Below are 561265 nucleotides of genomic sequence, written 5' to 3' on the forward strand. Positions count from 1 at the left end.
CCGAGTAAATATTCTTAAATCGCTTGAAGCCATAAGTCAGCGCGGGAATCAGCCTGAAATGGACGGTGGAAAGGGAAATGCGTGCCTTTTCGCCGCAGATTGCGTCACTGATTTTTCACGGTGGGGAAGTGCATTAGAGGAGTGATTCGCACGTGGTGTGTCACGCAAATTGGACTTCCGACGCGATTTTCGGTGACATCATCTGTTCGGGCGCACCTGGAGTTTCACGAGTGATAAAAGTCGCGTTTCTTCCCGTACGAGCGTCACACACTGAAGTGCGGTTTCCCGTGAACGCGGAGAGAGTGCCCCCTTTAATACCCCATCACCATTGGCAGTCTTGTCAGTTAAAAGGCACGCGGCCCACAGTTGGAGCATCACTAATCCGCCGGCTTCTTGCAGTGCTAAAACAGTATTTCACAGATAGTTGATCATGAAGTCCTTCGCCATTTTCTTCCTCTTGGCTCTGCTTTCGGTGGGCATAATTGAGGCGAGACGAGTGATTTTCTACCGGCAAAACCACGGTGTTAACGGAGCTCAGATTTTTGTGGCCCCCGATAAGCCAAAGTGCGGCGAAAACACCATGCCGGACAAGCATGGCCGGTGCCGGAGAGTAAACGTCTTCAAGTGATTCCCAAGGTAATTATATTGCTTTACGATTGCACGTCTATTGGGTTTATTGGGAAGACATTTGTGCGTTGTGGCTCTTCTCCAAATGAGCGTCTTATCTTATCAGGCTGGCGAGTGATTAGATTATAGTTCGTTCTGTGTCCAATTGAGCGATCCAAGTGCGTTTTACTACTTCTGGGATTTGATTGAAAAATTCTGAGAAATTATTTCACTTTCACTGAATTGTTTACTGAGAAATGAATGGAGGAATTTTCAAGAGAATATTTCACTGAGTCGACGGGTGAATGGAAAACTATGAGAAGTGAAAATCTCCATTTTTCAGGAGAGCAAGAATTGATAATCTGCTGAATTTGACATCAAACACCTTCAAGTCGATCATTAAAGTGAATATAATTTAAAAGTTTCTTAAAGTTGATTTTAAGAAGTCTCCGAGAACAGTTTATCACAGTTTTTTCAACAAAACAAAAAAAAAGAAATCCTAGTTTTCGATTCGGCCGTCAGAATGAAGGTTACTAAATTCAGCGAGACAAATTAAAAAGCCAAAAGTGGTAATTTTGATTTTTATAGCCGCCCTATCCTAATGGAATTATATCTCCGGCGTTATCACCCTTTCCCCATAACTTCTTATCTCCATTAGAAAATTCAGCATTTACGCCCTCCTGCCAGAGTCGTAAAACTCAGCAGAAATGTACCTTTGAATATTCCGTGAGATAGATCTTGGGCAGCAGCAGAAAATCAATGGTGTTGAGCTCCTCGGACTAATTACGCCTTTTTTTCGTCTTGTCTTTATTTTGCAGAACAGCAAAACTTATCCACGAGGTTTTACTGAATCATCTCTTTTTTATGGCTGTGCTACACTCATACCCATTCATTTATCGATGTCTGACGTCAGTGTGAGATTGTGTATCTCTCCGGGAATGCCAGCTAAAAAGGCTACATATTAAACTGATTTTTCGCACAAAAGCCCAAGAAAGACACGCCACTCTAATTAGTAGCTGCTTGGACGCGAACGTTGCTCTGTGTGGCCTTTGGAAGTGCGATCGGATATTCGGCGCTAAACTGAGTGAATTGTAATTGGTGCACTTGTGAGGCAAACATGAAATTGCTGAGGATTATTGTGGTGCTGCTCATGGCCTTTCTTCTGGCCGCCTCAGCTGCCGACGCCAGACACGTGAGGAGGCATCGCAAGAAGTACAACATCTGGAGTGATAAGAGATGCTCCCAGAATATGCGACCCGATGGCTTCGGAGGGTGCAAACCAATGATGCAAACGCGCCCAAACAATCACTGATTGTCATTCGAAGATTGTTCGTCAATGGAATAAATCAACTTCTTTGGCTGACACACAGCATGGAGACAAACAGCGAGGAGAGTCAGTTTCGTATAAATCATCTTAATACATCTAGCCTAAGAACTTTGGTCACATTCGTCACACTTCTGTGTCCTCTCGAGTGCACATATTTGTCTCAAACCGTCGGAGGATGAAAGGAAATCACATGTAAGCAGATTAAATGTTTGGCAAGAAAGAGATTTGATCCGAATAAAAGTCTTCTGAATACACTCTGGCCTTTCTATGGCGTTGATAACTGAGAGAGAGTGCATAAGATTTTCATCTTGGCTGCATTTCTCAGCGAAGCACTCATGCAGAATTTGGAATTTCAATGACATCTGCTTGAACATTTTTCACTACTTGTAAGATTTATGCTTCTCACCAATTGTGGTCCTCAATTTCACGGATGTTGCGTGTACTTTCCGACGTCTTTCTCACACAAATCAGATCGTCTCATGATAACTTCTGTAGTTCTTCGAAGTGATTGAAGAGAATGAAGAGTTTTGCAAGTGATTCATAAAGATAAGAAATTGTATTACGCCATTTCGAGGTATTATTTCTAAATGACAAAGACGAGAAAACTAACACAAAGTGAATGTGAACACTTTGATTTAGATTGTAAGTAAAAGTGAATTGTCACAATGCGCAAATCTTTGTAGGGAAGAATGGGGCAATTTATTATGAAAGTATTTGTATCGAATTTCGTTGCATTTTCCAAAAAGATGAGACATTGGAGGGAAAGTTTGTTATTAACTTCAAGAGATCGCTTAATTTCGGGGTCATTTCAGAGCATTTTGTGCAAAAGTGCCCCACTGTGGGGCACTTTTGGACTAATCAATGATTTTAAAGCTGCGACTTGCAGTAATCAAAAAATGTTAATAGTCTCGTGATACTAAACGGAATGACTTGGGAAATTAACTAATGTTTATACGAGATGAAAGAGTGAAAGTAGTTGAGTTTCTCGAGGGTTTCTTCCCTCCAACTTGGCTGTACATAAACAAACAGAAGGCCCCTTTCCATACATTCTGGGCTACAGAGATGGTAAAGATGGCAAATGATGGAAAGCGATGCCGTAAAACACATAAATTTGCGGTGCTCTTGCAAAAGTGCGGGGATAGAGTTATAATGGGATCAAGTTGAAAATTAGGAGAAAAGTTTTCGGCACAACTAGGCAGTGTCGGATGGGTTCAAAGGAAATTCTATCTAATGAGAGTGAGTGGCGGGGATTCTGCCATCCCTGAGGAGTTAGTTTTGCTGGGTATTTTATACATCACAAAGCTGGGGGGTGAGTTTGTTTGAGCTGGATACATACAATAAAATTCAGTTGTAGCAAAACCAACATTTACATTTGCTCTTCTGCCACTCTTTGATGTGGTCAACCGCAGTATAAATTCGAAATATACAAAAACAATCATGACCATTTTCACGTGTGGCAAGGAAAAAAAAATAGATTTTCGTGAAATAGTTTTGTTACTTAATCGGAAATGGTTCATCTCTCTGTGTTTGATTTTTTGCTGCACAATTATTCATGAGGCGGTAGAATTGTTTCACTAACTCCATGGCTGAATATTCATCTTTATGCTCTTTCAAGTCATTACATATTCAGCAAAAAAAAAAGTTTGATAAAATTTCTGAAACAGATTTTCATGTATAGCATTTTGAGGCAAGAAGCTTAACTTCTCACTAAAAAATTCCCTAAACAGACAGCGTTGGCTGGAAGTTGGGTGTGAGATTTGGGATCGTCGGTGAATAGTGTCTGAAGAATCAAGAGTAATAATTCGGTTCAGTCAGTGAAGAGGGGTTCTTCCGGGGGTGGCAAGATGGGTCTGAAGGCTCTCTGGCGCCTTGACATGAACCGACAAGAAGTTGGTAAACAAGGAGTGAAACGACGTTGATATGTTCTAGAGTGTCTGGCAAACATTTAACACAATTGCAGGGATTTCAATCTTCATTTAATGAATAAACATTCAATTGTTGTTGCGGAATCTCACCCACACACCATATATATTCATCACAGGGCGCCCAACAATGGCTGCGAGAGCATCATCCCATCCATACTATTTGCTGTGGATGCCCTGAGTGGTGGCACTTGAGCTGGGGACAATGGGTGGATATTTATCCTCGATACTCAACTCCTTCCGGGTGGGCAATCACTCTTCAAATGCCATAAGTTGCGATGGAGGGTTCAAAAATGGGAATTTTCTGTCACTCTCCGTCCATTTGCCACCGTATTTCCCAAGACCCGCCGCTATCTCGGCCGCTATTTCGCGTCTGACTGAGAGATTTGGCCAATTTCACTCCTGATGTCATTAAGTGATAAGAGTTGGGGAAAATTTTACGCCATCGTCAGACTAATTGTAAAATAATTGAGCGAGAGCGCAAAGCGTGATGTCTAAAAATGCGCCTCGGCATTGCTCAGTGTCAGTGACAATTCTTGCCTCTCCCATGGAAACACATCATAGCCCAGCAAAATGAATCACTTGGCGACTGTGACTATTCTTGCATCAATTGGATCTATCGCAATTGCGGTGAGTGACTTCCCACTGGCGCTCCTGCCTCGTGAATCTCCAACTGCTGCTCTTTGACGCTTCAAGGGTCTCTACAATATCAATGTGACCAGGGTGGAATGCACCCCCGATGAATACTACTGCCAGCAGAGTGTCTGCTCGGGCGTCTACAGTCCTCCGGCCCCGCCGCTGTTCAACCTCTCCTGCACATTCCCAACCACTTACACCAGCCTCAAGGTAAAAGCGCTCCGAAGGGCCATTTGCGAGGGTGATTCGCACATATAATGCACTGAGGTGTGGTGAGGCTTATAACCCTTGGCTGCGCAAATAGTTAGAAAATTGCTTTATGAGCCACGTTATGAGCTGCAGACATGGAGGCACAATTTGGACACAAGCATTATAGATAACACATCGATAAGTGAACGCACAACAGAGCTACATATTCCTAAACATCATTAAAGTCTTAAGATAGATTCAAAGGATAAGTCAGTCACGATTTCAGATCATTGCCTCTGTGATTATTCAATCATTATTTTTAGTTTTTTTTTATCAATTTTGATCTTATTTTCGATTATGCCTAAAAATATTTAAATATTTGATTATTCTTGGATTTTTCGATAGTATTTTCCAATGTCTATTAATCCTTCTTTCAGGTGTTCGAATCTAGGTTATGGCAAATTTTGTGTTCAATTTAAATTTCAAACTTTTGAATTTGAAAATACTCAAATTTTGATGTTTTTTGCAATTTTGCTTGGAAAATGATCATTTTATGACGATTTTTATTCAAATTTTGATCTTCTCCAGAAAGAGTAAGAATCAATATTTAAATATTTGATTGAAACCATTGAAATTCCTCAAGAATCGGCACGAATTCTTTTCAGTTGCGGATCGTCTCGTACTACAAGTACACCGTCTACCGAAAATCGCTCATTGACCACACTGAGGATCTCTGCGACTACTTCGACAGGCGCGGCTACAATCCTCTTGCGCAGATATTCGGCGACTACGCCCTGAAGTACAGCAATTTCAGGCAGCAGAAATGCCCATTTGAGGTGTGAGCAAAGTTTTGGCGGTGATTTCCTGTGATTTATAACCTCGACCGCATACTTTCTCTCCTCCATACAGAATGGCACGTATTCGTTTATAAATTTCCCGATCTCGTTGGATCTCCTCCCACCGTCATTTCCCGATGGCCAGTATCGATTTGACTTTCAGCTGGGCAATCAGTTCAAGAGACAGTACTTCCTCACGCAAATCTACGCCACGCTGAGGGCCAAGAGTCTCTTCTGAAGCGAACACTTTGGGCAGCAACATTGTTATTTATGCGCAAGTATTCGTCTTTATTATTTTTCACCACACAGGCGCCCAAGAGTTGGAGATACTTGTGTGGCTCTGGTGGGCACGAATCGTGGATATAAAGTGGGATGGCGTGTTTGATAAACAGCGTGGTGAGACGCTGAGAGACCATAAATTTAGGCGCCTGCAGAAACGCAGCTTTCCGGGGAGCTTTCACGAGTGCCGTGATGAGAATTTAACATAAATAATTTCACCAAATTGCTCAGTGACTTATCATTTGTGAACAGTCAACGAGCATATGGCTGAAGGTGGAAAGGGTTCGAAGGCACAATTATATTTTATTGGATAAAATGTCGTTTTCCCTGCTGAATCTTCTCATCGTCCTCCCTCCCTCGTCCTTGGGGCGCATTCCTTCCGGTTCTGGGGGTGTTCTTCGTCATTCATGTGTGTTTAATGTGGTGTCTCTCGAGTTTGAGCGCCTCAAATGAAGAGGAGTTAATGTGTTTCTGGCGGGGGCTGAGATGATAGGCTGGTGAGGGTTAATTACAATTCCAGACTCTCCCTCCGGAGACACCGAGCGCCGGTGGGGGGCGAGTAAATTAGGCGAGGAAACTTTGTCTGGCCCGATAATGGCGCCCGAGAACCCATCGAATTCGAAGCAATTTTCCTCCTCCACGCAATGATTGAATGCCATTTGTAATCTTTTCACTGGCGGACGCTCTTCGTCTTCGGGGAAAATAACTTGCATACCACGCAGTGTGACATCCGCAAAAGCCGCAAACAATGCGGATTACTCGAGTGACTGTCCAAAAAACACCATCCCGGATGGGAGGAGGAGGCGGAGGGGCGAGAAGAATTTTGTAATCTTCTCGCTGCCATTGAAAAAGCTACACTTTGAGGGATGGGACGAGGGAGAGAGGCATCATTTGCAGACTGCAGCTTTTTTATCAACTGCTCCGCACATTTGAAAACCACGCTATGGTGAATCATGCGGAAAAATTGCATTCTTTCGCCGCGAAGATCAACGATTATTGTATAATGTGGTAAGTCAACTCTTTTGATATCTTCTGAAAAATATTAAAAAGTAATACAGACATCACAATTCTAAAAAAAAAATCTGTGGTTGTGAAAGCAAATGTGAAAGGATTCAGTGGAAAGTGAGAAGATTCATTTCAGTGCACATCACCAAGGGGGAGATAATGTAGTCAGAAGTGGTGTACACTTCAGTTGAAGTACTTAAGAAATGGAAGTGTTGAACAAAATACAATATTTATTTTCCGACTGCTTCTTTTGCTGACACACTGTCGCTTTTCTTTCGATTTCCTTCAATTTTCACGCAGAAACAATCGTAATAATTCTTTTTATAGGTTATGTAACGAATAGTTTGCATTTTAGAACATCAATTCTTATGCTAAAGTCGTGAAGTTTGCTATTCATTGGCAGAATTAAACATTTGCATGGAAAGTAACATTGTTATTCTGAATCTTTGATACCAAGAAATACTTAGAAATTGTGATAATGTCGAACATAACCTCAAAAGAAGCAATGTGGACTTGGAAAATGTCCATTTACAAAATTTTCTAGATGATTTTGAATCAGCAATTTTGGGATCATTGAGAAATCATAAGAGATGATTTGGTGATTTAGAAAGTTTCCAAATGGAGTCCTTTCAGCGCTCTTAGTGATATTTTGAGGTTATGGTCGGTAAAAATATCCAAAGAATAATTTTAATTGTGGATTTTTAGGGAAATATTGATTAGAAACTTAAACAATTTTAATTCAATTTGAGAAATTTCAAGTATTAGAAGCGTTGGAAGTGATTTAAGGCGTATTATCTTCTCCTTGGCACATCGTTTGATGATGCCCTCAACGAAAATTCTCAGTTTCAACCATTGTAATTCCTGCAAACAGAGCTCCTATCGAGGATGACGGAAAGAGTCTACAATCGCCAACCCACCGCAAACCACCCTCAGCGAGATAATGTGTCAGACTTTTTTACTTCGCGTCTGCTTCCATAAATGCCATCATCCACAATGCATGTCTATTATGCAGATGCCCCCGGCACTCCCCGTGAGAGAGATACAAATGGCCAAGGAGGGTGGCGAAAGCCTGATGCTGGCTGACATACCACCACTGTTCATGTCATTATAATATTGCTCGGCGGATGAGCTTCACTCACCCAACATCCTTTTTTGCCCGCTCCGGGAGCGCTTAAAAAGGGGGATGTTTGTCACACAGGGTGATTTGTTTCACTTGTTATAGATTAAATTGCTCCATCCTTCCCACTTACGCTCACCACTTGTGCGGCTACGCCGTGAATTCACGCCACTTTTGCCCACAGTGACATGGGTTGCTGCTCTTTGACATTTCGCCCAATCTTCTGCACACAAATCGGCATTCTTTGAGTGAATCTCACCCACTTATTGCCCTTTGTTTCTTCATAGAGGGCAAATGGGGAGTTATATGTATTCGCCGAGTAAGTTTGCCGGTTTGAGTCCGAAGAGAAGCAACAATTTGGGATTATCTTGAGTGATATAAAGCTCAGTTTGAGTTTTTTCTTCTGCACTCAGATTGACACTTTCAGGTCAAAGCTTTAAAGTTTCATCATCCGAGTGTGTCTCGTGTGTCTCCATATTTCCTTCCTGGGCGATATAAATCCTTCTTAGAAGAGTATAGTACACAACTGTTGCCAGCTGAAGGGAAAAAGCACGACAGTTATGGAAGAAAAGTGTGGACAAATGCACAATTAAGTGCACCATGCAGTTAAATAATTGTCAGTTAAGCTGGCTGAGTCGTTTGTTTGCAGACTCCGGGGCGAGTGGTGAATGTATAAATTCAACAGTCGCCCAGTATTTAATCATTGTCGTAAAAATATGTCGTAAACAAATTGTTATGATGGTTCAGCAAAGCCAAAAGTGGTGGATGGAGGCGAAATCTCACACCAAATAATTTATTGCCGAGAGACATATGTTTACGCGCCCAAACTCTATGTATTAGTCCGACTCCTGCAGGGGTGGCTTTATTATATTTGAATGATTTATTGCCGGTATTTAACACTATATTCACTTTCTTCTGGGGTGAGATTTTTTTCTCCGCACCGCCTGAGAACTTTTTTCCTCCGTCCAAGAGGAAAGTTGTGTGCTCGTGGCGAAAAAGGTGAGCCGGAAACATGCTCAACGAGTGGATTATTATTTGATATAAATCATTTACCACTTTGCATTAATTTATTTTTAATTTTTGCCACTTTTGCCCAACACCCGCTCAATGGAAAGCCCCACAGATATAATTTTGATGGAAGATCTCGGGGCGCATAGAAGGAGGAAGAGAGTAGCGAAAAAGGAGGAAATTAATGAGAATAAATTGAGGATATTCAGAGCGATACATCCGACCATCATAAATTATCATTGCAGAGCACTGTTGTGGCGGGGGAGGATTTTTCCGAGGGGGTTGGCGGCCAAAGAAAGCAGGAATATCTCCAGCGAGAAGTGGAATTTCAATGACGTCGCGCCACAATAATTTTAATATCAACACTCCACACCGCCACCCCTAAAAGGGCGGCCGAGACGCGGGGCGGGGACTTTCGGAAGTTTCGTACAAATCACAATTATTGTAATTCGAAAGCTCTCACGAGGGTGGACCTTTGACAAATGACTCGACAAAAGACTCACGATAAGGAACTTGATGGGGAGCTTTTAGCGATTGTGGCTTTGGCAAATCGCGGCAGCGCAATAAATTTTATTTCACGTCAATCAAAAAACTTTTGTAATTTCTATCAATCACTAAACACCTCTCTGAAAAATGAAAAGACGTGTTTTGGCGCTCTCGAACACAGGAAATTGGTGTGCTCCCAGTGGAATGCATATTGATGACCTTCATTGAGGAAAAGCTTTTCCAACCCCTCTTTTGCTACATGTTTGCATCGCTGTTTGTTTTCAATTATTGCCAAAGTGTGGGAAATCGCGAGAATTAAATGGCTTTTTAATGCTTTATTTGCATATCCAATGAAATTACTTTGCCGATTTACTTGGGAATTGCATGAGTTTTTGATTTTTCACCACTTTTTTCTGTGCTAATGACTTGGCTTTAGCGCTACAGCGATTATACCAGACAATCGATGAAATCCCAGCTCGAAGTAAGCTTTCTCCGTTTCCTCCTCAAATGACTAAATTGAAAGCTTCAGCCAGAATCACGCAATGAGTATTAGAGCTAAAATTTGAAACCAATTTGCATGATTGAGCATTGTTTCTCCAGATATTGACTTTCACCGGCAATCTTCGTCACCGTCTGCGTGGTGAAAATGTGCCCTTATTGACTCTGACACGTCGTCATTGTGAGGGGTGTGTTCGCCTGTGTTTTGATATTTATCCAAGTCAAGGGTGAGCATTAGAATGCCTGATGGAGGGCACTAATTTTCCCGTCGAAAGTGAGAGGGTGTTTAAATTATACGCTATGCCGCGTGTGATTCAGCTCTCTTGCCATGCTTTTTTTATCCGTCGCAAGGAGAGGTGAAAAGTGGGAATCATAAGGAATTTCTCCTTGATGGATATTTATTGTGGATAAAAGTCTGTAGTGGCAATAAACATTGATGTGTGGGTGAGGAGAGAAAGCAACAAAGTACAAAGTTCTATTTAATAGCCTCTGACTTTTCCATCACACCAACATTCCATCCGCCATCACGTTTCTTCTGCAAACGCGACCGCACCTTTCGTGTGCCAAAAGCCACACCCGCCTGTAGGCTATTCATTACTTTTATACTTTTTTCGCCTGCAATTTGTGTCAATTACGCCAACACTACCATCCATGCCACGCCGTGAGCAGGAATCCCGTGTAGCATCTATAATGTAAGAAGAATGATTTTAATGTGGCACAGCTATGATGGTGCTGCTGAAATTCCTGTCATTTTTCTCACTAGCAACACCACACAACTCCCCCGCACACCCCACACATCCCTGCCCACTCTCGAAGACTCCACAGGAAGCCATCGTGGAGTCACGCTGGGGCGGTGGACGATTGCTCATCCCACCGCCGGAATCTCACATGTTGAAGAGGCTTCTGTGGCGAGAGAGCAGTAACGATCCTGAATAGCCGAGGGGCTCGCATCTACCCTCTCCCATCTCGCAAATTCCGTCGGATCGCGTACTTAAGATGCTCTGAGGAAGACAACAATTTGGTCGATTCCATGAAGATATTCCAAGAATTGAACTTCGGCGCTCTTTCAGAATAAATCACGGAGAAATTTGAATGGAATGAATGCGGTTTAATGCTAATACTCAGTGGTCACCCTTTATTCCCGGGCCTTGAATTTGAAGACAGAGAAGAGCTGGCGTCTCCAAGGGGGAGATTATACGGCTAAATTGTACCGTGAAAAATCACAGACTCTTTCAGAACTTTGACAGTGCTTAAAACATGCGTTTTCCCTCATTTCTTCTCCTTTTAAACATTTTTTCAATCGCCTAAGGCATTAAAATCTCAAATTAGAGACCTGAAAAGACGCAGTTTTAATTTTTATAACCCTTAAAACTTAGAAAGAAACAGCGTTTAAAAAATATTTGAAGTTTCCAGCGGATATTTTGTTGTGATTCTACTTTCAATCGCTCTTTTGGATGCACTTTGGAACATAACTTAAAAATTACCTTGATATACCGAAAAGAACTCTTTAAAGAAACTTATTTGGGATGTTTTAAGGACAAATATGGGGAATAAAAATCTTTTATAAATCGACAATGAGGAGAAATTTGCTATTTCAGAGTGGAAAATCAATCAAACAGCTCTTAAAATAGACAATTTTGTATCCTGACACACAGTTTAGAGGTTATGATCATGCTTAGCGTAACTAACACAGTTTAACATTGAAATCTTGTAATTTTTATCAAATTTCTTTTGAAAGTAACTGTTGATCTAGTCATATCGAAAGTATTCAAACTCTTCTACTTCCAAATACACTCCTTCTGGTCGTAATATCTCCCCCTTGGGCGTCTCCGCTGTGCCAAATGATTTGTTCTAGATTTGCCTGTGCTTATTTATTAATCTAATTTTTCAGCGAATCTCAAAGTGATAGCGACAGTCATATTATTTTGCAATAAATCGAGAAGGGTGCCCATAAATTCTCCCCGAAGAATTTCAACTGTGGAATTCTCATATCTCGCTGGCGAATTTGTCCCTCGGCCATGGGCAAATAATATAGAGAATGTCCAAAGTTTTCACGAGGTATTGGCAATGTTGAACATAAATTTAAGTGTTGGATACTTACCCCTCGCTTGGAGTATTGTTAGTGAATTTGAGGGGCGAGCTTTGGGGCTCAATTTTTGCCACTCCAGACTCCCACTCTGGGTGGCTGAAAATCTATGGGCGGCCTCGGCATATGTAAGAGAAAATTATATATTGCCTTTTTTATGACGCAGAAAACTTTGCCATTACAATAGAAATGACACCCGGCCCCGCATCTCCGCACTTCCGTGCACACAAAGGTGTCTCGTCCCCCGCCGTTGATGTTGTATATTCAGAGTTTGTCATTCATGCCACCCCTCAGCTAACCCTCGGAGCCATTTATGGGGCGAACATCTGTATCGCATGTCAACAATTTCTCTGATGTGCGTATTTTGGGGGTATTACACACATCACTCCATTGTTGTCTCTATTCAAGCGCCACATCTCTCGCTCACACCACCCACCGCCCCCCGGCCCTCGCACCCGCCGATATCGTGCCACACACACTTTATCGGGCCCCGCCTGGGCATCTCCGCTCTAAAATATTGGCGACAGCCATCTATTGAAAGTCAAAATCGACTCGGGGCAGGAGAGTCAGCAAACCTTAATTTGCATTGATACATCCAGAACAAACATTACATCTCACTCCACCGAGCACACATCACCATGTTCCGCACAATGGGCCTTCTGAGACGCAGAGCTTTTGCCGATATGGGGCAATTTTGTCAGACGATTCATCACTTTTCTTCGAGAGCTCTGTGAACTAATTATTCTGCACTGTTATCAAATATTGCAATACACTGATTGATCTATGCATCTCAGTTTCAATACAATGCTATGTTCTCTCGCAATATGGGACGAATGAATGCTTTACAGTGGCGAGATCTTAAATAACGTCCCCTGCGGCTCTGAGACATATCGATATGTTGCGGACTTACACGTGAAAACAGAGATCTGAAATTTTCCACCAATCTTCCCTCATTAATAAGTGATTACTATGCCGAGTTTATGTTTTGATCGGGGCGTCAGATGCCCGGATCTAGGGCAGTTTAGAAAATATTTAAATATAATCTGATTTATTTATATTTGAATTATTTTGCAATTTTACATGGAAAATAATAATTTTTTGATTATTTTTTTCAATATGTAATTCTTTGATTCTTCCCATACAAATAATAATCAATAATTATAAATATTTGACTGAGAGCATTAAGTTTCCTCAAAAATTGCTTTGTGACTTACTCCTTGGATTTTGCAGTACAAAATCTTGTTTGTTGCTTTTGAATTAAAAGGTAAACTGTGACAGTATTCGTTTCGCCTGTTTTCGCGAAATCATATTTGGCATAGCATATATAGATGGAATTCTGTGCACATCGTGTAATCCAAAAATACAACAGTCAAGGTGTCAATTTTAAACACAACCTTCGTTGTTAATCAGTGTCATTGTGACGTCACGCTCCCTACAAATTTATCCAACAACCATTACAGTTGTTTCAAGGATTTATTATGCCATCATTTCAATATTCAAGTGATAAAACACCGAAATCAATTGAGTGTGGCCGAATGTGGAGATTGAGTGGGAAACCCCATGAGATACTCGAGACCACACATGATGTCAATATTTCACCGTGAAGGCTCGAGCAAACAGAGAGAAATGGCGAGGAAGACCTTATTTTTTCATCTTGTTATTTCTCCTGAGAGTGCATGTGAGTATAAAAGGGCAAATAAATCGGCGAATGAAGCACTTTCTGTCTCATTTCTTAAGCTTCCTCCAAAAATTATTTCCTCGCTGTTTCGCCAACAAGGATTTCCTCCTTCACCTCCTGGGCGGGGAGCTTTTGCCGAGAGAAAGAGAGAGAGAGAGAGTGGAATTTTGGGCGGCAGATAAGCTCACTTTGTGATGTGTTGCAAGTGCTTTTGAAGACAGAATGAATACAAGGTTGAGGGCAATAAGTTATGCCGTATACAGGAAAATTGAATAAAAATTGTCTCACCTACGAAAGATTGTGCTGGAATTTAGAGCAGTCATTTCCGGATTATTTTGTGGGAAAATGTCATTTTTCCACCTCACTGAACACTCCTTTTTGCCTCCTCGTCTGCCACAAGTGGAAAACATTCAGGTCACACCGCATCTAATATCTTTTTTGCAACCTTAATTCTCTTGTAAGATTTATGATTGGGTTGGTGGGGAAAAAATGGATAGATGATAATTGCTGCAGCGGAAGAATTATCTTCACTAATTTGGTAAATGCATCCTTGAAAAAAGCCCTGCTTGGTGAATCTCAAGGGGAAATTTCCCACCAATTGCCAACAACATTTGGGAGGTCCTTGAAGCAGAAGATAAGGGATTTGATTGCTTTAATAAATACGGAAAAGTCGTGATTCATTCTCATTCGGATGACAAGTGAGGCGTGGAAATCACGAAGTGAATCAAATATTTGCTCAATTAACTGTATTCGCGAGCATGAGCAAAAGCCTTTCACATTTCCCCATAAAGACTTAACGCGTTTGTGTTTATCCAGAAATTAATTCAACACTTTGTCTCTGGCGTTTACCCACTCTTTTCCGGCTGGGTGGAAATTACTCACAATCATGTGACTTCGGCTGAAACTGCTGCACAAGCGAGAGGCTCAATGCTCGTCTTTGGGTGGGTTGGGGAATGTGAAGGATGATGGAAGGACTTAAAAAATGTATATTATTTCGTAGATTTTCCCATCAGAGATACACTTTTCCCACCCAAAGCTCATCAACTCATCTTTCCACTTCCCAAACATATGATATTGTGTTGCTTTAAGTTCCAAACTTTGGTGTTTCCTTCACCGCTCCGTAGTTGCTGTGAGGCTGATGGTAAATTTATACTGACTTTTCTTATAACTTTTCTCTATCACGCCTCTCCCCCCACCCAGCCACTCTGCGGAGAAGTGGGAAAAGTGCGCGAGGAGGAAGCTCAAAGCAGAATATGGACCTTAATAATTTTCCCTTATTCTGCACATAAATTTTTAATGGACAACAATGGAGTCTATATTTAACTTTTACATTCTCTCCTATTTTCACAGCAATTTTTTCATCCATCACTTACACCTCACCACGTCATTTTCCACCCTCGACCAGCAATGTCTAAAGATAACAACTATTAAGAAGTTGTGCGGACGAAAAGTGATAATGGAGGAATTTTGTTCGAATTCGAAAGTTCACATGTCACAAACAAAATTCAGAGTATCGTAAAAGGTAGAAATATGTAACTTTCATTACTCCGGATCATGCTTTCCATCCCAAAAGATTTACAACAAATATTACGCACTTAAGAAGATTGCAAAATATTTCTCAAGTATACGGAAGAATTTCATTTCTCTTTGCATTTAATATGAAAACATCCTTGATGTTGCACCGGTCTCTGGTATTGCGCTTTTTTCCTCCACATCTCCCAGAACTTCTTCGTGGGATAATGAAACTTTCCGCCAGGGATGTCAGTGGATGGGAGAAAAAGGCGCAACGGTGAGCAGGACAGGCGAGGACTCGGGAATGAGAATGTGAAAATGACGCCATTCACCTTCATTTTGGATTTATTTATTGCAAAAGTGTCGCTCTGAAGTGCTCCTGCGAGCGTGGCCACCGGGAGCTCGTTCATCATCAGCCAAAGTGGCAGATTGCAGTTGTGTGAGCTCGCCTCGGATATCACTGGCGGAGACATTGGGATTTCATTGGGGGAAACTTTCGCGGCAATGGAAATTTAGTTGGTGAGAACGCGATGGAAGTTTCAATGGAAAAGATGTGCGGGAAAAACTTTCATCTCTCCTGACAATCAATGACTCGCTGTTCGCCAGATGCTTGCGCTCGTGCTGTTTGTGATTTAGCCGCAGATCTGCGATAATGAAAACTTCTGCCTAATTGTGCGGCCGGAAGATTTGGCGGAAATGCGTGCGGAAGAGAGGGCAAAGTCCAATCGAAAGCTCCCTAAACCACTTGTTACAGACGCTCGTGGGGCAACTGGAGGCCGTAATGTTGAGTCTCGTGAAAGATATGGCGGCGAAAATGTCTTTTTCCCCCCACTCGACAAATTACCAATTATTCCCACAATGTATATACTTATGCTTTGCCTAATTTACGACGATTGCGAGGGTGAATAAAGTGGCAAGAAGATGAAGTGTATCTCCTCAGGATCACATGAAGATGCTCAACTCTCCTAATTTTTCCTTCAAAGCTTCCGCACAGCACTTGAGCTTTCCGGAGCGCAATTGCATACATTCCCAGCCATTTATCAAAGAATTCCGAGCGCTGTTACGAGGGCTCAGCCATATGCGGCGAGTTCCACAAATATATTACCACCGGGGAAGACGCAAAAGAAACCCCAAGTAATGTGGCAAACAATCGTTTACCTGGAAATTTATTGTTCATCACTATGTCTTCCCAGCCAGAGGCTCTGCATGGACGGAGCCCTCCGTGGGTGGATTTCCGGCCAGCGCGCCCGCCCAATATATTTTCCGATCAAACACAAAACGCGCCGGGCGAAGTAGAATAATATGATTTTATTATCCCATTTATTAAACACACCGAACACTGAGTTAAACCCACTTTATCCCACTCAATGTATTTATGGAGATTTCTCAATTTTTTCTCCTTTCGCGCGCACCCACTCTTGATCTGTCCTGTCTTGCCGCGAGACGCGCAGAACTGAATAAAAATCTGAATAAAAGTATAAGAAAACAAATTTTATACTTCCCCACAACCTCGTGATGATTTAATATTATCTCTCGGGACATTATCTTGGCGCCACGGAGGGAAGGTGAAAATTATCATCTTTTTTCAGAGATCTTTCTTTTATCATTCACGCTCAACATTCATTCATTTCAACCTCAATAATGTGAGTTATTCAGGGTGCTTCCAGAAGCGACAGGACAAATTTAAATGAAATGTTGTGACTCTCCATTTGTTGGTTATAATATCACATTTTAATGAGATTCTCGCTAGAATTCAAGCCCAGACTTCTTACGAGAATCCAAGAGAATATCACAGGAAAATTGTAATTTGATCAACTAGAAAAAAGTTAGTAATAGAATGCTAAATACTGAGACAGACTTGATTGTGTCAGCTTGAAAACTATTATTAATCGCTTTCCTGTAATTTTTTCCGATTATAACCTGAAAAACACTTTAAGAAGCTCTAATTGTTGTTCAAAACATTTAAAAGATATAAATTATAAATTTTCAGCTGTTGCAATTTTCTTTTAAACCAAAAATTGAAGATTTTACTTCAAAAGTTGATAAGAATATTTTTAAAATTTACCTTATTCAAATCTGAATTACATTTTTGTGGTTATGTTTTACTATCTGCAATTTGAATCTTGTTTTATTAGAAAATTATTTTGATGATTAATTTTCTAAGGACACATTAAAATAAATTCAATTGGTTAGAAATGGATTTTTAAACAGAAAAATTGCATCATGGAAACGCTTTATGAACAGAATATCTCCCCCTTTATTGAAGCAAATCGCGGGACTTCGAACAGGAGTATAAACAAATCAATTTAAGGAAATTGCACGTGAATGAATTTGTCCTATTTGAATCTGATTAGCAGTGAATGAATTCTGCAATGAGTCTAAATTAGAGAGAAGTTCCCCGAATTCAATGACGTGAAATGTGCTAAATATTTGCTTTCGTTTAGGAGCTTTCGAATGTGAGTAAAACTAAATAATATGAAAAGTTTCTCACTGCAGAAAAGCACTTCGATGACATATTTATACGAATTGTAATGTAGTTTTAATGGTTAATTTTGAGTGGTGGAAAAATTTCGCAGATTCGAATCAATAATTTCCCACTCCAGTACAAAAGAGCTTCTTGGAAAGCTTTAGGGATGCTTTTTGCATCGATGCATGGTGAAAATTGTGAGTGTTGCTACAGTAATTTAAGAGGCGGACGCCGCTTTTTTGCCTCCTCCACTCCTTTCGTGTTAATGGGAGCACACAGCTTATCCCGCCTCGGATCCATTGGCTCGAGCACCCATTTGCACACCCGTCGGAAATTTATGGGTGTGACAGAAAACATAAACACTCAAAATTGCACAGTAGAGTAAAAACACTCAACAGTGAATTGCAATAAATTGCCATTGAATGGCAATTAAGTAGGAAATCGACTAAACTAATTTCCCAACAGCTTTATTACGTGCCCCGATGCTGAAAGTTCTGCCGGAGCACTTACAAGAAAACTTTTAATTGCTTATTGTTCTCTGGGCTAAAATAACTATTTAGCGACGTGTGATGCACCATGAGTCCTCAAGAGTGAAATATTGCCTGAGAACAGCGCTGCAATTTTGATAGACAGTCTAGCCTAATTGCACATTAATTCTTTTTGAAAGAGTATGCGAGGCAAAAGCCATTGGAAAAATGGCTCTTCTCGCTGGGAGATAATTTCCCTTAAGCCACGTACAGAATGGCAAATTGGGCGGGAGTGAGAGTGGCTGAAGGAATCAATTCGGTCACATAAAATGCAGACTTTCGCCATTGATATTAACCGCAGGCTGATACACTTCAGGAGGCGCCCACAATGACTTCTTGCGGGGCACCGAGAACGAAGGCTCCTCAATATTTATTTCATGGAATATCTCACGCCAAATGATACAAGAAAAGTCCTTCTTTCCGGGCATTTAAGAACAAAAGTACCTCCGACCACCAGGCGCCTCCATCAGTCAGATTGTTCCCACTCATAGTAATCAAATATAAATTTCTCTTCACGTTTGTCGTCATTCTCCTGATGCTTTTATGATGTTTTTATGATGGGTAGCTTCACCCCCGCGCCCTCCCCGCCGCTCACATGAATATCTCTCCTCCAAGTGGATGCGTCGTCATCATAAATTGATGAGGCCACCGTTTTATATGAAACTATTAAGACACAAGTGACTCCCGTCGGGAATTTTCCTCCTAATTAGATTCACGGCATAGCGTAAGGACATTCGAAGAAATCAGGAAGTGTATTAAATGTAAATGAGCGGTGTATCTGTGCTTTAAGAGAAATACTTCTATTGCGGCCATTTCAGCCCGATGAGTTGTGTAGAATTCTTCAATTTTCTCAAGTTGGCCCTTATGCGAATGTTATGACATGAGATTCTAGATAGTAAAACCCGGTCATTAAAGTTGGAATTTTTTTTTCTTCAATTCACAACATCGCGAGAACGCACAGAAGAAATGGGGTCAATTGGCAATTAGGCAGACCATAAAATATGTTATTCAGTAAATCTTGGCGTGTGCATGATGTGATGGCGACGAGGAACTTACAATTTATGGTCAGAACGGCGTTGGGGAAGCGGCGCAATTAGGGTGGACAATTAGCCACACAATGTCCATGAAGCAGTGCTATTGGCAGTGAATCGAGAAGGTGATGCAGCACTGAAATCCCTGCTGTTCCAAACTTTCCCGAGGTGCGGTGAGAACGGTGGTGAGGCCGACATCTCACTTGGTATTCACTGCAATAATACTCTCAAATGGAGGTCTGTATTAGCCCGGTGTGAAGCCACAAATTATTTTAGTGGTGTGTGCACGGCAGTTAGCACAACCGGTAATCAACGCACCAGCCCACAATCCTTCATTTCGCCACCCAGTCTCAAATCCGCTTCACAAAAGCTCCCACCAAAAGCTCCCCTGTTGACGAGGTGTTTCGGGAAGTTGGCGGAAATCCGTGGCAAAAGACAGTTTTATCTGAAGAAATATTGTCCAGGACGCAATTAAAGATTCCTCTTCCTGATAAAATCTTTAAACTCCGTTTCAGATCAAGTTTCTGACAATTAATTTCCCCAAAAAAGCTACCAATTTCAGAGGTGGCATAAAGTATAAGATTTTCTGATTAAGAGTGTCTCAAGAGCAGTTCATTTAAACTTACCACAAAAGACTGGATAATCTGAAATCATTTATTCACACAATATGACACTTGATATGTTATCTTTTGGAATATTTATTGTATTTTGCTTTCATCCCTGAATATTTGAATTTCGCACTCCAAATATTCCCATTTTTTGAGCTTTAATGTGAAATTATGTTGAAGAATCACACTTTCTTCCTATACCACTAAATTATTTGAACCTCTTCCCACATTGTGACATTTCATTAGGCGCGAAAGTGCGTAGGATCAAGGGTAAGACGTGGAAATTACCTTATCAATTATTGCCAGTATTAAAGTTTAATTTATTTCAGCGATGAGCGCGAGCACAAAGGCTCCCATTCAAATAAATATCATGTGACGGGGCAAATAATCTGCCCCGACAATCAGATAATAAACGTATCTGTGAGAAAATTGCACTGGGGATGCCGGCAGAGGGTGAAGCGGCGCCTCAATTCGGCGGAGATTGAAGGGAAAAAATCACAAGTTGCACCCACTTTCATCCTAATCAGAGGGGGTGGCCGTATTCAAACACAGCGCCCATAATAATGTAATAAAAACCAGAGGAAAATGCGCACCAGGGAGCAAAAGGAGGCAATACCGAGCGGTACAGCATCTCCCTCGCTAAGAACGCACTAAAACTCCCAGGGAAATAGAAAAGATCGGCCGTGGGTGAGGCGCCTCAATAAGAAAGAAAGAAGAGACGATTTGAGAAAGCAACATTTTCCACGGCTGTTTTTGTTTTCCCATTCTTTATCTGGCCTCAAATCAAATAACACTGAGGATACAATGAGGCTTGGTGAGCGAGGAGGAAAAATCCTGGAAATACTTTAAGCTTTATTGACAGGAAAAGCGGTTTAAATTTTTTTTTCCGTCGGCTAGACGATGCGCTCCCAGTGTGGGTAGGAAAAATCTGTGTTTTATCTCCTTTGAGTACTTCAACACATTGCTTTGAATAAATTTACTGCCGTCGATTCACCCCCAAAACTGTTTTTGTTTGCATTACAATGAAATCAGGGACACCATCATTATCTTTTGATGGCGCCCTGTGGGGGCCCTCTTGACACACCACCTCCCTGCCCATCTGTGGGTATCACTTTGGCGTCTGCGGCGTGCGGGAAAGCGTATTTTAATCTAAAGATTCGGCAAGTGACACATGGCGGCGCCCTCGAGATGAAATTCTAAATAGTTTAGCGTCGCTAGAACGGCCCCTTGGTGATGAATTATGCATAGAATTTGTCATTGAATCTGTAAATATTATTGATTGTTCGGGGATGAATACCGGCAATTGTATCTTCATCGGTATCTTGCAAGATGGATTGAATTTCTCTAGATTCTCGTATTGTGGAATGTCTAATTGATTTATGTATTATGCTTGGGTGTAAAATTCAATTTTCCCTTCTGAAGCATGAATTTTGCCTTAGACGGATAATGAAATCTCAGGAGATGTGGCAAATTGATAGTAGCATTTAAACACAAGATACTGATGGTTTGCACATACATTTATTGCACCCTTAACAAAATTAGGGCAGAAAACCTTTGGTATCAGTAAATAATAATTTTTTGGGCTGTATTAAATCCAATATAGGCAGTAAATAATTTAAGTTAGTTTTCCAAAATACATTTTGTCAGTATTTTTACTGTTTGGCCATTAAAATCAAGAGTAAAACATTGACTTTGGTTAGTAACGAATTCAAAATGGAATATTTGGTAATATTAGGAATTAAAGACCAAAACCAATATTTTACTGATCAAACTAATTATTTTACTAATGGAATTTTTTTTTACCGAACAAACAACAAAAATACTGACAAAATGCGTTATTTTAAAAATTGCCAAAATTATTTTTTACTGACCAAAACGTTTTTGCAAATATTTTTTTTCTCTGATAAAATGTATTTTTTACCGACAAAACATTTTCTTACTAACCAAACCGAATTTTAACTAATTTGCAGCCACAAATTAAAGGTCAATCCTGATTGTGTTGTCGGTGTTTTTCCTTAATTGACTGATTTTCTGCAAACACAACAATATAATGTAGTGAATTGGAGAAGGAGCTGCTATTGAGTGCTGAACAAACTGATTAATTACATTTCCATTTTTTCACGCATCAATTGGATCCCACTCTTCTGTCACTAATTGTCTTCAATTATTCCCACACAAGTGCCCATTTCACATCCATGCCCTCTCCGAGGGTGGCTCACGATGCGGAAGAGCGAGTGTGTGAAGTGGTTTGTGGGGAGAGGGATTAAAGATCTGTTTTGGGGGATTCTTAAATTAAATTACCGCACGCTTTTTTCCTGGCATCGGAGATTAAAGGCTGGCGATGCGGAGAGATGCTCCTATCCACCGTGAAATGAATACATTTTGTGTGTAAACGTGAGTATTTTACCTTCACCACTCATGGTGTTGCCAAATAATTTATTTCTCTCGATTTGTTCATTCATTCGTTAATAAATTCTCCCTTTGTCGGCACCCATTCTCGGCTGCGGTCCACGAAGATCAACACACAGCGCCGCGTCCGGAAGTCTCACGCTCACGCAAAAAGAGTTCAGACCATTAAGCATTTCCCGGGGAAATAAGTATTTGCACATTTAAAATAATCTATTGAGGTGAAATTCATGGTTTTCTCAGGGTAATCTTGGTGGATTCTGCGGCGGCTGGGGCAGCTTTTTTGCCACCCACTGGCATGCAGCATCCCTGGAACTCCCACAATGCTGAGGGTGGATTTCACACTGTTGATGGTTGCTCTTTTCCCTTCCACTCGGCTGATTCTATTTATGCCGAGCCCTGAGGTGGGGCGGAATTGTAAATATTTGTGGGCGATGGCGGGTGGTGTCAGCAATATTTATGATGATACCAACCAGAAGATTAGGAAAATTTGTGGTGCTCCATCAAGATTTTCCCGCACACCACCATTTCCCATTGTCACACAATGGACAAAAAGCTCCTGCAAAAAATCACGACTCAAACGAGTCTCAATTTCTCACCAAAGCTCAAAACATCTTATTGACTCTTCGCGCTCAGGCGTCTCGAGGCGATGTATGATTTTGAATGACTTCCTCATCCTCTGCACACCCCCTCGACACCCTCTCTGCGCCGTGGAGGTGGAAAAGAGCTCGTTAAGTAGTGGAAAGTAGTGAGAAATTTTCCTGTCGCTTAATTACAATTGGCTTTGTTTCACCCTTCCTGTCTCTGTGCACACAATAAATTTACTAATGAGGCGGAAACTGTGTAATTTTGCAAATATACACGCTCACCCGGGACTTCCATTCTCCTTCGTGATGAACTCCTTTTGCAGATTAAGGTGTATTGTTGCACTCCTCCGTGATGTGGATATTTTAAATTTTGCACCCCGAAGCACCACACGGGGCAACTGCTTCGCAATAACGAAGGTCCTCTTGTTCATTGACTTCTTCCGACTCAATTGACAAAAGTTTGCGACTACAGTTGCCCAGTCTCTGCTGATTCTTTGTCTTAACCTGAGAGATAAAGGATCGTCGCACAGTCCAAATTACACTGAGAGAAAAATCAATGCGGAATTCAGTCAATTTTGGCATATTTTCAACATTTATCAGGTTGAAAACCAATTGGAAAGATTTTAGAACTCGTCAAAATATACCGAAATGTGCTAAAATTAATTTCTTTCTGAATTTATCTGGATAAAATTATGTCTTTTCGGTTAGTTTCAAGAACATTTTCGCATTCAGAAATACTGGAATTAAGGAACTTTGTGCATAAAAATAAGACTCATTCAGGCTTAAGTCAAGATTACTTAAAATCCTATCAAGAAATATTTTTCTTCATAAATTTAGATATTGTTTTTTCTCTTTGCACGATAAATTTTCTCCTTTGGTTGATTTAGGCGCTTCTGAAACAGTCTTAAGAATGCATATCAAAAGGAAGACATATTTTTCCTCATTTTATAATTGGAAACTAATTTGAGCGAAAAGGTTTAAGAACATTGGATTTCTTTGAGTGTACAGAGACACATTTATATACATAATCTTTGGTTTTTTCAATCAATATTGATTGCTTTGAATAAAAGTGTACAAACACAATTCAGTTGTATTCGCGTATTTAACTTCAAATTAATTTTCACTGCGCTCAGTTGAACTTTAGAATGAGTTGTGTGAATCCTGAAGAAGATTATTTTTTACTTTTCCACCCATTCATCCTTCCAAAATAGAGACATTCCTCGTTACTTAAGACTTTGAGATGGATTTTTTTCCCCCGAACAACCGCACAAAACGAGTCTCTCCCCATTTATCATTGTTTTGTAAATCTTCAGACACATGTGATGGCAATGAGGAAGAAATCCCATGAGGACAGAAACTTTAAATCTCATTTGGTGCATCTCTTCGTGGACGGAGAACGTGGGTGAGAAAGAAAAGTGAACAAGAGTTGCATTGTGGAAGTTGTCATGTTTGGAAGAGCTTCTGGCTGGAAGGGAATCTTCTTGTTGTGTGCTGCAGGTCCTTTCTCAACCCTCTGGCATCGTCCTTTTTTTGGGTGTACTTCGTGTCACTCTCTGGGTTGATGTACAAAATTGCATATGGTCGTGAAGGATGTTCATTTCTCATTTTTGCCATTTATAGCACTGGATGGAGACGATTCATTGACGTGGCGGGAATACCAAATGCACGGAGACACTCCGTGGAGTCATCAAAAGAGGCTAGTGACAAAATTATCCCCCCGCCCATCTGAAAATGAAGTTTATGGGCAAATGGGACTTTCGTGGAGGCACAAATTTCCTCACGATGGAAAAAGTTAACTTGTCCATTTGGTATTCTTCGCTGTCACTCACATAATTTACAGAAATTATACGGTGGAAAGAGATACAATGTCTACAATGTAATGATATCACCTTGAGATGCAGCCTCAAAAATATATCAGTGGCTGTGGTGAGACTTAAGTGGACGCCTAGAGTGGAAACTTTTTGGTTTTCTAAACCATGGGTGAGAGTATATAATAAATTTTGCAACTTTTCTCATTTATAGTTGTATTTAAGTTCAACTCCCAACTATCCTTTCACTTAGGCATCTGCCCTTCGACCTCAGTGCACTTCTTCAAAGCATATTTGCCATATATATATAGTCCCCAATTCATCCCAGCGCCAAACTTATGATACACCCTGGAAAATCCTCTAGTTTTACTACTTTCGCTATGACGCTGATTTAAGCCGCCCGTTCAATTGGTGTGTCCTCAAGAGACTCTCTCGCAGATTCACTCAAAACACTGTTTGTATAGAAAGCTCTCTGAGGGAGCTTTAATTTCCGTAATAAAGCGTGCGTCTTTTACAGCAAAGAAACACTCAGCGTAATGTTGGGCGAAGAGTCTGCTTCACAAATAATTTATCATGACAAAAACCTTTGAAGAGGACCATAAAGCACAAATAGAGGGATGTTTTTCTTTTGAAGTCCTCCGAGGCCAGAGTGTCTCCCATACGATAGTCAATTGTTCGATTTACATCCCCCGCACACAAGTAGGGCTTCTGCTAACATTTGAATAAAGGTAATTTCTGCCAGTGTCTCTCTTTTGAGCTTTCGCGCATCTGTTATTGTTGTCGAATGTCAATGGGTGGGCGGAGTGGGTGGGAGAGGATGAAAAAAGAGGTGAAAGCACATCCATTCCACCGTGTGAGTCACACTTGAGAATTTGCTGACTTTTCACTACCACCCACTCTATTTACACGTTTAGGTAAATAAACATTCACAGGCAAACAAAATCATACGTCGAATTCGCCATTGTGAGCATTTCTCTCCTTCTGTGCCTGCGATATAGCAGAAGAAGGGCTTCTATAGGCATTCATGGGACACAAATAAGAGCTTTCAGACGATGACGACTTTTAATACACATCACAAAAGATATTTTAAAACTATTTTCGCAGGCCTTTCGGGGCATTTTTTTTATACGGTTTCTTTTTCACCCTTTTGCAAGAAAAAAAGTAAACAAGAAAAGAGGCAGAAAGTTGAATTCAACCCCTAAGAGTTCATCGCGGAAAAATTTCCATTATCCATAAAGTTTAAAGTCAAACATGGAGTTTAAGCAAATCTCCAAGTTGCCTCGTCATCCCTGAAGTCAGACTTTATTCCCAAAAGTCGCCCTAAGTAGCTTTATTTAGAGACTTTGGGTTCTGCATGATAAGTCAATAACATTCACTCAATATAAAAGGATAATACTCAACAATTCCAACCCAATTCCGAAGATCATCTCGAGTGAGGGTGAGCTACCCCCCAATTTATCCGCCCATCCATCTGACACGACGCCGTCACAGCCGCGTCTGCAGGCGCCTTTTATGTGCCACACACACACACACACCCGACCCACCTTGGCGACACGAGAGGACTTTATACACGGCGCACGGATGTGACATATGTATGTGATAACCCCAATTTTCAAGAGGGTGAATTTGCATAATCAAATGAAATACAAATCGAATAAACGTGACTTTTTGGTGTTTTCAATGTGCCCGCCAAAATTCCTCCTGGGTGCCTTTTACCACACCACCAGACGCCAAAGTGGCACCCGATAAAATAAACTTCTTTGTAGCATTTCGCTATAATAAAATTTAATACTTCCGGTGTGTTTTATGCTTAGCACCCCAGCGTCTTCCCTGTCATCTCTCCGCCCACACGTGGAGACGCCCAAACAATGAAAAGTCGTGTCAACATTTCCATACACCATGTGTCTGTTTACTCAAGCGTCCTCCCACTCCTTCGGCGCCCACCTACGTCACTCGGGGCGCCGCATTAAAATGCAAGACGCGCGGCAGGATGTTGTAAAACAATCAATTTAGCAATTTAAATAATTAATATGCGAATTATCAAACACTCTTAATGCCGCGCGCCCTGGGAAATTCATGTGTTGCTCAGAATGCTCATGAATTCAATTACATCAGCGAGAGAGTCAGATTTGTGGCTGGATTCATATCATGACATTCTTCGGCTTTCAGGATCCGAATTTAGGATTCAGTTTCTAGTCTAGAAAACTATGAAAGAGTCAAAATCACTATTTATTTGCTAAAATTTGCCCAATTTCAACTCAAACAACCGCTTATCGTTCGATAAAGTGTTAATTATTGCCTTGCAATAATTATTTTGTGAATATATCAATACATGTTATTGATATTTATTGGAATTTGAACGAAAATATGACAAGGTTAATATATAAATTTAATATATGGTGTCCAAATGTCGATTTTAAATAGGCTTTGAGTACATTTAATTCAAGCAAATTGTAGGAAATCATCTGTTATACTTTACATTACTTTTTTCAAAGTTCTAAAATCTAAAATTATGAAAATCTATTATTAGAATGTTTATCAAAATAGGTGTTTTATGCGGATGACTGTAAGGATTATAATCCTTGAAAAGAAGAATGACGTAAAAATTAAGAATAGTCGACTTTTTATATAGTTTACGCTGAAAACCATAATTTTTTTTCCATTCGACTGTTTTGAATTAAAAGAATTTCTTACTTTTTTTCTCAAAAATACAAATCTTACTTTTTTTTAAATAAATAGAACAGGTATAGAGCTTTTCAAAATTTCATCCAATTCACCCGTCAAAATAGCAACAAAACCCATGATTTCATCATTTCTAAAATGCCCTTGAATCCAAACATGCCATGAAGTTCATTTCATGCAATAAATTCTACTCCAATGTAATTTACATGGAGTAATTTACACTCAAATTCACAGAATTTTGTCCCATCAAAAACGGATAGAATTTTTGTGCCCAAAGCAATTCTCCCGATTCGCCGCCAATGCTTCATTATTAATATCACCCCGAGTGATATTCAGTTGACAAATCAGCCAATTAATTAGTCAATTGGTGATGGCATCAGTTTTTTTTTTGGGTGCTTCTGCAAAAATCAATAGAATTCGACAAGCGACTGAGTGGGGAAAAAAAAAGTTTGTGGCTCTGAGCGAGATGATATCGGGCCAATTTTTGCAATCAATTTTCACCCCTCTTGTCAAGAGCTTTTCCCGGTGTGTTTTCCAATAAAACTTCCTCAAAGTCGACACAGCAAGAGCGGCGAGATAAATGTGTGAAAGGGAGAAGATCTAACAGTGTGGAAAAATCATATTCGAGAAATTGATTGTGCTTCATGCATAGATACCCAAATGCAATTATTTGGATATAACCGACATTCCACTCAGGAGATTTGGGGAACAAAAAAAGTACGCTCTGCTCGCTGGAAGTTTGGGTGAAGCTTTGAGGAAATTTCTCAATATTTTAATTTAATTTCCTCGGAGTGTAATTAAAGTGTGAGTGTGTGTTGAGGTGGAAAAAAGAGGTCTCTGGAGGCGGCGGCGCTGGAAAAAACTGGGTGTTGTGCATCTGAAATATCATCATGGGAAAAGCTCTCATAAATTGTCCCACATACTCATTCATTCACAGCGGCGACAGAGGAACTTTCCATACCCAATATGCATATTGCCCAAGATATACTCTCTCTCGTGGCACACATATTGGGCTGAAGCCACTCATAAATGCAATTTTCAATATTCAAATATGAGCGCATGTAAAGTGCTGAAATTGGCATGAAAATAAATAATAGCTCTGTCGATATGGCCCGAGGGCCGCGGAGGGTGTGGGCTTGATGTGTGTGCGCCCTTGGAATTTTTATGTGCAGCCAGAGATAAATTGTGTTCTGTGACCGAGAAAAATGTTGTTTCTTGAGCAAGTGCGCCACATGACTGTGTTATTTCCACTCTGATAAAGCGGTTTTTCATGCAAAACTCCGAAATTTACTGTCATGTTCGAATTTCTCTCTCGCTCTCCTTCCAGTTGCAGCGCAACTTTTGAGTAATAGCAACAATCTCAGTTGTTGGAATTGCAATTGCCGGGAGCCGGAAGAGTGACGTGATCCGAGCCTCTCGTCATCTGGGCGCATATAAGAGCTTCCATCCCACCACCCACGGAAAGCACTTCAGCATCCTCAAGTGGAGACGCCTGGTGCCCACCTGACTGCCTCCATTCAGCGCCTCTATTAGAAGTATTTATCGAATTCATTTTCTCTATTTACACTGCGAATAAGTTTTAGCACGGTGGATAATAACAAGATACCATGAAGGCGGTGAGATAGACGAGCAAAGTTGCCTCACAACGAGCTTTTTTCTTCGCCCAACACTTACCTTTCAGCTAGAATAAACATTTCATTTATGCGCCGAGCGGCGGAGAAGATGCCAAAGTAAATTGCATAAAGAAGTGAAATTTTTCCTTGAGTAAATAGCAAATTCATTCTTGGCATCTTCGTCTAATTTTACCCGCACACGATGTGGAAGTTTTTAGCACGTCCTTTATTTCCATGGCCGTGGATGCACAAAAATCATAAACATTATTAGCAAAATATTGCCCAAGAAGACTACGGTGTAAACTTTGAATAAATTTTCACTTGTTCCTCATGCAGCTGAGCGAGTTGAGGTGGGAATTGATAAGACTGGCTCCACTGTGGGAATTCATCTCAGTCTTTTTCTCATCTGCAGCCTTCTCAACTCTGCTCACTTGGCAGAGCAGTGTGAGGTGCAAGAAGTTGAATCCCGCCACGGAGACTGGCTACTTTTCTCGAGACTTTTCCGCTCCAGTAACACCAGAGAAACTCCAACTACCCACTAAACGATCAACTTCGTTATGCACTCACTGCTATTAAGAAATTCAATTTTACAACAAGTGCAACTCATTTAAATTATTCAGGGAAAGAGGAACCCGAGGGAGACGGACAAGCGACGAAATTGCCATTGACGTTGCCACCTTCCCGACAAGCTGCTCATAATCACTCTGAAGTATTCATATTCTTGCTTATGAAAAATAAGATTCCTTGGTCTTTTCGGATCTTCATAGCAATTGCATCTCACATGATGTGACAATAAGGACGGAATTATCCTTAGAGCATTACGGGTGGGCTTTGAGACAAATTGCGAAAAACTCACCCTCGGGACATCACCTGCTCGCGTTTCCCTCTCTCCTCATCTGGCAATTTGATATAATGCAAATGTACCAACCAAGGGGGAGATATTATGACCAGATGTATTTGGAAGTAGAAGAGCTTGAATATTTCCGTAATATTCAAGCAATACTTGGAGAAAAAGAAATGTTCTTTACATCTTTCTAGGTTGTGTGATTAATTTGAGACACATTTTGACACTAAATAATCTTCAAAATCATTCATTCTTGCACCAAAACTAGAATAATTTGCATTTATTGCCACAAAAATAATGAAATCTGGTGAAGACCACAAGAATTCGGTGTTAAAAAGTATTAATTAAGCTAAGATTGTTCATAACCTCTAAAATATAGTTTCAGAACACAAAATTGTCTATTTTAACAGCAGTTTGATTGATTTTCTACTATAAAAAAATGTAAATTTCAACTCATTGTTGATTTTCAACAGATTTATATTCCCCAAATTTGCATTGAAAACGCTCGGAAAAGTTTTTTTCAAGGATTTTTTATAAAAAACTCAAGAAAATTTTTAGGTTATGTTCCAAAATGCGCCCAAAAGAGCGATTGAAAATTGTATCACAGCTAAATATTCGCTGGAAACTTCAAGTATTTCCTAAACACTGTTTCTCAGTAAGTTTTCAGAGCCTCACAAGTATAAAGATTGCGTCTTTTTGGACAAGAAGATTCCTATATTTGAGGTTATGATGCTTTAGACGATTGGAAAAATGTATGAAGTTCCGGAAAAGGAACTGCCAGAGTTCTGAAAGTGTGTGTGATTCTGCACAGAAATTGTGATGCGCTCATTTTGGCCGCATTATCTCCTCCTTGGAGGCAAGCCGAAAAAATAAATGTTCCACACGACTCTTGTGTATTCACTCAGTCTCGGCGGCTGTGCGGCGGGAGGTGGCAGTTTAACATGGGCGGCCAACAATACCCAGAACAGCAATGGGAATAATAAATTAAAAGCATGGTGTAAAAATAGACAACATTTAATTTAATAAACCGCTAGTTATATATTGGGGCATTTATTTAAGCTCACAGCACACTAAATTCACTCCCGCTCGTAAAGTTTTCCCACCATTGAAAATAAAATTAACGTAATAGTGTATATCTCATGTAATATTCAAAAGGAGAAAGTTATACTTTTTGGCTTTAAGGCCATAAAGCACCACTCCACAGTAGGGTTGAGTCTATCTGTGTGTGTGTGTGTGGATTTAAAATCTCATGGTTTCGGAATGAGATTGCTGAGTGAAATCTTCAAAAGATTGCTAATTCACATAATGGTCTCAACCTCACACTCGAGCCACGAGAAGAGTTTCACATTTGCTCACCCCCCGAAATTTTTATCCACAAACGCTCAATTCATATTTGCGAGGGAGAAATTCTGGACAAACATCAAACGAGTATCACATGTCCATTATATCCCCCGCAAAAAGCTCCCCTGCACTCTCGCTGTCGCTAAATACAAATTCTCCAGGTAGATTTGCCCCAGATTCACCCACGCCGGATGTTTAGCAGTCCGTGTGTCTGACGATAATGAGAGAGAGTGACCAGACTTTCACTATTATGAGGATTTGCTCTTTATCTCCGCTCGCAAAGTTGTAACACTTTTAATTAATTTACTGAAAATTCACCACTTCTCACCGCAAAATTTTCAAGAGAGATTAGCCAAATTATGAATTTTGCACAAGTGTTGGGAATCCAAGAAAAAGCTCATTTGGATGAAACCAAAGTAGGGTGAGATTCTGATGATGTGGCTTTAGCTATATGCACATCAGTGCTTAAATTTAATACTTATAGGGGAAATTAGAGCAGTTAGAGCCACGAATTTATCCCCAAAAAAGTCAATATTGAGTATTGAATTCACAACATCTTGTCAGATTTGGAGATTCCATCAAGATTCTAATAAAAAGTCAATAGCTGAAGATCAATCTGAGGAATTACAACCACAGAAATTGGTTGCACAAACTTCTTCAATTCGTTAAAGTTTGGGAAAAATCCATCGATTAATCCGATTTCTCACACATTAAACTCTATCCAGCATACGAATTAAAATAAATCTCTTCAACCCTCCTCGGGGTAGAGCATTAAAATACAATTGAAGAATAATGAAACAACAAACTGTCGAGATCAACTCGAGTGCCGGAGGAGTGTATGGAAAAATTTCAAGTGTCATTTGTACACAGTGTGTGTTGAGCTTTCGCCCCGAGTGATAAATTATGTAAAGTCACTTTTGCAGAAAGCTTCCGTCTCGCGTCTTTCGGTGCAGCGTATGTGCATTTTCTGGGGGGTTTGAGCTCCTCAATTGCACTGTCGATGGACTCTGTGCGAGGTCCCGATGGGGTTGTGGGGTGATTTTGGGGGTGACGTGTGGGCCTCCGTGGGTGAGGAGTTCTTGCACGGTGAGCCTCAGCGCGCGCGAAAACGCCGAGGCTTGTCTGACAAATAGTGAACGGAAGGAGCAGAACGCCGGCGCGAGGGTAGTCGACGGTGCATTGTAACCTCATCCTGGCCAATTTGCCGCCCCTCGACCCCACCAGCTGCCGGTGAAAGGCAGTCAGCAGACATGCCACTCGGCAGTCGAACTCCAAACTCCGACCTGTGAGGACGTCGCGCGCGACCGGAACAATTTCACACGCGCCGCCGAGAATCGCGGCCGCTTTGCAGCATCATCGAAGATTTAACATTGACGGCTTGCGGGTGTTTGCTGTCTCAGGGCCTGAAGAGAAGAAGAAGAGAAGATTGGGAGCCATTTCGGTGGGGAGGACTTGGGCATAAACAACAAAAGTGTCACGCGAATTGATTTATAATGGGCAGAGCTGGCAATGATTCACTCAACAGCGCGGCGGAAGGCATCCAGCGTATCGGCCGTTTGGCGGGAGTCTTGTGTGAATTCTTGTCGTAATTGAAAAATATTTCCTTGCCAAATTCCATGGACTACTTCCCCACGTCCGGCGCTTTTCCCGTGATACAAGAGGTGTTAAAAGTGTAATTCTTTGAGTTTTCATCCCTGTCTCAGCAGCGAGTTTTTTGCGGCTCTCCCACCAAGTGTCGGACAGAGGAAAACAAGTAAGTAAATTTTTCTCATTTTCCCTGCCAAATACCCGAGTGAGAGAGCTCATACACACTTCACTGGCTGGGCGGGAGGGGGTGGCAAAAGTTGAATTACATGTTGTACATTATTTACCCTCAGTTTGCTGTACAAACAAATTTACGTGAGGAAATTGTTCTTCGAGATGCTCCTGCATCGCCGAGAATTCTCCTGGTCTGCTCCACCGAAGAAGGGCGCCTTCTTCGCACCATAAATACGGAGAGCAACAGATTTCCCAGCTCTTTCTGTCGAGCCTGTCGAGCTAGTGAAAAATTTAATGGTGATTCTCGATAGTTTTCCGCCCGCTTTTCTGCCATCGTCCTCACGTGGCGATGGCATTTCCTCCACACTCAGTGTCGATTTCTCGGGCTCCTCTTGCCTCCGTGGGCGGCGGAAGGTGACAAGAGGGGTGGCAGGGGAGTGGGTAAACGGCAAAAGAGACACAAAGGACAATCACATGTGCACGAACGTGTGTGCTTTTTTGTCCTCATGAGGCGAGAGATAGCATATTCTCCAACACCCCCCCTAGGAAGACCCTCAATGTCTTCAGCCACCCTCCCGTTCGATTACATTCCAACCACATAAACATTCAATTTTATTAACCGCAGCGGTCACATTTCCGTTGACCTGAAAATATATTTCACAGTTCATAGACTTACCCACATTTCATCTGCAACATGAATGCCAGACCCCATCTATTCCGCAAAACTCTATCGCCACAAGAATATATTCCCATATAAACCATCCCTATATTTGCATGGCATAAAAATATGAGTATCGCTTTCTGTCTTCATCCCCGGGTTTCTCATTCGCAAAAAAATCAATCTCTGCCACTATTTTTCATTTTCTGCCATGCTTTATTATTGTATTCCTTTCACCGAGCCTCTCTCTGCACAGCCCGATTGGATGTTGGTCGAAAAAGCTGAGCAGATGGAGAGCTTTGCGTATTTTAATATGTTTCATGTATGCAATACTTTTTCCCACATCAGGCGATCCTTGTCTGTTTGAGGGGATTACGAATTAAGGGAATATGTGACAAATTAAAATTATTTTCTATGCATTCTGCCTCTTTTCAATCGTTTATGGCGCCATTGAAAGTTCCTGGAATAAATTCAACACAAATGTTTCTGCAAGTTTTTAATGCTTCCAGTCTGTATACTCGTTGCTAGAATGGGTGAAATGAGCGCTAATTCACCCAACACTCTGCATCTCTCAATTATTAGCCCCTTGTGTAACTTCTAGAATTAACAGATGAAAAAAAGTTGTGAAAAAATACGCAAATAGATATATGTATAATGCGGATAAAACTATGAAAATTGTAATAACACAGATCCTTTGTTCTTCGTCTATTTGTTGTATGGTTAAATTTGCATTCCGCTTCACTCTATATCTGGCTTTTTTCCCCTGAAAAACATTCACGATATGTAAGAGAAAATAGATGAATGTGGGCAGAAGCATACTTTCCGTGGTGACTCTCTCCAATATCTCTCCCTCTCCCAGAGCCCAGAATGCGAAATTTTCCACATCGCCAAAAGCTCTGTCTCAACCTCAAAAAGTTCCCTGAGTATGTGTGAGAGAAATCACTGAGCAAGATATTTCAATAGGGTGTAAAATTTATATGAGAAAGCTAAAACAATTTCAAGCAAATTCCTTATTAATTCCTCTCACATGAATTTCCCAGGCGAAAATACAGCGCATTTGCTAAGCAAAATGGGTGCAAATCATGCTGCAACAATTTCTCAATTAAATAACTCGCCTAGGAAAATGTTCTCAACTGCAGAACATGTGTGAGACAAATATTTATTTCACTCTCAACACACTGTGTTTCGAGTGGTATTTCCATTGCGACATTCTGAATGTGCACAGCAAGGACTTTTTATTCCTGATTGTTTGTGAATTATTTCAGTGAATAGTCTTCAATTGAACCACAATTCAATTAATAAAGTTTTCATGAGGATTTTTCGCTGTCCATTCTCTCACTCTCTCTCTCTCTCTGTCTCTCGAAAAGCACTTTAAGCACTGTCCCCAATTACAGCCATGAGGCTTTCATTCACTTAATTATTTCACCTTGAATTGACACAAGTGCTGAAACAGGTGAATAAATCCTTTGAACACATCGCAGCATCGCATTTGCATTTGGCTCTGGCAAGCTCATGAGGCTCAACGTCACCGTGAAATGTGGGACAAGCAGTTATTGATACACTTCAACTTCTTTGTGATTCACCTGAAATAGTTCAATATTGACGGAAGAGATTTCATTTGAAATAGCCCACATTGAACACGGTGTGTGTGTGCGTCTGTTGAGGAGCACAATAGGGAGCCTATGAAGAACCCTCGAAGGGCTTGGATTGAAGATTTTCACTTTACACACCCAATTTACCCCGGCTGCAGAAGCACTTCCACCCCAAATCAACACAATTAGGCAAATTCTAAACACACAATATTAATTTCAATTAACTCAAGTGTATACTTGAAGAGAAATTTATCCACAATATTTCTCTCTGTTTCACACAGTAATTGATTTTCAAACACGTCAATTCAATTGAAGTGTCTGTCTTTAACATAAAACACTTTTACGAAAATTCACATTTTCATTCGGGGAATTGTGACTTAAAATACGGTGTAAAATATTGGCGCAATTCTCAGTCACACAAGTAATGTGTTAAATTGGTTTAACACACGCCTTTGCTATTCTGAGTCACACATGTAAGGCTAAAAATGGCGCTTGTGTTTAAAATTTTACTACTTGTGTTATTGTCTATGTTGGTCCACATGTTTTAAACCATTTTCATTTGCCTGAATGTATTAATATTAACACGATCTCCAGAAGTTGTTTCATTGAATGTATAAAAAGCAGAATAACAGATCTGAATCTGCGAATATCTTGCAATAATGGATCAATCTGTCATTGTGACTATAATTTTCAAACATGAACATGAAAGATGTTTGCAGTAAATTCTTTTTATCGTAGATTTACTAAATATTTACTTGAATTTTTATAATTTAGGCAAATTTCACCATTTTTCCTCTCTTACACATTGTGGTGGTGTTTTAAACTCTAACACATTGTTTTCGCGAGAATAACACAGGCTGTTCTTATTCATTTCGAATGTTAGACTTTTACATGTTTGAAGTTTAACATGTCTGCGTGTGACTGAGAATTGCTCCATATATTTCTCATGTGGCTCCATTAAGGGCAAATGAGGCAAAACTCGTCACAATACGATTGTGAAAGGACAATAAGAACTTGCAAAGGTCTGTACTATAATAATAATTAAGAATTAAGGGTAAGAAGACAAGAAATTGCATTCTCTTATGATTGGCTGCAATCTGTTGTCTCGTTTAAATTGAGACTTATCACATCATTATTGATTCATTTACTAAGTTTAAGCACATGCAAACTTAACCGATGTTTCACTCGTCTCTGAAATAATCTCAGTTGCACTCCTTGCAAGATTTGTGCCTTCTTCTCCAGTAGCAGCTTGAGTGAAATACAAAGTACGATTAGATATCTCAAAGCTCCTTGCAATGGATATTCATTTAACTAGAGGCGCTGCTGGCTGATGCCATCTGAGAAGAGGTCTTAGTGGATATTGCAGCAGAGTTTTGATTGCTGGCAATTTCCATTGATATCCGTGCTCGGTTCCTTGATTTTCCAGCCATTGCGAGCGGAGCAACTCGAGGGCAAAGTGTGTGCGGTGCAACAAAGAGGATTGGCCAAGACATTTGGAAGTGCAACTTGATCTCTGCCAAGTGAGAAGTATCCCAATTTGAGTATTATTGGGGAGATTGTTTGGGGTGATGAGAATCTCTCAGCAATTTCAAACTGGCCATTTTCCCCCCGCACTCAGAGTGGGTGAAAATGTTTGGGTTGAATGGTGAGTTGAAAGGGATTCAAGTGGAATTTAATTAATACACGAATGAAAATACGAAACCAACATACATTTGATAATGCACTCTCACACTCTTTGCACAAAACTTTAAATGCCAAGTGGGTGGAATTATAACACATGTAATCGGAAAATCACGAATGTGCACATTTTCATCTGCGTTCGTTTGAATTTATTGCATTTCAGCGTATATCTTGTTTCTAATTTATTGTTACATAGGAATGCATGAGAAATTTTCTTCGCTCGCAGACAGAGTGAGCATTTCGTTTTGGTATTTATTTAAGCAGCAGACAAACATTATATGCTAGTTTGAGGCAAGGCAGAGATAATATGCCTTAAGTCTGTACACCACTTCCAAACACTTCCAAATTTGCCTGACACTTCTAGAACATGAAATTTGTAGTCTGTTTCCACATTATTCCCAAATTACAATGAATTTCTTGAGGTTTCATTCGATATTTCTATCAAAATCAACTTAAAACCGCTGTTTTTGGACATCTTTCTGATCATAACCTCAAAAATATAATTAGGAGATCTTCGAAAGCTTTCCAAATCACAAAAACATCTCTTATGATTTGCCAATGATCTTAAAATTGCTGATTCACAGTCAAAATTATCCAGAAAGTTGTCTAAATGGACATTTTCCAAGTCCAAATGACTACTTTTGAGGTTATGTTTAATTTTAGCACAATTTGCACTGTTTCTTGACACCAAAGGTTAAAAGAAGCACTGTTAATTGCTTACAAATGTTTAATTCTGTCAAAGACTAGCAGAATTTATGTGCTAAAATGCGAATTATTCACTAAATCTTTCCTCAATTCGTTACATAATCTAGAAAGATTTGTACGTTTGTTTCTGCGTGAAAATCGAAGGGAATTCAGAAAATCTAGATGATTAGTCAGCAAAAGAAGAACGTAGGAATGGAATATTGTAGGTTTTTCAACACTTCCATTCCTTAAGTACTTGTGCTGAGCTGTACACCACTTCTGACTGTATTATCTCTCCCTTGGTTTGAGGCTCTTATCGTGTAACCTTAAAAATACTGGGGAATATGTATTACCTGGGCTTCTAGCCGTACACATTCAATATCGTGATGTGGCCAGCAACTTCACCTTTAATAAATATCCTTGAGGTTTGCCCTTAAGTGGAATCTACAATGCAGCTTTTTAATGACTTCTCCTGTTGTTGTATTTGTGCTTTCTTAAGCTGTTAAGGAGATAAATGAAAATCTCTCTCGTCTATCTGGTTAATTTAATCCTCATTAATAATCTCTTATCAACTCTGATTTCTTGCAGGTGTTGAGAAAGTAAACAAATTGTGGTGGAAATATTGATAGTGAGGAACATGAGTTAAGAGTTGGGGTAAAAGTTTTCTAGTATGATTCACACGAGACGATTATGAGGTTGAAGGTTGGAAGAATTGCACCAGACTGAGAGATATCCTGTAAGATGAGAACGTGAATTTCTTGGAACAATTGCTGAGGTGAATCCACACCGAACATCAACATCCTGTGACTCGTGCATGACAAGGAAGAATGGAAGTTTTCAACTTTCTTCTCGCAGCAATTACCTATCAGCTGATTGTCTATCAAGGTAAGTGAGAACAAGTATAAAATTCTTCACACTTACGGTTGCATCTCAAGTATCAACTCAAAGTCTCTATTGAACTGGCATAAGGAATGTGTCTGCATTTAAGCTGGGAAACGCAAAAGCGTCAATAAATACACAAATACACTCTGTGAATTTGTTTAATGATATAAGATGTATTTTTTGAGAAGATAATATCTCACGTCTAATGGAAAACTTGTGTTCCTTCAGCATTCGCACCCACACTCAAATACAACATTCCGTCGCCGTTTGGCCAAATGTCGAGTAAATAATGAAAGATTCTTCTTGAAAAATCTCCTTAAGTCTCTCGAAGCGCGTTTTAGCAATTCCTGTCAGGTTGCATCTACATTTCTCCAGACACAATTCTTTTTCTATTCCACTGAGCACATTTCTTCATTTCTCATCCACTCTTTTTTTCACCGGATTATTGATACCCTTCTCGCACCAGTTGCTTTCTGTTTTATTCCTCAAGTCGATGTTTTTAAATTTAAATTTCATCATTTTTCCCATTACGCTGCCACACACTTTTTTGCCCCATCACATTTTTCCCTCTCAAGCACTTTATTGCAGTAAAACCATAAAATAAAAATTATATTTAACGATCACACCGATGTAAATGGTATTGAATATTGCAGTGCGTGATGTATTTGCGATGGGTGACAGTGACACGAAAAGCATCGCAGAGGCGAAAAAAAAAGTGGGGAAATTAATTTCGCATATATGAAAAATTTTGGTGGAAAAATTCCTCATTAAAATTTTGCATTAAAAATTAAGAGTGACTTGCAGGATAATTTTTAATTTGAATTCATTCGTGTGGACCAAGGAGGAAACATTTGAGACGGCGCGTTTCTCCAACTCTCGAGGGGACTTTGGGCAGGACATTTTTTTTCATGCTCGCCTGTTTGCCACTGGAATGCAAAGAGAGCTGAACAAATAGAATTACATTGGACAAATATTGACACAGAGGAAGCAAATCTGGCTGTGAGTAGAGATTGTTTTATTTCGGATTTTCAGATGTTGAGCGGCAGGGGTGGCTTTTATTCCCATTCAAATAAGCATCAGTCACCCATGGCAAATCACTTTCCTTCAGGCTCCCCGAGACTCAAAAGTATTACATTGCATTTACCATGAAATTGCCTCGGATCATATGGCTAAAGTTCGTTGTAGTTTTGCAGTGAAGCGAAGTTGAGTGTGCAATCGATGATGAGAATTAAGCGTATGAAGACTTAATGGCTCTCAATTGGAATTTGACTTCAGGGGATCCTTTCTAAAAGGACATCCAACACCCACAATTTGACACATAAACTATGGCAAACATCGTCTGATTGATGAGCCATCAATTTAAATTTTTAATGTCTTTTATAAATTACTGCGTGCGGCTTTTCCTATACTAAATACTATTGAGATTTTGCTTGATAACGTCTCCCCGCTTAAATGCCACATCAGTCAGGTCGTCTTGCGTTTATTCTGAGATCCCGTGAAAAAGGATCTCGTGACATATTGAACTTGCGGGGCAATTTTTCCACACAGCACAAAGTTTCGGGCGATGTTGTTTATGTGGGAGGAAAGTTACCGTGAAATACCTGTGGAAGTCTCATCATGCTCTCTGGAGGTGTGATAAATTTTTCTGATTGGACAGAGCGAGGCGTATTGGTTGGGGCGGTGAAAGTTCATAATGTGTGCATGCATGTGGGAAATTGTTGACAGGAAAATACGAGGCGTCTTATGGGTGTCAGAGGAGAGAAATAAAATAGCTTGGAGGCAGTGAAAGTTCGCGACAAGGGATTTAATCTTCATTCTACTCGCTTTTTTCTTCTCCCCTTCTGGCTTTTATTGCTCGTCAGAGAATCTCCGTTGGCAGACAGCTTTTGCCATCTCCCCAACTTTGTGCTGCAGTTTTTCCGGTATTTTCACGGTCTCCCCCTTTTTACATCTCTTCGTCCAATTATGCTGATTTTTGGACACCTCCTCTCTTCTCGTCCTGTTCTTATACAGTGTGATAAAAATTTCATATTCTCTCGCACACTCCAAGATGCATCCTTTGTGCGATGGAAAATTTGGTATCATTAGGAGGAATGCAGAGTATTTGTGTGTGTATTGCCAATGAGCTGCCTTCAAAAGCACACTTTGTGCGCCAATTTGTTTCCTTCACCTGCTATTCAGGAACTTTCACGCTATCAGGAGAGCTTTTTGATTTATTTCACCCACCAAATTGGTTTCCGTCTGCTGTTGCTCCACTCCATCCTCATCTTCTCAATGTGTATTTCCGCTAAAAAATAAAACACATCTAAGTGCAGTCTTGTAGTTAGTGGAACGAAGGCTTGGCGAACACCAGTAAAGAGCAGCAGAAGGATTCCCGCAGGAAAGTCCATTGTTTTTCCTTACCTCTTAAGCACGTGTATAACAGACATTTCTCATTATATTTTGGGTCTATTTTCAAATGATTTTCAATGGTATTTCCTGCAGAAATCCAGCGGAAATATTGGTGAAGTCATATTCAATGGACTTTCATAAGAGATGGATTCTGTGTTGAGATTCCCTTAAGGAATTCTGCAACACAACGGAAAACGGAGGATAAACGATGGACAGCGGATTGAATTTTTACTGGGATCAGTGAGGATGGCAAGAATGTACAATTAAACTGGCAATATATGTTGCAGCTCCGCTTCAGCTCTCCATTCCGGCTCTTTAGGACACTCTGTCCATTCCTACTTACCTCATCTAATGTTTTTTCCCCACATTGTTCCAGTGTGTAAATGAAAGAAAATACTTCCTCTTCATTCGCATTCTTCCGCTGCTCCTTTCTCTGGGTATTGTAATTAATAGGGGTGTGCGAGGGGGTGCTTTTTTTGCCCTCCACGAGTACTCATGTACAAAATAATGGGAACATTGTCATATGAAATCTCGGAGAGTGAAAGTTTTTCCCCGTGCATGAGAGCATTTTAATTGAATGAGCAACAAGAGTGGTGAACAAAAAGTAAACTCATTCATCAGTGAAATGATTTTTTTCCTTGAAAATGTACAGCGCGGAAAAAATGGCAGTGAACGTGATATTTGAGAGATGTGAAATGGGAATTTAAACTGGGAAAACGACAAATTCTCATTAAGAATCTCTCGTTTTTTTTTTGCATCACGATTCCCTATATATGTATGTAATTTTCATCCCTACCCAGTGGGGTTGTAGTTTGGAGAACAATGCAATTTTGTGGACATAAAACTATGCCATTTGAGTGGCGCGCGGGCGTGAGTCGGGGGTGTTGGGCGAAGATTGGGGGTGGCGGCGGAACAATAGAGGCATCCGCGAAGCTCATGGATTGAGCGAGGTGGCGTATAAAAAGCGTGGAGGTGAAATAAGCTCGTTTATACGTGCATGCATAAGCTCTCGGCGAAGGGCATGGAAAGCTCACCATCCAGCAAACCGCTTCACTTTCCGCGCGCGCACTCCAAACGTGCCTCAGTAGAGCGATTCCGGATGTCGAGAATGTAATGGGGGAGTGTTAAAACGCTCCATCCGTGAAATGAAACTACTCCAACTCTGTCCTCAGTATCTATTCTCCCACCCACACCCCTTATTTATACTGTAAACATCCCTCCGCTGCGCCCTCAAAGGCAGCTCTCAGACGCAATTCAACGCCTTGCACTTGCAACCTTCCGTGTCTTTGTGCAATGCATCTGGCGCGGGTATCAAAAGGGGATCAAGTGGATTTCATGGCCAACATTTCTGCGCAAATTAACAAATTGACTCCACTTGGCTCAATGCAGAGAATATGTTGCGAAACTTCAATAACATACCTCGGAATCATTTTGAGAAAAAGAAAATCGTAAATCCATCTTTGGAGCGATTCTCACTCAAACTGAGAAATGTTTAAGTGTTAGGGAGTTTAAAGGGACTCTACATAGTGTAAGAGAAGGGAAATTTGCTGAAATAATTAAAATAAAAATATTTAAGTAGCAAATTTGTGAACAAGAAGCTTTTACAGCAAATATCTTAAGTTTTTCCTTAATCATTTCGAATCAACTTTTACAATAGCTCCAATAGTTTAACTATATTCTGCAGAAATAAACAAAATCCCACTCCGACAGGTGAAATTCCTTCAGAAGAAGTCACAAGCTCATCACTGACATTTGATGGCACGACAGCGTGCAAAGGGAATCCTCATGAATGGCAACGAGAGAAAGTTGCAGCGCGGCAAGAACTCTATCACTTTATTGTTCTCCAGCGACACATAAAGCTCTGGGCGAAGACGGTTTTGCGGGGGTTGTTTTGAATTTTTACCCGCCATCACCTTTGAGGATTTGAGCACGTCGCGGTGACAAGACTTTTGTGTCTGGGGAAGCTCCTTAGCATTTCAGATGCTCTCCAGCAGCGAAATCAAATGCTGCAGATGAAGAAAATATCTCTTCCCTCGTGCATTCCTTGCTGAGAGTGGAATAGTTTTGATATACTCCAAACCCTGAGTGGTTGCAGTGTACATATATCTATCAAGAAGTGCCACTGCCACTCAACCCCTTTGCCACTGGGAATCAATAAATTGGGCAACATGAAGGGTTTTTCTAAGGGGAAAGTCATTCACTTCAAGGGGCATGTTGAGACCATTAACTTTGTGATTATTCAATCACTTTTTGTTGATTTTTCGTGATTTTATTTAAAATTTGTTTTTTTTTAATACAAAATTCTGTTTATTTTTTCAATTTTTGTGACTTAATTTCAAATTTTGACTATTTAATACAAATTCTGATTATTTTTTTGCATATTTTTTTTAATATTTAATCAAAATTTAAATATAATTGGATAATTATGAATATTCGGATTATTTTGATTTATTGATTGAAAAAAAATCTTTTTTTTATTATTTAATTCTGAATTTGATTATATTTTGTAATTTCACTAGGAAAAATAATCATTTTTTTATATTATCGTATTCAAAATGTCATTATTTTTCAATTTTACTTGGGAAAATAATCATTTTTTATTATTTTATTCAAAATTTCATTAATTTTCTATTTTATTTTTTTATTGTTGTACTCAAATAATCGATTACTTGATTGGTGAACATTAAGTTCACCTCAAAAATCGCCTTGTGACTGACCCCTTGGGTTTTTTTAAGAGCACTTTTCGAATCTGCATCGAAATCTGCGCGAAAAATCAATCAAAACGCATTTCAACGCCAAAGAATCCCTCATTGTGATATACTTGGCCAGAAATATGTTGGCGAATGGAAATTCCCAGTCTATAATATTATAAAATACACACTTTTATGCTGTCGTAAAACGGCGAACCTATATAAAATTTACTATATTCCAATTTTGGCGTGCTCAATTGGTCTCCACTTCTTCTGCTCCACTCGAGCCATATCTCTTCTCGCCGGGGAGGATGGAATCTGCACAAGTGCCATGCGAGCTGGTGGAAATGCAGAAATTCGTTACGCCCAGAGATCAATTTTCGAACCGATGCAAAGTGGAATGTGTTCTCACTCACATTTTTCTGGGGGGTGAGAGAGGATGTGCTGAAACAAATGTACTTAGGACAATTTATCTCTCTTCCCGTGGCGAGAGGAAAGCAACCCCGAGTGAAGAGACAGGAAGAAGGATACAAGAAGCTGCAGTTGCTGCGGAAAAAGGGAATTTTTAACAAACTTTTCCTCACAACTCTCGCCATAAATAAGTCTCTTGAGAGACTCTTTTAAAATTCTCACCAACGAAATATTATATATATTTTTTCATTTCTCCCCACCAAGGCGATATATTAGAAGTTCAACCACGCTGAGTCGTCTTCTCGCCATGTAAACTCGCCTGGGTTGAAGAATTGGAGAAATTAGCAGTTCAACTTCCAATATACATTCTATTTAGTGTGCACAAGAGCACACTCCCCACCGAGTATTACACCCCAAGAGCAAATGTTTGCCCGAAAGTGGGGTTTGAGGGGGTGAAAAAGTTGAGGATATTGATCCTTGAGGTACCAAATTAATGATCGCACAAACTTAATCGAATTCATTGATTTTATAAACACGGAAAGCGAGGAAACTTTCATTGAATTATATGTTGTTCACCAGTGGAAACAAACACACGAAGACGCTTTTCAGATGAAAACATCAAATAAATGGAGAAATTGCGCGTCTCTCTCGTGGACATTTCAGCCAATTTCACAAATGCTACTATCCGAAATTAGACGCAGGTCGAGAGAAGATGAAAGAACACTTGAACAAGGGGGAGATAATATGCCTCAAATCTTCCGCAATTCCTCTGCAGAATCTTCAACACTTCAGACACTGCCGAACGTCTTTAAAGGCATTTTTCATCGCCTTTTAGACTCCTTCAACTGCTTCTCACACTCATTTCTAACTTTTAACACAATCTAATCTAAGTTTTGCCTTCAGAAAATGCTTGGAAAAATTCTGATCAAATTGTTAGGTTATAAAGTGGACTTAAAAATACATTTTTTGGTCTAATTTAGAAATTTTTTAACATGGAAATGAGTAAATATAGTGAAATGAATTTATCAGTTTAAACTTTAAAGCGAAAACTGCGGAAATAACTAAACAAAGAAACATTCTTCTAGATTCAAATTAGTTTTTGAGGTTATGATTGACTTTTAAACTTATTCTCAATCAATATCAAGTTTTTTCAAGACTTTGAGAGTTATTAAATTGACAAAATCTCTTTTAAATCAATCACATAACCTAAAAAAACAATAAAATTTGTTGAAACTGATACTATGCAAATATTTTACCACTTCCACACAGCTGTACATCACTTCCCACCATATTATCTGCCCCTTGCTCTCGAAATCAATATGCTTTGCTTGTGTGCAAAGCTCGGTTTGCTAACTATAAAAAAAAACTCTATTAGGAATAGGAAAAGGTTTTGAAAAATACATTCGTTACATACAAATTTTTATGTTTCCAACAATCATCGCTTCGGGGCTCAAGTGTTGTCTAATATAGATGTACGATAACAGTATTTGTGTACATAATAGTAATAATCAAATAGATAGCACAGATATTACACCAAATGACTAATGAACTTTGCACTACATTCCTAACTTTATTGTCATAATTATTACTTCAGTGGCATGACAAAATTATATTTTATTATTCGAATTAGTAAATAGAAAAATAGTGCGCTGATTATAATTGAGCCCTCAAATCACACTCAAAGTTTTGAGACTATTTAATTCTACTCTCACTACGCGTACAAAATGTGCACACTTTCCTGACAATATTGTGTTAAAAGCCCGCTTGCACTTCCTCATGTGGGTTTGCAAGATAAATTGAAATGCAAAACTCGCGAGAACTTCATTTGCTAATGAAAAAATATCTTAAGTGGCGCACTTTTGTTTGCATCTCAAGTCCATTCGCCACGAGCGCCCTCCAAAGTCATTCGAGCGGCAAAGATGGTGAATGCAAATGAGGGAATTTAGTGTTTTGGAATATTACTGCATGAGCAGTGGCGGGAAGTTCTTCCATATCTCGTCCACTCAACTGTCCATAACTCATCGCCCCGCTCCGCCGTGTCTATATACACTCTTCCCGCAGTCCGTGGAAGCAATTCTCCGTCTCATTCCCCCCCGTTTCTGGGGGGCAAATAACAACAGCCAGTGCCGAAGAATTGGAGAAATCAGCAAAAATTGAGATGGTTTTCAAGATTAATTAGTTGAATTCCCCTCGAATGAAGTGTAATTTATTTTTCCCTTCAACTTGTTGTGTGAGGAGGTTGAATGGCATGGTTTCGACTCGGGCACGCCCCACACACCCCCAGCATTGCCAGTCGGGTGGGCAAAAAAAAGATGTTGCTGAGTGGTTTTTTGCTTGATAAATAAGAGAGCTTTTGTTTGTGGATTGAGTGGAGTGGCTGGGCGAACTCTTTCGTCTCTGCAGAAACATTTTTAACACTTGATTTGCCATTGTTGCGAAATTAAGCGGATTTCTGCCCCGGAACCCCACCTCGCCCCTCGGCACACCCTCCGCCAGGTGCATCAATTACACACAATCACCCGGCCAGATTGGGTGTGCCGGAAAGCCTGGGCGGGCAGTGGAGAGAATGGACCAAGAGCATGGCAAATAAATTGAAATAGGATGTAGCCAAATAGAGGCTCATTTGTAGTGTTTGTTTTCTATTTCAAATGAAATGGAGGGTAGTTGGCAGAGCCAGCACAGATTGAGGTGCAGCCGAGGGTGGGTTTGGAATTGGAAAAATAGATGGAAAATTGTTTGCAACAAAAGAAAAGGACTCACTGGGGAAAGAATTGTGTAGTCTGAATCCCCTTTTTTTTCCTCCGCCACGGTATTCAATTGCAGACTCTGTGTTTCACAGAGTAGAAAAGGTTAATTCCCTTCAATTCAACCCCTCATTTGTTCCAACTTCTCCACCGAATGCTCTTACGATGCTGAGGGGTTTTCATATTCAATGCATTCTCACAATGTTTTCTCAGTCATTATTATTAACATCCCCTCATAGTTGTGTATTTTTCCCAACAATACCGCCGAAGACTTGCAGAGCAGAAGTTTCCCTGGGAATCTTCCCTGATAGTTCAATAAGTTGCCTGCCCCTCGGCGAAAGCTCACCACTCCCACTGCATTGATTGCCAGGGAAAACGAACTGTGATGCACATTCGGGTGGCCTTCGCCCACCTTCTCCCCAAGAATTCCATTAGAGACAAAAGAATCTTCAAAATAGTATTGTGTGCTTTATTATGCAGCACACATTTGGCAAACTTGTAGAAGAATTTCACCCACATTGCAAAATGAACTTTACTCACAACTCTCCTCGCAAGTCTCAAAAAGCTCATCTTTCAGTCTCTTCTTCCAGCATCTGCACTTTCCATCCCCAGTGGACTCTTTCACGATTTTTATGCTGTCCGTGGTCGAGCCACCGAACAGCTCCCAATGGTGCCAAACACTCCACCATCCGGAGTGACAGTGTGTGCGATCTGCTCTCAATTTATAAGGCACAAACTCAAATTGATTGCCAACTCCTGCAGCTCGCGCTCTCCGCATTTTCCAATGGGAAGGTGTGTGTGTGTGAGAAAAAACACACATGATGCAGAAAAGTAATGCAATGTAGCACCAAAATATCAGTGGCAATTCAATAAAATACATCTCTATAATTGCTTTCGAATTGAGTTTAATTCTCCCTCCTAATGCAAGCCAGTCCAATTTGCACGCGACTGTGCGAAAAAAGCTCACTATGAGAAAAATAAATAAATAAACAACGAAAAAAAAACCTCAATTCCGCACAGACAACAAATCACTGGCACTTAATTGCATTTCGAAAAGTTCATCTTGCCAGAGCGGAGCTTTTTTGCTCCCCCCAACAACTGCAGCGCACTCGCATTTCTAAGGCAATCCCCATTAAATTTGTGTCAACCACAATGAGATCATTCACTTAAATTGATTGACATTTCATTTGTGTGCTTGTGCACGAGCCAGGCAAATTACGGGGTTTCCAAGACATTCCCACCTAATTCATGGCTGAGGCAGCCGCACCAACTGCACACGAAACATTCAGCCCCGAGCTTGCTCTCATTCGCCCAAATTTACGTAATGGCTCAACTTTGGCTCAAATTGCAGTCACTTCGGCGCTTTTCACCATACAAAGAGAGCTTTTGGGGATTGCGCTTAGTGAAGTTGGCAGGAGAGTCTTAGGAAGCTCCAAATGCGTCTGAAGGCTCTTTTGTAGTCTCATTCCCGCAACACCAGCAGGCATTGTGATGAACTTTTAATCAATCACACATTCACGAAAAGCACAATCCTCAGGTTGAGGGTGTCATAAGGGGGCGATAATATGGCTAAAATCTGTACACCACTTCCTGACAACTTCCACAATTTGTATGAAAAATCTTTAATACTTCCCAAGATTCCAGACTTTATTGATTGTTTAGAATTCGTCTAAAATTAACTAAAAAGTGACTGATATCTAACCGAAATCTAACTCAGATTTTCAAACTCTAATTGAGCTTGGCCAAAGCCTGGCTTTTTACAAAAAATCATGTGAACTTTTAATAAATTTATGTGTGATAATATTCACCTGGATAATGAAAAGACGAAGGACCTCTTTAGTAAATGACATACAAAGCCCAGCTTGCAATGCCGCTCTGTACCTGGATATGAAAAGACGAAGTCGTTTTTAATAAATGACCTACAAAGCTCAGTTTGCAATGCTCCTCTGTACCTGTGAATGAGAGAACAATCGCATTAGCATCCGGCGAAAAGTGACCGGACGAATGCGCTCTCTCATCCGGCCGAAACGCGACCACTTTCGCTGTGATCACTTCTAGTCCTTGAAACACTGCTGTGATAGATCACTGTGATATTTGAAACACTTCTGTGATAAAGTTCTGTGATAATTTGATAGATAAAACACCACACTTCGCTTGACTTTTATTTATTTTAAAATTTTCACTTTTTCTCCTAACACTGCCGACGCTTCTTCTTCTTCAACTCAATCATGGCGGGCGCGCGCGATGTTTTCTATCTTCATTATTGCAGTTTGCGATCGCGCTGCCGCCACTATCCGGAAATCTAAACTTCCATCTCCCGCGGCACAGTGGCGTCCACAAGAGAGAGACAATTTCCCTCACATTATGTGAACTTTATAAAAGCTTATGTGAATTTCTGTCCATATCCATTGGGGTGTCGCGATCCTAAATAGTGACTGAAAATTGTCATTCTAAGGATTAATCGTGCCGTTTATTAGAGAAAAATGCACTTTAAAACTCTCACCCTCGAAACAATTCATGTGATAATTGAATAAAAAAATTAGCAGCTCAATGCTTAAGTTTCCCCGATAACCACCTTCCGCTCTGCAACGACCTCGTTTCATCGAACGAGGACAGTGTGTACAAGATGGTAAACACGGATTCGATCACGTGAACAAGTTGGAAAATGTGTTGGCAATAAATATTCCTTCGACAGAACGCTCTCCGCGTCGCGAAAGTGATGTGAAAACTTCTTAAGACCCGGTAATGAGACTCATGTTGTAATAATACAGAAAAACACACTCAGGGCGCAAACTTAATTTAAAGTTTACAGAATCCAATCAATAAGCAAATATTTTTCCAGTTAAAATTATTGTTTAACTTCATGGTGTACAAGATGTGTTCGCGCGCGCATTTTCCATCGCGGGGTTGGAAAGGTGTGTGTGTGGAAAAGGGGTGAGTGTTTATAACATGTTATTAATTTCTTACCTTTGCTCACTCTTCGTTTCCGCACATCCTTTGCTGTTAGTTTCAACTTTTTTCTCCCTCTCTCTCTCTCCATTAAAATTTCCATATAATTTTCGATGAATTTGCGAGAATAAAAAGTGCAGAAAAAAAATAATAATTCAGGAAACATTGCGGAATTTCTGGGTTTGAACATAAATTAAATTTTTGATGGAATTTCTTTCTCGTCCTGTTTCCCATTGTTTCTCTCTGGAATCAAGGATTATTTCGCATGTTCTTTGACGAATAGATGGAAAAAGGGTTGCGATTCGCGATAAAAAATCGCGGTAGATTTATGTTTATTGAACGCGATCAAAGCGAATATTTGACGACTTGGCAAACAATAGATGAATAAAAGTGTGCCTACATATTTGACCAGAAATTCATAGGACTTTTGATTGGACATTTTATAGATAATGACGATTTGACCCAGTTTTTGTCGCCATATCACTTAGTGAATAAACAATTCTAATCAAGTCAGTGTGAATTACTGCAGTCTATCTTTGTGCACTTCAACTCTGAAGCGAAGGGAGCTTTTGTCCTGCGACAGGACAATACGGTCGGTGATATCCATCAATGCGACGCGCTGATGCTAAACTGCACATCAGTGAGTGGCCATAATGGAATTGCACGGCCACTGTTTCACGCTGTATTTAAGTTAAATCAATATTTTATGTATGGAATTCCATCATCGTGGAATTGAGTGCATCTGGGATGTTTTAATCTGTAAAATGGGCACCCAAATCATAATGAAGTGACTATAGGACCGTTTGTAGTCCGGATATTTAGAGCCGGCCTTCAAATGGAATTGTGGCGCAATTTTAAGATATAAAACACACCGAACGGCGTGTGTTGGATGAATGTAAACATCCCATTTCGATTTGTGCGATGTGATAAACTTGTGTATGGAAATAAATAACTAACTGATTGAAACCAACACTCTACGCATAGGGTGAAATTTGTAATTTTGTGCACTTGCGATAATTTAAAACGATTTATCCGCCTAGATAAGCCTCATTGCCGTTTTGTTGGGTGGCTGTTTTGAAAAATTAATGAACCCCAAATGCATTGATCAAATCAAATAATTGACTGCAAATGTAATCAAGTGTGCAAAACATACTCAATTATAGTGAATCATGCATGATTCTTTCATCGCCACTTTATTGGGGAATTGTGGAAGCTTATGGTTTATTGAATTCCTTTGCCGGAGAGTATTGAGTGTCCATTAAACACTTTATCGACTGCCTCAAGTGTCTATCATAGCTCTCTTATTGTCTCAACTATGCAAGGAAGTGCTGCTATTCAGTCCTCAACTCTTCAACTTAAGAGTCCCAATGAGAGACCATTTCGGATTAAGAGAGCATTTTGAGGTATAAAGCGGAAACTTATATAGTTTTCTAGACTATCAGTTTCCAGACTTTTGCTCAAGAAGATGCCTTATGAATCATGGACAGCAGTTATCAGTTGATTACAAAAATATAGAACGTTTTGTAGCTAAGCTTAAGTGATATTGAATCTAATTTACTTATTATTTGTTGAAATATACGTATTCTGTATTGGTTTCCAACCGCACATTATTACATGATCATATATGATCATATGTGATCATATAATAATTATATTAAATCATATTCAGGCTTCTCTCAGCTCAATTTCCAACTTATTCTGAGACATTAATTAGTCATAATAAAATATTTTCACACTAGATTACAAATTCATGTACACCTAAAAACTCTCCGCCACTCAATTGCTCTCAATCACTATTTTTTCCTCTTTAATTTGCATTTGGATAATTAATTGGGCAAAGAGTGTCGTGCGGATGGAAATTGATTGGCAATTTTTTCTTTGCCACTCATGAAGTGAAATGGAGCGGAAAATCATATCTGCATTAAAATACTGTTGAAGGTGGCATTATGAGTTGGAAAAAGGCCACCCTCTGCAGACTGTATTGAAATTGAAATGTGGTTTTTCCAGCACACATTCCGCGATGGGAAGCACTTAACCATTCCAGACCAATTCGTGTTCTGGTGTGCAATAAATCATTTTTAACGGATCTCATAAAAAATACAAATTCATTTCCACAATAGTATAAAATCCATAAAATTGATGTTTATGCGTAAAAGGCTATATATATTCGCATATATACATTTGTGGATTGTTCGCTAGAATTACTACACATGCGGAAAGAGATCGTCAGGGTGGTTTTTTCAATAAAAACCATTTGGCATCGCCAGGTACACTAAAAACTACAACGCAGCAGCGAATCCACATTTAAAGCTATTTAACGTTTGACTGCGTAATTCTATGGGAAAAAATCCATTACACGAATCGAACATGCTTCATTATTATCCCTGAGCCTTCCGGGATGTTGCGATGTTTACCATGCTGAATCAGATTATGTGGTTTTTCACTGTGCTACTAAACTGTCCATGTCCCACAGTGAAAAATGTGAAATTTAACAAATTGAGTATACATTAAATATTCCTAAACTATCCTTTTAGTTGCCATTTCGGGCACTATGTTGCTTTTGATCCACTTGCAAAATTGGAACTCACCTCGTAATCTAGTCCGGAGAAATGAAATTTTTGCCGCAGTAAAAAGAGAAACTCTATTTGAGGAAGAAATCCAATTTTGCTGTTGGGAATCAATTTGAAATACACCTCCTATTTTTTTGTTGTCTGCACATATAAAATATAAAGTAAATTACCGGTGAATTCCACGAGATGGTCAATGAACAACAAAGAAAAGTCAAGGGGTTTATCTCCTAGAAATAAAAGGATGTGATAAGCAAATGCCAAGGCTAGTTTATGGGTAAGCTGAGCGACGCAATCAACTCGAAATGTGATCAAACCGACCAACCAGATTTTTATCCAAAAATTTCAAACCTAACTCAGGTTCTATGGCATAAACAAAGGAGTATAAAAGACTATTAAAATATCCAAAAAAATTGTTTCAGATAGTTTGACTTTGAGACAAAATTTTGTTACTTCAAAATATTAATGGATATTTTTTGCCGAAATCCTGCATGAAATTCCTTTAAATTCCCCATAAAGCTGTGTCTACAGTTTGAATATGGCGCACTTTACTTGAATGGATTCGGTCCTAAGGATTTCTGATGGAATTCTGCAGGACGCGTTCGGCATTTACCTGAATTTCAAGATGGTGGATTTCGCGGTAGATTTCCCATAGGAATCGTGCAGAGTATCTGTTGGGCATCTCGATGGAAAAACAGGGTGCAGTTGAGGGTATTCGTTTTGATAATAGAAATGCATTTTCCTCATTTTCTCTAACGACCTCGCGTCGGCTATCATCGCATATATAGTAACACATATTAAACTAAATATTTGAATTGATAGAATTGCTCTCATATCAGAACTCCGTGCACGGAAATGCTAAAACCTTATCATTACCAATTGCTCGTGAAGTGGCGCAGAGCAATCTCTTCAGCGATTCATGCTGAAATCGTGCTCTTTATGCTTCCCAGCGCAGGAATTGTGCTCAGCAAATGGTCATGTGATGTTGTCCCCCTGGGAAATGTTCCATTTTTGTGTGCCGACAGTCCTCCCTGGGCATTGTGTCTGAGTGAGTGGCTTTTGGGACATCGTGATGCTGATGACGGTGCGGGGATGGGACGCTTTCGGGGGTGGCGGCAGAGAGAGAGAGAGAGTATTTTCCACACCATCTACTTTGGAAAATAAAACTATATATGCCGCCCACTTTCTGCGGCGGCGGTGCGAGAAAAACACGTCGCATTCCATCAATTACCAAGTGATGGTGTCACTTGCATGGGCGGAAAATTACTTTCCTTGGCGACTTTCGTCACATCAGCATCTCACACTATTTTGAATTCCGCTCAGCGCCTTGTTCTCGCCGTATCATCATCAATTAACTGGCCTTCAATAAAAAAGCAATAAATCAAATCACTTGCAATGACTCTGGCGAAAAATTTTCCTCGTAATTTGTTTGCTTTCCGCATTGGGTAAACTTTGTGTGAAAGCTCGGGTGCCGTGCTTTTGATTGATATCAACTCCCGTGTTGGATTCAATTGCAGGCAACTTTTTTTTTACCCCACTTGCCACTACTCTCACCATCTCGGTCAATAATTCGACCACCCACGACGCCCACAGAGCGTCAGAGGTGGAAATGTGCGCGCCCTGGAAAAAAAGCCAGAGGAAGACCTCCGTTGTCTAGTGGGTGAAAGTTTCACTAATTAGTCATCACTTCATGACAGAGCGTGTGGTGTATGTGTGAAAGTTTTCGTTGTTCGTCGAGTAAAAATCTGTGATACTGACTGGTCGAGATTGAGGACTTTTTTCCCTCATCCTGACAGCTCAGCCGCACAGCAAAATGCTAAGATCTCAAAGTTGAGGGTGAAAAAGCTAATTTTTTTGCTAATATTTTAGCCATTTAATAAATAGCGCCATGCAAATGATGTCAAAAATGAGAGATTTACATTCTTTCAGGCATTTTAGGCCACAAATTTAATTCTTTTTTGTCACGGGAAACCGAATGAAAGGTATTTCCATGCAAGAACTGACAACAAAGACGCAATAAATTCAGCAAAATACAAAGCAAGCAAAATCGGCAGAAATATTCTGAGAATTGCTAAGAAAATTGATTCAAATTAACTAACTTAAGTATGAAAATCATCGTCCGCTGCGATCGCTTTTTGCTCGAAGGCTGTTAAAATCTGAGCTCAGACATCTTAGCACTTTTCAGCTGAAATACCTGCTTTTTCTAGCTTTCATGGTTCTCTGGGAGTGCAATGCTGGGATTGAGGGCGGCGAAGAAGCGCACAGAGCGTCAACTGCAATCAATTAATACTAATTTCCCATGTAAATACGCTTAATGCAAAGCCAGAGGCCACACTGAGAACACTCTGTGGACTATTAAGTCTCATTATACTCTTCCACGGGCGATTTCGACAAAGTATCGCCATAAAAACACAATCACACACCTCGGAGAGAGACCCGAATTACCGTTCCACGTTTATGGCCGCTGTCCCGGACAGCCTCATCCCACGATGTGTACACAGTGCGTGCACGCCGAGGAACGCTGGAAGGGTGCGTCCGAGAGGCGGGCAATTGCAGGTGAAAATGAGACAATTAGCACGTTGTTTGGTCTGAAGTTGGATTTCGAACACAAAGTCGGAGCTTTTACGCGTGACACGTAATAATTCAGGGCGCGACGTTGCGGAGTTGAAGTTGAGAAAGGTGTAGAAAGGGAGTCTGAGATGTGTAAGAAAAACATTAGTGCGTAGAAGATGGACTCCTTGAGCTTAGTTGGCAACCTCTTGGGCGCGACTGCGGGTGAAATTGGGTGTGCCAAATGGACATCAAACTCCATTCGAAGACTGTGTGTACGTGGCATTAAATGACAGTAAAATAGCTCCTCCTTCGCAGCCTTTCGTACATTTTTACAGCAACGACACGGTCCGGTTGTGTAAATCAAGGATCACTTATGGATTTGAATTCCTGCCACCTCCCAATATTTCGCCCACAAATTATGTCACTTAATTACACTCTGCACAATGGATGATGACCGCAGGAGGAGCGCCACTCGCCTAATTTACTTTTATGACCCGGCAAGTGGAGACGCCTGGTATGAAAAGCTCATTCGCCCTCCCGATAATTTCCCTCCTTTGCCGCACAACACAGAAAAGTTGTGGGCGGGGAAAAAATCTTCACTTTTACGATCATGTGTGCAATTTGCCAGGGTGATTGCATTTGGGTGGAAAAGTTTGAAGTCATGCGAGAGAGAAGTTTACATTTCACTTCACATAAAATAAGAATAATAGTTTTGAGAGTGGAAAAGAGCTTCAGACGCATTCACTTGGTGGAATATTTTTTAATTTTGAGAGAAACGACGTGGAGAAAATGTAATTTTGAGGAAATTGAAAGATATTTTTCTTGAATTGTCACAACTTAGAATTACCGCGTCGTTTCTCACTACCTCGCTCTTTTCCGCACATTTTCCAACCAACCCCCGGAGGGAACGGCCTCTCACCCATGCTTGGCGCAAAGGTTGAACACACCGGGTTAAATAAATTCTCACCACTTTTGTCCCCATAAGATGTGTAATATTGAAAACTGTGCGCCAGATGTTGCATGTCACTTCCTGCAATAAGACGAATGATTAGAAAGGAGAGTGGAAAAAGTGCTGTCGGGAAAATTAAAAAGACTCTGTCGGAAGTTTTGCATTAGTGCGGAAGGAAATTGCAAGATTTACCGTCGTGAGGAAAGAAATTAATACTCCTCAAAAGCAATTTTCACTTAAGGAAACTCCTCATCGTTTTCCACACAGATCGTCTCTCATTCTTGCTGATGATTCAGGGAGTTTGTTAGCCTGCCACAAAACTCTTTCGAAGCTTTATTCAGATTGAAGGAAAATCCTGGCATTGAGGAGAGAATTTATTGAGCTTTTTCCTATATTGCTGCCTTTTCCACACAAACTTATATACCTAAATTGCTGTTGGTGAAACTTTCTTCCCCCCGAAGATTAATTATTCAGCAAAGGATCGTCAGATTTTGTTTAGAATTTTCCTTTGGAAATAAATATATGCGATGAAGAAAATACGAGAAACAAATCTTGGAACAAGAATTGCTTCGCCTGGAAATTTGTAGGATTTTTTTTCGTTCTCAAAATTGATCTTCTTAAAGTATAACGGGTTATATTTGAAATGGCAAATTAAATATTCATCAATAGCAAATCGAAGTAAATTTCTCTCTTTCATCCCATCAAACTGAGGCAATTTTCCAATATATCCGCTGAAGAAAGAAAAAAAAATCCTTTCGTCTAACGGCGGAAAATAAAAGCGAACATTCCCCGGGAAAGGCACTTTTTGCAGTGATTTGGAAATAACTCAATCTCTCCAGCTTGAGTGGGAGCACTTCTTGAAACGCACAGAGCAAGAAATTTGGCTTCTCAAGAGGTATTTTTCCGAAAATATTGATACACACACACACCGGGATTCCGGTAAAAGGAAATCTCCCAGCTCTCGCCAATTTGAGAGGGGAAAAATTAATTGAATTTCTTCTCACATTCCTCCGGAGAGTGAGAAGTCCGTTGAGTGAATTGAAATGGTGTCTCAGAGGGTGTGGAAAAACATCACAAATTCTCCCATTGAAGTGAATTTTCCACGTGGTCGAGCAGCTGATGGTCTGAGGGCGAGGGAAGATGTGAAAGTCCACCTCTTTTCACGCACAATTGTCCAAGTTGAACCACCTCCGGCTGACGAGTTTCCCACGGATGGGAAGCCGCCCGGTGTGCTGAGCTCTAAATTAATCTATTTTTCAGCTCCCCACTGTGGGTGAGCCCGAGCTGGAATTAAAATTACACTGACCGCACTCATTTGTCGCTTTTTAGGCTGAATGTATGATGTGTGTGCACGCCTGGTTTATTCCTCGATAGTTCAAAATGAATATTTAATGGCTTTTCGGCCCATTTCAATGTGAAAAGAACCCCTCCCCCCACTTTTTGCGCCTCTGCCGAACACTTTTTCGCCCAAAATTGTTTGCAAATTACGTTATTTCACTTATTCAGCATGGTGAAAAAAAAATCTCTGCAATAGTGATGGATCGCTTTTGTCAAAACTCTGTGAGCCAAAATATATATTTTTTACCCAATTTCCCAAAAAGGCGTTGTGTTGAGGAAATAGGTTGAAGATTCCCAGATTCAAATATGCTGGATCATAAACGACTTTCTGGAGGAAAAATGATAAGAAGAACATATTTTAGAATCTGCCCAAGGGGGAGATAATACAGCCAGAAGTGGTGTAAATCTCAGTGGGATTTTAAGAAGGACGGAAGAGTACAAAAACTTACAATATTCCATCCCTAAGTGCTTTTTTACTGACAATGATCTAGATTCTTTGGATTTATTTTGATTTATACGCCAAAAATCAATCGTAAAAATCCTTTTCTAGGTTATGTAATAAATCAAGGACAGATTTCTCAATCAATTCTTTTGCTCAAGACTGGAAGATCGCCAGTGATTGGCAAATTTTAGCGTTTACATGCAATAAATTTTGCTATTCTGAACCTTTAATGTTAAATAAACTCTGCAAATTGTGTTGAGATCGAACATAACCTCAAAATTATTGATTTGAACTAGGAAAATGTTCACATGGAAAACTTTCTGAGCCATTTTGACTCTAAATCAGCAATTTTTGAGTTCAGTGATATATCACAAGAGTTAATTTTGAGATCTGGAAAGCTTTCAAAGATGAGTATTTGAAGATTTCTTTGTGATATTTTTAGGTTATGATCGAAAAATACACCAAAAAAGCCATTTTAAGTGAGTTTGTACAGATTTAAGGCATACTATCTTTCCCTTGAATTTTTCCGGAGTTGAATTGTGAGGAGAGTGATTGGAAATGCGTGAACCTAATCGGCATCTTCAATTCTTACCATCTGTCAATGGATATAAAAATTTTATGAAGTCAATAAAGTGGAGGATTTTTTAAGAGCTCCACTGATAGTACTTCACATGCGAGGGTGGACTCATCAAATTCCCAGGGGAGGAAATTACCAGGGACAGCTTGGGAGACTTGTTTCATCTGTCACTCTGATTAGCCCTTTCATAAACTCTTTAAGTGACTCATAACAGTGAATCCTTGCTTCTGGGATTGATGAATTTTGAAATTTTAAAGTGATCCCTAAGCCGCCAAACGCCGGCCTTCCTTCCACTCCCGCCGCCGTGAAATCGATGCTGTGCACGGGCGCTTGCCGAGGGAGTCTTAGCGCGATTATAAATTATTACCGGAATTAGGAAACGACTTCATAATAACACGGTATGGTTTACTGCTGTACGGCGGAGTTCACGGAAGGTCATATAAAACAATGTCTTCCTCCCTAAACTTCCCTCAACGTTCGGCAGAGACGCGGTGCAAGTATCGAAAGTATCGATCGGCGGGGCTTTATTTTTATTTTACCACTTGGCAATCTGCAAGCCACTGAGGCGATGTCATTTGCATAATTGATTAATTTACATGCACATCATTGGTCTGCGGGATGGCGGAAGCATCGCGTAAAATTATTAATTTAATTAATTTACAATTGCACGCGAGTGCTGCTGAAACACACGCGCTGGTGGATTGCTCGGCAAATATGCGACTTCCCCGAAATTTCTTTGCCAACAACTCGCAAGCTGATTATGTTGCCAGAGAGTGTGGGTCGACGGCGTCTCTCGACTTTTTCAAGTTTATCAATTTTTGATAAACCCTCCGAACACACCACAATCTCACCTCAAAGTCGTCATTTACGGCACAGGGAAGTCAGCCCATAAAGTATTGTAGAAAATTTTCGGGCCGAGGGGGAGACCTTTCACATCCCCGAGACACCCGCCCTTTAGGCTTCTTTTTGCTCCCGCTGCCAAAATCTTGCGAACTTCCATCGCCTCTCGCATTGGTGAATTTCAATGGGAGATTACAGCTTTTGTTCCTGTTGCACAAAAACGGAAAACTCCCTCGGAAAGTTTTGCATGTAAATCATACTTAAGGCCTGTATATGGGAATATGTCGCCAATAACACACACGCGACAGACAATTGCCACGGCACAGCCATATGGGAGCACCATTTGCTGGCTCGTGAAAAGTCCCTCAACGCATAATTGAAGCAAATGTGCGTTCTAATTGGATTTAGGGATTTTTCCGCTGAAAGCTGCAGACTCTGAAAACTTTGGATCAACTTGCAAGTAATATTGGGAGGAAATATGGATAAATTTAGCGGAATAGAAAAGCTTTCACCACATAAAAGCTTCACAGAGTATTTCATATACATGACATTTTTAAAGCACACACTAATTTTTCTTCAACGCCAGAGTCACAACTGGATTAAAGTGTTACGCATTGGGCACAAGGGGGAGATATAATGGTCAGAATATGGCTTACAGTTCAGAAGAAAGTATTTCGAAGTATAAGTAACGAAATATCAGGGTTCTTTACATCTTTCTAGATTATGTGATCGATTTAAGACACACTTTGCCACTAAATAATCTTCAAAATATTTTATTCTTGCGCCAATAAAATAATTTTTAGGTTATGTTTCAAAGTGCAATTAAAAGAGGGATTGAGAATGGAATCACAGCAAATTATCCGCTGGAAATCTCAAATATTTCTTTAACACAATTTCCCCGTAAGTTTTTAGGGTAATAAAAGTAAAAATTGCGTGTTTTTAGATCAAAAAATTCCTAAATTTGAGGTTATGATGCTTTGGATAATTGGAAAAATGTTTACAGTTCCGTAAAAGCAGAAGAAATGAGGGAAAACGTTTGTTGAAGGCACTGCCAATGGTCTGGAAGTGTCTGTGATTCTGATTTAGCCGCATTATCTCCCCCTTGGTTGGACGCATGCGGCAGAAAACTTTATATGTGCATGAAGTGATTATGACAAATGTTGACATCAATTTGAATGATTGACGAGATATTTGAGAAATTTACCATCAATTTGTGAAAATCGCCATGTGAGTGTGATTTGCCAACTTCGTTTTGGCAACCGTTGAGGGCGAGTGTGAATGAATTTGGAGTGTGCAAATGCGGATATATTGTGGCTAATGTCGCAGTAATTGTTTCCTGATGGTTGTGCCCATATAAAGTTCTAAAATTTCATCTGTCCCTGCTCAGTTGGTAGTCAAACCAATTTTGACCCGCCGCCCCGCATTTTCCCACCCCCCAATAGGTTTTCATTGCTGCAATTAGTACTTTATTTGCTCCAATGAGCATCAACATTATGGGTATTTATGCAGCAAAACATAAGCGTCGCTATTAGATGTAAATTGAATTAATTCACATAAATAATTCCTTTGCAATCATTTAACCACCCGCTGTATTTATTATTCAGGGCATGGATTACGACACCGACATTCACAATAATGGGATAATTACAGTGGAGAATTTGTTTTTAAATTAATATCGCGGATTTGTCTTAATTAAAATCCCCTCCCCGCGAAGACGCTCGAGGGTAAATGGCAAAAATTGGGGAGCAGCAAAGTGAGGAGCTGTCATGAAAATTGGCTCCTCAAATCGCCGATTTTTCGCTCACGTGCAAGACGGAGAAAAGGAGCCCCGGAAAAAGCTATTGGCAGCAAAGCGTTGACCTTTCAGCCCTTTTTACCACCTCTCAATCTATTCCGCAACATCAGTGTAGTTGAACACGAAATCCCATTTAAGAAATTATAGACTCCGTTCTCGCCCATTCACCCACAATTTTTTGCCATGCCCTGGCTAACAAGTTGCTGTTTTATCACTCCCTTCAGCATTAGGCGAATGTGTGTGGCATTTAATGGGTTCCATGGCGAAGAGGAAAGCTCGTGAAGAGGCACGAAAGCGCATAAGTTTGAGGGGTCGAAGCTAGAGCTGAAGGATCGCCAAAGGAATCAGTGGAGTGAGTCGTGATTCTAAATTTACACACAATGTTCCAAAACCCAATTGTCGACTTCACTCTCGTGAAAATTGTCTCACAATGTTCCTCCTCAATCCGACATAATACCATTTTACAATTGCCTCGTGCCGTACAGCTACTAATCCCCATTATTTGCCACACTGCCGAGCTTCGGCTGGGCTTTGGGGATGGATTAACCTGTGTGTGTGTGCACAACATTGAAAGGCAGGCGATGGTGGAGTCAATGGACAGTCCTAATATGAAAACGTGACCATCTGAATGCCACTTTGTTCCACACAATTTGGCTTATAACTTATTAATTGCACAGAAGACATTGTGTCACGCAGGCATCGACAAAACTTTTCCATTCACCGCGACACGGAGTTGAAATACATAAAGCTGATCTATAAGATAAAGAATTCATAGTTGTGAAATCTTTTTTTTTCTGGTGGGGAAATTATTCGAAGAGAAAACTTACCAATTAGCCTCAAGTTCGTCGTATTCTTTGAAAATGTCTATAATATCAATACGTTTTGGTATTTGATTAGGGGTGAATGTGTGAGAAAGAGGCGGATTCAATCCCTCTTTTTACTGAAAGTTTTGCTTGAATGTCCAGAATTAAGGAAAGACGCATTTGGCTTTCCCAGGTATTTTCCAGGACAACAAGAGTTCAAAACAATGCCACAAAAGTGTCTCTTCAGCCTTAATCTTGCACTGTAACCACTCTATTCTGCTCAAGATGAAGAATCCTGCATGTATTCTGGCTTCTTCGTCCAACATTCTTGGCTTTCCTCATGGAAAACTTCTCATATGTAGTGTGTGTGTGTGTTTGGAAGGGTGTGTGTTTTGCCGCATCACCATCGGAAATCATCAATTTTCCATGTGATTGGTGAATGACAATTTCGGCTAATACATCTCACTTTGTCAATCTTATTTCGAAATCAATTCAAGGGAAATGCTCTTTGACGCTTCATCGTCTTCTCTCTGTGTTTTTTTCTCGCCTCTCCTCCACATATTTTCCTCTTCCGTCCCACCCACTCAACTTTTCATTCACTTTCCTCGGCGCCACACACAATCCGGGGCGTGGAAAAAATTGGTTTCCCGCTCCATCGTGTGCTGAAATGTCATCACTTCCTGTTTGTCTTGCCGCTCCGAGCGGAGAAGGTGTCGCATTTCGGATGTGAAATTGAATTAAATTGCAAAATACTCATATTATTTGAGTGAACAATTGAGTGGCACTCTGTGGTGTGATCCTCATGGAGAAGTGTCACGGGCACACATCATCTTGGACTGACAATAGCGCTCTCTTCCACACATATTTTAATCTCACCATCCTTTTTCCTCCTCACGCCATCGCAGCGCATGTGACAATTTTGGCGTATACGTAACATATTGGCGGGAGGACGATAAATAGATTAAAAAGTCCACCAGACTTTACGGCATTTCTGCATCATGATGCCACCTGGGGACGCTAAAGTGGGAAAGCGTGGTGAGAAAATTAAGAGCAAGCACTTTTAATCTCGTTTTCCTTGCTTTTCAGACTAACTCAGCTCATAAATTCATTTTACGTGAATGTTTCGAATTGAATTTCTCGATCAAATCTCAACCTTGGCAAAATTTTCAACCCAAATTTCTTCTCTCTCGCTTTATAAACAAATTGAATTAACAAATTATCTTTATTAAATCTGTATTTTTTAGAAATTGCATGAGTTTTTTGTCTTTTCATCATAATTTTCAAATATTCTTTTTAAAAAATTATCAAGTTATCATCGTATGAATGCTACACTTTCTCTTCTTGATATAAAATCAAATTAAATATAATTTTTTATTTGCGTTTCCTCGGTTTTCCCAAAATTCACTCTTTTACTCTCTAAAAACTATATAATTTAGGTTCTTGTTTGGTTTTGGCGTTGGTTTCAAAATGAATTTCATAATTAATTATATTTTTTATTAGTGTTTTTATATGTTTAAAAAAGGAAAATTTTTAAGCAATTTCAATCAATATGGCAAGTAAATTTAGAGCGTGAGGTGTAATGAAAATTTATTAAAAGAAATAATTCATCGCAGCTTTTTCTCTGACAAAATCCAAAGGAAAATGTCAAGTTTCGCTATTGATTCTGCTTGTGATAATGCTACAGTGCAAAGTTTTAAACTTTTATGAGGATTTGGATTGAGTTTATTCAATTAAAACTTTGCTGCATTTATATAAATTTTGTATACATAATTAATTATATCCAAAACAACAGCATTGAGATCCATAAGGAGAGATTCTCTGTTATTTCTGGCTGTGTGAACAAATTTAGTGTTAAAAATCAATTCTCAGAAAGCGCTCATTAGTTGTGATATTTCAGTGGAATAAAGTTAATGCTCTGCAGGAGCATCAAGTCCCTCTTTCGGTGTGAAATGATCGTATAAAGAGCTGGTGAATTGATGCAAAAGTTTCCACCTCTTGGCTGCACTTTAAGCAGCATTACAACGAGCGACGCCACGAAATACGGTGGCATCACGATTTAGCAATAAAAGTAGTTTATTTGAGATGGGCGGATTGCGCGGCGTGTTTCTCGTCGAAAGGTCATATTTCTGCATTTAAGAGGCTCCTCCGCGCTGCACTCCCAGCGGCCCTGCGGAGTCGGAAGGCGCCCAAGTGGCAGATGGAGGCGAAGAAAAATGTGTCGCATGACTTTGGCTCTCCCCAGCGCCCCAACGCCGCATTCCGCGCCATCCATTACCCTTCCGGACGGACCTGTGTGTGTGCGGAGAGGTGTTGCTGTCTCACCGGCGGACGGGCAACAATCAATTTTGCCACCCCCTCGACAGGAAACTCTTCAGCCGGAAAATATTAATTATGAGCCCTCGCCGATGACTAATTTATTCCACGTGAAATGTAAGATTTTGCGACAGGTGAGACAGATGTTAATGGCACTTTAGGCGGCCACGTTCTCCGGCTGTATTCATTACAGCCCGTTTATGGTCACATTTTGCATGGCGCAGACTTTTCAATGGAGACGCAGTGAATTTTAAGAGCCACCTTTCAATGAAAACTCCGCACAGGGTGAGAAGAGGAGACGCTGAAATTCCCCAAATTCAATCGCACGCAAACCGCACCAGCAGACATACCATTTCGCCCACTTCGCGCTTTAAAGCTGGGGAAAATTAGCTTCCACTGAAGCAGTTGTCAAGAGCAGAGACACGCCATTAAAACTTTCGAATAAACTAAACTTATCGTATCCTGTTTAACTTACTCAAGTGCAGTAAGACTGCTAAGCTAACAGGGAGACACACACGCAAAGCATCTTGCGCTGTTTCTTTCCTTGATTAAGATATCTCTAAGATATGCTTCTCTCTACCTCCAACAACATAATTACACTTTGCATTATGAATGCTTTCTCCACTAACGTGCTCTTAATTGCGACAAAAGCGAAGACATTCGTCAAAATTCACACACACAGAAATTCTCCTTCGATGCCACAAATTATTCACTTTTCGGTTGATAGAAATTGACATGTTGTTTGCGTGAAATTACCTTCAATTGTTCAACTGCAACTGACTTGAAGTAACTCACAATGACAATTGCAGAGGAATTTTCAAGCCCAGGAAAAGTATTTCCAATGATTCTCAACTTTTCTCATGTGAATATTATATATTTTGACTCTCACCTCGAAATGTCGTAGATCAAATTTGAATAATAACATATTAAGCCACCGTGTCAGTCCTATTGGCGCTGCTTTTCACCCCGAAATTCACCCCATTTCACCCTCTGTCGTCTGCTCTGGGTCTCAATTGCCTCAGCAATAATGCCATGCAGGTCACGAAAGCGTACAAGGCGAAAGTCCATCGTCCACTTCCTGTGCATTTCAGTTCTCTCATCTGACGTCATAATCACTTAAAGCTCCTGCCGGAGTGGCTGAAGTGTGTTTTGTATGCAAATTCATGTGCGAAGTGTGATAAATGCGGTGCTGACTCGTCAAATCGCTGCGAGAAAGACATTTGCCATTGATCAATATGTGCTATATTATGCTCTGTGCGTGGATATTCCGCTCAATAAGGCCAACATGACGGACCAGATGACGAGTGAGCTTTCTCGCTGTGGCTTGATCGTGCGGGGGTCGCAGGGGAGCGCAGGTGTTGGGGTGACAGAGGGTGGGTGGTGGGCACGGGAGACAAAGAAAGTTGATATTGTGTGAAAAGAGTTCATATTATTTTCATGATAGTGGCTCAAAGTGGGGTGTGATTGAGTCGGATGGTGATGGAATTCCCATCGGCGTCTTTTTCTGCCACAAAGACACCCATGTCTGCTGATCCCGGGGACGTGACATGCCTAATCTTGGGGGGTTGGAGAAGCCATTCTGTCCAGTATTTTGTGGTGTTGTAAATAAATGGAGCCCATTCGATGCGAGACTTCACCGTGCATCCATCAAATCCGACTTGCTCACAGAGATTTGACCTCTTTGGGGAGGAAAAGTCATTTCATTATGGGCCATATAAAGATGATATCCTTGTCAGTCACAATGTGAAAAAGCGGACACCCCCAGAAGGGTAAAAATATTTGGAGGAAATTTGTAAAACAATCGCTAGAATCGTATATTTATCTATTTCAACGCTTCCTGTCGAGATTCTCCTGAGTTATTTCAAACTTTTTCACTTTCATTGAGATATTTCCATCTCTCGTATAAATTTTATGTGAAATTGTAAAACTTGTAGACTGAAGTATCACTTCGAGAAAATTTTCTGCATTGATAAACTTTTTCTCAGCCAGGCAAACTTGTTTTCAAATTGCCCGCTTTCTTTTTACATATTAAACATGTTCAACACCGCAGAGATCATGAGTTTTTCATATAAAAATGATATTACTCGAAGAGAAGTCTTACTATTTCTATATATATAAACAAAGTCTCTGGGTATGCCGAGAATGTATGGAATGAAGGTGGCAAAGAATCCCCAAAAGTGGATTAATGTGAGGGCTGAGAATGAGACATTTATCGTGCCTATTTATACAGCATGCTGAATTAACCCTGGAAAAAGTTAAAGTTTCCAACACTTTTGCAGCTGTATTTGGTTGCTTTTGTCGCCATTTCTTTATCCATTCCAGGTGAAAAGAGTCTCTCTTCTCTCGCTTGAACTTTTCCCGAAGATAATCTCTTGTGGGATTTTCATCTCACACCCTAAATGACTGATTCCACCCGAAATACGTAAATTCCCATCCGCCTTGTTGTTTTTATTTCCTCCTCTCGAGCTAAAGCTTGAGCAAAAGTGCCGTGGGAGAGAAATCCTCGGCGCGTTTTTCGGCCCAGCAAAAAGCTCTCCCACTTTGGGAGCCTGAATGGGAGCAAATTCCTCCCAGTGAGCGCGGAGCTTCTGCGGCTGAATAATTCATTTTCACGGCAAACAAATGAGCAAATAGGCATTAGAATCAATATTTATGTAACAATGCTTATCTCTTTAATGCTGCCAGAGTTATTTTTCACCACATCCTCTTACTCTCTTTGCAGGTAGCTTCGTTGGAGGTGTTTCGTGGGAGAGTTGGTGGACACATGATGGAATTTCAGGTGAGTGGGTGGTTTTCTCTCGCTTCCCTCATTTGGCAACTCATATAACTTTAATATGCTCCTCCAGACACATTTGGACTTGCTCTCTCTCGCTCTCCCGTCATGATCTCATTGGACGACTTCACTTAATATCCTCTATATTTAATGGCATCAACCACACTGAATATGGCACACATGGGGATGTGTTGGCGATAGACATGTGAGCTGACTGCAAATCAGGCGGCTGAAATTGTTTGCAGCATTCATGGGGGATGAATGCATATGCATTGCGCTCACAAGAAGAGTTTTATGCATTTTCTCCGCTACTTTGCATTCATTATCCTTTGAGTCAGTAGGTAATATAATATAAAAGACTCATTACTCGTCATCCTTCCCTTTCTGGCTCTACCTCAGCCTCAGATCTTTGACAGTTTTTTCACAATCGCATAAATCTTTCCTTTGTGTTAGTTTGGCTGAAATATGGACCGATTCCCAGTCAAATAAGGAGTGTTAAAAATCTGTTATATTTTTTAAATATAGTTTTTTGCTATTCTGAGTCAAAAATTCACCATTTGTGTTAAAAACAGAATGCAAATTCCAATTACGCATGAAGCAAATTTGAATCGCTAAAATGTGTTATTTTAAGACGATCTGCAGAGGTTATTTTAATGTGTTAAAAGTAGATAGGAAGCTGTAGAATAACCTGCAAAGATGGTTTAATCTGAAACTGAGTCTCTAATCTCGTTTCTTCTCTTTCACAATGTGGAATCACTTAAAACATCCTGTCTAAAAACACTCTTTTAGGACATGTTTGAAATTTAACATTTCTCTGTTTAAGCGGGAATCACTCCATTAATCCAAGCTCCGCCCACTCAAATGCACCGCCTCTAGATTGCATTTCATTTATTTGCTCTTTCATCTCTAAACTGGAATATATTCTCTTTTTATCTGTCGGAAAATCTTTTGTGCGTTGAACTCGAGGTCGTTGAATTGCAGCGTTCATATTTCTCACTCAGATTCTTGGTTGAGTGTAATCTATTATTATTTACAGGCTATTTCATAGCTTCCAATCCGTTCTATGCAATCTCACCTAATCAGACACCGTCTCCGATAAATTTAAGGCTCAGGCAGTTGGTGTGAAGCATCGAGGGTAATCCACGTGATGGTGGAATTGAGGGAGGCTAGCGCAGACGATGTTATATTTACTCATTTCAACACAGTACACCTGAAATTTCCCACAATCCACCCTTGAGATGTCTTACAGTCTCGGCATTAAACATTTCCGTGATGGGGTGTGTGTGAGGGGGGAAAAAGTTGGTCATAGAGTGAGAAAGAGGCTCATGAGAACACCTAACAAGGCTCCGTTGCTCTGTTTAATTCTGCACAGTTTCACTCAAATAAATACATAGAGTGGCTGCTGGGCCATTCTTGCCGTATACGAACAGGCACCCAAGAACTTTCAGACGTTTGCCTATTGTTTAGTTATAATCTAAATTTATGCAAGAATGGATTTCCTACTTTGCCAACCGAGCTATCCGACCACACTTCAGCCTCATAGCCTGAGGGCATTTCTGCCTCTCAAACTCCACACCGAAGGATCACACTCTCACCACCCCAGATGTGCTTTCTATGGCGAAAGTTCGCCCCCACAGCCCTCCACTTGGCCCAATTTGCCTGGGAGAAAGTGCAAAATATTGTGCGCAACCATACATTCATTAGTGCCCTGCAAAATGACTTAATGAAATGAAATGCGATGGTCGCCGATGACAGTTGCACATCTCCGTGGAATCTTTCGCGCTCTCTCTCTGCAAATTTCATCCCGCGAAGACGCCAAGAGTGTCGACAATTGAGAACTTGAAGAAATCACATTATGACTTTCATGAGTTTCAAAGTGTCTAAAGTGATTTCATGTACAACCATGTTGAGGTGGAAGTTATTATGGCTTGCCATCCCTCAAACCATCGCGGTGGGGAGATTTATTAAATTTATTTTAACTTGCGAAGAAGATGCTAAACATAATTTGCAATTGAATTTACAACTCATCACTCGTTCTTTTCTTGCTACAAAGTGCCCTTGGGACACATTGTCTGGCGAGGAAGTTCTTCTGCTCTGCTTTGGAACACAGAGTGCGGAAGACGAAGATTAGACAGTGTGTTGCTGTCGAGCAGGAAGTCAACTTTATTTGGAAGATTATTAAAAAGCACCTCTTAACCTTCTTCAGCCCTGGTGATCTTGAGAGAGTGATAAGAGCAGACATTCCTAAGACAAGAGTCATGGCAAATATTCTTGGGATAAATTTCAATTTAACCTTATCACTTGAGCCAATGCCCAGAATGTAAATCACCAAACAGTATTCCATGTGCAAAATCACGAGAGTATTTGCACACTGGAGAGAATTACTGCAAGATTGTTCGCCCAGCGTCGTGTGTGATCTGAAAGGGCAGCAATTCGGGCGGAGTCAGCCTCAGGCCACAGGAGTGTCAGTGCGGAGATTAGGCCAGAAGTGAGTGATAAATCGAGTATAATGATTAGATTTGGATTAGTGGCAAATGGTCGGAATTCGCCCTGTCTGGTGATCCAATTGAGACTTTGGTCCACTGCCTGAAGACCATCCTTCGGATGGGGCGATAAGTTGAAATAGTTAAGTGTGAGCACAATAGCCAGAGATAAAGTGGTTTGCAGTTTTCCCAGGTAAATACGGCATGGCTAGCAATTATGGCGCACAGGAGGTGAGGAGGCACAGTCGTCCTCTCACTGGGAATCCTTTCGGCGGCGGTATTCCATGCCAGTGGCCAATAAAATTAGCATACGAGGGCTTATAAACTATCACTTTAGCGGGGAGAGTTTTTCCAACTCGCCTCTGGATAAGGGTGAAGGTGTGTTTTGTTTCCTAGACAGTGTGAAATCATCGTGCGGTCGGCGGCACCGGAGAAAATTGATATGTTTGCATGGGTTTTTCCCACCACACACACACCGTGCTATATAGCCAGCCAACCCTGGGGTGTGTATTTAGCATTTATGCAAATTGATACAAAACGCGCATATTACATTTTTCCCTCAATTGACTCTCCTCACATTGTGCAGCTTAAATCCATCCGTATAACTCTTTCCTATGCTTGGCGCACACTCCAAACCACAAGCGGCTAAAGGGAAGAAGATGTGGTCGGGATATAAATAATTAACGACGAGAGACTTCTTGAAGAAATGAAAAACAACATTACAGCGAAAAAAAAAACCTACGACGAAGAGGTGGCGAGGGAAGACCGTGTAGGAAGTTTATCGCATTAGAGAACTTTAGCAATTAACAAAAGTGAGCTCTTCAAATATTAATTGCGCAGGGCAGAGAGAAATTTGTCCTGCTGCTGAGTTCACTTTTCAATAGTTTCAATATGAAAAATTAATTTAATTACAATCTGCTGAAGGAAAAAATAATTGCGCGCGTGGAAGATAACGATGGATATTGCGCGATAATTTGTTGTACAAAAGAGTTTAGAGGCTATTGAGAGTTTATCAATATCCAATTAAATTAACAGTTGAAGTGTTGATTGCCAGTGACAGTTGAGAGTGAATTTGAAGCAACTGACATGCTTTGTATTTGAAAAGTCATTCAAACTATGAGTGATGTTGCGGAAAACGGTGTTATATTGTGCACAAAAGCTCCAACTTTAATTGCGAGCTCATTAAATGTCGCACAGAGAGGTTTGTCAACTAAACTGTAGTAAAAACGTATGAACAGTGTGCAATAACAAATATATAGTACGGAGAATAGAGGAGAAAAATATATTTATAAATTGAAATACAAATAGAAAGACATTTAAACATCATTCAATGCTTAGTTCAATTTCACAAGGGGACTGAGAAAAATGCACGACAAATCATATGGGCTTTTAAGGGAGGCTTTTGTATCGCAATTATTGTAATTCTGTGATTTAGTTCCGTAATATTTCTTAAAAGTACTTAATAATTACCACAAAAATGATAGGAAAGCTTTAGGAGCTTTCAAAATTTGTGTGAAAAGAATAGAGAAAATTGCCATAATAGAGGATCTTTTTGCCGCATTTTCCCATAATTATGGTGTTTCCATAGAGTTTTTCAGCGTGGTTTGTCCCAAGAGTTTGCTTTTGGGGAGTTTTTGTCAGACATCGCGTTTGGTGTGAATTGTATTGGATTTATTGATAAAATCAATTTGCTGCTGATTCGAGTGGTGCGTGTGCTGACCTAGAACAAGTATATGGCTGCAAGAGTCATTAATTTACCACTTCCGTGTGTCAGGGAGTGTGTCCAAAAATATTTATCACACCGGAATCTCCCCTCGTTTTTGCCGTCTTTCCCACTTGTGTCCTCCGGCCGCCACTAAAAGTATGGACTTAATTTCTCATCACGCGTAATTTTGCAGAATGAATTCTCGTGAAAGTCCATCCGCGGTGTCATTAAAATTCCAACATCCGCAGGGGGCCACGACTTCTTTCCAACCCCTTTCGCGCGCGCGGGGGATGTTTGTTCCGGCATCACGACCGCTCCAGTAGCCAACATAATGACACCATAAACCACTCCAAGCCGTTAATTAGTCATGGCGAAATTAATTCGATATAAATGTGTCATGCAAATTATGCCGAGGGGCACCCCAAAAGTGCCCTCCTCGAGAGGGTTGGCGGCGCCACGCACTGCCGGGCGGTCGGAAGACTCACTCCGGGGCGGAAATGATAAAATTCCATTATGACAGAGTGGAAAATTGCAGAGGAAAATTTCAATTTTTTGTTCCGGCTGTTCAACTTTTTAATTTTTCCCCGCCAAAGTCCCTGATTTCATTTTCTGATTTCCCCGAGCTTCTGGCGTGCCCGCAGCGAAGGGAATTGGCGGAATCATCTGATGACTTTTTTTGGGGGGGTTGTAATGACTGAGCGAGAGAAGTCAATTCATTCGAGGAGGAAATTTCACTCATTATCTGGAACTGGGAGTCGCTCCATCTGCAGTGGAATGTAAAAATCGATTTCCTCTCGCCCCGAGAAGTCGCCTTTTTGCTGCCCTTCCCGGGGCGGGGGTTGATTCTGTGGGGGGGACCGGACAAAAGGGTCAGGAACTCTATCAGTGTGTGTACAGACAGTATTTGGGGGAGAAGTGACCATTCTGGTGGAAATTTAACTCGGGCATTTAAATATCTATTTCCGGATACAATTGCTCCAGCATTTCGCACATTAAACTTGCAAACTTCTGAATTGTTCATCTACACTGGTGGGGTTTATGCTCGAAGAGCACATGGTTATGAAAAAGACACCCTGCGATATATTTTTAATCAGTTGCAATAACAGTTTCGATGAACATTTCATGTTTCACTTTGCAATGCTCACGGTGGAAAAGGAAATGGCAAATGATAAAATGTTATTCGTACAATGCTTAAAATTTACTGATTTACTCTCAAAATTTGTATACTTCTTTGGCGGAAAAATTGAGAAAATCTATAGCTAGGCGCTCAGTGATACATCACTTCTCGCTTAGCTATTGCAGACGATACGGCAAAAGCTTTCTGGAATAGTCTGAAAGCCTTTGTTTAACTTTTGAATAATTAAAAGTCAAAGAATCACTCCGGGAAATGAGAGAAAAGCGAATGGAAAAATCTGAAACTTGTGTCAATTGATCCGTGAAAAATGGGAAGAAAGAAATCCATTAGAGAGAATAAATTTTTGCTAAAAGAAATACACAACAAAAGCTCCACGGCCAAGAGAGCTTTCGTCTGCACTTTTTTTTTCTCACCACAATGATTAATTCAGCCAATCTCTGGAGAATTGCAAAAGTCAATTATTAAGAGTTATTATTGCTCATGTGAAATAGAATTCTATACAGAATCGGAGTTGCTTCATTGTGAGCCGCGCTAAATCTCATGGCCATAAAGAAATCCAATTTTGGCTTTGCGGTCCGCCAGAGCAAGAATTCCCGCATCTTTGTTGACAAATGTGCAAAGCAGTTGCGGCATAAGTTGAGGAGAGGGATTTATCATGTTGTGTTGAGCATATCAGCTTAGAAATTTTAATTGAAAATTAGTTAGAGCTGCTCTCAGCTATCACCCGAAAATTTAATTACCGTGTAATACCTGAGGACTTAATAGAGCTTTTGAGACTCAATAGGAGCTGTGGATGCTGAGGAGCATGTCTTACGACGTCAAGCGTCGCACACACTCTGGAAATCCCAGAAGTTCACCTCTGACACCGCCTGAGTCAATAAGGAGCGTCTTTTGACCTCACCACAGTCATATTTGCTGATAACTCGCATGGAGATAATAATGGATAATGGAGTCGTCGGGTGAGTGCGTCTGGGGCGGATTTTTGGGGTGCCCGCCGGTGGTTTGAGGGTGCTGTAAATCATATAACCCTTAATTAACTGGATGCCAGCTACGTATGTGAAATTTCGTCGGAATATTAAAGAGACAGAGACGAGGCAAGTCTTGTCAACACTTGTTGATTGAGGCCAAAGTTTTGTCGAAGGAAGGAAAACTGTGTGGAGACGACAACTTCCCTCCGAAAGCTCATACTCGCCCCGATGACATGTCCCCCCGTGCCACTGTGCTCCCGGCAGCCCCGACAAAGAGGGCGGCAGGAGACGGAGCAACAATGCCGCCACACACTAAATCAAGTGACAAACATTTTCCCTGGAGCCAACGATCTGCCAAATTTGTGTTTATCAAAATCCACAACCGCCCGGACGAGATGTTGTGAGCATGTGCCGCACATGTGGTCACTTTCTCAGGAGTTTCACTCTCGGCCGTGGCCAAAAAATCACCGGAAACTCCTGATCCCGCAACCCTGAACATGAGACAACGCGGAGACCATTTGGATTTCCACAATAATTCCCCTCTGTCATCATTTATACATCGCAGTCCGGAAAGAAGGGGAAAATTTAGTTGGCAGAGTTGACAGGATTTAGAGAGGAAAAGAATGATAGATAAGAGATAGAGTGTTGTCGATGTGTTTTAATACCATTCGGACGCTTTCTTAAGTTTTACTCAACGCTTAAAGATTATTTTGAGCTAGAAATATCAAAGGAGTTACAAAATATCACATTTCTGCGGCTCAAATTGCCTTTACACATGTGAACCAGAATTGAAAATAACACAAGTCGTGAAATATTCACCACAAATAATGAATTTTGTAACACATGCTGCGAGTTTTTGAAACACAAGCGGTGAAATGATTAAACGACCTGAAATTTTTAACACAAATGGCTAATTTTTAACACTCAGAATATCTAAAACTGGTTCTAAACATATTTAGCACATTTTTAACATTCTCAGTTTTAGTGAAAACTGATCCATTAATCATTTTTCTAGCTCTCAATGTACTTCTTAGACGACTTTTTTCGTCTCTCATCTACTTCTTTTGCATTCCGATTTGCTGTGTTGAACTTTTTTGTGCCCGGCGATGAGTGGCACGCAAAAAATCCCCGCTAGCCCACATCTTGCCTCCCCGGGGATTTCAAGAGCTTTTCCACTTGGCGGCGCCGACGTGGGTGGTGGGGCTCAATGGGGATGCTCCGCAGACGCCGTAAACCGGAACGAGACGTCGAGTAAATCTGCTTAATGAGCGTAATTAACTAAATGCGGTCCTGGCAATGCGACGTCGACAGTTAACAAATTTATTCAACACTACACAAGAAGAGTGTGTCGTCTTTGGCGTGTCAAAAAACAAGAGTGGCGGACGGGTGGCAATTCTCAAGCTCAAATGATATTACTCAGCTTCTCACCCCCTCGGGCGGTGCAATTAAAAATCCACCAAAATTGACGCCCAAAATTATGGGTGCTCATTTCAAATTGCTGCAATTTCTTCTTCTCACGTGCGGCCGCCATTTCCCACTGTCAGCCCAAAATAAGAGCTCCCTCATCATCTCATCGGCGTCATTACTTACCCCTTTTGCTCTGCTCTGGGGGTGTTCTGAGGGGTGGAGATTATGAGAAATATTCCACCATCCCGGAAAGCCTACACATGGCCTCGGTTACAAACAAATCCTGTCAAATTCTGAAAGCTAATATTGATGATTTTTTCACAAATGGCAAATTTCATTTTTCATATGCGCCCCCCGAATTCCCACCCCCTTGCAAAGCACAGTGGAGCGGCATGTGCGCACAGATGAAACCACAACGCAATTCAATGTAATATTTTCGCCCAAAATTACACTCCGGCTGTACTTTGGAACGTTGCAGAGGAAATTAAAACAACCACAGTGACAGTCACATCTGGAGATCTATCAATAAAAGGCAGACTGGAAGTCAATTAGCCATAAATCATGGCACGACTTGAGCGTGGCACATGAGCTTTTGCGCCCGCGAAGCTTTGGTGGGATTTGGAAGATGTTCACCAGGAGCTTTTCGGCAATTTCATGAGTTGCAATCGAACGTAGAAGTCCTTTGTTTTGCACCTTTGGGGTCCTAATTGAGTTGTGATTTGTGAAAAATCCTTTCCCTACAGCCAATATCGATTTTCACTCCCCCTTCGTGGCTGACTTTCTAATAGCTTCCCAACCCTGTCATCCATCCTGCACTTTAGCCTTAATGTAGAGATATTGCGGGAAGCGCTTGAGTGGGTGAAATAGAGTTACTAATTTATTAATGCACAACTCCATAAGATCAATTCGCATATTTATGAGACTGTCACGAGAGTCTCGTCTTGTCACGGAAATGGAGAGCGATATTTACGGTGATTTGTCAAATTGATAGATTAAAGTGCTAATTTGTCAAGTGTGTCAATGGGATTGGAATGGACGGGATAATTGGAAAAATATGACGTCAAAATGAGTATTGCATGTTTATTGCCCATTTGCCGACTGCGGAGGGCATAAAGTGTCTCCTCCTCGAGACTTTTAGCATCACCGCCATTGAGCCATGTACTCTCGGGAATGCTCTGGGCACATGCTTGGCTGTATCTGAATTCACGAGCAAACACTTTGAATTGAGAAGCTGCTTTGTTGGTGAAGGTGTCACCCAGAATTCCGTAATTTATAGCATCCACCATATAACAATAAATCTAAAGTTACTTCAATAAATCTCAAAAGCGAAAGCCCAGTGTGTGTGTGCGCTCGTCTCTCTCTCATCCATGGCCATGTTCCTCGCATGTATGAAGATGGGATGGAAGCAGAAGTTGAGCGTGGAATGCACAAGCATCTTTATATCATTCTGGCCCCATAAAGATCGCCTTTTTTGTGTACACTTTGTATTTAATAACAACTCTATTAGGGCAACTTTGACGTTTCAGTCAATTCGCTCTTCCAGCTCCGCATCGTCAAGATTTTTCCACACCATAGAATCTAATTTTGCTCTCCACTGAGAACACTTTTCGCTCTCAGTCACTTGACGGATACACTGCACTTTTATGAGCTTTTCTGCGGGTGAAATGCCAGGGGGTGCACAGAGGCAAATGTCTGACGAACGATTGTGGGCTGAAGTACATATTAAATTGCCATCAATTTCTCGCGTTATTGCCATTTTAGGCTCCTCTAGACAGAATTAATCCCCGATAATCCGCTAATGAGCCACATGTTGACGAGAATTGCCGGTTGTGCGGTTCACCCCTTGTTGGGAATTAATTTCTACCCCCCCATTCGACTGGGGGAGAGATTCAGCGAATTTGCATCATTACTTAAGGTTGCCCGAGCGAAGGTGGAAAATGAGAAGTTTCTTTTGAAGTTGGTGATGGGGCAAAAAAGTCGGATATCCACTTTTCTTCTAGATGGAGAACAAAGAGGCGAAAGGCTACAGTCCGTGAGCTCATTGTGGATCAGCGAAAAGAGGTGAATTCATGGCAGAGACATTAAGTACAACTTCTACAGCAATCGAATTTGTGTAAATTTTCCTCCGTGGTCTGTGGCGCCCCTTTTTGCCACCCCCGGGCGCGGAAAGGAGTGAAAGGCAGCATAGTAATGATAGCTAATGCTCATCCAATGATGATCGTCTGATGTGCGCGCCTGAGAATCTTCAATTGTCTCTCGCAGACAATCATCCAGCCTCAAGGGGGCGCCGCCCAGGAGAGGAAATCGCATTTGTAATGAATAACGAAGAATACACATCCGATGGGGGGTGAGACTTAGGGGCAGGAGAGAAGGAATCAAAAACTCCCAGTGGGATATCACAGAATTTCTATGCCATGATTCTCATGGGATAATTAAGTTCATCGCACCACAACTCAATTCACTCCAGGCTCAACCCCCGCTTTGTTCGCCTCTCTCTCTCTCTTATTCAACACTCCGCCGCCTTCTCCGCACTTTGTTCTCAACTTTCACCGCGCCACACAATCACTTTCGTTGTTGTCTTGCGAAATTATCATTATTACATTGTTTCTGGGCGAGACGCCAGGAGAGCCGAGGAGATGCTGTGAAACAGTTATGAAATCATTAAATTAATAATGGCGGGACATCCGGTGGGGGGCTTTTGCCAATTGTACTGCAAATCACACCTCAATGGTGTCTCCTGGGCAGCTGAGGTGAGATAATAAACCTCCATCCAATTATCGAGAGGTCCTTCAGTCGGCTGAAAAAGATACTTTCCGCATTGTTGGGCACTTTATTGAAGATTCTCTGAAGCTCCGCCTACTCTGTTGCCCCGCCCATTCCCTGTTGTTTAGTAACTTTTTGGTTGCCTTAGTGATAAAAAAGTGAAGATATTGTCTTCTTGCGGCATTCATATTTATGTTTTACTCAATAGTTTACGTCCTGTGTTCCTTTTATACCCGATGTCAGCACTTCTCTGGATCTTCCAGAGCCCCTTTTGTCCCTACAGGATGAGCTGTAGATACTCATATCTTTATAATGACCCACAAACACACCCTTATCCGACACATCTCCTCAGACACTCCACCTGCAGACCGTATTTCTTTTATATCAAGCATCTTGGTGAGAATATCTGCACCGGCCTAAATCTGGGGCATGAATTAAATTTCCTCTCGTGAGAAGAGGCCCAGGCAAAAAATGCGGTGCGTAATCTCTGCCGCTAGACTAATTTGTATTCCGGCGTATGATGATAACATCATCATCTTGCAGGTCACAAAAAGCCCATACAATCCACTGACACGATATTTGAAAATTTGCTTGGAGGGCGTAATTAATTAGAAAGTGGTGTGAATAACAAATTAGTCCTTCACACTCAATCTTCTCTTCACGTGAAAAGATGACGGCAAAAAATAGCCACTACAGATTTCTCACGATGCTGCAAGATAGCGAATGAAGATACGCAGCAACAATGTGCTTGAGCAGCTGAAGCGAGTGAGAAGGGGTGCAAAAAGCGGATGGAGATGATCTAATCTCAGTGGTTTAACGTAAGATTCTCAAGTTGATGGGTTTGCCCGATATGGCGCTTTTTCTCACCCAACCTTGCGCTCCACTTCAGCCCTCTCGAGGAGCTTCCCTCTGCTCGGCAACAATGGGGGCGGGTGATACCAGGTGAGATAACAAAAAATAATCCGCCCGGGGGAGGCGGAGATCTGCCCCAAACAATTGAAAATAATGGATATGAGCGAAGTGATGCCCCGAACAAGGTGAATTTGTGCTGGAAGAACATTGAGTGTTGTGCTATTTTTCCAACGGGATTTCCCCTCAAACTTGTGCTGACGTGGCGATTCCTTTGCATCAACGCCACTTTTCATGAGTTTCCAATGTGCAAATCTCTCCGGCCTTCGTATCGCAAAAATGCTTGTACATTAGGAAGAAATGGGAGATAATAAAGCATCCCATCGCCGCCCTTCCTCGGCGAATGGGCGGCGATGGGTGGCAACGCGAGGGCGACTGTTTGAGGGTATTAATCACAAAATCCGTGCTCAAGGGCTCAGCTCAAGACACCATCTTTTAAATCCCTCTCCACACGTTGTTTTTGTGATAATCCGACCCTCCGCGTCTGTTCCTCGTGGCGTCTGCAATTTTTACTTTAATCCATTGTTTCTCCCAAGCACAAGTGACAAAATTAACTGGCTTTAGTATCATTTCGCGCGCGCACAGCGAACAGAAAAAAAACCTCCCACAAATTAATTCTTTTAAGTGCATTTTTCACTATGAAACAATTATATTTCATTGCACAATGACTGCTGTGTGGCATTCAGCGTGGACCATCAAAAAATATTTCAAGCAGCGAAATAAACAATTAATTAAGCGTGCGCGTAAATTGAGTAAATTTATCTGTTAATTGTACAAATAAATAAAACATATTATTGCAAATTAATTATAACTCAAAATAACTTAGCACTTGTGCATAAATTTCAATTATAAAATTTTGTGAAAATCAAATTACCTCCAGTTGTCCTTATTTACAGCCATAAAATGATAATTGAATTTATCGCACTCGACATATTTTGTTGATTTGGATAATGTGCACTCGGTGAATTTTTATCAACAAATTAACAATTGCTAAAGTGATGGTTCGAAAATTAAATCCGCCATGCAATGAAAGCTCATTATAGTTTGTCGACAAGTGTTTTTCAGGGAAGTTATTATTGAAAATCGCATTTATCTAATTACAATCACAATATATTTAATCATTTTCTCGAGGGATTCAAAAGAAACAAGATTTCTTAAATTTTCAGATTTCAATAAGGAGCCGAAATGAACGAGTTAATGAGAGTTCAGGTGAACGTAAGAGAAAACAGTGTATTTCTCACCTTGCGATCAAGAGTTTGAGTGTCTCGACTGTGTTTTAATTAAAGGTACAAACTCAGAGAATCTGCGAGAGAGAGAGAGAGAGAGTGTGCAAACAATAGCGATATCTCACAATTATAGCAAAGATTGTGTTAATTAACATGTCGGATGGGTTTTGTTGTCCCGGCAGGTCCCGCCTTTTGGGGTCTGATCAACCCAGAGTGGTCGTTATGCAATAAGGGCAGGAGACAATCACCAGTTAATTTAGAGCCACAGCGTCTGCTATTCGACCCAAATCTAAGGCCTTTACATATCGATAAGCATAGGGTAAGTGATAATTGTGCATGTCGCTCGCACATCTATTAATTGGCAAATGCCATCCTGGGCGCATGTCTCCGTTGCAGATAAGCGGCACAATTGCAAACACGGGACACAGTGTCATATTCACGGTGAACAATGAAACGGCAACGGCCTACGAGGGACCCCAGATCCCCGTCAACTTCAGCGGCGGCCCGCTCTCGTACTTGTATCGATTCAATGAGATTCACATCCACTATGGCCTTCACGATCAGTTCGGGTCGGAACACAGCGTCGAGGGCTATGCATTCCCCGCAGAAGTAAGTGCACCACTCTGATTTCTCTCTTCCCAAATACACACTCTGGAGGCACTGTTTGCCTTCCCCGAAGAGCATGATGCAATTTCACCCCATCAGCCAACTAACGACCAACGATGCCATTTTACAGTCAGAAATACGCTTTTGCAAACACTCCATTTTATTTCCCTAATTGCGATATGTACACACTTCATTCTTCATCATAACTTAGAACTAACAAAAGTACTTCATATGTTTTTGAAACATTTTCTTTTTGAAAGATAATATATATAACTTTCTATTAAGGCTATTAAGTATTTAATATACTATTGAAAATTGCAATAACATGAACAAATTGATCAAAATTTGTCTATCTTCCAATAAAATCTTCTTTTAATACTTTATGAAAATTTCAAAATATGAAAAAAATATTTTTCCGCGCTAACATAAGTTCATTGAGTCTAGAAAAATTTCTGCATCACTTGTATCAATATATCAATTGTATTAATTAACTTCTGCTCTGAAATGGATTGGGAAGACTCTATTCTACATTATCCACCGATTTCGAGCAAATTTTTTTTCGTATTTAATTCAATATTTTTTATTTGAATATCAATTGATATTGTGATTAATAAAACTGCAATTAGTACATTTAAATGCCAAAAAACACTAAGCTCTCTAGCGAAGAACAACTACATATTAACTGATATGTAAATTACGCAGCCAAAATTAAGAAATAAGGTATTTTATATGAGTGTGAGAATTCGACTTGCCGGTTCCAATGGCCCCTTGGAGTCAAGAACTTCCACCTGAACTGAATATTGAGGATGATATTCACGCAAATGAGACTTGCGAATAACGATAGTGCTCAAGACTACATTACAGTTGAGATCGCTATTTCATCAACGCCTCCCCCGGATGATTTTGAGGATATTGATTCCCCACTTGATCTCAATGATGAAGTTATTGAATTCGACAGACCAGTAATTGCCAATAATCGAACGCACACATCTCCTCACCTGAACACTGAATTCATTCTGATGAGATCTTCGTCTCCTTATGAGGAGGAAGAGGCTCTTGATTTCACCCGAAGACCCAAGGAAGACAGACATGAGATGCCAATCATTCGCAAGAGACCCTATTCTATGATTGGCGGTCCTCTGGATCTCACACATCCTTCAGTGCCTTACAGTCAGCTACGATTTGGGGGAGTTGAAATTCATCGCCCATTGCCTAATCCACTGGCTTTCCAAAAAACATCAAAGTTTAGCCGTTGAGTATCCTCAACTATTCTCACAGGATCGCCAGAGATGGAGAAGTTTTTATTCGGATACTCAAACATGTGAAGTTAACGACTTAAAATACTGCATAGGTGGCCAATGAAAAAAAATTAGGAACTATGAGTGGACTGAAACGCCACTTTTTAGTAACAAGTTAAGAAATTTAAAAGAAACCCCTTTTGGGTACTGTTATAAAGATAGTTTAAGCAGAAAAGACGAAGTAGTATTAAATAGGATTAGAATAGGCCATACAAACATCCAGTTAAACGAAGAAGCAGACAAAACCGCAAAAGATGCGACAGAAGTTTTTTTCGGATACTCAAACATCCCTTCTACAATTGGCATAATTGGTAAGATAAATTATCAATCTAGTAAAAACGTGTGGCATATATGTAATGTTTAATGTAAGTCCACAAATATTCTTTCATAGATGGGACCTATGTTTGATTTGTGCTGTCTCACGAAATGAATGATAGACCTTATTATAATAGGAAAGGCTATCACAGCCTTAATGTAGCACTGATATGTGTTCATGAAGGAAAATTCATCTGCGTCGACGCTAGATATCCGGGCTCAACGCATGACGCCGGAATCTGGCAGTTAAAGATTAAAGATTTCATGATTGGCCTTTATCAGAGAAATGAGAGGTGCTGGATTTTGGGCGATTCTGGATATCCCCTAGAACCATGGATGATCGTTCGTTACAGGAATGCGGTAACAGAGAATGCTCATAGATTCAATGGTGCGTTCTCAATGATTAGAATAACAGTCCAGAATTCTACTGGAATTTTGAAAAATCTATAGAGGATTCTGTTGTCGACAGAGAGAAAATTGCGATACAGTGTTAATAAATTAATTCCTATGATAAATCTCTGTGTCGCTCTGCACAATATATGCAAGATTTTTGATTTGCCAGAAGCGAATATAATTATTTCACATCTGGTGTTTTATGGCCTGGTTTTTCCGCCGCGTCTCTTCAGGTATTCTGAATAAGTGTTTGCTTTTGTGCAAAATGAGTGAAGAAAGTGGTGAAAAGAAACTCCTCGTTCAATTTATCCTTAAATTGAAAACAATCAACATAAAATCACAAACACTAGACGAACATTCATATAGACATTTTTAGTACTAATATGCAAGCGGTGCAATAGGGAAAATTTGGCATTGTGTCAATTGTATTGACAAAAACAGATAAGTACTCTGGCCGAAATTCCAAGAAACATTGGAAGACGATGCCAGAGATCTAATATGTAGCACCACACTCCCACCCCAAGTGCAAAATATGCCCGCACGGGAGTACCTGAGTATTTCGTGGCATGGCCACAATCGGTGGTAGCGCCGCTCACCCGGGGTCGAACTCTTGTGCGCAGGATTAGTTGGTCATGGGAAGAGGAAGTGACAGGATCTCTTCCTCCCAGTAGTCAAGTCGTCGGGGACATGCACACGGAGGGGGGTTCTTCGGGTGAGTGTGCCTTGACTGAGCTCCCTCTGAGCTCAGATCCTATCCTACACGGGACCCCCGGAGCGGATTCTTGGTAGGGGCAGGGTAGTGCTTCTACATATAAGAAGTGGGATACCCTCACGTTTCGCGGAAGAGGTATCCAATAGTAGTGAATACTCGCGAGTGAAAAAAAAAATTGTGAATTACGCGTGTGGCACCGCGGTGAATCAATCAAGACAAAAGTGAACCATAACAGTGACAGTGCAGCCAGAGAATCACCGTGGGCATCGACTGCAGGCGGGAGACCCACGGAGAGCACCATGGAGCAGCAATCATCAATTGAGAGAACACCCGAGCTTCATCATCATCGAGGATCATCAAATGAGCAGCTACTGCGAGCAGAGAGAATAAGGAGTTCCGGAAATCACCAGAACAACGCCACAGAAACCAGGATTAAAGGAAAGAAATAGTTTAGCATGTATGATGCGTGAAAGTGGAGCTCCACAAGAATGTGTGCATACCTGATTGAGTGGATGTTTGTTAAATTTGCTCATAAGCCGATCGTGTTCTCTCTGTAGAAATAACTCGCTGGACATCACGGCGACGGTAGGACGCCCCACCACTGCTTTGGTGGACACTGGAAGTGACATCACACTGGTCGCCGAGGACACGGCTCGTGAGTATGGTCTCCCAAGGGTGGGGGAGGGTATCTCATTCAAAACTTATGGGGGTCATTCAGAAAACTCGCTATGGACAACTCGGGCGAAAGTCACAATCGACCAAGTGACGCGCCCCATAGACATTCATGTCGTGAAACACAAAATGCAAGGCCGCCCTTTGCTGATCGGGAAGAATTTCTTGAACTCTCCTGGGGTGATATTAACCTTAGCTGAGGGAGGTGTCTCCGCGCGCGAATCATCCGGGGGTGCGAGCAGTGACGAGATCAATATGTTGGAAAGCGCTCGAGAAAGGGATCAGTCGCCAATCAGGGCAGAAGAAATAACAGTGGGAAATTCGGTACGGATAGAAGAGAAGAACGCGCTCGTGAATCCATTGAATAAATATCGAAAGGGATTGGCAAAGAATCCCTTTGAATTGAGACACACTCAAATAGAACAAATGCAAATACGCCTGAAGGACAACACCGCGATCTGACAGGCGCCATATCGCGTTCCCTATCATTTCAAGCAAAAAGTCCAGGATGAAATAGAAAAGCTAATGTCGAACGACATCATTGAGAAATCATACGGCGAATACGCCAGCCCCGCGCTGATTGGAAGTCTGGAAGATCGCGGCCATGTTGAGTTGAGTTGGAAAGTGGAGAAGGCAAAGGCGACCACGCGACAGTGAAAATCATTTAAAAAGTAAAATAAAGTGAAATATTGAACTAATATAGACAAGGTGTTGTTGTTAGTAGCAAGGCGAGTGAAGGAGTGTGCTGGCAAGCAAATCAAGGAGATTGCGACGTTCTGAAAGGGGAAATCCGGTCAATCGTGCCGGATTTATCATTCCCTTTTCAATTGCAGGTGCGACAATCATGCAGATAAACTAGAGAGTCAGAAGGAGTCTAATCGTATCTTTTCCATTACAAAGGTGGGACATTCACGCAGATAAACAAGAGAGTCAGGCGAATTCTAATCGTATCTTTTCCATTACAAAGGTAATCAAACCTCACAAGCGCAATTGATTGGATTGGATGCAGAAATTTTTCTAACGACCTATCTTAAGTCTTCAAACATAATTTCCTAGGATTTTATATGAATTTCTGATACTACATAATTTTAAACATTAACTTTTCTAAACTTAGAACTTCTTTGTAACTCACGATAGTTGATGATGGTGACATATTTGTCGAAACGTTACTACGATGAATAAACACACCTGATAAATAGTCTGCTATTCCGATACTTTTCCTCATGATCTTCAGCACAGTCGTTAATTCAACATCGTCACGATAGTTGTTTCTGCAGATCGGCTTCTTGGCAGATGGCGACATTTCACAGGATACAAGAAGACTCACGTGGTGATTCTCTGATAGCTTTGGCTGCATTTCTCCGTGAACTCAAAGAGAGGTTTCCGCGTATAGAACACGGTTATAATGACTTGGAGTTTGATATCTTCTCGCTAAGTTTCCGATGATTTCCAGCATTATTTCCTCTTTGGCCTCCTGAACAGGCACACAAGGAGCGTTGTCCCAGCTGGTTTCTGCGAGAGTTGATTGCTCAGACTCAGTCTGAGTTTCACAGTTACAATTCACAACACACTTCGAGCACATGTTTGATCTGTATGAATGTATGTTGAACTGGATGTTCACTCTTCAACTTTTCAGCAGCAAATGAAATTGTCCTTCCGAAACGTGGTCTTTTATAGGCACCGAATTTCTACCTGATTGACCTGAAAGACAGAATTTTTGGAAGGATCTTAATTACTTTGAACGGTCGTCTTTTTCTACCTTTAGGATTAGCCTCAAGGCTGGAATATAATAAGGTTGGGATCGGACTGTAAAAGTCCATAAAGTCCCAGGCATAAGATCCCTAGAAAAAGAAGCAATCGTGAACATAATGTCTTGCAAACTTTGGCCGTTTTCTGGAAAATGTAACGTTCGTTTTCACATTGTGCTCACTGTACGATTATGACTCGAGAAATCTATTACGGTTTAAGCTCTGCAATCAGTCTGAGCACTGCTGGTTTATTTCAAATTGATTGATTGTTTAATCACGGCAATTCTCATCGTCTGGAACGTAGAATTGCTTGGCAAACACACCACAATATCTTCATAAGAGCGAATTTTGCTACACCTTGCAAGCTTTTCTTACCTTTTGCACGTCATTTAAGCAAAATCCACGAGGCTGTCTGTGCAAAAATGTACTGGAAACTTTTAACTCAATTCACATGGGAGTAAATGTATAGAAATTGTGCGGAAATTTCCACTTTCTCACATTCTATACTCTCACTTTCATCCAAGATACGCCGGAAGGGTATAATTTAATTCTGCCAAAATCAATTTAACTCATAAACAAATTAATTTACCTCCCACAGGCGGCATATTTAAAGTTGAATGCCAATTACAAGGAAAGTTACTAGACGAGAAGGTGATTCATTCTCATGATAATTCCCATAAGTTTTTACACCATCGTCCATAATTCAGTGGCGAAATTGCCACAAATTTACCGCATGAGCTTTAATCTCGAGGGTCTTCGAGGATGGTGTGAAAAATTTCAAAAAGTTCCGTTGCACTGAGAAAATAGAGAGCGAATTTGCGATGAAACTTCCGCCTTGACTAATGGCGGTGTGTTAAAAACGATAGAATATTGCATCCTATCCGTTTATATTAGACGCCAAATTTATGGATTTTTATTCAATTTCAATTTGGATTCATGAGGGAAATCATATGTCATTTTCCAGTCCAAGTGAGACGCTGATTTTTGCCCTGAGTGTTAATAAAACACCATTAAATATTTCAGCATTCAGCCGTCTTGAATGCTGGATTAATTGTCCAATAATAAATCATTTGGCGAGTTGACTGAGCTCCCACAAATTATTTCCGACGAATTAATTTTGTAATTATAGAATTATAGCACGAAAATTCACGAGTGAGAAGAGCTCCTCGAGACGATATCAGTTTCAAAAGTAAATAAGAAGTCCCTCCTTAATTATCAAAAGTGAAAACGATGGGCTCTGATGCCATCCCACTTTGATTTAATGACTCCCGAACCCCCAGAGTAGACAATTCGCTGTGATAAAATCATTTTTCTTCACTTAACAGCTCAACATACAATTTGACGATTAAGGATTTGAATCAGAGGCCGGATTTTTAGATGAGAGATGTGAGAATTCCTTCTAAGAGCAGCGAAACAAGTGGATTTTATCTAAATCTCCCATCTAGAAAACTGTTCTTCTGCACAATCAAATTTTCCCTCTTTCTAAACACCGTCTTTGGAAGTTATTCGCCTCAACACTGATTACGAAAATAAATAGATAAATGAGTAAATATGGCGCAAATCTAGGAAAACACTCGGAAAACCTGACGTCATGAGAGCCTTCAGCACGAGTGGGTGTAATTTAAATCCTGTGATGGCGGGAATTGTGTAAGATAAAAGTGTACAAGATTTCTGCATCGTGCCTCGAGAGTGTGTATTTAGGGAAATTTTTTGGCAAAGGAGAAAGCATGGCAGTGAATATGGAATGAGGCGCAGGAGAGATGAAACGAATTTTTGTGCTAAAATAAATGTGTTGATTTTGCAGATACAAATATTTGGCTACAATTCACAGTTGTACTCAAACATATCGGAAGCCTTAAATCGTGCTCAGGGTGTTGTCGGCATTGCAATTTTGCTTCAGGTAAATAAAAACCAATTTCCACATTTTTATAGAATGTAACTGCTTCTATCGGAGGATAAAGTGCAAATATTTACATAATGTTCTCCCCTGCCTGACACACGACCAACGGCAGAATCTCCCTTTGGTATTTGCCCAGTGCTCAGCTTTTGAGTGGACGCAAACCCGTGCAAAAATGCTAGAAATATGATTTCAAAAGAATTACACTCCATATGTCCCTTCGCATTGTGTGACAACTTCAAGAGGACTAGAGATGAATGGTGGAAAAAAGCGGGGGCGAAGAACATCGTGGAAATTAATGTTATTTTCTTGGAGCATAAAAGTAATTTTCAACTCGCCACCCCTTGAGTAGAAATGACTTGAAGCGTATATTACATGTCTCCACAAATTATCTCCTCGCCATCCATAAATTAAATGCCACCGCACTCCAGCGGGAAAGCTCGTGAACACATCTGATTAAAATTTTGCAGTCTTCCATGAAAAATATATTTAAAAACTTGTCTGGATTTACATAATGACTTGCAGCGCTCTGCAGAGCGAGAGAGAAGAGAGCTTTAATCTTCTCATATCGCGCGCTTTCTATTGAATCACCCCGTGAGACACGGAGCTTTTTCGCACACATGAAAAAAAGCCATAAGCAAATGTTTGTTGAATTTATCTACCTTTAATTATCTGTCGCTCAAGTATATTAAATTTCATACACAAAAAAACTTGACAACAAATTAAGAATCCCTGTGAAGAATTTAAGCAAACTGATAATCGATTTTCAACAATTTAATTCAACAATGTGACCATTAATTGCCTTTCATATTGAATATTGAACACTCTTTTGGCGAATTAAATTAGTTGTAAATATTTTTTTCATAGCTTCATGCAGAAAACGTGGCAAATTGTTAATCAATGGGAATATTGATTGATCTGCAATTTCAGTTGGGCGACTTGTCCAATGCCGAGCTGAGAATGCTCACGGATCAGCTGGAGAAAATCCGCTTTGGGGGCGACGTAGCGCCCGTCCGGAGGCTTTCAGTCCGCGGACTTCTGCCCGAGACGGACCACTACATGACTTATGAAGGTGAGTTATAACAGCCCCATAATTCTGTCCCGGCAAAAGAGTGCAATTTGTCTTCTGTCCACATGTGCTGCTGCTGCTGTGATGGAAAAATATGGAAAAAGGCTCCACCACGTCGCCCGCGTGCCACGAAACGGTGACCTGGATCGTCCTTAACAAGCCAATTTACATCACAAAGCAACAGGTAAACAAATATGATTATGATAATGCGCGAGATGATAAAGCAATTTGAATTTATTTGCACAACGACAAGAGAGATGCTCCTCGTGTGCCGAGACAATTTGCCATCAGTGGGAGATGCTCGTGAAAATCACCTCAAGTGCTTTTTATTCCAACCCCCGCACGACGTCTCGGCGCGGGGGTGGCGAGAAGGGGCGAAAGCACCTGAAATATAGTGGGACATTCATGTGAAAATAGTGAGCAAATTGAGTTCATTTGGGGTTGGAATATCTTCGAATGGCATCGTGCAAGTCTTCAATCCGCCACAGAGTTCCTCTTTACACGGCATTTACCACGGGTATCATCATCATCACGGTTCCTCTCTCTCGATTTCGAGCGCCCTACACAGGATGAAAACACTTTCGTGTTGATTTACGGAGACCAATTTTCCGGCATTTTAACAGAACGACGTCAAATCTACGACATGATTTCCAAATGAGGACTATCCCTTCCTGCCTCTTCAACGAAAACTACCATCCCACTGACATTATTCATACATGCCAACCTCACATTTTATCGTTTGATGAATGTGGAGACATTTTGAGAATATGGATATAAAACACATTTGTATTCCACCAAAATCTCCTCTTTCTCCACATCATCCCGACGAAAGCGCGGCCCGCTTTTTCCCCCCTCCAACACGGGCTCTTTTAGTTTGGATATGCATAGAAATTAAATTAATTATTTACAATACGGAATATTAACGGCTGAATTAATTACATCTCCCATTATCATTAAAATTACATATAACAAGGCGGGGAGCAATGTGTGGCTGCGATGAAGATTGAATAGAAGCCCATGCGAGAGCATATTTACGAAAATTTTCACCACAATATTCCTCAGATAATTAACCACATTTTCCCCGTGAGGATATTCATACGAAAAATCTCGGTGGGAAAACTTTCTGTTTGCACGTTTTGTCTTGTTCTCTCATGGGATCTTGAGTGCTCGCAACGTTTGCATTATGTCGCATTAAATAGTTTAATTCGCTCTTCCTAAAGACATGAGAAAAGGTAATCCTATTTATAAACACATAAAAGACCGAAGAAAAAATATATACAGCATTTTGCTCTGCAATTTCTTACTAAAATGTCCAGAAAATGAGGAATTTCTCATTGATATATGACAGAAATATCGAAAATTTAGTGCCAAAAGGCAAAATTGGCTAAATTTAATGTGTCCTAGATTAGACACACAAATAAAGTAATTTATCAGGAATTTAAGAATTCAAGGAACAATTTCAGGTCCTCTAAAACGGTCAAATTCCTAATCCTTTGAATTACAACATTTGTCACACTTGGAGAGAAAATATCTAGTCGTTGTATTTTGACACATTTGGGGGTTTTCCGAACATCTGACACATCAGTAAAAGCAGTAAAAGCTTGTTTCGGAAATATTTCTTCATTAGCATTTTATCCACAAATTTTTCATTATACTTTCCAATGCTATTTAGAGCGCCGTGCCAATTTAAATTAGCACAGTTTGACGAACTTATACTCCATTTTGCGATGATTTTAATCAGTTCAACAAATAGTTAAATCAGCGATTTTATAAGAAATTAATTTAGTGGATATTGTTTGTCATGACTAACGTCATGGGCTTTAATCTGGAGAACGAATTGGAATTTTATCCGTGATGTGCAAATGAGGGAGGCTTTTTTCATGATCTGCCCTGTGCAAACACTCTCTGTCTCCCTTGCTCAGTCTGGCTTTATCGAAATTGATGGTCGCTTTTGTGCCGGACGATGATTATCTCTTCAATTATGTATGCAAAATTTATACCCTGTTGATTTTAATAGGGTAGAGAGCTATATGATCACCCATACTTTGCAATTACGGTGTCAAATGTTAATGAATCCTGTTCAATATTGTCATCATCATCAATGACGGGTTTCACCCAATTTTCCCAGTGTGCTCCGCCATCCCCCATCCGGGGTGGGGACGCTCTGCGACATGTGACATCGATGATGGGTGCATATTAAATTGTTATATAGTGCCATACGGAATGAAGTCAGGCCCGCATATGCCGGCGAATATATTTCATAGAAATATAGGGCAAAAAATCACCCATCCGCCTTCGCGTTCTAATTGATTTTCCGACGGATCATTTGGATAATTCACCCGAGTCATTGGCGAATCACTGGTTTCGGCGTCATCATTCATTATCACAGATTGTCATTTACATTTGACAAGGGCGATACGTGATATGTTGGAGCGCAGCGGACAAATCAAGAGGGACATTGCAGTGCGTTTTCCCGCAGTAATTTGCTAAAACATCAGATGCGGAGAAACCATCGCGACTCACACCCCACAGACACTGCGCGCCTCAAGTCCGCGGGGGGGTGGAAAATTAAAAAACTGTGGCCACACGAATGTACTCAGCGTAATCGCCGAAAAAACCCAACATGCACAGAACTTTTAAGCACACACACACACTGGGCCAGGGAAGCCTGGATGGATGAAAGAAAGGGCTAAAATGCAAACATGAGATTACGTTCAAAGGACATTTTTAATTAATTTCCTCATGCATGGTGGAAGCCATTGAAAAATTTCCAGGATGAACAAAAAAAGCGGAAGTTTGTACCAACTCAGAAAAGCCATTTGGGCTATAGAGACTGAGAGGAGCTTTGAATTGCATTTCATCTCAAAAGACGACGGATATGGATTTTTTTTCACATCGCGCACTCTTGCAAATCACATAGAAATAATTCATAATTCTAAATTGTGTGCTGTTTGACATGAAGCGTACTTTTTTCCAGCTGCACGCCCTTCGACGCCTCATGCAGGGTGGTCCTGATCACCCGAAAGCTCCGCTGGGGAACAACTTTCGACCCCCGCAGCCGCTCCTCCACAGGCCTGTTCGTACAAACATTGATTTTCGCAGCAAACAAAATGGCAAGGCATGCCCCAGCATGTACCGGGATGTTCACTATAAAGGTACGCTTCCCTCAGTTCACATATTGCAAATGCAATTTACATAATTATTTATTTGCCCCCCCCTCATCCTCACCCAAAAGCCCTCCCGCCGCGGCGAATGTGGGGCCGCGATGTGCGCCGACGAGGCTTCAGGTTGACAGTAGATTTAGCGGGAAATAATTGGTAGATTTTCAAAATCATAAACTCAACCGTTCACGGAGTCGTTGCAACTTCAATTTCATATCATTTTAAATAAGCTGTCAAAGCTATGAATTCGTAAAACTGCGTTGCGAGATTGCGATTCATAACATTAACGAAAGTGGGAAAATTATTTTCTGCGAGGTCCGAAATGTCGGAAAATTCACGTGAAAATCAAGAAAATAGACAGTAAATATGTTTTAATGGTGATTAGCACAGTTTGATTGGATTTTCGCTTTCCCAACTTCGCCTTCCATCGTCATTTGGTTCGTATTTCGTTCGTACTTTACACCAGCGCCGCCTTGCGGCCTCTAATATAAGTTGCCAAAAGCAAGAAGCAAGTTGCATGCCAAATTCGAGCTTTCACTAACTGAAATACGAAATCTGTAATGTTTGCAATGACTCTTAAGTGGGCAAATAAAGTGTTCCATGAAGGCCAATTTGCTCTTTTAAATCTTTTCCACGTTCAACCCTCGAGAGGCTTTTCCTCGTGCAGCACAGATTATGTTGTCGCCATGCGGGCTTACATATTTGGCTCACATCTCTGGAGAAAGAGTTTAGAAAGAGGGGGCAAAGCTTGCGGGAGTTCTCCGCATTGGGGGTCTTCTTCCAGTGTTATTAATTTAAACTTTGTGATTTATCATTGTTGCAATAATGCATGAAATATTATTGGCCTTTCATGTGGAGATAACTTGTACTCCCATGTGAGACAAGGCCCAGGCAAATACCTCTGCTCCCAATTATTCAAAGTCACTCGCTTGCTCCTTTCCTGTTCACCTTCTCAACAACATTTTTTCCCCTTCGACTCCACTTCCGCCTTTAACAATATTGAATTAAATGTTTGTTCTCCATTTTCGTGAAAACTTTACTCATTACGCGCCAACATCGGGAATTATTTATAATGTTGGAGTGTAATGTGCCGCGCCCGTAAAAGTTGGTACTGTTGGGAGAGAAAAAAAAAATCCGAAGTTCACAACTTATTTCTCTTTTCTGCATACAGCAAACAGTTGGAAGCAACACTGAAGTTGTGTACTTCTCATCCTCATCATCGTCACGGTGAAAATCCCTAAATGGTACCGGAGAGGACACATTCTCGAGTGTTTGTTGTGCACCAAGAGAGCGACAAGAGGAGCGAGACATGAAAGCCAAATAAGAATTCTTCAACTTTGGAGAATTTCCTTCCTTGTTCTGCGTTTTTTTTTCACTCCCGCCCCAACAAGTTGCCCAGAGAGTGAAAGACATGAAAGTTACGGCGAAGCAGACGACGAGAGAGCAAAAAAGGTCAAAAGGCCACCAAATGTTGAGTGATTTTGCAATTTAATTGATGAGAAAATCTCCTCTGCCGGAAAGGTATGAAAATTTCCATCGATTTTCCTCTTTAAGAGGGCCACGCGGAAAGAAAAAAAAAATGTGAGGAGCTCCGGAGAAGAAGCGGAGAAAGCTGGAAATTGGGTGGGAACGAGAATGGAGTTCTATTGTAAATATTAGTGTAATAAAGCAAAGTATGGTTAAGGAAACAAACTCTCTCCGGCTGAAGAATTCTCAGAGAAGATTTATCGAGTAAAATTTTGTAGTTCCAAACAGCTACACTCTAGATAATTAAGTAGTGAATTAAGGGCGGACGCAGTGGATCGATGACAAGAGTCCCCTTGAATTGGCCAAAGTCGCTTGAATTTCTTTCTTTTTTTTTTTAGGTGAATAAATCCCATTTCCAGAACACCTCGACGATCCACACTGTGAATTGGGAGTAAATAGTAATAATAATATGGATGAAAAAAAATCGAAACGAGGGAGTTTTGATGGAAGATGTTAGCAAAGGAAATGAAATCAAACAATAAAGAAAAACTATATTCATCACAAGGGGAGAGAAAAGTGAACAAAACATGTGTTTAGGATACAATTTGTAGAATTACTGAAGCATAGAGGATAAAATTGATAAACATATCATATTTTCCATAAAAGAGAAACAGACAAAAAAACCATAATTATACTACCAACTAAAGAACAAAAAAAAATAGCTTGAGAGAAGAAACTCCCATATGATTCATATAAATTAAGTGTTGCTTTCCGTAGAAAAGAAAAAAAGTCCATCATATCGTCAAAATACTATCATAGAAAACTTTAAGTAGAACTTAGACGAGATTTACTATTCCACCAAGTAAGGAGAAAGGAGCTGAATTGCCCACTAGAGCTGACATATCCTGTTTTCTTTTGTAAATCTTACCATATACAATAAGATCACTGTTTAAGGAGTAAAAGAGAAAAAAAAACATTGAGAGGCTTCCAGATATAAAATTTGTACGATATAATGAAGAGAAAGTTAATCAGTGAGAATCCACATTGTTAAAAAAAAGAGACAAGAAAGACGTGCATATCGTAAAACTCTCCCAAAATTTGGCTTCTAAACTGACCTCAGACTTAAAACAATTAAACAATTTTACAGAGTTTATTTAACATCTCTCCTGTAAAATCCTCCTTTTGATGATAAAAATGCTAAAATGCCTTTTGATATTTAGATGAAAGAGAGAAAGTATAACTTATAGTGCGTCTCGGCGAGACGAGAAAATTGCTCGACTCTTAAAAAAAAATTTCCCAACGAAGTATAAAAAGCCAGAATATATGTTAAAAAAAATGTTTGTGTATTGATAGGAGTGATGATGAAACCTTAACAGAGTAAATGCTGAAACTATTTCAATTACCGAATCAGTTTTTTTTTTGTTTTTTTCATAAGTTAACAGAGAAAATTTCTATACGAGAATTGTTTCTGTTTTATCTGTGAATAATAAAGAAGGATGAAGTATTAAAGAGAAACTTTTGCACTGTGTTTCCACGCTAAAACTTTCAGTTGTAATTTCAACCTGATTCCACCTTCAACCCCCGTCTGAAGGCCATTCATGCCTCTTCGCCCAACTTTCAACTGATGCAGTGCCTGAAAAGTGTGTGACGGCAATAAAAGTGCACAAAAGAGAGTAAATGAGTTGATATTCTGCAGATGAAAGCTTCAGGATAAGTATTGAGGCCATTTCAAATGTTTCTCAATTCGAAAGGGCGAAAACGTCAACGATTTTAGACGGTTTTCTGATATGAAAACCACAAAATCTTTTCTTATATCAAAGAATTATGGGTGTTAAACTAATTCTTTGACTTCACAGGGTCTATTTTCATTCATTAGCGGAAAATCTGATGTAAAAATTCCCAAATTGGATGACATTTTTCAATCGTTTCTGCGATTTCGAGGAATTTACTATTTTCTTTGTAACCCCTTGATTTCAAAAGAAGTTGATCCAACAAATAAAATTATATAGTTTCAGTGAATGAGCGAGGAAATTTCACATTTTCTCACTTCACATTTCATTTCATCCAATCCAACTGCTCTAGAACTATTTGCTCTTTGTTCTAGTTAACGTTTTCGGGTGAATTATTGGCATTAAAGCAAAGAAAACATTAAAATCGTGAGATGGAAAAATCACACGAATTTGAATGGTTGACGCAGTGTTTGTATTCGCCGCTAGGATCGCAACTGTGCTCGAATCATGTCCAAAATAACGACTGTGTCACCCCGAGAATATAACGTGTAAAAGGTAAGTTTAGTGTAAAAAGCAGACGACTTAGAACACTTTGATCGGAATGCCAAAGAAGTTTAGTTTCGAAAGCTTTCACTTGTACAATGGCGTTTTATCTATTCGCGCTGAGTTCAACTCTCTGCATCTCTGTCCACTGCTATTTATCACAATCCGGCATTCTGATAGTGAGTTTGTGTGTGTGTGTGAGCGGGTGGCGGAAAAAAGAGGCGGAAGGGCGATGGGGTGGGTGTTTTCGGACGCCATGAGAGGGTATATTGCCATGGAAGTGAATAACGGAAGTGAAGCGATTAAACGAGAAAGTGAAAAGCTCAACATCATGATGACGAGTAAACAGTAAATGGAATCGAGGTGCGAAATACAAATAAAGTGACTCCCCCTCGTCCTCACGTGAACTTGCGGTGTGTCCTCGGCGGTGAAAGGCACCATCCTGGGCATCGTGAGTTGCACACTTGGCGTCCCATCTCTCTCGCAACAGCGCGCGTCTTCATCCCAGGCGCTGGGCGAGATGAATGACTAAACGGACCGGAAAAACACATTCCATCATCTGCAAACCATGGACATCGTTTATATCCTGGACATATATTGCATAGACAGTGGGTGGCATGTGGCGTCATTTGCCAAAGCGGCCCTCTCATGCCCTCCACACCACGGCGGCGAGGATGAGCGTGGAGGGAACATATGCGATTTGTGTTAATTCCCACGCTGGAACGTATAATTGAAACCTGTCCGCATTATTGTGATTTATGTTAAGCCATTCATTCCAATAAAGAAGGAACGACACGGCCAGAGAGACCAGCCAGCAGCGTCGCTTGCATGAGGCAGCAAGAAAGTGGCCCAAGAAGTGCTGCATGAGACCGAGTGAATAAGTTTCGGAAAAGAAACTCACTCTCCCGCCGCCGACAAGCGTCGAGCGCCCGCAATATTATTTATATATGCAAAGAGATAGCACGAGGTTGGGAAGTGATTGTACATTTTGCAAGAAAGCAGGAACCCCCAAGTTGGCGGAACAGAGCCTTGTCCCGCTGTCCCACCCCAAATGCGCCTCGCAGTGAGAAATTAGGCGGAGTCGAGCTGGGACTGAACACTTCCCTCGAGGATTTTTGAACATTTCACCACGGCAGAGATTGACGCAGTTTTCACTGTGCCGGAAAATTTCCTCCTTCACAATTGTTTGCATTCACCGCCACAATGCTAATATTCCCCAATCGCGTCTTCCACCCTTCGCCCATTCCTCGGCTGCATTGCAAAATTGTGTGTTGCGAAGAACAAACATTTTAGATGGAATTGTTGGCGGAAGAGATCTCGGGAATATTATCAGACACAATTGCAGCCACTGTACAAAGCACTTATTGCAATTTAATACGATATCATGCGGTAAAAAGGAGCGAAGGAGGAACGGCCATGAGTGGCGGGTTTCAGATGAAAAGCAGAGAAAAGTGTACTTCGACCACCAAGAGACTTGGAGGAATATTCCTCATAGAAAAAGGGGGGAGAAGAAGTGCAAGGCAAATAGTTGAGGAATATTCTAATAAGAAGCAGAAAGACGCTTACTTTCAAGCGAGACATGAATCACTATGAATTAAGGACACAACTGAGGGAGTTTTCCAGTCGAGATGTTCTGAGAACAGGTGTGTATTTTCTCAAGATCTCTTGATACAATTTCCCCGCAATATTTGACCACCAAACACGCATCTAAAGCTCCAAACTCCTAAACAACTTAGTCATAAGAGGCCGAAAATGAAATTATTTTAAAATATTCACCATATTGAGTCTCTCGAGATCTCATGTCCTCCTTAGCGCATAATTTATGGGCGCCTCTTCGTGCTCTCGACAGAGGACTAAAGCTCTCACCCAAAACCATCCAAGGGATGGTTTGAGGAAGCAATAGAAACTCAAACGGAATTGATTTAAAATACACTGGCAACATCTTAGCATAAATACAGGATCCCTTCCTGTAATGATTGAGTGAGAATCTTCCCTTTGTGGCTTTTTGCTGATCTCTGTGGGAAAAGCCAACCCGAGGAGATGAGTTTTGGGGCGAGAGGATGAGTCACATTATGTCATGTGTTTCCAAAATGGGGAGTGTGAGATGGAGTGGAATAAAATGATGATGTACCCTTTTTGAGTCAATGGCACACTCTCTCTCGCCCCTTATTGCGACTATGCATTAAACATTTACCATCGTCCGGTGAGGGAAAGCTCTCGGTCCTCCTTCTCTGGGGTGGACCACAGGCAAAGGAACTTTGGGCGAAAAAAGCTCACACAACGCATTATTGGCTATCGTCATTCAATTGGAAGGGAGCAGAAATGCTTTGCCTCTGCTGTTTCCCAACTTGCCATCACTGAGCAAAAGTTCGGCAATTGCGAGGGCGAGAGAGAGAGAGGGAGAGGGACAGAGAGGGATGAGGAAAGTCAAAACGTGAAGGATGAAGAATGAGGTGAGGGAAAGTGTGAGAAACAAGGGAGAGATAATATGCCCTAATTCTGCACACCACTTCAACATTTTGAGACTATTTGCACTCTAATTCCCAAATTAGAGTTATTCCCTCAGATTTCCAACCGATATTTCTGTGAAAAACCACTTAAAACTGCTTTTTTGGGTGTCTTTTCCGACCATAACCTAAAAATATCACTAAAAAACCTTAAGAAACTCTGTTTGGAAGCATTCTTGATCACAAAATTATCTCTTTTGATTTGCTAATGAACTCAAAACTGAGGATTTAAAAATTAAAATCGTACAGACAGTTTTCTGAATCAATATTTTTGAGGTTATGTTTGGTTTACTGCAACTTGCAGTGTTTTTTGGCATCATAGGACCAAAGTAGTAAAGTTAATTGCATTCAAACACAAAATTCTGCTAATAACTGGCGATTTCTGCGACTTGAGCATAAGAATTGATGTTCTAGAATCCGAACTGTTTCGGTAAATCTGTCCTTGATTCTTTACATAACCTAGAAAAGGATTATTATGATTGTTTCTTCGTAAAAATCAAAAGAAATGCAAAAAATAGGGATGATTTAGCCGTGAAAAAAGCACTTAAGGAAGGATTATTGTGAGTTTTTGAACACTTCTGCACTTCTTAAAACTCCCACTGAGCTGTACACCACTTCTGACTGTATTATCTCCCCCTTGGATGAGAAGCATTCACATTTTGGGCACATTTTTCAGACTCTCTTCTCATACACAATAAATCTCTTTATGATATAAAAATTATTATTAAATATACTAAAGAAGAGACGCTGAGAAAAAAAGAACTCATATCACGATGTCGATTCACCCCTGAGGAATAAAAGAGCGACAAGAGAGCGGAGATATATACAAACATTTACGCATTTTTGTGCAGAGATGTGTTCAGAATTTAATCAAGTGAATAAAATATTATCTATCTGTTTCTTATAGAACAGGGGGTTGGATCCAACACTATATGCATACATGAGCATATTTCATGACACACGAGGTGCCTTGAATTTTATTCCACACCCATTTGGAGAATCTTAAAAAGGAATGCCTTCACACAAACTCCGGCAATCTTGATAATATCCCCTAAACATTATGGCACAAAACCCTTCTCCGCTCACGTCTCACAAACTCCTGCCAAGGGCGCCTGGCTGTGGGGATGACACGGGGTGGAGCCCTGTCTCGAGCGCCCCACATTACCATCTTTATTATTATTGTTTATACGATGTAGTTAATATGGCAAATCAAAATATCTAAACGTGTAAAGCATCTGATATTACGAGAATTTCACTTTCTTCAACTCCCCATTGGCCATTTGGGGGCCATTTGGCAGGGGCTGCGAAGGTGCCAAAGTGAAAAAAATGCGGGCGACATTGAAAATTATATACCGACGGGTTTCACTTTTCTCCACCCCAAACTTCGCAGTCAAATGGCCCAATTTGGAGACCCGAAAGTTACCCCGGATGCCAGAGAGAGAGACTGTGTGAATCATCCTTATGGTGCGATATTGCTGAATTTCACGTGAATGTCGACCCACTCGTGGAGGAAATAGTTTACCCTCGAAAAAAAAAAAGAAAATGTATATTCAGTTTGGGACTTTCTAGTTTCGAGAGGGAGATGATTTGTCCTAAAGCGTAGCTGAAAAGTTCATGTGAATCACGAAAAGCGGTGGCTTTTCAGCTTAAAAGTCGCAATAGTGATGCCTCTTTAGTATTCATTTGGCGTTTGGGGCATCAAATCACTACCTTGTCCAATGTTTTGTATGCACAACAATGGGAACAAGAGAGATGTCGATGATGGGGAGCCGATGAGACACACTTCAAATCGAATTTCACGTTAAACAGCATCCGAGAGAGGGCGAAAGAATGGGAGAGGCGACAGCCCAGGGAGGAAGACGGAATAAGAATGGGGAGATAAAACAGACGGGTGAATCGTTCCACTTCAATTTTATCATTTGATGCTGTCGCACAATGTAATTCCCCTGCTAGACACACTGGGTGTGGAGGATTCTTTCGCCGGGAACTCCCCAATCTCATCCCCTGGCGCGCCATGGCTATATGTATAGCGCCAGGGGAGCGCCGAGTGTTTGTTTGATTTAAAATCACAGTTTTCTTAAGTGGAAAAACGCCATTTCTCTCCATTCCACCTTGCCGGCATTATGATACCCTTGGGGAATCGATATGCCATCCATTCATACACCTTCTCGCCGCCCATAAAAAACCATTCCGGCTAAACTCTTTGTCCAGGGATCATCCGGGGCCGTGGCTGAGAGGATGTGGCAACCGCTCATGAATGGGCGACATATTTCAGAGAGCCGAGCAAGGCGATGCCGAGGCTGTAACTCACTCGGGCGTGTTTGTTCTCTTCCGATTTCTATCAAACAATTTACACCATCGATCCGACACCGTGAATAAGGTGAGAAGAATTATCACAAATTACATCACATTCCCATTTGATGCAAAATGGAAAATGTCTCTCTGGGGGGCGGTGTTGCCGCTTATCGGCGCTCCCGATCGGAAATCCCTGATCAATGTTCAATTTCAAATTTTCAGCTTGGCAACGAGGGATTTTTTTTCCGGAAGAAAATGGAGTGTTTAACACCTCCAAAGTATAATTCTCAACGGCCAAAGGGTTGCATAAGACGTTAAAATGGGTCTCTAATTAGAAAATTCTCAGTAAACTATTTTCAGAAACCTTATATTTCACGGAATGTCTTTTGTATTGAATTTCACTCAATGCGGACGCTCAATATTTTCCAGTAGAAAAAGAAAGCTCTGTCAACCTTTTGATGGACATAATATGGCTTTTGCAAAGCGTATCACTTTATTTCATGGGAAATCACTTTTCAATGGTATCGGAGGTTATTGAGGTGAAACGGGTCAATTATTCTGTCATTAATAAAATTGTAGCATCAGAAACATTCCTCAAACCTATTCTGCCGCTGCTTCAGTGTTGTTTAGTATGACGAATGGTCAGAAAATGTTTCTCCAATTGACATGATAAACGGGGTCGAAAGGGGTTTCGGGTTGCCCTCCTGAACTGAGGCGGAGGAGGTGAAAAGGTATTCAAAATAGCCGCGTGAATGGTGTATAAAATTGTATTGGATGAAAGTGGCATGTGGAATTGAATAAGGGAAGTTTTTTTTTTAAAGGGATGCCAAGTGGAAAGGGGGGCAAAAGACATCCCCATAAACCCCACAGGGCGGCAGGTATGAGAGGAGTACAAAGTGGTGGATTTTGGCCATCAATCAAAAAGTGTGTTTTCACACACCATTAATTACGTTTACATTACATTCCGCATATATTGGAAACATTTGTGCCATTGAGCGCGCAGGCGAACACAGAGAGCCTATCCATCCGCAACTTTTTACACCCCATCCTCGCCCACAGAATGGTAAATTGTCCCTTTTCGGGGGAGATGTGACGACTGATTTGCATATAGATTGTGACGATGAGACTTTGGCGAAATGATCCTTTTGCTCTTAACGTATTCTCTTTGAATGAAAATGGAATTGCCGTTTCCACCCCAGGAGAGAGCTTTTTGTCTCCCATGCGATTCTTTCATCCCCCTCGATGGCTCATCGTCTGTTTGTCCTCCGCCAGGACGACGGCGTGTGTGTGTGTGTGTGTGTCTTTCTGTGACCAGCAGAGCGGAGTCCATTATTACTTTTGCAATTGATTGAGCCACACAGGTGACCATTGAACCCTTCAGTGGTTGACCGACACGACTGAGAGGAGGGTGTGCGGAAGATGAAACATTCTCCTTGTCAAGGGTCACAAATGCCTTTGTTTACAAGCTCCCCGCACCCTCAATTGGCCCAGAGTAATGTGATTACGATTATTATATGGCCATCTTGGTGGATAATCCTCTTATACACATTCTAGATAAGCCATATCACTCGACCCCCAGACAAACACACACACACACACACACACATATTCTGCAGCTTCCCGCAAGAGCGATTGTTGGCCACACGCCGCAGGGGAGGGAGTGCCAGCGCCAGGGATTTGCGGACACACGCGAGATTTGTTGACACTTCCATGGCACAAATCATAAGCACTTTGCCCTCTGTTAGACTAATCCACTTCCTTCCGCACACTTTACTCACATTTGTCCGCTGTGGCTTTAAGAACCCAAACAGCAAGCCCATAATTGGCTTCATTGTACTCTGGCTGCAATCTCCTTATTCACTCACAATTGCTGATACAGAAGATAAGTTCTCTATGGAGTACTTGCAGTTTCTGATACACAATGACAGAGAACTCGAAATAACCCACTTTTACTTCCAAACTTCGAAATTCTTCTGCATCTTCCACTCGTATCTTTCGCATATCCACAACGACACGGTCCATCACACAGTAGACAGCGAATTTTCTCATCCTGACGCACATTTTTCTGCTCCGACGGAACTATCAAATCGGAGCTTTTCCCGGAAAACCGTGCTGCAGGTATCATTAGCAATTGCAGCAGTAAAATTGTGAGGAACACTTTTCTTTTCATCACTCTTCCGTGCTTTGCCGTGCGACAGATTCAATAAAAATAACGTAATTGTTACTGTGCAAATTGAATTTATACTTTAGTGGCTTGTTAGTTTGCATATCAAATAACTGGGCGATAAAGTAATAAAATTAGAAATGGATTGTGAACGTAAAAATGTATTTTTTTTATTGCTTTCTCATTAAATTGCACTTTTGCATCAGATCGCGTAATCTCAATGCATGAGACGCATCACAAATGTGATTCATACGGTCTGAGAAATGCGCTATTTTATCTACAAAAGTGCTCCAAGATTTCATTACATGAATTTCAAATGGTTGAACTTGGTTGTATTGCTCCGTACTGAAAGCTGATGCACGCGAAAGATCCTGAAATAAATAATATAAAGCTATGAATCAATAAAGTCAATGAATCAAGTCAATCTTACTTGAATATTAAACAATTTTCCTGCATCTTCCTTTGCTGTCTCTTGCATATCCAGGTTGGCACGGAACATCACATAATAAGCAGCGTATTCCCGAATCTTTCTCCTTGCGAGGTATTATTAATTTCCCTGAAATTTCTCGAGGAGCTGCAAAGTCGGACTTTTTCTCGGAAAACTCCGCTGCAGTTATCATTATTAACTGCAGCAGCACAAAGAGAAGGAACACTTTTCTTTCCATGATTTCACGCGTTTACACTGCGATGATTTTAATCACAATGATAAGATTGACGCGTCGCAAATTGAATTTATAGGCAATGATCACTTGAGTCTGTTTACTTACACTATCACTGCAATTGATTGTGGCGATTGAGCAATTACAAATCGCCGGAGAATTTAATAATTCACTTGAAAATGCACCAAAGATTGTCACGATTGATTTTATATTAAACCTTTGGATCACAAATTCTGACAAATAATCTAATTCAGCAATTTGATGATTAATCGCATGCCATACATTTGGGGGTTATTTTGGACGCTGCAAAGTACGGATTAACCCTTTTTCGAGTTGCCATAATCCGTTGCCAAATCAATTATTCAAAAGCCACAGGGCGAAAAACTAGCACAATTCTCACAACCCTTCGCACGATGAAAGGCGAAAAAAAAAGTTGAAATAATCCACTACATGAATTACTCACCGTCCTAATTAGTGTTTCCTATTATCTCGAGAATCTCGCCTTCACGTGTGTGTGTTTGCGGTTTTTCTGGGGGTCGAACTTGGGAGTTCTCGGGCCAGTGGCCATGCGGAAAAAGTGGGAAAACGAAGGGGCGAATTGGACGGATATGCCAATCGATGGGATCAATCATTTCCACTTCATTTCATTCACCCCAACACGATTGCTCCGCACCGATTAATGCCCAATATTTTTCTCTTTCATTAAGCTATCGTCATCATCGTCATTCGTCCTGAAGTCTGGGATGGCTGATGGCGTGCGGGGGTGGGAAAGGGGAGCCAGAGGTCAGCAATTGCCGAATGCCCTCTGGCCGCATTCGCACTCGGATGGCCTTCTGGATGAGCAAACCTATCAGCAGTAACAAAATTTATTAGTGTCAACTCACTGATCAAATACCAAATGCAGTCGGTCTGAAACTGTCAACTTTACGGTCAACAACCAAGGGTGGGCATCCTGAATTCAATTACCATTGGAAATATGTGTAATTTACTCTGCGGACACTATAATGCCATTTGCTGTAAATGATTGAATTTGCAATAATTAAAATCTCCCGCACCATTGCACAGATCGCGCGTAATCTTGGCACATAAAGCTGCAGAGCAAAATCATTTGCATCGCGCATTTTCATCTTGAAAAAATCCCACTCTAAATTCGCAGTTTCAACCTGTATTTATTTTGTATACTTTCCATACAATTTACTTTATATTGCGAAGAAGAATATTTCACAGCAGCACACACAAAGTGCTTATCACTATTTTGACCACTTTGGCACTGTTATCTCTGATGTGTGACTATTCTGGCGTCTGCGAGTTCCACGATGTCTATTTCGGAATTTATTTCTTTCAATTTGACTTCTTCGCTCATACTTGGGTTCATCTCTAAACGTGAAATTGCGGGGCACTTGAAATTGCGGCCTCTGCAAAGAGAATGTGTACAATTTGCATATGTCGTTCTCATTGTTCATTACAAACATTTCACATTAGGAAAAAGCGGGTCAGTTTTTACACTCATTCACGTAATGATGCTTCATGTTTTTTCTCTCCTGATTTAATTTAGATTTGGCTTTTTGGCTATAAATTAGAGACAATAAACTTCTGCGGAAAATTCACTTCTTTTTAAGAATTCACAGATTCGGAAATACCTCACGAAAGTTCATGATTTTTCGGCACACGTGATGGCGATTCCTGCGATATCCTTCTTGGCACGGGGCGTTCATTACGGTCTCGGTCGAAACTTGCAGAGTGACAAATAGAAGCCACAGTAAAATTATGCACAATGGTTTGAAATCCATTTTTGCAGATGTCTTTGCACTTTCACAAATTTCCTCAAAATGCTTGAGCAAATTTGGATTCTCATAATTTATACACGTCTTATCAAGCTAAATTATTTACTTTGTGAAATTCTATTTATGGCCGTTGTTTAAGACAAGAAAATTCGCGAGAAATTTGATATGAAATCACTGTGTAGCAAAAAAATGTATATGAAATCTAGTACATCCGGTAAAATTTCCCAAGTTTATCAAATTTCTAGTTTAAACTATCCCGCTTTTCCGCTTCCTTATTTCACAGTTGCAGATATACATTACCTAATCGATGACCATTTGATATCTAATTTTCCTGCAATTCACTGGATAGTCTTCGATCTCATTTCCTCTTCCACACGGCGCAGTCGCTATTGACTCTTTGGGAGGCTTTGAAGATTTTCTTTCATAGGAATCTTCATCTGATCCTGATTCTGAATCCGATTCCGAATCCGAATCCGAATCAGATCTCGATCCTGATTCATCCGATTTATCCCAGCAAGAGCTTTTTCTTGCTTTTCTGCACCTTTTCTTTGATTCAGTCACTTCTAGAGTCAATAGGAAGAAACACAGCAAAACTGCAAAGCACAATTTGATATTCATTTCACTCGCGTCTTCACAGTGCCACAAATTAAATCACAATCACTGTGCTGAATGTCTAGGCATTCAATTTATACACAATATCACATCACTCAATAATCACTGAGTAAAATGTTGTTAGTGATAATCTTATAAAAAATAAACATTCGGAGGGAAAATCCAGAATTTCGGGTGATAATTTTTGTGTGGTAAAAAGCGTTTTGTGATAACATAATTTAATTGTATGGTTAATTACGCGTTACAAGCGTAAATTGTGTCTTTTTTGGGCACTTCAGGAATCTTAAACGCTGAAGAGTGCAAAAAAGAACTCCGTGTCAAGGCAACCAGCTTGACACTTTGCTGTCTTTCTCAGCTTCTCATCCTCACAATGCGCGCCTCTCATAAAAATATACGAAGAGTCTCTCCATTTCTATTCACTTCAGCGAAGAGTGGTATTTCTTGACAACTTACAAATCAGTTGGGAAACTTTCCACCCGACTTGCTCACCCGCCCCAAAGCGCTCCGCCTTCATCAGCGCGAAACTTGTCCGTGCGCCCTGGTGTGAGGGATGATAGTGAAATAAATACAAAGTGCCAGGTACAAATGATGATTTATGTAATAGAATTTCTATTGAATTTAACAAAGATAGGCACAGTGGAGGAATTTCACGGTGCAGAGTCAGGATGGAGCGAATTAAGTCCAATTATTCAGCACTATACACTCGAGGGATTACCCCATGGTATTCACCTCATTGTTTGAGACATGCTGCAATATTGCGCAAGAATTGATATGACTTGGGGATGGGGATGTGTGAGAAAATGTGACTTATTTGCATAATATAACTCATTGTGAGTGTGTATATCCTATAAGTTAAATTGTTGTGCAGTGCCTCGAGCGCTGGCGGACGTCGTGCAGCAAATTGAAGGGTTAACTGCAACTTTCCACCCGCTCTGCAGAGCGCCCCCAAATCCATGGCAAGGGAGTCCTTATCCTGTATTTTATTGCTGTTGTTCTTGCGCCTTCCAGTGGCATCATTTTCACATGGATGGAATTAAGGCAATTGTGCAAATTGCCATGCTTCAGACTTCAATATTTGCCTACTTATTGCAGCAAATTGTTGAGGCTGTGCTGATAGATATTACTCGAGCATGAGCTCCTTCAGACACGATGGAAATTCATCTGTGAATCGAAAGGACCTCAGCAGAAGGCATTTCGCCATGGCAATGCGCCTTTTCAAGTGTTTATATAGAAGCCAATATAATTGCCTATAGGGTAGAGCGGGGCGGATATGCAAAGTATCGACTTATGATTAATTTTCCAAATAGATGAAACGTTGAAAGGAAATTCTATTCGGCTTTGATTATGAGCAACGACTATGAACTGTGGTTTTCCCACAGGATTTCTCATTTTACGATATTTTGTACAAAATTGCCCCACTTTGGGGCAGTTTTAGACTCCAATTCAGTTATTTTTACTGCAAAATCCTAAAGAAATTATAAAGAAAGAATTTAAATAACTGAAGAACATTATTTCAGTGACAATAGATTTTTTAATGGAAAACCTTAATCATTTTTATTGGGATCTCTAGCTCAGCAAAGACACATTTAACGCAAAAATTAATTTTCTTTAATTTTTGCAAAAACTCTTTCGCGAAAATTTTGAAAATCGTCAAGTTTTCAACTAATTTGGCTAATTTCTAGAATATCTTCGCAAGGAATTTCACAATATCTGTGCTAATTTATCAAGACCTGTGATTGTGTGATGGTTTTATTCCTCAGCCTATCATGGCTTTGATGAGAAACGTGTTGCCCCGCTCTTCTCTATATGAATGTTGCTAGTGAATTGACATTAAAGCACCTCAAATATGCAATCATGTGTAATATTTAATAGTAAAATGACAAGAAAACTTCTCACGATTCTGTTGAAATTCGACACTTATGGTGTGAAAGTGTGTTGATATTTCCCTAAATTTTCAATTGGTAATATCCTTCATAAAATATATGCTGAAAAGTGCCATTTTCCCCATCTAATATTGCGCTCCGTGGCGAGGGTAAAAAATATACTGAGCCGTGCTCTCTGAGCGTGTCATATTTCCATACAAACGATATAAACCATATTGAGATTTGATTTATTGCTCTCTTGTTTCCCCCGTCAACCGTCTTAGATGTCTCTCTGTCGCTTTCCAGGCACCGTGAAAATGCCTCTTTAGACTTTTTTCCTCTCCTCTTTCCCACACATATTTCCTGTGTCGCAGACGCGCGCACAAAAAAAGGCTCTTTAGCATTTTGCACCATTTAAGATAAGCTCGCGATGTAAATGAATAAATTTGTTGAGCATTTGATGGTATGGATTTTTGCAGCAAATTCTTGGGATGTTTCAAATATTTGTGTGCCAGCGTTGGCACTTGGGGGGGAGGGAGGGGGTGTGAAAAAGCTCACATGCTTGAGAACATGTTCAGTGCATGTAGAACAATGGCTTTTGCGCCACTCTTTCGGCACGCGTTGTGGAATTTTCTTGGGTGAAGTATGTCGCGCGTGGCTTTTTTGGTCATCTCGCAGGAATTTGCCACCACTAAACTATTGGGGTGATGTGTTCACCCCGACTCATATACTCACGGAATATTTTTGTGCAGAAATTCCAGTAAATGAAACCCGCAGGGTAACTTCCATTTGGTCAGCGAAAGAGTGAATAATTTATCTCCGTGTGACTGCAATTGAAACAATGAGGCCATACAGATCTTTTTTCCCTCTCACTCTCTCTCTCTCTCTCTCTCTCGCTCCCCATTTTTGTGCTCAACCTCAAGAGAACCCTTTTGCCATTTTCAATGTGACATGGGTGAAAAATGTTGGGAAAATTGGAAAATTAATTGACGTCTTGCTACTGATCGTCTGTCTCTCTCATGTCTTCTCACACCACCCAAGGCAAACGAGCTTAATTTTCAACTCCTGGGCGAAGCATCAAAAGTTGAGGGAATGGCCACGAAAACAGATTGTAGAGAGACCGCAGCTAACCAAATATTGGACAGAAATTCATTACGCTGCTCATCCAATTTCCATTCACCGCCACAAGATCAATTTCCAGGGTGTAATCTAATTAAGTGACACACGTGAACTTTCAACCTCCACACTAAAGCACTCTCGGTCCTTTGTGCCTCAATTTCTTCAATTTTTCATCAACGCCAGCGTGTGTTTGTGTCGGTGAAGTCCCTGTGACAGAGCATATGGCCGGGTTAGCGGAGTGGAAATTCAACCCTGTTTCTGGGAAGAGTTGCACATCGTCTAGTTGAGATTTTGTACACAAAGTAGCGTGAATTACATATGAAAAAAGCTTTTCATCAGGGACGGAATTGTCCTCATGAAACAATTTCACAGCCTTTTTCCATTCTCAACCTCCAAATTATCTCTTGATTTTTACTGCTTTTATCCTTTTATAAAAATCACGAGATGACGTACGAACTGCAATGCACATTCTGCCTCCTTTTCGCTAAGTTCATGAAAGCCTAAATATGGCAACATTGGCCAAATATCTATGTATATTGAAAGTCATAATCCACCACTCAATCTGCTGGCAATCTGTAATCACTATCTATAGTGTGTTTATCCACCCCTGGCGGCCCTGCCACGGCCGAGAGCGTCTGCAATGGGAAAAGGTGTGTGTGGAATGGCGTGGAGCGTCATGATTTTGGCATCTCAATGGACCCAACTCACCTAAAATAGTGAAGCATGCGGCGACCGTGTATCAGAAACACGTGCGCTTTCCGCCCAATCACGTTTGGTGGATCAATAGTCGGACAATAATTTATTGAATTTGCTACTTGAGAGCCCCAGTATGATTTCAATGACATTTAAATGTCGATCAATCATCATTTCACTTAATTAGTCGGGATGCATACAACACGGGGAGTCATCATCTGGATTCCATTAATGCGAAAAGGGTGGAAAATGCATTCAGTCGCCCTCACCACAATATAATGCCGCCAGTGGGGTGGTGAGTGCGGTGGGGAGAATGGCTATGGTGTGCTTGTTTGGACGATGCCTTCCGATATATATCCAGCACGGTAGAGTAGCTGCAGATCCATCGGGCTTAGATGTATCATGTTTGTTGCCTATATGCGAAAATGTGCGGGCGTTCCCATTGTTCGGCCCTTGCAGTCACAGCCAGATAGTGAGCATGATTCAAATTAATTAGAGCGAATAATACTTCAATTGAAATTAAAATATATTAACGGCAAGTCTGTGTAATTAGATGCCATTTAGCGAAGCAGCGAGAGATTGCCAAAATGTTGCTCAATTCGTCCGACAGAAGCTCTGTGAGTGCAGCCAGAATACGAAAGCCAGGAGTGTATTTGAGGCGAGAGAGCTTTTGTGCAAATGCACCGTAAAATCGAATGTGCTGTGCGAATTGAACATCAAATTATTGCAAATTCAATATGAAAGTCTAATTCAGGCGCATGTTAAGTCGAATGCAGGCTGAAATGTGTGTGTGTGTGGAAAACAGTGGCATTTGCAAGGATTCTGCAGTGTATTTCTAGCCGAAAGCTGAGATATATTCGGAAGTTACGGCATATAATTTGTCTTGCAGCAACTTGAAACGCTTATCAAGGAAGCTAATTAGTCAGTCCATTCAGTATTTATAAGACACCCGGACAGATTCTGCCATCGATAATTGGCTTTTATTTGATAATTCAATCTTTTTTTCTCTCTCTCTCTCTCTCGTCTTATGAAAGGACCTCGTGATTTATCCTTGCCGTGCCGTAGATTAAAGACAGCACAGATTCAATGAGTTCAGTGATTGATTAAGATGGGGGAAAATGGAGCGAGAAAAAGAGCAAATTAAGCTGCAAAGTATGAGCTTCAAAGGGAAGGAGTTCACACACACAAAAAAAGGCCCGAGTGGAATGGGAGGGATTCCAAAAAGGATGAGAGAGTGGATGGTGTGGAATAGGAAGAGAGAAACTTAAGCCACAATGCGGAGTTTCCTCCAGACCAAAATCATTTGTTACACTTCACAATGAATTTTTAATTGCTTCCACTGTGCTTATTCTAAGTACTTTTGGCTGCATTTTATTCCATTGTAATTGCCATGCCATAATTCCAATTGTGACTTTAAGGGTTTGCCCACTTTTTCTCTGCGGTTTTCTTAAATTCTCAAGGGCTGTTTTAGGGGTTGATGAGTAGGTTTTGATGCGTTTAAGGGGAAAGTCAGTTGTGTTTTCAGATCAATAACTTTGTGATTATTCGATTTTTTCCGCATATTTCCGCCAGAGGGCAGCAATGTAAAGTTTAGAGGCATGTAGAAGTTCCAAGAATATTTCTCAACGGTTAGTTTGGCCCTGTGGATCAAGCGTTAGCCTCTTACTCTTACTTTTGGGAGTTCAAATCCAGTTTGTGGAATATTTTTTACATTTATTGTCCTTTGAATTGAAGTGATTAATAGATTATTTGGAGACATTTTTTCGTCGTTGTTAAAATTGCAATAATTCAAATATTGATTTTTACCATACAAAGTTAAAATCAATATTTTTATATTTGATTGAGACCTTCAGAAATAGGCTAGTGAGTCTCCTTTTGGATGCGTTATTCTTGCGTTTATCCGGTGAGCAACAATATATCTGGAGCTGTTGTGCAGCATGAGCTGAAGAGTCCCTGAGGGCGTGATGGGAAAGAGGAAGAAGTGGGAAATTGGTCGATTCAAAAAGTTGAGTCATTGATTATCGAGGAATACACACTGCCATTCGCATTTCCCTCCGCCCAGAGATGCCAGATGGTTGGCGATGATAATATAACAAACTCCACACACCCTCCCGGCAGGCACAATATGCCCATACAATGTAGGTAGTCTCCGGCGTATGAATCCTCGACGGTTGCACACAATGTGGGGCGGCCCATAGACTATAACGAAATGATTTGACCAGCGAGGCCACGGGCGCAAATGGCTGGGTGGGGCGCTATATAACGAAAAATGATTTTCCACATGTGTAAGGCATATTTGCATTATATCACAGCGCTATATAGACTCGGGCATGGGTGAAGACAACAAGAGTGGAGCAGGAGCCTTTTATGGCTTTTTCGTGGGACTCCCAGCGCAATATCACTCCTTTTTTCCAGACCTCTCGTGCGATAACTAATTAGGAGTGATAGGGATGTTTCCCAAACGCAGAGCTTCAGCAGAAAGCTTTTTGCCAAACACACATGTACATATATCAACTCAAGGTGTCCCTTCTGACGGTGAGGAATCAAATATTGAAATTCCAGAAGAAACCACCACAAGATGTCTCGTGCGGTGGCATAAAAATTTCATGTAATTGCAGACTATCCGTTACACAACATGAGATTTTTGCAAATGCATCCCACTCAGACGGCATGGCATTTAAGTGCTTGAACGTGTGTACAACAATCATGTCGGGATATCCCAAAAGTTTTGTGAATTCACATCTGAAATCTGATACCTTGTGTCTGAACACTGTCTCTATTATATGCAATACAATTTTCAACCGTTCTCCATTCAACTTATGCTGTACATGTGTCGAGGTGCACTTTGTTTAGGGGAGGAATGGCAGATCCCGGGTGAGTTTTGGCCTCCAGAGTATTTCAAATATATGTATTGTTGATTTTGGAGTAGCTTGCAGTGTGAAAGTTTAGGCAAAGATTTAACTATGTTATACACAACTCGCACTGGAGGTTAACAAAGGGCGTTTGTAGCATTAACCTCGACAGTGTGAGGTTTTGTTTATAACTTCTCGATCACGTGTGTGTATGTGTGGGTGTTTATGTGTTTTCAATCAAAATTGTCGGTGAAATTGCGTGAAAACACATGATGGATTAAAGTCATCTTTGCGCACTTTTAAACGAAAAATCGAACCGCCGCTTCCCTGTCTTCACCTATTCGTGAGACTGCAAATGCACATATCATACGAATGCATTTCATTTCGCCCTCACATATGCAGAGAGTTCAAGTCTGAAAGACTTCAATGGGCGTTCGCCGTGGGCGGGAGTGCAGGGAGTGTGAAACAATGCCATATTATGGTGCACACGACACGTTACAGCATCCGGTGTTAGAGTGACAGACAGACACGGAGGCGCAGTGTTTAGAAAAGACACCCAAGCAACAAGAGAGGAAATTCCAGTGAAGAAAATTGTGAAATATCTCTCAAGGATGCTGCCATAGCAATTTCCCATCTTATTCCCCGCCCAAGTCGAAATCACCGCAATTTTGCACATATAGGATTTCCTCTCTGGGAGATTGTCTTGTGCGCGCCGGGTATGCAGCCAATATTTAGCCGGGGTGCGAGGTTTTTCCAAGGGCAGAGGGATGAATCAGTGTGCGGACAGAGATGGATCTGGCCTCAGGTGTCCCACAATAATCAGAATCTCTTTTGTCAATTGGAAAATTTTTATAGTTTGCCCAAGTGCCACGGAGTATCAATAAATTCTCTAATTTATCGTCTTGTCGTGCTTATCAATGACACTATTCCATTATAGCGTGGATTTTCTCAGCTCTTCCATTTGCAGCGAGACGTTGAGTTTCAATATTTAAATTTTCACCCAGCGATGAGTTAGATTTTTCCTTCTGTAACTCACACGCGAAGCTGGCAAAATGCAAACGATCTCAGATTTTCGGGTGAAATTTAGGGAATATTTTTCTCAATAAATTGTTTAGATTGAATACGTGCTCAGATAGAGAAAGTCCATCTAATGGATGCGAATATCTTGTGTGCACTCAAGGATACTTTAGAGAAAATTCCCTTCACGAAAAGACAAATAATTTTTGAGATATTTCTAGGAAAATTTCATCGTCGATTGAAGCTACAAGAAAAAACCATCTCAAACTAGCTACTGAGAATTTTTGAGTTCATTTCTGTCCAGAATTTGCATTCATGAATGTTGGGCATTGTTGCACATGTTGGATAAAATTCAAATTGATTCATGAAAAATACTACGAATTCCTTTCATTCGATTTATCGTGGATGAACGCGAGTATGAAAGGCGCATGAGTTGATGAAAAACATGTCCATACATCCTAATGAGATTTTTCTCTGCATTTTTTTTTTACAGTTCAGCTGAGCCGGGGAATGCCAACAATTTGCGCTGAATGCGCTTCGGTCAGAGAGCTTTCATTCAAGCCCATTTTGTCCGGCAACTCATTGATGCCAAAAAATAATGGGGAAGAAGACGTGAAATTTATTAAACAATCCCTCAGAGGGAAATATGAGACGGGAATTATGACGCACAAAGAGAGAGAGAGAGAGAGGCTGATGTACATAATGAAAATCGCTGAGGAGGGCGCGGAAAAGGGTGGGAATCCTGGGGAATCCCTACAGAATAGAGGACATTAATTTTAATTCGTCTCCCATGTCCAGTATTTAAATGAATGCTTTTTTTTACATTGCAAATTCCACAGAGAGATAAAATTTTATTTGATATTTCACATTTATGCATAATACTCCGCCACATATATACACATATATATATAGTTGGGCAGAAAAAAAATAGAAATTGTGATTGCGCCGCATAAAATTATTCCGCATATACTATAGAAAATATATTGTGAGTGGTAAAAAAGAGTTTGAAATTTCGCAATGAAATAAAGGGAAGTGTGGTTGTATTATAGATATATATATAAATGGTGGAAAAAATGCACGCACAAATGCCATTGGACAAATTACACAATTTCGGGTGCATTTTTGTCCGTGTCCACTGAGCCGAGGGGTGAAAAACTCCGTCCAGACAATGACAGTTATTTGCTTCATTTATCACAACCGTGTCGGAAAAGTGGCACTGAGACGATTAATTGCTGCCAAATGGGACAGAAATGCACATAACGATGTACAGCATTGGGTGCACACGATGGCCAACCAAATGACCGGAGGCGCTTCCTCTCCGCCATTCGTTTTCCCAGCGCTTGGACAAATCAAATTTTCCTCTCTTCCGCCTGTCTCGAGGGGCCACTCGTGCTTCCCGGCCACAGACAGCCGTATCCTTATCGCGTGGCTCCCTGATTAGCTCTCAGGCAAGTGAAATATACGCTGAGCTCAATATTTCCATCGCTTCGCGCGCAACAAAGGATTTTCGGAAGTATCAAAATGTTTTTGTAAAATCTAGACGATTTTTGAGGATCATCTGACGTGATCCTTGCCAAGAATGAAGGAAATTTAATTGGATTTCCCAAAGGCAAGTTTAGCTCTGTGGTTAGAGCGCTAGTCTGTAAATACCTCTACTTTTAAGGATTCGAATCCAGCTTGTAACAAATTTAGTGACTTTCTTCCCTTTCTTGTCGTTGAATAAAAATCAAAAATGACCACAAAGTTTATTGTCTGAAATCGCGAGTGACTTTCCACTTGTAAAAGACCAATAAATTTCCCTTCTTTCTATTATTATGCTTGGTTTCGCTGTATCTCTCCTCAGAGGGATTTCAAAATTAAGCAATATCTCAATGACTTGAGATTGCTCATCAGATAAGGTTGCGTGGAGAAATTCGTTGGGTCCGGGAGCACAATCTGCACGTCTGTTTGGGACCTTCATCCGCATGGATTGGGTCATCCGGCATCCCGAATTGACGCACACCCACGGCGGTGTGGGTAAATGAATGTAGCGATGGAAATTTTCACGGAAAGTTGGACGCAGAGATACAAGTTGTTCACGTGCACAAGTGTATAAGTCAGGTGGGCTCACATCCCCGAGATTCACGGCTGTATATCTTCATATCTGAGGGTGTGCTGGGGATGGCGCGTATGCCCCAAAGTCTCCGTATCTCCCGGCAGAGCATTCCTTCGCATGTGAAGTTCATTTTCAACACATCAAGTTATTATGTTAAGGTGTAAAACGTGTTCGGGGTGTGTATGGGTCTCTTAAAAAGACTGCGTGCTGGAAGATGGCTGCGAACACACCCCCGGCCGTCGAGGGGGTGTGGGAGACTTAATCAATGGTGGCAATAAACAAAGGATGAGTTGTGAATTTTAATTCGGAAAAAGTGCTGCGCCTTCTCTTTTTTGATCCACCCTCCGAACACCCACTCGTCTTTTATATCCCACCACGCACACTTTCTGATGATGCTCCGCGCGCCGTTCAATTGAATAGAGTTGTATTCTTTTAATCAAGAATTTCACCCTCGTGACACACGGCCGGGCAAAAAAGTGCTCATGCGAAGGAAAAAAACATCCCGAGCGTGTGTGTGTGTGTATTTGTGCTGGCGAGGGTGAATAAAAAAAATTGTGATCATAATTTTGGATTACACGTAAGACGGCAAAAATTTATAGCCCCATGAAAGTGTAATAAAAATTAATACAAATAAAACACACTGTGATATATTGGGAGTACAGCGCGACCCCTGAGCGCCTCATCTTTTTCTCCTCCTTTGTCCTTTCGTGTCAAAGACATTCTGCGCGCTCATCCCGAAGGTGAGAGTTTGGATTGAAAAATTCATTAATATTCTTGGAATTACTTTAGCGGTGCTCCTTGAGGATTTTCTTTACACACTCTCACATATTTATTATGCATGCGGATTGTAATGAAATAGGGGCGAGTGGGTGTACTTATGCTGTGCAAGTGTGAATTGAGATAAGGGAGAGCGGAAGTTGCACGGTTTTTGTGAGTGGGGAAAGAAGTATCTTTGATTTCGAGTGGGGCAGCTTCGCACAGCGTCTTTTTCGAACAGAAAATTGAACTTAGCATACATATTATCAAATACATAGCGCTGATAAGGTTTAATGTTATTTTATTTTATTCATGGCGTTCTTGCAATAATTAAAGAAAGTGAATTTTCCAGCAAATGTGTCTTTTCTAAGTTAGAGAAATCAATGAAAATCCTTAAGCTTCTTCATTATAGATAATCTATTAGCCATGAAATGATGTTATTCAGTCATTTTTAAATGTTTTCTGTGCCATTTCTTTAGAATTGCACTCTAAAAATAACTGAATAATTGCATTCCAAGTGTGCCCCAGAGTGGGGCAGTTCTGTACAAAATGCCGTGAAATGAAAAGCCCATTCTATAAGTAAATTACAGTTTTGAAGCTCATAATCAAGACAATTCAAAGTATCGAATAGAATTTCCCTCCAACGTTTCATCTTTTAGGAAAATGCAACAAAAGTAGATAATAAAATTTTTGCGTTCTAAACTCCTCCGCTCTCCCCTAATTCATTTAATTGTTTTTTTTTTGCTTGAGATCCACAATTGAGAGGCTGAAAAGTGTTTCTAAAGTGTATTCAAGCATTGTTCTATGCTAATTGAAATCCATGAGAACCCCTTTTGATTGTCGATTGGTCTCTTAATTCCCCTTTCAATGCGCCACAGAGAACAAAAAGATTTGGATTTTTTTCTGCATAAATCCCACAAGTGGACTTATCGTGCGGAGCTTAAAAGCTCTGCGCTTGTTGGGGATTTCGCAGCTCATTTCAATTGATTGGACGCGTCAGGCGGGAGAGAAAGAAGCCAGATCGAGAGTGTTGTTTGGAGTGTGGCGCAAAACTCTCTTTGGGTGTGCGGAATGGAAAGTTTTGGGTGAGAGAAATGGGGGATGACAATGACCACAGAGGATGTGGGATGAATGGCAAAATCTCAGAGTGGTGCTCATCTGCGACAGTGCGAAGGGGGGGCGGGCGGGGTGGCAGAGTAAACTCCTGTTTCATTAATAGGTGATTGCTGGGACAACAGCTCCGGTGCAGGAGTTTCGGAAGTGCCGTGCTGGGGACATGTTTCGATGTGTGTTGAACAATAAGTTTGGTGTGTTGTGCACGGTCCCGAGGTGGACAGGAAATTAAAACAATTCCACAGAACTACACACACACACACACTATATCAATTGTGGAGCACATGGGGTAAATGAGCTGGCTGACGCCTCGATATGCAGTGGATGTGCTCGCATCTCGCCGGCAGCTTTTGCAGTCAGCGCGCGGAAGGTGTGCTGCGCCGGATGACTGTATAGATGCTCTCGAGTGTGAGAACTATTCAGCATAGCTGAAAAAGTAAATTGAGGTAAACATGAAGTTTGGGTTATGCTGCCGCCGTTTTCCATTCTGTGTGTTCACCAAATTATATCCTAAATAGTGTTTCACATTACGCCGTGTGCACATAAACTGGGTAACTTTCTGCGTGTGGAGTTGATTGCAAGATTGACGGAATATTTTTCTAGACGCTGTGCAATATCAAAGGCCAAGCTTAATTGTAATTCGACTGCATTTCTGTGTTTAAAATCGATCACTTAACACTCTTTTTTCCTACAGGAAAGCACAGACTTGATGATTTAGATACACGCAGAAATCTCGCATGCTTTTGCTGTGATAAATCTCAATTGTTCATCTAAAAGTCTTTCAATTTCTCCCAACTCTGTTCAGCGTTCAAGCAACTCGTTCGCTGAATGTAATGTCATTTGTTAAGCTCCAATTGTATTGTGTGTATGTGTGTGTTTTCGTCATTTCGGTAGCTGCTGTGCCTCCGTCCTCAAGGGAGAGAAGCGGTTAAAGTTGAACTTCTCGCCAAAGGTACATTTATATGGCGGTGAATTAAATTTAGTGGCACAGAAGTGTGTTAAATGAAGGAATTAATGAATCATTCAACTTTTAGACATCCCTCCCCGGGGACTTTCTCACTGTCACACCGACTCACGAGCATTGCGAGTAATTCACGTCACCGCACTTGCCACTAATTCTGCCCACAAAATGAGCCATACTCCGGCGGAGAAAGGGGTTGAATTTTTGGGGGCTGCAAGAGAAGAGCAATTGAGTGTATTTTTTTTTTAAGATTCCGAATTAATTTCTCAGATCTCTGCCGGTGGGGAAATGTGAGAAACAAATCTCTGGAAGAGACAAAAGCAAAGCAAGCAGAGTGGAAGATTCATTCTTTCACTGGCTGGAAATTGCCCACCAACGCTTCCTCGAGCATTGTTTCAATGAATTTGCCTTGTTTGAGCTTTTCTCATGGGGGAGATGAGGTTGAGAAGAGCGCTTCGCGCTAAGCTGAATAGGTTTGGCGGTGCTCAAGAAAGCCACTCATGAACTATGCGGACAAATAATATGTATTTTGATGGAAAATTTTAATAATAGAAGCTCTCTGTCTCTCCTGGCAGTGAAATGATAAAATTGCCATTCTCTCTGCCCAGTGGAAGGGTTGGTGGTTTTGGGGTGGGTTGAAAAAATCCATCTTCTTTCCCCCAGCTGGGGTGGAAATATGCAGAAGAAACCGCTGCTTCGGCGTACAATATTGCATTTGAAATTTATTGAGGCGCCTGGAAGGTGTCCAAGAAGCACGAACAGACGCCCAAGGATCATTCTCCAGTGTGTTAACCTCCTCACACGGCACACACACACCTCACCACAGACCGCCTCACCGCCGTGGAATGCCATTCAATAAAAATTATTTGTGCCACGTTGCTGAAATACAATGGCAATATCCGATTTGACTTAGGATGGCGGCTGCACTCTTTCTAATGCATTTCTGATGCCTTTATGATAACGTCCCAAGCCAAGAATTTCCCATCCATGAAAATTGCCAAATCGAGAATTCGTACAAACACCCGGGGGCGCGTTACTCTGCAGTGTGGTGGGATTTGTATGCAAAGAAAGTGCTCAACGTTTGTGCTTCTCCACTTCGTGATGTCGATTTTCCTCATCCTTGCACAAGGTGAAGATGTTTGTGGGGAGAATTTCAAATTAAAATTCATATTTTATACAGCAAACATTGTTCTAATACAACACTTTTGGTGTACTTATTGAAAATGTGCAGCACTGAGAATTCCCTCAACGGGCAAATGTGCATTTATGCTGATGGTTTTTGGGGGAGATATTTTCAGCTACTTACAGCGATTCATTAATTATTATTTCCACACTTTAGAGGCGGATTGAATTCACAGATTCTCTTCTGTATCCACTCATCAATGGGACGAGAATTGGGGAAAAAATACATCATTTCCGCAAGTATTTATGCTAATAGATTGTTATCGCTTCAGGCTTGAATTTTCCCTTCAATTCCAATTAATCTAATTACTAAAAGGAGATTTCCAGTATCACTTTGTGCTTATCTGAAGTACGTTATCGGGAATGTATGGTGAGTTTGGCACTATTTACTGGATCTGAGGAATGATGTTTACATTTGAAGCTGTGCGTCTCTGTTGAATTCCACCTTTGATCACCAGTCCTTAATTCATCACCTCTGTTGTGGCTTCTTAGAAGGAAGTATTTCCACAATTATATCGCACACTTTGTGTGCCTTCGAGCCAAGAGAGGAACATGGAAAACGTGCCAAAGGAAATCCAAGATAATAGAGAACATCTACTAAAAAATTCTCACAGTGTTTTGCAGTATTAATCAGATAGTGAGACAATTTCTCCGCGATTACGCAGAATGACGAAGAAATATTGTCGTAAAACAGATTCATACACACTGCATGAATATTCTGGGGTGTGTTTTCTGGGCTACAATCTATCGCGAAGGAGGCAGCAAAAAGGAGCACACGTAGGGACTTTCCTTCCTCTCGCTGCGGAAAGAAAAGCACCATCGCCAGAGTATTCCAATCACGTTGCAGAGATCTCATTGAGATGACACGAGATTTTCTACTTGACTCAATGAAGTTATGATATACACGACTCCGGATATGCGCTGATGGGCGGAATGAGAAGTAATATCGCAGAGGTGATGCCGAAGGAATGCCAGCTGAAAAATTACATGGGAAAATGGCTGAGGAGGCAGGACAAGTGGAGGGCATTGGCATCCAATGAAGTGGGACATCAGCCAGCAAATGACGTATGTTGGAGGCAAAATGAAATATTCACAGTCTTTTATGATTGAGACATTCGCACGAGTGTGGAGTAAAAATTTAATTTTGCAGATTAAATCTATAAAAGTGTCATGTTGTATCCCTTTTCTCTCTCACTGTCTCACACCCCGAAATTGCAATGAAAACATACAGGAGATTGCCCATTTTTTATTAACTTTACATGTGTGTGCTCGTTCAATCTCACTCTCAGCTCGCCAAGGGGTTGCTAATATGTGACTTTGAATGCCACAGCATCTTGCGTCTCCGCTGCATCGAAATGCAGCGAATTCAGGGTGGAAAATGAAGGAGAAAAAGTACATTTTAAATGCCATATTGTCTCCTCGGAAGACGTTTTAGGTCTGAAGATATATATTAGAGCGTTGAGAGAATATTTTGGAGTAGTTTGGAGATCAATCAATGCATTCTGAGCGACTGAAAGCGATTAGAGAACAAATACTTGAAGAGAAAAAATCTAAATCTGTGTTAAATACAATAATTAGAAGAAGATTTTGTGTAAGAAAAATATATTTTGTGGGTGTAAAAAGGAATTAGGAGCGTTTTTTCAGTTCCACATACGTTTTTAACGTAAAATCTTGTGCTAAAATGTAGTCTATCAGTGTTTGTAAGCTTTTCAGTTGAGAAATTCGCCTTCATCCCTAAAATTAACTAGTTAAAAAGAAACTAATTAAAATAGGAATTACACAGAATAAATGCATCGCAATGCACTGAAAATGAACCGAAGATTCACGAAGAAGGGAAGGTTTTTGGAATCTGAACTTGCTTCTCCAGCCAAGTGACACTGCATCCCCAATATTAGCAACCCCTTGCAGCTCGTTCCCTTCTCCCCGGCGGGGGGAAGAGGGTGAGGCGTCATATTTCGTTGCGGGGTAAGTGGTATATTTATGTGCCCTTCATATCCCACTGGCAAGATGTACAGCGTCTTCGTGGGTGTCAGTCCGGCCTCCCGCCACTCGGAATGAGTGTGGCAGAATAAAATATTTTTATTCTGATACGTGTCGGTCCACGGGGTGGAATCACACTTCAAGTGTCGCACGAATCTCAGTGCCAGAGGGTATGTGTGCGCTCGGGGGGTGAGGGCAGTGCGAGACGGCAAAGGGTTGCCCTCCTGTGACATGGCATTCATGTCACGAATGAGGAAATGACGCCTTTAAATAAATTGTTGCGTTTTAAATGTTGACTAAATAGATTTAAATTGAGACATTTCAGTCACAAGTAAAGTCTCTGAGGGTGACACTGACGGCATGATGAAAATCCCAAACCGGGGGGGGAGGAAAAAAGGGCTGCGACAACACTTTATTGACTCACACAGGGAGCTTATTTGCCAAAAAGCTTCCCACACGTGCTCGCCTTGCTTTGACATGAAGCTTTCCTGGCTTTTTCAACGAGTTGTGTTTGTCACAGTGTAAATTTGCCGTGTTATTTCCAGAATAGTGTGTAAAGAATAATAATTATGATTGTCGCTCCTAAAGTGATAGATAAAATTGCTACTGATTTTTGAATTTAAGTCAGGAATTCTGGGTTGTATTAAAGCCTCCAAATCACTCATATTTTCTAGGTTTCATTCCAAGAATTGCAAGTTTATCTTCCAACTTTGCCTAACACACATGATAAAGTTCGGAACTTCTTAACTCCTTCCTTCCTTCCGCTAATTTTTCTTTTCCCTTCTCCTGATCATTTTCCACGGCTCAACAAACTCTTTCTCACCTTAAAATCACTGTAGAGCTTAATTTTAGCGCATATAAAGAATTCTTTTCTCTGTGAAAATATCTGGTTTTAAATAGATTAATTATTTGACCAATTTTATTGGAATTATTTCACACTTTCATTGCAACTTCTGCAATCATAAAACTTAATTGTATCTTTGAAAGCAACTTCTCTGGGTTTTTTCTCTCCTCTCATTCTTTTTCTGCAAATAACTGAGATGTTCTCAAGTGATGTTTTGGCGAAATGTTATGCCAACTCCCTCAGCATTTATGGCACGAAGATTAGTTTTTGGAAAAGGAAATTCACCCCCGAGAATGAGAAAACAGTGGAGAAATTAATGTGATTCACTCTCTTTCTCTCTCCACAGAGAATTTTCCTGTGTATAGATGAAAAGCACACTTAAACTTCCAATTCCACAATCATAAAAATCTCATTTCTTCAGCGGAGAAAATTGCAATGAACAATAAGGGGTGAAATGAGGCAAAAACTATATGGTGAGAAAACTATCGACGTTTTCAAATAACTAATAGAATAGCTGTTTTTTTTCTTCTTCTTCTTCTTCTGCACAATAAGTAAATTGATATTGCTTTCGTCGCCTTTCAATTAAAAAGTCTCAGCAGAATGTCTGGCCTTCAATCAAGCATTTCATTCACACTTTTTCCGCCTTCTCGCTCTCTCTCACTTCACGTTCTGCATTTTGAACAGAAAGACAGCGAATAATATTGCTTGGCAATTATTGAATAATGATAAATGGAAATATGCCAATCACAGACCATCATCAGAGTACAGCGCTTCGGCACTGGATAAAAGTGCAGAGGAATGAGATTTCATCTCGTGGATCCGCCGCGCCACCCGCTCATCATGAGGAGCGAAAGGAGCTCGTGGCGCCAACAATCCACCAGAGAGTCCAGAATTTTAATTAGAAGCATGCCTCTGGGAATAGTCATTTCTCGCTTTCAACATCTCTTATTCTGCAATAGAGAAACACTGCGAATACTTGTGCGCGTAATTCACCCGCGGAGTTAATCATGGCGCAGAGTTTTTGGCTGACAAAAGGACACGCATAGAATTAATAATATATCGTCGCTTTTGATCAGCCAATCAATGCAATCAACATTACGCAATCTCGCAAGTGTTTGGCCTTTAAAGAAGAGCTCGTGGGGAGCTTAAGTATTCCACAGAATGTCATAAGTCTTCCTCCGCTCGCAGCCCACACTAAATTACTGCAATTAAAGCGTTATTCACGTGTGCACAGTATCTGCACGATTTCATCGGGCACACGTGCAAAAAGCCACCCAATTAGCTCGTTTTGAAGTTCCACTACAACTCCTGCATCCACACGCCGAACACTGTTTTCATCTCATGCAAAAATGAGATTATTAATTCAATTGCCGTCAAACGCACATTTAAATCCCTCCTCAAATGAAATGCATACATAAAAGATTTAATCAAGTGCAAGAATTTATTCAATTCACAAGGGCTTTATAGAGTTACCTTTAGTGAAATGCATAATTAATTTTGTGGACGGAAAGCATGCTTAATCACGCAATTAACTTCTATGACATTTTACTCACTCTTGATGTGACAAAAAGCTGCTCTTGTTGAGTGATTGTGACCAAGAGTTTTTCTCATTTTCCTCTTCACAAAGGTGGAGGAAAAAAAAACATGAAAAAGAAATAATGGAAATTCTACAATTATGAAAATATTAATCATATTTACATATTATTTCACTCTACATGTTAGTTTTTGGTGAAAAAATTAGTGCAGTTTCTTCTAATTTATTCATCTTTTCACTTTCTTCTACACTGAGAGAAAAATTCGGGTCAAAATTGAGTCTGTTTCGGCATCTATTCAAGAATAATCCAGGTTGTTCGTCTTGATTTTAAGCAGAGATAATCCGACTTCAACTTATCCATAATAATTCAAGTCATTTTCACCCTCAAAACTAGCTTTTTTCAGGCCAATCATTTCTTGATTTTGTCATAATTCTTAGGCAAACTCTAAATTCCAGGATTAATTGAAGTCCGTTTCAATTTAAGAAGTCTTTGGAAACCTTATTTCACATTTATTTGTACCGAAAAATACTTCTCTAGTGAATTCTCTCTAGAGTTCTAGTGAAGAGCTTGAAATTATGCAGATTTTGGCTCATTTTGAGACTTTCTTTGGAAACTAATTTCAAGAATACTGAATTTTTGGTTCAAAAACATATTATTTTCCTAGTGAAAATTTCTCTTTAATTATTATTCTGAAATATCTCTTCATTCAAACACTGTGGAAATTAAATGGTCATGAGAAGAAATACTGAGCAAGAAGTGCAAAAATATTGCAAAGAGTTTTCTAAATAAATTGATGATATTATTGAGATTAAACAAGCAAATACGTGCAAGAGATGATTTCATATCAAATCAAGAGAAGAAAGTTTGGTGAAATATTGTGCAAAATATCAATTTCAAACGGGAGATAATATAATTTTCTCTTTCACCACCGGCGCGAAAAGCATTGAAAAGCACCGTAATCAAACATAAATATACAATGCGATAAAGTTTTATACACAAATTTATGAGAGAGAGAGCAACTTTTCAGCACGAAGCGTTCCATAATCCCTGTGTTAATTAACCAGAGAATGATGTTTCCCGTATCATGATTGCGCCAATCAATAAATTCTCAACCCGAACCGAAGAGGTTCTCTTTATTTTCTTATCACACCCATTTGGGCTATCCAAAATTCCCCAATTGCTCCGCGATGTGAGGAATGTGAGAGCGCTTGAAGAGCACAAAGTTGCGCCATCGGGAGACAATTTCAATTATGAATGAGAATGTATTGGTATTGACAGAGCTAATCACAAAAGACTCTCCCATCGGATCCCGATGGCGCGGCCCTGATAAAAGGGTGTGTTTCGATGGGTGGGTCGTGAGTAAACACTGTCTTAATTGATGCGATGACTATTGTAATATTCATTTTCTTCGGCATAATTGTCTAGTTGCCAACCGCAGTGTGGCTGCGGGTGTTATTTTGGGCAGCTTCGCTTTTCATAACCAAAACTGCGCGCCACCAGAAGCCCCAGGGCCGCCCGAAAGAAGGCAGAAAAGACGACCGTCTCTGGGGGTGTGGGATATAGATAAAATTGGATTATCCCCTCACACTCTGAAGCCAGCGAAAGATCATGTACTGCGAGTGGGAGTTGAAACACAATTAATTATTTCAACTTGTGGATGAGGGTGCAAAGAAACATTCCTCTCTTGCCATCGTGAGTGTAATCGCATTGTACATTTTAAACGACAGTGATAATTCCTTGTATATCTATCTGTGCCCTCTCTCTAACGTACTATATTCCCCACCCTCTCTCCCTCTCCCTCCTCGGTGGGTTTTTGGGGAACGAGGGAAATGTTTTCACCATTTCACATCATATCAATTCCCACCGCAATCATACCTAATCCCACGGAATCCAATCTCATTTCCACAATTCCACTTTCACCCATCAACAGCGAGGGGCAGGTAAACGCCACTGACACAACAATGCCGCACAGCTCAAGGAGAGAAGCTCCACTCGAGGAAGATATGAGCCTGAGAGCCCCTCAAACACCCACCGAATTGAGTTCACCTTCTGTGGCGCCGATAATCAACATTCAAGATGTGGTTGTGTTCCCCTGGACTCTCCGTCTCCTAATCTGTATCCGAACAATACACGCGTGTGCATCTGTCGAACAGATAGAGAGCAACATTTTCCACTTCTTTAGCGACACCCCAAACCATCCACCCACCCCCCGGCATGAAGGTGTAAATAAACAAAACGAAATTAATCAATATCCCCCAATGTTTGAATCCATCCACCTGCTCTGCCGCACCATCGTGACGAAGAGATGGAAGTGAGTGCTTTCGCCAGTGCGGAAGTATGTAGTCTCAAAGTGAAATTGTGCAATACCCAAAGAATCAATGCTCAACACCACCCCACACAACCCCCAACACACCCCTCATCGATCTCTTACACTCACATGCAATAAACACAATCAAATCTGTTTGTAAACGTTTGTCTTTCAATTCCACTCTATATCGCGCACAATTCTACGGAGAAATAAATTGGAACAATATTGCACTCACGCTGCTTCCTCATATATCTAACTTTCACAGTGGGATTGCTGGCAATATCGTCAAGAGTGGATGGAAGAGAAGTGCTGGATTAATTACATGTAATGCAGCTTTTATGTTACTTTTTACGACAATTCATTCTTCTCCCACAGACGTCTCAATATTCAAATTGGCGCAATAACTCCGTGACATAAAAGGAGATCAAATACGAAAACTCACGAATTTGGCCCAAATCGATATGGTGTAAAAGTTGAGCTCTTCTTGTAATCACTCCAAATCTCAACTCATCCAAAATCAACTAAAAAGGGTTTAGAGAGGCGATGAAGAGGTTTGACAGTATTTCTACTAGCGCTTTTTACTTAAGCTCAAAAGTTGCTGAGTTGCTAGAGTTTGGTCGCCATTTTGAAAACCCACAAAATACATTTTCCTTATTTGCTCAGGCTCTCTGGCATGGATCGGACTCATATTTCAGAATGTTAAAGCTGATCTGTAAACATTTTCAATTAACCCAAACTTAAGGACCTAGGTCCTTTCGAGACCATAGATTTAGGGTCCAAATTTTGAAAATTTAAATAGCAAAAATCCGCCACAAAATTATTTGATCAGAATAATTTTGGTTTAGACGGTTTGGTTTTAGAAGTTAAGACGTCTCTAAAAACAGATCATAGCTTGACATGGAAACAATGGAACCGGATTTACGGCGGCTCAAAATTTTCCTTCTGTATTTGTTAAAACTTTGGTTCTGTTTAACCGATCTTAATGACCATAAAACTCTCGCAATAACTTCTTAAAACAATGTACTTTTCTCTGACCTCTTCTTCTCTAACAAGCTGAGCTTTGCCTCAAATCGAGTTTGTCATATTCTCAGCTCGTCTCCGTGAGCTAAGCAGCGCGTTGAGCTCACTTTTTCTTTTGGCGAATCAAGTGAAAAGTGTCTGGAGCAGCAATTTAAATTCGATCCCGCACCATAACCAATCAATCACCCCCCGCCCGGAAAGAGGGGGACACCAAAACCCGCCCAGACGGAGCAAGACCTCGAGAGAACTTTTGGTCTGTTGCAAAATTAATGTTGCCGGATGATGGTGGTGAGGCCAAAAGACGGGAAAGCCCAAGAGATTGCGCGTATTTGAACTTTCTTAATTAACTCTAACTATATATAGCGGCGTGAGAGTTTGAGTGAAGACAAAAGATCCAAAATGTTAAATTATACTACACAACACTGCTTTCTAAAGCCTTCATCTCATCCACACACTCACACGCGCCTTCTTTCTCACACTCCCTGTCCAATTGTGAACTCCACGTCGACAATCACTGATATTTGTCACTTCCTTCTCACTCACAAGCACACAAGGACTCTCCAAGAATCTAAATTCCTCCTAACAATCCACACAACAGCCAAGCATATATCACTAATTGACATTGCTTGAGATTCTTACAAAAGAATTCCAATTCTACCAGGGAATGCTCGCAAAATAATTGATAGGAATTTGTGGTGAGACAATTGGTGACATAATTCAAAAGCATTTGCACAATAAATCGCATCGCAATGCTTGTAAGTTTACAGGAGGCATAAATATAGCCTTCATACATTAGAAATTCCTCATGCAAACGTGCTTTTTCGTCTATTCAAGAGGTATTTTAAGGTTTAATTTTCATAATACTTGATCGATTTTCCACCAATCATTTCGCACAAACTTAAAGCTTTGCATACTTTTGACTTTATCAAGCTCCAGTGTTATTAAACACTTTAATACACTATGATATTTCCAAACATTTTCCAGCTGTGTGCTGAGAAAATTTCGTCATTTGCTCTAAATTGCAAAATAACAGGCCATTGAAGCAATTCACTAGCTTCATCCCAACTGCATCTTATTTCCTCAAACCATCCACTTAAATTTAGATAAACATCTGTACATCTCTGACCCTTCCTTTCGCTCTATCTCACTCCCATCCTTTCCATTAAGTTGCTAAAAAGGAGGTTGAAGAGCAGCAAAATTCACTCCCCAAACTTAAATTGTCTTTTTCCAGTCTCAATGGACATTTTTCTGCACTTTTTCTACGGAATTTTAATTAAAACAGCCAAAGAATGGCGAATGGAAGGAAGGTAAACTCACCGAGAGAATGCAGTGGAGACTCTAATTGAAGACCATCTCCTGGATTTCCTCTTCGTCATCATCAGGCGTTGCTGAAGTTTGTCGCTGTCTTCCCGACATCCACACACTCTCCACTGGAACACCGCATTCTGACGAAATCCTCTCGATCAGAGACCTCTCAATCAGTCCTCGCGATGCCCAATCCGGCGCCCGACTGGAGAGATCCTTGACGGCATTGAGGGCTTCCGGGAACAGTCTCGAAGCTGCATAAGCCTCAACGAGCAGCACCAGGATGTCAGCATGACGCACCGGAGGTTTCTCCACAGTGTGCGCAAGAATATTGCGACATCCCGCAATCACAGCCTGATTCTCACCCCTTGACATGCTCTCCTGCAGCTCTAGCACTCGCCGACACTCCGCAATGGTCAATTCCAGCTGATCCACCGATCTCTTGGCGTTGGGCAGCTTCGACAGACACCGATTGGCCTCCAGCAAGGCCTTCAAAGCCTTCTCATAGTCCCGATACTCATCAATCTCCACCTGAGCGCAGGTGACGTAGAAATTGGCCAGGAGATCGAAAGCCTGTCCTTTGGAGTAGAAAGTCACGATATTCTTCAGCACTTTGGCATCATTCTGCCAATTGAGGGCTTGCAAGTAGTTCGCCGCCATGATGTAAACTTCCTTCTGACGCGACATGCTCGCAAAGAAGATGATCTTCTCCGTGTCTCCAGACTTCAGCAGACTCTTCATCGCCCTCACTTTGTCACCCGCTTGGGTGAACTTCTTCGTGGCCGTGTGATAATCGCCCTGCTCCTGCAGTAATTCCCCCAGCGTGATCAAAATCCCACTGCGAGTCTCATCGTCTGCCTCATCCTTGGTCGGCGTCAGAAGCTCAGCAAACGTCTCTGTCACAGGAACTCCTCGTTCGCGACAAATCTCCAGTGCTCGCTGGAATTGCCTCGTGTTGGCCAGCAGTTGAACAGCCTTCTGAGCCTGTTCGATGCTCAAGAAGAAGTCAGCACAGCGCGACACAAGCTCAGGATCTGACGATGCATCCAACTCCGAAGCAATCACTTGCAGTGTCTCAGGCTGTTGCGAGGCAAAAGCCATCTCCACAGCCTTGTGCAGCATTCCAGCTCTGTGGTACAATTCCACGGCTCGCTTAAAATCCTCGCACTCCTCAAAGTACGCCGCCGCGGCCGCCTTGTCTCTGCCACGAGCCGCATTCGCCACTGTCCACAGCTCCTCACGCAAGTCATTCTCCCGGCAAATCCTCACGGCATTGCCGTACGTTTGGGCTCTCGTGTAGAACTGGATGGCCTCTTGTGGCCTCCCGATGTTCTCATAGTGTCGCGCCAAGTGATAGCAAGCCGCCTGATCGCCACTGTGTCGCGCCGTGGTCTCAGCACGTGACAATTGGCCCAGGAAGCAAAGAATCCTCACTTGGGAGAACCAATCGTTGGCCTTCTGGTATATCTTGAACGCCATCTCCATGTCTCCCGTGCTCTCAACGTACTGACCCCACCATTTAAGCATGCTCGAGTCCGTTGTGCTCGCCATGTATTGCTGCAGGGAAGGAAGATGACAGAAAACAGAAATTAAAGTTGAATATCTCTGAATGAAAATGCAATTAAATATTCACCAAAGTGTCGATGTGAGTGCAAATTTAGTGAGTTACAATTACCAAATTGTCAAGCAATATTACTGGGCAATACGACTGCAAAACCATTTTAATGATGCTCTCGATGATGACACTTGTTGGCTCCATCTCGGGTCATAATTTATTTAAATGCACAATTGAATGTCGCACCCGGAATATATTTATGCATAAAAAATAGTGTTTGCTAGTCGTGGAAAAAAAAAATTTTTAATGCTGTTTGCAAATATTTGCAAACAGGCCTTCTGGCAAACTCTCACTCTATGAAATGTGTGTGTGTGTGTGACAAATAGCACGAAAGTGTAGTGACACAAAAAGCCACCCTCTTTTCATATGTAAATCTATGAATATTCCCATACAGCACAAAATGTATGAATACAAAAATCCCTCACGAATTGTCAATAAATGCACTTTTAATTATTTCATAATTTCCGGATTATTTGCTCTAACGATCAAAAAAAAAAATCCTCTTTATTTACCTAATTGTAGTTCATTTTGTGTGACATAAAATTATGCAATTCTCCCTGAACTGTGAAAAAGTGAATTTTCATACAATTTTTCATGATGCTCTTAATATGAAATGCGTGCAATTTTTTTTCCAGCAATGATGCGCTTATATTCGGAAAAAATGACGAATCCTGACGGATTGATGGTGATTAAAATGAATAGGGAAAATCCCTGGACTCACCCTGAGAGCCGCCGGGTCATCAATCAGCATTTGCGTGACGTTGTGTGTGGAGTTGTGGGACTTGTCGAAGTACTTGATGGCTCCCTCGATGTCTCCGGACTCGCGCAGCCACTCGGCGTACTTGAAGTACGTGTTCTTCAGGTGCACACGATCGCATTGCTCAGCAATCTGCAGCGCCTGCCGAGGGAATTTCTGTGTGAAATTCAGAGTCTAAAAGCGATTACAGACTTGCCGCTTATCCTCGAATCATCGCGAACGCGGATCAATCCTCCGTGGATGAGCTTGGAATGTGAAAAGGCGAAGATCAGCAATAAGTCGTGGTTGATCTGCACCTTTACACACTCAAAATATGGATTAGCAATAATTCGTGGCTGAACTGGCGCTAAATACACTCAGGAGTTATTCTTTGTCGACACTAGCGACACTGTGCTTGGTGTGTTCAACTGTCAGTTGATTTGCGTACGTCAAAAGCGAGAAATTTTACGTTAAAATCGCGAAAATTGATGACTCGTAGAAGAATTTAATGATTTTTAATAATCCAGGAAATCATTCGCAAGAGATTCGCCATTTTGCGCCTCTCCTGAGTCGCGCATGTTTCGGCGCATTTTCGCACGAGCGCGCTGCCGTCGGGAACCCCTGAAAAATCGGCTGAACCTTCGATATATCGAGGGATTATTCGCGTTTTCTGGCTAAGCGAACTGTCAGTCGTACACACTCGCGCTCTCGCTTAACCTCCCGTGGATCATCAGCAAGTCTGTAATCGCTTTAAGGAATCTTTCTCTCTCTCTTCTCACCTCCTCGAAGCGCCCGCACGCTTGCAGCAGACGATTCAACAGATCATATCGGCCGCACTTCTTGTACAGCGCCTCCGCCTCCTCAATCATGTCCAGCTCAATGGCCAGCACGGCGATGCGCGCCTCGTCCTCCAGCGTGTCGTCCTCCATCGCGCGCCGCAGCGCTCTCACCGAGGAGGCGCGCTTCAGGTGCCCCAGACACACTTTCGCCACATCCAAGCGGCCCGTGTGAACGCACATCTGCGCCAAATTGCGCCACACAGCCTCCGACTGGATGGATTTGATACATCTGCAATTGAAATTGAACATCGATAGGGCGAATTGGAGAGCTTTAGCCCATTTTTTTCCCCGCGTATTTATATCGCTCCATTTATCGCGCGCGCTCGAGAGTCGCGCGAAGAACGAGAATTTCCTCCAAATTGGGCATTTTTTGCGGCAAACACAAAAAGCCAAAACTATATTTTAGTTGATGAGAATTTTTGTGGTATTAAAATTTCATTGGCAAAATTGTTGATGCAAATTCAAATTTCATTCATGATTATATGCAATAAAATTATGGCAGATATTTTTGCGTTTTTTTTTTTTTAATCATTTGAACACACTTTGGCGTGGAAAAAAAACTACCTCGCAGGGAAAAACACTCCAGCGAAAGGTTTTTCATTCTGAAAACATTTGTACTTGTTTGACTTTTTCCACTTTTTTCCACTTTCTTGGAAAGCAATTTGTGATTCTGTCATCTGAACTTCTCGGAAACGTTATTTAAAGCGAGAGTTCTTCAAGTCACAAAGAGCATTAAAATTGCCATTGTCTGAGCTTTAAGGATTTCTTACTGATTCTTTCATTTCATTCTACTGAAGAATCATTTAATTACAAAAGATTTGGAGAATTGTAGTGAAATTTATGCTTACATTTTCTGGTAAAACACTTAAATGTTTCAAATAGTTAACTAACACATTTTTAACATTCCTTGTTTGAGTTGGAAGCGCTCAATTCTTCACATTCTCATTCCTGAATAAGACACTCTTGGCGAATCCCTCGCCATAATCCCTGCAAAAGGAATTAAAGAGTGAATTCAGAAGAGCACTAAATCTCCCCCGATTGCGCGCCCCTTGTCGCGTATCGCGCTTTGAACATTAGCGCGAATCAATGCATAAAAAATGACTCCCCGGGTGCAGATTTGACTGTCGGGCGGGGAGAAAGGATGTGCGTGAAAAAATCAAAACAAATAAACCTGAAAGCGTGGTCCATATTCCCTTGGGCAACATTCAAGCTGAAATCCAGCACCATTTTTCGCGTTGATGGGTCGCATTTTTCAAGCCCTTTGAAATCTCGCAGAGCAATCCGTCCGATATTATTGATTCGCAGCGTTATCTGGGCACGGAAGAGAGAATGTGTGAGAAATTGACTGGCATTCGCACCTACTCGAGTGGGGTCTTACGATGTGTGGCGCACACAGGTTGACCAATTGCTCCCCGGGCGACAGATTGATGGTCTCCAGCTCCTGCAGGCCTCCGCGCTCCGACACGAACATCACGCACGCCTGCGACTCCGTCACGGTCTGCATGTGCGACTGGCGCTCCTCCGTGGTGCGCGACTTCTGCTGGATGCACCTCACCTCGCACACCAGCAGCCGCGCGTCCTCCGCATCCCAGCGGAACGACACGGGCAGCCGCGCGAAGAAGCTGTCGTGCCGCGTGACGGCGCTGAAGAAGTCAAACGGATGCACCACGTCCTTCTCAATGTCCCACAAATACAGCTTCCCGTCCGGCAGCAGACTCTCCGTGGCCACGCTGGCCGCCAAGTGGCTGCCGCGCAGATTGCTCCTGGCCACGATGAACTCCCCGAAGCTGTCGAACATGCTGTGTCCGGACTTTGGCGCCGTGACCAGCTTCGGCTCATGGCGACTCACGTCGTAAATCTTGAGATAGCCATTCATCGTGAACAGTGTCAGGTAGCTGCCCGTCAAGTCCGCCCCGATTGGCTTTCCTGCGTCCAAAACGGAAGTGGGCAATTACTGTGGGAATTTGCATTGCCAGCCTCACAATCGCCCAGCACGATTTATAGGCTCAGCGGGAGGGGGGAGGCGGATAATTTTCTCTCGCAGCTCCTCAATTTGTCGTCTTGACTGCACACTTGAAGCAGTCGCAACGGAGAGACATTCGCGCGATGAAGTGTACTTTTTAGTCATTTTAACAAGAGCTAAACTGAATGGCAAATTGCAAGCAAATTCTCTTGTAATTGCGACCACTCACAATTCATCATTCCACACGCGTACACAACATCACTAGAATCTCCCTGCCTTGCTCACTAAATTTCCCTATCCTAACGAGATTGGTGATTTAAGGCGATTTCAGGTGTAAAATATTCATCACTGTCTTACCTTCGGTGTCCTTAAAGGCTATCTCCTGCAGCAGGACACCCCCGAGGGAGACAATTCTCACGTCGTTGGACGTCAGCAGGATGAGATTCTGCTCATGCAGGAATAATTGCAGACACTCGGCAATAAAACTCTGATGAGTCTTCACTTTGAGTTGCCCCCCTTTGCCGCCCAATTCGTCCTCCGTCGCCACCTTGAACACCGTCACGCTCTTCCCATTCGACACGGCGATGAAGCCTTCGGACAGCGCCAGGCTGGTCACGGCGATGTCCGACTCCAGAGTCTTTGTCTTGCCCGCCGCGTGCTCAATCGCGCACTGACTGATGCTCTTCTGCACGGCCCACAGATTGCGACAGTGCGCGGCGGCCAGCAGCTGTTCCTTGAGGATGAACACATTGGAGATGCAATTGGCCACGATGCACGACTGCCCGATCTCCGTGACGCCCCACGAGCACTGCTTCACGGATCCGCGGACGGTTGTGACGTTGTTCAGCTGCCACACGTTCTCCGGCGACGCGTCTGGGGAGTAATTCATCCGGCGCCAGTTGTAGAGATTGCCCTGATTTGTGCCGGCGCAGAGAGTTTGAGTGTCCGGACAGAAGGCGAGGCAAGTGAAGGCTTCCGAGGCGGATTTCTGCACCTGAGCGCCGGCATCTGACGTCTCCATGGGCAAGAGGAAGTTGTCACTCGTGTCAATGTCCCAGATTCTCACACTCAGATCGCCCGTGATGATGGCAAGAGCGCTTCCCGCCCAGGAAATCACGCCGTTGCATCCGGGCTTCCTTCCACTCAGCTTCACCCTGTCCAGCTCCGTGAGACTCCCGCCGGACTCCACGAAGTAGTGCGCCACCGTCATGTCCTCCATCAGCGTCACGATGGCGTCCCGCTTCGGGTGCCACAGAACCTGCGTGATCGGCGAACTCTCCAGGCGCAGCACTTCTGTGCACGTTCCCGCCTGATTCACGTAAAACATCGCCCCGGATTGCGTGCCCACGTAGAAGCAGTGATTGTCCTTCACGCCAGCGTGCGTGAGTCCGCGCGCCGCTGTCCTGGGCCGCCAATTCGTGAGCGTGTCCAAAGCGGATTCATCTCCGGCCACCGCGGCTCTTGCCAGGTTCGTCAACTCGGCGGCCACGGGACTCTGCACGTGGCGGCGGAACGTGACGTGCAGGAAGGGATCGCGCAGGTCGTGCGTGAAGGCCGTGAGGAATTGGCCGTGCGCGTCGCAGCGCCAGCCCGTGAGCACGCCCATCGAGTCGCCGCTCACGAGCCGACCGCCCACGCTGGACTCGCTGAACGCCAGCAGCACGATGGGGCTCTTGTGGGGCCCCTTGATGGACGCGAACTCACGCCCGCCCTCCGTCCACGTGAGCACGTCGCCGTTCTCCCAGCCGCTGACCTGCAAGAGAGAAATTTAATTGCATTTCCTCTCTCATTTCGAACGCATTTTTTAAGCTTCTGTGGCTTTTTATTGCATAATTGTCTTCCGAGATAATCTGCGGAACAATTCTTTACCTGAATAACTGGAAAAACAACCCAGAAAAACGTTCAGAATGTGGGATTTTGAGAACGTTCGCAATTTTATGATTACTTTTGCTTCTCTTTCTTTGAAACAATGGACAGAAAAATTGGCAAAAGATACGCAGATTGTTCAGAGATTACAGTAAATGTGACAAAATCGCTATCAAGCCAAACAGATAAATTCTGATCACGATTGATAAGGCAAAAAACCGTAAGATTTCAAGGATTTTTGAATTTTTGTAAAACTGTAAATTGATGTTTCATCTTGTGTTTCATGCTCAAACATGAAACATTCGACGACCATTTCCATGAAACATGCTTTCCTATAGGAATTTCTTCAATTTTCTCAACTCACCAGAAGCTTCTTCTCCGGATGCCACGCCAGGGCAGTCGCCTGAGACACTGGATTCACCGGGAAGGTGACATTTGGAATGGTTTCTCCCTGCGAAGATCAGTAATTGCGGAAAACTTTATCGTTCTGGGGAAATGTGAAGCCAACTCACCGTGTCACTGAAAATCGTCACGGAACCTCCTCTGTCCTGACTGTAGTACGCCACGGCCAGGAATGGCTCCTGTCTGTGCCACACGGCCACCGTGCTGACCGCATCCTGGTCGGGAAACTGCACTTTTGTGTCGAAGAAGAGAGTCATTGCGCGAGCGAACAATTCCGGCTTCGCCTTCAACAACAAACAGTTACCATGACGACTGCAGCCAGAGTTGCCCGATGAGCGACTCGCCGAGCGAAAGTGAACGAAAGCCGTTGGCGGGAAATACAAATGCTTGAGCATGCACATCACTTTTATTTCCATATCAATGCTTTTATAAATTGCAAATAATGCCTATGCAAATGGATTAATTACGATTATTTTGCTACAATTCCTTCATCTTCACATTCTGAAACTGCGTTGAAAAATCTTCAGCATTGTATAAAATTGTTTAAATACTTTTTATCATACTTTTTTTCTTGTAGTTTCTTTTCTCCATCCATATAAAATGTAAAAAAGTTGTTTTTTTTTATATATCCGAATATGTCCCTAAAAATTACACAAACTTGTTTATCAAATATTACATCATTGTTTCTTTATCAAAAATTGCTCTACATCGAAAAAGGGAGGCTCAATAAGAAAGGAGTTTTTGCGAAGAGAGTCGCATTTACACAAATGGAAGTGTCTTTCATCAATCTTTTTCTCCTACAGATTAATATAAAACCGACTAGTTTGGATTTTTCCTTTTTTTTTTTGTTCATTTCTATGTCTCCGTTAAATCAAATACTATGACGGTTAAATAAAATATCACAACACACAATTTCTTTTAAGCAAAAATGTCATCTTGGAGAATATTTTCTTTCAATTACAATGAATAAATTCAAAATGGAATAAGAGATACACTGTGTTTTCAGCCCTTAATTACATTACTACTAACTTGGAATATGTCTTGCAGTGTTCAATCTGTTCACTGGCTCAGAGTTGCAGAGTATATTTTTGTTGCGTTAGAAAAATCGTCATGATCCGCGCACGTCAAAATCTCACGATATGTCTTCGCGAAAGTCGGCAGAAATGCGATAAAAATTGCAGAAAAGGCGCGAACGAGCGCGAAAATGGCTTTCCCCACGGGCTCTTCAGCCCTCCCACTCATCCTCATCCACGCCGTTCTCCGTGTCGTACTCGATCTTGGCCAGATTCGGCTCCATTCGGGCGCTGAGACTCTTCTGGATGTCCTTCTCGCGCTGCTTCGTCACGTCGCTGCGGAACATCATGCTGGCGCCCGGATGAGGCGGCGGAATTGCCTCAGCAGCAGCAGATTCAGGAGCCTTGGCAGCGTCCGACTTCGCGGGCAGTTTGCTGGATGACACTGCAGGAGGAGAAGAGACGCAAAGGATGTGATAAGCAAACGTGTTAAGTGAATGATGAATTTCTACTCACAACACGCCATTCCCTCCGGCTGCAGGCTGACCTTGCTGGGCGCCTTGTCCTTGCCGGCGAACCACTCCTTGGCACTCAGGCTGGGGGCCCACGTGACGCGCGTGGGCGGGAAGAGATCGTCCTGGAAGAGCTCGCTCTTGAGCCGCGGCACCGTGAAGCTCAGCCACTCGATGGTGTTGTTGGTGAGACGCAGAGCTCGCGCGAACTCCACGCCGGCCACATTGCACTGGTTCTTGGGCAGGAAGCTCAGTCCCTGGTGCACCGAGACGCCGCGATGGTGCGACAGCGGGCAGATGTGCGGCGCTTCGTCGGTGATCTCGAAGCTGAACACCGTGGAGTCGCCCTTGCCGGTGAGGAAGAGCGTCGAGCTGTCCTCGTCGTAGAACGGCACGAGAATGGCAGGTGACACGTCGATGCCGATCGTGTTCAATGGCACACCCAAGTTGTCTCGCTGGTAGATTGTGATCTGGCGCTCTGACACCTTATCGAAGCCCGTCACGACGATGAACTCACCGTCCAGCGCCCACACGACGCGCGCCCCGCGCGTGCCCACGGGCCCGGGCCCCTCGGCCACCGGCTCGCCCGACTGGCGCGGATTGAACACTCTGAGACGCCCGTCGCGGCACACAGACGCACCGCGAGTGCCGCACGGACTCCAGGCGAAGCTGAAGATCTGATCCGTGTGGCCGTGCAGCACAAGACGCTCCTGCATCTCCACCAGATCCCACAGCTTCAGCGTCATGTCGTAGCTGGCCGTGAGCAGGACGTCGCTGGCGCTCGGGTGGAAGCGGATGAAGTAGATCTTGTCCGAGTGCGCCACCAGCTCCGAATGCGGCGTGTTGATGGGCTCCGTGAGTCCACCAGCCGGAATCATCCACAGTCTCACGATGCCGTCATCGCACGCCACCGCCAGGCGGCTGGGATTGAAGGGATCCCACTGGAAGTCCATGATGTTGCTCCCGTTGACCAGCGACGGGATCACACCGTCCGGCAGACGTCCGCACTTCTCCAGCTCATAGATGGCAATCTTCCCGCCCGGCCCCGCCAGCGGCACAGCCACGCGCTGCGCATTCCCGTGGAACCCATCGCACTCGCCCGGCAGCTGGCGACTGATGTTCCGCACATTCTCAATGCTCGTGGACTTGTGTCCCGGCGTGCCCTTCAAGTGCCGATACTTGGACACTCGCCCGAACACCGTCGACGTCCTCTTGCCCGTCTTTGCACTCGACGCCGTGTCGCCGTCCACGACTGTGGCTTGCGGCGCCGGCGCTGCGTGTTCCTCCTCCTTTCCATTCCACTGCTTCAGGGAATTGCGGCGCCGCAGAGGCGTCGGCGACGCCGCCTTCTCCTCCTGAATGCTCATCGAGCGATGCTCGTACATCTTGCGACGCTCAGCAATGGATGTGGCAGCGTCAGAGCGATCATCCTCAGCCTCGTCAGGCTTCTTCTCCACAGACTCACGCACATCGACCACTTCAGGCTCAGCAATCTCAACCGGAGGCTCGCACTCGGTGCTCTCCATCTCAGGAGAGTCATCTGGAGGAGAGATAATTGGCGGTTCATTGGAAAGATCTCGTGATCAGCTACAACATATCTAAATTTGAGGGCAATCCAAGCCATAAGGCTTGAGCAAATGAGGAAAATGTGTTTTTGGGGTGTTCAAAATGGCGGAAAAAACTGCCCCATCAAGCCTATAATAATGTAACTTTCTCACCTGTCTTCTCTTCGGAATTCTCCTCCGTTTTCTCCGGTTCTGTATTGGAATGCGACGAATACTGATCAGTCTTCTCTTGATCGCCATTCCCACCATTTGCCGACTGTTGCTCAGTTCCCGGAACTTGAGGAACCGAGAAGACCTTGTCAAAGGAGAACTTCTCCGATGATGTGCATCCGACAAAGGGTTTCGGTCCCAAGCGAGGCTGCAAGAGAAAGACACGCCATCAAATCAAACGATCAAACAAATCACTTCAAACACAAACACACACACAGATAAAAATCATACTGAAAAACCAGTGGAAAAAAACAACTCAAATAAGAGGAAAATTTGTGCCTTGTGCGAATAAACCAAGAAAACAATATAATCTCACGTGTGGAACAATGGAAAAGTGGTGAGAAAAGTGAAACAGAAAAGAACCAAAATCACGCCACAAAACGCCACACCTTGTATCCACCGCTGACGGCGGTGATTCTTGGCCTGGGACTCGGACGCGGCGCGCAATTCCCAGAGCCGCTGCTCGAATCCTCAGACGAGTAGTCACTGATGGAGTTCGTGCGTGACGTGCGCGGCAGCGGAGTCGGCGGGATGACGACTTGACGTCCAATTTCCGCCACTTTGTCCACGCGATCCTCATCACTGTTGTGCTCCGTCGCGTCGCCATTCGACTCCTTCACGTCCACGACAATCTCCGGCTCCGCGCCCTTGCCATTCTCCTCCTCCTCCTCGTCCTCCTCCTCACCCTTCAGCTCACCCTTGTCGCACTTCTCCGCCGCAATTGGCGTCTTGTTGTACTCCTCCATGTGCTTGATCTTGTCCTTAATCGGAATGTACGATGCCTTAATCATGGGCGACTCCTTGAGCTTCTTCGGCTCCTCGGCCGCACTTCGCGCTCTGTTGCTCATGTTCTCAACCATTTCCATCAGATTTCCACGATGAATCTACCATTAGTTAGTGGTTTTTGCACACAAATATCAATGGAAAATGCCCACAAGCGAAGGATTTCGCGAAGAGATCAAGGAAAATGTGGATTAAGGCTAGCCGAGATTTACTGTAGCTTTTTTGTACATTTTTTCATCGAAATACTTTAGATTTCGTAAAAATCAGTTTGTACGTAGAACAAAATTCTAAAACACGAAAAAATGACTCATTTTTCGTCATATTTAGCCACTCTGAGTCAAGTTTAGTTGATTTTGCGCGAATATTAGCTGTGATGTAAATCCCAGACTAGATAAAATTGTTAAAATGCTTCACCCAAAATCCCTAACAAGAGTTGGAAAAACATTCTCTCTGACTCAGTTGGACAATCATCAAAATCTGTAACTTTTCCAACTCTGTTGCGACAAAAACAGTGAAATCTTTGCTGGAAAAACTCACCGTAATTGGCTGGGCGCCCAATTCCCGCTTGGCAGGGTCGAGACTCATCTTGGGCACCGGCAAGTTCGTCCCTTTCAGCCACTGAGCCGCCGTCAAGTCCGTCCTGAAGCCCACCGTGTCCGGATACAAGTCGCTATGGAAATCCCTGTAAGTCTTCCGCGGCACCTGATACATAATCGGGATGACGGAGTTGGAAGTGAGCTGCAGAATCCTGTTCACCTCGCCCTCCATCACTCTGAGCGCTCTCTTCGGCACCAGACACGCTCCCTTCGTCTGCTCGCCCGTGTGCCGCAGCCCCTCAATCAAGTGGGGCTCCTTCTCCGTCACCTCCAGATACGAAATCGTGGAATCACCCTTGCCGGCCAGGAAGAGCATATTTGTGTCGGCATCGAACAATGGCATCAGAATTCCAGTTGAACAGTCAAGCTCGAGAGTCTTTTCCGGCACGTGGAAGTTCCTCACATCGCGAATGATCACCTGACGCAGTCGCTGAGCATCGAAGCCCGTGGTGAGAATGCGATTCTGCTCGCCCAGCCACACCACACGCGAATCCTTGATACTCTGATGACTGTCAGCCGCCAAGGCGATGGGCTTGTTGGCTCTCGGATCCACCACGCGAATCATCTTGTCTTTGCACGTCGTCGCCAGAACTGTGCCGTCTCTTTTCCAGCTCACTGACTGGATCACTTCCGGATGCTCATTGTTCGCTGGCGGACAGAAAGCGAGAGTGTGATTAAAATGACAATTACATACAAGAGAGCCTAGCAAAGTTCGCAAATACAATTCTTATCTCTCTTCCTCTCCTTGTTCAACACAAGAATAATGGCTCAATCAAGTGCAACTACTGAATTTTACAGCCAATTGATACGAATCATTGAGCAATCTCGGAGGAAGCTGCACGAGCCTTTCCAGTGCGGAATAATATTATTTTTAATCCCATTATGTTAACTCCGCACACACACTGACTGACTGACTCTCTCGGAGAATATCTCGTCAAACTCACTCTTCTCGCAGTGTCTAATCAGTGAAGCTCATCGTGTTAATGCTAATAGAAAAATTCCTACAAGATTACATAACAATAAGTTGTAAGAAAATAGCACTTGAGAGCTTCTTCTTCAGCTCAGACGATGATGAATTGTGTGGCTTAAGTGCTCGCATTTCTGCACTGACGGAAAGAATGAAAAGCATTTCCGAGCGCAGAAAATCTTGCGCGAACAACAGACACCAATTTAACAGTCGAGGGAAAACAATGTGGCTAATCTTGGGAGTTGATGATTAAACGGAAACATACTTGAATTCATACTGAAATCTTACGTTTTAAGGACTTGAAGCGACATCAATTGGGGTTTAGACTAAATTTCAGGTCGATTAGCTTGGCAGTGAGAGGGAAAAGAAGGGCGGAAGACTTACAGAACGCCTCCTCCTGCACCGTGATGTCCCAGAGGTTGATGGTGCCGGCCGAGGTGGAGTGCAGCAGGCAGTCGGCCGTTGGGTGGAAGCCCACGCGCTCGATGCGGCGCTGCTTGTGTGAGAACGTGCACTCGGGATTGGTGATGGACGTGGTGAGGCCCTTGGGCGGGATGTGCCAGATCTTCACCAGGCAGTCCTGCGAGCCCGTGGCCAGCACGCCGTCGTGGAAGGGCGAGAACTCCAGGTCCGTGACGGTGTCCGAGTGCGCGTGCAGCAGCGGCATCGTCTTGCTCTTCCGGCCGCAGTCGTCGATGGGCAGCACGGCCAGACTCGTGCCCGTGTGCTCCCAGTTGAAGGCCATGAAGGCCGCCGAGGCGGCGATGTTGCTGCCGTGATTCTGGTACGAGCCCACGATGATGTCCCGGATCGTGGCCTCGGGCTTGGGGACGATTGGGGCGGCATTCTTGTACTTGGATGCCTTGAAGCGCCACGCCATTGTTTACCCACTGGAAAATCAATAAATCCACTTGAGCACGAGGGGCTCCTCATCCGGCACTCGCGAGAACAATGCACAAAGCAGTGAGAGTCCTTTCGGAGCTCGTCATCTGCGCTTAAATGGGCAGGTGAGCGCCGAGGGGCGCGCAAAAGGGGATTCGACGGACATTTGTGCGGAAAATAACTAAAATCGACAGTCAAAGGACTAATTAGTCAATATAAGTCCTATTTTCCCCTAAAATTGTGTCAAATAAAGATAAATAAATCCATTAGAAATCGATTTTGACCGGGAAAAAGTTGAAAAAGCGTCTTAAGTCGCAACTTTATGTAGTAAGAAATTTCTTTTTACAATAATTCTTCTATATTCTTTCAAACTATTAACACTTTAAAGTGTTTGCTTTACAATTTACTGTGAAAATACAGCTTTTCGTACGCGGCCTGAATATTTTAAGAGTGTTTATTTTGACTGAAAATAATTGCTGTAAAATGTCTGCGACTATTAATTCTCAACGTATACTTAAGATTCTTAAGTGAATCATTTAAAATCGTGTTTTGATAAGAAAACTAATGAAAATGATAACATTTTATTTGGCATTGGAAAAATTCGGTAATCATTTCATGAATGAGTCAGATTTGATTATCAAATTTGCAATTATTCGATTTCCACGAAACGCTTAATCTGTACTTTAGCCTTATTGCCTTAAATTCTTTGCTTTAAAGATCCCTTAATTGAGAAATGCCAAGACTTTTCCAGCCGCGTGCAAGAAATTTGTTTGCCAGTGTCTCAATGACAAACCCTTTCCTTGTCAGGTGTAGCGAATGATTTTCTGGCAATTTCACGGTCTCTTCGCCCCCGCGAAAGACGCCCACGTCGGAAGTGGCCGAAGAAGAGTCTCCGGAAGCGATTTGAGCCACCCTCGCGGCACTCGAGCGGCCACAAGAGCCCCAAAAGAGCCGCCAAAGGAGCGTCTCTCACCCCATCAGCAGGATCAGCCCGCAATGCGCTCAATTCCGGGGATTTTCCACTCCGGTGACATCATCCGGCGACTCACCGCACCCCGGAAGCCCCGCGTGAGCCGGTACTTTTCCACAGCGGCCCCGGAGGCGCTCCTCCGGCCGCTCGCGGACGCTTCAAATTACCTTTGCGCAAGTTCGGTGAAGGATGTTTTGTTTGATGTCGCCGCCGAGAGGAAGTGCCGCACAAAACACGGGATTTTCACGGGTTTTCTCACCATCTACCGGAACCCACCGACTGAATGTCACTCACACAGCACGCCGACACACTTTTCCGTAATTTTTGCACAATTTCGCGTGCGTTTGAGCGCGAATTCAGAGGAAATTGCGAGGAAACTTTACGCCCTTCCGACGACGTTTGAGCGGCTCTCTCGCTCTTTCCCAGTGGCGGCGCGCTTCGTTGAGTTTCACGATCAACGAATGCATGGAAGCGCCGGAGGTTTTCTACGCGTAGAAAAGTCGGGTACTTTACTCCAGAGGAGAAGACGATGCGAAAAAGCGGGAAGAAGCGAAAATGGCTTCTTCGGTCTTCGGCACAGGGGCTTAAAGATTATTTGAAACTGGATTTGAAATTGAAAATTCGGAAAATGAAAGACAATGGTTTATTTAGTGGTTTACACACGGTCTGGCCCACTAAAATAAGTTAATTTGCCTCAAAACAGCACAAATAGAGTCAAACAAATTTCAGATGTTTAGGATAAGTTTTGACAGCAATGTCAATGAGTTTTCCCTCCTAGAACCCCATTGACACGTCACTAACACCCTGGCAAACATCGCGCCGAGAGCGAATTCACGTTCAAATCGTCCGATCGTGAACAAGAGTTCGAATAGGCCTACCAGAGTTCGCGTATAAGCCGAGCATAGTCCAAAATCAGACGATTCGAGTCCGCGTATGAGCTTATTCTAAGCTTAATGTATAGAGAAATCGGGTGGAAGTTTGCCCATATCGGGCCGACGGTCAGCCTGATCTACGTTACAGTTTTAAGATCTTTCGTGAAAAAAGAATTTATAAGAGAAAAACGTGTGAAGTAAAAAAAGGATGAAAACAGCAGAGAAAGGAGAGAGAAATGTTGGCGCGAATTTTACACATTTGACTACAAAATCTGGCAACCCATTCGAGCATTGGAATCTACAAATTCCATTCAATTCGGTCTTAACCGTCTTAACTGTCTTAACCCAATACTTCAATTGTGACTGTTGCGTGTAATAAAAAAGTCGCAGTGTCGTAAATGCGCTGGCATGCCAGCTCGGCTGTGCAGCGCGCTTCACTCGCGGCAATTGAGCCAGTTTGAAAGTGTCGGTGCGAAAGATAAGAAGGGCCGTTTCGCCGCGCTCCGATCTCGCGTTTTTATCAAGGAAAAAACGCTGCTTCAAATGGTGTGCAATTAATTTGTCGAGAGTGAGGAAACTCGTATTGTGGAATTTGTGAACGGAACAGTGTGTGTGTGAGAGTGGATTTTTGTGGGTTTTTTCTCGAGAGACACGCGGTGAAATTGTGCAGAAAAGAAGTGGTTGGAAAGGAGCGAAAGATGAAGAAATAAATCACGCCGAGAGGAGAGACTTTTGGCGACACAGAACATCCATTGGAGGAGGAAGAGAGGTGAGGAGCACACGAAACCGGTTCCACGGCTTCTTACCTGGTCCGGCCGAACTTACCTCTGATAAGCACAAAAAAAAGTACGTGAAGTGAGCGTCATAGCGGTCAAAGGCGCATATTTCGTGGGCCCGGAAAAGCGATCAACGGTTTATTGAGGAACAGAGCGGAAAATGCCGATTGCCGCGCTTTTTGGGTCATTCGCCGCCGCGCGTTTTACCGATAAAAAGCCCCGCGAAAGGCATAGTGAAAAATAGATATTGAGTGCATAATTACAATGAATTTTACTCTTTAATGCATATTTTCATCACCGCACATTTCACGTCTCTCTTTTGCATTCGCAATTGTTGGCTGACGGCGTGAAATTGCCGCCAGAAAGCAACAAGAGGGGGTTTATGCATTGAGAAATTGGCGACTCTAATTCGCGAAATATTCAAGAGACCAGAAATATTGAATAGAAGTCTAGATTTTTATTGAATTATCTCTCATTTGTGTCATTTCCCATCAATTTCTGACGACAAGAATTCGATAAAAATCAAGTTCAAATCATCTTTTAGACATCTTTTCAACCATAACCTAAAGAAATATCATTAAAAATCATAAATATGAATTTTTTCTAACTGAAAATTTGTTAATTTGTCATGCAAGAAGGATTCCAAGAACGTAATATTCTAAATATTCTATTAACATTTCTGCCTCTGAAGATCTTTCCACCCAGTTCATTGTGGTGAAATGTAAGAAAAATGGCAAGAATTTATAGGAATTCATCACTCTTGACCTTATCGCTGTGCAAAAAATGCACTTTTACTTCCGATTGCATAAGATTATGACGTGAAATACTGAAAAAGGCGAATCAATTTACTTTCCACCTTCAAATCGAGACAAACTGCAAGCAATTCAGCATCTGCAATCGTCTCTAAAGTGCAATTTAAGGTATTTAAGTGGGATGAAGTTCCGAGGAGAAACTATTCGAGCAATTTCAATTGGAATTAATTGTGAAAGTGTGTTCGTGACTGCTCACGATGGTGTTGGTGAGGGGCTTTTGACTTCTCCACTTGCTCCACATCCCACCAGAGATAAAAGGCGGGAATTTTTGAGATAATTTCCATTTAATTGAATATTCTCTCTGGCACTACTTTTTGCATATCAATCGAGAGACTCTAAATGATGCCAAATGAATGGCTCTTATTGTTCCAATGGCCAAGGCAAACTAATTGAATTCCCTTCTGCGCCTCTCTGGAGATGAGACGCTGTCTTTCATCGTGGCTTGAAGAGAAATGCAGATGTGCTTCACGATCCTGGTGTTTTCTGGCAAGTGCATTCGATTGTGCGATTGAGTGGGCGAAGGACTGTTTTGGAGCCACTTAATCGCCCATTTTCCATTCGAGCGGGAAATTGCCATGGCTGAAAATCGCCACAAACGCGAACTTAATGGTTCTAGAGGAAGAGAGACTTCCTCTCTCTAGTCTAGAGAGTGAACACACAGCGAAAGTGTTGATTCTTTTGTGGCTCACATAATGGCTTCGATGTTTGCGACATCGTTCCAAGATTCTGGACTGGGCGGAAGCGTGTCATCAATTCACAAATTCGAGCCACAACAATATAATGGAGCCCATGATGATTGCTGATGGACGCACACATCAACACACGCAACTTCATGAAAGGTTTTTTGAGGTGTGCGCGCAATTGAATATTCTTTTGAACTCAATTCTCAGTCGCGCTTCGTGTGACTTTGACCTTTATCTCAGCACTGAGTTTCCTTTGAAATTGTGGCTTTTCCACAAGCGAAAGAGCGTGCGTGAAAAAGTTGTACACAAGTCGTGCTCATATCCAAACTTACGCGGGAAACCACTCGTTGCGCCACTTCTTCGCGATTTGCGGTGAATTTTGTGGCCAAAGAATGCCGGCAAGGGGTTTATCAGTTTCGAATATGAGTGGCAAACTTGCAAACAATTGGTTTACAATGTTAAATTACCAATTTACCGATTCTATTTGTGCTGTTTTAAAGCAATTAAAGCTATTTTATTCGGTCGAACCACAATTTTAACCACATTTTAACCACTAATAAAACCGCCTTTCTACTTAGATTATTTTCAATCGAATGCAATGCCTTAAAATGCCTGCTAACGTATTTAGATGAAGATTCTATCCTTTGATCGAAACATTGTTCTGAGTTAAATTCATTAAAAGAGTGTCAAAATATTGTGCGAACGTCACCAAAATCATTTATTATCAACTCTTATCATGACAAACATGGTAGAATGGAAATTTATTATGTTTTTGCCGTATAGAAAACTCATTAGCACTTTGTTTCATTACACTTTAAATCCCTTTTATTGAACGTCTCAGTCAGTGGCGAAGAAATGTGAGAGACTTTGGCGCGAAACGAATTGTGATTTAATCGAAAGCAAGACGTCTTATTTATCTCAATCAAGACTTTATTTCAAAACTTTATTCATGTGCTCAAGTGAGCGTAAAAACGGCTCTTTGTGCTCTGGATTTGCACAGAAAATCAGCAACGCTAGAATTAACATTTGGGCGGCGGTGAGATGAGTTTACACTCAAATTGATAACACATGATAAGAAAGTGAGAAAAAAAATCCAGAGTCGCGTCGACGGCGGAAAAAGTGGTGAGAAATGCCATAAATCATGAGATGCGCAAGAGGTCTGCATGTGTGGTTTCTCGCGACGTCTGTTCCACTTGAGGAACATCTTGCAAATATTGAATGTTTCGAACGTGCAGAGATTTGAGTCTTGAGAAAGGCAAACACCAGAATTCGTCTCTGGGGCGGTTTGAAACTGAGAATGTTTGAGTTACAGTTGCAGAACGCGTACGATTTCAGAGACTCGCTGTGAACGCGGGGTGGAAAGGTCAAGTGGCGGCAATTGCATCACTCTCCAATTGCAGTTCTGGATTGATGCGTGGTCGCTGCAACGGTTGATGGACTTGGGAACAAAATGCGCCGCGTTTTGTGGCCGCCAAGAAACAGTTAGGCCGCCATCGGCAATTCGAGCTGGTCGGTGACCAAGACAACAATGGGAGCAGTCCAAAAATACTCACGCGACAGGGAAGTGCGTCTGCTTCGAAATTCAAATGAATATTACAATTATTCTGAGCATTGTTTTCCTGGTATTTGCGCGCGCCATGAATTCATCAGAAGGGGCAGAAAAGCCACGCGAGCCTCCAAAGCCGAAGATGAGGAATCTATTTTTAATAATCACAACAAATATCCCACCAAATGGACACACCTGGGCCTTAAGGTTGAGGAGGAGAACAATTGCTCGCCAGTTAGACGCTCTTGAGGCTCACTTTTCTGCTGTTGTGGCAAAATTACTGCGTCTTCAAGTGCATTGAAGAGCATGAGAGAATCGGAAACCTTCCTCAATGGGAAAAGCATTTCATCGTCGTTGCGATGTATTTATAAATAGAGGAATTATCTCTCTTCAATAGATGTGAAATATAAGAATCTTATTTAATTTGTGGTGTAATGGATACACAATGTTAAGAGGATAGACTTTAAGGCGTTACGGATTTGTGCGAAGTGTAGAAAATGCATGATTTTGCGTCATGATTTTATAAAATGAAGAAAAAGCAGAGAGTAATAGTTGATAGTCGGAAATGATGATTAGCACAGACTCAAAGAATGTCCAAGGAGGACATAATATGCCATACATCAGATAGTTTCACAGTTTCTCTGCAGAATCTTCAACACTTCAGAGGCACTTCTGAAGGTTCTCACGAAGTTTAGGCTCTTCAAATGCTCAGATTTTAGATTGTATGAAATGATTTAAAAATCCCAGGATTTGTTCATAAAACATTTCTGTCTTGATTTTCTAGTTTTGTCATTGTAAAATTAAATTTTAAAAAATCTGATCAAATTGTGAGGTCATGAAGATTATTTAAAGACTAATTTTAATTTTTTCAAACCTGGAAATCAGTAAATATAGCGAATATCACAAAATTTACTAGAAAATTTACCACTTTAAAGCACAAACTGTGGAAAAACTAAGCAAAGAAACATTTGTCTAGACTAAAATAATATTTTTGAGGTTATGATTGACTTTTAATATGTTTTCGACTACGAGTTTGAGAGTAAATAATTTTTTAAATACGTCTGCAAAACTGTAAACCGCAATTTTTACCCCTTGAAAATACATTTTGGCAAGAAAAATCACGAAATCTCTTGCAGAAAAAGTCCATTCATATCGAGTGCGGTCTGTAACGCATAAAATGCCAATAAGACGCCGCGAAAGAGTGTATCTGGAAATTTAATTCATTTCAAATGACTTCCATCACTTTGGCCCGATGATGGAAATAAAAGAGAGGAGAAAAAAGAAGAGTGCCTCAAATTGATCTGGGCTTGAGTAAATAAATAATAATTTCTTGTGCTATGGCGAGGATTACAAGTGATGAGACAAGATGGGAAATGGCATGAATTTCTTCTCCTAGGCATTTATGCCTCGCCTCTCGAGCCACCAGAGAAATACAAAGAAACTCTGCATAGTGTTTATTTTTACAAGAGAGGCGATTTTTTTTCCACCGCCACAATGATCACGAGATTATTGTGTGTGAGAACTTTTTCATTCCGCCACGGGACAAATCAAAATTTTAACTGCCAGGCTGTTGAGTTCTAAAGAGATGGTTTTTTTGACGAAAATGGCATCGCAGCAATAAATTATACCATTCTTTGTCTCATGAATTCATAAATTTCGCTCCAGTGACTTTTTTTCACAAGGCTATTTTTGGCTGAGCTCAAGCATAATTGCGGGAGGATGTTTGGGAAGAATATTGTGTGATAAATAATCAAATTTCGTGAGCAATTAATTGAATTGATGACACTTTTTAGGAGGGGTTGGAACTCAATTGAGTTATTTGATGGGCTTTTTTTCGACACACACTTTTAATTTTATCATCAAAGCGCGCGAGTGAGGTTTGGCAGTTGGTATTTGGAAAATGTTGAGAATAGATAAAGTGGGCACAAAATTAGTTGTCGGACAAGAGAAAAGAGCTGCCATGAGTTGATTTTTTTTTGGTGAATTTTATTGGTTTTAATTCGTGTTGTTTTCGTTGCTTCCTTCCAGAGATCAATTAACTCCCTAAAAATACGCATCGGAGGAGTGCTTTCATGTAGGATATTTCCAGAGAAAGAGAGAGAGAGTGGCTGAGCCTCGCGGGGGAGGATGACGACTTGCAGCAGTTCAAGAGATCTGCCCGAATTGTGAGTCAAATGAAGAAATTCCACTTGTCTCGTGCCTCTCGTGCTTCGGATGAGTTATTGGAGGAGGAATCTCGAGTGATCTATGGGACTCTCTAGAGGGGAGACACACTGTGAACACGCACTCAATTGATCTACATACAGAGCCACACTTGAGATTCCCGGCGAGATGGCCGAGGAGGCGTCAGAGGAGATGAAGGGCATCAATGCCACGGAGAAGTACACAAAGAAGTTCGATCCGGAGGAGATTAGTCCACTTAAGCAGCCCAAACAGGTGACAAATTCCACTAATCAAGACACTTCCGTCACCGTCAGCGACAGTCCTGAGGTTAATCCACCCAAGAAGAAGACAAAGTACAAAATTACAGGTACAACTGCTCAGGCAATTAATTAAGGCCAAAGGGGGAGATAGTATGGCTAGAATCTGTTCACCTTTTTGTTCACACTTCCAATGCTTTTGAAACTCAGTATAAACAGTCTTTTAATAGCCACAATTCTCTCATTATCTTGAAATTTGAGATTTTAATTCAAAATTTAACAAGAAAACTCTTTAAATGAACATTTTTGAGGTTATGTTTGGCTTTAGTACAATTTGCAATGTGTTTTATAGCTTAAAAATTTAGAACCGCGATCTTTATTACATGAAAATGCTTGATTGATTGGGAGAATTAAATATTTTTGATGATTATTCATTCAAGTCTTGCTTAATTCAGTTGCATAACCTTGAAAAGATCATTCTTAAGAATCCTTTTGTGAGAACATAATAAATAAAGTTGTATTTGGTTTTAAGAATGCATTAATTAGTGTGAAAACACAAATATTGCTAATTTTGGAACAGTTTTTAGTACCTCCGATAAGGTGTTCACCACTTCTGCCCATATTATCTTCCCCTTGATTAAGACATCACCGACTAATCTCGGCTTCTGTGCTCACGCAGATCACTATGAGAGTGTCATCGCGCAACTGGAGCTGAACAAGAGATCTCAAACTGTGTTCCTCTGCCTCATTGGACTGTGCATTGTCCTCGTTGTTGTCCTGATCAGCATGATTGTCTTCTGGCCCAGGATTCACGACTACATGACAGCTGAAGTGTGCGTGGACAAGGAGTGCCTCGATGCCAGTGCTCAGGTGAAAAAAAAATATGAGGAACTATTTATGAGAAATTGACGAATCTTGTTCGGTGTCACTCCGAGATTTTTCTAATTAATGATTCACTCGAAAGGAATCATTTTTCTTCCCAGCGCTAAACAAGTTAATGACACTCCAAATGAGTGTAAACACCCGGATTCTCAGAGTTGGGATCCATTCTGAGCTAAAACACTAGCATGTTGACACAGTTATTTATTCCCAATGTGACATGAGAGCTTTAATCATCGTTTTTGTGCGTGCAAGAACATGAAGAGGAACATCAAAGGGTTCACAGAGTCTTCAGCACAAGCCACACTTTTGGAAACGTGTCTCTTTTCTCGTGTATTTGAGTATTTTTATTAAATAATTACATCTACCAATTGTCAATTGATTGAAGAGACGAAGACACAAAGAAAATTGCGTGCCAAAAATTCGTGGGTAGATTTTATTCTCTTTCTTTGGTTAACTGTGCAAATTTGAAGAATTTATTCTAGTTGAGCAAATAATATTTTACAAGGTCAAAAATGTACACTTCACACAATTTCCCAAAAGGCACTCAAAGAGTCACGTTGATAAACCCCTCAGGCGTAATATTGAAACGCGCCTGGAAGCGAAGGAAGTCGTTGCGTATGAATAATAAGCCTATTTATCAACACTAAAATACACTATCATATTGCACCAATTACTCCAACAATTCTTCATTGCTTCCGAAAGTGGTCCTAAAAATAAACAATGTGCTCCTCCTGTGTGGAAAATAAGAGTCCAAATGCTTTGGCTTTTCCGTCGTGTTGTGGCTTTTCTCACTTGCCATGCGTTTATGATTGAATTTCACCCACAATCGTAACTCTTTAATGGTGTTATTTTGACTGCGTAAAAAAAACACATGTTAAATAAACTTATTAACACTTTTATCGGAATTTAATCATATTTATGGTCGGGTTTGTCTGAGGGGAATTTTTCTCATCCATAAGCGAGTATTTTGAGTTTATCCAGAAATGTTTAGCGAAGCGACAAAGAGTGACGCTGGCTTTTGCCTAGTGCACACGAGATGGCACTCAGTGTTGCGGATAATATTTTGTATGATGACGAAATGCAACCGTCATGTGCGTGAATTTCCCCCAGAAATGAGTAAAAAGGTGTGCAAATTAAAAAGCCATTAAGTTATTTGGCAGTTATAAAAGTGCCGACCAATTTCCCAAAGTCTATCACTCTTCGCGATGGTGCTAATTGGATCATTTGTTCTGCTGGTGACACTTGTGATCTTGGTAAGAGGATATCAGTGAACTTTAGTGAATGATTTTGGACATTTATTCAGTGATTTCCATTAATTTCCTTTAAAGGCCGCCTCTGTTGCTGGACAAAGCGGACTAACTGCCACAACCGTTGTGAGTGATTGATATTTTCTTTTAAATAAGGTGTTTTGTGAAGTGTCTAAGGGAATAATCCCATTACAATCAAGTGATTGAAGTTATCGACACTTATCGATACGACTTACGCACGATTTTCTCTTTTTTTACATGGTTTTAGTGGAAAATTGAACTGATATAAACTAATTAGTTCTCATGTGGTCGATTTGAACTATTTTTCCCTAAAAATTTTCTTAAAATCTTTCAATTTGTGTGTCGATAAGTGTCGACAAGTGTCGATAACATCAAAGTAAAGAGATGTAAATGGAATAACACACTAAGAAGCGTAATAAAACCATATAAATACTATACAGGAACCGAGACAATGCTGCCAAATGCCCAATTTCGTTCATCCCAATCTGAAGACAATGTGTGAAAATAAATTCAGGAACCCAAGCCAGAGCAGTGTAAGTTTAAAGATAAATCATAATACCTTGTTTTCTTCTACTAAGAAGGACTTTCTTTTCTTTAAAGTGCGCTGGTGAGTGCGTTTTCAACTACGCTAGACTTTGGCATGAGGAAATTCCTGTTCAGAACGCTCTTCTCAGTGTTCTGTATAGAAACGCACCGCAGCCTTGGAGACCTTATATCTATCGAGCCGTGACAAACTGCATAAGATCCGGTTCTGGCATGTTTGACATGTTTAAGTCTATGCACTTGTCGGCAACTACTCCGGGCCAACCGCCGACTTCTTGCAGTCAAACTCCCAAGTATTTATTCGGATGTATTGAGTCGGAAATAATGCAGATTTGTCCGCCTGTTCGCACCGTTCAGAGTAGGATTTATTGCTATCTTTAAGGTGAATGAAATGTGTAATTTCCCTATTTTTCTTCCCAGATCCGGCTTGCGCTGGCTACAGAAAGCAGATGAATTTAATGAAAACGGGGATTCAATTTAAATGAGGACGTTTTGTAATTTTGATGATAATAAATTTGATTCAGAAGCATCTGTTTTGTTGTTTTAGTGTTACTATGATGAAGTTGTGGCTCACTTTGCTCAGTTGATCACACTGTTATGTTTGAGCAGCAAGAAAAGGAAAATAATGGGAAAACGGAGGAAAATGCTGATTTATTAACAGTTGATGCTAAAAAAAACCACCAATTTTTGAGCAATTAAGGAAATTTTTAGAGTTCTTTTAAGGCATTAAAGCCTATTCTAATGAGCTAATTCATGCTCTTCATTAGTGATTAAGTCATGGCATTTATTTCTTTAGGGAACGTGAAATTATATTATCTGTCTCTTCTCTTTTAGATCCTAAGGTGGTCTAATATATCCCTGGATCCTTGTCAGGATCCCTTCGAATGGAGTTGCGGAAAGTTCGACAGTGAATTTCAGCACCACAGTTTTCACGGAATGCAACGAGGAGAGTGGAACTTCAACTCCCACCTCGAATACGAGGGTTAGTAGATGATTTAGCTAAAGTTTAAGATTGCATTAAAAAATGTGTGCTTTTGCAGAAATCTCCGAAATTCACTCATTCATCTCCAAACTGCCTAAAGACACAGTTTCGTATTCTGCCCAAGTGAAGATGAAGGTTTTGCATAAGAACTGCATGAATCTCGAGTCCAGCGATGATATCGAAGGGATGACAACAGTTAACAAGGCGATAGCGAACTTGGGTGAGTCATAAAATCTCTGACATCACTCTTCTCTCATGGTTCTTTATTACGCCCAATTGTAATTAGTGACAAATTGTCCTCCTTTCTCAATGAAAAACTGACACCCAATATTTGACACTCATTGTTGCGATGCTTGTCCATCGGCTGTTGACTTGCGCGCGAAATTCCGGAAGAGGAACATAAATAGTGGGCAAATGGCAAAAAACCGCGCACAGGTGTAAAAAGCTCATCTCTTGCACGGCGAGCTCATAAATCCAATCAATGTCAATGGTAATCGGCGTGTGATGCAATTTGCGGTGGAAGCTGGCATTTTCGGCAAAAAAAGATAGACAAATTTGTGAAATTATCCAAGATCGTGTGTGTAAAAAGGCCTTTTTTGTGGTATTGTGTGTACTTTTCTGCCTCCATTCAACTTTTGTATGTTCAGTGATTTATTACAAGTGTGTCAATTACAAAAAACGAGATACTGACTCCTAAGGTGTATTAAATAGTCGGTTCAATGGGCGATTAGCAGCTGGTGCAGGACGATCCTCCTGCGGGCGGGATGTACTCTAGATTCGTGGCCTGGCTCGAGGATCCCCCGAAGCCAGTGCTGAGGAATTGGCCAGACGATCCACCCGATCCGCTCGGACCGCTCACTGTGGCTGAGCCTGATCCCGAGCCGAATCCTGTGGCACCTCCGCTGTAGACGGGCGCGTCGTAGGACGTGAAGGGCTTGGACACTTCCTGGGCGGCGTTCGAGTGGAGCGTCTGGAAGCTGCCCTGCGAGAAGCCGCTGGCCGACAGGCTGTGCTGCGGCGCGACTTGAGTGATGCCGGCGGAGTGGAAGCCCTCATTCTGGACAGTCGGCTGGTACTCTTCGATGCGCGGCGACAGTCCGGCCGCGTGACCGTCAACCTGGTCAACAGTCTCGTACACAGCCTTCGATTCGACATTCTCAGTGGGAGTCTTGTACTTGATGAAGAACACTTCGGGCTTCTGGTGCTTCTGATCTGGCAGTTCGGGCACTTCAACGGTCCTGTCGATCACCCTCTTGTTGGTCAGCACGTAGACGATGGTTTTGGTGTTTTTCTGCAAGAAGGACCGAACTGGAGTTAGACCAACTGTCATTCCACGAACATTCGCAGCGAACACAAAATGCTAAGATGCTCAAAGTTGAGATTGTAAAAGCTATTTCTTTCGCTAAAATTTGAGCAATCGCAGCGACGATTAGTTGTATAAATAGCGTCATGCAAATAATCTCAAAAGTGACAGATTTACATTCTCTTAGACCCTTTGGGAAACCAAACTAAGAACAGTTCATGCAAGTTTGACTTTCTGTTTCCTTGCTGAGATCTGATCAGGAAAAAGCAATAAATTCAGCAAAATATTTAGCGAAAAAGAGCAGGAAAATTCGGCTTAGCACTTTCTGTTCAAGGGCTGCTAAAACCTGAGCTCAGCTTAGCACTTTTTAGCTAAAATACCTGCTTTTTTAGCTTTTGGGTTCGCTGGGTTTGGTGTGTATTTTAGCCATTCTGCATTGTCGCATTTACCTGAGCAGCAAGAGCGGCGCCCTGGTTGTTGATGATTGTCGTGGCCGGAGCCTTGATGAAGATGATCTTGTAGTGGGTTTGTGGCGGAGGCAGGACGATAGGCTCCTGTGGAGCGATCTCTTCCTGGTCCTCAGGGGCGGCGAAGACGTAGGTGTGCTTCGTGACAACGGGCTTCGTTTGCTGGATGATTCGGGTTGGCGGGAAGTTGACACGAGCGGCGCCAGAGTCGAAGCGTCCAGTGAGCTGAATTTCCTCATTGTGAGCCACTCCTTGGGTGATGTGCGATCCGCCCTGGTGGCTGAAGTCAGTCGCCACCTGGTGCTGGGCGAAGCCTGTGCTGCCGGTGTGGCCGAAGCCGGTGGATCCGCCGTCGAAGCGGGTCTGGGAGAAGCCAGTGGGGCCGTGCTGGGCGCTGAGCGTGCTCACGGAGCTGACGGGCGTGGCGAGTGTGGGGAAGCTGGGCAGGATCGAGCTGGCGTGCTGCTCTTGGTGCGCCAGGCCCGGATGGAAGGCCACGGAGGCCGTGGGGCCGGGCTGGTCGGCGTAGGTGACGAAGTTGACGGATGGGGCGCTGTTGGAGCCCGCGGTCGGCGTGAGGAGCGTCGTGGCGGGAGCGGAGAAGTGCGTCTGCGCCAGCGGAGGCACGTACTGGTTGCTCTGCACGTTCGTCGATCCGATGTGCTCGAAGGCGGACTGTCCGGCGGGGATTTCGTAGCTGCGCGAGGGCACCTGATCCACACTCACCCTGGACACGGTGGCAGGTGCTGATGGCTGGTTGTATTGGTAGCCCGTGAGGTGGCTAACATCCGGCCTGGCGACAGTCATCGCCACGATCGATGTGAAGAGCTGCGGAATTGCAAATGAGGGGATTTTCTCGAGTTTAATATCTTTCACAAATAGACGGTTATTGATGTCATCGGCGGATAATTAAGCTCATCGGGCAAATACACGGTCAGTCAAGTTAATTTTTAGCACTTTTGCTTTCGCCCCCCGTGAAGGATAATTTGCGGTAGATCAAGTCTGAAAAGTCAAAGATTTACTTTCGTTTTCAGTGCGTGGGCGAACATTGGGTAGCTGTTTGAGTAGTTGAATCAATATTTGAGATTTGAACTTGACATCTAAGGAATCCGCAAGAAATTTATCTTGAATTGTTATTTTTGGAAGATTTTATTCTTTCTGACTTGCTGAAGGTCAGGAATTCTATCGTTTTTGGAATGTGAGAAAAATTCAAATTTATTGAAAATGTCATCTTCAATAATATTAAGCGAATATCTCAGTAATTGATTATCTTGCTCGTCGTCATAGAATTCATTGGGAAATCTATTGAGAACGACAATCTCAATTGCATCAGATTTAATTTACGATTCTTTAGATAAAGAAGAACTTGTTTTATTTTATATCAACAGTATTTTATGCTGCTTAATCCATCAGGTTTGCAAGGGGGTCAAAGGGTAATGGGTCACACTGTAGTAACAACTCTTGAGCAACTTCTTATTCCTATTGTGCAAAAACAACTCAAAGTCACACATAATCCATTGACGAAAGTGATTCTCAAGACTCCCAGATTGACAGAAGAAATTATCACAGAGAAGAAAATTCACTCTAATCACGCACAACATCCGCTTGAGCTTCAAGTCAGAAAAGGTTGAGAGAAAACTCACCACTAAGACACGCATTTTTGGTCAAAATCTCACTTCTCTCCTCCTGACTTTATTCTCCACTGGAATTCTCAACTCAACTGAACACTAGATAGCGAATCACTTTCGCTTTTTATAGTCGCATCATCCCAAATGCTGAGAGAGACGCAAAGAAAAAAATCTTCCCACTTCTGCCACCGACACGGCACATAAGATGAGCGGCGCTGAAACATAATCCACAGTGAAATATACAAGAACAAGTATCTGGTGACCTTACATATAAAAATGCTTTTTAGCTGAAAAATTTTTCACACAGGCGAAATTAGTGTTTGCGGGAACCTGTTAGAGAGTTCTCTAAGCATCCACAAATGGGCAAAAAAAAATCTTTATGGAGGGAATTCTTGGGGATCCAATGCCGATTGATCATTTCGAAATCAAATCAAAGCTAGATATCCAAACTTTGAGAGTCTCTCTTCGCTAATTGAAGACTTTTCTCTAGCCGCAAAATTTATTTTATGCTCGAAAAAAAAACCAGTTTCAATGCTTGAAAGCGGACTTTATCGATGTCATGTGGATTTGTTCTTATGGTGTTAATCGATTTCTTGAGATGAGCATAATGACACGTGCGTTAACACTTGCCAAAAATGGATGGATGAAGTGCTTTTCTGCCTATCTCATTAAAATTAATCAGAGATTTCACAAAATTTGACATTTTGTGATCTTATTTTAACGTATGAATAAAAGGGTTTCCCGGGATTTTATTCTACATTGAAAATGCTGTTTAAAATTTCCCAATTCACAGCATCTCTTTCGTTATTGCACAACAAGGGGGAGATAATATGATCAGAAGTGGTGTACAGCTCAACAAGATATGTTCAAAAATTTCCAATAATCTCCTTTGAGTGTTTATTTTGCTGATTAATCATTCCGATTCTCTGAATTCCTTTTGATTTTTATGTAGAAACAATAATAACAATCCCTTTCTAGGTTATGTAACGAATCACGGACGGATTAAGTGAATTAATCGCATTCTGACACATTAATTCTTGTGCTCAAGTCCGAAAGATTTCTATTAATTGATAAAATTATGGATTTGTACAATTATAAACCTTTGATGCCAAAAAACACCACAAACTGTGTTGAAGCCGAAAATAACCCTAAAAAACGTTATTTAGATTTGGAAAATGTTGATTTAAAAATTTTCTGGACGATTTTGGCTCTAAATCACCAATTTTGAATAGTTTAGCAAATCATAAGAGATGATTTTGTGATCTAGAAAGTTTAAAAAATGAATTTTTGAAGATTTCTTAGTAATATTTTTAGGTTATGATCGGAAAGATGCTCTTAAAAGCCGGTTTTAAGTGGATTTTTACAGAAATATCGGTTGGAAACTGAAGTCTAACTAAAGTCTAGAATTGCCAGGCATATTTAGAAGATATGTACAGATTTAACGCATATTATAATCCCCTTGTTGCACAGTCGCAGCTCAAGTGTGTGTTATTTATCAGAACAAGGATGTGAAATCACAACGGGAGCTTACGTAATAACTCCCAAAGTCTCAATACTGTTGACCGTAAATTATGTTTGTGACTTTGGCTATGCTTCCCGCAAAATTTGATGTTTTTTTTCCACCATTCACGCGCCAACACGTCCGGCAAAAAAGCCCCACAATGTAAATTGGTGGAAGAATGAAAATATGCATAAATGAACATTATGCTGTTAATTGAGCGAAACATCAATTTGTCAATGGTCCTCTATCGGGCATCAATCCGCCTTTTGATATTGATCATACTTGAGATTGTGATATTGAGAGTGTGTGGCGGGTAAATGATCTCAAGACGTCACCTTAATCAGCTTCACGCGAGAGAATAGGCGAAGAATTTATGTATTTTTAAATTATCGATTGCCGGCGGAACAATTGCATATAAGACTTTTTGTGACGCGATGTGGAGTCTTTTGTGTGTGATTATTGAGAGAGGTCAAGATGAAAATTACTGAAATAGCTGCAAAAGATCAAGGAATTGATATTAGGAAATTCTTTGAACAATAAAGCAGTCGAAAAACTGCTCATTATTATCGATTTTTAGGCATAATTCACCTCGAATCTGGGGACATATTGGGAAAACTGCTCACAAGATATGTGAAAATGCGTGACTTTTAATTGTGCAATTGCGGATTTTGGTGCGGTGGTCAAAAAATTAAAATCACGCTAATTGATTGACGCGCAAAGAAGTCCAAAACTGTGTCAATTGATGCTCTTGCAAGTCACTATGGTGATGTTAATTTTGTTTGCGGTCAAATCGATCTATTAAGAAGAATCCGAATTATTATAATCAATTTTGTTTATCTTCCCAAATGACTTCATTATGGATTCGCTGAGCATATTTTAATAAATTCATGTCGTGTGTCTTCTGAAAGTTCGCAGAACAAACACGACAAAGCTATGAAATATCTTTATTTCTTGTGGGATTCATTGGGGAATTGTCTCGTCTTCACTAATTGATACAAGAAAATGCCAACTGAACATGAAAAAACTCTTGAGATTTCACTGGAAAAAATTAATATTGACTCAGTGACACGAAATAATTAATGAGAAATATGATTTGTCTGCCTATGTTTTGATGCCTTCATTGGTGGAAAGGAAGGTTTTTCAGCTCATTTGCATCTCTGCTGCACTTCGATTGCGCCACACTTTTATTCACTTCCCGCGAGAAGATCATCTTCACATCCACAAGTTGTTTTCAAAAGTGTTGTGTAAGAAATGGAGTTTTTAGAAAATCCGCAAATGAAAATTCAAATGAGATTCGATGGAATCTGAAATGAGAGTAAAAGTTTTTGGCAAATGCATAATTGATTAGTGATCTTTCCTATGTGTTAAATTGTATCATCGCGGCGTCTTATGAGACAAATGTCACGGAGATAAGATTGTTTTTTTGCGGCGAGCGAAGAGAAAGACTTTTACTCTGCTCACCCTCGGGAAGAAATGCCATCGAGCTTTTCGCGGTGGATTCAGTGGAGGCTCAGTGAAACCGGATTATTGTATAATTCAATTTTCATGTGTCTCTGACCTTGTGGAGAAGAGAGCCGAAGCGCGAACAAATAGAGAAAAGACGCTCCATGGGAGAGAATTGGTCAAATGCAAAATTTATTCATCGTCACCATGTTAAATGATAGTCAAAGATGATCTTACGACACACACTGTCGCGAGTGTCTAACTTGCAGAGCACGTAAAGCGAGACAATTAATCACCTGGGAAGTTTATGTGGTGAAGAAGAGAAGCGATGCTCCGAAGGTTGCCCAGCAGAAAGCACATCCGAATCGCTAATTTATCTGTCCATTCTTCTGATCTCCACAGACGGCTTTTGGATACTGGGCGACAGTCTGCTCGTGTGGGATTTTCGCAAGCAATTCGTGAAGCTGCAGTCAGAATACGGCGTGTCTCCTTTCGTCCAGATCCGCGTGGAGAACCGCAAATCGCCGCCACATGATGGCATCATCGTGATTGACGAGGGTGAAGTCAGTCTGCCCAGCAAGATGTTCTATCGCCTCGGGCCGCGCAGTGAGATTGTCGAGGGCTTCAAGATCCTCCTGCGCGACGTGGCCATCCTTATGGGAGTGGTGCACGATCGGGCGAAGCAATTCGCCGAGGACATCTTCAACTACGAGAAGCGCATCGTCAACACGATCAACGTGACGCAGCAGAACGACGATCGGGAGATCAACAAAGAGGTTTCGCTGGGAAGTGTCATGAAGATTGCTCCATCTGTAAGTCACAATCGTGGGTTTTGGTGGTGAAATCAAGGGTGAAATTGTTGAATCTTTTCAGCTGCCTCTGCTTGACATCATCACCACACTTTATCCCAACTCGAGAGTGACAGAGAACACGATGGTTCTGGTGAAAGACCTCGAAGTCTTGCGCTCAATGTCGATTGTGGTATCCACAACAGATATTCAGTGAGTTTTCCCCACCGAAAGTCCTGATATTGATCAATTAAAACACAGATTTTTGCAGAGTCTTGAATATGTATCTCATTTGGTCTCTGATTCGACGCTTCCTTCCCTTCATTTCGCGCGACTACCGGATAGCTTTGGAGGAGTTTGAGAGTAAACTCTACGGATTCCGGGATCCGCCGCCCAAGTGGTATTTCTGCACAAAACTCGTGAGAGACTGGATGTCCTTTGGCGTGGATGTTCTGAGAGAGAATCCTCAATTGATTGTCGTGAGTTATTTCCCGTACAAACAACAAATTACTGGGTGATTAATCACTTTTCGTGACTTGTAGCTTCATCAGAAAGACACAACGCATGAGTCGAAGGTTTTCTTCAGTGAAAAATTTACCATCGATCAAAATAATAACAGCGATGAGTTGGTTAAGTTGATTTTCTATCACATCCGCAACGAACTCAAGAGCTCAGTTAACGATGACGGACGGATTAGTGAGAGTTTGAGGACTTTCATCAGTGATCGACTGTCGGCTGTTGCTCTGCAAATCGGAATTCCCGACGACGCTGCCCAGACAGATGAGTTCCTGAACTCCTACTATGAGGACTTTACGCCACAGAGACTCTACTTTCTCAACAACTTGCGTTACAGGTGGAAATTCATCAAGGCGAGGACTGAGCTTCGTCTCACGAATCAGACGAGAAGTGAAAAGTATACTAAACGTTTTTGGTTGTTCTCTAGATCAATTTTTCTATGAGTTTTGTCTGCTTTCAGACTGATCAACGCTCTCTATCCAATTAGCGATGACGAGGAGAGGAAGTTTGTGCAATTTCATCCGGAACTCAACACAGTTGTGGTGTCTAGAAGAGCCCTGCGCAGACCGTATTTCCACCAAAACTACCCCTTGTCGGTGAACTTTGCCCACATTGGGAAGGATTTTGTCGAAGTCATTGTCGAAGCTATTAAGTTTCACCAAGAATCTCACGCCAGAATGATGAATAGCAGCAGAACGACTTCGGGAGAGAACAAATCCATCCACGAACTGTTCAGGTGTCTGACGAAGAAGTCTCCGTACGACACAACTTCCGTTCCAATTGAGGCTCAGAAGAAGCTCTACGTGGACATTGAGAGCAACAGAATCCTGCTTCGTGCCTTCAAGTCATTCCTCAAGAGTATTGATCACAATGTTCCGATCTACGACAGCACCGTGCCGGAAACTGTCACTTACGACTCCTTCGGGCTCAGGCGGAGACTTCGTCAGCCCGGCCTGAGGATCTTCAGCGAGACTGAGTTGCTGGTCTTGTCGCAGTTGCAGCGTTACTGCGTTCTTGACGACGCCAGCAGCTATGATCGGATAAAAGTCTTCATGGAAATGGAGTTTCCGAGGCGAGAAATGTAAGGATAATTGTATTCAACCAAAGGGAAAGTCACTAAAAAGTCGTTAAAGTGCCACAAGCTGTACTCGAACACTTAAAAGAGGTGTTCGAGGTTAAGATTAAGAGATCAGCACTCGATTGTTTTTATATGCTGTTCAAATTTGATCAACTGAGAACGAAATCAAGCTTTTTCTATGCGAAAAGCTTTATTTTCGCGCTCGAATTTACTTCTCTCCTGGCCAGGATCACGCCTGGGAGTCAGAAAGTGTGAGAATGCGCGAGAAAAGTGAATATAATTTAATTTATTTAAATATTTTATCAAAAATAATGATTTATGGCTTATTTTTATTCAAATTTTGAGTAGGGATTTATTCCATACAAATTAAGTATTTAAATATTTCATTGGGACTTTTAAAGATTCCTCAGGAATCTGCTAGTGACTTTCCCCTTGTATCAATCTTACCTTTCAATGATCTGACGATAGAATTTCCCATCAGCTTCCAGATTCTCTGGCATCACGTGCCCGAACTGAGCAAAGCCTTGTCCTGTGACGTCGATACTCGTGAATGTCGTGACGTGTTGTAAGAGTTCACTTAATGAATTTACGTCGATGTAAGTAACCTTCCTATGCGCAATAGATAACTATGGCAATATTACTGAATTAGAGACAATAAAACTTTGTAAGTTGTATTTGTGAGAATGACTATAAATTTTTGGAGTCGCAAAAAAAATGTATTGCCATTAAGATGCTAAATAATCACAGAAAAATTTCAAGAGAGAAAATTGCTATTTTATTGCCTCTGATAACCCATTGAGATCGTCTCGCCGGAGTCCATAAGAGCGCTTCCACCCAGTGATTTACTGCATTTTGATGGGAGACCTGAATAAGGAAGAGATGCTCAAAGTGGCCAAAAATGGTGAGTGAAGAAGTGAAACACGGATGTTTTCTTTTTGTAATTTTTTCTGGAGGAATGTGTGGATTGATTTATTCGCAGCGACTATTTAACGGTTATAAAACATTTTATAATCTTAACAACGTCATTATTTTTAAAGTTTTTTTTTATTTTATAATATTTTTATGGGTTTTAAATATATTTTTTTCTTGCATATCTGGCGCATTGTTCATTTTTTCTTCTTCATCTCTCATCAATGATTTCATTTATGAATCCTTTTTTTCCTTTTGTTTTAATTTTATGCGTATAATAATTCTCATTTTTTTAAATTATTTAATAGTAGGTACATATCCTATACCATTCATTCAACGTAATCATAATTTTCTTTTTTGGTTTGTCTTATACGTTCTCTTTCTCGACCTTGTGTTTTTTTTCGTACTTCTGCCTTCCTTCTCGCCATTCTCGCTCCTTTTATGCTCCCTTTTCCGCTGATTTTTCATGAATGGGTTTACACACCAAATGTAATCATACATTTTTTCGTTTATAGGATGTCAGTCTGATTTTTATTTTGTTACAATATTAAATCTGTTATCAATTTACAAGTCATTTTTTTTTATATCTTCATCCTATAATTATACATTCATTTCTTCTTATTATTTTTCATTTTTTTTCTTATTCAGCAAGAGTGTACGATGAGGTGGTTAAGAAGAGTTAAGAGATTCTCTTTTGAATAAACATGATGCTTTTTCAGTTGTCAGGAAGTCGTAAATGATCATTTATTTCGGAAAGTTATGAAATGAGTCAAAAACCTATTCAATCTGATGATGAGTTTCAATTTTTTTTTCTTTCATTTGGAACATAAAAGAAATGTCTAAAATGAGGGTAACAAGTGGCTCTCTTAAGACTGCTCCTTAATACCATCGCTCTGATCTTGATGATAAAATTATTAGGATTTTCAACAACAGTACTTTCTATTCTGTGTATATATAGAGAGAAACATCGAATTATCTACAATAATTTTCTATAATTTATTTTTTTCCATGCTTTTATCTTAGAGAGGAGAGTCTCATTGGCTAAAAGACATGCTTTGGGAGGAAATAAACATAAAATTCGCTCTTTTAAGGAATATTTTTCAATTGGTTCGTTCGATTTTTTTTTTCTTGTCTTTATCAATCGTTCACTTTTTTGAACATATTATATTAAGTTCTTTGGCGTGTCAATTTGATATTTTACTGTCTTCATTTTATAATTTTTTCTTTTATATTGTTGTCCTTTTCGATATGTTCACTATTGAATATAATTTCTACATCCAATTTTCGAAAATATTACTACTCGCAATAAAATAGATGCTTCTCCGTTTGTTAAAGGAAACGCAAATTTGGAAAAACCAAAAGCAAAACATTGGATAATCGTACTGTTGACTTCTTGGGTATGACTTTTATTTCTTAGCCAATTCGAGGATAAAAGTTTGAATTGTTTTTTTTTCCTATTCTTGTACATCCTTTTCACTACTGCGCAACACATTTTCACGGTGTTGCCTGACAGAATTTCCGATCTCTTTCACTGGTTCATCGCGTTAATTATGCTGTAAGATATCGTTTTTTTTCCATTATCTGTATTGGAAAAATATTTTTATTAAATGAATTCATCTTGATTCCTTTACTTTGTTATTGGTTATGTGGGATGATTTCTTGTTTCCTTTTTTTCTTTCATTCAATAAAATAGCAAAAATTGGTTTTACAATTTGTGTTGATTTTATGTAAAAATTTCCATCAATGGTTCGCATTTACTTAGTCACTTGATAGAATATTTTGCAAATTTTTTTTTCAGTTAGACGTAAAATGGCGCAATATGTCTTAGTTTTATCCTTAAAGTTCTTTCTATTCTTTTCATTTCATTTTGATTATGACAAAATTTATTATTTAAAGTTGCTCCATATTCACTTATTTTCATCATTTTTTCTTCTTTTTTAATATTCTTTGTAATGATAAAAGCTCTGTCTCTGAGGAAAATTGTCCTTATGATGAAACAAATGTGATGAGAAACCAAGTTTTCACATTAAACGATAATGAAACGAATCTTTTTATAGAATAAAAATATACTCAGGCCTCTTTTTCTTATCTCTGTGACACTGTCTTTTATTTGCTCACTAAAATCTGTCTGGCAAAGATGCTTCTGAAATACCTCTAAAAGTGTATTGAGATGTTTTCTCTGTATGTGCTTTTGGGCTGTTTTCTCTTAAGAAAAAGGAAGAATAGGAGGAATAGATTAAGATGGTATTTTTTTTTGTGGAAAAGAAGTTCTTGATCCGCCTACGGATAACTTGTTCTTGCTCATGTTCACTTTAGCATCATTATACAGATTTATAATTGCAATTAATTATTTTCTATTGTATTCTAATACTCTCTTTAATCGTCGCTTTTCGTCACCTTTTAATAATTTTTAATATTTAACTATTAGATTTCTGGTTTTTCTCTCTCTTTTTTTTTATTTATCTATTCTACTGCAAGGAAGATTTCTCATTTGACTCACTTTTTTTCCTCTTCTTTTTCTTTATTCTTCTTCTTTTTTTATACATAATGATGTTAATGGTAATTGAAAACGATTTTCATCCTCTTGTTAATTATTTCAAATATAATAATATTTGTAAATTTTCTATTATTCGTTTATTTGGTTTGCAGTCAAGATTGCAGAATAATTTTCTAGGCTAGCGCATTTTTTGTCCTTTACTGTGTTCACTAAGAATGATTTTTTTTCTCAATATTCTTTATTTTTTTAATATCCATTTTTTTTTAGTTTACATTTCTGAATACAAAGTAGAAAAAATGAAATTCTCTCAAGTGTATTCGTTCACTACTATCATTGCTAAGTTTAAATCTTCTTCTCTTGTTGGTTATTTCTCATTTGCAATGACACTCTCACCTTTTTGTTTCTTTACAAAATATACCGCCCGATTAATTAAATTTGTTTCTCACCTATTATGAAAAATTGGAATTTATCTAGTGTTTTTACGTGTCTTACTTTGAACATATTCTGATGATTTTCTTCTCCTTGTTTCTTAAATTAAACTCTTTACTCTTTTTCTTTCAGTATTAACTCTCTAAAATGGCAGGAGCATTTAGTCAGTGAAATTGTATCTTTGCTTGTTTTAAAATTCATAATATATATATATATATATTTCCTTTACTCAGAATTGAAAACAAATGGAAAGAAAATGTGTGAAAAAATGTGAATTACTCTTATGATCATTCTTCTTTTCCTATACAATATTAAAGCACTTTTTATAACAAAAGCCTTTAACTTACTTCGTGATAATTTTATGTGTGGTTTGATGTTTTCATTCAGTGATGTTAAACAGTTGTAAATAAACTGGATGTTAAAATTGTATTCTTGATATTTTATCGTCTGGTAAAATGGTATTTATAAGTTTACTTTAATAAACAATATGAATAGTTCATATCTTTTCTCATCTGTTTAGTTAATCTCTTCTTTTTTTCTTAAATCTCTTGCAAAGCATTTAAATTTTTTTTATGTAAGATTTATTTATAAAATATTTCTTTATTCACCTCTTTATACAGCTATTTTTCTCTCTCTCTCTCTCTCTGAATATTTGGTTTTGCATTTTGTTTGATATTTAATAATGAATCTTTTTGGGTGCAATGAGAAGCTAAGGAAAAATTCGATTTTTTATATTCTTTTGTCTTACTTTTTTTTCTCTCAATAAAATCTGCAAAACTTTTTTCGAGGCCGAGTTCTATATAAAATTGTTATTATTTACACGAATTGAAGGGGGGGGGGGGAGAAAATCGGGTGGAGAAAATGATTTGGAGTTTATGTTACAAAACAAGTCCCGATGAAACTGATATCCTTTTATCCACTCTCTTTATATTGTACTTTATGAATGTGATTTCATTTTATGTTTTCTCAATATTTACAGTGTGTGTGTGGTGTGAATTATCTGCATTCTAATTTTATTATTTATTTTCAAGAGAATTGGAAAACAGAAGAGTTTAGAATGAGAAGAGGCTGATAAATGAAAAGTATATATTGGAAGAAGTCTCAAAGTGAGTGGAGGGCAAATGAGGATTAAGAAAGTGGAAGCTGAGCGCCTTTATACATACAAGTTTACAAAAGAGTGAAAATTATACTTGAGAAGACAATAATAAGAGATAAAGAGTGCATGACTTGCGGACGGTTCTCTTTTCACAATATGTCACATATTTTACATAACAGGATTCTCTGTCTCTGATTTGTTCTCTTCATATTTTCACTTTTCTTACTTTTACTATTTTTTTTTTATTTATCTGCTTAAGACATAAACTGAGGACGAAAAACCAAAATTCAACCCTTATGCAATGGTCAAAAGAATCTCGATGAAAATGATGGCGTAAATAATAAAGTTCGACTGATTCTGATGCTATTTACACGTTGAATGAAGTTTCTAAAAAATGATATATATTTATATGTATGTATATTGCGTTTAGGGCAAAAATATGAGGAATAAAATGTATGGTAAAGGAATTGTCTCTTAACTAATTAATCTTAATAATTTAATTTGTATTCATAAGACATGGTATTTGGTTTTCTTCACACCCTTTCTCACTTGCAGTTCTTCAGCGCCATAGTTTTGAGCTTTCAAAACTCTCGAGCTTTGACTCCTCTCTCAATAGCCTTGCTATCTATATAGCAACTTTATTTATGTACATTTTGTACTGACTCTTACTTAACATACTGCTGTTGTCTCTGACCAGTACATTTGTAAGTTTCTCTTGTTAGATTTTCATTGCGGGAATTTTCTCTTGAGAAGCTTTTATCTCTCTACACTTCCATTGTCTATCTATATTAAATGGGTCATTTTCTCATCTATGAGGAAGATTTCAAAGGAAAAAATTTACAAATATGATCGAGGAAAATGAGATTAACGCCCTTCTTCGCGATCCATTACAATCATTTACACTTAATAAACATTCACAGTGTTTTCTTCTGGAGCTTCATGAAATCTCTGGGGAGCTTTTAAACTTTTTACTCTTCAATTACATAGAACTCTTCTATTTACACATTTTTTTCCATAGACTATAGTAGCGATGGGGGATAAATTGAAGTTATTTATCTACAGTTTTGGGGGGAAAAAGTTTAGAGGGAAGAATACAAATCATAAATAAATATTCTTTATTCTTTTGAGGGGCGGATGAGAGAAAAGTCAATAGTGAAAATTTCTTGCCTTCTTCCCGAAAAAAAATGTCTTTATTCTTTGCATTCTCGAACTCCTCCTTGCCATTGACTTTTAGTCACTTTGGCGAGATTGCAAGAAATGGATAGAAAATTGTCTATTTTCCGCAATGGATTAGCGATTGTGAGTGTCAGAATAGAGAATTTCCACCCTTTTCTTGCAACTTCCATGCATTCACTTTTGCCGTCTTCTAATGGCATCTTTTCCATATGGTTTTAACAACTAAAGAAAATCCATTTCGAGGGTGTTTTCTCTGAGAGAAATTCGCAACACTCATTCATGGAATTTCTCCCAAAAAAAACATCCTTTTTAAGAACTAATAAAAAACATCGCGGTGCAAATTAATTATCCACACGAGGGTTTTCTTTCGATCATTCTCTCTCTCTCACTCTCTCTCTATCGAAATTCATGTTCAGCGATTTGTGAGCATTTTCATCTCTTTGGCAATGATATGTCTCAAACATATTAGAAGCATATTAATTTATTTTTCTCGTCTCTCCTAATCTTATATTAATGAAAATGATTTCTAAAAATAGGCATCTCACTCGAACTCATTCAGTATTGATGAATGGGTCTATTCTGGGAGGATTGAACAGAAAACTTTCGGCTCAAAGTGCTCTCAATATCGATTTTATTTGCTCTCGAGGGGGGCGTAACTCTGCTATTGGCGTATATTTTGTGGAAAATTTTTCCCCGAAAGAAAATCCTTTTGTTTTTCACTCTGCGAAAAAAAGAAGCAAAAAAAAGAGGCGAATTTTTACCAATAATCTAACTCAGAAGGTAAGAATACTTCTAACGCGGTGTACTTTTTCACTCTGAGGGGCGCCAAACTTTTTTTGGTTTTATCTTTTTTGCGTGCCTGGGAAACGAACGTGGAAACGAATAAATATGATGACATGCTTACTAAATACACCCTCTAATTGTTACATTAAATTGTCCAGCGTAAATAAGTAGCCTTTACTCATTTTACTTTAAATAATTTGGTTTCTTTTCCATTATGATATGCATATGTTTGAGTCTTTCAGCTTTATTACCTCCTTCAATTTCGCTATTATTTGAATTTTGTCCAAATAAAATTGCTTCTCTTTGTTCAAATGTCCCCAAAAATGAATTGATACAAAATTTTTACTGCTCCGAAAGCCCTCAAAAGTCACTTTTCTCGCAAATGAAAAGGAAATATTTCACAAAAACAAGACATAAAAAGAAATCTTTCTGGTAATTTCATCTCTCATATGATTTTGCTCTCATTTAAATGGTGTTCGTTAACTCGATTTGTAATTGATTAATCCATATTTAATGATTTCAACATCCTTCACAATTCAAATTCTCTTTTTTTTTATTATTAAATTACGTGAATGCTTTGCTTTTTTTAGAAGATATTCAGCGCATTGATGTTTCTTTAATTGTTAATAAGTTTTTTTTTAGTATTCGATATTTTCTTTACAATTTTTTTTTGTTTAATAATACTTGTTATTTCATTTGTATCATTTTTTTCCTTATAAATTTCTTTCAATAATCGTATAATTTAATAATTTTTATTCTCTCTCTCCCAACTCTTGTTCACTTTTCTGTAATAAGATTATTAAGCATTCTAATAAATTATTTAATTTATTAAAAATTTAGCATCACGATTTCAAGTTCTTTTCTCTTTATTTCTTGGTTTTATTCCTCACATTATTCAGCATTTTATACTCCACCTCAAATTGTATATTTATTAGTTTTTCTTTCATGTTTTTTTTTTCTCTTTATCATTGTAATTTGGAATTTTGTGATATTTTATACAATTCTTATGTCTTAAAATTTGTTAAATTCCCTTAAAAAAATTATATAGAATTCAATTAGCTTTTTTTCTGCTATTTATACGCACTTCTTGAAAGACATTTCTCTTTCACTTTTTGTTTCCTATTTGATGAATTTTCACCTTCTGTTGTTCTTTTCTTCCATCATGTCAATATAAATTTACTTAGTTATGTTTTTTTTTCGTGAGTTTATCTTCCACTTCTAGCTCTTCTCTTCTCTCTATTCTTAATATTTACTTCGGCAGTTTTTTTATGCACCGGATATGAATTTTAAAATTCAAAATTTATTCATCATATGTGTCGGCCGTTTTTGGTGATGGAAATTATATATTTCTAAAATAAATATAGAATATTCTTTAAACTTATGAAGACTTGTAGGGAAATCCAACAAACGCATTTTACTATGTAAACATCCTAAACGTGAACTTATGAAATTATTCAAAGAAAAAATATCCAACATTCAAACTGAGAATAAAGATGGAAACAATAAGTTTTGTAGTATTTTTTTTTTCATTGACTATCTCTGCCTAAAACGTTTTTTTTGTTGCTCTTGTTACACCCTTTTCTCTATACAAAAATTATTTATTTTATTTATTTCTTCATTCACTTAAACAGGACATCATAAAGGGGATATCTTTTTAGGAACACAAAGAATACAACATTTTTCTCTAATAACATCTTTTGGCTTCACAACAATCCATAATATTAAATTTTTTTTTTGTAATTTTCTCATACTTTTCCTCACTGATATCTTCATTTTTTTTCATCTTCTTCTTTATCATGAATTAGAGACGAATGCATGAGGCATTCTTTGAAAGTTTTACTTTCACTGAATTAATTTATCTATGTTTTTTTTCTTTTATAATTAAATATTTTCTTGCCTATTATTTATTTCACATTTGTAGTGTCCTCGATTCTTCTTCCATCTCCAATGCTGTTTTATGTAATTCTCTTTTATTTTTGCCTATGATGATAATTATGAGAACGAGTAGGTATTCTTGTGAGACGTTCTTAGACTGCTTTCGGTGACTCGGGCAGCCAACCAAATACTTCACATGGCCAGAAAATGGCACGAACTGTCTTTTTCACTGGAAAAATATGCAAGACTCTCGTTAATGACCATTAATAGTGGCCACGAGTGGAATTATTTTTTTTAGTAAAAACTTTCATGCAGAAACATAAAATTTCGGGCGAAAAAGGGGTCAAATTGGGTGGCTTTTCTGGCGAGATATATATGAGAGAGAAAAGTTCACCCATGGATAGAAAAATTGCTCATCTCAACAGTTTATTGGTGAGGGAGAAACTTTATGCAAATTTCACGTAATTGGGATGATACAGAAGAGAGAAACAGGGGTGGGCAAGTCGCGAATGCTCACACAGAGTGAAGAAAAGATGTGTCTATAGTGTTCCAATTATAGAGTGACGAGGTGGCCTCTCAATTGCCTCCACGGAAGTGAGAGACTCTTCTGGGAAATGTGCTGATTCGCATGAAATCACACACGCTGGCTGCGATGCGCCATTTTCTGGTGCACATGTGTCAAGAGGAGGGCAAATTAGCAATTTCTCCGAGTTGATTAATTTTGCAAATTCAACAATTCACTCTGGAGGCCAGTTTGCAAATGCACACGACGTTCCGGCATAGTGTATTAGGGATGAATTGCCCCCTATTCGCTTACTTAGCCGCCCCTTGACTCGAGTGCCACACGGAGAGTTCGGTGTGTGTGTCCTCAAATGGGGAGTTTTAAAACTGTGTCGCGCTGGAAAATTGATGCTCCACTGAACTCAATGGGGCCCTCCAGCAACCACCCAAGGAGAAGATGAAGGAAAACCACTGAGTCACGCGTGGTGTTTCGCACGATCTTCCTCCAACCACCGGTCGGAGGAATTTAATTTTAGATCTCCAAGTCCAATTATAGAACAACTAAAAATGAGACATTCGGAATTTCTCCTCTTCTGCCCTAATCGGTTGACTTTTCCAAGGGCACAAGAGAGAACAGTGTGAAAAGAGATGGAAATGGAGCGAAAATGGTGGGCATAAAAAACACTTCAAGCTTATTAGTTTTGCAAACTCAAAATTATCGACAGAGTGTGGGAGTGTGAATGGTGCAAGTGTGTGGTTCGCATTCACTGGCGGCAAGATACTCAAGAGTCTCTCTGGGTGCTTTACGGGATGCTGAAGAAGAATATTTCGTGGTATTTTCTCAAGTGGAAGTCCTGAGAAAAGCTGTGTTTTCCCCTAGAAACGATGGCTTAAGAGACTGGTTGCATCATCTCAACGCTGATCAAACATGCATTAGGGGAGAGTGGCTTCGGACAACGCGTTTCACGATGGTTTCTTTAGGAATGTCTTGAAAATGTATTCTAGAAGTTAATGAAATTCTACTATACTAATAATTTCTCACATATTTAGAGCTTGTATTAATGAAAAGTAGAAAAAAAATCATTTTCACTACGAGTGGGGCAGCTTTGTACAAAGCATTTTTCAAACAGAAAATTGAGCTTAAGATACATATACTCACTATTTTTTTTTTAATTATAGAGCACTAAAAGAGTTAAAAAGCTTAATGTTGTTCATTTTATTCATGGCGGTCTTACGGAAATGGCAGAAAATGAATTTTCCCTTAAATGTGTCTCTGCTAAGTTACCGAACACAAAAAAAATCCTTAAGTTTTTTCTCAATTAGATAATCTATTGGCCCTGAAGTAAAGTTTTTCGGTTATTTTAAGTACTTTTTAAATTTTTTTTTGGTAATTTGCTCTAAAAACTACGGAATATATGCTGTCCGAATGTGCCATGCTGTGGAGCAGTTTCGTACAAAATACCATGAAATGAAGAACCAACAGTTTTCCATCAGCGCGTGTCATATTTTTGGAAAATTGTAGTCAAAGTTGTGACAAAATCTTTTATCCGTAGCCTCACTCTCCCCTATTCTAAGAATTTTGCAGTGCTTCCAAAACAGTCATTTTGCTACACGTTTGATCAGCAGTCTCGAGGCGCAACGCTGGTGGTATAAGACAACGAAAAGAAAGAAAAAGTACGCCGTCTAGGAGAAGGAAGCCAAGCACACTCACCCAGTAGTCAGACATCGGTTTCGATACTAACAGCAAGTGCGCTATTGTGACGTTGCCCAGTCGCTGGCTGCTTGCAGCAGTTCTGCTGCTGCTGTTGCTGCTGCTGCTGCTTCTCCGTGATCGTGTGCGCCCCCAAAAACGGAGCTAATCGCGCCTGCGGATCAGCCAGTAAGCCTGGCGTGGTTTCGACGCCATCCTCCAAATCCATCATATCCGATGAGGATTCAGACAGTGACGATTTCTTCAGGTGTTGTCCTGCAACCACAAAAACATGAGATTCTAGCTTAGCCGTCGAGAGACTGGTGTGGAAAAACCTACCCAAAGTTCCAGGTAAATATGGACAGCTAGTAACGTGATTAAAGTTTTGGCTCTGCATCTCCTCTTGATCCGTTTCTCTATGGTAAAAGTAATTGAAGTTGCTGACAATAACTGGTACCGGAAGTGCAATAGTCAATACACCAGCAATGGCACATAATGATCCCACAATTTTACCCCACACACCGACAGGTCTGTTCAATTGTAAGAAATTTGGGTTGGAAGAGAAGAGAAAATTTTATTAGTACAAATTCAATATTCGAAATCAATTTCATTTTATCCAAAAAATGCTTATTGTGAGCAAAAAATTCGGAACAGAAATGATAATATAAAAAAAAATGGCAAGAGAACAGAACGTGGAAATAAATCAGTGAATTTGGTAAATAAAAAAAAGATATCATATTTTATATATAAATTTGAAAAAGTAAAAAGCCATACAATCGACTGCTGTTTTAGCTTGAGAATCGCCAGTGAATCATACTGAGTATAGAAAATATGGAAGAAATGTAGCAAAATTGAGTCTATTTTTAGCATTTTCAAGCTAAAACACACTCGAATGTGCCGTAAAACTTTTATTCTCATCACTGTTGTGGACTACAACAGTTATTGGGCATGAAATTTTTTTCGCTCTTTCCTCGCAAGTTTAAAAACTGCTGCGCTCTCTTAGGAAATTTCCATTTGAAAGAAAACAGACCAATTGGCACGGAGAAGAAAAGTCTCACTTCTCAGATATTTTGTATTAAAAAATGTTTCTTGTGTGATTTTAAATGCAAAGAAAATCGTCTCATATATGGGTTAAAGAAGAAACAAAGAAAACAAACTATGACTATGTTGATATTTTGTTTTTTTTTTCTGGTTAGATTAAAGAGTTATACATGTTGTGAGGAGGAAAAGTAAATCAAAGAAAAGGAGGTAAGAAATTGAAGCCAAAGAGATGAAGATAGAGTGAAAAACTGAGGAAAAATAATGTAGGAAAAAAAAAACATCTCTCTACACAAAACTCAAAGCGTGCACGCTCATGCAATTGTGACAGACATCCAAGAACTGCGCAGTTCTCTGTGGAGTGAGGATGTCTTGCACATTTGGCACAGCAAAAGCTCCACTCTCAAACTACATGTAACACTCAAAAGCGCATCATGCTCAAGTGCAAGCTCAATGCAATCAACATAATTCGATGCAATCTTGCGATTCTGTTCCAATTTCAAATGCTCTCGCTGACCATTGTCAGGCGACCCACACCAAAGAAAGGAAAATAAAGGAAAATTATACGGAAATTCTTCAAGCTGATGACAAAAAAGGATTGTAAAAAAAATCTGTTGTCCCTCAAAAAACTCTCAATGATCACGGAAAAGTATAAATTTGGATGAAAATCAATGGAATTTTGCTAATAACTTTAGGAGCTTTGAGAAATCATAACCGTTTCTTTTTTTTCATATTTCAGAAGAAAATTCTTTGTTTGACATGAGAGATAATTTCTCTTTGTTCAATTGATTATTTTCCGTTTACAAAGTCAAGTAATTTTGCGGTAATCTTTGTAAGAACAGAATAATGTAAGAGAATATTAAGGGAAATAAAACACCTTTCTGTCTTCTTTTCCAAATTGTATACAAATTGACAACATCAAACTGTGACAACAGCAATACAAATACTCTTTAATACTCTCTAAAATAATTACAGTTGACAGAAATATAAATCATACAACAAAAGGAAGTCATACAGGGATATTTAGTGTAAAATGTAATAAAATTGTCCATAAATCATCAAAACAACAAAACATAAACCTTTCCAATGAATTTTTATGGTTGTAAAATAAGGATAAAGTTTTGCTGTTCTGATTCAGTTTTGTGTGGAATATTAAAAAAAAAGAAATTGCAAAAATATCAGCTGTAAATATTCCATACATAACATTTATGTTAGTGTTTCCCCAAGTAGTTTGAAAAGTAAAAAACGTCAATAAACAAGGAAATATTTTGTGTCCACGATGAAATTTCGCTGAACAAAGAATTTTCTGCACATCTCTCTCTCTCTCTCTTTCTCTCTAAAAATTTGTCTGCTGCCAATGAATATGTAAAGAATATCATAGGAAATAATAAAATGAAATTTTCCAACTCAATTTCTCGTACTATCTCCCTTCTAAATGACACATTGCACGCAATTTATAACAGTTACACGTGTAATGATCGAGGTTGGTGTTTCCATTGGACGTCAAAATTACCCAAAGAGTCGAAAAATTCAACAGACACTCCTTGCAGGTAAAGATGACACTTTTTTTTGTCAACAATGAAGACACTTTCCGCTGCGCTTCTATTACAAAAATCAACTAACAGTCCCTCTAAAATGACTCCATGAATGGAAAATAAAAACATAAATCACCTAAAAAAATTAATTATATTTTCTTTTTGATTTCACTTGCAATTAATCTGGAAAAAGAATCACATAAAAATTCTTCTCTCATCTATGAAACTAAGAACAACAAAAAAAAATATCAAAAATGGCTCAACTAAAAATCCAGTGAGATTTTTTTTAATTCAATACTAACAGAAAGATTCTCGTTTTTTTTTTAATAAATTTTCTTATTAACTGTAAAAAAAATATATTGCACAAGAGGTGATTAGTGAATTTTTGGTGACACTCTCTACTGGCGTGAAATTTTGACGCGTGTAATCTATAAGGCTTGCGAAATGTCAATTTGTTCTTGTTTTTTTTCTCGGAGAGTCCCAAAAATTCTCTCTCACAAAATTCAGAAAAATATTTGCTAAATATAAAAAGAAAACTCATGTAGGAGCTCAAAAATGGTGGCCATAAAGTTAGAAAATGATTAGAGGAAAGAAAAAAACTCGAAAAACAAACCTAAAGAAAAAACTTGTCACACCATTACGAGTAGTTGACAAATGTCAAAAAAGAGTATTAATCAGAAAACAAAAAAAAACAGTAACGAAAAATCCAAAAATGAATTCTTAGTGAATAAAACTGATTATTATTGTAGCAAATGTAGAAAAAGACTACTTAATAATGAATGAATTTTTTTCTTAATCACGCGTATTAATTTTTGAGACAAAAACAGAATAGCAAGAGAATGAAGGTGACTGTTTTGACAAAAGTCTCAAATGAGAATGCTCTATTAATCTTGACAAGTCAGACAAGAAAAAAAAATAAAGAAAAAACAGTAGGAGAAACTATGGAAAGTTAATTATTGGTAAAAATAAGAGAGAACAAATCATACGTCATGTCACCATATCCTACTGTAGTCATGGTAACCACAGCCCACCAAAATGCATCTGGTATAGACTTGAAGAAGGAATTTTCGCTTCCAGCTTCCGCAAAATATACCGCCGATGAGAAGAGTACAACGCCTAAAATAGACAATACAATGGCGTGTCTTTGTGGTCTTTCAATTACTCTCTTTTTGCTTCATTGCTTGCAAACTTAATCTTATCAACTCTCTCACTCTAGCGAGTCTTAGCACGGCCATTGTGGGCCCACAAAGAGTAGGTTTACATCGGAACAGATTATTCTGAATGTTGTCAAAACATCTTGATGACAACCTATAGTCCACCAGAAGATCATCACTTGAATTTCCTAACCTACAATTTTGCCCCATCTAGCGGTTGTGATCCGTAACTGTCAAAATCTTCCACTGTAGATTTCATCAGGAAGGTTAGTTTACATCCAGAAAGGTCTGAACGTCGATATAAACACACTCGCTGATTCAACTTGAGTGGCTATCACGAGTGAGATAAGCGTTTAAAGTGACTTTGTGTCTACAATGATTGATGACATGGCGAGAATGTGTGTAAACAATTCAACTCTGTGAAGTCATATTCCCCATTTTAAGCATCACGTCGCGACTCTAATAAGACACTTTATCGTATAATCCTAAAAGTATAGCTTTTTTATAGTATTTTCTCTATAAACAAAACAAGACGAGAGTTTTTTTTTCTCTTGTTTTTGGAAATAAAAACTATCTCGATGGCAGCTGTGTGATCGGCAGACTGAAAGGAAACTCTGTTAGTTCGGAAGAAATCACTTGAATATGTATAGATTTGAGAGAATGGAACAGAAAATAAGAAGGTGAAATGAGGCAGAAAAAAGATGTTTTGATTAAAATTGTAAGAAAATTCAACACTGAGACACATAAGACGACATTTATGTACATGACAACACCTTTTTCAATAATACCTATAAATAAGAAATAAAGTTTTCAAGTTATTTCATATGCATTTAGTTTCTGTATAACAAATTCATCATCTTTGCCAACTTTCATTCTGCAATACAAATTATATTTGGTGTCTTTTTTTTTGGGTGTTTGTCCACTGTTTTTTGAAATTCGTCACAAAAATATTACACATGATGGCGATTTTGAACAGTGTGTAAATACTTTAGAGAGGAAAATAAATAGTCTGAAGAAAGAGATAAAAGGAAACAAACTTCGAAATTAGTGTGTAAGAGAAGGAAAGAGACTAGAAAATCACGTATGTTATGAAACACATTTTCTTGTAAAGGACAAGAAGGTATAAGATTAAGAAGTTTCCAAGGAAAAGTCTCCAACTGAGCATTTCACGGAAATTGTTGGAAAATTTTCCCTTTCACATTTCTTCTTTTATTTATTTTTTTTTTGGTTTTGTTTTGGCACACAGACTTTGACAACACTAAACCACAAAATATATGTATAAGAGAAGGAGAAGAATTTAAAAAAGAAAAAAATATTCTCATATTGCATTAAAATAATAAGGAAAATGATAGAGTTTATATGAAAAAAAAAGAATAAAATTAAATCATAGTGTTTTGGGAAGACTTTTATTTCGTTCATTTCTGGACATTTTTGTGGTTCGAGAATGAGACTTTCTCTGGTCTTTTTGGATTTGTGTTGTAGTTCTTTGATTATCAACTCTAGCTCTGCAGATGGACTACAAAAGTTTGCCAAATGTTCTTTAGAGTATCTCTTTTTGGGAACTTTGTACATTACATTTTAGCAAAATACACGACTTTAAAATTTTGGGTGAAATTTGCAGAACTAGCGTTCGTTAAATTTACCTCTAAAACTTGAAAGGCATCCAAAATGCGCAACTCCAAAATTACAAATCGCATCGAGTGTCTCCACGTGAGTGAGAAAGTCATTGCGAAATGGGCGAGGAAAACACACAATCTGGATGCTTTTCACGAAATCAAAGTAAGAAGACGAAAAAAAAAATGCAAAACGCTTAAAATAGAATTGGAGAAAAATCACTACATTCTTCTACATCTTACTCTGGTCAATATTTGTACTTTGCTATATGAAATCTTTTGCAAAGATAGGAAAATAAAAGAATATCTAGCGATAGACATCTCTCTTCGGCGAAGAGAATCTGCAGGGCAGCAGTTTTGAGTCTCAGAAGGTTTTCTTCTTCTTCACATTTATGAGAAAAAGATGGTCTTGTAAAAAGGGTTCTTAACGGAAAATGTATATAAATTATTCTTAAAATAAATAAATAATGTGATGTACCTCATATCACCATATCCAACTGTGGTCATTGTCACCACAGCCCACCAAAATGCGTCCGGTATTGACTTGAAGAAGGACATTTCAGCGCCAGCCTCGGCAAAATAAACCGCAGACGAAAAGAGTACAACCCCTTTTGGTGGTTTTTGTGTACATGACATGAGTTTTTTTGTAATATTCATCATAAACAGCAATAAATGGCTTAAACATTTAAGAGGTTCTTAATAGCTAAAAGTGAAGTTTTGGCGGAAAATGTCTCTCTAAATTTTATTCACTAGAAAAACTACGCAAAAAATCATGTGTTACATTTTCTTTTTGAAGCTTCTTCTGTGTGTCTCCGAGAAAATGGAATTGAATATGCTCACTGAACAGGTTTTGATGAAGGGTGCAAAAGAGATAATGTGGCCATTCATTCAATCTTCTCGCCGCACTCAACATCATCATCATTCACACCATTTAATTTTAATAGACATTCCCGAAAATTGTTGTCATTTCTCTGCTCGAGAAGCTGTTGGAGGAAAGTGCATGGAAAACCCCCCGCAGAACTAGTAGTCAAACATCAAAATGCTTCCACTGAAGAAACCCAATAATTATGGGAAGATTATGGAATGAGTTCTATTCGAACTTCAACCGAAATTCTCAGAGTCCTAAAAGCTTTCTTAACATTTTTACGGCAATTTACTTGGATTTTTGCATGTTTTCTACAATTTGTAGACAAAATATTTTTTTTATAATTTTTTTTATAGGTTTGTGTGCCAGACTTAAGAAAAATTACAAAATAAAATCACAGAATTTACTATTAAATTTGAAAATCATTACCAAAGATTTAGGCAATTTTTCTTTTGCAAATCTGTAAACTTGTAAATTTGTGATTTCTGGGATCGCGACAGCAGCGCCACTAGCCATCTTGTGGCCTCAGAGCGGATACAAACTTCCATTCAAAAATTATTGTAATTTTTGGCACAATTTATGGCAAGTTTAGTTACGGAAAAATAATAATTTTGTCTTCAAATTTGGCGTTTTCGATGCAATTTTGTAATTTCTGTGTGGTAATTTTTCCTTTACAATATATTAATGATTTTCTATCATACTGTGAGATAGAAAGTTGCTTTAATAATCAAGCTAATAATTGAGAAATTTTATAGTCGCTTTTCCATGTGCATTGAGTAATTGGCGTGGATTTTTCTCAGTGCACAGAGGCACTGATGATGGGACTTTTTGAAAAATTGCAAGCTCTCTCTCCCCATGAACTCTGGCCTCGTGGGGCGCATCGGGAGGGGCGGCGTGTCTGCCTGGGTGGGGAGGACTGGGGAGCGCAGAGTCTTGCCAACTCCAGAGTTGCGGCCTTGTACAGCCTCTGGTCCAGTGCCATGGAAACGTGTATCCTCATTGATTGGAATGGTACACAGCGTGACGTCACGCGGGACTCAACTTCCATAGGAATAATAGAGTGAAACGGGAGATTTTCAGGGGACAAATTCCAGGACGTGCCTATGGGAGAACTAAATGCACCCGTTCTTTCATCATGAAAATGAGAAGGGTTGAAAATCGTACTCTTGACAGAAAATACCAGGCCGCCCTGGAGGACAATGTGGGGAATTTATATACCGAGAGAAAATGCAGAGAAATGACACAATGAGAGCTGAATATTATCAGCAACTCAGATGGGATTTCATCCATTAAAACCATTAAACTTTGTCATCTTTTCACCTATCGATAAATTAAATCGCACAATTATGAGGTTAAATGAGGTGGAAAAATGGTGAATGTCTTCAATTGTACTCTGAGTTAACTGAATTTTCAAAGTATAACAATTATTATCACACCGTCGCAATGACTTCTTCTTTATGGCATCTTATGAAAGACATTTGGCAATCATTCGATAGAGATAAGTATCATTGGGAGAATATAGTATAGCAAGTGGAAAATGGATGGACTTACCTATGAATAAGAAAAATATAAGTAAGCCTAATTCTCGCATTGACGCTTTCAATGTTCTTCCTAAAATTTGTAATCCTTTTGAATGCCTAGATAACTTAAATATTCGAAACACTCGAACTAAACGTATCACTCGGAGTATTGCCAAGGACATAGCCTGATTCGTTGACTTGTCCTGCAAGAGGGAGAGAATGTGGCGGAAAATGCCGCATTAGCGCCAGGACAGAAGGATCTGGGTGGGATCTTACCTGTGGACTAACAGGGGCCCGCGGGAGGTTCATCGTGTCCTCCTCTTCGGCAACTACCGTCGCCAATGTAATGAAATAAGGAATGATTGCGATTATGTCGATTATATTCATAACATCCCTGAAGAAATTTAACTTATTCGGACAAGCAAGAAATCTGCAATTGAAGACAGAAGCAGAAATTAGTGAGATTTTCAATCACAATATATACTCAAGTTTGGTGCCTCACCTCACGCTAAGTTCGAATGTAAACCATATAATACATATTGTTTCTATGAGGAAGAAAGGATCTGTGATGTCAGGTACCTCATCCTCCTCAATTTTTGTGCCATTTGTTGTTGTATTGAACACCTGAAGGCAGAAAAGACGATGTGTGTTAATTGAGTCGCGTCTGCGAGATAATTTTGCTGTCGTCTCTCACCTTGTAATGTTTAAATTCGGGTAGAGTTTCTAGACAAAATATAACAATTGATAGAAGTATAACAAATACACTAATTATGGCTACAACCCTGGCTGCCTGCGAACTTTCCGGATACTCAAATAATAGCCAGACTTTTCTTTGGTTCTCATTCGTCGGCAAAGGTTTCTCCTCTTCCTTAATAAAGCCTTCATCCTCTCTGCAATGGTTAATGGGGAAATTTTTTTTTTTAGAACTTCCTGCCCTGATATGTGTCCTCCTGGGGAATTATACCTGAATTTATTTGTGGCCTGTTCGCCCAATTCGTAAAATTTAATTTCTTCACTAAATACATCTAAAGGTACGTTCACCGGCCTTCGTAAGCGACCACCTAAAGATCAAAAGAGATAGCGGAAAGTTTGTCATAAATACAATCCAATCACATCGAAAGCATACAGTAATACATTGAAAATATATAATTATGGTGTGTGGTGGATATTTGGAGACACAGTCCAGATATAAAACATCAATTTTAAGCTTGGTAGGATTTCCAGGAGAAAGGATTGTGGGAGCGAAGCTATTTTCTCTATGAGCGGGATCTTCACGTGAGTTCACAAGGCTCCATAATAAGAGGTGAACACTGCAATTCTTTCTCACCTCGCCTCGTGATTTATTACGGCAATTGAGAATCTGGATTCAAGGGGTTGCTAATATTGGGGATGCAGTACCACTTTTGCCCCGAGATGCAAATTCAAACGAAATACTTGATCTTTAATCGGATATTTACGATTTTACGCAAGGTTTTACGATCAAAACGAGTGTGAAACTGGAAAAAGCTCCCAATTTTTGCACACTAGAGAATGTTTAATATTGTTGGTGAATATTTTCTCCTTTAATTTTCCACTCTTTTTCTCTACATCCCGCAAAAAATTCTCGACTCCGTCGATTCAGGTTTATTTTTAAGATCTAAATCTAGAAGGGAATTTTCTTCGAAACAAATAGCGCGATGCTGAGGCATTCAGAATCCCTATTTGCAACCCTTCGATCTGGATTTCAGCTCACGTGAATACTCCCAATATTTTAGGTGTCCTTGTTCACGACAAACACATCATACAACACATCACATTGTGCATCACTCTATACTTGGTGTGATTAAGGAATTAGGGGAGCGGGAAGGGGTGGAATTTTATCGTTTACTGTTTACATCTTCAGTGGGGAGCTCGGGGTGGGAGTGGGTGGTGCATTGTGGGTCACACGGAGGGGTGAGATAAGAGAAAGACACATTAAAATAGCACACAGTATAATTTCCATTGTTCAACACCGCTTCTGGCGCACATAAGAGTGTGTGGTGGCTTCGTATGTTTTTTTTCTTTCTTTCTTTTCGTTCAAGAACGAACAAGAGAATAGGATGAGACTGAAATTGGATCACACAAGCGGACGTACATAATGGAAGTGAATACTTATTACCGCTCTGATAGTAATACAGGATTGCATCGAAACTCGGTCGATTCCGGTCGAAAAAATATTCATTTCGCAGAGGATCAAAGTATCGTAATCTTCGCGCTGGATCCCCCAGCAGAGTATCCGGAAATTGGTTTAGTGTCCGAAGCTGAGTCTCAAATCTTAAGCCACTCACCTGCAAGGCAGAGAAATAGTTATGACAGGGGAATTTGTAAATTAGAATTGATAGCGGACAGTTTTCTTTCATGCGGAAATACAAAGTCAAAGTCAGAATTAATGTTCAATTTGTAGTCAAAATTGTATTATGTCACTTTATATGCCAAGTTTCTCATAAACATCCTGTTTCTTGTTCAGGATAATTTATTTAATTCACGTGTGTTCTTCCTCAAATTTGATATTTGCAATGCTTCAGTGACACAGCAAAGGTTTCAAATATATTTTTCTTTCCTTGCTCAAAGAGTAGGGAAATAAATAAGCGAGTCGTAGAAAATGCAATTAATTTTTTGGCAATTTCACGAGGAACTATTACTTATGCCAAATAACCGTGAAAGATTCTATAGCACAGAGTTGCATTTAAAATTTATCGTCTACCTTGCCAAGGCTAAAATGCTGATATTACGTAAATAAAGATAAAATGTAGCAATTCGTCGTGTCTATAAGTCGACGGGTGAATCGAAAACTATGAAAAGTCAATTTTTCCTATTTTACGTTTTATGTATTTTTGAAAAGCTTTTTATTTGTTCTACTACTACAAAAATTTTGAGATTTGTATCTTATGAAACAATAGTAAAAAATCTTATTTATATAGAAAAACACAAATGAAAAAAATTCTTGAAAAAACTTCATATTTTGTGATGTAAACTATGAAAAGTAGACTTTTCATTGTTTACGTCGTACATTTTTTCCAGGTAAATTGTCTGAAATTGTAGTCAAGCGTATAAAAAGCCTGTTTGAAAAATAAATATAAATTTTCAAAATTACACTTAAATGTTCTCAGACTTTGACTAAATATTTAAACTTGAAATAATAACTTTTGAATTTTTTCACTTGAAAAATAATTTTAAAAAAATCATTTTAAGTATAAAAAGTTTATTTTTAGATTTTTTCTGGATAAATTGTACTTAAAGACTATTAAAAATTGACTTTTAAAAGTAACATTTAAAGTATTTCCATTAACTTTGCCATATTTTTGTCAAATATTTCAATAAATACCAATAAAATTTATTGGAAAAATTCAGAAAATAATTATTAGAAGGTGTTTTGATGTAAATTCTGTAAATTTCCCAGCTTAAATCTATTGTCTCAAAATGATAATAATGCAACTCACATTTATTACAACTCTTTCGCAGAAGTCGTGATCGTGCGGTATTGGTTCAAAATGGGCATGAGCTCCCCCAAACCCATGTCCAGCCCCCCCTTCTTCATCCTGACTGCTCAATTTGGGTAGAGACCTGCAAAGAGAGAAAAAAGAGTGCATTTTAGTGTGATTTCCGCCGCGACATTTTGCAGTTCATGCTGAAAGTGCAATAATCCATCAGCGATCGCTTTCCACCCAATTGCAAATGCTGTTGAATGCAATTGACATTTTTATTTCCACCCTCACGCTCTCGCTATAAAGCCGAAATCTTCCTCGTGAAGGATTCCCTTTGCCAGGCAGACGCTGAGGCTCTGACGCCGAGGAAATCCTTGGCGCGGAGCCAAACAATTATGGGTGTAATATCAGAGGAGACTGTATTTCACCATAATCACGATGAGAGGTGGAAAAGGACAATAAAAGTGGAGTGGAGAATGCTAGAAAAGATGGATGGCAATTAATTTATGCACACCACAAGGAGGTGTTCAATTGATTGCCTCCTTCCGTGAGTCATTCGCCCGTGAAGGGTTTTCCAAACATGCTCTGTTGGCAGATTTCCACGCTGAAGTCTTCACGGGGAGACTTTCAGCGAAATCAAAGATGGAAGTTTTGCAAAACTGTATTCAAATGCTATCGATTCCGAATGTCATGTCGATTGAATTTCCATTATTGTTTAAAACAATACTAAAATTGAACTGAAATATAAATGACAATTTTATAACTCTGATTTTCAGACAATTTTATACAATATTTGATAATTTTCAGCTTTTAATAAATATTTTCGTTATCGTATTTTTAATTAAAATATTTTTGACTCAAAATTTGATGTTATGAAGTGAAAATTTTAAGTTATGTTTAAGCTTATTAGCTTTAAGAATCGCGATTCCAGTGCAAAAATTTCAATTCTTAACACATTTTTCATTAAAAAAAATTTCAGTAAAAATATGTATTTTAATTTTAGGAGCAAGAATTTCTATTTTTAGTTATTATTTAGTCTTCAATCAGTCACAAAATCTAGAAAATTATGTCTAAATTGAGACTTGGTTTGAAATTAATTTCTGGGAGTAAAATTGTCAATAGAAAATCTAATCACTTCCTAGAACTGACCACAGTATCTCCCCCTTGTGTCTCTATATCTATTGATTTGCGACAAAATGCCTGTGCACAATTACCCAAATCCCAGAGTCGCAGTAGCATGCAAATGCCGTGGGAATAATTCCGCAGAAAGTCATCCATTCATCAATGCTCCGAAATTCCCATGTCATTCCCCTCTAATTTTCCGTTGTGAAACATCTCGCCGTCACAACTTTAATGCTCACGCAAAGAAAAGTGCTCCATTGCATTGAAACATCATGCTGGAGTGCCGCTGGGGTGGGTGAAAAAGTCGTTACACAGCACAAAAAAAGCGCCACCCGCATGAGAGTCCGCCGTCACTGCAGTTGCTATTCACAACGCAGCTCCACATTGATCCGACCCGGGCCCGCCGCCCCGCCGCCCCATGTGCCGGGCGGGGAGTCCCTCGGCGCTTCCGGGATACACGCCAGAGAGGGAGCTCGGCAGCATTCAGGAGAGCTCGCTGGGTACATAAGCGAGCTGGCGGATCAATGAATTGCCACTTCTCTGCAGTTTCATTGATGGTCTCTCTCGTTCCCTTGAATTTAGGCCAAGCAATGACGTCATCGTGCCCTATTTTCGGTACGATGACGTACATGGCGTATATAATTGTGTGTCTCTTCTAGATATAGCCGAGCCATGGCGCTCTCCGCCGTGCACCTCGCGCACGAAATAGAGTTTACTGCCTCCTGTTCGCAGATCGCTCTTTTCTGGCTTTGGGGACGCGCCTCGGTGGGAAGGTGAGCCCCACCGCCATGGCTATATTGAGAGAAATTATGTTTATTGCCCATGCCGTAAAACACTCTTCGCACTCTTGGTCCCTCTTGAGCGCGCGCCCGCATTGAGAAGAAAAAAGGCTGAAAATTGTGTAATCAAGCGCGAGATGCTCGCAAATCAATTTCCAATGCCATGGAGCCTGGCGAAAAGGGCTGCAAAATTAATTTGCACACCCATAATTGCCTGTCCGGAAATAGAACTGTGCGCCTCAAAACATCACCAGCCATGTGATTTCTCCGCAAACAGCGGTGATATCACTCAATCAGACGCGAATGCAATTAAATTCGCGCAAATATTTCTTCTGCTAATTTGCGACCGCACGCTGTCTAAAGGGTGTGGAGCCCTTTCGCGGTGTCACATGGAATGGCAGATGCTGTTTTTGCGGCGAAACGGACTCCAACCAGGCGCCCCCACCGAATGGTCCAATTTTAAAGTAGTCCAAATTGAATTTTTAACCTTAAAGCGGTGGAAATTGTTGTGGGAAAAATTTGGTTGAATAAATATTTGAGGTGCGGAGAATTCTTTTGCATGAAATATTCACATTGATAGATGGACAAATGGCGGCAGGAAAAATACTAATAAATACTCAATAAATTTTCCATCTGTTCTGAGAAATATTGATCAGAATTTCGTGTGAAAAAAAATTCTTTCCTCTTAATAAATTTTCAGACAAAGCTCTGGATAAGCTTTGCAATATGCACGAATTTCCATTATTTTTCTATACCACAAAATATTTAAATATTTTTATTATTTTCTGATTATTTACCTTAAATTGAATGAAATTATTTGTTTTAATCTTTTCGAGAGTAAATTAAATATTTAAATATTTGATTGAGAACATTCAGATTCCTCAAAAATGGCAATATGTGAAAATGCTTTAACTATTTAAAATTGCGCTTGAATTTGTAGCCAAATAATAGTATAATTGTGCATAATGAAGCGCCAAATTTTGCAGGCGCAATTCTAAATGCCCGATTGGAATTATAGCCAGCAATAACTTGAAATTTTCACTGGCAATTGTAGTTAAATTCTATTAGGTCAAATTGTATTCAACAACATATTTTCTTCCATCTGAAAATAAACTCATCTATCGCGCGATGTCATAAACAATGTTGCAACTATTGTGTTTCACATGAATTGTAATAAGCTCTGACCTGTTCCCAAAAACTCACGAAGCACACCAGAAAGTTTCCTCAGCAGTCGCAATTGCACTTTCTTGTATGAATTTAATTATCTTCAGCCCTCTCGTGGCGTGAATTCTTGCGCTTATTCTCGGACTATTTATCAATTTAGTCCGGGGGTGGGCAAAAAAGTGTAAGCAAATATAATTGATTCACATGATAAACACACTTCATTTGCGTCTTGACTCGTCTGTTTCACGTCTCTGACCCAATTCAATCCTCTCGGCAAACACCCAAATGGGTGGGAGACGCGTCAGAGATTGTGGAGTGGCGATTTTCGCCCCCCCGGACTTGCGGATCCGCTGTACGGAAAATCTCTTCATGGCATTAATTCGGCTGGTGGGGCCAGAAATAGCATCGCCGCCTGCATAAGTGGGATTACTCGTGGAGAATCAATGTCTATTAATTCATGCATGTTTGGCTAAAAATAGTGGCGGTTTTTATCAAAAATTTCGCGCAAAGAACAAGTAATTACACTACGCGCCAAGTGGCTTGATTTGCCACGAGTGCGAGATTATTTAGAATAAATCCATCGATTATATGGGATGGCCTGAAATCTCTCGTGCGCCACACAGAGAGTTTATTATGTATACGCCAAGCATTTGATCAACTGGCAGGAGTGTCTTTTATAGAGTTTATCAGCCAAAGTTTATGGCAATAAAACATTTTATTCGCTATTTATAGCATTTTGAATTATATTTACAGTGGGAGAACTTCATTAAAATACCCTCACGTGCAATTAGTCCATCGCCCAGTCCACATTCGGCCCCTTGAGACTCAGCGATTGTTGACAGTGGAGGAGTCTCATAATGCAATTAAAATGGGCTATGAGAGGAATTTGGTGGAGAAGAAGTTTAATTTTTATGGATTCAACAGCGCAATTTGGCTCACTTTAGTGCTTCACAGAGGCGCGCGCGCGATTTCTTGTCAATTGACTGATGAGACACTTGATGCTTTCATCATCGACAATGGCATTAGGTTCATCCCTCCGGAAAATTTTCCATTGTAATTGAATATTGAGCAAATATCATTAGTCGCTCCTTTTGTTCCTCTGATGTGGTGATAAATGCACGGTCATTGATATTTTCGCGCACAATCACTTCATCGTCACAGCAAAATGGATTAGCAATGAGAGATTTCCAACAAAGGAACGTCCTGACGTTTTTCTGGCTGATTTATTATTGAACTCCGACGGGTGGAAAAGTGGGCACTGGCGAGAGTCAATTTGCTAGAGGTGTTGAGTGAATTTATCGGGTAAACATTTCCAGTGCGCGTCAAACTTCTCAAAATCAAATAATCCTGACCTCTTTGCGAAGTTCGTCTCTCTCAAAACTTTTCGCCCCATTCAAATGTGACTCTGGGGATGTGTCCAAAAGTGCTCACGTCACTGGTCAGAAGCACCTACAGTATAGGCACCCGCCTAGGTAATTTCTCCGCACAAATTGATCCTTCCCCAGGAATAGCACTGCAATCTCTGCGAACTCGGAGAGCCCCGCACGAGGTGAGGGTGAAATTCCAGACACCAGAAATCGCCCAATAAAACATTTATGGGACTTTTTCTGCCACGGCGTAAGAAAGGAAAATATACAGAAGATCCAAAATGTGGCGATATTGCTTGGAGTGCTCGATTTGTGCGTAGTTTGGCGTGGTTTGCATGTGAAAACCACTTGCTTGAGTGCCATAAAACACTACCATTCCAAATAAATAAACAAGCAGAGAGAGAGCCTGGAAATGGGCGCCAGAAGACACCGCGCGACGCAGACATATTTTGGCACGAGGTGTCAAGAAGTGACACTGAGAGCCGATGGTGTCCAGGTCAGTCGGAAGTGGCTTGGCATTCAGCCTCCTTGGGCCTCCGGACGGCGTAAACAGTGAATCGGCTGTGTTTATTTAACATAGAAACCACGCGGTGGCATCTCAAGCACATTAAGAGTGCTTTTTCGGGGTTAAATTTAGATGTCTCAAATGAATGCCAGAGTGACGAAAGAGCACGGTGATGTCACAAAATCAGCACACATGAATTTTCCATAAATGACACACTGACAGTCGCGTCAGAGTGCTCGTGCACCCAATTGCACGATATGAGCTTTCACACATTATGCAGTCCTCACTGAGTTGGATAAACATCAACTATTTAAACCCAGCGATGCATCCGCAGTTTACACTAAATTCCTATCTACAGCACAGCTTTGCCACAGGAAATTGATTGTTGGGATGAAATTTTGTAACACTTCCAGCACTTGAAATATTAATAAATATCTTCAATGTAATATTTCTGTAAAAATCCACTAAAACCCGGTTTTTTGGGTGTCTTTGCCAACCAAAACCTCAAAATATCACTACAAGATCTTCAAAGCCTCCATCTGGAAGCTTTCTAGATCACAAAATCATCTCTAAATTGCTGATTCTGAGATAAAATAATCCAGAAAGTTTTCTAAGTGAACATTTTCCAAGTACAAATGACTAATTTTGAGGTTATGTTCGGTCTTAGCACAATTTGTAGTGTTTCTTGGCATCAAAGGTTCAGAATAGAGATGTTTAGTGCATGAAAATGCCTAATTATGCCAATGAATGGAAATCTTTTGGACTTAGACTCAAGAATTGTTATGCTAGAATGCGAATTATTCACTAAATCCATCTGTGATTCGGTTACATAACCTAGAAAAAGATTGTTATGACTGTTTCTACGTGAAAATCCTAAGGAATCCAATGAATCGGGATGGTTAGTCAGTAAGAAAAGCACTCATGGAAGAAATTTTGTATGTTTTTGAACACTTTCTGCTGAGCTGTACACCACTTTTGACTGTATTATCTCCCCCTTGGTACTTCACTGGGTAATTTTATGGCAATTTTGTTGTAAAATCATAGTTTGTTATCATTTTTTCGCATTTACACGAGTGTACACACATGTAATGTCTGTTTTCGCCCCCTTAACGACCCTAAAAACGTGAGTAATTTGAGTAAAATGTGCAGCTAAATTGTACCTGTCGGTGAGAAGAGGGGGCAGTGCATTGGTTTGATTTTCACCGCTGATCCGAGGCTCCTGTCTGGGCCTGAGAACAGGTGTGAGGCCCCATCTCTCTATGAAATCTATACGGGAAATGGTTGATGCCGATCCACGCGGCTCGCGCTGGTTTTCCCTGTTAACCACAATCTGTGCTACGCCTTCACGCGACACTCGAGGATCCACCTAAAGCACAGCATCGTCGCTCAAGAGTCATGCACTTTACTTTGGAGTCTTGCAGGAATGTTTCACATTTGGCAATGTATATGTTCTCGAGGTGCGCGAGATTACGTGAAGCAATCTAGTGGCAATTACAGGAGAGAAGTTGATGAGGAAAATTGACTCGTGTGTTGTGTGTGTGTGTCGAATTTCCTAATCAACTGATAAATCATCGACAATTTCTCACTCAAGAAGCTCTCAAATAAAGTTTCGAGTATACGTGCTTGCGTATCCGGGATCTCAAGGGAGGGATTTTCTCGCCCAGAAGCCCCAATTAGGTCTCCTCCCCGTTAGTTGTGCTGGAAAGCTGGCTTGAAATTCAGGGTTAAGCCATCAGGATGTTTCCAGGGCGTGGCAGAATCCAGGTGATTTTTGGAAGTGCCACCAGTTCCAATTGACCTCTAACATCGGGGATGCTCGCCACCCCCGCCCCAACTGCCCAACTTTAATTCTATAAATACATGCAGACACGTCTGCTGAATGACAAGTGGAGGAAACTTTCCGATATATCTGAAATCCATTATATAACGGATATATAGTGGAAAAAGCTCCATTGAAAGTTTACGTGGCGCATTGTTGATAGTCTGTGGCTGATGGAAAAAGTATCACTCAAAGTTCTCCAACTCCAGAAATCGTATTAGGATTATGTTCCATGGACGAGAGCATTGGGAGGAAATTCACTGTAAACAATCAATTACATTTTCTCGCGCCAAACACATCTATTCTTCAGCTTCTTTTCACACCCAACTAAATGGATTTTTAATAACCCATTGACATGGTTATGGGGACAAATCGTCTGTGGTGGGATTACGGGCTTCATGGGATGTTGAGAAAGAGAGCGAGAAGACGGCTTTCTACCGCTGATCTGTGATTCGGGAGGAGAATTTTCCAGCTTAATTCTCCCGAGGGTGAATTATAACCTTAAAATGTATTCATAAGTTAGAAATTTCGACACTCTTCGCCGCCCACTTTCTCGTGTTTCGAGGGGGGAAAAAGAGGGCCTCTCTAGGCAAATTCATCTGTGATTTATCTGTGGCATAGTCTCTCGTGGATGCCGTGCTGTGGATTGAGAGAGAGATGTATCTCAGAGGAAAAATTTTGCTACCCGAGAAGACAACATATGCGCATTGGTGGCCAGCAGTTTTCACATTGTCGAAACACTGGCGCTGGCATCATGAATTTGCAGGCGAAAAGAAGTTATGACCCTGACATGTTTTTCAGGAGGCAGAGCGTGAATTTGGGAAAAGGGAGGAAGACGCACTCATTTAGGCTCTCTGGCTCCTTCCGTGCTCGGTCGAGGATTTGCCCAATTGAGCCTCTCCGGCCAGAAAGTCCATCAAATTGAGATATTTATAGATGGTGGAGATGGAAACACACTGATTTCTGCGGCATCATGTCGAGGAGAGTCAACAACTTGTCACACATTCTCATTGGGGGTGTTTTGGGGGGCAACTTGATATTTAGCCCGGAGAAGGGCAGCCACTTGTGCTGTGATTCGGCCGAGAATGCCCCGCTTTCACGCTATTAGATAAAATTTATACACGATGGCCACCCAACCCTTCGCCAAATACCAACTTATGGGGCTGGATTCTCGATAATGTGCCCTGTTAGCGCGCCTCTCAGGGATGATGGGGACGTTAGGTGGGCTGAAAAGGTCTCCACTTGGGTCGATAATTGTTACACAATTAATTCTCACACCCCCCCGCGCCCCATCCTCGCCAGCTATCTCGAGGATCGCACTGCAAAAATACCACGCCAGCCCCACGGAGGGTGGGAGTTTTTCACGGGCGCACCGAGAGAGCTTTTTCTTCTGCCCTTTGCGTCTTGAGTGAGAAGTGCGGGAAGATGATCTCTCCTGTGCCCCAGAAGGTGGGGGACTTGCGGGCCAACCTACAGCACTGCAGAAGTGTCTTAATCACCACAAGCTCGATGAGTTTCTTGCCTGCCAACCACCTCCCCGGGGAGGTCACTTTTCACCCCCACATCCAAGCTCCTCACGCACGGCGAAGGGGTTTTTCTTTTCTTCCTGGGAATCGTCTGCAGGCTCGCGAATTGTCTCTCTGTCACACAACACAGAAATCCTCGTGCGAACGGCGAGAAATTCAACAATTTCACAAATTAATCTCCACTTGGCAAGATTCCCGTGCACGAGTTTTCACGTCTTTTTTCATCTCCTCTCCGCCTCTCTTCACTTCGGGGGCCGTTTTCCAAGCCCCAAAATGTGTGTGCTCTCACTGGCCAGCCACACTCAGAGTCACATCACACCCTCTAGCCCGCGATCACTGGCAAGGCTCACAGGAATTGCGTTTTCCTCCTTCACGGCCATAGACAATAGATTAAACCGTATGTGTGCTAACAAATACTGGTTTAGTTTTCCCCAAAGAAGTTTTCACCGAACAGAGAGGCCATTTGGACTGTGGATCGCATGCGCTATTTACAAAAGCGCTTCTCCAACTGGCACGTCATACACTTTTCAGCATAAATTTCAGTCTGCACTTCTCAAACTTCCCACTTTACACACAGAGTCTTTTCGAAATTCTCAAAATTCCTTGCGACACTTTGGGGGAGTTCATAGTAGAAATTCGTACAAGATGAGATTTATGGGTGTGAATTAATTTTCCAATGATCAATGCTGAGACACACACATTGTCACGTGTGGGATGAAGACCAGAAATAACGCACGTTGGAAAAATTTTCATTTGATATTCACGAGGAAAAGGCGTATAAAAAGCTCTTCAAATTTGGCGTCTATTTCCGTATGGGAGGTCGTACGATGTATATTTAGCTCATCCTAATCAACAACCAATTTGATACCGAAACAATGCAAATATTTCAATAAACAACCATCAGTGCTCGTCAAACGCACATTCAGGCTCAGTTTTCACATGCTTTCCGCTGTTCTGTCACAAGGTCTCCTCGCGATCTCATGGGCATTTCTGGGTTGTCTGGCGAAAAAAGGGACTTTTCAGGGCATTCTAGGGAGTGCTTTTCTCATGGAATTTTCCCAGAATTTCCCATGATATTACTTGTGGAAATCCCACAAGTTCATTCACCATGAATAACCATATAATTTTTGGCACTTTTCTCTGCGCAACTCGGAAAATTCATGTTGTGTGAGCGAGGTGTTAAATGATGTTTGTGTATTTTCTCTCCGGAGAGAGAGAGAGAGAGAGAGAGGCAAGAAGGAGAAAACTTCTTCGAATTGCAAGCAAATAATTTTTCTCTTATATCAACGACACTCTTGTGTGCCGTGCTGAGGCAAAAAATCCACTTCTCAATTCAATTGACATCCTTGATGGCGCTCTCGAGAGGTGCATTCACGAGCCTCGAGTCTCCCTCTTCCATCCCTCCACCTGGGGTGGCTCGGGGAGCTCAGTGTGTGCGAGAGGGACGGCGCAAGAAAGCTCAGGAGAGGAAAATGCTCTTCCCAAACCCACCCCAGAGCCCCTCGCGCTCCCACCAAATGGAGCCAGGAACAGGAAATTGAAATGTTTCCCCAATTGTCAAATATTCTGTCGCTGTAAAATTTCCCTCATGATGCTCGCGAAAGACGCGAGAAATTCTGTCTGAAATATGACTTTCTCAATTAAGAAAATTGCCGCGTGGGCGGAACTTTGCTTTAAGTAGAAGAAAAAAGAGAGAGAGAGAGAGAAATTTCAACCCAAAAAAATTGCACCTCTTCGACGAAATGATTGATATATGAGGTGTTTTCTCTGAAAGAATCAGTCAAGAAGACTCTCTTCTTGAAGTCAAGAAGCACATTTCAAAGAACGCGACGTGAGGGAAAAAAAAACTCACTCAGAAAAGCCAATAAACACGGCGATTTGTTTAAAGAACATCCGCGAATTGTTTTATTTTGTTGAAAAACAGGAAAAAGAAAGAGAGATTTCTTCTCGAATGGCGATGAAAATACGTGATTATTGTTACAGAAGATCGATATTTCTATTTTCTATACCTTGAATTGCTTGAATTTTTCACCTCTTCAGCTGAAGGCGAATCTATTGAAAAGTGTGCGTCAGGAAAATACTTTGGATTCATTTCATAAATTGCTTATTGCATTTCATACTGATATTGTTCAATTTTCTCAACACAAAATGAAAAATAAAGAATGTTTATATTACAAATAAACAGTAAAATTTAATTTTTGAAGGAAAATTTATGCTCACGATACGAATTTATAGGATTTTCTTAATATATTCTTAGATTTAAAATTTAAAATACTACATTTAAAGAATATAAACTTGATTTTTTGAACTCTTTCTCGACTCTTTCGGATAAAATATACTTGAAAAACATTACAAATCGTCTTTGGAAAGTAATTTTTTCATTTTATTCATTAATTTAGCCATATTTCAATTCAAAAGCTCCCATAAATACCAATAAAATCAAATTGAACATTCACAAAATAATTATTACAGTGCAATATAAGCACTTTAATGGACGATTAGAAGGTGTTTTGAGGTAAATTCGGCAAACTTTATTTCGACTTTTCATAGTTTTCTAATTCACCAGTCCTTTTACAACCTGAAATTGCTCGTTTGATTCATGATAAGCTTGTTTCCAAGTATTTCCCTGCTATTTTCGCACCTGAAACACTGCTGACAAAATGCTCTCTGTGCAGTATTTGATTAGTTTCCTGCAGAAAGCTCCGCCATCAATACGTGAAAGCACTCTGTCTGAAGTGCAGCGTTTTTCTGCGGGCCAAAGCGTGTCGTTGGCGAAAAAGCAGGCGAATGGGTGGAGGTTTTATGATTGTAAAGCACACTCAAAGGTGACGTTAGAGTTGGCGTTTTTTGCCCAGCGTCATTTCGGGCAAATATCAATTTATCCGCATTGCCAGTCGCGAGGATATGGCGAAGTGTGGATGGAAGACCCCCAAAAAAGAGGGACGCGCAGACCTCGTGACACGTCAGAGGCGATTGCCTATAAATAGACAAAGAGTGAATCCTTCCTTCGTGGGAAGGGAGAGAGAGAAAAAAAAGAGTCAAACATAAGTTGAAAAATGTTTGTCAGTTGAGAATGGGTGGCATAATAGAGGCGGACGACCTTGGTGTGCCATGTAGTTACATTTTCTAACAATAAAGAACGATATGTAACGTGAGTTTTTCCAGCCAAAGCTCTCCACTATTTGTGCGCCTTTCCGTGGAAGCTTTGCTCAGGCGGAGAGGCGACATGATTAACGGGCGATGCGTAAGAAAATCGCATTTCCGCCGTTTCGAGGCGCAATTTTCCAGCCATTTACCAACTCTCCAAAAGACCCGCCACATGGTGAACATGGGAGCTTTCTCCGCGAGTCACGAAAAATTCAAATTGTTGTGACGTTTGCCCGCATTGCATGACCCATTTCAGAAGGCATGCGCCGAATTGAATCATTTTCTCTCTCTAAAGCTCGATTTTGTTATTATTTTTCACTATTTCGGTGGATGGGGAGCGTGAAGTGGCCCTTTTCCCAACGAACAATCACGGGGAATTTGAGGCGCACTTTTCACATGCTATTTTACCATGAATATTGGTGGTGTTTTTCCAGGGAATTTCCTGCAGGATGAATCAGGATGGGGTTCTTGGGAAATTGCTGAAAATCCCCCCTTGATGAATATTAAGATGAAATTTCCAGAGAATTTCCACAAAGAGTCTCTCTTCCATTCATGGAACACCCATCGCCAACCCGGCGTCTCCACTGTTTGACCTGTATAACAGAAAATGCTCGGCAGAAGCTCTAGCAGAGACACAATTTCTGCCAGCTCTTATTTTTAAGAGCCCTGCATTTGAATGAAGGAATATCCGATGCGGCAAATCGGCTTTGCATTTCAAGGAAAATCCATGGTGAAGGCAGAAAATTATAGGGTTACTCAAGAGGTAACAATTGAGTAAAATCCCACTGACATTTGACTTCTTGGAATGTGATGAATGTTTTCCACACAAAATAGAAAACAAACACATTTTACTTTGGGGCACGTCTCAAAGAAAGTGAGCTTGATGCATTGCTCCTTTGAGGGAGTGAACTCTCTGGGTAGAAAAAAAATGGAAGAAAAGAGTTTCCACGAAACTTATACTCAATCAGCAAAATACATCTATTTTTAAAGTTGTTCTACTTCGATTTGCAATAAAACTGGAGTGTTTTTCTTCGTGAAAATGCAGCCATTCTGCAGTGATTTGTAAAATTTACCTGCGTTTGCAAGTGACAGAGAATTTAGTGTGCACTTTCTCGTTTTGATGCTATGTATACAGCGTGCATTTTCGTTGCCAGAAACAAAATGATTCACCCTCAATTTCCCCACGAACATCATAATTCGCTGGAGAAATTGTGCGAGGAGTCAGAAAATCAATTTTATTACCATCCGCTGTTGAGGAAGGTCTAACGAGGCGGGCGCCGAGAATTTGGAACTTATCAGGAATCTCTAAATTGGATGGATTCCCGAATAGAGGTGTTAAATCTCCCTTGCATGGCATACAGAGTGTCTTCTCGCAATGGTTTTCTCTCAGTGATTTATGCACACTGAAGTCTTTCCTATCGCGAGCGTTTATCTCTCGGGGCGATAAGACGCCACGATGAACGCACAATAGAGACTCCGGTGCGAATTCACCTGTTAGTATCAGTTTGGGTGTGAATCGAGCGCTACTCGGAAGTGTTTTGCGGGCGGCAATGAAGAAATTGGCCCAGAAAGTGTGAAGACATTCGATTGAGTGGCCGAAGAGAGCGTGAAAAAATATGATAGTGCGACATTTAGTAGTTTTCTTGGCTGTTCTCGGTGAGTCGTGACGTCACGAATGTGGAAAGTGATGATAAGATAATTAATATTAATCTGTGACCCTATTTCTGAGCAGCGCTGGCGAATACGCAAGCCATTCCCGACTATCTCTTGGCGTGCTACCGCGGAAACGAGACGCAGCCCTGGCTGCCCAACTCCCTGCCGCTCCTCATTGAGTTGGTGAGGAAGATTGAGGACGCCAGGCCGACGTCTCTGGACGCACGCACGCTCAGCGTTCAGATCTTCCATCAGCTGCGCTTCGATGGGATAGAAAAGGCGCCCGGCGTGCGCGAGACTGACTTCATCACGCCGTTCGGAGTGACAGGAATCATGGCGCCGAAGATGAGGATTCTGCGACAGTTGATTTCTCCGCCTCCGGGAGAGTCTGAGATCCGGCAAATCCTCTCTCAGTTTGACCTCTGCGCCCTCCATCGGCTCATCAGCTCCTCCGTGGAGCCATTTGAGCGCGGCGATGAGTCACGCACGTGTCCACTCAACTTGGCGACTCCTCAAGACAGGATTCGAGCTCCCTGGATCACCAGAAACAAGTGAGTTTCACAACAGCCCAAATTTCGTATAGGGAAACATTCCATCGCGTTTAGTATGGAATTTTTATCTCAGCTGATAAGGGAATTTCTGATTCACGGTCGAAATCGGTCAATAAAGCTCCTGATAAAGCTCACTCGCAGAGCATAATAATTTTCCATATGTATTCGCCCGCATTCATCATGCGAATTTCCCTTTTACCAGTGCAATTTTGATTTATACAATAATAAAAGTGAATTGATTTCACGATATTTCGCGATGATGTATTGCAGAATATGACTCTTTTATTGTGATTTCGAGACAGCTTCAGCTCTCGGAGTATTTATTGCACTTCTCGAGCAGAAACAATTCTGCGAGAGTGCTTGAAATTTCCTTAATGGTATTTTCATTGAAATAAAGAAAGAGGTTGCCGCGATGTTATAGGGCAGTTTTCCTTTATTGGACAATTTCAGAGGAAATGATCTAACAATACACCATTTTCCACACACTTTATAGGGCTCAAAATGCAACATCAGGAGCACGAATTCAATTCTCGCGGCCCGTGTCGCGATGTCCTTTGGAAGCTGGAGTGGCTCAAACGCGGAACTACGGAACTCTGTCGCCGGGAGTCTTTATTGCGGCCGTGGCGGCGGGTTTGCAGCCGCAGAATGTGCGGATTAGTGAATTTGTGGCGGCTCAGAAGACCGCCAAGGAGCGAATGTTCGAAAATCTGGAGACTATGGATGAGATCAATGTTTCTGAGAAGGTCGGAAAGCTCCTCCAGTCGCTGGACTCCGTGGACAATGCCTTCGCGGCGGGACTGGCGGGAGATTTGGCGGAGGTTTGCGTGTATCAGGGACCATTCGTGGGCACTAATGTGGCGGTGGGCGTTCCGGGCAATTGGAATGACACGTTCTTTCCCCGGCAGAAGTTCATGGTTGAGGGCCATGCTGGGCGTTGGGAGATGACTCAAGCTGAGTTGATTACGGGAATTGATGCGATGTTCATTTCGCAAGAAGTCACTTCGTGGGTCGATCGAGTGAGGAGGATTCGCTTATCGCAACTGTTGGACATGTACTACAGTCCAAGGGGAATTCCCAGTTTGACCATTGAAAGCACTGGCGGCAGAACGAAGGGACTCAATCGAACAGGAGAGGAAGGCACTGGCAATGAGAGACCCTTTGCGTCCACCGGCAGCAGCATTCTCAGGGCAATCTTCGACGATCCCAGAGAATGGGCTGAGGATGTGCCTGAGCCGCTGCCGATAAATCCTGACATAACAAATGCTTGCGACAGAAGAGCAATTGTCGAGCAGATTAGCGGGGAAAAGCTGAAAGAGGAGACTTTCGCCTTCGCCCAGATTCTTCAGTACACCACAAGCAGTTTGGGAGTCACGGACGAGCGACTCAGGCGTAGCTGCAATGCGGCAGTGGATAGATTTTTCTCCGAAACCCCACTGATTCTGGACAATCTGCCACACTGCAATCAGATAGCGTCTGACGCGAGGAAACCCTCCATGGACCTCTTTGTGATTCTGGATGGCACACGGAGGCAGTACGAAAACCTACAGCTGGTGAATTACTTGACAGAGATCTCAGAAGTGTCGACATTTGGATCGCGAATGACGGTGATTCACGGAGGAAGCGGAGTTGTCATGGCAAATCGATCAAACAGCATCAGCAATACTTTTGAGCAATTGAGGAACTTCACCGATCCCTTTCCTCAGGGATTGTCTCTGTCGCTGTCACTCCAGAGACTCCTGACGCTCCTATCAGAGCAGACGGACGAGGAAATTCGCCAAGGAGTTCACGTGGCGCGCTCTCAAGTGGCTCTGATTTTCTCTCAGTCCCAGAGAATCACAGTCAATGACTTCCACAGCGCCCGGAGAATCCTCCAGGGCTCACTGCAGAGATTCCCTGATCTCTATTTCATCTTCGTCACATCACATCCAGAGACCTTTGAGAGTCTTATTCGACACAATGTGACTCACACCACCGGAGCCATCGAGAGATTCACAAATCTCATCTATCCCGAGCACTACACAATCATCAGATCCAACAACGCCACCCCATCGGACTTCAGCGAGCGCCTGGTGAAGGAGTTCCGGAAGATCCCCAAGCGAATGGTGGCCGCCAACTGTCTAATGTCAGACGCGAACAGCACAGTTCCCTCGCACGAGTACTTCGAGATCAGCCGGTATCGCTTCGAGGACTACGTGGGACCCTATCACGAGATCATCTACCGCATCAGCCCCTTCTACTTCCGCTACTCCGAGTCGGTGAACGTTCAGTTCCTGGGCGTGGATTACGGCGGGCTGACGGTGTGCGTTTCCCGAAGCGCCTCGACCGCTCCTGACCAGTGTCAGAGTCTCAGAGGCATGGACACGGTGTGGTTCAATCTCACCAGACCCTGTGGCATTGACGTCTTCACTTGCCCGCCAATCTTCTACTCAGTCAACGTGGACATGTCCAGTGTTAGGTGTTCAGGTATGTTTGCTTATTATTCAAGTCGCATTTGCCAATAAATTGCTTCAGAATCTAATTATTGCAATCCATGCTATAGTTCATGATTCAAATATAACTACGCAGACATAATCTGGCAATGAATTAATATAGGAATGAATATTCAAGGGGAAAGACGCTAGCAGATTGAAAAGAAAAGTGCAAAATATTTAATATTTTTGCCACATATTTCCGTCAGAGAGCAGCAGTTTAAACTTTAAAGGCAATTAAGTTGCAATTTTGTCTCTATGGCTAAATTAAATGCCTGTCAATAAGGAATTTCCCCTTATAAACCCCATAAAATGACATTTTTCAAGCAAATGCATTTAAATGATTGCATTATAATTCAAATTAAAAATTACCTTTTGATTCTATTTCAATTTTGAGTATATTAATGGGCAAAAAAAATGTGAAATAAAATAAAGGATATTACAACTGCTGGCCTCTGGCGGCAATATGCGGCAAAAATATTCAATATTTAAATATATGAAAATTTTGATTGAATATTCAGAAAATATATTTTAAAATACTGTATATTCATAAAGTTATTGGTCTGATTTCACTAGCGGCTCTCCCTTTGTCCCTTTCCCACTCTTCATTTTAATTACACCAAAAAAAAGAATAACCCTGAATGGGAAAAGTTTTGAGTGGAAATATGAGAAAGCCTGTCCTCATTAAAGTTTGGAACAATATTTTTCTCAAATAGAGAATATGCTTTAAATGCAGCAAGATAGCATAAATGGTGATGGATAGAGCAGAGATTATGCATTTCCATATAATTGATGGCTTTAAACTTGCCACAACTGGGCCAAAATGGCAGTATTAATTAGCAATTCTGCATGTTCTCTTGCAGAAAATGACTGCCGATATCCTGATCAAGTGCGCTTTCACATTCAACATCATGGATTAACGTGCGAGAGGAGCTCCGGCCAATTGCATCGAGTGCACACTTTGGCTTTTTTACTGCCAATCATCGCAGTGTTGATCAAGAAGCTCAACTAAGTGTCTATTGTATCAATATCCCCTTTGATCTTGAGAGCAAACAGATTTTTCTATACGCTTTCACATCCAGGAGTGTTTGAGTGGTTCGCAAACTGTTGCGCTTCGCACAGCGAATGGATGGGAAAACAAAAGTGGAACTCTCCAGGCACAACACATCATGTTCCCGGGGACAAAGATATGGGCGGGAAAATGGAGGAGGACGAGCATAACAGTGCCGATATACATGCAAAAGATATGAGGAGGGCGAAGACATTAAAAATCGATGAAATATTTATTAATTTTGCTCCGCTCTTCCGCGCCACCTTTGCACCGCGAGGCACCGTGGAAGGCACTCCTATCGATTTTCATTCGTCATTTTTCCGGCATAACCCCCTCCACACCTTCCGTTCGCCACGCGGCAGACAATAAAACACGAAAGCCACCACATGAAAAGCGCGTTTATTTACCGCCAAAATGCACAAGATATGGCAGATTAGGGCCGAAAATAAAATACCCCACATGATTTATGCAGAGCGAGAGAGTGAAATTTGGGACACCGAGGCTGATCTTCGCTGGAAACTGTGTAACATTTTATTTTACCAGCAAACACACTGGGCTAATCGCCACTTTTTTTCCCGCCAAATTGGCTATTTCACCTCTTTTCCGCCCATTTGTGCTGCGACTTCCTCTTTCATTGTTTGCAACAATTTACAGGGGAGGAAAAAAAAATGCGCAAATAAAGCGAAAATTACTATGAGAGCTTTCACCAGGCGTCCCCATCAAATAGATTATTCATTTATGTGCATGTTTTTCTAGCAGAGCCAGATAGAAACTAGATTTAAAATATGACGGAAGCCACTTTAACCAATGCTCACCCCTTAATTATAAATTGCCCAAGGGGAAGATAATATGTTTGAAAGCTGTACACAACTTTCTGACACTTGCACAATTTGCATGGGGAATCCTTAACACTTGAATTGCTTATAAAAAGACTAAAATTGAAATCTAACTATAATCTGACTAAAATCTATCCAAAAACGAAATAAAAATACACTAAAAATCAACAAACAACTTTAAAATTCACGTTTTCACACAATATTTTATGATTTTCTTCCGTAAAATTGCATTTTTCCGTATTTTTTTAAATTTCAATTTTTTTTCAATCAAAACCGATGCAGTTTAGTAAAAAAAAATTGAGGTTAGCTTTCACTTTAGCATTGTGTCCTAAAATCTCAATTTTCCTTTAATGAAAATACGAAATTATAAAAAATATAAGATTTTCTACTTTAAGATATGTTTTTTAGTCTTCAATCAGTTACATAACCTACAAAAATATGTTAAAATTGAGATTTGGTTTCAAATTAATTTCTGAGGGTAAAAAAAAATCAAAGCTGTGAACCAAATATTGCATAAATTGCAACACTTCCACTTCCTTCAACTTCAACAGATCTGTACACCACTACTGACCATATTAACCCCCTTTGGAATAAAAAGGGGTTCAGAGAGTGAGTAAATTGTGATGTGAAATTACGGCTGAAGCTCAATTGATAGGCAAATGGTTTGAGCAATGCTGTTATTTAAATGAAAATGTTTGTACACTTCTTGTGAATTCCAAATATTGAACACGACTTTTCATGAATATTTATATTACCCCTATTGATTATTACATTTAATTTTGCGAAGTCATGAAAACCACACTGTCGCTCTCTTGCGCCCCGGCAATTTTCACTGCGACATAATGATTGTGGCAGTTGGAAGAAGAAAATTAAAGTAAATACGGGAATAAGAAAATTGCTTCATGTATAAATTGCCATATGAATTTAGAGTGGATTATTTTGTGCATTGGCTCTGGTGTTTGTACATTTCATGTGTTTCGCCTTTCTTGCGATAGTCAAGACGACACTCTCAGCCGCGAGGAGGAGCATTTAATCTCAAATTAACTGACTTGTGGGTGTTAAGCGGCATTTAACGTGTGGCGTGCAAAATAAATCCTCAGCACTTTATTGATTTATGCGGTGTGTGACAGAATTGCAGAGGTGAATTGAGCATGGATCAAAATTCATTCCAGTCCAGCTGCATAAATTTTCACTGACTCTCATATTGATCAATATGCTGATTCATGGAGTGTTTCGCTCTTTTTCCCCCAAATCGTCAATCAACTCCAATTTTTGTACCAATCAAATGAAAAAAACTCCACGCTAGAGGGATTTTTCTCACTTAAGCCAAAACTGTGTGTAAAAAAAACATTCAATTAATCTTTCATCCGATGGAAAATATTTTGGCTTTCGGTGAGTTCAGTCCTTATTAAATGAAACAGCATGTAAATAAATTTGTGGAACATTGAAAATTGATTGGATGGATGCCAGATCGAGGGTGTCTTCCATCTCACTCTCCGTCTTTGGCAAATTGAGAGCACTATAAGTTGAGAAGTCGGCTATTAATGTGCCAACTGGAGATGTAGGCCAACGCGTCGTCAAGTCAATCAACACCTCTCGCCGAAGGAGCCCATCAAAAAAGGGCTCCGCACATAATTCCACCGCCAATATTCATAACAATTTAAAATCAATTTACCATCCAATCGAGGGGGAAATTTTCCTGCGTCAGCATTAAAAAGTAATTTGGCCGAAATCAGGAAGTCAGCAATTAATTTCTCCATTTGCAAATGAATTTTCTTCCGCATAAGAGAGGCAAAATGAGATTCTTCGCGCATTTTGCACAAGATGCACAAGAAGTTTTCGTAAGAAAAGCTGTGAACTCCCAGTCGTGGCCAAAGCGTGGAACTATTTATGTATTATTTCGTACAACTATACTTCTTATTGAACCACTCGCAGATGGTGTGTGGAAGGACACATTTGGAGGACTTTAAGCGTGGATAGAATCAAATAGATGTCTTGTTTTGGGGATTTAAAGTGAAATGTGCAGCAAATTTAGCATGACAACACAATTTATGCTGCAAATTATTCAAAAAAACTTTCCATTCTGCGCTCGTCAAGTGGACTGCAAGCAAGAGACTCCACAAATTTCCAGTTTAATATATTTGCATCGCAGTAATCGTTCGGAATGAGGGGTTTGTGAGTTATATTGCGGAAAATAAAATGTAAATGCGACTCGATGGACGTAAAACATTTTACAGACTCTCATCTCTGCAGTGACTCTTGGCTCAAAGGAATAGCTTCGTGAGTTGGAGAAATGGAACTATGTCCTCTGGAGAGCGTCTCAAGGGGCAGATTTTACGGTCGGACGTGGTGTACAGCTTTTATGAGAAGTGTTAAGAACAGGAAGTGTTAAAAACTTCAAATAATTGCAGTGCAAAAGCTTCTATTTCAACGAATAGAAGCATTTTCTAATTTATTTTGGTTATAAAATTCAGTTTTTATTACTTTTTTAGGTTATATGATTGGTTTAAGATAGATTCTGGTGTTTAAATAACGCTTAAAATCATCAAATTTGTATTGAAAGTGAGAATATATCTTATTTTCTTGGCACAATTGAGCATTTGTATTGAAAAACCAACAAATTGGTTGAACTAAAGTAGTAGAAACGAGCTTTAAAGTCGATCATAACCTCAAAAATGACATTATAGCTTAGAAGACTGTTTCTTTGATAAGTCTTTTTCGCGGTTTGTGCTTAAAAGTGGAAAATTTATATCATTATCAAGAAAAATATTGAGATATTCGCAATATTTTCTCATTTTTGGATTTGAAAGGATAAAAATTAGCCCAAAAAGATTTATTAAAATGGTTTCATAACCTCACAATTTGCCCAGAATTTCTCTAAGTATTCTCCAAAGTCAGAACTAGAAAAGAGAGTCAGAAAATGCCTTCAAAAACGTTCGAAAGTGTCTGAAGTGTTAAAGATTCTGCAGAGAAACTGTCCGAAGTGTCACGAAGTGGTGTACAGATTTAGGACATATTTTCTGCTCCTTGGAGCGTCCTGAGGGCAGCGTTCTCACTTTGGCTGTGGCAATAAAACTTTTCGACTCCAATATTTGTAATGGCAATTCTGAAAACATTGCTGTGCTTCTGTTTTAATTGTTTTTCTCCCTTGTTTCGTCCTGCGGTGTGCGGATCGCAAGACGGACATCGTATGGTTTATTTATTGAATAACCTGGCAAACTGTTAACAAATCTTGTCGGTGATAATTGTAAGTGGGTGAGCAGAAACATGGGGCGTCCCGGGATGAACATGGCGAGGCCATCAGAGGGGCGCGTCATGGGAATTTAGGCGTTGGTCGATATGCAGTTGCAGTTCTTCAGCTGCAAACTGTATGAACAAATTGGCGGGGTGCCAAGAGAGCGAAATAGGAATCGTCAGTGGCATATCAAACAGGACAAGATATCCTTTTTGTGGCCCATTTCACACTGGGGCACGTTCTTCAATATTCTCGTGAGCAACAAAAATGGCAATGGTTGGGATTTGTGGCTTGCAGGTGACAAGAGATGCAGGCTTTTGGCGGGGCTTTCGTGCCACGAGTTCAGGAGGTGCTAATTTCCTCCGCCGAGGTGTGCTTCGGATGTTTTTAGCAAATGAATTTGGCCAACTCACGAAGTGTCTTCTTCAGGAATGTTGCATTTAATTGAAGAGGTCATGCTTAACTCCTAATTGTGCCCATATCAATTACTCGAAGGCTCCATCCAATTAAGCGCAATGTTGGCACTTCGCATACTCGCCAAGGAGAGCGAGTCCATGTCTAAAATTAAATAGTTGACTTCCGATTTGATATTTTCCCCCCTCGGGGGTGTATTTTGAGACGCAAGCCACCCCAAGAAATCACTCAATGTTTAGACAGTGTTCCCACACTTGAACCCAAAGTCATTTGCCCGACATTTCCTACAACTTGTTTGACTTCTGTAACTTTTACCAGATTCCCCGGAATTGGATTCCTCTCTCTGCACACTCCAGGGATACTTCACACAGGGATATTGGCTGCTGATTTACTGATAATGCGCATTACACATTGATACATAAATCGCGAAAGCTCTCTATTGAGAGCTTCACAGTAATTTTAAATGCTTCCACGAGACACTCTCTCGCTCTTCCTCACTTTTGAAAATAACACAGCTTTCAATATTTATTCGATATTTTACGATTTCGTGCTACAAATGCATTTCAATAAAATCCCCAGCCAATTTTTCCACCATACACAGACATATGTACATCCATTTCCTCTATATTGTACTTTGCACACGGAAAAATTCGCCAACACTCTCACAATTGTGCCTTTTGTTACAAATCCAGACGGCCCGAAAAATATATATATATAAATTGACAAAATTCTATAGAGAAAAGTTAAGAGACCGAGAAATAATCTCATTTATAGCCACGAAACATCTATTGTATTCCATCCACGGCAGAGGTTATGTATGTATCAGGTTCTGCACAAGTTTTAATTAAATCAAGGTTGCAAATTCATTTAAGCGCAGTGTATTTTGCGGCTTAATTGAAGGTGAAGAAATTAGAGCTTTTCTCCACTTGTCAGTGATTGAATTGGGTTGCGGCTGTTGTTGCACAAGAAAAATTTCAAGTCAAAGTCTAATGAGATTTTTGAGTGTTGCAGACAAACAATTTACAATCAATCGATCGATGGTTTCGGTTGCAGTATATGCAAAAACCCTATTTACTTCATATTCACATTTATAGTCAATCCAAGGGGAAAATCCTTGGGAAAATCACTAGTCGTTTTTTTGAGGGAAGCTTAATTGTCTCAATCAAATATTAAAATCAATTTAAATATTTATTTTAACTTTTCATGTAGAAAAAAAATCTAGAAATAAAATTTTACTTTGAAAATAATTTTAAAATGTTTTCTTTCTATAATTCTTGCAAAAAATAGAAAAGTTTTGACAAAAAAATTTGAATTAATAAATTATACATTATCAATATTTTTATTTTGTATTTATTTATAATTTTCTTGTAGAAAAAAAATCTATGATTAAAAATTTACTTTTAGAATAATTTTCAAACATTTTTTTTTCAAATAATTTTGCAAAAACTGAATACTTTTGACCAAAAATCTAAAATAAATCAAATTATTTATAATTATGCATTATAAATATTTATTTAAAATATCAACAAAGGAGAAAAAGTATGCAAAGGATCAAAATTGCCTTTGGGAATTACAATTGGAACTTCTACATGCCTTTTAAACTTGTTCAGCATAAAAATGATTGAGAATTTTAATAAAAATCACGAAATTGCAAGTGATTTTCCTCTTGTCGATGAAACCAAATGTGATTAACTGAATTTGGAGTTAAGTGCATTGTCACTCTGAGAAATTAAAAATGCATAAGATTTTAATTTTCCGCCCAAACCAAATTAATAATTTTCAGATTCTCAGCTTGGCCTTGCATAGAAAGTGTCATAAATGGTGTCATAAGCAGATTTATGCATCTAAAACCACTCTTAAAAGTTAGATTGTCAGATACATAAATTCTCTCAATTCACCACAACACACAGATTTCTTATTTAGGACAATTCACTTGGCATTTAGATAAAAATTCAATCACATTTCTTTTCGAAGAATCATCACGATTTGGCGGGGAAAAAGTTCGGTGAAAAATTCATTACGATTCAATTGGAATCATTGTGTGGAGTCTTCCAGCAGGAAATGAAGCTTCCTCCTCCAATTACATCCTGTGCCGAGGAGCCAGGCGATGTTTCGCCATCGATGATCAATCGGACACTTTATTGAATACAAGGCAGCATTTGGCGTGAATAGCAGAAACTTTTCCGACAAAGCTCATGTTAACTGCGCCAGTAGGTTCAGATAAATCGCATTGAGGGCTCCAGATGAAACTGACAAGCACTATTAATTGCGCTCAGTAATGGTTTTACCGGCAATATGCACCTTGATTTATTTGCAAACACAAACCCGCATGCATTAGAAAAGCAGTTTACATTTAGCAGAAAGCATTGTAAACAGACAAAGACTGGAATATTATTATTATTGAGATACATTTTTTCTGTGAAAAATGCAAAATGGTGTGCATAATAATTTTCATGGGGGTTTTTTGTACATCCTTGGACGCCTTATTTCTGGCATCAAGCAGAAAGATAGCATTGCATTCACCAGAACTGACTCCATTATTCGGCACAATGAGTCTTTCCGGTGGGATGTTGGTCGTAAATAACAATGAATGTGTTTACCCGATTTCAAAATTCACCCACTTTTCCGCCAACTAGCGTACTATCTTATGGTTTGGCAAAACTTTTCCACGCCAGAACTGACGGAATGCGACAGAAGGTGGCGAGATATTCCAACACACATAGTGATTTCACTGAAAAGTTCGCTGTATATATAATAGAATGGCAAAAATTAGTGAGAAATCACGAGAATTGCAATTTCATATGTCAACAAAGTAAAAGTTGCAGAAACCTTTGCCTTCCTCCAAATCGCCGAATTCCGATTTATGCAGTGGTTTATCTCTCTTGAGCGGAAATAAGTGGATTTGGGAAGAGATTTCCATAAATCCCAAGGGGGAGATAAAACAGTCAGAAATGGTGTACAGCTCAGTGGAAGTATTTGGAAATGTAACAATAGTTTACGTCTTATGCATTTTTAAAAAGATTTTTTGCACTTCAAATGACAATTTGAAGGCATTTTGAGAGTTTTGAAGTAAATTTGGCAAATTTCGCAGCTGTATTAGAAGGAAAACACATGTTCCAAAAGCACTGCCAAAGTTCTGCAAGTAGAAATTGTGGTGTACATTGCTTGGCCACATTATCCTCCCCTTGATAAATCCGACAGATCAGAAATTGATGCAAGTAGTTGACAAATAATGCAGAAGGGATGACATAAATTCAATGAACTTTCCACCCCACAATCCCATGACAAATGCTCCCCTGCGGAAGTTATTTTTCCACTCAGCCACCCCCTCATTGATTCCATTCGTCTTGCAACACTTCCAGATGAGATGTCATTGAGATTATTATGATTATCTTCCGCAGTTATTATTGCCGCGGGGGCGCGATTTATCGAGTGGAAAACTCCAGTGACACCAATTTATGGATTTCTCATTGGGGAGAAAAGCGCATTGGACTTTTTGCAGTGCACGAGGACTCGAGGAATATATTTTCTTGGGTCGCGCACTTGGGGGAAAAAGTGTTCTTGAGGAGAAGGAGAGACTTTCTTACGGTTCACTGTGTCCTTCCGGTGTTTTTCCATCACCAGAAGCGTCTCGATTGTGCCGGCGTCGCTGATTACGGCTGTCATCGCCAAGACCATACAGTCCAGCAACAGCAGCCATTTGGGCTCCGTCGTGAACTGTCTTGGGCCCCAAAGATCAATTCACGTTGTCTCACACAGTTTCACAACCACCCACAATCACTCCGGCTACGCTCTTGGGCGCCCTGACCAGCAAATTCGCAACACTTCAGCCATTCGCGTGGATTTTTGCCCGTGTTTTCGGCCAAGGCGAACAATTGCAGGCCCCAAGAGAAATTCTATATTGTAATGAGTTTCTGTCACGAACACTTATTTCACTGCCATGGGATATTCCACTGGTCAAAACATCCTTCTTCAGCTCTTTTCTGCACCACTGCAGCGCCCGATCCATCCCTTGGCGCGTCCCTTGTGCCGCCCGGTCGCCCTACTCCCGCCGTCCTACATCGCAGGAGCGCCGCGGCACCGGCAAGGAGAATATATCGCACGGACGAGACAGACGAGGAGTGTGTTCACATTTTACTGTTTCGCCCGAGTTGTTCCGCCAGCACATTTGCCTGTTTCTGCACACTTGCCAAAAAAGCGGCCAGAGAGAGAGAAATCTCATTGGAAAATCATTTCTTCCAGTTCTCTTTGTCAAGGCACTTCGAGATGTTGAGTGGATTTTGCTCTATATTACAAATCCAAGGAGAAAAGTATGAATGGGGGTGTCCTGAGGGGAATAATTGATGATGCCATTAATAGTGGGTGCATTTTGCGGGGGGAGGAATGCATGAAGTGTGTAAAAAAGCTCCCCATTTTGCGATTGATTCAAAATTGCACTTTTCAAGAATTTTTCTTCACCACCGCAAATTAAGGGGATTCATAAATTAAGCCCGAGGAAGAGTTATAGCGCCCCAAAAACCCCACCAAAAAGCACCCGAGTTCAGCCTTCCAATCGGCCGGACAGGCCAAAAGCGTTGTGCTTTTTTAACTTCCCCTTCGCCTTGTCCGAAAAAATCGATTCTCTTTCACCAGCCCAGCGAGCCAGTAAACATCGAAGCCGCGAGTGTGTGGAAATATTTCAATAATAAATGATCCCTTAGATTCACGATGCACCTTCGGAGCCGCACAGCAGAACTGTGAGATGGGCATTGTTTTATATGCAATCATCACGAATTGGGGCGCAAAGCACGAAATTTTCCCACCACACTCTGTGTTTTTTCCAACCCCTTTCGACAATACAATCAATATTGCCTTTTAGTAAGCTCCGCCAGTGCGAGCACAAGGTGGCAAAATGTGTGTGTGTGTGTTGCGGGTAAAAATATCAAAGTCATAAATCATAAGCTATAATTCGCTTATATGCTCTCTCTTGGTATCTTTTTATAAAACTGTAACGGAAAACTAGCATTTTCTAATATTAAATTCATCTCGTCAAATTGAGGCGTTCAGCGATGTCTCATGGCAAAATTGGGGGGCTTCTCCGCCTTCCGGCCGCAGTCGCACACTGACAGTGTCAAATGGGGAGCTGAGTGAGTCACAGACTGCCTAAATGAGGGCACAAAGTCAATAATTAGACAAAAGACGTCGCATTGACGTCGATGCGACAGTCATAAGGTCGTAACTGGACAGTTTACAAGGGGAAAATCACTAGTGAATCAGATCATTAACGCTATTTTCAATCATTTTTTCAAATACTTATGATTTCTATTAAATATTTGAATTTTGTATAGATTTTAAAATTAAATATATTTAAATAGAGAATTTTTTTCCCTCGTTTTGAAGTCAGAGAACAGAAATTTAATCGACAATTTGAAGTTTCGATTGTATTTTCCACAATATTAACAAATGTTTCAAATGTAATTGATTTTTAAAATTTTTGAATATTTTATTTGAAAAAATTTAAATATTTGATTTTTCCCATCTAAATTAATATTCAATATTTAAATATTTGATCAATCATCTAGTGACTTTCGCCTTGACATTCAATAAACCTTCTCACGACGCTTTTCTAATCGGATTTCTCACTCCAATATAAATTTTATCATATTGGCACAGTTTCTGGGTGCTTTTTGGACACACACACACTCTTTTGTGTCTCAGCATGAAAAATACAAATGTTGAGGCGTTGCTTCCATCTCTCGCCTCATTTCAATTTGACATTGCACTTTATGACTCCGTTTTATGCCCCTTGGCCCAAGAATTTGGGGAAGAGTGCGGGACTGTGTGAATTTTTCAGCATCCCTTCGGCACAATCTCCATCTCACTTTGCCATAAAGTCCCCTCGCTCGTCTTCCCAGTTGTCTTAGGCCAGCATAGCTGGTTTAATCCCCCCAAATTACACTGCATACAGTGTGCGTTGCATGAGAAGCTGGCAGCGCTTGATTTATCGCAGCACGATTGGATGACTTCCAAATGTCTTAGGTCGCGACTCTGGACACAATTTACTCCCTCAGTCACTTGACACATTGTTGCAGTGGACATAGACTCATTTCGATTGGCCTCATCGGGGGATTTTTCACCCGCGCGACTCTCGCCGGGGGGTGAAAGAGAGATGAGTAATGGGCCTCTGCATTGGGGTTTGAGGCAGAGCGAATATTCGGAATGACACGGAGAATTAATTGGTGAAAATTGTGCCGCATCAAGGCCACAAGGCAGGGAGAGCTTTTGCAATGCAATTAGAAAATACCACACACACACACACACAGGGTGTGCTTGGGGGGAATAATTGGGTGAGTTGGGGAGGTGCGCCCATCAAAATTCCATATTCATGCGGTGTGAAGAAAGTACCCCCAAGGAAAAGTGAATTTACAGCTTTGGCGTAGCCCTTGCCAAATATAGCATTAAAAGTTCTGCATTGAGGAGCTTTTTTATGTGCATGCCAGCGCACATACGTCCGACATGCATTGGCGGTAATCACTGAGACAGAGGGCGATGAGAGCCACAATGTCTCCCCTTCTTTGTTCCTCCCTGTCGCTTTTTTTTTCCCTCCCCACATTCGCATTATCCACCGCAGTGGACAAAAATTCATTGGGGAGCTTTTTCTCCTCACTCTGGGCTTCTCTGGTGGCGCGTCTAAATTATTTAAATAGCTGCGGCGCCCCCCTGAAGAGTCTCCCCACACACATATATTTTCTCACTCAATTTAATCACACTGCGGGAAATTATGTGGGTGGAATTATTGAATTTCCCCCCGCACAGCACACACATTGAGTCCCGAACAGAGAAATTTCCACTGAAAAATCCCCTTCTTCACAATTCACTATTCGTGCCTGCTTGGCTTCCTTGTTGGAAATCCTGGCGCGCTCCGGCAAGTACAAGTGTTTTTCTGCAGGGATAATCCATATTCATAAATAAATCATTTAAATTAATCCCACAAGTTGGCTCCAACGAAAACTTAATATTTATATATACTTTATTAGTGGGTCTCGTGGTTGAGCACTTTTGCGTTTATTGGCGCTATTAAGGGTGAGCCTTTCTCACGTACAACCGCAAACACATGCACAGACGCGGCACTGCTGATTCAATTGAGCACCCCGGCGCGTCATTCTCCGGCACAGTCTTCACCCCGAATAGCCAAAGCTCCGCGCGACGGATGGCGCTGAGGAGTCTAAGAGAGTGGTTAGCTGAGTGCCTTCCTGCCGCCGAAAAACCACCCAAGAAAGAAACGCGCGCGCGTCGAGTGACATAACATGTGATTGGCGCTACCGGGCAAAATCCAAATGTAAAACACAACAAGGTGGCTCAGTCGCGGTGCGTCCACGAGACACAAATTGGGGGGGGAAAGAGTGTTAAAAATACAAAGGATTCTTTGTTCAGAATTGCACGAAATTCCACAAGATCCCGAGCTTTAGTTCACTTGAGGAGCCACATTTTGTTTAAATTGCTTCTTCACACACGCAGAGCGTGAGCCACTGTGTATTGATTTCAATATAGCACACTCAAATTAGGCCTCTCGCGTTCAGGTGCCCAACTCATGAGCCCTTCCCACACTCCACCAGAGTGGACGGAAGACGGTCAATATACAGAAGAATTGAAGACAATCAATCGCATATTTACACTACACAATAAATTATTCCCTGAATAATTTGTCATACAATCCCGTCTCCACTTCGGACGCAGCCCCAAAGCTGTGTGGCGTTTTCCACAGAGGCGGAAAAAAATTATTTTGGGAATTGGACGATTTGAGGCACGAAAGTCAACTTCTCCCTCGATGTACAAGGGTTAAATGTGAACACACACGGGCGCAAGGAAGGGCGGAAAAAAACACACTGCGGCCCCAAACTCCTCACGCGCCTCCGGAACGCTGTACACAAATGTTTTTCGTCCGCGACCTCGAGGTGCGCGATGTTGCATTGCAGATAGTGAATGGGAAATTGCAATGGGATGTCTTGGATTTGCGGTCGCACAGAGTAAATCCACTCAACATCGATCCCAGCAAGATACTGAGAGCGTCTTGTGCAGCTCAATTAAGATGATCAGTCGGAAAGGTGTCGGTGTAAGTGTTCAGGTTTGTCTGGGCGGGTGTTGAGACGAGGGGAGCATCAGTGGGTCCAATTAAAACTCCAAGACGACATCTCAAGTCACCCAAATTGCGTCACATTCGGGCTACATTTCATTAATAATAGCCAACACCCAACACACAGATGAAAATTAATCGGTTATAAATTTGAATATTTTCTCTCTGCCCATCCACTATTTTTACCCGCGAATATTTTTACATTTTACTCGTCGCACACACAGTCACGTGAATTTTAATGATCCTCGCGCGGCGATTGACTCACAGGCCACCTCTATTTTGGACACACACTCACCAATCCCCAACACCTTGGCCAGGCGAATCGCGATAAGCGCCCCAATGGGCAGCGGAAGCGGAAGGCCAAGAGAGCTGGCCGAAAAAGTCCAATATCCCTTTCGGTAACGAGTCACCATTTAATTTAATTGTGTCTCAACCGTTGAGCGGTTCGATGGTAACAGACGAGAAATCCCACTTATGAAACTCGGTAAACTATCAAACTATGCCACGATGTATACAACCATATGGCGTCCACAGGAAGGGGTAGCAAAGTCACGAGACCGGTTCGCGTGTGAGAGAATGAGAGAGAGCGAGCTTCTGAGCTTATGTACTGGAAAGCTCTACACCGACACAATGTACTCTAATCGCATGCAGCATGCTTTTTCTGCGCATGAGAAACACCCTGTCGGTCACGATGTCGTCCTTTTGTTCTCCGCCGAGAGTCGGTGAGAGAGAGAGAGCGTGTGGCCGAAAGCTCAGAAAGCTCTCTCGCGTACGCCACTTGCAGCTCTGCAGAGTCAGGGCTGGACTGCAGAGCACTTTCGGGCAGTGAAAGTGTTGCCAAAGCTCCGCTTCTCCCTCTCACGGTTAACTTTGCTAATCAATTGTGTGCGGGTGCACTTTGGGCCCGATAAATTTGCATGGAGTTAAAGTAGTGACGCGCATTATATGCTCTATACGGAATAGTTTAAATTGCTGCCAAGACAATTAGAGCACTGTAATTGTTCCTGAAGGCGGCTTTCGGCATAAATGCAACTTCCTTGCATTCAAACTTGCGTTTTGCAAGATTGAGACATTATTCCGAATGCACATAGCGTACAGTTATGGCCGAAAACTTATGTGTTTTGCCTGGTAAGACAGAGGGATGTTGTATATGTTGTTTAATACAAAATACATATTGGATAAAACTGCATTGGATCAATAAAATAAACTTCGCTGTATTTAATTTGATTCTCTTTAAAAATGGAACTCAATTTAAATTTTGCTACAAACGCTGAGGGAATATAAATGGGCAAAAAACGAATATTAATAGGACGGAAAGTCCATAGAAGAGTAAAAAATAAAACTAATTATTTTTTAACATAGTTCGCTGGAAACTCTTAAAGTTAGAATGTTCAATTTGATGTTTATGTTTGTTCATTTTTATATGATTATTATCACTATAATTGCAATAATATTGCAAATATACTAAATTCCCCGTGACGCTGACCCAAAAAATAAATCAACTATGTATATCTAGTCATAAATTAATCTACAAATATAAACATTTTAATAAACTGCCTCTATAAACTTTTCTAATGACAAGGATAAATTCGCGATTTTGCAGTGATTTTCAACCCAACACTTTCGGTGCTAATCTCAGTTTCTGGGAGTACCAGAAATGCCTTCGACTCATTTGCTTTCCACTTTCATGTTAGTCATTTCGATAAAACTTTTCTAATTAATACTCATTTCCAAAACTTTTTCCACGCAGTGCAAAAAGTACGAATACATACAATATATTATACAATATAACTTGACATTATGCCGTAATTGAATGAATCAGAATAACTTCCACATAATTGTGAATGAAATCTGAATCAAGGGGGATATAGTACAGTCAGAAGTGGTGTACAGTTCAGTGAAAGTCTTAGAGCGACTGCAGACTTGCTGGTGATCCACGGGAGACTAAGCGAGAGCGTGATTGTGTACGATTGACAGCTGGTTTAGCCACAAAACGCGAATAATCCCTCGATATATCGAATGTTCATCTGATATTTTTTGGCGTTCCCGACGGCAGCGCGCTCGGGCGAAAATATGCCGAAACATTTCACAACTCAGGATAGACAAAATGGCGGATTTCTTGTGAATGATTTTCTGAGCTGTTAAAGACATTAAATTCTTCTGCGAATCTTCTATTTTCGCAATTTTATCGTAAAATTTCACGCTTTTTGAGGAAATAAACAAATCAACTGATAGCTGAACACACGAAGCAAAATTGTCGCTAGTGTCGACAAAGAAGAACAACTCCTGAGTGTGTTTAGCGCCAGTTCAGCCACGAATTATGGCTGATTTGAGTGTGTAAAGGTCAGATCAACCATGACTTATCGCTGATCTGATTTTTACTGAGGATTTATCTCAGTTCCTTTTGATTCGAGGGTAACCGACAAGTCTGTAGTCGCTCTTAGAAAGTGTTTCAATTTTCATCCAAGTCTTAATTCTCACATATTTTCCTAGGTTATGTGACTGAATGTATTTTGTTATCAGTTAATTTTAGTCTCGGTAATCGTTTTACATTCCTTATCTTCTGAATTTACAGACTATAAGTGTTAAGGGTTTTTTTTAGTGTACAGACTTCAGCCATATTATCTTCCCCTTGATCTGAATGGTGTCCATTGTGAAGGGAAACTTCATGTCAGACTCTATTTATTCATTTGTGTGAAAACTGAAACCTCACTTTAAATGGCATTAGCTCATTTTGGGAAGCGATACTCAATTGGGATAAAATATGGGAAGGAGAGACTCACCCGCCGGCAACTAGGATCATCTGCATTATCTATGGTGGCTTCATGTCATTGGTATCCAAGAGATTTCATCCGCTTGGCCCATTGCTGGGTCAACATTGATTCAGTCTGTTAAGCTTCTCCATCAATTAGCCATGGCCAATGGTTTCTACATTTTATAGCAATTAACTCTCAGCCAGAACGCATGCAAACCACACTTTTTCACATCAGCCACAAACCACCCCCACAACACCCCCGGGTCAATGGTCAAGTGGCGGCATTTGTGGGTGGAATTTACGAAATGTAATCTCTGTGCATCACGCCCAAAACAACAACCACGAGGTCGGATGATGATGGTGCAAAAAGCATCCGACGGAATCTCCATCACGCTCTATTTGTTGCTCTATCGTCAACGCCAATGCCCCATTATTGAGGCATCCTGATCTGTCAACCCAATTGGATAATTCCCAAATGCTGTGCGGGGGAGAGATAAATGATTTTTGAGATTATGATGCGGTCAGCACAGCATATTGTGCGAGAAATGTTCGCAAGTTGTGCGAATAGTGCGGAAGTGGTTTCCCTATCAGCTGTCGAAGGAAAATTCCTCCTCGGCACACTGATTGGCGCTCAAAGTGTCTAGCAAAAGTGATTGAACAACTGAAGGAGGAAATTCTTCTTTTCAATATAATCTGAAGAAAATGTGTCGAACAGAGAGGAGTGAAGAGAGAGAGAAAATTATATCTACAATTCCTTTCTTATCTCATAATAGCTATTGATTTTCATCGCGCATTCTTCCCAGCGAGTTTTCCAACAAGAATTCCATAATCTGCTCTCAATATAAAATTTCAATTAATAACAGACTTAGTGACAAGCTTAGCACAAGATCTGCAATGGATTGAACATGGTGGAATAACAAGTAAATTCTCATTAGTGCTTGACTTTCTCTGGGGCGAAAGTATTCCTTAATCATCAAGTTCATGCTTTAAAAGTTTCATTCTAGTTTAACTAAAGTTTAGTCAGACAATTTTCAAAGTCCTTCTGCCCAACTTTCGCCGACAACTTTTATTGACAAAGCCACTTATCCCGCAGTTGATTTAGAATGTGAAATATAATACGAGAGGACTTTATCGCATGGCATCTGGTGCGGTGTTCATCACAGTCTCGTGACATTGGGTAAACAAGTTAATTATTTTGCATTATTGAGCTCCACTGCTCGGCGGTGTGCTTTTGGGTGTGCGAAGAAGAGGAAGTTTTCTAATTAGGAGGAGAATTCCTGGGTGCGAATATCGACTAAAAGCATCGAAATCCACGGACACTTGTTCTATGCATCGCTTTTCCTCCTCTCTCCCTCTTTCCACACATCCAGAGCCGACAGGGCAGATTTAGCATGTTTAATGCTGCAATTGAGTGCCTTTTTTTTCCACCTCCCACCCACAAATAAGCAAAGAGTGGCTATAAATATCACTTGAGCCGAATGAATGACGACAACATAATCACTTGAACGATTTCATGTCTTCTAGCTTAAGAAGCGTTCCGCACTTTCACACTCATTTTGCTTTATGTATTCCGAGGCGGTGGAATTTTAACCCAGTGATGGCGAAATGAAATATTGAGAGATGTGGATGTGATATAAAAATTCTTGGAATGCATATCGAGCCTGTCTTGGGCCAAAAATACACCCAGCGAGAGACCCACGAGGAAATTAAGAGAGAATAAGGGTCGAATTTCATTGAAGAAGGTCACAGACACATCGATCAAACATCAGCTCTGGCAGAAATCACTCTACAATCATTTTGAATTAGGAATGATGGCTTTTCCGGGGAGGCTCCATTAGGTCGGGGGCCCTTCTGGAAAATCTCTCGCATTCTCTTGAAAAATTTACGCTGTGTGTGGCGTTAGATGTCAATTTTAATAATTCACAGACATGAATTTCCCATAACAATCTATTGTACACGCATCTATTTTCGTCTACTGCCAAAAATAAGTGCGATTTCCTCAAAAGTCTCACAATATCCATAATTTATGAATTGAAAATGCCCATAAATACACCTTCTCGCATACGCATTCCGCGAATTTTCGCGCCAGTCGTACAAAAAATCAACTGATAGGTGGCAAATGGTGTTTGTACATAATTCAGCACTGAGAGAAAATGCCTTCCTGCGATTTGTTTGCCGTGCAGAAAATTCAGCATTGCCTGGCCAAATGATGCTGCTTCTTGTGCCAATTGTCATGAAAATCAAAGTCTTTATTTGGCTGGAAAATTGACGACTTTTTGGACCCTCTCTTGATGTCTTTCTCTCAGTGCTGAAGTAAACTTCTGATGGGGAGTATTATATAATTCCTCTCTTCACTCATAACCATTCCGTAGCGCGAGTGGAAATGAATTGGAAAAACACTTTTCCAATGAGACCTCCCCGAGGGGCGCTTCGACAGACGACCGGAGATATTGTAGTTAATATGGAAATAAACTATGAATGAGTTGTCTGAATATAAATTAACTTTAATGGATTCTCGAGAGTAAAAATCTCTTCTGGCACTTTTTCCTCAACAGTGCCAAACCCATAAATACCCAGCGCAAGATGGAAAGCATTTTAATCTCAATGACACTATATTTTTTCGTCTTAAACCCCACTCCTCACGCCCCACATTTGCCTCTTGTTCCTTCTCTATCTTGCGATGGTAGAGCTTTTCCATGGGTTTCTGCGCTCAGTGACGAGAGCCGCATTGATTGTGTGGCAAAAGAGTTGGGATGGAAATTTTCAATAAGCTAAATGTTGGGTGTGAGTGAGGAATTTTCATCCCACCCACGCCTAATTCTCACCGCCCAAATGCATGTGTGAGAGTGTGTGCATGTGGAAAATTGCACTGTGTTAAGTAATTACCACGAGGCACGTGAGGATGATAGTGGAAAAGCCAAACTGGGTGGATTTCAATCAAAAAGTCACTACCTATTTAAAGGTGGTGCCAAGAGAAATCCGTGCATTGGAGCTCATGAAGGGGATGGGGGGTGAATGGAAAAAAAGCAAGTATTGGGCGAGTGCAGAGAGTATCATTGAGATAGAGACACCAAACAGTTGAAGCTTCTTTCGCGTTGACCTACAAATTCATGTGGGAATAAATAAATTATACTGCGGAAGCCACAGAGATAACATTTTCCACCCCCAGATTGATGTAGGAAGGATGGTGGCGACGTCACACACACACCATTGACTCCTCTCTTTTTTCCATTATGTTAATGAAAAATGTATGCACACATCGAGGGGGCGACACTTTGGCGGTTATAAATAGTCCTCAATTGAGGCAACGTCATCATTTGCACCTCCGATGGGCTCTCGCGCCCTCCATGACCACCGTTTTGCCACTATCACTTCACTTCCTTCCGCGAGCTCTCTCGGCACTGCTCTTCAATCCAACGGCATCGGGCAGACAACTAATGCAAAGCGGAGGAATTGTGACGAGGAGGCCCTCTTCTGTCGGCCTCCCACTTTCGCCAGTGTCTCTGTGTTGGATGGAGAGTCCCCGAAAGAAGTCACAAGGAGGCCGCAAGAAGTATAATATTGCAAAATTATATAACTATGCGGATTGACTCCTCAGCGTCCACTTGTCTCCACTGTGTCTTGCGTGACGCCTGATGATTCACAGATGAGCCTCCTTGCAGGCTCCTTGGGGGCTGTGTTTTGGCAGGATATTGAAGGTTCACACAATTGCCCTCTATTTCTCAATTCCAAGCACACGCCAGAGCGAGAGCGAGAGATCGAGTTGGGGAGGGAAAGAAGACATTACGTTGGGCACATAAAACACCAACACATGCGGAGAATCACTACTCATACGAGATAGTATTGTCAGTCTGACGGTTTTTTCAATTTATTCACACGCACACGCACGCAAATCACGAGCTTTCGACCCCCCAGCCCGACCACCACGGCCATCCCATCACCATTTCCGCTTGCCAATCTCCCTCTCAGCGCAAATTGATCGTCTTAAGCTCATTGTGCGTGTGTAGTGGAGCGTGTGTGTGTGTGGCAGAAAAAGTCACAATGCCTAATAGTCGGAGGGCGGACGCCCCAACCCCCGTTTGGGGGATACAAGAGGAAATTGGTCCTGCATTATCGCACGCCGCACCAAAGTCAACACACATATACACAAATATTTACTCAAGCCATTTTTCCCTCAATGATCTACCAGTGCTCTTGGGCAAACATCAACACCACAACACAATTAACAAGCATCCACTATCCGTGCCACCGACATGTATTCGAGGAATTGTGCGGATCCTGACCAAGTTGTGGCCTCTTCCGTGTTTTGGGGGATGACAAAGGAGAAATTGGCGACGGGGAGGGTTGGCTCGTGATTCATATGGAACGCCATCTTGCTCAGACCCCAGTCACAACAACCCTGTCAACACTTTCCCCGCCAACGCAGCAGTATAACAGTTTCATTAGCATTCGCTTTTGCTAGCAATTTTCACGCTTCACACCCACAATTGCCCGTCAATTCACACAAAAGCACCCTAAGCAACTCCACACCTCACTGTCAATTGGAAATTCACCCACACCCCGTGGCAGGACCGGCCAGAAAACCACTATTTTCCGAACAATAGCACTCGAGAAACTTCCACCTGGCGCCTCCATCGAGGAGCTTTCAAACTGGTCTAAAGTGGGCCACTCGAGTACTTTCCCAAACCGCAAGCAAGTCGCACCACAGAGTGCAGTGGGGTGGAAAAATGTGAAGCGATGTGTCGGGATTTTTCTTGGGTGGTGTGGGCGAAACATTGCATAATTTCCATCCCAAATTTTGACGAACACACATAGCAAAGTCCGGCGTGCTTCAGCCATGTGCCACGCATGCGCAACGCATCGCATTAAAAGCTCCTCAGACGAGCTGTGTGTGTCCATTACATAAGAGTGAGAAGAGGTGCGTGTAGGAATGCTCTGGTAGGGGATGGAATAGGCCAGTGACACATGTAGTCGACAGACGGGGAGCTTAAGACTATAGGAAGTTTGTGGGAAAACAACTTGATGAACACTTATGATCTCTTTTCCCGCTGCTTAAACAAATTACAATCTCTTGGCAAACAGAGGGACGAATGAGGGAGAAAATGATGAAATATCTCAGAATTATCTTCACTTCGTGTCTCTCAGCTACAGATGTCAGTGGAGAGAGGTCCCAAAGAAGCAAATTACACATTATACATGTGATAGTTGAGTACTTGTTTTCTGGTGAAAAGTTAACTACCACCATAATCATAAATTCACCCTTCCCCATTCGCTGGCGAGAGCGAAAGAGGAGACAATTTTTGGCAAATGACGCCATGAATTAAAAATACACGTAAGCTTTTTACAACCAAAAACCCTTCGACATTCATCTGGAAGTGTAAATTTCTCGCACTTGCTGCCATTTATTGGCCTAATCGTCGAGCTGTACAAAGAAATTCACTCACATCTCGCCAATAAGAGGCAATAGAGTGAAAACTACATCCATTTCGGGTGACACACACTTTTAAAATGGATGAAGACGGTTTCATGGAAAATTATTTTCCATCCCTGTTGAACAGCAGAGTGTCTTTCTCAGGGTAAATTAATATTTACGACAGCCCTTCGCTGTGACTGTTTTTGTGTGAGAGGCCCGAAATGGAATTCCACCACGAGTGGATCCACTTGGCACACACCAATTAACACTGTCAAGAGCTTTTCGGCTGAAAGCTCAGCGCTGTTTTGTGAACTTTACCTTTGTGTTGAACTCACTGGAAATTATTTACATAATTGATGAAGAAATTTGTGCACAATTGTTGAACGTTGCATCATGCGCAGCTGCTTGGGCAAAAGAAAATCCCCCGCGTGCAAAGTAAATCGAGGAGCTTTTCCGCCTCGACGGGAAAAAGCATCGCTCTTTTGTCTGCTCAACAAAAACACATCACAGCACACAGAGAAGAAGAAGAAGCTTGCGCAACAGAAAAGAATATCACTTTATGTATGCAATTGAGGGAGAAATTACCATTTTCACCCTCGCAAAACATTCTCCAGTATGAGGAAAAATCACAAAATGATCGCTTTGACAAAAAGGTGATTTAGTCCTTAATGGATTTCCCCCATATCAATGACTAACCCCTTGACTAATACACCACATTTCCCCCTCTCGATTGCTTTTCGTGAGTCAGGAAAATCCACGTGAAATTTGCGTGTGAACATTTTCCCCTCACCCACCTATATTGCTACAATTTTCCGCTCTTTATGTTTCCTGATTTTTCCGCGTTGTCTCATACATCGCACCAAAACACCGCCAATTCCCAACCCCTCAATTCGGCATTTAATTTAGCTAAAAGACATCACTTTTGCCCTCAATGGCCATCAATCTAATGAAAAGTGTCATCATGCATTTTTCGACAACTACTCACCCGCCCTCGACTTAGATTCAATTTCCCGCAAGCTCTCGCCTGAATTTTTAACGTTGAAAGCCTCTCTCGTCAGAGGATCAAATTTTCCGTGCATAATTGAGCCCTTGACGGGGTGGAAGTTTTTCACATGCCGGGGGCGGGAAATTGTCGTCAGCCCAGTCAATGCGAAGTGACATGGAAAATATCCGTGTAACCATGAAAAGTGTGGCTCTGGGTAATTATAAAATCGTGCCATTGTGGTGCACGGAATGTTGTGTGTGTGGAAAAAAACAACCCCCTGACCTCGAATTACAATCGACTTTGCCCCATATACATATCATAAAAATTAAATCGACACTGTGTGCAACAATCTGACATTGGACGATGGAAATCGACTGGTTGGAAGCAAAGCCACACCACCATTATTGCATCTGATCGCATTTGCATTCTGCAAGATACCGTGATTATTGCTCAGGCTTGCGAACTGTCCGTGAAATTTTCAAGACAAGACTGCAATTTTCCATGCATTTCGACTCACAAATACTTCCATACTTTCTCGTGGCGCAAAGCAAGGTGATTTTCAAGTGTACGAAAGAGTCAAAGGGAAGATAATATTCTCTAAACCACTTTCTAACACTTCCAACAAGTGAGATGAATCTCTTAAGTTTCTATCCAATGTTTATGTAAGAATTCATCTAAAAGCTCTTTTTTAAGCATCTTTCCGACCATAACCTTAAAATATTACCAAAAGATCTTTAAAGTCTTTGTTCAGAAGCTTTCTAGATCACAAAATCATTTGTTATGATTTACCAATGAACTGACAATTGCTGATTTAGTGTCAAAATCTTAAAGAAAGATTTTTAAATATCAATTTTCTTGTCACAAATGACTATTTTTGAGGTTAAGTTCAACTTTCTACACAATTTGTAGTGTTTTTTGGCATCAAACGCTAAAAATAGTGAAGTTTATTACAAGAAAATGCATAATTCAGCCAGTGAATGATAATCTTTCATACTTGAGCATAAGAATTGATGTCACATAACCTCAAAAAGGATTTTTGTGATTGTTTCTACGTGAAATAACCAAAGAATTCTACAGATGTGATAATTTATCAGTAAAAGAAGCACTTCCCAGAGAAGTTCCGTTGAGCTGTACACCACTTCCGACCCTATTATCTCCCCATTGCGATAAGTAAAGTTTCCATCATCCCTGAAAGTTTGGCGAAAGCACAAACCCTAGGCGGGGACAAAAGGTTCAATAAAGCATTGTGGTGCACTTGTGTGTGTGTACTTTGAGCTAATTGCGGCGAAACAAAGAACGAACTCTGCTTCCCTTTGCCCAGACATTGAAAAAACTTAGCAAATGCATTTGCTCGGCCCTGGTCTGGCGCGAAGCTCGAGAAAACAAAGCCTTGTGTGCTGTAAGCAAATTAAAAAAGGAGTCGGCTGCTGAGGGGACTTGGCAAAGCATTGAAGCTGAGGCATAAACTCTCATTTATTTATCTCTTATCGTCCGTACTTTTGCTGCTTCTTTGGCGACTTGTCGGCAATCCGCCGCCGCGGGCGACGCATTAGCGGATCGGAGTCACCGCCGCGTCCCGAAGCGCCGCGCATTCTGGCCGGGACTGCGTTCTTGCTTTTCACCTTAACACTTTGCTTGCTTGTCTTTGCACACTGATCGGGCGGCGGATCGGTATGATTGCACCTCTGGCGCCTCTTGCCCTTCACGAATTTCTCCTTCAACAGTCTAATTTTGTCCTTCGCCCTACTGCACCGAATTGGCGGCTGTGTGGGGCCGTTGCTATTAATATCCCTGCCGATGCTCAGATCCGCGCTCGCGAGAGATCGATTGGAGAGCGGCGAGGCGGTCTCGGTGATTGGGAGCGTGGTTTGCGTCTCATCTATGAAGGTGTAGCAGAGGGAGTGCGTGAAGCTCTCGAAGTGAGGATTGAGATAGATGTGGTTGTTGTTGAGCAGCTGATTGTTGTTGCGCTGGTCCTCCTGCTGCAGCTCCGCCCGGTTGTTGTTGGCCTCCGCCTCAGCGCGCTGCACCTGGTGGCCGCCATCCCGCCCGCAGCATTGTAGCGACTCTGCCCCCGAGCTGGGCGCCCCCATTCGATGCCGATGGCGCTCAGCGCTGACCAAGGATGCGGACCACCCTCGAGAGACCGCCGCGGATCTGGCGTCACGAGCCTCTGGCAACTGTTCAAGCTCTCTGATGCACTCCTTGCAACTTTCCCAGAGCACTCGCGATAAATCTCAATCAGCCCCCTTCAAATGCCGTCACCAGCCCCAAAGTCTCAGCGAGGGCGGCTGTTATATAACGGCGTCCACCCACAGAAAAATGTCCTGCGAGAAGCACAAAACTTTCTCCCCAAAGTCACCCTGCGACGCTCCGACACTGCTCGTGGGCGCGGGGGCGGCTCTTGGCTCAGCTGTGGCTGCCAGAGATTGCTGGCTCACACATCAGATATGTCCGGACATATTTTCCACACACTGCACTTCAACGTGTTGCATTTCCTGCCACCAACCAGAGTCTTTGTAATGTTTGAAAGTGAAACCATCCACGCAATTTTCTTCACAATACAAGCAACAATTTTCTGACCATGAAAAGTCCGCCCACTCGCTCTCAGCCCGGCTCAGGCTCAGTCGATGGACAAGTGATTTGGATGAGACACACACTGGGAATCGGGGATAAAGGGCGCAAAGGCCCGGGCCAAGTGTCTGTTATCAGTGCTTCGTCACCTCCGCATTCACCTCGTAACACGAGCTTGGCTGAAAGTGAACTGAACTCCAGCGACCACCAGAGCTTTCTACCCTCGGCATCGCAATCTGGGGCTGCTTGTCGGTTTAGATTTAGACACACCACCACACCAGCAGGGCCTCGACGACTTTCCTAGCTTGTGTTTCCTTCCTGCTTTTCTGCCACGCCAAATATTCGCCACATTGACGCTGAGGGAGCTTTTTTTCCACCCTCTCGTGCGAGGGTGGCCTCTCTGCGCTCTCTCTCTCTCTCGCTCGCGCTGCCTTCCCCTCCACAGATGGTCACACGAAGCAAATGACCCAATAAAGTCCTTCTTCTTCACGCTGTCGCACGCATTTTAGAAGCAATGCTTCCAATTCACTTCCCAAAATTATGCCTCATATTTTTCTCGCCTCTGTGCCCCCTTGCGGGGCCCCGGGGGTGGGGTGGGCCCCCCTCGGCAGGCCTCGAGAGCACACTGAGCATACGCGGGAGAGGAAATTGGCTTAGGGTGTGTGGGGTCGTCGCGACACTGTGTCACTCGGGCCGCCTTGTTGGCTTGTGTGCTTCGGTGCTCGCCCAGATGAAAGGGATCGCAATTGACACCCAATCATCTCCTGGAACCGCAATCCATCGTGTTGTTTGTTTTACGACGTGGAAGCGGTACGTTTGACTGCCCAATAAGTCGTGTTGAATTGGATTTTGCCCATAAACAAACCGATTTATTTTATGACCAAAGCTCTCAAATTTGGAGCCTGTTTTTAAATTTTCAGTCCCTTCCAGACCCTCAACAATTGCCACTGTGTTATGGTGAATTACTGCGCTTATTAGGGCCCAAAAGCTGGACTTGTAAATTAGATTGGAGTGTGAAATTATCAAATTTCGAGAGAAAACCCACAGTGAATGCTTAATTGTAGAATTAATCAGTCTTCCGCACTATTCAGTGTAATGTGTAGTAATTAGATTAATCATTAATTGGTGGTAATTCTATTTGGAATTTCCAAACATTAAATTTATAGTAACAATCAATTTGATTGCTATTCACAAAATACATGATTAAAATGACTAAATCATATGCTTTATTCAGGGCGGACTAAATTGAGAGTCGTGACCTTTAAACTCACAATAGATCAAATAAATTTTCAACCGAATGTATAATATTTTTTTTTAATCAATTTTCCAGAACAAAGAAAAACGTTGATGAAGCTCGTGGCACAATTGAATAGCCAGCGAAAGCAGCTACAAAAAGCTTCCCCTTGAGCCATTGTAAATTATAGACACGTTTCATCGTTGGGCAAATTGAAATTTTATCAATGGAAAAATCCATAGTGGCAAAAATTTCCCATCCTTCCATTTCACCGCACGTAAAAAAAGAAGAGTCGAACCACCCAAAGTGCAGAATGATTTATGATTAAAGCCACTGATTGTTTTCAATTATTAACTTCCCGCCTTCAGAATCAATAAACTCGCCGTCAATTCGACATTCAAGCGCGAAGGGCGACCGCAGATGGTGGAAAAAAAGAGAGTGTGTGTACAAGGATTTACAAGGATTTTTTGCTCCACTGTAAAATCATGCGAACCCCTCCTCGGGGCGCCACAGAAAAGTCGCCCCTATCGGAGCGGATATTCAAGGAAATATGAGTCTATTTTCCATGTTTTGCCCACTTGTATTGTTGGAGTGACACAAAAGGCTTATTGGCACCAGGCGTCTCCATTGTATAACAGTTTTTTTTTGTGCCACTTCGACAGACTTTCCCGTCCACCCCCCACTTGCACGGTGGAGGAAAATCGGCGAGAGGGTTGGAAAGTGTGATTCACAGACAGATATACTTTATGGCTAATAAATTGTGGTTTTCATTCAGTTAATTTTTCTCTGTATCGTTGAACAAACTTTTCTCGCGCGCACACTTTGCACAGCGGAAAAACAGTGAAAAGTGCAAGAAAAAACACTGTGTGGCGTGGGGAAAAGTGGAGAGGCGATGGAAAGAGGGACGATTGGGAGGAAATAAGTCGGAAAAATACATGTTTGCGCCCAAGCGGAGAACAATTTCATTCCCTATTTGTTCACCCACGAATTCTCAGATTGTTGTTTGTCATTGGGCAATGATGATGATGATGAGAGGAGAGAAAAATATGGTATTTTCATACCATCGCAAGTTGAGGCGAATATAAAGCACAACCTCGTGAAATCGATATCGATACATGAGCAAATTTACATTCTCAGCCAACATGTAGACGAAGAGCTATGTGGAAAAGGTGGGGAATTTGCTGAAAATTCGTCTCCTTTTTTGCATTCTGCCCCGCCGAAAATCCTTCGTCACATGAAGCTTCCGCCGCACGATAGGGAACGGAAAAGGTAATACGAAATAAACGACATCTTTTATCTATTGAAATGCAAATTCCTCCACCTGGAGTAGAAGTCCTTCACGTCGCGATAATGTGCTAGTTTTTGGAAGCATCGCATATATGGATGTGGAGTAATAAAAGACAGCCAGATGGTGGAGTTTATCCTCCAGGCTTTATACGAAACACCATGAAGAATCGTGGCAGAGAATTTGAATCAATAGCGAAGCTTATCCTCGTCAGGAAGCGTCAATAGAAATGTGTCAACAAGGATGTATTTTCTCTACGAATTCACACAAAATAAGCTCTAAAAGTTATGCGATTATAATAAGTTTATTAAGCTCTAATCGGCTCTAATGTTTGTTGAAAATTAGTTGAAACTATAATCATTCTAAATTACCCCACAATCTCCTAAACAAACGCTTATTGTTTGATGATCGAAATATTAATATATCTTCAGTGGATCGAAATTTATGGTGTTAGTGAGAAAATCCTTGGATACTGAATGAATTATTGGGCAAATAATCCCGAAAATACAGATAGCATAAACTTCCTATGAAAATGGTTTTCCTCAACCCGTCGACTGGATGAAATGCGGAAACTTTAATTATTCCGCACACGTTTTGCCATTGAGTAAATTCTTTTCAGAATTCTCCACAATTTTTTCCGCATCTAATGGAATTTACACACAATTTAAATACTGACAATATCATTGCAACAATGTTATTATTATTGGCTGGCAGTAAAGTTTAGTGTGCGCTCTTGAGATGCCGAAGGGAAGAAAATTGAGTTGAAACTCATTCTTGCCTTGCAGCGGAAAATGCATTAAAATTCTCAATGATGCAAAAGGGAGGACTTTTTCCCAATCAAACACACGAAATTTTGGCTTCCTTGAAGTTTGTGAAATACAATTCTGAAAGTAAAATTAACATCACTTGCCCATGAAATAAACATTTTCATTAATTAGTCGACCACATTTGTGTTAATTTTACTTGAGGATGTTCCTGAACATCGTGAAGTGGCGACTCTGGCTTTTTGCTTTTAATTTCGGCCTCTCGCCGAGACAACACACACTTTCTTCCCCTCGGCGAGAAATCGTGTAAATATACAATGAAATGTATTAAAACCGTTGGTGTGATTGTTTTCAAAATAACACTCACACCCGAAATAGATTTCGCCACGCTATTTATAGCTGTGCGATGGATAAAAATTGGGCTAAGTGTGGGCTCACGATGCATTTACAATTGCCTCTCGGCCATTTATCCCAAAATGCTCACGAGCGGAATTTCACGCATTTCAATATGCCTTCAGTTCTCGAAGCATGCAACATATATCAATGCTGCAAAGAGGCGAGTGCATTTGGCATTGCGGCACTTTGCAACAGTTGGCGGGGGTGTTAAAATTCGAAATGACACATTTTCATGCTTCGGCGCTACACGGCGAGCATTTTCACGGAGGAAATTGTTTTTAACACATTTTCCGTCGCGACGCTTTTTTCCACATCGCCGCCGAGGCATGTCAGAGGCGCACACAATGCGAGGTGTTCGACAGAGACGGGCGATGAGGAGAAAAATAATACCAGAAGAAAATTCATTGGACCACTAAATAACTTGTTGTTCTATTGGATTTAGGCCAAGACACTTGAACAACTTATTGAATTATGCGGGAAAGGTGGGAAGACACCATGTATCAGCTGAGGGGTGAATAACTCACTGAATGACAGCGTCTGGCGGGCGAAATTCCACAGTCTGGCGCGCCTTTATTCGCGTCCAAGGGGCAGATATTGTAGAATATTTGCATTGAAAAGTATCTGTTTCACTCAATTGAGTTATTTTGCTTAGAGAAATCAACAATTTTGTGCTTAAACTGGGAAGATTTCTTCTTTTCTTGGCAGAATTGAGCGTTTGCGTTCGAAAAACTTCAGATTGCTTAAGCTTCAGTAGTCGAAAACAGCTTCAAAGTCAAACATAACCTCAAACACATCATTTTAGTCTAGAAGAATGGTTATTTTCTTAGTTTTTGCGCTTTTTGTGCTTTCAAGTGGCAAAGATTATTATATTCACTCATTTCTGTGTTTTGCAGGATTAAAATTAACCTTAGAAGAATTTTGTAAGCATGATTTATAACCTCACTAATTGGTCAGAGTTTTTCTATGCATTTTCCCAAAGCAAAACTAGAAAATCAAGACAGAAATTGTTCATGAACAAATCCTGGAATATTGAGATCATTTCTTGGAATTTAAAATCTAATCATTTGAAGAGCTAAAACCGGCCTAAAACCGATTTAAGCTGCATTATTTCCCCCTTGGTCGCATCTCCTGCTCAACGATTCTCTTCGCCAAGCGAATAAGCGGCCAGCATTGATGGTGGAGAATTGCGTGCCCCTCACGAGTAAGTGTATCAAGTGGGATTCTCGAGACAGGAGGAATAAAGTTGTTATTGCCAAGTGCGTCAAAGAGGCCCATTATTGCCTCTAAGAGTGCACAGATTCAGGGGAGAAATATCCTCTGCAGCATCACACAAATAAAACGGTCATCAAGCGAGAGTGAATTCCATTCACGGACTCGCGTGTCCGCATAAATTCTCGGCGGCCTGTTATATGTTACCTTGGGATCGCAGGCTGGGCGCTGGATGAAGCACTCTGTGTTGAGATGTATGCCATCAGAATAATCCATTGAAGAGCTAAGAAAGCATGGAGAGCAATTTGCTTCCTATTCATAACACACACTCAAAGGGCGCGCAAAATTATCAATCATGTTCTCATCACCCACACTCTGTGCCAATTTCACTTGGCCATCATTTTCTCTATGGCGCTGGGAAAACCACTTCACACAGCCTCCTCCTTCACCACATTTTCTTTTATCTCCCAGACTGGCCGCCAGAAATATATATATATCAAGATCTCAAGCGGGTCTCGCGAGACACTCTCACTGCGGAAAGTTGCCACAAGCAAGAGAATCGGAGTCACACACAACCACCACTCAAATTGCAACCCTCGAAAAGGCGACAGAGGGAAACTCGGAGCCCGCGAATTGTTTCGACAGCAGCGAGAAAACTAGTTGGACGGCGATTGAAAATGTGCACCTACAATGTTAGAGGATGCCTCTCACACAATATCCCAACTGCGAGGTGGGGAGTGAGTTTTATTTTAGTCAACACAACACTTTCCGCTGAGGAAAAACTAAAGAGTATCATCGTCACAATCATCATCAGTGCGCGAGATCATGTCGTTTCGCCGCTCTGCGTCTCTCTTGTGACCCATTGTAGTTATGCTCCTCCTAATGAGCTGCCGGGTTTTGCAAAGCTCACGAAGGATTCATCGCTATTGTCTCCTTTGTTTATTAATACCACTCGACCCCCGAGCTCACATCGAGATCCAACAGCCGGCTGATTAGTCTGTGCTGCGAAAAAGTGTCAGGCGCGCCACGGAGAGTCATCTTGGGGAAATCAGCGCGGAAATTGGGAAAATTTCGCCAGTGACTCTGTGACTCTGATGGTGGCGAAAAGACTAGCCACTCCGGTTCATCTCACATTCTCAGAACCGCAGAAGATCAGAAACGAATAAACAGCGGAAGTGAAATTTATGGCTGAATCGCGGTTCAACGGGGTTTGTTTGGAAGAATAAATTTTGATGAAATTCTTTGAAAGACAAGGGGCAGATATTACGGCCGGAAGTGGTGTACAATTGCCCTGCAAAGTCTTCTGTTTCAACAAATTAGACATTTTCTCAATCATTTTGCTTAGAAAAATCAATTTTGATGATTAAAATATCCTCAGAATGATTAAACTTGTATTTAATTTGGGAATATTTCTCCTTTTCTTGATAAAGTGAAGCATTTGTATTCGAAAAACTTGAGATTGATTACATTTCAGAAGTAAGAAAGAGTTTGAAGAGCAAATCCAACTTTATTATTCTGAAGAAACATTGAAATATTCACTATATTTATTCATTTTTACGTTTAAAATTATTAAAATTAATCCAAGAACGTGTTCTAATTCGGTTTCATAACTTCACAATGTGTACAAAATATTACTAAGCATTTCCCAAAAATAAAACTAGAAAATCAAGACAAAAAATCAGGTTTTACTATCTATAAAACTGATTATTTAACAGATTTAAGTCATATTATCTCCCCCTTGGAGAGAGACAGAAAGAAGAACTTTTTTCATCTAACGAGCACATTTTTCTTATGACAAATTTACACCGTTTTCATCTTAGAAATTCTTGTCAATTCGTCCCAAATCTGTTGTCCTCAAAATGCACACTTTATTGCAGTCACTCTTAATCCAATTTGTCACATCAATGAAGAATTAATTTAGTCGCGAGGTCAATGAAGATGATTTTTGCCAGCATTTCCTTGTTTTGACCAAATCATCGCGAAATGATTATATTTGTCACAGCCAGTGGAGGCGCCCTGTTGAAGCTCCGGCCGAAAGTTCATATCCTTTCCCGCTCGCTTTACACATCCCTGCAGTGCCTTTGGCGCGCTTCGCGAAAGCTCTCCAGGCGCATTGTCCGTTGAGAGCTTTTGGAGCTTTGGGGAGTGTATTTTGGCGGAAAATCGACAAATGGACAGAGGCAGAAGAGTGGAAATGAGCTCAGATTACGACTAGAGATTGTGGAATGTCGGTACATTCGAAATTCATAATCATGTTTGACTGCCGTTCATGTGTGAAAAGCTCTTGTGTCGCTCCTTTGTCACTGGCTAAATTGAAAACGCATACCGTGTCGCATTGCGCAATGACGTCATTGGAGCTGTCGCTATGTACAAGAGAGCGAGAGAGGGAGTGTGTGTGCAAAAAGCATATGGTGAGAGTCAGTTGTGCAGTACATAAGAAGAGCGAGAGCGAGAGAGTGTTTTTGGTTTCCGTCCGTGACGTAGTTTTGAATTTTTCCTCCTCAACTTCTCACACAGACGCACCCTTTTGGGCAGTGAAAATGCCACGGTAATGACCACAATATGGGGTGCAAATTAATTTATACTTTATGCGGCGCTGCCACATAAATAACCCCTCGCTCTGCTGGGGCTGGAATGCAGAAAAGAAACGCGCCACGGAGGCATAATTGAATTGTCTGCATGCGCCATCTAGTCGTGCATAGTTTTGCCCGGAAATAAGTTTTTCCGCCGGCAAGGAAGCTTCCAAGGGGCAGACAAGTGGCATCTGTCTGGCCGACAAGAACACACCATCGGCACACTCAGCAATTCAGAACACTCCAGAGTCGCGAGAATGAGACTCGGAGGGGAATTTGGTATTCCTCAGGCCGCCTAATCTGAGGAGCGTCTTGCCTTCGCCACCCCATGAGCCTCGCCCCCTTTACGGCCATCCTCCCTCATGAATAATTCATGCGATTCCTGCCTTTTTTCGCCAACTGCAGAAGTGAATGTTTGACGCTGGCTGAGGGTGAGAGTGGTAATTACCAAATGAACCCCCATAACGTGTGATTTCAATTAATAAACACCCAAAGCGAAAAAAGTGCCACAGAACTAAATTTTCAATGCCTGCGGGAATATATTTTTAGAGAGCGTCGCAGTCAAAGCAAAAACACGCGGAAAGTGGACGCGAAGTTGTGTGTGTGTGTGTTGCTGAGAGAGAGGAAAATTATTCACATTAGCGACGAGCTTTCTTTATGGGCTGAATATTCAGTGGGGAAATCTTGTGGAAGAGCAACAAAACTCCGTGAATTGTCATTTGTAATGAGTGGTGGACTTTTGAGTTGCAAATGGGAATAATTTAGCCATTTTATGACACACAGCGATTTAGAGAAAAATAAAGGCAAAAAGCATAAGAGAAAATAGTTGAAATAGTTTCTCAAGAAGTTCTGAATTTGCCAATGTCAGTAAAGAAATAATTAAACTTTAGCGATGATACTTTGTCATCGTTCTAATAGGTTAATTTATTTTCCACCAGACTAATTTTTGCAATTTTAAAATTCTCAATATTTGCATAAAGTTGAAGAGCTCAAGAGAAAGTGCCGTGCATAAATTCCGAATCGCGATGATTTTTCCTTCAGGAAGTTGCTGGAGAAAAGTACGCCATTGGTAATGATTTAATGAATATTTGACTGTTAATAAAACAGTCTGGGAAAGACGGTGCTTTTATGGCACTTTTACTGGATGCTTCGACGTAGTTTGCACATAACTTTTCGCCTCGCACTTCTCTCGTTCGTCCCTTCAATAAAGGGCCAAGAGCATAAGTTTATGTACGGAGGAATTTGCTTTCTCTGCATCCAAATCGTCAACACTTTCTTGCAATCTGCCCAGCTAGCTTTCAATTAACCCGGCGTGTGGCTCCGCTTCCCACGCCGTTTTTCGCTGTTTTGTGCCATTTAGAGAATATCTAATAAAATTAGCACAATAGAAAACAATTGTGTGTCGTTTTATTTCGGTGCCGAATCGTAAAATTTTCATGCGGGATCTCAAATGTGGGCACGGGACTGTTGAAGACGTCAGTTGGGGGTTGAAATTTCAACGCATCATTGTCTACCGCCCTCTTAATTAAATATCACTCACGAGCATCGCTCTGTGCAAATCAACTTTAATGGATGCGAATCGACACGATGCTGGTCAAATTAATACAAATGTCCCTAATCCCAGGGGAAAAATGATTCCCAACCCGAAATGGAGAGCGAGAAATTGTGTGTACTGAGTTTGAAATTCATCGAATATTGCTGGCAAAAACATTCTGACGAGGGGAGAAGACTGACAAGTTAATCAATAGCTGACAATTAATGGAAATGATGAATACCACAAATATTTCTCATTCGGACACAAAGAGATAAAAGCAAATTAATCAAAAGCATGTGTTAATGTTAATGACAGTTCCTAAAAATTTCCAATTTAACAAGTTCTAAAATTTTTAAAATTATTTAATGTTTATCAAAAAGGCGTTTTATATGTTTGACTGCAATTTTGGAGAATTTTCTTACGTCGCGAACGAAGAATAAATTGACTTTTTATAGTTTTTGCAGTCAAAACATGATTTTTTGTACAATATTTGGAGAAAGCGATTTTTTACTATTGCCTCAGAAGACACAAATATCAGTTTTTAGTAGTAAAACCAGTAAAACAACCCAAGATCTTTTCAAAAATACATAAGACATTCACAATAAAAATCGACTTTTCATAGTTTTCGATTCTCCCGTTGGTTTTTTTACGCCCGATCAAATATGAATTGATTCGATAAATTAAAATGTCTAGGAGTTTTCCAATTGTGCATATCTCAAATTAATACTCAACAGCGAATTGTATATCACGGCAAACAATTTGCATTTAAATGAGCTGCAATAAATCTACTCAATTGCATTGTATTGCAAAATTTATGTTAATAAATACGCACCTGAAATTTTCATATGGACTTAAAGTAATTAAATCTGAATACTAGGCGCTTTTGTGGTGTTTGAAAATTAATTAGGGGCACAATATAATGTGACAACTCCACTCGGGAATGTAACACAGTGCCTTGAGCGGAGTGATGACACTTTCGCCCTTCTGATCATGCTCGATCGCTTTTTGCCCCCGGCAAGGCGCACAATGGCTGTCAGAGAAACTCGGGCAAAAGACCGACGGAGACGTTGATGTGCAAGACAATAATCATCACTTATGTATGGCTAAGAGGGGAACAATGGTGCCCAGTGAGAATCTCATGAAATCACAGCCTCGGCACAATACACGACTCATGGTCTTAATTAATTTGCGCTTGAGACAATTGCTACATGTGAATGGAAACATGTCTGTGCGGCCGGCAAAGTTTACAGCCCACTTTGAAGTTTGCACACATTCGAAAGCTCGCAACTTGCTCGCCCATCAAACTTTGACCAACTTTCGGCGGCTCCTCATGTGAAGCATCACAAATGAAGTTCTTTTCTTTTTCCAACCCATGTGGATTGTGTACACTCTCCAGACTCCTCTGTCTCTCCCCCAAACAATGACACAGCACAAGGGGGAGATATTTTGCTCAGAAGTTCAGTTTAGTGAAAGATTTTCCACTCTAAAACAGCAAATTTCAGCTCATTGTTGATTATTCCCCAGCGATGCCTTTAAAACTTTCAAAATAAATTTGTTTTAGGGATTTTACGGATTTTAAGGAGCGCTTGAAATTTTAATCACAATAAAATATCTGCTGGAAACTTTAAATATTTCTTAAACACTCAAGAAATTGGAAAAATCAATGAAGAGAATTGGGAAAACGCATGTTTTAAGCACTGCCAAAATTCTAAAAGTGTCTGCGATTTTTCACAGAAATTATGGAAGTGACAGGAAGTTGTGTACATAGTTGACCCGTATTATCTCCCCCTTGACTCAGCACAAAGGCATCAACGAGAGAGAGAGAGAGATAAAAAAGGACGCCAGCTTATGTGAACAAGAGGAAGTTTCCTTGGAAAAATTTCCATAAACCATTCCCAAGAGTGTTTTCACGTCTCTCGTGAAATTTATGTCGCTAAATGCTTATTTTACATAGAATATTATTTATAGTTGCTCCTTTTATATGTGCATCAAAATTCTATAATCCTTGTCTGTGTTTCAAAATGTTTGAATTTTATTAATGTTCCACACAGAGTTTGAAATTCAAATTTCCACTACAAATTCAACTCAACTTGTCGGCAAAAATCGAATTTATATTCAAATTGTCTCTGGAATGCTGTCAGACATTCACAACAGACTTTCTTCCAAATGACTAATGAGCTTCACTTGAAGCCATGAAAGGCCAGTGGATTTGCTGAAATTTGATGAATAAATTGTTGCTGAATTTTCGTGTAGAAAAATATATCAATTTTTTATCACTCACCCTTCTGATGAAGTGAGAAATTCTAAGAAATTCTCAAGTATTTACGAAATCATCTGGATTGAAAATTCATCCATAATCATTGCTGAAGGTTGTGAAATGATGGAGATTGAATGCATGTTAATACACAACATCCATTTCAAATTCCACAACAAAGTGCGCTTGAAAGAGCCTCTTTGCGAGCATCACTGACAGAAGCTTTCGCCCAAAGGAGCTTTTTCCTCCCCCAGAAGGTATAGCCAACAATCGTGAAAGAGATGTTTTGTGGAGAAACGAACAGGCAAAGCTCTCAAAGAGGTTCTCATTGTGTCAATTCCCTCATAATATTTTCCATTTTGTCATCAACAATACAAATTGCTCGAAGGCATCCCGATGATGAATGATTTTGATTGAATGACAGACTAAAAGCCATGGACGTAAATATCACTTGGGAATTGACAGCCATGCGGCTTCATAGTCAGTGGAAAAGTGTTGCAAAAGCTTTGCTAAATAGCGCGCAAAATAGCTAGAAAATAGTACATTAATTGGGGTATTGTTTGTGGTGTTTACACCACGAATATGAATAGATTAATTGTGCCAAAAGCGAGACTCATTTTGGGCATTTTGCTATGGGTTATTATTAATTAAATACAGTCTGGAGAGAGGTGCAATTGGATGAATATTCAGTTGTGAAATTACATCAAAATGGTGGAAGTGCAAAGCTTCAGCGGTATTGAATTATCTATCAGTGGAGTATCACACAGAGTTTCGCCAAAAACCACCCCTAACGAGGGGTGAGATGGCTTTCCAGTGAAACAGTCACGCTATGATGACGACTAATAGAGATTCTTTCTCAAAATTGAATTGTTTCACGTTAGTTAAATTCATTGTGTGTTGATTTAGGGGAGGAAAACACCATGTAAAATCTGTTTACCTGGAGAAACCCAATTAAGAGCTCTGGGAAAAGCCGTGAAATATTGCGATTATGCATGAATGGTGGCGAAAAAGTGTGGCGGCCGGCAGTTGATTTATTCACCCCCTGGCAATCTGTCTCACTCGCGATTAGTGTGTGAAAATTCTGCACGAGTCGAGTGCATTTGAAGCTCCGGCGGTGGGCATATAAATAAAATATATTCCTATTTGGAATTCAGCGCGAAAACGTCATGATGAGCATTCTTTCTGCCATTTGTGTGGAAGAGAGAGAGAGCTGAACAAAGCATTCTTGCTTGGCTACAAACTTGTGGCATTTTTTCCTGCCATTTGAGCGGAAAATATATTTTTCAGACATACACAATTCCTTAATGAATTCTATTTGATGTATAATGCATATTTACACGAGAAGCGAGGGGCTATTTATTGTAACATGAAAATCATAGCACGAAACTGCTGGTCGACAATAGTAAATCGATACTTTTATTAACAATAATTCCACCATTCATATCCAATGCTCACGATTGGGAAGTCTCCTTCGTGTATAGCAGCATTCAAATGCAAAGACATGTACTTTGGAGGAAGAATAGAACACCGTCGCCGCAGACGTGAGGAATGAGCGACTGTCAGTTGTGGCTTCAATAGTCGCAAGTGCGATTTCGCAGCAATTTCCGGTCGCTCACTTTCTTCCAACCCCACAGCAAGGGGGAGATAACACAGCCAGAAGTGATGTACAGCTCAGCAGAAGTACATGGAAGTGCTCAAAACCTTGCAATCTTCCTTTCCTGCGTGCATCTTTTACTGACTAATCATCACGATTCTTTGGGTTTCTTTTGAATTGTACAAAGAAATGATCCTTTTCTAGGTAATGTAATTATCAAGGGCAAGTTTAGTGAATGTTTCACATCAATTTTCATGCCAAAGTCATCAAGATTGCTAGTCATTGGCTTTCATTAAAGACTTTCATGCAATAAACATCACTATTCTGAACCTTTGATGCCAAAAAACGATGCAAATTTTTATTGAAGTCGAACATAACCTCAAAAAGAGTGTTTTGACGCTGAATTAACAATTTTGAGTTTAGTGGGAACTCATAAAAAAATTATTTTATTATCTATAAAGCTTTCAATTTGAATCTTTCAAGATCTCTTAGTGATATTTAGTGAAAAAATCGGTTTAAAGTGGATTTTTCGGATTATCATTTGCGTATTATTGTAGAAACGGTTTAAAAATTTGAAGTGCTGGAAGTGTTGGGAAGTGGTGTACAGATTGAGAGCATACTATCTTCCCATTGGCCCACAATATATAGAGTTGTCTTGGCAAATCGAACGCTTTGCGGCCAGAATCCTGCCAGCTCACGCTTCGTGTCTGGGCAAAATACAATTTTCTCAGCAGTGCATTTCCACAGAAATGGGTGCGAAGTGGAAAAAAGAAATGAGAAAAGTCAGCAATAAATGAGGTATAAATAAAAATAAGCTTATGATCGTATAAAACACAAAGCTCAGGATAATATCACCCATTAAAGGACAAGTTTAATTGTCATGACATCACCCAAACGCACAGCCGAATGCATGACTTTATTATCCTAATTTCGTTTTTATTTATATTGTTACAATTTAGCATTGTGTCGGTCATGATAAGAAGGTCAATTTAGTGGAAAAGGGAGCTTAATTGTGCTGAATATACAGATGCATGCAAGTAATAACACGGCGAATGGCAAGAATTTACCACGAGATATAAAATAACCACACGGTCTAATGTTTATATGATGTATTATTAATACTTGCATGCACATCTATCTGTGTGTGTGTGTGAAATAATTAAGCTTCCTTCGCGAGCAGAAGAAAGACTTTATCTGTACGTATTTCAAGAAAGTATGTGGAATGATATCAAAAGTCTTTCCCCGCTTTAATTCTATAACTTTCATCGCACCGACCATATTCCGAGAATGTTGCTATTTATTAGGTTTTAGACTGTGAAAAGCTCCTGAAATAAAATAATGGCTGCGATAGCATTTGAAACACGCGCCTGTAATAAATTGAGTGGCAAGCGAGACGGGAAAAGTGGCTGTGAAAGAATCAAATTTACACACACACAGCAAAAGCTCCGTGAGCAATGTTTGAAATATAACGACAATTTGTATACACGGATTCGTGGGGTGGAAAAGGCGAGAATTTAATTTAATCCTTGTGATTTTGGGAATGTATTAAATTAACGTGCTTGAACTCGAGGCAAGTTCAAAGGCGAAAACCCATTGCAGCTCTCGTGTTGTTCATGTGCGGAGCTCGGAAAAATGGATGAACAGAGACTGTATCACAATAGTGAAGGGGCGGCGGCGGCGTGTGGGAGTCCTGGAATTTAAGCAATAGCGCCTGCGAGAGAGATTTTTCTCATATGTGCTATTTGCCACATGAGATAAAAGCTTCCGCAAGACATTTTCTAGCCCCAAAAATATTTCTCCCACCACGACCAAGATCGCAATCTTCCTCGCAGTACACTTTGGCATTTTTCCTCCAGCATCGCACTAACCCAGTGGAGGAGCTGAAAAAGACTCGAGCTTTTCCCTCGTCTCACCACTAAATTCATCCCATCAGAAGTGGAGGGATTCGCCCTTTTTCTCCAGCCACCAGATGACTTTTTCTCCCCATCAAATGGCCACCAATCCTTTTCACAGACATGAGGAATAGTTGCTTATTTTGTTGCAGGGCAGACTTTTTCCATCGCTCCGTGAATTGTGCCATTCAAAGGCTAATTTTACTGAAGAAGACTGTTTGCACAATATTGTGGGAATATCGTGAAAATGTGCACAAGTTCGTTTGCATTGCTATTATTGCGAAGATTCCGCAGTAAACTAGTTAAACTCCACTTATTTATCTCATAGATAAGTGCTCCTGTGCAATTTCCTTGATATTAGATAAAAGGAATGCACATATTTAGACTGACTTTATTTCACCAAGAATTCTTCACGGGTAAATAAAAATAAATTGCTATGTGATGTTGAGAATTGATGATAAACATTGCTTTCTTTAATGAACTTTCAGTTGTAGCGTTTTTTTGCGCTCTCTTCCTCTTTAGAAAAGTGTATTTTTTGGAGCTTTCGATCAATAGTCCGAGCGAAAAGTTGAGCATTTTAATTCACAGCGGGTGTTCTTTGCAAATACTCAGAGGGTGGTTTGCTCACAACCCCATTTCCTCGTCGTGTATCATGCTTAGCATCCGATAAGATATCGGAAGAATGTGCAAAGAGGATTTATTTGAGATAGAATGCAATTTAAATATTTACCTTCGTGTTTACATTCGTGGCAATGAGGGCGAATAGTTCATTTTAAGGGGTTGCAAATATAGATTTCAGGTGATTTCAGGTGAAAAGGTGGAAAATGAAGGAGAAAAATGTATTTTTAATAGATTTTAGGGCGTTAAAAGAATATTTTTTATCATTTTGGAATATTGTAAAGAATTTCAGGAGAAAAACTTAGAGAACATGTTTCCGCAAAGAATTTTATTCCTTTTGGAAGGCAACTTTGGATAAATACGAGAAGAGAAAAAATATAAACATGTGTTAAATACAGAAATTTGGAGATAATTTTGAGAAAAAGTGTATTTTGTGGGCGGAAAAAAAAATTATGGTGAAGTTTTAAGCGAAATGTTTGATATTGAGCGATTAAAGGTCAATTAAAGGAGATTTTCCTACTTCCACGCAGGATTTCAACATAAAACCCTAAATATCCGATTAAAGGTTAAGTATTGAAGCGATGCAATCTATTTATTTATTGGTTTTTTTCAAGCCTTTTTGCAGAGAAATTCGCCTTCCACTCTTTAAAAATTGTGTACAATAATATGGTAATTAAGTATTGAAAAGATAGCAAGATAAAATATCTTTTTGGAATGCAAATTTGCATCTCGCACGTGACACTGCATCGCAAATGTTAGCAACCCCTTTGTTCATCCACTCTTCGGGGTGTTTGTGGGTTGACTGTGTTGGTGGAAAAGGTCAAAACATAGTTTGGACAAAATGAGGGTTTGAACAAAGAAAGTGAATTCTTTTCGAGGGCGAAAAGCTGTTGCTGGCAAAGAAAGCCATGAGACTTCTGAGGGTGACTGTGTGAGCTTTCGCCTCCATGCACAGGGTCATAAAGAAGTTTTATATAATGTCGGAGAGATCCCACCTCACGAGGTGTCTTGGGCGACTAAGAGCCGAGCAAGGAGTCTCGCTTTATTTCAATCCCATGGCAGTGAGGCGAAGATCTCTGTGTACATGTTTCCATTTCAAAATTTCATTTCAACCCTCCTTTTCCACCTCGACGCGACGCCCTGAGCATGAATTACAAGACATTCCCATCCATGGCCCATTTTGCAGTGTGCTTCCAGTGTGAGTTTTTGAGCACTTTCACACGATAAAGTGTCCCATTTCATTTCATATGTTAATTACAATTGATGCAAGTAAACAGTCACTCCTTGGAGTCAATTTACTTTATGTTTTTGCCAACTTCATGTACTTAAGCACTAAATTAAGTTTGCCACTTGTGTTTATACGGGGCGCCTTTTTTCGGTCCACCGCGAGCCTCCCGCCTCATTTTCATATGTTAACAGAAAACCGACGGGGGAAAAAAGTGGAATAACTTAATTAATTCTTGAAATATCCGGGAGGCAAAACCAACCCCCTCTGAAAGCCTGTTCTTTCTTCAGCCTCCTTTCATTCCATTCACTGAGGCTGTTTTGCTATTTGATCAGCTACATGTTCCTGCATATAATTTATGAATTTCCCACAAAGAGAAAACTCTTTATAATGCTCTACAAACAACATTTCCATCATCTGTTTTTACTATGGTCTGTTTTGTTCTCACTTTTCCTCCTCTTCGCCCATCAAATTTAAAGGGGTTTTTCCTCCTTCGCACCATGTCATGAACCTCCACATCGATTCTCATCACTTTTTTGACAAGGAATCCCTTTTTTCCCTGCATAATACATCAACCTGCAATATATCGGCACACATTCCTGTACACATAATGTACAAGTGTTGTCACATCCCGAATATACGCACAAATAAGGCTCTCAGTATTCCAGATAGCGACGAAGAAGCGCCACGAATTCAATCTTTGATATACCGTCACATATAATACATGAGCGTTAAAGTATTCTCAGTGTCAATCTATTCACCCCTTCTCCGAGGGGGGTGAGGTGAATGCAAACATACGCGACATATTCTCATTCTGTGACCTTTTCTCGATTCCGCAGGAAAAAGTGGAGAGCAAAAAAAGCTCCACAGACGCTGTGGATATATTTTTATATCACACCCTGTCGCACAAAGCACTTGAATCGTATAACGCAAAGGGGCTCAAATCCAAGCACTTGGGGACTCCCTAAAGCCATTTCCCGACACTGACCCGTATTTACGCTTATCCCTCAGACTATTAAATTATTCGATCATTTGCCATTCAATAAACTGGGGCAGATTGGCAAGCATTGCGAGCTGCTTGGCTGGAGAATTTAATAAAATTTGTGGCTTTGCTGCTTAATATTGCATTGAATAGTGATTTAAATGAAATTTCTGGTGGAAATTTCAAAATAAATACACTGAATCAGGACAAAATTGCTCCATAAACCATCGTAAATTTCATTATTTTATATTATGCGGAATGTCTGTTATATATTATTCACGCGCGCTGTTTTTCATCGACACACAGAAGAGGAGAAAAATAAATTGCAAATGTAATGCGAGTTAATTATAATTTTTCCACAAACAGAAATATGTGATTTATTTGAGTCACTCTAGGAGCTGGGAAAAACACAACTTTTAATTAGGTGCGTGAGACACATTTCCACAAACATTTTATTAGACATCTTGTGAGCAAAGCTTTCACGAGCTTCACAAGCAAACATCACTTGATACGGCATCGCATGACATCTCGTCGCATTGATATGATTTCTTATTCATCTCGCTACGTACAGTGACTCCAACTTAAGTAGAGCCACCTGAGTAACATTTCAACCAACTGAGAGCGAATACAGACTTGCTGGTAATCCACGGATTCCACAGATCAACCACGATTCATCGCTGATCTGACCTTTACACACTTTAAGCTTATCCACGGAGGATTGATCCCAGTTCGTGCCGATTCGAGGGTAAGCGGCAAGTCTGCAATTGCTCTTTCGTTCGCTAAGAAATACAAATCTCGGCCGACAGGGCAAAGTCCTCTTTTTCGATGGACTTAATCAAATTTGCGATATTAACCGCACTTATAAGGTCCAGATAAAAAATGAAAATCGACAGGAAAATTATCCTGAAGACACCTCAGATTCATTGAAGTCTCTTTGAGAACTCAAAACATACTTAAGTGGCAAGAATTCAAATGTTACACACGTGGCTTTATTTAATTTGGAGGATTAATTACTGTTTTGGTTCTGTTTCAGTGTCAAAAAAGGATTAAGGACTAGACCGAATGGCTTAAAACGCTACACAATAATTAGTCATTAATGAGCTTTACTCGAGCTCCACGTGGAAATTCGCAGCACATCGATTATGTCTGAGAGCCTCAAGTGGCTCTATTTAATTTGCAGTCACTGAATGTACATCATCAGTCATGTGAATTTCATCGGGAAAAGAGGGAAATATAGCTGAAACCACTTCTGAAATCCGAGAGGTTCTTTGAGGCTCCATATCGAAATGTGAGATTTCTGTATAATCAGCAGCGTATTTAAACTCTCCAGCTATGAAATCCGCTTGTCTCGAATATGATTAATTCTTTGATGGCGGAGGTGACAAGAGAAGCTCAGGTTAATGGAAGGTGCGATATGCAGAATGAGGAAGTGCGCTGATGGCGAGTCGCAGACTCTCTCGTGTTATGATAATTACGAGTCTAATGGTGCAATATTCTCCTCGAGAGTCACATTCAGCGCCCCGAAGAGTGCTCCGTGAGTGAGAACTTTAGATAATCGCAGAGGTGAGGCAGTCCATGATAAAATGCAAGGAGACACACGCAGAATTTTCATTGCCGCGCGCATTAAATCTCTCCATGGGGGACATTTACAGCTGTCGCGTGGTGAGGCGAACAGCGAGAGGGAAAACTTTTTGATGGATTTTCTGCGTGAAGAATTGGCAATGCGATGTGTTGTGTCTCCGCAAACCAACATCGTTGACGAAAGGATAAATGCCACGCTGTGACGTCGCAAACCACCATAAATTACCCGCTTGCTCAACTATTTTCACCCACAGACTCCCAGTCAGACAGTGGATTTATGAATTTTCCTTGCCAGCGAGATTCTTTTCTTTTAATTGCCTGCGTAGTACCAATAAAACTATTTTATTTTTTCACACAAGACCGAAGGAAGTGATGGTGAGACGGAACTCGCAGCTCTTGTGGTGAAAGTCACGAAACACTTTTTTTTCCCCCACTTTGATTTGTCTGGGGAATTTGTGGAAAATTTTTTGTCACGTGACAACCTTCGGGACGTGACTTTATTGCAAATATTTTCGGGGTATTTTATCATTGATTGTTGTAATGATATTTCGTTAAATGGTTTCGCGGGTAAATTTATGCAGAAGTCATGAGCTCCTCCTTTATCGCTCTGAGACTCTGTGATATATATATTGTGTCCCAAGAGTTAATGTAGGGAATTATGCAAATTCCCTATATATCCTGGGACGGTCAATTTGAGAATCTCTGCAGACACTTGCCATCTGTTGCTTACTCGCACGCTCCTTCTTCCTCTTCTCAAAGTCAAATCTCTAAATTTTCCTCTTTATTATTAATTCAACTTTTTATGTGTCGACTATGAGAATGATTTTTCTCTCGTTTTTTTTCTGCCATCTTCAACCCAACTTTACGGCACTGTCACACGGGAGACACTTGAGTCAATGGCGAGGGCGCCTCGAGATGGAATTGCTTATGATGCCTGTATCACAGTTTGGCAGAAGTCATCATTCGAGAGGGTGCACGAGGAGGGCACATGAAAAAGGATGCTAAATCGCTTCCCATTTGCCAACAATTCCTAACCCCGCTTTCAAACAACTCCCCGGGGAATTTCCTTATCACTCCCCAATCCATAATGGCACATGTGCGTCCATGAAAGCGAGGAATCATCAAGTCTCGCTCTACGCAATGTGCCTGAGCTTATTGGGCTGTACATAAAATACATATATAAACTGAAATGATTGCACAGACTCATCACCATGATTTTTTCCACCCAATTCTCCCCGGGAGAGTCAACGGTGAGTGGCACGAGTGACGCCATGCTCAGATACATGGAATGGAATTAATTACCTCAAAATGCTATCTTGAATAGCGGAAGAGAGATACATAGAGTTATAGCGTCTCGTAAAACGCTTCTTTTTTGGCATGGAATGTTGAAGAGAGGAAAAAAAATGGTTACCCTTGGAAAAATACCCGTTCCTGGAGGAAATGCGCTGTGAAATTCCGTATAATGTTGCCATTAGACTATTAAATAGATTTGAGAGCCTCTGCAACACGTGTGAAAGTAGGTCAAAACTGACCTTTTATTTTTGGGTCTCTCAGCAGCTTGGAATTTCAATCTTGCGAGATTTTGACGCTCACTTTACCTGAAACTCCCAGTATTTGTATTTCCATCAAGATCAAGCATGTTTGCAAGTCATACTAATTGTTTGACAGTTTAAAAAGTTTAGAGTTTGTGTCCAAGACCAAAGTTTCATGATATATTATATATAGCAATGTCGTTAACATTAATTAGAAAGGACAGTTGTGACCAACACTGAGAGAAAATGGGAAGAAAACACTTAAAACGATATCATATTTAATGTATAAATAGTTTAGATCAAATCCAGCTTTGGGGTTTTGTTTGATCTTGAATACATTTTCAATCAAACGGAGCAATTCTCAGTCACACAAGATGTGTTAAAAATGTATAACATTAGTTTAGAAGGTTAACATGAGTCACATGCGTAAGATTTGAAAAATGGTAAATGCGTTGAAAATTTGCAACATGTGTTAAGAAATTCACCACTTGAGTTATTTGCAATGCCTGAGTGAATAGTTCTAAAACGACATCGAAATGCGTAGAAAACAGCGTAACAGATCGGAATCAACATGAAATATATTCGCAGTAAATTCTTTTTATCACAAATTTTCTAATTAATCACTCGTATTTTAATGATTATGGCAAATTTTATTATTGCCCTTCTCTAGCACAATGTGGAATCGCTTAAAAGTCTCCAACACTGATGGTTTCAACGAGAATAGCAAAGGCTGTTTTATATGTTTGAAGTTTGACCGAGAATTGCTCCATAAAGTCCCAAATTCGAATAATGACTCCACCGGTCCGAAAGCTTCTCTCAAAGTAGAAGTGTTATTAGAGAAATTTATCGTCCCTTGAGCTGTTCATCAGACAACTATGGATGGACAGCTCGGGAGAGCCTCCACGATGGGCATCTTGGGGGTGATGTTCCGCCACGACCACTCTATCCATCACCATGGCGATGAAGATGTGCGGCGAGAAGTGGATAGCCGGCACACAAACGGAAGTGGATGGCATCAATTATTTACTCCACGCACATTAACTAGATAACACTTGGATGGCGTTCAATTCAGCACGGAGAGAATACTTTCTCGTTATCACTAACGAGAGGCAGAGGCGGAAATCATGGAATAACCCTTGGGGAGGGAATGTGCGGTCTCCAGGCGATTTCACCCCACAAGTGTGAATTCATTTAAATCTTAATCACATTTTGAATCAGTTCCAATAAACATGCAACAGGGTGCAGCTCTCTCCACAAGTGCATTTTGGCAGCAGAACACCGAGGGTTTGGCGTTGCGATGGTGTGAGACACTTTCAGTTTGGGAAAGTCCCACTTTTTCACCCGGTGTGCGCGCGTGAAGGAAAGTGTTGGCGCCACAAATTTCCATTGTGACCACGTGCCATCGGCACACCGGAATTCATCCCAATTTCACAAAGGGGAAAATCACCTTTCGCTCCCACCTTATCGAGATCGAGAAAGTCCCTCACCGCACTGGCAATTATTTCAGACAAGAGATAAGAGATGAAATTGGTGTTTTGTCTTATGAATTATGGAAGTGGTGTGCTCCTCATAACACTTAACGCAGCGCGCACTTAATGGACTCCCTTTTCTCTTTCGAATTGCTGAATAATAATTTGCCCCCCAAATGCACACATTCCGCAAGACTTATCCACCCCTTGTAATGCTCCGCCTCAGAGTGGGAAACTGTTGAATAAATAGGATCCCTTTTGCCGGGGTGCTCTCGAGTTGGGGAGATTAGGCGGGGACGCAACAGGAGCAATGGACCTCTGACGAAGAAGCCTTCCTCTCTCGGGTGATTTGTTGCTAGGAATTAAGTGCGAAGCGGCAAAATGAGATAAAACTTTGCTACACACAATCGATACGAAATCACCAAAAGATCCACTGAACCTCCACACTTTGACTTTCCCCCCCTCCATCAACACTTGGGGATTTTCCAGGATGGAAAGTCCGCCCTGAGTTTTCACTTGGAAAACGGATTTCTCATGTCATTTATTGGAAATCTCTCGGAAAAATCTCACCCTTTCCCGGTGAAATTTTCAAACCCCCTCCGTAATCCCCAGTCATATGTCAAGCTTCTCAAATTCACACCCCCAGCGCTGGGGCGAGTCAAGCCATGATATCTGAACCCTGCGAGCAATTGACAAGTGATCCGCCATGAAAAGGAATTAAAATTGCTCAGTCGAGATAGGATAAAATTTCCATGCAACTATAAAGAAGATCAGCATATTGCCAATAACAATTACCCAACGCGTGGTGCTTTTGCAATGCGAAGCACAACAGTATCTCACTTCTGGATGAGCATAAATTTATCTAAACCACAATTACTGGCTTGCTGGCGATCCCCTGAGTTTCTGCAAATCAATAAATTGCTGCTCCAGATACTCGTTTTACTCCACTTGAATCTCTCAATGTTTAGTCATTGCAAGCGTGGCTATTCGGACAAAATCATCGTGACAGCTTTTCCACAGCAGCACGAAAGCATTTCAAAGAGCCAAATATTTGTCGGAAAGCATTATAAACAGGTCAGAAATAAATCAAAAAAACTTATGGCTTTTATCGGTTATAATTTGATATCTGGCACACTCAGTATGAGATTTTCCCCCGTCAAAACCGCCCGGCAAATAGAATCTCTTATGCAAGTTCTAGGTTATTTATATGGAAGAGTCTCATGCCATGTAAATTCTTAAACATAAACATTTCACGACAATTTCCAATGCTTCGGGGCGGAAATGTCTTTGCATTTGCCTGTAAATTTGTTGCTGAGGTCTCAGAGGGAATTTTAAGTATATACATCAGTGGAAAAGACATAAATTATCTCGGCAAGTGTGAGCAAGTGTTAGCAAGTGCTGAAATAACTCTCTTCGCCAGAACTTGAAGACTGATATCAATTCCTATGGGGGATGAGGGCATAAATACGAGAAGCTGCGGTAGCACTCTTGTATCAAGTTAAAGTGATAAACTCAAATGATCTTTTTATTCTGTGTATTTCCATCAGCAGAAACTTCTTCTCATCTCCAGCTGGCTTTTGTGAAATTTTTCCTGGCCATGTTTATAGCAAGACTCAGACGATATTCTTTAGAAAAGAAAGTGAATGATGAAGACTTTTGCAAATTCCCCCATTATAACTATACAGTTGAACTAGATTTCTGGAGAAAATACATGAATGATTAAGTTGAACTTGGAGAATTCTGCTTGGAAAACGCATACAATCAAGTGGAAAATCACTCGCAATTTCAGATACAAATTTCAATCATTTTTTGATGCCAAAAAATATTAAAATTGCAAGCAAATTATGATTATTCTCTGGAATATTTTATCAAAATTTAAATATATTCAAATATTTGATTTTTTCCACCACATATTGCCACCAGAGGGCAGCAGATTAGACTTTAAAAGAATGTAGAACTTCCGATTGTATTTCCCAAAGTCAAATTTGCTTTCGATTTGTTAATATTTTTCTATTTTAAATTAAATACTATTTGATTATTAAAATATGTTGAGATTTATTTGAATATTTTCGCAGAAAATACTCAATGTTTGATTATTTTGCAATTTTACTTGGGTAAATAATAAATTTTGTTGATATTTTCATTAAAATTTTGATTTTTTTCGTCCAAAGAAAAATTAATATTTAAAAATTTGATTGAAACAATTAAGATTCCCCAAAAATCAGCTAGCAATTTTCCCCTCGACTTTCACCTTGTACATAATGTACTTTAAGACTGCGCACAGAGAATTTCATCTTCACAATCTCACCCTCTTGAGGTCTGTGTATCAGTGGCATGAAACCTATTATCTGATATGTTATACCCTGGCCATGTCGATCTATTTGACAATGTCTCCTCTCAATTGGAACTAAACGATCCATCAAATGATAAATGCTCTCGGACAAAAAGTCCTTCGCCCATCGAGATAAAATTGTATCACGAAACGTGCCAATACTCATCAAGTGCCACCGAACAGAACTTCCATTTGGCGAGAGCGAAACAAAGCGTCAAATCACAGCTCTCGCTCTGGGGTGGCGATATTTTAATAAAAGTGAAATGCACACCCTCGGTATTATTGCGGGCGCTTGTTTGGCGCTTTGACAAAGAGCGAGGGGTCCATTGGACCCCCGGCAGGGGTGTTGAAGTGAAATTTATGAAATGCTCCATTGATATTTTAATGAACTATTTGTGCTCGGGAGAGAGTAAATTGGCGGCACGAAGCATAAAAGAGTGCGCCAATGTATTAATTCGATGTAATTACTTAAGTACACCAAATATTTGCTTTCATGTGGAAATGTGTGTATTGCCAACTGAGTCCCCGCGGCGGCGTGGCGGGGAAATTGAAGTTGACTCCTGAAAGGGCACAAAATTATGAATGTTTTGACACAGAAACACACACAACATTCATAAACAGTAAATCTTGCGGCTGAGAATGAAAATTGCGTGCCTGGGAAACTTGTAACATGCGGTGGAAAATATATTCAGCTGGGCTCAGGCGCGCCACCCACTCTGTGGCCCATCCGAAAGCCCCCTGGAAAACCCAGAGTATGACTCTATTCAATTGTGCGGTCACTTGAGCCACTTGTCGTGGCATTTTTTCAAGCACGAAGATAACAGAGACAAGAACAGATATTTGACTGTTTTACAGCCGTGTCGGATGGAGGAAAATTGAGTAGTGAAAGTCACGGAGGAATGATTAATTCACCATCGGGCCATTGATTGTGACAGAAGCAATAGTCTGAGGGCGCACAAAAGGTGATTGTGCGGCTGAAAGGAGTGTTCCATCCTCTACATATTCAAGGCGGAAGCGAAAGTACTTCGGGGGGGCGGAAAACTTCACAGCAGGCATTCGTGATTTGTGTCATTTGCAAAAAGATCAATTTTACAAACTTTGTCTGGCGCAACGAAGGAGTTTTCTCTCCTCACCAGCAAACCGACGGTGAAATTCGATTTCATACGCCACCATCCGTGTGGCACCTGCAGAGGGAAAATTGCATGGAAAATCGTGAATATCCTGGACACGCTCGAGGAATCCAGAGCATCATGCGAGAAGAGAGAGCCCAGTAAACAAGCGAGAAAATATCACGCAACGACGGGAAAATAGATGGAACGACAATCAATTATCCGCTGTGGTATCGAAAGCACACACACAACTTTTCCACCCCCACCGAAGCAACCCCAATCCATCGCATTCTCATGCCACAAAGTGGGTGAGGAAGTGGTCAATATGTCTCTGTATCGGCCATGCCGCAAAATATGATTTAAACTTTGGTCAGTGCTTTGCCAGAGTCATTACACGCCAAAGTCTTTGTTCCATCGCCCAGAGTATTGCATGTTTCGGGTATTATCTGAATCATGAGTGAGATTATCGAACCAAGTGCAGAGCCTCGAGAGTTTTTGGCTTTATGAGCCTCACAAGGATGTCAAGAGTTTGTGGTTTTCTCTCAGGGAGTTGTGTATTGAGAGCTTTCCGAAAGTTTGACAAAGTTACGTGATACAATACTATTGCACATCATTACCATATATGCATTTCATATAGCTACATCTGTGCAAGATTCACCCTCTAATTCATTTTTTTGCCATTGCAGTAAGTAGAATCATGATTTGGTTTTACAAAGCCATGCAAAAAGCACTCAAGAAGATTGTTGGAAAATGATGTGAAAATCTTCTGGCATTCAGCAACTTCAATTTGTATTATCACATCAGATATCAACATTCTTAAGTGCCTTTTCTAGGGAAGAAAACGGAAATAAGGTTTGGACTTTTATTGCCGGAACATCTCTATTTCGCATTCCAAATCATGGCTTTCAGCAGTCCATAAAAGGAGGAAACAATTTCCAATCATGTCACTCAAAGTTCTTAGAGCAACTTAAAGTTCACCATCAATGTTTATCAGCAAGAAGTGTGCTGCTCAACACCATTTCATTAACTATAGAATTAAATTGTCTAAGTTGAGCTATTGTGCAAAAGCTCTATAGCATTTAGGATGATCGCCTTAAAGTTGCTCTTTATTCCACTGAAGATTATCCCTGTGAGAATGCTCATAACTGCACCCAAAGGTTTACACACAGCATCAACCTGAGCACTCCGTGTCATTAATGTATGCAAATGTACCATTGATTTCCCGGATCCTTAGCCGGCAAGTCTTAATGAATACATTGTTAATTCCGTGGAAATTGAATTTGTGTCAGCAAATAGACTTACAGGAGAGAGACTGTTAAAGTATCTGCCGTTGCTAAATGAAATCATTAGATATTCATGAAAAATTGCCATCACCGTGTGCTGAATACGAGAGTTAGTGAACTGAGATTTAGGGATGTTTGCGAGAGAGTAGGAAAAACCTCCCTCGCGACTTTGCAATATTTTCCAATAACACTTTTCCGCCACAAAATTGCCAGTTACGCCCGCTACATCTGGAAGACGTGCAAGACAATGGCAGTGTGAGGACGATGATTCTCTGAAATGCTCATCAATTATGAGGAGAATCTCGCGAAATTCCTCATACAACTTTATCCCCAATTGTTGTTCCCCTCATTTGTTGCCTGAATTGCCTCTCAACTTCATCTCATCCGTCATGGTGGCGCGGAAGGGGAAGAAATTTTTCGGGGTTTCGCTTTGTGGCAAACTTTTCTCCACACTTCCCTCAGACGTGACTCAATTATCATATGAAAAATTATCACTTCACACGGTAAACTTCCTTCCGCAGAGGGCATGACACCGCGCGCGGCTGGCAGATTGAACTTTTGTCGCTGGAGTTTGGCCAACAGCGAGTTGTGGTTGTAGCAATTATTGAGAGAGGTGACAAAATTGCTAATGATTTATTGTGACTGTCCAGAGGGCAGAAAATCCTGATGGTCGCCCACGTTCGCTCTCTCTCTCTCTCTGGGGAGCTCTTTTTTGCCCACCCGACTTAAGCCCTGCTGGCCGGGGATGAAAAACGGGGCTGGTGAAGTGAGAAAAAATACACAGCAGCACCTCCGGCGCGCTCATCCCTCCACTGCAGTCATCCAGATGTGTCTACACGACTGCGCATTTGGGCAGATTCGGTGGAGAGAGCTTTCGAAAGCTCACACTGTATTACTCCCTCATTGACTGCAGTGAATGGCAGATACTTTTATTTTATTTCTTCACACCACCCCCAGAAGCGCCCGCTCAACCCCCAGTCAAGGAGCCACGCCGACTCCTCGACGTGGAGGCAACATTAGTGGCACCAAGTGCAGCCTCCATATCCGGCCCAAGTGTTTACAGGCACTCAAGGGCTGCGGGTGGACCGACATCAACATAATACATTTCGCACATCTTGCAAATATACTCGATATTTCATACAAATTCAATAACTTATCAATGTTCAACAGTAAAATGCCTGTCTGGGGATGAGAGAGACTCTCAACCCCCGACATAAAAGTCTGAAATATTGAATTTCCACAGTATATTCAGAGGCCATCAATCCCTCCCTCGTTCCAAGGGGAAGATAACATAGCCACAAGTGGTGTACAGATCAGTAGAAATTTCAGGCAGTGGAAGTGCTTCAATTTATGCAATTTTGAGACATTTTTCTGAGTTTTGTAACTTGTCAGAGACAGAAAAAGAGTTTAAAATTGAAATTCTTGCACTGAAAACAACATTGTCGTCAAAAAATCATCAAATATTGTGCAAAAATTCTATAGAACAGTCTGAAAATGAGAGTTTTGGGAAGTGTTAAGGATTCGTCATACAAATTGTGGAAGTGTTTGGAAGTGGTGTACAGATTCTAGTCATATTATCTTCCCCTTGCCTCATTCCCACCCTCTGAGCACTCTTCCAGTGGGGAGAAAAAGTCCTGGGAGGCAGAATAAATTTTATCGTGGGTTCCGGTCTTTTATTTCATGTGAATTTAGGAAAATTGAACTTGCACAGTGTATTTCAAATGAATAACAAGCAAATCCCAAACAATTTTGCTCAACAACTTTCACCCCAGGCAAAGTATATACTTTGCCACTGTCTCAGAAAGTTCTCACGCCCGCCCACGAGGCGTGTTTCCCAACCAATATGGGTAGAGTGCTTTTTAGGTTTGCGACAGAGCAGCAACTTGATCAATTTCAATCAATTAGATTGACTTCACTGAACAACATCAAGATGAGGAGCTCTCGAATCAAGGGGAAAATGTATTGTGAATTGAGAGTTGTGGCTAGAAAAAGATTTATAATTCTTCCGCAACTTTTTCTTCTGACTCTGTCGAGGAAAATTATAGTGAGACTTGAGATTGATTTGCGACTGGAGTGAAACAGTGCAGTCGATATTTTCCCCTTGCCCCAAATTATATGTAGAAGTTGCTGCAGAGCTATATATGGTGGCAAATAGGGGAGTAGCAGAACACGGAGTACTGTACATAATTAGGAAACATGTAGGATTGTATGTATTTGGATTTTACAAATTGTTCATTAAAGCATGTGTCTTGATATAACGCTACAGGAGTCGCTTTGTGCTGATTTGATTTGCTGGGCTCGAGTTTAGTCATCCAATTGGCATCGGATGATATTTATCCCTTCTTTAATCCTAATAAAAAATGCTCGTGTCGTTGACATGGCATTTGCCAACAAATAGCCAGGCCATATCTCAGCACAGCATCCTCAGCTCGTCAGCCAAGAATACCAAGCGAGTCCGAAGCAACTGTGGGAAAAATCTAATACACCCCATCCGGCAGAGATAAGGGCGGAAAAAGCGTGGTAGCGAAGAGTGAAATATTTGTTGAGTGTCTATCAAAAGGGCATTTTATCAAGTTACTTGTGTGGAACACTTCATTGTTTATGATTGAAACTGAGAAGCCATCAATTTAGATTCTTCTGCCATCATCTCAACAATGGTACAAATGCCTGAGCGGGGGAGAAGCCATCCACAATCCACCCCTACTTATGCGAATGCGATGACTTGCTTGTTGCTGTACAGCACTATAGGCATTATCTGATTAGGGGTGGCGCGCGTGGGGGTGAGAAATGAGCAAGATATACTGCGTCAGTGGCGGGTATAAAATTCTTTCGCACCCATCGACTCAATATTTATCAGGAGGGCAGAAAAAATTCTCCACACCCAATTTCTTTCATCCAGTCATCCTATATTTGATGTGCCTGCGGACAGGCGAAATGTGATAGACTCTAATCTGTATTTCATGACAGTGAGGTATTTAAGGAAGCCCACTTCTTGCCCTCCTTCGCGCCAAACTTCTTCGCCGCACTTCCGGTCGATAATGCTGGCCAAACTCCCTCCTAATTAATTTGCCACCCCACCTCGCCGCTATAAAATATTGAGATTAGTGCCAGTGGCTGTTATGTAAATCGACACACTGAATATTTTGGGGAAATATTTGGGGCTCCTCCTTGTGGATCATTATTTTCCTTAACCCACACCCCAACGGCGGGACCGCAATTCCTGATGTTTATCGGTTCAGGTTGCTTCCTGAGCGCCCCACATTGGCTATCTCTTTCGCATGCATGGCAGGCATCTCGGAACTCTTTAAAACCGCCTCGAATTGGCCTTGTATCTGATAGTGTTTCGGGGCAGTTATTAGGCTATGATATATGTTGTATGGCTTAACTAGCTCTGGGTTAGTGGCCTGATGAGTCAATTTGTTTGATCTCGAGACGAGATGCGCTGAAAAACCCCAACATCCTAAATTATGGCCATTTTCTCTGTGCTAATGAGTCCCATCGGAGCTTTCACACAAAGTCTCAAAGCCCCGAAAGCTTTCCTGACCCTTTTTATGGCAATAAAACATAGAACTGTGCAAAAAGTTGCAGTTATGCAATGTATTTCCTTGTTTATATTAAAGATTTTCAGTAAAAGCCACGCCCCTTTCGTTGCCCCGCCCACAAATGTACAAGACTTGTTCAAATTTAAGTTCTTTGAAGTTTTAGAACTGAGAATTAAAGCAAATATTCCACTTTTAATCTCTCTACTGGGAAATAAAACTGCGAAAAAGCTATTTCTGAGTATTTGAGGAACTGTGCCTGTTTTTTTTAAGAAATATATTCTCATATAAATTTGAAAAAAAGCAAGGAAAAAAGCGACCTTAAGAATGGGAACATTTGGGATGTTTCGCGGATATTCCCTTAATTATTAGAAGCTTTAACCACACAGATGCCTTCCTTAACAGCATAAATAGGGATAATTGCGATGCGATTTTCTCAGTGTAGAGGAAAATAAGGAAATATAGTCAATATACTCACTGGTTGAGGGTGCGTTCGTTGGATCCACTTTGGCTCTGTGCATTGTCGTGTCGCCTCTCCTTGTGCGATACAATTCCCATCAATTTCATCCACGGATTGTTCTGGGTTCCGTGACCCATGCCACCACTCTGCCACATCGTCATGTTGACGAGCTCACGGACACTTCACGCACGGAAAGCGAGACAGGAGGGCGGAAGGCTTCCCAGGCGGGGAAGAGAGGTGTGGATGGAAGTGAGGGAGGAAGAGAGGGATCGCACCTCAGCAATATGCCACGCAATTGCTGACAACCGGTCAATAGGATCGGCGTGTGCAAGTCTGCAGATTTTCACATTTTTTCTTCTTCATGCTTCAGTCCTTGTCACACATTCGCGTGCACGGCGAATAGAGAGAGAGAGTGTGTGTCTCACGGGTCGCTGGCAGTTCCTCTCTGCACGAGTGTTATTGGACAAATTCAATTTATATTTAATTTATCAGCAATAATGGCTACATGGTCGTCGAAAGGCCATCACGCTGGCGAAGACATCGCGTATCGCCTTTCATCCACCGCGCACACAATGCGGAACTCGGGCCACGCTTAGGCGACACAATCTCTTCATTTCACCCCCAACTCGCCCACCTCGTCAAGAGTCACCACTTGCTTTGTCCCTCCACTTCTTGCGCTATTCCATTGCACCACTCGAAACTGAGCTCATGGTTTTTATTGTCACACAACACTCACACTGCAATTCAACTTTCCACGATGCTTCTTGCACTCGTCGTCCTATTATCCACTTTCTGATGTCACCGGAGTGTTTTTCATTATTTCCCAATCACGGCGCCCTCGTGCTCGTGACGATACGCCATTCAATTGGAAACTCTCCTCACACACTCGCCTGAGGATTTCCTAATGTGTTTATTGTGTCTCTGAGATGAGGATCTTGCCATCCTCTTCGCGCCCACCACAGATCGCTGCGCCTCTCATCTGGCGAGTCCGTGGGCGGAAATATAAGAATATACATTTGAAGATTAAAGAAAAAGTTAATTTGATATTAATACATCGTTACAGTTGTATAAATAAACGCCGTGGTGTTTGATATTTTTAAATGAGGTTATAAATACGTGCCAAGTTGCCCGAAATAAAATCACCGCGAGTACCAGAAATAATATAACGCAATTTCGTAATCATTGCACACACCAAAGAGATCTCAGACGATCACTGCCAGAGTGGCTATAATTGTGACCAATTGTTTTGCTTTTCCCGACGCTTTCAGCTGTGCAACAAGCGCACTTGCAGAAAAACTCTCGTACTATTTTCCCGCCGGCAATGCCATTAAATTTAATTACATTTCCACCCCCTTGGCTTCTTTTTCTCACTCGCTGCGCCGATTAACCAGTCCATCTGCAAACAGCATCACTCCGAATCACGATGATCTATTCTTGTGGAAAATGGAAATTGATTTCACCCCCGTCGATGCAGTTGCGGCTCCAGAGAGAGCTTTGAGCATGAGGAAATTGCATTTGTACTGTTGAGGGTTTTTAATTTGGAAAAACTGAGGGCTTCACCGGAAATTGCATTTGTCAATTCTTGTTAAAATTCAACAATATTAACTTTCATGCACAGCAAGAGAAGCAATGAAATTCTTTCACGCAAATTGAAAGGTTTCTAGCAGAAAATACTTTGTGTCGTAAAACAAATTTCAGTTTGTGATATCTGGAGTAAAATCATCCCAAGCTTTCACCACACTTTGGTGTAATCAATTAAAAAGCTCCGTGCTGTACATAGTGTAATTAATAATTCGGGAGTTTCCGCTTGTTTTTCCTTTCTTCTCAAGGATGCAACGCGGTTCTGATTGCGATTCTTCTCTCTTCATAACCAATTTCCGTACACATAATTGCTCATGAGCGCGTCAAAGAGTTGATGTTTTATATTTAGACGCAAAACACACGCTACTCTTGCAATTATGCTTGACGGGGTCTTTTTTCCTCAGCTCAGCACTTCTGTTGACTGCAGCATCAATTTTCAGCATCTTGGCGGATCTGGGAGGGTTGGGAGGCGGGAGGGTTTGTCGAAAGTCATTTGATTGATGATGTTTGTGCGGGAGAAATTGAAGAATTACACTCGATCGTGCAATTATTGGCGCAAGTAGCGAGCCGAGGCGGGGAAGGCGAAGAAGTGAGGACGATAGAAAGACGCGTTGGCCTCAGTGCCAGCAGATCTGGGTTATCTCTTCTTGCGATATACGGCGAAATGACGCAAATATTAAATTATCTGACATCAATGTGTCACGACAGTGTGAAGAAATTAATATATTTTTGTGTAATCGTTACGCGTTTCACATGAGTGAAAATTCAAAGGAGACAAATAGGCAATATTCCCGCGAATGCCACTGAGCGGCGGCGGGGGCACCTTTCGCGCGGGCCATTTCCGGGAGACAGACGACCTCTGGTGTCCCCCGATGTGGTTTGGGTGCCAATTGAAAAGTGAAAGCCCACAAGAGCGACTGGAGATGGGCCAAGATTTGGCGATTGGATATCGATTTTGCAGTTTATTTCCGAATGAAAAACTATTTGATTTATCAGCCTCAACGCACAGTCCTTTTCGGACTGACGTGGAGAGTCATAAAATTCTCCTCAATTCCTGACACAATCACTGTGTGGACTTCCGTGTCGCTCCCCAGCGAAGCGGATGGAGATCCGTCCTTATCTCTCAGACCACTTGAAACTCTATTTTATTATCTTCACGATATTAATGGTTATATCCTTCGACCAGCATTTTCATTATAGCTCTCTTTGCCATTGTCGAAAAGCTCTCACATACACATTTCCAGTGGGATTTTCTCTGGTTTAACACCACAGTCACAGAATTTCCTCTGGGGCCGTCTTTTTTTCCACACCAGACACTGCCTTCCGTGGGTCCACCGAAATAGATTGAATGATTTCTTGGCTAGAAATTTAATAACTATACTTTTTCCTCACGGTCGCGCGCTTTTCTCGTCACACTTGCTCCTTTGCGGTGTCTGGGCCTTAATACACGTTATATTTTATCACACGTTTTATACATTCTCTACATCTCTGCGAAGACTCTCTCGGCATTTTTTCTTTTCCTATCTTAACGTGAAAAAATAAAACTAAGAGGAGAAAAAATGGTCCAAAATAAATATGCAAAAGAGACGAAAAGTCTACGCGAAGAGATGTATTTTTGATCCACAACTGATATGAAGAGTGTTCCTAAGTCACACACAAAAGAAGTATGAGTCAAGGTGATGATGGGTGATTGGCTGCAGGAGATGCTCCTCTAGTGATAGATATATAAATGATTAAAATAATATCCGCACACCGATCTCAACATCTCGACGGGCAAACTACAACTGGTGTTCCGCGTAACCTGGAGACCCTTGCCTTGGCGCGCGGAACAAAGATACAGGATATGTGGTTGAGTGTGAACGACAAGAATACCATGCTTTTGCGCATATAGCGGCATGCTGCCTCATGATTACAGCCGGGTTTTCCACAGACGTGGCTCAAGTGCAAACAGGATGGCTATACACAGCACACCAGCAGCACAACAACTCTCTATGATTATTTCATGTTGATGCTCAACAAGACGCTCTCTGGTTGCTGCAAAGCGCTGCCTCGTCGAGATGGAAAATTTCTGCAGGTCCCCCACGGAAAAAAAACTGAGCTTAGAAAGTTCAACTGCCCAGAGGGAGACTGGGGAAGAGCTCAGCGTGTGATTTCTGTCTCTTTCAGGTATGGATTCGATGTGTTCACATCGGCGGCCTAAGCATCGCCTTCCCTCCCGGGAAGGGACATAAATGTCCTCAGCAGTGCTGAGATATGCTCTTGAGCGAAGTGGGAAAATGATGTGATTTCTCCCTTCAGTGCCAAAAATATATTTTTTCCTATATTCGCTCACAATTTGCGGTTCTGTCTTTTGCCATTTAATTGGTCTTCATCGTAAAGCAGAGAGCCAAAATATTTTAAAAGCAATCACCAGTCATTGAGTGATGTAATTAAGGGTTTATTTTGGGACAGATTTTGGGGCTCTTCTCGAGGACCAAGCAAAATGCACAAAACCACGAGATAAATCAGAAGAAATTCGCGTGAGAAAGTCCTTGCAAAAGACATCAAATCTTTTGTCATTAGTCCGCTTTGCACATCGAATTGTCATTGACTCTCGTTTTGTAGCGAAAATCAATTTCAATATAGATCCCTTCAAACACGATAAACCAACAAAATTATGCAAATTGCGCGCAAGCGAAATAAGGAGTTGGAATACTCTCTGCACAATTCTCAACAATGGGAAACGCCAATTGTCCAATTAAACTGAAGATTAAACCATAAATCACGCGGCGAGTCTTGAAGCATTTCGACTTCCACCACACTTGCAATCCTGCAGAAAGTCTTGCATACTTCCGCCACAGGTCAAAGGCCATCATCGTCATTGGCGGAACGGCGGAACGGCGAGAGACTGAGGGTGGAGAGGCAATAAATTAACTTATTACTTGTGACACAGTGAATAGACAATTTCATTGGCTGTTCCATGGGGCTTTTTGGCAAAGAGCGGAGCCGCCGAGGCATTGTGCAGTGGAGGCGCCCGGTGAGGCTATAAAATATGTAAAAGCTTCTTTTATTTCCCCAGTTCTATTTCAGACTCCATTTCATTTTGTGATTCTCAGTGTTTCACCTGTTCCACGTTTGTCATCCTCTGCCACCGTGTACAATGGCAATCTTCTCTATAGCCACGCTATTTTATTATATTGTGCCAGACAAAGACACTCCGATACACTACACTGAATATTTACAATAACACCCAATGTGGAAACTTTCCGCCCAAGATTAATTGCTGGGGATTTTAATATTCTTGTCGTGGAGAATGACACACAATTGTCTCGAGGAAAAATTGCCTCCCCCAAGAATTATTATGTTATACACCCCAGTTTAAGAATAGGATTTTATAGCGTGAGTCATTTAAAGCATGGAATCACATGCGATAAATTCAAGCTCATCCAGAATTAAAGTTTAGCGGATGAGGCATATTTATTGACTAAGCTAGAAGGATTCAGGTATCCAGCTAACGAACTTCAGCATTTTCTCTGTACTCTCCGTTTTTAGAAGAACTTCCACTCAGTGACTCTGGCTCTTCAACTTAATTTGTTTCGAAGCGGTCATCCAAGAAATTGAACTTTTCCTCTTTAGACTACGGATTAAAAAGTTTGTGCTGTGTAGGATGTGCACGAGATGCATATTGGAAAATGAAAACCCAATGAAAACTTTTTTACACTCGTTCCTCTTTGGGAAATCACGGGATTAAAAATCGTTCATCTGACTGACATACAAGCTTTTCCAGCACGGATAATAAAAATTTTTTTTTCCAACATTGATCGGTTCTGTGATACTAAATAGATTTAATTAATAGAGCAATTGGTGAAATCAAATATCATGACCTGAATTTGCACAAAAGCATTGGTGAAATTTTGGATTTTTTTTTCCTTTCCGCGCAAACTACGGTCTGATTTCTGAGAATCATGTTGCGCATAAAATCCAAGGGGGAGACATTATAGTCAAAAGTGGTGTACAGCTCAGGAGAAGTGCTTAAGAAGTGGAAGTGTTTCAATATTCGTAATATTTCTGTTTAGAGAGCGATTTCTAAACCAAAATTGATACATTTTTTCGATAAAAACTAGAATTTGTTTTCAAATAAATCATCAGAGTAATTTTCTAGGTTATGAGATTATTTAAAGTGAGATTTCTAAAAACCTAAACTGGAAACATCTTAATTTAGTGGCAGACTTAAGCATTTCCATAAATAATGATTGCGATTTTAGTTTTTAACTAGTAAAAAAGATTAAAATTGTACAAAATTGTGGTTCAGATTTGAATATTGTCCTTTTTTAGGGTTTTTCATTAAATTTTGAATTAAAATATTCAATTTTGGGCTTTAAAGAGAATTGCGACGATTAAAAATATAAAATTTGTATATTTTTAATGTTTTCAACAATCTTTTAAGGTTTTTTAATGTCGTTTTTTAGGTTATGATCAGAAAAAAAATCACGAAAAAACATCTAATCACAGAGAACTTTAAAATCTCTTATTAAAATTTACTAATTTACTAGTTGCTGGTTTATGAAGTGTGTGAAGTGTCAGGAAGTGGTGTACAAATTCTAACCATTTCATCCACCCTTGAAAAATTCCACTGTATATAGTTTTTTATTTGCACATTTAGCAATTTGGTCTGATTGGACGCTTTGTTGAAGAGCAAATAATTAATTTTTTCAGCTAAAATCGCCAATAATGGCAATTATATTGTCCTAAATAAAATACTCATCTTCCACATGGCAATTTGACTAAATACATGCCATCAAGCCTCCAACATGTCGAAGTTTCGAGTGAAATTATAATTACACCCATTACTGTAATGTTGAACACAGACTGGATAACAATACAAGAGGAATAATAATGACAAACTTTATACACAAGTTCGCGCGAATGACAAACACGGAAATGTGACATGAAAAATATTAAGGTACCTTCTTGGATTCCTCCACGGCATTTGCCACCCTCGAGGGCGAATTGAAGTTAAATTTCACTTATAGAGAAAATATATTTTCCACGCTGAATCTCGAGACTTGGCGAAATGTTTCTCCATGTTTGTGTGTAATGAGTGACGTGCACACTTCAGAATCTCCCAGCTTTGAAGGTAAAATATTCTCTGAAAACTTTTCCTCAACTCAAAACGGCCACTTTAAGCCTTGGAGGAATTAAATCGATAGCATTTTTCCCGTATTTTTTTTTCCGCCAAACTCCTTTCAAGACGAATGATGTAATGAGTTTTGTCATTCTATCTGTTTGCCCATGGAATACTTCTGGCCCGTCTGGGTCTAAACTCTCTGCAAATCTAATAAATCAAGGCACATTTCCTTATCTGTGACCATTCAGACCTTCTCAAAAAGTCCCTCTTGGCCTGTTTTTCCCGCCCCCGCGCCAACTTCACGTCATGTTTCAGCTGAGCGACTCCATAATGCGGTGGGAAAAGGTGTTCAGTGAGGAATGCAGCTAATCGCTCAGCACAGAAGGAAGCCTGCTCATCAAGCCATAATCGATATTATACACTGTGTGTGGTGCTGAATAAAAATAAATGAATTTTTACTATAAATAGCAAAATCAATTTATTCTCAGTGGCGGTAGAAAAAGTTGCGCCTCCACTTGAGAAATTCCATATTTGAAATGACATTCTTGCAGGGCGCGACAGTCATTCCGCTGGCGAAAGCTTAAAAAGCGCGCTATTAAAAGTCCTAACGGGAAAAGTTTCGCCGATTTTTTGCCTTTCTTGGTTATGTCGCGAAGTCACACTGCGAGGAAAGTTCATCAAATCCTTGTTATTGTGACGTGAATTCGGGAAGTTTACGTCGAAAGCGACAAAACATCAAATTAGGACATGCTATTAGTTGATACGAGATCCATAAAAGTTTCCAGAATTTCGCTCAAATTAAGATTTATCGCTGTGACATGAACTCAAGAGCCAGAAGAATCTATCTTGCGAGCATTTCTCATTTTACTGCGGCTAGAAAATGGTGAAATGTTGAAACACAAAGCATATTTCAGATGTAAACTGGTGAATTGGAAAGCACAGTGATGACTTTTTATGGTCATATTTGCAAGGAAAAGCCAGTATTTGCTTAACAATGCAAAGATTTGCACAAAAGAACAGCCTCACGAGGTGGTCTTTCACCTTGTTTCGCTATGCTAATTAGCGCAAGACGAGGAAATTGCCCCATTTTTTCCCACGCCGACCCGTCACCTCACTCTGGGGCGGGGAGGAAAATTAATCAGAAAGACTGAAAGAAAGCTCATCAGGAGGAATGAAGAGAGCTTTCCGCTGGTGAATAAATAAATAATTCCCCCTTCAGCGAATCAGTCGCTACTTTGCAATTTCAATTAAAGTTTCATGGCGCAGAACTTGCAAGTGTGCTGGGCGGATTTAAATCACAATTTGGCAAATATTTACCGACGCCAGAGGAGAAAGTGCTCCTATTTTGAGGAGGTGAAAGTCGAAGAGTCATCGCGACGACAGTAAAATATGTCTCTCCATGGGAAATTATTCGTCTTTTTGCCTGGGCGAACGTGTATTGTTCATCGCCCTAATATGTCAGTGTCACACTGGGTGGATCACTCCTTCGCATATGGAAAGCACACACATATATATGTATATATATAGTCCCATTTTCAAGAACGCGACGGGGAAAATATGGAAAAGTTTTGCAACTCTTGAAAATCTCAAAATGACACCTGCGGAGACTTTGAAATCTCTTTTCTGACTCTCAACAAGCAATTTTAATTCCATTTCTCCAACTGTACTTGAGAACCCGGAGCCAAACGTCTTCTACATCACCACCCCCTTAATTGATTGTCCAATTTCTCCCTCCGCAATTCAATTTCTCCACGGACGCGGAAGGAAGTGATTGTACGGCGAGGAAATCCGCTCATGTATCTTATAGCTCCTTCAACTTATGGATTTTCCCGTGTATGTTGTGTGTGTGTGTGGCATTCTTTGCGGCACAACACGGAGAAACCACCCGAGGAAAAATCATATTTCTCTCCCCCCCCGTGATGGAGACCTGAAGGAGTTGAGAGACCTATCATCCACCTGCAGAGCTCTGAACGCCTTACAGATGGCAGTCTGAAATATCACTAATAAATCGTGATGCAGAGAGAGAATGAAAGAGGAATAAATTGCGGTGTCTTTGGGTGGTAATATTTTGCCTCTGCCCCGGCATAAAATATTACCATGTCAAGTAAGATGAACGCTGCAACAGATAAATGGAAAATGCCAAAGTGTCATGTATGCAGGAAGTTTTTGCAGAAATTGCTTTGGCACGAGTCTTTGCCTATAATATGCGACATTTCCTTGACAATTTTCCAAAAATCCCAAACTTCACTTTCTCCGCCCGGATGTGATACTTAAATTCACAATTTAATACGTCGCTGAATATCTCTGCATCGGGTGCAAAAAATTCCCTGGTAATACAGAATGGCACAGAGTAATCACTTTTTCCACTGTTCTTCACTCATGACCACTTTAGCTTCTATCAAGGGGGAGATAAAGTGCCCTAATTTTATACACTGCTTCCAAATATGCCTGACAATTCTAGAACATAAAATTTGTACACAGTTTGCGCACTACTGCCTAAATTGAACTAAAGCTCTTAAGCTTCCATCTGATATTTTCTACAAGAATCCACTTAAAATCACTCTTTGGGCATCTTTTTCGGCCATAACCTGAAAATATTTGTTTGGAATCTTTCCAGATAACAAAATCATCTTCTATGAATTGTTAGTGAACTCAAAATTGCTAATTCCGAGTTGAAATTATGCAGAAAATTTTCTAAAACAATGTTTTCAAAGTCTAAATGATAATTTTTGAGGTTATGTTTAACTTTATCGCAATTTTCAGTGTTTCTTGGCATCAAAGATTCAGAATAGCAATGATTACTGCATGAAAATGCTTAATTCTGCCAATGAATAGCGATCTCTGCGACTTGAGCATAAGAATTGATGTGCTAGAATGGGGATTATTCGCTAAATCTGTCCGTAATTTGTGACATAACCTAGAAAAGGTTTTTTATAATTACTTTTAAGTAAAAATCGAAAGGAATCAGGAACTCAGGAAAGGAATGTTGTAAGTTTTCGAACTCTTCCACTTCCCAATACTTCCACTCAGCTGTACACCACTTCTGACCATATTATCTCCCCCTCGGCTTTTATTGTGTAACTTGGAAAATACTCTGCCAAAGTGCTCTTCTCGCTGTCTTTGGAAATTCCACGAAAATTGAGCATAATGTAGATACTTATATAGCTTGCAAGGCCATGCAAATTGTAATAAGCTTTTGCATCTCAAGTATTCATAGGAGTTTGGAATTCATACAAGAACAATGTCTCAAAAATCTACTAAATATTCATGTGTTTTACGACGACGGAAGAAAGAAATTGATTCACATAAAATTTAACAATGTCTCTGTCTCGTCGCACTTTAAATCCACTGAAAAGTCCATAAATTTTCATTGTTAAAATTGACAAAAAGCTTAAAGATAAATTCAGAACGTCTCAACAATTGACGTATGTTTTCTTCTGCATAATCTGGACGATCTTGAATCTTTTGCTAAGTCAACTCTATTTTATTTCATAAATATAGTTCGTTCCCACTCGCACAATGGAACTCCACCAGAATGGCATCGAGTTCTTTCAGTGTTCGACTTAATTCCTATCTCACCGCCGCCAATATCAGCGCCCTGCCGCCCTTTGTTCTGTCCATTCGTCACGCCACGCCGCACTATAAATAATGTAAAAGAGTGGATAGCGAAGAAAGCCGCGGATATCGCCGCTCATGCGGCTTTATATAACTTCCTGCACATTTTCGAGGTGAGAAATATAGGCCAGCACGAAAAGGGGCAACTCGTGATGGATGTGGAGACGCCGCGCTGAATGTCAGTCGCTGATGAAGTCGTGCCTTCGAGCAGGATCCGCCTAGGCTGTGTGTGTGTGTGCAGAAAGCCGAACTCCTGAACCTATATCATGATTTGTGGCGTGCGAAAAACCCTTCAAATGGGCACGTTGCTCTCCTTCGCCATGAATTTAAATTGATTTGTCGTGTTTTGGGCACAGCGCGTCATTAGAAATTCCTCCCCATCAGCGATGTTGTGCTCAAGTGTCTCCTGTTCCGGCTTTCACTTTGACCTATATTTCACATTGACATCTATGTGTATCCTCTGCTGATTTCCAATATACCACCCAAAAAAGTCTCCTTCCACCCACATTTCCCTTTTGCCACTCCGACCTCAAGTGTGAAGTCTCATTACTTTGAATTTAGGTAAACAGCAATAAAAGCGTCTTCCCGAGAAAATATTTGCGGTCAAGTGCGTTAATATTTCTGCGGTAATTTTCCTCGGAAAATGCCATAAATTTCAATACCCATATCACAATTCATCTTTGCCGAGTGTCAGCGAATGTAAAGGGTTGCGAAAGTCAAGTCTCCTGTCGTCAGACATCAAAGTGAATCCAACTCCGGTATTTTGTCATTTCAATCGATATCTCGTTGCCACACACAAATTTTATTTATTTTCATTTTTGCCCTACCAAGAGCCATTAAAAGTCTCGATGATTTATTGAAATACCCCGGCGAAATGGGAAACTTTTTTTTTTTCTTCCGCCAACGCCAGAAAAGCGCCAGTTTAGAGACACCCCCAAATGTTTAGATATATATCGATCTGGCTCGAGGCATTGTGGCTTTGGTGTGTTTAAAATTCCGTCATTTCGTGTAATCTGACAACTTATCTCCGTGTGTGCTTGGGAGAGAAAATTGCCTTTGCCAGGTCAAACAATTACCTGGGCGGAGAGAATTTTCCGCGAGAATATCGAGCAGCTTTTCACCACAATATGCGCCCCCAAAGACGGTAAGGATTATTTAGCAATTCGTCTTTAATTAAAATGCAAATGGACACCGTAATAACTATCCCACCGCCCGAGGATTAGGTCTTCACCTTATTATCTCATATATTTAAATAAGCCCACCCAATTGCCTAATTGCTTTAGAGGGCTCTCAAGACACTCTCTCTCTCTCTCTTCGCGTGGAAAAATTTATATGGTGACAAAATCTCAACACTGTGTGGCGCAATTTTTGCAAGATAAACAGCTCCTGATGACACTTAATTAATAAATTCACGGCAGAATAGCACGTCCTTCCGCCGAGCCACCCTTCCAGCAAATACTCTCCTTTATGATAATATCCCAGCCTCAATCTCATCTGGCTGGGCGAAAAGCGGGTTAATTGCGATCAGCCGAAACTTTGCTCATGCACCACTGTGGCTGGTGGAGTGCTAAATAATTTTCCCCGATAGTAAATAAAGGGCGAGGCGCACAAGAGGCGGCGGAAGGCCATCAAGGTGGAATTTTAATGGAACGGATATTGTTCCGGCTCAATCTCGTTTCGTGTGTATTCATGGCGAGGCTTGCAGTCCAGTGGCAGCTTTCGCACAATTGTGCAACAGCCGAAGGAGTTATAGCTCCTGATCAATTGAAATATTGAGCACTGGATGTGGGGAGATTCTTGAATTGTCAACACTAAATTGAATCCCATTAGAAATGCAAGAGGAAATATTGATTTTGCAAACTGGACATTCGCAAATGCACTGGACTTGGATATTCAAATTGCTATTCTCAGATATCATATTGACTTTCTCCCTATCATTCTAATTTAAGCACGTTCTGACAGCATTCATCTAATGGCATTTTCCAATCTTTAGACAGTGTGTAAATTCTGTCATATTGATGGGAAAATCATTGTCAAGAATTTGCTCAATTAATGGATCAATTCCGACTAAAACTGAGTGTTAGAAATGTGTCATTTCAGTCTTATAGTAAAATACTCTTTGTTATTCGGGGTTATAGCAATTGTGTTAAAAGTTTAGCAATTTCACCACATGTGTTAAAAGGAGATTTGCAATTTGTACTGCCTGAATGAGTTATTTTAAAATGATAGATCAGAAGCTCCAAATGTGTGTTTATGGTTCTAATTTTCAAACATGAATGCGAAAGATAATACTAAATTCTCTTTATCACGATTTTGTTTGCTTGAATTTTAATAATTTAGTCAAATTTTACAATTATACTTCTCTAACGCAATGTGAAATGGCTTAAGACTCTCTAACACTGTTTTAGCGGGAATAGCAAGGGCTGTTTGTCCCCTATTCATTTGCGGAATGCTTAACATTTCTCAGTTTTAGTGCGGATTGATCAATTATAGGCGAGCATTCGGCCAAGTTTGACATCTTTGACCCTCGAATTCTTCCCAAACGGAGATGCAGCAGAGCGACAGCGAGCAAATAGTGTGGCTCGAATAGTGAACCACACATGCGGCATGAGCGAAGCTGTGGATTTGGCGATGAGCGCGAGTGTTGAAGCAACAGCCGAAATTGCAGCGCCGTGTGTGTCCCGTAAAGGATGATATAGGCCCCATATGGGGCATCAACGGAGCTGCGAGAACCCATCAGACGCGTCGTGTTTACGTGCGAAGAGTCCCACGAGAATTTTCCAGCCTCTGAGCAAATTGCCAAAACCAGCCGCAAACGAGAATGAATGCCGCACTTCTTTTCATCTTGGCGGTGAAACAATGAATAAGAATGAAATCCACGCTGCCTCCCATTGATGAATACCAATGCCAAGTTGAGAGTTCATACATATGTACATTGCAGATGAAAAAAAGAGCGAATATATGTAGCTGACGCCCTTTCTTGTTTTTCCGCTGAATGGCGCTTCCGATAGACACGCGATGGATGAAATTTAGGACAAAATGGGATGCGAAATGGTTTGAGATATCATCATCAGCCTAAAAATTGACTTTAGTGAATTTTTAAAAGAAATTTTATAGCTATAAAAGTCCGGAGTTTCTGCCAGAGGCCACTTTTAGGAGTTGCTCCCCAAAGAGAGGACCTCCATAAAAGCCTGACGTCGTAAAACGACTTTTTATTAGGTTCTCCAATCTTACTGCCGCTTGATCGAAAGGTCAATTAATAGTCACTCCATCATCAGTATCGATATTCATGAAATGCACACCAAACACACGAGGAAGATATAAATTTGAGGACGTTTCCAAGAGAAATTCTGGCTCTCTGCCAGACATTTCATAAATCTCCATGTTCTTAAAAGGTGCAAGTTTCTCCGCTTTATTTCACAGCACGCCCAATTCTCGAGGCCACTTTGCATCGCGCAATCCCAGAAGAAAGTGCCTCTCTATCTCTCACACTGAATGTATCAGGTAATTGAACACAGAGCATTGAATGGAATCCAAATATTTGTTTGCTGACGTTTTTGTTCGAAGCGCTTGTGGCATTGCATCAATGTAAGCTCTTCCCTTTGCCGGAGGATTCAGAATTCATCACAAATCCTTCGGTGGTTGAGTCTAATTGATTTGGTGTGACGATGCCATTTGTTTCCAATGCTTCCAGTACTGTTTCATCAGCAATTCAGCAACATCAGCACTCCTTGCTTTGAAATATTGGGCAATTAGCGCCACAAATTGCCCACAATCCAGGCCTCAAGTCGAGTAAATACATCGACGCACTGCGAAAGATCTCTTCACACACTTTCCCGAAGTCCAACATAATCCAATTTGAGGGCAGAAAAATATCCAGGCGCTCTGATGTGCATTGATTGGACGCGTGAGAGTCAAGCCATCTCAACGGAGCTCCTCTTGTGTTACTTCGCTGTCGGTCCAGAAATAGATTCTCCCATGACACCCAAATCCTCATTCTCTCCACCGCAACTGCCAACGATGTGCTGATTCTCTACGGTTTCGCCCCGACTTCCAGTCGAAAATCCATATACGCATACATTCTTTTGTATATAACCGGCAAACTTTAGCTTCTTATCACGCCAAAGAAGTTTAGACAGTGTTTCTTAGGGGTTTTTGCTATAGTCTTCATTATAAGGCTGACACAGTGGAGAACTCATGAATATTAAATTAAACTAAATGGCCTGAACAGTGAGAATTCCTTGCACTCAAACCGAAACAACTCTTCAACACATAACTTTCAATTGCATTGAATGTATTTAAGCGAAAGTGTTATTGCTTAGACAATAAATATTATTTTAATATACTTTTATGGCTTTTGTATGGAAATAAGTTTTTGTATAATTGAATTCGGTTATGCTTTTAAAACTCAGCAGAGAAATATGCTTAGAAATACTGAAACTAATGGTAGAAAATAGGAGAAATTAAATAATAACGTCAATAATAAGAACACATAAAACTATTAAACAGGGGAAAATTATTTATTGAAACATGATTTTAAAGCAAATATTTAAGGAAAATCCAGGGAAAAGTCACTCATGATTTCAGACTATAAACTTTGAAGTTATTAAATCACTTTTTGTATTTTTGTGGATTTTATTTAGTATGGGAAAACAACAAAAAGAGAAAAAAAAATGTCAAAAAATTTGTCATAAGTTGGAATCGAACTAATAATTTTTGAACTTGATCAGCTGATAACGAAATAATGGTTTTCTATTGTGAAATCTCAGTCTAGCTTTCAAATTTCCTTCTCTTCTGGCAAGGATCACGTTAGAAAGTCACAGAGTGTTAGAATCCGTGAGAAAACAGAGAAAAGAATGAGAAAAATTCGATATGATTAGCGTCCCCCACGCCAACTTTGTTGCCCTCTGGCGGCCATATGTGCATTAAATAATTAAATATTTAAGTTTGTCTTGAAAAATGATCATATTTTGGTTATTTTTATTCAAATTTTAATTATTATCATTCTTTGAAAATCGGTTTGTGACTTTCTTTCGGAGGAAAGTGTTCTGCAATTCCTGTTCAAGCTTTGTAGGTCAAAAATATGTGTTATAAAGGAAAATGCAATTGAATCGTATTGAGTGAAAATTCAATTTTCAGCTCATCTTCCCCGCTAAGTGGTGACTTTGGAAATTTAGCGAATATCTCAGTGATGGTGTAGAGAATCTCAAGGTTTTCCCATCTCTGGCGCCCATCAATTTTCAGTCGATGTCGAGCATCATTGTCACATACGATGAGCGTCACCTTCTCACGCCAATCGACGTCACACTGACTGGGATGATGTTCAGTGCCTCTCCCGTGGACCTTGTTATGTTTCGACGTCATCGTGAGCTCACTTTTTGCTGCTGTGCGCTCCCGGCGTCCCCCTTCCCCGGCACCATTTGAATATGCGCCCTGGATCGCCCGCACCCGCGCCGCGCCGCCCCCGCGCCCAGCGCAGCGCCCCAGCATCCGCCTCGCTCAGACGCCCGCGCCGCGGCGGCGAGCAACAACTGGGGCTGCCGGCGCTCTCGCTCGCACACCGCTCGCCTGGTCAGAGGGAAAGTTCTTTGTTTCGCGCGTGTAAAGAATTAGTGCTATTATGGCTCTTTTTTCGACCATGCCCCGCACCATCCATCGTCATAACAACACCATCCCGCGGGACAGCAAGAGAAATAGCCGAGAACATTTCACCCGTGAAGGCGCCTCGCAAGGAAGACAATTTCAAAAATTCATGTCATTTGCCATGCTATTTGTCCGCGCTCTCTCCCGCCCAGCTTCCGCCCCGGCGATGCACACGGGCGAGAAAGGGCTGAAACAAGATGAAATTGAATCAAATGGAGTGTCCTTTCAGTACTTCAACCCTGCACAGCTCCCAATCCTGTCCCGGCCATGAATTTAATAAAGCTTTCAAGAGTAATGATGACTTCGTATCATCTCTGCGCGAGAGTCTTTCATCTTCGACACCGCCAAGAGGGTGACAAAGAGAAATATGATTCCGCAATTGTCACCCGAAAGGCGTGAAAATTGTGTGCGAATAGAAGTGATTTATGGCTGTTCATGCATCGCTGCAAAACTACATGAAAAATTATAATTAATCTTTCCAGGTCATTTTTCACATGGAAATTTGCCACTCAGAAAATTGGTTGTAATTGCACATGGCAATTAAAATATTGTGCAAATTGAAAAATAATGTACCATAATTTGCATCACACCTAAATTTGTATGATGTTAAAAATATCAAAAGAGCCCCAAATATTATATCAAGGCAATTTGTGGACAAAGCTTTTTGTCATAAAATATATTTTCACCATTATAATGCAATGAAACCTCATTTTTACGCCATCGGGCAAGTGTTTTGTGTCACAAAGTGCTAAAGCAATTTTCAATGGAGGCTTTAACATATTCAAATCATTGTGAATGGAGCAGATGTGTAAGATTTTCAGCATTTATTTAATGCATAACACAGTGAATTCCACATAAATGCTCGGAAATAGTTGACGGAAGTTTCTGCAGACTGTGAGGTCAGAGGAGATACGGAATGAGAGCCGCTCGACGAGGAGGGTAGTTGGGAAAGTTCTTGCAATACCACAGGTGTGTTTCGTAAGCCATTGTTACTTGATTGGCCGCCACAAGGGCGAGGACGGCCAGCCAGGAGGAGTTCCTGCACACGATGCCGAAGATGGCGAGGTAAATGAGGCACTCGAAGAGCATATGCGGCGACGAGACCATCTCGAAGAAGCCCCCAGTGGGCAGAAAGTGACCCTCCGAAGTCACCTTGCCACTTCTGTTCCGCCTCAGATTGGCTAGGATGCCGTGGGAGCGGAACTGGTGGTACGAAGCGAAGGCGAAGACGAGGAAGCAGATAAGCAGGCGCCACGAGAAGTCCTGCAAACGGAGCTCAATGCTGCTTCCGGAGACAAATCCTTGACCCCGGCACAGGAGCAGAGCTATCACGCCGAAATAGTAGACGAAGGATGTGAAATACTGGATCAGGTTCATTGTTGCCTTCTTGGAGAACACTTGAGTGAAGTGAGTCTCGAAGAGCCGCACGAGGATGTGAATGTACATCAAGATAAGCGCCGCACAGGTCTCCAAGGAGGTGGCTGGAAGAATTACGAGATTATCACGATTAGGAGCCTGTCAACAGGTTGGTTTAACTATAAGCATTGCGAATCCAAACAATATCAATCCGGAAAATAAATATAACTTCCATTGATTTCCGCTTATATCGCTGAGAAAACTCTTTAGTCACTCGAAAAGTTATATTTAGCCCAATAAATAAACTTGGGAATCGATGTACTTATGTTGTCATAAATTCAATGGAGACTGGAGAGTCACTGTGAGGATCGGGAGAACATTAAGGGGTTCACCGTATAATCCTATATATTGACATGAATTTTAAAAATACATCCTCAATATATATCTTCTCCTTTGCTTCTTCTATTTGTGCTTGGCAAACCAAGTGCATTTCACCGAGAATTTCCTTCTCTTCTCTCTTGTGAAAATATTTATTTTGCTGCACATGTTATTTCATATGAGTTTTCTCTTCTGCTCAATGGCAAATATAGGCAGATAAATTTGTGTGTTGGCACATTTTCGCAATAAAAGCTCACTGGAACTCACTTTGCACGGTTCTCTGACTTCCGCAAACGCTGTCGAGGAAGCCAATGAAGCGAGCGGAAACTCGTCCGCTGGCCAGTCCTTCGCCAGTCACGAGGACGACGAGAGAGCTCCAGATGGCGGCGAAGAGATAAAAGTGGCGAAACCAGGCCTTGGGGACGAGCAGCAGGGCGGCCAGACCACCCCTGGTCGGCTCGTCACCCGAGATTTTGCCATAGAAGAGCACGCGGCGCACGAAGGGCGGCAAGAAGCTGTGCAGGACGTTGATGAGCAGACCCAGGATGACGTAGGAGAGCGCCAAGAGCCAGAAAATCGCTTCCACGGTATTTATCGGGGAATTCACAGGTGTCATGTTTGGCACTCTTTCCACCTGCCGCACGCCTGATTAAGCTCACTTCACCACCGCGCGCCAGACACTAAACTCGCTTCTCACGTCGTTTCCACCGCGTTCGGGGGCTTCTGAGACACTTCGCCAGGTCAGAGTAAGTGGCTGAGATGGCATTTTATCGGCGACGGACAATTTGTCACCCTTCGAGTGGCTCGAGTGATTCTCTTGATAGCGCAAGTAGCTTTTTGGCGATAGATTTACAATTTCACACTGAACATCTGGCCGAAGAATTCCGCAGAGAAATGAGAAATTCCCTCCTCAATCTTCACTCATTTTGGCTTTGTGTATCTTTACTGATTGCGACGTGAGAAAATGTGAGTGATAGGAAAGTCTGAGAATAAGTCAACTGATAAGAATTACAGTCAGACGCAGAGCTGTTGAGAAAGTCTGACGTTCAATTCAAGGGGAGGATAAGATGTCTTAGATCTGTACACCTTTCCAAATGTGCCTCACAATTCTAAATTTCATTGATTCTCAAATTATAAACAATTTCTTAAGCTTCCATTTGATATTTAACCTGAAAATATTATAGTTTGGAAGCTTTCCAGATTACAAAATCGTCTTCTATGATTTGCCAATGAACTCAAAATTGCTACTTTCGAGTTGAAATTGTGCAGAAAGTTCTCTAAATCAACATTTTTCAAGTCTAAATTACAATTTTTGAGGTTATGTGTAAGTCTATCGCAATTTGCACTGTTTTTTGGCATCAAAGAATTAAAATATTACTTAAAAATGCTTAATTCTGCCAATAAATTGCGATCACTGCGATTTGAGCATAAGAATTGATGTGCTAGAATGAGAATTATTCTCTAAATCTGTTCGTGATTTGTTACATAACTTAGAAAAAGGATTATTATAATTGTTATTTCTGTGTAAAAAAAACGAAAGGAATCCAAAGAATCGAGAATTTTTGTCACTTTTCAATGGAATTTCAGACACTTCCACTTCTTAAAACTCTGACTCTGACTGTAATATCTCCCCCTTGATTCGCAATTTCATTTAAGATTTTCTCTTCTAATTCCAGACACACATAAAAGGATTGCAGGACAAAACATTTGCTTTTCACATCTGCCAGCGCGATTCTTTAATGCATTTTCTCGTTTCTCCACCGAACCGTGATTCCATACAATGGCCGGCATAGGTAATTCCCATTTTCCCCAATTGCCAGAGTTTTTCATCGTGTACGACATTTAATTACTCGCCCCACAAGCGAGGGAGTCTCTTTGCATGTTCCCCGCGGGGGAACAAGGGCGACTTTCGCCATCGGTGGCATTCGGACTGTGCACAAACCGGATGACTCTCCACAGGTTTCCCTGGGAAAGCGCAGAAAGTTTGGTGAATTGCTGTAATTAAATGCCATGACCTCTTCTTCTCCGGGGTGGATTTTCGTTGGCTGTGCCGTGAGAAGTGTGGCGATGATTAAAAATTGATCATCTGACGGGTAATTCAGCCTTGGAGCTCATTATTTCCCAATTAGTCCAATTCATGCACTCTCAAATCCACTCTTCCAACGCCATGCAACTCTTGGTGATCCTCTGGGCTGTCCGTGGAGCGTCAAAGGCTGCCCGTAATTCGATTAGGGCACTCCTGAGTGATGGCCCCCGGCTTCCCGTCCATTATTAATAGTATTGTCAGGGGTCTATTTGGGTGATTTATGGAATAATAAAATATGCATCGGGGCTTCGGTGGCGAAACAGGGGGCGGAAATGGCGAATCCACACCGGGTCTTTAATCTTCAAGTCGACCAGATTAAATTTGCCTCCCGACATCCTCATGAGATGGAATTCTGAAGCCGTGGCAGGTCGAAATTCCCAGCATTTCATCGCACACACTTCACACGAATTCGAATTTAAATTAATTTGAATGCATTATAAAGTTTCCTCAGGATCTTTTTTGACAATTTCCGGCACATTTTCTCCCCCACTCTCTTTTCCCCCCCCCCTTCCACCAGCGGACTTTTAATGCTATATCTGACGAAATCAATACCCACACGAGCTTTAGCCTCTGAAAGCTCAACTCTTTGATGCTGCTCTCCATTCGCTGCAAAGCTTCAAAGTTAGTGACTTTGTTTAATATTTATTCACCTACTTGCAATGCTCCTCGGCAAGTGATAAGCTTCTGAAAGTTTGCTTTTTAAACTTTCCTAGCAAATTATCACTTTAACTGCAAGTGCATAATGAGAGAGCTCGCAATAAGCATGTGAATTTGAAGAGAGTTATTCCATCAGTACAGAAGTGTTCAGAGCACAAACAAGAAGCTTCTTTTATGGTCTCGGAATGAATGATATTAATTTGCTGTGGAGAATTAAGGAAAATCAAGAGGAAAATGCTCGAAAAGCTTACAAATCTCAGCTGAGAGGAAAAGGAGAAAAATTGGACTAGAATTTAGTCAATTTTGGCAAATATCCAAGAATAATCATGTTGAAAACCTTGTTGAAAATCGAATACGAAGATTTTCGTGGTGATTTTAAACGGAAAAGACCAAAATCAAGTCTGTTCGGCTTCAATTTATTTTATTCTGAAGAAAGTGAACTACAAATAAGTATTTTAGCATGATTTCAAGTCTAGCCCAGATTTTAAAAATATACCAAAAAATATCCTTTTTCGGGCTAGAAAACAATTATGATTTTTTATTCCTTGAATTCCCTTCTAATACTTAAGCAAATTCAAAATTCCTTCAGTATTAATTCAAAATTGTTTCAGTCTTAGAATAAGTAATTTTTCGCTAAGGAAATTCCTTTTTTTCACGAGAAAGTTTAAGAATTATGTAGATAATTCTTTGTTTTTAGACAAAAAGTGCAGAAAAACATCTTTTTTCTAGTCTGAACCAAAGTAAAGTCAATTTTCTCCATGAATCCATTAATTTACGAAGAAATATAAGAATAATTACACCATGATAATCAAAAAGGACTTGAAATTAGGTTGATTCAGGCTAATTTCAAGACTTTTTCGCGAAATTATTTTGAAGAATATTAATTTCTTGGTCCAAGAATACTACTTTACTGAGTGTTGTCAGAAATGCTGGCGTGCTGATAGTAATTCTCTTGAACAATCAGTGAATGGGATCTTAAAGCCAAGCAGAATTTCGAATTTTCAGGCAGAAGACGTGCAGCAAAATAAACTATTGATTTTCCCCGGAAGCATTTGCGGTCTCTGTAATTAATGAGATCTCGAGGCACGTCCGAGAGTTGTGTTCTAATGCAGAAATAATACATCTCCTCGCTGTTGGCCAGCTTCTGAGCAACAAACACTCGCACTCGGGGCAACAAGACGCGCCGTTTCAGAGGAATTTTTGTGAGTGCGATTTTTCACCTTTGCGAAACACGCTCATCCGCATGCAAAATGCCCGTCCGGACATTTCACTGTGGCAGCATTTTGTCTCCGGGGCGCCTCATGGGAAATTCATCCCCAACGAGAGTGTCTCGAGCACGTCTTGTGGACTGAAATTCACCCCGGAAGACAGTGATTAAATTTTCATCCCTCGCCGAGGGGCGGAAGACGGTGTTTGCAGAGCGAAGAAAGTGCCTCAGAGGCTGCAAGAGAGGAATATTGCACTGCACTTTTTCATTAGACGCGTGTGGAAAATCTCTGCACACATTTTCTCATTAAGTCCTTGTTTATGCTTTGCCTATTGAGCCTCTGGAGCCCCTGCCGTTCACCTAATGTTCTAATGCTTTGCATTTTAGAAGCACTTCTGGCATTTTTCATGCCATTTCCACCACGATTGATGCACTTTACCCAACGGCTGCAGGCTTTTCTCCGCTTTTATTGCAGCTCATCTGTAAATTATGGCGCTCTTGTTTCCTCAACCAAACTATACTCACGAGAGAAGAATCCAGTTGGATGTTGAATGCGATGTTCTGCGAGAATAACAAGAGCGCTGCTCATATTGAGCGTGGCGCTTTGTAATATGAAAGTTCCTATGCGGAAGATTGCAACGTGTTATTAATTATTTTCTCCATTGTAGAAGGTTTTTACAAGCACTTCCCGAAAATATTACCCAGTTTTATGGTTCAGATTTGCCACAAATGACTGACTTTTTCGTCTTATTTTTCATACACTTGCGTCAGAATATGCAATCAAGTTTTTATCTTAACACAAGATCTCTTAGAAAAAGGTTTTATGTCAGTGAAAAATAGCTATTTGGAGCGATTTCCACTCAAATAGGAACACATGTTAGTCTGGGAATCGCTTCAATTCTTGGTTTTGTACTTTAAAAATCAATTATTACGCCTAGAATTCTATTAAGAGAATTCTTGTAAAATCTATGCAACTCTGTAGTTGATCATAAAGCTCTTCAAATTAATAAACCCCTAAATTTGGCACAAAAACTTAATACTTGAAGATTAAATCCAGTTGTTTTGTGAAAATTAATGCACCAAATTTCAATCTGATCTGATAATTCGATGGTATTGCTTATAATACTTATTTAAAGTGCATTTCACCGGATTTATTTTAATGGGAGTTCATTTAATTTCGATTAAATCCTATATCATTTAATGATTATTGCGCGAATGATCCGAATGTATTGAAATTTGTGCAATTTTGCATTGCAAAATTGAATATGAGAACAAAGAACGCACGACGGAAAATGTAGAATTCTATTGGAATTTGATGTTTTAATTAAAATCCGTGGCGTCATTAATGTAAAGAGAGCGAAGAGAACGCATGTTTTTAAAGAATTGCAGCAACTTTAATTAGACATAAAAATCCCTTCCAATGATATCGAATAAATGCACTTTCTGGTCCTTTCGAGGCTCCTTCGGCTCTAGGGCATCATCCTGAGGGCGCCGTCCAGGCGGATCGTCTCGCCGTTGAGCAGCGGATTGTCCACGATGCTCTCCACGAGCTGCGCGTACTCGCTCGGGTTGCCCAGGCGCTGCGGAAAGGGCACGGTCTTGGCCAGGAAGGCGCGCACCTTCTCCGGCAGCGCCTGCAGCATCGGCGTGTCGAAGAGCCCGGGCGCGATGGTCACCACGCGGATGCCGTGCGTGCTGAGGTCGCGCGCGATGGGCAGCGTCATGCCCACGACGGCGCCCTTCGAGGCCGAGTACGCGGCCTGGCCGATCTGGCCGTCGTACGCCGCCACGGACGCCGTGTTGACGATGACGCCGCGCTGGCCGTCGGCGTTGGGCTCGTTGTCACCCATCAGGCCCGCCGACAGGCGGATCACATTGAACGTGCCCACGGTGTTGACCGTGAGAACGCGCGCGAAGTCGGCCAGCTGGTGCGGAATTTTCTTGTTGAAGTTGTACGTCTTGAACGCCACCGCCGTTCCGGCGCAGTTCACAGACACATCGAGTCTGCCGAACTTCTCCTTAGCCACTGACAAGGCCTTCGTCACGTCCGCCTCGGAAGTGACCTGGAAAAGAAGCGCGCATTTGAGGATGAAAAGCTTCCGGAAACCTCAGAAATCAGATGATTTTACATCAACAGGCACGAAGACAACGTTGTTCCCCAATCCTTTGGCCACATCCTCGCCCTTCGACGTGCCGAGATCACAGAGAACCACTCTGGCACCGGAATTGGCGAATCTCTCCACCGTCGCCCGGCCCAATCCGGAAGCACCTCCAGTCACGAGAGCAACAGCGTTCTGAGGAAGAAAGACAGCAATGATTTCGCATCACTAAAGGGAATTTGCATCTTTACTATATGAGAAATTGATTGACAAACTCACCTTGAACATTGTGGACCGGCGAAATGAGAAAAAATGAAAGTTTTTATATAACCAAAATGTTCACCTTTGCCCTCCGGAAGCCCTCAGAATGCCGACAGCGCCTCATGCGAATATGAAAACCAACTAATACGCAAAGTGCATCTATTCAAACACTGACGGCGCTGATGTCGCCTCAGTCGCGCCGGGCTTGACAAGTGAAGAACAAGATTTGATTTGTTTACAGTGGTTTTCTTAGAGTTTTTCCACGAAAATGGCTGGAAAACGGAAAGCAGACGCTCCCATTCCTGCCGAAGAGAATGATTTGCTGCTCATAAAGCCTCTGTAAGTGTTGAATCAACAAAAAATGGTTTAATTAATGACCGAAAACTGCATTGATTGATTGGGAATGTTTGCACATGTTTTTCACTGATTTCCCTCATTTTCCCACCTTTCAGGGGTGCTGGTCAGGAAGTGGGCAGATCCTGCATCATGCTGGAGTTTAAGGGGAAGAAAATTATGGTAAATAGTAGTGATTTCCCTTCCTTTTTGTTCATAACCTCAATTTGATTCCCGGAATCTGTTTTTCTCTTCCTCAGCTTGATTGTGGGATTCATCCGGGACTGAGCGGCATGGATGCTCTTCCTTTCGTGGATTTAATAGAGCCCGAAGAGGTGGATTTGCTCTTCATTTCGCAGTAAGTCGAGAGAAAACATGAAAGTGACCAGAAGTCACTGTCAGGACAGCTGAAAAGTCTTTGATTCTTTCCAGTTTTCATCTGGATCACTGCGGAGCTCTGCCGTGGTTCCTGCAGAAGACCTCCTTCAAGGGCCGCTGCTTCATGACGCACGCCACGAAGGCCATTTATCGCTGGATGCTGTCGGATTACATCAAAGTCAGCAACATTTCCACCGAGCAGATGCTCTACACGGAGGCGGATTTGGAGGCGAGCATGGAGAAGATCGAGACGATCAACTTCCACGAGGAGAGAGACGTGCTGGGCGTGAGATTCTGGGCCTACAACGCTGGACACGTGCTGGGCGCGGCGATGTTCATGATTGAGATTGCCGGCGTGAAGATTCTCTACACTGGCGACTTCTCGCGCCAGGAGGATCGCCACCTGATGGCCGCCGAGATTCCCACAATGCGCCCAGACGTGCTGATCACGGAGTCCACGTACGGGACGCACATTCACGAGAAGCGGGAGGATCGCGAGACGCGCTTCACGTCGCTCGTGCAGAAGATCGTGACGCAGGGCGGAAGATGTCTGATTCCGGTGTTTGCGCTGGGCAGAGCGCAGGAACTGCTGCTGATTCTCGACGAGTACTGGAGCCAGAATCCCGAATTGCAGGACATCCCCATCTACTACGCCTCGTCGCTGGCCAAGAAGTGCATGGCTGTGTATCAGACGTACATCAATGCGATGAACGACAAGATCCGGCGGCAGATCGCCGTGAACAATCCCTTCGTCTTCCGCCACATCTCCAATCTCAAGGGCATCGACCACTTCGAGGACATCGGGCCGTGCGTCGTGATGGCGTCGCCGGGCATGATGCAGAGCGGCCTGTCGCGCGAGCTGTTCGAGAACTGGTGCACAGACGCCAAGAACGGCGTCATCATTGCCGGCTACTGCGTCGAGGGCACGCTGGCGAAGACAATCCTGTCGGAGCCGGAGGAAATCGTGACGATGTCCGGCCAGAAGCTGCCGCTCAACATGTCCGTGGACTACATTTCGTTCTCCGCGCACACGGACTACCAGCAGACCAGCGAGTTCATTCGGCTGCTGAAGCCCAGGCACGTTGTGCTGGTGCACGGCGAGCAGAACGAGATGAGCCGGCTGAAGTCGGCGCTGCAGCGGGAATACGAGGCGGAGCAGAACACTCTCATCTCCTTCTACAATCCGAGGAACACGCACACGGTGGAGCTGCATTTCAAGGGCGAGAAGACGGCCAAAGTCATGGGCACGCTGGCCGTGAAGCGTCCGGACGCGGATCAGAAGCTGAGCGGCGTGCTGGTGAAGAGAGACTTCAAGTATCACATCCTGGCGGCGTCCGATCTCTCAAGTGAGTCATGGCAGAAGAATTCAGGCATTTCAAGGCATTCTATTGAATGGAGCTCATTCCGTTCGTCATTTTGATCATCTCAGAGAGACATTTTACTCATTTTCTCAGTTCCTTTGGCGTGAATCGGGCTAAATCCTGTCAGATCCTAGAAATAAGGGCCAAAAAAAGGGTCATAACTTTTCAATTATGTAATAGAACCAGAGTTATGGCCAAACTCACCCATAATTTCCCTCAATTTCCCAGAATACTCCGACATGAGCATGTCTGTGGTGACACAGAAGCAGAGTCTCCTGTGGTCGGGCACGCTCAGCACGCTGAAGCTCCTGCTGGAGAGGATCGGCGGTCCGGGAAGCGTTGAGGCGACGGACACGGACAAGAAGTACCGCATCTTCAGCTGCATCGACGTGCAGCTGGAGGGAAAGGTGATCATCATGGAGTGGCAGGCGACGCCGGTGAACGACATGTTCGCCGACACTGTCCTGGCCACGCTGCTGCAGTCTGACTTGTGCGGCACGACGATCAAGGGCACGTCGGGGCACAAGGGCGACCGGACGCACTTCAAGGAGTGCCTCGTGGAGACGCTGCAGGACATGTTCGGCGAGAAGTCGGTGCCCAAGATGATCCGCGGCGACGAGTTCCAGGTCAGCGTGGGCGGGAAGAAGGCGAACGTGGATCTGGAGAAGCTGGAGGTGTCCTGTCCGGAGGACGAGCAGATGGCGCGGATGATCCACACGGCGGTGCAGAAGCTGTATCAATCTCTGGTCCTCGGACCGACTAATTGAATTAAACACAGTGGCTCTCAAGACACAGTGGCTTTATCTCTGCCTTATCACGGCATCTCCGATACGCAAATTATGTTAGACAAACACTGTCAATGCATGTGGGATGCGATGAGATTTATCTGCAATTGCCGGGCGGAATCTCGCGCGGGAGTGGTGGGTTTTATGGATTTATTACCGTCACCTGTTGCTTCTCAGTAATCTCGACGTGTTTGCCGAGAGATCTGAGGCTGGAGGCTCCTCTCCTGGCTGCTCTTCAGTGGCAGATGCTGCGTCGAGGCGATCGCAAGTGTGCAAAGCATGGCCAAGTACAGGAAAGTGACTCCCGAGGGAGGATGGGGATATATTGTGGGCTTGGGATTGGCAGCGTCTCTCGTAAGTATCTCGTGATGCACCGGGAGAATCAATACTCGAATGCTGCCTTTGCTCTCAGATGTGCGCTTTGGGGACTTTGCCGTCGTTTGGACTCATGTTTGGTGACTTCCTGAAGGATTTGGGTGAGGAAACGAGTGCGATCGCCCTGATCACGAGCTGCTTCTTCAGCTCCTTCAGCATCGCTGGACTCTTCACAAACACTCTCTTCAAGAAGTACTCAGTGCGGAAGATCGCTCTGGCCGGGGCTTTTCTCTACGTCATCGGGAGTGTGATGGTGATCTTCGTGACGACAGTCACTCAGCTGCTCGTCTCCTTTTCGGTGGTTCAAGGCATCGGCTTCGGCCTGATCATTCCATCGGCGTACACGACATTCAATCTCTACTTCAAGGAGAAGCGAGTGTTCATCATGAGCATCGCGCAGACGCTGATCGGCCTGGGATCGATGATCTATCCGATCGTCATTCAGTGGCTGATGGACAACTACGGCTTCCGCGGCTGCATGGCGATCATGGCGGCGCTCAACGGGCATGCAATTGTGGGGATGCTCGTGATGCATCCCGTGGAGTGGCACATGAGGAAGGTGAAGGTGGAGGACAGCGAGGCTGAGGGTGCGAGAGACTACAAGATCCCCCGCAAGGGCGGTCACGAGGATGAGGACGTGACGGTGGAGAAGCTGCTGACGAAGACGCCCGTGCAGCAGATCAAGGATGAGGAGGAGAAGGTGAAATCGCGGCGCGCCTCGAGCATTCCCAGTCTGGGCAACTGGACGGGGCCGATTGTGATCAGTGACGCGTCGGAGAGGGACAAGCGGCCCGCCGGGAAGTGGCAAGTGCTCGTGGACTTCCTCGATCTCACGCTCATGACTGATCTTACGTACGTGAACATCGTGCTGGGCATCTCGTTCGCCCTGTTCTCCGACAACACCTTCTTCGCCGTGCTGCCGATGTACCTGTTCGAGCTGAACTTCTCCAAGCAAGACGCGGCCAAGATCATCGCCATCGGCGCCGCGGCGGACTTGATCTCCAGGACTTTTCTCGCCCTCGCGAGCACGTGCATCAAGGTGAAGTCGCGCTACGTGTACATGGCCGGCGCGGCGTTCACGGTTGCCGCGCGATTCGGTGAGTGCGGATTACAATGCAAATCCATGCGCACTTCGCGTGTGTGTACTTTGGGATAATTGCGTGGATCTTCCCAAATTGCAGCTCACCTTTGTGTGTTCGACTTCAATGGCATGGCGTTTATCATTGGCATCATGGGATTTCTCCGGACGTGGATTCACGTCACACTTCCACTGGTCTTTGCTGAGCATCTGCCGCAGGAAAGGTATGATCATAAATACAATCGGAACTTCAGCATGCCTTTAAAGTTTGAACTGCTGCCCTCTGGCGGCAGTATGTGGAGAATAAATAATAATCACAGAGTTAAAGGTCTGAAATCACGAGTGATTCTCCCCTCGGGTGAGATTATTGGACAAATTCCTTCGCTTCAAGATCGCAGATTATCCCGACGAAGTGACATTTTTCTCAGTTATCTCGCGGTGCAAACATGTGGTAGTCTTTTAGATTAAGAGCAGAAAAATAGACTTAATCGGAATGCTAATATTTGAGTCGGGGTTTAGCAAGTGAAAACAAGTTTTATTCTTTTATCTCTGTGAAGTTAAACAGGCACCCAAATTCGCCACTGATGTAATCTTCGAGGCACTCAATTGTGTTTCTCTTCCAGATTTCCCTCTGGCTATGGACTGTTTATGGCCATTTCTGGCTTCATTGGCTTCGTCGTGGGTCCGATCAGTGGCTACATTCGCGACGCCACGCGCAGCTACCCGATCTTCTTCCACAGTCTCAATCTCTGCATGGCTCTCTGCGCCGTTCCCTGGATCCTCGAAGTGCTCTACCTCAAGTTCCTGCGCCGGAAGCCGGCGGACGTGCCCTCGGTCACGGTGATCGAGATGGAGGAGCGGCCGGTGAATGGTAACTAAAGTGCATGGAATAGATTTTGGCCACTTTGGGCGCTCAAGTTGCATATTTATTTAACTGTTAGAACACTCATTATACAAAAAGAGAGGGTTGGGGTTGTACACTAACTGCCAGTTCCGAGGGTGTCTACATGACCTTCTCCTTGCGGCGCGGCTCCAGGGAGAGCCTGAAGCCGTCCGCTCGCTTCAGGATGATGTCCGCCTGCAGCTTGAAGTCCTTCTCCGTGAGGTCGGAGTTGATCTTGTAGGCGCGCAGGACAGTGGAGAGCAGGACCTTCAGCTTCAGCATGGCGTACTTGCGGCCCACGCAACTCCGGGGCCCCGCCGAGAAGGGGATGAAGCTGTAGTAGTGGCGGTTCTGCGTGTGCTCGGGGAGGAAGTTGTCGGGGTTGAAGACCTCGGGATTGGGGTAAATGTCGCCGCGACGGTGGAGCTTGAATGTCCCGATCACGACTGTGCAGCCCGCCGGCAGGACGTAGTTGTCGGTGTTGAGCTTCACGTCCTGCTGGATCTTCCGCGCGATCAGCGGCACTGGCGGATACAGCCTGAGGGACTCCATGATCACGCGCTCCAGGTACTTCATCTCGAGGGTGTCGGCGAAAGTGCAGGGTCGGTCGGATTCCCCGAAGATGCCCTTCAGCTCCGCATAGACGCGCTCCTGCACGTCCTGGTGGGATCCCATGAGGCACAGAACGAAGCTCGAGCCGGCAGCTGCGGAAGAGGGCAGAGATTGAAGCCTTCTCTCGCGCAGGAGTGAAGATAGACTCACCTGTTGTGTCGTGTCCTTCGAACATGATCGTGTCCACTTGCTGCTTGATGTCCTCGTCGGAGAAGTTCGAAGCGCCTCCTCTGGCGGTCTCGATCATCAAGTCGAGGAAGGCGAGCCGGCGTTTCTCTCCAATGTCGTTCTCGTCGATCTCATCGAGATCATCCCTGAGTCCTTTCTCCGTTCCACTGCTCCTCTTCACCTCTGGCTGACTGTATGTGTCATTGGCGATGATCTCGTTGAGCGAAGGCGACGGCAGGACGCCCTTCTTCAGGTTGTCATCGTAGATCTGAGTCTTCTTCTTGATCACCTTCTTCGTGAGACCGTGGATGACACTGAGCAGCTTCTCCTGTTCCAGCCTCAGCCTGGACCAGTTGAAGATTGTGTCGAAGCGGAGGTAGAACTTCATGTGACGCGCATGCAGGATGTCGCACATTCTGAAAGGACGACAAATCAACATCTTTGCTGCTCTGAATCCACACTATCGTTACTTCATAACCGCCATGGCGTAGTTGAAGCCTTCGTTGCCCTTTCTGGTCCTCTCTGTGCCCATTGCCGTCTCCAGCAGGATATCTACAGTCACGGCGCTCATGTAGTCGTGAACGTCGAACATCTTCTTGCCCACTTCCTCGCGCATCTTCTCCACCACAGCCAAACTATTGCTATTGAAGGTGCTAACGAACGTCTTCAGCACGTTCTGATGGAAGGCCGGAGCGATGATCTTGCGATGACTTCGCCACTTCTCGCCGGAACTGATCAGGAGTCCGTCGCCGAGCCACGGCTTGAAGAAGCGATACTCATCAGACTTGTCCAAGTGCACTTGGCTGTTGAGGATGATCTCAATGTCGGCGGGATGTGTGAGAAAGACTACAAGACTATTGCCCAGGAAGGCGCGGATCACATTGCCGAATCCGTTGCTCAGTTCCAGGACAAATTCGAAGATTTCTACAGAGAGAAAGACAAGGATTTCTTTAGTTCAATCTGATCCACATTTGTGGGAAATGAACCATTTTAAAATCAATTAATTTAACATTCATTGTCACATTTTGAACCATTTTCGCATATTTGCAAATTCACCCCGCATTTGTGGCCGTGAGGTTTGCGACTGTGACCTCGGCATTTGCATAACGGCCACGGCTTTATTCTCGAGTCTGAGAAAAGTCGTTTTAGTGCAGAAAAGCAAGTCTCCGTGAGAGAAATCATGTCCACTGATTTTTTGTGAGAAATCACATCGATCTGTGGCATGAATTCGATTGATTCATACAAATTTACTGCCTTCAGAACACTAAATAGGAAAATCGAGTTGTGCATTACGAAATGTTACATAAGAATATTGCGCTTTGTGGAATTTATTCAGCAATAAAGAAGCTAGAAAGGTAAATGCACTAGCCAAGTATCCTTCGAAACATCCGCAATCTATCCAAATTATACTATTACAAATCATTTTCTCTCTATTCATCTGAGAATATGAGCCAATCGGAGTAAATCAGTCATCTTAAGTTAACTTACTTACTTAGATGGCTTAAACGTCCCATTGAGGGACGTTTTACGGTGGGAGATTGTCAGTTTACCGACCAACCATAAGTGATTCTAAAGTCCACCTTTATGAACTGAGTGTAAAAAACAGTAAAACGTATGTTTCATCTAGAATTTGCACTCTGCTGAATTTAAACACACAACTGTAGCATCGGGACAGCCGTGTATTCAAATTCGCGTTAAATCTTGATTTTGATTCAACGAGGCTGACATGTTGGAGGAGGATTTTGCCGGCGGAGCAACAATAAGAAAGCAAAGATGGAATAAAGACAAAGTTGCCAGAAAATAGAGTGTTTTAATAGGTGAATTACCACAGACTGAGCTATGTTAAATCGTCAAGGATCAAGCATGGATTCAGGTATATGTCTATGGCAAGAAAAAGCGTCACCCAACTAGCTTTAAAGTTTTGATCATCTGAGAAATAATTAGTCCATATTGGTCTATATCAGTCTTACGAGGCTTTGCGAAATTTGGGACTTGAACTCTCTATACCTGAATGATTCTTCCCGACCAGGATGTGGGCGTTGCCCACGAAGGGCAGCGTCGGCGGCCCGGGCAGCGCGTTGCCCATCTTGGCGATCCTGCGGCTCTGCTGCCACATGTACACGAGCAAGAGGGAGAGCGTTGTGGCGATGAGTGGCAGCATCAGTGGCGAGAAGAAGGCCAGACGGCCCTCCACCATTGACTCCGACTCCACAGACATTTTCACGCAGTTTTGGGGTGTCTAATCACTACACGCGGGCGAAGTGTTATCACATCACAGCACAAGAAGGATTCGCGGCGCGATTTGGCGGAGGAGAGGCGCACTCAACTGAGGTGATTCCACGAAAATCGACTCCTTTTATACTGATGGGCCGCAATTCTAATTGAATGCCATATTAATTGCGCTTGGAGTCAAATTCGATCACCTCAGAAGTGTACGCAGTTACGGGGAATTGACACAATACCGTAATTGCTGAATTACTTAAGACAATCAATTAACATTGCGTGAATTTCTATGGCAATTTGTCACCTGTTCGCTTCAAATTCTTCTAATTCTGCTAGAGAAATTTTTAACCTTTTCAAGGTGAAGAGAGTTACACGGACTTTTAATTTGAATCCCTATTTTGCTCTCTTTTCCACACCACGCGAGACGATCTCCCAGGGCGAATGATCTATTAGAGGTTGCTGAAACACTTAAGTTATCCTCATTACCACTAACGACACGTTAATTACCATTGAGGAGGCGATTAAATGAATAGATATTTAATTGCGATAGTGCCTTATAATGATTATTTTACAGAGATATTGCAATAAAATCGTTCACAGTGAATCACTTGGCGGACGCTGCGTTCTGCCGCGGCTCGATCTCCAGCCTGAAGCCGTCGGCTCTCTTGAGAATGATGTCGCCCTGGAGCTGGAAGTCTTCCTCCGTGAGATTGGATTTGAGGTGGAAATTCCGAACAATGGTTGAGAGAAGCACCTTCAGCTTGAGCATGGCGAACTTTCGGCCTGAAAGGCAAAGAGTGCCATTAGATATCCGAAAGATTTGCAGGAATTTTAGCTCGATCACTGACCAACACAGCTTCTGGGTCCGGCTGAGAAGGGGATGAAGCTGTAATAGTGGCGGTTTTGGGTTCGTTCGGGCAGGAAATTGTCTGGATCGAAGACAAGTGGATTTTTGTACACGTCCTTTCGTCGATGGACCAGAAAAGTACCAATGACGACTGTGGCGCCTTTGGGGATCACATGACCTCCAGTGACGATCTTCACGTCCTCATTGACCTGCCTGGCAATGATAGGGACTGGCGGATAGAGTCGCAGGGACTCCAGAATCACTCTCTCCAAATACTTCATCTCAACTGTGTCGGCAAAGGTGGCGAAACGATTAGAGTCTCCGAAAATTGCCTTCTGCTCCTGATAAACCTTCTCCTGGATATCCTTGTGAATGGCCAACAAACACAGGCAGAAACTGGATCCAGCAGCTAAAAGTGTGCGAACACAGCTGTGATTTGAAGCCTAAAACACCCTTGAAATCCCTTTTACCTGTTGTGTCGTGACCTTCGAACATGATCGTGTCGACTTCTTCCTTGATTTCAGAGTCCGAAATGTGGGATCCTGAGTAAGCGGTCTCGATCATGAGATCCAGAAAAGCCAATCTTCTCTTCTCGCCCACGTCATTTTCATCCTGCTCATCCAGATCGTCTCTCAAGCCCTTCTTTGGCGACGAAGCGACAACAGCTTCTGCAGTCTTCGGGTTGTTGATGATCTCCTCCAAGGATGGTTTCGGTAGATTTCCTTCTTCGGCATTTTTCTGGAAGTTCTTCTTCTTGTCCTGGAACACTCTGGTCGTCAGACCATGAATTGTTCCCAAGTACTTTTCCTGATCTTGCTTGGTTTTGGTGAAATAGAAGATCGGATCGTATCGCAAGTCGATCTTGTAGTGCCTTTGGTGAATAATGTCGCACATCCTGCAAGAGAGTGCTTATCTGAGATTCTTACCTGTGAAGGTTGGTGTTTGGGAACCTACTTCATGACCGCCATGGCATATTCGAACCCATCGTGGTCCTGAGATGACCTGGCAGTTCCCATTGCCGTCTCCAGGAGGATGTCAACCGTGACTTCGCTCATATACTCGTGGACGTCGAACACCTTACCCCGTTCCTTGGTCATTCTGTCCACAACAGCCCTGCTGTTGCTGTTGAAGACATTGACGAACGTCTTCAGCACGTTCTGATGGAAGGCCGGAGCAATGATCTTGCGATGACTTCGCCACTTCTCGCCCGAACTGATCAAGAGTCCGTCGCCGAGCCACGGCTTGAAGAAGCGATACTCATCAGACTTCTGAAGATGAACGTTGCTGTTGAGGATGATCTCAATGTCGTCAGGATGCATGAGCACAACGACGAGTTTGTTGCCGAAGAATACTCTCGCGATATCTCCATTTCCATACACATCGGCGAGTCTTGTGGCCAACTTGAAGATTTCTGCACGACGATAAGGGATTACGTTAGGGTTAATCTTCAAATTGCACATTCTGTTCTCGCTCGGGAACCTTCATTCTGAAATCCTATGGCAATGTGAGCGTTGCCGAAGAACGGAATTGGCGGCGGTCCTGGAATCTTCGATCCCAGCTGGAAAATCCTTGTATTCCTCTCGTAGAAGTAGTAAGCTAGGGCTACAAGGGATCCAATCAAGATGGGAACTGTCATGAGTCCCAGAGAGTAAATCCATGGATGCTGAATGATCGTCTCTTCCACCCCCATTTTTTCACTCTTTCACTTTTTCCTGCACGCACTGAAAGTCCCTTCAAATCACCAAACTCGCCACGGAAGATTGTCTTTGGGGTTTGCAAAAATCGGCACGAGTTGACTGACTGTCGAAATGTTTGAGGCGGTGGTATTTATAGTGAAGTTGGAATTATTGGGGAGAATATGGTGATTTCTGACAGTCACAGGGGTCACTCGTGGGTCAGAGAATATTTTCAGTTCTGTCCATGAGCTGGTCATCGATATCCGTTATAGTTACCAAAAAAGATCCAAGACGTGTTAATGCTCAAGTCTCGCGGCACATTACGCGGCATAAATTCAAATTTCACGTATAATAATTCATAAAGACAATAGAGTCAATGATTCGTGACCTTATCATGCATGCCAGTTGAGTGACGAAAGCAGGAGACTTGTTGAAAGTGTCAGTCAAGCCACAATAGAAATATTTCAATGTGAATCGACGAATGCATTCTTATTTCATTAGTAAATGCCTAAATTTGCCAAATTTCCATCCAAATTCGGTCAATGTCTTTCCCCCAAAAAGTCGATGAGAATTATTTTAATTTGATATTGGCATAATTTTGCGACATGGCTTAGGAATTTCCATATGCGAAATTTCAAACTTCCAATACATATTTGGTCATTATCACTGAATGAAGTTTGTGAATTAATTTCTGACACACAATTCTGACCATTCCTAACCTTGTTCCTAACCAATGTTAAATGATAATTGGCATTTCCTAGTTAGTTAGATAGTTTTGTATAAAACATCTCTCAATTTCAAGCACTATGAAAAGGATACTAATTCTCAATCCAGTCCGTGAAGTTTTTTGCAAACAATTAAGGCTCTTTTGATGTCCCAATTGGACGTGAAATCTATTTGAGAACGAAATGACCATCATTTTTAAGGGCTCTGATGGCATTTTGTGATGAAGTTGGCAAGAAAACTCAGCAAGTGTACATAAAAACACTTAATTATCCCGCAAGAGATCGGTATCGCCATTGAACTTTGCCGTGTTTCTCAGCAGAAATTAATTGCACTATAAAGCGCTTCCCATGCAGAGAACATCGATCAGGGGAGTTGGCGAGGGTTGAGTTGTACGACTTGGCGATGCGCATGCTTGAGACGACTTGCGTAAGTCATTTGCAATATCGCGCCCATGTTAGGGGAGATGGCGAGACGTTTGGAGGCACACACGACTGACACGCGACCTGTCTTCCTGCTTCTCCGTCAGCCGAGGTACAAAATCCGCCCACTTCCTCTCGCTCCGGCACTGAAATCCGACCCTTCGCAGACCCCAGAGCACTTGTCTAGCTCAAGAGTGCTCGCATTTGGCGCGCGATGTCGTCCTAATTAGCATAGCTATTCTCCAACTCTCTCAGCGTGTCTTTGTGAGACTTTTTTGTGCCACTCTTCAGCTCCTTGATCACTCCTTTGATCGCACTGATGAGGGTGAGAGCGTCTTTATCCGCGTGGCATCGCGCTCGGGAGTCAGAAATGTCCCGCATCAGGTCAGAATGTGCGCCACTCCATCACTGGCTTTTGAAATTCTCTTAGAGATTTCCAGCAGGGTTGAAAATTTCTCCCCCGGAATGCGAGAGTGCCTGTCGAGAAATCGGTGGCGCGCAACTAATTCCAGGAAAGCAGCTCCTGCTGAGGACACATTGTCCTGCCGAAGGACCCCTTTTCCAAAAAATCCCATCGATTGGACCGCTTCTATTCTTCGTCCAGCATCAATTTGTGCCCGCATGACATCGTCCAGTCAATGGAAATGTATCAAAATATTGTAATAGCGCAGAGAGTGTCGTAAATAAAGATATTCCGACATGGGAAGCCGGTTAAATTAATTAACTTCTTCGCGCCCACACTTTCGAGAGCGACTTCAATTTGTCCATCGTTTCATCTTAAGCGGATTTTCTCGATTCTTAGCATTCTCACAGTGACAGTGATCTTGGAAATGCGGTGAATCTGTTCAGTGAATCTCCAGAGAAGCCAATTTCAATTGCCCCAATCAATGAACATGTTTAGAAGTTATGCTTCCTGTTCTGCATATCGCAGAGTTCGCGGCAAAGGCAATTCGTGATGAATTGTCGTGCAAATTGAGTGATAATCGCTGCGAGATAAACATCCTCTCAGCTTCATTAGCCACACTGTCCGAAGTTGTGTGGGAATCCTTGGCGAGCAGAGGGTGATTGTCCCTCAAATATCTCCATCTGTCTCTTCTCACGGAAACCTCTAATCAATGATGGTTCAATTAGGACAGCATTATGCCAGCGCTGAATTGTTCTGCGTCATGCAATAATTCTCCCAATCGACTTCCACCCTTCGGACCTTTTTTTCGGTTACATTCTCTCCGCACTAACGCATTTTCTCCATCCATAATTGGCGCAATATAAATTAATTGTGGTTTAGTTTGGCCTCCCTGATGGGTCTCTGATTGCACGGCGAGAGGAAGTTTCGGGGAATTCTTCTGACTTGGTTAAACAAGAAGTGCGGAGGAGAAAAAAATCAAGAAACACAAACTTCCTGCCACTTCTGGTTTTCGTATCGAGTTTCAAAACTCATCTTCACTCCTGTGAATTCGCCCCGAATGGGAGAATATATCGAACTTGTCTCTCCCTCGAGGCCCGAAGCTGGTGTCTGCAAAAACTGTTAGGGGTGGTTTTCTCATGGGCACCAAGAGAAGCGTGGAAATTCTAGGGTGACTGACGAGGCGAAACCGAAAGGATACCAAACAATAGAATGGACAGGAGACTGAAGAAAAAGAGTAAATAATTTCCCAGATATGTTTATTGCATATAGACTGCGAGGGACAAAAACACTCTTTCAACCTTGTTTACCACGGAAGAAAACACACATCGAGAAAACGTTGGTCGCGCGTGTTGTAGAAATTTATCGTAATATCCGGAAGTGAGGCATTTTTTGCCGAATATTGGCTGAAATGATTCATTTATGAATAAATCGTGTTGTTGAGAATGGAATATTTTGCTGTGTTTTCCCTGCAAAGGCTCGAAAATCCAGCAAAAATGCAGCCAAATTGGTATCATATTAGACCCCAAACTTACATTTGAACTCCACATAGACTTATGTTTTTGCGATGTTAAATAAGAAGGATTGAGATGGTTTTTAATCCGTCCAAAAGAGGATCTCTTTTCCCCCAAAATTTAGTATCTAAGAAGAATTATTACAATTCTATGAATCTCTGATAGTGAATGAGCACTAAATAAAATTTAAATTTAATTACTTGCTAGAGTGATTCAGGCCTCTCTCCACCCGCGATCCTGAAACCGGAGAGCGAAGGCACCAGCCGCACTGCCACGAGACTTGAGATTGTGAAAAGAGATCTCTTTGTCTGTCACATCATTTGATGCTCTCAATGGATTTTGCATATGCGAGCGTCTCGGGTTCACGGCGAGTCCCGCACACATTATTCATAGTCACAGGGCAGGAGCGACTCATTAGGCCGAAAGGAGGTCTTGAGGTGCGGTTTTTTTGCCTCCCTCCTCGTGTGCCGTCTTGCAGCGAGAAACCATATGCGAAATTGGAGGCAGAGCCACGCTCGAGTGCGGCAACAACACATGTGATCTGATGGCGAGGGTGCTCTCGAGACACAGGTAATATTGAGGCCGAACAAAGGCCGCACAGACTCCACAAGAGATGTCCACCGAGCTGTGATTGTGCACAGTTGGAGTTCAATGTACAATTAGTTGTCATCTATTTGCACGTTGGTCGCGTTTGTCGCCGTGGAGCTCATGAAATGGGGGAATTTATTCAAGTGGCGCGCACACGATCACAAGAAATCCCACTCGAGGACGCGGTGCAATTGGCGTTGGCCGTGTGCATATTTCATGGACCAGTAGCAATTCAATTCACTTCCGCTCCCTTCATTCATTTTACATTCCCTGGGCAAAAACGCGCCTCTTCTGCGCTGGCAATAACTGACGATTGAGATGAATGAGCAAAAAATCACACCGTGAATCTAAATAACAATAAAAACAGTGCTCAGCCAGCGATCACTCGCCCAGAGATCAGAGTTGCGAGAGTGCCAGAAGCTGGGAGAATCCTGCCAAGAGCACTCCTAATCTGCCCCGGCTTTCGCGCCAATTACCAACTCTGTGCTCGATCATGACTCGATTGCGCGCGAGATGATCTATAAAAGAGGGATATTAAATTGAATTTAGGATGCAATTTGCAAACGAACACTCACAGCTTTATAATATCCTCACATTCTGCCCTCTTCAGGGGGGTCATTAGGCGTGTAATGAGAGCGGTAATGTGGCCTCCATCGTCTCAATCTGCGCGCATCTTCACACCTTGTTTGGCGGATACGCCGTGGCGATTCGATAGGCAAAGCCACCAATTTGGGGCTCTTTAGACTTTGGAGCTCATTAGAAATCGATTTACGACCCATTCGCGCTGAGAGAGTGTAAATCAGGGAGTTGCCGCGTAACGAGATTTGGCTGGCAAAAAAGGACTCTTTTGGGAGGCAGATTGAGGTGTTTCCCTGAGCGTGAAGATGAAAAGACGAGTGCAGCTCTTGCGCCAATCAATCGTGGCAATTAAGTGTGCAATCCCAAAGTGAGTCCAATTATCTGGACGCACGGGGTGAAGTCGATGGGAAAAAAGTGGACCAAGTGTAATAAGATGTCTGTGACTTTTTACGCACTGAGACAGAGTCCTCCTGTGACTGGAATACCAGATGTGAGACGTGTGCAACGACCTGTGGCTCTTGGGAACCTCTCGATGCGTCTGAACGGGGAAAAAATGGTTACTAGATATCCACAAGTTGGGCATCACCCTCCTCAGACATTCCTCCATATGCAATTAATTTGTGCCATATGGAAAAGTGTGTCTGCTCACATGAAAATTTTCACCACTCTTTCGAAAGCATCTCTCTTGTGCAATGCTATAAAAATTATCCTCTCGCCACTTGAGTTGTAGCATTTTCTCCCGGAGAATTTGCACATAAAAATTTGTAGTGGATGAGATAAGTTGAATCTCAAGCAGACGATCTCTCAATAAAATCTGGAGTGGCTCAGAAATGCTGAGGCGCTCTTGAGTGATCGTCGAGGGTGGAGAATGGGAATGGAATATCAAACATTCAACACGTGTGGATCGTTTTTCATCCCTCGTCTCTTTGCACGGCACATTCATAAAGGGACATGCTTTTGCGTAGCAGACACTCCAAAATAGACTCACTCGTAAAAGCATTTTCGCCATCGTGCACGCTTTTTTCCCGAGAAGAGGGTGACTCGAGAGGATGGGAACTTCTTGCACTGGAAGACGAAATCAATGTCTTGCATTCCGAAGCTGTGCAGAGAGTGACTGAACGTCTCTGCGTTGCCAGGACAGATGAAGGACTCTCTATATAGTATTAATTAGGGTTATTCCTCTGACAATATTGCAAACGATGGAGCAATTCTGAATCACACACAGATATGTTAATACTTTTTTTTTGCCGTTTCACAACTTTATTTACAAACTGTCCGAGGACATTCAGTAAATGTAATCACATAGGGGAACATCACAATGTTATAGTGGAAATGAACAGCCAATGCTGACATTACCATGAAAAACTCACTAAATTTATAATACTTATAAATCTGGGATCCAACGAGACGGAAGGTCAAGAGGATCGACACGTTTAAGGCGCCGGTATCTCCTGGTGGTAGGCAGGTGAGCGGCAAGGGTATAAGGATGGACTTCCAGTTGGTGGATATAGCGGGGGCTGAGCCGTAGGATTTGCTGTTTGACATTCAGGACTTGAAGATCTCTATGGATAACTTCGTTGGTCACATACCAGTCAGCGTTTGCTAATCTCCGCAAAACTTTAGACTGGTAGCATTGAAGCATATTTAAATTGGTCTCGCTGGCAGAGCCCCAAATCTGGATACCGTAGGTCCAGATTGGAACAATCATGGCCTTGTAGAGCATCACTTTAGAATGCAGAGACACACTCGATCTCTTACCGACGAGCCAATAAAGGGAGCTCATTTTCAGCTTCATCTGCTGGATTTTCGCTTTGATGTGGCTTTTCCATGTGAGTCGCTTGTCTAGATGAAGGCCAAGGTACTTGACTTCAGGTTTCTGAGGAATAGTCACGTTGTTAATGCTGACTTTTGGGCAATGTTAATACTTCAAACATGAAAAAATTTATAACATTCGAAATGAATAAGGAAAAAGTGCTTTTCTCGCTAAAACAATGTTTTAGAGGTTTAAACAAGATTCCACAATGTGTAAGAGAGGAAAATTGGTGAAATTTGCCTAAATCATTAAAATTCAAGTAAATATTTAGTAAATCTACGATAAAAAGAATTTACAGCAAATATCCTTCATGTTTATGCCTCAAAATGAGAGTCACAATGACGGATTGATCCATTTTTGCAAGATATTTGCAGATTCAAATCTGTTATTCTGCTTTTTACTCATTCAATGAAACAACTTTTGGAGGTTGTGTTAATATTAATACATTCGGGCGATATAAAATGGTTTAATACATGTGGACCAGAATAGCAAATAACACAAGTGGTGAATATTTTCACACAATCGTCATTTTGAATCTTGTATGTGTGTAAAGTCGCATAGATTGTCCTGAATTTGAGAAGAGTTCGTGCCCTAAATCTCAGCTCTGGAGCGTTCGTCATCAGCGGATATTGAATTTGTTGGAGTTGTGCTCTCAATTTTTGAGAAGACCAAATGTTTCTCGCATCAGTTGTGAATAAATGTGACATATGGAGAAAACATTTCAAAATTTTCATATTTCCAATCTCCCTTTTTTCCCATTTCAGCCTCACACACCAACAATTCCCCATCCATCTAACCTGTTTGTAGTGTTTTTCGTGCACTTCTTGTGCCGTGTTTGTCGACTTTTAAAAGCCCGGAAGTGCAATTTTTCCACACTTGAGCACTGAATCAATATCGAGGTGGAGTTATTATGGAAATTAAGACATTGAAGCATCGAATATTAACACATAAAATTGCATTCGGCGGTTTAATTTCAGTGCAAATTCTGTCTGATCCGCCTTTTGGCACCCAAATCACTTCCCATGGTGCGCCTGAATTGCCAGGAAGAGTAACGCACATTCTCGCGGCCGTTTTTCACACTCGAGAGGCTGGAACTCGAGTGTGCACAAAAAGGGACCTCCAGGAGCGGTGAAAAAGGTCCAAAATGATATGCGCATGTAATTAAAATCCCGGGCCGAGTCCTTTTTCCTCAAACATCAACTCATGCGTGAAAGGGAGTGGAATTTGCATTTCATGCTCACTGCTGGCGCACAAAAAGCCGCCCCACGCCGACAAATGGGGTCGAGCACATGAGTAAATCACGCATTTCTCACCAGCAGTTCTGGACGCATCGTGAGCGACACGATGGGAATTGCTCCCCTGAGGGATGATGTGAACGTGTAAATAAATAATTTACTGTGCGCGAACTCGGCGGTGAGTTTTTCTCTTTTGACGGTTTTCCCATCGAGGGTTGAGCAATCTTCGGGAGGCGAGGCGCACATCAAATTGACCCCGAGGATGATCTCTGTGTGCTTCTTGAAGATTTTCGGCTCTTGTGGATTCTGCTGAGATGCTGAAAATGGCATTTTTAAAGGCACTGGCGATATAAAGTTTGGACAAAACAGCAAATCATCCGACGAGGAAGTTTCTTCTCTACTTCCTCAGCGCTATTTTTCTGCCACTTGAGTCGACCTCTCACCGTTACACAAAAATTCACTGTATAATTGATTTATTGCACAATGCATCGATTGTAGCGGAATGATAATGAGGCGCTGATTCAGCAATGAAGTAAAAGTGCTTAGGCCTACCCGCTAATGTAAGCGGTAAATTGTTGCCATTGTAAAAATTGGGTCATCGAATTGAAAGGCGATGCGAAGAAGGAAATTTTTCATAGAATTGATTTGTGGAAAAATGGGGCCGAAGGTATGAAAGCCGCTCTCACTGAAAATCGGTCCCTTTAACATCTCTGCGCTGGGCGCAAAAAAAGGGATATTCTCTTCACGTGATCGATTCATCGGTTATTTAAGAAAACAGGATCTCACGTGTGTGTGCGCCGAGGGGTTGAGGAGAGAGAAAACGAGAAAACGCCCTTCTCTCAGGCCTCAGCCAAAGGAGTTCCGAGGGAATGACATGGTTAATGTCCTCAATTTCATTCCAAAACTGTCTCACATGGCGAAATCTCACGTCATTTGTGCAAGTTCGTCAGCACCCCAACTTTCAGGTACTTTCCAAGGAGTTGCATGCGATCTGGATTCGCTCTGCTGCACGTGAAATTCCCACGATCTGAGGGATCTTCCTCAAATGGGGCGATTAAGGGAATTTTCTCCGAAATCAAGGCTCATATTGTATGCAAGAGGACGGTATGAATATTAATGCTGAGATAGATCGAGATGGGACATCCTGAATACAAGACACCTTTGTTGCTCACGGGACAACCCGAGAGAGAGGTAGATTTTTCTCCCGGCCCAGCTGAGATGACCTTTTGTCCCTGACGAGGGTCTCCCATTGATCTTTCGTGGATGAAAGTGAAAAATCTAACGGAATTTGCTGCCTAACGAACTCTCGAGCGACCTTTCGGCACAGAGAGAGAGACTTTCTCATAAGAAAATTTCTCAATCTGTGGCTGTGAGAATTTCCCTTCTGATCGCAACTGTGGACTTAACCTGGATGGAAAACAGGCGACACGGAGTTCAAGGCATCCAGACGTCCCGTGAGGTTAAAAGTGGCAACAAAAGAGGCTGCAAGTTGCGTAACGAGTCCGGAAGATCACAGAAGAATTCCATTAAGAACCCATTCTAGCGAACTTGTTCCTCGCCATGAACTCTCTTTGACTCAAAACCCCGAGAGAGAGAGATGAATAACGTCTGGCTTGACGGGTCCTTTTCAGCTCCACTCGCAGCTCTAACCTTGTGTGTCAGCGCATGATTCTTATTGTGCACTTATTTCTATCGCCCTCCATGGCGAAATACGCATAAAGGTGAGATTGTAGAAAAAACTTCTCCAACTGAGCACCGCGAACTTCACGCAGGCAATCGCGCTTTGATATTCTTCACAAGTCATTGGGGAAGATTTATTCAAAACCTTGCTTCAAGACATTTGAAGATATGATTTGTGAATCTAAGCAAAGAGCCCAGCGAACACATTTACCTGAGATTTCCACTGTGCTCAAAGATCAGCGCGCAAAAGCGCTTGGCTTAGATCAAATCTATCGTTGAATTAAATACATTTTGCGATCCACATTGAATTGCGTGGAGTAAACTTACCGCACTTTCCGCTGCTCAATTTTCTCGCTGGGCAAAATTTGTGGGTAAGTAAAACGAGTTCAAATGCAAATGGACGCGTGGAAGTCACCAAAAGTTGAGTGATAACGAGTCAAATTCGAGTATGTAAAAATAATTGTATATTTTAGACTTAATTACTTGGTCATACAGTCACTTATGTATGTAAATTTATCTTTAGACACCTTATGCCTAATCTACATTAACATGGGCACTCATTTCGGCGAACACTTTGCCTTTCGCTATGCGTGTTCGATTATGGCGATCTTGGGTATAAATAAATAGGCAATTATGCTACTAATGGGGGATATATTTGCATAGACTCGCGCCGGAATCCTCTAGGCGGCCTCCTCGGGGCGCTGGTGATCCCACCAGTCAATGGCCTCGATCATGCTCTCCTCGGACACGTCGTTGTCCAGCAGATCCTCGTCGTCGCGCAGCTCCGCCTTGAGCGTGAGGGTGGCCGCGTAGTTGGCGGGGATGAACTCCTCGCAGGACGCGGCGGGCTGCGAGGGGGACGGCGGAAAGTGGCCCGTGTCGCGCTTGAGTCTCAAGGCACCATCGGCAGGTGAGAGCGACGATTGCCCACTGAAGGCGCCCGGTGAAACTGATGCAGGTGTTGCGATATGGATGGGATCGTTAATGTACTCGAGGCCCAAGTGTGGCGGAATGACGGTGATGGGCTGCACGTTCTCCTCGTTCTCCAGCACATAGGGTGACTCCACGAGGAGCTGGTACGTGCTCGTGCCCGGGATACGGATGTACTGCGCCCCATTGATGCTGGTGATGTCCGGCAGGGGGTAGGAGACCAGCGTGGGCTCCTCCTCCAGCACTGAGGACGTGGAGAAGCCGCCGCCGCAGTCCGAGAGCGGCGGCGACGTGGACAGCAGCGAGGAGTCGCACTGGAAGTTGAAGGACTGATTGGAGTCGCACGAGGAGTCGAGCGAGAGCAGCTTCTCCAGGCTGCGGATGTACTCCACGGCCATTCGCAGAGTCTCCACTTTGCTGAGCTTCTTGGAAGCTCCGCGCCCATTCCCAGCCGCCTCGAAAGCCTCAGCGACCTCGTCAGGGATGTGCTGTCGCAGCGCCGCAAAGCCATTGTTCACCTGCGATTGCAAATTGCACATAATGAACTTCTTGTGCATTTCATTAAAGACACTGAGAGGAAAATTGCGACTTTTCTCACCTGTTTCACGCGGTTCCTCTCGCGGGCGTTCCTCTTGGCCACGGCCAGAGGCTGAGGGGCGCCTTTGGACTTCGCCACGGCTTCCGGTGAGCCCTTGATCCTCTTCACCGGCCGGCACTCGTTCGTGACCAGCACGATGTTGGTGTTGTTGGATTCTGCGAGCGGCAGAGTTTTTGACTTTTTTCTCACTATCACATTTTCACGCTTCGGGCAGGCCTTGATGATGGCACTGTCGCCCATCCTCAGAACAGTCTCCGGCTGGGTCATCACATAGGTCACACTTGTCGCCATTCTGCACTCAATCGCACACGAAAGTCACCGCTGTGTCACAGAGTTCATTATCACAAATATTATGCCGTTGCCGGCAATTCACGAGTCCATTTCTTTGCTCTCTTTCTTGACACTCTGGCACGGAAGAGAGAGGATTCTTCACATGATCACTGATCACTGAGAGCGTGTGAATAGCTGAACTGCGGTAGACAAAGAGGCTCAACTGTCTGGATGGTCCAAAAGAAGTGGCTGGCAGCTGCTGGCTCGAGCAATTGAGTCGCGTGCCCGCTGTCTGGAGTGCACGAATGGCTCAAATAAAATAAAACTACTTCACTATTTACGCAAAAGTCGAACCTGGAAATATTACATTTATTCCACTACACACGCAACGCCACTATATCACTGTGAAATACAAGAAAGACTCCTCCCTTATGTGCACTCACTCTTCCTTCTTCACCCCTCGTCATCCCTTCCCGGCCTTCGATATCATGAGATCGCAATGCGCCTGTATTGAGAAATGATCCCTTTTCGCTTCGCCAGGAACTTTACCTTTGCGAGGGGCTCTTAAGCGAAGCCTTCACGCATAGATCCTGCTGGCTTTGCCTAGAATGAAGAGGAAAAGTGTGCAATTTTGTGTTCCCGCAATATATTTAACTTTGCAGCATTGATTAGCCCCTCACCTTTCCCGCTCATTCTCACACGGCTGATCACAAGTTCTGTTCGCGGGTAAAATTCACAGAGAGTCGAGGGGAAAATTGAATTCTTCCCTCCAGAGTTTACCGTTGAGCTGTGCAGAGTTTCCATGGAGGGTAACAATTGTGCGCACGCACACAGAGCCGATCGTAGGGGATCAAAAAGCAGGACATGTAACTGAATTTATGTGCCAAATATGCTGTACATAAAAATACGATCTCTCATGCGAGTAGGAAATTCATTTACCTGCGCAATAAAAGGCCCAAGGTTGTCTCTTTCACTTTGTGGCAGTGTGAAAAAGATGGGATGAATTAAATTTTGAGGTAATTCTCTTCCATCGCACTGTTATTGTCTGGCAAGACGTTTTTCTTTCGGCCGGAGGTATTTGAATTTTCCACTCCTTGGGCACATTTAAAGGCGCACAGACACAAGAATGGTGAGATTTGTGAGCATTTCTCGAAGACATCTGAGCCTCATGCCTGTTCCCATATGTTCGATTTTTTTCCTGCCCAAATGTTCCTCGAGCCGAAAATTCTCATGGGACACAGACAGGCACTCAATGGCCATAAATGATTTTTGACACCTCGAAGAAAACACATCCACTTCTGTTTCATGTTCTCCTCGAACCCCAAAAAGGATCTGTTTGTCGTCGAGACATGACAATTTTTCCATCTCCTTTTGGCGCAATTTGCTTGCGCTCGCGCGCTCTTCCAGGGAATTTTCCACGCGCGGGTCATCTGGCGGAAACTGTTTCAGGGACATTTAATGGAAAACAAGTCCCATCAACCCCGTCATTTCATTCTTTAAAATCCCATCACGGCCTTTGTTGTGCAAATCATTGAATAACATGCTCGTGATTCACAATTTTCAGGGGTGCAAGAATTTTTTCGCATTGTTCCCGCAGTTTGGTCTGTATAAATTTCTGGGCTCTGTGGCTTTAGGGTTGCTGAGGGAATTTCCAGCAACCCCTACCCGAAAACCCTCGTCATCCCTGTGAATGTTGCAAATATCGCAGGAAATTCAGATGCATTTGTTCAAATTTTACACTGTCAAACGCGCAAAGTTGGTGGAGGAAAATAAAAAATCGTTCAGATTTTGTGGAAATGAACTGAAAGCAGCTGGAAGAAATACAAAATTAGTAAATAAAAAAACTTAATAATCAATTGGGAAATTGTGAGGCACATTTTCCTCTTGTTCTTCTCTTAAAAACAATCGTGTAAAAATATTTTCAAACACTTCTCAGGGATGTTTTTCCGAATTTTTGCTAACAGTGCAAAATGCATCACAGTCGCGTGGAATAAGCGTGTCAAACTCCGCCTAGATCACATCGCCAAGCTAGATTCCCGTGATCGCGTTGCGCCGCGGGAGCGAGAGCGGGACGGCGACATCCCCAAGTGAATAATCACAGCACTTCCAGCGTTTCGGAACATCTGCCTCTTCCCGAATATCGTGAACCCCCTGAGCTGCTCTCCCTCGGAAACGAGCCAGAGCCAGAGGGAGAACAGCGCGAAGGACAGCCAATGCCTGTCATAGTCAGAGAATATTAATCCCACCGATATTCGCCTTATTGCTCAATTCACAAGGCAGACAAAAAAGAGCATGAAAAATTCATCCAGAAAATTCACTGCATTAAAATAAAAGTTCCATTTATCACTAAGATTTTTCCCAACTATCCTGAATCACCAGAAACGGACCAGAGAAAGTCCCGAAAGTCGTTTTGCTTCTGGACATTTTTTGGGTTAACGATCGCAATTAACCCTTTTCGTCGTCGTAGACAAAAAAAAACATTCCTATGTATCTTTCCTGGGAAATCTAAGAGCTCTGCAAAAATTCCTCAAATTTCGTCTCGGGCCATAAAGATCGAATTTCCAGAAAGGAGGAAGTTGATCAATATTTATTTATCTTCGGCAAAAAGAAGGGAATGAGAATAATTCATCCACGAAGGAGATGAAAGGGAGAAAAAAAATACATTAAAATCCATAAAATATCCTTCAAGAAAAAGAGAGGTGAATCGATGGATTTTTCGCTCGAAAACTTGCTGAACAAATATTTTCTTATATATAACCTTCCATCATCAGGGTTCGTAAAGACACGCAACAAAGGCCGATCGAGGGAAATTCTCTCACAGATCCTGGGCGTCTGATAAAAAGATCCTCCCAAGATAAATAGCGTGATTGAAGATTTTTGCTACCTGAGCAGAAATTGTACAAGTATCGAGTTTTTGCGTCACAGAGAATCTCTTTGAAATTCGCATCACGACGAAAATACATTGGCAAAAATTGTCCTCTCGAGGGTAGAGATAAAGGAAGAAAGTCTCTCCTCTCTTCCTTGTTTACACTTCGGTTTTATGCGTGGCACATAAAATGCTTTAGGCTTAGAGAGGAAAAATATTAAATTGATTTTTTTGCTGCGCTGATCTTCCAAATTCGATCGCTCCTTGGATCGCGCTGTTCGTCAAGAAAGTGCATCGAAAAGGGAGATAAAGTAAAAGTTGCACTTCTTCTACGCGTGCAATGATTTTTAATATGGTTCGTCCAGAGTTCAAATTCACCTTAATGCCACTCATTTGCCCTAAAAATTGAAGAAAGACCGCTAATTTGGGCGTTTATCTCTCTGTTTGCATTGCACATTCTTCTAGAAGCGGCAAAAAATTGCTCCAAATTCCAAATTGAAGTTCATTGCTGGTCGATTTACCACCCAGTTAGATTCCCTGCGACTTACTGGAAAAGAGGTCCAAATGTCTGGAGGGCAATATAATTGATATCTTATTGCTGTGCAGCACTAATTCACGTGGAGTCTTAGGATGCGTTTAACAAGATCCCCCCTTAATTGATATATAATGACGGGTCCGTGCACTGACAAAGTCTGCAATTACGGCGTTTAGTCACCAATTCTCCATCGGCGTCTTATCCATCTCGTCTGCCGGAGAAGTTTGGCCCCCCAAAACGGCTCACCGGAGATAAAAACACTCTCTTGACAGTTTATACGGCATTATGATGCATAAATTGTTCATGTTAGAAATTATATCTGGGTGGGCTCGGCTCGTCGTTCTGCCTCGATGTCCTTTGATAATGCTCAACAGACAACTGACTAATGGTGAGCCATCGCGAGCCCATCGGAAGGTTGTAATTGCAGAAATCGTAAATGAAACCACCGGGTAGGATTTTTTCTGTTCGCCATTATAGCGCTAAAGGTCTACAATTGAATTTAATGACCGCACGTCTTCATCTGCATAAAAATCAACAAATTAAAAGGAGTTCAATTTGCTGAGGCAAATGCGCGGTGGAAAAAAATGGCAGAGGAAGGCAAATTATTAATTTAATGATAGCAGAAATGTCTTAATTCTACCTAAAGAGTCCACTTTTTTTTTCCTCTCTCCGCCAGCTTCTGCAAACACACGGAGAAATAATAAATTGTGCGCTCCTCTCGTGCACAGTTTTCTTTTTTTCTTCTCAAACCTCCGACACGGTCAGGGAGGGAATTCCAATCAAATGGTTAATGCCACAGAGCATGGGAATTAACATAATTTAGAGATTTTCATCGGGCACGATCTGAGCACTTTTTGTATGGCTGCCAATGAGTGTCGGAGTGACAGTGAATAAAAAAGTGCCTTTAAGACCGTCAAACGGAGGAGACGCTCTTTTGTGCTAAGCGATAATGCCCGCGTTAAAATAAATAATGAGAAGCGGGCACGCGTCGTGACTGCCAAATGCCAAAAAATTGGCTCACGCGTCAAAGGCCACGGGAGAGCAAAGCTTTTAATTGAAGCCATGGCTTACCGGAGATAATTGCGGCAATTTCCATTGCAATTTACATACAAATATGCGCCAATACCATCGCGGTGTCTCTGCATCCGAAAAGCACTTGATAACTTTTATCTCATCACTCTTGGCCGCGTCTTGAGTGTACCAGCATCGCAATTATACCGCATATTGGCGTGCCGTCCGGGCGACACGCGCAATCTCATGACCTCTGGCCACAGCAGCCCGAGATGACAATGCCGGATGAGTGATGGCGCACGGGTGCATCCGAGGGGATGGCAATTAAAGCCTCCTCTTTGACGCGGGCAATTGATTAGCGACTGATTGGATCGATGCTCCCATTGATAAGGCTGATGAGATGAGCGGCGAATGCGCATCGCAGGAATTTATTCGCGTGGCGAAGCGGGGAAAAGCGGGGACACAAGTAATAAAGATCTCTCTTGCGAAAATATCCAGAGAAAAATATTGAGGCAAAGGGACGATAATATGCAAATTTGTGAACATTAAATGATAAGTGAGTCCTAATTGAAAATTTTCGTAAATTATTCACGCATCGCAAGACTGTGAGTTGTGAATAATATGTTGAGAGATACATATTTAATTCATTTCTGTCTCTTCTGCAGTTCATACTTGTATTCATACATGAAGAAACATCGTAAAAAATTATTTATGAAGCCAAACAAGAACACTTAGATAAACTAGCAGGTTATTTTAAGAAATTGAGTTAATTAGAGATTATTACAACTTTACAGATTTCGTGTTTCACTTCGTAAAAGCTACAAATTTTTGTTGCAACTTTACGATTTTCATAGCTTAGTTTGGTGGCCGCCCGGCGGCGCTAGTGGTCTCAACAATTTGCCTTAATTTCGAACATTCTATGATCTTCAAAATTCATTGATGAATAAGAACAATTTGCCACTTAGTTTTCTTCATCTTCACACCTCATGAAATTGCATTTCCTCTAATTAAAGCCTGTCATCGCGCATTCCATTCCTTGCTGTGCGATTTCTAAGTCCGATTCTCACTTTCCGTATCAGCAATCTGAGAACAGACCAAATCTGCTGTTGAATGGATGAAGCGATAATTAATTTTTTATCTGCGCCGAGGCAAAGGAGATTGGATTTGGAAAGTTGAGACTCTGCGCGCGGCCCAAGACGACGGAAGCGCTCTCCCCTTTTCTCACCGTCACCTCAGCTTCCCCCCGAAAAAAGGCAGATCTCTTGCGCAACAGTGATACACATGCGAGAGCCTTCATAAATTATCACACGCGGCTATTTATCTTCGTTTGCTGTAAATGGGGCGATGAAATCATAATACTTGTTATTGGGTGGATGATTTATTGCTCACGAATCCCCAGCGATGGATTTTCATTTTTATTTAATTACTACTAACAAGTTTCCCCCCCTTTGGAGCCCGATCGGATTAGGTTTCATGTCGCCAGGGGTGAAGATGCACGAGAGACATTCTTAATGATCGACGATCGCACGGGAATTCTATATGGGAATTTCACTCTCGTCCTCTCGGCCAAAAGCAAATTGAGGACGCGCTCAGGAATCATTTAGCGAGAATTTGCATGGCATTTCTTATGCCCAGTGCATCGATGGCTGATTAAGTGATGCATGGAGAACCGGAATGCCATTGTTGAAGATGCCCAAGCAATTCCTACGATCCTCCGCGTTTTTTTTTCTCCTCTATGGCGAAGCGCTCTTTTGCATAATCGCCACGACACAAGAGACTTTATATATCTCAATTTGTGACTGAAACGACATTTATTAAGCGACTCCCTGTCCACCGAAACACTCCCCTGACGATGGACTTTTCGTGAACTCATTCCTCAAGAGACGCTAGAACGCCATTCGCGCTGACGGAAGGGATTCGAGCGATGGTATCGCGATCGGGGAAGCAATAAAATCTCCTTTCTATCTCTGTGATTCAATCGATAGCGACCAAAACATGCAACTTGTATCAGAAGAACAGGAAATTATGGAGTTTATTAGTGAAATACGCTTCTAGAATGATATTTTCTCACCTTCTATCGCAATAAAGATCCAATCCAACATTTTCAGATCTTCCCAGAGTCCAATAAATATTAAAAAAAAGGACGAGGCTCTTATTAGTGTCCCTTTCGAATGATGATACAGAGAAGAGCCTGAAAAATGATGGGACGAAATAATGAAATGATTGGTATTAATTTTATTTTTTCGTCAGAGAAGGCATTCGGGATATTTTGTCCTTAACAATCCACTTGTCCCAATATAAATTTCACCTTTTCGACCCTGTCTGGAGGACAAGAAATTTGGGGATTTACAGTGACACTGAGGTTATCTGGTCGTAGAATCGCTACTGCGAGCCTGTAAATTATCTCCTGTCCAAAGGCTGGTAGAAGAGCGCCGATCCTCCGAGGACATCCATCAATCAGGACACTTCTTGACATATTTATTAGTCACAGTGAATATTTTGCTGTATTTATTTCCCGGCGACAACTGACGAAGCCTCCTTTTCTTTATTGCTGAAAAGGAGTGCTTTAATGATGAGTTTCTCATATTTCCTGCAGGCAAAAGCATAAATCGAAGGAAGCGGGTAAAAAATGAGGAAGAAGGACCCCTTTTTCCACTGCGCTATCTTCTCAAATTACTCCGAATCGGGACTTAAACATGAAAATTGACACAAATTCCGGCAAAACATTGGCAAAATTCGAAAGAGATTGTAATCAAAACGGTGTCTCGGCATGTTTTTTCCTTTTGTTTCTGACCAACAATTCCTTGTCTATGCGGTGAAATCGACGAAAAGAAGATTTAGAGCACCTCTCGACGCCACAGAGTCACTCGGCGGCATTTTGCTCCTTGAGCTTCTCCTCAGGGACACGAGACACTTTCCCAATGATCATAAATACACTTGTTTTGATGTTCTTTCAGGCGTTGTTTCCTCGTAAAAATTGTGCCCAATAAAAGGCTACTTGAAGACTTTCAGCAGCTCTGCGCCAAAATTTATTGCCGATGAGATAATTTCACTGAAACATGGTGAAATGTTCCATCAACAGCGACATTTGGTTGTAATTGACGATGGCTCTTGTTCCTGGAAACTGTCTTCTCGAGTGGAGAGAGTCCCTTAAACACTTGTAGGTCCTTCTGGTCGAGGATCACGTGTCGCTGACGAGAGCAAAATAAACATCTTCCATGGCCGATCGGGGATTTCTGCAGATGACCAGGACGAAAGCGAGCCTGAGAAGTTAATTGAATTCACTGCATATCCATCATCATTTGAATTTTGTATGGAATCCCTGCTGATTCCGTATCAATTATCCTGCAATCGTATTCATAAGTTGCGTCAGAGGTCAATGATGACATTCAACTCAATATTTCATTCCCAAATCGGTGCCATTGAGCTTCGCCCTTCCTCAATATTTATCATTCCGCTCCAGAAATGGTCGAAGCCTGATTACCGAGCCATCCTGCTGCTCTTCCTTGGAAGTCCATATTCATCCTCGGCGTCATGAGAGACGAGCGAATGATTTATTGGACGACTGAGGCCTCAAGGAGTCTCTCTGTGTAAGCCTTTTTTGTGTGGGCGAAGCCGCGCATCGGCTGAAACACAGAATTCGTGGGGTTAATAATCTCCAGAATCACCCCTCGATGATTTCTCATAATTCAATCCCAGGGAGGAATACAAATGTCCCTCAATAAATATCCCATACATTACCCTAGAAACATTGAATATGAGATATTCCTTGTTATGATAATGAAAGGTGTGAAAATTGCTTTTTGATTGCGTGTTGTTCCACAAGTCGAGGGGAGATTTTGGTCCTCCCATTTAACGAAACAAATCCAGTTACTCATAAATTCCTCGTTCTAATTAATAAACATACCACTAAACGGGATCATTAAGGATCCATTTGATTCGATTTACCAGCCACTATAAATCTAAATGGCCACTCAAGATTCCTCGCGAGGCCATTTGGAGAAATCTAAGCACGAGCCCTCAATTGATGGGCGGAAGAGACACTTTTGATAGAGCTAATTGACCCATGAAAGAGTTAAGGAATCTCTCGTCAATGCCCTCTCAATCAAGACTCTCTTCTCTGAGCATTAATACCCAAGTGACGATGACACCCTGCTGTGGCCATTCTTCCTCGTCTTCCAGCTCCTTTCCCTCCAACCCCACCAAAACGACCCGGCAAAGGCAACGCTGAGAATGCTTTAGAGCATTAAAACAGTGAAAAATCTGCACCTGAATTGCCTCAAAGCTGCCCCAGCATAAACAATGCTCTATAAATTACAGCCAAAATTAACCCTCGAGGCTGCAATTTTGCCGGCAATTTGCTATACTTACACCCACTTTGCAAATTTCCTCCGCCTTCGAACCTCCGAAATCAAATACTTTTCAAAGTGTTTCTCCTCCATTTGTGTCCCATCCCGAATTCTTAATGCTCTTGCGCATGCTTCGACCTTTTTTCTTCATGCAGTGTCTGGAATTTTTTGCGCGCCAAAAGAGCGTTTTTGCCTCCATCGCTTCGTCACATTCGCCAAAGGTGCTCTAGAATGGAACACGTGTTTCTGGCACCCTCACTTTCAGCCACTCGCGCAGGCTGGAAAGTTGGTGGCAATGCTGAAGATTTAGCATAATGCGAGAGCCTTAGAAATCTCTCAGGAATTTATACTCGGAGATTTCCGCTTCAAGTCCACATTTAAAAGTGTATCTTTAGAGTATTCTGAATTAGCGAATTGTCTGTTTGCGATTTTTGTAACAATTCATTTTTTGTATTCAATCATTTTCTGATTTTTCGTGATTTTTATTCAATTTTTTATTTTTTTTATGCAAATTTTATTCATTTTTTGATTATTTTATGCAAATTTTGATTATTTCATAAATTTTTTTTGATCTTTCGTGATTAGGTATTATTAATTTTTTATACAAATTTTATTCAGTTTTTGATTCTTTTATTCAAAATTTAATTATTTCATACAAATTTCAATTTTTTTTATTTTTCGTGATTATTATTCAAGTTTTTATTTTTTGTTTTACAAATTTTATTCATTTCTTGATTATTTTATGCAAAATTTGATTTTTTTGCAATTTCTGCCATCAAATTTCCTCAAAAATCGCCTTGTGTGTGTGTTTTTTACAAAATATAAAATTAATCCATTATAACTACTATTGTTGTGTTTAATTTTATTATACATACGTTGGCTATCTTTCCCTTTGTTGTGAAATTTGTTAATACATGAATCAATAAGAGCGTGGAGAGTTCAGTAGCCTTTTGCTAAATACATTCTGGAACTGTTATCTCAGCTACATCTAATTAAATTTCTCTTCCAAGCGCGGCCATCGGCGCAGCATTAACCCACTTCCCAATCAAGCACTGACCTCGCCCTGTCTCGCGGGGATGACGGACTCCGCGAGGCGAACGCGTGGTTCCGAATGAGGCAATAGGTTTCTAATTAGTGCATGTTAACACTCGTCCCGACTTAATGAATGTGTCCAACTCGTTGATTGGTCTTAATTGCATTTCGGACCGGCGTTGAAATCTCTCAAATTGCATACGATCTTCCCCAATTCCTCAAGACAACGTGCGCATGATGAACGACGTTGGAAGAAAGGAGCGATTCGTTTTAACGTTTAATCAATAAATTACCTACAGTAGTGACAGTGGAGATTTCTTTTATCACCCAAGGACGGGCGAGGCTTCTTCATGTTCTGGGCGACACAACAATGCGGTGTCAAAGAAAGAGGAGGATTTTTTTCTTTTGAGAAACGATTGTCATTTATCTCTGTTGCAATTTTTGCACCATAACTGATTTCAGCTTCTTGGATTGCCTTTCGGGTGCATCCCTGGATTCTTCACACCTCACTATTCTTGCCAATAAATTCCGACGCTATTGATGACGAAGGAGGCTTTTGGAATAGGTCTGGAGGATATTGGATCATAGAGGAGATCTTTTGAGACGTTTTCTGCTCCTCGTTTGGGCTCTAATTGTGCCTTTTGTCGAAGGGTCGATCTCTGTCTCTCTCTCTCAACCACCGTCTTGATTAATGCTGCATTATTGCGCACAATAAAATTTCATAAATTTTCATGGTAAGCAGCGCATCTCTCGCGGCGAAAGGGTTTTTCTTCGCAATAGAGCGGAATAATTGATTTTTTTTTCGCCAGCATTTGAAATCGAACGGAAGCAAAGAGGAGATAAAAAATCAATAATTCCAATATTGGGGAGAGAGACAATAATTGCCACATATTTAATTCACTGCCGATCGTAAATTTTGCCATCAAATACCGGCATAAAATGGGTGTTGTTTGGCGGAGCGACGGCAGACAAATGGATTATTAAATTCAATAAAAGGGAAATTTTTTCCTCAAACCGGCTTATCGTACACTTGAGATTGTTCCGCGGACAATGAGGATGATGTAAACAAACAAAACCAGTAGCTTGTGACCGGCGATCCACCCACAGCCCCAAGGCAGGCGTTCTTCGCTGTGCGACTTTCTCGATCTGCAGCGCTTATCGATCCTATAGAAGACAAACAAGCAATTAATTCACCCCTAATTACACCCTTATAAGCAGACACAATTCATGAATATTCCTCGCCCAGAGACGCCAGACAATGAATCTCTCTCTCTCTCGGGGTTTTTGAATTCAAATGTGATCGAGCGGGGGGAAAAAAAAGTCTGTGAAATAGACCAAAGACACTTGTAAGATGTGAAGTTTTGAATTTTACCTCCCCTTCAATGCATCACAGCAGATGAAAGAGAAAATCCGCGGGCGAATACAATCAAAAGTCACTCTCCTGTAAAGATCCTCCATTGTTCCTCGATCCGCATAAATGATCCTCCAGGACTGGTGCCCTTTGTCTAGTGCACCGAACAATGCGTCCCGAAATCCAGAAATTGAACTTCACTGTACGCCATCGACACAAAGGAATCCACCCCGGAGCCCTTGTGAAAAAATCCCCCGACTCGCATTGCGCCATTAATGTCAGGTAAAAGTGTGCATAATTCATATTTCTCGCTCTTGTAGTGCCTGAATGTGTTAAATTAAAAACACTAGACGCAATCAACTGAGTCGCAATCTACCCTTCTGCACCAGTCTTCCGAATAATTAGACTTTTTTCTGCCTCAGCATTGGAAAAGTCTAGTGGAGAGTGCGTGGAATCGAAACATATTGAGGAGTGTTCAGTCAATTGGTGAATTATTCCTTCGGATTGCCGCACTTCTGAGAAGGCAAGTCTGAAGATCGAAATTAGGGGCTAGTTTGCAGGGAATGAAATGAGCAATTTGGACTCGCAAGGGAGAGACTCCCTTCGATGTGAGTTCTTTGGGTGTTATTGTTGAGCAGTTACTTTGAAAGTCAACGAAAATAGTCGTTAGAAATTGCAATATTTCATCAGGACTTGCGCTCTTAATCCATCTGCATTCTTCTCAAGACGCTTCAACATTCCTCAGAGGGCTAATAAGAATTTCACGAGGCTTCTGGTCCATTCCAAGGGGGAGAAATTGCGGTCTTAACACTCCAAGAATTTGCATGGAAAGTCCTTAACACTTCCCAGGACTTCAGACTTTTTGGATTGTTTATAATAAGGCTAAAGTCAACTATTAACTGAAATCTGACCGAAATCTAACTAAAATCTGACTGAAATCTAACTGATATTTTCGTAATTCAGAATCTCAGACTTTTCTAACTGCGTTAGCAGACATAAATAGTCTTTTTCGTGATTTTCTCATTTTAATTGCGCTTAGAATCGTTCTTGTTTAAAATTTGGTGTTGTGAAGTAAAAATTTGAGGTTATGTTTGATTACAAGTACACAATTCCATTATTTAGCCTTAAATCAGTCACATAACCTAGAAAATATGTCAAAATTAAGACTGAGAGTAAAATAATTAACGGAGAATCAAAGCTATTAACGAAATATTGCGAAAATTGAAGAACTTCTACTGATCTGCACGCCACTTCTGGCCATATTATCTCCCCCTTGGTCCATTCACTCCTTGTCCGTTGCGTCTGAGCACGGCCGATTTCGCTTATCTGAATCTGATGGATCCTCAGGTCTATTTACATGTACTTTGCATACTTCTGCCGCCGACGCAAGATAGCTCATCTGCCATTCCACAAGACCTGCCCAGAGAGTCGCTCCGGAGCAGCTCGCGGACGCCAGACGATGAGATAAAGACGTGCGGCGGAAAGTGTCGAGAAAATGGGCAATTTGGTATAGAGCGCATCACCTTAAATGCAATGATCCTCTCGCCATGTAATAAAGTCATTTAATGTTGCAGAATCATGCGCGTTCCGCAACTGAAATTGGTACACCACCGGCGAAGAGTTGGGCAGAGAGGCTGCCATTTGGCGCACGATAATTCACCATAAAAATATTTTATTAGTTCGTACGAACTAATTGACATCCACCGGAGTTTCCCCATCAATTTATTTGGAGATTGCCTTTTTCTCTGGAAGTCTCGGGAGGGATTTTCGCCGGTCTGAAAATGAATGCACACAGCACAAAGTGGAATAATGGCAATTGAAGGAAGACCTCCCAATCTTCTGCCTCTGCCAAGAGCACGATCAATTGCCATTTACCTGAGCCACAAGAGAGCCTTCATTCAGGCAACACGTGACCTACAAGAGTCTTATTGGAATACTCGCTTCGTAGGGCAAAAAGCGAGCGATATGTCGCAAGAATTGCGAAAAAAGACTTCAATTAACTATGTGAGTCTACAGAACAATAAATAAGTGCACCAGAGAAAGACCCCTCGTGGTCTCTTTATCAGGACAACGTCACTCGCTGATCAAGACATCGTCACTCAATCTCCGCCACTCGCTTTGCATGCCCACCACCGCGTGAGAGCCGCGGATGGATTGAAAGTCGCCCTCCGGAGTCGAAGGCTTCGTGCGGGAGTTATTGTCGCTCAAAGATCTTTCCCGTCGCAAGAAATTTCTCCTCAATCGACAGACAATTTGGGTGATTTTTTTGAGTAATAACGAAGCGACACGGGAGGATGAATGTCACAGGCTGTTGCCCAATGCGGCTGATTTGCATAAATCCACCTCGGATTGTGGCTCGCAATCAAATTGATCTCTCGCCATCGCGGAGATATTGAGATAAGTGGCGGCAGGAGCCAATTGAGCCTCCCTCTTCCCACTCAATTGATTGACACTTCCGCCTGACTCCGTGACTCTCTGTACTCGCAATTGCAGGCTTCCCTCTTTGGTCACAGCTTCGCGGCTTTCTGGCGAGCCAGAGTTGCTTGGGGTGCAGATTTAGAGCAAAATTTGCCACTAGGGCCAAATTTGCCTTCGGGAAGTACAATTGGAACTTCTAAATGCCTTTCAAACTTGATCAGCTGATGAAACTGGGCTTTTTCTGTCGATCCACAAGACTGCAAATTGAGGTATTCTTCCATCGTCATGTTTTTCAACTCTGTTGTGCGTTTTGCTCGTCCTCGCGCTCTGATTTATTGAATTGCAATTTCTCCGGCGAGAATGGGAGAGGAAAAGTGATCTTAAAATGTTGCATCCACACTCACACAACTCCTAATTAGCTTCCTTTGCCACATCGTACAAAGTGCTTCTGTGTAGTACAGGTAATTCTTCATTAAATATATTACCCCGCATATTGCGTCCGCGGCCCAGGATGAGCTCCGCGCGTCCCTTCGCGAAAACAAGAGAGCTCCAGCAGGAGCCATTTAATGGCCAAACTGATCGTCTTATCTTGTCGATAGATTAATAATCCCTCGGAGAGATTATCATGGTGGATCCTCCTGCTTTGCTCCCTCTTCTCACATGTTCGCCGCTCTGTTTATACAATTTTCGCTGAAACTCCACGGCATTTTGCACTGCGGCCCATTCGCATTTGCCATATATTCATGGGTTATTTCTCCTGTAATACATCACTGAACTATAATTACTGATATTATCGGGACAGACGTGCCCGGATCGATGCGGCGGTGGCTGCCTTATGGGGAGATCCTCACAGATCATCTCCGGCCGCGATGCACTTGCGATCGCAACAAGTGGATCCCAAGATGCACCGCCGGTAATCTATTGCTGAAATATGATGTATGACACTGGCGAACACTATTGCTTCCCTGACAGACACCGTCCAAATTATGATCTCTCCTCGCTCGACAGGCCACTTAATTGCAAGAGAAATAATTGAGACGCTCTAGTTATAGGGTTTCACTCACTAAATTCCACGCCAAGGGTTGAGCGCGCATTTCATTTGCCTCTGCCACGGAATCCAATAAGAAACCAATTTGGCTCGCAAGGGTAGCAATGCGATGAACCCCTTTTCGCTTAATAATTATGTCGTTTCCATGTTTACACAAATATTTAGAGATACAGCAATAAAATCCGGGATCCCACATAATTGGTGAGATGAAATTCATCCGATAGCGAAATGCATAAGTTAAGCAGGGTCGCTCAGGTCCGAGAGTCCCCAAAATCCCATGACAAGAAGTGGGAAATAATGAAGGAGTTCTGTGTAAAATTTGACATGAGTCGAATATCGCGGCTGAAGATGATATTTATGGGATTCCTCGTGGGACGGAGCGTGTGGCGCTCTCGGGAGACGCCACATGGGAGTTATTTACACGCGCACAAATTGACTTTTATTAAGGCCCGATAGATATCTAACGATATTATTAAATAGCCGTGGAAATTGATGCATCCGCGAGATAGTCTATGCGCTTTAAGCCTCAGCTCCGTCATGAAGTTGTCGGGGCTTCTAATGGACCACACACACCACAGCTGCTCATCTCCGCAGCATCATGTTAATTGGCCGAGCTATCAACACTGCGTCTTGGCGGGAAATTTATTCCGCCGCGGAGACAACGCGGTTGGAGTCTCTGGGCCGTCCGGTGACTATGTGACCCACATTCGAATTTGTGACTCTCCGCGCAGCCTAATTGATGGCATCACGCCCCAAATTCACCATTCTCGGACACTTCCTTGCCATCCACATTCACCATTAATATGCGTATCGATGGCACTGGCGATCGTGAAATATGCCTGGAACTTGTTCAGTGAATTTCAGATGATGGGACAAAAGAGCCACACGAGGAAGATGAAAAGGATGCATTCTGGGCCCTCTTGCCATTTTCTGTGTCACCGTAAATATTATACAGAATGGGACGGATGGGGAAATGCAGGCCGAAAAGAGAGTCATACACTTCAAAAAGTGTCAAAGTGTCGGAAATTATTCTCTCGTTTCTTTGGGACAATTTCGTACGCACAAAAGAGATTGAATTCTTTCATTCCCCAGAGACCGGATATTCTTGAAATTCAAGTACACACCGATATTGCTTCCTCCTCGTCTCTCGGCGTGGAGTTTCTTGTGGTCGCGCTGCATCTCGACCCCTGGGATGAGAGGCCATTGAAATTGAATTAATAAAAATTTTCTCGTGTTCGCCTTAATTAAATTCCAACGTCAGAAGCAATCACGAGCCCGCGAGAGATTGATGAATTCGCCTAATGGAGAATCTATTTGGTCTAAGAGTGTAATTTGGAGTCTATTGGCGCACAGTCATCAGCCGATGCTTATAATCTCGTAAACAGTCCATGAAATGGGAGAAAAATGACGATGAACTAATTTTGAGGGCTGAAAGTGAATTTTGTGGATTTTATTCGGTCACGTCCACGCCAAAAATTGGGCCGCTCCCGAGGAAAGTGATGAGTGGCGTTATGGCGGAGTTGCTGCAAAAAAAAACCCTCAAGACATTGAGATCTTGAGGAACGCGCGTCCCTTTCGGCGACGGGATCAAACAAGGGGAAAGTCACTAACCTTCTGAGGAATCTTAATGATTTCATTCAAATATTTACAAGAGTATTTAATAAAAAAAATTAAATACCAAGAAAAAATGCACGATTTTCAAAAATTAAATTTTTTCTTAAAATATTAATTTCCAAATATATTTAAAAATTGAATTTCTTTTGCGATATTAACAATTACGAAGTATTTAACACCTGTCCAAAAATAATAATCTTTTAACTTTTTATTATATTTTAATTTTGAATATTTTAAAAGATAAGAAGTGTAAAATAACATAAAGGGTAATAAAATCGGATCTTCTACATGCTTTTAAGGTTTAAACTGCTGCTCTCTGGTGGCAATATTTGGTAAAAATTATTAGATTAAAAAAAATCCTTCATTTAAAAATTAAAAATTTTAAATAACTTTAAAAATAATTTTTTTTTAAATAGATTTAAAAAAATTTAACAAAATTTAAGAAATAATATTTTTAAATAGATTTTCAAAAACTAAAATTTTTAAATAAACATCACAAATATTCACTAGTGGTTTTCCCTTTGGGATCAAAATAAAGCGAGCCTTTCTTTCCAATTTCACACCAATTGGAGACCAATTCGACTGAATCTCAACATCGCAGGACGGAATGAACATTGGAAAAAGTGAAGAAGTTCCGAACACTGCAAGATTCAATGAAGGACTTTTTTCTCGCACACATTTCTTGCGTGAATCTTTCAGGGCAATTTGCCAAAATTGATCAATGCGCCGGAAGAATTACAGTGTGTTTGTTGGAATGGAAACCGCAGCTCTTCAGGCCGGCCAAGAAGCGTGCTGAAGAGCGGTCAGAGATCGGCGGACGGATCGAAACAGTGGGACAGATGTTTGCTCTGCTGGGATATCGAATTGGGGGTGAGGGTGGATTAGATAAATCAGCAATAAAACTGACCGTGGCAGTGCAGAAAATCATCTGAATTGCTGACCATTGTTGAGGCCTCAAAACCCCGAACTCTGGACTCTGGTCAGCACAATAAGAGTTGAAATTCGATAAATCACCAAGTGTGCGCTGAATGGAAGCAAATCTCATGCCAGTGAGACTGTTTTGGGGCGGAGACAGAAACACACACACACTGCATAAACGGATCAAGAGTCGGCAAAAACGTCCATCGAAGAACTTTCGCCTCAAAGGACTCTCGTCCTCTCTTTGTCCGATATAAAACCATTACTTTGTGGTCAAGAAAACATGCGAGGGATTTGGAAAAGGGACAGATTTTGCACTTTATATCGCTTGCTGTGATCGCCAGTGTGATTAATGAATTCCTTCCCAGAATCCTGTGACAAATCACTGATTTTGTAGATTATGCGACCATCGCATGATTTGGCTTTTGGGTCTTGAGATTTTGCGAATATAATAAGCCATAAAGATGCTGACGTATAAAATTTCGTGGATATACAAATGATCATAAATATTTTCGTATTCAATTGTCACTTTGTGCCTTCAAAACTCACCATTTTCTGGCTCGTAATCCTATTGCGGGATTCGGATTAAGGGATTATTTGGACGTCCAGCTGTTTCAAATGAACACGTGAAATAAAGCAGTGCATTTTATTTCATTCGGCCACAAATTCTAAATAGAATAGCACGCTGCGAGGAAGCAATTTGCACGGGAACTGATATTAGAGACAATGAGCATTCTGGGCCATTAAGTTTCTGGTAAATCATCCCTAGAATGGGTGCCGAAGAAGGAGCCCAAAGAGTTGCCATCAATTTATGATTTGCTATATCCATTTCTGCACGTTTCGTTCCACATCATCGGCGGACAAAAGGCTCAAATAATGTTTGCTCAAGGGCGGGTCTAGCTCTTCATTTTCGTGGACGTGAATGAGCCACGATTTTGGCCTCTCGACGTGAAGCGTCTCTCCTCTATTGCCCATCTCTATCATTATGAGCCCTCGATGGGCGAGAGAGATCGTATTTCCAACATCTCCATCCATCGAGAGAGAGGGTGGAAAGTAATATTTTCTCAGAGTCACACAATTCACCCAGAAAAATGCACGATCATAACTCCGAAAAGCGCTCTCATCGGAGGGAGTGATAAATAACCGAACCTCTCTGGAATCAATGAATTCATTTGATCAACTACAAAAGGACGATTTAGTCCCTTCAGCACTAAATTATGCATTCAAGCGAGTTCTCGCATCCTTTGGCCGCTTTTGACTGTGCCGATGGACGCCTTTTATCCTGGTTGCGCTCGTGATCGTCCTTGTTCACGATTTTAATGACATGGAAGGTGGCGATAATGAGAATTTTATAATGGAGTGCAGGTTCTGATGGCAATATCTCTCTCGAGTCCTTTTGTACGCACGGTCTATTGGGAATTTTCAATGACTTCCATTTTATTGGAACCCAATTAGTGAGCGCCTGTCTTATCCACCGTGAAGACATCACACAAAAAACCTCCGTAGAAGTTGAAGAAAAAGGAACACAATTTGCCCTGAGATCTCGGCCAATATGCAAAGATTCATGAATAAATGCATTATATTCGGGAAGGGCAAAAAGGGCTCTTGGAAAAGTTTGATTGAAGGCGTGTTGAGACCATCTAGGAAAACAATCAATTGAGAAAGGAGAGTGATAGACACTTCATCCGTACAAAATCCTGTTAGCAAAGCTCCTCGGGCGAGAGGAATCGAGGAGAGTCTTTAACAAATCAGTGGAAGTTTATTGTTGGCTACCGTTCCTTTTTCACCTTCTGTGCAGTCCGCGTCCTTTTCCATCCAGCTACAAATGAATACATCTAAATTAGTGGACGATTTATTGTAGACTAAAAAGGTGATCATTGTCTGCTTTTGGCATTTCTCGGGCTCCCAATGCCTCACAATGGACAAACTCTGCGGGATCAATCGCGAAGCATGGAAATCAAGGGGAGGATAATTAGTACGCAACACGGCGTCGCCTTTTGATCTGGCCAAATGGAAATTGGTTCGATGTCTTCTGAGATTTCGGTAAGAGAATAGATGGTCTGCTCATCGATCAAGGGGTTAGAGATGCAATTAATGTTGTGGTTTGCGTGTGTTGTTGACCTTTGCGCCTTGAAGTCTTCTAAATCTGAATCAGAAATTATGAAAACCAGATTTTTCATAGTTTTAAGAAGCTTCTAATCTTTTCTGCTACTAAAAAAAATCCGGAATCTTCTTTATCCAGAAAAAATCTAATAGAAAAATTAAAAGACGATTTTGACATTTACGCCTAATTTTTTTTAAGCAAAGTGTCTCAAATTCGCATAAAATGCCTTTCAGGACTTTCAGGATTTTCGTAAAATATTTTTAAACTTGAAATAAATATAATATTTTTTTTTCTTAATAACTGGTCTACTTGAAATATTTGAATAAAAAATACCTGTTAAATATGAAAATTTGATTTTTGGAACTTGTTTTAACTTCATAAACTATTATTTTCTATTTTTTCTATTGAATTTTCCATATTCTAGTCAAAAATTTTAATAAACACCAATAAAATAAACTGAAATATACAGAAAATAATTATTCTAGAGCAATATGAGCACTTTAATGAACGATTAAAAGGTGTTTTGGTGGATTTGAAATGATTTTACGATGATTTTACCTTGATTAATCGATCTCTGCTAAATCACGCGCGATCTCGAAGGTTAGCGCGCAACCCCTGATGAGATTACTGTGAGAAAATGCTCACATTTAATTACTCTCCTCCGGAGGATTCGTCTGTCGTGAGGTAGAGGCATTGGGGATCAATTGACAGGAACATGGAGCCATTAAGTATCGCGTGGTTTGCATCCATTTCTTTCCAGCATCTGGCATTACTGTCATTACTGGGTGGAAAAGAGTGGTGTGATGTGCTTGTGTGCTCCCGGAGTCACTCTCTTTCGGGTGAATTAGATTACGAAAGATGGGAAGCGCGCAAGAGACTCACTGATCAATTTATGTTCGATGATCGTGGAATCTGGGATCGCGCGCGATTATTTGATATTCTGCTTTCGAGTTCATTATTGCGCCACTGAACGTGTATTTTGTAAATATATTTTAAAAATATAAATTACTCAGCGCACTGCATAATGGGTATCAGGCGCACTGATTGCCAACACATCTCTGCGCGGCGCACGGCGAGAGTGAAGAAGAATCACGTTGATCGGTGCGGAACTTATCACCTTCACTGTAATTTTTGACTGCATGAGAATCCTCTCTTAACATGACTGCATTTACTTATATGAAATTTATAGGCTCGCCATCAATTACTCCCCAAAGTGCCCCGGCCGCGCAGGAGCTGCGCCGAGACATTCCACGGTGGGCCAGCGCAGCGCGGCCGAGTGGATATCAATTTACAAAAACTCATTTTGCCGGAGATCCATAAACAATCCCACAAGACACACTCAATTGCTCTCTCTCGCCCCAATGATCATTGGATCTGTTCCAAACACTTGTCGCCAACGGTTGTCCGCGACTCTGATTTGCCACCGCGGCCCGAGACGCGCACCCTCGGGCGGTACATAGACGCGATCGCGCACCGAGCAAATTGACTCTCGCTGCAACACGCCTAATGCCACCCCATTTCAATTAAATGCCAATTCCCTTCAATTAATTCGCGTTTCGGGCCTCGTGGCTCCTCGCGGATGAGCTTCATGCGCGCCAAGGAGGAGATATAAGAACACCGCTGCTTTTCTAGGTTATGTAACTGACTTTAAGCATAATTTACTGACTGAATATAACCAGAAAACAACCATTCATTCACTTTAGCTGAAATAAAATCACAATAGTTAGGAAAAAGGAGGGATTGTGATTAAAAAATTACGCGATCGCGGAAGTTTTAAAGTCAAACATAACCTTAAAAATACTTATTTGCATTTCAAGATTGTCCTTTAGATAAATAATGCAGGAAAAAGCGTGTGTTAATCACTGCTGAAGACCCGGAAGAGTCTGTGGTTCTTCACAGAACTTGTGGAAGTCAACATGGCCAGAATATCTCCTCCTTGGCGCATCGCGAGCGTACGTGAGACCGATTTTGGGGGCAGCGATCGCGTGTGACTCGGCGAGCGAGAGGGAGAAACGTGCCGCTGAAGATAAGTGATTGGATCACTTTTTCCACTCTTCGCATTTGCATGTAAAATGATCTCTGACAGGGATGGACAATTAAGAATTTGCCGTGGAATTTCAGCCCCATTTAATGGGAAAAACTTAAAGACAAGGGGAAAACATGTGGCGCAATCACGATTCACAGAGAGCGCAATCTTCGATATTTCAAGCGTAATCCACAATCCCTATTAGAAAATCTATACTTTGCTAAACTCTAGCAATTGAACTTCACTGAGAGTGAAACATGTTCATCCCTGGCTTAAGAATGTGCATCACGAAGTGGTCTTTTGGCGCTTCTGCCTCAAAGTGCGCCAACGAGAGGCGCAATAGACGTTTGGGGTGTTGGGAAAACAAGGGGTTAAAGACACTCTTCTCCGTGTGTTATCGGGATTAGAATAAATAGTCAAATGTGTTTCCTAAGAGCAATGTGTATTTGCACAGAGTTGTGGGTGGAATTGATGTTTATTGAGCAGACACGGAATGTCAGCAACTTATTTACACACTCACTATCATCGTACATCATCACCATAATCTCTCTTCGCGCCTCTCAATGTGTGGCTCTCAATTGGAATTGTCTCGCGATATCGGAGCAGGAAATCACGCAGGACTGAAGCATCGCGAGGGTGAATGTTCTATGCAAACACTACTTAGAAGAAGTCTTTCATAATCCCACTGCTTGTTGCCTATTAGGAAAATATTTGCCAAGATACTTTTCTTGTCACACCAGAAGTGCTCGAAGTAAATTGATTTTATTTATTGGAAAATTGCGTGGGCGGTTGCCAAATTCCTTTGACAATCGAGGTGGTTTTGCGCGAATAAAAGGGAGGGATCTGCCCTAAGCCGTCGTTGGCATTAGAAGAAGCTTAACAGCTGCTGAAGAGTCGCTCTGGCAGTAAATAGATAATAAAAGTGCGTGAAATATGGCACTATTTACGGCGGGAAAGAGGCTTTTTTGACCATCACTTGTGTGGAAGAAAGTGTTCTCATTTCATAAAAACCCCTCTCGATATGTACTTATTATGACATATCGATCGACGGCATATTAATCAACATTTCAGACAATCCCCGGCAGCATCACACATCGTTTTCACTCTCAATCTGGACTCTCGTTGGCCGTCCGGAGGTTTTTTCGACGTGGCGGAAGTCGTTTATTTTGAAAAATTACCACCAAAATTGCGATGCAATCGCAATGAGCAAGAGCCTGCAATTATATATTGTGGTGCAAAAAGTCGTCAGAGGTGAATTGCTCGTGCGACTGCGTGATGAGCAAATTAGAGCGTCATAATGCAAGTGATATCATTGAGAGTTGCTGAGTTGCATTTGATCGCGTGGAGTGCGATCGCGATGCAAAATTGCAGAGGCGAAATTGAGACAAAATGAATAGGTGAGAGTCGCGAGGCCAATTTATCAAAAGACACCGCTCACCAACGACCCGGCCAGAAATTGGGCAGCGAATTAGCTCAAAGAGGTGTTGTGCGGAGAGTCCCTGGCATGGGATGCGCTTCTGGGGGAAGCGGCGTGCTGCCCTCGATGCCTCAATTGATGGTATTTACGGAAGGCTATAATGCTCATGAGCAACTCGTTGAACTCTAATTGGATTCCATTTGGCGAGGAGCCACAGCAGCGCATCCTTGCCGAGTCAGCGAACCGCGCTGACTGATTTACATTTTGGCGCAGATTTCTCCGCGCATCACCTAAATGATGTTTCGGGGTCTCGCGGGTCGCACATTGGGAAAAAGAGTGCCATTATACCAACACCTATTTTACATAATGCCAATCGCGGACGAGGCAGGGTTGTTTGCCTCACTTTTGCCATCAACATCACTCTTCTGATGGTCCATCGTCGTTTTTTCTCTCGCATCCACTCAGGATCTCTTTCACTCTGCGCTCCCTTGATTAATTCATAGTTGTTTTTCTGGATGCACCGCGCGCATCATCCCAAAGAAGACCCATTTGCGGATCAACTTTTCGGACTTGCAACCTGAAATGCCAACATATCTGTTTGCTCTTTGCGTGCCTATTTGCTAAAGACTCGGCAAATTAACCATAATTGAGGGCAATCAAAACGCAGAGTTTTGCCACTCCAACATTCAATTTAGAGAGCGGCAAAGTCTTGGGCAAATGTGGACTTAGAAGATCGCCAAAATCACCTTTTTGCAGCACGACAGAGACATCAAGAGCAATTGATGGGCCATAAGAGGGCCGAAGGACCCTATTTTGGGCAAATGAACCACATGAGATCGCCTTTTAATTGTATTTAAGGCATTCCTGGCTATTACTTCACTGGCGAACAGCACTTTTTTTTCCTACTCTTTGGCAGCTGATATAGGGGTTTGTGCATGTCCATTGAAGGCAATGGATAATAAAGTCGTTTCGAATTCAATGGGATGTTATGTGGCTCCTCTGCTCAATGAGTCGCTTTGCATTTGCATTCTTGCACTCAACAATTGGTCACAGAACCAGCCAATTGTCCGGCCATTCACTGTTGGCCAAACAGTGGTTTTGTCACTCAAACGCCCTCGCCGAGTGAGGTCTCTATTGGCCACAAACCACCCACAGAGCTCTGCCTTCGGCCTGACACTCTCTCCTGGGCGCTATGGTAATGACTGGCCGAAGTAATTGCTGAGATATTGGCCTTTTGCACCTCCGGAGAGGCACCAACTGATCGATGACCACTGCAATCTGGCTCGGCCATCGGGACTCCAGCAGGGACAATTCTTCGCCAAATGGTCCCCTTGAGCCACAGCCTCCTTCCGAGAAATCCTCCCGAGATCTCACTCTGAACTGGCACAGTTGCCAAACGGACCGCAGAGACAGGAAGATATGCATAAAGTGCCAAATTTCCACTTCCGGCCACCAACTCTTTCACACCGTCCGCCAAATGGCCAGCCTGAGAAACCGAGAAGAAGAATTGAAGAAGAATACGAAGTGAAGCGCTCAAGGCTTCGGGTGTGAGAGTGCAAAGTTTAAACGGAGTTTTTCCTTTGACAGATTGAAAACCTTTCTCAAAATATGAAAAACGACGCGGAATATTTTTTTCCATTGAACACCACCAGAGCATTTCCCTCCCGAATTAACCACAGATGAATGCGCGGTGAAAGAGCGAAAAAATCACAATGATTGATGTCCTGACATAAATCCCCTGGATTACATGCGATTCTAAATATCATTATGCAACGTATTTGCATGGCTCTGAATAAATTCTCCACACTCCATTCATCTGATGCATTGTGCAAATATTTATGAAAAGGCCAGCAAATGCACAAAAAAAATGTTTTCAAGCCCACACGAAATAAAGAAGACGCAAGTCTTCGTCGGAAAGGTAATGAGCATTGAATTATGTCAATTTCTATTATCATCTCCGGGGAAACCACAAATCACTCCCGCAGAGCGGAGGATCTCTTCTGTGGCTATGGAGATCGATTGTCCAGAAACCACCCACAAGGTGAGACAGAGACAAGGGCAGAAAGTGAGCAGCCGATGAGACTCAGGGGCTGATAATCTCGCCCTGTGTTCGCCTCTGAGGTCCATAAATATGTCGAGGAGTGGCAAAGAGCTCTGCTAATAGGATTTGTGACCATTGCTTATCTCTTGCAATCTATCCTATTTGCCTAAATTGCTGTTTTGACAAAGTCCTCCCTTTGTCTCCGTCTGCAGAGACAAGCGTCCGGAGACACCAGCAGTAACCGAATATTTTAAATTAGATCACATCTCGTGTTTGTTTGCCCTGCAAAATCACTTTGGCACTCTTTGTGGGCCGAGAATTGAGCACCTTGTTTGAAGTTTGATGAAACTGATTGAAATTTCTGTGGAATAGTCAAAATTTAAATGAAAATCACAACAAATAATTGAAAAGTGATTGAAAAATAACAAAGTTTATGGTCAAGGAAAATTCACTCGCGATTTGAGATCATTAACTTTATGAATAAAAATATCATTTCTCGATTATTTCGTGTTTTTTCCAGTTTTTTTATTATTTCATACAAATTTCAATCGTTTTCTGATCATTTCCTGAATATTAAATCAAAATTAGATTTTTTTTTCATAAAAAAATCAATCATTTTTTGATTTGTCGATATTTTTATTCTAATTTTGATTTTTTTCATAAAAATTTCACTCATTTTTTGATTATATCCTAAATATTTTATTCAAAATTTGATTTTTCTGCTATTTTACTTGGGAAAATGATCATTTTTTGTTTATTTTATTTGAAAAATTAAATATTTGATTGAAACCATTAAATTTCCCCAAAAATCGCTTTCTGACTTGCCCCTTGTTAATGGTCTGAAATCGCGAGTGTCTTTCCTTCATAATTCTGTATAAACTCTATAACGTCTTGCATTCGATCACATTTAATACTATATTTTTCTCCCGCCGCTTTAATCGATCCATTAAAAGCGCATAAGCTTGTCAGAAGCACCTCTTCATCTCGCCCGGGCGAAGCAAGAAGTTCGGCCAGAGAAATACGAGATATGTTTGGCCAAATACAGCGAAATATGTGTGAAACTCTCGCGAGCGCGCAAGAGTGGACGCGAAAAAAGGTGGTCAGAGCTTATCGCAGATCAGTTGATAAATATTTTCACACATAACTCAGCCAACTCGAGTGATTCTTGTTTCCTGCGACTTCTTTTTTGCTCGGCGATGTCGTATTTGGGCTGGGCAGCGCGCGAAGGAGCAATTTTTCCACCCTTGCGCGATGAGTCTGAGAGGAGAAAGAGGCTGGCGAAGATGCACAATGGCAATTGAGCGATCTGGAACGGCGATACTGGAAGGTTGGTTGCGCACAATTTGCGCAGGATCAGAGCGTCGCATTCTCGGCATTCAGCTTAAGCAAATAATAATGTCTCCGGTGCGATTTTTCTTAATAACGCATAAATAACTTAATAAATTGCCGGAGTGTCGCGCACAAGAGATGGCGATCGCGGGCAATCCTGGCGGGCCTTTCTTAAGGTAGCCCACAATGCAAAGCGATGAGCCCAGCAGAGGCACAAAGGGGCACATTTCGCTGCGATATCGCCAAATTTGCCATCTGAACAAATTGAAATAAGGCTAATAATAGCCGAGATATATTGGCAAGCCGCAGATTTATTGCGCGCTCTCCATTGTGTCGATACGCGATCTGCGCGGCAGTTGCGCGATGCCAAAAATTGGACCACAGAAAAGAAAAATGCTTGGCCAATTGGCGGATTAACACCTTAACAAGGGTGAAATATTTCGAATTGCCTCTGCTAAAAATAGTACAAAACTTCAACGGTTACCAATTTCCTCTCAGTCGCCCAACTGACGACTAGGAAGTGTCTTATCAGTGTGATTACGGAGAAAGAGTTGGTAGGAAAGAAACACATCTTATCAAGTGTGTATTTGCGCGCAACCGATTTAATAAAGCACTAAAGATGAATGACCACAATTCAGTTGAAGTGGCATCAAACGAAACTATTTATCTCCTTCACTTCATTCACTCCATTCGGCGACTTTTCACCAGAAACGCCAATAAATACCGGAATTTTCAGCAACTCAATCGAGCAATTCACAGTCGTTGAGTTAGTCAGTGAATTTCTTTATGACGTATTTACGTTCTTAGTACAATATTTAGACACATTCAATGCCTTTTTTCACCCTGCATTGCTGAACACGTGTCAACTGACTACGCGCCCGTAATTCCACTGTCAAGGCGTCCAAGAATGTACAAAGAAATCCTCCAGAAAAATATCGAGAGCCCGTGGAAAAGAGGAAGTCGCACGGGAAGAAGAGCGACGGATTAGAGACGCCGTGGAAGACGCGATGTTGGGGATGTTTAATGCATCATTATGAGAATTTAATGCTTCAGTAATTCCGAGTGTGGAGATTCCACCGAATTTTCAGTGTTTGCCAGCGATTTAACAACATCATAAACATTGATTATTATTCAATGTCGATGCGGTGGCGGACCAAGTGAGCCATAAAAGAGAATTTACGTGATCACGAGCCAGTGGATTTGTGTGTTTATTAGCCGATGAGATGGTCAAGACGAAAGAGGTGTGCAATTCGGCATTTCTTGGCCCACGTGAGGAGCAAATATTACAAATTTTCGTCACTTAAATCCGCAGAAAAAGTCCAGCAACATCACACTATTAGACAATGGCAATTTAGTTTCTCCGCTTTCAAGGTGATTTTCAAGAAATCTCAAGCACTTCTTCCCCGAAATGAGTGACCTTTCGGGGCCAAGAAGAATAATATGAATGGCGGGAAGAACGGACTTAAGGAGAGAAAAAAAAAACCGGAGAGCGGCAATATTGGATTTGCTTCAGCGATTGAACCAATTGAATTATGACATTTTCGTGTTGAATTGAGACGATTTCTTTTCGCATCTCCACAAACACAAGAAGTTCCAATAAATTCCGCTGTGAGGTTATTGATTCCTTTCTTTCGCCACTCTTCTCCCGCCCAAATGACCATTGCTGCTATTTTGTACTAAATGTGCGCCGCCACAAGACAGTGAGAACGCAAATCTCCAATTCTATCTCTGGAGCGCAATTTAATGAAGGAAAAGATAAGTCAGTTGTTCACAAGGGGAAAGTCACTCGCGATTGTAGGTAATTTTCATTTAAATTTTGATTACTTCATACAAATTTCCAATCATTTTTTGATTCTGCCAAAATGTGACTGGAATATTTGATTCTTGCTTGAATTTTTTATTTTTCTCCACATATTGCCGCCAGAGGGCAGAAGTTGATTCTTTTAAGACATATAGAAATTCCGATCATGTTTCTAAAAGAGCTATTTCTTCTATTTTTAGGTGTTTAACTCACCGAAATTAAAAAAAAAATCTCAATGAAAGAAATAAAATTTTATGATTTTATTTTCCATCCAAAATTAAAAATTTATGAAATATTATGAAATTTTATCGATATTTTCCTTTGGAACTTTAAATTTTATATCAATATTCAGAAAATATTGAAATATAATTTGATTTTTTAAATATTTTGCCGAAAATATTAAATATTTGATTATTTTATAATTTTTACTTGGAAAATAATATTTTTTAAAATTATTTTTGCAAAAAAAATGAATTTTTTGATTTTTTTCTATACAAAGTGAAAAATAAATGTTTAAATATTTGATTGAGATCTTAAAATTCCTCAGAAATCGACTAGTGATTTTCCCCTTGGTTGGCGAATGTTGTCGATGGAGATGGAAAGTGCCGACCGAAAGGTAAATTATGGTCAGTAAAAAGCAAACTATATTTGCCGAAGGAACCTTTCTTGGTGGTTTCCCACAGACAAAATTGTGGGTGGATCTCACTGGCATCGCATAAAGAAATCCCGAGCGCAAAAGGAACTTCCGATCAGCATAAGAAATGATGAGGTCTTTCGTGCACCACAAATCTGTCATCTTTGACGATCAGTTCCTCCCGAAATTCCGACACGACTCTGCAATTCTGAGGCACAAAAACCTGATGATTTCTATCGCGTGATTCGAGCAATTTCTATCCTGAGGCGTCATTTGAGTCTCCCGATTTGCCAAAGGAACATTTCTATTACCCTGCGAGAAGATTGATAGGAAGCACATTTTTGACTTCCTGAATCCTCCTAAGCATGCAATGGAATTTTTTCCCCCGACGCAACAATTGCACCTTTTCAGCGACACGCCGCGTGTAAATTAATGAGGCGGCGCGGAGTTAATTTTTCATTGATTATTTGGGAGTTGGGCGATCATTGCTGAGGTCCACCGAAACGCTGTTGCGATTCCTATCGAAGTATCTTAGTGCGATCAACAAGACTTGCACCGCGTGCACACAATCAATTTCATTTATCGCGGGACGAAAGTTCGCTGTTAATGAAATATCGCGGTTGAGGAGGCAAAGACACTGAAAAGGTAATTCCTGAAATTGCGCAGCGGACCAGGAATTTTCGCGTAAGCGATTATTTGCGGTATTTGTAAATTAGTTATCCGTAGATAATAACATGTGTTTTTTGCCAAGTCAAGGAAACGAAAGGCATTCCCAGAGTGCAAGAAACCCCAATGATTGTCCATATTCCCTTTGTCTCCACTTCACACTGTCCATTGGGGTGTCTATCTGTCGTGGAGGCTCGCAGGATGGCCCCATTGGGGCCTTCGGGGCTAAAAACTCGCTGATCTGTGACTTGTCTTTTTCACCACTTGACGACACAATAATCATCTCTCCTTTGCATATCGCTGGGCTTCTGCTCAATTGCATGGGACAGACGTGGAAATTTGCCTGGAAATTTGTATATCAAAGTCCACAGTGTCCAATTGGATGGCAATTTGAGTGTCATGAGATATTCTGCGAGTCAGAGTCTTCTGTCTCACTTCATTTCAATACGTAATCACCAGGCATTCAATTCAACTGCAATTCCACATCAGCTTCCACATTCCTCGGCGCACCTCATGTGGCGTCCAATTCGGCATTCTACCTAGGCGCGTTTTAAGGGTTGAATGGCAGCGAGAGGCCCCGAAAGTCAAGGGTGGTCCATCGGGAATGCATGTCAAAGCCACAAGAGGCAATTCCTCTCGACTTCCTAAAAGGAGTAGCGATTGGAATTATTTACGCTTGTCTCGTGACGATATAATTTCCATTTTCGATTAATATGTCCATTTCCTAGGCCACACACGCCGTGCTCTCCCCTTTTCTTTTGCATTTCGCTCAATCACGTCAAGAGACACCTCGCTGGATGGAGACATTGATAGAACTGGTTCTCCATTGGCTGTGGAGTCGTTATGAACATTAAATGCTTTAATTTGTATATCAAATGGCTCTTAATTAAAATGTCGTCTCTGCTTATCAAAGATGACTCTCTTTTTAAGTGTTCTCGCATTCAGCTGGAAAAATGGAATTCCTCAATAAATATGCCTTCTGGGGTACATTCGACTGCAACATTATTGGTTGATAAGTCGAACAGAAGCGCAGCATTGCAGTGAAATGAGTGGCTTGCAAAGGAGGGACAGTTTCGCGCGTAATACCTGTAATGCATGGGGATTTTCGAAAATATTGCAGCGATTCCCACAGAAACAAGAGATGTTAAAAATGTGTTGTAACAGTTTGAAATAGTATTTTCGGTTAAAAATCACACATGTTAGGCTTAGAATGGTGATTCTGTTAAAAATGCATCAGTTGTGTTAAAAAAAATTCACCACGGGTGTTAAAAAATTCACCACTTGTGTTAAAAATGTTAAAACTTGTGTGTAAAAATTCACCTCTCGCATTAAAAATCTCCACTTGTGTTAAAAATTTACCACTTGTGCTTAAAAGTTCACCACATGTGTTAAATACTTCACCACTTACGCAATTCGAAATTCTGATGTTTTAGTGAGAATAGCAAGAGCTGTTATTTCTTATTAATTTGGAATGTTGAATTTTTGCATGTCTGAAGTTTAACATTCCTCAGTTTTACTGGGAATTGCGTCATAAATTTAATCATTTATCTTTAATAGTCAAGCTCAGAATGTGAACTCGTAAGTTGTTTTCCTGAATCTTTGCAGGACTTTTGACAAAGATCAACACTTGATTTGCGCTCGTGTGCGTGAAAAAATCCAAATTCAATTGTTAATTGAGATTTTATCCCCTTGAAATGCTGGGTGAAATGCTTCCTCAGCCAGGAATAAGATATTCCACTTGACATGGCAACGCTTCTGGCGGCAATATGATTAAATATTCACTCACTGCAAGCTGTAAATGAGCAATTTTCTGTCATCTGCCTCTGTCCAACTGATTTCCAGTTGCAATTCTGTTGCAATCTGGTGGAAATCACCATGTCCGAACCCGTTGAAGAATGTCAAAAATGTTTTGTATGAAAATTCACAATTTTCATGCATTAACCGGGATCACAACTTTATGATACCAAATTGTACGTTTCAATGCGATTTAATTGAGAGTCATTGCACGAAAATTACTTCCGTGTCATACAAGTTCTTTCTCCTCAATCAAATTTCTTGTGCCTTTCATGCTCATCTTCGCGTGTGCTCTTATTTTCTCCGCTGCGCATCCGCGCACTTCTGCTGCCAAAAGGTGAGCACGTGTGTGTCCTTCTGCGATTCCCTGAGCAGGATCAGATGCGACTCCAATTGAAACATGCTTAATTTGATACTCTCCTCGGCAGTGTCACCTCCCACTTCCTCCGGGCGGCGAATCCCTCGGGAAATTATGCTAAAAAACTCGTTCCTCCGATGGTGAAAAGACCCTTCGTCTTGCGTCTCGAGACGAAACACGCTCAGCCCAACAATAGACACATCTCGCAATTCGTCTTGGCAGGAAATGAGGCACAACTCAAATGCAAATGGGAAACGGTGGCGTGAATGGGATCTTAGACTTGTCGAGCAAATGTATATTATTACTAAAATCACAATTCCAACCCTGTTGATTGGCACCCGAGCAAAAAAGCGCTGCCACGCGCTTTAGACGATGCAAAATCCCGGCTTGCTACATGACACCGAATTGACTATTGTGCTGAAATGTCGTGCAGTGCAGCCAAGGGGCGGACAATTGCCGGAATGATGTTTGGAAATGACGCAGAACTTCAAATTTTAGATTGTTTCCACGATAATTCGCAAATCAGAATAAATATCTTAAGAATCCTTGCGATATTTCTGTAAAACAACCACTTAAAACTGCTTTTTTGAGGGTTTTCTTAGATCATAACCTCAAAAATATCACTAAGAGATCTCAAAAGACTCATTATCTTCCCCTTGAAACAATCAACACTCTTCCGAATCTTTCAAAACACCAATTTCGTGTATGCAAATCAAGACGAAAACCCGGACAGAAACGTGTTTCCTTACACAAGTGTGCACTCGCTTCCCTTACTCAGCAGCCCCTCGATTGCAGCAAATTGTTCAATGCAGATGTCCAAAGTCGAGAAGGGGTTGAATTGTGGCAATTATTGTAATTTCTCGTCAGGCTCACCCTCGGCAGGACTTCTTGTATTTCATGCAACAAAAGTATCCCCTTACACGTGGCAATTTTTTTTCCATCCACCGGCATTTCTGCCATTGATTTCGTCCTGTGCAGCTGGACAAGGAAAACCAATCCTGTTTAGCGTTTATGAAGTAACTTTAATCAGTTCCAATTTGTCTTACATGGATTCTAGTTAAGTATTTACAAAAAAAAAATTAAAGATATATTTGTACATCAACTGGGATTGTTTTAGGCTTCCTACAAACGTATTAAATAATACAGTTTAACGTCTTAAGGGATGATCTTCCAGTAAGTCTACGAACGAGAGATAACTAAGTATTTACAGAGGTATGAAAAATCAATGACTAGATCAACAATTTAGAAGTAAATGCAGTTAAATAACTCAGTACGATGGAGTCCTAGGGGAGACTTAAGTAGGGATACACTAGGATTACGTCACTAGCACTATACACTAGGGGTGTGGGTTGGCATCCTGTCGTTTTTGGAATATCTCAGCTGCTAACTGGCCGTCTGTCACCTCGTGAGCTGCAAGAGAGACGGAAAATGCTTCAATTAGTGCCCGATCGGGTGGGATGAGTGCTCTGTATGTATTCAATTAATGCCACAGCATCCAATGGCGCGGCCGGAGAACGAGAAATGCAGCCAATGCAGTGAGTGCGGAGCAAAAGGAGCGGCAAAAAGTCGCATAGACGAGAATGATGGTGCGCAAGAAGCTGGCGCAGGGCAAAAGAACGAGTCGCTGATGATATGTAGAGGAATGTAGACGCGACGTAGACTGATTTCGCGTTGGGATAGGGCAGTTATGTTCTCGCTCTCATTCTCAACCGTCTGAGATCTCATCAATGGAATGGAGCAAATCGAATTTGGCCAGGGGAAAAACTGCATTATCCTTGCAAATGCATCCACTTTATAATTATATTTCTCTCAGTTCCATCAATAGGGAGTTTTCGGGTCGCATTCAGGACTTTGTGCGATGCGAGAGAGGTTGTATTTTTGGGAGACTTTAGAAATACAACAAGAATGGCACTGGTGTTTTTTGTCCTGCGCGCCTCGGCATTCAATGTGGGATTCAGTCAGGTATGGGGAATTGAATTGAAAGCGAGGGCAGTTGAGGAACTCACACAGGGGATGGCGAAATAATACCTGAGCCCAGGGCATTGTGTATGCAAAGAGAGGGAATTTCAGCACAATTCGCAAAACTAATAAAGAGACGCTCTCCGAGGGATGCTGAGTACCTGTTGAGTGGTGGATTTGCATCATTTACCTTGAGCGCGGTGTCAGTGCTGCAGTTGCCAGTGCAGGATGTCGTCCAGCAGGACCTCCTCCTCGAAGCTCACAGCCTCGTCCTCGAAGTGCATCGTGCCGTACGCGTGGTACTGCTCCTGGTACGGCGCCGAGGAGGTGTTGTAGCCGTGGCCCACGGACACGTCGGAGTTGTAGGAGGGCGTGGGGGAGGCGGACGCCTCGGAGCAGGGCGGCTGGGACTCCTGCAGGCTCTGCACGGGGCTGCCCACGTAGTAGGAGCCGCTGCCCTGGCTGCTGCCGTCGTGCGTGGAGTTGTCGTCCAGGAGCTGCTGCAGTCCCTGGATGTACTTCACCGCCAGCCTCAGCGTGTCCACCTTGCTCAGCTTCTTGCTGGCGCCGCGCCCGCCGTTCTCCACCTCCACGATCTTCTGCGGGATGTGCTGGCGCAGCTTGTCGAATCCGTTGTTGACCTGCTTCACTCTGTTGCGCTCGCGGGCGTTGCGACGCTCCACACTCGGCGGCGTGGTGGGAAAGGGCTGGTGCATGTGGGAGGTGTAGCTCATGCGCTTCTTGCCCATCTTCAGCTCCCCGCCGCCAGAGATGTAGCGCGCCCCGCGGGGCTCTGGGGCCGGGGCGATGGGCCGCTTGCCGGCGGCATGGAGCCCCACATTGGCCTGCTGCACGGCCGATGGTGAGACAATCACACAATTCTGGGGCAACACGTGGAAATTCTGTCCGAGCGCCATTGTCCTCAGGACTGTTGCCATGGTCTTTAGAGTCCAGCAGATAAAAATTCACTCCCGCGCGACACTTGTGTATCTCCCAAGAAACAGATTCAGATTCCGTCCTTCGCGATCAACGTCCAAAACACAACTGGTTTGTCTTGCGATCTCCACTTGAGGCACTCCGAAATATGTATGCGAAGTTCACGTGAAAGAGGATAAGCGAGAACTCGATGCGAAGAGGAGATGGAAAAAGGGAGAAAGACTGCCCGTGCGATCTCTCAGACAAGAGAAGTGCGTGTCGACTCCGCGGAAGCCACTGTGCAAATGGTACCCTTCGTCCTATGCCCTTGCATTTAGTACCTTCCAGCCGATCTACCTGCGGAGTCAAGTCAGCGCGATCCCCTCTCCGAGGGTTGAGCCGTCGCGATCGCGCTTCCCCCACCACGCGCGATCGCCCGAGCGCAGCCGAAGGAGGCTCGCTCGTGTGACCTGGGATCGCGCGTGCCACCGACGTGAGTCGCATGGCTATGCGCAGCCTGCCTCGAGAGCGCAGGTAGGCAGTGAATGGAACGATCGAGACGACAGCATCTCGGCCCAGCGTGCCGGACAGAGAGGGCCGGAGGATCACTTGTGGCCGCACAATAGATGCCACACTATTCGGCCGCTGAGATCCAGCGGATGCAGATGCTGCGCGCTCGGGTCAAGTGAGCGCTCTCAGCTGCGCGCGAGCGCCCAAAAAAGTCGCCTAATTACCCCAAAAGCAACTTGCGCGATCGACAGTGACAGAAATCACATTTGCAGGGACAGGTGGCGGGGTTGTTTGGCCCAGCAACCCCCGGAAGTGCAGTGATGCTTGGCCGGTCACTGTGAAATTATGCGACAACCCTCTGGAATCACTTGCGCATGCTTCAGTACCTCAAGCCGCGATCATTGTGAATTGTCCAAGGAAAAAATGCAAATCAGCTGCCTGAAATATAGAACTAATGATTTAACGCTCAGGCTGCAGAAATTGTCTGCGGAGAGGCCATAATTGCGATTGACTTATGCTCTTCGTGTCAATTTCTCCGAGCGTGTGATTTGCAGACATTTCTCGTCACTTCGCGGCGCGCGCGCATCATTTATAGGTCAGTACTTCGGAAGTGTGGAACAATTAGCCGCGCAAGAAGACATCTGCAACATGATCTCTCGGCGACTACATGAGATGTCTGCCCTTGAACGGTGATATTCTTAGCTAATGGCACGAGTGCAAATGCGGGGAAATTGCGTGACATATGACCAAATGGGCGCGCTTTATCGCAGCCGCTTGTTGTGTCTTCGCTCCTCGTCTATTCCCGCGGACAACGATGCGGAGGAGCCGTAAATTAACCATCGTCTGGCCTGATTAGATTACAGACTTACCCCTTTGACTTCCAGATGTAATTAAGGGCGGAGAGCGCGCGATTGAGATGGGGAATCAATAAGCTACTGCCGGGCGGCTTTCCTCTGATTCCGTCTGGCCAGCGAGAGGGGCAATGTTGATTTAGTCGCGCCCACCCCCAAATGATTACTGCTTTTAGCCGCAGCCGATCCACCCCCTTTTTCTCTGCGTCGAACAGCGCACAATCATCGTCTTTCGGGGATGAAACTGAAACCGTTGAAATTCTCCTGATTAAAGCCGCAGTGAAATTCCACTGCATCATGGAATTCTATCCTTCTCACAGATTCCTGACCAGTGAAAAGGCACACAAAAAAAAATCATTGTATCCTCGTGAGCTGTAAATGAAGGGCGCAGGTATATTTTTCGTCCCCGAAATGGAATTTATCCTGGGAGAGTTTATCGATCTTCGGAGACAGAACAAAGAGTCCAGCGTGTCTCAGAGCTGCCAGAAAGCAGGATTCTTACCTTGATCCAGAATTCACATTCATCCAGAGACTCCCAAAGGAAGGAATTGCTGCAATTAGCGACTCACCTCACGAAATTCCTCTGTGTTTCTCAATGGGGTCGTCTCAATTAAGTCCTCACGAAAAAGGAGTGTTTTTATTTAAATGAGTCCACATCTCTCACTCATCTCGCTATATTCACAAATTACTTTATATGACATCTACCGCGAGTCGCGATCGCACTTTTTCGCGGTGAGAATAAATCAAAAAACGCGAAGGGCTATAAAATTCGGTGGCGAGTACATTAATACTCACAGCAATCAGAGCCCATTATTTGGAGCAAATGAGAAGAAGAGGAGAGATTGCACGCACAGTGTTTCAATTTTGCCCATCGAGAAATAAGAAGAAAAGATGCGCCTTGGATTCCGTGCGACTTTTATATGGTGCACACGCGCAATCTGCATCCCAAAGAGGCTCCCCGAAGTGTATTTTCTCACAAAAGTCCGCGGCGCACGACCGCGGATCACTCGGCGGATTGTCATGTGGCCGCAGCATGAAGAGATAATGCGCCCAAATTGCTCCTGACAGTTCCTCAACTACGAATATATAATGAAGTGGCGCGACAGTAGCCACGAGATCCCTCTAAATTGTTTTGTCTCTAAGCGCCCCGTGAAACCCCAAAATTGCCCCTCAAGTTCTCACACACAGAGGAATTCCACGAGATTGAGGCTCGTGGAATTATTTAAAATGGGAGCGCGTCTCTGAGCATGTCATCACGCAACAAATACTCGATCAATACCTGTCGAGGAAATTCACTCTCTCTCTCTCGCCTCGTCGTCTTCCAGGTATTTTCAAATTATTTCCATTACTTCGGGGGAGAAAACAATCCTCATAGAGGCAGACAATTTGGCCAATTTGACCGGGGATGGCATCACGCCCAGCAAGAGGTTGCTAATATTAAGGATGCAGTGTCACTTTATGCTTCCTTCTTCGCGAATCTTCTGTTTTATAGAACGATTTCGCGGGTGTTTTCGAGAAATAATCAAATATTTCATCTTGTTATCTCTTCAAAAACCTTATTTTTAAAATTATTGTACACAATTTTAAAGGGCGGAAAGCGAATTTCTTAGCTAATTTAACCTTTAATCGAATATTTACGATTTTACGCAAGATTTTACGTTAGAAAACGTGTGTGAAACCGTTTTTACACCAGCAAAATACAATGTTTTCTTCAAAATCTTCTTATTTTTGTATCTAAACACAAATTTTGTTTTTCTCTACGATTATTATCCCACACAGAATTCTTGATTCCGTCATTTTGAGCCTATTTTCTAAGATCGAAATCTTGAACAGCACTTTAGCAGATTTGAATTATCGCTGTGCATCTCAAAATCTACATCAGTAGCCCCTTGACGCTCAGGATCAGGAGAAATCTCGTGCGAGTTCTGAGAAAACACTTAAGCAAGTGGAGAATTTGGGCGCCAAAAAGGTCCCACAGAGATCATTTTCATCAACTACCGAACCCATTCTCACATTAAAGTGATAAATCCTCGATAATTTGATACTCTTTATTCATCCTCAACCACAATAATTCCCCCGGAATATCATCACAATCTATCACGTGGCACAAAGGATCGCGCGCTCAAATGACGAGAATGATGATAGAATGCTTGAGACCAGCGACGGGAGATTAATTGGTGGATGTCTTGAGTATCACTCAAGGAGTTGAGTGTTTGTAAATTGGTGTTATTGAGTGATTCCTCTCAATGGGTCCTCATTTTCCGCCCGTGATTAATGGGGCAACAATGCAGCCCTCGTCGAGGCGTCATTTGGGGGGTGATATATCATACTAATAAGCAACACCTCGGCTTACATCCACTGTAACTCTTTCGGCGGCCGACTTTTTTGGGATTGTTATCAAATGATGAACATTATTGGAAATTCCGTGTATCATCGTCAGAGTGAAATTTCTCCTTCTTCGCTTCCAACGGCAGATGCGGCGGACGATAAAGACTTGTTGGAGCGATTAAAGCTGGGTTCCGATCAAAGAACTCTTCCGGATGATATGATAGTCTGGGGAGCAGAGACTTTGGTAAATAACACACCGTTTATTTGGGCTGTCTCGCGAGGGCTCCATATTCGATTTGTGTGTCTCTTCCCACAACTGCGCGCATCCTTTGCATACGCACCCTAAATACCTCCTAATATCCCAGTGAAGGGTGCAATTTATCGAGAAATTCGCCAGATAAGTGCCCCATTAATTCAATCAGAGGCCCGTGCAGATCAAAGTGGTGGCGGTGGATCGTGAATTGCATCATGTTTACCATGGGTGGAAGCATAATGAATACAAATTGTGTGTCTGCGAGTGAATGATTGACGCTTTTGGGGGGAATTTGACATAAAATGTGGCTGCCAAAGTTCCCGTGCCGCCCACTCCATATTCAATTGCTCACACAGGCTCACATCCAGAGGGGAATTAACATCTCGGCAATTGTAACGAGGCATCGGGCCAGCATTGCTGATGGCGCACTTACCGAGGGAGAGCAGAAGAATGAATCGGAGGCGGGCTTCGAGCGCAACAATTCATCATGTTCGCATCCGGGCAGCAAATGCAAGACGCGCGCGTCTGAAGGGATGATGAAGTTCACCTGGATTCACACGTCTGGCATCTCATGCTGCTCCACGATGATCGGGCCGATGAGGAAATTGTCATCGCGCATGGCTGTTAATTGGCAAAATTGCACTCTCAACTTTGTCACACCGATGCGGGTCTTTAAGAAATCAAGGTGATCGTGGCGGAGGATTTGGCGCAAAGAACAAAATATCTCCGATACGGTCCAGAAATAGCCGCACAAAGTCATGGACGAGAGCCGAGTTGAAGGAGAATTGCCACTTGAACGGCAGCAAAATGTTAAATCGGAATTTTACCAAGAAATTTGCCGAATGATTCAATCACGTAATGTGTAAATTTGCGCCATGGAAATCTCTCTCCTCTTCTTCTTGGCCTGCGTGAGCGATTCCGTGTATCGCCGGTGATACATTTGAATTTAATTACACATTTTGCCAATCGACCAGGCTTTTCCTTCACGCAAACATCAACTTCTTCATCTCCTCATTTCTCATCACTCCCCGAAAAGATCTTTTCGCCTCTGGTGCGGGATGTACATTAAAATAAAGACAAGAATTTGATTAAGTGACATTAAACAAAAGCTGCTCCATGTCTCAACGCCACGGAGTACGGGATTAAAGGCGAGAAATATACGACAAATAAGTGTTTTATACTCCTTTTTACGGCACCGCCGCCTGAATCAGCAAACGCCGTACCGAAGTTGAGGAGAAGTGATGAGAAACAGCGCGAATATTCACTCAAACATAAAAAGACTAATTGAGCATATTGTACTGAGCATATTGAACTGATCACAGATTTTCTAAGTCGTATTTCCACTTAATTCTAGGCTAAAAATGGTTAAGATCGAAAGAATATGACTTAATAAGGAATAACGAGCACGAATTGGATCCTAAAATTCCTTCAATTGCTCAAAAATTGGCAGTTTTTCAGCATTTTTCGCTGTTTCTGCTCTCTTCTTCAGTTTTCAGCAGAACGATCTCTTCTTTCCCACCTTGAGCTACTCATTATCATTGGCTTTCTGCATTTCTCAAATACGACAGTGTGATTAACTGAGCAAATTGAGCCACAACTTCACCGTAGTGCGCGAATTTCCGGCAAACGCCGCCGAGATTACGACACGTGATTGCTAAGGCGGCCAGATCCTCCCAATAATGTGCAATGGGCATTTTCAAATGAGAGGCGCACATAAATGAATTGGAGAGAAAAACGTGCCTCGAATGCAGCTCGCCACTGCAATACATAATAATTTCAAGTGGAATCTTCTCAGCCACCAATCTTCCCAATGTTGTGCCCAAGTCGCGCTCAAGTATCGGCAGAATGTCTTTTGGGCACTGCGCGATATATAAAGAGCGCTTCACGCGATGGGGAGTTTATTCCCTGAGTCGCATTGCATACATTATTTATTTGGTCGCACTCCGCGCTTTGCCCAAGAAACCGTTTCCATCCCAGCCCAGTATCATGATCAATCGCACGGTATTTTTATGATTATTTCTTTTTAAACACTCACCGCAATAAATGAATTGTGAGAAATTTTTCTCAATGAAGCCCGAGCGATCGTGGTTTCACTCACGTCTTCATTCTCGGACATTCCTGGCGACAGGATGCTGAGAGATCCGCATTTGGCATCGTCTCCACACGTGATTGATCCACCCGCAGTGTCCAATAAATTCTCTATGCATCGCATTAAGCAAACACTATTGGGAGAATTTATCGGCGTCTGTGGTGAAATGGATGATAAATTGCGATTCCCATGGCGAAGGTTCTGCGGCCGCACGGAGGGTGATTAAATTCATACCCCGGCCGCTAAGGGATTTGTTCTTGGCGCTCAAGACAAAAAGGTCTTCTGCTACACATTAAATTACGACGCGAAGGCAGAGCCACAAGAGAGATCTAGACCAATTTTGTGGGCCTCGACAGACGATCCTCCGCGTCCATTGACCAAGCGATCGTAAATCATAGTTTAATATCAAATCTCGTGGCAGGAGAGAGAATATTAGAAATTTAAACATTCTCCCCGCACAGTTCCGAAGGCACTTCTTGCCTCAACCTCTGGGGCACTCACGGTCCACCATCGCGCATAATGCGTGGTTTTGTGGCACCCAACGAGGGCTCCGTGCGTCTAAAAACTACATTGTGCTGTCGGCGCTGCTATATTTATCCGCATATATGAATTTTATGCCTTGTCCTCCTCCTCGCCGTTCGGCGTGCCGCGGATTTTCGGTGAAATCGCCCCCTTTGTTGTCAGGCTCACTGTGTTAACGATGATGTGAGACACTCAACGCGATTTGTGTGAATTTCATGGCGATGCCCTGTCAATCCCGCCAAACTCGCGATCATGATGGCCCTCGAGATGATCTGTGGCGCAAAAGACACACCGTCAGCAAGGCATTTTGTCACTTCGGAGCGCAAGAGAATCCCTGTGAATCCTGCCACGGAATTGTGCTAAAAATACCTGTAATTTTATAGGAAAAATCAAAGGATTACAAGAGGTTAATTTTGTAAATCCTATCCAGGTCGCTAAAATAAACAACTAGAGAATATTGGCTGTCTATTGAATAAGATCAATAGCCTCAAAGAGTTGCAATTGATAGCAAAACTTCGACTTGAACATCTCCTAAACGCAGGAATCAAAATCTCTGCAGCTTAGTCGCTCTTTAATACTCTATTAAAAAATACTGAACAGCCTTTGTTCTAGAGTTAAATTGAGGAAAGCATATTTTCTTTCCGGAATCACGAACAATGGCATAGTTAAACATCTGATCGTGCGTTTTGAGACACATTTTGAGAAGTGAAATTAAAAATTCTTATGTTTAAAAGATTTTACAGGTAATACATAAATAATTTCAGGCGTTTTTTGTCTTCTATGACACTGAAAACCGTGAAAAACTGGAAAAATGTCTAAAAAAATATCGATTGTGTGAGGAATCGAATTTTGTTCACGTAATTTGAATGGGAAAAATACAAAGAACTCGGAAAATTTGTCCTATAAGAAGCCATAACATGAATCCTGGCGCAAAATTGAACTCATCTGCCTAACAATTAGTAGTTTTTAGTTAAGAAACGCATTGAATGGAGAAAAATTATCGAAGAACGACGCGAATTTTTCCTGAATTGCGGCCGTGAAAAGCGTACAAAGTCAAAAATTCGCCTAATTTCCAGAATAAATCGTAATTTCGTCTCATATTGCACTGGAAAGCCAGGCAATTTCCAGTCGGAATCTCTTGATAATCCCCTTAATCAAATGACATGAATTATGCATTTCCATGGCGCGCTGTCGCCACAATACAATGTATATCAGTGGATACCTTCACTGCGAATCGCCCCGAGATAGAAGTGAGATCCTGAGGAGCAAAACACGGCAAAGAGAGAGCACGGGTTTCATGTGCAAAAACTGGGCAATTTCACTTGAAATGCCGAAGAATGTTGAGTGAGAAAAATATATTCAAGTCAATCAGAATGAAGGGAATTCCTTCATAAGATATGTTGTTACACTTCTTCATCTGCAAAACTGGTAGATTTTTTTCTCTCCAACATCCATCATTGGTCGTGCGATGAAAAGCTGAACTGTTGGGATGGCAAAAAATCACCGTTTCTGGTGGTTAAATTTATGTGTCCGACATTTTTATTGCACATTTTACCTTCATAAGTGTTTTAATTAAGCGTGTAAGAGCATATAATTAAAACGTCGCGCTCTCGAAAACCCCAAAGGAGCCTCAGCACAGAGAGCATTGCGTATTGAATTAAGCAATAAAATTCAATTCATTGAACCATCATCACATTTTCAAATTCCCCCAGGATCGGCGGACAAATCGCGGGCAGAAGGGCTGGGCAGGAGTCTCTGGCTGGGCCATCATCAATCAAATTCCATCATTCTCTGGATTGCGTACGAAAAATTGAAAATTATTCTGCCACAGCCGCGGCCAATGGTAAATATTCATAAATAACAGTCATCTTGGACTATTAACAGACCACTAAATGACGCTTCGGAGTCAATTAAACGCCGTCTGTGGAAAGTGTTGTGATAAAATTGGCGATTTTGTTAGGCCAGCCGGAAGGTGAGGCAATTTATTTCCATCGGCCTTTTTTGCCCAATCCTCCAGCGATTCTGCTGATCATTTTATTGTTTCGCCGGCGATGCGGCAGCATTTTCATAGGTTGTTCCAATGGCAATGAAGCTACTGTCGATCAGATATTCCCTGAAGCCGGGAGAATCCAATTAAGTCGGGAGATCTTGCGCCGCTGGAGGAAGGATATCTCAGGGGCCTCAGAACGCCCTCACGGGGACTCAAGATTGGCATCGAGATTTCTTCACACCTTCCCACATTAAATTAATCGCCCATACTTGATTTCCGTCTGAGGGCCTCGCTTTTTTTCAGCACCCCTGCGCGCGGGGTGAAAAAAAAGCGAGGCCAGAATCTATTCTGGGGGTTTTTCGTTGATTGAGGGACGAGATATTGCATGAAATTGTTTTCAAATTAAACGTTTTGCCGTGGCGCGGCAAAGAAGTCGAGCGAGAGTGGTTCGTGAGAAGACGTTTTAGATAAAGTTCGAGGTGCCAAAATAATTGATGCCTCCTGAAAATACATCTCAAGATATCACTCTGGGGCTGCAGAAGTACCGTTGCGCAGATCGCCAGACGAAGGTGAAATGTTTTGATCGATTAGGGTCAGATAATGACTCAAGACGCACCTCGTCAGGACTAATGAAAATAAACCTCTCGAGTCTCTCTGAAGTGCTCTCGAGAGGAATTTGTGCGCACTCTTATTGTTCCGCCAAATTGCCCAAGAGTGGTCTAGTGATGATAATGATGTTTGCTGGAATCGCTGCAGCGCCCAAGAAGTCCATCAAGGGCCATTGTGCATTTGCACTCCATGCAAATTGACCACTGAGCCCAATGGCAATTCTCGCCTACACTCGGAAAAAAATATGTTTTTACGAAAAACTTTAGAAAAACATTACTTTTAGCATATTTCAGTATATTCTTAGGGTTTGAGAACACATAAAATTATGCTAAACAAGACTTAAGACTTAAAATCAAGACGAAAATCCTCTTTAATCAAATTTCAACCTGACTTTTCTTGGATATTTGCCGAAATCGATTAAATCCTAGCCCGATTTTTCTCTCAGTGTTCAGAGAAAGAGCGATTTGCGCGCGCCAAAGCCCAATTTTCGAGGCCTCATTCCTGGGAATTCGAGCTATCTCACGAGCTCTGACCATCTTCGAGTCAACACCTTTCGTCCAGTCGCAGAAACACCGCCAAATGTTTCGAGGAAATACGCACAGCCTTAAGTATAGTCTCTGTCCAATTTCCGGTAAGTGCGTTCAGCATTTCAACAGCAAAGAAATCATTTTTCATCCCACAAATCACCGCCTCGATTGAATTATGGACTTTTGAGTGCCACAGATCCTGGTGTGAAAGTCCAGATAATGTTCACTAAATACAAGGTGGCGCAGCTCTTGCGAAATGACCCGGGCGCGAGAGTGCCAATTAGGGCCATTGAGGAAGTCGTAGACCCGACACAGGGATGAGCTCTCGCGTTAGCACTTCTTTAGCACCTTCTTTCGGGGCTCTCGGGTGGGATTTTGGGCAAAAAATTATTAGGCGCTCTTGTTTCAAACTTGGAAATTGTATACCTATTAGAGGTGATAAATTTTCTCCCCAGAAGAGAGAGTCATTCGACAAGGGGGAGATAATACGACCAGAAGTGGTGTACGGATCAGTAGAAGTTTCAGAAAGTTGATTATTTTACTCTCTGAAATTAATTTTAAACCAAGCGCAATTTTAGCGAAGTTCTTAGAATTGTTAAGGATTTTTCAAACGAATTCTGAATCAATTCTTATCCAGTTATTCATTTTGACATATATTTCCTAGGTTATGTGATTTATTAAGGACAACAAAGAGTTGAGAATAGAATATTTGCATTGAAAACAAAGTTTTTTTTCATTCATAAGTAGAATTACGCATTTTCAGTTATTGCAAATCGAAATAATGAAGCCTAAGAGTGTTCTAATCGAACATAACCTTAAAATTTTCACTTAACAAAGCCAAATTATGGACTAGAAAGATTCTAATTAAGATTGCGATATCTAAAAGTGCTACTTCGAAGCATAAAGTCTTAAAATAAGAATTATAAAACTCTCAGTTTGATTAGAGTTAGATTTCGGTTAGATTTAGGTAATATTTCGGTTGTATCTCAATTATTACTTGATTTTACCATGGATTTTACTCTTATCATAGACTATCCATGAAGTCTGAAGTCTAGGGAAATGATAAGTATTTTTCATAGAAATTGTGGGAGTTTCAGGAAGTGGTGTACAGATTTTAGTCATATTGTCTCCCCCTTGGCATTTGACCTTCGCGCGCGGTTTTGGGCGCTTGACGGGGCGACGCCAGGGTGATTCAGGGTGATGAGACTGTGCGTGGCACGTGATAATTTTGCGCGTGAGTGAGAAATACCCCTGAATTATGGCAGATCGGGGCTGAAGTGTATTTTTTCCAATATGAGGGGATCGTAAGCGAGATTCTTAACACCTCGTGGACGGTAATTGCAGTTGTAGGGAATTTGTGCGCGCGAGGATTATGGACTATAATTTGATTCTGCGGTTTCTGCGCCTTCTGCATGTCATCGCAGACGCGATATTTTCATCAATGACCGCGCCCGAATCCAATGCCGACGACGCACAATCGGGGTAATTGTATAAATTACCAGCCACTCAGAGTCGATGGATTTGTAATCAGATTCCCAGAGGCACAGGGAGCATTTATCTAATTCAGGGATCGAGGCTGATCTTCAATGGCTCCCGAAATGTCGATTGGATCTCGCCAATGGCATGGCTTTTGATTCACCTCGCGGTCTCTGAGCGATATAACAAACATTTCGAATTTAAACAAGGTGCTACAACCACTTCGCACTGATCCAAGTGAGATAATTGCAGAAATCACTGTTTTATTGCATTTTCCATCGCTGGCATCAAATCATTTTGATTGTAAAGGCACATTTATTTGCCGCTTCTGGCCGTATTTTCTGTCTTATGCACTGCGGCTGATGGCGTTGTTCGCCAGGCAGCCAGATTCCTCTTTCATGTACCAAAGTGGAGTTAGTTGTTAAATTACGCGTTTTATAAAAGAGGCAAACGCGGAGCGACAAAAAAGGCGCAACAGGACAGTGTTTGAGGAGACTGAATTGAGGGAATTTTAGTGACTTGTTTATAGTGTTATGCCATGTCTTTTACTGCAATTTCTTTATTATTCCCCGAGCACGGTTGGCGATGGTGTATCTCATTTTTATTGGACATTCAGTGACAATTACGCCTTATTGAAATTGCGCTGTGCGCGATCAGTGAATTCAGTGACGAGAGACTCTCATATTGATATATTTGCGCGCCTCGCGATGTCAATGGCCGTGATCATCTTCCTCCTTATGCGCAAATACACAAATTTGTTACCGATCAATTCCTCTTCTGCCACCGCAACTTTGAATACAATAGTTTAGGCTGAGACAATGAGAGTGAATTGAACTTGTGTCACCGCGAAGGAATCACACGAAATCCTCACGCGGAACATGTAAATTACTTCTTCACCTTTGGCGACAGTCTTTGGAATATTCTGATAAGATATTGAGTGCTTCGCCTGTCCCAAATACAATTGCTCGCGATGCTGCGCTGACAGCAAGTTGCCGTTGGGCCATTCTTCTGTCCGCCAGAGTGAGAAAAAGTGCTGGAGATTTTTTTATTTATTGACTTATCCATCCTTCACACGGACAGGGCGGATCGTGGGCATCTTTAAGGCGCAATATCACCTTGAAAAAAAAAATTCCCCTAAAATTGCCAGAATTGATCGTGGCATAAAACTTTCGGCAATGATCACTTGCAGGGATTATGAATGTGCCCTCGGAAATGCAATTTGCCATCGCCGAACACCTCTAAAAATAAAGAATGTCTCTCTCTCCCAGCCTTGTAAAATGAATATCGTGCGGATTATTTATATCGCAATATTCGAGATTTGTATCTCCACCAAGACTCACCCGTGCAGATATAAAAACGAGACGCTGCCACGGAGATGAGAAGATGAAATTGCCCCGCGATATCTGCTAATGATCTCATATGGGAATGTGCTAACATGTTGGCCACAGAGAACAAGTGCAATATGTAGTGTAAAGTTTGCCATTTTGTGTGTCATCTTTCTGGTGTAGTGACATCAATAAAGGGTATTTCGTGTACGCGGCCTTTATCGACGCTAATTTTATTGCAGCTCATTTTTCTCTAATTTATGTGCCCTCGTAAAAGACGCACGATCGACTGTATGGAAATTGGGTGTTAAAAATAGTTTGACATCGTGGTTAAAATTTTATCGCTATCTGCCGGTGATCCTTCTCCGCATCTTCTGCCCTGTCGTCACATCATCAACATGCATGGGAAATTGTTTATTCGGGCATAAAACACGACTTGGAGACCTCCAAGGAACTCAACGTGTATTAGGACGCCAGGCTGACTTCTTATCCTCTTTATCGTGCTGGATCTGGTAAGCCTCAAGGGTCACGCCAAACCTAATTAGTATGGAAAGGCGATGATGGCATCTCTAAGTCTAATCATCGCACCAATCCGAGTGGAAAGTCACTCGCGATTTGACACCAATAACTCAGTGATTCTTCAAGTATTTTATGATTTTATCAGAAAAAACATGAAAATATTTCAGTGTTTTGTGAATATTTAATTAAAATTTAAATATATTAAAATATTTGATTATTTTCTCCACATATTGCCACCAGAGGGCAGCGGTTTAAGCTTAAAAAGCATGTGGAAATTCCGATTGTGTTTCCCAAAGGTAAATTTGACTTCTTACTTTTATTTTAGGTGTTCGAATCCAGTTTGTGGCAAATTTAGCAACTTTTTATCAATTTAAATTTTAAATAAATTAAATATTGAGAAAATATTTAAATATAATTTGATTTATTTAAATATTTTTCCGAAAATGTAAAATTTTTGATTATTTTTGCAATTTTACTTGAAAAATAACCAATTTTTTAATTATGTTTATTCAAATTTCGTTTATTTAATATTTTCTACTTGTGAAAAATCAATTAGTTTCTTTTATTTGCACAAATCCGAGAGATTCCTAATATTTGTGGCCTTGAATAAAATTGTGTCTTCTTGTAAAATTTAAAGCGGAAACTCGCGCCCATTTAAAATCGAATTAACTGCATGAAATCAATAAAAATCGTCAAAAATGTCTTGGCGCGAGTGATAAAACCACTCATTTACATGAAAGACAGCAATACGATGTAAGTAAAGTGACACACTTTGCATGTGAATGATTTTTCGGATTATCTTATTGCCAATCTTCTGATTGATCAGATAAGGTTCGTCACTTATCGCGACTTGATGTCTTTCACACCACTACTGAAGGAGTGTTTTCACCGCCATCACCTTGGCGGGTTTCTACAAATTCTCGAGCTCAATTTAAGAGCGCCGAGCATTCCAATCAATAGTGTTGTGACAATGCGCTCTGAGACATGGAGTATTTTGACAATTCCATTGCTGTGTGAGGCAGGAAAAAAAGCGTGATTTTTTTCCGCGACTCCTCAAGACTAAGCATGGCTCTTGACGCATTCGCTGGTGGACATTTCATGTGGCGATGCACAATCAGAGAAGGATCAATCAATCGTTGATTTTTGATGAAATTTATTGCGATGCCACAATAAAAATGCAACTTTTTGAAATATCTCAACGACAATGTGTCCGTGTGGTTGGCAAAAAGCTGCAGATAGAAAGATATATTATTGATGTGAGACAAAGAACAATGTTGGTGACTTTTTTGCCGAAAAATCCACCTTCCATCGGTAATGTGAAATGCCTCTTGAGACTTGCCTGTCAGTGAGCAGTTAAGCGACTGACCACCGGATGTTGCATCGCTCATGGGAACTCTTCAGCTTTCGCGAAATCATGGCCGAGAGGAATCCGGCGCTGCGGCGGTTAATTGGGAGATTTTCGGGCTAATTAGAGAGAATTTCTCCGCGACATTCCGCGCGGTGGACATTGTCGAAATACTAGGCAAGACCGCCTCATGACAGGGTGTCCACCACATGTCGCATACTAATTCCCGCACCGCGAGAGAAACTACGCCCGAATTCCGCGCTCTGGGCCACTTCCTCGGACTACTTATGTAAATCACATCCACGGAGCAGATGAGGATTACAAATTCATGCCACACAGCCACTGACTCTGAAATTTATTCATCTCGACGACAGGAAGAGTGTGTTATATGCGACTCTCGTGATCGCTGGCGATTCTTATCTGGCCGTGTGTTTGGTGTGTGGTAAAATGTGTCACATAATGTGCAGTCTTACAATTATCTCACAAGTCAACTTGCCCACGGAGGAAGTCTGTTCTGTCCATCAACGCCAAATCGTCACTCCAATCGCCCAGCGCGAGGAGTGACTGATAGCTCAGGTGACAAGTCATTGTTCAGACGCTGAGTCTCACATGATTGCAGAATCCGCGCGCATCCGCTTCCACAGCGTCAAGAAAACTGATCCCGCGTGATGAGAAGGTGTCGTTCAGTGCAGCTCAAGCTCTTGAGTTAGATTTATAGGCCGCGGAGGAGCAAGAAAACCGCGCGAAAGAAATCAAGAGTGCGCCCAAGGGGAGTCAAACAATGTTGTGCGGTGCAGCACAATTTTCCGCAACATCTAGCCGCCAGGGGGCAGATATCATGGTCGAAAGTCGTTAATTTTATTGCTCTCCTAGGTTATGTGATTAATTTCAAAGCCATTCTGGGGATTAAACAGCCATTTGTTGACCATTTGTGTTCAAATTGATAAAACAGCTTAAAAGTCAATCATAACCTCAAAAATATCATTTCAGTCTAGAAGAATGTTTCTTTGTTAGAATTATTTCCGCGGTTTAAGCTTTAAAGTCGCAAATTTAACCTCAATTTCTAGTAGAAACAGTGAGATATTCGCCATATTTACTCATTTCCGCGGTTTTAAAGCATTAAAATTAATTCAAAAAGGATTTGAAAGCCTCACATAACCTCACAATTTGGTCAGAAAAAATCAAGACGAAAATAGTTCATGAACAAATCTGAAATCTAAGAATTTGTCGGTGTCTTTTCGCGACGTTTCGTGCTACTTCACGACACTTCCGTGCGTCAAAGTACAGTTGTCCGCTGCCTAATTCTTCCCCTTGACGATCTCAAGTGCGAGATGTTGGCAAAAACGTGGCGAATGAAAAAGAATTGGCAAAGAATCAATGGTTGGTGTGAGAAAAAAGCGGGCAACACGTCGAGTGGCAAAAACCGCCTTTTCGAAAACAATTCCACGTTTTGCGAAGTGACAATAAAAAAAAAAAACGCTCCACCAATGATGAAAATCGGTGCACGATTCGACTCAGTGGAATAAATTTATTATCGATTTGAGAGCAGAGAGCAGTTGAGAAGTGGAAAAGTATAAAGTCAATCGCGGTGGAGTTTCCTTATAGAGACAGCAAAGTGCATCAGCGGACTTTTTGCGCACATTCAGGCATTGCGTGGCGGGAAAAAAGCACTGAATGTACTCTGTGCGAGTTGTGTGCGAAATGTAACAAATAAATGATCCCAGAAGTATCTTGTCCCTCGCCTTGAATGAACTCCCAATCATCTCTCGATGGGAGATGAATGAAATCGTTTTCCTCCGCTTCACTTGTGCGTTTTTTGCCCGCGCCGCACTTCTTGTTCTCTCGACCATCGTGATCACGGAATTTTTCGTACATCACCTCTTGCGATGGTGCGTCTCAGCCGCCAAGGCGATCCCGGCGCCTCCACATCCCATGAGGATGAAGAAGAGTTCCGCTTGCCATAAATTGAAAATTGCACTCGTCTTTTTGCCCACTCGCAGGGACGACGCGTCAGAAGAAGCGGCCAACATCTCATTGGATTCAAACGATTTAGCATTTATATTCGCTCACTCTCAACATGTGATAATTCCATTAATTGAGGTGGGACTTTTTGTCCATGTCTGAGCCCACAATTCTCGCGGAAAAATGCCATTATTTGCCCAACTGAATTGTGTTGCGCCAGCGCGCGAGTGTGCAAAAACTGACCGAAGAATGCACCTTTTATTGATTTTTATATGAGATTGAAGAGCTACCGGGACCCCGAAAAATATAAATGAAGTGCATGATACAAAGTCTCAATTTATTTCTTATTTATTCCGTGCGTGCCTGAGCCGCGAGAGAGCCAGAGCGATGAAGATATTAATTGTATATCACTCTGTGGCTATCAATACGAAAATTGACTTTCCACTTGACCATTCCGTGCGCACGACGATGCCTAGTTATCTCGCCTGTGTGCATTCGACTTAACACCGAATGGGTGGTGTTTTGACGGTGCCGTCAATTATTCCCATTTTGTTCACTCGGGGAAAAAGAATTAAAATGTAACGTGTTACGAGGTTGGAAAGCAGAGGGAATGAATCTAATTATAATCCGAGCGAGAAAGCCAAGCACGAGAGGATCACCGGTGGACACACTTAAAGGCTGATTTAACTGCCTATTTATTGTTGGGGCAGATTTGCATCTAATTTTCACGGTCTAACAAGCTCCTTCACGCGCGCAACATTGCAATCTAGGGCTTTGCGTGTCGCCCTCGCTGCAAAACAATTAAAGATCACTCCAATCACAGCTCACATAGGTCAGCTAATTAGGCACTGAGACACTGCAGCACCGCAGCAATCGGATTCCAATTAATTCAGGCACATCCTTCTTCCTGTCGCGGATGACCGTCAATTTGGGGCTATTTCCCACGATTTGCCACTTGCAGTTTCGACGGAATGGTTGCTCTTAATTGCACCCTTGCCAGCGCTCAAATGAGACGCTCCTTAATATTCTAATGAGAACGTTTTACGATGGCCGAGAGGAGTTTTATCCCCTATCAATGATAAGACGCTGCACATTAAATTTAATGAGTAATCGTACTTATAGTGTCGCTCATTAATTAGCTCACTCTCTTCATTCAGCGTCAGTCTGTGGAAAAATGAACGCTTGCACACTTTATAGGTTATATGTAATATGCGACTCATTAATCGCTCAATTACACTCTGGATGAGCGTCTTCGCATTTATTAATGTAATTGAATTAAAACACGACAGAAATCTCTCAATGCAACAGAGGAAAAAGCCCAGAAAAAAATTAGTAGCGATTTCAGACCATTTTTTTCTGATTATTTAATCATATTTTTTATTGTACATGAATTTTAATTAAATTTTGATTATTCCATACAAATTTCAATAATTTTTTTTATTATTTTGAATATTTTCTCGATTCGAATACCTAAAAATACAAGAAATATAGTCGAATCAATCAATAAAATTAAAGGAAATACAATTTAAATTTCTACTTGGCCGTTAAAGTCTAAGCTGCTGCCCTCTGGCGGAAATGTGTGAAGAAAAAAATCATGTATTGATATTTTTATTCAAATTTTGATTTTCATATTTTTTATTCATTAAGGTTTCTCAAAAATCCACTGTCTTTCCCCTTGGAAAAAGGCAACTTTAATGCATTGAATTTAATGCCTTCCTTTACTGTCACTGTTTATAATCTATATTATACAAATTTGATAATAATTTGTGTCATTTTGAGCGATCAAGAGAGCCAAAATTGCTGCTCAGTGGACAAAATTGAGACAAATTGGCCGCCAAAGGAGTCACGAGATGTTGTCAGTGTCATCCTCACCTTCCCAACAGTCTATCAATTTCCCATTTCCAGTGTTGACAATGGTGAGCGGCAGACAAATGATCCTAGCACGCAAGTCTGCCGTGGACCACACGGTGGGAGATGGAAATGAAGCAATTACGCGGTGAGAACCCCTTTCACCCGGACTGCACTTAAAAAGCCATTAAAGTCTGAGAAATTCCGGGGCGCGGAATCAAACCTGTTAAGGCACCATGTCAAATTTGACGATATTGCATCGATATTAGGGAGTCCCGAAAGGAGAGGAAGGGACGCGCATTTGGGCCGTCGAATGATGCGTACGTGCTCGGAAAAGTAAGGGGTCATTGAGGTGTTTTGTCGCTTGTTTCGACACCACATTTTTGCTGTCTGCAGCTCCCGCGGGACTTCCATCTCCTGGCCAAATTGGCCACTATCTAGGTCTTCTATCTCGGAATTGGGCTGCGCGCATTGAAATGCACGCGCGTGTTTGACAATTCAAATGGATGTCCTCGAGTCTCCGCGCGGAATAGCAATAAGTCCGCCGTGTGAGCACTGCATTAATGGAGCTCGCGGGGCGGATTTCTGAGACAGTCATCTGGGGGATTTTGACGATAATTGGCCATTAGATGAGGAATTAGAGCGGATAAATGTTTTTGCGCCGCGGCGAATTTTCAGAATAGCCGCGCAGTTTTTCGCCTTGAAATCCATCTTCATCTCTTCTTATCTCAATTCATGGTCCCAGATGAGCCTTATGTTCTGCACCTGGATTACTAATTAATAGACAACCCGCATGTCTCGCGCGAGCCACCTTGAAAGTAAATGCTCTGCAAGTCTGTCGCGCCTTAGACATTGCGCGATGGCATTACTGCGGGGCTCCTTAAGACACTCTCTGCGGCGATGATTCCGATGGTGTGGGAAAAAGTCACCAACACGCGACCATAATTTATGACTTTTATCACCCGAGAGTGAAAAATATTATATTACCAATTAAGATATTCGGTGGTATATTCAATTTTTGACTTTCACAAGAGCACCCCAGAAAAAGTCGAGACGTTAAATTTAATGAAACGCATGCCATCGTGAAGAATTCACGATAGTGCGTGAGTGATTGAGTGAAAGTCTGATGAATGGTCAGTGAATTTATGGAACTGCCGTTAATGCGTGCGATTGGCGCGGTTTTCGTCATTGCTTATAATTGCATTTCTGCCCGAGTTATAAAGTACATCGCAATCACTTCAGTAATGACTCACCGAAAAAGGGTGGCTCGCGAAGACGCTCTTCTTCCACTTCCCAATTCCGTCTCCATACGCGCATTCGCAGCTCCTCGGCCGCCACAACACGTCGCTTTCTGGAGTGATGCACCTCAAGGAGGGGCAAAACAAATAAAGAAGATGAGAAAATCAGTTTATCATTTAATGTGTGCCATCAATAACATTCGGCGAAGAGGGTCAAAAGACATTCTAATCGAGCCATTCAATCAAAAAAGTGTATCCAAATTTCTGTTTGCTTTGCCCATATCTTCGGCGCGTCTCTGGCCGCGGAGACATAAGCAATTCAAATTTCCCGAACGATGAAATCTGCCTCCAGTGGGATTCCTAGAGATTGATATATTTTCAAAATGAAATTGATTTATTCATTTTATGCAGATTAGCGATGGTGAATCGGCAACTTTTGCCTCTCAGCTCTCAATATTTGCCAGTACGAATGCAATTTAATAATCTTGTGCGCTTGAGCAGTCCAACCCCGAGCGCGATCTTCCCCTTTCATGTTTATATGGTCGCTATAAATCGTGCCTGTAATCTTGTTATGGAATTTGCTTTTTAGATTTTGTGTGTCATTCACTGGACGGTTCCCATGGCGCATTTTTCGCGACCTCAGCAGCTCAATTCCGCCCAAGTTCGGGCCCAAAAGCCGCGTGGTAACATTGCATAGATTCCCAGGCTAAACGGTAGAAATTACATTATATATTTTCGAGGGTCTCGTGGCAGAGCGCCAATCAGCGTGAACGAGAATGAGCAGCACCTGCTCACGACTCGTGGTTCACTCCACTGAGAGATGGTGATGTCAGAGAAGAAGAAATAATAATAATTGCAGTTTGTTCTCTCGTCCTCCGTCACCTCTTTTGGCCTCTCAGCCCTAAACTCCTTCCTTAGGCCAAGTGCTTTCGCACTGAGTGCAAATTGAAAGTTTATCCAGTGCAAGATGAATTGTATTTGCTCGCCTCGCGAAGAGTAATTTTATCACGTGTAGAGAATACGACTCGAGTTGCCAGTACGTGGGAATTTAGAGTCTTGCAAGAGAAAACATAATAAGAAGAGTGATTACGGAAACGTTTCTCCCAAGGGAGAGAAACTTGCGGCTTTAATCTGTTCATCACTTCCTGAAGACTGCAAAATCAACTAATAACTGAAATCTAACCAGAATCTAACTTAAATCTAACCGAAAACTAACTTAAATCTAACCAGAATCTAACTGAAATTTAACTGACAATTTTTTTAACTCTGATTTAACCTCTGAACGTCTTTAAAGGCATTTTCTATCGCTTTGTCGACTTAAAGAGGTTTAAGATCTTTGAATGCTTAGATTACAAATTAACGCAACTGATCATGTTATTCATGGATTTGTTTATTAAAAATTCTATCTGGTTTTCAAGTTTTGCCTTTGAAAAATGTATAAAAATTTTTTGTCCAAATTGTGAGGTTAAGTGAGCAAAATGTCTCAATTTTTTGAAACAGAAGCTTTTCCAGTGCAAATATTCTAAATATTTTGCCTTCTTTCTATTCCTAGCACTTCCATAGAAGTTGTACACCACTTCCGAGCGCAATATCTGCCCCTTGGGTTCTCCAAGTATCGTTCCTGTGGATAAGCTTAGCCCTCTTTATTGGCAATTGGCTCGCGAGCTTTTCTCTCTCTCTGCTCTTAAATCAATTGTGTATTGAGGCAATTTGCGCGGAATCCGGGAACAGGCCGCCCATCAGCGAGATCAAACGGAAGACGTGACAGAGCATCCGCGGAATGTCGTTGCATCCCGTGTGGGACAAATTCTGAGGTCGCCGGGCGAAAAAAGGGCTCCACGAAAAAGACTTCACGGCGAAGTTTGCCTCCCCAATTAATTGATTTTAATTTCAATGGCTCCGATGGTGAATTCCGGCGTGTGATTGAATTTTCTTTTATGGCTCCGACACACGTCCGACGCTAATTGAATGTGATTGTCGCCCGGGTGCAATTTGGTGTCAATTAGCCAAATGTCGTCGAATTTAGACGTCAAGGGAGCCTCCGCGGCGCATTTGAGGTGAGTGTGGCGAGCAAACGGGGCAATTTTCACTCTTGGGCCCACCTAAAATGGTAAGATATGGAATTCCCGCGGGACAATGGCGGAAAAAACGCTCGTGATCACGTCTCGATGATCACTGTAAATGGATGTTTGATCTCCGGAGTTGGCGTTTGAGTGAATAAAGTCATCGAATCGCGGGTCCGAAGATCATGCGACATCAATTCTTTTTTGCCATCTCTCGCACTCTCTTTGGCCATCGGAATTGCGCGCGTACATTTCACAAGAGCCACTGCGGCTTCTGGTCAAATTGGCCGCGGATTGCGCTCTTCAGGGTGCAATTATTCGTCCCGAAAGTCGGCGGTTTTGTGAGCCGAAGCTAGAGCCACGCGGCACGAGTAATTACTTTTTTCTCCACCTGCGATAATTTGGAGAAATGAATCGCACATTTTCCACCGCAGATCGTCTCTCTTGCATGCCACAGAGTGATATTCATTGCTTATTATTGGATTGCGCACAGTGTTCTGGGGACTCGCGGCTTGTGAGGAAAGTTCAGCGATTCCTCAAGATCAGTGCGCGAGTTTTCGAGGAGATTGATTGCTCCGTTGCGTTGACAGCGTGCCATTACGCCACTGTATGCAATTTCATTCTTAATGACAATTTCACTTGCCAGCGACCGCATTTAGGCAAATTAATTTCGCTCCGTCGCTGATCGATGGAACGTGATGAGATAACAATGACGCTTTATGATCTACTTGTGAAAATGGAATTTTTCCAGTTCTCCCCCCGAAAAAAAAACCGCTGCGCTGAAGGCCAGCAAATTTCTTGTCTCTCCGAGACTTTTATCTTAAATGATCTCAAGTGCACTTTTTATCGGTGGCGCGTAATGAATAACCGATCGCTGTGAAATTGCTCATTATGCGGGAAAAGGAGCTTCTGGAGGAGGAAATGACGAGGGGAGGACCCTTTCTTTCAAATTCCCTGCATTCTCGCAAACAGGTTTATTCTTAAATTCCGCAAAACCATATATTTAGGGAAGACTCAAGTGACTTCACGTGAGACGCCAATTGCAACTGTAAAAGTTGCAAGAATCGATTTAACCCTTCGACGCGTTGCAAGAGATCTAAGCACTTAAATTGATGTAAATGTCAAGGGGAATATAATATGACTTCCTCTGCAAAATATTCAACACTTCAGGCACTTCTGAACGCCTTTAAAATGCATTTTCCATCGTTTTTTAGACTCCTTTAACCGTTTCTCACACTGAATTCTGCCTATTCACAATCTAATCCAAGTTTTGCCTTCAGAAAAAGCTTTCAAAAATTCTGACTATATTGTGAGGTTATGAATTCAATTAAAAACATCGTTTTTGGATTAATTTAGATCTTTATACACCTGAGAATGAGTAAATATAGTGAATTTCTGAATATTTCTATTAGATAATGAGGTTGTATTTGGCACAAATTATATTCTTCTACACTAAAATGAGATTTTTGAGGTTATGGTGGTCTTTTAAGCTTTTTCTCAATCAATATGAAGTTTTTTGATAAAAAATGCTGAAATCTGCTAAGAAAAAGAGAAAAATTCCCAGCATAAACACAAATTTGATGATTTTTTAGGGTTATTCAAACATCAGAATATGTTTTAAATCGATCACATAACCTTAAAATGCAATAAAATGGACTTTTCTAGGACAAAATCTCTATGAATTTAGCGATTTCTCGATCCTGAACTGTGAAATTACAAGATCCTGATCATTTTTTGACTTCAGGTGTCTCAAAAAAGTAAGGAAATATCAAATTTTTAGCACTCAAAGGGAAATTGGTCTAAATTTGTTCGCGTGTCTTAAGCAAATTTTCGCCACTGTATGTAGATTTTTAATGAAATACACAATTCACTGAAGCTGTACATATTGAGTTTTGCCCGAATTTACATAATTCTCTCCCCTCGAAATCCGAAAAATGTTGAATATTCCACGTGGATAAAAACAAACGCGCTTGACGCAAATGTGAAGCGCAGGTGTTTCTCTGTTTGGATGCGGGAACAAAGTTCGGGCTGATTTCCACGAGATACTGATTTGGAAGTTGTGCCAGGCTCTGAACGCCAAAATGCATGAAAGGAGCAATTGTTTCGCGAGGACATTGTCATATTCCGAGCCTCGGCAATTGGTGGGCTGTTGAGGAGGCGCGCGATAAGATTTCGGCAGTGATAGAGACATGTTTGGCGCATTGTTGGCCGCCCTTTGTGCTCGAGAGGGAAGAAAAGGGACACAAAAGGGAGATTCTTTCTCCCTGGCGGGTGAGAAAGAGTTGTATCCTTCGGGAAGATTGGGCGAGAGATGCTGGCGGAGATAAATTGTGACACTTTTGTGTGTCAAAACACAAGAGATCCCAAGCACATCTGACGGCGGATGGAGAGCCATCGAGCGACCCGAGCCACCCAGGGTGCCAAGGGTGAGAGATGGCAGAGGAAGAAGGTCCCGAGAGTAATCACAAGAATGATGACGCAGAAATGATCCATAATCATTAATGCCGTATGAATTTCGGCGGGACGATTTTTTTCCCCTCGTCTTAGACGTTTTGTGGTGGAAAAAATGTACCACAATGTTTCAAATGCCACAACACTGGATCCTCCGCCTCGGCGAATGGTGGGTATTATGACAATCCAATCTCCAGGATGGCTCAGGTGCTGGTATTAGCGCTTGATGCCCTTGGAGATTTTGCACACGAATTATGTACTAATGAGGGGTTTTTGCCCACTTTTAAATTGATAATCTCAACACAAGATGCGCTGCACTTTGCCTCAAACACTCTCAGAGCGGCATTTTTCTTTCAATTACACTTCTCACCAACTTCAAATGCTAAATCACACGTCCGCCGGGGCTAAATTCACGCGCGGATCAATTAAAATGTCCTCGTGAGAATTTACTAGCACTGCAGGCTTCCAGGGTGGCTTTTTCAGGGGCTGTTCACTGTTAAACAAAGGGTTTACTTGCGAATTCAGACCTCTAAAATTCTGAGTATTTAATAATGTTTTTTGATTACTTTCAGAATATTTAATCAAAATTAGAATATATGATTATTTTCTCCTCATATTGCCACCAGAGGGCAGCAGTTTAAACTTTGAGCACATGTAGAAGTTCCGATCGTATTTTTCAAGGCAATTTTGGCCTTTTACTCCTAAATTAATGTTTTCCTGCCCAACTTGTGGCAAACTAATCGACTTTTTTTTTAATATTTGCCAAAAATATTATATTTTCGATTTTTTTTAGCAATCTTACTTGAACAAAAACCATTTTTAAGTTAAATTTGCAAAGTAAAAACTTGCTTTTAACTTTCCGTCATATTCAGCGACTTTTCACGTTTGAATTTGCGTCTTGTTCCGTTATGAAAATAAGCCAAGTGGCTCTTGATGTTTGATCAAACCTCTTTTGAATATTAAGTCACAATTTGGTACAGTGCGGAATTACAGCTCCGGCACATTTTGGCCACTCTAATTTGGCAATTTCAGGCCCTAGAAGCCCGCGAAGCCCACAGCGGAACAGAGATAACAGAGACACAATGTCGAAACGAAGTGTTTGGGTAATGAAAGTGGTGCGAATGGTCAATTATAATGCACATTATGCAGAGAAGGAATGATTGAGGATTCTCCTTGCGTGTGCAATTCACGAAAGTTGGCGATGTGCAGTGGAGATTGAGGCGAAATCAGTGGGTCCATCGCACGCCAATAGTATGTAATTATGGCGTTTCGGCAATTATTGCGCTCAACAGGTTAGCAGTGGCCGATTGTCGTCGCAGCATCCATCATTATATCTCTCTGGACTTTCTTCCGAATTCATCGATTTATATGCCAATAATTTCGATCGCTCTGTGCGCACTTCTCTCGGAAGAAGCCACCAGGAGGTCACTTACCTTGTGCAAATGCCCAGAATCTTCCTCGGCACCCGTTGGGATTTCACCGTGGCGCATAATGTGCAATTATGCGAGAATGAAGTTTGGCCAGCACAGAATTCAATTTCCTGATCGCCACCTTGCTTCCACGTGCACTCTTTCTCACCGCGTGTAATTTCTGGGCCGCGGATTTGGGGAAGTGTCCATAAATCAGTGGGAATCCGAGAGATATCAATTGGGATTTGAGCGCGGAATTGAGAGGTCATTCGCCGGATTTGCAACCCTTCACGTGCCCAACAGGTGGACTGAGGCCATGTATTCGAGCAGCTGCAGGAAGTTTGCACTGAAATTTCCCTTACTTTTCGCCCAAAATTTCGTGGCAGCGAGAATACTATTAAGAGTGGCTATATAATAAATTCAGGGATGGTGGCTCAAGAAATCAGCTGGTGTGGAACTTTGAGGCTGATTCGCGTCGTGTCTCGAAAAGAATGGAGGAAAAGTATATAGTGCACCTGCCCGAAAAAGGTGCATTTTGAGCTCATTTCTCAATACAGAAAAAGACCATTTTTCCTCCATTGGCCCTCAATGTTGCTGTGAGTCCCCAGAAAATGCGCGCACACACACACACACATCTCATCGCAATCTATGCGCACAATTTCCGCTGCGACCCGAGATAAGCGCAGCAGAGGCTGATCAGTGAATCACGGAGGAAGTAAGGACTCACGTGCCGCGAGTCCTTGTGCAGCCGTGGCCAAAAATCTGCCGCGCGAGGAAGAAAGTCCGGGGCAGATGTTCAGCGACAGACACGGCGAAAAAAGAGCCTCAAGTGCACATTGCCTCACATGGTTTTGGGGTGGGATCTTGAGTGCATGAGATCCACCATTGAGGAGTTTTATCACACGCCAGGCCGCGATGTCGCGCAGAACTCAACGGTGGCACTCTTTTTGTCTTCGCCACCGACAGCCTAATGAGATGAGGCCCATGAGAGACGATTTGAGTGAAAGCTGCGGCGAGTCCATCATCGGAGGAAATATAAACTTTCAGTATCATTTGGATGATATAAATACTTCAATTAAATTGGCCTTCTTCGGGATGTATTAATGAAGCTCACCTTATTTACCCACCCGGCGTTTATGTGCCTCTTTGGCTTATGTAAACACATTAATGGCTCTCGCCACGCGTTCTTAACCGCTCACACGGTGAAAACATCCAAGGCGCGTGGCAGGTGCATGCGACAATATTCCCTACATTCGGGCATCTTAGAACAGTCACGATTTGCTGGGGCGCGCGTGATAGGGAATTGCGCAGTTTGTTTTCATTTTACAGCCCAATTCGGAAAGCAATACACCGAATCGCATGGCGAAGTGGGCCAACTATCCGATCGAGGGTTGCTGTTTGCCATGAGAAAGCAGAATCTTTTGTTCTCCGCCAGTGCTTTTCAAATTTCCCAACGGTTTGTAGTCAAGGGAGACACGCTTCGCACCCAGTAATGTACAACAGACGAGAGCAATATAGCGAAAATGATAGAAAGATTCCACAAAACACTAAAAGAGGCTAAAATCAGTGATGCTGTGATTAAGTTTTTAGTATTTTTATCCTGAAAATCAACCAAAATTTAATTGTGAACTTTCAATCTCATGTTTTCATACAAATCTTATTGATTTTCTTCCGCAAAAATTGTCCTTTTGCTCTTAAATATTTTGCAAAATTGCAGCACTTCCACTTCCGGAAACTTCTCATGATCTTTACACCACTTCTGGCCATATTATCTCCCCCTTGCGAGTACACATGAAAGCATAGGTTTCTGCATGTGATCACTGGATAAACATGTTTACCAGCAACGCACCCTGATCATAACTGGCGACCCAAAGCGAGGGGGAGTAATCGTAAAAATTCAAGCACCGCAGATGCCTGTAACGTTTTTCCCTCACCTCGATTGTGTACCACGTCGTCTATTGAGCAAATAATCACATAGAGAGTTGGTGCACAGGCGGCGAGGGCGAATTTGGTATAATATGATTCATTTCAGTGAATTTATTCACCGCATTGCTGTGCTGTTTGGGGTGTTGTTTGCGCGAACGGTTTTTCGGTGTGCAGAGAGTTTAAAGGAACACCTGCCCAGGTGGCTGCGCAGCCCGAGAAGAGGTCCTGTGCGAAATTGGCAACAATAGAGTGGATGCTTCCGCAGCGATGAGAGCGTCGCAAGAGTGCGAAATTGACCCAGAAAGAGGTGCATCGGAATTGTGATTAATCACATGGGTGGAAGGGTTGAGGCTATTCATGGATGCGGAACTGTGGGAGATTTCTCGAGGAGCCTTGCCATGAAATTTCCCATTCCTTCTCGCCATGTCCTGAGCCATTATTCCTCGTCCCGATGTGACACATTTCAACAATGGCAAGTGAAAAAATAACCACCGTGACAATGAACAAGTTCTGAAATCTCGTCTCTTTATCCTCAATCCATTCAAGTTATGCTTTTGATTGAAAGATCTGCCATCGATGGGAAAATTTTCCTTTTGCGGCGCACTGCAGGAAGAGAAATGGGTGCATAAAGAAATAAATAAGATGATTTCTATGAACATGTTCTTCAAGTTTTGCCATCAATGAAATAAATTACTTAATTCAAGTGCCTTTATCTCCACGGCCAAGACAGAGAGACTCTGTGATGGTGATGAGGAGAGAAACAAAGCAGGGAGTGAGATTATCGTGCAAAAATGCACCGGGGAAAACATTAAGAGGATTGATTTGCTTTAAATGAAGTTAACAAAAGTGCAGGGAGAGGAATATACGAGATAAATAGCTTCATACGCGCGAGTTTGAGGGCCAGAAGTGGTGCCCGAGTTATCATTTAAAAATCCATTAGCACTCAGGTACATAGCATTTGTATGTATCAACGCGATGTGAAATTTGTGTCTTCCCTTTTTGCCCTGGCGACACGACGCGCCACAGCGCGACTGCGGAGGCTCTGAGGGATCCTTCCTGGGCCCAAGAAGCCGTCTTGAGACACGAACAGACTCAGTGCCTCCCAGGGCAGAAAACATCGCGCATTCTGTGCAATTGCCAAAGGGTTTCACTGGCTTTTGCAATTATTTCTGTGCATTTTTGCATAAAATCAGATCGATTATGGTTGTTGCCAACTTTAGCGCATCTATAGTTTACCCAAATATGCAAATCAAGCCCATGACTTTAATTCCACTTCAGCTATACAATTCGCCAGTAAGAAATTGTCGAGAATTGCTCTGAGCTTCTGCGCTCTCGACAATTTTATAATACTAACTTTTCACTCCTGTGCTCAAATTATTTCCTCATTCAACCAAAAATGCACATATAATCCCGAATCACTTGCCAAAAGGACAAAAAACTGCCAAACAAACCCCTCATTGAGCATCATATTCAAATTACACACAATAACAGGTCTGAATTTGTGAATTGTTTTAATTAATTCCTCCATGGCAACGTGCGAAATCACTTTCGGCTGAAATTTGTAAGCAATGCCCAGCAACCCCTTAATTTGCCTCAGCCGAGAATCTCTGGCTTTGACGGATCACGAGCCTGCTGAGACACATAATCTTCTGCACTTGAATCATTTCTTAATTTATCCATCATTTGCGGGCGCGCCGCGAGTTCGCACGCAAAGACAGTGCGAGGTTGCCCGAAAGATGAGCTGGCAAAACATGGCAAAAACGGACAAATGTCTAAATAAATTGATGCTTCAATCATTAAGAGCAAGAGAATTTAATGCTGCCCCTTTTAGTGCAATAAATTACGTGGTGTGTTGGGTGAAAATGTACACAAACATCAACTTAAAAGTCACTGCATTGTGTGTTGTCAAGAAATCATCATGCGACGATTCGCGAGTGCGGCAATATTGCAATTAGTCTGAGAGGAATAAATGCACTGATGAATTGTCAAGTGTTTTAATACACTTCCGAAGCAATATTGTCCCTATTTTAACGCTAATTTGGTTTTATTATCCTGGATTATTGACTAATAAATCCAAATTTTAACAATTTCTTCATAAACTTCAATCAATTCTGTAGCGTGAAAGCATTCTGCAAAGTGTATTGCTCATCCATTGGCATTTATTTAAATTACCGTATAAGACGATGGGCAGAAATGGTGAAGAATAATGCAGAAAGCATGTTATTTAATGTGAAAATATGTCATTAATTAAATTAACCGAAGTCTCTGTCCTCCAGAGTCAATACAGCCAATATGACTTGTTGTTCTCAATCGCTTTCTGAGGATGTCGATCATCTAATGACGCTCCTGGGCAATTGTGCAACTTTTTCTACGCCCACAAACAGCTTCGCGGGATGAGTTTTCGTCAAATATGACAGTTCATTATGTTCGAATTTTGAAGCACAATTAAATGATTAACGTGGCGAGCGTTGTATCGGAAAGAGTGACTCTCGTATTGCTCACATTATGAATTTATTAAACACGCAATTTCAGTCATGGGCAGGTGTGTTGAATTTATTAAAATGCTAACCATTTAAATATTTTGAAATTACCTCGAACGACGGAGGGACGGTTTTCCTCAGCCACAAGCTCTACAATAGAATGTGGAAGATAAAAGAAGTCTTAATTCTTATTCTGCTGAAGCAATCAATATGCCTTTTATGCGGGTTATCGTGAAACTTACTGGTAAAGATCAAGGACAACGTTGAGGGCGCTTTTTTGTTCCATCTTCACTCGGGGAGTCATTGATGAGGATAAGAAGCACTTTTTGTCACATCGCTGGAGATATTTTGTCCCTTTTCCCTGATGAAAAACCACCCCGTGACAATGGGCATCGATTGAAAAAGTGTCCTTCGTCCCAATGACCACGATCAATGTCTCCAATGAAGCAAGAATACAAATAATCTGACATTTTTGTGGCTGAGGAAAGTCACAGTTGGAGAAATATGAAATTTATATGGCTTAATCTTTCACATCTCTCGCCATACACACTGAAAAAAGGTAAGAGAATGAAGAGAGCCAAAATGATCGAGAGGCGAGAGACGATTGTAAAAAAGTCTAAAAGAAATTTTCAACTCAATAAGCGACGCGAAAAAAATTGATGTGAAATGAGGGGGAAAAGAATGATTCGATATATAATAAAACTTTTACTTTTAACAGACCCTTTTTTCATTCCATCGCGTCTTCACGATAATTTCCACTGTTTGACTCATTTTTCCTCCTGCACTTGAGTCTGTCAGCTTACTGAGGATCATCTTCGGCGGCATTAGGGAATCCTCTTCACTTTTTCACCGAGCCGCGCGCGTCCACAAAGAACTCTTTTCTGGTAGCGTTTCTCGGACAGAGGCTCGAAGAGAGGAGATAAAAGAGGTCTAAAGCGAAAGGATTGTCCGATTAGCCAAGGCAGAGGCGAACAAAAAGTGAGAAGAGCTCCGTGTCCAGTCATGTGAATGGGAAACGATGTGAATTGACAAGATTTGAATAAATATACGAGTTTTACTGCAAAAACCCAAACCGACTGAGCAGAAAAGATAATTCTCGGAAGCTCCGCCCACTTAATTGCCCCGCCCTCTTCCAAAAAAACCTCTTCCGCACAGCTTCACTTTCTTCGCAACGGAGCGTCTTTCACTGGCAATCAGAGACACACATCGAGAATTCTACGAGGTTAAGAACCTCTCGAGCCAAGAGGAGGACTCACCACGTGGTTTGCGGGCTGAGAGATAAAACTGTCAGGAGAGGATTGTCTTGTTCATCCACTTCTTGTGCCGTGCGGACATTTTCGATGAGGCCCGCGTGTAATCCAATTTAAAATAACAAGATCAGAATGTATGGTTTATGAGATCACCTCTTCGCCATGCCCATCGTCCATATTGACCAAGAAGCGATTAATAATAATGCCCCGCTGCGCAGATAACGCGATGCGCATACAATTCATTGAGAGAAATGCTTTGGCGGGAAGCCTCTCGGCTACCTTTCGTGCCTGATTCACTGCCGTGCGCATTGTGGGTGTATTTACTTATGGGGCTATCGCGAACTTGAATGATTTTCGTGCTCTGCCTCGCATCCATTTCGATGTGCGATTTGCATTTTGGGATGTGCAATTGGCAAAAGTGTCTGGACTACCTCATGAGCAGCGCGCGGATGGGATAGAATGGAGAGGGAGAGGAAATTAAAGTTGTGCCCAATAAATCTCGCGCGCGGACTTGATATCTCGTTCGCTGATGTAGAGAAATATATCAATATTATTATTTACTTTCTCACACACCGTGGAACACCTTCAAACTCCACCGATTGGGTTATTTATCCATCAGTTGATGGGGTATATGAGATATAGACGGATGGTGGTGTTATTACTGCCATTACTCAGCGCTTATTTTGCCCTTTTCCTCAATGGACCGCGGCGCACTCTTCGCACTATCTCTGCCTGGTCGCTCTTCCACCTCCGACATGTAATACAAATTGTATGTAAGCAACCCCGAAGCAAGGAAGTCGTTTTCATTATGTATTTCAGGCATTTACAATCGTGATCGATCGATTCAGACATTTATTAAACACGGCATCCTGTTAAGGCCTCGAGGGCGTCACAAATTTTCTCCTTGATGCAACAAACCACTCCATCTTCCTTCCCATGCCGGCCTCACAATCTCTTGTAGGAGCCACGATGAGAAAATTGCGTAGGCGGCATAAATCATTTTCCATAAATGAGCCCCAGCGCAGCTATCCAATTGGATTTTCACCCTCACTCGAATTGCTGGCGAGTTATTGTGCCGTCTGGGAAGGTGTTACGCAAGGGTTTCCGGAGATTTCGCAGCTCTCATGGTCGCAATTGATCGCTTAAGAAGTGCTGTGAAGTCGACTAGACGTCGCACAAGTCAGTCCTCTAATTCAAAACGACCTTTTGCAACTCTTTCGCCAGAAGCGGACGAAATGACGAAGTCAGAGGGAAAACCACTAGTGAATTCAGACCATAACTTTGTGAGGATTCAATCATTTTAATGGATATTTTTTGAATTTGTTCTCAGACTTCAAAGGCATGCAGAAGTAAAAAGGAGTAAAAGGTCATCGCTCTAATCACAGGATCAAACTTACCTTTGAGAAATACAATCGAAACTTCAACGTGCTTTTAAAGTTTAAACTGCTGCCCTCTGGCGGCAATATGTGGAGAAAATAATAAAATAATCAAATATCTCACGATAAATATTGAATTTTTGAATATTTTGCAATTCTACTTATGAAAATATTCATTTTTTAAATATTTATTTACAAACATTTTTATATTTGATTTTCTCACACAAATTATTATTCGAGACCACAGAAGTTCCTCAGAAATCGACCAGTGATTTTCCCCTTTGGCCGAAGTATTGGAAGAATGGATTAGCAGAGAATGTTGCATCCTTTCTGGTCAATCGATTGTGAATATTGTTAAAGATTCATTCATCCCACAAGCCTTCACTCTCTCTCTCTCTCTCTCTGGCCTTTCTCATCAAAGAGATACCATTGCTGTGGATCGAAGGGAGGCTTTGTGTGTGCGAAAGCATCACTTTGTCGGCTCGACGTGCTAAAAGGAGTCCCAAAACATTGCAAGCAGAGGTTCTTGGGTGAAAGAATGGGTGTGGAAAAAATCCACATACAACATAATAATCCATCAGGAGTGGCTGGGATGTCAGAAATCTGTGACAGAGACAAATTCTTTGTACGCCTCGTGAAAGCCAAAATATCAATAAGTGAATTTATTTATACTTGCGCCATCGCGACAAAAAGGAATTGCACCAGTTTTGTTCTCAGGCGAAGCCGAGGGAGATTGTAAGAAATTCATGAATTTCATGGAACAATCGATAAAAATGAATGATGATAGATGAAATTCTATGGCCGATGCCAATAACCGGGGCTGAAGGAAGTATCCTTCAGAGCCATCATCTGCCTCATCAATCGATCGCCGATCGTCTGGCTCGTCAGGCAATTACCAGGAACGATCGGGGGCTCCGTGGGGGGATTTTCTTAATTTACAACGAAGATGCGATGCTCCTTGGCATACGGTCCATGGAAAATTGAGATGAGTAGCGATGATTTGAATATGACAGGCTGCGGATTGATTGGGACCCACATTGTTCGCCGCATTTCCTCTTCGCCGAAATAGGAAGTGATTTATTTGTGTCCCCCAAGAGAGTCTCCGGTGGACGAAATTAAGACAAAACAGCGAATCCTCCTCGATCTGCGCGCCCGTCAAATCGTCAAAAATTCCGGTGGTCCAGGCGAACAATGCCCATTCGCGAGAAGCCATCGCGGATCGTCATAAATTGCTGGACTGCCATAAAGTAGAAATTTCAATATATGAAAATATGACTTTCGTTATCTTCCGCCCCAGGATTGAGAGATCCGAGAGCAGAGAGAGGAAAGATGATCTCGTCAGGAGTGATGGATGCGCAGGAATCCCAACATGATGATTAATATATTATTCATAAGCATTTTCCGGCGGTCTTGCGACATTGACATTGAAGCCCGGCATTAGTCAAATGAGCTTGAAGTATTCCTTATATCATAACGAAAAGTACTGGGCGAGGAGCCATCAAAAATATTCACTGATTGGCCGATATTTATGCATCCTCTATTTGATTAAGACATTGTTTCTCCTTGCAACGGCAACTTTTTGACCTTAGCAACTTCATACAATATTTATTTTTCAACTTATCATATTTTTGTGCCTCGTCGCGTTTTTTGCCATTGACATTCAATCGCACGATGGCATTTCTGGTGCCTTCGAAAGCCGGAGAAATTTACGTTCAGGAAATTGCGTGGCTTGAGAGTCTAACTGAGAAATAAGATGTTGCGATCAAGGGGGTGATAAGTGTTCAAAATCTTACAATATTCCTTTCTTGGGTGCTTCTGATTCTCTGAATTGCTTCCATCACAACCTCAAAAATAGTCATTTGGGCTTGGAAAATGTTGGTTTAGAAAACTTTTTAGACGATTTTGACTCTGAATCAGCAAATAAGAAATGATTTTGTCCTCTGCAAAGCTTCCAAACGGAGATTTTGCTGATCTTTGGGTGATATTTTGAGGTTATGATCGGAAAAGACACCCAAAAAAGCGATTTTTAGTGGATTTTTGCAGATAGAATTTTAAGAATTAGTCTAAGAATTTCAAGTGCTGGAAGTGGTGTAAAGATTTAAGGCACTTTATCTCCCCTTTGGTTGCTGAACGAGAAGATTTCAAAGGTGTCTTTCTGAGTCGTGATAGAATGTCTCACTTTATTTGTTATTTCGAAAATTCTTCAGCAAATTAAGCGTCAATCTTGGCCAAAAGAGTCCAAAAACACTCCGCCAAAGATGTGTGATCTTGTTCTTCACGTCATTACCATTAATCGTGGCATCCAATGACTCCGATGGTCCGAAATATCAATATTGGGACATAGAGTCGAGCTGTGAAGACGCCGATCGTGCCATAAACTAGGCGATCTCATGGCTGAGCGCGAACGAGCGCCGGCGGAGCAATTTCTGCGCTGGGAGTGTAAATTCCTCTGGGTCGGAGTGAATTGAAGGTGAGTGCGCGGCATATTGTCATAATCAATATTGCCAGCAGGAGTGACTTCATTAGGGCCGGCATTGCCGCCGTTGAGCGCAGCATCGCGATTCACTGGTTGCAATTTTCAGGCGGGGATTTATCGCCCATATAGCTCACAAACCCATGTAAAGAGCTAAAATGCCCAAGTTATTGTGGGATTCCGGCAATAAAATTTAAATTAAAATATCAGATCGCACGGGATGCGATGGCACATGATCTCCCATGCGAGATTTTCTGGGATTGCGATCGTGGCCAACAATTAAGCGGACAAAGTTGGCTTGAGCGCATGTGAAGCCGATGGTGTTGAGGCACTAAAAGAAGTAAACCACACAAATATCTCAATTAATTCAAACCACCTTTATTTTTAATTACCATTTTTGTCGCGTCTCCTCATGCCTTTATTTTATCCGAATGGCCACCACCAACAGGAGGCGGTTATTATTGGTACTTCTCTCTTTGCCATCGTAAATATCGGGAGAATGTTCTGAGGCTGCCAGGAAATTGGATTTCATTCAAACGGCCGATGAGAAGAGCAAACACGGATTTCGGAGATATCAGCGTGAGAAGAAGCCGTTCTCTGTTTGCTTTCCCACAGCATCCGATCGCGAGGATCATCAGGACCTCGAGGACTCCTTGCGAGGGAGTCTCCTAAGCCCGCTCCGGCAATTTCAGCCACGTTTCCACGCACACATTGCGCAGGTCTTTGCATAAAACTCCCATAAAAGATATCTTCTGCATAAATTTCCGAACCATTCCTTCCGGCAACGTCGACATTGTGCCATTCTGTGTGACTCCTTTTTTCTGCACTCTTCTGTGCTCCAGACGACAACAACAACAGAAGACAAACATTTACCAGTGTTGCGGAAGGGCGCAGACAATAAAAGGGGTTTATAGAGTGACTGTAAATATTTAAACAACAATTATGACATCCCCAGAGTCACGTCTCAGGCGCCTCATCCCATCTGTGACGCCTGTGAGATGTCTTCGGCATCCCATTTTTTGCCACCGGCACAGATTTCTGCACACAACCGCACCTGAGGCCTACAATCTTGGGGAAGCTGCAGGCAGAAAAGCCACTTTCTTCGCCACTCATTAAGGATTGAGATAATGCGGCGATGTCTTGCGTGCGGTCAATGGTTATTGCAGAAAAAAGGCAAACACGTAAATATCGGATCTTGTGAAGATTTTTTTGCCGCATCCACTTGCGGTTTGCTCAGGATCTTAAGGTCGTTTGCGAGATAAACGCTGTGGTCATGATCTTCCGTTTTGATGTCATAATTGCCACTGACAAATTCTCCGCAGAGGATCGCCATCGTTGCCAATCTAAGCTGGGGCGAATCTCGAATCCATTGAGACTTCTGCGCCCCGAAAACAACTCTCACGCGCCGCGCCATCGACCAATATTGCGCCTGGAAGGTGGAAAGCGCCCACGACGATGATGGACATATGGGATTTATTCAAATTAAAAACGTCATGCAGATGAAAGAGTTTTCATGCATTTAATTGACAACCTCTGGCCATAATATTCCCTTTAATACATTTCATTTTGTAGACAAAATCAAGGGGGAGATGATGACTAAAAAATTACTAAAAACATTTAATTCTCACAGCTAATCGAGCATTGCATGCAATAAAAATCGCGATTTTTATTTTGTAGACAATAAAACCACTGCAAATTGTGCTAAAGTAAAGCATAACCTCAAACACGCGTTACAGATTAGAAAAATGTTCTTTTGAAGGGCTTTTCGCCATATTTTGAATAAAAATCCCAAATTCAAAAGATCATATAAAAATGTTTAAAAAGCGATTTAAAACAATTTTTCTTTAAATATCGAATGAGAACTTCTAAAATTGGTTAATATAAGATATTTATTTGTTTTCACACAAAAAAAAAACATTAAATAATTATTAGATAATCTCACAATTTGTCTGGGATTTCTTCTAAAACTCTCTTGAGAAGTTCAGAAACGTTTGCTTCTCACTCTGAAGGCGTTCATAAAGTGTAGCAAGTGTGAGTAAGTACATCGAAATGCTGCATATTATCTCCTCCTTGGACAGAACGGACCTCAGTGGCTTCGCGGAGAAGCTCCTCCTCAGTTGAGGGCGAAAGTCTGAGACTGCGATTGTCCTGGGGGGTTTTTTGGTAAACGTTAATTAAATGCTTTATGCACTCCTTGATGCACTGCATCAACTACCAATCCTCCTACTGTCTTCTATGTGACTTGCCGTGTCGAGAGAATATCATTTCTTATTAATTAGTCTTGCCTTGGGATGCCTCTTTCCATCATTTCACATGAAACATCTCAATCTCCGGTCTCTAATTGCAATTTTATGTTCTTCACTCCTTCTGCCGTGCGCCTGGGAATTTCCTCGCCTCAGCCACTTTCGTCATTTACCAATTTAATATCTCACACACACACACGACAGGAGGAGTGATTGAGAGTGTCATTTCACGTGAGCAGATGATGGGAAAAGGACAACCCTTCGAACCACTCGAGGATTATTAGAAATTCAACACTTTCTGCAGAAAGAATCACTCACAAATAAATTGATCAAGGGCTTCTCGTTGACCGCAAGATTGGCAGTGAGAGAGAGAAGAAAGGGAAGAAGAAAAGGTGCTTCTATCTTTCATAGCACGGGTCAAAGGAAGGTGCAGATGCTTTATAAATGATACAGCGTGAAAGAGTTGCCAGTGGCTGAATTGATTCTCTCCCAAGGGCTTTCAGACTCTCTCTCGAAAACCCCTTTTCAGGCCATTTGCAAAAGGTGTTCAGATTTGCCAATGCCTTTCAATATGCAAGACACACCGAATTCGATATATTTGTGGCAATCCAATCCCTTTGTCGATGGCACACAATCCTCAACAATAGAGTAGGTGGTTTGTAAATACTCACGTTGACTCATTGAATTTCCAGGCCTGGGAGTGGAAGACTAATCGGAACTGGCTTGGCAAAGGGAGGAAAGGTGAGGGTGAGTGAAAGAGTTGAGCCAAGGTGTTGCTTGAAATATCATCTTCATATGGGTAAAAATCAAACTCTGTCCATCTGCCTATAATATGATTTATTGTCGAATCTCCTCACGAGGGTTTTCGTTGTGAAAAAAAAAGTTCATCTGCGTGTTGGGAAATCATCAGAGAAATTTTGCATATCTTCCCCTTGTGGAAGAAGGGCTCCAAGTGGCCAATTAACCAATTACAGCGCGTCCATTAGACGAGGGGAAATGAATATTAATTGCCCAACACGCTCAGGATGTGAGAGAATTCTTGCTGTATCAGAAACAAATTTGTTTGACCAGTATCTAAATCCAATTACCGCGCGCGATACGACCAAATTGCTACAAGACATCCATTTAATTGAAGTGAGAATTGAGGTCGGAGGATTCGAATTGGGCTGTGGAGATCATTTCGGTAAATAGACAGGAAATTGATGAGGGGTTCTTATTTGATTTTGTGGCTTTGGGAGTATTTTTCATATAAAGTTCATCGGGTTCGTCGCTTGCCATTGAAGTCTTTCCTTTCCTTTTGGCCTCCGCGCATCGAAGACACTGGCGAGAGAGACACAAAACGACACGAAAAAACGTGTATTTGGCTTAAGAGCAAAACAAGTTGAAGAGAAATAGAGCAAAGAAGGCTCGAAAGAAGGAGAGGAAGAGATTGAATTTCGGAGGTGAGGAATTATGATGCAACTAGTTGTATGCAACTAAGTGATTTATCGACTCAATTTTCTCATAAAAGTAGACAAACTCGTTCACCCACAGGCCAAACACTCTGACAAATAAGCTCGGGGAAATAGATTGAGTGATAAATCCATGTGCGAAGGCGGCTGATTGCAATTCTTAACCCTTCAATTGCACGTAAAGCGATAATCACAAGCTGAATTTTGAGGAATCTTGATGGTTTCAATCAAATATTGATTTTAGTTTGTATGAAAAATAATCAAGTAATCAAAATTTCAATTAAAATGGACTTCTTGGTGTGATTCTGGCCAAGAAAGAAGGAAATTTGAGCGTGAGAATGAATCTTTTCGCATAGAAAAAGCCAGATTTCATTATCATCTGGTCAAGTTTGAAATACACGTAAATGTTCCGATTGTATTTATGAATAACTTCTCTCGGGAGATCATTACTCAATTCGTGCTCCGCGAGAGCACTTGAAGGGTTAAGTGAAGCGCCACGCTCCACGCCATACATCATGACTGAGAGGTGTTCTGCTGAGGTGCAACAAGACTATTTGTTATGTAAAACACAGCGACACTGAGGATGCTAATATCTTGCCATGTTGTTTGATTTCACGTAAGCGCGCGCTACTTGAGGAGTCGCTTCATTATTCACACAGAGGCTGACGAAGAAGTGCTGCGGAGTTGGAAATTCTTGTGAAATTGGCCACCATTTTACGCTAATTTGCATTAAATTATTTTAAAGAGTCAGAAAGCTTTCTTTTTTGTTCACTTTTTTCCTTATCATATATTCCCTGGAATACTTATTATAATAAATAACAATCTTGCGCGTCGCAGGATCTGAGACACACTTCTCAGGTTGATATTATGTTAAATATTTGGCAAAATTGCTTGTCACAATTTCAAAACATTCCTCGTACACCTCATTAAAATGCGCTATCGGTGGCTAGAGATCGACACGAAATAGTGCCATTCCAGCAGCTACGCTGCCATTATGATGGACACAGTAAAATTGGGACGAAATTACTGAATCGTTCGCTTATTCAAATTCGATGGTACTTCGGCAATTACCCAGCCGTCTAAGACAGCCGATTAATTGACGGGGAAGCTCTGGGAGGTGAAAAGAGGATCACAGGCGACTTCCTCCGCAGAAGCCGCGCATGAAAATAGATAAACGCCCCAGAAAGACAAAAAATCATTATAAACCGATTAGATGGTCTCTTTGCTCTGGAATTTATTCATCTAAGCCCAGCGCCAAGTGAGAACAAGAGTGTCTGCGTGAAAAGCGTGGTGTTCATGACTCGAGAAATAAATGCACTTGCGGAGAAACCTGTTGATATGTCTTGCGCACGATGATGGATGAGAATTGTGTTCTTGGCGTGCGACAGAATCGCTTTATAACTGCACGATCGTGGCATTATTAGGTTGTGGGCAATAAATCATTGGCATCAAGCGCCAACTTGTTGATTAAATAGCCATTTTAGGGGGGGAAAATAAATAGCAGAAAGGTGAACACATCAAGATTGTAGACATTTTACCCAATTAACCATTTGACGTGACTCCTTTCTCGGCCCTTCCGCCCATTTCTCCGCACGACACGCGCAAGAGTTTAATTTTGGAGCTCATCAGATGCATCCGCGTCGGATTAAAATCTTCTCTTTTTTCCCAATTTACTCCCGTGCAGGCTTAATCCCAAGGGGAAGATAACACTGTGCAACACTTTTCTGCCCTTTTTTTGAGGTGTGGATTTTCTGATTCCTTGAGTCATCAGCTTTTCAACGGTACCTTCCTTTTTTCTCTAGACCCTCAAGTTTTCCTTTTAGAGCCTATTTTCCATTTTCCCCTATTTTCACCCACTTTGCCGCACTTATGTGCTCATATCTCGCTCAATTTTCCACGGATTTTCCTCAAATTAGGCTCAAACGATAGCTATTGAAATTACCTACTACTTTGTAAAACATTGTGAGTGTTTTAGATCACTCCTTGTTGGTCAAAAATGATCTTTTGTGAACCACTAGGTAAAAAATTCACCGGGTTTTTTACCACTTTTTTCTAAATATCTCCGAAACGAAGAAACTTTTATGTTGGATTATTTTTCCTATGTGTAGAGCACTTCAGGGGATGCATTTCCTCCATACATGCCGAAGTGATATTTCTTTTCTATCTGCCGGAAAAACGAGGTTTTTCCTCGACAAATTTTGCTTTTTTATGCTACGCGCACCCGCTAAAAAATTGAAAGAAGGTATATTTTGCTGTTTACGCACTCATTTAGGTAATGATAATGCTTAGATATTAAAACAAAAGAGAAAAAAGGCCAATATCTCGACTTTTTAGCTATTTTACGTGAATTTTTTGTGTTTTTTATGGACTTGTTGTCATTAAGACCAAAAAAATACCTAAAATAGCTAAAAAGTCGAGATATTGGCCTTTTTTCTCTTTTATTTTAACATCTAAGCATTATCATTACCTAAATGAGTGCGTAAACAGCAAAATATACCTTCTTTCAATTTTTTAGCGGGTGCGCGTAGCATAAAAAAGCAAAATTTGTCGAGGAAAAACCTCGTTTTTCCGGCAGATAGAAAAGAAATATCACTTCGGCATGTATGGAGGAAATGCATCCCCTGAAGTGCTCTACACATAGGAAAAATAATCCAACATAAAAGTTTCTTCGTTTCGGAGATATTTAGAAAAAAGTGGTAAAAAACCCGGTGAATTTTTTACCTAGTGGTTCACAAAAGATCATTTTTGACCAACAAGGAGTGATCTAAAACACTCACAATGTTTTACAAAGTAGTAGGTAATTTCAATAGCTATCGTTTGAGCCTAATTTGAGGAAAATCCGTGGAAAATTGAGCGAGATATGAGCACATAAGTGCGGCAAAGTGGGTGAAAATAGGGGAAAATGGAAAATAGGCTCTAAAAGGAAAACTTGAGGGTCTAGAGAAAAAAGGAAGGTACCGTTGAAAAGCTGATGACTCAAGGAATCAGAAAATCCACACCTCAAAAAAAGGGCAGAAAAAAGTGTCATTTTTGTTGCCTAGTGTAATATGTCTTAAATCTCTACACAACTTCCTGACACTTCCACAGTCGTTGGAACGACTTTAAAGGCATTTTCCATCACTTTTTAGCCTTCTTTAACCATTTATTACGTTCTTTTTGCAATAAAATAGATTTTTCTACGGAAAATTATTTAAAAATGATTCAAATTATTGAAACAAATTCCTTTTAGTGCAATATTGCAATGTACATACATTTGAATACATTCAAATGAGCACTTAACGAATTTATTCCGATCAAAATGACGGTTTCTCTGTGCAAAATAACCGCTCTTCAGCCCATATTTCACCCAGTCTTTCACTATAATGCTAGACGGAGGGATTTTCTCGTGTGTCCACTGATATTCTTCCCGCCGGACAGAGATTATTAATGAGTCTGTATGAATTTTGACCGGGTCTCTTCGCACCTTGGACGGCGATTAAGATTTCGGGGGATCGATAGGCTGGCGACAATGGGCGACTAATGGCGCAGAGAACAAGAGTGACAATGGCCCTCATGGGAAATTCGACGTGTCGATGGCAGAGCCAGACGTCTTCGGGGTGTTATTTGATAAATTATCGCGGATGAAGCATGTGGAAAGCTGGCGAAATTGAATATTAGCATTTTTCGTGAGCGATTGAGAGTGTTCTTTGCCTTCGGGATTGGGACTAAGCACATTTATCCTGCGCGCTTTATGAAGATCTCTCGTCTGGAATCAAGATTGTCTACCTGACCGTCGAGGTGCAATTCCCATGGGTTTTGAGCAATAATAAAAAATGAGAGTCATTTGGCGAGATGAAATTCATTTGATACTCTTGCAGTGGAGATCAAAAGGAAACGATTTAGTTGCATGCAACGGCTATAAAAGTGCCGCCAAAACACTTTGGGCAAATATTAAATCTTGCACGGCGTCTTGGGGGAATATTTGACCACGACACACTCTGTGGAGGGCGCTCTGAAAGGAGGAAGAAAGGACGATATCGCTGGGAAAGTGTGAAATGTCAACATGCCACAATGGGAGATCGCAGATAAGCTCGAGGGTTGACTTTGATAGGGCGAACAAGACATCTTCATTTGTGGAAATTCGCCTCGGAGAGTTTTATTTCACCGCGATAAACTATCTGGCGGACGCCAAAGTCCATTAGATGGACTCTCAATAAATCAAGCAGGGGCTTTGGGAGGGTTATGACACTTGAAATTCATCCCAACATTGCCACTGAATTTTTTCCGTCACACTCCATCATCGGGGATGCGATTGCCTTGCGGTGGAGTCCTTTTATCTTAAGCGTATCCCAACCACTATCTCGCATCCTTGTTGATTTTCCTTCGCTGCGCGCAGTCTTTAATTAAGTGCTATCGCTCGCTGCAACATCATAAACCTCATTGTAATCTCCAGAGTGGATTCTAAGTCAACAATCTCGATGCTGGGCAACTCGCCACTTTGTCGTAATCTCGGTGGTGGCAGGAAAAGACACCGTCGAGATTCACTCAATTATCTGATAAGTTGCGCCGTTCAAATGAGAGCCATTTAGAAATCACATTACAGACGAACTCTAAGTGCTGATATTTTCATAAACTTGGGATTCTCCTCGATTCTCTTCGGTCTTTAGCAAGACAATGGCGCATAGAGGGAGATTTTGGTCCTCAGCTGATGCTAGACAGTGAAATATTTGTTCCGCAGCGCCCTCAAAAGAGGACACTCAGCGTGTGCCGGACTCTCACTCGGCCCAGGAAGAGACAAATCCGCAAGAAAAGACACAGGACAAATCAGATGTGAAAGAAAGGCCACAAGGCACCTCTTTAGAAGAATATATCCAATAACCACAAGCTGTGCCGGCGTGCGGAAAAAATGCATCTAAATCCACTTTGGTAAATGCCGTAAAATTTTCATGGAAGCTCCGAAGGTGAGTTTTGGTGTCATTTGCATTGTTGGCCGAGGCGTGAATTCTCTTAGCGCATTGTCCACTCATGGGTGCATCTTTTGTCCGACCTTTTGTGTCCAACAAATTGCAATCGAATATATGCTGAGCGCAGTAAATTATGGTTATGGCATTGGATTCTTCCTCTCTCGCCCCCAAAGCGTCTGTGCATTTCTGGGAAGAATCAATAGATACACAGACAGATAATGGGGCCTTGTGAGGCCATGGAATCAGTGAGATTTTGACTCAAATACCTTCAGTTGCGCAGGTTGATAAATGCGAAGACGAATCTGGCGATGCAGAAGCAAATACTCATTGATCTTGAAGTCTTATCCGCTTATCTCGTTAATGCCTGCCGTAAAGGAGGTGAATTAATTACCGACATTTCATTCAATTTAAATTATGCAAATTAATTGATTGGCCTTATATCTGCACGAGGCTCTTTTCTCTCCTCCTCAGCCTCATCCAGGACACCACAAGTGCACTGCGTCACAGCCGAAAGACCTCCACTAGGGCTTATAAAGCAAATTGCCCCAAAAGTATTTCTCATGTTGCTGCCACAGCCCAATAAAATCAACATTGTGGAGCAAATTCGAGAAATTATTGCCCTCTTCCCCGTTCGCAATTTACACAAATCGCACAGTCTTCCATTAAAAGCCATGCTGCCAGCGAAGAAGACATGAAGTTACAATCTCAAAACGTTTGTTAACTTAATTAGTGTGTTCACTTTAGTAGATTTTTATAGAGAGCCAAATCACTTTAATTGTATCAATCGCCTTATCTCGCGAACTGCTCATTGAAGTCTTTTCCCTCCCCAGAAATTGCGTCTTCGTGGCACTTTTCGGCTGGCATTTTCGTTGATGTGTCAATTCTGTTCGTGAGATAATATTGCCAAGTTCACGTGAACCGGAAGCGAGAAGTAAAGGCTGTTCAGAGATTTTATCAGAAAATAACGTAAATGCGAAAGTCTATGACTTTTCTCAACAATAGACGTTCGTTAGATTAACGATAGAAGAACGGTTTATTTGAAAAGAAACGGACTTTTTTAGGGGAAAGCGGGGGTTTTCGAGACATTAAAAAAAAAACATGATAAACAAACGCCAAGGCTAGCTTTTGGTTGAACTGAGCGACGCAACCAACTCGAAATGTGATCTGAGTGAGATGTGATTTTAACTAAAAATTGCAAAAATGATCTTTACATAAATGTATCATATCATATTATTTACATCCTCAGTCACATTCTTCCCCGCTCTCCCCTGCATGTTTCCTGAGAGATCATTTTGCAAAAGCATCCCAAAGGCGATGCTCAAGACTTCATGGAAGAAAAGGCGTCTTATGAATTTAACACTCTCTGTTATTTTTTACGCTTACTCAAGAATTGAGTCGAGCGACGTTTGAAGAAAGGAAGTCTGAAGTGGACGATAATAAAAATAATAAACGTCCCTTTCTCAGGACACGTCTAACTTCTTGCGCTGGATGGCGAGGACACAAAGAGAGGATGCCAGAGAATGGTGTTTCCAAGAGGACACAATGGACTCTCTTCTTCATGGAGAATAAATGAACACTCAATGCGTGGCAATTAAATTGCATTTAATGCTCAGCATCGACAATGGACACTTTTCTCAAGGATTCGCCCAAGATTAATGAAACTTCCCAGCGTGACGTCGAACGTGAAGCCTAATCGTATTCACTGCTCGTTGCATTGTCGATTGCTGGGCAATTAAAGGGAATTAAGCGAAATTTATTAATTATTAATTTTGGGGCCGGAAAAGGAGCCCGGACTACTTGGCGGTAATTTGTGAGTGGAATACATAATAATAATTGGCTCGTGGTTCTGCCACGGAGGCTGAACCTTTTTTCGCCATGCGCGCTTTTGGAATTTACACAAAGTCGAAATTATGAGCGTATCGTCCACTTCCTCATATTTAATTTCTCGGACAACTTTTTGACTGGTTTTATCAATTCGTAAATTACTGCACTTTTCGGCCGATGGAGAGAAAAAAAATGCACCTGGACTATCGCGGCGGAACGTGAAAGCTGTGGCGATGTGACATCCTCGCTGAGGGTTTTTCGCGCAGGTTTTTCAAGAATGAAAACCATTTCGACATTGCGGAGCCCGCGGGGAAACCTCAGGTGAATTTCTCACGTAACTCTGCCATGTTCCGTCGCGCCCGACGCGAATAATTAAATCATATTTCTTGGCGGACGATCATGACTAAAAGGATTGAGCTGTCGATCACGAAAGGCCCATCACGCTTTCATCAGGCCCAGCCTATCAAATTGCGGGATGCGCAATCTGCATTTTGTGGCACGCAAATTGGCCAGGAGATCTTTAATCAAAGTGTGTGCATAAAATGTGTGTCAAAGCATCCTTCCTCAGCTGGTGTTCCGAAAAACACCCATTCAGTGCATAATTAGGTGTAAAATTTGTTTTTCCTTTTCTCTAGAATCGACATCACTCATGATCACCACGACTTGATCGCGATAATCTCCGATCGCAGCTCATTTAAAGTCCATTTGGCCGGCTGAAATATGTGTGAATTTCGCTGCTGTGCAGCGCATAAAAGCATGATCAGCGCAACAATCTCCTCTGGAAAGTCCATCGATCATGCGCGATCACGGCGATCGCAGATGGTGAGATGGGAAATTTGGGGTGATGTCGCGGGGAAAAATCGAAGGCAATTTTCAGTGCAGAATCCGGACCAACTCGTTGCGATGAATTCCGGTCGCCGAAAAGCCGCGTGCATCGGAGTTAAACGCGCGCGCCGTTCCAATTTATTTCGTTGGCGCGCGATCTCTGTGTGGACTTGTAAAAATCATTAAAAGTCAATGAGAGCTGAAGCTCTACATGCTGCCAATTTATTTGCGCTGGCCGCGGACAATAAATGAGAGATCCTCCTGCGTTAATTGTGCGGCGAAAAATTGGCGCGATCGCCGCGGAGTGTTGGAAAAAGTGGGGAAAATCATATATAACATGACAGGAGGGAAATTGTGAATTATTCTGAATTCATTGACTGTGTTATTTAATGCACTTGCGCACGTCCGTGGCCGCAAGATCGATTGGCTACATGTGTTTATTTGTAGAGGAGCTGCGCGGTAGTCATAAATCGAGGCGCAGTGATCACCCCTTTTTGCGGGCTCTTCTGGCCCATTCTCGGGCCTCATTCTCGCCCGTGTCGAGATGGCGAGCCGCTGATTCGCACGCACCTAACGGGATCCCGGCGATTCCGCAGTGGCGCAGAAGAGCGGCCGGATCGTGATCAATGCGCGCGAATGATCGTGCGACCAAATTGCTCCATCATAATTTCGATGTCGCGCTCGACACACGCGCATTATTATCTGCATGCGGACCCAATAATCGATCCGTCGTCTTTTCTCGGCTCGCCCAATATTTTCTGCGCTCATCAGATGGGAAATTATTGGAAAGTTCTTCCATCGCGCGCAATTATTGTTTGGAATGATCGCGCGGAAGTGCGTATATGCAAATCACGGCCACTGCGGGTAAAAAGTGACGGATCGCTGTGGGCTCTGGACAGGAGTCAACCTGACCACCAGAATGCAATCATAACTCATTATGTGTAGTTTTACTTTTACATTCCACGCGATATGACGCACACCGGGGCAAAAAGTGGACATCGGAGCAACAATCAAATCATTAAGCATCACAATTTCTCCGTTCATTTAATTTTTCAGCCACATATTTTTCGGAAAAAACAAGTCTCTCAATAAAACTGACCTTTTTGAGCATCTCTTCTGTCGAACAAACTCATCAGCAAACGCAAAATGATGAGATGCTGAAAATTGAGATCAAAAATGCTAATATTTTAGCTTTCTTTCGCTAAGATTTTAGCAATTTATTGGGAAAACTAGAGATTGTAGCGGCGACCAGTTAAAGTACTGATGCGACACTTAAATACATTAATGACGCATCGTGCAAAACCATTCCATTTCAGTATTATACTTCGTGATAACAACACACATGCTGTTTGTATAAAAAGCAAGAGATTGAGAGCATCCTTTTAGGTGCAGGATACATTTTTAGCAGGACACGGGAAACCGGATGAAGCGTAAGTTTGACTTCCTGTTTCCTTGCTGAGATTTGATGAGAAGAAAGGTATAAATTTAGCAAAATATTAAGCTGGTAAAATCTGAACTCAGACATCTTAGCACTGTGGCTCGCTGGGTTGCTTCGATCAGTACAATGAATCGCTTCCCGGGAATCCAAGGACGCTCTTGAGAAACAAATGATCTCACAATGGCGATAAGATCGCCACTCGATCTTCCACAACGGCCTGACAATGAAAGTGAAATGAAAACACCCACACGTCCGTCAAATTAAATTAAGTCACACGCTGACTCCGAATGTGACAATTTCTCTAGTCCTCCACGAGATAAGATCACCAATTTGTTGAACATGCTCCAGGATTAATATTCGTCCTGTGGCTCTTTAATTGGCGTCGTTTATTTCTTAACGTCCACACGGTCGAGGAATTTCTAACGTCTCTGTTTTGCATCACAATAGGGAACGGACACAGTCGTCGTGCTGGGATTTTGTGTCAAAGGACACTTTTCACTTGGCAGCAAATCAAGACTGATCGCCGATCTCGAGATCTTTCCAACCACGCGCTTCTATTTTGACTCAGTCGACCAATGTAGGCGGAAAATATCCCTCATTATAGCAACTGAACTATATATTTTGTCTCTCTTAATTGTCTTACCTGAATTTATGGGGTTTCGAAATGACCATCGCAGTGATCGCGCTCGTCCAAGTGTTCTTAATCCGTATAATTAAAATCACTTCAAAGGCACTGGCTGGACTGAAGAGAGGCGAAAACGACCCAAAGCAAGCGGAATTACACATCTCGATGATTCTCTGGGCATTATTGATGGACAAAAGTTGATGCTTTTGATGCTATTTCAGCGAAGAAGAACCGTCAATTTCGATCAGCGACGTCGCAAATTTCATTTTCACTCTTGGAAATTATATCTCACTCGCTATTGGGAAATGATTAATCGACGTGCTGCCACAATCGGGCCCATTGTGGACCAGACATTGGCCGCACAATGGATGCATTCTGGGACGAGTGTCGATTGACAGACTTTACGTAAACTTTAGTCAACTACATAATGATAATAATTCATTTACCGTGTCGTTTAGCATTAATTTTGCGTGGCTGGAGTTCAATGGGAACACACTGCGCCGATGCCGAAACCATGGACATTATTATAATGTTTTGATGTCAAGCGCGACGGGCGATCGCGCTTGCGATCGCGCGCTACCTTCTTTGTGCCTCTCGCGTCCTCCGCTCTTACACAAGAAGCCAACAAGTGCTCCACTCGGCATCACTCATCGCGATACTTGACCACTAAAACCAATATAAGTGCCATCGAGATGCACATAAGCACAAATTCCATCAACTCTCCCTGTGTCGCTCGCACATCTTCATGTTCTCGCGAAAAGAGCGCGCATGATCGCCCCTTTTTTCGCCACTTACGCCGGACATTTGAAGGGAATCACAAAATAATAAGGTGTGCTACAAGAGGCATCGAATTATTAAAGTCAATTATATAAATTTTAGGATGCCATTGCTGTCGCGGCGTGAGACAGCCTTTTACGCCACGGCTCAGGTGATGCCACTCAGCCTCCTCTTGATCGCGCTCACACCTCACTTGAGCCTCTGCCCGCGGTCCGCGGGCACGTCGCTCGCATACAAATTGTCCCAGGCACTGACAAGTGTGCGAACGGAAGGCTCAAGTTGCCGCAACGCGTCCTTAATTGATATGTGCATCCAAGGATCACCGAGAGGAAAATCACTCGCCGTTTCGGACCACAAACTCTGTGATTATTCAATAATTTTTATGCAGAAAAAGCCAGATTTCATTATCAGCTGATCAATTTTGGAAGGCATGTAGAAGTTCCGATGGTATTTCCCAAAGGCAAATTTTGTCCTGTGATTTAAATGCTGATTTTTAACTCTTTATTTTAAGACTTCAAATCTAGTTTGTGACACAGTTTTTGATTTGCCTCACTTTTTGACCGTTTTTCTCTGACAAATTTAAGATTTTCAAAATCAAGAAATTGTATTAAAAAACCTTAATATTTAAACTCCTCAAAAGAGCCAAATTTTTGAAAATATGATAAAAGAAAACGACAAAAAAGTCACTAAATTCACCATAAGATGAATTCGAACATCTGAAATCCAAAGTAAAAGATCAAATTTGATTTTGTGAAATACAAAAAAATATATAATATTAAAATTTTGATAATATTTGAAAAAATATAAAATATAATTTGATTTATATAAATATTTTGCCGAAAATATTCAATTTTTGGCTATTTTGCAATTTTGTTAGGAAAATAATGATTTTTTGATTATTGCCCCTTTGGTTTCGGAGGAATTCTCGTCCCTTGTGCTATATATTGACGCACCCCTTTTCTCACTGAGTCTCTGAGCGGTGGAAAGGCCAGTGCGACACTTTTCAGCTCATCTGCCTCGATGATCGGGTCAATATTTGGTGAAACTGTCGCGTGCCGCTGGCATCTTTCACTGCCTCGAGAAGTGCTTCAACACACCGTGAATTTTAATTATCCGACCACATCGACTGCCAGTGTTGGTGTGATCAATTCCGAGCCACGACGTGGTGCATTAATCAGCACAGGTGAGGCCTCCGATTTCCCAGAATTCGACATTAGTGCGTCTCCATCTCGACTGTTGATCTCGCGGCATCGCTAATGCCCGTAATAGATTTCAACCCGGGTTATTTATGAATTCATAGAGCACTGCCTCATAATACGCCTTGAATTCCCCGTAATTCTCAGGGCTGCGAGGCGGTCGACTGGGCGGCGGCGGAGGAAAGGGTTGAATTGGTGGTTATTTGAATATCGCGCGATCGCTGCCTCTCGGACACGGTATTTGTTTTGCCGCAGAATTATTGCGTGCAAACTGAAATTAAATTTTTCCTCGATTTCTTAAACAAACATGGCATTATCTAAAATATCCAGCAAGCGCCCAGGCCCAAAATCAGCGTCTCCGGTCGACGTTCGGGGTGCGCTTTTTGCAACAACAGGGGATGGCAAGGACTCGATCTCTCGCACATGGTAATTGTGGCGAAATAACACAGGAGACGGAGTGGAAAAGAGATGAATTTCTCACCAACGTAGTATTTCAGCAGCACAATAAAGGTGCAAAATAGTAACACATTTGCATAAGCGTGCAAAAGAGGCCAAAGAAGTGATGCACAGTGTTGCCAATAATTTTGTGAACGGCTTCTGATTATATGGTTAAGGCAAAGTCTCTCCAGTTTCACTTTTACTGTGGCCCGTCGCTCTTTCGCTCCTCGGGTGTCTTTCTTCTTGGCGTTGTTAGGCGAAAAAAGGCATGAGCAGTAATGATATTCTTTCGGTTGGATACTTGAATAATTTTTAATTATTGACAGCACAGCTTCAACTCTCTCAGTCCCGGGCGAACAAAACAAACGTTGTGTCCAATTAGTGCAAACAAGAATCCAATCTTGGATATTTATGCCTCTTTTCCGCCAATTACGATGATCCTTCAATATTATTGCTCACTGGTGGTAAAAATTAATGTGAGATTCCTGGAATCCTACCTGATCACTCGCGAGAGTGTGAGAATTGGCGCAAAGAAGTGCGCTTTCAATCCTCCATCGTTTCGTCAATTTATGCAAAAAAAAAACACAGTCCTAAATGAGATCACATTCCGCTCATCTCTCGTCCCTCTCGTCCTCCATTGGATATCTTTGCCTCTAAAGTGTCTTTTATATAGTGTCATTATTATTATTCTTTATTATTTTACTTCCTTATTTGCACCAATAAAATAATTAAACATCTCAAACCTGCTCACGGGTTCACAAAATGTAGAAGCACGCCGTTTTATCAAGCCTTAATTGCACATCGCCGGCACTCTTTTATCCCAATTCCATCCAACTGCCCAAGAAGAAACACTTTGCACCAAAAACTTGCCACATTGTTGCAGAATCATAAACGCATTGACCTATAATTCTATCACTCCAATACAACAGAGTCGCTGTCCTCATTTGGAAGTCCATCCGAGGAGCGCTGTTTTGACTCGATTTCCATTTGATCCAATTGTATATGACTCTCTCATCGAGAGCACTTTTTTGGCTCCTTGCACTCTTATTAATATCATCAGCAGTGGACGGAATGGAGTCTCGTGAATCGATGATACACCTGCCCTGGCCAGATGATTTTCTCTCTTTCTCTTGGCTTTCATTCGTGTGCTGGAAATGGTCGGGGGAAGGCCTAACAGCTACCATCCTGTCGCACTCCATCGCTTATTTCCTTCATTAGGCCGAAAAATGCCAAATCTAGCGCATTTTTCATTCATTTTTTCCCTTCAAAATCGCCCAAGATCAGCCCGGATTGAGTGCCCAAAGATCTATTCGCCCGCTGAAGCTCATCGCTCAACTCATTTCCTCTCTAGGAGACGCGAAGAGAAATTGGAGGGCTGATCGTCGATTTTTTACCGTAAACATTTCACTTCTTCTCCCTCCGGGAGGAAACCCATCAAGAGCCGTCTGAAATTGATATTTGAGTTTGTGATTCCACTTAATGACACCCTATCGCATCTCCGATGAATTCGTTTCGCAAACGGACACCGAGAAGGCATCTCGGGAAGGAGCGGCAAAAAAGACGGCTTCCACAGCAGAGAAATTTCTATTATTACGCACCTGAGGGACGAAATCCCGCGCGAGATCGTAAAATGGACACCGTCAGAAAAAAAGGGCCCGCAGAAGGAAGTCCTGAGAAATGATCAGTAATTTATCAATTTAATTGCGAATACATTTAATATAGTGCATTCACACTCTGTAATTTGCTGGAATGAGACTCGAGAGATCATGATTTCGGATTCCCAGGCTTTCAGAAATTGAGAAACTAGAAATTTCAGCTGAGATTGAGGTCCATTTCCCACCCACTTTTGGGAAGAGCGTCGCCAGAGAGATCAACGATCGCGAGCAAAAGATCGCCAGCTCGTGATCCATTCAATATGCACTCAGAGAAATTATTTGTTTTTTGTTAGTTTTGTAAAAGGGTCTTGAAATTAACATGAATTTACATAAATTAAAGTCAATTTTAAGAACAATTTTGCAGTAAAATAAGGTTTCCAGAGACTTATTTCAATATTACTTTTTCCTTTAAATATTTTTGACTTAAATTAAGCAATTTTTATTATACTTGCATTAGATTCTGAAATCTATTTAAAACAAAGCGATTTCTTCACAAAATTAAACTTGTTTTCTTACTAAATATAATTAAATTTAGTAGTTAGCATTTTTATGCAATTTTCCTGAGCAGAAAAGATGAAAAATCATATAGGAAAACAGTTTTGCAGTTTAAAGAAAAAAAATTACTTAAAATCATGCGAAATGTATTTTCTTAATAGCAAATATTCTTAATTTCAGTATTTTTAGTTGTGAAAAAGACTTATTTTGGGTCCGAGAAATTCAGATGAAATTAATTTTAGCATATTTCGACGTATTTCTAATGTTTGGGAAGACTTTAATTTATGCTAATTTGCCGAAATCGACTAAATTCTATCCCGATTTTTCATCTCAGTGCGAAAAATTGGTCTGAAATCTAGTTTTGCCGAAAAATTGTACTTTCCCAGTGATATATGACTATTTAATTGATTTATTTTTGCCAATTTATGCGTCCATCAGTGACTTTTGTTGCCGCTAAACCGCCAATTTTATTTTCACATGCCTCAGAAACTTCTCTCCTCAATGCTCACGATGGATGTGAATGGCGAATCTTTTTCTTCTCTTTTCTCTGCCTTCTTCCACATCCATTCCATTCATGAGATCGCCGCAGATCTCAAAGAGCTGCTCGCGAGGCAAAAAAAAGGGCAGAAAAGAAGAGCGAAAGCAGTGACACACGGAGCATTTCAAGATCAGTTCCATCGACCACTGCGACCTCTGCTGGGCAGGAGGAGAGCAATTGTTTCGCCCAAAAGTACGATAATGTTGAGTCTTTTTGCTCTCACTTTTGTGCAATGCTTGAAAATTGCTGCATTTCTCAGCTGTTAAACTTCTTTTACGCACTCTTGCTTACCTAATGAGATCGGACGTGAAGTCACCGACGTTAGACACGCAAAGAAGCATGATGTAATGTCAGGAGGTGAATTTTATTCGATTGACCCAGTCACTTGTGCTCTAATTAATGCAGCATTCTGATCAATATGCTAGATTGCCCAATATTTGACCACGAATTCGACTCCATCGGCGGCACAACACACATTTTTCTCTCTCGATTTACACGGGAAATCCCATTCTTGAAATTAATCACGAATAATGAGTTTTTATGAGCTGCGGATTCGGCAATTGCTCCCGTGAAAAGAGACGCATTATTAGGCGGACAAAAAGACTTCAATGTCAAGCATAATTTGATAATCGAAATGGGAAATTTTCGCGCCACAACAGAATCCGATAAGTCACAGCTATTCATGTCAATTTGCGCTTGATTGACGCGATCAATGCCTTCAAAATGCAAGTGAGAGGCTCGGCAAAAAATCACGGATCCCAGAGATAAACAAAGTCATGCCCCAGAAGCCGCAAGAGATCAGCAGTCAGTCAATCGCGGGCGCTTTGAAACAATAGGGCGGATTGAGATGGTGACAGGCGGCAAAAGAGTCGCAAATAGACTAATTTGACACGCCTCAGAAGCCGGATAACTTCATCGCGAATTATGGATAATTGTATAACGAGACGATCGGCGCGAAAGCGATGATCTTGCTTAGATAAAATTACAGGATCACTAAGTCAAAAACCTTCCGAAGTGTTGCAGAGTTGCGCAACGGCAACCGAGATAATTATCGAGAGAAAGACATGTCTTGAAATTTTATTACTTCTCTAGTGGAATTGTAAATTGACCAACAATTTGTCTTCAATCCATTTTGCCTGACAGATTTGATACATTTCAGTCGTTTCAGTCTTACTTTACTTGAGCTAATTGATATATCTGGTAATTTATCTGAGGCAAATATAAAAATTCGAACGCATTTTTATCATTCAAGAAAACTGAAGGAAAACACCAAGGGGGAGATAATATAGTCAGAAGTGATGTACAGATCAGCAGAAGTACTTAAGAAGTGGAAGTGTTCAGAAACTTACAATATTTCTTCCCTGCGTGCTTCTTCTACTGACTAAAGCATTTCGATTCTTTAGATTTCTTTTGAATTGTGCGAAGAAACAATCTTTTTCTAGGTTATGTCATGACAATTTAGTAAATATTTCGCATTCTAGCACATCAAATCTTATGATAAGGTCGCCAAAACTGCTATTCATTGTACGAATTAAGCATTAATATGCAATAAACTTGGCTATTCTGAATCTTTAATGCCAAAAAACGCTCCAAATTCTGTTGAAGTCGAACATAACCTCGAAAAGAATATTGTGAACTTAGAAAATGTTTACTTAGACTACTTTCTACACGATTTTCACTTTCAATCAGCGATTTTGCATTGAAATGATTATTTTATTGTTTTCAATTGGAGTCTTTTAAGATTTATTATTGATATTTTTGAGGTTATGGTCAGAAGAGATGCTCAAAAAGGCGTTTTTAAGTGGATTTTGACGGAAATATCGCATGGAACCTAAAGATTCTTTATTATACTTTAGGAATTATTGTGAAAACAGTCAATTTGCAGCGCTGGAAATGTTAGGATGTGATGTACAAATTAAGAGAATATTATCTCCCCCTTGGGAAACACTTTATTTTTATTATTTCAAACTGTTCTGTGAACCTCTCAATATTTAATTCACCCAATCGGACCGAATAAATGGCATTTTATTAGGCTATTAGATTGAGAACGCGAAAAAAGGAACAATACAAATTAGTATTTAAAAATTTACGCAAATTAGACATTATATTCTCAAAGATTAATAAAACGTGAACTAAACCCCTAAAATGTCATGTAAACTGCCGTTTTTGCTTTTGACGTGCACTTCCTGTAACAACACTGCAAATGCCACGGATTTCCATTGAATAAATTTCACTTCTGGAACGCTGATTTATTAGTTGAATTACTTTGGCTTTATTTCTCGCTCTGTAATGTTCACAAGTGTGAGAATTCTTTTCAATTCACACTTAACATTACAAGAACAATTATTTCAGCTTCGAAGATCTGCTAAATGATTTGCGATTTTGATGGAGTTTTACAGCAAATCAATTTACCGCATCAACACATTTTTTCGCCACTGCAAAAATATGCTTATTTACACACATTTTTTTTCTTCATTCATGACAAAAATTTCAGACACTTTACGTCTTATTTAAGTGTGCCACGAAAAAAAAATGTATGACTGATGGTAGAATTTCAGAAACTCGCATGGATTATGGGAGATTTTTCTCTTCACGCATTGCTGGACAATTACAAGTTAATTTGGGTGACAAAATAAACAATCAAATTGCGTGTAATCCGAGCAATTATCACGCCATTGAAAGCAATAACATCTCTCTTTACATGGAAGAAGTGAAAAGTGATTCCGACAGTTCGTCTTCACTGAAAAATTAATTAATATTAATTAAATGGCGAGACGCGTCTTAGGAAGTCATCTGCAAAAGGCAAAACTTGATGTAATTTCTCCCGGTAGCAGATTTTGAGCCAATTTATGCAGCCTTCAAGAAACTGCGTGAATGCGTGTTCAATTTTTACCAATCGCATAATTGAATCGCGCAGTGTTTTAATTCGCCCAGCCGAGAAAAGTGTTAGATTAGCAGTCATTATGGATATTTCGCAGCATGCTCGCTGGTATTTAACATAGAAATTTCGTAATAGTTGAGAAGCATTCAGAAGTGTCTGGCTTTATTCGCGAATCGCGAGATTTGAATGACTTTTATGGCGTGAAAATGTAATTTTGCTCAAAAAAGAATCACTTTTCCTCGTCATCCGATGTGTTACAATGATACTCTCCTCGCTTTTATGCCACAAACTCGAGCAATAAAAGCGCCATTCATCGCTTGCCAAATGTAATTTGCTAGCAATGTCCTTTTGCCTATCTTGCCGATTAATCGACAGCGAACACTCCCAATTTTCTATTCAATGGGGTCAATTGCGATTGAAAAGACTCAACACATGATTAGAGAACAGCGGGAAATATGTGAAAATTGCCTCAAGTGGTCTTCCTAAGGTCAACCGGACGACGCTTTAGCAATTCTTCAGGTGCTCTTGAACCTGATGCCCATCGAGGGTGAAGCTTGAGCGTTAAGGCTCATCTGCTCTTCCACATTTCCTTGGCGGTCGCACGCATAGTAATCTGTGGCGCCTTTCTTTGGCAGAATGCGCATGCAAATTCTCCTTATGCGCCGACTTTCGGTGGGGATTTGGGTAAATTCTTGGCGCGACTCGCGGTGTAAATTGGTAACGATCGCTGGGTGGTGAGCCTCAAGAGCGAGGTGGGGGTTCAAATATAATACTGCGCCTTGCAGTTTTGTGGCAGCAGTTGATTCTCAGTGAGGCTCACACCAAGTCAGGGCAGAAGTGCTCGTGAAGTTGAGACAATATGAAGTGTTTGGTGATCTTAGCTGTGATTTCCGTGATTTGTCGCGATGTGGAGAGTGTCGCGAAGCTGCAGGAGCGATTCTGGTGGAAGGAGTTGGATTTTGAGTTTCCCAATCCGGCGCTGAAGCAGAAGGCTCTCCAGAGTGGCGCCTATCTGCCCAGGAATGGACTTCCTGTGGGCATCGAGCACTGGGGCAACAAACTCTTCGTCTCCGTGCCACGATGGAAGGACGGTAAGACGCAGTCTGCGAAGTCACTCACGAGCCCTCTTTTTGCCCATTTGACAAATACTTTCAGTGTAATAAACAATATTACTGCTGTGCATTGCATAATTGGACTACGAATTTGAGCTGAGACGCATTTTTTGCCCTTTCTGTGTTCACTCAATTTGACAAATTTGATCCAATTTTATTTGGACGCATTGCGAAATGCTCTGTACTTTTCCACCCACTGAGCATTGATCGCACTTCGCAAGAGATCGTTATGACAAATGTTAAAAAAAAATCAATGTAAAACTGTAGCAAGTTTAGAGATTTTTGGCGGTCGCTTTGACCATTCGTCAAATGAAATGTCTACACAAAAATTCCACTGCATTTCATTAATAATTCCCCACGGGAAATCACACTAAATCAAGCACTAAACATACAGCAAGTTTGTGTGATTAATTAGAGATCATATGATTAATTTTCTCCAGAATGCGCCAAAGTATTTTCCTCAAACACTTCTTTTCCTCTCTGTGTCTGCAATTACATCCCATATTATATAATTTGCAGTCATTAAGCGTCTCAAGACAGTTCGAATTACATTTTACGAGGTGTTGCATTTTAAGTGTGAGTGAAGCAGTGCTTCGTCAGTCAAATTCACCGCATTTAATTTTACATTACAAATGCACAATAAAATCGATTGATTGCCTAATAGATTCTCCTATTTTGCTCAATTATTATTCATTTCCGAGTGCGGCTGAATTTGGGAATGTGTGCCAAATTGTTTTTATTGTTTCGTTTTTCACTATCTCTCGGCCTCAGCTTGTCATGATTTACTCTCATTTATGCTCAAATCCACAGCATCGAGATCTGTCTCAAATATTCACCTTGCTCAGACTCTCTATTACATTGCATAATGGTTGGTTAAGTAAATTCTCCACTATTTTTACTTCACGTCTCAATTCACTCATTGTCTAGACTGTTTTGCTTCAGCGCGAACCTCTATGGAATACTTGACCGTGATATTGAGATTGTTCACCCGAGATACTCTGAAGCATGCGCGCTTTTTTTTGCCAAAATCCACCCTTTCTGACTTGTCAATTAAATCGTGCGGCGAAAATCATAGGCAAATACAATGTTTATTCGACACCCGATGGCAGTTGAGGCTCGAAATGACGGCTGAGACCCACTCATTTTCGCCTAAGGCTCAAATCAATTAAAAACATATAATCCGAGAGTGTATTTGCTCTAGATTTCATTTTACGTCTTTTGCAATTCCAAAGATATCTCAAGAGATTGACGGCGGAAAGCATCGAGGTTGATATTAATACACAATATTATAGTGTCGGAGTTGTTGCTGTCGCTAATGTAGGAGCGCGTAAAAAGTTATTTGCTTTTATGATGAATATAAAAGAATGCACTCGGAAAACCACAAGAGTTCACTGTACACTGAGAATAATGGGGGGAAAGATGAGGAGTGACTCATGTTGTGACGCAGATTCAAAAACCCAAAGTTGAAAATCTTCCATTTTCAGCAGTGTAGAGATATTATGGGTTTATTGCTTCATGTTAGTTTTTTGCGGGGGAATTCTCCACGCTAAACTCTAAGAAATCTGTTAATAATCTCCAGGAATTCCCGCCACGCTCACGTACATCGATCTCGACAAGACGCCCTCGGGATCGCCGGCGCTCATTCCCTATCCGGACTGGAAGAGCAACGCGCCCGAGGACTGTCCCAACGGCCTGAACACTGTCTACCGCATCAAGGCGGACATCTGTGGACGTCTCTGGGTCCTGGACACCGGAACTCTGGGCATCGGCAACACCACGAGGAATCCCTGTCCTTATGCGCTCAACGTCTTCGATCTGGGCACCAACAGGAGAATCAGGCGCTACGTCTTCAGGCCCGAGGACACCAACGCCAACACCTTCATAGCCAACATCGCTGTTGACATCGGCGCCACTTGTGAGGACACTTATGCCTACATGTCCGACGAACTGGGTGAGTCAAAGACATCACGCGCGATCAAAAGCACTTCAATGTGCTATGAAAGTGAGCCTTTCTCGCGCTCAATCACTTTTCACGTGATTTGCATGGAAAAGGGGAAGAAAATATGATTTAAATCAAGCAAGACTAAAAAAATCAACTAAAAACCAACTGAAATCTAACGATTCTTAGCTGTTAATTGAACTTTTTATTATCTTATTCTTAATTAAAATCTTTCCAAACTCCTACTGATCTGTACACCACTTCTGACCATAATATCTCCCCCTTGATAAATACAAAAGCACTCCATTGTGCCCACTTTTCACGTGATTTGCATTAGAAAGGGCGAAGAAACACTTGGCGAAACTAGTTTCCATGTTCTTAGCCAAATGCTTGAGACGCCAAATTGAGAGCGTACGCAAAAGAAATCATGCGTTCAGTGCATTAATTAACATTCAGGTAATTCCAGAAATATTATTGTGAAATATTCTAATGGAAACTGCTTAAATTTTATCCACTAATTACTATATAAATCACATTTTAGTGGCGCATATGGAATTCAGCTTACGGTCGATTGATTCAGCGACTGAGAAGTAGAAAAAAAAAATTGCTAATTAACTTAGTCAAATTTTTATCCAAGGCCATTTTAGAGTGTATTTATGCTGACACGCGAGAAAGTTGCCCACGAAAAGAGCAAAAAGTGATGGAAAGATATTCTTTATAAGACAAAGTGTTGTTTGTGTCTTTTCAGGATATGGACTCGTTGTGTATTCTTGGGAGAAGAACAAGTCGTGGCGCTTCGCGCACAGTTTCTTCTTCCCTGATCCTCTGAGAGGAGACTTCAACATCGGCGGACTGAACTTCCAGTGGGGCGAGGAGGGAATCTTCGGCATGGCCTTGTCGCCCTTCAATCCTGACGGCTTCCGGACGCTCTTCTTCAGTCCTCTGGCCAGTCATCGCGAGTTCGCGGTGTCCACGAGGATTCTGCGCGACGAGAAGAGAGTTGAGGACTCCTTCCACGACTTCCAGTATCTCGAGGAGCGTTCTCATCTCGGCCACACCACTTCGCGCGTGATGAGCGACAAGGGTCTGATGCTGTTCAATCTGATCGACCAGAACGCCGTCGGGTGCTGGCACTCCTCGCTGCCCTACACGCCGCGCTATCACGACGTCGTGGACAGAGACGACGAGGCGCTGAGCTTCCCCGCGGACGTGAAGATTGACTTCAACAACGACGTGTGGGTGATTTCGGACAGAATGCCCAACTTCCTGATCGCCGAGCTGGACTACAAAGACGTCAACTTCCGCATCTTCCAAGCGCCTCTCCATCGACTCACCGCCGGCACCATTTGCGACATCCACCAGCCAATCCACGGCCAAATGCACGGTCGCTACAGCAGCCTCAATCACATCTCCAGCCCTCACGTGATCAGCCAGCCCGCGCCGACTGTCGAGGTTGAGAACTACACGCCGCGCGCCTACTTCTTCAACAGCCACAACGGAGTGTCGCTGCAGATGTCCTCGCCCGTGGAATACCATCAGTACCACAGCTCCCCGCACGGACACCACGGCTACAAGGCCAAGTACTCACCGGCGGGAAAGCTCTGGACCCAAAGATACTGGTGAATGCTGTAGAAAATCGCTATTTATTCAAGCTTCGGGAGATTTATCAGACAATTCCATTCTAACGAGATTCCATTGAAATATCTGTAAGATAGCGAGACACAATAAAGCTTGTTTTTTCTACTCAAATTCGAATGATCGCCCATAAATTCTCCAGCTGAGGGTGAAGCGCGCCAAATTTCACCCGCGGGAACATCTCGACGGGTTCATCGAAAGCTAATGAAAGTCGACTTTTGAGAGTTGAATTCTTATGGATTTTTCTATAATATTATTCAATTTATTGGAAGACAACCAGAGAGTTTAAAAGGAAACATGATGGAAAAGAGCGATTTCAAACCTCAAACTGACTTTTGATACAGTTTTCGGAGCACCCGTCGATTTGTGCGCTGCAAAAAGGGCCACAAAACCGCGAGACCGCCACAAATTAGAGGGCAAAGTGGCCATAATGAGGATCTATTAGGCAATCCATCGTCTTGGGCGAGGTGAGATATGGACCTGTGCCTGCCGGGAGTCCATCGGCGTCTTATAAATTGTGCAGGACGACAGATAGATTGACAGCCGGAAGGTTGAACCGTGGCTAATGCATGTTATTCCCGCGCAACCTTCTATCGCGGATTCGGGCTGATAGTCACCTATTTGATGGATTATGGTAATTTGCGGCCAGTCTCCACCCAATAATCCATCCGAGGGTCCTAATTGAATCCTCCGCTGGGCGAGCTGTCCATCAAAATCGCGAGCGAAAGTGAAAGACGACAGTATCGTTAACGTAATTTAGCATATGTATGTTATCATATCTTTTAAGTACATCTTTGTTGTTTCTTGTTTATCTTCTTTTGTACAATAAATTATACCGCTACTAGAGAGTGTCACAAATCCTCACTCCTTACAATTTTCCTCTGATATTTCCTTCGCATGTCCTCAGCTTGCCTTCAATCGTAACTCATACCTTTGAATATAATACACTGCTTTGTGGTAAATTTTCTCCATCTTCATACAAGATTACACAAAAAATTGAGTTGATAATCAAAGGAATTCTCCCAGCAAAGTGCCAATGCAAATTATCATTGCAATTTTTAGGGGAGAAGAAAGGGCGGAAAATTTACACAAAAATGCAGCATTGCAAATTATCTCACTCGTTCATCGATCAGAAATAAATACAAGTATAAATAAATTATTATTGGTTACTTTTCACATTTCTTGTCAACTCTCTGATCAACTAATCTCTAAGTTTTAAATAACAATTGATTATGAATTGCTCATGCCAATTTCTATCGCTCTGTCTGCCTCTAATTGCTTCTTCAATGTTTCTTTTTCTTATTACTGTGATTCTCTGTGTCACTTCTGAAAGTAAATCTATTTTTTTTGAGATTACGAGGAGGGATGGAAATACGTAAGAATTAAACTTGAGCTCTCATCTGTGACTCTGTGTGCTCACAGACTTTTAGTATTGTTCAATTGTCGTCAATTGAAAAAATGGCAGTGTTTCCTTAATTCACAAGATGTGTTTTTGTCTAAAAAAAAAAACTACACAAAGAAATTAACACATGTTTGGAAAGTTACTCAATTTTCGCAACCATTCAGAGGGAATTTAATTCACTTGATTTTTTGATAAGAATTACAAGTTGCTTAATAAGATGGATCAGAGTGTAAAGAGACATAAAACTGTATCACACAAACTTTTAGTGCAAACCTATCTTACACGATAAAAATCTCTCGGAGAGAAAATAGAGTCCGAACATGGGAAGAATTGGGTGAAATGTGTGGATAAAGTGCCTCCTTTTTGGACAGATTGGATTTCCCCCATTTTTTTTGGATAAAGATTCACTTTATCAATAGATTCCTATTTACATGAAAAAAAGGACAAATATTAGACAAATAAATCACTAGTAATTTTGGGTTAATACAAAAAACGCCTCAATATCAATATGTTTTCACATCATGAAAAATATCCATAAATCTTCTCTGCTGTGAATTTGTCAACTCTGGAAAAAATTACAATTCATGAAGATTGATACATTCAAGATATAAAGATTTTTTCCAGAAGTGTTTTTCTCGCGCCCTTTGGACGCTATAAAGAATTGTTCCATTACACCTCATTGGGTAGAAAAATGTGTCCTCAGTAAAAGTCTCTTCATTTGCTTCTATCTTTAGACTTTAGACAAGACATTAAAGTGTGTTCTTGTGTCCTTTCTAGTCTTTCCTTCACTGTCATCAAAATTGTTTCGTAAAATCTATCGTAAATCGATGCATGAGATTCTTCTTCGCTAAATGATTTTCATGGTTATTCATTTCATCATAATCTTTCTGTCTAATGAATGTAACTGGTCCTCATTGGTGCAAATTCTCAAAAAATGTTAAATACATCCTCAAGAGAGTGTGAAAACCTCTTGCAAAAAGGATTCTTGGTGGGTTTTCTCATTACCATTATTTTCGCAACTATTCTCCAAAACGACATGAGCAATGTCTACATCTATGTATGCAATTGTTCTGTGTTCCGCCTAGAAAATGTCATCATCGAAAATTTGCGAAAAAGGATAAGAAAGATGTTGTGTGAAAAACCGTCTGCATCATTTCTATATAATGTTCAACGCTCAAGATAAAACCGATACAATATGCGCTTACAATTTTTTTTTTCATCCTTTAGTATAATTATTTGGGAATATCTGACGATAATATTTTTTTTTTCATTATTTTCTATTTAGTTATTTTGTTTTCCTTAACTTTTACTCTCTTCTGTCCACAATTTTCACTGTGAATCTTCTAATGTTGCTTTATACCTCTTTTCGTCAAAGAACAGTAGTTATGTTTTATGTAATTTTTTTCTCATTTTCTGTTATACACAATAAAATTTCTTGTCAATAATTTTTTTTATTATTCTTTCTTTTACTATCAACTGTGAAAATTTTCTCATCGAAATTTCTATATAAAAACATGTTTTCTCAATATTCTCATACTTCCTAATATAAAAAGTAGACGAGTACAAAAATGCAGTCCCAGTATGAAGCGAATTCAAAGTACACATTTTTTCAATATTGATACTTGTCTTTGTAAGTACTTTTCACCAATTGAGTATTAACAAATTTCTCATCTTTGGATAAAATCGAAGTCAAAACTTTAATAGTCAATTTTTTTTTGTATTGGTGAAGTTTCCTTTTTTTCTTTAAACTTGTTTTTAAATGAAGTAAAACAAATTTTTTTTGAATAAGTTTAGCACCATCATGCCAATCCTTTTACAAGAATATCAAAACCTGGAAGATTTCTGCGCAATTCTGGTGAAACTCGCTTCTCATAACGTCAAAATATGTGCGTCTCGAAAATCACTAATGCCAGAGACATGAAGATAAACCCCCTTTTGGAGGCTCTGTCGAAATGAATAATGGTTCAGAAGGAGTCTTTGTCCGCCTTCGTGAGAAATGGTTAATGTTCTAAGTGTTGTATAAGTTTATGATTCATTTTCATTATCCTAACACCTAGACACAGATTCGGAACAAGAATTAATTTTTTTTTTTTAGTAATGTACGACGTTTTCTCCTCCATCTTTAGAGAAATATTCAGACATCTTCTATACTTAATCTGGTTCTATTCACTTTTCGTCAAAATTTCTTCTAATCGGACCATTATCGTGTTAGTTATGCATCCTAGCCAACCCACAAGGAATCCTGCATCTGTTCTGCTCACCCTTTGATTAATTGTGATTTGATTAAATGTTTTTTTTTCTTTTCATTCTACTCTATTCTCATTATTATGCTTCATTACTGCCATTCTGGACGTGAGAGAAATCCTGTCTAAGGAAATTAAATGGAGTCCATTGGAGAGTAACCACAATCTACTTCTCTTCAGCTCAAAATGCTAATTCTGAGAAATTGAGTCAGAGTTGTCGGGCTCTTATTCCAAGCGCGGTTTGTATGTGGTCTTCCACACTTCGGCCAGAGTGACGGCGCTGTGAAATCGATGGAATATGCACAGTGGAAGTGTAACACGCTGAATCAGAGACCAGGCGATGAAGCCATAGAAGTCCAATTGAACCTTGAGTGAAAGCAAAAGAAAAACCTGTTAATTCACCATATTCTCGAGTGTCACCAAATGCGATCATACCGGATTTGCAAAGACTTTCTGCGCCTCGAAAGTGTAGATGGCAAACATGGAGATATTGCAGATGAGCAAGAATGTGACAATTTGACGACCTGGTTTGCTTCTATCGTGCTCAGGCAGATGGACTCGACGTCTGGACACATCAGCGATGAAGAGAAGTTGGAAAATAACCTACAAACAGACAGAAAGTCAGTAAAACGTCGAAAAGAAGTGATGAAATAGTTCACCTGTAGAACAGCCAGAGCTCCAGTAACGCAGACCAGTAGATTTGGTTCACTCTCCAAGAAGTTCAGAGCACCGGAAATCACACTGAAGACCGAATAAGTGAACAAGCCAAAGGCAGAGATGCGCAGCAGAATGTCATTCAGATTGCTCTGGTCCTCGCATCGGAACTTCAAGTGTTGAACTCTAGAAGCAAATTCAAGCATAGATTTAGCACGGATAACGAGTTAGATTCCTTTCAGATCTCACCGGCAGAATCCGATCAGTATTGCGATGACGGAGAAAGCCATGAGAGCACTGTGAGAAACGTCAGCAAGGTAGATGGCCAGAAGAGAGAGTTGCGGATGACGAACGAGCACGAAGAACAGAATCAGGCAAATCAGAGAGCCGACGAGGAGCAGCAGACCGAAGAACAATCCCTTGGAAGCTCCAACGCAGTCAACTCGTCCAGAGGAAGCCTGAGCCATGGCTACAGCACGACGTGAGAGCATCACTTCTAAACGGTGTTCCAGATCCTCTTCAGTTGCGAACCTGGAACAGGAGAAACCAAATTAGGGAACTGTCTTAAGGAAGGGTTTTGAAAGTCTCACTTAGGATATCGTCCAATCTGGCGCCACATCACGTAAATCACCACTGCTCCGATCAGACAGTACTCAATGATGAAGGGATAGAGATACGGAGCTGAGTCCTGGACAATGGTCCCCATGATATTGACGCGTCCGCAGTTTGTCGCATTGGTTGAGTTGGAGGTGTTGACAGGCAGGAACGCAGTGAAAGCGGACGGGAACAGCGAGTCTAGGCTCTCGAAGGTCTGGTCCAAGGAGTTGCTAGTATTGTGAGCCAGTCCCGAGTAAGTCTGATACGAGTGTTGGTCGAAGCCGAACAAGTTGTTGAAGAAGGACTCAGTGGTTGTGGAAGTCGTTGCCGGAGCTGGAGTCGGAGTTGTGGTGGAGGATGTCGAGAACAGAGCGAAGATCGAGGCCAGAGTCGAAGTGGAAGTCGTTGGGGGAGCGGTTGTTGTTGTTTCAGTCTCAGTTGAGGTCGGAGCCGAAGTGGCACGCTTCAGTTTGCGCAAGAAGGTCGTTGTGGTGTGGGCAAAGGTGGTCACTGGTGCCGATGTGGTGGTCGTTGAGGTTGTTGGGTTGTCCAGATCCTCAGCGAGACCTTCAGTCACTCCTTGAGCGGTGCTCTTCACGATGCGAGAGAGGATGTTTGCTGGAGACTCGGCTGACGAAGCCTCCTGGACGTTCATGTTGGAGTGCAGCGGCTCCCATTCGAAGTCCGGTTCCAGGTGGGTTCCCATGACAGTCCCTGCGTTCTTCAGAGTGTGTCGTCGGATGGAATCTACAGAATGAAACATAGGCTTAGTTTCTTGGCTGCAATTTACTCTTACGGTCTGTCTCACCTAGAATAGCGCCATCTTCAGGTGATGGCTTGCGATTCTGATGGTATAAAGTGATCTCTTTGAGAGACTCCAAGACTAGGGTCCGAATCCACACGCAAACATTCGTAGCGACAATGTGCATCAGTCCAAAGCGAGCCAACACTTTGAAGCGATGGATGTTCAACTGAAAATAGATTTAATGAGCGTCTCACCCACCATGCCAAGCGATCAAAAGACTCACTCTCGCGTTCATAAAGATGAAATACATCTGCATGAATGTGAAGATCATCTGCAGAAGAGGATTAACACCGCGTAAAATTTGATGGCACGGCGAATCGAAGGGAATCTCAAAGAATGAGCCAAATTCCAAGCCAGTGTAAATCATTGTGCCCAATCCGAAGGCTGCGAAAGAGACAGTGAGTGAGATGTTTGTCCACAGGCTATTAATAGGGCCTTAAGTACCAATTGCACCGACGCGGAGGAAGAAACTTCCGTGGGTGGTGTTGTTCTGGGTGGTCTTCCTCTTGCGCACATTCTTCGGGGTTGGTGCCTTTTCCGCTTCGACTGTGGTGTCCTGAAAATTGAATTTGATAGTCTGAAATTATTATTGAGAACAGTCCTTGAACAACACAGTTCTTCAGATTGCGATTCCGGAGGAACACCTTTTGGAGGCCAATTCGGTTGCGTTTTTAGATCATCAACACGCATGCCAATCAACATTGAAAACACTGGGAAGAAGTTGAATTTAGGCACACAGATTTTGGTTAGTCAATTTCTTTGGTCACACTCTGAATGTTATCTCTTGTTGTCCAAAAAGACTCACAAAGAAGGTCACAGGTTAGAGTTTGTTCAAAGCATGGCACAAAATACTCAAAAGAAATCAATCAACGAAAGTAAATAAAGTGTTAGAAGACGAAAGCAGATAATTGAACACACTGTCATGTCTTGGTATCGCAATAAATGGTCTTTAGCTGGTTTTTTTCGTCCACCACAAAGCTCATACCTTTTGCAGCGATTGCTCGCGCACCAAATCGCGTTTCTTTTTCGGTAAGACCTCCTGTTGTGATTTGTGTGAGAATTATACAACAGTATAACACATATGGTATTTTAATTTGCGAAAATGAACAAAGGCAAATAAATTAAAAGAATCATAAGTGAGAGACGCAAAAACAAGAGTGAAATATTTATCCAAATTTACAGTTGCAACGCAAAAGTTGAGACAGATAGAGATTTTAATCCATACCGAAGTGATTAATAAATTTGAGAAAGTCTCAGTGTTATTCATGCAAATCGTTTTAATTGACAGTGTAATTGATTGCGACATGGTTGGCTAAGCAGACACTCCATATTTACCTGGAATGGACTGGGTTTGCCGCCCTTGGCGGCGTCCTTGTCCTTGTCCTTTGCACCCTTGGCATCCTTTCCCTCTGGCGGGTCCCCCTTCTTTGGCTTCTTCTCCTTCTTCGGCTTCTTCTCCTTCACCGGCTTCGGCTGCTTCTCGCCACCAGCACAGCAAGTGCTCTCTGCAACAGAACCACTTCAGTCACGCTGAGCATTGCGCGCCAATTGGGTCAAGCACTCACCTTGCAGCAGGAAGCAGAAGACGTAGAGCAGAAAGAGGATGCTCGCGCCGTAGAGATACGTGAAGAATCCCTCGTAGTACATCACGGGGATGCGGTGAGTGCTCACGTCGCTGATGACGTAGGCGACGCACACCACCACAAGGAGCATGGCATAGACCAGGCTGGTCACTATGAAGAGGGAAGTCCTAGAAGAAACCCTCAAGTTAGCATTGCGCCCGCGGGAAAACCGATGGCAATTAATTAGGTGGCAGAGGTATGAGTTGAGATTAGTGGGCGTGATTAATGGTGTTTCACATTCTGAGTGATGGTGAGTAAATCAAAAAGCAGGGTGAAATGGGTGAGTTTTAAAGCCTTACTCTCTAGATTCCTCTCGAAACCCTAACCAAAACCCTCAAGTGACCCAAGCAACACACCCAAATTCTTAACTCTACACGGGAAACTAAGTCAAAATGGTGGAAACCTCTGAAGCGGCTTCGGGACGACATTCTTGAGCTCCATCTCCTTGTTGGCCGCGTTGTTCTTCTCGGCCGTGTCGCCACTTCCGCCAGTGTGTGCCCGCGAGACGGGCAGCGTAGCCATATTGTCGCCACTCTCCACATCTACTGTGGCCACCTTAACATCGGGGCCACCCATTTTTCCGCACTCTTCCGCAAGTCAATGTCCTCACGCAAAATTTTCCTTCACTGTTCACTCAAGATTCTCTCGCGGAATCTCTTCAATTTCTCATCACTCGCCTCGCGCACCTTCAGTTCATTTGAAGATGATGCAGTTGGAACTGAGGGTGATTTTTTCAGTGCCACCAAATCTGGTTGTAATTTCGATGTTGCTCTAGTATTAATGACGAACAGAGAGTTGTTTTGAGGAGGATCACCCAGGGTTCAATGGACTGTGCTTGGGGTTTTTTGTCCGCGCGAAGGAGAATTTCGAAGGAGAGGCTGTGAAAGTTTGGGAAGAATCTCTGCGAGTTCTCTCGATTCGGTGAGAGCATCGGAGATGTTGCGCACTTTGGATTCGACGTGGATACACGAGAGAGGTATCCGATGCTGTGCTATATAGGTGGGTGGGGCCGAGCTGTTGGTTGTATGATTGGCCGCCCGGGCGACCTAGTGACCTCCACATTTGGGAAAAAAGTCACAAAAACCACGGGAAATCCATGAGAAAATCAGGAATCCAGGAAGACCAGTGGAATATACAAAGGTTGCTTGATTTTGCGGGGGTGTAGCGTCCGAGAAAAGCGGAAATTACTGAGTCTTTCGAGAAGGGAAATCGAGTTTAATAATGGCGCCCAAATGAAAAATGCTATTGGGAAAAATTATGCCGCTTCGACGGAAAAATGAGTGAAAAAGGGCGTAAAATATATCTGAAGTAGTGAAAAATTGTGCGGAAATGCGAGAAAAACTTTTAAACAAAGGCAAAATTGCGTTTTTCCTCTTGAATACTGGCGGAAAGTCTTGAGAATTTTTCCCCGCTGAGGACAATGGACCAAATGGATGAGTGCAAATTTTCAGTTGAAATGAAGCACAAGCCATCAAACCATGGACGGTAAAATGTTGTGTGACTGAGTGTAAAAAAGTCTTTTACATTTTCACTACCACTTTCCAAAGATATTACTGAGATATTGTTATCATATCAATGACACCGTATTTTAGCGCGCTTTCCTCACACAAGACACACAGATAGAATGAAGGCAGAATCGCTCTTGGAATTCCATTTCACCCTGCGAGAGACATCCTCTCTCCAGTTCCTCTCCTCGCTGGCGAACAAAGCCTCCGTGAAAGTCCTTTGCCGATGCTGTGGTCCCTTTCCATCCTTCGCCACTGCGCCACAATGCGACGTAGTATTTGCACTTTCTCTCGCCATTCAGAGAGAAATTCTGCGTGAGGGGTGAAAGTTGGCAGAGTGTGTGAGAGTGTACGGCGAAGGATGCACCCTCTTCAGCTGTGTTGGTGAGTTCATCCGGACAGCATCCGGAAACTTCCCTCCAGTATCGATCGATTGTTCCCTCAGGGAGCGAAAGGGACGATTCGGGGTGAAATCCCACTTCTGAAGCACCTCACCATCATTTTCCGCGCCGAGGAAGGGCATTACGCCGTGACAAATCCCCTCAAATACACCCCGCTGCCTCCTGGGGAGCTGTGAAAAGGGGTGACAATGGGTGGCTTATAGGGCTCCGCCAAACTCCCTAATTCGCCTATTCAATTTGCATCGCGAAATTAATGGACAGCATTATGGGTTATTCAGTCGGGACAATCGATTTCCCGCGGAGATTGCAATTAAGGGCAAAATTACGTTATAATGTCGTCCATGATAAATTTGAATTTGAATGACATCCCATGTAATTTTTATGAATATCCATAACGGACTATTACTTGATTAATCAGAGAAAATGATGTGAAACTGTTCCACATAATGTCGTCATATACTTGTCGTAAAACTGTCACAGAGACGTAAACACACCTTCCAGCCATTCACAAGAGTTTCTCACTGTCTGATTAACCCCTCGTGACTTTTGAAAAGTGTTTATTGTATGATTACGAGCATAATCCTGCAACAAAGGCACATATTTGTCCCATTTTCACTTTAATACGCAAATTATCTCATACATACATATTTTTATAGGCCGCATAATTCCTCAAAATATACACACCACACAAGATTATCTTATCGATTCAGAAGATTACCCACCAACTTAAGATATGTGCCAAGGAATACCTGTGAAAGTTAACCACTTCCATACGAAATACGGTCCCGGACCGTTAATTTTGGGGAAATAATTTCGCTGGTGGAGGGAAAAAGTTCATTTTCAATTGGAAAAGTACGTGATAGCGTGCAATAAAGGGAATGTTTCCCTCCATTTCCACATCGATTTTCCGTTTTCTCATGGTGTGCGGGACAAAGCGACGAGATTTTATCAGTGGGAATTCTCCCTACGCTTCCCAGTCGACCAACGTGGCAAAGACAGGAGCACAACAGAAAGAATTTACTACAATTGGCCGGAGGAATAGCAATGAAATTGATCGTTGGACGTGAAAATAGGTCACCCTCCATGAAATTATGCCTCATCGCAGCGGGAAATTGAGTTGGATGAAGGGACGCAAACTATTGATTTTAGCCATTTAACACCCCGCGTCAAATGCACATTCTCCACCCCACGCTGTCCCACATTCGCAGGAAATTCATCTTTCTGGCGGATGCTCGAGCTGTCTCCTCAATCACACAATTGCGAAAGCGAATGTCTGGCCTCGAAGCGATGCTCTGAAAACACTTGTTACACACATTCTGTCCCTTCGAAATCCTTACACACGCTATTTTATCACACAGTGTGGAAATGGGGCTATTTTGAGCGCATGAAAACATTTATATACAAGATGTTAGTATTTCTGCGACAGCGAAACAGCTTGTTATAGTCACTACATTCGAGTAGGGGTGAACTTGCACGGGCTTTTCGGGGGGTTCTTCACATGATCATTCATAAAACATACAAAGGAAAGTCGCACAAGTAATAATCCTAATCGCCTCGAGCAAATATTAAAATATTGCTTTTAATTTTGCATAGAAAAAAAAATCAAATAATCATAATTTCAATAAAAATAATAAGAAAATGATAATTTTTCAAGTAAAATTGATTATTTTGCCTCATACTGCCGCCAGAGGGCAGCAGTTTAAACTTTAAAATTTGGCGCTGTGATTTGAATCCAATTTGTGGCAAATTTTATAACTATTTTTCTCATTTTTACCTTCTTTTTCTGACATTTATTGTCCTTTAAGATTTTCAATAATAAAAAACATTTACAAAAAAATGATTTTATAACCACAAAGTTAATGATCTGACATCGCGTGTGACTTTCCTCATGAAAAATTACAAGTTTTTGTCTCTGATGTGATCAATGTGTGCTGCTTGGGTACAATTCTTGTAGATTCTGTGCTTAAGAATTCCCCAAGAAAGCCGCAAACACTGTACAAATCCACCCATCTCATGTTAGAAAAGTGCACAGTGAACTATCGAACACACATTTTTCTGTCAGTTTTTCATTTTAGTGCAGAATTATGGTGATTTCTTTTCACATGGTTAGAGAGAGAGAAAAAAAGTGACGGAATTATTTGACTAATTTGGTGATACTTTAGCTTATTGTGAAGTCTGCCTTCTATATTTTTCTGACCTTTTTTGGCTTCGAATGTAATATCCAATATCTTTAGTAAATGTGCTGAAAATTCAAAAGAAAAAAAGAAAGAAAACAAACAATAATTGCTGTTAATGTTTTTTCGTCTCATCGAGATTCTGTCGTGTAATATTTTTTCAGTGTCTGGCATGGAAATTTCTCTTACGGACACTCTGACGCTTTTTTTTTTTTAATGAATTAATAACCAAACAGAGAGAATTATTAACTACAATTGTGGCTTTGTTTCAGCACTGACAAGGGGGGAGAGTAAAAACAAGGAGGACAAGAACAGAAAGAAAACGTGATTTCTTAGTGTGGAAAGTGTTGAACTCACTTGGCATTTTTTGGTTTCCGCGGATCCAGCGGCTCCTCGTCGAAGTCCAGACTGAAGTCCTCCCCCAAGTCCCTGGGCACGAGGGGAGTGCGCTGGTGAGTTGGGCTCGTGTGTGAGCCATATCCATCGGGATTTAGCTAATTTCAGCACGGAGAACAGGCACGCAATTAGGACATTTTTGTCACAGACAATGGCCCATAATTTATTCACAGAATGCAACGGGAGGGTCGCAAGGACTGCGGAGGGGTGGAAAGGTGGTGGAAGAAATTATGAAAGACACGAAAAATATATGCAAAAGTGGCGAACAGGAAGGTGGAAAGAAAAGGTGTTTTCATGAGCTTTTTTTTCAGCTTAAAGTATAGAAGCAATTTCGAAGAAGCGGCGCTGTGTGAATTGAATGAACGCTTTTGCAGGATTGATTACGCAACGCGCTCCAAAATGCAATATTTCACCTCATTTGCTATGCAGGAGTTTAGCAGGATTTTCATACTCCGTGGAGATTGTAAAATATGCAGAGGCAATTCATATTGTGCATTATTTCTAAACCTTCATTTCCGATTGCGCGAAATATTCCATGCAATATTTCATTGCGAAATGCGAATCACTCTCGAGAAATATTGCCACGGTCGTAAATCGGAAAGAAGATTTACTTTTACGACCTCTAATGTTGGGGAACTCATTTGAAAGTTGGGGAAAAGCACAAAAGATATACAATAACCGTCCATATGACAGTTTCCCCAAGCGTTATGTTCTTTTTGTGGCGCAACTTTCAGCGAGAATAAATCGTTAATATCTACATAAATGAGGGTTGTTAAAGTTTTTTCCAATAACAACCCTCATTTAACCCATGGCAACAAACCTTCTTTCTGTTTTTGGCTACAGAACGATCGCAATTAAGAAGTCATTAACACAATTTCGATTTTTAAAATTAGAATGACTTTGAAAAGATGATTTCATAGGTCTTAAGACTTAAGAAAATGTGCCATGTTTATATATTTCCTACATGATTTTCAAGAAATGCCGCTAAACATTCCTTTTTTATGATTCCTCAGCACTTTGATGAGTCATTCAGCTGCAATTTCAATTCGATGAGTGAATCGAGAAGTATAAAAAGTTTATTTTTTCAAAGATTACGTCTTTTTAAGTTTTAGAAAACTTTTTATCTGTTTAGAAGACATAAAGAATTTTAGAGATTTCTTTTTTAAAAATGCATTAAACTAATGTTTAATTATTGTTTATCCAAAAATGTGAAATGAAGCGAAGAATTCTTATGTTTTGCAGCCATCTTTCATCGTTTTCACCGTACATTTTCTCTTAGAAAATTACCTCAAGCAATCAAACGCGACTCCATAAATAAAATATGAAAATTATTTTTTGTAGAATTTGTTTTGGAGAAAATATACCTAGTTGAAAACTATGAAAAATAATTTTAAATCGACTTTGAAAAGTAATATTTTCTGTTTTTATCCATATTTCTGTCAAGAGTTTCAAAATAAAATTAACTGAAAAATGGCGATTTTGATTTTCCATAGTTTTCTCGATTGAAAGGCCGAATTATCATCCTGAAAATGTCAGAAAATTCACACATTTCATGAAGCGTAACAAGTGTTTCTGTGTCCATAATTTTCTCCACGATGGCGGGAGTGAAAGAAAGAGAAGCCCAAAAGAAAGAGTGGCGGCGAAGAGTGAGTGTCGAGTGTGTAAACTAGAGAATAGAGCAAAAGAGGTGGCGTGTTCAGGGATTCGGCGGCGTCAGGCCCGTCGCGGGCCGCTCAGCCCCTACCTTGACCACCGTTCCGACCTGATTGCCGTCCGCGGGGCGGCTGTCCAGGAGGAGTCCTTCGCGCTCCTGCTCCATGGGCTGCTCGGCGGGGCGCGGCGTGGGCGGATGCTGGTGGGGCGTGTGGTGGCGAAACTGCAGAGGCTGATGGAGCGGCGGCGAGGGCTGTTGGGGCGGCAGAAGGCGTTCTCGCATCTCATGAATATACGGACAGCGTTGCATGCCGCTTCCACCCACTCTCCAAAGTCCTCCTCTTGCGATATGCTGTGATTCTCTGCGCGCAGGAAGTGTACTTAGAGTGCCTGATTTACGACAGCATGGACGGCAAATGCAATTTGCAGACTCACCCGAGATATGGAAGTTAATATGTTCTGAAAGCCGCGCGTCTCATCAATTTACTTGACGTCGTTCTGCCTCCTCGGCGCAATCAAATCCAACCTTGGCGATCTATAAAAAAGCGAAACACATTATGTGAGAAAAAAAGTCAATTGTATCTCTCTCGTGCATAACCGGAAAATGGAATTATTTATAAAAATAACAATTGAGCGACCGCGAGTGATATGATTTTCTCAAGAGTTGAGACATGTGTGGAGAAAAAAAGCCTCTCCTCCTCTCTATCTCTCTCCATGTATCTATTTCCCGAAAGCCAAAAGGCTATTTTCATCCATACTCTGGTAATTGTGCACCCAATATAAATTTTTCCCTCGCCACGGAAAACTCTACACCTTGGCCAGATGCCAGGGAATGTTCTGATCACTTCCCCCCGCGGCGGCCATAGAAAAAAGCATCAAAATAATATTAAACAATCCTCACTGACCGCGAAACTCTGCGATAGAGTGAGCATCTGGAAACAGACAACACTGTCTTATTTGGGGTCTTGCCAGGCGCGCGCGCGGCAACTGATAAAGCCACATCTTCGCCTCCTGATAATGTGGAAGGCATGATTTTCGCACCATCTCCGGAATCACTGACACGGCGTGGCCTCAATTAGTCACGGCGGTTGGGAAATTGAGCTGAAGAAGACATAATGCACACTTCGGCGGCTCATCTGGCAGAAAAGCACCTGAAGGCAGGCCTGAAATCACCTGCAGTTCGGATTTCACATCGCCGGCGGCTCAGGCGTGTTCACCCGTGACAATTCGCTGGCTGGAATATGCTAATTAATGCACAACACTTGTGACAGTCATGCAATTAATTTTTTGCACCGCCTCCGAATAACTCATTTTCATGAGTGAAGAGGCGTTGGGGAATTCACGAAAAGTGGGCAACAGTGAAAGTTTCAGCGGTGTTTCTGAAAATTACGACAAATTTATACCGCGGAAGTTTGTTTACGAAATTAATTGTTATTAATGGGCCAAAGTTTCTTTGATACCAAAGGGTGTTTTTGTGCTGATAGTGAAGATGATTTTCCATAGCACATAAAATTCGCCACGATTGCTACAAAGGAGAGATAGTGTAGCTAAACTGTGTACACCACAATTTCTGTGGAGAATCACAGACACTTCCAGAAGTTTAGCAATGCGTTTTCCTTATTTTTTCTCCTTTTTCGGAACTTTATTGATTTTTACAACCGCCTAAAATATCATAACCTCAAATTTAGGAGTCTTTAACCTAAAGAAACGGGTTTTTCTTACTTGTATGACTCTAACAACTCATAGAAAAACAGTATTTAAGAAATATTTGAAATTTCCAGCAGGCATTTTAATGTGATTCAATTTTCAATCGCACTTTTAGATACAGTTTGAACCATAACCTAAACACTACCTTCAGATATTAAAAAGAATTCTCGAGACAAACTTATTCTGAATCTTTTATAGAAAGATAAATAGAAAATGATTTGAAATTTGCTATTTCAGAGTTGAAAACCTATCAAACAGCTCTTAAAGAACACAATTTTAGAGGTTTTGATCAATCCTAACATGATTTTAACATTAAAATCCTATGATTTTCCCAGATTTCAATATGATTGTGTCAGAAAAGTGCAAATTATATCAGTTCATGCGCAAGAATGAATTATTTTGAATGCTATTTAGTGGAAAACTTTGTCCTAAATTCTTTCTGAACAATTCTTTTTCTCACTTCCAAATACTTCTGCTGAGTTATACATCACTTCTGATTATTATATCTTCCCATTGGATTGCTAATGTGATAAATTACAGTATTGTTCCGAGAATCAAATAAATTACTCGCGAGTTAAGCAATTTCAATGCCATATTCGTCTTGGGCTAACTTATATCTCATTATGTTCTTCGGAATAATTGATTTCTGAAGTGCCGCCTTCTCAAATTAATCGACCCTGTGTGCTCAGACAAAGTCTTTCCTTCGAACTTCTCACTTTCCATTGGATTTGCATCAAATTTTGCCCACAGTCGCAAAGCAACAACATTTCAAGAAACATTTACGAAACTTTCCCAACACTTTAAGATGCCATAAGCGGCAGTTGAGTTACCAAATGCCCACTTTTTGTCACAACAGTAATTCCTCTAATTAAATCTTCTATCTTTCATGGGTTTCGCAGCTGATTTTGATGAATTCCCATTGGCTTTTTCAGCCGAAAAACACACACTCAAGCTCTTTGATGTGGCCATTTGTGGGTGTTTCCGGTCCGCGCCTTTTCACTTGTTCAGCTGCGCGTTTTTTTGGCGCCAAAATAGCACGTTCCGGGTGAAAAACCACCCACCGTGAGCTGATACACAATTGATGACCGAATTTGCTGAGTGCATTCAAGAGATTTTATCACACTATTCACATGAGCAATTCGCCTCATAAGCGAACATCATAAATTCTCCACCACATTCTGCATTATTCTTATTTTGAAAATGCGACAATGCCATATAATGGGACATTTTGTTGCACTTTATTCATATCGTGGCACAATTTCTACTCTCTGTCTCACCGATATCTTTCAGCGAGACGATCATGGTGGCAATTTAGATGCGCTGCATCGCTGAAGAATCACATTTTATTGTGTGTGAGAAAACAGAATTTTACATCCTCCAGAAACACTCTCGCGTTTTTATTGATTTCAACCGGCTACTGTGGAAGAGAACTCTGTCTCTCAGCGCTTCATTGTGGCTCGTCTGAGAGTTTGCACAAAACTGAAACTGTGCAGCAACTTTTGCAATTTGAATGGTCACAAACTCTGCCTACAGCAAATACAGACTGAGCCTACACCATCGATAGAGTAACAGTCGTGTCATCCAGCTGGGATGGGCGATTACGTGTCGAAATGAATTGATGACACAGTGCTTCACATATAAAAGAAGAGTCAACAATGAAAGAGCTTCGTAAAAAACAATGAAAAGCCAAAATCGCAATTATTCAGCAGAGCAAGTTCCAGATTTATCGTTATTACAGCTGCGAAATTTGCCAAGTTTACTTCAAAATCCTCAAAACGCCTTCAAATCGTCCATTAAAGTGTAAATATTACTCTGTATAATTTTATTTTGTAAATACTTTATTGGGATTTATTGAAATTTTTGACTAAAATATGGCAAAATTAATAGAAAATTTGAAAATATTACTTTCCAAAGTCGATTTTATCCAATCAACTTTTAAAAAATTAACTTTTCATACTTCACTTGAACTTTTCTTTAGTGTTTTCAAGTGAAAAAATTAAAAGATATGATAAATAACTCATTCAAAGTCTAAAAAACGTTTCAGGATGATTCTGAAATTCTAAAATTACTTTCTGAAAAAGCTTTTTTTACGTTTGACTGCAATTTTTGAGACATTTTTGATAATTTCTGAAAACTATAATAAATCTACTTTTCATAGTTTTCGATTCATCCGTGTCGGATTTCAAGTGTGGAAAAGCAGTTTTTATCCCATTGCAAAGCATTCTTTGTGGGGAAATATGACTCGAATGTGGTAATAAATCGTCTGTTTGACTCACAAATTAACTCCAGCGTCAAGAATGTTCCCATCACTGCAGTCAAGTGGCATTGGAACTGAAATATGAGCACTCACACTCTCGAGAAATCATGTCATTTTCAGTTTTCCTCTCGCACGAATGTCGCATCCACACCCAGACCGATCAGCACGGTCGATCGATGCGATTCCATCTCTCATCTCGTCTCCAGATGCATCAGAAATCTCGTCAGCAATGGTGAAAGTTAATCTCACTCTGGCAGACAGTTTTAATGCAATTTCTTATCTCCCATCCGCAGATGAACATCACGACAAGACGCAGAAATCAAAGGAAAAACCACCGACAGATGTAATTGTTACTCTATCCCAGCGTGAAAACATCAATTTGGACACGCTGTGTTATGCTAAATAAACAAGAAAAGCTCCCAATTAGGCTGAAAATTGCACGTGAGAGAGTAATTAATTATGTCATCTCCCGAGAGCAAAAGGTCAAATTAGGATTTTATGCCAAAAATAGAGGCGCCTTTTATTTATTCATGCCATAAAATTCAATAACACCTTCGACGCTCATTTCTGGCCCTTTTTCATCGCAGGGAAGCTGAAATTTCCATTCTGAAATTAATAAAACATCCCCACGACCCTTCGACATGACGGGAGGAAATCCGTGAAAATGCTGAAAAACACCCGCACTCGATAAGCCAAGTTGTTATCTAGCAAATCAATGCAAATTTATGCCGCAGCAAATCGTGCACGTTGATTAAGACAATCATGTGAAAATGGAATAGTTTTGCAATCGGAATGCTTTATGGTATTCTACATTGCTTCAGAGTTGCAGGAAAATAGCGTGTAAAGGTTGTAATAAGCGTCATTGCAACCTTTTCTGAATTATAATCGCAAGATAATTGCTCCAGATCCAAGTCTTCGATGATAAGCAAGATATTTTCAGGACATCTAATTATAGCGATACAAAAGGTCTGAGAAAACTTCCTCCCACATCTCAAAGGAGTTCCATTTATAGCGAGAAATTTGCGGAAAACCTGGTGGGAGAGGCATTTGGAAATCGTTCGCGGAGCAGCGATATCTCTTCGATATTGCTTGGATGCGAGCCAAGCTTTCTGGAGCTGAGACACTCCCAAACTTTCAATGAGATCCTCGCCCGTCCGAAGCGCCTCCCAGCGTAATTGCATGGTTGATGGCGAGTGTCCTGCGATGTTGTGGACTGTGGTGTGGTTGAATGATGTTTGTGGTCACGGAGCGCTGAGTCGGAAGGCGGTTGGAGTGACGAAATTAGACGTTGAATTACATTCCGAGTGGGTCGACGGGGCGGCGGCCCTCTTAGCTTTATGGGGGGCCAGAGCCACATTAGCGCGAAGGGTGAAACACGGCAAATGCATTTAGTTGTCGTGGCAACAACCACCTGTTACGAAGACACCCCCGCACTCGTGTGTTTACAGTTTTAGTGGAGGAAGTGCGGCGGTTCAGTGACCCCAAAAGGAGGCTGATGCACCCTTGGCGGAGTCACAACAAACACTTCCAATTGTGTGTCTCGGCCAGCGATTGAATTTCGCCCTCAGGTAGAGTTTGCGGGGGAGCAACAGTTTATGAATTTGTGATTCGTACATGAAACAATTGGTGAAGCGCCTTCTGGGGGTGGAAAATTGTGTATTCACTCCTGTGGACACGCAGCCGAAGACGCAGAGGGTGAATTGCGCCCTTTATCAGTATTTGAGCAGCTCCCACGCTCGTGTTTGTGCTTTAAAAATATCCTCACACGGACACACGCACACTGCCAGCAGGGAGAATTCGCCCCCTTTGTCATTCATTTGAGTGTCTTTCGAACCCTCATGTTTCAATATTGCTCAAAAGTCAGAGGCGGAAAGCAGGCAGATAAAAGATGAGAACAACTACAAAATTCGACAGAAATGTTTAATTAAACATATGATCCAAGGAGAAGAAAATATGTCTGAAATCTGTACTTCACAGTCCCAGTTTTTATTCATGAGCAATTACATTATATTTTTGAGGTTATGATTAACTTTAAAGCTTTTTCATAGTAAAATCTCACCAATTTGAACATTTTTTTGGACACAAATAGTCAAATCTGCCAAGAAAATGAGAAACATTCTTAGAAAATATCAATTTAATCATTTTGAGGGTTATTTAACGACCAGAATTGGTTTTAAATCAGTCACATAACCTAGAAAAACAAAAAAATTGATTTTTCTAAGCAAAATAATTAAGAAAATATCACAATTTCTTCATATAGAAGATTTTGCAGTGCAAATATTCAAAATATATTACACTGAAACACAGTTCATCTTTATCATTATCTTTAAAACCAGCCCAATTTGTCGCTTCAACTCTGCGCTGCCAAATTCACCATACAATATTCAGTCTGAAAAACTTCATCTCATGAAGTAATTTTCTCCCACTTTTCTCATGTTCTCTTGACCCTCTCGCTCCCTTTCGTCCCTCGGAGGCGATCGCACACCTCGAAATCCACTCCGAAGTGGCATAAAAGGGTGTTATTTTCGTCATCTATAAATAAGCAACAGCAAAAGTGTGCAAATCCTAAAACACTGACTTGCAATGATTTTTGCGCTCAATGGAATAATGCTGGGTGATTTTCTATAAATATTTCCATGCCTCGAGACACACATCTTCTCCTAAGGCGATGGACAAAAAAGAGACAGTGAAACGTGATACATTTCCATTTGGAGGCGATATGTCTCTCCAACCAGAGATGTTGATGGATAATTTGCGACTTTTACTCTGCAATTTCTCTGCCATTTAACCCATTTTTCGCGATGGCACGACAACATAATTAGGAATCAATTCACTTAGTGCGGATTAATTGGATACTCACAGTCAGACAGTCTCTGGAGGATGCCTTTTTACGACTGTGCTGCATGCGAGACACCAAATGTTCCTAATCCATTTCGTGGGTGCTCTGCATGCTCAAGCACACAATTTGCAGGCTGTAAAAATAAACACCAATTTCTCAACACTCACAGAATATATATTTCGGCTGAGAAATCCGGCAGAATTCACCGCGAGAATAAATATTGTGATATTCAATGGATTGTGTGTTTCTTCTCACTTTTGTAGTTTAACAATACAATTTCTCTCAATATATGAACACCACTTCTGACGAGCCTTCTGCAGATCATTCGCGATCAAATCTCAGGACTGCGATCGATCTCAGCACATTCAATGCGGCTAAAAATACCCATGTTTGTTTGGGGTGAGAAAATCGCGCTCTTTGGAGCTTCACAGTGTCTTTAGCCTCACAAAACTGTGTCTTTCTTTGCCCTGATTTGGCTCCAAAAGCCACTGAACACACACGATTGGTATCAGAAAAATTTCCCAATTTACAGTGAATGCAAGAACACTGATGGCATTTCCATTTTGCTCCCACTTTTCCAAACACTACGCAGTAGTACAAAAGAGTGTAGAAAAAACTACAAATATCTCCACTCTCTCTCAGCTCTAGAATACCGTCAACTACTCACTACAGTAGAAAATAGTGGAATGAAAAGGCTGATGAAGCCAAAACAAAACACAACTCGTCTCTCGACAGTCGCGCACACACTCAGACAATTCCAACCAACACACCACCGTCGATTCCCCTCCAATCTACACGGGAAACCCGTGGAAAACCCATCTCTGCTCGGCCAGAGCGACTGAGCAGAGAGAGAGAGTGAGTCTTTCCCCTGATTTTCCAAATGTTTGGACCTGAGGTGGAGTCTTTCATGGACGGCAAACTCGTCAAAATGAACGCACAAATTGTGTCGAATTTCACTCACAAGCCGGAAATGGGTCCCTTTATTCATCCACATGACCTCAAAATCAAATTTCCCGCATCGCATTGAGGCAGGAAATCGGCAGGAGTCGCTCAGCACTTCAGGCATTTAATTGAAAGTCGGTGGAAAAGCATCGGAGATTAGATGGGAGGAATTTCCTAACCACAAGCAAAACTCTGCTGGGAAATTAGGCTAGAAATTGCACACACAAGTTGCAAAGGGAAGGTTTATGAAATATCGCACAATTCCCGTGAAGAAAGATGCATTCAATCACACTTCTTGCATTCGTAAGTCTCAACAGTTAAGGACAATCTTCCTGCCATTCTCTGTCGTATAATAAATTTTTAATATGCGCGGGTAAATGATATCATTGAAGTGACGAACAATGCGATATGGCAATTGTGAGGATATTCATCGTCCTCCCGCAATGATTTCAGGCTCAATCATTGCCAGTCCCGCTGTGATCAAACAAAGCGGGACCCCTGAAAGTGATGGTGTACGTCTAATTGAAAAATTTTCCACTGGGGGAGTGCGAAAATCCCACTTGTGTGTTTGTGTTGCATTTTCGGGTGAGGGAAGTGAGTTAATGACTGCACTAAGTGGGAAGGTTTTTTGTCCTCCACGCATGGCATCTTCATTGTTCTTGGACGCCTTCGGGGGTGAAACTCCTGGATCGATAAATGCACTTCTTTGTGCCGTGAGTCGCGCTCTCCGTGCACTCCAGAGCGGGACAAAGTGTGCTGGGCGAACCCACAGGAAAACACCCTGGAAAAGTGTGCGTCCGCGTGTGTGTGTGAGTGGAAAATGCGCAGGACGAGAATGTCTCCATCCGCACAAAGTCAGGACTTCCCGTAAACGCCGCAGAATTCACCACACAATACATGAGTGTAATTTTTACACATCGTTTGCTGCATTTTGCTCCCTTTTGTGTCCCCGCGAGAAAATTCCAGAGATGACGATGAAGACAATATAAATAGAGGCATTTTGACAAAAGGATGGAAATCCGAGGAATCCGCCTTTTGATTATTTTCCCAGACAACACGATGAAAATGCAGCAAAATTATTGGAGATTTACCACACGCCCACAATTTATCGCACGCAGTTTCCTTCTTTGTGGCTCAGCAACAAAAGATTCCAAACCATTTTTACATCATCAGCAACTTCCTGGATTGTTGAACTTGGACGCGGGCTCGGAGACTAAACAGTTGGTCAATTTGTTGCGTATTGAAGAGCAAGACAAAAGCATCGACTTCACATTACTTCCATTCACACTCAATTATGCAAATGCGTTTTTAATTTCCACTCACTTAGCGACCCTCCGAAGCCCTTGAGTTGCAGAACAAAGAGTCCAAATTCAGAATAATCATGTTTTCTCACTTGCGTCTGTTTATCAATTGAAATTCATCGATTCTTGTTTGCTCCTGATGATTTATAAGGAGAAGAAAGGAGAATTATTCGTTATATTTGAGAAATCTCGCTCTTGTTGCGCCATCTGTAGGAAAGATATAGCAAATAAATTGGGATCGTTGAACGATTTGACTAAAATAAGATATCGAAGACGCACTTTTTAGTACTCTCTCTTATCATCCCTTATAATAAGAGGGAATTTCACTGCTTGCGATCAAATTTTAACACAATTTCTTCGCTTTCCTTTTCCAAATTCATATTTAAACAAGTATTTTAATATTCTAAGCCAAAAAGGCAAAGTTTAATCACCTTTCAAGACTTCTTTTGCTTCTTAGCGTTTTTACCCTTAAAACTTTTAACGTTTATTATTGAAAATACGGAAAATACCAATTAAATCGCCCAATTTTAGCAAAGAAAATCAACAGATAAGGCCCTGATGGATAAATTGAGAAAGTTCAGCAGACAGACAGAAAATCAAATTCATGCAAAATTGCATTTCAAGAGACATTTTTGCTACATTTCTCGCACCCTTTTTGCTGTTTTTGGGGAAAAATCTACCTGAAGTTATTAGTGAAAGTTCAAGGACAAGATTTTATGATATCTTTCTCTTCTTTCCCTTTTTGCTTCTTTTTGACGGCTTGGTGAGATTCTCCTTCTCGTACAACAACTCAATTTTCTCGCTAGAATTGTATTTATTTAATCAAATGCCAAAAGCTCTCCGCTGTCTTACAATCTCGAACAATTCGAGGCATCAATTTTCCATCAACTCCACATTAGAACTTGTCTTAAACGCTTTAAAATACATTAGGAACAAACAGAGACTAAGTCTTGATCCTCACAATCGTCTTGGCGCAGAAGTTCGCCATGTCGCATCAGCAATTATACTAGGTTCTTGCTACAGCCGGCGCCGCTGCTGCCGTCGCCGCCGCTGCCATCTCCGCCGCTGCCGTCTCCGCCGCTGCTTCCGTCGCCGCCGCTGCCATCGCCGCCGCTGCCATCGCCGCCGCTGCTGCCATCGCCGCTACTGCCGTTGCCGCCGTTATTCATGCGCAGTCTTCTGAGTCTGGCTTTCTCTCTCTTCGCCTTGACGATCTTGTTCTCGTCGGCACACTTTGCCGTGACAATGCTCCTCACGTTTGACTCGGGAACGTTGGCATTCTTGGCCACAAACTGCACGATGTCCAGAACCTTGAGCGGATTGAGTGGGTCCTTGGGCGTGCGATCTTGGAATGCTGCAAAGAGTGGATAAGTTCCGTGTTAGAAATGAATCTTCAGAGGAGAGAAATCCTTGCGGACTTACCGGGCGAGGCCTTGCCGGACAGTGAGTGAGTGGAGAGGATTTTGCGGCCAAAGACGTGCACGAGGATGCGCCTGGTGGCCAGTGAGTAGCACGCCCAGTTCATGCTCTTCACCATCTGCGCCGGCACCGTTGTGCCATTGGGCCCGATCACGACGTCCTCCTCGTGCTGGTATTCGAAGTCGCTGGAGCTGCGGCCAGAGTTCTGGGGCGTCTTCCTCCTCTTCGGATTCGGGCAGTCATTCTCGTCGTTGAACTCCGGCGGCGACTTGCACTTGCTCGCCCTCGGCGTGCTGTACGTCTTGAGCGCAGGAAGCGTATCCTTGCGCAGCGTCACGCGCTCGATGGTCTCCATCTGCAACTCAGTCTCATTGAGCACGGCGTTGTCCGACGACGGGGAGCTCGTGACCGGCGACACCTCCAGCAAGATCGAGCCAGAGTTCTCCCGCGGCGTCATCAGCTGCTCCTGCACACGCCTCACCTGTGCAACTGCGTCCTCGAGCATCTGGACGCGGCGCAGAACTTGGCTCAACGTGAAGTTGCACGCCTCGTACTTGTTGTTCAGGTCCATTTGATTGCGATGAAGGTCGCCCATGTGGTTCCTAATGGCGGCATTGTGGTCCAAAAGACGCCCCATTTGCTGCATATTTTGGTCCATTTGGGACGATGTGGCCGGCTTATCCTCGCCGCCCATCCTGTCGTCCGTCTGCGTCTGCTGATTGAAGGTCATCGGGGCCCCGCGCTGAGCCGCAGACGTGCTGGGACCAGCAGAAGTGCTCGGAACCGGAGATTCAACGCTGCAACGGTTTAGTTCAGGGCTATTGGCGCCGGCATCGCTCTTTGGAGACATTTTTGCCTGCTCACTGCAAAAACGGGAAAAAATTCGCTCTTATTAGAAGATTATCCCCTCCAGCAAAAGCTCAACTTGCAGACTCACCTCTCGAAGCTCTCAGCGGATTCTTTCTGCTCCTGAAGGTAGCGAAATTGCGCGCGGACGTATTCGAAGTCCGCGGAGATCGTGGAAATACTGGCCTTTTTAATCTCGCCAGCCAAGTCAAGCTCAATTTGCTTTCCAGTGTAGCAAGTATCGGGATTAACGGTCTCCATATTGCGAACGTGTTTGTTACTGATCATTATCAATTGGCAATACTCATCCTCCTCGGCGGACTCCAGCTCCACAATCATGAAGTATTCCTTGAATTCCTTGGACTCCACCTCGGCCATCGTTGCAGGATAATCACAGAAAATACAGCGAATGGAAGCACTGAACAAATTACAGGAACGTTGACACACAAGGGTGACGATCAGCACGATTTGAAGGAACTCAAGAGACTGGCTTCGACACTGAGCTGCGCACGGCTCTTTTATAAGACGATCGGCAGAGGGAGAGAGGAGATCCTTAGACAAGGACAAAAGCTGCCACACACGCAAGATAAGCTCTCTATTGGACAAGCCAGATGCACACACTCGTACAGGTAGCGATTGTCCTGGCGAGAAGGAGAAGTCGAAGGCCAGGTAGAGAAGAGGCGAAGGCAGAGCCAACATAAAGGCGCACAGAGTCGAAGGGAAGCCAAACTAGATCTTAATTATTCGCTGAAAAAAGACTAATTAGAACGCATGATGGATGAAATATTCTGTTGGTTTCAAGGACCTCAAGGATGATTTTGATTAAAACATCCATAGAAAATGATCTTGAGTTTTAGCATGTTTCACATTTGAAGAATACAGTAGCGAAAAAGATATTAAGACATGGAATTTATAGTGAAAAATTCGATTTTTATGAAGAATTCAAGCTTATAGGATAAAAAATTATTAAAATTTCATCACCTTTCATCAGGATTTAAGTATTGAACTTGAATACTTATCCGCAATTGTGCGTAAAGAATGAAGAAATGTAGAAAAACGCTAAACTGAGGCTGAGATCAAAAAATCAAATCAAAATAAAAATTTTTTAAACTATGAAAAATTAAGATTTTCCCTCCTTATTAAAATTAGAAGACGAACATTTTCATGAATTCACAGTGAAAATGCATTTTTTGATTCTGAATTATTCTGTCTCTCTCGTCACGAAACAGTACGATTTCCTATTAAAATATTAAAAAATCGATAATCTGAGCACTATTTAGTCAATTATCAGTTCTATTCTTCCTCTAAAAATGGTATTAAAAGATAAATTGCATGCAATTTGTATTGATAACTGTCGCTGAGTGTCAATAACTACAACAGTTTCAACGTTAAAGAATGCAAGCAGATCCTAACTGAGGATTATGAACTGAAGATTGATAAAATATGATGTTTTCGGAGAACATTTTGACCGTTACAGTTCGACGAGTGCTTATAAGCCTGCTAAAACTCTGTTTTCTATGGGACAAGAGGGAGAGTTCGTTGGGTGGATTGGGTGGTATTGGTAGCGTCTGGTCATAAAACTCATCCATCTGGAAAAACGTCCAAATTTCAGGTCAAATTGCTGCAAAGCCATGAAACGCTATCTGAGCGAGATCGTAAATGCAAATTTGTATTTTTAGCTTATTTTCGTCAAGATATTCTACCGGGTAAAGAAAATCACATTCCTCAAATTCGTTTTCCATCAAAGCAACCTCAAAATCCTCATCGTTTTCCTTTTGATAAAGGTCAAGTTTGAATAAAATCTTAAGGCTTCATAATCTGGAAATAATGAATGTCGAATTATCACACATGGAACGACATTTTGAGCAAAACTGGTGCGTTTTACACATTTTCTAATGGGTTTCTTCTTTGTGGCTCCGCCAAGACCCAAAAAGATTTCCTAATGATCGACTAATGATCTGCCATTTGCAGACAAAGGTAAATCTAGCTGTGGATTTAATCCCTTTGAGCGCTTTGAACGCATTTAAAGTGTCTGAAACTGCGACAAAAATGCCATCTTCTGCGCATTTTTCTCCGGGGGGGGCTGTAAAACGATATACTACATTTCTGTGCCGCTGTGCAAATGCTCTGCATAGGCAATAAAAGATAAGCTCTTGTGCAGACTTTTCTCGGAAGAAATGTACCGTAAATAGGAATGACAGAGCAGAGGTTTTGGTCAAATTTGCATGTCTTGGAGAGAAAACAGAGAAAGACAGAGATCTTGTCGCATCTTGTTAGGCGATCGGGATTTTGTCGGCTGAAAGCCCAAAGTTTATTACCAGAGCACAAGCCAGAGACACGATTGAACACATTTGCCAATGGGTCGGGAAAACCCAGATGCTTTTTTTTACAATCAAATTCAAGGCAAAGACCAGGCAATAAAGACGAAATAATCCTTAACAGATGACAAACAGAGTTCTGCCTTGGGAAATTCCCGCCCTTTATCTTGCCGAACACTTTCTGGCTCGCAACAATTCGGCCTCCTTGAGCGTCGCCTATAAACAGACCTCGATCGACAGGCGAGATTGTGCCGAGTCACATGGAGAAATTGCAGTTGGGAGATTTTTTTTTTACGCAGCGCTGAAAAAGCTGAAAAGGGATCGAATATGAAGACGAACGAGGATTTCTCCCCTCTTGCTGGATCAAATACGCAATGCGTGAAAAAGACTTTGTATTTCTTCCCTAATAAGACTCCCATTCAGCCTTTACAAACATTCGCGGAGTCCTCGAATTTCCTCAGGATTCGCCCGAGCACAAAGTGCTGCTCGGGCGCGACTGCTCGGAAGTCAATGATGGCATTCCGGGAGGCACGAATAGCGTCGATGTCTTTCATTTGGCACGCCACCGCGAGGCCCTGAAGCTGCAGGAAGAGCTCCAGATCCATGCCAATGGGAATGTTGGCGGGATCTGAGCAGCTGGACTCGAGACTCGTGTATCTCTCCAGCAGCTTGATGTGCGAGGGTGATTGTCTGGCCGGCGGCACTTCCAGGAGCAGCAGCAGAAGCAGCCGGGAAATCTCCGTGCGGTTGAGAACGCTGCCGTAGAAGGCCTCGACTCTCCTCTCGCCCACATCGTCACAGATCTCCGTCAGCTTCTCCAGCGCCGCCACGAAGTCTCCGGACTGAATGCTCTCCTTCGCCGACATCTCCAGATCGTAGATTCGGTGCGACGGAGAGTTGAAGTTGCTGGTGTTCTCGGCATTTGGCTTGATCTTCTTTATCTCCCGGATGATGGCCGCCCGCATGGCGGAGTCCTCAGAGAGACGCCCCAGGGCTTGATTGTAGCACCTCAGGGCGCCCTCGAGATGCTCTCCGGCATTCGTGAGCACGTGCAGCCTCTGCTGCTGATCGTGTGCCGCCAGGAAGGCCTTGGCTGACCGCAGGAGCGCGTCCACTTCCGTCACTCCATTCCCAATCAGTCCCTCGCATTTAGCCACGCCAAGCCAGCACAGCGCCGCGTATTCGGGCAGGAAGGCCTTGTTGAAGCTTCCGGCCAGGGAGGAGAACTCCTCCGACACCTCCAAGAGATTCGGCCCGAAGCGCCTGTGCAGGAAATTAAGAGTGATTCAGGTTCTACTCATGGCAATTGATGTTACTCACTTGAAGACTGCCTTTTCGGCCTTCTTCAGCTTCGTGGACAGCGATTTGTACTGCTGCAGAAGATCATCCGGGAAGTTTGTTGACATTTTCACACAAATCTAACCACAATGATTTGTTATTGTGGTGAAATTCTCTCTTGTCCCACTTCCATTCATGCTTCTTGAGCAGCCGCGGAACCTAAATTCAGTAGATCCGTTTGAATGAGGAAGTGAGTAACGGAAATGCAATCGCGCAGGGAAACTGGGGGAAATAAATTTGTCTATTTTTATGTAACGAAAAAACAGAGTTTTCATCATCTTCAATTACACTTTATGCCCCGATGAAGGGGAAGATAATATGGTCGGAAGTGGTGTACAAATCTGTAGAAGATTTAAGAAGTGGAAGTGCTTTAAGTTATGCAATATTTGGCTCCCAATTTCGGTTTTCTATTGATTATTTTACTCTCAGGAATTAAAATCAAACAAAGTATTAATTTTGCCTTATTTTTCTAGGTTATGTGACTGATTTAAGACTAAATAACTTCTTAAACTAGAAATTCTTGTATCTAAACTGAAAGATTTTTCACTTTATTAGTAGAATTTCGTATTTTTACCCAAAGAAAGTCGTGATTTTGGACGTTGGAATCAACTTTACACTAAACAGTAACGTTTTCAAGTTAGGAAGATTCTAGAAAATATCTTTAAATGAATATTTAATTTCAATTTAAGGATTATGATCAAGAAAAATAAGAAATGTGTGAAGCCCTGGAAAGTGGTGTACAGATTTCAGCCATATTATCTTTCCCTTGATTTCTATAACAAAGAACTGCAAACACGTGAAAAATCACTTAATTTCTTTATGAAATCAATTAAAATTTGATCCCAACTCATCTATAAATACACATTTCTCTCAATGCTGACATTGTGGTGAGCAAAATCCTTGGAATTATTTAAAATATTCTATTTAGAGTCAGTAATAGTGAATGATTATCTGTGACGGAGTTCCAATTTGGGCATCCTTAGGGAATTGAAAACTGGGTCGCTTCTGAAGCTTCTTGCTCGTCGCAAACTGTATTTTATTTAGCACAAAATTACCAAAGCAGCTTCTTAAGGACAATCAGCCGAAGAAGGCTATAAAAAGAATGTTTAGATTCTCTATCTGAAACGCGCAATTGAAAAGCCTTTTACAGGGAATTTATTGATTTTCCAAACTGGACATTTTCAGAGATATTTCATGGCCGAGTGAGTGGATAATTTGTAGTCGGGCACCTTCAATTGCTGAAACTCCAATTCTTCCCCAGACAATCCGATCCCAATGGCATCCATCTTCTGATGGAAATACCTCAACAGCTCATTGTACTTCTTCGTGATTTTGATCACTTCGAATTGCAAATCCTGGATTTTATCCGTCTTGATTTGAATGAGCTTCTCGACGCGAATGCTCAACGCTTGAGGCTCCATTCCGGCCACTGACAGCACTTCGCCCAGGACAGCTTCTCTCTTCTCGCAATCCTGCTCCATCAGGCTGATCTTCCGCTCCAGCAGGACATTCTTCAGCCCTGCCTTCTGCTGCAACTCCAGCACGGCCTCCTCAAATTTGCCCCTCAGACAATCGCGCTCCTCAAGAACCGCCTCGAGGCGCATCTTCAGCTCTTCCGTTTCCCACTTGTGATCATTCAGCTTCTTCTCGGCGGTTTTGCAGCGGGTTTTCGATCGCGCCAAGGCACTTCGATCGCGATCGTAATTCTCAAGCTTCTTCCTGAGATCAGCCAGTTCGGCTTTTGCCTCCTGAAGAGGCTCAACGAGGCGTCGATTTTCCGCCGTCACGTCGGAAACTGTGCGCTCATTGCGCTCCGATTGCTGTCTCAGCTCCTCCATCTGCTCCTTGAGACTACTGATGAGGGCCAAGTTGTTGAGCGTGATGTCATTGTAGTACATCTTCAGCTCCTGATGAGCCTGATCGTGAGCCTCAATCAGCTTGGCGATTTGTGTGTTCTTGCGCTCCTCAACTTCTGCCACTTCCATCCGATTCTTGACGGCATTCTCCTGAATGAAGCGATCCATCTTCGCCTCCTGATGCACCAGAAGCTCCTTCAGCTCCCTCTCATAGCGACTTCTCTCCTCGCTGAGAGACTCGCTGTGACTCAGCTTCAGTTGCTGGATCTGAAGCTCTGTGCTCTCTTCCTTCTCCCTCAGCAACCGTCGCAGCTCGCGCTTGTCCTTGAGCAGCTCCTGCTCCTGCTTTCCGTGATCTTCCTGTGCCATCTTCAGCTGAGTCATGTATTCTGCCTTCATCTCGCCGAGGCGCGTCTGATGTTCGTACTGGAGATGCTTTATCTGCTGCGTGACATGCTTGATGTCCACTTCAGCCATCTCCTGCGCCTCTTCCACTTCGCGATCCTTGTTGCGGATGATGGCTCGAGCCTCCTCTGCAAATTGAGAGCAATCACGGGTGAAATGCGACGAGAAACAGCGAGAGAATCATTGAATATACCTAATTGATTGCGCGTAATCTCCCAGAACGTTCGCAATTTGTCACGCTCCAGCTGGAAGAAGTTCCTCTCCTCCCGCTCGCGCTCCATCTCGTTCTTGAGGCGGTGGGCGAAGGCCTCCAACTGCTCTCTGGTCATCGAACTGGTGTCCACCCCATCGATAACAGCTATGCGAGAAATAAAACATATAGCAAACACTCAGGCTGGTTTCAATTAGTCTGGGATGCACTTCTTACTTGTTCCCTTTGCTTTGCCTTTGCTCCGCTTTGGCGCCTGCATGCAAGAGTGGTAAATTTCTTATGGCAAAACCTAATTAGAGGGATTTTTTTCAGCATTCTTACCATGTCTTCTGAGCTGTTTTTCTCTAGCAACAGAGCACTTCTTCGTCGGCCGATTGTGAGAAACTCTCTGGGATGTTGCTAATGCTGTAAATTTTTGCCCATTAGACAATGAGGGTGGGCAAGTGGAGCGACTATTTCCACTCGACTGCCTCGACTGCACAGAGTCCAAATTGTCAATTATTTATTTGTCAGTTGCCATGAGCAACAGCCTGACTTAATCGTTGCCTGAATAATTTCCCAAACTGCCTTGATACACCATTAGTGACTCCACTTTCGCCGGCAATCTTGCCGAGAATGCTCACAAATAGGTGCATAGAAATTGAGGATGAGATGCACTCTGGGACCATAGTAGATGAGAGACCACATATCGTTATGCTGTGATCAACAATTCCAGTCTCTTTGATGAACACTTCAAGTCTCATCTTCTCTTCCATTTACCCATTCTCCCCGAGAGGCTTCCGAGCCACAGTTTCAGCGCTCATCTCTGGATATTCACTCGCAGCACTTCCTGAAGGACCGATATCGAGATAAGAAAAGGGTCTATTGATTCAGCCCAACAACTCCGCAATTGGTCATCTCAAGCCAGAGGCAAATAGTGACCGAGAATTGAGGTATTGAGAGAGAAATCATGGCCAATGAGAATTAATTGGTCGTTGCGACTTTACACAGTTTGTATTTCAATTTGTGAAAATTACGAATTGGCTTTGCAACTTTACGCTTTTCTTAGCTGATATTGGCGGCCGCCAGGCGGCGCTTTGAAGTGTTTTTAGAGCAAAATATTCCAGATTCCGTCCAATTTCTGCCCATTTTCCTCCACTTGGAAGTAAGAAAATGTTCTTCAGTGTAAGTGAAGCGCATTTTTTCGTCTTTCTTTCAAACTAATCTCAAGAAACTTCGAGAACTTGTCGGCCCAGTGACAAGACATCTTCATCTGCGACTTTTACTGACTTTTGGCGTGTTTAAGACGGGATGCTTGAAGGATTTTGCTGACCAGATTGTCCGGGAAAATGTCTTTACTGTGAAATTTCGGCATTTTCGCGCGTATGTCAATGTCACGAGATGAACGCGTGAACAATAAATGGTATAAAAACATCATTTTATATGTAGTTTTCAAATATTTCGGAAAAGTCAATCAATTTCCTTAGAAAGAATCGAAGGATTTGCACAAATGGTCAGATAAATTCAACAAATCTTTGCTTATCAACTTAAGAAACGTCATTAACGTCAATTTCATTGCTTTTCATATGAATTTTCCGGTTTTTCTTGACTCTATGTGACGAAATATATGAATTTACTTTCAGACAAAAAATTCTCCTAAATTCTTGTAAATGTCACGAATTCATAACTTTTACAGCTTATCTAAAATGATATGAAAGTAAAGTTGCAACGACCCGGAAATTTCCCTGTTTTGAGACGAACATTTAATCGATAAAATTATTGTTTAATTCTCACCGCAAATTTGCGGAAATGCAGATGAACGGACGTATTCTGTGGGTGAACCCTCAAACAGGGAGCGTGACTGAAGGGAATTCTGCGAGACCACAGGAATATTGCTCGAGTCAAGTTTCATTGAACCTTCTCCTCTCGAGACTCTCCTGGCCCTTTCCCATCTTGCCATGGAAGGTGGATGAAATTCTTGCAGTTTTGCAGACGCAACACTTGACTTCATTTCCATGAAAGTGAATCAAACGTCGCCATGCAATCGATTAACCATGTAGTCTAAGTTGAGTGTTTGAGGGTCATCTCTCACCATATTACTTCCTCAGCCCTTCGATGCCCCAAAGGACGTTATATGCAAATGTTCGTTGATTGAAAGCACCTCTCAGAGAATTCATGAGACATTTAAAGTGACTTTCTTGCCCACGAGGCACTTTAATTCTTTCATGGCTCCGCATCACGAGTGATAAATTATTCAGATTCGAGAGAGGCCCCGTCCTAACGATGCGCCCACACGAGGCCCAAGTGATATCCTCACAATTTACCATTCACGTCAATGGTGTTATTTAGTTGTGGCTTCCGGTGGAGCACAATTGAAACTGCAAATGGGGGTAAATCCCTGTTCTCGGTATGAACACGTTTGATTACTCTATTGAGGATTGGGAATCATTCAAATTGAAAAGGTAAATCATCATTGCGAGTTTAGGCTGTACTAATGAAGTAATGGGGATACATTTGTTAGACTTTCCCCATTCAATCCATTCAATTTTGCCCACAAAATGTCTCTGGGCGGAGTTACTGAAACAATCACCAATTCCTCTGCTCAAATTTTAAGGACACCTTCCTATTGAATTGTTCCACCCAAGGGGGAGATATTACTTTCAGTATTTCTACTTGCAAAGCCGTTTCTAAACCAATTTGCATATATTTTGAATAGGAAATTGGATTTCTTTTGATTTGTTTATCGGAAAAATAATCACCAGAATAACTTTCTAACTTATGTGACTATAAAAAGCAAGACTTAGTGAGAAAATAACCTTCAAAACACGTTTATTCTCACATTCAAAGCTTCTCAAAGGTAATAAGAATTGCCTAAAATTCATTGAAAGTAAAACATAACCACAAAAATGTGATTCAGATTTAAAGAATGTCTATTTTTAGAGTGTTCACATCAAGTTTTGAGTTAAAATCTTCAATTTTAAAGGCAAAAGAAAATAACGACAGTTGAAAAAATATAATTTGAATCTTTTAAGCCTTTTAAAAATCATTGTTTTACGCCTCGTAATGTTGTTTTTTAGGTTATGATCGGAAACAATTGCAGAAAAGCGAATTAAATCAGTTTCATAAGAGTATGAAGATTGTTTTAAAATCCTAGAAGAGTTTAAGAAGTGTTTTGGAAGTTGTGACAAGATTTTAGCCACATTATCTCCCCCTTGGTTCCACCCCACTGAGATTGAATGCCAAATGTGATGGCAAGGGCAGATATGGATTTATGATTCTATGAATATTCAACCCCTAAAAGTAGAAATTTTCAATAAAATCTTTAGGAAAATGAACCAAATTGACGGTTAAAAGTTATATTTTTCCAAGAACATTCAAACCCAAATTGAAGTGTTATTTTTCTAGAATTGGTGAACTGAACGCGATTCGGTTTTATTTTGTATACATTTAATAGTTCTTCCTTGTGAGATATACATATGGTTAAATACATTTCAAATTTCCTTTACCTTTTGACTTATTTACAAAAGAAGCCTCTCTGTCAACTTACAGCTTTGTGATTATAATGTCACTGAAATTGAAACTTAAATGCTGATTTCTCAGAGTTATTTTATAACTACATCTCTTTTTTTTTCACTAGTAATGGCACACAATCTTATTGCATATCATTATATTTCTAATATATACTCTCCATTAACACTATTCTCATTAAATTTCTGTTTAATTTTACAAAATAATTCGTCTATCTCACATTTTGACAATATGTGTAGCTCTTGAAACAGAGTAAGAATATCATACATAACTTTGACTAATTCTTCCTCAGTTTAAATGCATTCTTTACTCCACTTTTACTGTATTTACATGAATTCTGCCTCAAAGAGAGCTTCCTTTGGGGTTAATCTAGCTGAGGCTTGCGCACAAAATTTTGATTTTTCACTAAATTTTCGGGTAAAGGGCATGTAAATAGCATAAGTTCCACGAAGGTCTGGATTTGATGAGGCCGAAAACACAATTTGAAGCACAATTCGATGGTTAATCTTTTTACCTGCTTATTCGCATGACCTAAAAGTCTCTCTCATTAGCCTAATTAATCGAACAATGTATCAACAGTTCACCTAAGGATCCCTCAGCGATTGTCTATTACGAGGGCGTTTGGCTCATGAGCAGGATCAGCAGGAATGCAGTGAGACTGAGAGGAATTTTCCGGGCTGTTCCTGAGGAGAAGTTCGCCTCGGAATCCTGACCGCCGCGAATGGCGGGAATGAGGTGAGGAGATCTCGTGACCAGACCCACCATAGGGACAACGTGACGAGTGTAGACGTCCTGGCCAGAGGCTCTCGTGGGCTTCAGGAAGATCCCCGGAATCACCGCCCCGTTCTGCGTCAATTCCGGATCGTCCAAGTCCTCGGCGGATCCATAAAGATCGTCGTCCTCGGGCTGGAACGTCACCTTCGACGACGGATGTCTGATCTTGATGACATCGTTGGTCTCCGTGCCGTACTTCGGCGCGAGGACCTTCCTCGTCGGTCCCGGAATCTCGTACAGCCTGATGCTGCTGTCCACCTCGCCGAGGCTGTTCTTGGCAATGCACCTGTACGAGCCCACATCCTCCTTCCTGAAGTTCCTCACCGTCACCGACATTCGCGTCTCGTACAGCGACTTGGCGGTCTCCTGAACGTGGTACTTGGCTGAAGAGACTATCATTTCACCTGTTGAGCGGGGAAAAAGTGGAGCATGAGTGGGCAAAAAGGGTGGCTGAAGGCTGTCTGGGAAACCACAAACAGAAACACACGGAAAAGGTGCAAATAACACCACCTCCATCTCCACTTCCCATATCCGCCAGCCTCATTTTTGTGTGGATTTTCCTCCCTGAGATTTAAAGGCAGCGCACAAGCTTCGCGAGGGAGTGAATATGAAATTAAATTTCATAAATTATCTCACATTTTGCCAACATAATCATTTGGCTCATTTTTTTTCGGGGTGGATGTCTGGGAAGATTGTGAAGAAATTCCTTTAAGCAAAGAGATAAAGTGGAAGAAAAATGTAGAATAAAAAGCTATTTTAGGGGAGAACAAGGGATGTTTTTCTGAGAAAAATAGCAGCATTTTTGCATATTCTCATGTGTTCTAGGAAAATTAGTGAATGAAATTGATATTTTTAGACAATGAAAAGTCATTTCAAATTGATATTAATTGGCCAAAAAGCATGATTCGTTGAATGATTTATAAAATTTCCAGAATTTCCTGGAATAATTTCATTACATATTAATCGGATTTCATATAAATGTAATTATACGTAAAATTCAGCACTGTAATTAACTATACAGTCAATATCCCATTAACCACGATTCTGGGAATTTTTCACACTTTCATTCTGGCGAAAATTATGGCCACCTGATGCCCCTGAAAATCCCTGCCGCCCTAATGAGTGTGTGTTTGTCGGTGGGAGAGGAAATTGTGTGATACAACAAACAATTTATGCTCGGTGATCCCTTTCTTTTGCGCCGTGTTACTTGGTACATCACAATATTTACTTGCCTGTGTCCCTAATCCAATAATTAATAGACTTTGGCGATGCCTCTACGTGACACTCGATCGTGACGTCTGTGCCGAGCGGGGCGCCCACAAGTTGGTTGGGCACTTGAATGACTGGATGGACTGGAAGAGAGAGAGAGAGAGAATGAGTGAAGTGGATCAGGAGCTGTTTGTCCAGCGGTTGGGCGACGAACCAGACACCCAGAGAGTGCATGTGCGGTATTTGAGATGACGATTGCCACCCTCAAATAGCACCTCTGCAATTATTTCCCCGGACATCTCGTTGTTGCATTTGAATACTCGTCTCGGGGCCGAGAGAGCTGTGCGGATTAGAGGGCAGCCCTGAGGGTGGATCAGATAAGTGGTCGTGTCGGAGAGTGAAGGAATCCTGTGGGCAATTGCCACCCCCTCACGCCGGCAGGGATGCACTCATCTGCGCACTGACTAGTGATTAGAGAGTGTCTCATTTTGTCATCCAACTCTAATAGACTTGTTCACCAAATTACAGACCCAAAGATTTCACCCCCCGATTTCACCCCCTCTTGACCCCTCGCCGACGTTCCACGTGTGATAGAAAGTCGTATTCACGTCCGCACACAACGAGTTAATTTCCCTCCTATTTTTATTTGCTTCCATCCTCACTTCAATCCCCCTTTTTTCGTCGGCGAGGTACAGGATTGTAATCCACTCATTTAAAATGGATGCACTGTCTTCGGAATGTAATGAAAGTCCATCTAATGGATCTGCTTTATTGCGTTCGACAAGTGCCCCGAGAATGAAGTAGTCACGTAGCTTTCTAGCTCTGAAATGCTTGGCTAAAAGCTCTAATTCGCCAAGTCCAGTAGCACTGCCAAAAAGAGAGGCAAAATCCCGCGTGAAAGGTCAAAAACTGGATATTCTTAAGCTCCTCCCACTTGAAAACTCCGCCCATTTTTGGAAATGTCACCATAAAATCTCAACATCTGTGGAGACAAACATGTTTTTTTCTGAACTTCTTCAGCAAATAAGTGGTTTAAATTCAATGTTGCAACATTTTAAAGTGCTTGCAAACAAGTCACTAAAGTAAAAACTCCCCTGCATTTTATGAGATTAACACTCCTGATCCTTAGTTTTCATTTAATGGGTGAATCTCGGGAAATAGCAATTTTTTCCAAAGTAATTCCTCTCAAAGTCATCCCTCTTTGCCCTGTTTTTATCTGCCTCAGATAAACTCCCCTCGCCACTTAATACGCCGAGAATGTATGTTTCGCGCAAATCTGCCAGAAAAAAGTGCATGGAAAATTTGCCTGCTCGTCGTTGGCAACATGTGACAGAAGTAATACTCACAGTGAATGCTGAGGGAAATTCTTTTCGACACTGACGGCGGAACTCCATTGGACGCAATGCAGAGATATGCTCCCATCTCGCCACGCGAGAGCTTCGTCAGTTTGAGGATTTCTCCGCGATATGACGTCACTGTTGAGTGTGGGAGTTTTATGAGCTTTTGGGGGTGGTTTTTGGGGGCAAATGGGGGTGAGAGAGGCGGTTTTACCGTGTTGCTTGGAACCGAGACTGTCTTTCAGGATGATTTCCTCATTGTCCTCACGGCGCCATGTGACAATCGGTTCAGGATATCCTCGGGCTCTGCACAAAAGACAAACAGGAGACGTGTGAGGAATTTCATTTAAATTTAGAGAAAATATTATCAAATGGACAATCCCTTTCAACTGTCCCGGAGCGTGTCTGTTTGAGCAGCAAGACTCTGTCTCTCTACGGTGCATTTAAAATAATTATGTGTATTTAGTCTCCATGGCAAGGAGAGAAGGAGAGTCACGGATGGACGGCTCTGTTTATGTGGAGTACACATATGGACAATGGCGCAGTTTTTCTGGGCGGACTTGCTTGTAATTTCAAACAATGAAGTCCATGAAAACATTTTTTCCCCCTCATAACACCACACACACGAAATATCTATTAATCAAAAAGCAGTTTCCGTCCTCGTTCCACGCGCAAAAGCTTCCAGGCTGGCGGAGAATTCCGCCCCTTTTCGCCATCACGCCACAGAGCCACACATCCTGGAACTTTTGCTGCACTCCTCGTGGACTTTATTAATGATTGCGAAAGCTCCCGAGCATATGGTGAATAAAAATTTCACAAAGTTCAATTATTTGCTCTTATGCACTTTCGCTGTTGCGTGAAACAGCGAAGGAAGTTGAGCAGAAAGTGCAGCGACTGAAGATATTTCGTTCGGAATACATGTGGCTAAAAGTCACACAACATCGCGAAAGAAAAGTCAATAAATATTTAATGAAGTCACTCATCGCACCTTCCATGCCTCAATGTTGCAAGTTTCACGGAGTTCAACGGAAAATCACTGTAAAGCTTGAGTTTTCCAGCCTCAAAAACATCCAGCAAAGTCTTGCGTTTCAAGACTCTTTCTGAGCAAAAGGGCAATTGAGTTATTACGAGAAAACTATTGCAAATAAATTGAGGCATAAAACCTTTCACTCGGTGATATATTTAGAATAATAAGTATAAAATTCAGTATGATCATTAAATAATTCAATAGATCAATTTTCGAAAAATACATTTCGTGAGTATTTTTACTGATTAAGTAAAAATACTGACCAAACTGTGATTTAAAAAATTCAACTTACTGGCCAAAATGAATTATTGGCTGATAATACTGACCAAAGTCAATATTTTACTGATCAAACAGCAAAAATACTGATCATTTTTTCCTCGAAAACTGATTAATTAAATTATTTTCTGATCAAAATGATGTTTTTACTGACAAAAAGCATTTGTGCCTGACTTATTTGCCGATCAAACAACATTTTCAAACAACAGACCAACCTGAATTTTTACTGACCAATTATATGCAGCCATAAATTTTGTAACTTTTCCAAAGATTTTGCCTCACTTTTGCATGAAGCGTGCGTTGAAAAGTTTGCAGATGTTTTCTTTTTTTTTCCTCCTGCAACGCAAGAACTTTGTGGGCGACAAATGAATAATTTGACAAACAATTTCCCACGAAAATCTCTGTTAATCGCCTTCCCTAAAAACCCCACAGAATTTATAACTCTGCACCGGCAAACCCAAGAAAGTCTTCCTTCCTGGCGGGGAAGGAAAAGAGCAAATTGGAGAAAATCTAAAACGATGTGTTAGAAGGAAAACTTTATCGTTTTCCAAGTGTGAAAATTGCAGAAAATATCTCCTTGTGCCATCGTATCTCTCCGTGTGTTGTGCATTTATGGGAGGTAAAAAGTGAGAAAATTATTCAATTAACTTTTTTCCGCGTCGCTCATCTGATTTGTATCTTGTTGCATAATAGGAAATATTTGTGTAAAATTGAGTTTTCACACTGTCAGAGTGGGAAGTTGTTGGGGGAAAAGTTGCGTCTGGCTTTCGCTGTTGAGATGCAATATTTTCGCAAGACAAAGACCACACAGGAAACTTTATGGTTATTCCTTTGCAAAACTTTATTCTTTGCCGTTCTCAGCTTTTTATTCGGCACTTCATCCTTTCTTTCTCAACCTTCCGATATCTGTTCTTTCAATGGTTGCTTTTCGCATTCTCACCTCCACTTTCGCGTGCTCAATGAGCTCAGAAATTGAGAATGAAGGAATGAAAAGTGGGTTTTTCGCCCAAACATGTGAAAGTGCATTTTTCCGAAGAGGAAATCCATAGTTGTGTGTGTGTGTTGAGAGTTGCTGAGTTGTTGAATTTTATATTGACGCCGAAGTGCACTACTTTCCGCAACATATGGTTCTGTTTTGAGCATAATTCCTCTACAAATTAGCTCAACATCATAATTATGACTTCCTCTGCTCATGCTGGAACATTTTACAAAGTCATAAATCAGTGGGAAAAAATAGGGCAAATTACTTTATAATCTTTCACATTTGATAACCATTCATGCGGAAAGCTGAAGAGTTTTGGTGCAAAACAAAACTGAACCCCAACTTTTTTTTCTGCATTTCCCCGCGCACTGATAATTTTTAGCCGCCCAGGTGAAATGTGAGAAAAGTCTGTCTTAGACAGTTATGACCGGAACACAATTTTCAACTTTATCTTCATGGGGAAATTGTAGATGGTACAAGAAGGCGGCAGAAGATGAGCCACACACACACACACACACATCACAAAGAATCTATTTTCATAGACTTTTCAGCGCACAAAGTTTTCCTCCTTCTCAAGCCCAGACAAGAATATTGCATATGCATTATGTGGCTCACCTGCAGGTCAATTTGACAGAGCTTCCCTCTGGCACAATCACATCCGACGAAGTGTCCTCACTGATAAAGTCCGGCGGGATAACGACATCGAGAAGTCCAATCTGTCGAGAGGGAAATCAATAGAGTTCAATTACAATGGGACACCCTGAATAAATTGATAGCAAGACATTCACAAACATTTTATTAAAAAGACATGAATAAATTTAAGGTACATTCCACATATGTACACATTCGATTGAAGGAAACAATTCTTGGTTGATCTTAGAAGAAAACGACGCAACGAATTTGCTTTAAACTAGTCCAAACTTTTTTACGCGGTCAATAACGCTGCAAATTCCTCTTTCTTTAATAGAAGGTTCTTCTGCTTATTATCCTGTTTAAATGTCCTTTCTTGTGCAACCAAAAAATCACCGTACAAACTTCTGGATCGGAATTATCCCAAATACAACCTGTGATTCACTTTAGTTACTCACGTAACTTTATTTAATTTGGAAGATATTAACTTGGGGATTAAGAACTAGTCCGAATGGCTTCAATCTCGGCACGATAATTAGTCATGAATGAGGGAAGATTTATGGAAAATCTCAGATCTCTAGCTCAATCTCAGGTGGCTCTATTTAATTTGAGGAAACTATGTACAAAGTGCAAAAATCATGTTGCAAAAGACAACTTCGTATGCAGTTATTGCTGTTGAAAATATTCAAATTGCAGTTCCATTATGAAATTAATGCACAACCCCTAATGTACTTAAATGAGCCCGAGAAAATTTACCACTGCATCTAATTAATTCAAGTCTTTTAATGAGCTAAAATGTCTTCCCACTGTGTGCTGCTGCATTTTCGACGCTGATAAAATTGGCGCGAGAGTACTTAAGAAGATAATTGAGACAGTATTGCACCTCTTAGGGAAGTTACACCGTGCAACAGTTGCACAAGTTGTGACACTTATTCCGCACTAATTGTGTCATCCGGAATGAAATGCCCAATGAAATTACTAATATTTAACGCATGCAGCACATGTCCTTCTGCAGTTTTCCGCATGATTGAATAATACCGCCCGCCAGTCACTTTCTGCAGACGCGATGATTCACTGGGGGATGCTTTTATGCGAGCTTGTGTGGCGGAAAAATGGAAACAGACACGCTGACTTATTGCACAATAGCTTTGCGGGTGGCTTTGGGCTGGTGTGGTGGGTTGGAAAAAGTGAGGGACAAAATGGTTTTGAAGCATGTAAATTAGTGATGTGTGACGCAGCATTAATAATTATGCAGATTTCATTTGCAACATCGCACGGGAATGCATGAAGAGAGAGAGTGTGGAGCTCTAAGAACCATATCTTTCATTCATTCCTCCATTCATTAGTGGCCATTAGTGTCTCGCAGTAGCGAGATGTCCCAGCAATCTCCATCGTTAACTTCCCAACACTTTGCCATGCATCTCAGCGGGGTTGGGAAATTGAGCGGAATTTCAATTTTCGCGCAAAAAGGGAATTTGGCGCTGAATTAATTGGGCACGTCTTCGCCAAAAAACACCCCCCAAAACCCCCTCGACTCACCTGACTCTTCATCGGATCCGTGTTCAATTGGCACATGTAGCCGCCTCGATCCTCCTCCGTGACGGATTTGATGTGCAGATTCCATGTGTTGAGGTCAGAATGTGAGACACTCACGCGTGGATTGTGAGTGATGACTTGCTCGTGGATGGCCTGAATGGCTTTTGTGTCTGCCTGCACCCAGCCAACCTGCATCCACAGAACGTGCAACATTAGTCGATGCCATTGAGTTATTTCGAGACTTTCCAAAGTTTCCTCTTGCACGATGAATGGGAATCAAATGGAGAATGGGGAAATGCCGTCATTAGCCAAGGCACTTTAAAGGGGCGAAGAAGTGTTAAGAGTTTGCATTCCAAAATTATCCAAGAGGGAAATCAGTCGCGATTTCAAATCATTAGCTTCGTGATTAATCAATTATGTTTTGAGTACGATAGAAAATATTCAAATATTTCATTATTTTCTAAATTGTTAATTTGCCTTTAAAAAATAAACTGCTGCCCTCTGGCGACCATGAAAACAATTAATTATTTAAATATATTTAAATTTTAATTGAATATTCAAAACATATTTCAATTTAATTTGTTTTATTTGAATATTTGCCTGAAAATATTCAATTTTTGATTATTTTAGAACTTTACTTGGAATTTTTTTTCTGGTTATTGTATTCAAATTTAAATAATTTGATTCTTTCCGTCGACAACTCAATTCTTTTTCTGTTTTTTTTTAGGTTTTCTGACACAATTGTTAAACTCAGCAGTATAATTAATCGAAAGCATAGAATATCAGCCCCTCACATCGCCTCATTATACTGGATAACGTAGAGACGTGAAGTGTGACTTTTGGCGAAAATCTCAGTTGAATATGCATAAATTGGGTGTGAGGTTGAATGGGTTTTGTGAAAGACACCTACAACAAAGTGTAATTAGATAACAATCTCATCTTATGTCTCTCGCCTCACACCTTCCGGCAACATAGTGCAAAGTTCAGCAAATTACCAATTTAACCACCTTTTGCATGGAGTTTCAATCCTGATAATTCAATTGTACGGCAAAGTCTTTGGCTCAATTTGGCAACTTTATTCAATTGCGAGACTTCTTTCGTGGGCGTCGCTTTGGTGTATCGAAGTACAAATCTCACTTCTTCTTCTGTTTGATTGATCGCGAGCAAATATTATTAATTCCTAGAGACAGTCTCAAGAAGGTGTACTATTTGCGGAAGCTCCATATTCGAGTGACACATAATAAGGGGGCGAATTGTATTGATTGCACCCCACACTCAATGGCACTCAGTGTTTGCCCTCAAAGGAAACTCCACATCTCATCAATTGATGGATTGTATTTGAGGATTTGTCCAATATCACGTGCGTTCAGAGGCTTCATTTCGCGCCGAATTCACACACTCACTGACACTGAATATCTCCTCATCAGAGGGAACAATTGGATGTTGCGAGAGCGAATTTCATATTCCGTGTAATTCAATGATTAAAATGGAACAATCAGGATGGAATTAACTTCTGTGCTCAAAACAGTGTTCACGTCTTTTGCAGCGAAATTGACTGTGAATCCGGGGAACAAAAGAATTCACCAGTAAAATTCATACAATTCTCTCATCTATCTGTGTTGTATGTCTGACAAATGAAGATCAGGCAATCCGATTATCATACGACACTTTAATGATGGAATGACGTAATGCAGATAATGAATTATACTATCTTCGACGCAAAGCTCGAGAAAAGTAAGGGCGATGACGGGATTCGCAGGGGGAGTGACAGAAAATGCCAAGCAAAGTTAATAAAAATTGCATTTCACTCTAAAGAGAACAATTTAAGGGGCGAGTGAGTGTACTTTGCTTGATCAAATTTTAAAATTCAATTATACCGTCATTCCCTGCAAGGATTTCGAAGCCACGCCCACTCGTAAGCCCCGCCCACGCTCTGAATTTGCATCCATGTGATGCAGTTTATTGAATTGAACTTGCAATATTTTCGAAAATTGTGAATAGAACGGGTAAACTTATGATAATTATCCTGGATGTTGTCGCTAGTTACTCACCCCTTGTATTATATCCACTCTACCCTCTGTCACGTCACTTTTTTGTACTTAAATGTGCTTTACTCAGTTTTGAAACTTAACTCGCGGAATCACATCAACCCGCTCCACTGTGCCAAAGAGATGGCGACCACGGAGAAATGCAAACTTTGATATGTCTTAAGGAATATTAAAAAGAATCTTACTCACGAAACAATATTCAAATATGACAAGAAAAAAGTTCACAAGAAGAGATTTTCAAAGGGGGAATTGTGTCTCCCTTTTTTTCTGCCTCGCTCCGCCATTCTTCATCCTTCCGCGTGACATCTTGGCAAAGTCTTAAAGGGCATCATGAATTTTTAACATTGTAAATTACTTTCCATCTTGGCGAAGGTATTTGTTGTATTACATCCGATGCCAAATGAGAAAGCGAGAAGGTGTTCGGGAAATTGTCTTCCTGGGCAATAACTATGGTGGTGTTGGAAGTCTTCATCTTCAACTTTTTTATCACACGATGACAGAGAAACTTTTTAACACGCGACGGTCGAGAAATTTCCCTAATATTGAGGTGTTGTAAAATTATATGAAACATCTATGGGACGACGTTACAGGCGGGTTTATGGCTTTGAATTATCATATTGTTGAAAATTTTATTTCGCCAAACTTTTATGCATTTAATGCCGATGACATTATGCATGGTTTCTGGGGGGAAAGAAACTTCTAGTCTCCATAGTTGGGAGTCCGTCACCTTTAACCGTCGCCCAGATGGTCTATCGACCACGCAAATATTAAGCATCTTGCAGCATGTTTTATGGGGATATTGTGATTCACCCAATTGTGGGTGAACAACCTCCAATTTTCCCATAAATCTCACTCAATTTCTCTCTTGCCAGCATCACTGGGCGGAGGTTTAATGCAAGAAGTCACTCAACATTGCGAGATGCATTAATTTATAGTATGGATGAGATGTAGAAGAACGTCTCATCAGTGGAATGGCTCAATCTTGGCGTGGGGCGGATTAAGACAAAAGGGCGTGAGGTCGGGAGCAGGGGGAGGTTTTATTGTGATGGCAAAATTAATTGAAATTTCATGTTTTCTTACGCGATATCCACCCAAATGACGAACGTGACATGTAAAAGTGGCATCTCGTCCAACAGCTACTGAAATATTGACGATGGGCTCCACAAATTCAGGTTGAAAGCTCGAAATTCCTGCAAAAGAAAGCACATACAGGGAAAGTTAATTTAATAAGACACATATCGTGTTACACTAGAGTGTTGTTTTCCGTTTGTCTCTTCGTGCTGTGCTGAAGAAAGTTGGGGGCGAAAATAGATTTTGCAGATGAGCGCAAGAAATTCAACACAGAGACTTTCAAGTGGATTTTTCTGCACATCCCCGTGAAAGCGACCTTCAAGATGAAAATTAATAAACAACCTCGTTCAAGGGCGTTAACTTATACCCAGATGAGATGGTCTCTCTCAAGCCATGCAATGGAGGAACGCAAGCAGCCGTAAAAGCAGGTGATTTTCTGGTCACGTCCCTGACTGAAGAGATTCCAACACTTCTCTAATATGCCACCACTCGCCCTCTGTATCCATTCCTTCCTCCCGTAATAATTCACTTACAGCGTTATGCTCTTCTTTTATTTCACCCCTCGCAGACGCCCTGAAAGACCATCTCGGGCAACTTTTTCCCAAGACGCCGCTCATTGTTCCCAGTGAGCAACTATCGTGGGTGGAATTGTGCAATAAACAAGGACCGACGGACAGTTTGAGCTGAAGAAGAGCACCGGAAGTCACATTCAGAGAGAGAGAGAGTGAATTTCTTTCCGTCCCGAAGATGGTTCGTCCATCTATTATTTTAGCAACATAAAATGCAGCGAAAAATTCTCTTTACTTCCACTGAACACCTTATGGCCGCAACTTTCTCTTTATTGGCATCTTCCTGAGATTGTGAGACGTCAGAACTGCAGTTAATTCCATTCGGAGGTCAAAGGGCGAAATATCCCATCAACTTTCACTGCACTTCATTTCCAATATTGTCATGAATTCCCTCCAAAGTCTCACTAATGCTTTTCGAATGTCGTGTGAACTGAAATAATTCACTTAATGATAAAAGTAGATTGCTGTGTTTGCTGATCCACTACATCCCCCTTGCAGCTCAGTACCAAGGGGGAGATATTATGCCTTTAATTTGTACAACATTTCTTAATTCTTCTGGTAAATAAGAATCTCCTAAGTTTCCAATTAATATTTCTATATAAAACCACTTAAAACCCATTTTTTGATGAATTTTTCGAACATAACCTCAAAATATCACTTAGAAGTCGTCAGAGACTCCATTCAGAAGCTCTGCAGAACGAGTTAGAGTCAAAATCGTTCTGAAAGTCTTCTTAATGAACATTTTCTAAGTCTGCATTAGTCTTATTGAGGTTATGTTCGACATGAACACAATTTGCAGTGTTTTTGGGCATCAAAGATTCAGAATAATGGCATGAAAATGCCTAATTCTGCCAATAACTGATCATTTCTGCGATTCGAGCACAAGAATTGATGTCCTAGAATGCGAATTGTTTGCCAAATTTGTCTATGATTCGTTACATAACCTAGAAAAGAATTATCTTAATTATTTCTACGTATAAATCAAAAGCAATCCAGAGAATCGTGATGATTAGTCAGTAAATGAAACACTCAGGGAAGGAATATTGTATGTTTTTGAGCACTTCCACTGACTGTACACCACTTCTGGCTGTATTATCTCCCCCTTGCCCAGTACAAATATATTACCATCAGACTGTAATGCTGGGTATTTAAGTCGTTGACTCTTTTACGACTCAGAAAAGGATGTGTGTGTGCAAAAGGCACGGAAGCTCATCATTTACCCTTTCTGCATGACTTCATTACAGACTATAGTGACAGATTAAAAAGGAGAAAGTACAAAGGGTGCTGAAAGTGCGATGGTGAAGCACTTGTGTTGAATTAATTGCGACATTTTCAGTGAGCAAAATAGTTAAAAACATATTCTTTTGCTGTGTGCAAAAGTTCTGTTCTCACAATACTCCCAAGGTTTGGCGAAAAGTGTATTAATTTGGAATTTCGCCGAGACATCCTTATTGTCTTCACACCCTGAATCCCCTGAAATTTGGGAGGGTTCATTTTGGGGTCATGAGAATTGCATTGGGTAGGATTTATGGGGTTTAACACGTGAAATTCCACACTACGATGGCGGCAAAATGGGGATTAACTGAGTTATTTTCGACACCATAGAGCATCTTCGTTGCCTGCCAAATGTTACATATTCAGTGTGCTGCCGTTGGAACTGATTAATTATGGTAAAATGCCTGGTCCACGGCTTTTCCTCATTTGTAATGTTCATGGCCTCACAAATTGGATGGTTTTATGTGTGCGAGAGGGTGCTTTACGGTGGTGGAGAGGCTTTCCCAAGGAGTCAGTGCTGAATCTTAAATAAATCTTTGACCATTTTCACTCATTGGGTCAAATTTCACAATTCCCACCCTTTCGCCGTTATAGCAACTTGTTAGTCATATTTATTCCCATGGTTTCTGTCTCAATGCTCGCTCTCGGGGCGGCTTTTGTTGGATTTCACTCGTGAGCCTCCACTTAACAACACTCCATCTGGTCCAGTCATATAAAATTCAACGTCCGTGTTCGAGACTCTCGACCTCCTGCCCCCTCCCGGACAGCGCCGAAAGCTTATGGCTGACTTCTCTCCCGTCGCACTTCTTCAGCTGCAGCCTAACTATTAACATCCACTGACCCAATGAAACGCCATCCCTCGCCTCCATGGGAGTTAGTTGTAGTGGAAAGACTCTCGGAACTTGTTCGGATTCAACAGTCAGCAGCAAATTTCAAGTGACACTTTGATGGATATTAAATAATACAGCACAAACAGCATGCTTGCTTTGCACAGCCAGATTAAAATACTTCTCCACAAAATTATTCAAACATGAAGTTTATGTCATGTTAAAGCTTCTCATTTTTAATCACTATTGAGTTATTTCTGAAAAAATGTTGAGTGTAGCAAAAATCAACCATCCCAGTTAGATTAATAGACACAGTGAACAAAAATCGCTAAACTGCTCACAGTTGAGATTTAAAAAGCTAATTTTTTAGCTTTCTTTTGCTAAGATCTTAGCCATTGCGTAGAAGAACTAGCGATCGTGGCGGTGAACAGTCAAAGTACTGATGTGGCACTTAAATACATAGATGTCGCATCATACAAAGCCGTTCCTCTTCAATATTATACTTCGTGATAACAACACACAAGTTAATCATATAAAATGCGGCATCCTTAACTTCCTATTTCAAGGAAACTTCCAGTTGCTGTTGCAACACTTTTGAGTTTATTCCATCGTCCGCTGCGATCGCTGAACTTTCATTTCGAGATTTGCTAAAATCTTAGCACTTTTTAGCTGAAATACCTGCTTTTTTCAAACTTATGTGGTTCACCGGGGAATTTCCAGCGCATTTTGAAACTAATCCTCGTGTTCCTCGCCGTGTGCTCTCCACTGTCGGCACTGTGAGCGCTGGTGGGCCAAAAAAGAGGCGACTCCGGATAGGGATTGTGCTCACAAGATGTGACCCCGTTGATGGTGGGGGCGGTGGAGTGTGTTTAGTCCTGGGGTGTTAAGTTTTCAGCGATAAATCATCAAAATATACACTTAGACATTGTTTATGCTGCCCTCAGTTCACCTACTAACTCTTCCATCTCGCTCAGCCCAACCCAGCGAGAGCTCAACATATTCAGCACGTATTTATGACATGTTATGTTTCGTACATTTTTCATTTTCCAGCCATTCCCTACATTTTCAATCACAGCTCCAAATCACAGCTCCGGGGATGTAATTTGCCAGGGCGGATTTGGGGGGTGTGGGAGAATGTGTGGCAACTGCCAGGAAGTGGATTACGCAGCTCAGGGAAAGCCCCGAAATTGTCGAAATGAGATTTTTCCTCGCAACCCTGGCTAAAGTCAAAATTTACGACGAGCGCGCTCTGGTGAGAGGAAATGAGGAAGATCCTGAGTTCATTCATTGCACATAATTAGCCTCAATTTAATTCTGCTTCATTAGTGGAGAACAATTACACACTTCTTTGCATTTCCGCTGTGAGGATGCCGCTCAAGTAGTTGGATTATATGGTTTGGGGGGGGGAAGAAAGACTGGCGAGAGTTCTTAATTCAAGTCACCACTCTTTTGGGGGGCGGCGGCGGTGTGAGACAAACGAGCAAATTGAATGTATGAATGGAAAAGATCAGGAACATTCGCCAAATGGTGGATTCAGCACTGTCCGGACTCCGCATCGTCGTCTCTTGCGCACTTATAATTTGTAGATGACTGGAAATTAACGTGGCACAGAGAGAGAGAGACACTGCGAACAATTAAATTTTAATAAGATGATACTAAATTAAAGCGAGGAAATAATTCCCCGAGATAGTTTTAAGCCACACTCCCACGAAGGGTGAACAAAAGAGCAGCTTTTTCCCAGGCAGAGTGGGTGGGCGAAAGGAAAGCGGAGGGAAATTCAGCACAGTGAACTCATTAACACTGTGCGCCACAGTCAAATTCCCTCCAACAGAGTGACTCCAACATTTTATTCAATTCAATTTGTCATCATTGTTCTTCTGTCGCGCTGTCTCATGTCACCCGCCCGAGAAGGACTTCTTTCAGCCTCGCCAGTTGAGGACAAATCCACCACAGCGCGGAGCTTATTAAATCTTTTTTGGCATCTCATGCAAGATTTTTGCCAGATGCACAATCTTTTGCAATCAAGGAATTCACCCCGAAAGCGTCAGGTTTGCAGGAAAAGCAGCGAAGCGGAACACTATGAATAGGTGAATACATCTCGGACGATTACAGTCAATTTAATTTGGTTTTGAGTGAATAAAGGGGGTTTTTTTGAGCTCCAAGGGGCAGATATTTTGATCAGAAGTGGTGTACAACTTCACGGAAGAGTTTAGGAATTGGAAGTCTTAAAATATTTCAAATATTTGCACCACAAAAGCTTCTTTTTCAACAAATTAGGGCACTTTCTACATCTGAAGTGTTGAAGATTCTGCAGAGGAATTGTGGAAGTGACAGGAAGTGGTGTACAGATTCAAACCATTTTATCTCCTCCTTGGTGTGCTCTTTCAAAGACTCTTTTTGCACCTGAACAGCATAGAAATCAATATTCATAGAGAAATAGTGACAGAAATCTTGAGATTTCTTGCATGTTTGCAGTAAATTTGGAAAATGTATAAAAATTTCTAATGGAATTCACCAGCTCGCCATTCAGAAAAAAGCCACGCTGAAGAAAGTGACTTTTCTCTGTCAGAAAAACACCCCGAAGAAATCTCGCCCCCAGCAGAAGACGTGAGAAATATTGGGGAAAATTGGAAAGATAGTCCAGTTGAGGGCTACGAAATATATGATTCCGAATCAGTTGTATCGTCTGGCAAATAAAAATTATGGATGAAGACAGAGGTGCTAAAAAATGGTTATTTAATGACTTGCCCATTTAAGATACTTTCACCCAAGGAGCGCCGCTATCGCCGCTCTGGGGGAGGCGAAAAACAGAAGCGGCGAAGAAAAGATGAGTGTACTCGAAGGAAAATTGAATATAATGCAATACAGTGTGATGCTGCAACTTTCTCCCACACTCACGAGGTCTTCTCAGTTCCAAAAGCTTTTTTTCTTCCCCTCTCCTCGGGGGTGTTTGGCAAGGAGGCTCGGGGCGCTGGAAAGTACACATGGAGTCATAGCCATAGTGTATGAGTTTGCATTTTGCCGACGAGGATGATTTATGCAGGAAATTTTGCCATAGACTCGCCCCGAAATTTCCTGAAACAGCCTTTCTATATCACAAACACATGACGTCGTGGAATAAGTTAATTAACACCTAATTAGACTGTCATTAAATACATTAAATGCTGGTGTTTTGTGGCCAGGAAGGGATTCCCTTATTCGCCATCTGAATAGATACGCCTCAGAAAATGCCAAGAAAAGGTGTGAAGGATACACTTTTGTGAATCAAGCATTTTCCCAAAGGATCAAAATGCTTTCTCTGAAGAAGACGCAAAATACGCAGAATTTTGACAGTGGCAAAATTTGAACAAAAATAACCAAAATGATTTTTTAAATAAAATTTCTAAATAATCAATAATTTAAATTTACGACAAAAAATTTAAATTAAATCAAAATTTATTTTAATATTTTCAGTTGTATTCAATTAGGATTAAAAATAAAAATAGGAAAAAGTATCAAAATTTGATTTTGGGAAATTCAAACGAAATTTCGTCATGTTTTTAAAGTTTAAATTGTTGCCCTCTGGCGGCCATATGTGGAGAAAATAATCAAATATTTCCCTTGTTCTTAATTCAAAATAAATGGAAATATTCCTCAAAGCCTGTAATGCGTTTTAGGCAAATGATCATTGATTGTCGTAGAATCGAAGACATAAAATGTGCAATAAAACTTCAGGAATACACCCCTTGTTTTGAGGATTTATCCGGGTTTATCCTTCAATGGACACCCCTAAGTATATGGTGCAAAAGGGAAGGTGTAAACTCCATTTGCATTGTCATGAAAACACCCCATGAATTGCGCCCAAGTCCCTCATCGCTCGACTCCAAGTGACTTCCAGTGTGAGAAGCGGAAAATATTCTTTCCAACTCATACGGAGATCATCCCTTTTCTGTCTCTAATTTCGCCCCCTTCTTCCATTCATGCGGTGATGCGCGTATAAAAGTGCCCCCACACCCTGGCGGGATTCTCACATTGTGGGGCGGAATGGGGTGAGCAATATTAGGAGTTGTGCCACCGTAAACCATCCAGAAATACGACGCTGTAAAAAGCAGTGCGGTGGCTGTGCAACTTGTCTTTCTTTCTTCCCGCTCAACTCACTGTAAACTAAACACAAATCTACGTGTACCTCCACATCTTCATCTGCGCCCCACTTTGGCACACATTGTGGCTGGCGTGGGTGCAGAATTCGAGCCACGAAGCATGCAAAGAGATGTGAGCTCATGAGGTCCAGAAGGGACTCAAGATTATCGCATTTCTTCCCATTTGATAGCCAATGTTTTGCATACAAAATCTGTGATTGTATTTAAGGTAACCACGCTAATATCAATCTTAACAAGCATCGCAATAAATTCACCCTTCAGAGGACAAAATAACTTTCAACGTCAATGTAAAAAATACTGATTTATTAACTGAAGGGATTCCGTGGCTCTCATCTCTTCTATCGGGAAGTTTTGAAGTCGTGAAGAAGCTCTTGTATCACTGATAGTAAGCTTGAGGAGGGCGAAAGGAGGTTCAGGGCTGAAAAAACGTACAACTGACGCACACCACAATGCAAGAGCTCACGTATATGATGATGACGGTGAATTCCCACACCGAAAAAAGGCGCCCAGAACGTAAAATGTGAGAAGGAGTTTCAGCTCCCTTGAGCCTCCCCTTCTAGCTTCTCCAGTTGAATATTGTTCACTAAACCACGAACACCCCTAAATCCGCCTCAGCATGTAGTTTTTGGGCAGCGACGCTCCGCACCAAGGGGGAGATAGTGTGCTCAGAAGTGGTGTACGGCTCAGCAGAAGTGTGAGGCAGTGTTTAATTGTTCATTACTTTGATTTTCTATTGATTATTGAACCCAACGAGGCAATTGCAGGAAGAAAATCATTAAACTGTGCTTGAAAAACTCATTTAAGGAATTGTGAGTTAGATTTCGGTTAGTTTTTAGTTAATTTTCAGTCGTAAACTCGAAATTGTCAGCATATTTGGCGGAATATCACTGATTCTAGTCTTATTAATCGTTTTATTGAAAGAGTGGTTCTGAGAAGTGTTTAGGGACTTTTCACACAAATTATGGAAGTGTTGTACACCTTTTAGCTATATTATCTCCCCCTTGTTCCGCACAGAAGTTGGGGAGGAGAGCCCAAAATGGGCGAGGAGAAAATGTGTTCACTCTCATTCTACGTGTAAACTTAGAGGGTAGTTTTATTGGGTAATTCATAATTTTAGGAGATCTCCGTTAGAAAGGAAAAACAAAAGGAGTAATGGAGAAAAACCCCGTCTTTCTCTCTCTCTCTCTCCCACTCGATATAATGTCGAGGAAACTCAGTTAAAAGACACAAATAACATGTCATGATATTGGAAAGTATATTAAAAAATATATCTTTTACTAATGCATTTGCTTATGGATTTGTGTCCTCGAATCTTGTTATGTGTCAAGTTTCCAGAGTTATTTTTTCCATCTTGTGGCGAGTTTCTTATTAAAACAGGACTTCTTTCGGGATTTGCAATTTATTTTGCATGACAAATGCCAGCAAAGATACGGAATTGTACAATTTGCATAGAATATTGTACAGAAGTTGACAGAAAATTCGACTTGTTCCCAATGAAGTTTCCATATACAATCATTGAAATGCGAGTTGAGAAGACATTTCGTTGTAAATTTCATTTAGTTCATGTTTAAGAGGATTCTTACGTCCATAAAATATGCATATTTCTTCTTAATTTTAAATACAGTTTAAATACTGGTTGTCACTCTTCTCTTCTCTCAGCGATAGAAGGACATTTATAGCACGTCCTGTTTACCTTCCAGGACATCAAATGGCTCATTCTTGATGCAATTAACCCCTCATTTGTCCCTTCCTGCGGACTGACGCTCATTCACGCGCCATAAATCCGAGATCCTTCATCCCCAATCTGAGGCCCTGTCAACTCTGTCGGGCGAATGAAGTAGTTGAGGACTGATGATGATCCCCCGGCCGAGTGAGAGTTCCCAGTGGAGCAAGAAGTTGCCACACAATTCCGGATAAATTGGCGACACACCCTTTTCATTACGGTGTGAAGAAATGTGAAACAATACGTCGGCGAGAGGAGACATCAAATAAAATAAAGCAAAATGAGCTTGAGGAAAAAGAACAACACCGGGGGTGGCGAAGGACATAAACTCGGGTGTGCAGATGAGGCCAATGGGGAGGGGTGGCGTCGAGAGGACTCTCTGAGGGAGAGACAAAGGATGATGCCAATTGAATTATACTTTATGGCTTGGTGGATTCATAAAATTTGAATTATGTCCCATGGACCAAACAAAAATGCCACCACCGAGGTGTGTAGTGTTTTCTTTTTCCACCCCCACGACCCTCGAGGGGGTGTGGGGAAAGTGCTCTCTCTCTGGCAGTGGGGAAAATTGAATATTGAAAAAGAGTTGAGCACAGAAGATGCACAATGAGGGAGATTTTTCATCCGTAGGGTTGCCCTTCAGCCCCAGTTTGGTATTCCTCATGGGTGAAACTTTCACTCCATATCCTCCCCGAGGCTATCACACTATTTCACCCCCTCAGCATCCATGGCGGAGACGAAGAGTGGCTCTTGTGTTATCCAGCATGTGACATTTATCACGGGGTTTTTTGAACCACCCACGAGAGCGCCCAAAGAGCGCCAGAGTGACGACAAGAAGTGAGCATCACTCCCATAAATGTAATAATGTACGACGACCGCACGAGACGCAAGTTCAAAATTCTTATTAAATATTTATACGAAGCGATGAATACGGGATAAATGATGACGACGTGGTGGGTTTGGATGTTTTTTCCTCCGCTCAACTCAAACCCAGAGACACATTGAGAGCGCCTGGGCGGAGGAAAATCTACATGGATTGCCCGAGAGAGCCACTGAGGATCTCCAGGACGAGCGCCATTAGGAGAATGAGGCCAATTTCGTCTCTTATTCCGTCATTCATTGCCAGAAATTAATGTTTGTCGCCTTTTCCCACTACAAACATCTGAGATATTTCGCCTGTGTCACTTGTGGTCTGTGGCACAGAAGTATTCCGCCTCACTTTCTGCATGCCATTCTCATTCCTGGAATGTCCTGCTTGCGAAATCACTTGCACTGAGGCAAATTCATGGACAAGGCGAGAAAATCGGAGTGATTGTGCGAAAATTGACTCGACATTCCGCACTCATTTTTCCGCTGTGAAAAATATTGTTTCTTCCGCCGGATATCCTTGGGAATATCCTGCAATTACACTGACAAGATTTGAAATAAGGACAGCAGAGCTTAGATTTTTTCCACGAATTCACCCTCACTTGAGTATAACTAATTATCATTAGCTTAAATCATTAAATGGTCCTTAACCGAGAGCAAACACAAAAGGCCCAAGATTACGAATAATGACTCTACTAAAGAGCGCCAGGCTAGAAACTATGATTGTTCAAGACTGACCAGATGAAGCGTCTTGCGTTTGCCAAGAAATTTACCAAAAATGGCGCCGCACAAATCTCCGATTGATCTTAGTTTAGCCGGAAAAAAAACACATTTGTGTAACCACAGATTGACGTGAAGAAATTTGAGGGGAAACCGTCAGTTGTTTATAACGACTTGTGATTAGAAAAGACTCTGAATTAATAAGATTCAACACCGAGAAAGCTTCCTAATTCCCCGTCGTCATTCCTCCGAGTGTTCTTGTATCGAATTGGGAAGAAAGACACACTGGCCACAAAGAGGGTTGGCCTGAGGGACGGAAGGCGTCCACGGACTGGTGAAAGGGTCATTGGGCAAATGTTGAAATCATTATGAAGGGATTTGAGTCCTCAGCTGAGCGCCTGACGTGTCACAGAATCCAAGGAGCAAATCCTCAACCTCAAGTTCATTCCGGCTTCACGCGTCCGTCTTGGGGCCACGAGAGGGGGAAGATTGCTTCACTTTAGTGCGTGATGAATGAGATTGCTCCTCCGGCTTGACCTCTCATCTCCGGACTCCCGGTCAACATGCTCGTGATGGGAAACAATGTTGGACTCACCCTCGGTCTTAATGGCGAACGTTAGGAGATTGATTTTACAAATGAATTGCACTTTTAATTAATTTCTCAGATGCAAGTGCCTTTTCATCTTACATGGAAATTTCACTTAATGAGAAACACCATTTGACTCCGATTCACTGTCGGGAGGAAAGTTTAATTAATTGTAGTGGGAAAAATGAGAAATCGGGAAGAACAAGTTGTGGAGATATTTTAGCGCTGAAATATTATTTTTTAAGCACAATGAATAGGGAATTTATATACAATTCGCATACAACTTTAACACTTAACATCCTTTCCATCAATTTCCACAACTTTAATCGTCATTCGTATGCCTCAAGGGGCAGATATTTTGGTCAGAAGTGTAAAATATTTAGAATGTTTGCACTGGCAAAAGTTTATACTTCAACTTCAATTTCATTTTCTAATTTATTTTGCTGAGAAAAATCAATTTAATTGCTTTTCTAGGTTATGTGGCTGATTTAAAATTCATTCTGTGTGAATAAATAACCCTCAAAATCATCAAATTTGTGTTTAATCTGGGAATATTTCTTCTTTTCTTGGCAGAATTGAGTATTGTGTTCGAAAAAAACGTCAGTGCGTAAATTTCAGAGGTAAGAAACCGTTTAAGGGTCAATCATAACCGCAAAAATGTCATTTTATTCTAGAATAATGTTTCTGTGCTTAGTTATTTTCGTGGTTTTGTACTGTTTTATTCGCTATTTTCACAAATTTTTAGGTATGAATTGATTAAAATTAGTCTAAGACGGATTTCTTAAGCCACATTCATAACCTCACACTTTACTCAACATTTTTCTAAGCATTGCCTGAAGACAAAACTAGAAAATCAAGACAGATACTTTTCATGAACTAAAACTGGGACTTTAGGGTCAGCTTTTACGATCCGAAATTTAAGAATTTGAAGACTTTAAACTCCTTGACCCCGAAAAACCTGGATTACAATGTGATAAATCAAAATTGAGTGTAAAGAGCGATGGAAACTGCCAGAAAAAAGCGTTCAGAAGTATCTAAAGTGTTGCAGATTCTGCACAGCTTCTGCGGAAGTGTCAGGAAATGGTGTACAGATTTAAGGCACACCATCTCCCCCTTGGAACGCCCTCAGCATTGCCATTTTCCACCGCAAATGGACTGTCTCCAGGGGATGGCCGTGAGTAAATTTCACGCACTCCCTTCAATTTCCATCTGTCCGTCCATTGAGTCCAACTTCCGGTTCCAGTTTATCTCCCACTTTGCCAATGGCGCTGCGAATTGAAATGTTTCTGCTCAGCAACATCAAATTGGCGTCTCGGCAAGTCTCTGAGGGCGAGGCAAATTTTTGATGAAATTTCCAGTGATTGCCCACGAGAATATTCAAAAGCTCTGTGTCAATGCGTATTGATGGACTTTTCAGATACCTTTTCTCCCTTGAATCACTCTTGGCGGTTTTTTTTCTGGTCCCACTCTGGGCTGATCCTGGGTGCATTTTGTGTAGGCGGATTTTTGGGGGTGAGAAGTGGATTTCGCTCTTGTATGTTAGAGAATGTCATTTAGTGCTTTCAGTTCGCGAGTGAAAATTGTGTCCGAGAGGATTTCGCAAATGCGTGGAATAGAGAGTAAAAATGCAAAATGTTGAAAGGGTTGAAAAGGGGTTCTCATGATTCTTATGCTGACCATATTTATTTGAATCCAAAATATCCTGAAAGACTGTCAATTAAGCCCTGTCGGGATAGAGTAATATCTGGTGGATTTCATCAAAGCCATCAACACAGGCTTCGGTGCGGGGAAACAAATTTTTCTGATTGACTTTCTGTATGTTTGAAACTATTTCAGGAGCTCGACATTCTGTGCACAGAGTGCCGCATGTGAGTGTCAGCGGGTGGTGGCTTTAAAATGTTTGTGACACATTTTACCCAGGCCATTTTCATCACATCCATCAAGATTTGGCTCGATCCCAGGAGGGAGATTCCCACCCGATGAGACAGAGTTTTTGGGGTGGATACAGTCTGGGCCAATGCAATTTCTCTTTTCATTTTTATTTCCCGACTCTGGGGCTAAACTCTCCTCTCTGTGCTCTCTCTCATGTCCTCGTGCCGGCACAGCCGGATGATATCGTGTCGTCTGAGGCAGAGAATGAGGAGTCATGTGCTCATGATGTCATTTATAGTCCAATCACCCGCTGGGTGCATTCGTCTCGTTCCTCATAAACTCCCTGCCACTCTCTGCCAGGAAGCTCCGGACCGTTTCTCCTTATTTTTTCGCCACCCCACAAGATCCCGTGGCCCCACAAGCCACCCCACGAGTGGGCCACGGGGAGAACTTATCCACACACAAAGGAGAGACACGGAGAAAGAAAGTTGCGCCACAGACTCCCTAAGTCATCTGTCATAATGTTATACACTTGAGTTAAATCCTTTTCTATAACGGACGAGGCGGATTTTCCCCACACTCGCAAACTCTCCACGGTGGGTTTGTGCCGTGAATCTACCCAAGAATAAATGTGTTTGTTGGCTTACATGTGTGGATTTCCCACCGAGAGCGCCCTCATCCCTCAAGGACGCCTGATGAGGATATAGTGTCGAGGAGGATTCAGTGGAAAATTGCCATTTCAATTAAAACAATCACATCTTCTCTTCAGCAGTAAATTATGATGAATTCACTAACTCTCGGCGTAAGACGAGGGGCCGAACGGATGAGGAGCGAGGCTGTGACGGGATTCATTTGATCTCAGTATACTTTCAGCACCTATGATTATAACTGACGGAAATTGTATAGTCAGAATTACTTAATGCGCGATATTCAGCGTAGAGAGATGAGCTTGTTTGGCAACATCACAAATTTAAAGTTCAAATAAACTTTCAGTCATCCCAGATTGAAGTTCTTTAATACCTTGTGAAATAATTAAAAATACAGAATTTCCTCTGCAACATGCGTCAAAGCTTCATTATGTGTTTTGTGGCTTTTTGGCAAATACAGCCCTTTTTCACTCTCTACTCGACATTTCCATTGATACGCGCCAATGGGGTGCTAATATTGGGGATGCTATGTCATTTTCATTTGTTTCGAGATGCACAAATAATGAAGATATGAATTCCAAAAACACGTTTCTTTTTTGTAAAACTTTGATTAATTTCCAGTGAGTCGCGATGGATTTAATTTGTGTAATTTCCATTTGATTCGTTTTATATAATCGGATTTTTTTATCTCCTTATTTCTTCAAAATTTATTTTTAAAATTATTGTGCACAATTTTTAAAGATCGGGAGCCGAATTTTTCAGCTGAAAAACACCAATGCTTAAATACTTTATCTTTAATTGGATATTTACGGTTTTACCCCAAGATTTTACGTTGAAAATGTGTTTGAAACTGGAAAAATGCATACGAGAATCTTTAAAACTTCTTTATCTTTTAATGTGTGCTTTAATCGCTCAATATTAATAAGTTTCTTCTTAAACTTTACCTCAATTGGTTTTTCCACGCACAGAATATATTTTTCTCACGATATCTTCTCCTAATTTCTGTATTTAGACAAAGATTTAAATTTGTTCTTGAAGTATTTACTCTTAGTCGCTTTCAGCTGCCAAAAATATGATTCCTTTTCAAAGTCCTTCTCTAAATCTTCTCTCCAAGATTCTCTGTCACGTTTTTTTTCATCTCTATAAATGATTTCTAAACCAAAATATTCTATAAATTCCGCACAGAATTCTCGAGTTCTCGATTGAGTCAAGACGCAAGATGCTGAGGCATTTAAAAGCAATATTAATAACCCCTTGAAACGCGCTTTTCCACCAGCAAACTCATAAAGCGAAATTCAATAATGACTGCAAGAAGAGATTTGCAGTGCAATGAGCTTAAAACATCTGGTGGATGTTTGGGGAAAAGTTAATTGATTGTTTTATTAGTGTGGTGTTTTAGGGGATGTTTATCTTCCCAGTTGCAGAGGACGGCAAATGTGAGAGACATCATTTTTCTTTTTCTGCCCATCTCGAGCTTCCATGCGAGAAAGAATCACTGTTGCCCATCATTTATCATACTCTCTGTATCATTACAGAGAGCTTCAGATGCTTCACTGATTAAATAATGAAATGTCTTAGTTTTTCTCAATAATCCACCACTTTTTCGTCCTTGCGCCTCTTGCTCTGTGCGCTATGGGAAGATTGTGGAGTAGATTCCGCCTTTTTGGCACACTATTCGGTCAATTTATTTCAACTGCGCCACCGGATTTGAGTAAATTGACGGGTAAAAATCACCTATTTATTCTTCAATATTCAATCTTGATGGATTGAGCTGTACAAGTTCCTTCAGCGCTCTCGATCACCACGTTTTGGCTATCAATTTTTCGCATTTTAATAAAGTTCCCGCCAAAAACGGAAATAATTCCATTCAATTTCCCCGCCGTTGACGGTGATTCTCGGGTTTTGCCAGCAAAAGAAATCCCGTCTCCAGCTGAGAGCATCCATTCCACCCTCAAGACGTCCCTTCCAACGCCACCCGAGCGTGCATTTTAAATACTTTTCCACATGGCATACGGAAAAGTTCGCCGTGTTTATTAAATTACACAAACTTTTGTGTACATTCATTCTTGAAAGCCGTTTTAACTTGGCGAAAAGTCACCCAAAGAGGGAATAGAGTGGAAAAGATGCTCTCGCAGGATCTCCACCTTGAATGGCGAAGAAGAAGAAAAAAAAAACGCAATTTTGGTTTCTCAGGAGGAAACGACACGGAAAGAAGTTGAGCGCGCGAGTGAGGGAAAAGGGTGTGGGCTTTTGTGTAAATTCTTATAATTCTCTATTTGCACTCTAAGAGACCATTAAACTGTACTGAACACACTCTCAGACAAGGGAAGTATAATCTGGAGAAACTGTGGAATTGAAAGCAACACTTGGCATGATAAATCTTTCAGCACTTTGATAACAAATCGCCAATGGAGAGAAAAACAAATGAGCGCGTCTAGAAGTTGATTTCGCGAACATCTTCCAATCCAATCAAGAAAAGCAACTTGCAGAATTATTTATTCACTGAAAAATCTCAGGTTTCAACGAAAATCTTTTCTTTCACCACCCAAAAGCACGGAAAATTCCTATAGAAAAGAAAGTTTAACATTGCAAAAAAAACAGTCAATCAAGTGTTAATTTGTTGTTCCGATGCTCGTTAACGCAATCTTTTACGCTCAACTGCAAATCTTATTTCATTAACACTTGCGAGTTTCCTCTCGAATGTCATTTCTTCTTGTTAAATGGAGACAAAGACGTGAAAGTTCTTCTTATGTCTCTTGGAAAATTTCACCGCAAGAATGTTTTGAAAATAGAAAGATTTCTGTTTCACTTACTTTGCACACAAATGACCAGGAGAACAATTGACAACCACATTCTCATTGCAAAATCCACTTAAATTGGTTCTTTTGTCGCGTCCAACTCTTGAAATTCTATTTCCTAATTAAATGATGTTTATTTGTTGTTTGCCGCCTTGCACGGAATGCCGAAGCACAAGACAAAGTTGGAATTTCTAAGCGTTTCCCTTCTGCATCAATGAATAAATTGTGGCACACTGTGAGGCATTGAAGTCATTTTAATCTTTTTCTCCACTTCTCTTGTACTGTTTTTCCACCCTCACACTCAGTTGCCTTCGAGTGTGCGTTTTTCTCTGGGCTTTTGAGGGATTTAAACTCTTCACGGAAAAATCTTCTCGTCGTCGTTCGTCTAATTTTTCTCTCTGTAATTCCTCATTAAAAACACTTCACTCCTTTTTCGTGGGAGAGCGAAAATATTTCAGCCCTTAATTATGCCACGGAAACTGCACAGACAATTCCAGGGAGCGCAAGAGACATTCGAAACACTCGCCAGCACGCAAATTGTCCACCGTTGAGAGCGAAGAAGTCACAATGAAGACTCGGGGATGGCCGGGCACATCCTTTTGTTCCTGCGGATCAGCGTAAACTGATGATGACGCCGAGAGGCCAAAATGCATCCAGTTCAGTTTCAATTGTGCCGCTGTTCCACACACTTCTCCTCCTAGGTTCCACCGTCTGGCCTTCCTGAGCGCCAAAATGTGCACAGAGAGACCAGCAGCATTGGCGGTGTTGCTTCCAGAGAGAGACCATTCATCCTTGCCGCCGGAGCTCCAAGAAGGGGTGGCACTGCAAGCGTCATCGTCATCATCATCGCCACTAGTCGCTCTCAGAGACTCTCCGCTCCTGCGCAGACGATCCTCGGCGGTCCACATGGACGGCTGGCAGGACTGTTCCCGCCAAGAGGACCACAGTCGCGCGGAGGCTCGCTCTTCGCGCGGAGCCGCTCCGGGAGGAGTCCTTGCGCGGCTCGGCGGCGAGAGACAGGCAACGTGCTCACCTGCCACCCAATGAGACGCCGCAGAGGAAATGTATGAGGCGGAATGATGATGTTTCCGACACCCAAATCTGATAACGCGAAGCGAGCTAAATGTGAAAATCTGCAATATATCACAATTTCCATGCATTCAACACACTGACACGCTTTTTAATACCTTCCGCAGCTGGACTCGCAAATTGAGAAGTACAGATTTACTAATTAGAAAAATGCTTGACTTATCATTTGTTCTTTATCCAGTTTGTTGATTATTCTGAATTAATGCATATTCAATGGATTTCTTTAAAAATCATCAAAAGTCAACCTTTCAGTTCGTAAATATCTTGATGTCTTCCACAACGTCTAAAAATAATAAATTAAGTGCATTAAACAGAAATCTGATTTATCTTAAAGAGTCCGTGAGTAAAGATTAAACAAAAATTTATTTGCAAAATTAGTTCAAAGATTTATACAAATGGATATTTTTCGTGTATTTTAGTTTCATTTGTTTTGCATCTTTACATCCACTTTTAATAATTTTTTATAGTGAAAAATATCGAATGCATATATTTTTTAAATTTTGAAAATAAAGAACCTTAAAAAAAATTAATGATAAGTAATAAAAATTGATTTCTTGCCACTTTTTTGGGTAAAATGCACAGAAAGCCTATTTGAAATCGACTTTTGAACACCAATATTTTCTGTTTATCTATTAACTTTGCCATATTTCAGTCAATATTCCAATAAATACCAATAAAATCAACCGAAACATTTACAAAATAATTATTATAGGGCAATAATTAACACTTTATCAAACCAATAGATGTTTGAGTTGAAATTCGGCAAAGTTCGCAGTGAAATGAACGCTAAATTTTAAAATATTGCAATTTTGACTTTTCATGGTTTTCGATGCACCCGTCGAATATATTGCGCAATCTGCGAGAATATTTTGCAAAATGCTTATCATTGATACAATATAATTGATAATCTCGTGCCTCGCCAATTCACAACTGCGATGCTGCCGAGTCTTTGGCCTCGTGCTGTGCAGAAAGGGTGGAATTTTGGTGAAATGAACAGTGGGTGGAGCAGAACAATTGCTGAGAACCCATTTTCTCTGTGTGATTCTTATTTGTTCATGCCAAACCGTCCTCCATCCATATCTTTTTTGTACATTTACCACCATACAGTCGTCTCTTGTTCATCTGCCCGACAAAATACTAATTCTTGTTTTAATTCATCTTTTGTTCTTCGACATAATTTAGAGACTTTTCAGTGCTTGTAACACTGGGGGTTGAATTTTCTTCGTACACACACACACACATTGGGGGTGGGAGAAAGAAGAGACGAATTGATAAAATCATCCACAAGACTCTTGTTCTGCTTTCCCAACTATGGGACCTGGGATTGTGTGAATAGGATGGAAGGCTGGGGACAATATACACTGTGTTCGGAGCCTTTACCCCAAAACAAAGCGTGAAGCAAGTTTCTCCATCCACTGAAACTTCAATCTGGAACTCCACTTTACAATCCACATTGTTTGGCAATCTCTGCTTGTGCAGAAAAGCCAAAGACTCTGTGCTTCATTCGAAGGGTGAATGATATGGAGGAAAGCGTAATTTCATGTTGTGGAAAACGACGACTGGCCCGTATATGAAAAGTCATACACTTTGTATAAAAGACTCACAATCTCTAATTGCTGTGTCGAGGCGCTGATTTTCTCTTCTTTCCCACAGAGTCTGTGTGTGGAAAATTTTTGGCATTCATCCCGTGTGAAAATCACATTTTTCACCCCCTTTAGAATATTACTCGGTGTAAATATTTGCAGAACGTGAAGACGCCAATTTCACCTTCAGTTTTTTCCACTTGGCTAAAGTCAGTCAGTCTTCACTGGAGATGAGTTTGGTAACATAAACCCACGTAATGCACTCTTCCTAAAGTTTCCTCTCTGCATGAAATTTCAGAGAAAAGCACTTTAGCACTGAAGAATTCCTTGGTCAGTCAATTTACCAATTATGAAGCTTGATTTTCTCCTGTCTTCACCATTTTATGTTCTGCTGAGGCAACGTCTTGAGTAGCCGCACTTCAATTAATTTCCCATTCTATTGCGCCAAAAACGAGGCGCAAAGTTATTATTAATAGTGCTTCGCAATCATAATGCTTCCCCGAAATTGAATTAGAATTGCAATTAGTATTGTGAGGAATTTCTAACGATGTATGAATAAAGAATGCGTGAAAAACTCCTAAAACAAGCGCAGATGAGGAGAGCTTTTGGCGGTAATAATAAGGTGGAAATTGTTACCTCTAACAAGTGTTGTTTGAAATAGCAATAGAATTTCTAAGTATAATTTTCCCCATAAATTTGCCACAAAAGCATTTGCTAAATATTTGCCTCTTCACTCTATTCTGGGGGTTGAATCATGAACAAAAGCATCTCTGCTGCCCTTTTCACCCTCGAAGTCCATTTTCGATATCACCCCAATCTCAATTACATTTTCACCAGTCAGTTCTTCTGCCACTCGCTTGGCATTTCACTCACGTCCTTGGGACTCTTTTGTCACTGGCCACAAATGATGTGTTGCTAATTCCCACCCTTGCCCTGTTGCCGTCCTCGGGAAAGAAGTCGCCGGCTCGGGGGTGAAGAGGAAGTCAGTCACCCGTTGGTGATCCACAGACAAATAGTCACAGCACGAAGTCACATTGCGGAGAAAGAGGAAAATCCGAGAGCGTGTAATCGGTGGAAAAGCAAATTAATATGCAGTTTGTGGTGTGCTGGATTGTTGACAAAATCACTGATAATCCCACCCTTTGCGCCACACTGTCTCCAAGTCCGTTGCGGTGATCTTTAGTTTGTCGCAAACTTTCCCTCCGCAAGGCGAACTCCACCCACTTTTCACTGCCCAGAGTGAGAAAAGAAGCGCCCTGTGATGAGCAAACATGAAATTTGAACTTGCTCCACACTTCCATTCAATGGCCTTTAATACACAAGTGGCTGCAAAATCACATGGACACCACAACAAAGTGACACAAATTCTATGGTTGCCCAGCAAATGTAGCGGATTTCTTCTTCACCATTAAATTGTATGTGGAAAATGGTTATAATTTAAATTTTATGTCTTGACGTTTCACTTGCAAGCGACTACTTGTGTAATTGAAGAAACAATTAAACAATTTTCACTGCACTCTCAGAGTTTGTTCCTTGCAGTTGAGTGTTTGTGGAACAGTTGACTTTGCAATCAGGATATCAGTAAAAATTCACTCCTTGAGCCCAAGAGGAAGTTAATAAGCATGACATCTGTACACCACTTCTTGACACCTCCCAAATCAACTTATAACTGAAATATAACCAAAATTTTACCGAAATATAACCGAGATAGTTTCCTAACTCTGTTTGCTTCTAATTTCACTCCTAATTAGAATCTTTCTATTTCAAAATTTGGTGTTGTGAAGAGAAATTGTGAGGTTATGTTCGTTTTGAACCCTTTGAGCTTTAAGGATCGTAATTTTAAATGAGTGAAAATGAGCAATTCTTACTTATAAATAAAATAACTTTGTATTCAGTGAAAGAATTTCTACTCTAAACTCTTTTATTGCCTTCAATAATTCACATAACCTGTAAAATATATGTCAAAGTGAAGACTTGGATAAGAATTGATTTACAAGATTAGAAAAATCAGGAATTTAATTGAGTAAAAATATGTAAAATCAACTTCCGGGACTAAAACAATCAATAGAAAATCACATCCACTTCCTGCATTTTCTACAGGTCTGTACACCACTTCTGGCCACATGATCTCCCCCTTGGTTAAGCCAATTGAAGTTGCAGACAAATCACTAATTAATTCGCATCACTTAAGCTGATGGCAGACCGGCTTCTCGTAAGCGGATATTCATGAACATGAGCGACGATGTTCTCGAGGGATTAAGGTGGAGGCGAGCATTGTGTGTGAAATTCTTAAAATTACTGAATAAATGTAGCGGACATTTAATGAGATGTTTTGTGTGGAAAATAGGTAGCGCGAACTTGAGTTTTCTTCAAATGTGTGGCATTGCAAAAAAAAGCTTCTAAGAGCTTTCAGGCCTTCTTTATCATATTTAATCAGCATATAATTTGCCTGAATTCTGGGTATATAAGCATCATTATAATGGCATATTCAACTCAATAGCGTCTAATCTGGCAGCTTTTCCACAATTTAACCATCACAATTTATGTGACTCTTTATCAGATTCCGCGAATTTTGAGGAATGTCTCTTGGCAGCGACGCCGCGGCGATAGTAATTTTATTTAGACTGAAAAGCTCGACACTCGCTCCATTATCGCTCGATTTTCTCGGGCAAACTCTGTGTGAAATGCGATAAACAGTGTATAGTGCTTGTATCTCTTTTTAAATGGATGCCACAGAATGGGTGGAAAGGAATTTATTCACTCCAGCACTCATCACGTTCCACAACTCTTTTTTGCGGTCGCTCTCTGAGCTCTTTTGTCACACCACAACTCTGGATGGCGAAAAGGGAGCATTTCACTCACCAATGACACGTTTCACAATTAAATTTTCGCCCCTGGAATATTTTATGCACTTGGACAGGCCGCTCTGGCGTCGCGTGTGGGGGAGAATTTTCATGGCTGATGCAAAATGTGCGAGAGAAAATCTCCACGAAGGGCGCGCGCGAGAAGCGCGAAGAATGCAAATATATCACTAAAATAATTTTTTTCCTGCGGTTCCATTCAACGACGTGATAAATTGAATTCTATCGCGAGAGAGTCCGCTCGCCTTTGTCTGTCCAACCCCGCGATTTCAGCCCACGCTCATAAGTATATTGCAATTTATTCTAATTTGTACTCGCCGTGTCGTCTTCCACCCTCAGACATATTTGCTGGAAATAAATCACCTGACGGCACAATTTAATTGGACTCTGCGGATGACACACTGTGAAGCTGCAAATGCTGAGTTGTCCTGAAGAGGATGATGAACAAATTTCGCCATTCTCTCACCAAATATTTGATGGCGGCGAGTATTTCACTTAATTCTTTTATCCCGCAGGCGAAAAAAGCGGAACGTCAGACAAATTCCCTCCTCTGTTGATGCCACGGTCAAAAATCTCTGCATGACATCGGAAAATTCCGTTCAGTATCTTGATACAAGCTTTTCTCCTCCGCTTTACACTTCACTGAATGGGGATTTGGTGGGGAGAATGGGAAGTGTAAATGGAGTGGAGAAAAAGTGGACCACTTCCCCCATCATTCAATGGGGTGTCTGGAATCTTGTTGCGTCTGCTTAAATACTTTATCCACTCGTTTGTTGATCGTGTAAGAGCGATTACAGACTTGCGGCTTACTCTCGAATCGACAGGAACTTGGATCATTCCTCCGTGGATGAGCTTGGAGTGTCTAAAGGTCAGATCAGCGATAAGTCATGGTTGATCTGTAATTAATAATTCGTGGCTGAACTGGCGCTAAACACGCTCAAGAGTTATTCTTCTTTGTCGACACTAGCGACAATTTTGCTTCGTGTTCCGCTCTCAGTTGTCAATTGATTTGTTCATCTTATCAAAAAGCCTGAAATTCACGATAAAATTGCTAAAATGGAAGATTCGCAGAAGAATAGAATGATTTTAATAGCTGAAGAAATCATTCGTCAGAGATCGGCCATTTCGTCCGTTTTGAATTATGAAATGTTTCGGCGAACTTTCGGCCGAGCGCGCTGTCGTCGGCTAACCGATATTTACCCCCATAAATATCGGTTGAACCTTCGCTAATCGAGGATCAATCGCGTTTTATAGCTTAACCATCAGCTGTCAGTCGTACACACTCGCGCTCTCGTTTATCCTGTCGTGGATCACCGGTAAGTCTGTAATCGCTCTAACGCAATATTCAAAAGCACCTCAACTGAGTGTTTATGATAATTGTTTTTGACTCTGTTCTCTTCATTAAACAAATGTATTCTTTGAACAAGGGGAAAGTCAATCGCGATTTCAGATCATCGATTTTATTTTTTTTAGATTATTCGTTATGATTTCCTCTTGTTTTATTTCAATTTTAAGATTGAGACGACGAAAATTGCTCAAAAATCGACTAGTGACTTTCCCTTAACCTTTGAATTAATCACTACTCGAGTCAATGAAAAACTACAGCATGTTCATTTCGCGATGATTCCTCGGGAATCATCGTCTCATTATCCTTCAGCATTCATTCAACCCTCTCTGTCTGGTGATTCAGCTGGGAAAATTAATAAATTACATAATCACGGTGTCAGATAGAGTTTGACGTCCTCCAGCGAGTCTTGGCGCCAGACTTTTTGCATCCACCGCCGCTCAATTTACACCCCCAACCCTTTCGCCCCACATTGTCACCAGCGAGAGCCAGTGTCTGTGTCTGTTCCCAGTGCAGGGCTCCTCCGTCCCTGGTGGGCCAGGGGTGAACCGATTCCGTGACATGATTACAAATTGCATGGAATTTGTTTAACGAAATTACTTTCATGTATGGAGCAGTTAGAGAGGATTCGAGAGTGAGAGGATGCGCTTCTGCGTGAATGGAGTTACAAGAGGGTTGGCTGTGTGAGGGTTGGGAAATTTTCGTGACTCTCTTTTCCCACGGCAGTGGATTCAATGTTGCAAAAAATGTGGCACAGTGAAAATGCTGCAACCCAACACATGGTTTCTATTTAGTCAAATTATATTCATTGTCCATTACTGTAATATTATTAAGGCTGTTACAGTCAGTGAAATGCTCGTGTGAAATGGGAGATGAGTGAGAATTGGGTAACATTTTCACGCCAGCGAATGACAATTTCATTTGGCGCTCAAAAGTGGTCGAACCTCATCGAATTAATATATGCTGTGCACGTGGAATTTCGAGATATTCCACCTCTTTCCGGTGCATTTGAGAGTGAGAGAGAGCGAAAAAATACTCCATATATTGTGTCTAATATTTCCATGTATTTTTTCACTGAAACATCAACTGAAAATGTCAGAGTGGCGCGAATTGATGTAGATTCACAGCTGTATCAACTTTTTTTTTCACCCATTTCGTCTCTTTGACGTGCATAGCGATTCAATTTTCACGAGAAACAGAGTGCAATTTTCAAAAGGTTGGAATTTTTCCTTTAATTTATATATTACATCCACCCCAAAAAGCCCCAACTAGAGTGCCAACCAGACAGCAATGTTGTTTATGACTGAATGATTATGTGCAGATTTTTATCATGGCAGAATTTGGATGATAATAACCAAAGAATTTATTGATTATTCATTTGGCTAAAACAGAAATTCCTTTTCACCATTGACAGCGAGATGGCTTAAATTATAACATTAATGCATTTATTTGATGGGCAAATGAGCAAAAATTAGACAAAATTAGAATTCGATTAAGGGACAGAGATTTTCAATTTACTATTCGTATAATGTTATTAAAATGCTCTTATAACATACAAAGCTTTTCCTCACCACATTTCACGTCACCGCAGTGACATTTGATTGTGCAAAAAACGTGACTTTTCAGTGAAAAGTCCATTAACTGTTTGAAACTCTTTGTGCGAATGTGTTGGGGTGGATTGTTATATGAAAATGCAAACCAATAATTGAATATTGACTGCACCAATTCAGTGCGTGAAACATTTTTTAAGTGCTCCCAATGAGGATGAGCTTTTTTCCCCACTCAAAGCTTCCACATTTCACCTCACTTTTCCCTCCCCCACTTCCATGTGGCCTAATTCAATTACATAATGGCAGTGAATTATGTTATTCATGAAGTGCACATCGGAATATTTTTGCAAATATCACAGCATTTTATACTCTCACTCTGAGCTTTTTTTATTTCACCCATTCGCGCTGTCAGAGGAGCAGGTAATTGAAGTGTCGAGTTTTTAGGAGAATGAGAAGAAAAAAAAACCATTTCCACGAATGTCTCTTCGCAATGCAACCACACTCAAATATTCAGTTAATATTTTCGCAAATATTGAAATTAATTTTATTCCATATTCGAAATACAAATATTTTCCACGGGCTTATAGTAATCATTGCACAAAATTCTGCCACAAATTCAAACAACGTCGACGGAGAACAATTGGAATGTGTAATTGAATATAGTTAATTAATAAAAATCTCCCCCCCCTCACAACCCCTCGTGAGGGTGGCGCGAGCGACAAAAGCTCACGTCGAGATTCTGCGTGAGAGGGAAACGAGGATGCTTCAGCTTCGGTGGCGCATTCATAATTATTTGCACAGTGAATGCATTTTAGGTAATAATGTACCAAGGGGGAGATATTATGGTCACAAGTGGTGTACAAATCAGGAGAAATTTAAGCAAGTGGAAGTGGTGGAATTTATGCCAAATTTGGTTCATAGCTTTGATTTTCCATTGATTGTTTAACTCTCAGAAATTAATTTTTGTATCGAAATCCTAATTTTGACGTATTTTTCTAGGTTATGTGCCTTACTTTAGACTAAATAACTTCTTAAAGTAGAATTTCTTGTGCCTAACTTGAAAGTATTTTCGCTCTATTAGTGGAATTTACTCAATAAAAATCGTGATGTTAGAAATAAATGCAAAAGTGAAAAATAACCTCATTTTTTAATAAACTGTTGCGATTTTGAGTAAGAAAACCCCCCAAAAAAACACAAAAGTGCTTTTTTAGCGGAAGAAAATTTTAAAAATTGTATGAAAACGTGAGTTTTAAAGTTGCCAGTTAAATTTCGGTTATATTACGGTTATATTTTGGTTATATTGCAATTATTAGTTGATTTTAGTCTTTTCATAAACAATCCATGAAGTGTGAAGTCCTGGGAAGTGTTGAAGAAGTTTTCATACGAACTATGAAAGTGTCAGAAAGTGTTGTACAGATTTTAGCCATGTTATCTTCCCCTTGTAAGGTACTATTAAAGGGTTATTCACTGTTCAAATTGGAAGCTCATTCACTTCAGGTGTGACCCGAAGTGAGGTGTTTCGACTGCAATCATTAGAGAAGCTTTTCGCTTAATTATGTAAAGCAGAAAGTGTGTCGAGTTGATAATCTTGCAGATGAATTCAGTTTGTGTGAAGGACGAGTGAGATCCTTGATGAAAGTAACCGCCAAAATGTCTGATTATATAATGTGTGCGGACTAATCAACCCTCAGGTGTGAATTTTCTGGCAGACATCCCCTATGGGAAATATTATATGAACTAGATCAAAACCAGTTCACAACAAAGAGTCGAGTGAATATCAAGTGGAGGACAATTCTATGAATCTATTTGCAAATTATTAGCATAGGTGAATTGCAATGTGTTGGCGTCTGTGCGAGTCTGCATGCTGTGTAAACAAGGGAATGTGAACTAATGTAATTTAAATCATTCATTGTACCGTGAATGATACCATCATCATCATCAGCCAAAGTGGAGTGAACCGCATTCAGTGAGGTGAGACAATATTGAGGCATTAGGGGTCGTGTGCACCCTTCCCGCCGCCCAATCAATACGTGGAGTCGTCCAATTAGAACCCAATTCAATTTTATTCATCGCGGAATGAAAATTTGCTGGATTTCTGCCGTCTTTTGCATAGCAATGCTAAGTGCTCTCTGTCGAAAGTGTCTTTCAATTTCATGTTTCCGCTTCCTGCGGAATGATGGAAGTCACGAGAGCCGAAAGACAGCGAACGGACAATTCAGAGTGACTGACATTGTATCACAACTTTCGGAGCAGGAAGTCGGATAAGGAGGGTGTTTTGCAAAACAATGAGAAGGAAGTGAAATTGGGTATTGCGCTTCTATGTTCGATTCCCCGAAACAATGTCCAAGTTGAGCTTTCTTGTCTCTCGCAAGCTTTTCCAGTTAAACCAAGGGGGAGATAGTATGGTCAGAAGTGGTGTACAATCCATCAGAAGTGTTACAGGATGCGGAAATGTTGATGAACTTACAAAATCTCTTCCCTGAGTGCTTCTTTTACTGCCAAATTGTCTATATTCTTTGTATTCCTTTTGATTTTTACGCAGAAACAATCAATAATAATCTTTTTAGGTTATGTAACAAACAAAATACAGATTTGTGAACAATTCGCATTCTAGCACATCAAATATCATGCTCAAGTCGCAATAAACATTGCTTTTCTGAACCTTTAATTCCCAAAAACACAACAAATTTTGATCATTTTTCAACATAACCTCAAAAGAGTCATTCAGACTCCAAAAATGTCTATTTAAAAACCTTTTAGGACAAGTTTTAAGTCAAAATCACCAATTTTGAGTTTTATTTTTTTATTTTATGATCTAGGAAGATTTCAAAAGGACTTTTTGAAGATCTCCTGATAATATTTTGACAAGCATTTTGAGGTTATGGTCGAAAAACACAGAAAAGATTGATTGGAAACTTAATAATTTTTTTATAATCAGGACAAGTAGAGTTTCGTATGAAATATAAGTAAATATCTTCAGTCCTGATTTCCAAAATTGCCCTTAGGATATTTCAAACCTCTTCCTCTGATTCACGTTTTTTTGCAATCTGATGAAGTATTTTTTGCTCGTTATTTTTGGTGTGATTAAAATTCGTGTGTTTTACTAAGAGCTTTCATCATATTTCCTGAATGGGAAATCCACCTCGCTTTGGATGATCTCTAAATCAAAGAGAAAAATTAATTTACTCATTCGTCCATTGTGTTTGACTGTCATAAAAATTTCCATATAAATTCACCAAAAAGACTCTCTTGAAATAAATTGCAAGCCTCCAGAGATGGGTGGAGATTTTTGCGTGCCTCTTCAAAGGGTGGAACTGGGGCACCCTTTTGGCATGCCGAAGACACAGCTGAATACATTTTATTGCCATGGCACTGAAATTTTGCAAATTTACTGATTGTAGGATGGGAAAATAAAAGAAAAACTGAGTCAATTAAGCATTTTTACAGAGATTAAATCCCTGTAAAAATGCAACAAACTGAAGATATTTCTCAGAAGTCCAGAGAAAAATTAAATTCATTCAACTTCTCTTGCTTCTCGTAGTGTTTTTTGGTTATGCAATAAATACTGCTGAAGTACCAGGAAGAAAATATCTGTGATTTGCCCGAAAGTGCCCCGTAAATATGGTCCTATCGACGATACTGGCGGCAGAAAAAGAAAACGCACCAAATTCACTGCCATTTTCCCATTCCCTGCTCCTTAAAAATTTCCCACAAAAGGTGGCCTATTAAGGGAAAAAGAGTGGAATAAAGTGGGTACGGAGAAATTTGTATTCGCAAAACAAGGGGAAATATTCTGTCAATTGTAAAGCCCCAAATATGTAAAATATGATCAGGGGATGACGTTGAGGACATTTGTGTCGATTTATTGATATTGGAAAAAGGCAAATCTGGGAGTGTGGAAACGAATTCGCCTCGTCTCTCTGGAGAACACCTTTTTCCCAACCCCCCACAAATTTTCACCCACTGCTAAGGAGGCGAATGTTTTGTCGCCGAATGAGGCAAATATTGTGCCGTGTTTATGGCTAAGGAGAATGTGTTTTGCCAGAAATTTACAGCCACGGTGGAAAATGTAAACTTCACCGCAGAAGCACAGCCACTTGATTTATCTCGCTGGGGTGCAATAAGGTGATATAATTCCCACATGGGATGGAGTTCTCAATGGTGGCTGATTTTCTAAATTATTTTTCTTTCCACCCGAAACGAAGTTTTGGAGCGAGAAACTCGGAGACAAATATTTTTCTTCCATCTTGAAGTCCAATTACAAACCAATAGTTTGTGGATTAATTGAATCTTCGAGAAAATTTGCCGCAAGGTGTTGAAAACATAGAGAAAGAGACCCTCAAACATGTGTTTATTAACCCTTTCTCCCACCTTTGTGTCTCAATACTGATTTTCCATATCATTTTTGTCTAATTGAATAACTCATCGACTGGAGAGATCGTAAAATTTTTCTTCGCCACGAATCTCGCGGTCTTTTATCATTTCTCCGCATTGTGAAATCTCAAAGACGCGATATTAGTTTTATTGCTTTTAGTTGAACGGTGATGAGGTCTTATGTCCTGCCTTTGCAGAGATTTTCCGAGGGTTTTACGGGTATTTTTTGGCGGTCGTCATTCGCGAGAGAGCTGCAAATGTTTGGCGTGAATGGCTGGGTGGATGAAAGGTGAGCGATGGCTGTAATTTTCACTCAGAAAGTAATTAAGTTTACGAGTTGAAGCATTAAATTAATATCTCACCTCGATTATTGCTGACAAAGGTGATCACAAAGGACTGCCAGGGATGAAATTCAAACCACCTCACGAAGCTTCGCGTCTCTTGACAGATGAATCGTGATGAAAAAAATTGTTTGAACAAACACACAAAATAGCGAAACTTTCCCAGAATTCTCTTTCACACATTCTCTCGCCTAAAAGCTTTCAGTCAATTTTTCCCACACGAGCAAAGCTCAAAATACAGATGATAGAGGAAGGAAAAAAAAAACACTCTCACATACTTGACATGCGGAGGGAAAGTGGGTAGAAAAAAAACACACAATAAAACTTTTCCTGTAGGAAATTCTCATTTGTGATATATGCAAATGTCCACGGGCATTAAATAAAATTAAAAAAGTTGCTGTTGCGACATTTTGCCTCGGCGGGAAAGAAACAACGCCGCCAACGCATGGAAAGAAAGCGCGCAGAGAGCATAGGAATTATTTACCCACGAGCCATTTTCACTTGATTAGCATCTTTAGCATTTGTTCAATCCGCATAATTGGACAGGGAGGGCATCACCGTGTAATATCAGCCATACACAGCAGAAACAGCATTTCATTATCTTGTTGCAATTGAGAACTTTCTGGCGATATCAGGAAACTTCTGTCCCGCAAGGTAAAGTACAGCCACAAGACACTCTGTAGCGCATTTCCTACATTTTATCATTACTCTTCTCTCTCTCTCTGTTTTTTTTCTTCTGCACACATTTTCTCCACTGCCACAGAATTACGCAGGAAAAATGCAGAGAATTTCCCTTCTTGTCTCTTCTGTTTTTCCTCCGCGTGTGCGGAATTCTTAAGAGCCCAGAGAAGAGTAGATGTTGCACAAGTTTCAATGTAATATTTGTATGAATGTGCTGTGGGAAGTTTTAAATGGAATAAAAATCCATTAATCTTTTTACTTAACTTTTCAAAAGCAGATTTACATTGTCACTCATCTAAAGTTTCTTTTTATTCTTTTCCCTCTATTTTTTGCCCTCAACTTCACCTTCTTCATGTCTATTTTTTTTTACTGTCGCCACACTCGGAAGAATCATTCCTCAAATCACTGAATGGCGCGCGGAGAAAAAACACGAGAGAAAATTTGAATATTTCATAATATAGAAGTCGTTGTGACTTTGATTTCCTAACATTTTAAATAAGCCGTTGAAGTTATGAATTCGTAAAATTGCGGTTCGTAACATTTACAAAAGTGGGAAATTGCTGGAGAAATTGGAGACAATTTCTTTGAGTGCAAAAGAAGCTGCTGAGATGAAATTGCAGCACGATGCTGTCCGCAGAGTGAAATGAATTAAAATATCAGAGAATATCTATCAATTAAAGGGAAGAACTTCCTGTCAACGGAGAGATTTACCTGATGAGGACGCTATTATTATCCGAATTTACGCTATAATCTCTCAATTTAAAACTTTGAGTGCAAGTTTTCCCATTTTCTTTCAATTCTCCCCCATCAGCGGATGGACAGTGATGGGTTGAGGCAGTTGGGGAGTGTTCTTTGGACAAGTTTTGTGTGATGTTTTCACTTGGGGGCGCCCACAATCGATTCCCCTTTCCCGCGGGTGGAAATTCCACACAATCCATCCGAGACTTCTCACAGCGAAGAGAGGAATTCCCATACGGCGGGAGTTATGACAGTAATTTAACGAAATTTATGTGCTTAATTTAACACCCGGCGGATTGCAAGTCACGGCTGATTTCAGAAATGCGATATAGACACGTCCACCAAATGGATTCATACTCTCAATATTCTCCGTTTGTCTCACCCCCCGCCCAACTGTGACGATGCTGGATGCTGTATCTCAAATGAATGGCCGAAGTTCCACGAATCCTGAGCACTTTTCCACCACGAAATGCGCACAGTTTTAATGGCCTTCCCCTTGCCAGTCATCAGAATTTAGCAAACAACACCTCAGTTTCACTTCCTCCCGATTTATCTATGCCGGACTGCAAAACATCCCAATGGAAATATGTTGTGTTTATGGTTGTTCATTTTCCATCCAAGTCCCCACTAAACTTTCCTCCAACACCCTCGCTCGCTCGCTGGGCACGTTTTGGCCTGCAAGTATCACTGCATGTTGCACAATAACTCACAGCCATTCTTCTCCGCGCTGCATCGTCGGATTCTGCACGATTCTATAAATTTGTTACGTCAATCTAATGCAGTAATTGAGGCGAACTTTCAGAAATCTTATCACAACATATCGGAAACCATTCAATTGGCTGAAAATTTCATTATCATTCTTTTCAGAATCGATGAAGGAAAAACTAATCAATTACTGGAACAAAATTAAAAGCGATATTCAAGAGCGATTCTCCGTTAAACAAGAAATGTTAAAAATGTGTCATGAAATGTGTTATATTAGTTTAACACAGCAATTTGATGTTCTGAGTCAAACGTGTAAGACTTAAAATGGAGTTTATCGTACAAATTCACCACGTGTCTTAAAAAATCCATAAAATGTGTTATTTGAAATTTTGACACATGAATAAAATTTACAGTGAATTCTTTCTATCATGGATTTACTAATTATACACTCGTATTTTAATAATTCTGGCAAATTTCACAATTTCCTTTCTCTTACACATTGTGGAATCGCTTAAAAACTCTAAAACATTGTTTGAGCGAGAATAGCATTTCGAATGTTAAATTTCTACATGTTTGAAGTTTAACATTCCAATATTTGAGTGAGAATCGCTCCATTTTTTTCTCTCGTGTCTTGCCAAAATGAGTCTTTTTACTAGAAAAACATTTCAATTTTCAGGAAAATCAATTCGACGTTGTAATGCAAATTTGGTATCCCCAGAATGAGAATTTAAAGTGATTGTCAAGCTTTTATTGGCCATTCAAGAGTGCTCATGTGGAAGGAATTTGGTGTTGTGAATTGTTTTCGTCGCATTTGGAAATGTTGGGCATTTGTGTACTCTTTCCCCAAGAACGCCTCTCGAACTGAACAACTCATGTGCCGAGAGTGAAACGGTTGGAGAAACTTGAGAAGTCGATGGGAAAACGCATTGAAAGCACGAAGATGGACCATTTGGGGCCTGAGTTGGTGGGATGGGCGGCATTGCGACCACTTAGATGGTGCATTCAACTGAAATCGAGGAGCTCCCGTGGCGGTTTGGGTTGTGCGGGCAAAAAGTGGGCCGGCAGCCATATAAATGCGAACAATATCAGTTTGTTGCATATGTAAAGCTCCACTCTTGGCATCTGGTCGAATGGAGAACGATGTAATTTTGTCGTTTTGTCCCGAAAACACGTTCCATCGTCCATTTTGTCCACACCAACCCACAAATTTCGTGGAGGCTCAACTCTCTCGGAAACACCCTCGAACGCCGATATGCATTCGGTGGAGATTTGAATATATTCCAGGATCACGTCCCGAACAACCGCATTAGTATTATTTACACCAAGCGAACAGCGCAGAGAATTGCTCAAAATTATCCTGTTTCCATACCCTGATTTCCCGGCTCTGCTACATGTTCAAAAGCCATGAGTTTCCCGGCCTCAAAACACTGTCCGAAACTTTTTGGCTCACCAGAAGGCGTTCGCTTGCATAACATATTCCCACATTCTGATGTCACGATACAATCGAAGCTGACAAAGCAATTGATTTCACTGGTAATTAACCCCCAAGCCTGTTGTCACGCAGAAGATTTGGAGCTTGTGGCGCCACTACTGAAGACAGGGATTTGCGAAGCTTTCCACACAAACCAGCGACTGCAGTTGTGAATTAATTCATTAATTTTACACGAGTGACGCCAAAAGTGGAGCTTTCATCAATCCTCCCGCCACTCACAAAAGTTCATCAGTTGAAGCACAGCAGGATAATTATTGGAACTTGTGACCCAAACTCTGTCGTTTGTCCTGTTTTCACTGCCGTCATCGCGATTGCATGCGCTAGAATAAATCGTTATCATAATTTTCATATAAATAACTCTCCAATTAGTCTCATATGACTAAACAGACCATTCACTCTATCGACACTTTAATTTACTCGTGCATTTTTTATATTTGAAATGGTGGCCATATATGATGATTATGATGAGAAATTATTACAGTTTTTGGCAATTAATCGAGACAGAAATAATTAAGAGCAAAAATAAAATTTTTGTCGATAAAAAATTTTCAAACAGTCACATTTATTGTTGGAAAAATTGACTCAATAATTATTCTAATTTTTTAGATACTCATATTCAAGCACTTTGTTTAATTGGTTTAAATCAATTAAGGTTTTTTTTTAATTATCTGATCCCGTAAAAAGTGTTTATTTATAGAATGCACAAATAAATGGAGCGATTCTCACTCAAACATAGGAATGTTAAGCTTAAAACATGTAGAAATCTAACTTCCACAGTGACTGAGGAAAAACAACTCTTGTTAATGAGTTTAAAGGGATTCTACACTGTGTAAAAGAAAGAGAATAGCAAATTTTTTAAATTTCAAGTATTAAAATAGTAAATTTTTGATAGAAAAAAGTTTACAGCAAACCTTTTTCTTCTTCATGCATTTAAAATAACACATTTCGACGGAAAAAAATGATTTAAAATGTGTGAATCAGAATTACTAATAAAAAAGTGGTGAATTTTGACTCTGTTTGACTGAAAATCACTCCAAAAGTTACTCAAAGATGTTAGAATTCTGTTTAATTGATTGCAATACAGACAAATTAATGATAACTAATTCTATAGTGTTTGCTGAACATGATAAAGATGTCTAGAAGACGAAATTAAATTCGATTCAATGCTGGTTTTGTCGATCTTCTGCAAATTCTCAAGTTTATCACGCACGTCACAAGATTATATCAAATGTAAATAATAAATATTGAACCTCCCTTCAACTTTTCCAATTTGCATTTAAATCTGAGTCATAGCAGTGATACCTTATGTCTCATAGGAGAAGGAATATGCGTCACATTTCGTTGGATTCTCGAGCAGTGCATGGAAATGTTGTCCCTCTCGAAAGTCATATTACATCTTTTCTTCTATCACTTGTGTAAAATCTTCTGTGCGAAAAAGTCTCCGAGTAATTAGATATTCGCCAGTTAAATTGAATTAATTCTTGGCGCGTAATCAAATTTCACAGTTGTATAGACAATAAGCGACTGTGGAGTGAAACATCTGCTGCTTACAAGATGGTTTATCCCACCAAGAGGGTGGGAAAGCCGAGTGAACGATGGCGCAAGAGACAGATAGAGAAGCAGTGATGAAGTTTTCTCGAGTTCCACCCAAACAACTCGACTATATTCCGCAATATGTACACCCATATAGACTCTTATCACTGCTTCATGTACAAGGAAGCGAAACTGGAGGAAACTCATCGCTCTGATTTTTGTCTCCGCAGATCGTCTCGTCGCCTTATCACTCGCCACATTACTTTCCCCATCGACTTTCCCAGCATTCTGTATTGCTATGAAAATCTCAGCCTGATTTTTCAGCAAAATGATTTAAAATTTCAATTGAATTTCACATAATAATAAGCAATGATTAGTGTGTGACATTTTGAATACGCTTTGGTGCACTCTTTTATTTATTTATTAAACAGAAAGCGCAGTTCCAATTCCCCACTATTACACAACCCTTGAGAGCTTATGTATGTTCATTTTATTTCATATTAAATATGACCGGAAAATTATCAGATTTCCACTTTCAGTGTATTTTTGATGATGGTCGATATACAAAAATGCCAATGAATATTTAATGCATCGCGCGAGAGTATATTTTTCAAGATTACTCCATTAAATAACAATAAAATTTTATGTAAATTCATTTATAAATTCATTGGACGTTGACGAGCCAGAAAAAATGCATCCGGTGGGGTTGGAAAGCTAACAGAGAGAAAAAAAAACTGGGTGAAAGTTTGTGAAATGCCTGTTCAACGTGTAGAGTTAATTTATATTGTCACTCGTCATCGACGCTTAACACTTTATGACATTCACATGGATCACCCCAACCCCCCGCGACACCCCCACGAATCCCTCGTGCGTGCTTCTGCGGTTTTGTCCATCAAATTCTATCGTTCAACCAAAACCAAAATACTCCCAAACCACCGAAACTCTGCACAATATTGATGAGAAGCGACAAAAAAGAGCTTTCGCCACCACTGAATATGCGAAAAGCACACGCTCAATTGTCAAGGGGGTGGGGCGAGTGGGGGTGGCCTGGGGCGGCTCATCCGCACACAACATATTTACAACAATTTCCGCTCGGAGCTCAAATCTACCCCGGCACTCTCTCAAATTGCTGATCTGACCAATTTTAACATGAAACATTCGTCATGCATTTTGCAGCGAGTGAATTTTTCCGCCGTGCACTCTTGCCTCACTCATGGCTTATTGCTTTCCCTCCAGCATCATTGTGTGCCATGCTATTGAACTCTTGAGACTCCATTCGCCAATCGTTTCCCGATTATTGCTGCAAATTCCACTGTCTCAGGTTCTTCGAACTCACTTTCCACCCCGTCCATGCCGTCATCATCGGGGAAATTTAATACCTCTCCACTGGGAGGAAAATTTGATGTATTATTTCTGCCCAGTGAAGAGCTTCGTAGCGAGCGAGAGCAGGAGCAATAGTCGTTGGAGGAAAGCAGATATTGGCAGGTAGAATTGAGCAAAAATGCTCATGCATGACGTCGGATTTCGGGATAATGGTTTGGCGAAATTTAGATAAAATTATAGCGCTAAAGCCAAAAAAAAGTTAGCTCAACGAGGCGCTTAATTAACTTTGACCTCTCATAATATCGCTCCTCTAAATTCAATCTCCGTAAGTGATGGTTCATTGGAAAGGTCTTAACCTTAACTACAACATAGTAAAATTTGAAGAAAATAAATAGTCTCCTTATCGAGTTATACGACTTTTAATTTTCAAAAATAGCTTAACACCTTTAACGCCCCTAGCGGTGGTCCTACTAAGTTATGATATATTGTATGTTAGGCACTTCATATGGAGAACAAGAATATGTAATTTGATTTAAAAATAAACTAATTTGTGGAAACATTGGAAGCTCTACACATTTTCTCATCGCGACATAGAAACGTCAATAGATTGATAGATAGACAAATTAATATTTCTTAAATTCTAAGTGCTTGAGCGCGGATATCTCTGTTGGTGGCTTGAATTTCTTGAATTTCTGATGCATTTTTCTTTCTGAATGTCGATTCCGGCTGGACAGATGCGTGTGATTTCCTTTTAATCTGAGGGTTGTTGATTTTCTGGCGACATTATCTGCTGAAAGACTTGTCTGTTAGGCTCTTGATCCCAATGCAGTCGATTTTGAGGAAGTTGAGATTTTGAGTGATTATAAGTAAAGAGAAAAAACACACTATTTTGGTTTTCCCAACTTTTTATTCACATCCGGCAGGTAATATGTTATAATCTGGGCAAAGTGGCATGCATCTGAGTCTGTAGCTGAGAAGCCTACTGCAAATGTGCACATGAGACTCATTCGTGATATATATCTTACGTAATCCCCGCCGTATCATCTATCAAGCCCCAAAATTTAATCAAATTAATGAGAACACGAGAGGATAGTGCGAGAACATCGAGCTCTGAATGCACTCAAACATTTTCTCCATGTTAGAAATGTTACTTCACTTTAATTATATTATGCATTTCGCCATGTCACTGCCCCATGTCGCTGGTCTGTGCGGGTGTTGCAAAAAGAGGGGTTGACGGAGTGTATTTTGAGCAAATATGTATGCGCTGGGGTGGGTTGTGCAGGGTGTATTGTTGCAAGTGGCCAAAAATTGCTCGAGAGAGCGCGAGGGGTCGACAGTGTGTGCAGATGCATCCAAACCGCACGGACCGCATATAGTTCTATGGAAGCATAACGATGTGGCGAGCGAGTCTCTTTTCCCAGTGCTTCGCCAACCCTCCAGTGGGGTGGATCTATCCACTTGTCCCCACAGAATCCGGCAGCGAATTCACACATTATATGGGGCTTTGCCAAGTTCATGTTGAAGATTACTCGATAAGACGCGGGGTATTTAGATTAGAGTCATTTGGGTGTGTATTTAGATTAAACTAAGTGCACACACACAAGTCGATATCGAGCTCCTCAAATAACATTTCCAAACCACACACAAAACCAATAACTTTGTGTGTTTCTTTCAATGCGCCTTATTATCTGCCGATGCGTCGTTCAGCACAAGTTCGCCTGATCAACCCCAAATTATGTACAATTCTGAGAATTACCATAATTATTTCTCTCCCAGTGCACAATTCCAAAGGCAGAGATAATATGGCTAAACTCTGTACACCATTTCCTGACACTTCCACAAATTCTATGGGAGAATTACAAACAGTTTCAGAACTTTAGCAGCAATTAATACATGCGTTTTTCTTTTTTCTCACGGTTTTTGGAACTATATAGATTTTTCCAATCGACTAAAGTATCATAACCTCAAATTCAGAAGTCTTTAACCTAAAAAGACGTCTTTCTTACTTGTGTGTCTCTGAAAACTTACGCAGAGACAGTATTTTAGATATATTTAAAGTTTCCAGCGGTTTCATTAACTCTTTTGGCTGTTTTTTCTTCAAATATAACCTAACAATTACCTTGAGATATCGAAAATAATCCTTGAAAGAAATTTATTCGGAACCTTTAAAAGACAAAACTAATCGATAAAAGCTGAAATTTGATATTTCAGAGTAGAAAATCAATCAAACAGCTCTTGAAATAGACAATTTTGTATCCTAAAGCAATACTTTAGAGGTTATGAATAATCTTAGCATAATAACTATCAGTTTATTGAAATTTTGTGAACTTTACCAGATTTCATTTATTATTGTGTCACTGAATTGCAAATTATACCTTGAGTTCAAGAAAAAATTATTTTGGAGGTTATTTAGTGACAAAGTTTATTTTTAAGTGATCACAAAACCTTGAAAATGTTATGAACAATTCTTTTCCTTTTGAAAGTAACTTTCGAACACACCATATTGAAACACTTCCAGATACTTCTACTGAGTGGTACATCACTTCTGACCATAAAATCTCCCCCTTGCGCGATTCCAAAATGCGATGAGGAAAGCCACTGAGCTCAACCGCAACCGGCTAAAGGACACACAGAGCGCCAAGGCTGGGTTTGTGTGAGTCGAGCAAATTTAACTACCATTCTGGGCGAATTTATGAATCACATGAACCTGCCCACGCTAATGCACTCTGTGTGTGAGTTCTCGGGCCGTTGAATCCGCCGGAGATTGGAGCCTATTTTGGCGGATGGCGAGCGTGGAAATGAGGGGCCGCAGCGCGGCGGTCACTTTGTCAGTACACAGGAAAATATGGCCTGTAAGCGAGTGCCATGGAAGAATTTAATTCCGTCTCACGCGCTTTCATATGATTATGCACCTCTCTGGCTGTGGCGCTGGTTAGTAATTCTGTGTGTGAATGCAATGGAATAATTAAGGAAGAGCATACATAATTCTGGCGCTGTGTATGGCAATTTTTGCGATGTTATGTAGTAAGTGAGTTAGAGATAAAAGTTTCACCCCCTCTTGGGGGGATTTGGCACGACTCAGATGGGAGTCGTTGGGTGTTTTTCAATTGAGCCACATGGCGTGGATGCAAATGTTCTGTTAGTTGGCAAAATGAGCATTTGGGGAGATAAATGCGAATTTGCGTGCGGGGGTGGCTCAAGAAGCAGAGCAGAGAGGGATGGAAATAAACTGACGCATTTTGTAACAATCACAAATCCTGGAGTAAATCCCAATGCCACTCAGTGACATTTATTACTCACCAGGCGTCTCCATTTACTGCTACACGAATATCTGGCGGTGGCCGCATTCTGGGTTTCGAAATTATAACCGCAACAACGGTGGTAACAATAATAGACATCCTCATGAGGTTACCATTGGAATGAGAGTGCTGCTCTCTCGTTCACTCCTGAGCTTAAATTTATTGCTTGCCACATCTGTTTTGTCAATAATCTCCACTCTTCTCCCGATGGAGACACCTTCGATTTTCCATCCCACTTAATTCGCCATATGCTTTGCCATTAAATTGATGCAAACTCCTCAGGTGAATATATATGCCATCCCGGCTCATTGTCTCACCCATTTTCACTGCGGCCCCGGCGCGCTCTCGGCCAAAAATGCCACCCCGTGGGCGGGCGTCTGAGCACGGCGCCGAGGGACTGCCAGCCGAGGGAGACAAGCTACAATCCACCGAAGAGACACCTCCAGACGCCAGAGACAATCGGGCCGAAGATGGATGCGGAGAGATGGGAATTTGTACGGCGTGTTCGGTGAAGTACTGACAATGTAATCCCCAAACTCCACTAACTCCTGCCAAACAACATTTTCTCACACAAACCACCTTGTCTTTGAGTCACACGCAATTCGTGATCACTGCTGGCGACAGAGTTGATCAGGCTTCTAACTAGGATGGAACTGGAATTTCCGTTGAATTGCATTCAAGAATCAAGATTTTTGGATTCGAAGCATTTACGAATTGAACTACGAAATATGTAATATTGGATTGACCCCACAATTTATCTCCAATCTCTCATCTTGAGCACCGTCAACTCATCCACTTAATACTCTTGCTGCATTTAAATTTCCTCACCCAGTAAAAACACAATCCACTATCCACCGATTTTCCACCGTTTTTCCATAGCGCTGTCCTAAAGCCTAACAGATGCTCTGCACGATTCCTTATGGAAACTTATAGGGAAAATCTATCATCTCGAAAAACGGGCAAAAACTGGAACCACCTAGACTGGTTACTAAAATTCATGGACAATTGAAATCTGCTATACTATGAAAAATTATCATCTTGTGACTTAAAAACTGTCGTCATGTTAGTAAACATCTAGCAACTGGTTGCTAAAAACTATCGTTTTGTTCCTAAAAAAAAAAACTACCATCTTCTTACTGTTAGTGAATTTTCAAGTGAATTTTCCATTAAAAATCCTGCAGGACTTTTAGGAATATTCTGGTGGAATCCAGCGGGATTCCATCAGGACTGTTTCTACGGGGTAATTAATTTTCACAAGAGGTGAATGAGGAAATTGTTGAGGAATCTCGCTTCGTGCTAACCTTTAAGGACGCCCCAAATTAAACAAAAATCCCCGTATTGTTATGTAAAAACCAAATAAGGTGTCAGGAACACAATTTGCAAGCTGGGTGAGTTGATCCGTGCTTGGCATGACTCCAAGTGGACACTCTGTGAGTCATCCTCAAGCTGAAAACGTCCCGCACAGTGTATTTTGGCGAGTTAAATTAATAATCTCTTTAATTTTCATGAAATTAAAATCTGGGCTTTCGGGGGTAGTTTTGAGCTGGCGGAGGAAAAAGTGTGTGCTTCACGGGGTGAAAGTTGAATATAGGGGACAATTAAATGGTCTCCCACATTTGAATTAATATATTTTAGCTCTCTTGTGGGCGGAATAAAGTTTCTTCTTCTGCGCCATGGGAAAGGATTCATCCCTCTGACAATTTTTGCATCTGCCGGAAAGCAAAGTGGCGCCGCGTCTACGGAAATTTCCTGGTTGGAAGCTCTGGATACATTGTTGATTCTCCTTTTTGTCCCCCGCGCGACTTAAGCTTCCTCATGTTCACGCCTTTTCACACTCTTGTGGTATTTTTGGTGCGGAAGATCCGGCAAAAAGTGGATGTAAAATGAATGCCACGAGCTTGACTACATCAGACATCTTTTTGCACAACAATACTGTTCGCTTCAGTAGCATCTTTTGTGCCATTTTTTGAGCCAATAACACCACGCAGAAATATTCACCGCGCTGCTCATCTGTATTTATTCGCAACTTTCCACAGGGCGGCGCGCATTCATGAAAAACCGGGTGGCGGGTTATGAAAAAAGTTTTCCATGCAAAGTATAGAGGATTATGTGGTATCAGCAAAATGCAAAATTCACCTAACGCCAATTATTTCGGCATGAATTTCTCATTGTGAAGGAATTTTGCAAATTTACAATGGTCGATTGGGAACAAGCGCTGAAATAATCACAGGTTAACAATAAACACACATGCAATTATATCGATGACCTCTCGGGCCACCCTCTAATCAAATATCAAATAATAGCACTCACCACGAGGATGGATAATTTAATTTCAATTCAGAAATTAATTTAATAGGATACGGAGATATTGTATTGCAAATGCAGTGCAGGTGAAGTTATTTGATTTGCCGTTTCCACGGTTATTTATTTCGTGTATACAATAAAATATTATCACAATGTGGTCTGCGTGGATTACGAATTGCTTTTCATTTCGCACTTCAATTGGAATTTTCACTGCTTTCCCTGGTAATAGAGTCTACTCGAAAATTTATGGAATCAGCCAATTTAGTGATTTATGACAGAGCTTTTAGCTTTTTTTCTGCGCCCAGAATATTCAGAATGGTCACTGGAAAAATAATATCACTCACCTTGACTACATTGTCACGACCATTGAAAAATGCACGCACTTTGTATGACACAAACTGCCGCAAACAATGTATTTTCATTGTTATTTTTAACAACTCTATCGAAAAAGTCTCTTGAAGAGGATTTAAATTCTTTAATTGCCAATTAATTTTCCCTCTCAGATGATTCCTAATTGAATTTCTTATCACAACTGGCTGTGCAAGAAGTTCTTGGTTGAGTGAATTGGACGAAGTGGAACTACAATAATTCTCCCATGATTAAATAATTTCCTGCTAAAATATTAGATTCGCATGCTGAGAATTCATTTCGCGGGGACTTTTCCCATGTAAATTCATCCCCCGAAGGGGTTGAACACTCCCACCCCCGCGTTCGCCATCAATTCAGCAACTTGGGCGCAACGCCCCGTCCCGAGGTCTTCCCGGGAGCAAATAAAATTTAAGAGTTGCACACAAGAAGTTAATTGAGGAAAATTACTGCCAGACAATTTAAGCGGAGTGTCTTGGAAGTTCGCCTCTCATATTCAGCACCATCGCAGAGATAGTACAAATAGAGATGGTATTTTGCCAGGAACAAATCAGCGACTGTATCTTTCGGAGGAGAATTAATGAACATGATATTTCAAGTGATATTTGTTTAATTAAAAGTGCCTGTCGTGGAGGACGTGGAACACGATGTGGGACGTCCTTTGCCGCATGTGATAAACACTGTCGCGGGATTGCACCTTCATTTCTCATCCTGTCTTACAATCTGTTGCATGTTATCGTTATTAAAATTCACAGCTGCTGAATTTGCATTGCTCCGTTGAGGATGGCAAAAATAACAGCGAAGAAATCATTTGCACTCAAGCCACCTGACTCCCACTTTACGGGTTTTCCCAGGGCCCAAAATGCTGCACATTACGGCTTTGTAAGTGTAATTAAATCGATTAATTTCCACTTTAGTCGCCTCGTATTCCTCTCTCATCGGTGGCAAAGGTGTTAAATTGATGTCAAGAGCTTGCCACAGGGGTAAACGATTTCCATATTGCAGTAGCAAGTGGATGGCAAGCGCTGCAATCTCTTTAGAGATAAACTTTCTGAGTACAGCAGATAGTTGAAGCTCCGCCCACTCCTAAGCCCCGCCCAGTCACATGTATTTTTTATAGGAATCACGACCAATTCTCACAAATTGAAAGCCTTTCGGCATTCTACTTGGCTGCGAGAGGGAATGAAATGATACTCCTCGAGATTTGTGACACTTTTAGCACCTTTTGGTGGCTGGATTTATGTGAGATGGCAATATAATTAATAGATCACGTATCACATCATCACAAATCAGGCATTAGTGCACGCGAGGAGCATTTCGCATGTCATTCGGATCTTGAGATCCTTCTCGTTTCCTCACCATTCGGCAAAACTCATATTAGCTGCGAGCTTTAGAGCTGGAATTCAAGAGAGCGCGTCTTTCTTCAGCTTTTTTTATGATTGACACAAAGAAAAATCCCATCATGAGACTGACATTTCCCAGGGCAGGTTGAAATGCAATGGGAAATTGCAGAGAAAATGAGCTTTCACGTGTGAAGGGACTTTTTGAGAGAAAGTCACATATGACAAATTGTGGCTTGACGGCTAGTGTTGAAGATTTTAATTTTCCACGCGTCTGTGTGGTGGAAATTTTCTTAAACTTTCAGCTAAGACCTCGAGGGAAATCAAAGTTTAACTTGCCACATGCTCGGGTCCGCATAAATACAATGTGTGGATGACAATGAGAGGGAATATATTCAAAACTCATGCAATATTAGTGTCTGGGTAACTTCAAGGGAAAATATTGAAGTTTAACGTTCCTTTTTTTCTTCTCTGCTCCCGAAATGGGAACAATTCTGGGGTGTGAAAACTTCTCTTCCGGGTGATGTGGAAATGGGGAAAAATTTATTCACACGTGTAAAATAAAATAATATAAAATGTTTTATTTTGCACTGCTTTGACAAATAGTCAACTTTTTATTCCCCATACATGTGGCAATGGTGCTTTTCCTCTCTCCCACTCGTATTCTAGGTATCAAGCTTGTTTAACAGTTGAGGCAGGAGAATTCCATGTGGAATCTCAGTGGAAAACAACACCGTGAAGGACACCGAGATACTTTTTCTTATAGCACATTTTTTCTTGTCTGCTTTCCTTCGCCGAAGAAGAACAAGGGGTGAAACAGAGTTATTCACTTTTTATTGTAGACAATTTAATAGTCATTCATAATTCATGACTTTCCAAGATGTTTGCCATGACATGGACTCACAACCAAGAGGTGAAGGTGTACAAATGACATCTGTCTCTCCGCCCACTCGAGAGTAACCCACGGTATAATTGTATTTGCTGTACCATAAAATACATAGAAAACATCCAGAGATTGTCCATTTCACTGCATAAAGTCATAACATTCACATGGCATTCCTTCTAACGATATTCCATCGTTAAGCTGAGCCAAAACTCTGCCACAAAACATCTCAAGGGAGTCTTCTGCAAAAGGTCGGAGAGAAAAGTTAACATTTTCAATTTAATTTCCTAACGCCATTTGTTCCTGTTTGTTTCTGCGACCGCAAATGACAAATTTACAAACGCATTTCTGATTAAAGCTTTTCAACGCAATGTGAAATGTTAGAAAGATTTAAATTCTCCAAAATTCCTATTTAATCATTTAAACCAGATGCAATTCAAGTATGGAGTTTTAGTCAATAAATCAATGCAGCTTAGCTGAAAAAAACCCATTGAGAGCTTGAAAGTGAGCGAAATTAGAGCTCATTATCAAATATATGAAGACATGTAATTTGCAATTTAGATGAAAAATAATATCCGTGCAAAATATTTTTGAAATATTCCCGGAAAACCTCCCCGGGAGACCCCGGAAAGAAGATTCCCCAAAGGAGGAAGCAAAAATATTATTACCTTATAAATCATTCGCTCACATACGCTTTCGCCCTCGTTTGTCTCACCTCTGACCCTCGAAAGCTCTCGCGCCCAGCCGTTCTCTCACCTCGCGAGCTTTCGCTGCGCCACTGTCGCCGCGTGGAATTTAAATTCAATTTAATAATTGGATGCGGTTGTTGCTAATCTGATATTTTCCACACCATGGCAATTTATTCCATTCTCACCACTCTCGCCTCCCGTCTGGAAATGCTTCCAATTTGTGTGCATGAGCTGACACAAAGAGAGCACAAATACATGCCGAGGAATCATGGGGGTAGAGACGACCGTTTCGAGTTATTGTTTGAACGATTTTCATGCACATTCGCATGCACTTTTTTCCTCAATACCTGGACCCACTCACGTGCTCATCCTGCTCGCCATGATGGCGTATGAATGTTCTATCTGGCACTCGCGTCAATTAAATCGATCAGAGAAGGAAGCAAGAGAGAGACGAATTGGCCGCGCGGCTAAATTGAATAGAAAATGAGTGGAAGAGGGTTTGGAAATGGAAAAACTCATAACTCAATGGGGAAGAAAAACGCCACACAATGATTCCCAGCGACCAAACGTGCGAGGACTCTATCAAATTCAATAATTCGATATTTTGCACCGCAGAACAATGTTAGCTCCCAATGGCGGAGGAGCGCTTTGTAATGGGACACTCACCCTTAGGCTTTGGGGTGGCTCCACGGAGGCATTCTGGTCAGCTTTCCGCCGACTGTGAAGCGAACTGTGCCAGAGATACATACATGAAGCGACGAGAGTGGAGATATTACGAGCCAATTCCCCTCCGACTACACTGTTACAAATGGGAAGAGATCAACTCTATTTCTCTCAAGAATCGCTTTGAGACAATTTTCAGCACTCAGTTTGGCTGAAAATAGTCTAAATCAAAGGGTAATTGTTTAATTCGTGGTTAAAAGTACAATTTTGCCAGTAAAATAGGTTCAATTGCCTCAATACAGCACAAATTTCCATCGAGCACCCCGAATACTGCAGTTTTCTAGCAGTTGATTTGACAGCAGTGTCAATTAATTTTCCCCTGAGAACATTTTTGCACTTCTCTCTGATGATTTTGCAATCTATTGTGCAAAGAAGTTCACGAAAGAAAAAAATGTGAAGTGAAAAAAGGTTTAAAACGACAAATTGGCACCAATGTTGACAACAAGAGTCTGGCAACCCGTTCGAGCTAGATGAAGTCAGCCATTTTCCGGACAGTGTCCATTCCTTTCTTTAGCTCCCATTGAGTACAAATTCTTTCTTATTTTCAGTCTTCCCTTCAAAATCACTCCTTTTCCTCCGCTTCTCTTTGTCCCCTTATCTATCTGGCAACCCTTATGCCCCGGTTGACTCGAGATCTATTCATTGTGAATCTGCAACATATGGAAACTGACAATTCGAGAGAAAACTCCCAGATTGCTTAAATATGAAAGCAAACAACGATAGTCTGAAACTCTGCGCTGTAGTAGTAATTGAATTGGAAATTCTGAAATTCCTCGAATGTCTACCAAAGTTTGCTCCTCCTCTCCATTTCTCACAGTGTACATAAAGGCCTTGTAGTACATAAATATGTTAGAGGAAGTTTTGGGGGCGGCATGGGGTCTATTTGAGGGGCGAATTGGGGGACAACGTGCGAGAGAATGGGTGATTGCACATATGGAGATAGCCACGGGTTGCTGGTTTCGCCACCCCCGCCGCCCGTCCTCAATCATCCGCTCCCGGAACTCTTCTCATGCACACACCCTGTGCCGCACTTTCACGCCAGCCGGGACGGAGCAGGCTGGCCAGAGAGAGAGAGCCTGTGGAAGCGGATGACAACCACACCGTGCGCCCGGGTGTGGGTGAGATAACGTCCAGTGGAAGTTATAAATGGCATCTTTGGTCAGTAATGTTTCACTCGATTACATTGAATACACACATTTTCCTTCCATTTCACTCACTTTCCCCTCCGCCGGCCCGCACGGAACTTTTTCACTCGTACAACAGAACTGCATTATGTGGGAACGAAGTGGAAAAGAAGTATGAATTATTAGCAATATCACCCTATATTCTCTCTGTGTGATTTCTACTTTGAAGTTTCTGCGTCGTCTTAAGCGTAATACACATCGCATAATCCAAGATCATCGCAATTCTGTGGCAAAAAGCATCCTTCTTGCGGTCTTATTAACCTCTGAAGTCTGCAATTCATAAATAATTCATAAATCTCTCGCGCGAAGAATGCACAAATGCACTCTGGAGAAGTGACAGAATTGGAGATGACTGATTAATTAGTTGATGATCACGATTGGAGCAAAGTTTCTGCCATCCCCACTGAAAGTTTTTCCACCCACCGCACGTAGCACTTCCGGATCCCGAGACCCCCTTCATTAGCACTGATCCGCACACGTAGCAATTGTAGAGAAAATCGTGTGTTGGCGGCTGTTATAAAGCACCCTTAATGGAATATCCTTGTATCATTTCATGACAATGCGAATATGGATTAGATGAGGTACTATATTTGGTACACACTTGCCAATGTTAAAGTGAATAGTGATGATGATGATGACGAGGAAGTGGAACATTCCTTGGCAGCATCTGAGAGAATACAAGAAACTCCTTGAACTCGTCCCACAAACTGCCGAATATATGGGCGACGGAAGAGGCGGAAAAAGGAGTAAATTGTGCCTCAGGGGGTGGCGGGAAGATGATGGGGGAGAAGCTGAGGCAGAGAGACAAAAAGTTACACAACATCTCATGGAATTTCCACGACATATCCTACCAAATTTTGGGTAGTAATAAACTTTGAATAAAGATGAGATGTGCGTCACATTATGTTTTGTAGTTAGATTTTGATGAGCTTCACTTTCATTCTTTCCTTCCTGCCCGTCCCGCCGTCATCACCGTGGCCCCTTGTTTTTCCTCTTCATCCCCGCCCACACACCATCGGCGTGGAAAATCTCCGTGCGCGTGTGTTGGGCCAGATGATGGAGAAATTGGGAGATTAAAAGAAATTAAAATTTGCCCACCACCATGTGAAAAGTTATAATCTTTATTGCATTGAACTTTATACTTCCTCGCCATTATACCTATATTTTTTTCACGAGGACGGCGCGATGGAGAAGAAGGAATATGTTAATTAAATGGGAGAAAAGTCAATTAAGGAAATTCACTAAAGTGATTTCCACTCGGGGAAATGGACAGAGATAAAAATTAAATTGTTGTGACTCACTCTGGAGGAGTCAGTGAGAGATCAGCTCGGAACAAAACAGCGGACAAAAGATCTGGAAAAGTCAGGGGGTCAACGTCACCTGTTAAGTAGCAGATTCTGTAGAAATCATTCCTCCGCATTTGCCGACTCATATCTCCGCTGTTTGCGAACCGATCTCGATCATCTCTTCGCCAAAAGACGCCTTACAGTGCCCTCTAGCAGGTCACATCTACCATTAGTCTGTGACGTCATCCGTGACGCCGCCATATTGAGTCAACTCTGAACGGCTGCATCTCAGCAAATAAGGATAATGTGAAACATTTCTAGAAGAGATTTGTTCTGTCATGTGTCAAAAGGCTCTCGCGATCCATTCATAGACTGAATAATTGTCCCCTCGGCAGTGTGTTGAGCGGAAAGGTACTATCTTCCGGGGGAGACGTGAGTGGGAAGCCGAATGAGAGGGAAAAGCGAGCTTGTGGCGAGAATTTGTGGTGTGCGAGAAAAAAGGGGTTGTGGAGTGGGTTGTGGGTGAAAAGTGGGCAAGCGGGGAATTATTAAATCATCCACAAAGCCAGTTTTAACTTCTTTAATAGAAATCCCAAGGGAAAATTACCATATTAAACATTTTCCACAGACGGTGCGCATTTTCCATGGGACGTGGCTCGGGCTGTGGCGCATTTATTGTAACTTAAAAGTTGATAGTCGAAACAGATGACACCACAGCCGATATTATGATGACACAATCCACTCTCCACAGAGCCCCTCAGCTCTGTCATGAGCCGACGATGCCCGGGGGAGTGCGGCTGGGCGATATAGAGGTGGCAGAGTGTGTCTTGTGCATTATTCAGCCGTTTGACCATTGAGGAGAGACTCTGGGCGAGTGTCGGGAGGTGATTTTGCGGCACAGGAGTCAAAGATATGGTGATGGAACAATGTGGACTCACGTTGAATTCATTTTCATGTATAAATCTCCACCAGTCGTTCACCATGTGTTCTCCTGATGAAACATGCTTAGATTCACATTCAAATCACTCCCACACCAGCCCCACATTTGCCCCACTAAAGAGTATAATAATCATGTTGAGCTGCCGGGAACATGGAGTGTCCCTTTGCAGAGACTGAGTCTCGCCCGGATGGCAGAAGTGAGGCAGATGAATTCACAATCTATTGTAGAATCCTTGTCAATAATAGTTGATGATGAATCTGTAATCTTGTCTGTGGAGCGCACCATTCCTTCGCAATGTGGCGCCCACTCTATCTTATGAATCCGGGATTTGGACTGATATTTCCTCGGCCCGGACGAGAGACATCTCGGGCGAACAAAGCGGAGAGCAAACCACTTGATGATGACAGTTCAAGTGGTGATACCAAGTGACATCAGCTAAAGCCATGGGGCTGTTTCAGGAAGAGTGGCAGCCTCTTGCAGACACATTTTGCCCTTCTTATTGATTCACAAGAGCACCAAATCGAGCACTCTCTGGAGTGGTGATCACATTAAAGTCTTGAGATAGTGAAAAGGGTCCCGTGGAGCTTCACAAGCAGCCACTTCGACGCCCAAAGCAAGTATCAAATGCCCGCATTTCTGCAGTCCCAGTACATTTTGACAAAAGGTTATCCCATCATTATAGCATGATGAGTCGTTTTATTTTCAGTTTGCAGATTTCATTTCAAAAATCATTCGCATTTTCTTGAAACTCATCACGGCCTTAAAAAAAGAACTATATAATGTTTCTGTTGTTCCTCAACTTCCACTTGTGGCAGAGTAAAAAATTGATATAATCATTGTTAAAATTCCCAAGCAACACAAGCGAGAAACTTTTACAATAGGAAATTTTATTAATTTTCATCCTGCAACTTTTCGTTGAATTCTCTTGACGACACACGAAAGGAGGCGAGCAGAACTCGCAAGGCAAAAAAGGATCTGGATGGGAAAATTATTCAACGTTGGATTCGCTTTTCTCTCTCTCACGAGAGTCGTTCTCCCAAGGAGAGAATTTAATTTAATTCACCATATTATGCATTAATCATTTATCAGATGATGACGCTCAGACATCGCCACTTTATTTCGACATAATGGTTTCTTAATTACAACTTTTGAAAATTTCCCCCAAATTAATGACCATGACTGCGCCATTTCACCCTGTTGGGGGTGGCGAAAAAGAAATTTGACCCCACGATGATGGAGGATTATTGGTGAGGAATTTATTGCTGTTGTTTGTCTGCCCGTGAGTCACATAAGATGTGCCATGAGAAGCGGAAGGGTTTGAGGAATTCGCTTGAGAAAATTTATGCTCTCTGCACTGAAGATACTCTTCCGCCATCTCGTATTACACATCGCAAGTTTATTAGTTTTGACTCATGAGAGATGCTCTTCTGTGCTTGATGAGAGGAATTGGTTTGTGGTGAATTGAAGAATTTCTCCTTATATTGTCTACAAATAGTTTTCAGCCCAATGTCACGTGAGGAATGCCTCACATTGCTTTGACTGAAATGTGATAAAACTCTCAGATCATTCTTCATCTTCTGGACATTCACACAAGGAACTGCAATAATCACAGGTGCAATGAAGTAAGAAAGGACGTGATAAGCGAACGCCAAGGCTACCTTATGGGTAAGTTGGGCGACGCAACCAATTCGAAGTGTGGCAGATTCGATTTGTAGCTAAGCTTAAGTGATATTGAATCTAATTTATTTATCATTTATTGAAATATACATACTTTAACCATAATAAATGTAGTTGCATACATTTCTAAAATAAAGTTTCTAGCGCCTTTTACAGTAGTTAGCCTCTCTGATGTCTTTTTAGTCGATTGTGCGACATTTCTTTTTTATGCGATTTCAGATAGAGTCGGACTTCGCCCGGTTCAATATTCAGATGGACGGAAAATACATAGGTGAGACAGTTACATCCAGGAGAAAATTGGAACTTTCGCCATTAACACTCAAGTTTGGTGCGCATAAAACGTGACATGGATCTGTGGATAAGAATTCCACTTCATCCTTGACAAAACTCTCTTCGCCATCCTAAGAATTCATCTTTGATCGCTCTTTTGCATGATTTCACAATCTTTTTGTACTTTTTATAACAATAAGCGATATATCTACTCATTTACTGGGAATAAAACATATTTCTGGGTATAGTTTAATTTGCAAATTGATCGCTATTTCAATTTCTTTCTCAGCATTCACAATTCGTTATCAATAAATTTCATTTCACAATCCTATTAATTTCTCACATATTTAAGTGTTAGTTTCGGAGTAATGAATTTTGTGTTGTCTTTCACTTCCTTTTGCAATTCAAATGTGCCCCACAGTGGGGCAATTTTGTACAACCCTTGGATTTTCCGATCCTGGGATAAAGCGGCCTTTTGGAGCTCACAACCAAGAGAATCTAAGGGGGTGAATAGAATTTCCCTCCAACGTTTCATCTTTCTGAAACATGCATCAACATTCAATATTGAAATTTTCATGCCAAACTCTCCCCCATTTAAAGTACGCAGAATTATGAATTTAACATCTCTGTGAGCGTCAGTAAATCATTGAATGAACTATCATTCATCAATATGATGATTAAACGTTTAATTTCACATTTCGCACAACGAACAAACTCAAAGCCGCCTCGAAAATTAACCGTGAGCAGAGAATTTGTGTGCCGAATTGCCTCGTGACGAATGGCGGATGCGGAGGAAGGCTACTTGTGCGCAATAATTCTCCCATGCTTCAGCATAGAATGGCATAGAAAAGTTGGAGTGTGTGGAGTTGTGCTATTAACAAATTTAAATTTTAATTGGAAATCCTACGGCATCGGAGGAGTGCTTTCTGGTCCGAGGAGTGGCGCAGACTGTCGGAGGACGATGATGGTGGCTCTCTTCCATCGGGAATGGCAGCCACAGAGTGTGGCGGAAGCAGCAGATTGTTTTAATTGTACTTTCCCACTCTTCGTGGCATCTGAAGAGGCGACACCCCGGATCGCTTAACATATTGAGATTCGAGCGGAAAACTAGACAAAACTATAAGAATTTCCATTTGTTCATCCGCGCAAAACTTTTCATCACAATTCTCGCATGTGTTCCACAAGAAAGTGGAGACGAGAGAAGGGAAAAAATATTAAAAACGACAATGAAAATGCAATGTTATCTCAGATTTTATTCAATGAGCGACAATGGGAAAGAAGGGGGTGAAATCCAAAACCCCCGTCGAGCCCTAATTCTTCCTTCTTTGCGCCTTTTTTCATCCGGTTCACTCTCTAAAACATGGCATCACTCACGAAGAGTTGAAATTGTGCCAAATCATGGCAACTAAGAGACTCCTTCAGAGCTCCACTCTTATTCAATTTGGGTTAAGCGATCCTCCACGGCGCGGCAAAGGATGAGGAATAAATTAAATGCGAAGGAGAATTAATTCAATTTGAAAAATTAAAAAAGCATGAGGGTGAATTTATAACCACGAGACATTCTGTGGCGGCGGAAGTGATGGCGGAACTTTTAAATGGTGCTCACACAGCGATAATTTATCCTCAATATCTCCGTTTATTGAATACATATATCGGGCGGCTGCATTTTTTTCAACAAGTCTCTCGAGCGCCTCTAAATTTCCTCTCTTTCACATTCAATTTCTCCCGCTTTTCACGTCCTTTCTGTGGCGCCTTTTGAGAGGACCATAACTTTGTACTTCATTTTTTGCGGCTATCAATTAAAGCGCATAATAATTCAGCAGACACGAAATGTGAAGATTCAATGCTTTCCGCTAAAATATCGCGTGAAATATGATGAGAAAGTACAACTTCTGGCTCTCCCACAGTTCATATGTGGCGAAAGACTATAAAGAATACACAAACAAACTTTCAAATTGAAATATACACCATTTATGGAGTGAAGCTCAAACATCTTTTCATTATATTCGCGCCCTCAGATGCTCTTGCAGTGCCACTTTATGTTCATCTTTTGCAACACTTTTAATGCACAGCGAGGTGAACATTTTATGAACATGTTCTCTATGCTCATTCGATCAGGTGTTGCACCCCTATCAGCGCCGTTCGACATGCGGTGAGATTTTCCCATAAAATGCACCCATTATTTTTATATTGGGCGCTTTATATGCGCGCAAATGAGAAAATTCCTCACTCTCGTGGCTCCATTAAACTTTTGATTTGACGCTATTCTTCGGCTTTTTGTGGGGGTGTTTGCACAAAGGCCAAAAAAGCGACGGAGCGGGAGAGCGAAAAGGGTCTATGAAAGAACACTTTATGCAATTTTGGAAAGTTCCATCATAATTCAAGTTGGGGCAGTTGCCATATGTGTGCGCCTCAGCGGGAGTTTATGGAAGTGTCTGGCAAGAGTTTGTGATGGTCGAGAGTTTGGTAAAAATTGCTCCCCATTGTTAGTCGTCAGTGGAGGGAATAATTCTGAGAATTGTGGGTGGTGTCGAAGACATTAGGATAATGCGAATCCCACCGCACACTCGGCATTCCCATGAGCCATGAATGTTCTCTGGCAGTGCACAATTCGGTGTATCTTTGACGATAAAACCCTGTTAAATTCATTCACACATTCACATGACGAGACTTGCTCCTCTCTCTTTTGACGACTCAACATTCAGTCACTGAGGCTCTGAGACTGCTTTTGTGGGATGTCCTGGGAGCCCGATAGAACGCCACCCGACCAGAAGTCTCTCCACTTAGCAAGAGGGATGCAGAATGTGAGATAAAAAGGGGGATTCTTGTGTGGTAAAACAGCAGGAAAATTGGAGCAGAAATTACTTCATTTCAGCTTTTATCGCTTTGTTCCAACATCGACAAATGCGATTGAAATTGATCTCAATTCGTTCACAATTGCAGATATTTAATTATATCGTGCAGAACGATATTGATGCGATCCATGAGATATTTCGAACCAAGGGAAAAGTCACTCGTAATTTTAGCCAATAACTTTGTGATGTTTATTTAAATTTTGACGATTCCATTAAATTTTCAACCGTTTTTTTATTATTTGGTTTGTGCCAATTTTTTGGCTATTTTCTAATCAATTTTAAACTTTAATTAATTAATCTAAAAATGTAATTTTATTCACTTTTTGATTTTTAAGTAATTTCACTCGGAAAATAATAATTTCTTGAATTTCCTTTGTTCAAATTTTGATTATGTTTTTTGTTCAATCGACTGAAGCACCCTCTTTCTTTCTGCGATAGAAGCGCCAGAAGAAGTGGCATCGTTGAGATGTTTTCGGGGTCAAATCATCTGGCCACGATCTCAGCCCAATTCATCGTGATTGTCTTGAGAGAATTCCATAATTTTCCCAGTGAGCGCGCTTCGCAAACAAAGATAGCACCACATTGTCGGCTCATTGGCGATGATGGGAGCCTCTTCCCGAAATTGTGGCCTCTGCAGCGCCGTCACTCGCAGAGCGGGTTTGGGTGAGCGCTCTTCAATTTGGCCAACGGTGAGAACGATGTGTGTTGAGAGCAATAATTTCGATGGTGCTTCTCACCACGAGCAGTCCGGCAATCCCACCCGTCACGGCAGTGTCTCTGATGGCCGGGGAGCGGGGCCGGAGCGGCGCCCGGATGGCCTCCGGGGTAATGGCGAGAGAGGGTGAGCCTCGTAGAAACAATAAAAAGATATGGGCATTGATTGGGACTATTTTCCGGCCTCCCCGTGGAATATGAGTGTTTGTCCATTCTCCTGCGGCTCCCCGGCATTTGCGTGTGGCTGCATTGGGCCTAAGGGTTGGCTATTTAAGAGGCAATATCGCCCACTTGGGAACATTTTTACTACAACGACTCTGTACTTATTCTCAAGACGGTCAAGGAAATATTTTCCAGCTTCACGATAAGCATTTATCGGCACCACCATCATCGAGCAATCCCACCATATACTCCCCCTGGTCCACAGCCTCCCCCTCAATGTGTTCGTCTTCTGCTATGACGATTTTATGATGCTGTGGACTGGCTCTCCCTCAGGAGACCGGAGAATGGAACAAAGAGTAAATACAAGTGGATGCTTCACCGCATTTTCTCACCTATTTTCCCCCGGAGTCTTCATACAGAATTCCTCCTCTTGGAATGCTCATGAGTTTTACTTTCCAAATTCCACTGCCATGTGTACCTCAATCTCCCGGACAACGACCTAAAATCACACTATCACTTACACAAAACGCCATCTTCCACCAAGAATTAATTACAACGCAAGTTGCTCGTCTCTGTAAGAAAGATTTTCCACTCCATTTCCCCTTTGTGCGGCTCTTAAAGATTTCTCTCGCGAGGAGTCAATCAGTTCAGTGTTAAATTATTCATGAATAATTAAGCATAAATGAAAATTACACAAATGCCTTTGTCCTTTCATCTGTTAATAATTGATTATCAAAATTGGGCTGGAGATTGTGCCAATAAAATTTCAATAAGATCTCATTAGGCACTAATTGGCGAGGTTCCAGTCATAGATCAAGGGACTCACTGCCCCAAATTAGCTCTCCTCCCGCCCGACAAATTCAAATCCTCCACCATAAGTCTCTGCAGGGTAATTTGTCAAGCTTTAAGCGCCAATAGATATTCATGTGACGAAACAGGGCGAGATACGAAATGCAACTGTGAGGACTCTCATTCGTCTAATGGCATATTTAGAGTCTCATCACATATTCGCACTCTTTAGAAAGGACAATGGACATGAATTATAACGAAGCTTTCTTTTATTCATTCGGAGATTTGCGAAATGTATGTGAATTTATGTTATGCAAAATGCACAGATCTAGCAGTGGCCCAAATTGCCTTTATGTGCAATGGTGAGGAGTTCCGAATTGCATGATAAGCACTTCATATGGTGAATAAGAATGTGTCATTTGATATAGAAATAAACTATTAACTGGTGTTGAATTTGTGGGAACATTGGAGGCCCTACACATCTTCTTATCGCGACATAGAAATGTCAATAAGAAGACAGAGTGTTCTGGCGTTAGCATGATCTATTCTACAGAGAATTTGAACAACACACAAGATATTTTGCAATTGCGATAATGCGAGTGGACGGTCGAAAATCTGTTCTGAATCTGAGAAGAAAAGGAGTTTGAGCTCAGGCCGTTTCCGTGACCCTCCACAAATTAGGAAAGAGGTCAATAATGTGTTTTGCCACCAAACTGTCGCTTTCCAATGAAATCGCTATACACTCTATCACAATAAATTTCGCCTTTCCCGCCAATGTTTATCCAGAGGAGACGAGGCGAGCCATTCCAGCAAATAAAGGGTGGTGGTTTTGTGAGCATTTCGACTTAGTGGATGAAAGTGCAAGTCTTGCACTTTTCACCCATGGCACGGCAAGCATTCCGTCGCACAACTTGGAAGGGTGGCGTAATGAAAAAGCGAGTGTCGCTGCGGTGTGGTGAGGGGTTGTCTTGTGTACAGGGTTGGGAATCACATGTGTGGATGCTGTGGAGGAGCACGCGATCGCCATCAAAGTTGTGTCGTGTCTGAGTGGCCCAAAGTGCGGCACTGAAGGTCCTAAATGCGACAATTTGAATTCAACCCCCGACCATTCCCCATTTCGGGGGCCGTTCCCAGTTGTGGGCGTTCGACTGCATGTGTGTGTGTGTGTGGGCCTGCGGAGACGAGAATATTAGCCACGGTTCATTTACCCTTTGTATCCTCGTCACGTATCTCCCTCTATTGTGTTGTCTTTCTCGCTCTCGGATGGCGTGTATCCGGCGGAGAAAGAGTGCTGCGAATGGAGCAGTGCGGGGCCTTGTATATGTGCCCAGAAATGATAATAATTCAGCAAATATTCTGCGGTGTCTTCCGGCACAAAACACCACCCAGAAGTTGTGTCTTTTATCAAATGTGGATGCTTGATGTTGCTGCCTTTTTTTTCCACCCAGAATGGCAGCTCAACTCCCAGTGCGAGGACTTCTTCATTCTCGCAGTGGAAACTTTCCCATCATCTCTTTAAGTTTTCAACACTTTCCTCGTCTTCCACCACTCACCCACTGATCCAGTCAGAGTTGGTGTTAGCACGTCCAATAGATGAGTGATGAAGTGGTCGAGAGTGTTGAAAGTGCATCGAGGGTAATCCCACTTCTGGCACCACGTGAACTCGAGCGGCGTTCAAAGCAAATTGCACACGGTGCTTTAAATTAAAATCACCTCAAGTGCTGGCAAATCTCCCGTGACCTCAACTCTGGTTTGTATTGTGGTCGCTTCCATATTCCTCCAATTGTCATTGAACCAGATCCTCAGCCATTTCCCCATTTCTGCCTGACAAGAGAGATGCGATGGTCAAAAGATTATCGCTCCCTTCACGCTGGACTGAACTCCACCCACGGGTTGGGGTTGTTCTCTGGGGACAGTGCGAAGGAAGCGTCAAGTGAAGCCACGAGGCATGAGATTGAGGGGCGATTGTTCTCTCCTTTGCCACCCCTCGCGCGCCAACGGAAAAGAAGTTGGAATTTATAAATAGAGAAATATCTTGTTCACTCCACTGTTGAGATGTAATGAAGAGTGGCATTTTTTGCGCGCCACTTCCATCATCCCGCATGTAAGAATTTCGTACAAGTGCGATTCTCCGCTGAGCATTGTGTCTCCCGGAAAGCTGTGCGATGGTTTGGAGAGAAAGAAAAAGGCACTTTTTCCCATGGGGATTGGCAGAAACGCACAATTGATTTATTATTCTGGAAGAAATTATAGACGTTTTATCGCGCAATTTTCTTCGAGGCCGGAACACAGGGGGGGTAGGGGTGGGGCCATGGGAAAAGTTGAGGATGACGTCGGGGGCAAAATGGGCTGTGAATGGATGTATGGAGAGGAAAAAAAATCGCGGAGCCAGAGTTTATGTGCAATTTATTTGATTCAGCTGCTGAAAACATGAATAGTCAGTTTGGCACTCGGGGCCACGGAAGGGGTTCCCCAACCCCCATCGACAGGGAGGCCGGCGCTCCAGCCCGCCGAGAAGAATTCCCAGTGAATGGAGCCCGTGCATGTGTGAGGAATAAAAATTCACCGCCTTTCGCCACGAACTGTGGGTGTTTGAATTTTAGGCTGGGAAGTTGTGCTGAAAAATTAACAGCTAACGACATGCTTTAGTGCAAATCGTGTGGAATTCTCCTACATATGTATATATATATATCGACGGGTGAATAGAAAGCTGTGTAAAGACGATTTTTTACAGTTTACATCTTGTGTATTTTTAAGAAGCTCTTAATTTCTTCTACTATTAAGAAAAATTGTGATATTTGTATTTTATAGTAAGAATAGTAAGAAATTATTTTTGTCCAAATAACTCAAATATCAACATGTTTCATGCCGTGCGGCGTAAACATAAAACGTCTTTTTGATAAACATATTAATTCTAGATTTTCCTAAAAAAATTCTTCTTAAAGAATAGTTCATGTAAATTATAAAAAGTTGATTTTCTAGGACATTTTATAGACATTGGAATGTAATATTTTCAATTTATCTATTAATTTTGCTGTATTTCAGTCAAAAATTCCAACAAAATCAACAGGAATATTCGAATATTCGGAATATTTGTGAACGATTTGAATATGGTTTGAGGTAAATTTGGCAAATTTCAAAGCGATATTAACTATAGATGGACGATTTTGACTTTCCATAGTTTTCGATTCACCCGTCGATATTCTTAGAGAGTTTTTCCATCTCAGTTCTGCTCACAGCAAATCTTGTTGTGAAAAACTCACTGCCATAACCGATACTAATGAAGCAAAATGGGAAATTAAATTGGCTTGCAAGGAACTCGGCGAGCAGCCGAAGCCATTTGAATCACAGCGCCTGTGAGCTGAGGAAGCCTATCGCTGCACTCTATGGCCGAAGTATGGCTTCCACTGGAGGCCGTCAGAATGTTTGGCCCTGTGCCATGTCTAAGATCGTAAATTACAATTTTGCAAGGCTGTGCTCTCTATCTGCGCTTCATTGGACACCCACCCGACCTCCTCCCCGCCGCCCGCCGACCCGCAATCGCCCATTCTCACGTGCCGGGGATGATCCGGCCCGGCGCAGATTATTTAAATAATAATTTAAATCATGAGCCAGAAATATGCCAGCGGAGAAAATTTTAATACACTCAGCAATTTGATGGTGAATCAATTCCAATTGCAGCCTGGGCGAAATAAATTTCCCCATGTGTGTGTGTTTAGGTGCTCAATGAGAGAGAAACTCTGTGAATTATATTCAATATTTATGTCATGTGACGCCTCTGCTATTCAACCACCCACTGAAATTTCAATAAATTTCATTTTCCGATAATTTTTTTCACAGAAAGACGTTAGAGGGAAAATTTATGGGTCTTCTTGTAACATCTTTTTCGCCTCGAAGGGAGAAATTTTTTGATAGCCCCAATGAATACTGGTTGCTGTGAAATATGAGATGCACTTTCTGTATGAGTCATTTTTAGAGGCTCAGTAGACTAATTAACCGATTCCCAGTCAAACAAGAAATGTGAAAAATGTATTGTATTAGTTTAAAACAGTCTTTGCTATTCTGAGTCACACGGATTTTAAACGGCGATTGTGTTAAGAAATTCACCACTCGCGAATTTGCAATTCTCAAACAACCTCCGTTGGTTGTTTTACTACGTCTGTAGAAAGCAGAATAACAGATTTTAAAGAAGAGAAAATTTACTTATCATTGCTTTTTCCTAATTTTGGCAAATTGCAACTTTCTTTCACTGTTTTAGAGAGAATACCAAGGGCTGTTTTTATTTATTGATTTCGAATTTTAACCTTTTACATGTTTGAAGTTTAACATTTGTATGTTTGAGTGAGAATCACTCCATAATTTAAAAGTTTCTCTTCTGTCACTTTGTTTCTCTTCAATCTCTTCGTGATTTTCAATCCTTTATCTGTTTACCAAGTCAAAACCAACAATGTCTCGGAGTTGTCAGCAAAAACTTGCTGATTTTTCAGTACACATCACCTAATCTTTCGCTGTGAATTGATAAAATTCCCTTCGCTGTGTCAACATCAAAAATGAAAAATGACACACTTTGCGCGTCTGAGGCGGATGTCCGCCAACACACACACACACATTTTCCTCCCCGTCCGGGGTTTGTCCTCAATAATTTGTCAAAGTTGCGAGAACTTTCGCTCAACCCAAAGTGAGGAACAGTGCGAATTCTCTGTCCACACATTTTCACTCTCCACTCACCAGATTTATCATCATTTTATAGTAACAGCGCAATTTTCATCTTGAGTTTGAGAAATTCCCCGACAAACAGACACCCAAAATTTTGCCCATTCCCACAAACTTTGCCGCCGCCCGTGAGATGGTTTTGCGGGGTGGAATTGGAAAAAATCGCGTCTGATCCGGCGAAAAGTGATATTGAAGGGTTTTTCATTGTTCGCCAGACTCGCTGTTTGCGAAGCGGCTGGTCGGAAACACAGGAATTATATTGTACAACACGAAGTGTGTGTCGAAATGGAATATTGTGTGATGTGATCTGAGTGCAAAATGCCGAAGAGGCGCTCTACTCCTCATGAGACAAGCCCAGACACGCTGAACGGGGAAAAGTGTGTGTGTGGAATGGAAAGAGGGGGTGAGAAAAGTTGAGAGTCTCTGGGAATTTATTTGAATGGGAAAACTTTAATACGAATCCGAAAAGTTTATAATATCCAAAAAATGCCAGGATAAAGTTCACATGTGTGCCACACATTCCATTTTGTCATTTTAATGTACAAATTTTTCAGCGCCGGATAGGAAACTTGTGCGCCGTGTTTGTTGCAGAAAATCGCTCACGACATTGCCTTGACACCCACTCGAACAATCTCAATTCTTCTGCGTGGATTTGCCAGAGGGGCGAGCGGAAGGGCGCCGCGGGGGGAGTCACATTTCTTCCCACAGCAGGAAAGGCGATTTAAATTGTCCTCATCCGTTCGATGGCATCTGGCGTGGGAGGAAATTCACGGAGCTTCAATCCCGACCGCCTAAATGCAATGTGCTCTAGTTTGGAGGCGACAGAGATGAAATCTGCTTAAAAATGTATTTTTAACTCTCACTTGTTACTTATCAATGATATCTGTGTAATCTGGATGACTAGAAGATTCCCCAGAATTCACTCCAGATCCCTAAAGACGCTCTCAACGGTAAGAATCTACTCAGGAATTAAGACATTCGCATAGTGCGCTTTATTCTTCCTTGAAGAAAGTCACTGAAAGTCCAGTGGTTGAATTAAATGACTTCTTTCTGTCCCAGGTGACACAGATTAGGATATTTCTATAGAAGAGATAACAGTGTTTAATAAATTCACCTTCACTCTATAACAATTTGATAACCAGTGGTAAGCGTCGATTTCTTGACTTGGGTTGTATTCTTTCGATTGTAAGTCTATATACTTAACAATCTTTTATACTACTTTGAGCAGACATACAATAGTTATTTTTGGGTGCAATGCATGCATCTAATTATGTGGACCATTCAATGGGTAATAACAAATTTAGGGCTTCTTGGAAGGGGATAATTGATCCTATTTACACTCTCCCAATGCTCAACAGTGGAGTGAATTTCTGAGAAACAATAAAGCAAAGCCTGTATTAGCAATAGCCTACCTTCCACTGAATTACGCCCTTGCAAGAGACTGAGAGCAAATGTTTGCAGAAGAACACCCTCGGTTGCGTTATCTCCGCAGCAAAATCCGCATTTGGGGTGAGAGTTTTCGCAATTTCCCCATCAGGTCAGTCAGAATAATATAATATTTATTTATAATATAATATTTAGGGCAGCAAATGAAGTCCAGCAGTTGCAGAGATGCAGTCTGACGTGACAATTTGCTTGGAAAACACCCCCAACGCTGGATCAGGTCCAGTAGACATGTTAAATAGTTGCTAACGAGTTGTATTGTTGTCCAGGAAGAATTGACATGGTAATTGTATTGGGAATTCATGCTTGTTGTGCTTCATAAATGTTTAAACACTCTGGACATCTATTCATGCGCCTCTTTCGCTACATCATGTTTTCAACTCTTCTTCTGCACTTTTCTCACATCGCCACACAATTTGCAGATTTCGCATTCGATCCTGATGGTTGGAAAAGCCCTTCCGGATTGGGGGTGAAATCTTGCTAAATTGCTTAACTGAGAATTGACTTCATCATGGGCAAATTGAGAGGCAATCATGTCGTTAGCATTGTGTCCAGATCATAATTAGAAGGGTATTTGCCTATGAATCCTGATGCTTCGTTCTCTAATCAGCTTATTATAGTGACTATTGATGCTCAATTTGCTCATTTTGGTCCATTATATCGATTATTCTTCAATAATGTTTAGCGTACAAAATGAATTATGCATAAAAATTATTTAAAATGCCAATATATTTTGCAAGTTTCAAGCGTATTGAATAATGCTTAAAAATATAGTTATTGCGAATATTGATCAGTCGATTTATAAAGTGAATAAATTGAAATATAATGTCTGATTAAGTGAATCCTGTGCTGCTTCTAATTACCTGACATTCCAATGATGCTCATTAAAATGGATATCGAATGCACATTTTGACGAGTTTACGGAAAAGCCATAGAAATGACTAGCATTGGTTAATTAAAATCCAATTTCCAACAGTGCATAATTCTGATATGCAGCATCACAACAATTGGCGTGCGCGCGAGGAAATCATCCTTTTCCCACGGAATTTCCCAGAAGCTAGAAAGCTGTATCGAATTACGGAAATTTGCCACCCTCTGTGCACATATTTCCCTTTCCCTCGAAACACTGTGTGTGTAATTAAGAGGTGGAGCGAGTGAGAAATTTAAGTAAATAAAGTATTCGCGCGCTTCCACTTGTAGGGAAAGAGAGTGAAATCCTTTCTCTCTCTCTCTCTCGCTCTTATGCGCGAGTTTCGGGAGTCAGTAAATCATTGAAAATGTCTCAAATCTCACAATTCCACTCAAACAAATTAGAACAATCAGTGAAGACCGCATGGAAATATAAATTTGCGCGGGGAAATTTGGGGGTGGGCGGCTTCCGGGTGCCGCCGGCGGTTGCATTTGTTTCAATTAAGTCCTCTCTCTCTCCCTGTTGGCATTATTTTCAGTTTTGCCCAGCTTCGAGCATGGGAAAAGTCGCCGCCGCTGCCCGGAATAATGGAGAGCTAATTTTCACACACTCATCTGTGCCTCCACATTCGCCACTCCGCCTTCCCCGAAATTGTGTATTATTTGGCTAACATCATGCTCCCATTTAATGTGTGCAATCCGACCCAGAACTGTGAACCAGAGTTGTCGTCGGGATGCTACAAGTCTTCTAGATTCGGAGCGAGAATTTGAAACGAGACTTTGATGGTTTTTCTTTCCAAAGAAGTCTAAATCAACTCAGCAAATTACGACAGAGTTTCGCACACGATTACATTGTCACATTTGGAAAACGGAGAAAACCAATGATAATGAGTGGATCAAGTGAGAAAGAAGAGATCCTTTTGCTGGAAACTGTGTGCAGGAGCAGCAGGAAAATGATGAGGAAGCAGAACAGCGAGAAACTGCCAATTTTTGAGTAACTGAGGGAATTTTTGTGCTCTTTTAAGGCATCAAATCTCATTCTAGTGAGCAATTAAGTCATGACATAATGGAATTACTCCCTAATTCTATTAATTTAGGGCTATTTTGGAGGACAATTGACTTCTTTCAAGTTCTGCTGCTAAATAGCATCCATGATTAAGCCTTGGATTAAACCCTATCTATTCTCTCTGCAACTCTGACTGCATCCCATTTCCCTACTCTGACACTCTCCCACATTTTTCGGGATTTACCTCGCCTGCATTTCTGGGTTTGGGTAAAAGTGAAAAATAGAAACTGTGTACCTTTCCTCCGTGGAGACAAATAACCCGTGGAATGGGCGGCAATGTGGCGAAGGAAAAATGCATCGAGATTGCAGTTGGAAAAGCCACACGGAATATGAAGGGGAGCAATAATTGCTTCCGCTGGGAATCATCTTTTCTCATGCCACGGAAATTTCACCACTGAGATTGCCAACATACTCAATGGGATTTATGGTAAAGTAAGAGAACAGTGATAGTAAGGAAATTGCAGGAAATTAGAGAGAATTTATTATATCCCGAAGCAGAAAGAAATGCAAGGAAAGTAGTAGCAACTGCCGAACAGATTCAAAGTAATCTAGGTTTCTGGTCTGCGACCAACTTCACGCCGAGCATTCAAATTCAAATGCAACTCACCACCTTTTGGGACACCGATTTCACCACACGTACTGTGAATCTTTGACACTGACAATCGGGAGCCTCGCGAAAGGGAAAGTGAAAAGTGCTATTTTCTCTTTTTTCCTCTGCTCACCTCCTGCCAAGTGCCGCGAGACGTGGTCAGGAACGTGGAGAGTCGCCCTAGCCGCCCTCACGCGTCAATGTTGAACAACCAACTGAGTCTGATGGCTCAGTTTGAGCCCCAACTCTCGCCGGACAGACTGCCGGACTGCATACAAATCTCCAATCCACGCAACTGCTTTGCGGTTTTGGCGCCCAATCCGCTCTCCTTCCGGCCCGCGAAGCCCCACGCCGCCACCGCTCAGCCCGAGTTCATCCCTCTGAGCGACATCAAGACTGTCAACCGGGTGAATGTCCGGAAATTCCGGCGAAATGCCAACGCCAGCGGAGCCGTGAGCCTGCTGAAGACTCGTCCAGGCAGTCTGGTGGTCAAGATGGGCGACTCCGCGGGTGTCCTGCAGCGCTCCGAGGACGTGCGATGCTACCTGCGCAAGAGGACCGCCACGGAGACGCCCGCGGCGGATCCGGACGGCGCAACGGCGACCAAACGGCTGTTTGTGGTGCAAAACGGCGACTTGAAGCCCATTCTCTCCTCCAACATCGCCAATTCCGGGGTCTTCCGGCCCAGCGAGCCCCGCCACCTTGTCCCAACCACGCCAGAGCCGCGCAACATCATCATTGCCGACACCATCCGGGGCGGCATCATGACGCCGCAGCACTACGAGGAGGAGCTGCGGCGGGCGAAGCCTCTGCAGCCCAGGAAGGTCCTCTACCGCGTCATCCGGCCGACGGATGTAAATCTCTGTCCGGGAGTGGGCGTCGAAGCGCTGGCGGGCGCAGCAGCCGTCGTGGGAGCGACCAGAGGCCGAGTTGGGCGGCGCAAAGGGACGCTGAAGAAGCCGCCGACGAGTCTCCATCAGCCCAACGCGGAGGAGGATCCCGTGCCCACTGCCCGGACCCGCTCGGGGAGACTCACAAGACCGCCCAGACACATTCATCTCGACTACCGCGGGAATCAGGTCATCATGCGCCCGGCCGCGCCCGCCGAAGTCACTGAACCTGAGGACAAGGCGGAGGCGGATCGGGTGGCGAAGAAGCCGCGCAGCATGTCGTGGATGATGGCCAGGCTGAAGTGCGAGCTGTGCGGGAAGTACTACGTGAGCCAGCAGAAGCTGGAGCGCCACTGGCTCACGCACTCGGAGCAGCCGTGCCAGGGCAGCGCCTTCGAGCACCTGCTGAAGCAGCTGCGCCGCGTGGCCGTGGAGAATCGCGCCAAGGTGTTCGTGGAGGAGGTGTCTGACTTCGTGGAGCGCATCCAGTTCCTGGCCAAGCGCCTACTCACCGACGATCTCACCTTCCCGGCTCAGCTGGTGGACGAGAGCGCCGCGCGCGTCCTGGCCATCCCCCGAGGCGCCTACAGATTCAACATGACTGCCCTGAACGCCGACGCCGATCCAGTGGGAACGCCAGACGTGCAGCTCAACTCAGACTGCCAGCTGCCGGAGATTCAGGCCGCGCTCGAGGACAGCTGCATTGTGGACCCGAGCAAGATCAACCTGGCCGACATCAGCGACGACAGCCTGTTCCAGTCAGTGGAGGACCTCGTGCGCGAGAAGATACGCAATCTCACGGAGGAGGATCTGGCGAACGCCGTGCCGCACTTCGAGTCGTCCGCCGTGGACTTGTCGCTGGAACTGTTCCAGTTCCAGAACAACTAGAGTCAGTGACTAAGCGTGTCTATACTCAGCATCTAGGATAGACGAAGTGGACTGAATGTGCGTCTTTCTTTGCTATGTTATCCAATATTGAATTATGTGTCTTGTGAGATGAATTGTAAAGATGATTGAAGTGGAAAAATAATGACGAATGCATTGGAAAACCCACAGAATTTTACTACTCTTCATTCGATGAGAAACATTAAAAATTGAGGCTGATTTTCTTTCCAAGGAATCTCTTAAAATAAGAGATGTGGCGATTGTTTTTATTTGCTAATCAATTCAAGCTGAATTTGAATAAATCGACAAGACTTGCCAAATGAAGCGAAATGAGACGGTGAGAAAAGTAATAAAACCACTTTGATATTTTTTTCATGGAATATTTCAACTGTTTCTTTTTAATTTATCTCTCAATCAAACTAGTTTACATTCATAGTAATTTCATTAGATTTTATCTCATTCTTAGTGACAGTTACAAATAATTAATAGATTTCTTATTCAGTTTTTTTTTCTTCATCTTCATTCCTTCACAACAAATGCATTCAAAAGACTTCATATATATTATTTCTTTCCATTTCTCTCTCTCTCTCTCTCGCTCTCATCTTAAACACGTACTATCTTTTCTTGCAAATAGATTATCTCATGAGTGTAGCTTAAGAGTAAAAAGGATTTTTTTTTCATAAATCTTCTCAAGAAATTAAATCCAGAGCAAAAACAATGACAAAAACAATTCAACAAATTTGATTATGATTCTCTTCTCCTTCGGTATCTCTTAACTGTGGAAATTATATACTTAATATCTCACATACATTTTTTTCACACTTTTGTGGACTATTTCTCATGCTCTCTTTGTTAGTTTCTATTCAACAACTGCGCGGTTCTCTGTCCAATGAGCAAGGGTTGAATGACAAATTCCTATGCAACTGCGTTGCCTGCAATATATTTCATAGTCAAAATTCAATTGTACAACACGGATTCATGCAGTGTCGCGGGTTTTGCGCCAACATTCGAGAAGAAAGCGCGCGCAAATTATGAGAAATCGACGCTTGAGAGAAGCTGCTCAGACTCACGGCGGCGCCTCTCGAGCCTAGAAGCTGTCATCCTGTCAAACAACCGACTCCGACGGATACTGCTCCCCATCCTCTGACCAAGTCACCTCCATGGGCGTCGCGCCCTCCGCCTCCTGGCCGAGACTCGCCACAATCTTCTGCATCACGAAGTCGCCCAGGCGAAGGCGCCGATTCATGGGCGACGCCGAATTGCTGCTGCTCTCCTCGCCGCAGCTCGACGAGGCGGCCGAGGAGGAGTCCACGGACGACGCCTCGTCGTCGCTGTTGGAGCCCGAGACCATGGCCTCGCCGGCGGACTCTTTGGGGTGCAGATTCTGCAGATCGTTAATGGACGAGTGACTGGGCAGCAGTCTCGCTCGCTCCGATCGCGGCGTCAGCGCCGAGGAGTCGCAGGTGATGAGATTGCTCCTCTTCTTCCCGCCGCCGCCGCTGCGATGGTTGGTCTCCTTGGGCGGCGATGCGCCCTTCCTCGGCGTCGAAGTGCTGTTGGGCTCTCGCCACTCGCGCGACGAGCACGGCGTCTGCACGCTGTTGGATCTGGCCAGATTGCGTCCCACGGACGCCTTGTGACTCACAGATTGACTCCTGATGCGCGGCGTGTCGTGCTGCTGATGGAGAATCGATGCTGCGCTGGCAGACTGACTGAGTGCCGCCGCACACTTGGGCCGCTTCACCGCCTTCTCCACGGACGGCGCCCGGAAGGACCCAGCGCGCCTGACCACGCGCGAAGCCAGCGCCTCCGCAGATTCATCCTCCATCTCCAGCACCCAAGACACAGAGTCCGACTTCTCCACGATGCCTCGCATCACAGGTGACGTGGGCGGCGACACGTCCTCCATCTCGAAGCACTCCAGCAGCCTGCCGTCGCCGTTCGTGCGTGTTGACTCGCGACGCGATGAGTTGAGCACGGACGAGGAGCCCTCGTGATAACTCTTGGAGAGTTCAGTAATGGTGCGCGCGAACTTCTCACTGTTCTGCTTCAGCTTCCACTGCAGCTCCTCATTGTGCAGCACCAGTCGGCTGCAATTCTTCAGCTCGTGACTGTAAGATTCACTCAGCATCTTGTTCTTCGCCAGCAGATCCCTAAAGGAGAGAAAAAGAAGAGGATAAGTATACTTCTCAAGGCACAAAACCCCTCAAACACTCACTTCTCCTCATTGACTTTCGCCTCGAGTTGCACCTGCAGATCCTCAACGCGACTCTCGGAGGCTGAGAGCTTAATCATCGTGCCGGACAGCTCATCGGATGCGCGCTGCAGCTCCTGATTGTGCTTCCTCAGCTCCGAGATTTCACTCTGCTTCAGCTCCAGCACGCACCGCAGGCTCTCCACCTCGTCCTGCAGGATCTGCGTGTTGCCGGAACTCGTGGTCCGCTGGCGCGTGGGCGACATGGGTCCATTGGTGGTGGCTCTCGTGTGCCGCAGCACTGACACTTCGTCCTGCAGCAGGTTCACCTTCTCCTCCAGCTCTCGCCCTCGTGCCTCATTTTTGGCTTTGGTCTCGTCCACCTGTCGCTGCAGCTGGACACTCCGCTCCTGCAGTTCGCGCTCCCGCATCGCCGCCAGGCGCAGCTTCTCGCCGAACTCCTCCTCGCTGGCCACCACCTTGTCCCGCAGCGCATTCTCCGTGGCCGCCAGCTCGCTCAGGCGCTGCACGAGATCCGTCTCGCGCAACTTGGACTCCTTCAGCTCAGACTCGCGCAGCGCCAAGCGATCCTCCGACTCGGCGACGAACGAGCGAAAGCGCGTCTCCATTTCCATCAGGCGGGTTTCCACTGCAACAAGACGTGGTCAGTGATTAAGGGAGTTTTCCCACAACTCTCGCATTAGTCCTTGAAGGAATCTCACTGGCCACAAGGATAAATTACTCACTCTGTTCCTTTTCACTGAGATGATCATTCCTCAGCTGAACTTCGCGTGACTCCTGCTCCGCCAGCCTCGTCTGCAGCTCCTGACACATCGTGCGTGTCTCATCGAGTGCCAATCTCGTCTCGAGTAATTTTCTCGTCGTTCTCTCGTGATTCTGCTTCAGCGTTGGCATGGAGAAGGCATCCAGCTGCACCGAGAAGCAATAGAGACGCGTAATTATTACATAAAGTCAAAGAAAAAATTGTAATTCCTCAACTCCCATTCATATGGTGCAAAAAAAAAGAAAAACGCGTACACAATTAGGTGTGTTTCATGGTCTAGTTCAAAGCATCAAAGAGAGGGAGGAGGAGGAGAGAGAAAAAATTGAGATGATGTGGAGGTGAAGCATAGATAAAAGAAAAATATGCTTCGCACAAGTGTTGAAAGTTATGAACAATTTTTCGGTGTTAATTGGCAATAAATATCGTCACATGTGAGCGCGCTTCTTCACCCTTGAAGAGCCACGCGCGCTCACCCTGGAAGAGTGTGCTTTGAAGAGGCTCGAAATTCAATATTTGCTGCTGTACCTCATGCGACACTACGGAATCCCTCCATCGATCGGATCCATTCAGAAATGACTCCAATTCGGCAACATCCACGAATTCCATATCAAATTCCATCACTTCCGCCAAACACCCAAATTTATTGAAGCTCATTTCACCACAAATGAGCACCAAATCAATGAAATTTCACTTAAAAAAACAACACACACGCAAAACTCTCCACGAGATGCGAGAGTGGAAGGCAAGGCACACACAAGACACACCACCGAATACGACAAAATCCCAAATGAAAATGCTCGCCGTATGTTTATGTTCGCCTCCAACTACCTGACAAACTTATGGTTCAGAGGGTGAAACCGGCGCGTGAGAGAGAGAGGGATAAATTCACCCAGAAATTTGCCTAATTACAGCCTAATCTTTTCTCACTCGCCTTGAACTCATCACAGGTCAAAAACCAGGGATTTTACCAAGCCACAGATTCACAAAAGGATGCCTGGATGTTATGGAAAATTACCAAAACTCTCCTCTTGATGCATTTGGGAAAACCTCCTAAATTTGCATAACTAACGCAAATCAGACATCTCTATTGAACATACTCAAGATACAATTAAAATATATTTTGCAAAACTCACAAGAGCCATTTAAAAGTCGGAAAGACAAGTCGTGCAAATGATTGTTTATAGACTAATTTGACCAACATCGTCAAGATTCGGATGGAGATAAGAGCATTTCTCCTCCGAAAGTACAGAAAAGATATGCATCAAGAGGTGAATGAAATGTAATAGGAAATTCCAGTGGAAAAATACACACTTATGGATACTATCAAATATTTGAAATTATTAAATTAATTAAAAAAAACAAAACCATTCAATTACCCCCAGAAGAAACATGGATATCAAATTTCTCTACGCATTCAATTTGCTTGTACTGAAAGTTAATACAAGTTGTGGGTAAATATGCACAGCAAAAACACCTTTCGGGCATTCAAAATGTGGTAATTTTGCAGCAAAGTCTGGATCAGCAGCTGGAGCAATTCATAGAACTACACAACAAGACATCTCTCTTCCAGGAAACCTTGAAACATTCCCAGAAACTCTCATCAATCAAGAAGGGGAAAATCGTTTTCATCTGCCGCACCAAAGGAGGAAATGAGAGGAAAAACATTGATACTTCCGCAAGAAAAGAAAACCTAATTATGCCTTCAGAATTTATTTTCAGATCACTTTTCAGAGGTTCAATTGTGAAAACAAACTCTACACTGCGCGTCAGGAAAATGAGTACAAAACAGAAAAAAATACATCCAGTGAACCAAACACAATCAAACACATCGCGCTAAATGATTTCATTGCGGCAAACAAGCGCTAGAAAGAGCGTCAATTCGACATGGCAGTGACTTTATAGAGAAAATGTAAAGAAATGTCCAATTAATAATTCACAACTTGTCGTTTGTGTGTGGCGAGGAAAAAAACAGACGCGCGCACGCGTTCTTGACTATTTTCCCCGGCCGGACAAGCATAAATTTCAGCGGATGTTTCATGCGAAAATAATTAAAAGACACTTTTCCTTATCAGTGAGAAAACACTGTCAGGAAATTGTTGATTTATACTATGGAACTGAACTCTCTTTCCACTCTGTGCGCCCAGAGTTCATCGCATTGAGAAGACAGCGAAAGTGTCTTTTATCCTCAACAAGTTTCCAATTTACTCAAGAAGAAGCATGATTATTGCTACTTAGACGCTCTTCTTCAACCCCCCAATATAAACACAATCTCAAGGATTTTTCACCGGCTGAAAAAATTGTTCGATATGAGCGAGAAAAAAAGCAGTGCAAGGATGAAATCCCATTGAATGACCCATAAAACTGTCCAGTTTTTATTGTCAGTCCTTTTCTTCGGTGAATCATGAGGACACTCTCGGCATGCCTTCACCTTCGACTGAGGAAAATGTGTTTTGGAAGAAAGTGAAAAGGATGACTTTTCATCAATTTTGCAACCCTTCCACGAGCTTTGACCCATAAATCCGCTGACAATCGTAAAATATTGGCAGGGAAAGCCAGTGAATAAATCACATTTGATTTTCTCACCAAATATATGCTTCTCTCCTTATCCAAAGACTGCAAACTTCACCGCTTCTTAGTAGCTACTCAACAATTTATATTAGCAATTATCTCTCGTCGCAATTATATGCACCCCACGGTAAATTATATCCGAAGGTTCGCAAGATGTTTGCTCTTGCTAATTTGCCCGTGAGAAAAATTTGCACCACGTCTGGGAGAGTGGAAAGAGGCGAAAATCCACGGTTTGCGAATCACCTTCAGCAGAGCATTCTTCAACAGCTGTTGAGTGGATTGAACATCTTAAATCTCACACTTTTTCTTTCACTCTCCACCCCCACTTTTTTATCCCTTCAGCAGTGCAAGATAGAGAGAGAAAGATTGAACATTTTCCAGCATAAAATTTATCGAGAAAAACTATATATTCACCACTGCAAAGGTAATCTTACATCTACATAAATCATAGAGTGGAAAGCCATTCAAAAAAAAAGAAATGTACATGAATATTTTATTGACTCTAACAGATGCTAATAATTGCATTATTAAAGTAGAGTTTAATTTGCATATCGTCGGCCAGTGATGGGAAATATCGAGTATTTTGCATGAGGAAGGAACTTTTCATGCTTCATAAATAATCCACACAAAACCCTGGATTATATGACTGGATGTCAAAAGGTCTTTCTCTCTTTCTCTCTCTAGAGTTGTTGCATGTCCCTTTCGTGACTTCACCACGATATGACAACAATTTGCATTTATTGCACCTTCGAGAGGCGATGGGAAAAATTGCAAATGCTCTGGCAAAGAAAAAAAGTTTCCACGGCTATTCTTTGATGACGTGCTAAGAAAAAAACTCCCTCTCGTGAGATGCACGGCAAGTAAATATCTTGCAACAATTCACAGCAACATATCAATCAAAATGTTACACTTCAACAATGTAGCAAATTACCATTTGGAATTATATTTCTAACTTTCTTGCCATGCGTCATTATATGAAGATGTTAAAGGCGAGCCGACGAGGAGAAAAGTTTAACAACACACAATTGCATCCCATTATCATTTTAACCATTAGTAGCGCGCGGACATTTGCGCAGATGTTCATCTGCGACGGAAATATGCTAAAATTGCCCTATTTTGTGGAAAAAAAATGCAGAGTTGTTAAAACTTGTAGGAATTATCAAAATTGAAGTTATCTGCTCAACAATTTGTAATTTTTATTAAACATATATGCAATATTTCGCGTCATTTAGCGTATTTTTGGAGAAAATATCTTAGCATGAATACAGAGTCGATTTGACAATGTAAAACGACAGAGAAAATAGTGTAATTTTAGCATAATACCATCGCTGGACAAGCGCACACTTTGCCAGAGCATTTTCTATCATGTTTTCATTCACATCATTTTTACCCACCTGTAAATAAAGGTGAATTTATTGCCACTTGATATGTTTAGGAGGCATTTATCAATTCTTTTTTACAATGTTTCACAAGAGTGAAAGAGGTGTAAAAAGAAACAAATCATTGAAATGGAAAGTTTTTTCCACCCAATCTTCATCACACATTTTCGCATTGTTAATGATGACTATCCTATTAAAATACAATTTCTTCCCAAGATCCGGAGATTATTTGTTTCTCAATTGCGCGATAATTTTGCACTGAACATCATCTCAATAAATTAATTCTCCCCCTTTTCGACATTTGAGCTAACTGGAGCCAGACCAGATTTAATAATTCTTTACTGGCAGACACACAAGCACTGTTGGCATGATATGGGAAAAGAGTGCGACTTTCTCCGCCACAGCATAGTGTTTCCAATTAAACAATGCAAGAAGAAAAATCGAGGCAAAATTCAATTAGCCATTTCCCAGATTAAATAAATACTTACACTGTGCACCAGATACTGGATGACAACGCCCAGCGCCTCGAGACCGCGATTGGCGTGTGCGAGATCTCGGCACTGAGCCACTCTCTCTGGCAAGACACCATTGCTCCTGGGCGCCTTGGCCAGCAGCTGCGTCTGGTGACTTCCGGCGAAGCCGTTCTCAGCGATCGGCGCCACAATTGAGCCATTCTTCGTGACACCAGTCGATGCCTGCTTGGCCACTTTCTGCTGATTTACGCTGCCCGCGACGGTTTTTGTGGCCAGTGGAACGACTCCCGCCAATCGATTGTGATCTGCCGAGAGAAAGAGAGACGAACGATGAGGCTAATGATATTAATTGAAGTGGATTAGAGAAGATGAACGGAAGGAGTGTGAGAAAGGGAAAAACAGCCCTGACCAGCAGACGCAGCGACAATTTATGGAATTGGACTGTCTGCCATCAGTGAAACTCTCTCTCTCGCCCCGTGACATCGAGAGCTTCTCACATCTCCTCATGTTGGGTTGTTTTTTCCCACCCACTGGCATTTTTTCACATGCCAAGAAAGCCATTTTTCACACAAACTTTAAGAAGAGAAAACTCTCCAAGCATTGAAAGCACAATGTTTGTGTTGAAAAATACCGTGTATTTTTCATTTTCATTCAATCCTTCGACGAGGTTTATGCGATTTTACTCACAGAGTTAAACTTCAGGACAGAAAAATATATGTTTTGAGCACAATTTATTGATAAGTATTTTGCAATTCATTCAATGATGAATAAATGCATCATTCATATTAGAAAAATCTCAATTCTGAACGGCAAATTGCAGGAAAATCTTCAACCAGAAATAAACAGAGCAAAATGGCACAAAGTACACACATAAATTTAGTCTAAATTATGCTTCTGAGCTGATACATTAACATATATTCATAAAACATTGGCAGAGATTAATTGAATTTTAATGAGTCTTAAAATACAGCTTCTAATCTTGCGAGATCGTTGGAATTTTATTACAAATTGATCTTATGGTTCCTCTTTAGATTAATCATATAAACTTTGAGCAAATATTTTGAGATTCCCCTTACGTAATTCACAAGCTCACTTTCTCGCAAATTCTCAATCATTGTTGAGCAGATACAGAGCGTAGAGAATTGCCAGGAATCTCCCAACGTAACCGTTCATCTCTGCACTCAGTGCATCTTTAGTGAATCACAAATGTTTGATTTCATCATTTTCTCAATATTTATTTACTCTATAACTGTTCCAAACAATCAACTGTACAAATTGCTTATGTGCATTTAATTGATTCTCTGCTCCCCTTGTCGGAATCACCACATCAGGGTGGGGAAAAAAAGAAGGAAAGAGGGAAAAAGAGAACTCAACAGTTGCAGAATTAATATTCCGTAACTGCCCGGAAAATATACACGCAAAAACTATACACTCCATTATGTATTGCGCTGTTCGCCCAGTGAATTAATGTTTGCAAAGCGAACTCATTTAAATATCAATTGACTGAATTTTCCTCTGAAAATCGCCACTGTTTTCCTCTCTAACCCCAAAATAGATCACGCAGCTCTCTTACGTAAGTCAAAATCCATCTGAAAAATCATTTCTGCCTTCCAAGAGTAAATACATCAATTCCGCACGGAGATTCGCATAATCAATGTGTGTTGGTTTTGGCGGGTGGAAAACAGACATTTCCTCGCAATAATCTTGTGATATTTGATTGAGATGGAAAAATATCCCACTTCAAGAGCCCATAATAAATAGGTATAATGTATGAATATTGAGGAGTGTGAAGAGGCTGGGCTCGTGGGCGTCTTCTAGCACGTTCTCTAAGTGCAGAAATCACTTTTAAACTGACCACAATTCGTACAAATTGCATGAACAGCGTGGAAATTGTTTTGGGTCAGAGTTGTGGTGTGAATAGTTAATAAATTAATGCCTCGACTTGTGCACCGAGTCTTCCAAATACCCATGATATGCCTTCTCAAAGTGTCGTGTTGGGAATAAATTAGTCAGATATTGCAATTATGGTCGAGATGAAAATGCTGCAATTTGCAAATTCACCCACAGAAGGAGGGCGACACACAATGGCATGTTCGAGCACCTCATGTGAATCTCCCAAGACAGTCCCTCGAGTCTGTGAATGTGAGCAAGTGTGGACGGAGAATTGCTAAATAGAGTGTCGGAGAGTGAAAAGTACTCGAAAGATTGTTGACATTTGTCTTTAATATCTCAATCGACAAAAATCTCATGGCGAAGAGGGGCCGTTTTTCTTTTCAAACACACAAACTTCTCAAAGGCCCAGAGCAGACATGAGAGACACAAGCCACACTATTTAGCATTGATGGTGTCTGTTAATATCACAGACAATGGCTTCAATTGCATAATTCACTCTTGTCATAAATATAATGTGTGCTCGCGGTCTTTTTTCAACAACCCATCAGAATTGGGTTACACAAACGTTTACATAGTGCGCCTCCTTCTCATGTAAAAATCACAGAAAGACCACATCTTAGGCTGCGAGACAGACAATTTGTCTGCAGTGTTTATGCACAAGAATGTTTTTCTGCACCTACATGAGAAAATTCTATAGCAAAATATTGCCCGCCAATCATTTGGCGGATTATGGCACTTTTCAGCGCAATGTTGACGCAAAATTTCACTGCTTCCATTCACTAAAAAAAACGAATTCTGCGGAACGGAAAGAGGTAAACAGTATCGAATTACTCGATTCACAAATTCACAACGCTAATCTCATCATTTATTCATCACTTCCTCGTCATATTTGATAATTAATATTTGTATTACAAAAAAATTCACCCAAAACCAGTCATGTTTCAGTCTGTTCAGTGTCGAATTTCAGACTTTCGCTTTCGCAGAATTTATTCAGAAGTTGATGACCAGAAAAATTTCTCCGCATTGATTTATGGAGATCATTATCAATAAATTTGTCACCATTTCTGATAAATTGCTATTACCACACACACACTCCATGAGTGTTTATATGGACATTATTAGTGGAGGAAAAATGCATTTATAGCCAGAAAATAAGAGCGCGCACATTATTTCTTTCACTCTATATCAGCCAAATTAATGTTTCGGAAATTATTATTACAAAAAAAATTTTCTATTTGATACAAAAGCGTAGGATTTCTTGGCGAAATGCCGAGAAGGAGAAGCGAAAACAGCGCGATTAAATGAAAATTGTGGAAAAGTACCAAAAACCATCATGTTAAACACCCATCCAAAGATTGTCCAAACAATTGAGGGATCAGCAAAAGAGAGTTCATTTTCCCAAATTGACCCCCGCCACACAATCAAATGCAAACAAAGACAGGGTGGACGCCCTTCATGGATCTGTAATTTGACTCCATCTGCCTATGACATTTTCCTATTTTCTCTGCCTTGTCGTATCAAAAGAAAACTTTTCAAAACATGCGGTGAAACTCTCGAGAAGGAAATCCACTTTAATGCCTTTCAGCTCAAAACCATAAAGTCAAGAGTCTCTGGCTGGCTGTTCATGGGTCAAAGTGCCTTCTAATTTAACTAATATTCATTAGAGAACATAAGTATTTGACGAGGGAGTTCAGTGTTTAATTGAAAAAGTACATGAGAAGCACAGAGTCATTCTGTGAATTAATTTATAAAATACAGAAGCTAGACAAGGGCGGAAAACTTGTTGGGAGCATTTTTACTTAATTACAACATATTCCCAAGAATGACACTTTAAATTAGAAGGGAGAAGAGATTCCACGTACGCTTAGGATGGGAGAATATACTCATTTCCACGCCAGTGATTAGACATTATGGAGTCGAAATATGCATAGAGGAATTTGTTGTGGTGATGGCGAAACAAGATTTCTGGAAGATACACATTAACTATGATAAAAAGCATAACATGTAGTTCAGTTCTCTTGCTTCGGCAAGTTGTTTGAACACATGATGAGTTTGCGACAGAGCGAGAGAGAGTGTAATTTGATTGCCAAGTGGGCTAAAGTTAGAATGTTCTCATAACACATTCAAAGACTCTTTTTTGTCCTCCAACCCAGTGAGTTTTATTATTTTACCTTCAGGCATAAACAGTCGAGAAACGCTGTAATTATTGAGAGATTTCAGTGAAGAAACACCTCGCCAGAGAGTTCCAATTTGCAATTTTCACCACAAGAAAGCGTAATATGCACAACACAGCATGTGTGAAAAAGAACTCACCGTTTCTATCAATGAACATTTAGCGGTGGTTTAGCTATATAACTTCCTTTTAGTCAAAGACTCAACTATTCATTCCTTCTCATCTAGCACCGCTTTCAAGAATATTCAACAGTACATTCGGCAGCCACTGGCATTCCATTATTATCATTACTATTGCTGAATCTCCTCACATTTTTCTTAGACTTTGTCATCGACAAATCACCGCATAGCAAAATCACTCACACGCCATAATGACAAATTCATTCTATATACTACATTATAATCTGAATAAATTCACGACACTCTTTCTATTGTGTGCTTTCACGCCAAAGCGAAATTCACGATCGTGCGCGAGCCTTTTCACAATTTGACGCTCAACCAGCAACTGATCGCGACTCACTTTTTTCCAACTCACACACTTCGTCTTCCAACGTGATCATTATTATGCGTTAAATTCGCAGCATAAAAGGCCCAACACACACACACACATTCTATCTCGCCACACACAACGCATTAACCATGCCAACAAATCATATGGAAGCAATTGAGGAACATTACTCGCCATCCGCGCCTGTTCTATGAATACTGGCATGATTTCATTGCGATGCGTTATTAAATTTTTCACCAGTAACTGCAAGGATGTTAAAGATGAAGCGCGGCGTGTTTATAAATAACTTTTTGGCAAAAGTCAAGATCAACTACGAATGTTGTGTAGTGGAGAAAATGGGTGGAAAAGCGCGCCTCAAAGCCCATTTGCATGTTGTCTTTCACAACACAAAAAAATCAACATCGCAAAGTCAAAGACAATTTCTCAATTAGCGTGACTTTCGCATTCTAAAAAAAACCTCCCCACAATTTCAATTGATCCGAATTTCAAATGTAATCTCGACAAAAGCATACAATACAAAAATAACTTTCAATGCTACGTCATTTGATAACATTGTAAACTTTCCGCTGTGTATGAATTTTTACATAAAATCTTTGTCGACAATTCTTCAATTGTAATTGCAGATTTATTGGAACTTTTGTGTCTAAACACGACACTGTGGCATCAAATTCAAATGACATCGAAAGGAAAGTGTTTAATATCGCGAGTACTTTTTGGCAAAGAAAGTGGGTTAGTGGGAATAAAATTAATAATGCTACAATGACAAATGATATTTTTTTTCTTGCTGTACAAAATGTGCAAAACCTCTCGACTTTATATGTGATTAGAGAAAGAGCAAATTTTTTATTAATCCTTCCGCTTCTTCTCACTTGCAAAATTGCAAAATTACTCTTCTCTCGCTGGAAGATATGTTTAATCCATCATGAAAATGTATACATTATATTTTGTGTGTGTGTATTGTTATGTCTTTTGTCCCAAATATTGCTCGGTGAGAGAGAAAGACAAAAGTAATAAAAATAGAACTCAATTTCACTTGCTTGTGCCACAAAATAAAACTATATGAGCTGAGATGACAGTGTCGAAAGCGCTTTTTGGGTTTTCGGGAGGAAAACCACTAAACCAGAGAAAGAGAAAGATTTTGCCAGAAAGCGGATTACAAATGACACAACGCGGAGTGAACTTTCGCCTCACTGAAAACTCACGTCGAACTGTTTGAGCAGAAGTATTCTAAATCCCCTTTTGATGATGATGATGATTTCAGCAATATATGTTTGAGCATAAGAGCAATTTTGCGCACGCCTAAACTTATGCACAACCATCGATGAATCACCAGCAAAGCGCGATTCTCTGCTTCTGTGTGAATCATCAACTGAAGCGACGCGGGAAAATCGCCGGCGGAGCGAGAGCTTTTCTCTCTCTCTCTCCCCCGGGGGAGAAAAGCTGACAACAGCTGTTGTGTACCTCTGAACTTTGTCGGCAGCCTGAGAGAGCCCCAGAGGATGGACTTCTTGAAGCGCTGCGTGTTGGCGTACAAATCCAAATCACTTGTGTAGGTGGATTTGATGCGACCGTTGTTGTTAAGGTCCGCCGCCACGTCTGATGTTGAGTTGTGAAAGAGGGAAACGAACTTATTGAGACCCATTTTGCACTTATAAACTCAAACAATCTTCATAGACGCGCGCGCACAAGTGTTCTGAATTTATCCTCTGGGTGATCAAGATAAATGCAACATTTGCGGAGAGCACTGTTATCCCTTTTATGCCAAGCGATTTCACCACTTCCCCATTCTCGACAAAATTCCCCTCAAGAGACCTCAAACGAACCACACGAACTGAGAGCACAAATGCAACTGTAACACATGCTAGACTTTCTCACTTCAATTCACCAACTTGCCCAGTGTTTCCACACAAAAAATACTTTCTTCGACAAGCCACTGAGCGCCTTTTCCCACCCCGCGCGCCGCTGAAGTCTCAGATCGCAGAGACAGCGCAGAGCGCGGAGAGAGTGAATCGCCAATGTTGATACTCCGGAGGAAATTGTAGGTGGAGGCAAATAGTAATTTTATTAATTATTTCACCAGCAGAGCAATTCAGGCATGCAATCTATCTCTTCCTCACCACCTTCCATCCACAAATCGATCGATGTGCTGCATTGACTCAAGTGTAGAATTACAAGCAAACGCTCAGATTCTAACCAAAATTGTTCTGTATTCGATTCTGGGAAATTCATTAATCAAAGATGAAATTTGTTACCGAACTCCTATTAATAATCAAAAACCCTTCACTCCGAACTGAATTAATGTAATTAAAATTGCAAGTGGGAGGAAATTAGAGGAAATTCAACACTATTGTGTCTACATAATGCAAACAAATTTGCATAGAAGCGATGAGTGTGTGCAATTAAGATGTGAATTAATAGTCAGACACTGGAAAAAATTTGCTTCTCTCAACGCAAGACAGAGAGCTTTTGGATGATTGCAGTGTTAATTAAATTTTACCCACACTTGAGTACAATAAAATCATTTCCTCGTCGTGCGGGCGGTTGAAGCAAACTCAACACTTTTGCCAGAGAAGTTATAATTCATTATGCGAGTAAAAAGTATTTTTGGCACAGAGGAAAATCCAGCAAATCTGTCTGTGAAGGATTTGCTTTTCTCCAACCAAAGAGACGCGAATAGCGCAAATAGAAAAGTAATTATAAAATCAACACAGAGGTGAAAACTACAAACAAGAATTCTATGTTAATTTGCAAATTTCAGACGAAAAAAAACCAAAGTTTTCCACGTGGAAAAAAAGTGAAAAGAAATTTCTTTTCTTATAAATTAATCATTAGTCTGGTGCTCTACCCTTTTTCACACTCTTTACACTTCTTGACGTATTTCCCCACCACCAAATCGGAATACAACATTGCCTGAAATGTACATAAACATTACTAAATGACCGTAAATTGAGTCACACAGGTTTGGCGGGAAATCACGGAGAATGAGAAGGGACAATGGATACAAAAAAGAGAGTTTAATTGGCCATAGTACACACTCACCACACTCTTTTCAAGTCACTCAACAAAGATCTTCCCATCATTTTACTTCTTCGCCACACTTTTAATTGTTTAGAGTAGAATAAAGAGATATATTCACGTCTCTGCCGAGTGAGGAATTCCGTTCAACACACAGATTACTCCCTTTAATTCAATTAACCATCACTCAAATAACTTACGCTATTTGAATTATTAATCTTTTTTATCGAATGAATAGCGAAATAATTTCTTCTCCACCTCGTCTCGACAGCATCTCTCCGCCAATTTGAGCCCAGCATAAAAGAGCATGAAAGAGTGAAAAGGTGATGGTAGAAAATTCCCCTCAATTGATCATCATTTATACGCCGTACGACGGAGAAGAGGTTCATTTGCAATTAATTGAGACTCGCAAAGAATTCTCACATCTCAACATGTTTTCAACTCTTGTGCAGGATTAAGACTCTAAATTGGAGTCGATTGATGGAAAAGCGAGTTTAGTGTGTGCACCGCGAAGCAAATGGTCAGCGGCCTCTGAAATGTGGACAATTCCAAACTCGTGCCTCTTTGCCATTTCCAGTTCCCATGACTAGAGAGTCCGTCAAAGCAACTCTTGCACAGCACTAAACAACAGACTTTTCATCACCAGCCGAGAGTGAATTGCCCAGAGAAATGTCACGCCAAAGATGGACAGTGAAGATGGGATTGATTCGTGCATATTAAAGAGTTTTATGCTTCTTCCGCGGGACAATTCATTAAGCAAGTCGCGACGATAGAATGCACAAGACTCGCATTAAATCTCAAATCAAATTACCGTTCAAACACCATAAACTACTTATCCAACCATGCGAAGACTAAAGCTTTCAATTTACTTCTTCTTCTCCCCATCAGTGATATTATTGAATTGTAGAAGAAGAAGAAAAAAACGTGCAAAATAAGCGGTAGCTCGAAAAATCAACGCAATTACCGAACTGTTCAGCCAAAGTCATTCCAGTTCAGAAGATTTAGTTCAAAATAATAAATTCCCATTATTCATATTATATTTCCAACGCTGTGAGATTTGAATTGATTAAAAACAAAAACTTTATATATTGAAAACGAGGGGAAGATAAATTGCACTTTTGCTACTGTTCGCGCTCACATTGTAGGTCAACTCCTGAATTCATTAGGGACTAATTTGAATAAAAACATATCGAATATTGTTCATCATGCAATTCTAACTCACGAAACTTGCAGTTCATTTTCACCAAGGGCGCACTTTTAGTAATAAATTTAATTGTTGCCATCGGAATATAATTTTCAATTTCACTTGCAATAAATTCTTACTGGCATCGATCGAATTCACGCGATATTTTTTTTTCAAAATACATTTTTCACGAAGTAAAAACATGTGGAAGCGAGTAAAGAAGGCAAAATGTGATATATCATTAGAGATTGTCCCGTAATTGCGCTTCATTTGAAAAATTATCATTTCCCAGCAAATAAACAGCCAATAAATCACTTCTGCACAATTCCATACATCATAAAACCTATCAATTATCATAGAATGCAAATCCATCGTGTGCCTTTTATTATGCTAATTTAACATATTTAAATCTTCCTCACTTTTCAAAACCTCTCTTCATCATCGCTCAGATAAGCGTCATCTTCTCAAATTACCATAATCTCTTGGCAGATGAATTCACCATGAGATTGAAGCAAAAACACACAAGCTTCTGACATTTATTTGCCCCCTGATTTAAGCATAGCAAAATTCACCATAAAAAGCCAAGTTATAGCACGAAGTATTTAATGTCGCTTTGGAGGAGACTTTACACCTGTGTCTTATTCCATCCAATTAACATTTTGAGCATAAGAGTCGATGGATTTATGTTAATTTCTCACATCAACCAGACACACTCAATCGCGCCACTGCGCGCGAGTGTCTTGCACACAAAACTTCCTCTCTCGTAAGCTTACAATGTGTACAAAAGTCTATAGCCATTAAAAGTAAATAAAACATTAAATAGACCTTCGACGCGGTGGAGGGAAAAAAAAGTGTAGCAAGAAAGACGTTGGAAGAGAGCTTGTGGAAGGCAAAGAGAAGTTAAGTACGATTGTAATTACCACACGCGACGGTTATTGGCGTTTAGAGAAGTTGAATAACTCCCCACTGGGCGGCATATTCAGTCTTCTGTAGCATTTTATCCGCCTGCTAATCCAAAACGACCAGCCATGAGAGACAAATGACTTATTTCGGAAGTTGGAGACACTTTTTTTTCTTTCATAACGTAATATCGATTCGGATAATTTGCCGAGTCAGTGAACGCGTGTGTTGATAACGCGAAGAGAACAAGAGTCTCGCTTCCTAATCACTTTCCCATAATAAATTAATGAGGAGAAATGGGTGAGAAAAGAGGATTATCCTCACGCGAGATGTTGTGGCGGAAGTCACTCACCTTTGAGAGGTAACTTGGCCTGAGTCTGTGGCTGCACTGTAATCTGCCGCCTCTGGACCATTCGCTTTGCCGGCGGAGATCCTTTCCCGGCGTCAGGCATCGCGGCAGGATGTGACTGTTGCGCCACAACCGGTGGTGATCGTTTCTCTGAAAAGAGCGCGACAAAGAAAGCGGGATAAAGTGATGAATGAAAAATCGCCAGAATGTATACAAAACGCACAAAGTGAAAGAAAAGCAATCTTTCTCGCCCATCAAGTGATCTTTCACACCAAAATTCACCCAGTTTGTCCGCCTTCCTCACATCTCTCAGCCTCAATCACTGTAATCTTCATGTGATTTTGTTCACATACAGGAAATTGAATGGAATTAAACTTATTTTGTATGATGACACGATGTGGTTTCGTTGAACTTCAAGTATTTTCTCGAGGCGGAAAAACACGTTCCCACCAAGAAAGTCGCCATGAAATAATCTCTGGTAATCGCAGAGATTCCAACCCAGACTAAGATGTTACATAAATTCTTGCCAATGTCAAGGTGTCACACTGCATGATTTTAATCCTCAACAATTATGTCAAAACATCGCAAAGAGAACGTTTTCTAACAGTCAATAGAACACAAACTTACCATCAGTCTCAATAACTGATTTCTTAGGCATTTTTCCAGATCTCTTATAAAGCAAATTTCCTGTTCTGTTCAATTGTCTTTTCATCAACTGAAAAATCTACTGTGATTTGGCGAGTGAGAATTTTCATCTCAATTTCCTTTCTCTCGTCCATTTCACAAGAGTCTGGCCAGAAATCAATGCAATCTATACAAGGTCAGGCATCTTCCAAGAAATCCACTCAATCTTGCAATGAGGGGCTCTTTGGCACTCGCCCGCAAACCGGATGTCACTGATTGAATGAAATACAATTGTAGAGACTTTCTTGGGAGGAGATTTCACAAGAATCTCATCAGCACCAATTTTGGCCGCAGTGAAAAACGCAATGCCGCCGAATTAGTGGCCTGTGTCATTTGCTTACAGTCAATTAATTTACCAATTTCCTCATCGTTAGTGACCATACGAGAAATGGAAGAACCGCTACGAGTGACATTCTTCTGGGCAGCGCGCGGCAAAAAGAAGCTTTGGAAACATGTTTCATCTCTTCCCAGCGCCGCAGAACAGCTGAGCAGAGCGAATTGAGGGGGTTTTCCATTGGCCACTGAGCATCTCCGCAACTCGATCGAGAAATTGAGATTCCAATAGCTCAATTTTCTGTCTTCGTCACTAAATTACAGCCTCTCTAGGCCCATAATATAGGTGCACAAGAAATCCCACAATCACTGTGAAATACTGCGGATGCTGAGCCAGAAAAAGAGGAGAATTGAGCGAATATCACGATTTACGTAACCAGTTTTAGAGCCTTTAACCACTTTGTACCATTTACCTCAGCGCATTTTCAATCGTGCTCTTTTGTATTTATTCAGCGACCTCGACAGGTGCTCGCATTTTTCGGCATATTTCTCCAATACAGACGTTTTTTTAGCACACATTCAGATTAGCATTTTCACGTTACTTTGCGGCCACACTTTGCGCGCGCCCTGAACTTTAGGGGGCTAATATCAGTGAAACTTAGGAGTCATTGCAACTTTACAGATTTCTTGTTTCAATTTGTAAAAGTTACGAATCACAATCTTTCATCGCAGCTTTACGAATTCACAATTTTGACCAATTATTTAAAATGTTATGAAATTAAAGTTGCATTGACCCCTTAACTAACCGGCGAACGTTAAGCTAACTTCCAAATTGCTCAACCCCTCAAACCATGTGAAAACAATTGGATCAATGAACTTGAGAATAGCATTTGTCTACGCATATCAAATTCCGTCTTTGAAGTTTGATGGAATAAAGAACAAAAAAGCGTTTGGGAAATCTTTCTTTTTTTTCGGCGCATTCTCAAGTCAAAAAGAAAGGGAGTTAGAAAGATATTCATAAGCAAACAAAAGCCATCGACAGTTTGGCTATTTATATGGGAAATTTTCAAAGGGGAGAAAAGAAACATTTTATGTACATTGTATTCCTTTCTCCATCACCGCAATTTCGCATCATATTCTTCTTTCAATCCGCCATGAGACTCTCTTTTTCCTTGTATCTCATCATTTCATAGTCTTATAAACTCATACGCATCACGGTGCTATTTATTGCATACCATAAAAGAGGCCTTCTTTTAGTAGTAAAAAGTATCATGATGAAAAAGAGCGGCAAGGAAACACCCACATGAGAGATTTTTATGGACGGATTGCCCATCTTGTGAGCATTTTCTTGATAAATGATTGACCTGTGAGCTAAATCCGAAGGGGCATCGAGAAAATTGGGTTCATCAAAGCGTCACGTTCCCCCGATTAGAAGCCCTGGAAAATCCCTCACAACACGCCCGCAAAGTCATACAGTAGTCTAGCTATAAATCAACTCACGTGGTGCATTGTTGTTGACTCTGGCATTCTTGGCATTTGCATTGTTGCCCGTTGTCTTATTTGGTGGTCCAAGATCACTGGGTGATGCTGTGATTGTGCGAACATCGCGCTTTTTTGCAGTACCTGCAAATGGAGAAGCCAAATTAATCAAACTTCTACTGTGGGTGGTCGCTTTCGAGGTGATTTCTTCTGATGAAATGTGCCATCGGGCGGCGAAGAAGACGTCAAGTCAACCTCCAACGTCTTAATGATGCCGCAATCCCACTCTCTTTGCTAGAAAGTTGAAACACAGAGACGTTCTTTGCATCGCCACATTGCGACTTTGATGCTAATTACCGAGGAGCTTTCTATGCCTAAATTGTTGTTCATTTAACATCCTTAGGTGAAATATTAGCCTTCATCTTCAAGGTGTCTTGAAACAGTCACTCAAGATTTCAGACTTTGGATGTTTAAACAAAGATTATTGCCTCGAAAATTACATAGCAAATACTTATTAAAGCTGAAGATGCCAAACCTTGTATAGATTTTTGCATAACACCTAATTAATCAGTAAATAGCCAAAGTTCGCTTTCTAAAATTAAATGTCAACAAGAGTGAAAATTCATCCCACATCATTACCATTTTAAAATTCCAGCCTTTAAATCTCTAAAATTGTCCAGCAGACATAAACATTGCAAACTCTTTGTTGCATATTCTGCTGTGCCGAAATGAAAGTCTAAAATTAAGCGGATTGTTAATTTACATTGCAATTCTGCTTCTCTTGAATAACATTTTCTCCCATTTTTTTTTTGTTTGTTTCGTTCTGGGAGAATTTTCCACAATTGTGGGCATGAAAATGCGCTGCAACAAAGTGCATCGGAAGACAACATTCGAGGCAATAGAGGAAGCTAATGAATAGAAGACGATGAATAACGGAAAAATAAACAAAGCACTGATTTAAAGTCCAACCCTCGAAGGCAAAAAATGTGCCTTTGCAGCACTCTTCTTGGGAATATTTTCACTCAAACGACAGGCACACTTGTGAATGTCTAAATAATTAACTCTTTCGGTGCACAAGATCAACGCAATGTCATCTGAATGGAGTGATGACTTCTGGAGGACAGAAACCAAAGAGATTCTCGAGGGAAATTGACAAGAGAGATAGGAAAAAAAAGCTGAGAAGCAGAGTGATAACATTTACGACCTGTGAGTGAATCTTGAGATGCATTTGAGGAGAAGACGGAGCGTATAAAACAGAAAACGAGACTATTCAAATGTAATTGCTTCCATCCGATTCCCAGTGACACTTTCACAGTCAGTCTGTCACTTCTGCTGGGGCTGCAGAGACTCTCAAAGGCACTCTCTCGTCAGATGGGACGAGAAAGGGCGCTTAATGGTCCATGGGAGAGATTGATAGTGGGAATAGACGCATTCCCAGGCTTCTTACCTCGCTTGGTTCTCTTGCCAAAAGTCCCAAAGCGCTCCCTTTCAATCACTTGAGCATGAACATATCGCTCCGAAGCGGATCTCGTCAGTTTCTCCTTTGAACCATTTGCTCCCATTTTCGGTGTACGCCACACATTGGGACTCAGCAACGCCTTGGCATTCTACCAAATGGTCCGCGACGCGCACTTGACGCAGGATAATCCATTTCTCCACTTTGGACCACACACAGAAACTGAATTCAATTACAAAACCAGTCACAATTAGCGTTGATTAATTGATCACCCAGCGACTCTGTGATTCTGTGTGCAACCTCAATAGACTTTTATCACTAAATTCAATCTTCCACGCTACATTAATCTCTTTTGTCTACACCAGGCAGTTTATCTCGCAATTTTGCATTAAATGTAACTGCGGCGTAATTATAAGAAATCCCATCTTCAGATCAATTTCCTGCAACCCCGCAATGATTATCGGCCTCATCTTCTTCTCCTCATGATGCTGAGGCTATTAAACAATCAGCGAGCGAGATTGATGCCCAAGAGCTTCAATGAAGAACTCCAACACACAGCATTGGATGTAAGTCGACAATTTTATATTGATCATTTTGAAGACGCAGTCATTAGTGCCTTGATGTCTCATTAATTCTCATCAAAGTGTCACTTTCGACATCCACGCGGCGGAGATTTTCGTGGAACATCCACAAAGCGAAGTTGTGTGTTTGTTTATTATTCCCCAGCATATGATGTTGACAATCGCCTCAAAACATGCAAGCGTAGGGAAGAAAATTCTCTGAATATTTCGTGAAATTTATGTAAGAAGCTCAGAAATCAGCCTAAACTCCGTTGCAAATTCCCCACGTTTTCCCTGAAATATTTCCGAAATCTCTTCGCCTAAATCACTATTTTGGATGCATTTTAGAGCGACCGCGAGAGTTTGTGTGAAAATATTAAAATAGATTCTATGAGCTTTCTGCCCCAATTCTTCTCATCTTACACAAAATATTTCGCAATCCAAAATTAGATAATCTTATAAGCAGGAAAACGAGGATCACAGATCCGCATCCAGGTGATTTAGCCTCAACTGCCATCAACTGATTGACGGCAGAAATAAAGAGATTAAGCGAAACGTTCTGCTAAAAATGTCAATCATTCCAAAAATCTCAGCAGAAAAATCTTCCACTGCTCTGTGATTCATGTCCATCCTTCAGAGATATTGACCGATTCTGTCGATCTATTTCTGTTCTTCCCTCCCAGCAATTTTCAATCTCACTCAACCCACCGATCGAGAATGACAAATCTGCAGTTTAGGCCATGCCGAAAAAGACATGCAAAACCACTGGATTCTCAGTGCGCGCGACTATTAATAGCCAGAATTCACCAGAATACATATCCGATCGTCTCATGTTCTCATGCATTAGCATAGAGTCTGGGCTTTGTGCAATAATTCACAAGAACTTCCCCATCGAGACAGTTGTAAACAGATGTTCCTTCTGCAAGGAGGATGGAATTGTGTGTCAGAAACACCCGGAATTGACGATGTTTTTGCAAGCATCGCAGAGCATCTGCAATTGCTCCCTCATGTACTCCAGAAAATACATTGTAAGCCAGCAAAGTATGGAGTTATGAGGCGGAAAAGTAATAAAATTACTCTACAGACTTCTCAAATTGATTATATTTCCAACAGATCACAGAATGAATTGAGTGAATGATGAAGCGAAAAATTAGTGTGCAAAGAAATCAATTTTTGCCAATGTGAAACAGGAGAATATTAATTTGATGAAAATTCAAGTCAAATCTGTATTGTCCAGAATGAGTGATTTTGACTCAGAGCCCCATTAATTTGCACAGTTTCGAGCCCCTTTAGCATGAAATGCTACACCCACTAAATGCACTTCCGGCTGCCGCCACAGGAAATAATTGCAGGGTCACGTTTCCCACATTGTAGCTCGAATGACAATCTTTCTGTCTTGTTCAATATTGGCGCAGTTTGTTTTGATCGAACGTGTGTCTGTTTTCTTTTTTGGAACTCTTTGCCTCCGCACAATCCATTAGAAGGCAGAGAAAAGAGAAGAAATATTACGGTTTGACACTCACTCCATCAACAAGCGCCTCTCCTTTTGAGTCAACTCACTTTTTTCTCTCTCTCTATCACTCTCGAGAAAATATTCATTTTGGGGGAAATGTGTAACCCACATTTTTGATGTGAACTCGTCGGCTGCGCTTTAAGGCATGTGATGCTCATTTAACATCGACTGAGAGATGTTGTGTAACATTTAGTTCAACACACGCGTCAATTAGGGAAAGAAAAACACCGCGAAGGAGATTTCTATTAGGCCCCACGCAAGGTGACTTGAGGGAAATCCTTCAAATTTCTCTCCATGAATTTTGGATTATGTATTGAAAATCCTCAATTCACAGACGATCTCAATACCATGCAAACATCTCATGTTGACTGAGACTTCACCCACACAGAAAATTGACATGAATTGAACGCGATTCTCATTAATGCGGCCGGATAGAATGGAATAAATAAAATGGGGAGGGTCGTGGGATTAGAACAAGGTCAGCCGCTGGAACTGAACACCGGTTACAGCATAAAGCGCGTTTTCTTTCCATAATTAATTCCACTTACAATCCATCTCAGATGACGCCAAAATGCCACTCTCGAGAGCAACAATTGCAAACTGAGAATGAACAATTGGACAAGCCAGAGTGAGAGTGAGAAATGAGCAAGAACAGCAAATTTCCCACAGTTTCCAATTGCCACGAACAGAGATATAATCGCCACTATATTGGCTAAATGGTCTCAACCACCAAAGCTGGGATACAAAAGGTAACAAAAGCAGCTGTGGATTATATGGAACAAATGTTTGGTGTCGTTGCAATAAGCTACGTATAAAGTTTATTTAGCGGAAAATTTGCCCCGATAGCAGTGGAGTTGCGAAATATTTAGAGAAAAAAACCATTTAATGCATCACCATTTCTTGCTGAGCTCTGTTAATCGCAGAGGGAAAGTGAATAGCCGATTTTTGGGGTATTTTAAAGGCGAATTTTGATTTAATCAAGCAAAATTCACCAAAATTTAGAACATGTTTAGTTCAAACTCCTAAAATTAGGAGTCAAAAGCCAGAGCTTTAACGACAGGGCCAAAACAGGTTGCCTTATAGCGGCAATATATGGAGAAAATAATAAAAAATTTAAATATTTTAAAATTTAAATATATTTTAATTTTAATGAAATATTCAGAGAACAATCAAAAAATTAGTAAAATTTGTATGGAAAAATTCAAATTAAAAAACAATTACGAAAAAAAATTATTGAATAATCACAGAGTTAATGGTCTGAAATCGCGAATGATTTTCCCCTTGGTTAAACGACTAAAAGCACATAAAAATCAATATCAATTTGCACTCATAAAATTAACAAATACTTTTGGCGATAGTCAATAAAGGCAAAACGGAAAAAATGAGAAATTGATATCTTCCATATAAAGTCCTTTTCACTCTCAATCCTTATCTAAATGGCATTGCTCTCAATTAACTGGACAACTCTGCAATCATCATCATGAATATTTCGCACCACTTTTGGGATCATTCACCGCGCACACAAATCTCTTGTCGCGCTTTTTAAATTAGCAAACATATGAGAGATGTTGCGTCAAGCAAAGTGTTTTTATGTGAATTTTATTTGTCATGCGAGACTCCTCTCCTTGCCAATATTTAATTAACATATGGTGTGTATGTGCGCCTCCATTGGGGGCCGCCGTTTATCGACAGGAAAGGCAGAAAAAGATCCAGTGCGCTGTCGAGATGACAGTTGGACGCGATGTAAGAATGCTGTTCAGATACAAATCGCGCAAGATTGCAAGCTATTAATCTCTGATAACAGATAAACTTGACAGAAGAATTTAATCTCGAAAAGAGTCATTTATCATCAGACATTTTTTCCTCTCCTCCTAAACACACCTTTTCACCCATTCGCAACTCCCTGTCAAACACGCAGTAAATTCACGGTGACGAGATAAGCTATGGAATGTCTCAACTTCGCGACAGAAATTGTGGCTCCATTCCAGCTTATCACTCTGCACTCTTAAGATCTCTTTCTCTCCGCTTGAATAAATTCTCCAATAAATGTCTTATTAATCCGCAATGAAATAAAACATTTGAATGGAAAAAATGCCTCATGTTGTATTGCGGCTGATGATAAATCAACGTGAAAAACGTGCACAGAGATCTCAAGGAGTTTCGCCATTTTCATCGGTAGCAAAATATGGGTGAAAAGATATAGATTTGTACTGCGCTTGGCGAATTCTTCGCTGCCACAGATTAAGGCAGCGCTGGAGCTCCAGAAAATACCGAAAGAATTGACATAAATTGCCATAAACTACTCAACCCAATAACGTGTGGCACGTTTGGACTGTTGCTGATACTTCTCACACACTTATCCCGTGAGCTTTGCTCGTTTGATTTGTTGAATGGTCAACTGGAATTGATGAGGGAAATTTATTCGTTGTGTGTAGAGATCGACTTGGAGGCTGTTAAGTTACGCCTTTCATGTAGAAAATAATTTGTTTATCCATGAATATTTAAAATCCTTGACTCTAAAAATAGTTCGATAGTGAAAACTATCGTTTTATAATCTTGTCTCATTTTCATTTCATCTCAAATTGGAAGAAGTTCAAATTTCATCCAATTTTTCACCTTATTTTTCATTATTCTGGAGTTTTTCTGCCTATTTTCGAATATTATTTACTATATTATCTTCCAGATTACTATTTTATACCAAGATAACTTGTAAAAGTGCGTAAAATACGTGTAATTTAATCCCACTGGACTTGGTCAATAGCAATTTCACTCAATTGCTGAATTGCACGGAGACATGACCTCAAATGTATAACATATTGAATGCTAAAGAGTTATTTAACGCACACCATCCGGTGAGAGTTATGCAAAATTAGCAGTGCGTCTATTTTCTCAAGTCTCCGGTTGCACACAGAATCATCGAGAGAAGATTGTGACATATATTCGCTGTACCTAATTAAATAATTTCAGGTAAAACACACTTCACAGCAGTCGCATTTCCACATTGTAAATCATCATTCATGGGTGTAGAATTCACTCCTCAATTTACAGCCACGACGATGGTGTGTGACGAAAGCGAACCTTTTGATGAGAGATTCACATTTCACGCTTGTGAATGTTCTTCTCTTGTTCCTTCAGTCTCAACATCGGTGGTACATGAATCTGTGTTCTCATCTCCACGTCATCCCAAAGTTAGAATCTCTTCTCGCCACGAGAGAGAGAAAGATTGATGGCACCTCAATCGATTGTCTCAACTTTCACGCAGGTCAATGGATTGACGGAGTTTCAATTCTCCCGCACAAATCATTATGTTACATAATTTTGGAACACTTTTTGAAACACACTCTCTGTCCCGCTATTGCTTCATTGGCATGAAAGAAAACATCACATCATCGCACTCTCGTGAAGGGCGAAGAAAAAAACACTGAGACTTTTCCGAGCGATAAGAAGATAAACAAGAAACTTTTAATTTGTTGACACGAAACTTTCCAACCAAGCAACTTCACTCCGATCATCAGCGGCCAAAGTATATACACAGCAGCGAGTCTTCAGGGAGTCACACATGCTAATACTGAGCACTGCGAGCAGAGAGATTCCCGATGAGCCTCTGTGGAGAGACTGAGATTGAGTCTACGCGGGAAGACGGCAGAGTCAGAACTGGTGATCGCGAGTGTGGCGAGGTCATCAGTAACTTCACGTCTTCGCGGATTTAGCGTATGGATGTGGTTGAACTTGTACAGTCGACGGCGCTCTGCGTGTTGGAGCGTGGCTTTTTGTCTCTGCCATGTCCCTCGAAAAAGCCCAGTTGTGTGTACAACAAAATACCCAAAGAGATTCTTGTTGGCGGACACACAAGAGTTGAACAACAAAAAAAAACAGTTAATTTTAAAGTCGCGCCGCTTCTGTGGACAAAAAACCCCAGAGAAAACTCATGAAGAGGCGACAAGAATCCTATGGAAACACTTTTATAAATTCCCCAATTTATAAAATATGCAAATCCAACAAGAACTACACAATAAATGGCAAAAATACCAACACAACATAGTGTCGATGGCAAATCACGAGAACCGGCGGCGAAACCTCGACAATGGGAACAATAAACAGTGAAAATTCAATGAATGTGTGATATTAAATTCAGCCGGTGCAACACAATACAGAAAATGCCGTACACCTCCGGAAGCACGTGAATAAGAAGCCCCAAAAGACAGCAGCACTTCTCTAATTACCACCCAGAGTTATTTCATTCATCCCGCGCCATTCAATTAGTCAACCGTTGATTTTCACACCGTCGTTGTGGATTTCTTTCCTTCCCGAATACATTTTCTCATATCCCAGCGAATGCACTTAGCTGAGAATTTCAATGTGCTCGAAAATCTGCTCGCAAAAGCGCTTGTTTTAGGTCAAAGTGCTAGCATTACTTGGAAAAGGTATCTAAAAGTACTTCAGATAGTTCAGTAAACGTAACAACATCATGATCAAATAATATGAACGTTTGTATGATCGCTTATCCATCCCATTTTCATTTCATATATTGTTTGAGTGCTTCTTATATGAGAGTTGCTTGATTGTTAGCACTTTGACTCAGCATTAAATCAACTGAAAAACATGCTGAGTTTAGGTCAATGTGTTTGCTGGGATCATCTTAACGTGCAACGCCGAATTCTTGCATTTTAGAGAGAAAATATCTGCCATACATTGCACTCTCTCGTTGTTTTATAACAATCGTGAGTGCGAGGGAAAAGTCGGATAGGTAAATATTGAGGTGCGTGTTTCTTCACCTTGTTTGTTGTACAAGAATTACACTTGTTTGCCTGTTTCACCTGTCGCCCACATTTTACCACATTTTGCCACAATCCAGGAGATGAAATCTATCAGACATAAAGTAAATTGAATTGCACCATTGAATATAGTGTCACTATCAATTACACAATGATGAATATCAAATGAAGAGAGTGTTTGTACACTCAGAAACTTCTTGCGAGAAACACACTCAGAAGAATATGAAAGAGACGGCTTAACATCTTGTCGAAACCTTCTAAAAATTTCTCTTTTTATACCCACAATTTCACCCACATTTCTTATTTCATTGTCTTTCAATTTCAATATGTCTTTACTTCAAGCATAATAGCATGTATTCAAATATCTTTTTCCATAAATATCCTCTGCGAACCTCCAGATGCGCTATCTCTGCGAAAATTATGGGGAAATTTATTTCAATGAAGACATTAAATGCAAAAATAGTGCATCTGAAGGCACACAAAATTGAGGAAATTGGGAAAAATGCCAATACGCAGTGAGTGAAATGGACTTTTGCATAGTCGTAAATTTCTGTGAAATATTGCATCTTCACAATGCAATATAAACTTATGCAACACTCACGAAATATTGATTGATATTCCACATAATGCTCTGGCAAGTGTTTCAGAGATTCTATCTGTCGAGCTCTTGGGTGAACAAATTATATGTGCACCGCAGGATGACAATAAACATATTCGTCGAGGCGACAAATCGAGTAAATCCATTAAGTATGAAATATTGAGGGCGAAAGAAAGTTCGAGAGAAGGAAAAAGTCTTCCGTGATGCCTTTGGCTCCATATTTCACCAATAAATTATGAAATTCAGGAGAAAGAGGCCTTAAGATCTATCTATATTTAGCAATTTATCACACTCTTTGTGCATCCACAAGTGCGCAAAGTGAGGCTCTTCATCTTTTCCGATGTGGAGAGGAAGGAAAGTCTCCACCAGAGCCAGGAAGGCACGAATCATGGCAGTGAGATGCAATATATTCAAGAGAGACGCTCAACAAAAATAGAGGGAAAACTAAAACACTTGTTTCCATCATTGTGAGCATGATTAACTACAATTTGACTGCACACAAAATGGGGCATATTAGAAGATCACTCATTATGATAAATCGAGATTCGTAAACTGAACGGAAATTATAGGAAAATCTTGAGGAAAACCCACCCATTCAATATATTTAAATGCACTGAGAGATTCCAGATGCAAAATGGAAAGCATTTCAGGCATTTCAAATTGAATTCAGACTAATTGAGAGCAAAATTAATTGAACTTCCTCTCTAATTCTAATCAATATCTTTTACTTCCCCATGAGAATATTTCCCTCAATTCCCATTATTTTTGCCTCCCCTCCGCATCACAGCACCCCAATATTATTATTTCTTTCTCATTCACTACAACCCACACTCTCTTCTGGTTTTATGGCAATTTCAATACACTGTAGCCGCATTAGCCCAATTTCTTGCGCAACACAGAGAAAATAATTGAGTGAAAAAATTGCCTCAATGGCCCAGCTCTATAAAATAATGATTACACGTCCTGGAAAGACTGATAGTAGCCTCAATTTTATTTGTGCTGTGGCCCAACAACAAATAAACTATTAAAATTAGATTTATCGATCATTTGCACGATGTTACATTCGACGAGAGAAAAGCATGAAAAATATTTGTGGCCACACATACGAAGGAATCTAATCACTATCGATTTCTCACGTTAAAGAAACACGCTGTTTCCCCATTCATCGAACCAATAACTCACTGATATTCCTCTCTCTTCCTTCCAGTCTTTTCCACCATAACCCGAGGCACTTGTAATTAATAAAGTTGTAGTGTGAGAAACATTGAAACTTACGTGATAAGATAGAAGACTTGGGTTGCAGTTTCGGCGAACAACCACCTCCGGAAACACTCAAGTCACTCTGTGAACTCTGCTGGCTGTCTTTGCTGTAAGTCCGTCCCCTGGAACAGAAATGCCACACAATTCACGACAATTCCATCAAAATTAGCAAAGGAAAATTCCCACAAACAGTCGCGATAAACACTAAAACAATGCGAAGAATTCTATTCATAGTCCAAGAGAGCATTTTCAAAGGGAAAAAAAGGGAATTTCTTGAGAAATAAAGAACGCCAATCTTATCAGTGATCTACCTCAAAACTTATCGTGCACACGTCAACAAAAACTGAGAGGTCTCTTTATAGGTCATTTAAGTCCACTCAAACAGTGGCTGGTTGTCTGCCTTATCTCGAGATTTCAACACTCAATAAAAATTTTAATCACCATTTAACGAAAGTGTTTAAAATTTCCACCGAAGCTTACAATTTCACATCATCACTTATTTTGTGTACACCCAAATATAAAATCATGATAAGACGCTAAATATTTCCAGTTTAAATATTAGATAATATAAAATGACCTGCACAAGGGAATGATGATTAGATAAAAATGATAAGAGAAAAGTGAGAAAGAGAAATGCATTAGAAACTTACCGCTTGGCAGCAATTGTCAATCTCTTTGGCGAATTCTGCTCTGTGCTGCTGCCCGTGGCCGAAATCTTACTCGATCCTCGCGACAGTCCACTAAGCACTTTTGACTTCACTTCACTGATGTTCAGCTTTGTCTTCCCAGTTGTCTTTCCCTCGGCAATCTTGTTCATCACGCCGTCCCACTTGTTAGGCGGCCTGATCTTCTTCGGCACCTTGTTCTCCTGATTCTCCATGTCACTGTCGTGGGCACTGCGCTGACTGCCCGTGGTGTTGGAGCGCTTGATGGTCTTACCGGTGCTCACCTCACTCTTGGCGTGCTTTCTATTGGGACTCACTTTCTTCACTGTTCGCTGACTGGCGATTGAGCTCTTATCAGTCGCCGTATCGCCCGGGTTCGCCGATTTCTGTGGCCCACGACACTCAGCGATAGCTTCCACTGCATCATCGGCCGCCTTATCCGTGGTCACGTCCACGGAGGCCGCCTGAACGCCCGGCGACGACTGGAGGACTTGCGAAGGCTGGCTAGGAGTCAAGGAGGCCGGCGATTGGCTGGCACTCGCCTTCTTCTGGCTGCCACACTCTGTGCTCCCATTGCTCTGCAGAGTGTCTGTGGATCCATCCGGAGACATGTCATTCTCAGCCAGGCGATGAGTGAAATCCTCATCTGCTCTGTTGTCCACATCCGTGAAGATTCCGCTGGATTCCATGCAAGAATCATCGCCCTGCTGAGGCTGATTGATGTACACATTGGCAGCTTGCATGGACGGCCCATACAGCTGGCCATCGATCACTTGCGCCCTCCTGTCGCCGCCGCGCTGATGATGGAAGATGTCGTCAGCATCGCTCTCGGTGAAGAAGTCCGAATCCGTCATGGGATCCTGCCTCCGCGGAACAGGAGCGTTGAATGCCTGCACGTTGGGCGCCGCTGCAGCCTTTGCTCGTGGTCCATTGGACGGGGAGTGATCAGCCCCGCGGCTAGCCGGTCTGGACATCTCACCATCGCCCTGATATCCCGTGTCCAGGCTCGTAATGCTCGTCACACTGGTGATGAAACTCACCGAGACCTTCGAGGCGACAGACTTGGTCATCTGATCTGTCTTCGGATCTGAATCTGTCTGTGAAACCTCCTGATATTGTCCCGGCGGTTGCTGTTGACTCTGCTGCACCATCACATCTGCCGTATCCGTTTTCACGGCCACCGGATCAAGGGGCAGCTCCTCAGGCGAAGGCGTCTGATCCACTCTGCACTGGTGCATTGACAGCTTATGCTCAACTGACAGGGAATTCACTTGCGCCAGAGGCAATTCAAGATTGTTCGAGTCAAGAAACTCCTTCATCTGGTCGGGCGTCAAAATACCCAAACTTTCGTCCATCTCGAAGGAATTTTGCTTATGCAAAGACGTCACTGGTGACTTGGTGGCCTTCCCCGAGGAAGCAAGCGAAATGTCACACAGCTCAATGGAGCAATCCAGTGTACAATCCGTGAGATCCAGGCCAAAGGAGAAGCGTGGCTTCGCCTTAAGCTCGTCACTGGCATCCACAAGCGTCTTATCCGGATCCTTTGGGCTCTGCATAAGCGCATTTGTCACATTCGTCAGCTTTGTAAAAGTTCTCTGGTCATTTGCGGGTCTTCCCTCAGTCACAGACAATCCGAGAAGGTTTTCCGCACTCACTGCCGGACTCTTCGTCGCATTGCAGACATCGTACGTGAGTTGCAGTGGATTATCACCACCCTGATCCCCAATACTGCTCATGTTGAAGGTGAGATGAGGCGCCTCTTCACTCCTCGGCGTGGAATTCTGCCTCGCGTGGTGGCTGACGTCGAAGGTTGAGTGAAAGATTTGCTTATCACAGTCTTCGGGTGTGAGAATGCCTCGATTCCTCGAGATTGTCGCATCCAGGGCCAGTTCATCGTCCTGCAGCGCCAAGTGATCTGTACTGCCCACCAGACTTATCGTCTCATCCACCAGCATCTCGCATTCCTCCTCCATGGCGAGCGCTGGAGTCCTTTTAGCGTTGATGTTCTCATTTGAGCATGATTTCGGCACCTCAAATGTCGTCTTGAGGCTCCGCCCGCCAATTGTGGGCGCAAGATTGAGCACTCCCGGCCGCAGGCGACTCGCTGGCGCTCCTCTGAGCAGATTCGGAGCGAATTTGCCCAACTTGGATGGTATCTTGCCACCGCCCAGGCTCACCGGAAGCGCACTTCTGGCAGACAGGCCATTTATCCGTGGTATTCGTGACTGTGTTGATTCCTGGCAAGGAGAGGGAAAATTACCAAATTAATACACTTTTTAAATTTTAAACTGAATTTCAGAGAGTCAATAGAACGCGCGCACGGCATTCAAATAGCCTCATTTTCATACTAATTCGCCTGAATTCAAGCAACTACACTCGCGGGTAAAATTTTCATGACGTGCGGCATCAGTTGAAGAGCTTTTCGCCCAACTTTCAGTCCATTTCACGCTCCCACCCATCCAGATATTATCGTGTCAATAAAACAGAACGACGAAGATGCTCGAGAAATTGTGAATGAACCATAATTTTCTGTGTTCCACTCAATTTTCTCACTTTTGCCGACTTCCCCATCATCGCCCAAAGGAAAGTGAACAGACAGGCGAGGAAATTAGTGGAAGTTTCTTGCGAAAAGAAAAGTTCAACATCACGACTATTGCGACGACTTACCCTTGGCCACACAGATGAGCCACCCACGAAGGGAAGCCACCTAATTGAATTTTCAAATATCACACAAGAGGCAAAATGGGTATTTAGTCACCATCATTGGCATGAGCATTTTCCCTTCATCAAACATTCACACGCGGAGAGACCTGAAATTTCCAAAAGACCTCTGATTATGAATGACGTGTCATGAAACATTAAGGACACATTTCACTGAGTGGAAATTAATTTCACACTTGCGAAGCTCCGAAGGGTGTATTTTGATGGAATCAATATGCCAAGAAATTTGGTCAAAGGACGTGAGATGAAATTGAGAGACATTCATTTTCGGGTGAGTTTCCAATTAAAACTTTCTCACTTTTTTGGCTTTCATGTTGAATATTGAAATTATAAATTTATTGAATTGTATTGAGTTTGATTCCTTCATGTAAGAGGGAATTTTAGGTTCCTTTAGTGCATTCAAATTCCCGATGAAATATGACAAAACCAACAAATTCCATATCAATTTCAAACAGAAAACATTTTACTCCTCATCACATATTATGTGTCCATTATGTTGTCGCAAATGTATCGAATATTAATTAATTGTACGAACTTTCCCACCCACATTTGTTTGATTACAATTGAATATATCAATTAGCGATTCAATATTGTAACTTGATATTGGTTCAAAGCATAGAATGGGTAAATTTTAGAATATTACTGGAGCGATTCTCACTCAAATTGGGGAATTTTAAATTTCAAACATGTAAAAGTTTAAAAATCCAAATGAATAAGAAAAAACAGCCCTTGTTAGCCCCTTAACTAGTAAATAAATCCGTTCTAAACTCTGTGTTTTATACTCCTAAAACACATTTTTAACATTCATGTGTTTGACTGGGAATCGCTCCAAACATAACACTATTTGATTATAGTTTCACTGATACTTGAGAATATTTTATAAACAAAAAGGAGTGCTAATTAAGCAATTAGTAATAATACAAGGAACCATTCGACTGATTGTGAAAATGATGATGTGACAAGCAGTCGTTTTCCCTTGGCAATATTGGGATTTCGCATGAAAAGCTGTAATAATCGTTGAAATGTCTTGCATGGCCGCAAATCAACAGATTTTCTAATTTCTCTGAGTGTATCGCATGAATTTGAGCTTCTCACCGTTTCCCATACTTCGCCACTCTCTGTGCAATTTAAAGCAATTGGGACCCATAATTGCTCAAAGCCAAACACTTTTTCTCCCTCCGCAAATATGCATTGAGCACTGCGGGAAATGTTTTTTTTTCTACTCTTCCACAAGGAGTTTCCCCAGAAATATTTAATGAATACTCTTTTTTTGCATCATGTTAACAAATAAAAAGAAGAAGCTTTCAAAATCAAGGTTGATTCTCATCGCTTTGACGCTCTTTCCTTCGTCTGAATTATTAATGGGATTTCGGAGAGAGTGTCGAAAAATGAACATCTCTATATAATATTGAATGATGAATAACCGTTTAATTACATTTTGCGAAATTCAACATCACTAAATCTACTTAGCCGAAGAGACTCACAATAAAATTGTCCGAGAGGTTAAAATCAATCTGCCGGCACTCGTGAGTGGTGGTAAAACATTGGGAAAGCTCTTTCGGAGGGGGCACAAAAAGGCCAGACATGAGCATTATTAAAACTTACATAACACATGTTTTTCACTACGCAGTTTTGTTACGCATTTGTGGTGCTTTTTTTCACACATTGTAGAAGAAGTTGAAATTGCCTTTGAGACCCTCCCAGAGCTGGTATTAAAACATGAAATTGACAATTTCCACACACACACATTTCCGCTCATGGAAACTCTCCCCAAAGTGCACAACACAATTTGTTACAAATAAAAAGCCGATCCGACAGAAAGTTCCATCTTCATTGATGAGACAGGAAAAAGACCACAGAAAATTGCCACATGATATACAATTTCTGACGATGGAGCGTCAAAGGCGGGGAGAATCTAACGAAAAATATTTACTTTCCCACAAAAAACTCCCATAGAAGAGTGCTGAAGCGAGAGAAAAATCCACCGAATCAATCAATAAACTGGCAATTATTACGTAAGGAAGTACAAGAAATGTCTATGAATAAATAAATATTTCATGGAAATTTGCTCGCTGTCCCCATCGCCTTATGCTCACGAGATGGAAAATCACATGAGCTCGCGAAGGTGAAGAGAGACAGACAAGTGTCCGATATGTCAATCTAATGTCAATTATTAATATTGCACCGCGCGTTAAAAGTGAAATGCCAAGAATGGCGCGTGAAACTGGAAAACCTGCTCCTTTCCATTTCTTAATTTCATCATCATCATCATCAACCGTGCCGAGAAGCCCCAGAAGTGTCCATCATTGGATTCTCTCTCGACAGTCACTCAGGCATTCTCACGATTCTGTCAATGCGATGCGGTTGTTTGCTGATATTTTAATATCTCTTTTATATTATTCACACTCCAACACTTTTGCTGTGGTGTCTGTTTGACCATGAATTTTGAGTTAAGTAAATAACACATGATAAGATCTCCGTGCTTTTATTGTTTGCCGCATTTTCATTTCCAATCACTCTTTTTGCCAATCACCCAAACACGCACCCACAATGCAAGACTTCGATAGCGATAACTTTGGCGAAACTACTAAATTTACAGAGAAGAAACAACAGCCGCCCAGTCAATTATTAGACCAACAAGCAACTTCGCTCTGACGAGCGAAAAGCAAACAGTGTTTGCAAAGAGTGTTTCTTTTTATTCACATCAAAGCCTAAAGGTGTTATTGTACTTTTAAATAAGCGTCTATTTATGCAGAAAATTATCAGTGCACAAAGAATTACGCAAAAGTCACAGATAATTGAATTTGTCGAATAAATCTAGAGGAAAGATATTAAGTTGCTGCGAATTGTATGATTTTATTATTACGTTTTCGGAGTAAACTGGAGAATTCTCTCTCATTTCACTCAATTACCATGAGTGAACTATTGAAAATTGCCCCGCAATACCCTATCGATTTGCTTCACAACTAACACGTGAATATTCCATGAATTTTGCAAATGTATTCCTCAAACTCCCGCAGAAGACACATTTCCATTCTAAAATTCAAATCCGGATAAAATAAAGTGTTTTTGTCTTGTCTTTTCCCATAAATTTGAAGACCGATAACTTCCAGCGGATATTCCAATTTGATTTAATGAACGAAAACAGTTTTAATTTAAAATGAATGAAAGTAAAATTAATTTATTCATTCTACTTTTTAGTTTGTGGTAGAAGGAAAAAAAAACTGCGTGTGCAAAGGTCGTGAGAAACCTTCAATTTCCATGTGTAAGTAATAAAAGGCATTTGCATAAAATTGCATAGAGCTTCATTGACCTATCTTTTTTTTTCATTGTTAGAATGTGCGTTTGTCTTCGCGTCCGGACGAGCATTAATTCATAGAATTCACTGGTAGAAATCATCACAAAAATCATTCATTTTCACCATGTTTTAATTAAAAGCCTTTCTTTCTAACTTACATTTTGAAAAACAATAATAAATTACCAAAACGCTCCACTTTTCCCAAAGAATATTTATTCCCTGCGAGAGTCCATAAAGTGTCTGTCTATCAACATAAATCCGGCGAATCGTCAGATTACATAAATACAGAGAACGCATGCGTCTATTTGAGCAGAAATAGCATCAAGAGGTGCATTATAAAGTTGATCGAAACGTATAATTTCAAACATACAAATGAATTTGAGAATTTAATTTAATGCTGCTGTGTACTTAAGTCTTTTCCACGTCCATTGAATTAAGACGACTGGCGCAATTTCACATCCGTTCTTTGGCACATTCGCCACTTTACAATTGCGCGATAATTGCAGCTCGAATTCAGGCTTTTGCTGTGGCATCATGACAAATTCTACGTTATGTCTCAAATTGGAGGAAAACCACAAAAGGTGTATTACATCATCGAAGAAAATAAGCTTCATTCTCCCAACTGCAGAATGATAAATTTGTCAACAGAGTGAAATTGTGGTTATGAAAATCCCTCGAGCATGAACGATGTTTTCTAATTTTTCAGCTGCAAGCCAACATTGCTCGTTAGACACTTCTCAAGCCCCATATGTGAGCCTGGGCGATATCCAGGGAGAGATAATGAGTTTGGGTTGAGCAAGCTTCACGCCGTGCCACAATGTGGAGTGAACAATTCTTACTCAATTTAGCGTCTCTGGACACCCAGCAGCAGATCTCGGTGTAATTTGCATAAATTATAATTTTAATTGACGCTATATATTACTGCTGGAGTCACCACGAACTTTTAATATCAACTGCGGGAATGCGGCTTTGGGAGATGAGTGGAAGATTTATATTTTATTGCAGAACACGCACGAAGGTGGAGTGTTTGGAAAAACTCTTTGCATACAGTTTTTCAATGGTGTGAGAATCACTTTCACGTCTTTTATGCTAAATAGACTCTTTGTCACACACTTGTTTATACTTATTTAGGCACTAAAATATACCTTCACACTGGCCGCGTTGTTTAATGATTTTCGATTGAAAATCAACCACAAACAATATCAGAGCTGCCCACACAAATTGGCCGGTTTTTTGATGTCCAACGTCAATTATGGTGATATTTTTTGGGAGGATATCCAATTGGGCGGCTTCTTCGGGCTTTTATGTAACGCGGAGAAACGGCGCGATCACACAGCTGTGAACAGACGTCTAACACGGCAAAATGCTCAATCGTGACTGACCGAGTGACTGAGTGAATGCCTCCCAGAGAGACTCCATGTGAGTCTCCGCACACACTTGCGGCGGAAAACACACTTTTTCCAACACACAGAGCCCAAAAAGTAATTTGACGACACGCTGACCTAACACAGGTGACTCAGAGAAATGAATTATATCAATTGCACTGTTTCTGCATTTCGCAATGCACCAACTTCCATGATAGCCCAACAATTGAGCAGAGTCTCCAAAGTAAGCTCTCAATTGGATTAAGAGATAAGCGGAAAGAAACACCTCGATTGGGCCACACTGTGACACCACTTGAAACATAAAACGCCTCAGACATTGTGCAATAATCGGTGTACTTTATTTGATTAATTACCATATCATTATTGAGCGAAAACACAAAGTGCAGAAGGGTCTCCGCAGAATGAGGTTAAATGTCCAACTATTGATCCCAATTTCCCACAAGTTCAATTGCAGAGAAGAAAGAAAGAAGAAAAAAAAAACACTTTTATCCCAACACCATTGCGAAATGTTCGCCTCAATTCTCACTGTGATATATTGTGACCTTCTTAGCCAAACTATTCTTCACGATAAAGTTCTCATTGTTGATCTTCCTGTTGAATGGGAAGCCAATCGGCCAGTGATCAGCCTTTGGCGGTGCTTTTCCAATGCTGCAGAATCTCGTGGGTTGAATCTCGTCGAGATCCTCTTCAGTTGGCGTCACCACAAAGTACAAGACGTAATCTGTGCCGAAAACTGAGGACTTGGGCAGCATCAGGCGCTCAGGGAAGGCACAGAAGGCATCCTTGCTGCTTACAGTCAAGCACTCCTCATCATCCATCATGGACAACTCTTCGAAAGACTTGAAGCCAGTGCCAAATCCAGTGAAGGCGCTGCTCTTCCTCATCACCTTATTATCTCCGCGCTGCAGTTTCACCGGATAGTAGTCGATCTGGAAGAAGTTCGCTCGGTTCTCATCCCAATTGTACAGATCAATCCTCTCCGCCTCCTCATCGTTCGGCCCTAGGAAGACTCTCACGACAGCGTCTGTGGGATTGTCGGCGTGCACCTTGAGATCGTAGTAGAATGGAATGTGTGTCAACACCTTGAGATTCACTTTGAATCGCACATCTTCATCTCTAAACCATTCCTCAGCTTCGCCGTCTTGCTTCTCCTCCATGAACACCGCATTGGATATGTCAACACTCTTGTTTTCGAACATCGTTCGCAAATCGCTCACCTTCGCATCGAGAATATCAATAAACTTTGCCTCAAAATCATAGGGTGGCAGATTATCTTGATGCTTCTTCACTATGGAGACAAGCTTAGCTATTGCTTGGAAGTAAATAGGATCGCGAAGTTGAGTTTCATGATGATCGAGAGCGTTTGAAAAGTCTCTCTTATCCTTTCTGGTTCGGTACTTTTTCGGTCCGGACACGTATTTCAGCAGAAGAGGCCAGAATCTCGGGAAATTGCTCTTGTTCTCAGTGTTGCCCTCTATCAAACTGCCTAAGAAGTTGAGTCCTCCGGGGCGTTGGAAGGATAAGTGTCCTCCTGGATGCCAGAATCCTCCTTGATCGATAATCTTCCTGATACCCTGCTCCTCCCTTATCAAGTCCATCTTCACATCCTCTTCGAATTTCTCCTCATACAGATACGGTCTTGGTATGATCGAGAGGCCATTGGCATGAGACATCATTGGATAGTAGCCCCAAATGTTCTCATCCGTGTACGAAACAGGCGCAACATCGCCAATTTCCTCTGCCATTCTCTCCAAGTTGAATCTCGCCAAGAGCTGCTGATGCTCAAACAAGAAAATCTCTCCCCTGGTCGTGTTTTCAAAGTACTCCTCCTCCAGCGACGGTTCAAAGGACAATCGGAACAGGTAATAGTATGCGTTCAAGTCAACATCTTCGCGGAAGTAGGTATAAGCTCCTTCCCAGTCATCAATTGCCGCTTCCTCATAGTCTATGTACTTAACCAAGGTGCCATTCTCATCTTCGAACCCATTAGGACCCGTCATTTTAGCCAAATGAGCCTTCCTAATCACGTCGTCTCGGAAGTATTTGAAGGGATTAATTTCGTACGGCGGCGGCAGGAGGAACTCCTCCTCAGCGTGGTGAATCAGAAACGTGAAGAACTCGTACATGAATGCCTCCTCATTGGACACATTCCTCAGCCACGCGGCAGTCTCGAGAGCGCCATCGAAGTCCTTGGCGCTCCTAAAGAAGCCCAAGGCTGTGTGAAATTCCCTCACACAATCCTCCAAGTGATAGACAAATGGATATGTCTTTGGCACCGGCGTTATCCTTCCCTTCATAATACTCCTGATAAACTCCATCACCACCTTCGGAAACTTCTCGTCCTTGTAGCGACTCATATCTGTCACGTTAAAGTCCTTCACCACCCGTTCAAGCACCGGATTCCAGCTGGGCGAGTAGATATGACGGAAGAGGGCATAGATTTTCTTCTGATTCACCACAAAATCACTGGTGCACTTGTGAACTTCACTCGTGGGCTGAGTGCCGCCCATCCAAAACGCCCCATCGAGAGCGGTGGCGAGAGTCAAGAGCACTATAACACAGAATTCACCCCGAAGTGGCAACATATTGGGGCAATAGAATCACAACTGACGACTTCTCACCTCATCGAGCTCCTAATATACGGATCTTTATTTCCGGCTGGCAATTAGTTTCGACCACTTTTTTTTCGTACTACATATTCTAAACACAAAGTTCTAACTTTGCGCATTTGCTGATGTTCCTGGAAACCAACAGGAAATTCACTCGCAAGATCCGACCATTAACTTTGTGATTATTCCATCATTTTTATGATTATGCCCAAAATATTTTAATATTTGATTATTGTATGAATTTTTTATTATTTTCTCCACGTAAAATCGCAAACCTTCAACGTTTGAGTGAAAAGACTTCATAAACTAAATATTGTGGATGATAAAACGCAGAAATACTCTTTGTAATTGCTATTAATCAACTCAATAAATTTACCAAACAATCCCAAATATTCCCAACAAGTGGACAGACACAGAATCCCATTAATCTCATGTCGAGATTTGCCATTATGGATTAGGAAGTGTTTCCCATATGCAAAAATCTCTGCTGTGTTGGGCGTGTTACATAACATGCGGTATTTTTACAACATTTTCTTCCCCATATTTTGCACCAAAACCACCGGTCGCACCTCTTTTTCTCCCACCCACGCAAGGTCACGCTTCTACTGATAAGCGCTCGTCGGGAAATGGATGGAAAAAGCTCGGGAAAAACAGCTGAAAAATGCTTCATTTACACACCCACAAGCAGTGACAATTGAATGAAGTGCTCGACTTCTGTAAACACGACTTTTTGTTGACACTTCGGATAGGGAAAAATGGCAAAATGTAGCCCGAAGTGCGCGCCTATTTTGTAACATTATTGCGAAATTATTAAGTCTATAAAGCGATGATGAATTGAAATTGATATTAATTGATGTTCTTGTTGGGATGCGTGAAGTGATTATACAGTGAATGGAATAGTACAAGGTAGTCAATTAGCCATGCAGCGAAGCTGTAACATCATGTATAAATCTCTCATACCGCGTGGCATTATTTTTAATAAGAACCATCATAACATTAGCAAATGATGATGTATGACTCGGTGTGTGTGAAATTGCCAGTGGAATATAACCCTTAAATTAACGAAGCGAGGCAGAGACACTTAGTGCGGAATCCCCCACACAGAAACAATGCGTCTTCTTGTGCTGGGATGCCTAAACGACGTATTGTATCAGCGGAAATTCTATGCTCTATCGACGATGCATATCCGATTTGGATTTCCAGCCATCAGTCCTCTCGTTCTCTCCCATGCAATATTCAATATCACAATCACGTCACATCCACTCACTATCATCAGCCGCAGAGGTGACGACGAAGGGGGCGGTTCAGTGCGTTAGCGTCTTTACAATTGCAAAATACCTGAGACACGCCAGTTTCCAGCCGCTCGCGGAGCATCATTACCTCGCGAGTTGATCAAACTCAGCACGTGATCGCTTCCAGAAAGCACTCATTACTCCCATATGCAGCGCCACGCACTCGGAAAGCCTCTCTATTCACTCCCAGTTGACCCACATTTTCCCCAAAACCGCATCACGCGGCATAAATGGAAGAGTGGAAGGAAGACATGCTTTGATTAATTCTACACAGTCACTTCCTTCTTGTCTGTGTTCCAATTTTTTTTCCCCACTCATTCGCCGATTTTTTTTGCCCATTTTTCGCAAATTACTTCTTTATAGTGGCGTCCAGCCCACAATAAGTGATTTTATTATTTTCTTCTTGCCTCCGGCACGAGATATTCATTCTCGGTCAAGCATGAATTTCAGCGGTTAGTGGGTGGATGAGCAAAAAAGACCAAATGGAGCCTCGCAGTTCACAGCACGAGGAACGTGTTCTGCATTGTAAATTCCTCCACGGAACACCCATCATTGTCTCTCTCTTTCTCTCTCTCTCTTGCCATTCAATCTCTCAACTTTCCACAGTGGTCAGCTGAAGAGTTCTCTGTTTGTTTGCAAAAATTCTGCGGACACCTTAAAGGCATGAAAATTCCCAGCACTGAACTTTTTCAGCAACTCGCAGTGTGCTGGAACTGTCCAGTCTGATATGTATGTACACACGTAGTTTGTCAACAAACGCCAGCGGCGCCTTTTTACCATATATTCAACGCCACAAGAGAAAAATCAACAGGAGAAAAGTGTGAGGTGAAGTTTGTTGCCATCATTTAGTACACACACTTGAGTAAATGTTGCATAAATTAGTAGGAGAATGTTTATGAGACCAAGGGGCAGATATTATACACAGAAGTGGTGTACAACTTCAAGGAACTGTAGAAGTATTTAGAGTATTTTCGTTGCAAAAGCTTCTGTTGCAACAAAGATAGAAATTGTTCATGAGCAAATCCTGCAACATTAAGATAATTCAGTATAGTTTCTGCAGAAGAGTCAGAAAGTGGTGTACAAATTTAAGCCGCATTATCTCTCCCTTGTTTGGGGCAGAGAAACATATGCTTCAGAAAATAGATCAACAGAAAGCTCCTCATTTTACCTCCAATGTCACTTAAATAATCACGCTCGCAGTTGATGGGCAATTTTCACGAAAGCCCCTCACTTCCAGGCACACATTCAAGGCCAAGGAGTGGATTAAATTCTCACATCAACGGCAACATGCTGAGTGATTTGTGCAAAATCATCAACACCAATTTGATCCTCCTCATCGCACGCTCAATCAATATCATTCACTGCGTCTTCCCAGCCAGATAATTAGAATTTTCTCACTTCACAGAGCGCTTCTAACATCATATCAGACAGCAAGAAGCTGAAGGTTCCCATCATTATACATTAATTTGGGAAGCATGAAAGGCATTCAAATGAAATTGATTTTGAATTAAACCCGTGAAAATAATTGACAATTTCAATGCAGAAATTATCATCGCTAATATTTTGAAATGAACCTTCATTTCATTTTCAACAATACAAAAAAATTACCCTTAATTAATTCGTCGCTGTATTTATCGGATATATGATCATATTATTTAACTTAATGGAAAAACGGTATATAAATAGAGGTACTTTTTATCACAAAGTCTCTATTATTTGCCTTTGCGTACTATTTTCTGTACATTTTTGTGTCTGAAATGTTCCATTATTTATTAACAATGATGAAAAAATATTCATTATTGCTTTTTCCGACACATGAAAAATCAATTGACGATTTATAGTGTCACTCACCTTTGAATAACTCACCAAAAAAGTACCTCTCGACACATTGAAAATACTATACATTTATTGCAAAATCACTTGAACAACAATGAACCATCAATTTCGTTTCCTTCTGAAAAATTAAGTGCCAAATATATTTCTTAAAGTTACCACACGAGTGTGAACCTTCCATTTTTCTTCCACCAAACAAATGGCCGTGGTGGCAAGGTGATTTCCATTGCAAGACTCGAGCACACAAGACGAAAAAGCTTGGGTTGATATTGAAAATTCATTAGGGAAAAATTTCCCCTTTGAAGCCAAATATCAACAAATGCGGTGCACAAATAATTCATCCAAATGAATTTATATGAGAAATGTGGCGCCATGCTGTTCAGCAATCGATAATTTTCCACCCATTGAGACTTTCACAATGGAAAGCTCTTTTGCACTCTCGCTTTGCTGCTTTTCTATGTGGAGCACTCGTCCATTTTTCACCCACTGACGCCCTCTTCCTCCTTAAATGTCACCGCATTTGTGCTCCCCTTTCAAAGTGAATGTATGTGTGTACTTTCAGCTGGATTATTGAAAAGCAAGTATTCAATCACTTATGAAATGAAATCACGCAAAAATAAGTCATTGAGGAAATTGTTGGTGAGAGTTTGAGATGTTTTGCAATTTGCACCCACGCAGATTCATTAGGTGAATTTCGCCCTCTGAATAAATCACCAGTCAGTGCATTAAATTAACTCTCAGATGCTTGTTTGCGAATTTCCATTTATGCCAAACAATTTCCATATATTCGTGTGACGCAATGGGAAAATGGGGTAGAAAACAGACGTGTGTTTTGCGCGATATTTGAACGGTGGCATAATTTCATCATGTTTGCATATTGTCCTCACTCTGCATACCTATTTACACGTAAAGCTCCGCCCCTTCGGAAGCCACGCCCTCGTGAAATTAAAGTCACTTATTTACACGCTATTCAGAGGTAATTTCAGGATGAATCGAGTCCTTCCACACAAATACCATTCAGCGTAACGCAGCAATTGAAATTACATTATGCATCCCCATGTAACTGTCGGCAGCTCCACTCAGCGACCATTCTAACCGTATATTGTCTCGCTAAACCCCACTCAATTTTCCTCCAGCACCACTCTTGTACGTATAAATTTACCCCAATAAATATGGTATGCTCTATCTCTGCGGCATCACTCCAGAGAGTTGAGTCCATTTTTGCCACAACCCTTTCCACCCCATCCGGCACTCCGGCTCTCCGCGGGGCGCGAGGGAGTGAATATTGTGAAATACGCCGAATGGATGCGGAAGAGAGTTGCAGTGGAAGGACAACCCGAGGCGAAGGATGGAGAACGTGTGGAGACATTGCGATACACACCAGGATGACTCATAGCGCCGCCAGGACGCATGCTCCTCTGCAAATGGATCCCGGCCGGGCTTCAGAATGTATGGAAATCCCGCACTTTGCGATTAAATCTGAGCACCTCAGAAAGAAATGATGTGACAGAAGGATTTCCCCTGCTAAATCCTCCCGACAATCTGGACACCATCGTCAAAACGTGACGAAGTACTTTTGCCAAACAGGTGCTCAACTCTGGTAAGCTATACGAAAAATCCAAGAGAGGAAAACCCGAGGTAAAATTCACCATGATTAATTACATCCGGACTGGATTTCGACGAATTTAATTGTATGTCGACAACCTGAATTACATTCATGCCTCAATCATCGATTTTCTCCTCCGCAAACGCATGTTTTTCCACCGCACGAGGACGTGTAATTTGCTGAAGAGAACACCATAATCTGTCTGCAGGAGTAAAACTCACGTTATATCTTCATATTGGACACTTTTTGCCCAGCACAAAATCGCGTGCAAGTTGCCACTATTTGCATTTATCCAGAGAACTCTCACCTCAAGCGTGTTAGAATTTTTGCCATGCCACAAGAGTCAAGACTTGGCACGAAAACTTAATCTTCACGAAGTGAATTTTGCCGTTAGAGAGATGCAACACGGCCTCCGAGGGGAAATTAAGTGCAGCAAATAACGACTCTCACACATACTCAAAGTGCACCAGAAACAGTCTTTTGTCACCTCTTGTTAAATATGAATTTTAGAGCACTTTTGATATTTCGCTAAATTGAGATTTGTGCACAGTTTTTCTTCTCTTCAGGGACTGAAAACAGTATGAAATTCATAGAAATGACTTATTCATAAATTGAATGCTTCACAAGCCATGCATGCGATACGCCGCATCTACATTAGAAAACGTTTTTAAAATTGGTCATCTTTTGAGTCACTGTATATATGGAGGAAGTTCTGAAAAGAACCCACAATTGGTCAACTGGAAACAGAGATTGTCTGTATGCATTGAACCATTTGGAGGTGTACAACTTGATTCATATTCAGGTAATGCTGGAAATACAACGAAACTTCAAGCGCGACTTAAGCGGAATTTCTCAAACCCCGATGGAAAAATTTTGCCTTTAAAGCTTAACCTCATCAAGAGTCAGAATTTATTTCGTAATACTGTAATTTTTGTAAATATGCATTCATCCATATGAAATAAAATCATTAAGAGACGGTTGAAGTTGTTTTACAAAACGGGTGCATATAAATTTCAAAATTATACTTTGAGACGATCAAAGCCGCTTGCAATCATGATTAGAGCTCATTAGTCAAGCGGGGAAAATACATACATCTCAATGAAATTGATGAGCAACTTCGTGAGGCTTTCCCTGATCAGCTGCGAAATTTATTATCCATCCCACAACATTTCAATCAATCAATATCAATTCCCACGAGCCATTGAGGAAGTTACAACGCTCAGCGGAATTATTAAACACTACAAGTCCATTAATTTCAATCTGCAGCTCAAATATTTCCATTGCCAATATTCAAGATGAATGCACTATTCGTTTTTTTCGCCACTCTTCTGCCGTCTCACGAACAAAACCCATTCATCTTATGTTATTACTCAAGATGATAAAAAAGCAGCGCTGAAAGAGAATTTTCCCATATTTTTCAGTGCACAAAAAAGGCATCCCGATTTTTTTTTCGCCAAGATCTTCCCATTTCGTGTTAGTATTTCGCGTAATTAACACCGTCACAGTTCCGTTAGGGGAAAAAATTGTGAAATGCATTTGCATTATATTGCGGATAAGACACGATGAAAAATCGCATAATGACTCCGTTGGTTTCTTCAAGAAGAAAAGAAGAAAAGAGTGTCAATTAAGGTGGTGAAAGAAAAGTAGAGTAACACCATTGAAATGCATAAAGTCACCCGGTTTCCCATCTTCGTCAGTCACATTCTTCTGATGCATTTCACTCGGGCGAAGGAAAGTTGCTCCAAAGTTGTGTGTCGAGTCAACACAATTCTTCCACCCCCTTCATCGGGAGTGCGAAAAAGAAATGAGTGGCTATTTATTTCAATGTGAAATTCAGTAAATCACACGAGGATTCCACCCACTGCCACTGTAGGTCTTCCTCATTCCCTCAAACACTGTCTTTCCACCTCACCCTCGCCGGCGTACCGATGAAATATTCCTGCAGTCCGCAGAAAGTGAAGGAGGTTCTTTTTTTCATTTTTATGAGATTCATAGTGGTTGAGTAACAAGAAGCCCCACCACCCAAATCAACTGATGTGTGAATTTCTTCGGCGCAATCCATATGCGAGAGGGCAAAAACGTCTGCCATGGATATTCCAGCTCACGTTAAATGATGGAATTTCATACAGCAAACTCAATTTACCCCCTCGGTGAAGAAGCTTTAAAAGAGCCACTGAGAGGGAGCTTTATGTCTTGGAAAATAGAACAGAGATTTAACCATCATCTGCAGTGACATCAAAGTGGGTTGTTTCCCCTTTGTGGCGCATTTTTCCTCCCCTCTGACATGATAAACATCACAACATGACGCAAGGATATCAAGCTTTATGCACAGTTTAGACATAATTTGAATCACTCAGTAAATTCCTCAGCTAATCTCCAACGTCGCGCGCGCGCGTACTTTCCAATTCACTTGCCGAGAACAGTGGAAGGCGCACATAAGATTCCCATGAGCGCTAATAAATCAATTTGTGGCAAAAGGGAAAAATCATAAATTAAAGCACCAAATCTGTGCAATTTCATTCACGATCCAAATACAATATTCAATGCATGGATTGTGAAATGATGAAAATACACAATTGCCCATTGAGACTTTCCGTCCATCCTCAGCTGCGCCCCATTAAGTTGGAAATTGCAATACAAAGAATCTTGCTATGGATTTGTTACAAAAAAAAAACTAATCAATAACGCCGGGAGAGCGAGAATCTCTGCGTGGATTCGAAGATGAATCACTTGTGATGTTCCCATCAATTTAACGACTCCCTTGCACTCTCTTATAGCTTAGGAAGAATAGCACGAGATGAATCTTTGCTATTTCGTATACACAGTCGCTTCTCAACCATATAAGTTTCGCATAAGATTCTCAGCATCTCTTCCTCCATCTTCGCCACAAGTACATATGATCATGCAATGCACTTGATGGCAAGAATGTAGTAAAAGTGGCAGTGCTGAGAGAATGGCCATATAGCAAATAAATTGTGGATTTGTCGTCTCTCCGTGTGTGCTGAATCACTAAAATGGTATCAAGAGATAATCGCAAAGTGGCAGATTTATAGCACAAATTAACACATTTCCCGGGACGCTCGGAGAGCAGCAGGAAGTGTCCTTTTCAGCTGTGAAGAATGGCGTGTAGTTGTGAGGAGGAGCCACAACAATTTGTAAATGCTATTGTGGGTCGAATGCCGACTTTTCCCACCCGCCCAATTTTCGGGGGGTTTTGCGTAAAGCCACTTCCACATATATCGCATCAATGAGCGCCAATTTGCATAGAAAACCCATCCAGTAGCATTGGAAATGTGGCAAGAGGTCAGAAAAATGTGCAGAGAGAGACAATGGAAAATTGGAAACGGTGAACGGGAGCTCTCAACAGCCATGGTCATCATGCAATTTTCATTGCGGTCGCCAACCAATTGCATTCCCATACATTATAACACCGCCGATATGCACAATATTGATGGGATAATTACGCAAAATTCTCCATCCATCTCTCCTCTCACTCACTCACTCGCGTGAACCTGCGAGTTATTTATAATAATTAGCATTTATTCAGCCACTATGGGACAGTGTCGCTTCGCCCGAGAATAAATTGCACAGCCATGCAAACAATAAGAAGGCACTAAAGTGTACATCGGGTGTTTATAAATAAATCACGGAATTGTGTCACAAGACACCAAAACTTGAGGACAAAACTTTTCAATTTAACCCTCCAAACACAACAAATATCGCGCAACACTCGGGATTATTCACGCCCAACTTACAATTGTCATCGTAAAGATAAGGGTAATATTTCGGCACAGCCATGAAAATGGCACAGATTATTTTTGACTAATTCCATGCATAGCCAAGAAGGACCGTAAACTTGTACAGAACTTGAGATAAGGAGTGAGACTAATTGAAAGACAGTCAATTATAGTGAAAGCACGAATGTTTTAAGCTCAAGTGACAATGCATATGCTAATGAAGTCATAACTCTGGCAGATCATAAATCTTGTTAGTGTCTTAAGGTTAAGCTGTATTCAAGCCCAGTGTGGAAAAATCTCATTACAAATTTATTTTATGAAAAAAATTTGTATTTATAAGAGGAATTTTGGAAAATTACAAGCAAACCATAAACACCACATTTTATCGATATCCTTATTTGCCATATTGCTTGATATTATTCCAAATTCCTGTACGACTTTTACAGCAAATCGAAATTCTGGAATAGCAAAAGAGCCCTCGAAGCAACTGAATTGCATTCTGCAAATTTCTTATCTTTTTTTGGAATGCCAAATCTCTGCTCGTAAAGCGGAATCATCCCAACACCACCCATTTATCGGGAGATTGGGGATAAAGTTGCAGAAGCGGAATGCATCAGTGAGGAATTCCAGGGGGAGATAATATGGAAAAAGTGATGTACACAGCAGTAGAAGTTTCAGGAAGTGGAAGTGTTTAAATTTTTGCAATATTTGGTCCATAGTTCAGATTTTCCTTTGATTACTTTAATGTCAGAAAGGCCTGAAAATTAATTATATAATTGTTTAGTTAGATTTTGGTTAGTTTTCAGTTGATTTTAGTCTTGTCTTAAAAGAATCTGTGAAGTCTGAAATCTCGGGAAGTGTTGAGGATTTTTCATAGAAATTGCGGAAGTGTGAGAAAAAGGGTGTAAAGATTTTAGCCATATTATCTTCCCCTTGAGAAATTCATCTAATTCCATGCACAGCAGAACATTGCAATCGATTTTCTCTCCTTGTTTACACACCATCGAAGTGAGAAGGAAAAGTTGTGCAGAATGGCATCTTGAGGATCCTTCATGTCTCCCAAGGACATGGAAAAGGACTTGCTCGGTCGGTTACATCACAAGTTGTGGAAGGATTGTTGCCCCCGAAAAGGTGATGAAGCAGAAGATGTGTGAATTATAAATGAAATGATTTGCAAAACTTCACCAAACGGTGGTTGAAATACACACGCTTTTGCTCCATTCAAAGGAATCGTATAATTGAAAGCCATCGGCGTGATGGCTTTTTTCGCCCAACACAGGGCCACGATCTCGTCCGTAATATTGTGATCCATTCAGGTTGAGGTAAAACAACACACCGACCAGCCAACGACCTTCGAGCGATCAACAAACTCTTCGATAGAGAGACACAATTCCCGGTTCATTTTCAGTGAAATGCAGTGAAATGTTGTGGTTGAACGAAGGGAAAATGGGCGGAATGGAAATAGTGCAGGTAATTTCCTCAAGAGCATCTCCCAGAGTCATAAATCTCAATGTTCTCACTCTCTTCCTCTCGCTGGAGTTCAATTCAATTTCCTGGGTGTCTTTGGATTCAGGGAATGTCTTGAGACAACTCTGCCAGACAGTTCGGAAGCTGTAAATCTCACCCTTAAGACATCGTCGAGGTCAGAGAGCCAAGGCAATTGTCCTCTTGAGCTATTGCGCGTCTTTGCCGCCACGGAATCGCAATAAAAAATCGTCAAGCAGACTCATGGACATCGACACATTTCCCAGGAAGTGGAGGGTGAATTTTCCGGCGAATTCTCACGAAAAGGGTGGCGAACACGGGTCTGATGTATTTACCTTTTCCATCCTTTCCGCGCTGTCCTTCTGCTCACGAATCACCCCACCAAAATGCGATATTGATGAAAATTCCTCAACACTGGCTTTCACACACACCGTATTGATTTGTCCTGCGGTTTTGCAGATTAAGCCAGGCGAGCCTGGCCGAAAACAGGAGTCACTGAATCGCTTCTGTGTCACAAAACACGCACTTTTCACACTGCGAACTCAAGGAAATTCTTCCTGACAAGGGGAAATAGCCCTTTTCTCAGCACACAAAAACCACTGGGAACACAGCCCGCAATCCCATTGCATGCAATCCACTGAAGCACTTCCTCCAAACTGATGGACGAGTGTGTGGAGTCCCTCTATCTTCGTCACTGAGCACGCTCGCGGCCCGTTGGCACGACAGAGACGGCACTCTCGGCCCGAGCAGATGGCGCGCCAGCGGAATGCGGCGGCGGGAGAGAGACGACGCTGTGCGTGGCGAGAGAGAGAGACGACACCAGATGGACGGTCAGGTGAAACGGCGACTCACAAACACACTGCCACGGACGTCGTGGGGCGACGCATTTGCCACGGAACACGTGAGAGCGCATGGGCAGATCGATACTGGAGAGGGTGATTTTGCCACCCACGAAGTGCGTCAGAGCGAGATCAAATGCGGCCAGTATTGATTCCAGGCCGCTTTGGCGCGAAAATCTCGCAATGGCGCGAACGAGAGCACCTGTTTTCGAGGGAAAGTTCCACTTTCGGCTCTCAGCTTGAGCAGATGCGCCACTCCAGATTCGCAACTGTGCGAGGGTTTGAGGTATGCAAAAGTTTCAGGCGGAAATTTCGCTTGAAAAAATGATGCAAAAATCTACTCTTTACCTACAGTAGCGAAAATTAGTTTAGGACACCTTAGAAATTTAGATATTTCTGTCATTTTTCAGGACACCAGAAGTCAAAAAATTATCAGAATCTTATGATCCTTCACTTGGCGTTAAGATCTGATTTCAGATTGCGACTGAGAAATAGCAAAAAGTAGAGAGATTTACGCAAAAGAACAACGAAAATTCAGTTAGGACACTGAATATTTAGCTCTAAATGTCCAGAAAGTCAGTAATTTATTATTGGATTTTCGGCGGGAAAATGATTCTAATAACGTTTGCATATTTTCTAGCAATTAAAGGTTCCATAATGGTTGAAAACCATGATTTTGATGGATAGAATCAAAGGAAAAGCTCTAAAATCATACGGAAAAAAGTAATAATTTCACCATAAATCTACCAAGTCAAGTTTTTCCTGCTACAAATTTATGTGATCCTCTCCAAACTGAAACCAAAGCCATTAATGCAATAAAACCAATAAATCACAGGGAAAATACGCCTAATTTATCACCTAAAATGCCCGCCTATTTATCTCTTTTCCTCCAGCAAAATGTTGTGCAATCTTTCTTGCACACGATCAATGCGAATTTGCTCATTCAGGCGTGGATTTGTGTGTTTCCAGGCAAAGCTGGCTGGCGATTACTTTACCACTTTTTAACACCTCACCCAAATATCCAAGCCAGCAATTAATGGTCTGGCACAACGAGGAAGTTTTCCTCTCTGCAACACATAATCCAATATACGCAGTGTTTTTTTTTCTACAATATAGGTGTACTTTATTTCATATACTCACAAATAGAAGGTTTTTTTTATTTATGTTTCAAATTAAACGACAATTTTTTTTCATAATTCTTCTTCCTTATCCATTATACAATACATTTAATTATTACAATTTCGTCTGTTGAACAATTTCACAATATGGCCATAAAGTATCTCAGAAAACTATAAACTTTACCACTTCTTTTCACCTCTCTTGTCATCTTGTCTTCCACCAAAATCTATTTCCATTACGTTTTGGTATCATCTAAAATGTTTTACTTTTACTTCTCATTTTCACTTTTACAACACTTCACATTTAAAATATTTTTTTGTTAGATATCTTTTGACTCTATGCATTTTTTTTTACTTCTATTGTTGTTTTTTATTGTATTCATTTTTTTCTTGAAATCTATACTTCTCAATTATGATAATTTATATATCGGGACAAATTTACGATACCAAAAAGAAGAGATCTTGTAAACACTTTTTTCTTCTTCTTTTCCTTTCAATGAAGCTCAATGTACAGCTTTAATCGTCATAATCTTGATTTCATTTTATTATCTCTTGTTTCATTTATTTTGTAGTGTCTTTTCATTGTATTTTTTTTCCCACTATATTTATTCAATAAAATGTGTCGTTCTCAAAACAATCATGTCAATTTTTAGGTCGTTTGTCGGCTCTTTTTTCACTTCATTTAAGTATAATAAAGGCAAAAATGTTGTTTCATTTTAGGCAGTAATTTTACGGCTAATTTTGTAAATTTCAATCTATAATTTTTTCTTACATTCCTCTTTTTTTTTTCTTTTCTTCACCAAAGAAAAATCCTCCAATTTGTCAACATTTGTCGTCACATGTAAGAAAATCATCTCAAATTACAGTTCAATATTTCTTTATACTCTTTATAATTACACAAAAATAGCCAATAGAGAAAGAAAATAATAAATCACAATCACAGGCACTTGAAAAAAATAATGAATTTCATGTAAATAAAATTTCATTTGTATAAAAAAGAAAGAACTCTTGACAATAATAAAA

At 41.5% G+C, this 561265-nt stretch overlaps 23 protein-coding genes and 1 long non-coding RNA gene across 39 annotated transcripts; 7 read left to right on the top strand and 17 right to left on the bottom strand.

The window, feature by feature from the left end:
* The first annotated feature begins 32376 nt into the window (after nt 1-32376).
* LOC132262038 (carbonic anhydrase-related protein 10) lies at nt 32377-92971 on the top strand. The gene is made up of 10 exons (XM_059761156.1): nt 32377-32852; nt 38060-38356; nt 66438-66494; nt 79267-79403; nt 79481-79693; nt 86633-86728; nt 87656-87797; nt 87899-87978; nt 90772-90949; nt 92127-92971. The coding sequence occupies exons 2-10, from the start codon at nt 38299-38301 to the stop codon at nt 92147-92149; spliced, it is 984 nt and encodes a 327-aa protein (XP_059617139.1). The 5' UTR covers nt 32377-32852; nt 38060-38298; the 3' UTR covers nt 92150-92971.
* On the bottom strand, nt 84161-135036 carry LOC132262037 (intraflagellar transport protein 140 homolog). The gene is made up of 9 exons (XM_059761155.1): nt 134890-135036; nt 134742-134828; nt 132869-134264; nt 131927-132474; nt 131720-131859; nt 130489-130777; nt 129695-129871; nt 127371-128915; nt 84161-84781 (listed from the first exon to the last, which is right to left on the bottom strand). The coding sequence occupies exons 1-8, from the start codon at nt 135034-135036 to the stop codon at nt 127392-127394; spliced, it is 4308 nt and encodes a 1435-aa protein (XP_059617138.1). The 3' UTR covers nt 84161-84781; nt 127371-127391.
* Nucleotides 101807-102395, bottom strand: LOC132261928 (uncharacterized). The gene is made up of 2 exons (XR_009468441.1): nt 102092-102395; nt 101807-102032 (listed from the first exon to the last, which is right to left on the bottom strand). It is a non-coding gene; the product is annotated as an uncharacterized LOC132261928 (long non-coding RNA).
* A 135-nt stretch (nt 135037-135171) lies between the features above and the next one.
* LOC132262611 (coronin-7) lies at nt 135172-142680 on the bottom strand. Of its 2 annotated transcripts, XM_059761926.1 has the most exons (6): nt 142445-142680; nt 140810-141315; nt 139400-140106; nt 138023-138227; nt 136309-137844; nt 135172-136237 (listed from the first exon to the last, which is right to left on the bottom strand). In XM_059761926.1, exons 2-6 carry the CDS (start codon nt 141303-141305, stop codon nt 136005-136007), a joined length of 3177 nt encoding a protein of 1058 aa, XP_059617909.1. In that variant the 5' UTR covers nt 141306-141315; nt 142445-142680; the 3' UTR covers nt 135172-136004. The 2 variants fall into 2 exon arrangements, with proteins under 2 accessions (XP_059617909.1, XP_059617910.1); XM_059761927.1 differs by lacking the exon at nt 142445-142680 and having other exon boundaries at nt 140714-140827.
* A 940-nt stretch (nt 142681-143620) lies between these two features.
* LOC132261669 (protein gone early) lies at nt 143621-162552 on the top strand. Of its 2 annotated transcripts, none has more exons than XM_059760571.1 (11): nt 143621-143995; nt 148995-149496; nt 150066-150256; nt 152914-153061; nt 153120-153281; nt 159806-160215; nt 160277-160404; nt 160463-160670; nt 160734-161104; nt 161168-161788; nt 162267-162552. In XM_059760571.1, the coding sequence occupies exons 2-11, from the start codon at nt 149298-149300 to the stop codon at nt 162352-162354; spliced, it is 2526 nt and encodes an 841-aa protein (XP_059616554.1). In that variant the 5' UTR covers nt 143621-143995; nt 148995-149297; the 3' UTR covers nt 162355-162552. The 2 variants fall into 2 exon arrangements, with proteins under 2 accessions (XP_059616554.1, XP_059616553.1); XM_059760570.1 differs by having other exon boundaries at nt 143621-143918.
* A 160-nt stretch (nt 162553-162712) lies between these two features.
* On the bottom strand, nt 162713-259564 carry LOC132261670 (potassium voltage-gated channel protein Shaker). 9 transcript variants are annotated; one of them, XM_059760577.1, is made up of 13 exons: nt 259067-259564; nt 256270-257230; nt 183925-184048; nt 182601-182772; nt 181431-181527; nt 181161-181356; nt 180969-181090; nt 180743-180896; nt 180498-180669; nt 176301-176430; nt 173081-173271; nt 172763-173017; nt 162713-170779 (listed from the first exon to the last, which is right to left on the bottom strand). In XM_059760577.1, exons 2-12 carry the CDS (start codon nt 256410-256412, stop codon nt 172770-172772), a joined length of 1749 nt encoding a protein of 582 aa, XP_059616560.1. In that variant the 5' UTR covers nt 256413-257230; nt 259067-259564; the 3' UTR covers nt 162713-170779; nt 172763-172769. The 9 variants fall into 9 exon arrangements, with proteins under 9 accessions (XP_059616560.1, XP_059616561.1, XP_059616563.1 ...); XM_059760578.1 differs by having other exon boundaries at nt 182604-182772; nt 259067-259561; XM_059760580.1 differs by lacking the exons at nt 256270-257230; nt 259067-259564 and adding an exon at nt 230482-230609.
* LOC132261668 (uncharacterized) lies at nt 196847-202171 on the top strand. The gene is made up of 4 exons (XM_059760569.1): nt 196847-196994; nt 197071-197542; nt 198036-200005; nt 200874-202171. The coding sequence occupies exons 1-4, from the start codon at nt 196955-196957 to the stop codon at nt 201020-201022; spliced, it is 2631 nt and encodes an 876-aa protein (XP_059616552.1). The 5' UTR covers nt 196847-196954; the 3' UTR covers nt 201023-202171.
* A 13422-nt stretch (nt 259565-272986) lies between the features above and the next one.
* On the bottom strand, nt 272987-274919 carry LOC132262180 (polyprenol reductase-like). The gene is made up of 2 exons (XM_059761345.1): nt 274199-274919; nt 272987-273678 (listed from the first exon to the last, which is right to left on the bottom strand). Exons 1-2 carry the CDS (start codon nt 274545-274547, stop codon nt 273098-273100), a joined length of 930 nt encoding a protein of 309 aa, XP_059617328.1. The 5' UTR covers nt 274548-274919; the 3' UTR covers nt 272987-273097.
* A 4334-nt stretch (nt 274920-279253) lies between these two features.
* On the bottom strand, nt 279254-280382 carry LOC132261464 (3-hydroxyacyl-CoA dehydrogenase type-2). Its single transcript, XM_059760292.1, has 3 exons — nt 280260-280382; nt 280011-280175; nt 279254-279944 (listed from the first exon to the last, which is right to left on the bottom strand). The coding sequence occupies exons 1-3, from the start codon at nt 280266-280268 to the stop codon at nt 279351-279353; spliced, it is 768 nt and encodes a 255-aa protein (XP_059616275.1). The 5' UTR covers nt 280269-280382; the 3' UTR covers nt 279254-279350.
* Nucleotides 280383-280412: 30 nt separating this feature from the next.
* LOC132261462 (cleavage and polyadenylation specificity factor 73) lies at nt 280413-283091 on the top strand. Its single transcript, XM_059760291.1, has 5 exons — nt 280413-280580; nt 280694-280757; nt 280835-280932; nt 281007-282298; nt 282542-283091. The coding sequence occupies exons 1-5, from the start codon at nt 280510-280512 to the stop codon at nt 283078-283080; spliced, it is 2064 nt and encodes a 687-aa protein (XP_059616274.1). The 5' UTR covers nt 280413-280509; the 3' UTR covers nt 283081-283091.
* A 267-nt stretch (nt 283092-283358) lies between these two features.
* LOC132263018 (monocarboxylate transporter 9) lies at nt 283359-285439 on the top strand. Its single transcript, XM_059762559.1, has 4 exons — nt 283359-283452; nt 283511-284570; nt 284655-284775; nt 285175-285439. Exons 1-4 carry the CDS (start codon nt 283378-283380, stop codon nt 285428-285430), a joined length of 1512 nt encoding a protein of 503 aa, XP_059618542.1. The 5' UTR covers nt 283359-283377; the 3' UTR covers nt 285431-285439.
* Nucleotides 285440-285441: 2 nt separating this feature from the next.
* On the bottom strand, nt 285442-288542 carry LOC132263016 (cytochrome P450 4g15-like). The gene is made up of 4 exons (XM_059762556.1): nt 288222-288542; nt 286685-287138; nt 286197-286630; nt 285442-286138 (listed from the first exon to the last, which is right to left on the bottom strand). The coding sequence occupies exons 1-4, from the start codon at nt 288430-288432 to the stop codon at nt 285555-285557; spliced, it is 1683 nt and encodes a 560-aa protein (XP_059618539.1). The 5' UTR covers nt 288433-288542; the 3' UTR covers nt 285442-285554.
* A 449-nt stretch (nt 288543-288991) lies between these two features.
* LOC132263017 (cytochrome P450 4g1-like) lies at nt 288992-290974 on the bottom strand. Its single transcript, XM_059762558.1, has 5 exons — nt 290764-290974; nt 290239-290695; nt 289755-290179; nt 289286-289693; nt 288992-289220 (listed from the first exon to the last, which is right to left on the bottom strand). Exons 1-5 carry the CDS (start codon nt 290972-290974, stop codon nt 289042-289044), a joined length of 1680 nt encoding a protein of 559 aa, XP_059618541.1. The 3' UTR covers nt 288992-289041.
* A 9623-nt stretch (nt 290975-300597) lies between these two features.
* On the bottom strand, nt 300598-301736 carry LOC132262391 (achaete-scute complex protein T8). Its single transcript, XM_059761662.1, has 2 exons — nt 301446-301736; nt 300598-301365 (listed from the first exon to the last, which is right to left on the bottom strand). The coding sequence occupies exons 1-2, from the start codon at nt 301734-301736 to the stop codon at nt 300598-300600; spliced, it is 1059 nt and encodes a 352-aa protein (XP_059617645.1).
* Nucleotides 301737-335288: 33552 nt separating this feature from the next.
* LOC132262392 (achaete-scute complex protein T3-like) lies at nt 335289-335924 on the bottom strand (the record flags this gene model as incomplete). Its single annotated transcript, XM_059761663.1, has 1 exon — nt 335289-335924. A coding segment is annotated over exon 1 (636 nt), but the record flags the coding sequence as incomplete, so codon positions are not given.
* A 56950-nt stretch (nt 335925-392874) lies between these two features.
* On the top strand, nt 392875-396812 carry LOC132261449 (protein yellow). Its single transcript, XM_059760273.1, has 3 exons — nt 392875-393141; nt 394742-395113; nt 395850-396812. The coding sequence occupies exons 1-3, from the start codon at nt 392910-392912 to the stop codon at nt 396722-396724; spliced, it is 1479 nt and encodes a 492-aa protein (XP_059616256.1). The 5' UTR covers nt 392875-392909; the 3' UTR covers nt 396725-396812.
* Nucleotides 396813-397477: 665 nt separating this feature from the next.
* On the bottom strand, nt 397478-413364 carry LOC132261595 (proton channel OtopLc). Of its 5 annotated transcripts, none has more exons than XM_059760478.1 (15): nt 413173-413364; nt 410624-410723; nt 410280-410550; nt 408497-408633; nt 408163-408207; nt 404003-404187; nt 403773-403942; nt 402882-402993; nt 402661-402821; nt 402441-402603; nt 401626-402379; nt 401285-401566; nt 401041-401221; nt 400817-400984; nt 397478-400747 (listed from the first exon to the last, which is right to left on the bottom strand). In XM_059760478.1, the coding sequence occupies exons 3-15, from the start codon at nt 410496-410498 to the stop codon at nt 400607-400609; spliced, it is 2718 nt and encodes a 905-aa protein (XP_059616461.1). In that variant the 5' UTR covers nt 410499-410550; nt 410624-410723; nt 413173-413364; the 3' UTR covers nt 397478-400606. The 5 variants fall into 5 exon arrangements, with proteins under 5 accessions (XP_059616461.1, XP_059616460.1, XP_059616462.1 ...); XM_059760477.1 differs by having other exon boundaries at nt 402882-403014; XM_059760479.1 differs by lacking the exon at nt 408163-408207.
* A 6664-nt stretch (nt 413365-420028) lies between these two features.
* LOC132261460 (uncharacterized) lies at nt 420029-422262 on the bottom strand. Its single transcript, XM_059760289.1, has 3 exons — nt 421591-422262; nt 420657-421516; nt 420029-420588 (listed from the first exon to the last, which is right to left on the bottom strand). The coding sequence occupies exons 1-3, from the start codon at nt 422196-422198 to the stop codon at nt 420236-420238; spliced, it is 1821 nt and encodes a 606-aa protein (XP_059616272.1). The 5' UTR covers nt 422199-422262; the 3' UTR covers nt 420029-420235.
* A 1934-nt stretch (nt 422263-424196) lies between these two features.
* On the bottom strand, nt 424197-425247 carry LOC132262106 (40-kDa huntingtin-associated protein). Its single transcript, XM_059761243.1, has 2 exons — nt 425138-425247; nt 424197-425080 (listed from the first exon to the last, which is right to left on the bottom strand). The coding sequence occupies exons 1-2, from the start codon at nt 425221-425223 to the stop codon at nt 424237-424239; spliced, it is 930 nt and encodes a 309-aa protein (XP_059617226.1). The 5' UTR covers nt 425224-425247; the 3' UTR covers nt 424197-424236.
* A 1089-nt stretch (nt 425248-426336) lies between these two features.
* LOC132262393 (dynein regulatory complex subunit 4) lies at nt 426337-427993 on the bottom strand. The gene is made up of 4 exons (XM_059761664.1): nt 427949-427993; nt 427844-427880; nt 427610-427774; nt 426337-427544 (listed from the first exon to the last, which is right to left on the bottom strand). The coding sequence occupies exons 1-4, from the start codon at nt 427949-427951 to the stop codon at nt 426337-426339; spliced, it is 1413 nt and encodes a 470-aa protein (XP_059617647.1). The 5' UTR covers nt 427952-427993.
* Nucleotides 427994-431015: 3022 nt separating this feature from the next.
* On the bottom strand, nt 431016-458652 carry LOC132261907 (lachesin). Its single transcript, XM_059760936.1, has 8 exons — nt 458063-458652; nt 442034-442143; nt 438909-439094; nt 437355-437455; nt 434669-434760; nt 434464-434592; nt 433141-433260; nt 431016-432312 (listed from the first exon to the last, which is right to left on the bottom strand). The coding sequence occupies exons 1-8, from the start codon at nt 458106-458108 to the stop codon at nt 431744-431746; spliced, it is 1353 nt and encodes a 450-aa protein (XP_059616919.1). The 5' UTR covers nt 458109-458652; the 3' UTR covers nt 431016-431743.
* Nucleotides 458653-505934: 47282 nt separating this feature from the next.
* On the top strand, nt 505935-507802 carry LOC132262072 (uncharacterized). Its single transcript, XM_059761206.1, has one exon. The coding sequence runs from the start codon at nt 506064-506066 to the stop codon at nt 507639-507641; it is 1578 nt and encodes a 525-aa protein (XP_059617189.1). The 5' UTR covers nt 505935-506063; the 3' UTR covers nt 507642-507802.
* A 195-nt stretch (nt 507803-507997) lies between these two features.
* LOC132261810 (uncharacterized) lies at nt 507998-558937 on the bottom strand. 2 transcript variants are annotated; one of them, XM_059760800.1, is made up of 9 exons: nt 558621-558937; nt 538305-540556; nt 537670-537776; nt 527514-527636; nt 525060-525206; nt 515052-515341; nt 510579-510762; nt 509857-510481; nt 507998-509791 (listed from the first exon to the last, which is right to left on the bottom strand). In XM_059760800.1, exons 1-9 carry the CDS (start codon nt 558627-558629, stop codon nt 508744-508746), a joined length of 4785 nt encoding a protein of 1594 aa, XP_059616783.1. In that variant the 5' UTR covers nt 558630-558937; the 3' UTR covers nt 507998-508743. The 2 variants fall into 2 exon arrangements, with proteins under 2 accessions (XP_059616783.1, XP_059616784.1); XM_059760801.1 differs by lacking the exon at nt 525060-525206.
* On the bottom strand, nt 546038-548359 carry LOC132262270 (hexamerin-1.1-like). The gene has a single exon (XM_059761480.1). The coding sequence runs from the start codon at nt 548306-548308 to the stop codon at nt 546239-546241; it is 2070 nt and encodes a 689-aa protein (XP_059617463.1). The 5' UTR covers nt 548309-548359; the 3' UTR covers nt 546038-546238.
* Nucleotides 558938-561265: the final 2328 nt, after the last annotated feature.

This window comes from Phlebotomus argentipes, unplaced genomic scaffold (assembly GCF_947086385.1).
Source record: "Phlebotomus argentipes unplaced genomic scaffold, Phlebotomus argentipes genome assembly contig_15, whole genome shotgun sequence".
NCBI classification, from domain to species: Eukaryota; Metazoa; Arthropoda; class Insecta; order Diptera; family Psychodidae; genus Phlebotomus; species Phlebotomus argentipes.

Excerpts from the sequence above, each read along its gene's own strand:
- LOC132262038 (XM_059761156.1), top strand. The coding sequence starts at position 38,299 with ATGGAAGTTTTCAACTTTCTTCTCGCAGCAATTACCTATCAGCTGATT. Across the intron at positions 79,694-86,632 it reads GCTATGCATTCCCCGCAGAA|ATACAAATATTTGGCTACAA; the intron begins GTAAGTGCACCA and ends TTGATTTTGCAG. Across the intron at positions 87,979-90,771 it reads TTTACATCACAAAGCAACAG|CTGCACGCCCTTCGACGCCT; the intron begins GTAAACAAATAT and ends ACTTTTTTCCAG.
- LOC132262037 (XM_059761155.1), bottom strand. The coding sequence starts at position 135,036 with ATGACTCTCTTCTTCGACACAAAAGTGCAGTTTCCCGACCAGGATGCG. Across the intron at positions 132,475-132,868 it reads AGCCTTTAAGGACACCGAAG|GAAAGCCAATCGGGGCGGAC; the intron begins GTAAGACAGTGA and ends TTTTGGACGCAG. Across the intron at positions 129,872-130,488 it reads CGTGCGGGCGCTTCGAGGAG|GCGCTGCAGATTGCTGAGCA; the intron begins GTGAGAAGAGAG and ends TTCCCTCGGCAG.
- LOC132262611 (XM_059761926.1), bottom strand. The coding sequence starts at position 141,305 with ATGGCGTGGCGCTTCAAGGCATCCAAGTACAAGAATGCCGCCCCAATC. Across the intron at positions 140,107-140,809 it reads GGTGCAGGAGGAGGCGTTCT|CGAACAATGAGCATCCGGAA; the intron begins GTAAGTCTTCCG and ends TCTGTCCGCCAG. Across the intron at positions 138,228-139,399 it reads TGGGCGCCCAGCCAATTACG|CCTCGCTTGGGACCGAAACC; the intron begins GTGAGTTTTTCC and ends TTTCTCTTGCAG.
- LOC132261669 (XM_059760571.1), top strand. The coding sequence starts at position 149,298 with ATGGCCGAGGAGGCGTCAGAGGAGATGAAGGGCATCAATGCCACGGAG. Across the intron at positions 150,257-152,913 it reads GCCTCGATGCCAGTGCTCAG|ATCCTAAGGTGGTCTAATAT; the intron begins GTGAAAAAAAAA and ends CTTCTCTTTTAG. Across the intron at positions 161,789-162,266 it reads GAGTTTCCGAGGCGAGAAAT|CTTCCAGATTCTCTGGCATC; the intron begins GTAAGGATAATT and ends ATTTCCCATCAG.
- LOC132261668 (XM_059760569.1), top strand. The coding sequence starts at position 196,955 with ATGATAGTGCGACATTTAGTAGTTTTCTTGGCTGTTCTCG. Across the intron at positions 197,543-198,035 it reads CCCTGGATCACCAGAAACAA|GGCTCAAAATGCAACATCAG; the intron begins GTGAGTTTCACA and ends CACACTTTATAG. Across the intron at positions 200,006-200,873 it reads GTCCAGTGTTAGGTGTTCAG|AAAATGACTGCCGATATCCT; the intron begins GTATGTTTGCTT and ends GTTCTCTTGCAG.
- LOC132261670 (XM_059760573.1), bottom strand. The coding sequence starts at position 224,905 with ATGGGGGCGCCCAGCTCGGGGGCAGAGTCGCTACAATGCTGCGGGCGG. Across the intron at positions 180,670-180,742 it reads GGGCCCCTGTTAGTCCACAG|GACAAGTCAACGAATCAGGC; the intron begins GTAAGATCCCAC and ends TCCCTCTTGCAG. Across the intron at positions 173,272-176,300 it reads GTAGGATATGGTGACATGAC|ACCTGTCGGTGTGTGGGGTA; the intron begins GTATGATTTGTT and ends ACAATTGAACAG.
- LOC132262180 (XM_059761345.1), bottom strand. The coding sequence starts at position 274,547 with ATGACACCTGTGAATTCCCCGATAAATACCGTGGAAGCGATTTTCTGG. Across the intron at positions 273,679-274,198 it reads AAGTCAGAGAACCGTGCAAA|CCACCTCCTTGGAGACCTGT; the intron begins GTGAGTTCCAGT and ends TAATTCTTCCAG.
- LOC132261464 (XM_059760292.1), bottom strand. Across the intron at positions 279,945-280,010 it reads TTGTCTTCGTGCCTGTTGAT|GTCACTTCCGAGGCGGACGT; the intron begins GTAAAATCATCT and ends CTTCTTTTCCAG.
- LOC132261462 (XM_059760291.1), top strand. The coding sequence starts at position 280,510 with ATGGCTGGAAAACGGAAAGCAGACGCTCCCATTCCTGCCGAAGAGAAT. Across the intron at positions 280,581-280,693 it reads TTGCTGCTCATAAAGCCTCT|GGGTGCTGGTCAGGAAGTGG; the intron begins GTAAGTGTTGAA and ends CCCACCTTTCAG. Across the intron at positions 282,299-282,541 it reads GGCGGCGTCCGATCTCTCAA|AATACTCCGACATGAGCATG; the intron begins GTGAGTCATGGC and ends TCAATTTCCCAG.
- LOC132263018 (XM_059762559.1), top strand. The coding sequence starts at position 283,378 with ATGGCCAAGTACAGGAAAGTGACTCCCGAGGGAGGATGGGGATATATT. Across the intron at positions 283,453-283,510 it reads TGGGATTGGCAGCGTCTCTC|ATGTGCGCTTTGGGGACTTT; the intron begins GTAAGTATCTCG and ends CTTTGCTCTCAG. Across the intron at positions 284,571-284,654 it reads CACGGTTGCCGCGCGATTCG|CTCACCTTTGTGTGTTCGAC; the intron begins GTGAGTGCGGAT and ends CCCAAATTGCAG.
- LOC132263016 (XM_059762556.1), bottom strand. The coding sequence starts at position 288,432 with ATGTCTGTGGAGTCGGAGTCAATGGTGGAGGGCCGTCTGGCCTTCTTC. Across the intron at positions 287,139-288,221 it reads GGTCGGGAAGAATCATTCAG|AAATCTTCGAATTTGTCCTG; the intron begins GTATAGAGAGTT and ends TTCTCTCTGTAG. Across the intron at positions 286,139-286,196 it reads CGAAGGACACGACACAACAG|CTGCCGGCTCGAGCTTCGTT; the intron begins GTGAGTCTATCT and ends CCTCTTCCGCAG.
- LOC132263017 (XM_059762558.1), bottom strand. The coding sequence starts at position 290,974 with ATGGGGGTGGAAGAGACGATCATTCAGCATCCATGGATTTACTCTCTG. Across the intron at positions 290,696-290,763 it reads CATAGGATTTCAGAATGAAG|AAATCTTCAAGTTGGCCACA; the intron begins GTTCCCGAGCGA and ends ATCGTCGTGCAG. Across the intron at positions 289,694-289,754 it reads CGAAGGTCACGACACAACAG|CTGCTGGATCCAGTTTCTGC; the intron begins GTAAAAGGGATT and ends GCACACTTTTAG.
- LOC132262391 (XM_059761662.1), bottom strand. The coding sequence starts at position 301,736 with ATGGCGACAAGTGTGACCTATGTGATGACCCAGCCGGAGACTGTTCTG. Across the intron at positions 301,366-301,445 it reads AGAGGAACCGCGTGAAACAG|GTGAACAATGGCTTTGCGGC; the intron begins GTGAGAAAAGTC and ends TTGCAATCGCAG.
- LOC132261449 (XM_059760273.1), top strand. The coding sequence starts at position 392,910 with ATGAAGTGTTTGGTGATCTTAGCTGTGATTTCCGTGATTTGTCGCGAT. Across the intron at positions 393,142-394,741 it reads CGTGCCACGATGGAAGGACG|GAATTCCCGCCACGCTCACG; the intron begins GTAAGACGCAGT and ends AATAATCTCCAG. Across the intron at positions 395,114-395,849 it reads CTACATGTCCGACGAACTGG|GATATGGACTCGTTGTGTAT; the intron begins GTGAGTCAAAGA and ends GTGTCTTTTCAG.
- LOC132261595 (XM_059760477.1), bottom strand. The coding sequence starts at position 410,498 with ATGCAACGCTGTCCGTATATTCATGAGATGCGAGAACGCCTTCTGCCG. Across the intron at positions 403,943-404,002 it reads CTTCTGCTTCCTGCTGCAAG|AGAGCACTTGCTGTGCTGGT; the intron begins GTGAGTGCTTGA and ends GTTCTGTTGCAG. Across the intron at positions 401,567-401,625 it reads CAGATTGGACGATATCCTAA|GTTCGCAACTGAAGAGGATC; the intron begins GTGAGACTTTCA and ends CTCCTGTTCCAG.
- LOC132261460 (XM_059760289.1), bottom strand. The coding sequence starts at position 422,198 with ATGTTGGCTCTGCCTTCGCCTCTTCTCTACCTGGCCTTCGACTTCTCC. Across the intron at positions 421,517-421,590 it reads TCCGCTGAGAGCTTCGAGAG|TGAGCAGGCAAAAATGTCTC; the intron begins GTGAGTCTGCAA and ends CCGTTTTTGCAG. Across the intron at positions 420,589-420,656 it reads GTCCGGCAAGGCCTCGCCCG|CATTCCAAGATCGCACGCCC; the intron begins GTAAGTCCGCAA and ends CACTCTTTGCAG.
- LOC132262106 (XM_059761243.1), bottom strand. The coding sequence starts at position 425,223 with ATGTCAACAAACTTCCCGGATGATCTTCTGCAGCAGTACAAATCGCTG. Across the intron at positions 425,081-425,137 it reads GCCGAAAAGGCAGTCTTCAA|GCGCTTCGGGCCGAATCTCT; the intron begins GTGAGTAACATC and ends TTTCCTGCACAG.
- LOC132262393 (XM_059761664.1), bottom strand. Across the intron at positions 427,775-427,843 it reads AGGCAAAGCAAAGGGAACAA|CTGTTATCGATGGGGTGGAC; the intron begins GTAAGAAGTGCA and ends TTTCTCGCATAG. Across the intron at positions 427,545-427,609 it reads GATTACGCGCAATCAATTAG|AGGAGGCTCGAGCCATCATC; the intron begins GTATATTCAATG and ends CTCAATTTGCAG.
- LOC132261907 (XM_059760936.1), bottom strand. The coding sequence starts at position 458,108 with ATGAGAATGTGGTTGTCAATTGTTCTCCTGGTCATTTGTGTGCAAA. Across the intron at positions 442,144-458,062 it reads CCTGGTCATTTGTGTGCAAA|GAATTTCGAGCTTTCAACCT; the intron begins GTAAGTGAAACA and ends TTTCTTTTGCAG. Across the intron at positions 439,095-442,033 it reads GTCATTTGGGTGGATATCGC|GTTGGCTGGGTGCAGGCAGA; the intron begins GTAAGAAAACAT and ends CTGTGGATGCAG.
- LOC132262072 (XM_059761206.1), top strand. The coding sequence starts at position 506,064 with ATGTTGAACAACCAACTGAGTCTGATGGCTCAGTTTGAGCCCCAACTC.
- LOC132262270 (XM_059761480.1), bottom strand. The coding sequence starts at position 548,308 with ATGTTGCCACTTCGGGGTGAATTCTGTGTTATAGTGCTCTTGACTCTC.
- LOC132261810 (XM_059760800.1), bottom strand. Across the intron at positions 537,777-538,304 it reads TTGACAATTGCTGCCAAGCG|GGGACGGACTTACAGCAAAG; the intron begins GTAAGTTTCTAA and ends TTTCTGTTCCAG. Across the intron at positions 510,482-510,578 it reads TCTCAGTGAAAAGGAACAGA|TGGAAACCCGCCTGATGGAA; the intron begins GTGAGTAATTTA and ends GTCTTGTTGCAG.